We start from the raw sequence: 569,344 nt of genomic DNA, 5'->3' as shown, positions 1-569,344 counted from the left end.
CTTTTTTCTGTGAAATCGTACCGATCAATCGGAATCAATGAGAGTAGAAGAAAGAAAAAGATCGTGACACTTTTCCCACTGATCCCCCCGAAGTGATCTACTTCATTGAGGCGAACGGACAATACGTAGGGGACATTGCCGGAGCTCCACAGTGCTTACCTATGCAACGTGCTGTCGTCAGTGAGATCGTGATCATAAATTTTGGAACGTGGACTACTAAACTAGAGCCGAATGGCTAGGAGCATGGACATTATGGTCCGATATGTATGTAGATCAAACAGTTTGCCAGTCGCCGGTATCGAAATGGGCTGCAGATCTGGTAGTAGCTCCTTGCGACATGTTCCCGTTTCTCTAACGACGGGGTGTTATAGGACAGTGTGACATTCGTCTATCGATCGTGGTTGCTTAGGGTAGTGTCAACCGCGGTGGTCGCTCGTGACAAGAACATCGATTGTACAACCATTTACATGCATGAATGGCCACTGGAAAACTAATGGCGCCGTAAGTTCGACAAGAGTAAGAATTTCACCACAAAATACTAACGAAATTGCATCTTCACAAGGCGTTCGTCAAAGCAACTGCATTATCATCACAGTTCGATCTAACGCAAAGTTGTTTTTTTTTTCTACCGGGGATTCCACCCACCGTAGCGCACCGTCTCTGCTGCAGCCGTATGATGCCCTACTTTTCCAATACGATCGATTCCAACCAACCGAACCGGTTTCGCTACAAATGCACCGAACGGATCGAATTAACACTGTCCAAAATTATCGCCGATTTGCCGTGGAACGCGCGATCGTGGGCGCTCGGCGGGTGCTGAGAAGGGAACAACTTCTGACGCTTGATATCCGGTTATTTATTTGTCTTGCTCTTCCCACTGCGACGCGACACATGAGAACCGGAAACAAGCGAATCTACGACGGGAATGACTGTTTTCGGCTGTAGAAACCGGTTGGAGATGTCAGCAGCTCTTTTTGTTTTCGTTTCCTCCGCCGCGCCGTGGATAGCAGAAGCGAAATTGAGGTTACGCTCCGATGATCCATATATTGATTCATGTTTCTTTCCTGTCGTTGCTGAAACTGTCGATGCCATATATTCCTTGGAACACAAACGGGTTTCTCACTTAAATTAACCGCAAATCAAGTCGCGTTTTTTCTAGTGGAGTGAAGCGATGCGCACCCTCGTTCGATGGTGTGGAAACAAAGTACGGGTTTTACAAGCTAAACAGCGTATGTTCGTAGCTTTTACAAGAAATAACTTTGTTTCAGCCCAGAGCGAACATCGTCTGGTTCACATCTACCAACCGTAATGAGCAAATCCAACCTAAAAGGTAGTGCTAAAGCTGGGCAGCTTTTTCCTCAACATTCTACAGTTTTTTCCCTTGCTTAACGAATCGAGAGTAAGAGTGTCGAGCATTTCCTACGAATGCACAGCGCTACGGTCAGTGAAACGAACAAATGATTGTATCAGAACGAGTATCGATACTCGGCAGTGAATTGACACTGCTGATCGTTTCAATGTGTGCAACTTGGAAAATGCAAGCTAGGTTGGGCACGACCGATGGACGAACGAACGGCTCAAGAACGCGGAACGAATGATTTATCACGTTGTTGCTGTGTGGAGGCTGTGTTCTGAGACTAACACTGGTAAAGTCACATTGCAAGCGATTCGTATCTAAATGAATATTATTGCAAAATCTTGATCGTCATCGATTCTGAATGTCATTTTTACGTCTTCAAGATTACAGCTTTTCTGGAAACCCTAAAAGTGACCTTATGTTACACACAAGGCACCTGTTTCGCCTCGAAAAACATTGAGGTGCTGATGGAGCAACGCTCTCGCACTGTGGCCATCAAAAAGAACCGTTCTATCCCTGCCTCATGTGAAATAAGAAAAAAAATTACCGCTCAAGTGTGGGAATTTCCACCTCAAACGTCTTGCCGTTATTACACCGAAACAAAAAAAATCCGTATACCAATCCGCAACTCGAAACTTCCGGTCGCAAAAATCTCAATCATAACCAAACGATCTGTCAGCGAGCGAACCTTCTTACAGAAGAATCGTTCCAGTCCGACCCTCGTTAAACGAGCAAACCTTGGCTGCTGGTGCAGTGTCATTGTTCTTTGCGGTCGCGGACGCCGTGTTAGTTCACAGCTTCTGAATCCGATTAACAACAAAAGTCCAAAGACGTTCCGATGAGTGAACCACTGCACACAACAGGAAACTGGTCTTCCCATAGCCTCGGTGAAATGGTTCTGTTTCGTTCGTTCCGCTGTCTGTTTTTTCTTATAGCTGGTTTTGTTTCCGCTGTCAATCTTCGCGCTGTAAAAGTGTTTATAAAATAAAAATGAAACACGGGTAAGCCGGCCGTGCGCGGATTAAGTTCTCGGAAGTTAGGTCGCGTACAAACAGTGTGCTACGTTCGTTTAGCTTAAGATGAGGAAATCCACCGAACGGAACCGCGTCGTAAGTTTATATACTCTTTTAAGGCAAGCAGATATAGACGAAGAGATTATGGGAACAAATTAACAGCACAATGACAACTTCACTGAGATGACCGTTTATATCAACCATACCTTGTAAAATAGAGTGGTTTACTGATCTTATGGTGTGAGAACATTAAAGAGTTTGGTACGTTTTGGTTGTTCGAGTTGAGTTTTTGATACCATCTCAGATTATAGTAAAGTGGTACGTAGTACATTTGTTTTCCGGTGCATGTTTCAGTTCAAAATTTACTAAAGCAGTCCAGCTTTTCGAGTTATGCACAGGAAATAAAAAAAAAACAGCAGAATATCAGCTTTAATTCGTATTTCCGGTGGTTCTTAACAACTAATAGAGAGATGAGTTGGAATTCAGTAATTTAGCAAAAGTTAACCAATCGCGGACTTGCTTCCTGTAACTCACTCTCGGCAGCTTATTTGTTTACAATATGATTAAGAATACAGGCATCTAAAGCTTAGAGTTCGTAATAAGGGTGATGTGGAGTCGACAATAAAATCAACTATCTTGATCAAGACGATTAAATATTGAATGAAATCAAAAGATTGTTCTCAAACGAATTCTGCATTCTAAGCAAAATGTACCAATCTCGATTGAATTGAATAAAAATTTCGTATTTAGTATCTGTTTCAATGTACAAAATGGACCTTTGATGAACATCATCACTACTGCACAGTTTCGATGTGCGTAGTCCTACGTCAACCGTATTGGTAACTTTTTTTTACTCTCGCTTATTTTCCGTCGGTCTAGTTCCGCCACTGTTGTGCTAATCGCCGACGCCCGGGGAGGCGACTCCACCCGTTGATTAACGGACCGGCGTCAACGGCTTTACTTCCTCATGCGATGGAAGGCGTGATCCCAGAGGTTTTTCACCTCAGAAAATCACCCGGTATCGGCTAGAATTGAATATCTAGACCAGTTGGGTTGGTTATGAGTGGATCACGCCATCCCACAACCATCGACACCCATTTCGGCGGTAGGATTCGAACCCAGGCGTCGAGCGTGGTTGGCGAAGACGTTACTAACTACGCTAAACCCCCGCTATACCGCATTGGTCATGTTTCAGATACAACCACATGCTTTTTTTTTTGAAAAAAAAATCTTTATTATATACACAAAATCGCTTCAATGAGTATTGCAACTCCCAACATGAATATTCCAGCACCCCCAGAAAGTTTGACATCACCTAGAAAAGGCATATCGTGTTTCCGATGACCTAGAAAGTTGTGATCTTTAACAGACTCGTTCAGAAGGTCAAGGGCTTCTGGATGGTGGACAGTGTAGTACGGAACTTTCCTCTACGTGGCTATTCCTCGTATTTTGACATTAACTTTTGATTGATGAACAGCTTAGTGCAGAATTATATCACTAGGTGGCACTAATGTGGACACAAAGTTTGGTATTTTGACCCTAACTTATCTAACAATTCCGACCTCCTAGAAAGTAACGACCTTCAGCAAAGTTGTAACAAGGTAAATCGCTCTTGGTTGATGAATAGGTTAGTGCAGAATTCTGCTGCGTATTTTAATCTTCATTCATTTTACGATTCGGACCACCAAGATCTTCAGCAAAGTTGTTAAAAAGGGAGATCTGGGTGGCAGACGGTTTAGTACAAATGCAGAAATTGTAATTTGATTATTCGAACAATTGTACTATTGAAAATTATCAAGCCTTGTTCAAACGCAGATTTCGATCTTTGATTGGTCGCTTAATGCTTACTTTCCCAAGCACGGTCGACAGAATTATATACCTTATCCACTCTATTATCAGAAGAGTGCCTTATTCCCCCACTGTCGCAGCTAGCACAGATATGCAATCAGCATCATGTTCGATATCAAATTAAACAACAAATTGTCCTTTTGAAGACAGACTGAATATTTGATTTGAAGAGTTAATATTTTCTGCTTTCGGCTAAAATCATTTTATAATCGAATGACGGGTTGGACGGCCCCTCCGGTGAACTCTGCCTGCCGACTTATTTTCAGTTTGAATAACTAGCTTGACTGCAAGGCTGACGTAGAACTACATAAAGCTGTTCGTTGCAACATTTACATTGTTTCATTCTTTTTTTGCGACACTATTTATTAGTGTAAATCACTGGAAATATTGTGGTGCCCCTGAAATGATTTGAAATGGCAACTCTGGGTCTATTTACGGCCTATTAATATCATCCCTGTTCCAGCAATTCACATATAAGCTGATTTATTTGGCCATCTTTGGCTATTTTCCGAGAACATTGTTTCGAGAGAGTGATTATATTAGTGTTGGATTAGAAATAATGTGATCGATAACTCTCAAATACAACTATTACTTTGCAGTCATGGCTTTGCATACAACCCTCCTATTACACCAGTGGTTTTCAACCTTTTTCATTTCATGCACCCCCTTTTGATAATTTACACAAGCTTTTCCCCCCTATCGGAACCATGAAAAAAAGCTGTAGTAATTAAAAAATATAAGGCTTTTTAAACTTTAATTTTTAACAGGTTTCAAGCAGGAGCAGGAGAACACCAATACACGGGCATACAATTAAGCATCTCTTGTGAATGTGTGTGTGACGATTTATCGTCAACAAGCACATTTGACGTATGAATACCTATAGAGCAAAATAATGCGCATAAAACTGCCGCATGGGTTTTTTGCGAGCTAATTCATTGGACACTGAAAAAAATGTCGCACCGCCGTCAATCACAAAAGCGCATTACATGTGAAACTTTTCCACTCGCAAAATTCAAAATGGTGCCACTGCTGCCCCTAATGTGAAATGTGTTCAAACTCGAGAAAATTTGTTTTTGCTTCAAAATACATCAAAAAATCATACATAGAAGCTAAAGCCGAAAAAAGTAAATTTTTGTTGCACTGTGTTATTTTCCCTTTGTAGCACCGTGTAATAATTGTGCGATAAAAGCCAAAAATTCTGTTTTTGTTAAAAAATAAACAGGGGGTAGACAAAACGATTCAGCAGGCAAAATTTTGTCACCGGCCATGAATCAATTTTGATGTAACAGGTTTTATTTTACTAAAAACTATCTCAGTTTTCTTGTATTATTTGAGAACTTGACGCGATCAACCTACACAGGAGATGTTCCGGATTTTTGAAGTGTGTGTCAAAATGTACATTTTTGCAACGCGTAGAGATTTCCTGACATCTTTTAGAGGCATATAGTTTTCCATTAGGTTCATATGATCACTTTTTTGAAAATATCTTAAATATTTTAGGAATATACTAAATGCAAAATTATTTGATACTTTTAAAATGAGTACTGACATGCATTGAGCAAGATCCGGAGTAACTTTGATCATTCCATTGTTTTGATGAGTTTGGAGTTAAGCTTCGCTACTTTAACAAATTTGAACAGTCTGAAAAGACCTGAATGAGTTTATAAACATGAGCAGCAATTTGGGGCTATTCACATTCCACGTCAACAGTTTCTGTTGACGAATATCCAGGATTCATAAAAAAATTTTAGAATATGGTTTATCCAATAGTACAAAGTTGCACGTAACGTAACGTCTTTGGAGGTCTTTAAGATGAAATCATGTAACACACTGTTGAGATTATTGGGACTCAACATTGCCTTTGGGGCCATCCACATACCACGTGGACAGATTTTTGACGATTTTTACACCCCCCCCCTCCTTCCCCGTGTACAAATGCTCATATAAATTCTTTTTTTTTTGTAAGGACTGTGAACATTATATAAACATAATATTTTTATATATTAAGAACTAATCTGGGAACAAAATGAACAAACTCTACGTATCGCAGCTTGTTGTTTTGTATCTGCTTGAACCGATCGTTTGTGGGCAATAAAAATCGCTCAAAACCCACTTTATTTTTAATTCATATTCTAGCATGGGAAACACTCTTTAAATAGCAGGAAATTAATGATTAGTAGCAATTTAAACATATCTAAGCACCATCAGTGAAGCTTACAACAAAACTCAAGCTCTACGAGAGTTTTTTATCACAAATACGAAAAAGAGGTAGAATCATAAAAGTCACCCCGCTGATCAAAGTCACCCCAGTTTACGATACTTAAAGATCGAAAACCCGCCAAGGAACCATCGAGATATGAATTATTTAGGTATGTTTTTCACAGTTGTTTTTGCTGTTGGGTTTTTGTTAGAAAAACTTTCTTTCCTAGATAATGCCCACTGTGGCTTGTTCTGAAAATTTTTAGGAAACTTAATTGTCTATCTAAAAAACTTCATTTGAATGAAATCTGAGATAACCGATAATTATTAAATCAGTGTACTTCAGTGTAGGATCTGAAATTCATTTTTTAAATATTTTTCAATCAAAGTATAGATAGTTTCAAAGGTGTGCGAAATTTCGTGAAATTTCGAGTTTCACGAGATTTAACGAAATTTATCGAAATTGAGACCACATTATTTTAATAAATAGATACAAATTATGATATCTGAACAAATTTTTCTGCTGTTATAAACTCCAATTGAGATCCGGAAACGCTTCAAAGCTTTGACCGTATAAAGTTTAAAAATATCTATAGGTTACTATAATTTTCCTGATTTCCGGGATTTTCTTGAAAATTTTCCATTGAAATAAACTCAAAATATCTCTAAGCCTTCTGTTTAAATATGAATCAGCAGAAAGACTTACTTCAAACCAATGTATTCTAGTCATTTTCTGAAGAATTTCGAGAAAAATTTCGTCTAGTTTCGGGAACCTCGAAATTTCGCACAGCCTTAGATAGTTTTCTAGAAGCTATCCATTGACAACCATTCATTATTTAAATATATTGATTTTTAAGAAAGTGGTTTTAATACTTCAAACCTTTTCCGAATGTTAGTCCAGATAAGATTTAAAAAAAAGTTGGCAAAGTTGCTTGGTTTAATAAAACATACACACCCACAAAGTTCCATTGAGTTCTGCTAGGATGCTGCGAGCCCAAGGAAAATTGTACCCAACAGGAAACAAAAATTATCAAAAACAACACCCATACCTTATTAATTCAGATCTCAATGGTTCCTTGACGAATTCTTAACCTTCGGGTACTAATGAACTCGAAATAAAGTCTAGTTTTTTGGCACATACTTGTAAAATCCGGAGCATATTCAGTGTCCGTTGGCTAAATCAAGTTCTCAAGTAATACTAGGAAACTAGGATAGTTTTCCAGTAAAATGAAACCAGTTTCGTCAAAATTAATTAACTTTTCATGAAGTCATTAAAAAATTGACAAAATTTTGTCTGTCTCAATCATTTCGTCTACTCCTTGTATATTAGCCAAATATCACCCGATTTTTTTAAAACCACATCTATTTAATTCGTAACTGAATATAATTTCAAAGTGCTTATGTGTTTGTAGTACATTTCTTACAAAAATAAATGGCAAATTTCAATTTAAGCTGAAAAATTGCGTGACGCAAATAACTAAACATAATGCAGTGCAATTAGAACAAATTCGTGAATATTTTGAGAGCTCCATCTTCCCCCTTTCCAAAACGTTCATAATCGGTTGAGAAATAACTAAGTTAAAAGCATGCGCTGAGGTTCATAACATCAAATTTAGGGGATGTTTGGAACTAGACCAATAACCTACACTAGGTTACTTCACAATTGCAATTGCTTTTTTTATTTTTTTCATTCTAGAACAGTTAAGTCATTTCCAATGTTATTCAATGTCTTTTCGATTTTTTACTCAATGTAGAGTGCAACAAAATTATTATTTATAGAAGAACATCAACGCCCGAACAGCGCAAGCGACAGCGACGAACCTTCTGTGGTAACCACCAGCAAAGGCGTATGCACTATACAGTTTCAAACTGTGATTTGTCTTGTTTGAAGGTGATCAATCCAATAATCTGTTGTAAACAGTTATACCCATAGTAAACATTCATGATAGTCTTTTTCTCTGCACAAGAATATGGGCAAGGTGGCAAATGATGGATGGAGATTTCACACTCGAAAAAAAGAAGTGCTTAGCATGTTGGTAATCGATTAGCTCCGCTTGAAGGGGTATATCTATTATGCTAATTTGAAGCTGCCTTCTGTCGCTAGAAAGTAATTCATCTGATGTATCTGAGTTTCAATGAACCGACTGCTCATCAGATAAATATGCGAAAAAGTTTCACCAAACAAGAAGCAGGAAGAAACAAGAATTCAGCTCTGTATCGAATGCACAGATGTTCTCTCGAGAGTTCTACCTTACGAGCTTAACTGTATTTTTTTTCTTCGATGAAAGATATCTGAAACTAACCGAAGTTAAGAAGCTTTGCTCACGTTCATCGAACCTACTCCTGTGTAGGTTCTTAATCGACTCTTACAGCGTATTATTGGCGAATCATTTCCACAACCGCCTAATCGACTACTTTTGATTGAGCCACTTTGTAGTTTGGTAATTTATTGCACCTGTTTTCGGCCTGCCAGTTGGTATAGTGTTATTCGGCCGGTTCATTCGCCTTGGCGGATCGATAGGATTAACATATAGCAATTATTTATTAACTATCGATCGCGCCTTCCTATGCAGGCGGTGTGAAGGCGTTGTTGCGTCCCTTGCCTCGCGCTAGTATCCGATCCGATCGGATAGCCGGGGGTTGCACTTTGCACTTTCACTAACTAAATACCATCATTATAGGGCGGCTCCAAGTGAACAACATTCCGTGAAGGACGTGGAACCACCCAATGCAGCAGTTGCTAGCTTTAGGCTGGCTAGTGGGATACTAGCCTAGTGGAGTTAGGGGGCGTATGCACTACCACCATCGCCATTAGAGGCGAACTTGACCGTTCTTGGGTTGAACGTGATGATTATGGTTATCCATGCGGTTTGCTATCGCGAATCCTAGCATATTAATTGCCCCATGCTACAAGACGCTCGTAAATTGTGCCCGCTTCACACTTCACTACTGTTGCGTGTGTTGGATTTCCTATGCAAAGTAGATAAAAGTAGGAGGTTGTATCAAAGACACGACCGCATTAATAACGTAGAACTACGTACACTATTAACAAATGCATTGAGGGTTTCATTACCCTAGCTTTTTTGGCTGTATTGAGCGCTATAAAACTTTATTAAAATCAATATTTTCACTTGGGTAATGAGTTATAATGTCTACTAATGAAGGTCTATGGATTCACAGTTAGCAGATCGTGCCGAGTTAAAAACCATACACAGCACACACACACACAAATCATACCATATCATAGACACACACACATCATACCATATCATTATACCATACACACATCATACCATATCATACACACATACACACATACACACATGATTCCATATCATACACACACAGCAAGCAAGCGACCAATCAGAGGGCGTTATTTTTATTTCAACAAGGCTTGACAATTCTCAATAGTGCAATAGTTCGTAGATTCAAACAACATTTTTCTGCATTTGGGCAGATGCGTGTATAATTTTCCAATCGATTGCTGCAAGAATGAAGAAAATCGGTTGAAAACCAACCGACCTATAAGCATTTGAAAAGGGACAAATTTCGTCCCAGTTTTTTCAGTTTGCGTCCCTGTGTGGTATGCTAAAGTAAAACGTAGTTCTACGTCAAAAAACATTTTATTACCTGTGCTTGGATGCTACATTTATAAGGTAACTTTTACTGCGGATGTAAAAGCGGGTTTTTTCGAGTATCTATTAGCTTTAGAATGTTGATATTCTTGGAAGTTCTCCATGATTAATGGCTTTCGGGCTTGACAAGCTGTGAGTCATTAGAAATGTTTTCACCCGTTTTATCGGTAGTCTCGTTACTGAATTAGAGTCGAAGCATAAGATATACGGCAATTTACCCCATTTATAGCGTCACTAACGGCTGAAACTTCCGATGAGTCGGCTGCAACCGTGTGTGGTGCATACCGTTCAATCAATCTGAACCACTTGTTAAAGTGTGTTGCGGCGGCCAGCCAGGTGTGTTGTTTGTTACCCAATGGTTGAAACCATTTCGCTATCCACGAAGGCTCCATCATCACACCCACTCAAGCGGGCCTCGGATCGAGTCGGGCTGATTTAGACCGGCAGCTAGCGGTTGTTGCAATTGTTTCAAATATGGGTTATACACCGAAAAAAAAAACTACAAACCGGTGCTGCGCCGCTGAAATTTGCAAGGTGCAGTGTGGGCAAAAAAGCGCGGACACAGACCGTGTATGCAAAAATTTTCCGCCTACACGAGCGGTTGGCGAGACGGGCCGCTTTTATGCGGTAGTCAGAGCATGGAAATGTATGTACAACGGAAAGGTCATGTTGTGCAGCTCCAACCTGATTGTTAGATGTTGAAGTGCTGTCAGGTACATTTGTAAGCTGCTGGTGGAAAACCGTGATGGAAACGAGGGGTTGAACATGAGTGAAAATGAACCTCTGACAGTTGGTTGGTGAGTTTGTGACACTTTGGATTCTTTTCATTTATAAGTTCTTTAACGGTAAATACCCGATATATTTTCTTCGAAAGCAGTTAAGATGCACAGTTTGCAGACTATCCGAACCTAGAAACTAATTGCGTAATTGGATGCTTATTATCCGCAATTTGGTTTCTGCTGTTGAACGGAACTGGTGTTCATTACATATATGTGATTTTCTTTTTTGCTACTCAGAAGTTAACAAAGTATTACTTTCACATACTTTACTACACGCACACAAATGCGCAATCGATGATGATGATGATGGTGGAGCACCTCAAAAGGCGTTTTGCTTCACTTACACTAATTTTTATGGGAACCACAGCGGAACTGCACAGTAGAGAGAGACTGATGCGATGCTCCACGCACGCAGAACGGCGAAGAATCGTCGCTCGTTAGTCGGAGCAAACACCCGTGACCTAGAAGATATAGACGGTTTGCTACGAAGGGTGTGATGATGCGCAAATGATGCGGTTCTCTTTAATAATGCTTGGAGATCTCGGAACTTACCGCATCCATCTAAATGCTACCGCTTTCTCACGCCGTCACGTATAATTAACATTGTACTGTGCGAATCCGTATCAGATGGTAAACTAGAATTGCACACAATTCTGCTGAATCAAAGATTTATCTGCGCCACACAAATGACGGACGGTTTTTTGCCGTGTTTTGTTTCTTCGTTTTTTTGTCTATTGACGTTGTATTTTTTTTTTTCACACAAACAGTGCGTGTTCAAATATCTAAATTTAATTAACACGCCAAAAGAGACAACAGTTGAGAGTCGGCCTTTTCGTGTCACAAAAATAACAGCTCGAGGTCGTACGGAATTGCCATTGATTTGGACTAACAAACTGGCAACAATAAACTAATTAAAATCAAATTGTGTAGAGCGATATAAAAAATGAGCAATGAGATTGGGACGAATTTTGTTACTGCTAAGAGCAACTTCGACGCAATGTAGAACATTTTGAAAAAATCTATTGACTAAAATTTATTGGAATCAATCAACATCACGTTTACAGTAAATTTAAAGGTTATAAACTTTGTGGGTTGTAGGCCTAAACCAGTGGTTTTCAACCTTTTTCAGTTCATGCACCTCCTTTTGTTAATTTACACAAGCTTTTCCCCCTATCGGCACCATGAAAGAAAAGCTGTAGTAATTAAAAAATATATAAGGCTTTTTTATCTTTAATTTTTAACAGGTTTCAAGCAGGAGCAGGAGAACACCAATACACGGGCATATAATTCAGCATCTCTTGTGAAGGTGTGTGTGACGATTTATCGTCAACGAGCAAATTGGACGTATGAATGCCTATAGAGCAAAATAATGCGCTTAAAACTGCGAGCTAATTCATTGGACACTGAAAAAAATGCCGCACCACCGTCAATCACAAAAGCGCATTACATGTGAAATTTTTCCACTCGCAATTCCCCCCCTGCAACAGTCAAATTCCCCCCTGGGGGGGAATTCCCCCCGGTTGAAAACCGCTGGCCTAAACTGAGCAACTTCCAATACTTTTGACGTAGAACTACGTCTTTCAGAAAGGTCGACGAAATCAGGCCCAATTTCAAATACCTATCATTCGATTCAAAAGTTGACGGATTTCACTCTACGAACTAATTTCATTTTTGTCAAACAACAATATCGCACGCTTAGCCTTGGGGCTAATAGCGGTCTCGTTCAACTAGATTAGTTGAGAGAATTCGTTATCGATATTGTTTTTGGCACATTTTATATGTGTAGGATAAGTACAACGATACACCGTACCCCAGTGCTGAGTCGAGAAAATTTCCAGCTCGAAAAGATCCTCGACTCTATCGGGAATCGAACCCGATATCACAACCGTGTGGGAGAGCTAGCCGACCGACATTGCTAATCACAGAGCCGCGGGGACCACATTCATTTTTGTCATATGACTTACATTTTAAGTTTAGTAAAGCGGGCAATGTATGCAGTTTGCGAGGATGCGAAAATGAACTGGAATAGAAGGTGTGACTTTTAGGCTTAGAAAAAATTTCCCTCGTCCAGACGGGACTCGAACCCGCAATCTTCGTTGGAACGAAGATTGCGGGTTCGAGTCCCGTCTGGATTTCACTCGTTTATGCAGCAATCAAGAACCGATGGTCTGGAGGCAGATATAATCCAATATGGGTATTTCCGAAACCGAAATGATGTTCAAGGTCGAAAATAGATTTCAGATGTAAATTTGAAATCCCCAATTACGTCTTCCGGTTTCCAGAAAACGGCCAAAAATTACCAAATACTATCCAATATGTGTATCTCTGATGTTCAGATGATGCGCAGAGAGCGGAAATCAATTCCATACAACATTTTTAAATCTACGATGGCAACTTCCGGTTTTCGGAAACGATCAAATACCATCCAATATGGATATTTTCGTACCTAATCGAGATTATGCACAGAGGCCAGATGCCATTTTGGAAACCTATGTGACGACTTTGGCTTTTCGAGAACCAAAAATGGTCATTCCACAATCGAAAAGATGTCCAGAGACCGAGAAACCATTCCAGACATAATTTTGAAACCCCAAATGGCGAATTCCGGTTTCTAGAAACGATCAAATACTACCCAATATGGATATTTCCGTAATTGGGATGATACTCAAAGATCGAAAATCAATACCAGACGTCATTTTGAAATTATGGATGGCAACTTCCGGAAGCGATCAAATACCACCTAATATGGATATTTCCGAATCAGGAACATGCACAGAGACCAAAGACCGATCCAAGATGCCATTATGAATTCGTAAGTGGCAACTTCCGGTTTCCGGAAAACATCCAAAACTCATCATTGCAGAGTTGATATGATGCCCAGAAATCAGAGATCATTTTCAGACGTCATTCCGAATTTCGGTTCCTGGAAACGATCAAATACTACCCAATATGGATATTTCCATAATCGGGATGATACCAAGAGACCGGAAACCGTCTTCAGACGGCATTTTGAAATCGAAGATGATGACCGAAAACGGGCAATTACTACCCAATATGGATATTTTCGGAACCAGGATAATGCTCATATGCCATTTTGAATCTTCTCAGGACCACCACATTATTTCAATAGTTTTTTCATTGGTGTTAGAAAAAAGTTATTATTCTATCGTAATCTTAGCGCCTTTCATTCAAAGAATTATTGAAAAGAAGAAGTCACCTCGAACTCATCCCTTACGAGCATTCTCGAAGGCAATAATGCAAGTAATGTTACAAACAGCCTTATGTAGTACTACGTCAACCTTGCGGTCGTGGCTTTACACACAACCCTCTGATTATTTTACGTGAGTTATATACACCTTAACGCCTCGCCACTTCTGTTATTTTCTCGAGAAGTGACCCTTTTTATTAAAAAAATATAACGCATTAATCTATCAGTAGAAAATACGATATCATGGAAAGTATCGACACAAAGTCTCTAGATATTCGGCCACTTGGACATCTATCGTAACAGGTTAACTAAGGACGTTTCTCGTATACCTGTTCTTAAAAAGCGATTCCCTGATTTGAGACCGATTTAAAGTAGAAAGACGATAGAATGCTGCTGGGGCCACTCACAAATGTGTATGGTTTACTCGACTGAAATACAAAAGTTATTATATTTTCATTTATGGAACCGAGTTAAGCCTGTGTGTAAATTTCAAGAGTGTATTAAATTATACGATTTGAAACCGGTTTCAATCAACAGTAAAGATACTAATGGAGGTACGCACGAACATTCAGAGGCAATAAACGCGAAAAATGTTGAGCATAAGAAAAGTTTATTTGGGAAAAATTTCTTTTCCTTACCAGTGCTCATCAGGCATGCCAATGGTACATTCTTTTTACTGTCTTCTAAGGATGTGTTTGCTGTTGCTATTTGTACGTGATACCTTTCGCGCTGATAGTCCGAGAGTCACAAAGCAAAGCAAAGCCTTGGTGCTACATTCCGATTCGGAACTCGACCTTCTGTTTATTATACGGGGCTAGCGCTACAATCCTACTGACACTAACAGTCTCTCCCGAGCTGGGACCCGAACATACGACGACTGGCTTGTTAGGCCAGCATCGTACCTCGGAACCAGCTGGGAGGTAATCCGAGAGTCACATTAAGAACGTATTGGTAACAGAGCATCACAAAAAGAAACGAAAAATGTACATACTCCGTGTGTCGAGTCGGCATTATTAGGAGGATGTCTTCGGTGTTGCGAATGTAGAAAAGAGAAGAAGCTGTATTTTATACAGAAGTTCGTGTCCGCACTTCTCGAACAACGCGTTTCGGTAACAGCCCGAATCCACCCTCTCTTTTTTTATTTGCCTATGAAAGACTGTGGAAAGAAGAAGCGTAAGGACTGCTCGGCAACTCACCGACAGCCTTTGTGCAAAGAAAAGCAAACTCGGCAATAGTGCGGCTGTACACTGAAGAATGTGTGTATCGCATACCGAATGTTTTATGCAACCATACATGCTATCGTCGACATGGGAATCTCTAAAAACTTGAGTTTAAAAAGATCTGCAATGACCGTTAGTTCTGAAATCTGTTGTTTCCAGCATCGAAAAAATTACTTCAAGGGAGATTTGCAAAAACTCACAAGAAATAAATCTAAATTTTTAATCATCGGTGATTTTAATGCGAAACATCGATCTTGGAATCATGCTCAAAGCAATTCCAATGGAAAAATATTGTTTAATGATTTCTCGGCTGGATTTTATTCAGTTTTATTTCCAAATGGTCCTACATGTTATTCTTCTATTAGGAATCCATCTACAATTGATTTGGTACTAACAAATCAAAGTCATTCATGCAGTGATTTAATAACTCATGCTGACTTTGATTCTGATCATCTTCCCATAACATTTTCTATTTCCCATGAAACTATTTTAAATCCCACTAGATCTGTGTTAAATTATCACAAGACTAATTGGGATAGATATCGTTCTACGATTGAAGAAAATTTGAATGATGATATTATTTTACAAAATAGTGCTGACATTGACAGAGCATTAGATAATTTTAGCAGCTTAATACTCAATGCCCGGAATTTATCAGTTCCTAAGGCTCGAGTGGAATTGAATCCACCAATTATTGACAGTGAACTTCAACTTCTTATACGTTTGAAGAACATACGGAGACGTCAATACCAAAGATCTCGTGATCCTGCTTTGAAAATTATTGTTCAAGAATTGCAAAAGGAAGTAAAACATAGATTCACTCTCTTGCGAAATGAGAATTTCATGAGAGAAGTTGAACAACTAAAACCTTATTCAAAACCTTTCTGGAAGCTTTCGAAGGTTCTTAAGAAACCTTCGAAGCCCATTCCAGTCCTTAAAGATGGTGATTGCATTTTTCTAACGAATGAACAAAAATCTCAAAAACTTGCTCAGCAGTTTGAGAGCGTTCATAACTCGAATTTGAACGTAGTAAGTCCTATTGAAAATGAAGTAAACCAAAAGTATGATCAGATCACCACCCAAGAATTTCTTTCTGAAGAGGTATTGGAAACAAACTCGAATGAGGTGCGAACTATTCTCAAAAAATTCAAAAACATGAGAGCACCAGAAGATGATGGGATTTTCTATATCCTTATTAAAAAACTCTTTAAATTTCTTGGTAAAAATTTTTAACAGATTTCGCACTAGCACATTTTCCAGCTGAGGCATCAAGTTATCGACCACTTAGTTTACTTTCCTCTCTTAGCAAACTTTTTGAAGGAATAATACTCAATAGAATGATAACACATATTATTGAGAACTCAATTTTTGCAAATGAGCAGTTTGGTTTTCGCCATGGGCATTCCACTACTCATCAGTTACTTAGAGTAACAAATATGATTCGAACTAATAAATCTGAAGGCTATTCGACTGGAGCAGCTCTACTAGATATAGAAAAGGCATTCGACAGTGTTTGGCATAAAGGTTTCATAGCTAAAATGTCAAATTTCAGTTTTCCGCTTTACCTTACAAAAATGATACAAAGTTATTTAACTGACCGCACTCTTCAGGTTAACTATCTAAATGGTAAATCTAATAGATTGCCTGTTAGAGCTGGTGTGCCTCAGGGGAGTATCTTGACCCAATCTTATATAACATTTTTACTTCTGATCTTCCTAATTTACCACCAGGTTGTGAGAAATCTCTGTTTTGTGACGATACAATCATTTCCGCAAAAGGAAAAAGCCTTCGTGTTATATGCAGTCGGCTACAAAAAAGTTTAGATATATTTTCTTCATACTTGCAGAAATGGAAGATTTCCCCTAATGCTTCTAAAACACAGTAAATTATTTTTCCTCATAAGCCAAGAGTTTCATTTCTCAAACCCAATCATAACCACGTTATTAAGATGATCGGTGTGGTCTTAAATTTGTCTGGTCAAGTTAAATACTTAGGGGTAATTTATGATAAGAATCTTATTTTCAAGGAGCATTGAAAATATCCAGTCAAAGTGCTATAAGTATATCAAATGTTTATATCCTCTTATCAACAGGAATTCTAGACTTTGTCTCAAGAATAAACTGTTAATTTACAAACAAATTTTTAGGCCAGCAATGTTATATGCAGTTCCCATCTGGACAAGTTGTTGTGCAACCAGGAAGAAGACACTTCAAAGGATTCAGAATAAACTTTTGAAAATGATTTTGAAGCGTCCTCCCTGGTTTAGCACGAACGAGCTACATAGGCTCACTAATGTAGAAACATTAGAAAATATGTCAAGCCAAATTATCAACAAATTCCGACAAAAATCGTTGCAATCCTCAATTGCAGCGATTAGCTCACTTTATAGTCAGTAAGATAGTTTTAAGTTTATTTTAAGTTTTGTATTATTCCTTTTTTTTCCTTGACAAGTAGGTTTAATAATTTTCCTACAATTACATTATCTTAACTGCGAAAGCTAATAACATTCAATAATATAAAAAGCTTACAAATATATATATATATATATATATATATATATATATATATATATATATATATATATATATATATATATATATATATATATATATATATATATATATATATATATATATATATATATATATATATATATATATATATATATATATATATATATATATATATATATATATATATATATATATATATATATAAATATTTATATATATATATATATATATATATATATATATATATATATATATAATAGTGTTGAAATGTCACCATTTGTGGCAGAACACACAATATTAATTCTGAATAGATATTAGTACATAAATAAATCATTACAAACATTCCCCCCCTTTTTAAAAAAAAATGTTTCCAGCATACAATCCGAAATTATTTTTTTCAATATTTCAAAATAAAAATTTAGACAATCTCCTAAAAGCTATCACGTGACAACTGTTCTTTAAAATATAACTCTTCTTTATTTAGATATAGCAATGGTCAAAATAGTGAAAAATTTTAGCGTTCCTGTGAATCTTGGTGTCCCTAGCAACCAACATTTTTCAGAGATATAAATTAGCTTTCTCGTATAACGTTGAAGTGACGAACCCAGCGAGGAATTACTATGCGACACTTTGATAAAGTTGACGCGTTTTGGTAATGGCTAGGGGCACCAAATTTTACAGGAATGATGGAAAAGCTATGATCTTTGTAGGGTAACTATTTTGAGTTTCAATGCAGCATATTTTTTGCCTCAGCGCTCAAAGTTTTGATAATTCGACCCTCAAAAATCTACAGAAAACTGCAAAAATAGAAAAAAACGAAGACAAATGACTTAAAAATGAATAAAACATCGATATCTGGTGTTATCTCAAAAAAAATTGTATGTCGCTTCAAAAGTCAATTTTAAAATGTTCAAAAAACCAACTTGTTGAACCAGAAAGTTGATTTTCGACCAAATTTTTTTTCGGGATTACACCAGATCTAGACGTTTTAAGCTTTTTTTGTCATTTGGCACCGAATTTTTTTTCGATTTTCCCTCGGTAAATTTGAGGTTTTTCGAAGGTCGAAAAATCTCAATTTTGAGCCCTTTGAGGCACCCCCAACCATGTCTGATTGAACTCAAATTTGGAGCTAATAAACAGAATGTGCATAATCGGTTCTTTTAGTTCGATGATGAATTTTTTTCTCATTCAGTCATTGTCACCCTACTGTACACTATTTCTTTATTCACAATAAAATTTCAAGTCTTTAACGCTAGGTATAAGGTGCTTCATAGATCTTTAATGAGCACTTCGTAGCGCTTTACATACTAATTTGTAGCTCACGTGACTCTGTTCCGTACGCACTAGAAGTTCCTGGTAGATCGAACGATAGGAGAGCGAGGTTGTTTCCAAGACACGACAGCATAAGAAAGCATTTACTTTCAAAGTCTAGCGCTTGAACTTTTCGAAAAACTGGTTAATGGTTAACCCATTTCCCGCGGGTGACGCCGTATGGCTAAATACAGTTCAACAGTTATACTTGAAGTTTTGAACGGTGAAGCAGTTAAATACGGTTAAAGAACAGATTAAGCTTTCATGTGATATACAGTTTGTGCCAATTGTACATGTAGTTGATAAGTAACAAGGGTTTGATGGTATTTTTCGAGGCAAAAATCGATATCTTATCGCGGGAAGAGGGTTAAAGGGGCAGTTTACTATATAAAATTGGATACGATGCTGAATGCAACCTTTGTGCTGCAATGTGAGAATGGGAACTCTGGTATCACACACTGAAAAAGCTGTTCTCACATTTTAAAAATTAGTTGGTCGCGGCAGATGTTGATTTCCAGGATCAAGCATAGAATGCTCGCTCGAGTTGTTGCCAAAGATGACACCCCGTTAAGCATACAGACGCGAGGCATACGGACGCGAGGCATAGTACGCTAGGCATAATGGACGGCAGGCATACGGACACGAGACATATGGACGCGAGGCCGAATGGACGCGAGGCCGAATGGATGCGAGGCCGAATGGACGCGAGGCCGAATGGACGCGAGGCCGAATGGACGCGAGGCCGAACGGACGCGAGGCCGAATAAACGCTAGGACACAAGGCCAAGGGGAAGTGATATGGAATGTGTTATTATCGTCATCATCAACACAGCATTCGATAACATGTATTTCGCTTCATACACTCGGGCCTTCGGCCGACTCGCTGTCCGAGCGAATGCTGTCCTTACTCGCTACTGCTCGTTCGGACTTAACTAAGGGAAGAAAACTCTGTTTGAGTAGACCTAGCAAACCAGTAGATCAGTCGTTTGGGTGCGAGAGGCCGCCGCTTCCGACGGCGGGTCGGCGGCCGGCTCGGACTGCGGAAACCACGGCGGCTTAGTGCCGCCTCGTTTCCTTGCCCTCGATTATGCGTCTTCGCCGCATGATTTCAAGAAAGGTATTATACCCAACTTAAACTCTTTAGGAATATAATAACACCTGAACTACATAATTGGATATCATGCGATCGTACAACATCGCATTCGGCCTCGCGTCCATTCGGCCTTGCGTCCATTCGGCCTCGCGTCCATTCGGCCTCGCGTCCAATCGGCCTCGCGTCCAATCGGCCTCGCGTCCATTCGGCCTCGCGTCCGTTATGCCTTGTGGCAGTATGCCTCGTATCCATTATGCCTCACATCCATTATGCCTCGCGTCTGTATGCCTAGCATACTATGGCTACCATCCATATGCCTAGCGTCCATATGCCTCGTGTCCCGTCCCCGTTGCCAAAAGAAGGTCGGCAAACCGAAACGTTTGCTACTACCGCGCTGCTACTGAGATATGTGACCACCCGCAAGTGATTTGTTTAAGCCGAAAGCAAATTCGGAAAGCCAGCTGATACTGACGCAACCCGCTGCGCTACTGCTTATATAGGACCATGCTCTCACTCTCCACTAACAAAATGCAACCAGTTTGACCAGGAGCAAGCTGTTTTATAGCCCAAAGAGTGCTTTCCCTTTTACTAGGTGTACTATTTCGTCTACCTTTTCAGGATAAGCCAGTAAGCAACCAATCAGAGGTAGTAATCCGAGGTTTAACCATTTTCAATAGAACAAAATTTCGCATAGTCATACAACAATTTTCGACATTTTGGCGGATGCGATTTTCGGCATTTTGGCCAATGAGTGTATAATTTTCCAATCGATTGCTGCAAGAATTAAGGATATCGATTGAAAACAAAGCAATTTATAAACGTTTAAATAGGGACAAATTTCGTCCCCTTTCGTTAATAGATTTTCAGGTAACACCACTATATAGTAGCCAAAAAACTGAAGTTCTACATTACAAGTGGATTTACAGTTAACGATTTTCCTAAGACTAATCATTCTAGAAAAAATTTTAAGCTTACTATTAAGTACCATGATCTTCAAATATTCGACCTTTAAATATTTTACACCACATTGAACAGCAAAGCGTCAATTCGACAGGTACAAGCTAATGAAGAAAGTAATTTCCCCAGCTGCAGCTGGATGATCTCAGAAAGAATGATTATGACAGCAGGGCAACCGATTAAACAAGAAATAAAAAGTCCACACACGATAATTGCACTCATTCTGAATCCCACCGCGGGACAACCGTTACCGATGAGTCAGCAGCATACGGTGGCCAAAGCTGATTCAGCGATCAGATTGCGCGGCCCAACAACGTGACTCATTTCTGCGAAAGATGCTTCAGAACCTGTTATTAGGCGTGCAAGACTTACCGAAGATTACCTGTACATGACTCAGTCAGTGTAAATATGTGGCGCAGATTTTAGGCCTCCAGACAAACGATTTGTAGCTGTATGAACAAAAAAATACTCTAAACGTTTGAGGTTCGTTGTTTTGAGGGTCCAGTAATTTTCTTTTTTATATTCATCTGTCTTTCTCATTGTGTTTATTTACCCGTTGCTTCTTAACATTTTGAGGAGTGCTTAACAGCTTCTGTTGTTTGCTGCGTGTGAATTCCAAACAAATTGTTCATGATGACTCATACCTACTATCGGACTTAATCATGTTTAGAACATCTTCACCAAGCTTGCAGATGCTAGCAACATTTTTTCTCTAAGATCCGTTATCCAACAAAAACTATGTCCACCCTCAACAGCACAAAACAGCCAGGTCATCGAATCAAAGCAAAATTATCGATCACAACTAGACCGCCAGCGGTAGCCGGTGGTCATATAGAAAGTTACTTCCGTCGAGTGAAAGATCACAATCAACATCCCGGCGAACCTTGCGAAACCACTTCGCTCTTCAGCTGACATAAATAATGATCATCTCCTATTCGTACACCGGCGGCAGTAGACTGGGGGCCCACTTTCCGCCGAGACCTTGCCACTACTTTCGCGCTTAGAGACAAGCGCGCACGCGTACTGACCTAGAAGCCGAAGTCCACGGCGACCATAAGTCCGTCTATTCACCCAGCCAGCCAGCAAACCATTCAGCCATGGAACCAACCGAGTGTGAAAAGTGTTGAATTTTTAATGCTGTGCTGTGTTTCAATAGTTCAGCAGCATCGAGCGCGGGCCGCAGTGTTGATGCTCTGCGATCGGGCCCGGTAATGGTTCGGTCATTTTCGTACCTCTTCTCCGCTTCTGCATCGAATTCGGAGGTCACGGAGTAGCTTTTTAAATTTTTCACTCTTACCCGCCGCTCGACTGAGAGCTTCCTCTTTATTTGCCGGGCGATTTAAACCAGAATCGAGTTCCACATGTTGGGCGAAATTTACGCTTTGATAGATCGGCGAAATTCGATGAATGGACGAATGATGTGTGAATTTTTTTGTGCGAGATTCAAGAGCTATTATTTTCAAAATGATATTAACGCTGCTCTATTGGTGATTAAGCGATTGGACGTCAAGAGGGTAGTTATCAAGAAATTATTACGCTAACGGGTTATTACTGACTGGTCCAAGTTAGATGAGTACAAGAAACCAGTTGTTTGAATGATAACTATAGTTCTGAAGCACTGTGTCATGTTCAAGTTTCCTCTAAACAACAACAGAAACCGACCGAAGCACAAGGCGTATCACTTACCATTTCTCTCCGCAAAACAGCCAACTGGGTATCCAGCGTGGTGGGTTTCCTGACGGTGCCACCGCCGCCACTGGAGCCGCCACTATTCGGTGTGACCGGAATACTGCTGCTGCTGCTCACGGTGCTGACCGGCGATTGGCCACGCTGGGACACTAGCGATGCCATGCTAACGCTCTGCAAATTAACTCCCATCGGGATGAACGGGTTCGTCGGGTGATGATTCAGCGACGGTGGCAATTGCTGGTGCGGCTGATGTTGCTGCACCGATGGAGGTTGCAGATGATGCTGCTGTTGGTGCTGAAGCTGGAGCTGATGCAACTGCTGCTGATGAGATGATTGGTGCTGGTGGTGTAGTGACTGCTGCTGTTGAAGGTGTTGCTGGTGCTGCTGTTGATGGTGTTGCTGATGAGATTGAAGCTGCTGGCCAGCCAGATCAAAACCACTAAGACTCTTCGGCAGTGGGGGCAGTCCCGGCAGGGACATCGTGATGCTGCAATTAGAAGAAAACCGATCGTTAGACTAACGACAACTGGAAACACTTACAGAGGAAATATGATGAATAATAAATAAACAGTAATAAACCCTATCATCGTTGGTTTTTGATTCATCTGTTGCTGTTTCCTCATCAAAACAAAATTACTGGTTATTAGATCGGCAAACAATCCCGTCTATTCAACATTACAAAACAAGATTCACACAGGGTACTTCGAATGAAATGTACTAACTAACCCGTTTCTCACTCATTTCGTTCTTTACCGCAAATAACTTTATAACTCCAGAATGTGCTTTTCCCCAACGCAACGGTGCGAAATGCCCGAGCCATTCGTACCAACTACAATTTAAGTGACCTAGATCTTTTCTCCGAGTCATCTCGCTGCCTTCCTCTTCTTGCCCAGAAGATCGCCGCCTGAGAAATGATAGCTCATTTTTCCCACTAGTTAGACCCTCAGACAGACGCGCACACACACATTATACAATGTCGAGCCAAATTATGTCGAAACGGTGCGCGAATAATGTACATTGAAAGCCGTACCAAACGAGCGGGACATTGCGATCCGAAGTGAAACCAGCCCGCTTATAGGCCCCAATCGGCTGTGAAATATTAAACCGTTTTAACAGACTCATCATCGACAACGAGCCTTTAATACAACGCACGCAATCGTATACCTACACTTCATGTGCATGGGAGTCGCTTTTGAGAACATGTCTAAGCCCATCTACACGCACGAGTGGCGCCACAGCGAAACACGAACTTCAACAACCGTCGTTATTAGTGCAGTTTATTATTATACAATACCGGAGGGGAGTTTGGATTCATATTGATTATTACTCGCAGCTTGGACCAGAAGCTTGGAGGGCGGTGGCAAAGCTCTTCGCAGGTAATTTTTGCACAAAATGCGCTTTTGCTGCAACCAACAGACGAGAGCACATTTTTTTATTCGGTGAATTTTCCATACACAATTTCTTAATCTGTGTTATTTTCAATTTATTTTTTCTCTTCGAAGATATTCAACTATATAACTTTGTTGTGCGAAGATTTTCAACATTTTCGCTTTTTCGTCCTTGTTATCATTTTTAAAATTTTAGATTTTTGGAACTGTTAGAATTTTCATCTTGACAAGCTGAATAAATTACCAAGACGGACGCTGAAGGCATCAAAAAATTGTCAAACGATTTGCGTAGCACATCTACTATAATACGATTTCAAAATTCTACACAAAGTTTATCACACCGATGTTATAACCGATGTTTCGTCCCCAATCTTGTGCCACAAGCACCGAGATTGTCACCGAAATTATGCAACATCTGGTCGAGTCTCCCGACTCTTGCCCCCTCGATGAGAACCCGAGATGAAGTAATTTTGCATACAATCAGCAACAGCTCTGCGAAAAAAAATCTCGTTTGTCATACATGCGAGACATACGAGTATTTAACGTTCCAGGTTACAGCAAACTGCAGCGCCATTTCGATCTATGATTTCCCACTACCTACTATCGAAAAGTGCACACATTCATACGAAACCTGGGCCACGGTTTCGGAGTGCCACTCGCATGGATACTAAAGTTACACTTTGATGGCACACTTTTCCCGTGCCCGATATGGTTGCACCGGCTATGGGCTGACTGACTACATCACAAGCAAGTTTTTCCCTCCCGAAACAACTCCCCACGTAAAAAAGCCTCGCCATCAAAATGTAAGATTTTTCCTCGGTGCAGCAGTGCCAACCCATTTCCTGGAGACAACATTTTTCATTCAACTTTACGGATGCTGACTAGGGTCGAAAACGCGTGTTTGTATATGGGCCCACTTATGCTCGGCTACAGTTGCTAATTTTATCTCAAAATGTGACGGGCTGTGATAGATGTGGATTAGGCTAGATACGCGATACGTGAGCTGCAGTTTGCAGGCATAGTTACTTAAACGGCTGTCCCACGGACGTTCAACGTGCGCGAGCATCAGCAGTGCGGGTTGTGTTATACAATTTCTTATACTTTTTGCAAACAGGCGGTTTGGAAAAAAAAACCTACCATTACGTAAAGCAAAAATAAAACTATTGTAGGCAGCTAAGTGCACTACAGCCCACCACCTGCCGCTACTAGCATTTAACAACTGGTGGTTCTACTATTTTTTTCGCAGATGTTATCTGACGCTTCATGTGTGAAATCAGTGGCTCGAAAAAGGTTGAGCTTCTCTGGTGCGGAAAAGTGTACTCCCAGAGCGGTCGAATAGTTTGAAGTTGCCACGGAGGACTTCCGGAGTTATAGAATCATCTTTCGGTTTGGTTCATGATCTTTGTGGGTCAATTGGAATGATGTCCAATTTAGATTACGTAATGTCTCGAATTTTGTGCCGGTTGTTTTCTCACTGGCATCAGAAATTTTGTGCAGTGTATATGATTTTAGAAACATTAGAAAAACATTTTTGTTGTACTTTTCGAAAATTATGAAATTTCTATTTTTCGAATTTGTTTGTTTCGCATTCTTAAGCAACAACAACACAAAGTAAATCTCATTTTCAACAGTTACACCCAGTAAATTATAGATTGGATAGATTGGTTATTGTTGAACATCGGATTGTCACATCAAAGTAGAAGACTATTATTTTGGTCGATGAAGTAGTGCCACACTAGAGCAATTTCACAAAGAGTGGACAATCATTTAAATCGACCATTATATTGGTCGATAAAAGCGAAAAAAAGGTGCCCTAAAGTTCAAAATAGTTGCTCTGAAAAGATTACAGCTGATTTTTTTCAGATTTTTTTTTTTTCATTTTTTGTTTCTCCAAGTTCAAACAATATTGATTTGTGTAGTTCTGGTGGAAAAAAAATCAAATTTTTCAAAAGTGGGTTTTTGAAATACTCAATTTATAATAATAATTTTTTCCATAAATGTTTTGTTGTTTTTTTTTTTTTTTTTTTTTTTTTTTTTTTTTTAAGGGGGGATTTGTTAGTAGCTTAAGTATTTATGATAAATATTAGTAAATAATGAGTATGTGTGTCCAATCACAAATGGTGACTTCTCAACACTGTTAGAAATTTGTAATTTTAATTGTTAGGATTTGTTTGCTTTCGCAATTAGGACTTATCATTCGTAGGGCTTTAAACCTACTTGTCAGAAAAGGGGAAGTAAACTTACAACTAACTTAATTGCTAACTTATTGGCTATAAAGAGAGCTTATCGTAGCAATTGAGGATTGCAACGATTTTTGTCGAAAATTGTTAATAATTTTATTTGACATAGCTTCTAATGGTTCAACACCAGTAAGTCTATGTAATTCGAGTGTACCAAACCGAGGAGGACGCTTCAAAATCATTTTCAGAATTTTATTCTGAATCCTTTGGAGCGTTTTCTTCCTTGTTGAACAGCAACTTGACCAGATCGGTACAGCATAAAGCATTGCTGGTCTAAAAATTTGTTTGTAAATCAATAGTTTGTTCTTTAAACAAAGTTTAGAATTCCTGTTAATGAGAGGATATAAACATCTCGTATATTTGATGCACTTGGCTTGTATACTCTCAATGTGCTCTTTGAAAATAAGTTTTTTATCATAAATTAGTCCCAAGTACTTAACCTTGTCGGACCAACTTAAAATAACCCCATTCATCTTAACAACGTGATTATTGTTTGGCTTGAGGAAAAAAGCCCTAGGCTTATGCGGAAAAATTATCATTTGAGTTTTAGAAGCATTGGGAGAGATTTTCCACTTTTGCAAGTAGGAAGAAAAAATATCTAAACTTTTCTGCAATCGACTGCATATGACACGAAGACTTTTTCCTTTTACGGAAATGCTTGTGTCATCGCAGAACAATGACTTTGTGCATCCTGGAGGCAAATCAGGAAGATCTGAAGTGAATATGTTGTACAGGACTGGACCCAAGACTGAACCTTGAGGCACACCTGCTCTGACAGGAAATCTATCAGATTTTGAATTCTGATAGACAACCTGCAGAGTTCGATCAGTAAGATAATTTTTTAAAATTTTGATTAGGAAAATTGGAAAATTAAAAGTTTGCAATTTCGCAATCAAACCTTTATGCCAAACACTGTCGAATGCTTTTTCTATGTCTAAAAGAGCAGCTCCAGTGGAATAACCTTCAGATTTGTTAGCTCGTATCATATTAGTAACTCTGAGCAATTGATGAGTTGTGGAATGCCCATGGCGAAATCCAAACTGTTCATTTGCAAAAATTGAATTTTCGTTGATGTGTGACATCATTCTGTTAAGAATAACTCTCTCAAACAGTTTACTTATTGAAGAAAGCAAACTGATTGGTCGATAACTTGAAACTTCAGCTGGGTTCTTATCCGGTTTTAAAATGGGAGTAATTTTTGCATTTTTCCATAATTTGGGAAAATATGCAATTTTGAAGCAGCAATTGAAAATTTTCACTAAAAATTCCATTGTGCTCTCAGGGAGATGTTTGATTAGTATATTAAAGATTCCATCGTCACCAGGTGCTTTCATATTTTTGAAATTTTTAATAATTGATTTAATCTCATTCAAGTTAGTTTCAATTATTTCTGCAGGTAAAAAATTCTGGGAAGAAATTAAATCAAATTGACGTGTGACTTCATTTTCAATTGGACTCACAAAATTCAAATTTGAGTTATGAACACTCTCAAACTGCTGAGCAAGTCTTTGAGCCTTTTGTTCATTGGATACAAGAAAACGTTCACCATCTTTTAAAACTGGAATAGGCTTTGAAGGTTTCTTAAGAATCTTCGACAGCTTCCAAAATGGTTTTGAATATGGTTTCAATTTTTCAACTTTAGTCTCAAAATTTTGATTTCTCAGAAGAGTAAATCTATGTTTAATCTCTTTCTGTAAATCTTTATAATTAGTTTTAAAAACAGGGTCACGAGAACGTTGATATTGACGTCTGCGGACATTTTTCAAACGAATTAGAAGTTGAAGATTTTCGTCAATTATTGGTGAATCAAATTTCACTTGAGCCTTTGGAACAGAATAATTCCTGGCATCAACAATTGCACATTTTAATGCTTCCAAAGCGGAATCAATATTCACTTCGTTTTGCAAATCAAGCTCATTATTGAAATTTCTCTCAATATGAGTTTTGTATCTTTCCCAATTAGCTTTGTTATAATTAAAAACAGAGCTCATAGGGTTTAAAACTGATTCATGTGATAAAGAAAAAGTTATTGGAAGATGGTCAGAATCAAAGTCAGCATGTGTGATCAAATCACTACATACATGACTTTGATCTGTCAGCACCAAATCAATTGTTGAAGGGTTTCTTACAGAAGAAAAGCATGTAGGACTATTCGGAGACAAAATAGAATAGTATCCTGAAGAACAATCATTGAATAAAATTTTGCCATTGGAATTACTTTGAGAATTATTCCATGAACGATGTTTAGCGTTAAAATCGCCGATTATGAAAAATTTCGAACGATTTCTGGTGAGTTTTTGTAAATCACCTTTAAAATAATTTTTGAGCTCGCGTGTGCATTGAAATGGTAAATATGCTGCGGCAATAAATAAAATCCCAAGTTCAGTTTGAACTTCAATTCCCAAAGTTTCCATAACTTTCGTCTCAAGATGGGGAAGAGCACGATGTTTGATTCGGCGATGAATAACAATTGCAACTCCACCGCCGGAACCCTGAATCCTATCATATCTATGAACCACGTAATTGGGATCATATTTTAATTTTATGTTAGGTTTCAAAAATGTTTCAGTAATAATTGCAATATGCACATTATTTACTGTTAAAAAATTAAAAAGCTCATTCTCATTGGCCTTCAATGAGCGAGCATTCCAATTTAATATTTTAATTGTTTTATTTAAAATCATTGCTAAATTTTAAATTAGAAACAATTTTAATAGTAAAATTTGTGCCTATTTGAATGGCTTCAAACATTGATTTTGCCTGCAACATGGCGTTCATAAGATCGAACATTGCCTGTTGCAAAAAAGAAAGTTTACCTGCCGTAATAGGCCCCAGGCAGTTGACATTAGAAAAAATATTTTCGGCAGCAATATTAGCTGGAGTAATAGGTGTACAATTATTTTCTAGCGTGTTTTGCTTACCCATATTGACGGTCATTTTCGAACTACCAACACTAGGCGGTATAATGTTCGAACTACCTGTAACCTGTGCATAAGTTAAACGGGTATGCAAAGCAGTAGGTAAACTATGCGTCACTGGTACGCTTGGAGAATTTTGTTTTGAAGTTGGTTTTAATTGAGAAATTGAATTTTGTTTACCTTGCCTTGCCTTAACAATTGCTAAACGGACTGGGCATTGATAAAAATTTGACATATGGTTGCCGTTACAATTCGCACAGCGAAAATTTTTACTCTCCTTCACAGGACATGTGTCCTTTTTGTGAGAAGAGTCTCCACAATTAAGACATTTTTGGTCCATGTTACAGAATTTGGAACCATGGCCATAACGTTGGCGTGTTTTGTTGTTTCAGAATGAGTTAAAGGTCGCGCATCTTCGTGTATGAATTAGCGTTGTATTTTTGGTCGCCATGAGTTGAAAAATGGTTACGATGGACTAAAAATTCGAAGGAAAAGTGGCGAACTATCTCCGAGAGGATAACAATTATCGCAAATTATCCCAAACCCCAAAAAGTAATCACACGTCACAGGAATCACAAATAACGGGTAACAACTTAAATTTTAGAATTTTTTCAGGCTCCTAAATTCAACAAGAAACATGCTCTGATAGAGATGAGAGTATATATATGCAAGCGTACTTATATTTCTGCTATTATTTTTGTTATGTTTATGCATGCTGAGTTCTGTTCAAAATGGCGTCAAAACACAAAGCATTGCGCAAGCGCGTTCAGTGAACTGTACAAAAATCTTAACAAGAAATTCATGGTAAACCAATAAAAGCGACAATCTTCCGATTTCGACAATGTACAATATCCTACTTCCTGCAAACTTCAACAATTATTCGCAAGGAAGGTAGTGGGAGACTGATCACAGTAATGAATGAAAAAACGATTTCGTTCATCTTGTTGCAACTTCAACAACAAAGATTAAGGGATTCAACGGTATTCTGCTGTTCAAGTCCAAGCATAATCAGTAGATAGAGCAATACGCCAAAAAACTCAAAAGTTCCTGAACAACCAGTCAACCGCATTTGTACTCCAAATACGCAAACCAACGAATCTTCTTCCGCGGCGTCCAATCGAAAATTTCATTGGAATTTAGAGTTTTTTGGTGCAGAAAAATAACTTGAGGGTTAATTGGTAGAACCAAGAGATGCATTCAAAAAGTCAACGTCATGCTTGGTATTCTCCTCAATCTGTGAGAAGAGCAGAGCAGAGAGCTACGCGTAGCAACTTTTTGCGCTACACTTTTCTTTCTGTTTTGTGCTGTGTCTCTGTTCCTCGCAGAACAACTGACACACTTGCTGATTACACCACAGCTGAGCCAAACAAAAGTAGTTAATCACTCTAGAGAGAAAATCAATTCGATAGAATTCAAAAAGCAAGCATGCGTGACGGGCTGATGGATTTATTTTTTTCAGTTTCCTACATTTTTCCCACATTTTGATATATACTCAAGAGACACACAGTAAAAGCACTGCAGTGAGAAAGATCACACCCTTCATATCTCTCTAGAGAAATATTTCAGATTCCAAGGCGGTGTTCTTAATTTCTAATAGAGCACTCTATTTTTACAACCAAAACAATTTGCGTCTTTGTTGCAAAGTTGTAGATGAAAATTTTATCCGTCCAAAAAAAGTAGTAGTGTGGTATCCGAGACACGACCGCATGACGTTGGCCTAAGGTATTTTAATATTCCATTAGAAACGAAAAGTATATGAAATTGTAACTCTAGTATTTCTGCAATTTTAGCTAACAGTGCATTTCTAAATGCGAAGATGTTAAAGCGTTATAAATTATAATATACAGGCCATGTTCGATTTTAGCAACACGTCCAAACTTAAATTTTTTAAGATGTCTACCGGACTAAAAAGAAAATTTAATAACCAATTATATAACCAATCCGAGCAGTGTGGTACCGGACTGAACACGTCCAAAGTTTTCGTGTTGCCAAAATTGAACCGTACCAAAACCTAAACGTGCCAAAATCGAACGAGGTCTGTATACTAGAAGAATGGATCTTTTATATTAACGCTGTCAGTTCAGAAAAACCTTAGCTCCAGTCCAGCATATAACTTCATGTATTTTAAGAAATTAAGTTTATTTCAATTACTTAAAAAAGCAAGAACTCAATTACACGCTTTTTGCGTACACTGGATTCTATTTTTACGCGATTGATGCGTCCGCGCAAAATACGAATCGCTGGAAAAAATATCGCGTAATTTTGAACAATTCGTGTAAAAAGAGATTGCATCGTTTTGATAAAATCTTATAAAAGCTACGTGTGAAAAAAAACGTGTAAAATAAAATCACGTAAAAACAATCGCGTAAAAAAAGAATTCAGTGTAGTTGTTATCAAGGTTTTGGCGAGTGACAGGAAAATATATTAACTGTTTAACCCTCTAGTGCCCAAGTTAATTTCTAGATGAGCTTCGGTAAAATCACTATAAATCATTATAAACACTTTTCAAGTATTTATTATAGCTTTGACTGAAGCTGTTTTGATCTAAATAAAGTGTCTAGCAAATAAGTGTTAATTATTCATGGTCAGTAATTTTTCCTCGATGAATAAATACTGGTTGAAGAAGTTCTAATCGCTGCGATAAACACCCGCTACACACGTGCAATAGTAATCCATACGTACGAACGAATGAGAAATTTAATTCGATAGCGTGCGCTTTTATAAGCGACTAATATTTGCCACCACCCGCTTTCTGCTGCTCCAGAAAGAACAGTCTGTTTTACCAATCAATAAACAAATGAGAAATTCAATTCGAACGCTTTGCGTACGAATGAATAATTCAACTTGTTGGCGTGTGTATGATACCGGTAGAGTTTTGGAATGTAAATGATGGGGTGAAATGTTCGAATGGTACCTTATATAGCGAAGTTTCGTCAGTTATTTGGAAAGAGGGAGGAATTTAGAAGAATTTGGAATGGCAAGGAAAGTATAAAAGCATCGGAAACAGTGACCTCGAGTAAAACAACAACAACAACAATTCGTTTACAAAGTCAGATCGATTGTATCCGTTAGTGTGGGCTGCGCTTGGGAAGAGAGGTAGTGATTGGTTGCTCGGTATGATTTAGACAATCGATGTTATGTGTATTTCAAACAATAGGATGTTTTTGTTACATAAACTCAACCGTAAAAGAATTTCTGATCGGTTGATGCCAGAACTTCGATATTCTGAAAAGAAATGACTCAAAACGTGACTACTTTCCCCTGGTTGAATTGCTAGATTTTCCAATTCATGCGCCTAATTTCGATATAGACGTTGGTCCAACGCCAAAAAATATACCCTGTGAAAAAAATTTTTTTTCCTTTATTTCTCCATGATCAGATATTCTCCTTTGTTTAGGTTATTTTTTGTAGTTTGGATTAAAAAAAATTAGGATTTTCTAAAAATAGGCATTTTAGATAATTTTTTTTAATACTTCTTATAATTTTGTTTTTAAATATTTTTATTCTAGAGTGTATATATCTTTTTTGAGAGAAAAAGTTTTTATCTACAACTATGCCAAAGACGCACTTTTGATGGCATTTAGTTGGTGAGAGCATTAGGTTTAATACCCACTTTTATTGATTGAATGTCAAAGTATACTTGAAAAATCTCTTTTCCAAACGATAGAAATTTTTCTAGGAAAATAAATTGACGATAATAAATCCGAAACGAATTTTTCCCTTACAGTTTGGACCCTAAGGAACCTGTAAAAAATATAAAAGGATTAGGTTTCATGGAAAATTGAATAAGTGGACATGTTTTTTGGATTTAACATAAGAAAAACCGATTTTTTTCAAAAAAGTCATCGGGGCCAGTTGAAAACATCATTTTCTAGAGCTGCCGCCGAAAAAAAGTTTGTTCGTAACACCATTCTCTATCATCTGGAGGGTGAGCCTCAGACTTGTGCAATTTTGGGACACCCTAGTCACCATATGAACAAACCATATTGATGTTATAGTTTTTTGACAGATTACGTTTTAGTGCTCTTACTTCTTTAAAATTAGATTCCATACTTTTTAAAAATTGTTTACCAAATTTCATAAAAACTATGACATAGATATCGATCACGTCTGTCATAGGGAACTATGCCATAATTTCCGTGCACCGTGTAGTAGCCCCTTTAGAGTCATTGTCAGCTAAATTTTAGATAAATTTGACATCACTTTTCGTGATCGTGATTCGTTTTTTTTGGAAACGTTCCTGAGACATGTTGAGAACCTCTCGCACTTTGGAATCATTTTCATCCATATATGGAACCATTTAGAGCTAAATTTGAGAAAAAGTTTGTCGTCGCTCTTTCGGGCAGAATTAGAATTACTTAAGATTTTTAAAACAAAGTTAAGATTAGTTTCTTTATATTTTTTTCTGGATTCCAGAAGTATGCTCAAGCAGTTTCATTTAATTCGGAATACATAGTTTGCTTCATTCGTCTTTTTCAGAGATTTTTTCAGATATTTTAAGACGAATTTTTATTTTCTTCTACTTCTTTTGCACCTAAGACGCAATTTTCAGCTCTTTTTGTCTAAATTTCGAGCATATTTATGATAAATATTAGTAAGTAATGAGTATGTGTGTCCAATCACAAATAGTGACTTCTCAACACTGTTAGAAATTTGTAATTTTAATTGTTAGGATTTGTTTGCTTTCCCAATTAGGACTTATCGTTCGTAGGGATTTAAACCTACTTGTCAGAAAAGGGGAAGTAAACTTACAACTAACTTAATTGCTAACTTATTGGCTATAAAGAGAGCTTATCGTAGCAATTGAGGATTGCAACGATTTTTGTCAAAAATTGTGAATAATTTTATTTGACATAGCTTCTAATGGTTCAACACCAGTAAGTCTATGTAATTCGAGTGTACCAAACCAAGGAGGACGCTTCAAAATCATTTTCAGAATTTTATTCTGAATCTTTTGGAGCGTTTTCTACCTTGTTGAACAGCAACTTGACCAGGTACAGCATAAAGCATTGCTGGTCTAAAAATTTGTTTGTAGATCAAAAGTTTGTTCTTTGAACAAAGTTTAGAATTCCTGTTAATGAGAGGATATAAACATCTCGTATATTTGATGCACTTGGCTTATAAACTCTCGATGTGCTCTTTGAAAATGAGTTTTTTATCGTAAATCAGTCCCAAGTACTTAACATTGTCAGGCCAACTTAAAATAACCCCATTCATCTTGACAACGTAATTATTGTTTGGCTTGAGGAAAGAAGCCCTAGTCTTATGGGGAAAAATTATCATTTGAGTTTTAGAATCATTGGGGGAGATTTTCCACTTTAGCAAGTAAGAAGAAAAAATATCTAAACTTTTTTGCAATCGACTGCATGACACGAAGATCGAGCATATTTTATTTTTACTTTCCCTGTCTAACTTGAACGTTTTAAACCATTATTTCAACGGTTGGCTTTTTCTAGCCTTCAGAGATGTTTCGCAGCAATTTTGTGATGAATTCGGAAGGCATTTTTTTTTAATTCTTTCAAGCCTTTCGAAGTATTTTTTTATCAGCTACATCAACAAGAGTTTTCATGCATTCTAGTTTAAGTTAGGAGTTTTTTCGAATTTAAGGTTGCTTTTTGAAGTTATTAGAAAATAATTTCAAATCAAATTTGTAGATGTGATGTTTTTTTTTTTTTTTGGTTTTAAGAGTTTCACTGCTGCCCAGTAAATAACAAATTACATACATAAAATCCGACCGTTATCCGTTCGAAAACGCTTCATTATTATACCGTTCAGAAAAAAAAAATTGACTTTTAGACCGAACTTCCCAGACTCTACTCGATTCGATGGCGATCACTATGCCACAATAGTGTCCAGTAAAATATTCGACTTTAATTTGAAACGATTTTACATTGTTGAAACCCAACAATGTTGAAGCCAATGGGAATAATTTTGCGGGCAGCATTCATTAACCCTCTCCCGCTCACAAGGTTTATCATTAAAATTTATAGCTTCACGAGAAAATTCAAGCTGAACACTTTGTAGACTAACTAAAATTACTGTCAACTGTAGTATTTTGAAGAAGTATGCCCAGTGATGCTCTGAGGCAGCAGATAAAAGTTTATGGAACAATCGTAAGCACAACAAACTATTTTATGTCAAGATATGATAATTAGAATTCTTGGTGCTCTAGAGTCACCATGAGCGGGAAAGGGTTAAATCTGTACCTTTACTACAATAAACCCAATCCACAATAACAGCAATCGCAACATTGAAATATTTCTCTAACTCGAGTTATAAATGATGATTTCTTTTGTACTGAGCCCTACTTTTCTACATATTGCAACAATAAGCAAGCGAGACCGCAAAATGAGCCTGTCCTAACGGTGATCTCTGACGCGATACAGATGCGCAAAATTCACCCCCAATTACGCTGTCTGCGGTGGCAGTTAGGTACCGCAGTAAGAAACGAAATGTTCGCTAATGAAAAGAAAGCAAGATCAGACATTTGCACGCGCAAGTAGGGCGATAAACAAACGTCAAGGCGAAGTGTTAGACAGCAACATCTGCCACCGTCCATATAATAACTATGTAGTTAAAATTTATTATACAACTGAAATTGGGTTTCGTGTACTCTTTCGGTGAGGACCATCAGGCACCGGCCGTCCGTCGCGTCGGCGGCGGGTGGCTAATATTTGTAGCAACTAAACCTAAAAAGCGATGACGAACAATAACCCTCAAGCGCAACTTCAACAGCCATTGTACACACGATCTGCCTGCGGTTCTGCAGCAGCAGCAGCAGGGCAGTGGAACGCGAGAAAACAATCCGCTTTTTGCCAGCACTTACTATTTTCATTTTGTATGGTCATCGTCGTACGGTCATGAGCGGTCCTCAAAGTTTTAGTATTGCGGTCAAAAAATGTGCTAATGGTATGTTTCTACGTGGTTTGCCGAGAAGAAATGAGGTTTTTTTTTGGCGGATGTCAGTAATGATGATGACAAGTGGAAAAAATGACTATGACCCGGTGAAGGGAATCACTATGTTGACGGAACATAAATCCCAGCCGTAATTGACTGTTTACAACTTAATTGTTGTTTGGCCGTTGCAGAGGTCCGAGCCGATGTTCCGGATGAAAACAATGGACCGATTTGGAACGGTGGTATAGTGAGCTGAATGGTGTCATATTAAACATTCGCGCTAGTACAGAACTGTGTCCCACAGTAACTAAAACCATCACTTTTGGCCTCTGTCTGCAAAGAAATTTGAAAGCTAATAAATTTCCTCGCTAGTCATTTTGAAACCCTAATTAGCACAACAGACACCGGAGTTGAATGCCTATCGAATGTGATCTTTGAGTTTTTTTTTTTGTAGTACACTCCGTATTGATCATATCCGTTCGCTTTGACGGCGTGATCGGATATTAGTACCAGAAGCAGGAAAATAGTCAATAAGTGAACACACTGCCACTTTTGGCAGCTTCACATTACCTGATCCGGAGGTACGTGTACGAAACAAAAGACCAAACTGACTAATTTGGCCCTTTCACATAATTAAAGATGCTAATTATACCTTGGCTGACCGAGGAACCGAGAAAAAAAACCTATTATTGGGGGCTTGAAGAAGTAACCTTGACATCGCGTAAAACACAGTGAAATCTGCTATGCACCAACGCGGTCGAAGGTGGAAAATTCCTTGGCATTAGTGAACAGCACTTGGAGTTCAAATTATTGTTCATTTTAATGTACGAACTTGTTTTTTTGTAGCAGTTTAAACTTTCAGTTCGATGTACGAAGCTGGCTAGTCGTCGCAGGTTCGAGACTCCCGCTAGCCTAGCAATTGCCCTGTATAATAAACAGTTGGTTGCAAGGTCGGTGTATAATAAACAGAAGGTCAAGTTGCGAATCGGATCGTAGCAGCAAGACTTTGCTTTTTTACAGCAATTAAAAAAATTGTCCTTAATTGAATTGAAACAACTTTACACGACGGTAATTTCAGATAATGAGCAGGTCCACACTTAAACAAGAAGTTGCATTGATTTATTGCAACCAAGTTGATTCAACAGCTTAGTGCAGAGCTATTCATCTCTTGAAATAAATTCAATCATCATAAACATAAACGTCACAGACGAACGAAAGTAAACGACGATTGAACGGTTCTCTTTGTCTGTTTTTATTACCGTTTAGGGTAGTTTTAAAGCTCTTAACTAAACTCAATTACAATTTATGTTTCGAATGTCACCAACATTAGAAGCTTTAAAATAAACTTATACCACGATTGCAATCTTGGACAAACTTTGCAAATTTATTATTGAATCCGAGCATGAGCATGTTGAACTGAGGAGAAAATAAACAGGAATAAAAGAGTGCAAAGGTGCTACATGGCTAAGTTAATAAAATTTGCATGACACCCCAAAGTTCTTTGTACTAACGGGTTTCTAATTTTTTTAGTAGACAGGGAGTGCCCTGTGAGTAGATCTGTGAAAGTTCCATGAGTCTTCCCTTTTAAGCCTAAGAAGCACCGAATTCATCGAGTTCAGCTTTTAAAACGCTCGAAGAGACTCCACCAAAAAGTTCTAGACCAACAAAGTTAGTGGATAACCCTTGCCTAGCTAGTAAGCAAGCCTTATCTTCTTCTTTGATTCCACAGTGACCCAGTATAAAAAGACCTGGTTTTTCTTAGCCAGCTGTCGGAATGATAAGGATGCATTCTAACACTAGTTGAGAGTGGCAAAAAGGAGAATTTAGTGCTGTCTGTTTGAATATCGCAGAAACCGTAAATTTTTACATGTCGGTAATTGCTTTCCAGACACGTATTCGCGCATTTTTATTATAGCGTTACCCACCAGGAATACTGTTATTGATTCGAGGAACTGTGAATCATTCAACGTAGAAGAATCTGTGTGAAAACTGAGTAAGCCTTCGAGAATTCTGAGCCCACCTCGTTCCCAACATGCTGATTCTGTCTCTATTATTTTGTAGGGAGCTTCGAAGTTTGGTTTCATTTCTACCCGATCCTTGTTTCTTTCAGTTTTCTTAGGTGCCCTGTTCAATTTAAGAGCGACTCCAGTTTTACCACGTGATGGAGAGGAAGAAGGCCAAGTATTGCATCTAAGGCTTTCGATGGAGTGCTTCGCATACCTCCACTCCATACAAATTGATGTACAGCGTAGTTTTTGGATTTTACCAAGCTTAGCTTGAGTGGATGACTCAGTCATTTGAGCCACCGAACTAACGAGGCGTACGCAATTCTTGATTCTGATCTGATTATTGTTATACACATCCAGTGTTTCATACTGGGTTCGAGATCCCACCTTTTTCAAATGGCTCTACTGCATACTCATGAAGCGTTAGCCTAAGTAATTGTTTGCTATACATATTTGAGTGTTCCAGTTTAGTTTCTGTTCAAGTATGATTTCCAACTATTTAACTTCGAATGTTTGCAAAACCAATCATATCAAAGCCTTTTTTAGTTAGCCTGTGGCTGTTTCCATTTCAATTTTTTAACGATTTTTGATCGGTCAACATTCATCTACAAACCTTACAGTGTACAGGGTGCGGCAGGTTAATTTGTGTAACAAATGACTTATTTCTTTTGATCGTGTATTGGTTTACGTTAACTTTCAAGTACTGCATCAGAACTTTAGCATTATTTTATTACAAATTCGTAAAAATGTACCCCTAAGAAGGTATGGCGAGTTTGTTGCTCGCCCAGAAGACGCGTTAGGTTTGCAGGGTGATAGGATATCATTGGGTCACAGTTTATTTCATCAAAAGGTCGCTACAGATCCTAAGCAAAGGACCCCGTGAAGCAGAGGTCTGCGGTTTGCACGTACGCTAAACGTGATCTGATTGGTTCGCGCAAAGATTCCTCGCAGCCTGGACGTACCAGGCTGACCATCAGACAACATGCCAAACCAGGTAAGCAGGTTATGATGTTATGAGTGACTGGTTCGAAGAGTTTACTTCATTGTTGTAAAAAAAAACCTAATACTGAAAATCCTGTTCTACGACGAAAAGCTGTTCAGCATCAATGCTGTATCCTATCCGGAGAAAGTGATATTGTAGTTCCATAACAAACATCCGGCGGGATCCATGATGTTTGGTTTAGTGATGTCCAACGGCTTAGGGATCAATGGCGTAGTTAAAAATTTCTTCTGAGTGGGTTTTGAAATGAAAAGTAAATTTTGCGAATGTTGCAGAGAGAGTAACCTAAATCGTAGAGCTTTTCGTAACCGCAAGGTTACAGAGTCCACTTTGACAAGCGGGTGGTGACAGGTTCTAGTCTTAGTAGAACCAAGCAATTCGTTGGCCTTTTTTCACATGTTTTAACGCGGGTTACTTTTCCTAATAACTTAAATACGGTACAAGATATCGACCTCATTTTAATCATGTTTTCCGTTTTTGGTCAAAGGGAATCATATATCCGTTTTCAAAAAAAAATCACAATTTTCGGTGAAAATACTGAAAATTCAAAATGTTGAATTTTGGTCTCTAGATTAGCCACTATCATATTCAAACGAGGTTCAAACATTTTAAAACGATTTTATTCGTTATATTCGCAACTCAAAAAAATCTTTTTTCACGCGATCCCATACAACGCATCCTTCAAAGACCTTACTGTATGGGTTTATTCTCAGGCTCTCCCACACAAAAAAACTACCCTTCAGGCTTAATAACCAATGGTGTAAAGCTTCGATAATGTCATAGAACATTGGCGTCCACCTGTGCAACATGTGCATTATACACAGATACCCTATTCTCTAATATCCGAACATATGCAATTATCAAAATATAATGACCTATAAAAGCAAGTAAGCATACGAACGAAAGCCTTCAATTTAAAACATCAAACACATGGTCTGATTTTCTTCCTTCATTTCAGAAAAAAGAACTTAAACAAATGTTTGGTGCACATGTGACTAAATGAACCACGCGACGGCTCTGTCATAGACTGTAGCACATTATACGTTGTTAGAGTGAGCTTGCAAAAGGGTATGATAAGGTCGATAAGAAAGAAAGTAGGTTACTAAGTCTGAAGTAGGGTTTGCGATCCAAGGAACGATTTCCCGGGAATTATCTTTTTCTGGGATTCCCGGGAATAGAAATATTGATTCCCGGGACCCGGGATTCCCGAACCCCTCGAAAAAGTTTCCATACAATATTGCAATAAAACTAAATATCGTATCAAAACACGAAACTTACGTCGTAGAAGTGTAAATCAGCTTCAAAGTGTGCATTATACGAAGCAAATGTTTGCTTGAAATGACGATCAATATTTGCTTGCCGTGTAATATCATATTATTTGCTTAAATTATTTGTCAAAAATATATGTTGTCTTATTCAGTAAACGAAAAATTAAGAAGTATTTTCTTCGTCTAATTTTTTTTTTGCTAATGAGTTTACTACTAAGCGGATAGTTGCTTGAATTTTTCTTTGTTTATTGACAAAAAATTTTAAACCTGTAAATTGATGAAAAAATTGAAGCCCGTAAATCAATGCAACCAGAAATAAAAAAAATAATAAAACTCAGTCAGTGTAACTTGGGTCGTTGCCGCGATTTCACATTATTTACGTAGGCATTTAAATGCTTCAAATCCTACCTGCCAAACACTCAGCTTCATCTTCAACAAACTAAAAGTATTGGACTCTTCAGTTTCTAATGAAATGTAGCAAGAGCTGAAATCGGTAATTTAGAAGTATTCTAGAAATCAGACACCACCGGTGATTCAGCGATCTTGAGCAAAGTTTTACAGAAGGGAATTACATTATTTGGGCTCAACGGAAAATTGTCAGCGCATCTGAGGCGATTGTTCGACGGCATAAAAACACTGAAACCTACTCTTCTGCTAACATTTGCTGCAAAAATCGATCATGAATTTCTGGAGTGAACTTGAATAAGTTTTGTTTTTTAATCCGTTTTTCATGCGAGTTGATAATTTTTTTTTATTCTCGCTTATTTTCCGTCGGTCTAGTTCCGCCACTGTTGTGGCCAATCACCGACGCCCAGGGAGGCGACTCCACACCCAGGACCCTAACTCACGACCCGTTTATTAACGGACCGGCGCAAACGGCTTTACTTCCTCATGCGATGGAAGGCGTGATCCCAGAGATTTTTCGCTTCAGAAAATCTCCCGGTGTCGGCTAGAATTGAATCTAGGCTTGTTGGGTTGGTTGTGAGTGGATCACGCCACCTCACAACCATCGACACCTATGTCGGCGGTGGGATTCGAACCCAGGCGTCGAGCGTGGTTGGCGGAGACGTTACCAACCACACTATGCCCCCGCTCTGATGCGAATTGATAATGAAATTGTTACGATTGTTTGAAAAAAAAAAAAATACCTTTTATTAAAAAACTTTATCTGAAATTTCATTTTTGCTAAGAATTTATTTCCATTCCCGGTCCTGGGAATTCCCGGAAAATGAGATTTTTTATTCCCGTTTCCCGAGCAATCTATTCCCGGGAATATTGCAAATCCTAGTCTGAAGGAGACAAAAGCACTATAACGCGGAGCAGGTTACTTCTCAATTAGCAACACTGCAAAAAGAAAAAAAAAAACAAAAATGTGCGAACAGTGAAAACGACCGGACAGTACCACAAAAGATCAAAAAACTACTGGTTAAATATATCAGGAAATTGAAAAAACAGTAGTTGGCGCGCTCACATCACACTATAGGATTTCAGGCGGACAAAAATCGGAAAAGTGACTGTCGCCGATCTATTTCTCTATATTTTTCATAGAAAGTAGACACTCTAACTAAGAAAAGTTCCAAATTTTAAGACTGTAGCAGGTACTATACCTGAGATATCGAGACATAAAGATGAAAAATGGTGAAAAAATGCACTTTTTCTACGAAAAGAAGTAAAATATAAAAAAAATATTTCGCGCATAATAACAGAATAACTATTGAGCGTATTATATTTTTTTAAACGTTATTGATTGGACTTTCAGAAAAAAGTGTGGTTGTGTGGTTTTATGGGTGAAAAAAAGGAGATAAAGCACAATAAAAAGAAGAAAATAAAAAAAAATCATCATTTTCAACTTTGTTGGACAGCATCTTTTTAGTCCCAAGAGCCCCCGCGCTGGGTCCTTGTTTTTTTTAACTTTCAGGTGTCTACTAACAAATTCAAGAGTCTAGCTGCGTTTAAAACCGACTTGAAAAATTTTTGGTTTTCATAGGAAATATTCAAAACCCGAAAAAAAAAATTTTTATCATGTTAACATAATTATTTTTGAGTGTATCATATTCTCATAAACGTAAGTGATTTGGCTTTCAGGAGAATGAGTGGAAAAAGAGATAAGCAATAACAAAAAGAATAAAATGATAAAAAAATCATTATTCTCAACTTTGTTGGTCGGTATTCTTTTACTCCCAGGATTTCCAAGGCTAGGTCCGTATTTTATTCAAGTTTCAGGTGTCTACTAACAATCTCAGAAAAGTTTAGCTGCGATTACCTGCGACCAACCGATTGAAATCGCTTGACAATAAGAAGAAAATGAGAAAAATCATCATTTTCAACTTTGTCGGTCGATATCTTTTTTTTTTTTCAGGAGTTCCAAGGCTAGGTCCCTGTTTTTTTTCAAGTTTCAGGTGTCTACTAACAGTTTCAGAAAAGTTAAGATGCGATTACCTGCGACCAAACGATTAAAACCGTGTGACAAAAAGAAAATAAGAAAAATCTTTATTTTCAACTTTGTTGGTCGGTATCTATCAACTCCCAGGATTTCCAAGGCTAAGTCCCTGTTTTTATTCAAGTTTCAGGTGTCTACTAACAATTTCAAAAGAGTTTAGTTGCGATTACCTGCGACCAAACGATATAACTTTTTTGGCAAGTGATCAATCTCTGCTTTTTGGAGCAAAATTGAAGCACATTAGAAAAAAAACGTTTTTTGCCTATATTTCACTCTAGGACGCCTTGATCGATATTCACCAAACTTGACACACATGTTCCTTACACATTAGAGGCTGTCAAAAGCCTATTGGAAAGGGTGGGGCAGCCACTGATAGAGAGAAGCGCTGGATTCCCAACGAATCCATGTTTTATTTCCACTTTTCATACCAAAAAATACTCCCCTCTATAAAAATTTGACCGTAATATAGTCACAAATGATCCTAAGTAACTTGTTTTGTTCATAACAAGTAGAAAAAATACCCGAAGTGTAGAGAAAATGATGAAAATATTTTTGTCCGTCTGCTTGTATGAAAACGTTCAATAGTGCATCACCCACTTACAATACGGGTTGCGTTGTATTACAGATATGAGTACGGAAGAATATTGAAGGAAGAGAATAGGAGAGAACAACGTAAAAGATGAAGTGTTTTCTTGCTATTTTTAGCGATACTACTTATCGACGAAGTTATTAGTACCATACCCTGCCGAAATTCGAAAGTAAATTCTTTTCTGTTGGCATCCTACATTCCATTGGTAGGTACCCTGATAACAGTGATGCATAGCCCTTATAATAGAAAAAAGAATTAAGACGGAAGGCTCTTGAGGAGACTTAAAATGAAAATCAGCATGAGATGATTTTCATTTTAAGTTGTAATTTGTAATTTAGTCTCGCTTCATATGTATTCTTTCAATCTGATATAAGATTACCTATGGTATCTAATGCTCAGTTTTTCATCCAATGTTAGTGAGCTTGAGCTTGAGCGACTGCACATTTCGTAGTTGCTTCAATGTAGAAAAATTCAGTAACTTCCGTTTTGTTTAGATCGATAACGGTGCCGGCTACATCCGTACAGTCGGTTACGGAAGGAATGAAGGAATTGTTACACAATCGTTGCAGCAAAAGTCCGAGTTTACCTCTGCACCTCTAACGACTATAAAAGAAAGAAAGGTTACTTTATGACCGTGATAAGCACGGATTTTTCACTCTTCCCTCTTCACGCTTATGTATAAAATCTTTTGCTTTTCTTTGCCGAGCCTCGTTAGTAAGTCCTGACAAATATGTGTGTGTGTGTGACTTTTTTTTGGAATCCAGTGCGAGGGAAGGATCAAAGGGAAGGAGGATCGGAGGAGCTTGAGCACAAACCCATGCGTAAAAGTTCCTCTGACACCAAACGGCTTGATTTTACTAAGATGTGAACTCTTAACCAATCTCTCGTCAAAGCGGACTCTGTAACCCTGATGTGCGAGCTCTTCTATTTAATTTAATGATGTTGATATTCGATTTCTCAACCTGCGACATTTTCTCGGTACTTGAAAAGGTACACGAAGCAGTGCCGGTTTTCTGAACGACAATCTTCTGTGAGTTTTAGCTCCAAAGCATTGATTCATTTTTTTGCGTTTGACAAAATTGCTCTTTGGTGTCGTGTATGTATGAAACTTAACAATTTATCTGTGATAGTAGCTGTGATTGGGCGAAATCTGAGAGGTTTCGGTAATTGAATTTAAATAAAATGTGCAATGCTCTGAAATTACACAAACCCCAATTTCAAAATCGGTTTTGATCTTTTGCAACAAACGACGGTCAACTGTATAAGTTAATGGATAAAATCAATCCGGTGTATACATTACTGAGAAGAATGAACTCAGTAGGGTAAATGTGATGTCAATTAAACCCTTTTTATTTTATTTTCCATCACTAGTTGCCGTTCCTAATCATAAGCTGCCAATCGAAAAATAGGATTTTGTTTCCATCATGAGGACAGTACAATACCGAAAAATGTATTTAGAGTAACATCAATAACAATGAATCAAAAACCGTGAGATTGCTTTTGAAGTCCATTTTTAAACGAATTAATAACCCAATTAACACATCTGAATAAATGAAAGATGATCAAATTAGACTTCACGTCCCAAAAAAAAAATCGACCGTGTCGATGCTGGAAGCAAGGCCACGAGCAGCGTAACGGTAATTATTATAATTATACACATTATAACACAATGCCAAGTTCAGTCAATCAGACTAATTTATCCTAAATTGATCATGCAAATACAAATCAACAACACAATTGGTACTGGGAAAACTGTTTCAGCAGTTCTCTTCCCGATTCTAACTTGATCGATCATACGCTTATGTCACACAGGAGACCTGAAACAAAGTTCAATTCCCTCAGAAGCTTTGTCATAAAAAAAATAAAGTCTACATTTTTTTCCATCAATCTTGTATAAGGACGAGCAATCGTGTCACCATAAAAAAACCAACAATCAGCTCGAAACCAAAAGTGAACCACATAGCGGAACGTTCATTGTAGCTCTCGCGTCGCACAGTGGCGGGTCTCCGAACAAAAGTCGGACAAAACCCAAAATGTTCATTTAAAAAGCAGAAAAATCCATATCAGGTTGATTTTTTTATTAAAAATTCAATTTTGGTATCAAAAATTCAAAAAGTTGGAAAAATATCTCTCTAAAGGGCAATTAAAATTTTCTTATGGCTAAAATTACGTCGTAGTGTTTTTATGTATATCATTATTCATTTATATTCCCATCTTTTGTTATGTTTAAGGATCCAGTAGTCATCAGCGAAACTGAGGATAGTATATGTAATATAAAATATTTAATAATAATGAATTATTTCAAAATTATAATTTAAAATTTTAATTATAAATATAATTTAAATAAGTACGGTGTCAGTATAGTCAGTTTCTGGCGAAGCGAATATAGGAAACCAGTATAAACTGTCAAAATGTGAACCAGCCAATTGTGTGCCAAATTTCGCAGTTGGAAAACTGCGATCATGTAGTATTGAAATAGATATTATTTTTGGCTCAATTAATAGATCGCATTAATTTAGGAAACAAAATGTTAAATACGTTAAACTAAAATACGTGAAAAAAGAAATATTCATTCATATAAAATCAATGTTGTGTGTAATTAGCTGTCTTAAAAAAAAACCACTGACATTAATTAACTAATCTGTCTTTTTTTCACGCTATACTATTTTAAGAGAAATGCGCATTCGAAACTAACTATACAGTATATTATATGTTGAAATATGCAAAATGGTAATAGATTTAAAAAACTTGAGTCTAAGTAAAAATTTGTCGTTTAACATGGTCAAAAGGGGGTATGCCAGTTTTATGTGTTTTCATACTAGTAAAAATACAATGTCTATATACGTTAGTCCATAATTTGTGACGTGTCGTTTTATAGTAATCAGGGACACCAGATATGCAAATTTATCAGGAAAATGAAGATTTTTAGAGTCCGTATGCAGACTTTTATTGATTTGTCGATATTTGCAGTTTTTTCAGAGAGCAGATTTCATATTAAAATTAAATTTAATATTGAACATTGAACTTAAATTTCATAATAAATTTTCGGAGTAGAATAAATTGGAAATATTACCTATTCTCAATATTTGAAAACAGGTGACATCGATCAGCTCAATAGCATCAAACAGCGAGTTCAAAAAGAATTTTTTGTCAAACTTGGTCTAAATGTCGACAAACCGCACGCTGGCTTCGGCAATAGCAATAACGGTGTTACAGAAATACGTTTTTTCCAATGCAGAATTTTTTTTGGAGATAACAGGAGTCGATTTAAACTTAATCCAGCGATTTCAGGCGCTGCTAGCAACGATTTCGAGTGGAGAAAGAATTGATGCATCAACATTTATGTCCAACGCTACCGTTCATTATTACGTAAAATTGTATGGATGTTCGACAACAGTACACAAATTACTAATTCAAGGATGTGAAATAATCGTTTTATCTTCGAGTCCCATTGGCAAACTTTTGGAAAGAGCCCAAGAAAGCATAAATAAAGCAATCCGGAAAGCACGAGAAAATAAATGCCTGGAAAGGATCACGTGAGAGAACTATCGGTGACATGTTTCGTGAGCTGCTAATTGCGTCAGATCCGGTAATTCCGAGTTTTAGTTCTTTTCTTGTGTTCTTTTACCTTGTTTTCACATCTGAACGTAAGCCGATGATGTTCTTTTAGAATAACTAAATGAAACTACTAACTACTTCTGTAAAACAACGTAACTTTCACAAATCACCATGCGCCTTCATTCAAACTATTTTATTTTCAATAAAAATTTCTGTTCAGCGGGGCAGAAAGGGGCAAAATGGGACCTTAATATTAGAGAAAATTTCCTATGAAATGCATACTATGCGACCTGTGCAACCGATGGATCAGATCGCACAGCATACATTAGCGCAAAAAAAAAGTTTTTTTTCAGATCACTCAATAGGTATTTCAAACATTTTACAAAAGTTATGATGAATTATATAAAAACATTCAATACGAAATACAATTCTGATTATTTATCTTCAAAATGCAACCTAAATGTTCATTTAAAAAGCAGAAAAATCCATATCAGGTTGATTTTTTTATTAAAAATTCAATTTTGGTATCAAAAATTCAAAAAGTTGGAAAAATATCTCTCTAAAGGGCAATTAAAATTTTCTTATGGCTAAAATTACGTCGTAGTGTTTTTATGTATATCATTATTCATTTATATTCCCATCTTTTGTTATGTTTAAGGATCCAGTAGTCATCAGCGAAACTGAGGATAGTATATGTAATATAAAATATTTAATAATAATGAATTATTTCAAAATTATAATTTAAAATTTTAATTATAAATATAATTTAAATAAGTACGGTGTCAGTATAGTCAGTTTCTGGCGAAGCGAATATAGGAAACCAGTATAAACTGTCAAAATGTGAACCAGCCAATTGTGTGCCAAATTTCGCAGTTGGAAAACTGCGATCATGTAGTATTGAAATAGATATTATTTTTGGCTCAATTAATAGATCGCATTAATTTAGGAAACAAAATGTTAAATACGTTAAACTAAAATACGTGAAAAAAGAAATATTCATTCATATAAAATCAATGTTGTGTGTAATTAGCTGTCTTAAAAAAAAACCACTGACATTAATTAACTAATCTGTCTTTTTTTCACGCTATACTATTTTAAGAGAAATGCGCATTCGAAACTAACTATACAGTATATTATATGTTGAAATATGCAAAATGGTAATAGATTTAAAAAACTTGAGTCTAAGTAAAAATTTGTCGTTTAACATGGTCAAAAGGGGGTATGCCAGTTTTATGTGTTTTCATACTAGTAAAAATACAATGTCTATATACGTTAGTCCATAATTTGTGACGTGTCGTTTTATAGTAATCAGGGACACCAGATATGCAAATTTATCAGGAAAATGAAGATTTTTAGAGTCCGTATGCAGACTTTTATTGATTTGTCGATATTTGCAGTTTTTTCAGAGAGCAGATTTCATATTAAAATTAAATTTAATATTGAACATTGAACTTAAATTTCATAATAAATTTTCGGAGTAGAATAAATTGGAAATATTACCTATTCTCAATATTTGAAAACAGGTAACATCGATCAGCTCAATAGCATCAAACAGCGAGTTCAAAAAGAATTTTTTGTCAAACTTGGTCTAAATGTCGACAAACCGCACGCTGGCTTCGGCAATAGCAATAACGGTGTTACAGAAATACGTTTTTTCCAATGCAGAATTTTTTTTGGAGATAACAGGAGTCGATTTAAACTTAATCCAGCGATTTCAGGCGCTGCTAGCAACGATTTCGAGTGGAGAAAGAATTGATGCATCAACATTTATGTCCAACGCTACCGTTCATTATTACGTAAAATTGTATGGATGTTCGACAACAGTACACAAATTACTAATTCAAGGATGTGAAATAATCGTTTTATCTTCGAGTCCCATTGGCAAACTTTTGGAAAGAGCCCAAGAAAGCATAAATAAAGCAATCCGGAAAGCACGAGAAAATAAATGCCTGGAAAGGATCACGTGAGAGAACTATCGGTGACATGTTTCGTGAGCTGCTAATTGCGTCAGATCCGGTAATTCCGAGTTTTAGTTCTTTTCTTGTGTTCTTTTACCTTGTTTTCACATCTGAACGTAAGCCGATGATGTTCTTTTAGAATAACTAAATGAAACTACTAACTACTTCTGTAAAACAACGTAACTTTCACAAATCACCATGCGCCTTCATTCAAACTATTTTATTTTCAATAAAAATTTCTGTTCAGCGGGGCAGAAAGGGGCAAAATGGGACCTTAATATTAGAGAAAATTTCCTATGAAATGCATACTATGCGACCTGTGCAACCGATGGATCAGATCGCACAGCATACATTAGCGCAAAAAAAAAGTTTTTTTTCAGATCACTCAATAGGTATTTCAAACATTTTACAAAAGTTATGATGAATTATATAAAAACATTCAATACGAAATACAATTCTGATTATTTATCTTCAAAATGCAACCTATCGCATTGAATTCGAACAAGAATTAGGTGAGTATTTACTAGTTAAAGTAAAATCCAATATGTGCTTTCTGAGCGAAAAAAATCATTGAAATAGCATGACATAACAACGTTTAAAGTGCTCTCAAAAATTCAAATTTAATCTAATTGTCTTGATATTTGGAAAACACGTGGTTCAATGAAGTAGAACTTCAAAAAAAAAATATAAAATATCAATAATTAGAACTTGAGTTTTGTCCGGCTTCCGGCCACTGTGCGTCGGTGCAAACGTAATCTGAACGAAAAACATTAATATGAAAACTCCATAACTAATTCAAAACTGCCTGCTACCGGAAAGAACAACAACAAAAAACTCACCCAATCGGTAACCAACCGTACAGGTCACTTACTCGGGCTCACACACGCACAAAAACCGTACCGGGCATTTCTAAATCCAACATCAACAGCAGCAACAATAGATAGAGAGCCTTCCGATGTTGCGCGAGATTCGACATTGAACAGCAAGGGAGGCCCCTCCTCGTAACCGTGCAAATGTTAGTTTCAACTAATAATGTATGAATTGTGGACTCCCCTTCCTACCCTTGCAGCAGCACATGTTTGCCGTCACCACAAGGCATTTGCCAGTCGACATCGCTGCGAACACCAGCAGTAATAGAGAAAAAAAAGCTTCGGCCGTCAGCCCCAATGGCGATGCTATCACATCAGAACGGACCAGTCACATTAAAGAATGCATACACGTTGGAAAGGCTACTGGCTCGTGCTAGGGTCAGAATTCAAGTGCAAAGCTTGCAACTGCAGCTTGCATCGATACGCAGTGTTCACCGGACCGAAGAGAAAGGAAAGGGGACCTGTAGTTTTGTTGGAATTATTCATGATTGCCGCAATCCAACGGTCAAAACGGCAAAATTGTACAGTGTGCCACACTAGTGCCAAGTAGAAACAGAACTCTTGTTGAGAAAAAAAAAATCTTTTTATTTGTTTAACCTTACAAACAGAAAATAATGGCCCATAAATCATTGAGCGTCCCTATTTTGGCATGATTCACGCAGATAGCAATCAACGTGCTATATTATATCAGGTCCGGTCTAACAACAACGTTGAAACAGGCGATAGTTCGAAACAGCCTTCAGGCCGGTAAACTTGCCGCGAGAACAATGCCCACTCGCATTGCAAATATTTCCTACCCCCTTCTGTCCCACCAGACATACACGCAACAGTGCAACGAAACAAAACGTGACTTACCGTTCCTCTGCATCCTTCACGCTATCCCAGGAATCCCCCACTCCGGAAGACGCGTCGTCTAGTTTTTCCTCGTCTTCCATGCCAGAATCTTCTAGGCTTATTTGGCAACTGGAAAGAACCACCTCCTTCCCGTTGTCGCCAACCTCAATCCAATCGGCGGTTCTAATTCGTCCCATCCTAGAGGCGGTGCCACTCGGGGAAACGTCACTCGAGGATCGTGTTTCAGGTGGATACCGCTGTCGTTTCGACACTATGTCAACTGGGTTTTCGTGAGCACTTCTCATTGCGGTTAATTCCGAGATGAGCAGCTCGTGAAATGCAACCTTTTTTTCACTCAACTTCAAATCCATCGTGCCCGGATCGATTGCCGGGGGTTTGATTACTTTAACAGTTCGACGATTCTGGTCGTTCGAGGGTGTCACATATTCGCCGCCCTCCGGTTCCGGCCGGTACGGCAGCCGGATCGATGAGCTTCGTATCACATGGTTGTTCGAGTCCGGAGAAGCCCTGCTCTCCAGGAGGGCATTATTCCGAGCTTCTATGATGGTCGGACTGCCATTGGTAACCACCGTTGCAGTTGTTGAAAAATTGTCAGCACCGAGGCCGATGATTATTTCGGTCATGTGCGCTTTGCGGGTTTCAAGATTTTTTAAATTATTTTCCCGTTCGAGAGAATTACTACTAGTAACGCTATTGGTGTCCGCCGAGTTTTGCTCGGTGCCACTGTCATGCTCCGAGGACGCCGAATTGATCACAATCACGTCCGATGAATTACGCTTAATTGCGGCGTCTTGTAACGGGTCCCCGTGCCGACGGCTGTAGGAATTAAGTTTTTGGCTGGAGATGCTATCGTCTTCGTCGGCAGAATTAAGATGATTGGGATCATTACCGTTAGTGGTTCTGTGGCTGACGAGAAGATTCGTTTTAGATTCTGACTTCTGCAGCGTCGACATTGGAGAGGACGATGTCGAGGTGGACGCCGATGAGGAAGAATTTACTTCGATTATACTGCACGTTGAAGTATAAGTATATTTGTTGTTTTCAATGTTGGAAATATTTTTGTGGCTGTAGCAATTAATGCTAATCTCGGCAGGATGAACTGGTCGCGGCACATTGAAACTGTTAGATCCATCAAGGTAAACTTCGGTCTTCATCGCTGGATAATCCACTCCATTCAACGTGGAGTGGTGATTCAAAGCACCATTGAAATTGTAATGTCCTTGACTCACAACTTGTTGAGAAGGACTCTTCAGTTGATCCTCAAATCCGGGAGATTTATAAACCACGGTGCGCCCAGGGTGTGGCGGTTTCAGCGTATGTATTCCCACATTACTGGGGGAGTTTTCGCGATGCTTTGCCAATGCACTGGCAACGGCCGCAGCACTTGGCCTTGGCGGCACCGGAGGTCCTGGTTTTCTTGTCGTTAACATTGCAACTCTCACTCACTGATTACCGCTAGTAACGAAATCATTCCACAAACCTATAACAAATGTTGCCGAAACGACCACAAAAACCGCTCAAGCTTTACGCAGGCACAAGTAAACAAACGTGAGCGGATATATTGATTACACTTGATTGGATACACTTGTCCGTAGAAATCGACACCAGAACTTGATAATCAAATCACGTTAACTCACGTCACCTCGCAACGAAACGAATGGAATTACCAATCGAATTATTCCTCCATGCACTAATACACAGGCCCCTAGCGCTGGGACAAAACGTGACAACGACGGCTGTAACGAGGTTTCTCGGCGTAGAAGCTGTGAATCATCAGCTCACTCATAAAACTATCTTACGCCAAAGTTTCAGCTGACTGCGTTTGCTGTCCGATTATTACAAATCGTCAGGAGACCTACTTTTCTCACTTTCAACTGAACCCAACGTGTCTTCGATGACGCTTCTGCGGCTCACTTTGCAGTCAAGTAACCTCCAAACACACGATACCTGCATTCACTCCGCTGCCGTGAGGTGTCCTAATCCCCACACCATTCCGTTCATTGAAGGGCACCATTCATCTTCAAATTACTCCAAAAAATCATAAGCCGCAGTGCGGCTCGAGCTGGCTAACAAGATGCTTTTAGAGAATTACTACAAAACGGCGTGAAACTACATAAATGGATATCCTTCAATTGCTGAAATTCGCGCACAAATTGAACACAAGATCGGGCTCTGCTGAAAAAAAAACAGCAAGCAAGCTTTCAACGGGTAGGCTGAGTGTCTCCCGTGTCTCGCCAGTCAATTTCGCGAACTACTTTTCCTTTGTCGAACGCACGTTCAGACGACGTATAGAGGATCCCTTCGAGTTTAGCCTAGTTCGTAACTTCTACGGCGCACCACCGACCGTCCGACCGATATTCAAACGCAAACTAAAGAGTACTTCGCAGCCAAACCGCACTCGACTTCAACCGGAGGTGTTTTGAGCGGATCGACTTGCTCGAACCAATACCAGTGCAAACGGAGCACAGGTGCGTGCGTGTGAACGTGAATGGAGAAACGGCCAAAGCCGCTCCGCTCTGAACTACGGCTAAGCGAGTCGGGATGTCGCGGGCACATATTTGAATGTCAGTCCAAAAATAAATATTTTGAAATCGTATCCACAAACGTAAAAGTGTGCATTTCAACGATTCAATTAATCAATTTAATTGAATGGCTTTTGCGATGGCATTCGCCATCAAAGGCGCAGAATCTGACCATCCCTACCGTGATTCTCCATATAGTAAAAGCCGCAATACAAAGAATCAGCTAGTCACGGAGCAGGAAAACGTGAAAAATATGCTGCCTGTGTCTCGGTTGTCGCTTTTCAGCTGATACCTACTCGGTCGGTCCGCATGACGCAGGGCTGTTGTCGTTTGTTATTATTAGTGTTATGCTTGCTGTTTATGTATACGGTTTAGTACACGAGCCCTTGGAAATGATAGCACAGTTGTGTGCTGGATAGCGAACTGCAACTTGTACTTTCTGAGAAAACCGTTGTTCATAGGGAAAGTTTTAAAATGACATCCCAAAAGAGTGCTACTTTTTACAGTATAGTAGGGTAACGGGGGTGTTTTGGCCAGCTTTGGGAAGTGTTCGCACAGTCCATTAAAAACAAACACAACTTTTCAACATAAATACTTACTCTATTATACCATTGTTAAAAGCTAAGTGTCTATTTAAATATACACCGTTCAACAATGCAATATATTGAAAAATATCCTAGAAATATCAAAATTTCTACGAAGTACTAAAAACATATTTTGGTCCACCAAATTTTTACTTTGACCCACCTATATATCTACAGACGCATTTGTGAAGAAAAAAAAAATATCTATGGAAATAGTTCGGACTAATTATATTTAAGATCATCATCGGTATTTTTAGAGCAAAAAAAAGTGGGTTTGAGGAGAACATCCTTCTGCTGTGAATTTTTGTAAATTTTAGGCATCTAAAAATGAAATGTTTTGGCTTATGGCGGTTTGACAGGCATTCTCATCTAATTTCATATAGTTAAATGTGATAAATTAAGAAGTAATTACCTGTAAATTGTCACAAGCTGCTTCTTTGTTCACGTGCAACGGCCGAATGGTAATCAAAGAGATGTCAAAACTTGGCATGGCCAAAATATGTTTGCTTCAGAAAGAGGCAAACATATTTCGGCCATGCGTTTAACCACTTTTTCAACTTTTTCCATCATGTTAGAGTATACAAACTGTTTCTATGACATTTTATTGATGTTACTACAACAACGACATATTTGTTACAATAGCTTCCGGACGTTGACTTGTATATTAGCACTTCCTCTTGACTTTGGGTTAACTCAGCCATGACTTTGAATATGTATGAACTAATTCCAAAATAACAGTACCTAGAGCCAGTCTTTCGCCGAAAATTATAGTGTAGTATGATTCTTAGGTGTGTTATTCAATGTTGCATGCATAGTTTTCTAATATTCATTGAAGTTATCAGATAAATTGCGTAAAATGTTACCGGGTGGGCCAAAATATGCATGTGGGCCAAAATACCCCCGTTACCCTATAATGACGATATTTAATGTAAATATTACCAATATTACCACAAAAAACTTTATAAGTAGAAGTGAATAAATCAGAACACTATTGAGCAATTCCACCAAAAATGTCAAATGTGTTATTATTTTTCTGACGTCATTTTTGATTCGTCTGAAACTTTGTATAGACGTTTCAAAAAGCAAAAGATGCCATTCTTTGCTATTGGTTTAATTTTTTAAAACACGATTAATTTTTGAGAAGCTTTAAAAATGCTATGTTGGGAAGGTATTGATGATTATAAATATTTTCAGAGCCAAAACGGTTAGCTTGATCAGTTTGACGTCTTCGGCAAAGTCTCAGATAATAATTTTCTCATTCCGAAAAATTATTAATCTTTTTTATTCTCGCTTATTTTCCGTCGTTCTAGTTCCGCCGCTGTTTTTGTGCTAATTACCGAAGTCCGGTGGGGCGACTCCACCCAAGACATTAACTTACGACCCGTTGATTAACGGACCGGTGCCAACGGCTTTACTTCCTCATGCGATGGAAGGCGTGATCCTAGAGATTTTTCGCTTCAGAAAATCTCCCAGTGTTGGCTAGGATGGAATCTAGACAAGTTGGGATGGATGTGAGTGGATCACGCCACCCCACACCCATCGACACCTATGTCGGCGTTGGGATTCGAACCCAGACTTCGAGCGTGGTTCACGGAGACGTTTTCAAATACGCTAGGCCCGCCTCAAAAAATATACATTCTAAAATATTTTTTTTATTCAAAAACCTATATTTTTTACGAAAACTACAAAAGAGTACCTAAATACTGAATACTGTCCGATCAGAGATAAATCAAGAAAAAAAGATTATGACTTTTTAAAACATTTTTTTTAATTTTTGCCTTTCTCCTAGAAAGGTATAGCAATCACTGGAAAAACCAAAGGTATAAAAGTGGTCCCAATAGCCGAATGTCATATACCACTCGACCCGTTTCGACGAACTGAGCATTTTCTGTATGTATGTATGTATGTGTGTATGTGTGTGCAACTTTTTTTTTCTCACTCACTTTTCTCAGAGATGGCTAGACCGATTATCATAAAATTAATTGCAAATGAAAGGTCTAGTTGCGCCATCAGTTGCTATTGAATTTCATTGTAATCGGATTTTTAGTTTACAGGGTTATGTATCAAAATGTAAAAATCACGAAATATCAATATCTCAGAAACCACACAACCGATTTCAATGAAAGTGGTTCCAAATGATCAGGCTGTCTCCAGAACTCCCAACTTTTGAATTTCGTAATGATTGAACATATGGTTCAAAAGTTATGTAAAGAAAAATTATCCTGAGGTTGTTTAAACTCACTCATTTTTCTCAGTGATGGCTTAACCGATTTTCACAAAATTAGTGTCAAATGAAAGGTCTAGTTGCCCCATAGGTTGCTATTGAATTTCATTGCAATCGGATTGTAACTGCAGAGCTGCGATTAATCCAAGCAACATGCTGACTATGACGAGAGAGAAAATATCACCGCACTCGTTTCTTTCTCTCATGAATAGCCAGCAACCATCACAGTAAGCGTGGAGATCCGACAAGTGATTCAATATCTTGTCTCTCTTGTTGCCATTTTCGGGTTCTCATTGTCAATCGTCGTGAATATACAGAGTTCACTCGGAAATGTCACTGCAATGCAAATCAAGGTGATTTTTGGAATATCAAAAATCGTTTCAGTAGCGTGATTATGTCAGTGCCAGCTTGAAGTTTGTTGCTATCAGGATTTTTTAAATTTGATCTGCTTTGCGGTCCGTGACGATCCCACTCAAGATATGGCCACCAATGAACTAGGTTTATAATTTCAAACAGGTCCGCATTTTTACATTTTTCAATGAGAGGCATGGTAGGATTTTAAGCACTTCTAAGCACTGCTTTGATCCTCGTTACCATGTTACTGAAACATATTCCGGCCATTTATCCGAAACCAGTCGATTAACTCCGGCCATCCTCTTCGTTGAAAGAAAATATGAATGAAAACTAGGAGAAAAGCAAAACCGTTCCGAACCGAAATTGAACAGTTTCAAAGTTGAACCGTGCCAAAATTTAACAGGATCTGTATATAAATATACATACCCATACATATTTTAAAGTTTTCTGTTTTGCCACCCGCGATTCATTTTTTGCCGCGAACTAACACTATGGGTATTCATGTCGAGCTCGTAAACAAATACCCAGCCGTAAAAATACTCACCTCCATTGACGAGTAATGGAAGATACACAGTTTACGGCTGGGTATTCGTATACGAGCTCGATGTGAAGACCCCTACTGTCTTTAGTTTAACCTACAACAAGCACAATATTCAAGAATCAAATTAATAAACTCATGCTGTCAAAAAACAAATAAAAATGCAATATTATTTTTCAGATATGAGATCATTTGAAAAATATTAATAGATTTCTTTCTATAACAATTGGTGTTATGAAAAAGCACCAAACTAAAATACGCTCAGTTACAAAACGAAGTAATAGGGTAACGGGGGTATTTTGGCCAGCTTTGGGAGGTGTTCGCACAGTTCATTAAAAACAAACACAATTTTTCAAGATAACTACCGACTCTTTCATACCATTGTTAAAAGCTAACTGTCTATTTTAATATACACCGTTCAACAATGCAATATGTTGAAAAATACCTCAAAAATATCAAAATTTCTACGAAGTACTAAAAACATATTTTGGTCCACCAAATTTTTACTTTGGCCCACCTTCATATCTAGAGACGTGTATGGAAATAGTTCGGACTAATTATATTTAAGATCATCATAGGTATTTTTAGAGCAAAAAAAGCGGGTTTGAGGAGAATATTCTTCTGCTGTGAATTTTTGTTAATTTTAGGCATTTGAAAATGAAATGAATTGGCTTATAGCGGTTTGACAGGCATTCTCATCCATTTTCATATCGTTAAATGTGATAAATAAAGAAGTCATTACCTGTAAATTGTCACAAGCTGCTTCTTTGTTCACGTGCAACGACCAAACGGTAAACAAAGTGATGTCAAATTTTGGCATGGCCAAAATATGTTCGCTTCAGAAAGAGGAAAACATATTTCGGACATGTGTTTAACCACTCTTTCAACTTTTTCCAACATGTTAGAGTATACAAACTGTTTCTATGACATTTTATTGATGTTACTACAACAACGAATTGTTTCAAAAGCATACATATTTGTTACAATAGCTTCAGGACATTGACTTGTATATTACCACTTCCTCTTGATTTTGGGTTGACTCAGCCATGACTTTGAATATGTATGAACTAATTCCAAAATAACACTACCTAGAGCCAGTTTTTCGCCGAAAATTATAGTGTAGTATGATTCTTAGGTGTGTTATTCAATTTTGCATGCATAGTTTTCTAATATTCATTGAATTTATAAGATAAAATGCGTAAAATGTTACCGGGTGGCCCAAAATATGAATGTGGGTCAAAATACCCCCGTTACCCTAGTTGTTTATTGACAATGCTTTTAGTCGGCGTGCAGTCAAACCGAGCCAAGCTTCTAAAAACATTTACCGCCGCAATTGCTGTGTACAAGCTGTTACAGAGAATTTTTGTTATAATATCGTTATCAAATGCTCAAACGATTTCGTTACTTCATAATAGATAGATTATTACTTCTCATATCCACTGGGTGTCAATAACTCAATCTGAGAAAACGGCGCTTAATTCGGTTTGATCGCACGCCGACTATATATCAATATCATACATATCAATTGAAGAAAAATCATTGATTTTATGTTTGCTATCCTCATAACATCATGCTGTCAAAATGAACTTGATATTTCTGCTGGTTCAATCTCAGTACAGCCATACCCGAATGATCGAGAAAGATAGCAAGAAAAAAATGAGAGTGAGAGTTGACGCTAAGAGAATCATTATAACATCGCAAACTCTTTTGTAATGAACCATGCATCGTAGTTGGCTGATTCTTGTGTTGCATCATTTTGGCGTAATGTCAGTAGTATGATATTGACTTTTCGCAGCTCTGTGTAACTGTGTCCGTTGTTCATAAAAATGTGAAATCACATAATGAAAGTAAACATATTGACTTTCTCCTAACGATCACTGGCTAGTTAAAAGGTAGAAAAATGATCCAAATGGCCGAATGTCATATACTACTCGACTCAGTTCGACGAATCGAGCATTTTCTGCATATATGCATGCATAGGTGTATATGTTTGTGTGTGGGTGTGTACGTGTGTATGTGCACCTTTTTTTCGCACTCACTTTTCTCAGAGATGGTCTGACCGATTCTTTCTATCTTGGTGTCAAATGAAGGGTCTATTTGTCGCTTAGGTTGCTATTGAATTTCATTGTAATTGAATTTCATTGTAATCAAACGTTGTCCTATAAGACCCTATTGAATTTTATTGTAATCTGATTTCTAGTTTAGAGGTTATGTATCATAAATATCTCAGAAACTACACAACCGATTTGAACAAAATTGGTTTCAAATGAACGGGCTACCTAAAAAAAAATTTTATAAAGATTGAACATGCGGTTCAGAAGTTATGGTTAAAATTTCCCGGTGTTTTAATTTAAAAAAAATAGTAGAAGGGTGGTAACCAAGACACGACCGCATAGTTGACGTAGGACCACAATAATTTTATAATTTTATTTAGAAGCTATGTTTGATTTGAGCTCGTTTTACTTTTGTAGTTTGCTTGATTTGTTTTAACCAATTTAAGCTCAACATCTTCCAAAAGGAAGGTGTTTTGGTTCCGGTGGTAATATCAAGTATCTAGGTCGTCAGCCCAAATTCATCAAGCGACACCTCAAACGACTTGGAACTAAACTAGTTCATTGGTGGCCATTTCTACTGTTAAGGTCGTCTTTGACCATTTAAAAAGTCAAAAAAGTCATGAAAAAAACCGTTCATTATTGGCATGGTTCGATTTTGGCAACAGAAAAAATTCTGAGGTGTTGCCAAAATCGAACGGGGTCTGTATTTTGATTATTTCTTTGCAGCACTCTATCTTAGAAGAAAAAATATTCTCTTTAACATTCACAATGGTCCAGAAACCAAATTTAGGAGAAAAGCTCTATAGCAATGTTTTAGAAAAAAAACTTTATTTTACAAAGTTACTTAAAATTATTGGAGCTATAAAATTGTAAAACAAGGTTTTCTATCTACAAAAGTAAAAAAGTTAGATACTTGATTTTCCCCTAAATTTGGTTTCTGGGCCATTGATGCATACCTTTCATTCTAATACAGCGAATTTTCTTTAATGCGCGAAAAGGCAACCTTCTATAAAATATTTAATTGAGTACGATTTAGTAGAAATTAAACTTCCTTCTATATCTATTTGTCTTGTTGAAGTTGGCTCACTCACCGATCACAAAGCGGCAAAGATGTCACATAAATTTTTTTCCTGTAATTACAAGCTCGTGGAAAAAATATCGATAACGAATTACAGTTTTAGTAGAAAATGTATATTCACAGAAAATTTGAAATTAACATAGAATTTTATGAACATGTTAACATTCAATTCAGGTCAATTTAAACATTTTATCAGTATACAGGATCAATCAGAAAAAAATTTGATCAGTTTCAAGATACCAAAGAACAACGAAGATACCATATTTGAAAGTTATATGTCCGTTATCTTCGAAAATAAACTGAGCTAGAGTGATGCACAACATCAGCCTCAGCAATTAATGTTTGCATAGCGTTGTTCAATTACAAGTAAGGTTATGGAAAGTAATATTTTCTTGCAAATGCTAATTCAAAAAAATTTCAATTGAAAAATACAAACACTAACGTCGGAGCTCTAATATAAAGAATTTGGTTTTTCTCTAAACCGCCACCGCGTGATGCAACTAGTATTGTCATATTGGACTAAATTCATTTAGCTAGTAAAATATAATCATCAGTACAGCTCGTTTAACTACATATTCAAAGATCTGTACGGAGCATTTTGGTTTTCTATTGTCTTTTAAATACCTTATATTTAGTTATTTAAATAAACCTAAAAACAGGCGTGTAGAGTTCAAAAATAAACAACGCATTTTGTTGTCCCCGGCGGCGCAGCCTATTTTGCGACATCCGAAAAATCATATTGAATTCTGATATTTGCTGCTATACGAAACAAGAAGAAGAAGAAGAAGACGATTCAAACGGCAATTCGATTGTGTTCCACGCCTCACTGCGAGTCAACAGCGGCAATGTAATTTTCACTTGGCTTGACTGCACACAAATGAATATCGAGTTTTTCTGCACTGATAGACGACGAGTAACCAGCGCTCTGTTCATACATTGCTCGGTGCAGTACTGTTGCCTGTGCCATCATATTCTCCTTCAAGACATCAGTTTTATTAACATTAACATATTTGTTAACAGCAGAACGTAAAACTGTCTGGTAGTGGAGGTGGTTACGAACTTTCCGAAAAAGCTTTACCTTCAAGACATCAATTTAGTCTAGGCTGATGGAAGCTAACATTAGTTGACCTATTGGGACGGGGAGATTCTGTCAAATTTTTTTCGCCACTGCTATACAGGATATCACTGCAGGCAGTTGGTGTCTATTCATGAAGTCTGTGCTAGGCGTGCTCGCATATGATTGGTACATTGTTGGTGAACATTCGACCTTGAAACTTTTATTCAATTTTCACTGTTTAACAATGAAGTGATAATGAAAATTGAAGAATCACAAAATTGTCCATCATTTTATCAATCCAACGACATATCGATTATTGTGGTCCATCATGTGGTTACATCAGTATAACCGTTTGAAATCTTTCATTCCGTCGTTACATCTTGGTTTTAGTTTTCGCGGAATGTATCTCGGTATAGTGCGGTTAGACGTAGTCCTACGTCAAAAAAACTATGAGACAAACATCAAATTTCACATGTTTCACAGGTCGTTGACAATCTTCGCCTTCTCGTGCTTTCTTGATTCCTTCTGCTTTCACTCTCTGTCAACCTGCTCTTGAGCTTACAATGCTTCTGAATAAGGGTGCCAATAAATTCAAAACTTCGTTTTGCGTAAGGGCTTAGATGTTATTTTTTCTCGAAAAAAGTTCTCATGCAAAATTTGATCACAGACTTTGGGAAGAAGAGCCTTAGAGTGACAAAATAAATATTTAAATCAATCAGAGTATAGTGTTACTATTTCTGGTAAAAAAATACCACATTTACGATTTAAAAAAATACATTTTTCTAGATATCTGACACATTTTAATTTAAAGGCTCTAAAATAATTTTCCTCTTTTTTGCGTAGCTAATGTTTGGTTTTGATATAGAAAAAATTGAGAAATCTTTTACAAATAGCTCTTCAAGGTGGCAAAAGAGTAGTCAATAGGACGAACACAGAATAAAAAAATAACTTATTTTAATTCAGCAAAAAAAAAACGCAAAAAGACGTATAGAGTTTGTGGAAAGTTTTGATATATATATTTTTTTTAAATATGTCACTTGGAATGCAATAATAATGCTCTTTCATAAAAATGCAAATCAAAACACCTACAATATAAATGTCCTGCTTGTGATTAAAATTATATTAAAAATCAAGGTTTATTTTTTCTACCGGACTTTTTCTGACCTCAGAAGTAGAACCCGGGTAGGTCCGTTCCGGTTTGGTCCGATATGAAATCGAGCTTTGAAGATTCCGGTCCTATCTGACTTTTGGTCGGACTTCAATGTCGAACACTATTCACAAGAACTTTCAATGCGCCTTCCGCGACGCTGATAGTGTCGTATACGATGTTTTGGGGAATCAAAGTTTCTTCAATCTGGTTCAATCTGGGATTGAATATGCAAGATGAGAACGTACGACCATTTTCCTGACAAAATATGTTACGGAACAGCAAATATGTTTATTCGTCTGATCAAGCTTGATTCTATCCAACGCTACGAGAACTACGAAGCCGCTGCTAACTTTGGCTGAAGTCAACATCAAGCATTTCCATAACTGGAAGAATCATGCCAATTAGATCATCATGCAAAAACAAATTACAGGTTTTCACCGCAGGCATGCAGGATCTTGATTTACCCGGCGTGAAGCCTAATTTCCCGGTTTTACCGTCTTTTTTTCCCGGTGATTTGGAATTCCTGGCTTTTTCCCGCTTTTCCCGTTTTTCCCGGTAGAGTGGCCACCCTGAATTGATATCAGATGAACGGGCTAGTTAAGGGTTAACTGATGAATTATGATTGAACACGTGGTTTCAAAGTTTGGCTGCCCTATACGTTACCTTGTCATTTGATTGTAATCAAACTTAAGCAACCGTTATGTTTTAATTTGTAAAACATTAAATTGTTCGAAATTAAGAGTCATGTCTTTTATTTCGCTATTTCTTAAGCACTAACATTACGTCAAATTTCATATTTTATACTTTGATTACAACATCAATATGTTAGAACCCAGTGAAAATACCTTTATTGGATTTAAGCATTCATGTAAATCTATTTTTACAAATAATAAGTTTGAATGAGAAAGGCTGAGTCTGACTGCTAGGTGGATTAATTTAGGTTTTTCTTCATTTTAACAATTTTTTCTTCTGCTTAGAATTTTTGTACAATTTCCTTTCTTTCTAAATCTTTATCTCGTATTTGAGATCCGAAAACGAGATGTTCACAACACTCAAGCGCCCCATGCGTTCCTAGTTTTCTCCGGAACTCTCAAAATCACCAATGTCGCCTTCGCTTCCACATTATTGCCGCTGTTCGTAGTACCACCAGCGCACACATTAAGCGTTATGCGTATTAACGAAAACAACAGCTAGGGAAAAACCCTCTGCACCGCAACAAACACAATCGTATCTACACCGTTGCGCAGATAAACCATCCATTCGACCGCTGCCGGTAGACATAGATAACAACTGTGTAGGTGTTTGCGGACACAGGCTGAATCAGAATGAATTGGGCTGCATGCAAATTAATGTTCTACGGGCATTAGGTGCGGGTATTCTGTTTATCTAATCTATAGGTGGTGAAACCTAGCGCAGTACAATTTTGCCAAAGCTTTCCCTTGGTCCCATCGTTTTAATTAGTATGAATAAGAATTAGGGAATTAGCATTTTTGTTGACCAAATAACGGTAGCTGTAGTAGCTTATTAATTCTATCATTTCTTAAACGCATATTTCTGTTCCTTCACGACTAAATCTAAGATCAGCCTAATTGAACCGGGGTACAAATAAACGACACATTACAGTGAAAAGAAGGAAGGTGATGAAATAGTAAAAACTGAAACAGTATTATGACTGAGGGAAAGGTAAAAATTTGTAAGAACTGATAGAACGTGCGTTTTTATGCGCTGTGTGATTTAGGATGGGTTGCTACAAGTAAGGGTCACCAAAAGATCTTCATTACCATAATGCGCCCACACGAGCAGAGTAAAAACTCCGAACAACGCAATAAACGTTATCTGTACTTTGTGCATCGAAACGAAACCGATAGCATGGAGAAAGAAAAATATTTCATTGTTACGGTCGTAATAAAGCTCGAAACGAGTATTGATAAAAATAGGCGCAAAGCACAGACACCGACAGTTACCCGTAATCACACCCATCGTAAGTGGCTATATTTATGTGACTTATCGAAAACTCAGCTGTATGTAGGCCCAATTGACAGTCTAACGGTGAATTCTCGCCTCGCGTACCGCGTACGTTGGTATCGACCGGATAACCCCTCAATCGAATGTGCCACTAAGAACAACAATATGCTTTTGCATGTGACACAAGTATGGCCAAACCTACGTGATGTAATTGCTATTTTCAGTTCGGATTCTTGCCTGCGAGCACACGGAAAACATGCAGGAATTTAGACTAGCTAATGGACAAACAGAAACAACCGGAACACAATGGCTGGCAGTTATCGCGAAAAAGATTGCTCTTACAATGCAACTTCTAAGCCCTGTGTAGATAATGTGTCCATTCGCAAAATGAAAACATAAACAGAAATATGTGCAACATATCGACAAACACGCGACTCAAGCGACAAATGGGTTTTCTATGAAAAGCAGCAGAGTTCTACAAAATGCTTTCAAATCAAACACAATTTCAGCAAATTGGTTATTGTTTTAAAAACATTTATGATCGCAGAATCTTAAAAACCAGAACTAGGAAGTCAGAATGATTTTTGGCGTCAGCGAGACGAAAGAAAACATCAATTGCATCACAAATAATCACGCTCATTATTTTCATCATCGCTTATGGCAATTCCGGAAGTTCGAACCCCTTGAGGAAGATAAATCGACGACTGACGGCGGTTAAAATTAAAAACTGCTCCGCTGGTCAGCAGACTTCACTGGTGAATAAAACAGAAATCAGTTAGACTTCAAAACGACAGCCCATTACTCCCGATTTCTGCACCCAAGTGACCGCACACGCCTACGAACGTTGTATAGTGGATTACTCCACGAGAGATAGAAATCTGCAAAGGACTGCCGACTGCGGGCTACGGTGACTCCGACCGCGCTCCATCCAGTGCGGTAATTGTTTACCAATTCCACTCTCGCTATCACCGTCCGCAAGCGCGTGTAAATGGCGGCAATTTAAACCTTGCAAACACCAATCCAGTGCAAATCAGTAATAAATCTGCTGTCAAATTACGGGACGCGAAATCCGATCAACACCGTCGCATTAGGCTGCATCGAGCTCGAAACCGAACCGACGACGACGACGACGACGGCGACTACGACAGAACCGCACGCACTGTTGGTGCGGCTTGTGTCCTGCGAGGATCGAATTCACCTTTGCAGCGTGGCAAGGATGGGAAAGTTTTTTCGCTGACGGCAGCGGTCGGTCGGTGGTCAACGAGATCACCGATCGTGTGGTAATTGGTCTCGGCGTCTGCAGTGAGCCAACAGGGTGATAAATAACCAAAGACGGCGATCGATTGCGACGATAGTTCTAATATGTTCCGGGAACAGTGGAGATTGACTAGTAGGTTGTGTACTTTCCCCGTTGCGGTTGTGCTGCTCGATGCAGAAGAAACCGCAAGAGAGCAAGCATAGGGTTAGTATTCCTCCGTCAGCACGCCATAATGGAATTATTTTCCAATCAATTGCGCTCATTGATTGCCAATTGGTAAGGGAAACTCATTGTTCATTGGGGGGCCTTGGACATGAACAGCACGCTACTGCTGCTTTTCCTGGCGGATGACTTTTCTGCTTCGTTTTATAATGCGATTTTCCCAGCGTTTAGTATAGAAGAAAGCTATTCAGTTTAACCTAGACAGAAATAGAGACGATTATTTTTAGTCACATGTCGCAACGGATAAGTATGCGTGCTGATGTAATACATATACATACTACATAGTAGTTGTTTGCCTCGGTTGGCGCTAGAACATTGCACAACTGCCAACCGGTGCTCATCGTTAGCAAAATACCGTTCCGTTGACACTAGTGATGAGATGAGCTGCAATTGCAAAAATGTGAGATTTTCCCACAGATTGCCTCTATCGTATGTGTTATCTGTGTCTAGCGTAGTGTCTTTTGTCAGCTGATCAAACATGCGAATTTGGTAACGTCGCTAAGATTGCACTTTGTTATGCTATTAATAATATTCTATCAATACCGTTCTTGTCAACTAACAAATTATGTGCCAAAGTAGTGTCTCCTTCGACTTCGAATTAGTTTAAGATGAAACATGTTCTATAAAAATTTGTTCAGATTTCAATGAATCAGAAAGCTTAGAAAAATTAGTAGTTAATTAGTAGTACGAATATAATTAGTACTCTAAATTAATTTAGCCCACTCCCGGCGGGTGATGCCGTATTGCATAACCTGACATCTGAACTTTGATAGTAGCTTATCAATTATACTTGCAGTTTTGAACAACGAAACTATTTAATACGGTTAGAGAAAAGATCGATCTACAATATGCAATACAGTTTGTTTCAATTGTGCATGTAGTTGCTAAGTAATACGAGTTTGAAGGTCATTTTTCGAGGTAAAATCTGATTTCTCTCCGCCGGGAATGGTTTAGCTTGACCTGACCTATCCTTACTTGACATGATTTCCATGGAACAGAAAAATTAATAATCGGACAGCGCAATAGCTTGGAAATATAGCGAGCTAGAGAGGACTTCCCGTTTGAGCGTTTCTGTGTAAGTTTTAACGAGATTGGCAGTATGAGGCCGAGCGTTGTCATGCAGTAGAATCACTTTTTCATGCCTCTGCTCATTTTTCGCGCAGTTCTCGGCCCAATCGCATCAATTGAAGTCGATACCGTTCCCCAGTGAACAGCTCGTAATAAGTACATCGACCTCGTCCCACCAAAGCCTTCCCAGCATAAGTAACTCAAGTTCTTTGTTTTTGGATCGTTGCCAAAAATAAAAATTCATACCGAATCAAGCTGTTACTACATTAAGTATGGATCCTCATCGAACTGAATTAAATTCAGCGTCTTCGAAGGTTTTGATCTACTTTCCCGCGGACAGCCGTCAACATCGAAATTATCGTCTTTAAAGCGACGAAACCAATCCAGGCATGTTCTTTCACATGAAGCAGCATTTCTGTAAGCTTTTTGACGTTGACTAACGTCCATATCGAAGTTAGGCCCCTGAATTTGAAAATCTAGTAATTCAACCAGGGAAAACCAGAGAAAAGTGGTCAGGTTTTGAGCGCTTATTTTGCAGTCATCTATAATCAGGTTTTCGAGGTTTTGGCATCAATCGATCAGAAATTCTTTTACGGTTAAATTTATGTAACAAAAACAAACTATTGTTTGAGATACACTATTGAAAAATTGGTAATTAATATCGATTGTCTAAATCATACCGCGCAGCCAATCACTACCTCTCTTCCCAAGCACAGTCGACACTAACGGATACAATCGATCTGACTTTGTTGTTATTGTTGTTGTCACTTTCTGTTTCCGATGTTTATGCTGCTGCTAGCGGAAAAAACCTTGCAAATATGCATCTTTTTGTTGGTGTTAATTTTACGACAGCGGCCGGCGCCCTATCATTCTGATTCCAAAACCGCACCAGTGACATGCGGACGCTAGGTGATAGCAGCTGAAAGGAGGAAATACAAAATAGTACCGGTCATCTCGTGCCGGTTTCACCCGTAATGCTGGTGGCTTTAGTAGTAAATGGCTACTGCAAAACACTTAAATGGCTGGAATTCTGGACGGACTAACCAGGAAACTATAATCGGCAACTGGCACCTTTTGGTGCCTCGAAATTTTGTTACAGAAGCGGCAAATTGAATTTTCTGTTTTACCAAATGCTGCTGCTAGCGGAAAAAACCTTGCAAAAATGCATGTTTGTGTTGGTGTTAATATTACGACAGCGGCCGGCGCAGCTTTCAAGAAACATTTGTCTCTACCATTCCATCATCTATGTAGCCCCTCCCTTTTTCTTATTATCTGACGAAGCCTTGGTATAAAACGTATCGTTCGAACATTTCACCCCATCAGTTTCATTATTAAACCGTACCGGGTACATACGGACGCTCGGTGTTAGCAGCTAAAAGGAGGAAAAACAAAATAGTACCGGTCATCTCGTGCCGGTTTGACCCGTGATGCTGGTGGCTACTGCAAAATTGCTAGCTAGTTGCTAGCGGAAAAAACCTTGCAAAAATGCATGTTTATGTTGATGTTAATTTCACGACAGCGCTAGGTGTTAGCAGCTGAAAGGAGGAAAGACAAAATAGTACCGGTCATCTCGTGCCGGTTTCACCCGTTATGCTGGTGGCTGTTAGTAATAAATGGCTACTGCAAAATACTAAAATGGCTGGAATTCTGGACGAGAATAATCGGAAACTGGTACCTTTTGGAGCCTCGAAATTTTGTTACAGAAGTTTTGTAAAAGAAGCGTTGCAATTCCCTCTACTATTTGCTTCAATGGAATATTTTTTTTTTTTTTAAGAATACGGTAGTCAACGTCATGCGGTCGTGTCTTGAATACCACCCTCCTACTTTTTTGTAACTCTCGATGCACCACAAATGACGATTATTTTTCACTAAATCAAACATTTTCACTAAAAGTATGGCGTCAAAACAAATTCACTAACGTGTCAAAGCGGATTATTTATCATATGCCTCAGCTTGGTTTTGGGGAAGAGGGAAGTTGTCCCATTTTATTTAGTGAACTTAACATGATATGAACTGGATTGGTTAACTTTTTCTTTTTTTTCGTATGAGAAATCTTACGATGGCTTATAATCGGAAAGGAAAGGGATGTTGTTAATTCCGAAAAACAAGTCCTCCCATCTCCCAGATTATCTCGAGGTACGATGCTGGCCTAATAAGCCAGTAGTCGTAGGTTAGAATCTCGGCTCGGGAGAGACTGTTAATATCAGTAGGATCATAGCGCTACCCAATCAATCAAAACTATCAGGATTATGACAAATCTTGATGTTTCGTTACGAACTTTTTGTATCAACTTGTGTTCTAAACTTGGTCTCGTTAATAGTTAAAATATCAGAATTCCTATCACAATTACTTAGTGATTATTACAAATTATAGCAAGTTTTGTAAGAATTTTGGCAGAAAAAGATCAGAATTAGTTATAATGCATAATATTTCGTCAATACCCGATCAATCAAAAATATCAGGATTATAACAAATCTTGATATTTTGTAACGAACTTTTTGTATCAACTTGTGTTCTAAACTTGGTCTCGTTAACAGTTAAAATATCAGAATTCCTATCAAAATTACTTAGTGATTATTACAAATTATAGCAAGTTTTGTAAGAATTTTGGCAAAAAAAAAACAGAATTAGTTAGAATGTACAATTTTTTGTCAATTGAATAACAAATTTTGTTAGAAATATGCTTTAAAAAACACACTTTTGAACATTCAAAGGTATGCTACCAAAATTTGAAATAATCCTGTACTTTTCATCGTTCTGGCATATCAAGAATACTACACGCTTTGTTATTTCTATCGAGTACAGATATATTCGTGATACCCGTTCGTTATAATCGTTCGATCGGGTAGAATAACAAATTTTGCTATAAATATGCTTCAAAAACACACACTTTTGAACATTCAAGTGTATGATAACAGCATTTGATATAATTCTGTACTTTTTATCATTCTGGCATATCAAGAATACAACAGGCTTTGTTATTTCTATCAAGTTCAGATATATTTGTGTTACCCATTCGTTATAATCGTTTGATCGGGTAGTCCCACAATTGTCCTGTACACTAAACAGTTGACTGCGACGTCTTCGTATAAATAAACAGAAGGTAGAGTTTCAAATCAAAATGCGGCACCAAGGCTTTGCTTTGGTTTTTAAGTACTTTAAAAAAAGAAAATGAATCGCCGAAAGATGTTACCGAAAGCCCCTTTTAAAGGCCAGAGAAGACCACAATAGGAAATATTCGAAATTGAGATCATAATCGCTGAAAACCTCCTTCCAAAGGCCAGAAAATACCAAAATAGGATATGATCCTAAATTGAATTCAAAATCACTAAAAAAAACTCCAATCACTAGAAAATCCAAAATGTAAATTGAGCTAAAACTTGCTGGAAACCCCCTCCAAATGGCCATAAAAGACCAAAGAGCTTAGAGTCGTTGAGAAATTCTTTAAAATGCCAGAAAAAGCCAAAATTGGAAATTATCCCAGATTGAGCTCAGAATCGCTGAAAGAGTCAGAAAATCCAAAATGCTCCCACGTTGAGTTAAAAATCGCTGAAAACCCCCGTCGAAAGGCCAGAAAAAAATTTGAAATGATCTTAAATCGAGCTCAGAATCGCTAAAAACCCGCCTTTCAAAGGTCAGAAAAGGCCAAAATAGGAAATAATCCCAAATTGCACTCAGAATCACTGGATACCCTTTAAAAGGTCAGAAATTGACCTCAGAATCGAAGAAAAGCCACTGAAAAAACCTTTAAAAGAACAGAAAGTCCAAAATGTAAAATGCTCCCATAATAAGCTAAGGATCATTGGAAAATCCCTCCGAAGGGCCAGAAACGAGCAAAATAGGAAATGATCCCATATTGAGCTCTTTTTTTCCGTGTTGGGTATTTTCGTCACTGCGACCAATTTTTTGATATTTTGTGACATATTCCCCCTTTTTAATTTTGCTAAGTCAGGATAACGTATTGGAAGTGGTCGTTACAGTCTGGCCAAACAGCATTAGTCCAGTCTGGTAGTATACTTCGTATGAAGCGCACAACCGTACTGGGATTTGTTCTCCAGATTTTAGAGGGTTTCAGAAGACTTCTCTCGAAAAACTTATAACTTTTGATAAAAATTGCCGGACATCGGCATAACAGATGTTCCGAGTCTTCTTTTTCCATGCCACATACTCGACATGTATCATCTTGAAGTTTTTTCATAACCTTCAAATGATAACGGCTCGGACAATGCCCTGTTATTAAACCAGTATACGTGCTTAGATCTTTTTTTGAAAGATCCAGTATTTAACGAGTCATAGAAACGTTCGGAGTGATGAAACGTTTCGACTGCCTACCGATGAAGGTGTTTGTCCAGTTGGATTCCACTTTCAGAGTTTCCCATGCTTTTAGTTCCATTCTAAGGGAACAAGCGGATAGACCACAGAAGGGTTCTGGTCCTATGAACTGATAAGACGATCCAAGTCTTGCCAGTACATCGGCTCTTTCGTTCCCATCTATTCCGCAGTGACCCAGTATAAGTCTACTTGATTATTACAACCCAGTGTTTGGAGTGATTGAACACACTCCCAAACTAGTTTTGATGTGCATGTCGCAGACTTCAAAGCCTTCAACGCTGCTTAACTGTCGGACATCATGCAAATGTTTGAGTATCTGTATTTCCTGCGTAGGCATATTTCAGAACATTCTAGCATTGCTTGGACTTCAGCTTGGAAGACAGTTGGCCATTGGCCCATTGGAACTGACAGGTCTATTCCTGGGCCAGTTACTCCCGCTCCCACTCGATTGTTCATTTTTGAACCATCTGTTCAAGTGAGCCTAAAATCACCAGAAAAAGCCAAAATGGGAAATGATCCCAAATTGAGCTCAGAATCGCTGAAAAGTGCATCTTAGGGCCAGAAAACCCAAAATGTTAAATTCTCCCAAATAAGCTCAGAATCCTTGAAAATCCATTTAAAGGTGTTATGCACAAATTACGTAGGTATTTAGTTGAAGAAGGAAATTCGAGAAAATTTAACGTAGGATTAAAAAAATTTCTACGAATTTGTTAAATATCAAAAATTAGTAAGAACTTAGTTGCTTAATAATATTTTGCTGGGGCTTACCAAAAAAGATTTACAGTCAGTTAAATAAAAGCGTGATCAGGATTACTCGCAAACGGTAATTGATTTAATTTTTTGTCTCAAGCCTAGGACAGCATTGTTCTTCTTGCTTCGTAAAAGTGCTGACTATTGTTTTCAATTCGACCTCAGCATTTTTCCAAATTGAGTATCACATACGCTTTACGCTTTGAAATAGTTTTTTTTTTTCGACTCGCACCCTAAAGATCTCATAATGACCCGAGCCGCTACTGTAAAACACATACAAAATTCGAAATAGTTCATGAATAAGTCGGTGAATGATATTGAAGAGGTTAAAAAAATAACGTTATTCCTCAATTGCGGTTCTGTCGGTGCAGGGTAGGAATAAAACGATAATGTGATGTTTAACCTCTTTTTTGCGAATTTGGCATGAATGCGAATTAATTTTGAACATATTTAAAGACTGTCCCGACAATTATAAATACATCTTCACTCTTATATAAATATATTCTTAAATAAATATAGGTGTTTTCTGGTAATTGCATTATCAAGCACGCTTAGTAATAATGTTTTCTCTCCAGTTTTATTTCAATTTGTGTTATTTTTGGTAGGGTACACGAGTATCCTACTAAATATAACTTTTTTTTAATTTTTTTCCTAACACCACTCATAAGCTTCTGCACAGTGCTTTCTCTGAGCTTTTTTACCACTTTCCTTGATTTTTTTATCATTTTCCGCTGTTTTTATATGTTTTTCAAGCTTCGCCTTTATCAAAGCCCTGAAAATTTCCTGTTGGAAATTTTTTGGGCTATGAACACAACTCGTACAGATACTGAAAGATGCTGCTTGTAGTAACCTCTTATCTTCATGTCCATTGTAGGGTCAGCAGGTCCGGGTTTTCTACCACGTCTCGGGCATCTGCAAACGTATACCTTTCATCATACTTCCATAATGCAGTTTGAACTGCTCCGACATTCTTCTCTTCTTTTTTGGCTAATTTCATGATGGAAATATCATTCACGGTACCCCATTTGTGAACAATTCGTTTTTTTGTCCAGATTTTTAAACTTTCGTTCAAAATATTAGGAAAAATGACAACATCTGTTATATATAAATGTCAACAACCGGACGCGGGAAGTTTGGCTGCGCGTTATTTAAAATGGCGATTAAGCAATAGTGTATTTTTAACAGTCTGTTCTATATGTTTTATTAAACTCAGGGTGGCGAAAAAGTTTTTAAAATAAAATTCCCTGATTTTCCCTGAAATTTAACGTCAATTTCCCTGACGTTTTTCAGCATTCGGCACAAAAAAGAACAACGAAGATCAACGCAAATCTGAAATCACAGTGAATAGAGAGAGTATTCAATCGGATATGAAACCCAACAGTAGATGTCCCGAATTAAAAAAATCGCGTCTCGGTTTAAAAAATTTCCCGGAACATTTTTCAGTTTTCCCTTATATTCCCTGATTTCCCTGATCGAAAAATGAATTCCCTGACATTCCCTGATTTTCCAGGTTTTTTCAGGTTTTCGACACCCTGTGAACTATTCGTAGATATTTGATCGCGAACAATTTAAAATTTCGATAACCCGATATCGAGTGATAATCATATACGGAAACGTCTCGGATGGGCCAAAGAACAGAATGGAGTCCTAAATTTGGATTCACCGTTTCATTCGCCCGGTGCCAATCAAATTTAAAAAAGTTTGGACTGAAAAAATGAAGAATATGCTTTTAAAGAACCTGCCGACCCTGCAATTTTGAAGCAACTTGTTCACTGAATTCACGGAGTTTGAAGGTCGTTTTTAGGAGAATACTCGAAATCTTGTCCATAGTATGCCTCGAAGAAGCCAACCCATTATTTCGATTCGATTAATGTATTTGTATGAATGTTTTTGATCCAATAAAACAATAATAAAAAAAAAAGTATTGAGTCTGATCATTTTAACACTGTTGTTTTACGTTCGCTCTTGTCCACGCACATTCGAAGAAAAATAGTAAGCAGAATCTAATTCTGATATATTTTCAATTCGATAAAAAGTCAAAAAAATAAAAATAAAGAGATCAAAATTTTGATTAAAAAACCTAAATTAATCCACCTAGCGGTCAGACCCAGCCTTTCTCATTCAAACTTTTATTTGTAAAAATAGATTTACATGAACGCTCCAATCCAATGAATGTATATTCACTCTTTAGGTACTAAAATATTGATGTTGTAATCTAAACATATAAAAATGCAGTCCGGTCTGTCTGTCTGATCCATATAGGCTCGAAAACTACCAAACCGATCGACGTGAAAATTTATATGTAGGGGTTTTTGGTGCCGATAAAGGTTCCTATGATAGTTTGAGACCCCTCCCTCTTTTGAAAGGGAGGGGTCCATTACAAATGAAACATTAATTTCTACACAACTCAAGAACAAACCAAGCAAATGAAACCGAATTTGGCATGTGGATGTTTTAAGGGGTAACAAATATGACCATAATGGTTCGACACCCCTCCCTTTTCTGGAAGGAAGGGGTTCCATACAAATGAAACACAAATTTCTGCACATCTCGAGAACTAATCAACTAAATGGAACCAAATTTGGCAGGTGAATGTTTTTAGTGGTAACAAATATGTTCCATAATCGACCTCAGGCAACATTTTGGATTGTAAGATAGCGACTTCCGGTTTCTGAAAAACAGCTGAAAATGACCAAATAGCACCCAATATGAGTGTTTCTTCAACCAGTATGACGTTCGAAATCCAGAAATTGTCTTCAAATGCCGTTATGAAATTCAAAATGGCGACTTCCGGTTTAAAAAAAAAGCGGCAAACGACCAAATACCACCCAATATGGGTATTTCTGGAATCGTAATAATGCACTGGAGCCATAAATCAACTTCAGACAACATTTTGAATTTTAAGATGGCAACTTCTGGTTTCTGGAAAACAGCCTGAAATGAACGATTCTCATTGAACAGCCGGAAATGACCAAATACCATTCAATATGAATGTTTTCGGACCCAGAATTACGCCCAGATGACAGAAATTGATTCCACAGGCAATTGTAAAGTCCAAAATGACGACTTTCGATTTCTGAAAAACAGCCTAAAGTGACCAAATACCACCCAATATGAGTATCTCCGCAGCCAAAATGTTGCAAGAAGCTAAAAATTGACCTCAGACACCATTTAAAATTGTAAGATGGTAACTTCTGGTTTCTGGAAAACAGCCAAAAATGGCCAATTTCCGTCTAACATGAGTATCTCCGGATCTAGAGAAATCGACCAAAGACCCCATTTTGGATTCTAGGTTGGCGACTTCCGGTTCCTGGGAAACAGCCGAAAATGATCGAATAACACCCAATAAATGTTTCTTTAACCAGAATGACGCTCAGAGGCCAGAAATTATTTTAAATACCATTTTAAAATCCAAGATGGCGATTTCCGGTTTGTGAAAAACAGTCTAAAATAACCAAATACCATCCAATATGAGTATCTCTGGAACCAGAATGATGCAATGAGCTAACAATTGACCTCAAGCATCATTTTGAATTGCTAAATGGCAACTTCTAGGAACAGTCGAAAATGACCGAATAATACTCAATATGAATATTTCCGTAATTGAGATGATGCATAGAAACCAAACATTGACCCTGGACACCATTTTGAATTTAAACACTACCGCTTTTAAATTCTGGAAAGCAACCAAAATAACTAAATACCTCCCAATATGAGTATTTCCGGTGTCAGATTGATGCCAGAAAATCTGCTGAAAATGACCGAATACCACCCAATATGAATGTATCCAGAATTAAGGCGGTGTACATAAGCCAAAAGTCGTGGATGCTGTCACTTCGATAAAACCAATCATTTCAAACGATTTGTTATTTGACTTTGATCATATCCTGTGGCCGATTTGTCGAACATTTGCAGACTTTAAACACATCGCAAGGAATCAATGAATTTGGAACGTTCAAATAGTACGAAACCACATTTAAATTATGTTGAGGCCACATATATCGATCGAAGCAGGTATAGTTTTAAATAGTTTTTGAATTTTTTTTCTTTCCATAACTTTCGAGCCACATATCAAATTGTTATGAAGTTTGTTATTTGTAAGTTTGAGAGATGACTCGTTCGTATGACACTAGTTATTTTCAAATAAGTCATGTAATTTTGGAGAAAATAGACTTTCTTTGTTTTATTAACAATTTTATACATAACGGTTGCTTTATAATAGTTATAAGTTTATAAGTTCTATTATAATCAAATGAAATGGGAACGTATAGCGCAGCCAAACTTTGAAACCACGTATTCAATCATAATTCATCAGTTAACCCTTAACTAGCCCTCTTATCTGATAATAATATTGATCAGATCGATTGTGTAGTTTCTGAGATAATGAAGTTTCGTGATTTTCACATTTCGGTACATTTCAGACGAAATTACAGTTCGATTACAGTAAAATTCAATAGGGTGTTATGAGGCAGCTAGACTTATCAATTGACACTAATTTTGTGGAAATCGGGTCAGCCATCTCAGAGAAAAGTGAGTGAGTTCAAGTAGTCTTCGGCTCATGTTCCTTTTCATAGCTAGATTTCACATTTTTAAACATAACAGGCAAAGTAATAGTCCGATTACAAAACAAATCAATAGGGTCTTATGAGGCAAATAGACCTTCCACTTGACACTGATTTTATGAAAATCGGTTCAGCCATCTCTGAGAAACATGAGTGAGATTAAACAGTCTTCAGAACACGTTTCTTTTAATAACTTTTGAACGGTATGTTTAATCTTCATAAAATTTAAAAATTAAGGGTTTTTAAGGTAGCCCGTTCATTTGAAATCAATTTTGTTCAAATATGTTGTGTAGTTTTTGAGATAATGATGTTTCATGGTTTTTACATTTTGCATTTTACATTTTTTTCAATAGGGTCTTATGGGGCAACAAGACCTTTCATTTGCAATTAATTCCATGAAAATCGGTCCAGCCATCTTTGAGAAAAGTGAGTGAGAATAAAAATCTGCACATACACACACACATACACACACACACACACACACACACACACACACACACACACACACACAGAAAATGCTCAGCTCGTCGAGCTGAGTCGAGTGATATATGCCATTCGGCCCTTTGGAGCACTTTTATACTTTCGGTTTTGCAAGTGATTGCTATACCTTTCTAGGAGAAAGGCAAAAACATCAGCGACCATACACTTGAACGGCTGCGACTGGAAAAATGAATTTAAACGCAAATTTATTTGAAGTAATGCATAAAATCAATATTATCATTTGGCAAAAAACCTGATAAAAATTCTAAGATTTTTTGAATAACCTGGTGTGCCTGGTGTGCTTTTTGCAAAAATTCAGCGTAAAGCTTCTAGTTTTCTTAGCCCAAATTGAAAAAACCGAAGGAGCTTGGATATGTCATTTTAACCGAATTTATTGATTTAAAGTTCACTCGCGTTAAAATACAAAATTTCGAAAAAGAAACTTTTCCATGTTATCATAACAAGCTAAGAAAATATTTTTGGTATTTTTGGAAATCAATTCCATCATGTTTGGGCTTATAAATTAGCAATAAATCACCTAAGATGGTACTGTATCGGATTACATCCTTCGTAAAAAATATCGAACAAAAAACAATTAACTTTAGGTTTATATAAGACATAAAATGGTTCGACACCGACTAAAAATACGGCATCGTACCGAGTGGCGAAACACGACAATTTAATAATTGTAATTTATGACCATCCCGTGCGTAATCAGAAAAGGCGATTTTCCGCCGCGTTAATTGCCACTCTTGGTGCAGGTCAGCGAATCGTAAAACAAACAAAGCTCGAATCAAAACAACCATTAAAAAAAAACTCTGCTAAACGGCAACTGACACCGGGCCACTTTAAAACACTAGAAAACCTGCCACACTGCTGTTAAGACAGACGCCGTCATCCATTTATCCACATGTGCCCCGGCTGTCGTAGCTGGCCGGTATGTAAGACTCCGTAAAACAAAAAACCGCAGACAGCCGGCAAAAAGGTTACCGGATTTCTAACTTTTGCGTACAAAATTTCACTCCTGCAAACGTCGGAGGAATGAATAATTTATACCCTACCACTTTGGTAGCCCAGCCGGTGTTGTTTTGATTAAAATTTATCTTCGCCTTTATTCGTCCAAAATTTTGCAACCACAACGGTCGAAATCGCTGCATGTGATGTCTATCGCAAAATTGCACTGCGTGAATCTTGCTTTTTTCGAATGAGCCGAGCGTAAAATCTGCCTGTCACGAGAAGACCCAGCAGGCCGGGCGCGGAGAAGTCACGCGTGGGTGACGCCATTTCCGCACCACGCCTGGTCATTTGTAGTCAGCCTATACATCAGAGAGACGCCGAGACACTCACCGTTAAGGCAACTGTCAACATCAAAACGGGCGATCTGTATAATTTTGCATTGCCGTTATCCGTTTTGATGTTGACAGTAGCCTTAACGGTGAGTGTCTTGTCATTTCTCATATCTATAGGTTCACTAGGTCATTTGGGGGCCCACATTCCCACTGTTTGACAACACTTGTGTTTGGGTTTTTTAAGCGAATTTACCTGCAAATAGTGATGGTGGTGGAAAATGACAGAAAACACACAACTAATTTGCACACCTTCATGCCAAGATGGACAGTAGATATTTTTTTGCTTAATGTTATAACACTTGTCACTGTAGACAAGTTTTTTAGGAAAGCGGATTTGGTAGTGATAGATAAGGTGCTTGATCGTCTATCAGCTTGAATTCACTGAATATTCAGAAACTATAAGCTAGGTATGCTATTTTTTTATTAATCACATTCATTTTTACAATAAAAAAGTATTATCACTAGTCTCAGTTCACTAGTCACTAATCTCAAGTCACAAGTATTATAATACAATTCGTGATTTACTTATTCTTCGCTAGAGATAACAGAACTACATTTTCATCTACACCAACTATGGGTTTGAAATGTATAGCAATTTCAGAAACACTAGCGATTCATTCCGAGGGTGAATGAAAAAACAAAAAGAATGGCACAAAGTAAGATTTTATCTAAAAACTAGCGGTGAGGTGAAATTGGGTCACCCTATTTCATACCAAGTCGTTATCCTCAAAAGATGATTTAAAAACTACCAAGAAATACTTTTCCTCCCGATTATATCTAAGATTTCAGTGTAAACAGAATGTTCCTTTTTGGTGGCTGTTTATCAGCAAAGCAAATAGATTTGGGTAACGTAAATCAGCCAGCTCGATTTCCTATTTCGAACACATTCCAGCTCCCGGCGTCTTGCTACAACCTAAAACCGAACGAATGTGTAACAGATAAACAAAACCATCCGGACCCGTTTATGCAAATAACTATACGGGCAACTTTTTTTTTTTTTGAAATCGTTCCCTGTTTGCCCCTATCAGGGGGTGTCACCAATTCTACTGATGACACTTATCATCCGATGGAACCAACTGCCACAGAGAAACAGGAAATTCGATCGATTATCGTTAATTAAATTTATTCAACGTGCTCGTAATGGTTGTTTCCTACCAGTTGACATGATTTCGGAGATCGGAATGAAGCGATCAGAATACAGCTGTTGTTTTCCTCCAATGATTCGGATGGCAATAGAATTGCTTCATTTTTATCGCCGGTGCTGCTACCCGACTTGGCGCGAGTCTTTTGAAAAAGCTAGCCAAAAACTAGGGCAGCAAGTTCGTTGTATCCAATTTTTTATCCGAAACGAAATTAGGTGCTACAAACGGTGAATCAAATGTCGATCTTTAGAATGGAACGGATTTTGGAAGTTGTTAATACGTTGATACCAAAAATCCTGTAGAGTGATGATGCTGAACTAGAGTAACCACGAAAATACTCGGTGCATAAACAATCCAAACAGCTTCTGGACTATGAGCAAAAGCAAAGAGAGGTGTTCCTTGTAGAAGCCATCTGATCACGATTCTATCCGGCGTATATAATTTTGAAAAAAAAATACTTCCCATTGGAAGAGCATTGGAGATACCACGGAAGTTGAGGCAGCAGGGTGGCCGCTCAAAACCCGAAATCCCGGTTTTTCCCGGTTCGTTCAAATATTTTTCTCGGTTAGTTGTACTTCTGAATACTGTAGTTTTCCATACAGTTAAGGATTAAAAAAGCGTGACTTTCGATTTACATCCCAATATGCTCAAAGTTACTTCTTAACAGTTTTTACATCGAAAAATGACATTCAACTTTTATTACTCAGCAATAGCATGCATAATTGGCACAAACTATATTGCATGTTGAAGATCAATCTGTTCTCTTGTTAGAATATTTTCAACGTTAGACTGTTAAACTATTATCAAAGTTTATATGTCAGGTGATGCCATATGGCATCACCCACGCGGAATGGGTTAAACGTGTTCAGCCTTATTGAAATCAAAAAATATTGTAGCAAAAATTCAAAAAATATGACGGACGTCATCTTTTACGATAGGAGATGTTGTCTACAAGTTTCTCATAAACAACGCATATATAATACTCATTACCGGGGACACCTGGGCCAAATTAAGTTTGTAGGACCCGTTTTTACCTCAACCTATATATAAAAGAATTATGTTACACCCATGCGAAACAAACTTCATTTTAATTAGGCCAGATTTTCACAAAATTTAAAACACATTACTTCAGCAGCTCACGCATCTCCTCATCCATCAGTGCTGCCTCTTTCAGGGTGTCCATCAGAAGTTTTGTCGTTTTGGCTTCTATCGCTTCAATAGCACGGGCCGTGGCATTCTTCTTCAGGGCTTCTTCATCTTGATCTGACCGCCCCGTCTTCTTTGCCTTCTACAATTCAACATATCGGCTATGTGAAATGCGAACGTCCAATACGATCAACGACTTGGTGATATCAATTTCGTCTCTTCCACCGGCATCCTGTACTGCATCGTACACCAAGCGCTGTGCTACAAGTCTTTCTTCTTCCAGATTCATGACTACGCACTTCTTGTTCACGGGCTCTAGGCAAAATTCGAGCCATTTGACTGCTACTTCCGGGGAGCTTACCATGGTCACGATAACTTTCAAGAGGAAGATGAATGAAAACAAAATCTGATATATGCACTGCGAAAAATGAGTTGAATATACCGTCAGCCGGGGTGAGATTCTGCCACCCAGCCCGTGACTTGTCAGCCATCTTTCCCGGTTCAGAAGACTAATCTTTCTTGGTTAAGTATTCTTTATCTTTATTCATTTCGTCAATCAGAAGTAGACAATATAAAATATTCCAATATTCTAATACAATGTTTACTTACAAACTATTTTTTATTCAATAAGCGTTGCAATTGCGTATTGAGATAAAAAAGTGTTTAAGTTCATGCCGAGACATTGTAAAGTCAATGGTTTCGCAGTATTGATTGTAAGTGGCCATCATACGATTCAAGGGTCCAAATTTCGCATAATTTGTGCGGTAATGATGGAAATGTCGTTAACGTACAAGATGAAAAGAAGAGGTCCTAAGTGAGAGCCTTGGGGGACACCAGAAGTGACTAGAATCGGATTTGAGTTTTGTCCGTTGAATTTAACTATTTGTTGGCTATTGGTTAAATATGATTCGAGCCACTTCAGGAGTTCTGGCTCAAGACCCATTTTTTTGCAATTTGGAAAGTAGCATTGGTATATCTATGCGATCAAATGCCTTACTGAAATCTGTATAAAGAGCTTCTACATGGTTTCCATTATCCATTGCATTCAATGAATAATTTATAAATTCAAGTAAATTGGTCGATGTTGAACGGCCCTTGAAGAAGCCATGTTGCTTCTCAGTTATTCGGTTTTTAATTTGGGAAAATAGTTTTTCATTTACAATTGCTTCGAATAGTTTAGGAATGCAAGAAATTAGGGCTATTCTACGATAATTACGTATGTCGGATTTCCGGCCTGATTCGAAAATAGGCACTAGAAACGAGCTTTTCCATTTTGATGGGAAGCATCCATATTCCAATGACATGTTGAAGAGCCAGAACAATGGAGCTGTAAGTTCCGTTGCAAGATTTTTCGAAATACTGGCGGAATTCCGTTAGGTCCAGGACCTTTTGAGGCATCTAAGCTATTCAACGCCTGAAAAATGTCCTGCACATGAATTTGGTTTACATCAATATCCCTCGAGAAGTTTGGATAAAATGCAAAATAATCGTGGTCGCGATCCTCTTCAGAAAATGTTGTATAGGTTTCTTGGAAAAATTTCGCAAAAAGATTGCAAATCCTTTCCGAGTTATCCCCGACATTTTCGTCAAGATGCATTATAGAGGGAAAATTGTCAGATTTTAGTTTAGTTTTCACGTAACTATAGAAGTTCTTCGGACAGGATTTTATTTCAAGTTCAGTTTTTGCATTATATTCATCAAACGCATTACTGATGGCAAGATTCAGTTGATCACATATTTACCAAATAGATTGCTAAATTTTCACTACTGTTGTGTCTTTTATAGATTTTATGTGCTTTTTGTTTACGGTTTTTCAAATTTTTAATGACTATTATACCAGACAGGATTTTTTGTATTTCCAGTACGTCTCCTTTTCTTCAGAGGTATTTCCTGTTTGATTATATCAAATAAAACTTCATAAAAAGTATCCACCGCCACGTCAACATTTCCTCTATTCTTAAGAATAAATTGCCAGTTAACATTGTTTAATCTATTGCGAATGTTTTCATAATTTGCCTTTTCATATTCAAAGACTTCCTCGTATTCATAGTCGTTAGGTTTTTGGTGCGCATGTATAAATAAAGAACATTCGATTGCCGTGTGATACGCCTCATTTTTCCATAGAGGATTCAATGATTCAGTCACACAGAAATCATCATAAATGTCCGTAAATAAAAAGTCTAAGCAACAGTTCTGTTGATTTTTGATGTGGTTGATTTGGTTCAGCCCAAAATTTGCGGTTTTGTCAAAAATGAGTTGTATTGTTTCATTTAGGGATACCATCCGTCCTGATTTAGCAGGACATGTCCTGATTTTGAGATCCGTTTGGAGAGTCCTGATTTATTTTTCAGATTTTAGCATTTGTCCTGATTTTTCTGGATGATACCGGAGGCTCAGAAATGTTGAAAATTTTTCAGTACTTTAACTTTGACTCCGGAACGGAACGGACTCATTTTGAACGATTTTTTTTCTTTGGTTGAATTTTGTCGAGAGAAATTGCCTAGTTCTTGCAACCCTCAACTATCTGACTTTTGGGTCCTAAAGCCATCCAGCTTTTTCCGCACCATAATGGCGTTCGCTGTGATGCGTGTTCGTAATATGCGAACCTCTCTGCTTACGTCAGTTTTGGGGATTTCTGAGGAATTGGAAACACAAATCTTACCAGATTTATTTCTCTTTTGATTAAATAATGGATGATGTAATACGAACTTTTCATTTTAGCCTCCACCATTATGGCGCGCAAAAAGCTGGATATCAGTTTTTATATATCATTTGAAAAAACTGCGTTTTCTGAGCAAAACGTGATTTTTAAAAAAATGTTTATCTGTTTTTCCTTCGATGAAGAATAAAAAACTGCTCGAAATGTCTTAAATGACACAAGTACGGTATTTGGGAGAATTGACATTTAAGGTATTTCGAGCAGTTTGTTATTTTTTTATTTAAAAATCGAAGGACAACGATAAACATTTTTTAAAGAATCACGTTTTGTTCAGAAAAATGCGCTCTTTCAACTGATATATAAAAATCAAAAAACCGTGTAAAACTTTAGGACCCAATTTTGAACCGTTTTTTGTTTACTGCTTTTTTTAGGTATCTACTAACGCCTAATAAATCAAAGTTGCAAAATTGTATCGTCCGAGAAATACTTTAAATGAATAAATGAGTGGCGTATTTAGAAGTGTGAATCTCGTGTTTTATTTAATGATACCTCAAAAAAAGAAAACGCCTCATATCAAAATTTTACCGGAAAAAGTTGTCCTGATTTTTAACCCCTACCAAATGGTAACCCTAGTTTCATTGTCCCCAACGACTGGAAGAAGAATACATTCATTTTCTGAGTCCTTCATGAAATCTCCATGAATATGGATTGTAGTTTCGGGAGGAAGATTTGCGACATTCAAGGAATCTTATCCAAGAAATTTTGGTCTTGTGAACGCCACGAGATGGCTGACAAACAATGGCTTTGTATGGCACAATCTCACCCCCACTGGCACAATCTAAACCCGGCTTGTAATGTTCAGTGAAAAACCCGGTTTTACCCGCTTCCAAACGATTTCAGTTTTTTTCCCGGTTTTCCCGGTTGGGTGGCCACCCTGCGGCAGATATTGATTTTCCCCTGGGCCACGGCAATTTTTGGAGTACCTGGTATAGCTCTATGAATTCCTTTGCAATAGATGATAGGCAAGGCGACGACATAGAAGTTGGGAAAGTACCTTGTAGACAGCGCTTAGCAGCGTTATTCCACGATATTTGCTATATTCCAGATTGTCGCCTTTTTTGTAGATGGAACACATGATTCTTCTAGACAGTGCTTTACCATCAAACTATAGAAGCTCGCTTGGTAATTGGTTACTGCCAGCGGCTTTGTTGTTTTTCAATCTGTCCTCCTCAACCTCTTGGAGGCTTAGGGCCGTGAACCTGTCGTCTTCTGCACGCACTCCTAGATTGATCGGATTTCTACCTTGCGATCACCTAATGTCCGCTCGTCATGAAGTTTCCTATCAGGTCACGGAAAATATTTGCTCGTGGTACGTAGCCTCTGCTCGAGCTGTTAAGCTTCTCATAGAACTTAAGGGTGTCGCTAACACAGTACAGGAACAGATAGTACCGCTTTAAAGTCCACTTTCGTCGCCATACTTATTCACTTTCCTTGTGAAACATTCCACAGGATTTCATCTGCGTCACAATGTTACGCCAACGCACTCGGCCATAGCAGCTTGTCTTCTGTATGCTTCTTGAGCGTCCTATTTTTCCGAAATCTTGGTTTACTTGATCCAAGTACCTAGAGATCGTGTGTTTGATATTCTTATAACATGTCCCGCCCAGTGTACCTTTCCAGGCTCGCCGTAGAGTTACGCCAGCTCGTGGTTCATTTTTCGCCTTCGTACGCCATCCTCAGATACCATGCCGAAGGTGGTCCTAAGCACACGTCGTTCGAAACCGCCAGTGCCTGTAAGTTCTCCTCCATAATTTTCTATGTCTCGTGCCCGTACCGGTTTTATGAGCGTCTTGTCCATCGTGCATTTGGTACTGGGGCGGAGTTTGCCAGACCTCAACATCTTACGAAGTCCGTTGTGGGCACGACTGCTGTCTGTGCTGTGTGAAGATTTCGCTGTGCGCTGTTGTCTGACGTTACCGATGATCGAGGTACACAAATTTTTCGACCACGTCCAACTAATCTCCCTCGTTCACTACACTACTGCTACCAATACTTTGTCTTCGGCGTATTCACCTTCAACCAAACCTTTTTTGCTTCACGTTTCAGCTTGGTGTACTTCTTGGTGTGGTTCAGCGAAGCAAGCCGCACGTTTCATAACACCTTCAAGTGAAGTTCGTCATGGTAATCAGTCTTGTTAATTTCGCAGGGAAGCCATTTTCGTCCATAACTTTTCTTAGCTCTGCATGGTCGATAGTGTCGTAAGCGGCGTTGGATGGTGCGTGGGAACTTAGTATTCGTGACACTTTTGGAGGATCTGTCGCAACGTAAAGATTTGGTCCGTTGTCGATCGCCCATCCACAAAACCGGCATGATAACTTACCTCAAATCTTCGTGGTCCACTCCTCCGGTAACTGTTCTGTATCCCAGATCCTGACTACCAACTGATACAGATAGTAAGCCAACCTATTCGGGCCCAGCTTGATAAGCTCCGTTGCGATACCATCTTTTCCTGCTGATTTTCTGTTCTTGAGCTGCTTGATAGCATTTTTAACTTCACTTATCGAGGGGGGCTGTATGTATCCCTTAACCGCTGTACTGGCGACATCAACCGTCTTGATCCTTCGCGCCATTCAGGTGCACATTGTAGTGCTGCTTCCACCTGTCGATCACCTCACGTTCATCCGTCAAGATTCCTCCATATTTATCCCGGCACATTTCGTTTGCGTGATGCGTTTAGTTTCTTGTAGAATCTACGTGTTTCTTGGGAACGATACAGCTTACACTCCAGCTTTTCCAGGTTGCGCTTTTTGTGCCGGAAAAGATGGGTCTGCTGTCTTCGTTTCTGTTTGATCAACTCACGTTATGACGGGTCCTTTGCTGCAGTATCAATGCCCACACTGTATTTTACTCGTCTAAAATCGTTTGATACTCCTCGTCGAATCAGCCAATACGTCGACTCCTATCAACGAATCCAATAGTACCTTCGCTGCTATCACAGTACTTAAGCAGTCCTTCAAAAGGGCTTCGGTAAGCTCTCCCTTATCCGGTAGCGCTACCTCAAGGCTTTGCGCATACTCAGTAGCGACTTCAGCAAGTCGCTCCAGATCATACCGTGGCGGCCGCCGGTAGCGAATGTTGTTGACAACCGAATGTCTATGGCGCATTTTGACCATCAGCGGATAGAGGGCAGGGTCGACGATTGCGCCACGATATGTTCGGACGTCGATAATATCCGAGAAGTGGCTTCCGTCAATCAAAACGTGATCGATTTGAGTTTCAGTATGTGACCAAAATAGAAAATGATCTCAAAATCTCTCAGAATTGCCGAAGTGTTTTAAAGGTCAAAAAAGGCTGAAATAGAAAATGATCTCAGATTGAGCCCAGAACCGCCGAAGTCGTAATTGAGTTGCATCAACTCACCGCTGAAGTGGGATTGAAGTACGTAATGAAATACGCATAATGGATCCAAAAATTGACGACAATGACTTGCGATCAGTAAGAAGAGTGAATCGTCGACCCAACAAGTACTTGTGGAATTCTGTTATGCCAAAGGTTAGCGCATGAGCTCCCTTAGGCTTGCTCTGCCTGGGTGAGGGATCTCGATGCGTGCTGAACTGCTTTCAAGTGCCCATTGGGAAATTGGTGATTTTGAATCGTAATGTGTCAGCAACAGTTCGAATTGCTCAATCGATATTCCACTGCCGCCTCATACTCCTCTTGAGTAGTTTGAAAGGAAGGCGAAGCTCAATGATGTTTCAATCAAACCGGCCGTTGAAATTAGAGACCCTCAGGAGTGTTGATTGGTGCCGTAATAGAAGCGCTAACTTCGAGCTTTTCTGGATCAGAACGGATGCCTTTGGTGTCGATAATGTGCCTAAATACTAGATTTTGATTTGGAAATAGTGGCCTTTCACCAGTATGACGTGAAAACCATATTCCTCTAAATGTTGAAGAAGCATGTCGAATGGCGCCTTGTTTACGCAGATAATAGCATCGTCGAGAAACGAACGTATCCCGGGAATATCAGCAATCAATGTGTCAACAAGTCGTTGGAAAGACCCAGGTGCTGATTCTATCCCTGATGCAAGTCGGTTGAATTTAAAGAGACCTCGGTGCGTATTTATGGTGACACAAGTTTCTTTACTTCATCGTCTACTTCCAACTGAAGATACGACCAGCGAAATTGTGTTAAAAGGAACTGGTCGCTTCGACCAGGCTTGACGTTAGGCTTGAGACGCTTAACCAAGGATGGCTTCACATTAGAATTTGCCGATAAGAGCGAGGAGTCCACCGAATGCGCTGGATGTTTCAATCGATGATGGTGTCAGCTTCGGGTGTCCTAATTGTTGCTACATTGATTTGGAAATTACTGTGATATCGCTTGCAGAGTCCAGTTGTAGCGAAACAACGACATTGTTGATGGTGATTGTCACATATTAACGTTTTCTGGAGCTGTTAGCAATATATTTCACGAGAATTCCTTTGACGTCGTTTCTGAAACTGGTCAACTTCTTAAATTGCTTTTTTTCTTGAGGGTTGCTAAATCATTGTGGTGACCGACTTGAGATTGACGAGCCGCCGAGTTTGAATAATCACCAGTGCTTTAATGAGATTTTGAAAACTCCGTACATTTGGGTAATTGTAATTGTAATTCATCGGACCACACCCTGGCAGACAAGCGTCCGCCAATCTACATTTACATGCTAGATGAGGACCTACAAGCCTATCCGTTATCTCAAGATTTACAGGTGGCTTGAGATATGCGCTAGACCGTATAGCGCACCGGTTTCTTCCACTAGCAGGCGCAGGCTTTTAACCCGTCCCGCTAGTTTCAGATGCATTACTTAGAGGATAGGAGAAGACAGAAAGTGAAACGTTAGAAAAGATATATTTAATTTGCTAAAATGGAATGACAAATTGGACAATTTATTATGTTATCAGTCATATAGATATATATATATATATATATATATATATATATATATATATATATATATATATATATATATATATATATATATATATATATATATATATATATATATATATATATATATATATATATATATATATATATATATATATATATATATATATATATATATATATATATATATATATATATATATATATATATATATATATATATATATATATATATATATATATATATATATATATATATATATATATATATATATATATATATATATATATATATATATATATATATATATATATATATATATATATAAATATATATATATATATATATATATATATATATATATATATATATATATATATATATATATATATATATATATATATATATATATACATATATACATATCGTGATCGCCAACTCCCTAAAGGTAAGCAAGGCACCGGGACCGGATGGAATCCCGAACTTGGCCATCAGGACGGCCATGAAAGTGGCCCCCGATCTATTTCGAGCAGTCATGCAGAAGTGCCTGGATGACTGCCTCTTTCCGGACAGGTGGAAGCGACAGAGATTGGTGCTGTTGCCGAAGGCTGGGAAACCGCCAGGGGACCCATCGGCATACAGACCTATCTGTCTGCTGGACACTACGGGCAAGGTGCTTGAGAGGATTACCCTCAACAGACTGGTGAAGTACACAGAGGGTGTAAACGGTCTGGCAAGTAACCAGTTCGGCTTCCGGAAAGGTAGATCCACGCTGGATGCTATTCTCTCTGTCACCAAGACGGCAGAGGTAGCACTCCAGCGTAAGAGTTGGGGCATTCGCTATTGCGCAATCGTCACGCTTGACGTGAAGAATGCATTCAATAGCGCCAGTTGGGACTCCATAGCGCTCGCGCTTAGGAGCATCCACGTACCGGTGTCGTTGTACAAGATTTTGGAAAATTATTTCCAGAATCGGGTACTAGTTTACAACACGGAGGAGGGTCAGAAGTGCGTCCCAATCACCGCAGGGGTACCGCAAGGTTCCATCCTGGGCCCGGTGTTGTGGAATGTCATGTATGACGGGGTGTTGAAACTAGAGTTCCCTGTAGGGGTTGTGATCGTCGGTTTCGCAGACGACATCACGCTAGAGGTCTACGGCGAGTCGATCGAAGAGGTCGAGTTGACGGCCGCGCACTGCATACGCAAGGTCGAAGACTGGATGCACTCTAGGAAACTGGAGTTAGCGCACCATAAAACGGAGGTTACGGTTGTGAACAACCGCAAATTAGAGCAACAGGCGGTGGTTAGAGTCGGTGACTGCACCATTACCTCAAGGCGTTCCTTGAAGCACTTGGGGGTTATGGTTGACGATAAGCTCACATTTAAGAGTCACGTCGACTATGCCTGTAAGAGGGCTTTAACGGCCGCTGCAGGACTATCTCGAATGATGTCCAATAGCTCAGCGGTATATGGCAGCAAGCGTAAACTTCTTGCCAGAGTGGTTTCGTCCATACTTAGGTATGGTGGGCCAGCGTGGTCCAAAGCGTTAGGTACCAACAGTCATCGTCGTAAACTGGAAAGTACCTACAGGCTCATGTGCCTGAGGGTTGTGAGCGCGTACCGTACAGTGTCATACGACGCAATCTGCGTCCTGTCCGGCATGATGCCTATCAGCATAGCCATTAAGGAGGACGTAGAATGCTTCGATCAACGTGACACAAGGGGTATACGAGGCACCAGAAGGTCATTCTCGATGATCAGATGGCAGCAGGAATGGTCCAATTCCGTAGAGGGTAGAAGGACGCATCGACTTATTCCGGACGTATCCGGATGGGTCGGGAGGCGCCATGGAGAAGTTAACTTCCACTTGACACAGATTCTGTCAGGTCATGGTTGCTTCAGGCAGTATCTACACAGATTCGGGCATGCGGGGTCCCCCATGTGTCCCGAGTGCGCGGATGCGGAAGAAACTGCTGAGCATGTCTTCTTCGTGTGCCCTCGTTCTGTGCATGCGCGGAGCGACATGATGGTAGTGAGCGGGCCAGACACCACTCCGGGCAACCTAGTTCGGAGGATGTGTAAAGACTCAAACATTTGGAGGGCGGTTTGTACAGCCGCCTCTCAAATAGTTTTAGAATTGCAAAACAGGCGACAGGTTGACCACCGACACGCCAGTGTTAGCTAACGGCCAGTCTCCAGGTTAGTTAGCTAAGTTAGCAAAGATACCTAAAGAACCAAGAGGGTGCACAGAGCACAAAAGCCGCTCCCCGAAGCAATACCTAGCGGTGGTCCCGGGGAGTATTATGGGCTGGAGACTGGAGGGGTTTTAGTGGGTCCGGTCACTGTCACGTAGCCGATCTCGATTGTGCTTTGTTAGTGTTGACACTCTCAAAGCGTACAGCATAATTGGACTTATTACTGCATGGTAAATCCGGAGTGATGTTTCCCATCTAAGTCGGCAGGTTTTCACGAAGCCCGCTACAGCTTGGTACGCTCGAAGCGCTTTTAGAACCCGATCGGATACTGTTTCCCGTCTGTTTAGTGAGCTGGTGATATATGCTTCTAAATATCTCAGCTTGGATACCACTCGCAGCTCAAAGTTTCCAAAACGTTCACTTCTTGGAGCGTCAATGTTTTGCTCCTTCAGGCAAAAGCCGATGAGGTTGAGTAGTCTTGGAATCTTTGCAGGGTCTGTAACGATTAATAATATATCGTCTGCGTACACTCGCAGGCATGATAATTTTATTCGCTGCGTCTGGCCTAGTTGTAATTCCGGCATCAGTTGTTTTAGTCGTTGCTTGGAGTCAAGTGCTTGGAGTGCTTGGTCAAGAAGGTACACAAATAATTTTGGTGACAGCGGGCATCCTTGCTTTATTCCTGTTACTTTATTGTATGTTTCAGTTCTTTGCCCGAACCACTGGAGCGGGGTACGTTCGGTGCGACATGCGGATACGATTCTGTTTATCAAGTATGGGGGCACGCTCAACCTCGATAATGTCTCTGGCACCACGCGTAGATCGATGGTATCGAATGATTGCCGTAGGTCCAGCGAAACGATATACGTGGTTCTACCTTTGCGCCATCGCTCGTCCAGCATTTGGCGTACGATGAATATTTGGTCCTCGGCGCTCCTGTTGTTGTGATACGCAAACTGGTACGTCACCAACGTCTCCAAGACATATTTCAAGCTGTTACAGCAGGTATCTGGCGTATATCTTATAAATAACGGAACAGAGGGTGATGCGTCTATACTCGTCTGCGTTTTTGGGTCGAGGGTTTTTGGGAATAGGTATTTGGACAGTCTCTAATAGCCGAGGAGGCACTTCATTTTGTTGCCATATTTGCTCCAAAATTTCATGGATGCGTCGATGTAGACTTTCGGGCCCATATCTCAGTAACTCCGGGCGTACCGCGTCCACACCCGCAGCTGTGCCGTTACGTAGGGTTAAGCTGAGGCGTTCTACGTCATGCCACGTTGGGCCTGAGGTAATTGGGGGTGGAGTCGGCTTTGGAAGCAATACCACTTCCTCTTGACTTGCGCTGGATTGTAGTTTCTCCTCCCACCTCTGGATTGGGATATACGTTGATGCACCTTGCGTGATTTTGCGGCGATGACGTTTCAAGTAACGAAATGTTAAACGGAGTCTTTCTAAAACTGGAAAGTTTTCTATGTTTTCGAAGAACAACTTAACTTTCTCTTCCTGATGGTTTTCGTACGCTTTGCTTTTCCTTTTTCGAGCATCTCGGTACTTTTTTTTTAGTTCTGCATCGTTTCTGTTCGCTAGCAGCTCACGTTGAGCCGTTTCAACGTCGCGACCGCATTTCCTTCTTCTGGGAGTTGATGGGGACGTGGATCCATTCAGCGTGGTTGACGCAGTCCCTAATATGGCGGTTATGGTAGACTCGATAAACTGGTTTGTGCTACCCACAGTGCCGTCATTTTGGATATCTAATTTCCTGGTAAGTACTTTAGAGTAGCGTTCTTTTGCTGCAGGATCGGTTGTCAGAAGAGAGACTCGGCAGTTCGGTTGTCCAATTTTTCCGGCCCTTCCATCGTTGGTAGTAACGTTGAATTCGCTTTCTGTGGCACGGGGGGTTTCTGTTCTTACATTCGGTTGACGATGACGTATCGTCAGTAGCAGCATGCGTTGGTCAGAGAACCCTGCTGTTCCTTCCACCGCTTTGCACTTTGGCCGCTGGAAACGAGGTATGATTGGCATAACCACATGATCGATCTGTGATTGGTTTGCGCCCCGACTACATGTGCGCAGGACACTATGGCATGGCCCAAACGAACTGCAAAGTTTATAGTTGTAGGCCTGGAGGATGTCTTTGAGTCCATCCCCGTTCGCGTTACTCCAGGGATGATACAAGAATTTGCCGACATTTGGTCGTTCAGCTGGTAGCAGGTCACGATGACCTACGTGCGCATTGAAGTCACCCAACATTACGATATTCGACTGCTGATGTGAGGATAAGCGTCGGAGGAACTCGTGGATTACACTGTATTCGGGGTCAGCTTGTTCTCTTGACGATCTCGCGTAAACAAAGATTATTATAAGTTGTTCACCAGAAATTGGTAGAAATATGGCGCATGAGTTGTCAGATATCCGTTGGAATTTGTATCTTGGCACCAAATCTCGTTGAATCGCGATAGCTGTTCCTCCGCCCATTCTGTTGTTGTTGCCTGGCTTGTTGACATTAAACCACAGGTACGATGTGGTTTTAATTGTGCAGGTCACTAATCGCGTTACCTGTAAATTTGCTATCGCAACTCTGTTATCACGCAGAGTCTGATCAACTAGCTCTCTGTCGCTTTCTTGAGAGCATCCGGAGACGTTCCAAGTCGCTATCGTGATGGTTTCCGACACATCAACTGCACATGCTGTTGTGCTCTGAATGTCACTATGTTGTGTCACTTCGTGTGTGTCTGTTGCTGCTGGCCCTCGGCGTTCGGTTAGTAGATGGTGAAATGGAAAAGGGTTCTGCGCAAGAGGTGAAAAACCGGGTGTTGGGTTATGGCGACGTTTGACTCTCGAAAGTTCGTCGTTTTCAATCAATTTTATTACGCTGTCGTAATGATTGTAAGCACCGTATTCGTTGGATCTGTGAACTATGCTCAGGTCTTGTTGGTTTCGCGCTCCGGGTTTTCCTATTGTTGTCATTCTTGCGTTTTCTGAGTATACTCTAATGTTATACTCGAAAATGGCAGCCACCGCTCTAATACTCTCTTCTCCGCCCCAGAATCCACGTGTTGCAAGGTTGCGCATGTAGTGTTCGATGAGTTGGGCTGCTGACATGGTGCCGTGTAGTTCTGGAAATATTACTTGGGCTTGTGCCGTCAGTTGCTCTTCGAGTTCCCCTGCCTTCAAGCGATAATATTCTACAACTAGTGCTCGGAGACTGCGGGCGTGAAAGTTGTTGAGCTCTGTTGCCGGTAGTGATTGCCATATTTGGTGTGCTAGCGATGAGAACAGGCAGTTTCCATCGCCAGGGATTCTGCAGACCACCAGCGTTCCTTCTCGCACATTAACCATTTGTGTTTCCATTTCGTTTCTTCTCTGTTAGCTATTATTGTTTCGCTTCTAGCTACTAACTTAGGATATCTGTGAAAGGTTTAGTAAAGTTAAAAATCAAAAAGGTGATATTGGAAACTGTTGAGTATGACATGTCGCACGGTCTCGCCCTCCGGATGTCCCGGTTGACAACCCGACCACACACTCACGCTCATCTTTTTAGCGCCAGCCGGGGGGGGACTTGGTCCAGTACCCATTGCCTTCCTTATCTCTATTCCTCTCACCTTTTCGCAACATTGTGATAAAATGGGCGGAATATATTTTAATATGAGATAATTATTGCAGACGACTTTCACTTGTGAAAGATCTACAGGTAATCGGTGGGAGACCACCTGGCTCCTCATAGCATCATGTTTAGAGGCGGGCCGGAAGAGTTGATGAGCATTCCTCCCCTTGAAAACTCCGTACATTTGGGTGACGAAAAATTCGGTTAAACTCGGTATGCACCACAACCAAAAACAGCAAATCATCGAATTTCCACATGTGATTACAAGCGACTATTTTTGCTGAGTCTTATTATAAACCTGCGTACTAATATTCCAGCTACCTATTCCATCAAAAAAAACCTCTTGTCATTCAAGCACGATTACTTAATACTATACCACCACCAACGGGCAGTGAACGTTATCTCCAAACAGGTGGACACAACAGAATTTCACCAGCAGAAAGCCCCGCAGAAAGTGATAAGAAAGCTATATTTAATTACCATAGCAGCATAAGCCAACCGGTCATTCGTTCTGAGACATTCGATTACGATTGTTGTTCGGTTTGGTTCTTCGCGCAAGAGAATAAGCAACAAGATGGCGCCGCTTCGCTGGGGAATCGCTAGTGTGGGTCTAATTTCACACGACTTTGTCACCGCATTGGCCACGCTTCCCAAGGAAGATCACCAGGTGGTGGCCGTTGCCGCACGAAAACTCGAAGATGCCGAAAAGTTTGCTAAAAAGCACGATATCGAGAAGTTCTACGAAGGATACGATGCGCTCGGCAAGGATCCTACAGTGGGTAAGTTAGTCAAATTACTATTAACACGAGAAAAAAAACATCTCACTCGCTAACAGACGTGGTCTACATTGGAGCGATCGTTATAAAGCACTTTGAGCTCGGAAAGATGATGCTGGACTATGGCAAGCACGTTCTGTGCGAGAAACCGCTGTGCGTAAACGAAGGTCAAGCCAAGCAGCTGCTGAATCACGCGAAGGAGAAAAAGCTGTTCTTCATGGAAGCCATATGGTCGCGATTCTTTCCGGCATACATTCATTTAAAGAAACGTATCGATTCTGGGGAACTGGGCGACATCACCGAGGTAGAGGCAGAGTTCGGTTATCCGCTGGCTGGTATAGAGAGATGTAAACTGAACGCTTTAGGCGGTGGAACTATACTGGATTTAGGTGTTTATACGATTCAGGTTAGTCTGTGGGTTTTCCGAGATTATCCAGTGAAAATCACAGCGAAAGGTCAACTCAACGACGATGGTGTAGATGTGGCTATGGAAGCAACTTTGGATTTTCCAAAAGGTGGCGTTGCTCGTATCAAAACAAGTGCGCTTGGATTGCTGAACAATAAAGCAGTAATTCGAGGCACGAAAGGAACGATAATAGTAAGTACAAATTTAAAATGCCTGTACGGTAAGGTAATAGTTTCTCCCATCATTTAGTTGCACGATTTTTGGAGCTGCGTTTCACTAACTGACATCGATGGATCGTTGGTAGAGTTTCCGCTACCGAAGGCTAGATATGATTTTAACTTCCCAAATTCTTGCAATTTGCGTTACGAAGCGGAAGCAACCCGTCAACACATTTTAGCAGGAAAATTGGAGTCCGAATCTATACCACACAGTGAGAGCTTGAGAATTGCTCGAATTGAGGACGCGCTTAGAAGACAGATTGGTGTGCGATATGCAGAGGACGAACAATTCAAAGCATAAATGTAACGATTTACGAAAATAAACATTGCACTTACATTTTTGTGTCGAACAATTCCGTTGAACTCGGTATGCAGTTTTCACTATTAATTTTGTCACATATTCAGTTTATTCAAACAATCCGAAACTCACTCAGCACTAAATTTCATACTGGAAAAGCAAGTATCGCCACAGAACTTTAGTTAGCAGTAACAAAAAACGCACTAGCACCTCGCTTGTATTGATCTACAAAACAACCGATCGACCAAGTTGATCCACCCACGGCCAAATAAACCACAGTTTCACGCTTCTTTTCTCTGACTCAATGTATATTTCTGCCCCGTACCACTTAATCCACTATTACTCTCAAGGCAAAAGTGCTGTTCGAATAGTTTATCCTTCCAAATAAATCGTGCAAAAAACATTTAGCTCCTACCGAAATGCACCACCGTTCGTTCTTGCTGCCCTGCCAGGCCTAGTACTTTTTACTTTTCATTGAACTTCCAAGTTTGGCGACACATCGGACACTGCTGGTTGGCCTGCGAATTGAGCCATTTCACGATGCAATGCATGTGGAAGCAATGCGAACAGGCTCCCCAAACAAGGGGACAATCATCTCCTGGCAGTGAACAATCCGGACAGCAGCCCTCAAAGGCCATCCGACAGATTCCGCAATTGTCATCGTTGGCGAGCCATTTCCAGACGGCAACTCCCATCCAACCTGGCAATAAACCAAACAGAATATCAAAACTTTGTAAGTATACTGATTCATTCAATGACACATTATCAGATAAAAGAAACACACGACATTATCCGAATGGGCAAGCAAACAGATTTTACCCGGATGAAAACTAATCCCCTGCTCAGATGTATGAAATGGTGACAGAAATTGGAGCAAAAATCAATACCCAGAGAATATGCCCGTTCTTTCAGTCCCTTCTCTCCACCCAGGATTTCCCCAACAGAAAAAAAAACTCAGCCCTTTGCTACAGACCACCAACATGAAGTCAAGCACTTCTGCCAATCAAAACAACTTGCCCCTTGCTTGCCCATTCGGTTCGGATCGTAAGACGCTGTCAAGGGCTATTTATAGATTTTTTGCTTACTTTTCACTGTAACTTTCATCTTAACAACTGTCCCCACGTGTGACACATTGAAGGAACGTTTCTACAAAGTAGTCTGATTAAAGCACTCTAAAATTGCACTAACTATTACGATTAACCTGAGAAAAACGTTGAACGGAAATCAGAACTCTTGTTTTGCTCTCTGCCGCAAAGCTTTGATTTGATGGTTGAATGCTTGCCGATTGCACAAACACCATGATAATCGAACAGCACACAATCAGCAGAATGTCAAAAAACCGTCAAAACATCCTACGACAAAAGGCTGCGTGCTTTGATTATACATCCCTACACAGAAAGAAATTTTAAGGCAGTTTCCATCTAGGACAGGACGTGACAAGTGGCTTCTAAAGGCCCGAATACACACACGGTGTGACAACGCCTTCCTGATGAAAATTGTCAGTACCTTTTTGAAACCTTCTAATGTGCCTTCTAGCATCTACCACCTTCCACTCGTCTACACGAAAGTCGCAATCAAATTCTTGTCGTCATGCCACCCAATTCATGTTTGTTAATGTTTGTTGGAAGAAAAAATAAGGTAACACACTTCTAGAATTACCAGCAGGCGGAAAATGATACAACACGGCGTTGCCAGCGCCTTCGCCAAAAGAAGGCGACACGAGACCGTGTGGAAGGCACAATGCGTCTACACGGAAGGCAGTCAAGTACGCAGCCGAAGGCGGTGAACGACCACCTTCTTCACTACTAGAAGGTTCTGGTTGAAAGGCGTCTCAAAGGAAGGCGCAATTATGCCTTCTGATTTGAATGGAGAAGGCGTCATTACGCCGTGTGTGTATTCGGGCCTTAATTATTCTTCTTTTCTTTCAAAATCGCTCTCATGAAACAATTCGATTTTTCGGCACGACGCTTGCCAGAATTTCCAAAAAAACTTTTTCAAGTTCTGAATTTATTTATAATCAATTCGTTTGATGACTTATTGCTCATGGAATCTTGAATTGATCTAAAGATTTATTTTGGAGCTAGTTGCACTAGTCATAATTTCAACTCTTTCAGGATTCCTTTTCTTCTTCATAACTTGAATCAGCTATTGTTCATGATACGTAATTTCAAAAATATGATTACTATTTTGAATGTTGATTTTTACAGATATAACACAGTCCGGTGTATGAAAAGTTTCGAAAAATTTGTGAGCCAAACGCAGTTCGTTTACTTCGTGAACAGAAACAGTGTAAACGAGAAATATCAATAGTTTTCGCAGCACGGCCAACCGTACCGATTAATACCTAAATTTAACAGTGCGCTAAATAAAATCGACCAATCAAAGAGGGCTTTCGCTTTGACAGAACCTTGGGTGATTTTTGGTTTCTCTTGTCACGTCCTGTCCTAGGTTTCCACTATTTTAGTCACGCCTATGGCATCGCGCCATGTTTCAAGGGCTAACATCTCAACATATGTGTAAACGAGATAGCATATCACCTTTTCTTTTCATACATCTTTATCTTACTGCTGACTGCGGGCACAAATTAATTTCAGCCCAGAATATGAGTTCATTATCATTCACTGTTACTCGGTATAGGGATGCCAATGGCCGATTTTAGTGGTTAGCATACACGCAAAGAAAATATTACCAAGCGAACACGTAAAACAACGTAAATTTACGTAAACCTGAATGTTTTCACTGGTTTAGGTAAATAATACGCATTAAAATAGGTCAAAACAACGCAACCTAATTTTGGATAAAAATTTGTATGGAGTTTTTGATATTGATATTGATGTTTCAAGTTATTCAATTTTACCTATGTAAATGATGACTTCCGTGCAGGTACTCATAAGTAGGTAAATTACTTTTACCTAAAAGTACCTTCCCTCACAGAAGGGCCGATTCAAAAATGCGCATATCTGGGTATTTTTATTTTTCTGTGTAAGTACTAAGACGAACAGAAGACCATCTCACCGAATCTTTTTAACCTCACTTTTCTGACAGTTAGTGGTAACTTTGTTTACATTTTGGACGCTGTGCTTTTTTTTCTGGTGGAGCAATCGTGTGCGTAGTGAAAACGCTGTTTAATTTATAATTGTTCTTAATGTACTGGCTATTCACGCACAATATTTATAGGACATTTTTGTAACAACTGAAATGATATGCTCTAACTGAGAGTAAAAACGAAAAATGATTGCGAAAGCGTGGGCACCGATCTGCTACAGTGTTTTGTTCGAAGTTGCATCTGTTCTGTGGTATGTGCCTAAGTGCACAAACGTAGACTTGACGTGGAACGACACTGTGAATAAAAACCACGTCGAAGTAAAGTGATTTGCAGTTGAATTCGCACTACTTGCCTAACATTTCAGAGTTGAATGAAAAATTTTCGAAATATATTAATGCAAAGAACGATGAAATCAACAGCACATCACTTTATTTTCTGTTGTTATGTTCATCTTTGCTGATATGTTTATGTTTGAGATACGGAATGTCGGGCAGTTGGATAATCATATAAATTCAAAATAAAATCAAGAGACTTCTTTTTTTTTAAGATTTTTCATTTTTATTTCATTTTATATTTTTAATTTAATAACAAGATGATCCTAGAGATGATCCCTGTCACTGTATCGATGCAATCTATTTCAGGATCTGTAAAAGAGTCGTTTTATTTTAATTCTAATTAAAAAGATTCAATAAAACTTACGCTCAAATAAATTTTTGATCGCTGGGTAAATGTGCTGCTTGCTCCGTTCGCCATCGTCACTCTTTTGTTTCGATTTATGGTTTTGACATTTGTCAATTGGAATTGCAGCTGTAATTCAATTGATTCAAACAGTGGTGATAATCCAAGAGATATTCATTATAATACGATGGTGATTGCCATTAACCAGTTTTCAATGCAAGATCAGTTCATTGGAAAGTGTTAATCATCGAGAAATCAACACTAAATCAATTCAACTTGCACTGTGATGTGAGGAATTGAGTCAAGTGCAAAAACACTTAAAGTAATCGTGACATTTTTTATGGTGTAGTTGCTGTTTTATATATATATTTATTGAACCATCTTTGAAATCTTGGAATCGTAAGGGAAATGCGCCAATCGTATAAAATTTGTATGAAAAAATTCGACCTTGAAAGTTTTTCGTAATTTTCGGCATGATACTAAGAAAATCGTGGTGATAATTATCATTTAATAGAAATCCTGTATGTTTTAGCTATCCCACAACATATTCATTATTGAATTCAGTACAGTTGTGTAAGAGCATTCGCATTTGAAATCTTCTATTCCGCCAACCCAAAACGTTACATGCTCATGTATTCACAATTTGTATCTCAGTATAGTGAAGACAGACGTAGTCCCACGTCAAAGATATTTCGCTTCTTAAAAAAAATTAAGTGTGTATAGAACATTTTACGAGACGTTTCTGAACTCAATTCATGAATGGAATTTTGACAGAAAGCTCGGAACCGTGGACATAACGCACATAAAAGCAGCATCAATATCAGCAGGATCCGTGACACCAGTTAGTTCGTAAAATGGTCTATTATATTGCTGATTGCATCTGAAACGCGAATTACAGACAGCTTGCAAGCAAAATGCAGAAAGTGTGCACGTCAGAATTTTTTATACCAGTCAACCAAAACGAACGCGACAGAATACCTTCGTTAATCGTATCTATATCTAAATCTGACTACAAGTTGTCTGCATTTTTCTTGCAAGTTGTCTGTAATCCGCGTTTCAGCGGAAATTTGCGATACCTGATTGCAATAGCCGTAAATGTAGTGTTGACTTTTTTGTTTGATTGACTTAGATTTGGATAGTTATAAATACAGAGACTAAATCAAAGTCGCCATTTTGACTGGGGATGCTGATAGCTCGATTTGATGGATTTGATCTCAGATCGCATTTTAATATTTGTTCGCATTTGATTTTGATCACTTTTTGATCTCTTGTATACTAGAAGTTATGCCATTTTGCCAGTTCGTGCTAGTCGAGTAGGCACAATGCGGTGGGCATTGTTGGTCTTTGCGCCCAACGCAATCTGTCACCGTTTGACAAAATTAGCAAAGCCGCAAACGTTGATTTGTTTACATGTGGTTCTCAGCGGGTAGGAAACATTCCACCACAGTTTTGCTAATTCGAAACTATGTTTAATAGTTTATTCGTGTGTCGATTATTTCAGAAAAACCAGTAATGTTTAGTTTCGTCTTTAGTTAGCACTGTTTTAAGTTACTGGCCAATTATAAATAATGTGTATAATACGTTCTGTGTAAAAAGAGAAACATCACTCAACATAATGTCGTCAAAGCGATTTGGAAATTTTCAGCTGAAACAACCTTCAACTTCCTACAAAAAAGCACGGTTAGATATCGAAACGATTTCTAGCCAACAGTATAACCAACGAAAACAGCAAGAGACAGCACAGGTAAAATTGAAGACACCAACGGCGATCGCAAAATCTTCCTCAACCGATGTTTTGTGGGGCGACGAGGATGACGAATTCATCGTTTTGGCTTCACAAGCCGTCGAGGAAGTTGAACTGTTTCACCAGTCCCAATCCGGGGACGTAACATTTGGAAGGTTTGAAAAGGCAGCCCTTCCATGTAGTACTCAAGCCGCGACTAAAAAACAGGACTCATGTGAACTGATGCCTCCGCCAGTCGCAATACCGGGCCCCTCTCGAGAAAATCAAGCTCCCATTGCGGTAATCAATCTGCTCGAAGATGATGACGACGACGTGTTTAGCGAGCAATTCGACGAAAACTACGATAACATCGAAAAGCACATTGATGAGTTTTTCAATAATGAATTCGACGAAGTCTTCAATTTGGCCGGTTTGCAGAGTAGTGGCAGTGGGGAGAAAATTGGAGCAGACCAACAGAACGGCCTAAAAACTTCTCCAGTGAAAAAAACTTCACAAGAAGCAGCAAATGAGGAAATTAAAACCACAACGGTCTTTAAACCGAAACAACCCATTTCCAGAGATGTTGGTACCAGAAAAGTTTTCAACGGCCGACTGCAAACGCAGCAACCGCTAACACAAACGGACCGCGAAATCAAACAAGAGGATCATGGTAAAGACCTACAGATTAGGTTCCTCACCAACCAGCTGGAAATGGCTAGCAAAAAGACCGAAAAACTCCAGACGGATTACAACGACGTCCTGGAGCGCATTCAAATTCGAGATGGAGAGGTTTCCATGTTGCGTTACGAACTGAAGAATATCAAGAGTCAAAACGAGCAACTGCGTTTGGAGAAGATGAAGGAAAGTGAAACGATTAAGCAGGAGTTGGTTGCGAAAATGAAAAGTTTAGAAAAAGTAATACTCGTTCAGAAAACGGAACTGGACTTTAAAAATGTCGAAATGATGAGTATGCGGTCCAAACGAAAGAGCCATCCTTTCCGGTTGATGGATAAAACTGCGACTAGCGGTGCTTCAGTAACAGTAGCAGATTTCATCATACACAACCGACGGCAGCGAATATTCGACGGATCAGTTGCCGAAGCAAACATCACGATTGATCCAAAAATGTTCGACATTTCTGCCGAAAGTACAACAGTCAACAATGCGATATCGGAGTTCTCTAGAGGCGATGCGATTTTGTCCAAACATTTGGGTCAAATGCAGGCCTTCCTATCCGTAATGGTTAGCGGAAATGGACCACTTCAAGATGATACAATACTTTCAGCAACCAGCATAGCTAATCAAGCCCTGCTGGAAATCTATCGCTACTGCGAACGACTTCAGTTGGTGCAAGTGAAGGAAATACATATGGGTGCGAAAGTTGCCTTCGATTTCCTCTCCAAGAACAGTAAAAAGTTCCGTTTAGAAGGTAAAGCGAACATCTGCCAGCGAGAGCCTCTTTCTTTAAACGAAAAAGCGATCATTCCGAGAAGATTTCTTGCGGCTTTAGCGTTACTTTGTCAGTTCGTTCCCTCGCTGGCTGTGCGATTAGTACAACGAGTGGGACAGCAGGAGAGTTGTATAAACGTGCTGAGCAAATCGTTGAACAAAATTAGCTATGCCGTAGGTTTCAGCTGCCTTCAGCAATAGTTCGGTATTGGGACGTATTATAAATTCATTCTTTATATTGTAGACCGAACTGTATGACCATCTCGGAATGATTGCGGCATCGTCTGCCCTTTTGTGTAGTCTTAGCCATCATCTGGAGTGTTTACAGGAACGGTGAGTTTGGTATACTTCAAATTTGTTCTTGCATGATTTCAAAATCTGTTTTTTTATGATTTCCAGAGGATCACGAGTTATCGATTTGTTCAAATCTATTGTATATTGTCGACCGGATAGTGCTCTCATAGTAACCCATCTATCGGAAGCTCTTTATCGAATATCTTCCTGCGAACAATCAATCGATCTGGTCAGTTACATTTGCTGGCGGAGTAAACCTGAATGTTTTTCATGGAACAGATCGTTCAGAATGTTTCAGTTTACGAAAGGTTTGTTCATTGGAAACCGATTACTGTTACTCAATTAATTCCTCGTTTTCGCACAGATTCATGTGTTCTTCAGATCTATGCCACCTTGCTGGAAATTTCGGTACCCCAAAACCGAACGCTCGACACAACGGAAATTCATCGGATGGTAGAAAGCACTCGCAATACCGTCTACTTTCTCCGAAACTCTCTGGCACGTCAGGTTCGGTGGGTTAACCATTTCCGTAAGCCACTGTTTAATCGAGAATCGCGAAGTGCGCCGTTATTCTGCCAGTGCCATGTTCGAATTACCAACTCCTTTGTTGTTCTATTCCATCAGCTACTTCGCTGTTGGTTGGAACATCCATTGAGTATCGGTTAGTAGCTTTAACATGTGCTTTATCTTGGTACTCTGCTAGTTCTCTATCCGAATTTTTTGCAGAGTTCAACACAATGGTGCAGATTACGCAACACGGCACAACGTTGTTAGTTGATCTGTTTCGAATTGCCTACCGAAACGATATTCTGTTGATTGGTGGCTACCCGATACAAAGCAGGCTTCAAGCGACTTATGACTGGCTGGTGCAGCACCAGAAGGACTTTCGCTTTCAAGCAGTGCATAGTAAGTAGATCTTTTTTCTACATTTCAAGGTAGATTTTTTATGTTATGAGGCGATTTGTGTTTGCAGAAAAAGCTCTCCGCCTTCTGGATCTCCGATTACTGATGGATGATCCGCTTAAATCTAGTGATGATGAATCCAAAATGGACGTCGATTCCGACAGCGCTGGCACTGACCAAGCGCGGCGTTCAATGTATGATGATTTGTGCGCAGATTTTTTCACCAGTAAAATTGTACAGCCCTGAACGAATGAAATCCCTTAAATGAAGGAAAAACATTTTATTCAAACTATCTCAAATTTGTAGTTATAACTAACATGAGTCCCATGCGGTTTCGAATTGCATCCGAATCAGAGCTATTTTCGTCACTCGACTCTGACTTGCTTTATTCAATTTACAACAAATAATCTGATTCATTGTAAAACTGTACCTACACTCTACTTCAATACGATACATACATACATACGGTCGGTTTAAAATAAGCCAAACCGAATCATTTAGTAAAGCGACATGAAAACGCGCACAAAAGATACAACAGGATAAAAACCGTACCCCAAAAATGTTTGGGGCAGAACAAGTAGCTTGAGAGTTAAAATATTACAATCTTGACACTCGTTAGATAGGTTTGTACAACAGTGTGGTAACGTACTTCTTGCGGTAGCGATGGGTTGCACTCAAGACCATCACCCCATCCTTAATTGATAGCGCGTACAAGTGGTTCAGCATAACATGATTTGGTTCCGGTAGCAGGGTTGGCTCACACTGTAAAGAAGAACCAAGACTTTTTGTAAAAGCAGTAGGCGAAATGAGCTATTGGCCACTCACCGATAACGGTGTATCCTTGTTGAGGATAACCTGCAGAAGATGCGGCGGAAGCACCGGTGGTCCCGACTCCTTTCCCCACGGCTTGCTTGTCGGTATATCTTGGCTGTACTCTTTGGTTTCGTCCTTACCAGTATCTTCGCTGTCCTTGGCAAGTGCTTGGAACACTTCAAAATCGGACTGCCGAACGGATACCAAGTTGTTTTTGGTGCCTACATCGTTTTCAATATTTTTCTTTAATTGAGTAGAAAGCAGATTATTGCATTGCAAACATAAAAACCTCTTATCTTTTACCAGTCGAGGATCATGTTTCCACTCGCCATCGACGCAAAACTTGTACTGATGGTCGCCTTCCGGAAGATCGATGATCGTCACAAAATCTCCATGACTCTTAACCATCGGCAGAGCTTTCCACTCAGAGAACGTTCCACTGATGTAAACCTGCTTACCTCCACCTTCCCACTTGAAAACGGTCGGCAAAGCCGCCTTTTGGTCATCTTTCCCGTCATCTTCCGACTGCAGTGCCGAATCATCCGATACAGTATTGGAACGCTTGCGATGCTCCCGCAGAAACTCCGGCTCAGGAACCGATTTTGAATAATAAGGTTCGGCCTCTTCCTCGCTTCGCTGAAAAACCAACCGATGGTTCGGATCCGGCTTTTTGTCGAACACAAAAGCCTGCCCGTCCTTGAGCGGAGACCCCGGAATTGGATCGTGCGAACCTGACTTATGGCGCTCACGGGGAAGATTACTGCCCGCGTTGCCCATGTTTTCCCGACAATGTGCTGGACTGGCAGTACAAATTCAGCCGAAGCTCGACAAATTTCAGGAAAAATTAATGGAAAAATATGCTTTTCTTGCTCGAATATTTACATTTAACTTCTTTTTCTATTCCTGTGCAAACTCACGACTACGTAAATTTATTTTGATTAGCTAGCAGAATGAAAACAGCAGAACGCAGCCGCAGCATGACAGCTTGTTGTACTGTGGGAATGAGACGCTTATTTTTGGTCATAAATAGACAACTTGTTAGAGCGCTTCTAAAGTATCAGTGATATCATAACTAAAGTAGGGAACCTATTTCAAGCAGCTTATGCAGTCTGTTGTGTATTGAGACGAAATACTCAAAATGTATAAGCTGAAAAATAAACATAAGACAATTAATTTATGCGCTATCGATTTCTCTATCAGCACTTATTTTCAGAATTTAAAACTGATTTAGTAAACTTTAACGATAATCATTTAAAGTTTCCAATCCAGTTTAAAGCAGTCTGTTTTGCAGGGAATTTTCCTCAGCACTCAAATGGTGCCTGGATCGCTACAATTTTGACTAGTTTTTTCGATTGTTATTTATTCAAAGATTTCTCTGTGTTGAACGGTATTTTCCCGTCGTTGAAATGATCGAAAAAAAAACAGGAGTTTGCAGCCCGTGCAGCTGTCGCAACTTTGTAATAAAAATGGCTGTTGCCCTACATGCACTAAGGGATACCATCTGGTCGAAGTTAGAAATCAGGACACCTTTTTTCGGTACAAATTTGAGCTAAGCTGTTCTTCGAAGTTTAGATTAATACACCACGTTAAACGTGATTTGCACTTCAAAAACACTAAAATGCTTCTTTACTTGTTCAACTTTCTTCTCAAACGATCCAATATTATAAAGTCTAAAAATAAAAATATGTGATTTTTTGGGTGTTTAGAGTAAAGAAAAGTGTTGAAAAAAAATCGTCCGTAGTGACCGTTGTGTTCTGGAATCAAAAAAAATTATTGATTTTGAAAAATTCTGCATATTATGCATATTATAAAATCAGGACAAATGCTACAAAATAAAAAATAAATCAGGACGTCAAAAAGGGACTTAAAATCAGGACATGTCCTGCTAAATCAGGACGGATGGTATCCGACAAAAGAAAATTTACCTGTAAAAAATACCGGCGGCAGATTATGAATGAACCTGCCGGTTACTTGCTGGTTTACAATAGATCTAGGGGAACTGCTCCATTATTCATCTCATTAAGCCGATATTCACGAAGAATGCACTGATTAAACAACATATTTTCATGAAATCATTGAACAATTGAACAAAATACGCTTACGTGCTCTTATAGAATCGTTCAGTATTGTATATTTAGTAAACTTAGCTAGATTTATCCTGAATTTTGTAAAACAAACCATTTTGCACAACGCTTCCATATCCACCTCAAAACATGAATCACTGCTCAATTATTCATCTCACGACGCCCCCATATTCATCACACTGCAATGCACTGTTAATCATGAATGAATCACATTATCATGAATGAACGTAGCCGCAGCCCGTCGTAGTAGGTTACCTAGATATCCGCTGTAGTTGTTTACGTGCAAATATGGTAACCTAGGTAACCACGGCAGTGCTGTCCATTTATATCAATTATGTCGGAATAATTCAACATTTTCAGTAATGATTTGTTCGTATTAACAGAAACCGATTTGGCAACTTATTATTTTCTTCAAGGCAGTGAAAACAGATGAAAATACATACAGTTGAAATATAGGAATTGTAGAAATTCATCTCATATATTTCTGCTAATTCAAGTTGGTTTTTGGTGAACGTTTCAAAGATTAAAGTATTCTTAGTGTAGTGAGTGATTTTGTTTAAAGATTAAAATAAAAAATGGTCCGCTAGTGATGAGAAAAACTTTGGTTGGCTGCTGAACGAGTCCCATTGTAGTCGTACAGAACAATGCGCGGATTTTGTTTTATGAGGTAGATGATTGAAATAAATGAGTTTTCGAGTGCAGATGCCTGACTATTATATCAAATTTAGAGCTTTTAAATGAGTTTTTGAGGTTTATACTTAATTAGAAATCTAAAGTGAACTAAGAAGAATCCATTCCATGGATTAGCAGATTGGTTCAAGAAGAAAATATGCGTTTTCCTGTTTTTAATTGTGTTTACATGTTGATTGAGATGAATATACGGGCTGAGTTTACAGTCCCGGTAGTCACGAACGACGCACTCCTTTTGCCATATGAGCAAATTATTGCGAAATCATCATCAATCTTGGTATTTCTTTGAAAACTTTAAAAGTTTCTGCTTGTTTGTTTACTCCGGAACATCAAACTTATGCTGGGTAGTGAAGAACAGTCGCCCCGGAAGCTGCCGGAAGTCCGCCTTAACGTAAGTCTCATCATCCATGAGTAGGGTTACCATTTGGTCGGGGATGAAAATCAGAACAACTTTTTCCGGTACAAAGTTTATATGAGGTGTTTTCTTTTTTTGAGGTACCGATAAATAAAACACGTAGTTTGAGATTTGCACTTCAAAATATGCCAAAACACTCATTTATTTCTTTAAAGTATTTCTCGGACGATCCAATTTTACAACTTTGATTCATCAGGCGTTAGTAGATACCTTAAACATGCAGCACACTTAAACTGTTTAGAATTGAGTCCTGAAGTTTTACACGGTTTTCTGATTTTTATATATCAGGTGAAAGGGTGCACGTTTCCGAGCAAAACGTGATTTTAAAAAATGTTTATCGTTGTCCTTCGATTTTAAAATGAAGAATAACGAACTGCTCGAAATACCTTAAGTGTCATTTAAGACATTTCGAGCAGTTTTTTATTCTTCATTTAAAAACTTAAGGAAAACGATAAACATTTTTTAAAATCACGTTTTGCTCAGAAAATGCGGCTTTTTCAAATGATATATAAAAACTGGTATCCAGTTTTTACGCGCCATAATGGTGGACGCTAAAATGCAAAGTTCTTATTAAATCATCTACCCCTTCTGACAACTCTTAGGGAGCAATAACCATCACGGTTAAAATCTCTTAAAAAAATTGACAATTCTGCTCACGTCAAATTGAAGTCTTCACGTATTTTATCAAAAGAGAAATAAATCTGGCAACATTTGTGTTGCCAATACCTCAGAAATCCCAAAACTGACGTAAGCAGATAGGTTCGCATATTACGAACACGCCAATACCTCAGAAATCTCGAAACTGACGTAAGCAGAGAGGTTCGCATTATACGAACGCACATTATAACCACCGCCAATATGGTGCGTAAAAAGCTGGATAGTTTAAGGGCCCAAAAGTCAGACAGTTGACAGCTGCAACGACTAGAAACTTGTTCTCGTCAAAATTCAACCAAAGAAAATCGTTCGAAATGAGTACGTTTCGTTCCGGAGTCAAAGTAAAAGTACTGAACAATCAGGGGCGACTCGTGGCTTTTGAACCTACCTGTTCAACTGAAAAAATCTGAAAATCACAGTTTAAGGAAGTAATAACAATTATGTCTGTGGAAAAACATAAGTTATTCTCTTTGTTACTGTTAAAAAAACCTGAAATTTAATCGGCATAAAAATGAATTTCGATTTGAAATTTATTGTTTGCCTGGCGTCCCCGTGTGCAATGCACAGGTTGCACCTATGGACGAGTCGCCCCTGTGAACAATCATCAACATTTCTGAACATCATCGGCATCATTCTGAAAAATCAGGACAAATGCTAAACTGTGAAAAATAAATCAGGACGCTTCAAACGGGTCTCAAAATCAGGACATGTCCTGCTAAATCAGGACAGATGGTATCCCTATCCATGAAGCTTCGTCGGCATCTGTGCGTACAGTTTCTGGGTCATCGGCTTCCCCATCGTATTCTGCCGTTCGTCACAATTTGGGACTTCTGACTTTGTACGTATGCAGTTCCTCTTGGTACTTGGCTTTGGCTGTATGAACGCCCCATTTCTAACCGAAGCATTGGGGTTCCGCGTGAACGCTTCCACAACACGCTTGTGACCCTGATCACTAATAAAACATCCATCCTTACGGCATTTCTTATTCCGTCCGATGCTCAGAGTTTCGTAGTAACGTTTAATCACATGACTCACCGTTGACTGCACGATTCCGAGTTGTTTTCCGATGTCTCGACGAGAGCGTCGACAATTTTCCAAGTGCTTGTGTGAAATTATTCGCCAGTTTACTTTTCGTGTTACGACATTTTATCCAATTTTCGAAAAACTGAAACACTCCAAACTACTTCTACCCAAAATTTCAAGGTAAAATATCCAATGGGTAATTTTCTACAGCGTTTTTACCATGATGCAATTGGATGTCGAACACCCTTCAATAAAAAAAATCATCGATTACATGATTAAGTGACAACGGATAACATATTGCTTATTCGAAATGGTTTCGATCTGCTAAAAAACTATATGGAAAATATAAAGTGCATATTTTAGATTTCGCATTTCCCTAACGTTTTAATTCTTCATTTCGATGTTTTCCCCTCTTGAGGTGAAAACATCGAAATTGCTGATTGAGACGGCTTTGTTATGTTCTGAAAATGCATCAAAATTTAAACAGTTAATTATTGAGTAACCTTCTAAACAACCGGAACGTATTAACAATCGTATTGTGATTAGTCTATAGTTAAGAGCTTCTCACTAAAAAGTGATAACAGGTGAAATTGGGTGGAACTCCCTATAAATCCTTCCTTTAACATGGTTTGGGTTGAAAAGACTTCATGAATTTATGTCCTCAACTCCAACAAAAATGTTGATTGCTTGAAGTAACAAAATACTAATTAAAAACAAATATACATAGCAATAAATTTACAAATTGGAACCCAATCTTTGCATCTGTTTGACTAAAAATAAACAGTTCCGTGCGAGGGAAATTCGAACCGAGCGACGACGCCGCTACCGTCAATCTTCTACCGTAGGGAATACCACAAAACATACCCGCAAATAGGCTCCGGCTAACCACTAACTGATGAAGTGTATCACTAGAATCGTCCACAGCATAAGTTCTTCACACATTGGACATGCACAAAAAGGCATACACGTACGCACGCATGCACGTTGTGTGTGGCGATCGCTCGCGTAGATCAAACATAATCCCTATCTCACCCCCTTCTTCCCGCGCTGCCGATCGTTCGAAAGCAATTTTTCCTGGGAAAAGTGGAAAGATGAAAGAGCGTAACGTCGAAAGCGTTTGCATTTTCCAACTCTTCCGTGAATGGGAAAGAGTGTGTGGTGTCTCTTTCGGTAATAAAGTCGATTGCTGGTACACCACCGCCATACGATACGGGTTGCAGCTGATGCATTATGCTGTTGATGGCGACGCGTGTTTATGTTGGACCAAGCTAGGGCCTGGAAGTAAGAGAATACTTTCGGCAGCGAAAAGACATAATTAAAAACATATGTGTATCGTTTTTTGCTTCTAATGCTCCTGGGCCGAGGGCCTAGGATGATGACACGCAAATACTTGTGAATTTTGTTTAGTTTTGGTAGATTAATATTCATTTAGCGTTGCATATGTTTGCACACTAAAATATTTTAATACGTTCTGGTATCAAATTCGTTAGAATCAAAGGAGACTAAACACTGTTATTGAGCCATTAACATTTTGTTATGCTCCAATTTAAACTGTTGATTGGCACAGTTACAGATTACTGCCCTACATTGGAATTGTGAGTGTAATGGCGGTTGCGAACAATGCGAACCGATAAACACACAAATCTTCTGCCATATGTGTGGCTCCCAAATTAATCACAATTGACACGTTTGACACAGTTCATGTTGAAACAGCTTCCAATTTCAACCAATTAAAATTACTAGTCGAAAATGTGCCGCTAAAACATAACGATGATACGCACGAAAATTCAAAAAAGAACCGCGTTTCCAGCGAAGCACGGCGTCTTTGCTGCTTCCTTTCGTGGCGACAGCGAGGATCGACGCGGGTTGCAGCAGTTGTATGTTGATTCTCAGCTCCCAGTCATATTCGGAATCTCGAGTGAAACGGTCGCAAAATCTTCTGGTAGTGGAATCGGGACACTGCTAGCAGTATCCCATTAATAATTACTGCTGATAGTGAGTTTTAAAAATGTGGAAGAACTTGATAAAGTGAAACAGTGAACTCGAGCACCCAACTGATAGCTAACGTTACCTAATCCGTGGTTAAGCGGAAAAGAATTTGAACTTTTCCGACAGAATTTGCAAAAATGTTGACAAATAGGGCAATACTCTACGCCCTTATCGCTTGCTTTGGATTAGCCGCAGGGATCAGTCCGAGGGATTTGTATAGCTACATGAATGAAGCGAGTGAAGTTTTGCCCCGTGGTGACGAAGAGTTCGCAGAGCTTAAACTGTTTACACCGGTGCATTTCTACAGCGAGAAATATGATCACGTCTATGTAAGCTCATCCGTTTTATTTTATTGATTCTACCGCTAACAACAGATAATCCGTGCAAGCGAAAGTGAACTTATCAACATTTCGGGTCACAAAGTTCAAACAATGGCCTTGAACAATTCAGAACAGTTATAATCCGAAGGAGTTGGTAATGATTTCGATTTAGTGAGTGGTCAGTTCGTCATGCTCAGAGAAAGATAACAGCGCACCACAGAAGTGGCCGTTATCGCACTGGTCTTCTTTGATGGAGACGCGTAGGCGTTTGTACTCAGTGCGTTTTGGTGCGATGGGAAATGAAATGAAAATATGCAAATTGTTTTTGCATGCCAACCAGTTGCAGTAGAATGCTAAAACGATTCTGTTCGTACTGTTACTCAGTTTAAGATCCAGAAAATTGTGTGGCAAAACGGTGTATATTTTGATATCGTGATTATGGGAGTGTATTCGCTGTGATTTGCAAACAGAATAGCTGAGACCTTTCAGAATTAAAATTAGTCTCTCCCATCTTAAAATAAAATATGTCAGACATCTCGACTACAAGTTCCCTTAGGATTAATCAATAAGCGCAAAGCATTCGATGCTACCCATATTCTCGGACTGAAATATATGTTGGAAACACTCTTGATTTTCCCTTTTTGCGCTTCCAAATATCTTATCTCCAAACATTTGATGATTTTATTGGAAAGAAGAATTCTAGCTCAATTGATCTTTTCACGTGTTTCTAAATTAAGTTTATAATAGATCACAAAAAGTTAATTTTTATTGAGGTTTTTTTTCATAATTCCGTCGATTCGATTATTCTAGTACCAATAGAGATTTTTCCTGCCGCTAGTGTTCGAAGCTTATTTAGTAGATGCTTTGAGAATTTTTCTAACACACAGGATACAATCAAGTGACAACCATCAGGCGAAATTAAAAACGTTGAAATTAAAATGACCTTTCGAATGAAGTGAACGAAAAGAAGAGAACTGATTCAAGCGCATGAAGTTCCCTCTTAAGAGAGGCTGGGTGAAATATGTACTTTTACAGTTTTCCGTTTAGTTAATTGGTTGAAAAACTTTCACGTGTGGTTGAGAATAGTTTTCAGAGTATGAAGAAACATTGTAGCCAAAATGATATTGAAGTGGAAAACTTCCGTTGTAGCCAATTTTGAAGGTTTTTCAAGTTATTTATATCTGAGAGTTTTATCTGAAACGATACTTGAAATATAACGCAATGAGAACATGAAAAATGGGATACCAGATATGCAAGTTTGTCTGCGAAAGGCAACTTTTTAGATTTATTGTGCAGATTTTTATTGATTCGTCGATATTTACAGATTTTCCATAGTTTATGCAGATTTTGGTCAAATTCTCCTTATATTTACGCAGACTTTCTCAAAATCTGTGCAGATTTTTGCAGACTTTTGCCTGCGCGAGCGAAAGGAGGAACGGATAGATTTTTTTAGAATTCAAGCGGATTTTTCCGATATTGAAGTGGAAAACTTCCGTTGTAGCTAATTTTGAAGGTTTTTCAAGTTATTTATATCTGAGAGTTTTATCTGAAACGATACTTGAAATATAACGTAATGAGAACATGAAAAATGGGATACCAGATATGCAAGTTTGTCTGCGAAAGGCAACTTTTTAGATTTATTGTGCAGATTTTTATTGATTCGTCGATATTTACAGATTTTCCATAGTTTATGCAGATTTTGGTCAAATTCTCCTTATATTTACGCAGACTTTCTCAAAATCTGTGCAGATTTTCGCAGACTTTTGCCTGCGCGAGCGAAAGGAGGAACGGATAGATTTTTTTGGAATTCAAGCAGATTTTTCCGGTTGTTCGAGCAGTTGCAGACATTTCTCAATAACATATGGCATCTCTGGTGCGAAGTAACTATTTTTTCGCTGACTTAAAAATGAGCATCTACAAAACGTCAACCACGTAAGCTTTGCGTATGAATAATATTCAACCCGAATACTTGCACTAGAGCATGAAGTAACATAAATAGTCGATTAGTTTGTTTACAACTTAGTCAAAGGGTAAGGTTGAATTTTAGGGCAAACAGAGGTGGCCTTCCTTATTTTTAGCTTCATATCAACTACATGATTGAGCTCGACAATATATAATACATGGAACTTTTGGAAACTTTTTTTTTTACTGTAAACCAAAATGTTTGTCTTCCGTGTATGATAGTTCGAAGAAATGCGATTACAGTGAATCAGTATCCATCCCTAGTCAGTTAGTACATTTTCTTCAATTGAATTTGTGAAAATACATCTGCACCATGTAGGACGGTAGTCTTTAAACGTTAATTTTTCAGACTCTACCAGTCTTTCGTCTTTTCGTGTGCTACCATTAGACTCAAATAATATTATTTTGGGCTTGTCTGACCAATGACGTTTTCCCAATCATCGATTGTTCATGTAATGTGATCTCGTGCCCAAGCCAAGGTTCCAAGGTTTCCTCAGTGCTACTCCACCCTGAAGATCTTGTTGATGAAGACGATTTTGCACTGTAGGTGTCACATGGACGAAAAATTCACTCTCGACTTGTTTTGATGTTTTTGGAGCTAATAGGTACATGGATCTACTTAGGTATATCTACTATTTGACAGTAATATACACTACCTGCCATAAGTTTGGAATCGCTTCACTGAGTGACCCCATAAAGTTTAGCATCATTTGGAATAGGCAGGTATCTCGTGTTTCCGACGGCCTTAATAGCTGCAGTATTCAGCAAAGTTTGTCAGGAGGTTGAGATATTTTGGTTCGTGGACAATGTCGTTTAGATTTTTTCCGCTATGCGGCGCTAGTGGCGCACGCAATTTTTCGTATTTTGACCTTCATTTCACTCACGGTTCCTGCTTTCTGAAAAATTGTGCTCTTCAAAGTTTTGTCGTGGAAAAACTATTTGATCATCATATTGAAACAGTATGTATGAAATCCAATCCATTAAGTAAATTACAATTTGCTTACAAAAACAACATATCAACCATTGACGCGCTACACATGTGAGTGTGAAAAATCGAAAAATCCATCCATGCCGAGGAAATTTTCATAGCAAACATTCTTGATATTGAGGGATAAATGCGTCTCACAGCTCAACGCAAATAGTAATGAAAAGGCATGTCATAGACAGAAACACAATAAAGCGGACTCAAGCTATGCACGAAATAACTGCTAACGTCCCTAACAAAAAAAAGGCGGGATATTTTCACCCTTGTTGTGGTCGTTAATCGTAGACGATCTTCGTCGAAGCTTATCGGAAAAAGGCTTCGAAGTGATTGGTTTTGCAGACGACGTAGTTATTCTAGTTAGGATGAAGCACGACTGCGTAATTTCTAAAATAATGCAAACTGAACTAAATCTTACAACTCAATGGTGCAGGCGAAATAACTATTGTTCTTTCAACTCGAAAAAGGAAATACATTATTTCTAAATTGCGGCTGGAAGGTACAGATTACAGACACAGACTTTTCACTGAAGCCAAATATTTGGGAATCATACTAGACCAGAAACTAAGTTGGAACACTCAAATTGAACAAACAATCACCAAGGCTACAAACACTCTTTGGTTATGCAGTCATTGGAAAAAGCGGGGTCTCAAACCCAGCATGATACAGTGGATATATGAAACAACAATCATACCAAGATTAACCTAAGCCTCGTTATTTTAGTGGCCCGAAACCACTGAAACAACCACTCAAGCTAAGGTGAAAAATGGACTTTTTTCAGATGGTGATGAAAAAAAACTAAGACAGATAATTGAGTTGGATAAATTTCCCATTGATGGTAATTATATTATCTTATTTGCAAAAAAATTCTACGCCCTGGTGAGCGGCCTTCCAGCAGTTAACCGGAACATTCGCTATGGTGGACGAAAACATGCATGTAGGCATGTTTTTGTGCTCTTTCTTCGTTTTTTTATTAATTTCTCCTCCGTTTTCGCGACAAAATTGTTGGAATAGATCTTGCGTTTCAAGTTTGCCCAGAAATTCTCGATGGGACGCAGCTGGGGGACGTTGGCGGATTCGCCGACTTCGGTACCACATCGATATTCTGCCGCTCCATCTCCTCCAACGATCGCTTCGAGCTTGGCCGACGCCAAACCCACCCAGAACACCGTGTCTTCGCCCTTATGGTATTTCTTGATGAACGACGCAACTTCTGGCAGGCACTTCGTACTAAAAACTTCCCCGTTCACGGCCAGCCCGGAGCGAAAGAAGAGCAACTTTGACATCCCTTTCTCGCTGACTGTCAGCCACAGCCGCACCTTTTTAGGGAACTTGGTCTCTGAAATAAACTTCACCCCGGTGCTCACTTCCTTCGTGGGGGAAATAAAATGCGAAGTGCCCTGCTAATCGTTGCCATCCAGGGTAAGATAGGTCTCGTCGTCCATCACCACTGCAACGTCGCGATTCACCGGGAAAATCGACTTGACCATCTTATTCAACCGCTGTCGCTGCGTCATTGCCTGCAGCTCCGAGACCAGTGGCCGGGACTGCCACTTCCTGACATGTATGTCCATGTTCTCCAGATATTTTTTCACTGTTTTACCGCATGCACCAACCTCCCGGCCAGGTGCACGCAGCGATTTAGCCACTTTTCCCTAGGTCTTCCTCTTCAGCATCCTTTAAAGCTTCTTGTCGCTCAGGGTCGTTGGCCGTCCGGCACCGGGCTTTCTTTCGATGCTCTGATCGTTGTCCAATAGTGTCAAGATGTTGTAGATGTCGGATTGGGCATACCCGGCGACCACAAAGTGCCACACGATGTCCGTTTTTGACGCGGCGAGGTACCGTTCTTTGATCGCGCACACTTCTGAACGGAGTAGCTTCACTTTTTTCGCCATCACAGTTAGAGTTTGACTGATAGAGCTGCCAAATTTTTTTGGTCATGGGTTACTATGATTGATGATGCATGTGTAGATTATTCAGGCAGCACTAGGTTTCTGGTCACTGTGGAGTCGAAAGAAATGAGAACGCTGACTCACTAGCCAGACAAGGATCATCCACCCAGCTTGTAGGCTCAGAACCTTTCTGTGGAGTGCCCCCGAGCGCTCTAAAACCTGAACTCGGTGAATGGTAGGAAGCGTATCTTTGCAGCGAAAGTCCCGGCGAGGTAATAAACTTCATACGAAGAGCGTTGCCTAACTGGGATAAATATGCAATGTAGCGAGGACATCAACTCGCTAAATAGTGATGAACCGGCTTGTACGCAGGCTTCTTCCGTTCTCTTGATTTTCGCTCAAATTTCCTTCTCTACCTGTCAAACGCCTTGGAGAACTAGACTTTCTCTCACACAGAGTGAATAACTATCCACATTTAGGCGTAGGATATTTCTGTCGCAGAGTTCCTTTGCGGGGGGTAAACATTTGTTTTCTCTCTCAGTTTAAGAGGGAGCAGTTTTCATTAGCTTCTCCGTTACTAGAAGAGAAGTAGGCCAAAAAACAAAACATTTAGGTTCACATTGAAGCCACATCACGGTGCTCCCACAGATCCTTATTATAAAAAAATGCACCAAAAAGTCTAAGTACACCATTCGATTCATTATGACGTCCAGAATCTCTGGTCATAATTTCAAAATCATCGTACGGTTTATTTCTGAGTAATGCCCTTTTGAGAGTCGTAAAGTACAAACAAGTGATATAATAACGACGAAATACTTATTTTATAGCTTATTTTTCAACCATAATTTTATGAAATAACTACCAAAATAGTTTCTACACTTTCCAGGTATTGTATTTCAAGACATTAACAATTGGTGGAAAGATTTATTTGAAAATTCCACAGTGCACAGTGGTCTAAACTCGAAAAATCATGGTCGTTTTAGATTTGACTGTGGAAAATTGATTTTATGTACTCAATGTCCCTACATTATAATAAGTATTTTGTTACCTCCCAGCGTTCGCTCAGGAGTTTGTTGAATTGGTTGTTGTAGATCTTCTAGTAGATCGTCTGGTAAGGGAATTGCCAGTGGATCCATGTCCACATCTGATTCAGGTTTTGCATTCCGTAGACCCCAGCTGTCCAAAAGCACAGACAAGGGTAACTGTGTACTCGCGCTTGGCCCTTTTTTGTCCGAGCTTTTCTCCGATTCATGGCGAGTCTCCGCAACTGGTTGCAATGAGATCGGATCAGGCTCCGTTTCGATGGCAGCCACACATTGTTCATCACGCTGCCGATGCGCTCGATGTTCGTTCCATACTGCCAAGTCCACTTGTTGGCGGAATACTCCTTAGCCCATACGAGATCTTGAGGGTGATAACTACGAGCTTTTGTTCCGTGTTTTCGATTGAACTGTTGTTCTTGAGCACAGCCTAGTTGCTTTTGGAACGTCGTTGGCGGCCGAAGCTGTGCGAATTGGTCTGCTAAACATTAAATCGCCAAGCGACTTCCCACAAGGTGCATTACAGAAGGGCGTCGACCTGTAGCACAACAGAAAGGCTTCGTTGAGTGTTTCTTCCCCTGCGGTATTTTTTTTAGGGATCTTTCGAAGGTATCGATAAACCTCTCGGCTAACCCATTGGACTGCGGATAATAGGGCGCAGTCTTGAGATGGATGATACTACGAGCGTCACAGAATGCTTCGAATCCGCTGCTGGTGAGCTGAGTCCCATTGTCAGTGACTAGCGTTTCCGGATTACCATATCTTGCGAAGATTCCTCGAATCCGCAAGGTTTCTGGGGTGGTGATCTTTTCAGTTCGCACAACTTCTGGCTATTTAGTGTACGAGTCGACAAGGATATAAAAAAAGTTCCCATCCATTGGACCAGCAAAGTCTAGATGCAGTCGCAGTCACGGTTTTGCCGGTGCTGGCCAGGAATCCAGATTGGCTGGAACGGACTAGGATTGCTACTTCTTCGTCGATGTTTGGCCAATACACGTGTTGGCGATCGTATTCGTTCGACACCGGGGTGCCCTTTGTGCAGTTGTTGGAGTACGAGCTTTCTGCATGCCGGTGGAATCACCAACCTGTCGCCGTACATGAGGCATCCGGCCTCGATCGAGAGACATTCACGTCGCTGGTAGAACCGTTGAATGCCCGTATCAGTAATGCTTGCTTTCTTCGACGGCCAACCTTGGATGACGTAGTGGATGACCTGCTGCAAACTCTCATCATTCTTGGTTTCGCCCTGGACGTTCTTGGACGAGAGCGGAAATACCTGGAGCGATTCGTTGACAACGGTGCGAATGCTGTGCTCCAGTTCCAGGTTAGCTATTACATACTCCTCTTCCGGTCGCACGTGACGATTAATTAGCCTAGATAGAACGTCTGCGTGACCGAAACTGGTCGTAGAGATGTAACAGATTTCAAAATCGTAAAGCAGGAGAGTTAGGGCCCGCCTTTGGAGCCTGTCCGCAGTATGGGAATGCCAAAAATTTGTAGAAGAGGCATGTGATCGGTCTCCAAGACAAACTTTCGGCCGAATAGCATCCGGAGAAACCGAGTCACAGCAAACACCAATGCCAACCTTTCTTTTTCCACCGGACTATAATTGCTTTCGGCTGCTGTTAGGCTGCGGGATACGTGGTAGATCGCTTTCACAGACTCGTCAGGGAACCGATGGGCAATGCGGGCGTCTAACCCCACCGATGATGCACCCGCCGACACAACGATGTCCATAGTTGGGTTGTAGTATGTCAGCAGCACCGGTGATTGGAGGAGTTTTCGGAACTGTTCGAATGATTGCTGACAATTTGGCGACCCACGAACTTGGTGCCCGTTTTGAGTAGCTGGTCCATGGGTTGCCTAAAGGTACGCATCTCTTCCACATACTCCCCATAATAATTATTGGCTCCCAGGTACAACCGCAGTGTAGGCACGTCGTGCGAGGGTGGCATGTTTATAATCGCAGCCACTATATCCGGGTCAGGCCTGACGTCGTTCGCATCCAAATTTTGGCCAATAAATTCCAGCTGGCGCATGTTAAAATTGTATTTTTCTATGCGCACAGTGAACCCAAAGTCTTGGAGGCAAGTGAGGGCTCGATGAAGGTTTCGTTGGTGTTCTTCTTTGGTCCAACCACCTACCAAGATGTCGTCCAGAAACCCAGCCGCACATTCCAGGCCATCGAGCATACCATCCATGATCTGTTGGAAGGCACCCGGGGCTGTTTTAATGGCGAGCGATAATCTCGTGAACTGATATAGGCCTTTATGCCTGTTGATTGTAAGGAGTCGCCGGCTGGCTGCATCGACCTGTACCTGGAGGTAGGCATCGGACAGATCGATGTGACTGAAATACTGACAACCAGCCATCTTTGTGAACATATCTTCAGGCAGGGAAAGAGGATAGCAATTTAGTTCTAGCACAATATTCAGGCCTGTCGAAAAATCTGCGCATATCCGCACCATTCCATTGGGCTTACGAACGACGACAATCGGGGCTGCCCCCTTTTTCAGGATTCCAAGGCTTTCCAACCGATGTAATTCTGTCTCTACAACTGTCTCCATGCTATAGGCAACCGGTCGTTTAGGTCGAAACCCGGCTCAGGATTGTCTTCTAGAACCAGCTGGACCGGTCTTTCGAGGTGAAGACTTGTGGGAATTGAGAACAGAGGGCTGCAACGTCATTGCTAGCTGAATCAGAAACGAGGTTGTAGAACGACGTGATTGACTGGTCCCACAACCCAAACATGTCGATCAGATCGATCCCTATAATATCGAGATTCACGTTAGAAGCAGCTATGTAAGATTAACCCCCTCTGGTAATGTTGTGGAGGGTGATGCTGCATTGGAGTTCTGAGTCTAGTTTCAGCGATTCCCCAGACGCTGTCCAGGCTCGATAAATTGTGGGCTTCGTATTGGGACGACCGAGCATGATCCACGACCGATGGGAGATAATGGATATGCCCGACCCAGCCAACTGCAGCCGAAGTGCCACTCCGTTTAGTTTTACGTCAATGAATTTTCTCCCCTGGCTAATTTTATGCATTGCCACCTTCTTCGTTTTCTTCTGGTTGTTTCTCTTCCCTGGTTGCTTCTGGTTATGCGCTCTCGCCGAAGATGAAAAACAGGAACAGTACCCTTCACGGTGAAGCCGCAGTCGCGACATTTATGTTCACGAAAACGATAGTCTATGCTGAAATTCATCCCACCGCAGGACCAGCAGGGCGACCTGGGTTTTTCACGGGAGGGATATTCGCTACGTTGCCGATAATTGAGCTTCGAATGGTGGTTGTGGGCAACGAAGTTTACCGATGACGCATTCTCCACCAGGACGGTATCCTGCTTGAGATTTTTGAGTATGGCCAAACCTAAGCAGATACTACTTGAAGCAACCATGACAGAATTTGTGTCAGATAGAAGTTGTCTTTCTCATAACGCCTCGCGATCCATCCGGCTATCACCGGTATGAGTCTATACGTCCATCTACCCTAGGTAAAGTTGCAATCCCTTTGCCACCTGACCATCGAAGATGATAGTTCGTTGTTCCGTATACCCCTTATGTAACATTTTGCACTATGCCAGCCATTGTCCTCGCCATAGACTTCAAGATTCCGCAAAACCAATAATCATCACCCCAGGAGGAAGCATTGGGCTATCTCGGCCGTCCAACGTAAAGAATAGTTTCCACGTAGAACTACCCTTATGGGAACCAAACTGATTGCTTGATAGACCATTTTCACATTTTTATTTACAGTTTCTGTGAAGAATTTATGTTTTATAAGCAATACATAAAAGTGTAAAATTCAAGTCTAGTCTATTCCAGCAGCCAAATTCCAACTCTCTCCCTCAAGATTCAAGCACATTTTCGACTTTGTACGACCGACGCAAATTATGCCTAACTGTGTGCTACATAAAATTACCAACTCTTATCAACACCGGTTCGAGCGAATGAAAAAAAAACGCAAAAAGATTCCCAACAGCTTAACGTTACATAAAGCTCATTGACACCGAACTAAAACTGCGAACAAGCAAAACAATACTGAATACGAGATAACCTACTCTTAGATTTGCGATGGTTTGCACGTTTCATGAATGAAAAGTGTGTAACTGATAACTGCATATTCTCTTGTGTTCCAGATCAACACCAATGGCATTCTTACGTTTGGCTCCGAGTTTCAGAATTATCTGAATCTACCGTTTCCGATCGAGTATCCATCGATCGCTCCGTTTTATGCAAACGTAGATACAACACTGCCGAACGATACAGCTGCTATAGTGTACTTCCAGTCGACGGATGTCGATCTGCTGGATCAGGTGACTGATCTGGTACGAAGCGCGTTCAGCGATGCGATAGATTTCGAGGCCAGTCACGTGTTTGTCGCTACCTGGGAACACGTTGGACATTTCAACATGAAAAATGATATTACGAATTCTTTCCAAGTTGCCTTGATTCTGAGTGAGGAGGAATCCTACGTGCAGTTTTTGTATCCAGAAAATGGAATCAACTGGGTTCAAGGAGATACCGGTGAATCCGGCTTGCCGGATGTGCGCGCACAGGCGGGATTTATATCGGAGGATGGCAGGTATCTCCCGTTGCAGGGCTCCGGAACGGATAATGTAAGAGTTAGGGTTGAAATTGTTGAAATATCATTCGATTGAACCAATTATTTGTAGATAAAACATTTGACTGTTTCTTCGAACGCTGGTGAACCAGGCACATGGTTGTACAAAGTAGGTCCGCTTGACCAGGATCAAAATGTTCAGGAACCGAATCTTTTGGTAGACGGATCTTCCCATGAACCACGAACCTGCGCGGAGGGTGGCCATTTCAAGTGTCACTCGGCAGCCACATGCACGGACACCAGAACGGGCTACTGCTGCTCTTGTAAAAATGGTTATTACGGAAATGGGTTTAGCTGTGTGAAAAATGATGTTCCGTTGCGAGTGGTTGGCGCCGTTAAAGGTAGATTGAATCAATGGACAATCGATACTCAAATGCAATCGTATGTTGTAATGACGGACGGTCGGACATACACTGCCTTAAGCTCACTGGAAGATGACATCGGTACGAGCTTGCAGCTGGCCCATACAATCGGTGCTAGCATTGGCTGGTTGTTTGCAAAACCAATTGGAAATGTTCTCAATGGATATCAGGTAGGATGACCCTTTTACATAATGAACATTACATATTGGACGAATCTTATTATATGTTTCATACTCCCCTGCAGGTGACGGGTGGAAAGTTCAATCAAACGACAACCATCGCTTTCAAGGATAGTGAAGATAATCTTCGTATCGATCTACGATTCAATGGGTTGAATTTATGGGATCAGCTTTCCGTGGACATTAACGTAGAAGGTCATGTAGCTCCGATTGCTACGCGGGAGAAACTGCAAATTGAAGATTACTCAGAAATCTTCCAAAAAGTCGGCCGAGATCGGTTCGAGTCGTATACTGCTCACTCGGTGCATGTGCCTTCCGAGAAGCGTGATATATCCTATACCATCCATCAGGTGATTTCTTTTGAACCGTGCAGATTTTTAGATAGCAACGAGAATACAACTTTCCGAACTGCTACCCTGAAGACCAGCAAAATCAATCTGGGCTACGAACCCAGAGAGCAGGCCATCCGCATGGGAATGCTAAGCAGGATTACTTCGGGAGAAACGTTAAATCCTTGTGATGATGCGAACTGTGGAGACAACACAGTTTGCGTGCCAAACGGAGATGACTCCTACGATGTAAGCGAATAATGTGTAAGTGGCATGGTAACAGCTTATTATAACTTGATTGGTATGACTTTCAGTGTAATTGCAAAAATGGATTTACGTACGTACCGTACGTCACCACAAACAGTGACCGGGTTAATTGTGTCGATATTGATGAATGTTCTGGTGTAAATATCTGCGACGAAAACGCCCAATGTGTTAACGAACCTGGCGGCTACAAATGTGTTTGCAATCCAGAATACGAAGGCAATGGATACCAGTGTGATCCAATTAGGCTTCGATCTACCGCTCCCCCCTCTGTTGTACCCACACCGGCAAACACGTATTACGAGATCGAGTCACAGACTCTCAAGAAAGAAGATGAAGCATGCGAGGCATATATTGAATGTGATATGTGAATGATTTTGAGAGTAATTGACATTTCCGTATTTTTTACAGTATTGTTCGGAGTACGCGGACTGTGTCAACGGGCAGTGCGAATGTAGACATGGATTCGCCGGTGATGGATTCGTTTGTGAAAATCCTTGCGACGACGATCAACTGTGGAATGGAGAAACCTGTGTAAAGCATGCATCGACGGAGGAGTGTAAGTAGTTTAACCTTCATAAGAGAGAGTAGCAATCACTAACACTACAGTTTAAACTCTAGACGAGATCGCACCGTTCTGCACTACCCAGGGCTGCACATGTCCTACAGGCTACATGCTAATCGAATACGCGTTCAATCAAATTTGTCGCCTAATTGAAGCACAGCCAGATCAGCATTTGCCGTCCTGTGATGTAGAAAATCACTGCAGTCCCTTTGCAAACTGCGAATGGAGTGACCACCAATATCGGTATGAATGCGTTTGCAATCCTGGGTATGATGGTGACGGTTACAGCTGTATTGAAAAGGAGGTATCCTGCCTTGACGAAGAAGACATCTGCGATCAGCATGCATCCTGCAACTACATTGTGAGCTTGAAGAAGTCCGTCTGCGTCTGCAATAAGGGTTACGAAGGCGACGGACGTAGCTGTCAACTGTCTGCGGAATGCGGAGTGGACGATGACTGCGGAATGCACTCTGTGTGTACAGACGGACTCTGCGTTTGCCAAGAGGGATTCGAGCGAGATGTTTCAGATTTCTGCGTACGGGCAGGATCATGTGGCGGAACTTACTGTGCGGAGAATGCCATTTGCAAGTGGGATCATCAACAGGGCATCCCGTACTGTCACTGCCCGGAAGGATATGTTGGGGACGGAGTTATGCAGTGTAAATCGATTCCACCGCCTTGTAATGTACGCAATAACTGCGGCTTGCACGCGACTTGTGGACCTAATTTTAGGTAGGTATTGAAATTACCAGCTGACTTCCATCCGTTTCACTTTGTTAAATCGCTTAGGGAACCATCCAAATATGAGTGCTCATGCAATCCAGGGTTCTTTGGTGATGGATTCGTCTGTACTCCTGAGCGAAACTGTGCAAACATACCGAGTTTGTGTGATCCTAGTGCCAGGTGTGTTTCAACAACTACCGGATATCGCTGCATATGTAACGAAGGTAATCAATAAACTTTCGGGCATACACAGTCTACATTCAAACTATTTCTAGGTTTCATTGGTAACGGAACTGTCTGCAAAACTGCCCCTCGATTAGACTCCGGCTTTCTTCTGATCAGTCAAGGAGTGGCAACTGTTAAGGTTCCTTTCTCTGGCACTCGTGGCGTCCCGGTTACTATGGCCCAAATGGTCATAGGTGTCGATAAAGATTGCGCTGAAGGTCGCATTTACTGGAGTGATATCTCGGCAAAACAGATCTTCAGCTGTAAATACGATGGTACGGACCGTAAACCGTTTATAACGAAGGATATAAGCTCCCCAGAGGGGGTAGCAGTCGACTGGATATCCCGCAGGATATACTGGACCGACTCGGCCAAGGATACTATTGAAGTTGCTAGTCTAGAGAATCCTGAACTAAGAGCGATAATTGTGTCCAAATATTTGGTCAACCCTAGAGGCATCGCTGTTGATCCTCATCAGAGCAAGTTGTACTGGTCGGATTGGAACCGTGAGGGTCCAAAAATTGAGTGGGCCAATCTGGACGGAACCGAGCGGCAAGTGCTGGTTAGTGGACCACAAGTTGCGCTACCCAACAGCATCCAGGTGGCCCCAGGATCGGGTGAACTATGCTACGCAGATGCCGGTACTAAGAAGATCGAATGTGTTGACACGTACAGCAAGCAAATTCGAACTGTAGCCAGCAACTTGACGTATCCGTTTGGGTTGGCCGTCACGGGTGATCATTTTTACTGGACCGACTGGACCACGTAAGAATTCTTGTCCTTAACTAGTATGTAACCTACTGTTTTATATATTTTATGACCTTTCTTAATAGGAAAAAGGTTGAGTCCATCAATTCTTACGGTGAGCGTCAGAGAGGAATTCCATCTCCCGTGTTCGGTAGTCATAAAATGTATGGAATGACAGCAGTCACGGACAAATGCCCGCTATTTCACAGCCCGTGCGTGATTAACAATGGTGATTGTCCGGAGAAAAGAATTTGCTTGGCGAACCCGAGAGCACCCTCCGGTAGAGGCTGCAAGTGTGCCGACGATCATAACTGTAACGAAATAATTTTAGACTACTAGTCGTAGTAGATTCTGTAAGAATCAGTCAGCCTTAGTAGGCTGATACAATCAATATCTTTAACTTGTGCTAGCTGCCACAAAGCTTAGGCGACTCCCAACAAATTATTTGGTCGATTAACAGCTTAATAAGCTGTTACTCAATCCAATTGTTTATTGGGTTGACATGATATGATTCAAACAAGTATACTTCAAGGAGAATATGTTGCAGTTTAAAAAATATGAACGCACAATCTGCAGTTTGAATAATGATTTCTTCGTAAGTGATAGAAGCTTTGGAAGTAGGATTAAGAAAATCGTGCCTCATAAAAGTTATCGAATAAATGCATTGATTTATGATGTGACATATATTTTTTATTTACGTTCGATGGTGCAATTTTTTTGTTCAATAAAATTTAGACTGCTGCGAGCATTGTTTCCGACGTTTCTGAAAATAATTTTTAAAACTGACCCCTATTTCTCTATTTTTTATTCGGGTATATAACTTTTGAAAAATTTTGAGAAATCGAAAAATGCATCGCGTTGGAAGCGAATTTAGTACGTTTTGCCCTTTTCCTCACATACCTTCATCATTCGCAAACTGTGTTTGTGTTTGTAAAAACAATAACTAACCATACAGAATTAACCGTGATGTTTACCTGCTGATTGTGATGCCTTCAAACTCCACTTTACGCCAGCACAGTCGAATTCTGGATTTATGTTTTTGGAGGGTAACGATGCTTCGTCATTCGCAGTTAGTAAATTTTTCGCTGCAGTTTATTGCTAAAGTCTTTTTTTGTTTACAATTTACTAGTCAAATCAAACCAACGGTCATCAACTTTAGGATATTTAAAGAAATGATAGCACACTAAATATAGTGCACTACCTTTTCTCATAATACAGTTTTTAGCCATAACTATTCAAATTCAAAGAACTTTTAGAAAAATAATAAAAAATCAAAAGCGAAAGCCTTTGTCATTACCGCTCACATTTATTTTTCAATATAAATAAGAAGTGATACATTAAAACTCGAAATTACATTCACTGAATATTTCTCTAAAATTTATTATTATAGAGTTTTTTATTACTTGAAGAACAAAATATGTCAAAGTTATTCTATTTTGTACCCGGTGTACCTATCTCAAAACTATAGAAAAGAAACTTAAAACTAAGATCAGAAGAAACTTAAAAACATTAATTTTCAACAAGTAGTAATAATTGCTGTTTGTTTCAATTAGGTATTTAAAATTCATCAAAATCATAAGCTTTTTCGTTGAGCGGATAAATGAATATGAAAATATGTTCGTAATGTTTTAGATTAAGCCACTTTTCGTAACACATACACAATCATGCGAGTTGGCCGTTGACTACCTGTACTAATATTGATATTGATTTACTGTTACTGTCTGCCGCTGTTCGTGTCGGTCGAATCGCGTTTGCTGTCGTTTGTCTGCTCTCCGCGGTTGCCAGGTTATGAACATTTTAAAAGATGTGCAGAGACGCACTACACAAGCTAAATAAAATAAACTGAGCTATCATGTTATGTATATCATTCGTTTTTCAAAGACCTAAACTAACTACTGCGAAATGAAGAATGTCGTTTTTCCAGCGTTAGTCAAAATCAAATAAAGTTTTTTCGCATTGCATCGAGGACTCGCTGGAATATGCATGCATCAAAAACATCAAAAATAAATCTGCCAACTCTGGCGTTACGAGAGCCACAGCACAGTTTCTCGGTGGAAATACACACAGTCGGATCGTTGTTTTGTTTTGTCTGGTGCACCGCCATGTCTGGTTCCGTCTAGTCGAGCAAGTGGAAACCTCCCAGTGTGTTTGTCCGGCTACGGGTTGAATCGACAATTTGCTGTGAACACCGTTTAGTGCAAAACCGACCACCTAAAATGGCCAAAAGCAAACAATACGTGCTAATTATTAATTTAAGAAAAAGTTTTTTAATAGAACACTTATAAGGGCCCTGTTCCGGCCTCGGTTCGAAAAGTAGGAGCAAAGTTTGATTTTTCTGTTATTGGTTATTTTAATCGGTTTTCTGTTTCGTGGCACTCATGTTTGCGGCAAATAATTTGTAGTAAAAGTGAGAGTCGTTCGCCAGTTCGCCAACTGTTACTCAGGTTTTGGGATTGAATCAGTCGAGAAAAAATTCACCGATATTCGATCGTACGCATCGAAACCACGACGACGCAAAGTGGGAAATACAGCGACCTAAGTTACATAACGATGTTTGGTGGCCTCATTGCATAAATGCAAAGGAATAACCGTTTTCAAACTGCACTCCACGAAGCCATATACTATACACTCACACTACATCCGCCAAGATAGAGAGCGTGCAATAGTTGCGCTGCTACCACTCATTGCACCGCCACAATAGCTCTTAACTACAAGACGAAATTCGATTCCTACACCTGTGTATACGGAAAGTGACCCCGTTTCGTTGTTTTGACTTGTTGGGATTATCTATGTCATTAGTGGTAATAGCTGGGGAAAGCCTACTGGCTGTCACGGCGCCACTCGAGGATACGGAACCAATTCAAGGATAGACCACTGGAATTATACTCAAAGTACGTATTTTTACAACAAAACAAAACATGATCACCCTTACACTAGTGAAGTGTGTTGAAGGTGAAGGTCCTTTTTATTTATAAACAAGTTCCGCTCAATATGTTCATTGCATCTCTACTACACAGTCTAAGTCTATCACAAGCCACTACTAGCTGATTTCCACCTCTGCTGATGCTAGCCATTGAATCAGTTACATACTAGATTAAGATCGGTTAACAGCTTACCTCCATCGACTGCTGTGATATAGTGATCTCCGCCAGGGTTCATTGGCGCCGCCGTACGTGCGTCCTCGCATACAGAAGCATAACAAATACTCACTCCGGAGTGGCGGCTGTGTCGGCGTTAGAAATAATCGTGATTAGTAGTGTACCCTTCGAAAGGATTCGAATATGCAGGCTCCCCCAACGTGTGAGATCTTTTTCTATTGTTTGAATTTTGTTGAGATTATGTGACTAAAGCATGCCCGCAAAACAGTACACGGTGCAGTTATCAGCGGGATAACGTGATGCACAGGGAGGAAAGTAAAAGGCAATTTGTCAACTATTTTTAGTCGCAAATTCTGGCAAAAGAACAGCGCTGAGACTTGTACACGAAAATGGCAAGCATTCAATTTCAGAATTGCACTTGGTTGGATGAACATGCATTTCGGCACACATAACTGCTTACAATTTTTTGAAGAAAAAGACATCAAAGAATTGTAAAGTAGGACCAACGTAATACAGATTCCTAAGTTTGAATGATTCGCTCTTCACTATTATGAAGAGATGATTTCATGGTAGCTAACTTTCTAATAATCTCTCACATTAAATTTATTTTTATGGACTCGACGTCTAAGTTTATCTCATAATCCATTTATATAAGCTGAGAATCGTCTGGCACAAATATTATATTGTTAATCTATTTGTTGTTATGCCTGTTGCCAAAACGTGTTTTTTTTTAAATACTTCAAGCATTCTACACAGAACTGTGCAGTCAATGTAATATATTGATGGTTGAAAACAGATAATTTTGATTCTGCTAATTGTACAAACGATTTCAAATTATATGTTCAACCAGACATAAGATCATAATGAAAACAACTTCCGCATACGGCCAGCTTGCTTACAATAGAGGATTGAAAATAAAACCATGGTGTTTGTGTTGGCAAGATATCGCGTATTGACGTAAATAAAACACCACCATTGAACTGGGCGCGTATGGATACCACGAAAGCGATAAAAAGAGGCTCGTCGTTCTACTGAGACCGGTTCGGTGGATGTGCGTCACGAAATAAAATAAACAGTGTTGTTTGACTGTCTGCAAATTTGGCCATTAACGTATTTTGGGTGTTGCAGCTGTGGTGATGTACAACAAACTAACACATTGGTATTATAGTGTTGTAGAAAATATCAAAATAAGAATCGCGTCGAGACATAACGGTTGAGATTATATTTCTCTATAAAGTAAATTAGTAAAATGCATACCTAGCGGTGACAAAAGTATTTTTAGATTTTTTAGCGAAAATAGCTTACCGTGTTACTGTGGCGAAAAAATATATGCAAACATTTATGTTTCTTTTTCCGTTTTTATTATCACGGTGTATTCACAATCGTTTTGTTTTTCGAAATATGAACTTGAACAATCCATACTTCGTTCGAATATGAATTCTAAGAACCAAATTGAGGAAGTGAAAAGAGATTGAAACAAATTTTTAAATTTGATCTAGAGGCAGAACCTTAACAAAATAGGGCACTGAGGAAAAAGCAGCAATGTTCAAAAGTTTTTCAGTCGAATTTCGATCAATCCTTTAAATCGAAAACAATCGTGAATTTTTCGAATTTATTAGGGAGTTAACTGCAGAAAATAAAAAAATTAAAAAGAATTTGGAATCATCAGGGAATTTTGTTTTGTCTAGAAAAACGTGTGCAATTTGAAGCAAAAACCAGTCAAATTGAGAACAATCAGGAAATTTGATTTTTTTTTCCATAAACAGATTTTACTTTTTTGCCAAATTAATTGGAGACATTTAATTGGAGACATCACTGTCACAATGAATATCACTTACATCGAAAAAAAAACGGAACCTAAGAAAACTTCGGGACGGATTGAAATGTTGCCAAATTCCAGCTTAACGGCATGAATGGCCATATTTTGTTAAATGATTGAAGGGTCACCAAATAACTTTTTCTGTGATTGTCAAAACAATAAATTTTACAAAATTTTGAGGAAAGCTTAGTTGAATGAATAAAATCTTAGAACATTTTGCATTGTATTGACCATTACAGACAAAATTAGAAACAAAAAAACTGATTTTAAGAGGAGTGTTCCACAAAAAACTCTATTTTGTCGTTCCCAACGTTCAGATAGGACATCGCAGTATTCAGCAATTGTTTTTCTTTTAAATTTTTCTACAACTTTGCTGAAGGAAGCAATCTGGTATATTAAAAATTCGAAAAAATATTATTTTGACCTAACTGTTAGGTGGATTCATCGAAAAACCGAAAACGCCAAATTAAGGGCTTGTTCTATGAAACAATTTTGCTGAAGACATTGAGTACATAAAATCAATTTTTCACATTCAAATCTAAAGCAATCACGATTCTTCGAATCAAGATCACTGTGCACTGTGGGATTTTTAAATAAATCTTGTCACCAATTATAAATGTTTTGAAATATAAACCTTGGAATGTGTAGAAACTATTTTGAAAGTTATTTCCTAAAATGGTGGTTGAAAAACAACAACACAACAAAACAACAAGTATTTTGTCGTTTTGATTCTGGATACCATAACGAATCGAACGGTGTACTCAGATTCTTTGGTGCATTTTTTTATAATAAGGTTCGTGGAAGCACCGTGGCAGATATACGGATGCGGTTACTTACCAAAATAAATGACCCACAGGACATAAAGCTGGAGAAAATCGTGGAGGAATGAAAAGTTTACTCAACCTCAAGCAGGACACTGTCTTGATTGGTAACAAGGTACCCTCTGAATCACTGTCAACAAATGCAGTTCGGATCGATCCTAAGCAAAAATTCAAGGTTAGATTAAGTGAAAGACAGGACAGCACTTCAAAAACACCCTGTTGGTTTTGTGGTAGTATGCATTTCTCAAGTCAGTGTCAATTTAAGGATCACAAGTGTCATGACTGCGGCAAAATTGGTCATCGCGAAGGCTATTGTGCCTGTTTTATTGCGAAGAACCGACAGATATCATACACATTTCAATTCGCAATTTAAATGTGTTAGGTTGTGATGCAATGGATGAATTCAGTCTGTGGGATGTACCATTATCATCAATCTATAGTTTGGTACATAGCCGCGATTTCGATGATGATGTTGCCGCGCTCAAGGCTCTTTTTCCAAATGGTTTTAGTAACACTGCGGGCTTCTGAGAGAAAAGTCAGTTAACCGGAACATTCGCCGAATTTCGGACCAAAACATGCGTGTAGGCATGTTTTTGAGTTCTTTCTTCGTTCTATTTATCAATTCCTCCTCAGTTTTCGCGACAAAATTATTGGAGTGTATCTTACCCTTCAGGTTTGCCCCGAAATCCTCGATGGCGGGTTTGCTAACTTGGGTACCACATCGATATTCAGCCACTCCATCTCCTTCAACGATCGCTTCGAGTAATAGTCAGACGGCAGAGTTTCTTGATGAACGACGCAGCTTCCGGCAGGCACTTCGTACTATAAATTTCCCCGTTTACGTCCAGTCCGGAGCGAAAGAAGAGCGGCGAGACATCCCCTTCTCGCTGATTGTCAGCCACAGCACACCTTCTTGGGAAACTTGGTGTGTGAAATGAACTTCATCTCGGTGCTCTCTTCCTTCCTTCCTTCTGAACAGGGTAGCTTCACTGCTTTCGCCATCACGATTAGAGTTCGACTGATAGAGCTGTCAATTTTTTCCTGCTGACTCATGAGTTACTATGATTGATGCTGCATGGATAGTTTCGTCAGTGCGTGTGAAGGTAGACCCATGAAAAATCGACAATTTTGTCCATTTTTTTGCCGCAAACGATAGAAGTATTAATGGTAAAAAAGCTTTGCAGACTTGAAGACTTAGGTACCATTACACCGATTACGTATGCTGATTGGGCGGCTTCAATTGTCATGGCTCGAGGACCTAATCGCTCAGTGCGAATCTGTGCAGCTACAGAATTTTTAACGGGTCTCAATAATGCTTTGAAACCGAATAGCCATCCACTACCACTTCCCGAAGACTTTTGCACGCATGGCAAATTGCATAATCGTTGTAAATATCGAGCTGTCCGAAGCATACCTTCAAATAAAGGTGGACGATGAAAGCCGCAAATTGCTTGTCATCAATACACACACACACACACACACAAAGGGCTTTACAGTTTCAATCGTCTTTCACCCGGCATGCTGAATGGAATAGAATATGCTTGTCCGTGTTTCGATGATAGGAAGGCCGAACAAAAGTTGAACTGAAAAATAATTTGCAGCAAGTGCTTGGACGTCTACAAGAGCACGGATTTACCGTTAGAATTGGAGTCAGATGAAATTAGGGAAATAAAAAACCTACTCCATCCTTTAGACGAGCTACTAAAATTTATATTTATTCCTTGGTTCTAGTCGATGCACTATCAAAATGGCCCGAGACAGTTGCAACTAAACGGAATACCACGTCAGCAACTTTGGCTATACTTAGGAGTATTTTCGCCAGAATTGACAGACAGGAAGTTATAGTATCGGATTTCGGAATCATACATCTCAAGGCAGCGCCCTATCATTCCCAAAGCAATGGACTGGCGGACAGATTCGTCGACACGTTTAAAAGCGCAGTGAAAAAAATCCAGGCAGGAGGGAAAGAGTTGCAGGAAACCATTGACACGTTTCCTCTCTGTTACCGGTCTACTCCTTGCCGTATTGTTCCAGATTCGAAATCTCCCGGTGAAGTAATGTTGGACAGACGGCTTCGCAATTCACTTGAGTTCATCCGGCCACAAAACAGTTTCAGCAAATGCCCGGGCTCTATTCAAGATAAGCAATACAATCTAAAACACGGAGTGAAACCGAAAAGCTTCGAGGTAAAAGACAAGGTGCTCGCCAAAGTGTATCAAGGCACAAATCTCGAGACCAACTGGAAGCAATAACACCGTGTTTGATATTTTATTAGATCATTTATTAAGTGCATGTGGTATCAATTAACCTGAAGATCACGGGGATCTTACTTTGGAGGACGTACCACTGAACGACATACAACATGAGCTACTGTAAGAAGTGTTTGCTAATGGAGCCGATGTCTCTCCCGCAATAAATACAGAGGTTTCTGAGGGGTGACGTTCATCTTGTTTCATCGGAATGACTGGCAACATTGTCAGCAGAACCAAAAGAGCGAATCAGAAGAAGCAATCCTGTCGACCAAGTAACAAAACTCGTAACAAAAGTCAAAAACATTATTTTAACAAGTTTCCAGTGCGATAATAGTAAAACAATTTAAAAGATTCAAAAGAGAATAAAGGAGTTGCCCGATGCCACATTCAGTTTTCATGGTTTAACGGAACCACATTCCGATGCCACATTCAGTTTTCATGGTTTAACGGAACCTGGAGTAAAACAGAGGCAAGCTGAAAGTTTGAACTGTTGATCAACGCTTCAAAATTATAGAGGCGCATGAAGGAGAACGGCAAAAATATTCGGAATTCTTTAAAACGTTGTGTCGGCTATAATCAAGCACAAAGATAAATCGCTTCAGAAGAAACGATCCGCTAGGGATAGGATGAGTATAAATTACGGAAAGTAGAAGATCCTAGGCTGGAGCGATGCATGGAGGTGTTTGTAAGCGAAACTAGAAGCCGTAAACCTCCTTTTTCTGGTGTCACTTCAAGGAAAGCCCGTGAATTTGCTCGAAGTACTCGGAGTCTCAAGTTTCAGGGGAGACTCGGGTTGGCTGAACACATTTGCAAATATGAACCGCATGATATTATCAACGGTGATGAAACAGGGATTTATTAGCGTTGAATCCAGATACTTCTGGTTGGTAAAAAGCACTCCCTGTTACTTAAAAAGCAAACTCCAAGGTCTGGATGGCGCTCGTTATCTTTAAAACTGGATTTTGAGCTTTGATGCGAAATTTGCTGCAGAAGAGTGAAAGATTTTAATATATGAGCCATTGAGATCAAAAGTGGTACATGTGCCATTAAGTGAATTTTCCAGGAGACGCGATAAACGAAAATACTCAAATAGTAAATTATTCTCAAGAATTTTTGAAGTAGAATACTTCTCTCAGGAAGTTCGGCTACATAAGGATGTGAAATGAAAATCTAAAACCGAAAAAAGTGAAAAATATGTCCAATTTCAAATGCTAATAAATCGGTTAGTATTCGATGGATTTCCTTCGTTCTTGCAGCAATAGATTGGAAAATCTTCTAAGATTCTTCCCAAAATAAGATAATTGTAATTTTATTATTCACACTATTGCACTATTGAAAATAGTCAAGCCTTGTCAAAACGAAAAATTCGACCTCTGATTGGTCGTTATATGCTTGCTTCCCAAGCACGGTCGACAGGATTATATACCTTGCAATTGAAAACATGCTATTTGGCCTATATAAGAGCCTGTTTCAGCCGGAGCCGCTCATAATAGTTCTAGACAGCGACAACAGCAGTCGTCCTTCCTTAGCAGCAGCACTAGCCCTCTGAATGGTCACCACGTCTCAGGAGCAGCGCGGTTTTTCTCAGCGTGTGTCGCCAGACAGCCATTATTCCCCCCGTGTTAGGGCAGCATGAAGATTGCCATCAGAAAATCCAATTTCGGAAATCAAAATGCCTTTTTCAAGGCAAATAAACAAGTAATTGAAAGTTAATAATTTTTGTCAACGCAAGCAAGCATTCTGTGTTGCATCCTAGCAATTTAAATCTGTCGCACCCGTCGAATTTACTGAATGTAAAATAGCTTCCACAGTGCATGTTGTCCGTGTATCTTAATTCCCCCACTGGAAGGGCAGCTCAAAGGTTGTAATTAGCAACCGATTTTGAACCGCAACATGCTTTTTTCAAGGCAAATAAAAAAATAATTGAAGGTTAATAATTTTCTGGCATCAACACAAGCAGACATTCTGTGCGGGATGCAATCAAATTCTGTTGTAGTTGTCTAATTTTTACTTTATTTAGTAAACTCCCCACTGTAGGGGCAGCGCAAAGGCTACGATCAGCATAACCGACATTGAATAATAAATTGCCCTGTTAGAACGCATTCCGAAAACAGTTAGTTCGACTATGCAGAGCTAATATGAAGTCGATTCAATCAATCAGCATAAACAGAATTTCGTCGTCTCCCAGCTGCCAAGTTGCAACATGATGCAACACGCAACAGCGAGCAAACGAAATCGCTTGATGTTACAAACCGCAATAAGATACGGGTTAAAACCGTTGCGTGTGTGAGAGCACCATCGGTGTTTATTCGCTGGATACACTATCTACTGTCTACTGAACGCAATAATCTGCTTACATGCGACACGGGGACGGGAACATTTTCTTCAACCATGCTGCACAACACGACACAAAACATGTTATTTTGTTGCTTCAATGAGAGTGCTATCGGTCCGGCTCGACAGAATGTTCACAAGAAATAATTTTTGTGCATCCGTGCTACGAAACTGAGGAAAAACTTTAGAAACTGAAAAAAGAGGTGGAGCTTATCAAATGATCGCTCTGAGCCAGAATGAAGTCACACATATTTTCCAAGTTATATCATTCCACCACGTACGAAAAATAATTCATTCCTGTTTTCATCCCTATATAAGAGCCTGTTTTAGTCGAAGCCGCTCATAACAGTTCTGAACAGCGATGACAGCAGTCCTCTCTTAGCAGCAGCGGGAGCGAGCAGTGGGTACCATCGATAGCGGATAGCGGCCACAACTGTGGCATGGCTGTGGATAAGCGTAGCAGTTTCAGCGGATCTCACCATCGATAGCAGCAGGGCCAGCAGATGCAGGTACAGCGGATACCAATGGCGGCTACAACTGTGGCATGGCTACGGATAGCGTTGCAGTTGCTCAGCAGTTGGGCCAGCGTATAGCGGCCACAACTGTGGCATGGCTATGCATAGCGTAGCTGTTGCAGCGGGTATATCAGCATCGATAGTAGCAGGGTCAGCTGATGCAACGACACTCCCTTCACTAAAATGCTGTTTCAGTGTGGTAGCGGGAAGCATCAGCAGCAGGCTTGCATGAATTGAATACATCAGCCAGCAACTTTCTCTAAGGCCTCTGCCATAGTAGACGCGAAAAGCGGCGCGAACAGATTCGCTCGGCCGTAGGTTAATGTAAAGCTCTACTGATGGCTGTACATTAACCTACAGCCGAGCGAATCGGTTCGCGTCGCTTTTCGCGTCTATTATGGCAGAGGCCTAATGGGAAAGTTGTATCATTTTGTTCAGAAGAATATTATTGTCGGTAATATTACAGAGATGCGATTGCGTAAATCCGATTTTGAATTTAACAATTGTTCTTTTGAGAACAAATAAAACACTTATTTGAAGAGTTAATAGCTTTTGGTACCAATAGCAGTATAGTGACAGCCTCAGCGGTAGATGCAGATGCAGCCGGTACTTCCCTGAGGCCGATGTAAAGGTAAATGGGAGCAGCACGGCGAAACAGTTCGGGTTATGCTTAGACGCGCGTCATTTTTCGTTGTTTATATTCCCCACATGAAACGACGCGCTTTCGTATGATAGCGGTGGTATTAGCGGTAGATGCATTCGCCAACACTTTCTCCAGTAAAGCCGTGTCTAGTTTTCAATGTGAAAACACCTTTCTCATTGTGTTGACCGTGCGCCTTAGTCCTCACTATCAAGGTAACACAGAGATGTAAGGTAAACACTACATCCTATGATAAATTGAACAATTGTCCTTATAAGGACAACAAATGAATTAATGAAGATTTAGTTTTGAATTAGAATACTTCTCTCAGGAAGTTCGGCTACATAGGGATGTTGAATGAAAGTCTAAAACTGAAAAAAGTGAGAAAAATTTCAAATGCTAATAAATCGGTTAGTTTTCGATGGATTTCCTTCGTTTTTGCAGCAATCGATTAGAAAATCTTCTAAGATTCCTACCAAATGCATGAAATTGCAATTTTATCATTCGAACTTTTGTACTATTGAAAACTCTTAAGCCTTATCAAAACACAAAATTCGACCTCTGATTGGTCGTTATACCGCGCTTTCCCAAGCACGGTCGGCAGAGTTATGGACCTAGTAAATTGGGAATGCATCATTTGGCCTATATAAGAGCTTCATCAGATAATAAACAAACATTTCATCGGATATTAAATTGAACAACTGAAAGTTGAAGAACACAAATGATTATTTAAAGAGTTAATATTTTCTCGTTTTGCGCTATGATCCAAAGTTAATTATCTTCATCTACATGCATACTCTGACTATTATTACGTGTTTGCGTCGCTTAGTGTTTGGCTACGGTCATGCAGAACGCAAATAACGGCGCGATGCGATTCGGCAAGACGAAATCTGTTGAAATGTATAGCTCTACTTCGCCTTAAAAAGAGCTGTACATTTCACCACGGTAAGGCGAATCGCATCGCGCCGGCATTCGCGTTCTGCATAACCGTAGCCTTTGTTCCGTTCCCGTTTGGTGATGTCGTATTAAATGTGCATATTACAATTCGGCAGCACTTCAACTTCTCATTTGCACAAAATTTAAAAATATTCAATGAACTTCATTCAAAATATCAGATAAAAAGAAATCACAATACTGCCAATGAACGGTCAACGTTTATTTACTAGAAAAAATGACTGACACGCAAGCAGCCGGGTTGTCTTTCTTGTAAAAGTATTCTACTTCAACCTTGCGGTCGTGGCTTTGCATACAACCTTCTTGTGATTTTTTTCGAACATAACTGCCTTAAATCATTGCTGGAATGGTACAAGACGGTACATGAAAACATAACGAATTCTGGTTTAGAAACTTACCCAAACGTCAATAGAAAAACATGTACCACTTTTGTTCTATGGGAAAAATAATGACAACCAGAAAACGTTGAGAGCAAAAGTGGTACATGTCCAGTGTAAACATGAAGGATGCATTATAGCTCTTTAATCTTAGGACACAAAACATTCACGTCTTCAGCAGAGTTACCCATCCAAGTGATTAAGTACTATGAATTGTTACTGTTAATTGTACTGTTTGTTAAGGAATTCTGTCTCTTCGTGACGCTAAGGTATATGTATTTGGTAACAGCATGCGAATTGATACTGAAATAGGTAAAATACTTTCTGTTACAGAATAGTCACGGATACACTAGCGCCACGAACTGAGAAAATTCCAAAGCAGACAGATCTTCATCTGAAAGTACTCAATCACTTGACCAACTTTGCCGAAGACATGATTGTTTTATATCCTAAGATCCTCGACTTACAATTCATCTAACAACAGACTGGACACGTACCACTTTTACTCTCAACGAAATGGTGATTATGTTAATTACCAAAAATTGTTTTGGCAATAACTTTGGTTTAGGTTATCAGATTTGTTTTTCTTGGATATTCTAGTACATTATTGCTTTCTGCATCAATTTATGCAAAAAACCCAAAAAGTGTAAAAATGGCACATGTACCACTTTGTTCTCAACGGCTCATATGCAGACAACTGTTCGGCACATTCCAAGATGATTCAAGAGGCCTGCAGGTCATTGAATTGAATTTTTCCCCACCCAACAATACATCGATACTGCAGTCGGTGGATTTGAGGATAGTAGACAAATTGAAACACTACTACTGTAACGCCCTAGTAAAGTAAATGTTGGAGATTGGACAGCAATCACTTAAGATATTATGATTTGACACTCTCCTTCAATCTCTTTTACAAATCAATTAGCAATTATGTTGGGGAACATTCATAAATGACGTAGCATTCGAGGGGGGAGGAGGGGGTTTGCAGTTTTGTGACGAAAGGTGACGAGGGGGAGGGTGGGGGGTCATGTCAAGCTACGTAGCAAATATTAAACTAAGAAAAAAAAATTGGATTTTTTCTGATTGTTCTTTTTTATTACTGTTTTGTATGTTTAGGGTTATTTTTATTACTTCCCTGTCTTTTGTTGTTCATTTATGACACAAGGTATGTTTTTGATAATAAAATTTTCAAAAAAAAATATGTGGGAGTGGGGGGGGGTTGTTATAAAGCTACGTAATTATCTAGAGGGGGGTCCTGATTTTGTGACGAAATGCTACGATGGGGGAGGGGGGTGTCAAAAAAAGCCTACGTCATTTATGAATGTTCCCTTAGAGGAATCTACCAACATTACAGTCCTAAGTCCTGTAAAGCTTTTTTCAAGAGCATGGTCCGAAGACGTCACGCCGAATACCATTGAAAACTGCTTTGAAAAGCTGAATATGTACTACCAGAGGCTGATCTTGAGGGCACCATCGTATTGCAAAATTGTTGATAACGTTATCACATGTTCTTCAGTCACAGACCAGGACATTTCAGAAGAGGACGCAGGTTTTGAGAATGACGAATCTGAAAATACTAAATCTGTAGAATATATCTCAATGTTTGGAGTCGGAGTTCGGAGAGTGTCCACAAGAGTCTTCTAAATTTGGGTGCAATCGTTCAGGTTAACGATAACGTTCCTGCAGAATGTTTACTATATTGAAAAGATTATTACTGTTGAATCAGTTTTATTTGTTTGATTAGTTAGTAAGATGCTTTGAATCTACGAAACATAATAAGAATGATTTAATTTGTGTATTACCTATGATATATGAGCCGTTGCGAACCAGAGTGGTCTATGTGCCATCGAGCAAATTGTTCAGGAGAAGCAATTTTCGAAAAATCTCTGAATAAAATTCTATTCAACGAATTCTTTCAAACAAAATGTTCTAATATAAAGGTTATAAAGTGGTTTAACATTGGGATACATAAAATTAACAGTTTCTTTGCGAATTCGGTGATTTTATCTCAGCAATGTACATAGACCACCCTGACTTCATATATAAATTCACTGGAATCCTCGAATCGTTTCGGAACAGAGTGGTCTATGTACACAAACCTGGTAAAAGACAAAGAAAATGACGGTAACTCGTATAAAATGGCTAGTGTCACAGGTTATATGGTATATATAGCATGTCATATGTAAGATGTCACGTGTAACATTACATGTAACACAAAATGTTACATATTACATAATATTTTACATTTTTCGTGTTACATTACGTGTAACATGTTACATATTACGTGTGACATGTACAGAACAAGTGACATGTTACTTATCACATGTAATATGCTACATGTTACGTGTTACATGATAGTATTACACCGATTTATGTACATAGACCACTCTGTTCCGAAACAGAATGGCCATTCTGTTTCGGACACAATTTCAACATGGTATAAATCACCTTTAAAGTTTGGTTTTTTGAATTATTTTTGATCTCCCAAGTACAGTTTTTTGTGTAGATGCGGAATATGCAAAAAACTCATTTTCGAAAAAAAAGGTCTTTAGACCACTCTGGTTCGCAACGGCTCATATGGAGGCAATGACAAACATTTGTAGTTTGATGTAGAAACTCTAATGAAATGCGTTCCTCTAATGCACGCGAAATGCTCACTTGCTCCTTGTTCTCCTATTTAAGTGTTAATTTGCTGTTACAGTATCAATATCTCGATATCTCGCTAACGCAATGGCCCCTTCAACATCGAGATACAGAGAATTTACTGTAGTAAATCTGAGAAACTATCAGCCAGAAATTCACATAATTTTCTCGTTCATTCAAATGAATCGTTCGTTAGAAATGAATACTCAAACTCTGGCAAAATGTACCATCCACCAGCTTCTTTAATATGTCTTGTGGAATACAGTGTGCAATTAATGGACTCAGAACCGCTGACTTGCCAAATTGGGCGTTGTTCTCCCTCGTAACCAAAACTTATCAGAGGTTCGAAACAAAACAAAATCTATTCACACACGCAATTTAACAGGCTCGTCTCAGTTTCTCTGCCATGCTGCACGTCAGCATTACCGTCACTAGCAGGATTTTTTTCGCTAACTACTACCTTATCTGTTACGTTACCTTTGCCTGATTCAACGAATGGCGGGCCCGTCAGCCAGCCACGGTATCAGCATTCGCACAGTTGTGATAATGAACTTCACCAGTAAAGGTTACAGCGCTTGACTCAATTAAGCAATTTAAATTTTGAATACCATATACCTTAAACCCCAACAGTGTCTGTTAATGTACAAATTTGATTCTGGTTCTAGCCGACAACCCGACCACTTCGGAAACTGGTAGCCCCAGCACAACCGGCAGCACCATGCAACAAACTACGACCCGGACCGAGATGCGTCCGGTGAAGTACCACTATGCCGATTCCTTTTGGTGCACCTATTTGATATCGGTTTTTGCGGCAAGTATTGCCGAGACGGTAACCTACCCGTTGGACCTTACGAAAACGAGACTGCAGATCCAGGGCGAGGCGGCCGCGGTTACCGGCACTATCAAAAAGGTATGTTACAATTGCGTAATGCTGTTGTGGATCAATCACTTGGAAGTTTCAAAACAACAACAGTTAGATTTGTTTCCTATGGATTATCAATTTCGACACATGTTTTGGTTATCTAATCTGTAATTTTTTTGTATCGCTTGTCAGTCTCGCCTAAAAGGGATGTTTTGTACTTGAATTTTACTTTTTCAGTTAAAATACAGAGGCATGCTTGCAACCGCTACCGGAATTATTCGCGAGGAAGGAGCACTTAAGCTCTGGCAGGGCGTAACGCCAGCGCTCTACAGACATGTTGTTTACAGGTAAGCTCGATTGAATGCTAATCGGTTAAATCAACTTAAACATTTTATTATTCTCGTCCCTGCAGCGGGGTCCGCATCGTCACGTACGATGGGCTGAGAAAGAAGCTTCGCAACAACAATAACGACTTTGCGCTGTGGAAATCCGCACTGGCCGGGGTCGGCGCAGGAGCGTTAGCTCAGTGGCTTGCGTCACCAGCAGATCTAGTCAAGGTGCACATCCAGATGGAGGGTAAACGACGGTTGTTGGGGCAGGAACCGAGAGTTCACGGAGCGGCACACGCCTTCCGTGAGATCGTCAGTCGTGGCGGTATTGCCGGTCTGTGGAAAGGAAGTGTCCCGAATGTACAGCGCGCTGCCCTGGTTAATCTGGGCGATTTGACTACTTACGACACGGTGAAACGATTTGTGATGAAAAAGACCGGCCTACCGGACTGCCATTTGGTGCACATTATGTCCTCAATTTGTGCAGGCTTGGTTGCGGCAACGATGGGTACTCCCGCGGACGTAGTTAAGACTAGGGTTATGAACCAGCCTACCGATTTGAATGGAAAGTAAGTAAGGTTTTTACAACAGCTGGATACAATCGGTAATATTTTCGTCTTTTAGGGGACTTCTCTACAAGGGGTCACTGGATTGTCTGCAGCAAACCATTGGAAAAGAGGGATTTTTTGCTCTTTACAAGGGATTTTTACCTGTTTGGATTCGCATGGCGCCGTGGTCACTTACTTTTTGGCTTTCTTTTGAGCAAATTCGCACTAGTCTGGGTGCTGGTGGTTACTAGGACGGAAACGACTTTAGTTTGCGTTTTTTCTTGGAAGCGATATCTTTGTTTTGTGGGATTCTATTACAACTAAGGCCACCGTGTTTACCTAGCGTTCGGTAGAAAAATTCTGCAGTAGAAGGCACAAACATTCAGCAGTTCTATAGCACAATAGCCGAATGACAGCAAGTTAGATCACAGCGACCTTGGCACAAGTGATTTCGAACAGTCGAGTTCAACGCGTGAGTGTCATCTCAATTTCTGCTGTAACTATGATTATTTTGAATACTACGTTCTTTCTTCGACAGCTTGAAACATGTCAAATACAGTTGATCCATTCTAACACATATCATTTTCATAAAAATGCTTATTAGAAACGTTTGGTTGAAGAAGAACTATAATTTTGATCTGTGATTTAGTCAGTAGGTACACTAGAGTTAGGCGTGTTTAGCCAATTTCGTTAGGCTAATTAATGTATCGAACAGTACGGTCTGAGCGGTCATAGTATAACACGAGACTTACCAAAACAAAACTTAATCCAGCGTCAATGTCCTTCATTTATAGACTCAGTCGACTTTCATGTATAAAAACAATCGTTGGACGCAATTTCTCAGGGAGGTAATTTCCACCATTGAAATCTCTATAGCGTACGAACATTGAACTATTCCTGAGTGCCATTGTACGATGAATATAATTTTAGTAAAAATTCGTCTATACAAACTTCGTGTTGCTCAATTTTAGCAGAAATTCTTGCTACTTTACGTTATGTCAAAGTTATCAACAAATAGTGTTGTCGATATTTAGTGCTGCTCCCAACATGTGTCATTACGCAGCGAATACAGTGAAATTACAGCGATTCAAAAACTTCACATGTAAGAACACATGAGAAAGCTGCCTTGTACTATACTACCACAATTTAACCAATTATACTGAAAAAAAAACTAACTCTTGACAATACTGCAGTATATCAAACTTAGAGAACATCTTTTGTTTCTATTTGAGACATCCCTTCGTTTGCCCAAAAAACCCAAAATGACCGCATGCTCCGACCACTGACTGGGGAGAAGTGCAGTACTGTTGTAGTAATACCTACCCAACCTCCTAATATGTAGTTATACAAATTAAAAAAAAATACACCCTAGCATGTAGTATCATACCAAAACGGAGCAGAGACAATAGTCTTGATGAGCAAAAACTAAAATAAACTGACATACTGACAGAAATTTGATGGTTCTCTGTGTAGACCGAAATCCAAAGCTTTTGCGTTTATGATACAAGAATTAAATTACCGGTAAAAACAGCCATACTACTGAGTATTAAGCACTCACGTCATTTCAACATGAAATCAACGTATTGAGAGCCTGTTGGCGGTTCTATTCTTTATAATCTTAGTACAGGTTTCTCACTCAATGCCCAATAGATAATTGTAACACAAGAAAGTAAACGGCATGACTGCAGTCTGGGTTGGAACGAGTTGTCGGACGGTTGTTGGTTGTGGTTGGTTTTTATGAAAAATCATAAGAAGAGTGAACATTAGAAAATTGTTTGTTACGTTTCATAAAACAGGATGGCGAACAACATCGGTGAGTATTCGATTTACGATTTTTGCAGTAATCACTGAAAATTGTTTACACCTTGAGAGTTCGACACCGAGGACAAGTTGAAATACACATTTTACCCCGTCACGAATGGTGTGGTGAACTTCAGAGTCCGGGCTTCGAATGATGCCCATTTGGCGTTGACCAGTGGGCCGGTCGAGTCAAACCCAATGCTGGAGGTGTTTATCGGTGGCTGGAAAAACACCAAATCTGTCATTCGAAAAAATCGCGCCAAACCGGATGTGTCGGAGGCGTACATTCCGGGCATTCTGAGTGTTGGCGAGTATCGTGGGTTCTGGATTAAGTGGAACGATGATGTGAGTGGATGGATGAAATTGTAACACGAAAACAGCAATAGTTTATGATTGGTATTTTAGGTAATAACCGTTGGAATGGAGGGTGCTAGCGCAGCATTTTTATCGTACAAAAACCCCGAACCATTTCCAATTAATTTCGTTGGTGTTTGCACCAGTTATGGATCATCTGGGTCGTGGATCATCCAACAGAACGAACCGGCACCATCTGCCTCAATTGCTCAAGTCTCGGATGCTGTTGCTTGCTTTTTACCCACGGCAGGAGAGGGAAGAGAGGGTTTCTAAGCATGTTTTGTAATTACTCAAAGCAATTTCGTGACAACATTTTTCGTATAATTCGGAAAGAGCGGAAAATCACCCTAGCTTTTCTACTTTTAATTAATTCTTTGTTTCTACTCTATACTCTATGCATGAGTAACTTGCAGTATCGACCTAACAGCAATCGTCATCACCCGCTACAGTTCAGTCGAAAAATTGAAATTAACTCAAATAGCAGCGGCTTGACCTGAACGTAGCGCAGAGTTCGAACCTGCATTCGCAACCTGATAGCGCGTATCTGGTGTGGTTCGCGATTAAGGAGCAGCTAACAAAATGTTAACCAATTGTTTTGTTGTACGATTAAGCTTGAAAATACTGACAACATTCAAATTTGTTCGGTAGAATTATTTGAAGGAAGTTGAAGAAGGGCGATGCAAGAGTTCAATCAAATCAAAAGATAATTTAATAAAATCGAAAATTAATTTATGATTGATTCAATCATGCATGAATAACCTGAAGCTAATATTGAATTACTTTTATAGTTAAAAATTGTTGCTCGACAAAAGTTGGTCCGTTATTTCGTCAATAAATTTACTGCATTCTTTTGAACATTGGTACAATCAGAGCACCCCAATTATAGTACTGAAAATTGTTTATCATTTCAGAACTAGAAACCGACGATATGTTAAAATACACATTTTACCCCGCCACGAGCGGTGTGGTGAACTTCAAAACCCGTGCCTCGAACGATGCCCATTTGGCGTCAACCAGTGGGCCGGCCGAATCGAACCCAATGCTGGAGGTGTTCATCGGTGGCTGGAAGAACACTAAATCCGCCATTCGAAAAAATCGTGCCAAACCGGATGTGTCTGAGGCGTACATTCCGGGCATTCTGAGCGTTGGCCAGTATCGTGGATTCTGGATTAAGTGGATCGATGATGTGATTGGATGCAATTGTAGCACCAAAACAACAATAATTTTTAAATAATATTTAAGGTCATAACCGTCGGAATGGAGGGTGCCAGAGTAGCCTTTTTATCGTACAAAAACTCAGATCCTTTTCCAATCAATTTCGTTGGTGTTTGCACCGGTTATGGAGCTTCTGGATCGTGGATCATCCAACAGAACAAATCTGGCCCTCTGGCATCCCCTGCTCTAGTCTCTGATGCTGCACCTAGCTCGGTACCCACCGATGCTATTCGGTAATTTTTCTGCCAAAACGAAATCGAACATCAAACGTCCGCCATTTTTAAATGTTCAGAGTCGTTTCGAGACTGTGTTTTAAGTGTTCCACATGTTTTTTTTTTCTGAAAAATATAACTTAAAAATGGATGTTGTATTTTCATGTTTACCAACACGGTAGAGAAATTCACTCCATTGAATCCGTCTTGTCACACTTGATTCCACACTACAATGTCTCTTTTATTGGGGGGTAACAACCATCGAGGACCGCACTGGGTTCCATCGGAAGGGAATGGATTTGTCGTTAATACTAGCAAATAACGTTTGACCGCAGCTGGGAGTGATCTGTACGGGCATTCTGTCTCCATGGTATGACGCAAACAAATACAGTAGCAGGGTTGTTACAGACACCTTAATTTTGAACCCGCAAAATCCGCGCCACGGGTTTTTGGATCCGCGCCGTGAAAACTAAATCCGCGCCGAAAAAAAAACTAATAAAAACTTATGATTCAACATGGTAAAATTAATACCATCTTTAAAATGTCATGCTGATATGTATAACTTGTTTGTATTTAGCTTCAAACGCAGGACAGTTGACTTACTGCGGCCTTGTTTAGGAATGATGCTAACCAAAAATGTTGTTTGGAAATTCTTATAAACAGCACTGATTTTTTCTCTCGCAATTTTCTCTCGTTGAAAAGAGTATGATTATGACGAGTGAAATTCCTGTGAGACATAAGTTAGACCTAAAAAGTGAGAATTGATTGACGAGATTTGGAAAGTGATGGATAAACATTTTAACCCTTATATTGTCGGACTATTTCCTTGCGAGAACAGTGTTATTGAAACTATGAAAAATATTTCTCCTTCAAAAATTTTTCCTCCTTTAACTGTTTATCGACTTTAGCGAGTACCTTCATGGAAACCTGCGCCCTTTTTATCTAAAAATCGTTGACAATTTTCCTTCTGCTTTTACTCTTTGTCAACCTGCTCTTGAATGCCAATGGAATGTATGGAGAAAAATTAAACATCGATCGTTTTGAATTATAGCTTAGAAGTTTTGTCTTCTCATGCAAAATTTGTTCTCAAGCGAACATCGATCGAGAAGAAAAGCCTTAAAGTGACCAGTAAAAAAATTCACATGGAACTGTTAAAATTATTTTTTTATGGTAAATGTGTTGGAAATTCATAAAACGTTGAGATCTGTCATCTTGAAACTTTTTTTTTTTGAAAAGTTTCGATCTTGGGACCAATTAAACGTTTGAGAAATTCTTTAAAATCCGTAAAATAAATTCAACCAACACTCTGAATTAGCAATTTGAAAAAAATATTATTTGAAACAATCGGTGTAAAACGCGTTTTTTCCTGGAAATCCGCATGATAAACCACGGAAATTCCGAAATTCGCATTAAAAAAAGACGTGGAAAACCAAACCTAACTGCATAAAAAGCAATTCTAATACATTTCTAAACGAGAGCTAGACAGTTTTTCAAGAATTCGATACATTTAAGCTCCTTTTTTAAAACAGTATACAACACATCCTTACGAAATCGTCTTGAAAATTCTAAGGTATATCAAAAAATTGTATTGCCAAAATAGTTATTCAATGACATCAATTTTAGATCGTTATAATTTGGAAAAAAAAGAATAATAATTAAAAAATAAATAATTTTCTATTTTAATCCAATGTATATATTTTCCAAATCTAGGAATTAGTTTGCTACAACTCGTTCATTGGCAACATTAGTAGAAGACACGCAGGAGGATGATTTTCCTGATGTGAAGCCAAATTTCCCGCTTTTCCCGTCTTTTTTCCGGTGATTTGAAATTCCCGTCTTTTTCCCGCTTTTCCCGGTAGAGTGGCCACCCTGATTATTAATGTACGTAAAGATTTTTGTAAACAAAGCTTCAAACGACGATTTGATGCAACTGCTAAGTAGGCGTCTCAAGGTACGGTGATGGCCTACCAAGCCAGTTGTTGTAGGCTCGAGTCTCGGCACGGGAAAGACTGTTAGTATCAGTAGGATCGTAACGCTAGCCCCGCAATTGTCCTGTACACTTAACAGTCGGCTGCAAAGTCTGTGTATAATAAACAGAAGATCAAGTTCCGAATCGGATTGTAGCACCAAGGCTTTGCTTTGCTTTGGTAGCTTTGTTTACTTTTGTACCTAAACAAACAATTTGAAATTAAGAAAAAATATAACATCAAGAATATTGGATATTTGCATTTTGAACAAATTTGAGATTTTCAAATAGAGAAGTTTTTGTTACAAAAACTTTTTTTTCTTAAGAGTGACCATTAGGGTGGGACAAAAAATAAATGTTAGCTCTCATGCACTTTTCGTGTTCCTTATGGGTCCCATAACAACTGTGTAACTTTTTAGATCGATCGGTGAAACGCCCGATTTGCGCCCGATTTTTTAAGTTTCCATACGATTTTGTATGGGAAAATCCAATTTTTCAATAGTTATTCTCTAGAGATGTCAAGTTGGCTAGTAAAAAAATATCAATACATGATATTAGTAGGATATTTTTCTGGGAAAAACGGACGGCTCACCATTTAAATTTTCCAGCAACACTGCTACAGCATGCTGCTATTGCAAACTTGCTTAAGTATGAGAAATAATTTCGCGTGGAATTAATTTTCAAAGCGTGATTTTTGCTCATAGTATCTTCGAGGAAGCCTCCAAGATATATTTAACCCTTTATAAGGCAGTGGCAACTATATTGCCACCAACAAAATTTATTTTTTTCGCTGCACTTAGAATATTGTTTTCAAATTTGACTTAACCAAAGACTTCTACAAGTGTCTTAGAACACTTCAGTTTTTTTCTAGGACTGCTAGAAGTGTACAATATTGATTTTGGGATCATTTTTATGTCAACAAACCGCGATTCTAGACCGTCTTCAGGAAATTCATTTTTAATTTGGAGAAAATCCAACAAATTGGTAAGTTTTCCACCAGGAACTTTCTATTCAGGACCTACTGTGTTAGACTATGCAGTTTTGTCGTTAAAATACATGGTGTATTGGACGACAAATTTAAATTTTTTTCCTAAAATTTTTTTCTGGATACCACTCGAAAAACCCGTTACTTTGATCTTTTCCATGCAAAATAAATGAAATCCTACTGTTACATTCTAATAACTATAATTTTTCATTTTTTATGATTACAAAAAATCAAGTTTACAATGCAGATGCAAAAAAAATGCTTCCATCGTTTTTGGGGTTAACGGGTAGTGGCACCAATTTTTTCAATTGATTCAATAGTTGATTTTTTAACAAAGGTACATTTGTGTTGTTCCTTCTGTAAGGAATACGTTTTATTGATGTTTTTGTAGATTCCTTGCGTAGTTTTTACGGCCTTATGATGGGTTAATCGATATCATTTCTCATCACATGGTTGAATTTGGAACAGCAGCATGCTGCAGCAGTATTGCTAGTAAAATTCAATGGTGAGCCCTTCGCCAGATATTCTATCAGTCTGGGGTGAATATCTTATTTCACAAGCAATGTAGCGCCTTGCGGTCTTCAGAAGAGTTTTTCCAAGGAAAATTTCCTATAATTATCATGTATTTATATATTTTTAAGAGCCAACTGGACATCTCTATAAAAAAAGTTTTGAAAAAGTGGTTTTTCCCATATAAAATCGTATGGAAGCTTTAAAAATCGGGCGTTTCATCGATCGATCTGAAAAGTTACACAGTTTTTATAGGACCCATAAGGAAAACGAAAAGTGCATGGGAGCGAGAAAAAAACACCATCTCTTTTTTCCCATATAACCGTGTCCCAGTCTAGTGAGTATTTTCGGAGCCGGGATGACATTCATAGGCCACAGTTGCCATTTTGAATCTATTCAGGACCACCACATAACATCCAAAGAGTTATGTTATTAGTGAAGCACCAGTAGAATCTTTTCGGGAAGGACCATTTTGGGGGCCGAAAGGATGTTTTATTGTCGAGCACATAACGGTTACGATAAAATTTTGTTTTTGTAGTATCTCAATTATTTATTTTTCTCAATATTTTTAAATGAAAATTGAGACATTTTTCTCAAAGTCATTCTTTGACAACTTTCTTTCTTCTTATTCAGATATATATATAAGTCTAGATAATTTTTAAAAAATAGTATTTAAAAATAGGATGCCAACCAAAATGGTAATTTTAAGAAACCATATACAAAATTTTCACCTGCCTGAAAAAAACACCTAGTGAAAAATCGGAGGAGTTGGCTGCATGAAATTTCGGTTTTCGAAAAATGTTTGGTGTCAGATAGCTTATAAATGCATGAAACGTCGAGATCTGGTATTATCTGAAAATAATCATGATTTTCATGATTTTTCGGATCTCTCAAGGTCTAACTTCGTTTTGCGCCACCCCATTTTGAATCCAACTGACCTGAAATTTCACACAAGGTGTTTTTCGGGCAGGTAAACATTTTGTATAGGGTTTTTTTTCCTAAATTTTTTGATTACTTTTTTTCAAATAAAAGTGATTGGCACCCTACTACACACCCACCATATTTCATAGAACTCTGAAAGGGTGTTGCCAGCCCAGCAGTCGATATCCTGATTTTTAGGTAACTGAACGCAAGGTTGCAAGGCTTTCCGCAAAATCCGCGCCATAGAGTAGTAAAAACGCGCCAAATCCGCAAAAAACGCAAAATCCGCAAAAAACGCGAAATCCGCGCCGACTGTAACAACCCTGCAGTAGAGAATTCCCGCTCGATAACTCTTGACTTAGTACTTATGAACGTGCACGCCAACGAAGCTATGGTGAATATTGACCCGGATGATCCTGCTCTGGGCGAGACGATGACTGAGGAAGTGCCTATTGCCCTTGAAATAGCACCAGAACGTTGTGGATCGAATCCATTTCGGCAGATTGATTTCGATGTGCTGAACGAAGCGTTATCAGCAATTGACTGGCAGCTTTTGAACTCGCAACGGGATCTGACAGATATTCAACGACATGTTTTACGCAGCGATGCGAACAAATGTGACATAACCAACTATCAAGGAATCACGTCATTGTGTGCTTGTTCTACAATTTTCGAGTAAGCAATCAAAACAGTGTGGTTTAAATCGTGTAAAAATTACACTTCTTGCGAGCAAGGATGCTGTGTGCACAGACTTCAAGATAGTGTTCGATCGTGTAAACCATGACATCCTTCCCCGAAAGCTGGATACACTGAAAATCTCTGCCATGCTTGTGAGATAATTTCGACCTTACCTGACTAACAGAGATCGTCACATTATGAAGTCCCCCTACTTCTTCTGAAGTGCCGCAAGGAAGCATTCTGGGCCCACTTTTGTTCTTACTCTCCATCAATGACGTTGCTGCTATATTACCGCGAGGAACACGGCTCCATTTTGCGGACGTTGTAAAAATTTTCACGGCTATAGTTTGCCTTAGAGACTGCCTGCAACTTCAAAAGTTACTTGATACTTTCGGTGATATAACCAACCGAAATTTCCTTACCCTGTACGTAGATAAATGTAACGTCATCACCTTCAACAGAAAGCTACAACCAATCAGCTTTCCATACAGCTTGTCATCTCAAGAACCAACAGACAGATGGAATTCATCTTCAGTGCATAAAATCACGGTACGCTTGATGCTTGAATCTCCTGTTGTTAGTTGGTGTCAACATAATTTGGATTGATCGCATAAAAGCTGTCCAGAAAAAAATCGTGCGTATGACACACAGAGGCACCTTCCCTGGCACAACGCTACGAACCTTCCTTTGACCACCACTGCATGCTAATAGGGATTGAGACGTTGGAAGTAGGAGATGCAACGCAAAAGTCATCTTTGTTACGAAGGTTTTAACCAACAAAATTGACTTGTCCGAAATTGAGCGTGTATGCTCGGAAAAGGAATCAGCGAAGACGTCAGCTTCTGAACATAGAGGCAAAAGCCTGTAGTACACTCTTTGACCGAGCGTCAAATATTTGTCACTTTTTGACAGATAAAATTTTGGTCAAAGATAATTATTTGTCACTCTCCAATTTTAACAATTGTGGAGATTTATGTCACCTAACAAAACAGTAACTCTCTTAAAAACCTTCAGTGGCCTTGTGACGGGTTATTTAGAGCAGATAGGTAAATTGCAAGATGATGCCTGTCGCTTCTGTAACCTACATAGAGAAACCTCGGAACATTTACTATGTGACTGCGAAGCACTCTTTGAAAAGAGGAAGAATTTTGTGATAAAAGCCTATTATTGCTCTCAAAATAAGGCAGTGGTAGGACACCCTGATGAGGCTTACACCAAACGTGGCCCGCCCCAATAAATGAAATACCTGATCGCAGTGGAAAATCTACTCAACCAGAAAAAAGCCCTCGTTTCCAAAGAAGGAAGGGGTCTCGAACCATCATTAGAACCTTTCTCAGCCCCAAAAAATCTTTAGATACAAATTTTCACGCCAATCGTTCAGTAATTTCCAAGTCCGAAAGGAACAGACAAAAAGAAATTCATTGTTATATGTTTAGAAAAATAGATTACATTCGTTATAAAGAAAATCAAAATGCTTTTCCGCCGCAGTATGCTATGAAGGGCACATTCAATAATCATTTACTCATTAATTTGTTTCATATTTGTTTTTTACCAAAGTGCATGATGAGATCGAAGTGAGCCTTGACCGCAATATTCGTAACTTTTTTTGTTATTTGCGCTTCGGTGTTTTTCTCTTGTGTTGTGTAAAATCGTTTTGTATTTGAAAAGGAAGAGACTGAAAGTGAAAGAAAATTTACTAGAAACTGCACATGAAAACCCGGAAAATCTCGGTATAATTCCTAGAGCTACAGAGGCAAGTGACGGAAAAAATATGGAGAAGTCGACGTTTTATTCTTCCGTTAAACGTAGCTGTCTTTTTTAGTCCGGGTGACAGGCAACAGTTTAAACATATTATCAATCTGATCCCGATGACTTAGGTAAGAGCGTTCCTTTTTATATTTTATTATATTTTTCTGTAGGTGCTAAAACGAGTGAAGGCGCTATATCCTTGGTTTCGAAACCCGAAATTAAGGAGGAAATACCTATGTACTATCCCAGAAGATTGGTAAAGAAAGGAGTGTACTTTCTTAATTTTGTCACTTTCAACAATTTCTCATATTTGAATATTACTTATTACATACAAAATGTATAGAAACCAATTTTTAATATGAAAAATAATAGATATCATTTTCCAGAATTCTTCCTGGTTGTGTAAGAGTAAACTAAAGTAGACTTTTTGACAAAAGTGCATAATAATATGTGAAAAACCCTTCCAAAAATGAAAATTTTCACCATGCGTTATTACTTGAGCCTACTGATGAGGGGATCTCCTCATTTTTTAACTATTTCGAAAACGTCTATCGCATTGTAGCGAAAAATAACATCTTAATAACCAGCATTCTGACTAACAGCGAAGCGGAAAAAGTTTATTAAACCTCATTAAAAGCTGTGCTTTATGTTCTCTCAATTATTTTGGGCGAGAGTTGCTTTACGGTTTCTCATACGGCGTTTCATCTCAAACGCTATATCAAAATAAAGAACACACTCACCACACTATTACTATCAGATTCTAAATTGAAGCGACGAATTCCGATGGCCATAACGTTAGAGTGGCTCGTTTTGATTAATGATTGAATGTACAATCAAGATACAAAATGAACATTACCGCATAATCTCTTTTACTTTGCACGATTAGTTGGACTCCTGACTTTGACCTTCATGCTTCATTTTTGATAAGACTTTCAACTATTACTCTGAGAAAGATGACCGACTTTCACCTGCTTTATTGTATATCACCAACCTAATTGTATAGGCAAAAGTGGTTTGTAACAAATACGAGGGTAATGCCAGAAGTCGTTACTCAATACTTCTACTTCAAAGATTCAATTCTAACACCACCAACACCAATACTGAATTCTATCCTGCTCTGTGGTCCTTCGCTTACATCCCCGTAAAAAATGGGGGGTAGAATTGTAACGAACCCGTGGAACTTCATTCTTTGACAAGGTCCGGCATCAATTTTTTTGAGATGGAATTATTTTCATTGCTAATTCTTAAAAAGGAAAAACAATCTATACTCATACCTACTATTAGTTATTTGAAGTATCGCCCATCGCTTCGCGTTAGCAGTATGAGGTCAAGCATGGTCATGCAGTAAAAGTAATTTTTCCTTTTGGCCGTTTTTTTTCTGCACAGCGCTCGGCCTTATCGCATCAATTGAAGTTTATACCTTTCCTCAGTGATGGTTTCACTCAATAAATAGTGGTGCCCTTCGTAGCGTGTGTGTTCTGCCGAGCCGACGACGTAGAACCATGAAAACCTTGAATTATTTCCAAAGCATGCGTCCGTTTTGGAATGGCTTGGCGGGTAATACTGAAGCAAGCTGTTCCTCCGTTTGTCATGGATCTTCATCGAGCAATTCCTCAAATTCATCGTCTTCGAAAGTAGTTGGTCTTTTTTCACGCGGACACTCGTTATCTTCGAAATTACTGTCTTGAAAGCGACGAAATCCATCACAGCATCACAGTTTCACTTTTGGTAACAATTCTGTAAACTTTTTTAACTCGATGCGCTTGAAACACCGTTTTCTTCGAATGGAATGAGAAAAGTAACGAGTCTTGCAAATGACAACTATTAGTTACAAAATCAGATATTTTCACATAGCAGAATATATATGATGCCACGATGAAATCACTAACGTATCAAAACGCTGTGTCAGCTTGGTTTATCACGTTTTAGATACGTCAAAATTGACCAATTCTACATCAGGTTGTTTCTGTTCGTAATACGGAAAAGAGGAAAATTTTTAACAAAAATAAACAAGATATTTTTCAGCCACACTACTGAGTATCGAGCACTCATGTCATTTCGATTTCAATCCAACGGATTGAGTGCCTGTTGTCGGTTTTTTATAATCTTCGCACAGGTCTCTCACACGACGCCCAGTAGATTCTAATAACAGAGGAAAGCAACCGGCATGACTTTAGTCTGAGTTTGTACGCGTTACCGAACGGTTGTTGGTCGTAGTTGGTTACTATAAAAATTATACACAAGGCAATATTAGGCCGGCTTGAAGACAGCCATTAATAATAAAAACAAAAAGCATTAGAAAAGTGTTTGTTACGTTCCATAAAGCAGGATGGCGAAGGACATTGGTGAGTACTCAATTTACGTCTTTTTTTTCTCGGAGCCATCACCCTCATCCAGTGTGCTTCATTAGCAATTTTACTGTTTGTCGAAATTTCTGACGATCGATTCGACCGGCTTATGCATAGGTATGCATCTACCAATAAGAAACAGTGAAGAATCAGCGAAAATCAAAAAAAAATCAGGCGAGGAGCAAAACAGTCTAAAAATAGAAAGCAATTTTGTAATGAGCGAAACTTCATCTTTGTATTACAAGTAACAATTCTAAGTATTATCCCAATGTACAATATTCAATATTAACTACATCACTATTAAATCGTACGGTAGTTTCTCGAAGAAAATCAATAACAATGTGTACATTTGTGATTTCACCACAAGTACCTGATTAACATATAACCGCTGATAAGTTGACCTGCTTTCGGCTAGATGCAAAATCGTTAACAAGTACTCGTTGCGAAAAAAAAACTGAACACCCGATCAAGATCGTAAAGAAGAAGTAACAACGATCAAATTTCCCTTTGAAGAAGCTACTGTTTGAAAACAACATCGTGAACAATAAAACCAAGTACGATGTCTCTGATTCCAACTCATCGTACCGAGTAGCGAATGCCGATCTCACCGCGGTTTGTCGCTCTCTGGTGGTGACATCATCACTATCCATGAGATAGATCCGTGAGGGGGTCTTAAATGTTTGAGGTGGCACGTTTAGACAGTTACCGTTCATCGCAAGCTAGCTTTGATTTTTTTCGAACTCCGACGGAAGCTCTTAAAGTTGTTTGTTTAATATTGCTGCTATAACAGCAGTTTGAAGTCGATGCGCATTGAGTAAAATGTAATGCTAATTCGGGAAGCCCCTCGTTGTGGCGTTCTACTGCAGTATGCTTCGATCGATCTCGATGGATACTAAACATACATACCTAGTTATAGGTGCATTGAATAACACTCTAGAACAAAGTGATAAAAAACTCGAATTCAACATAATTTACCGTCAAACGTTAAATACGCATAGCAATAATTGCGCCGTAGAAACGTGCACGACACCAGATGTGAGTCTTCAATTGCATTCACGTTGACCGATTCAATTAGCACGTGCTAATGACTAACGCTGTTCTAGTTAAAAACGTTAGTTGAAACTAAAATAAATAAACAAATCTGCATGAAAATCACGAAGTTAAGCCTACGCACAATCAGTTAACATTAAACTGGCATGGTCACACGCGACACATGTTCGCCATCGCCGGGTGAAACTAAACACCGCACCAGGGCGCGGTGGTAAAAAAAATAGGTATGCACCGAGCATCCTCAATTTACGCGTTGAAAAATGTGCAAATGTGCATTGAAAGTTGCATTTTATGTGTCATACCTACCAACTAGCAGCGAGTCATTTCACAGTGTGGTGACCTCTACTAGTGTGGATTAATTTCAACGACACCGCTAAGCTGACCTGTTTAACGGCGATACGTGATTACATCAATACGAGTCTCTTTTTTCGGAACAATAAATGTTTGGAACACCTGCTGTCGTGGATTCGAAACGGTACGTCCATAACTGAAAATCCGTCGCGCTACACTACCATTCCGGTCGAAACAATCAATCATCAGGAAAAAAATTTAAGGAAGGTAGTTATAGTTTAATTGGTGACTACTTAACACAATTATATTTTTAGAAGAAATTACCTGCTAACATAGAGCAATAGCTTTTTTGATAGTTGTTTTATAGTTTTTATAGTTGTTTTAAAACAACATTGCGAATAACGTTTCAAATCAGTTTTTTTTTTAAGAAATAAAATTCGTATAAACAGCCATCAAGGTTTTAATAAAGAAATCAAAGCCTAGATAACTGCTCCAATCTATTATATTTGTAGAAAAAAATAAAATACATTCATTTTGAAACATTATTTCCAATATTTTCTGAAACAACGCTGCGCATTTAAGGGTTATTATGCATGTGCTTTTCAAACGAAGTCTTGTCATTCTGTTTACTCCTTGCCACTTTTGCAAATTAGTGAAGGAAATATTTGAACATTCAAAACCACTTGGTGTGGTATTATGTAACTTTGAGTCTTTTATTGACAAATGTTTCTTATTTGTATTATAGTCTTCAAGTATAGTTTCAAGGTCGAGATAGGATTTTTGGTAGTATCCACTATAATTTCACCTTGGCTCAATTTGATGTGTGTGTGTGTGGGAACCTTTCTAGATCACACTGTCTGGCAATGATGTAGTGAAAAAAAGACAGTTGCATTTATCTTTCATTTCTGCAACTATCTTTGTTTCGGGATCTAGAAGGTGTTAGCTCTACCGACCTTCCGAAGCCCCCTTACAGAATGACTGAGTACTTGCAGTACATTCCGGAGTAATTTTCCAATCGGTAAGCCCCGCCTCAAAATAATATTAGAATCTTGCAGATTTTATTATTATTTTCAGACTTTCAATTCGTTTGATACATTTGTATCAAAAAATTGACCCGTATTTAATAGCATGTTATATTTATTGACAAGAGGATGCAGAAATTCAACTGTCGTACTGCACCAATATAAAACACAATCAAAGCGAAATGCTATGCTAAAAAAGAACGCTCACACCATTTAAAATCGATCCACATCCTATTCATTGATGCCCATCTGTCGAGTATCATTCAGCCTTGATTAAGTTGCAGAAAAAATTCGTTGGACATTCAGTATCCTTGGCTTCTGTTGCGTAAATCTCTCCTTATGGCGGCTTCGAGGTCTTTCTCGAAGATCTGCAGAATTTTTTGGTTTATGCTCAGATGTAGTTCTTCCTCAGTTTCAAGAGACACCACTTCAGTCCTAGCCTCATTTTCCTGAACCGACCTGCATTGTAACACTTAAACACCGTCACCAAAACCAATAAAGAAAATATATCCAGCGAGAAAACTGTGACGCAGGAGAAAAATCACGTCCGTTCGCGTTCGTGGTTTACTTCGATCTTCCACCTTTGCTCAATTTGATGTCTATAAATTTATGTTTCTCTGTGTGAGATCTTTCATAATCCTGACTATTACTTGCAATGTTAAGGCGTTAAGACTCGCACATTCTTGAAAAAATTTATTTTTTGAATATGTTTTTGCATTTTTGGCAATTTTGATTATTGTTTAACATTTTTGAAATTAATGACTTTTTGTCATTTCGGACTGTTTTGGCATTGAATTTTTTATCATGTTTGAACATTAATAATATTCTGATGTTTTGGAAACTTTTGACTTTTGTACATTATTCAAATTTTTAACATTCTGACAATTTTAAACTTTTGACATCTTTGACATATGAGCAAAATCGCGCCAGATGACCTGGAAATACGCAAAAATTCAATCGACATTTTTTTATTTGAATTAAACTTTGCACACGTTTTTGACTTAGCAAACAGATTTTTTCACAGGTATAGAAATTTTCAAGACCCATGAGTTATTATCTAAATGGGGTCATTCCATACGAAGTGTACATGCCACTTAGACACGACCATCACAGAGTTTGTTTAAAGTTGGGGGAATTATTCATCTACTGTCTCTTTGGAAAGTCCCAATTTTGGTGTCGATTGGAATACCCCCCCCCCCGGTTTTAAAATTTGATAATTTCATCGTGTTTCTTGAAAAATTTCACATAAGAAACAACTATCATCCCGAGGTAATATGAGCCAATCTCGAGATATAACATTTTTACGAAAAAAGTTGTAAACTTCGTAATTATTTTATTTTATAATTTATAGACGTAAGACACTCGAAAAATAGTGATAGGTGAATTTTGAAGAAAATAAACCAAAGAATCCAAAAAAAATATTGTTTTTGCCCGGAAGTGTTGCCAGATAGATAATTTTTGTATCTTAAAACTAAATTTGCATTTTTCGGCCAATGCATCTAATTTTATTTTAAATTTGATGATTTCATCGTGTTTCTCAGAAAATTTTACGTAAGAAGCACTTACCACCTCGTTGTAATATGAGCCTATCTTGAGATCTTGAGGAATTTTTTTTTTCTTGAGGGATTTTTACAAAGTGACAGTAGATAAATAATTCCCCCAACTTTGAGCAAAATCTGTGATGGTCGCGTCCAAGTTTGTCCTTTTTCGTGATCACTTCGTATGGAATGACCCGTATACATTTTGGTATAGATTTTATTCAAAGCTTTGTAGCTCAGAAACCGTTGCACAGTGGCAAGTCTCTAAACAAAAGACGGGAAAAATTAAAAGTCTTCCTTAAATGATTGAAAATGAACAGAAAATCAGAAAACATTGATCAACAAAATACCGATTTCTTTTTTGTTCAGATCAGCCTCAACATTGGTATATTTGTTATTTATCGAAAAACTCTAAACCCGTATTTGTTGTTTGGTTCTTAAGGTGCTCCTTTATGAATTAAGGTTGCCCAAAAATAAGCAATATTTTTTTTTAAATGTGTAAATTTTGAGCCGTTTGACCGATTTTAAATGCTTAATCAATGGCAAATTGAAGGTTATTTATAGACCTTTCATGGAAAAATATGAAATCATTCGTCAAATTACGTTCGTTATATTTTTTTCGTTTCGTGGACTTGGGATTGGGTGAATTTCCCATAGGCTGGTGATCATCCGATCGTTTCGAACTGTTTCGCAAGACTGTACGGTACGCATAAGTTCTGAAAAACATGTTTTTTGGCCTTCCGGCAATACGTTTTGAACAGGATTGAAAAACTGGTTGTAGTTTTGGTAAACGGTAAAAAATAATAAAAAAATACACAAATTCACCCTCCAAAACTAAACTTGTTGATCCAAAATCAGATCGAAATTGAAGGAAGTTACAGGCATTTGAAGTTAAGCTTTAAATGGTGATTTTCGAACATAAAAATCATCGGAATTGCGTGACACAGCAACATTCGAAGTGCTGCCAAAAATCGGTATATCAACCGATTCTCATGAAACGTTGGGAAAAGGTTGTTAAGAGTGTAGGACACTTCACAAAAATATAAATAAAACATCCAAAATATTCACAAGAAAATTCTAGTTTTTTTCGACGTTGCTTGTGAAGAAAAACTGTCTAAGAATGAGTTGTAGAGAATTAATAATGCCTCATAAAAAAGTAAACACCGTAAAGAAAACTAGAGTTGCTTTTTTATGTGAAACTTGAAATTATTACGCAACTTTTGATATATAATGCAAGTTAAGTTATTTTTATTTCTATTTCAAGCAGTAAATGTGGGGTTGACGATTAAAAACTGTACTAACGGGGGAACTCACTGAAGTTGTGGGTTCGAGTCCCACCTGCTGGACTATATTTCTCGAAAATATCTAATTAACTATATCCCTTAGAAATGGGAAAAATGGTTCACTATAGTGAGCGGATCAGAGCGGTTCCGCTCACTAAGGTGAACTAGTTCTTTATAACAGCTCACTCGCTCTTTTCGTTCATACATAATTTTTGTTGACTATCAGTGTGGCCAGGGTTGCCAATGTTCCAGTTTAAACTGGATTCCTCCAGTTTTTTTTTCAAGTGATCCAGTCAAACAGTTTATTCCCAAAATCTTCCAGTTTTTTCAGATATTTGCCAGTTTTATCCAGTTTTTTATTCACTCAAGCTCCGATTGGTTTTCGGAAATATTTTTAAAACGGAAATTTTGTAGATTAATAAATTATTATGACAATTCTTAACACAGGGTGGCGAAAAAATTTTAAAAATAATATTCCCTGATTTTCCCTGAAATTTAACATTAATTTCCCTGATATTTTTCAGCATTCGGCACAAAAAAGTACAACGTAGATCAACGCAAATCCGAAATCACAGTGAATAAAGTATAATCGGATATGAAACCCAACAGTAGATGTCCCGAATTAATCTTTTGCGCTGAAAAAAATCAGTTTTTGCACTGAAAGCCGCTCAAAAAAATCTCGTCTTGGTTTGAAAAATTTTCCCTGAATATTTGTCAGTTCTCTGATTTCCCTGATCGAAAAATTAATTCCCTGACATTCTATGATTATTCAGGTTTTTCCAGGTTTTCGACAACCTGTAACAGCATTTTCAGCTTACCATCTTCTCGCATGGTTAAGATAAAACCAAACAAATAGATTTTACCAGACCATAAAAAATCTTCTATTTATTTTCTGTTGCGTAGCAGTTAAAAAAATGTTAGAGGACTTAAATACCAAAAGATAGCGAAGTCAGAAATAATTGAAATTTAAACTTCACTGATGTAACGGAAGGAAATGTTGCGTTAATACTTTTGCTAAATATAAAAGTAAATGGAAAAGCTCTATATCTCAATTTTGAGATAGATTGATTGCGTAATTTTAAATTTTGTTGCTGTTAGAGGAAATTTTTCAGTGCATAATTTTAACAAAATGTAACAAAACAAGACAGTTCTGATTAAAATGAGTAATTTTTTGCGAAGAGTTATCTCTTAAGATCCAAAACTGACACTGACTGGGTTCAATCCCCGTAACAGAAAAGCTCCTTCACAATCTTTTTTTCCATTTTTCTAAATTTATTTGGGGTTCCAGTTTTTTCCAGTTTTTTCTTCAGCCTCATTCCAATTAAATCGAAAATTTTATTGGCAACTCTGAGTGTGGCTAATTATCAGACACCGCAAATGAGAGGCATGTGAAAGCATTACACCCGATTTGTCAGACGCAAGGCCGCGCGCAAAACTACAATAGAATTCTCAAAAACAAGCTGCCACCAAATGTCTGCTCTGCTACGCATAACCTGCATATCCCATTACCCACCCACCAGCCAGCCGCAAGAGCTTGCAAAAAATCAACTTGTCACAATTCATACACAGGTACCTACACGGGTTGACTAACGCCAAGTACACACACGAATGGATGTGGAACGAAAAGAACGAAAGAACTTATTCACTGATCTTCTGGCAATCCGCTCGCAGGCTGATCGGAAGACTCAGTTCTTTGGAAGAGCGAAATCTTTAGCTCTCAGAAGAACTGATTCTTCCGATGGCTCTTCTGTTCAGCTCGCAGGCAATCCGCTCGCGATCAGAAGATTTCGATCTTTTAAAGAACTGACTTTCTGATCAGCTCGGGAGCGGATTGCCTGAACAGATTCAAAAGATCAGTGAACCAGTTCTTTCGCTCTTTTCGTTCCACTTTTGCCATACTTTCGTGTGCGTTCTCGGCGTTAGCCAGTCCGTGTGCCTGTGTGTGAACTTTGGCAAGTAGATTTTATTTTTTATTCCCGTGGCTGGTGGATGATTATACATAGGAGAGCAGGCAGCCGATGGCAGCTTTTTTTTGGAAGTTTTATTGCAGTGTCGCGCGCCGCTTTGCGTTTGGGGTGAAGCATTCATTGGGCTCTTGCTTGCGGTGTCTGATCAACAAAATCAGCTATCAGCTACTTGCTTGAGGTAAGGGGTGAGTTACCGCTCTTTAAAAAAGAACGATAGATCACTCACTCACTTTGAAGAACCAGCTCTTTAGATCAGTTCGTGAGCGGATTGCCCACCTCTAATATCCCTAGTTAGTACATTTTCTGCATTAACATTAACTGCTTGAAATAGGTATTTTTTCCAACTATCGAAAAACTGACTGCGATGAAAATACAGTGTAAACAATAAACTCCATACTACTTCTACCGAAATTTGCAAGACAAAATACCCTTTTTTTAAGTATATTTGAAACATATGTTTTTTTTTTTTTTTTTTTTTTTTTTTTTTTAAGGGGGGATTTGTTAGTAGCTTAAGTATTTATGATAAATATTAGTAAATGAGTATGTGTGTCCAATCACAAATGGTGACTTCTCAACACTGTTAGAAATTTGTAATTTTAATTGTTAGGATTTGTTTGCTTTCGCAATTAGGACTTATCATTCGTAGGGATTTAAACCTACTTGTCAGAAAAGGGGAAGTAAACTTACAACTAACTTAATTGCTCACTTATTGGCTGTAAAGAGAGCTTATCGTAGCAATTGAGGATTGCAACGATTTTTGTCGAAAATTGTTAATCATTTTATTTGACATAGCTTCTAATGGTTCAACACCAGTAAGTCTCTGTAATTCGAGTGTACCAAACCAAGGAGGACGCTTCAAAATCATTTTCAGAATTTTATTCTGAATCCTTTGGAGCGTTTTCTTCCTTGTTGAACAGCAACTTGACCAGATCGGTACAGCATAAAGCATTGCTGGTCTAACAATTTGTTTGTAAATCAAAAGTTTGTTCTTTAAACAAAGTTTAGAATTCCTGTTAATGAGAGGATATAACCATCTCGTATATTTGATGCACTTGGCTTGTATACTCTCAATGTGCTCTTTGAAAATAAGTTTTTTATCATAAATTAGTCCCAAGTACTTAACCTTGTCGGACCAACTTAAAATAACCCCATTCATCTTGACAACGTGATTATTGTTTGGCTTGAGGAAAGAAGCCCTAGGCTTATGCGGAAAAATTATCATTTGAGTTTTAGAAACATTGGGAAAGATTTTCCACTTTTGCAAGTAGGAAGAAAAAATATCTAAACTTTTCTGCAATCGACTGCATATGACACGAAGACTTTTTTCTTTTACGGAAATGCTTGTGTCATCGCAGAACAATGAAGACAAAATACCCAATAGGTAGTTTTCTGCAGCGCTTTTACCGTGATGCAATTTGATGTGGGAAAACCCTGTCAGTAAAACAACGTGCCGTATTACTTTCGTCACTTTAAAAACGGTAATTGCGATGTTTAAAAGTGCAAAAACCATGCCAAACGCAGGAACAGCTTGCGTCGGTATTAAGAGTTATCTGTCAAGATTTTTTTTTTCTCAAAATAAGGTTGCTTTTTTATTAACAAAAAACAGCGAAAACTTTGTTTCGCACCTAATGCATTTTCGACATTCCTAACACTTAATCTTATCAATTAATCAGGATATTTGTTGCTGTGGATAGGATATTTGTGCTTCAATACTGGCTCGTAATTTAGAATGCTTCTGAGAACTGTCGTATCATTTTCTCTAATTTTTCACGATGTTTTTAGCAACTCTATAAGAGTGAGTCGTTTTCGTGATAACACAAAATTATTTTTGTTTTATTTATGGTGTGGGACTTCTTCGTCAGGGGTCTTCTACATCATATTTTTTGCTTCATTCTAATGCAAAATATATGAAGAAGAAAACCCCTAGTAGCCCCACACCCTACCGCTACAATGCAGCAAACCAACATTTCAAAAATTCTTAATTCGTTGCATCAGTAATGTATGCTTATGCTTTACGATCAATTAGCATTTACGTGCCATAATTTTTTTCAAGTTTCGAAAAAAAGTAGAAAATCAGGTGATGTATAAACTACTCCAGTTTTTCACCTTCCAAGTAGTTTTTCGGTCCCACTCCATGCTCCATGCATGAGTAGCTTACAGCATCGACCTACCAAAGCAATCGTCATCGCCCGTTACAGTTCAGTCTAAAAATAAAAATTGACTCAAACCGCAACAGCTTGACCTGAACGTAAGCACACAGCTCGAACATGCATTTCCAACCTGATAGCACACAAGGTGATCGAAGCATAGAGAACAATTGCAATATAAATCACATTTCGTATGTTAACAAATAAAAAACAGTAAGCTTCCGCTGTCAATTCAATTCACCAACTATTTTTTGTTTGATTTCACCATGCATGACTTGAAGGTAATATTAAATTATATTCATTAGTAAAAGGGGTTGATCCGTTTTTTCTGGAACCAATAGTCAGGAATTGAGTCATTAATAAATTTACTGCATGCTTTCAAAAATTGGCACAATCAGAGCACACAAAAAATTAAACGCAATTATAAGTCACACCTCACCGGCAACAACCACCCACAGGTTTCGCTTCTCATCGTAGAGTTAAGGAAAGAAAACATCAAAATCAAAATTTTCCGGCTTTTGTTACTAATCCGGTTGATGAAAACTTGCACGAAACAGCACCGAATCCTGAGAAGGAAGAGCTTGATGTTTTCGTAGATTCTACTACCGGTGCCGGCGCTCAGCCCGGCGGAGATAATAGAGAACCGGTTAAAGCCATTAAGTATGAAGGTAAGTATATTCTGGTTCCATCGCGTGATGTTCGATCATGCAAATATGTGAATTTTTCGATGCTATGAATGAGCCAGTCACATGATCTAAACTATTGGAATTCGAATTGATGTGATGCTGCCACGCCTCAACAGGCGCTGAGCATGCAGTGGCGATCGGAGAGTTTGATCATCGTTTAGAGATGCTGGCTGTAAGCGCTCTACAGACATGCTTACGTGTTATTTATGTGGGATGAGAAGGCCGTTCGGTCACGACAGTGTCAATCATTCCTAGTACGAGCGGTAATTAGTATCTTTTTGCATCTGGATACTCTGTTTAGAGCTCATTTTCCAACTAGAACAGATAATTAAACAGTTTATCACTGTGGAATGCATGTTGGTGAACATATTAAGATTTCAAACAGATTTTATTTTTTTTTTTTGAACCAACTCATCAACTCATTAAAACCATCCTAATCATTCTGTAAACTACAACCGTAATTATGGTACTAAAAACAGTCTACCCTTTCAGAGCTCGACACCGAGGACAAGTTGGAATACACATTTTACCCCGCCACGAACGGTGTGGTGAACTTCAAAGTCCGAGCCCCGAACGATGCCCATCTGGCGTTGACCAGTGGACCGGCCGAATCGGACCCAATGCTGGAGGTGTTCATTGGTGGCTGGAAGAACACTAAATCCGTCATTCGGAAAAATCGCGCCAAGCCTGATGTATGCGAGGTGGACACTCCGGACATTCTGAACGCTGGCGAGTACCGTGGTTTCTGGGTTAAGTGGATCGATGATGTAAGTGGAAGAAATTTTAACATCCAAGCAACAGTGATTTATGAGTGGTATTTTGTAGGTAATAACCGTCGGAATGGAGGGTGCTGCAGCAGCATTTTTATCGTATGAAAACCCCGAACCATTTCCAATCAATTTCGTTGGTGTTTGCACCGGCTGGGGAGCTTCTGGGTCGTGGATTATCCAACAGAACGAACCAGCACCATCTGCTCCAGCTGCTCTAGTCTCTGGCGCTGCGCCTTGCTGGGTACCCACGGCTGGAGGGGAAATTCCTCCGAATGCGGTGGTTGGAGGTTCAGATGGAGAAGATTTGTACATAGGTCGTGCGCAGCACGAGGGAGCAATTATACCCGGTAAAGTTGTAGCATCCCACGGAACGTGCTACGTCGCATGGGGTGGAGCTGAAAATCCGAAGACGGAATATGAAGTTTTGTGCGATGGGAACGGAGTATTTGTGCCTGTATCAGGTGGTGACATTCCACCAAACGCCATTCCGGCTGGGGAATCCGAGGATGGAGAGCCATTGTTCATTGGTCGAGTGCCTCATGAAGGCACTCTTACTATTGGAAAGGTCCAGCAGTCTCACGGCGTTTGCTACATTCCTTACGGTGGACAGGAGCTAGCATTTGCCGATTATGAAGTCTACGTTAGCCAGTAGACTTGTCGCTGCGTCAAGTAGGAAAGCCACGACAGCCTTAATCAAAGTTTCGCACACGCAGCTTTACGCACAAATGAAACTAATCCTAATGAATCTCGAATGTTATGCATTTTGATTGCTATATAGATATGGACGTATTTATATTTATCGCTTTCCATATGTTATTATTACCACGTACAATAAAACAATGCTTTCACGAATGCACGTTCAAGTTTATCAGACTCTTTCTTACTTCGTTCGAGTTATTTTCGCTCGAGTCACTTCAAACATTCATATTTTTCGCTTAATCGTAAACGGAAGTGAGTGTTCATTTTGCCCGAAATTTTAAAACCAAGACTCTGTCGTTTTGGAATTTGTTCTGTCATCTCTTTTTTCGCTTGTTTTTTTTTAATATCGCAGAACCTATTTGCTTGATATTATTCTATTTTCAATGAGATTCGATTTTAGTTAATACCATTGAATATTCAATTCCTTGTCAATAATTCAATAAATTGAATAGATAAGGAGTGCTGTTCTAAAGATTTATTTTCCTAGATTTTATGACTGTAACAACAGATCCGAAACATTCACGGAACGGAAAAGATGTGTTTAGAACGAAAAGGTAAAAAGTTGATGTCATTCATCTCGTTCATTCCAGTAGTACTATGTACCATTACTTTTATGATAAAAAAACTGAATCAAAAAAAAAATCGAAGATGATTGTATTGAAGTAGGTATTGTAAAACTGGATGGAAAAATGTTTTTTGAACATTTGTCTAGTCAAGAGTTATTTTCGTTATAAACGTTATAGAAAAAACTAAACCGTTCACACTACAGCGGATATCATGTGATATCAACTATCTGGCTATCAAATGTCATAAACCAAATTTTCCGTGAAAACTAGACATTCGCTAAAGCTTGATCCATCTAATATCTGGTCGCACAAAATGGGACATATCTTCGTCAAAAACATGTAGGAAAAATCTTGAGATATCATTTTGCATCAAATTAAATGACCTTCAAAGGAAAAATACAGAAAAAGTTATTCGTCTGAGTTTCGGATGAATTCAGGCACTTTTCGTTCTATACCGCCCATCATCTTATGCACAGTAGAACTGTCAACTCAATCCGCCATTTCCTCCATGTCAATCAACTGGGTTTTTATCGTTGTTCTGTCACTTTTCTTCAACTTGCACTTGACTTTAGCCAAATATTTTTCAATTGGACGAAAATCTGGGTAATTTGGTGGATTGATAGCTTTTTCGACTCCCCGGCTGTAGTGGCAGCTGGTCAAGTCAGGCCAGAACTTCAACGGACCGTCATGTGATTGAATGAACGGCAAAATCCGCTTCTGAAGACACTGTTTCTTGTACACCTGGCCATTGAAAATCTTGTTTTTTTGCCATAGCTGCAGATCCCCTGCCATACCATCAGCTTCCGAGCGAACTTGTCAGCAAACATGAATTTTAACCGCTTGGCGACATCACCTCACGCTTGGTCATATAGAATTTTAGTCCTGAGAGCTGCGCGAAATCCATTTCTACATTTGTCTCATTGTCCATTAAAATGCAGCCGTGTAATTTGATCAAGCCTTTCTCATACAGCATCCTAGCGCGGCGTTTTGCAACGAGATTCTGCTTGAGAGTCCTGTTGGGATGCTTGCTGGCGTGGAATGACCACAGGCCTTCACGCCGACAGACTCGTCGAACAGTGCCGTCGTACGGTGCCGAGAACTTCTTAGTCAAATTGCGCAGGGTGATCCCAGGGTTCGTCCGAACTGCTCTACAGACTTTCAATCGTAGCTGCTGGTCAATCGTTCCACTTCTGCGGTTGCTGTGATCAGTGCGATCCAGCGTTAGAGTTTCATTGAATCGCTTCAGCACGCTGTTCACGGTTGATTTGGGGAATTTGAAGCACTTCGCAATTTTTGCACCTGACCATGTCGGATTTTAATGTGAGTGTGCAAAATTTACTCACGCCTTCCATGTTATATCGTCGAAAACTTTTGATCCACTGACTCGAATTTATGGAACATTCACCACTATGTAAAAAAAAAAACCTTTCTCATCACTACGCTGTCATTGTTTTCACGTAACAGTAAATAGAAAGCTGCGACCAAATATTAAATGGATCTAACTTTATAGTGTGAACAAGGTAGAATGTCCAGATAAGTTTAGCTCAGAATTTCCGAAAAGTGCTCCTAAAAACCAAAAAAAAAAAATAGAAAATTAAGCTAAGAATCTCCGAAAACTGCTTTTAAAGGCCAGAAACACCCAAGCAGGAAATTGCGCTGAATTAAGCTCAGAATCGCCGAAAACTTCTTCCAAAGGCCAGAAAAGCCAAACGATCTCAAATTCAACTCAGAATTGCAGAAAAGTGCTTCTAAAGGCCAAAATAGAAAATATTCCCAAATTGAGCTTAGAATCGCCGAAACAACTAAAATTTTGAAATTTTTCGAGGCTCTTTTACTCACCAATAAACACGCTCAAAGGAAAATGAAAGCATGTGTGTATATGGAAACTTCCTTTCTCTCCTCTTTAAACCGTTTTTTGTTATGTTTATGCATGCTCAGTTATGTTCAAAATGACATCGAAGCAAGAAGCCTTGTTCAAGCGATTATTCCAAAATCTCGGTAATCATATATGAAATCAACATTAGAGGTTTCCCGTCGGATCATACCCCGTATTTTCCAATTTTTCTTCGAAGTACAGAGATTGATGGCGAATTTAAATTACCTACTAGCGAATTTTAATTAGCTACTATTTAAGAAAATTGAAAACTGCTAGAATGTTGGATATTTTTTTGATTTCTCACGAGTTGCTAGACTTATTGTCATTTTTTAAAAAGCATGCTGGCTGACGAAGTATGTAATGTTCACATGAAAATTACATAAAAATTATCGATTTTTAATGAGTGTAACTTCACACGCACTGACGAAACTACCGTGCGTGTGAAGTTAAACCCATGAAAACTCGGCAATTTTTGTCCATTTTCATGCAAGCGCTACATAGGGGCCGTTCAATAATTACGTAAGCTAATAGGGGGGGGGGGGGAGGCGAGGTGCAATTTTCTTACGCTATCTTACAAGGGAGGGAGGGGGGTGAATTGATTATCTCACGTAAGAAAAACATTGTTAATGCAGTTATTCAAATAACCATGATCATGAAAGCGTGGACGGTAAAATTCTTGAAAAGGAAATTACGGAACTACTCGAATAAAGGACAGAAGAGGAGATGAAGTACTGTGCTTGCTTCGTAATGATAAAACTAAAATAAAAATCTATTTATGCTGACAATAAGAACCTACTAGGGGGGAGGGGGAAGGGGTTTTCAAAAAATCTTACGATGTCTTACAAGGGAAGAAGGGGGGTTGCAAAGGTGGAAAAATATGCTTACGTAATTATTGAACGGCCCCATACTTCGTCAGCAAGGTTTTCAAAAATGACAATACATTCAGCATCAGTCATAGTAACCCATTACTCAAAGGATGCTGAAGAGAAAGACCAACGGAAAAGTGGCTACATCGCTGCGTGCGCTAGGTCGGGAGGTCGGTGCAACCGGCCAAACAGTGAAAAAGTATCTGACTTTCATGGATATACATGTTAGAAAGCGGCAGTCCCGTCCTTTGGCCCAGAGCTCCAGGCTATGACACATCGGTAACGGCTGGATAAGATGGACAGGCCGTGGACGTGGAAAGTCGCGGAGGTTGCGTTCGTTCATCAAAAAATACCATAAACGAGAAGGCTTGGTGTTCTGGTCGGATCTAGCGTCGACCCACTACTCGAAGCGATCGTTGGACGAGATGAAGCGACTAAATATCGATGTAGTTCACCCAAGTCGGTGACCTCGCCCAACGTCCCCTAGTTGCATCCCATCGAGAATTTCTAGGCAAACCTGAGGCGTAAGACCTACTCCAACAATTTTGTCGCGAAACCTGAGAAGGCATTGTTAAATAAAACGAAGAAAGAACTCAAAAACATGCTTACATGCATGTTTTTTCCGCCATGAAAGCTCCAGTTAACTGCCAGAAGGCAGCTCACAACGATGTAATTTTTTCTCGTAAGTAAACTAATATCTTCAACTTTAAAAGCAAAGCAAAGCCTTGGTGCTAATTCCGAATCGGAACTTGACCTTCTGTTTACTATACACAGACTTCGCAGCCAACTGTTGAGTGTACAGGACAATTGCGGGGCTAGCGCTACGATCCTACTGAATCTAACAGTCTCTCCTGAGCCGAGACTCGAACCTACGACAACTAGCTTGTTAGGCCACCATCGTACCTCGAGACCAACTGGGAAGGCTTCAACTCAATTATCTGCCTTAGTTTTATCACTATACAAAATAAGTCCATTTTTTCAGCAAACGCTACACTATAAAAAAATTCGACACGTTACAGCCAGGTGGATTCCACTTACTTCTGTTGCAATAGATGAAGCTTTTCATATTTAAAAAGAATTAACGTGCGTATCACTTCACAGCACAAAATCAAGTGTCTCACACTTCGGTTTGCCATGTCATGCATACCAAAATCAATCTTTTCACACTCATATTTCAACACTTAAACACGTCAAATGCCAAAACATATCAAAATACCGTGGGTTCCATTTAAAATTGATATGGGTCGACCTGTTAAAATGATTGAGTTGGTTCATTGGTTTTATTCATGTGTAAAGAGCATTTGGTATGACCGTGTGATTTTTTTTTACACTTTAGAAGAAAGTGATGACATCGAAGATTGTAAACCTGTCAAACTTCAACGAGCGTCTAGCTAAGATATTACTGATAATACCTAAGATACTCATTAGATAATACCGAAATTCGCTAGATCAATGTGAACGTTAAAAAATTCACAAGAAATAAAATGTCAATTGTTACGAGAACCTCGCTGAAACTCACTGAAACCTGTATTCAGCGATTTTCTAGTCAATTGCCTTTTCTACTTATCGAAGCATTGGTAACAACATAGATAAGTTGTCTCTAGCTCACATACAACTGGAAAATTGGAGAAAAAATATTTTAATTATTTAAATAGGTATTACAGATTATATTGACCCAATTTTTTTTCGGTAAACGCTTGAGATTCGGTACTTCGTTCTACTGAACTTAGAAATAAATTTACAGTATATCGATAAACACGTTCAGTATCAGGTATCCCGATAGCTCAGTAAAAATGTTACTAAACAACGGTAGACCAGATTTTTTAAGTAGTTCGGTATTTCACTGTACCGCAACACATTTTTTGGTTAAGTTTTAGAAAATGCACAGTCGCCGTTCGATAACTGCAAGACTTTTAACTGCAACGATTTTTAACTGCAAGACCGATAAATGCAACAACTTTGCAGTTATCGGACCGCAATCCGTCAAATCTAATGTCAAAGTCATATTTGACATTGAAGTGACAGATCTCGCGGGGGGATTCTAAATGCATTCAAAAATGAAAATTGTTGAATCTCTAGAAAGATTTCAAAAGGACTTTCTTACTCTCGATTTTTTTTTTTATTTCGTTTACTTGTTGTCTCTTTATTCTAGGTGGGAGCTCCACTATTAATCAATGAAGCAAAACCACCATGTTATGTGGTTCACTTTCCGTAACTAGGCCGTTACAAATTTTATTTTCATTTTATGTCACACCCCCCTTCAAAAATCTTGAATATTGGAAGGGGAAGAAAAAAAAGGCTCAAACCGTTTTGTTCATTTTAATGGTTTTCCGACAGCATAAATGCTTTATTTAGCAACAAACAAGTCCAGTGACAGCGAGAGTGTCGTCAAAAGGCAAGCGAAATAAATAATAATAATAAAGTGTTATTTTTCAACATTTATTTGAGTGCAAGTTACAAACGTCATAACCTGCACACAAACTTTGATCAAAGATATTTCTTTTTTTTTTCGTCTCGGTGTTATTTATTTTTTGCCACCCCCTTTGCTAACTTTGATAACCTTGGACATAACAAGAATTCGAAATTTGTATTAGCCTTATTATAAGAGAAAAAAAAATATCCCTGGTGCATTGTTTGGCTAGCTTTCACTACTCAGAGAGGCAGTGCATAGTAGTGCTGGGACTACCCAGATTAAAATATCCGAATATCCGACCTCGGATATCCGATAAATATCCAAAATCCGGATCAACCGGATATCCGGATATTATCCGACAGGATACCCGGATTTTCGGAGTCGGATATCCGGATATTGTATCCGAACATAGTTTAATGATAATTATGTAAATAACTACTTACGAGGGGATGGGGGATTGTGGAAAAAGCCATTTTTCGCGTTACATTTCATTCGAACGGGCTTAAAAGAAAGAAAAAAAATCCGGATATCCGGATAGTATATCCGGATATCCGACTATTCGATTATCCGTATCCGGATATCCGGACATCTGAATAGTACTCGTTTACACATCTGTGATCCGAGCTTCGGATAACCGGATCTCGAATATATCCGGTTAAAAGTCCCAGCACTAGTGCATAGTAGATCACAAACAATATTTTGTGACCTAGCATTAAATAGACCATTTTACGAACTGACAGGTGCCACGCATCCTGCTGACATTGATGTTGCTTTTACTTGCGTAATGTCAGCGGTTTCGAGCTTCCTGTCAAAATTTCATTCATGAATTGAATACAGAAACGTCTCGTAAAATGGTCTATTGTAGTGATGAACTTTATCTTCGCCTACATATTGGTTATGAAAAGTAGCAATACATTATGATGCGGAAATATGAATATCAAATCGATTAATCGAAAAGCTTGCCTATTTTAGTTTTCTGCTATTTTTTGAAACTATTCCATTAAAAAATAAATATCGACATAATTGAAAACAAAAATAGTAGTGACGGACCCCTCTCTAAATTTGGGCATGTGTCAAGTGTTGCAGTTATCGAACGGCATTCGAAAACTGCAATGTAAACATGTTGCAGTTATCGAACGACGACTGTATTACTTCTCAGCTGACATCATTCACGATTAAACTTTGTTTCAAGGGTTTGAAATAGAGGGCCCCCAGTGCTGAGCAACATCAATGTTGAAGAGAAAGAGAGTAGCGCAACATCGGTTGCGGAGAAATTCAAAACAAACTGAGCGCTAGTGGAATTCCCCATATCCATATGTCTAATCGAAAGACAGAGCTAAATCAAACGAATCTCAGCATCTTTCGAGCAACGCACGTAGGAATTATTAACGGTATTAGTCATCGGAACATACAGTATTACGATACACTCTAATTGTTATTTATTATTGATTGTATAAATAATGGTGAATAAAGGTTCGTATCTAATAAATTTCTTTCTTAAATTGTGATGAAAATTATAGAAAATCTCTTCCAGTTTCTCCCCTATCCGCTACTCAGATGGCAATCTGGCGAGGAATGTGGGCCTACGAAGATGAACCAAGACTCAGCCGAGTAGCGCGTATGCGTACAATGGACAGACGGGACTTCCTGTCCGGTTTGAAGTGGGTTTGGGCCTGCAACGGAGCGGTGCCTTCGCAGGCCCTAGTCGGCGGCAAGCTTGATGGGCAGCAGTATTACATTGGGAGAGCGCACCACCAAGGTTCGGTGACACCTGGTATGGTCATACCGAAGCGCAAGGCTTGCTGCATCGCTTGGGGTGGAGATGAACATGATAAAGATGTATATGAGGTGCTGTGCAGCGATGGGAGATTTGTACCGGTATCGGAACGGAGCACTGGAAATTTGCTTAATGCAAGTTCAGCCGGAATATCCGAGGACGGAGAGCCTCTGTTTATAGGATTAGTTCAACATGAAGGAAAGTTAATTTGCGGGAAAGTTCAACGATCTCACGGCGTTTGCTACATTGGTTACAAGGGACGAGAAATGGGATTCAGCGAGTATCAAGTCTTTGTTGGAATTGCACCTACTCCGCTCGAAAGTCACTACTGGGTCATGTGTGACGATAGTGACAGCGATGTTCCAGCGGCTGCCACCGTCGCAGGTTCGGATACCAATGGTTGTTTATACATTGGTCGCGCAGGTCATCGCGGATCTTGCACGCCAGGATACATCAGTCAGGCGACGCGAAAATGCCACATTGCTTGGGGATCGGATGAGCATAGGAAAAGTAGGTTCGAGTACCTATGCAATTGTAGGGCACGGTTTGTGCCGGGGCGGGAGAATTTTATTCCAGTTGGTGCTGTTGGAGGCGGTTATTCGGAATTTGGAGAGCCACTGTTCATAGGACGCGTGCAAGTCAAAAATCGCTACATTGTGGGAAAGGTTCAGCCCACGCACAAAGTGTGCTACATTCCCTATGGAGGTAAAGTAATTGCTCATGCAGAATATGAGATATTAGTATTAGATGATTACACAAAATCGTCGTGAGTGTCAAACTAGACAATAAAAGAATGTGATTGTTATTATATTTGTTTTTAATTTTATACCGTAGTACCTGATTCTTCAAATATTATAACTAGACGAAATTGCAAAAAGCTTTCACACCAAATGAGGTTTACAGTAATCAGATGTTTTATCAGCTAAAAATATCCTCACACATTAGAGCGCACCGCGAAAAAAAAAACAATTAGAAAACAAGCAAAAAAGACGTGCGAAAGCTGTTTGCTGTTGCAGCCAAACAACAACAACAGTATGCTAAGAGAATATGTATAATCCAGTGTAGGTATTAGTCATTCGCAGTTGACATCATGGTTCAGTATGGTAAGACAGTTTCCTCAGTTCAAAATTCTCGAATTATTGGTTATCCTGTGGTCTAGCTTCTCTTTACAACGATTACGTTCCATATCAACTGGATAGACCATACAAGGACGACAAACGAAGTTTCCTACGACGATGGGATGCTCTGAATGGAATGAAGTGGGTTCCTGCGTCGAATGGTGAAATACCTCCTGATGCTGTCGTGGCAGGACGCGACGGAAAACAGAAACTTTTCGTTGGTCGAGCGGAAGTGATGGAATCGGTTGCCCTAGGTTCAGTAATACCGGAGGAAAAAGCCTGCTTTGTCCCCTGGGGTGGCAAAAATTACGAGCGTAAACATTATGAAGTACTGTGTAGCAACGGCAGGTTCGTTCCAGTAGAGAGCTACAATATACTGGTCAGTGGCACACCGGCAGGTATTAGTGAACAGGGTGAGCCGCTTTACATCGGCCGGGCAAAATACAAAGGTTCCTTGATAAGTGGTAAAATACAACGTTCATATGACACATTTTACCTGCCGTACAAGAAAAAGGAGGTGGAACTGAAAATTTCGGATGCTGAAATTTTTATCAAGGGGAGTGATGAACATAGACGATCGAATAGATTGCAAACGCTAGCGAGCAGCTCGAGGAAGTTTTTCTAGTGTTGGATGTTAACAACTGCTACACCAAGTTTTCAGTGATATTATCTATCCTGTTATCTTAAAGATTCTAATCAAAATTTGATTTGGTTGATTAAAATGAATTTTTTTTTTTTTTTTGATAAAGGGGTTTTTTTAGTAGCTTAAGTATTTATGATAAACTAGCTTAACGTTCCCGGCGATGCTCGGGATCAAAAGTTTCAAAATTAGAAATAATTTTTTATGATTCATTGCATTATTAGCACAGCTCACTTCAAAAATATTTCACATCTTATACGTCCATCATCTTTTTAAGTATTTTAACATTCTGAGAACGCACAGAACGGAAATACGGATTTGGGGATGTTTTACAGAAACTGTAAGTCGCCGTTTCGGGTTTCAAAATGACATATGTAGTTTGGAAGTTTCGGAAGTATTGAACTGGTTGGCCAAATACCACTTTAGATTATTTTCCTGAAACCAGAAGTCATTATTCTGGAAAATGTTGTGTGGGGTTATCACAGTTCCGAATATACCACACTCGGGTGATAACCGGATATTCGTCAATCGTTCACAGTAAAACCTCTTTTTATGTAACTTTCAGAAGAAAGAAATCAAAGTAAGAAGAATTTAGCGTAACCATTCATGCTTAGTTCTCCTCTATAATCATATCTAAAGAGATAACATTTGAATTCTTGTAACGAAAATGTTTGTTGGTGTCCAAGGAACACGTCTGAGAAGAAGTTAACGTTTTGATCCACATAACTACGTAGAAATTAAAAAAAAAAAGATTAAACCAATGAAATGGGGCCTTTCTTCCAGCCAAATGTCCCAAAATCTAGTTTTAGAAAAAGCAAAAAAGTATTTCGAATCCCGTAATGTGATACTATTCACAAAACTACGAAAACATCAGAAATTGTAATTGTGTAAATTAAAACATAAATTCTTCTGCAAGAAAATATTTGCAGATGTTGAAGGAACGACGAACATTTTATTGAAAAAAAAAAAATTACAGGCGAACTAAGCTCATGCTAAAAAGTCAAAATTTTGCATGCATTATTTGTATAATATTTATAAATTTCAAAAAGAGTAATTCAATGTGTTTTCCGTATGCAGAAAATCATCTCCAAACATATGTAGTTTTTAAAGTAATATCTTAACTTTTAGCAATAAGATACCTATTATTTTTCCTCAAATGTTTTTCCTGAACATTAACAAACATTTCAATGAAGAACAATTACATATTATAGCTTTGAATTTCGATTTAGAGGCAAATTGAGTTCAAATATTCATGAATTTGCTCGTTCAACGTAGTGTTGTGAATAATATCTCAATTTTCAGTAATCAAAAATCTGTTATTTTTACTCAAAAGTCTTTCCTCACCAAAAACAAACATTTTAAAGGAACAAAATCATATATCATAGCTTTGAATTTGGATTTAAAGACAAATTGAGCCAAAATATTCATGATATTGCATGTTCTACTTAGTTTTGTGAATAATATCTCTATTTTCGGTTATCAGATAACTATTATTTCTTCTCGAATGTCATTCCTGAATATCAACGAACATTTCATTGAAAAAAATCACATGTCATCACCTTGAATTCTGATTTAGAGACAAATTGAGCCTGAAAAATTATGGTTTTGCATTTTTCATGTGGTTTTGTGGAAAATATTTAAATTTCAAATGATCAGACAAATAATCAGATACCTATTATTTTTCCCTAGAATATGTTTCTTTAACACAATGAACATTTTATTATAGTAAAAATCACAGATTACTGCTTCGATTGATTTAGAGGCAAATTCAGCATAAAAGTCATGATTTTGCATGTTTCACGTAGTTTTGTGAAGTATATCTCGAGTTTGATTACCAGACAGATACCTGTTATTTTTTCTCAAATGTCTTTCTTAAACATCAACGAACACTTTAATGAGAAAATAATCACATATCATCGCATTGAATTTTGATTTGGAGACCAATTAAGTAAAAAAAACATAATTTCGCATGTTTTACGTAGTTTTGTGAATAATATCGCAAGTTTTAGTGATCAGATACTTGTTATTTTTCCTCAAATGGCTCTCCTGAACATTAACAAACATTTAAGTGAAAAAAGAATCATATGTCATCGCTTTGTATTTTGATTTAGAGGCAAATTTAGCACATAAAGTCATAATTTTGCATGTTTTACGTAGTTTCGTGAATAATATCTCAAGTTTTAGTAATTAGAGAACTATTTTTTTCTCGAATGCCTTTCTTAAACATCAATGAACATTTCAATGAAAAGAGAATCACATGTCATCGGTTTGAATTTTGATTTGGAGACGAATTAAGTATAAAAAGTCACAATTTTGCATGTTTTACGTAGTTTCGTGAATAATATCTCAAGTTTTAGTAATTATATACCTGTTATTTTTTCTCAAATGTCTTTCTTAAACATCAACGAACATTTTAATGGAAGAAGAATCACATGTCATCGCTTCGAATTTTGATTTGGAGACGAATTAAGCATCAGACGAAAAAAGTCATATTTTTGCACGTTTTACGTAGTTTTGTGAATAATATCTCAAGTTTTGATAATCAGATACCAGTTATTTTTCCTCGAATGTCTTCCCTGAACATCAACAAACATTTTAGTGGAAAAAGAATCATATGTCATCGCTTTGAATTTTGGTTTAGAGGCAAATTTAGCAGAAGAAAGTCATAATTTTGCATGTTTACGTAGTTTTGTGAATAATATCTCAAGTTTTAGTAATTAGATACCTATTATTTTTTCTCAAATGTCTTTCCTGAACATCAGCGAACATTTTCATGTTAAAAAACCTACATGTCATCGCTTATTATTTTTGATTTAGAACGATTCAAAATGATGATAAGTACTGTACACCTCAGAGACTGAGGGAATAATATCAATAAGATCAAGCGTTACGGAATTCCATTTTTATATAGTAGAAGAAGACTAGTTGAACATTCCCGGCGATGCTCGGGATCAAAGGTTTCAAAGATAGATTTGGTTTTCTTCGGACCTCTTTTGCATAAGATTGCGCCAGTGAAACTACCGAAGGAAACCACTGACGAAGACGTTCGTTACCCTGCTTCAATATTCTGAGAACGCGCAGAACGGAAATACCCATATTGGATTGTTTTTTGTGATTTTGAGCTGATTTACAGAAACTGGAAGTCACCATTTTAGATTTCAAAGTGACGTATGGAGTTCCACTTTCGAAAGTATTGAAATTGTTGGCCATATATCACTTTAGGTTATTTTCCTGAAACCGGAAGTCGCCATTTTTTAATCCACAAAACTTTGTAGAAAAGAAGAAAATAAAAGATTTTTAATGCTTAAACTGCCTCTTAATCGATATTCAAACAAATGAATCGTAACCTTTCCTGCAGCTAAATGTGAGTTCTAGTTTGGATTAACGCAAAAAAAGTAAAACAGTAAGATTAAGAGCTGAATGACCTTCTGGTTAAAAGCTCTCTAATAAAAATCAAATACAAATTCAAAAGTACAAAAGTAAATCGAATGGCGTAAAATGTAACTATTCACAAAACTACGAAAACATCATAAATGTAAAAAAAAATTGTAGATGAAAGAACAACGAACATTTTATTGAAAAAAAAAAAAATCATTGAATTTTGATTCCGAGGCGAATTGCGCATAAAAAGTCAAAGTTTCGCATGTAATCGTATAAAAACGTATAAATTAAAAAAAAATTTCGGTGATTTTCTGAATTCTGTATGCTGTATGTGGTCCCCGTGGCTCTGTGGTTAGCGATGTGGATTGGCTCCCACACGGTTAAGCTATCGGGTTCGATCCCCGATCAGGTCGAGAATCTTTTCGAACTGCAATTTTTCTCGACTCAGCTCTGGGGCACGGGGTATCGTTGTTCTTATCCTACAACATGCAAAATGTGCTAAAACAATATCGATAACGAATTTTCTCAACTAATCTGGTTGATCGAGAGCGCTATTAGAAGGCTGCAATATTGTTGTGCTGTAGACAGAAAATCATCTTCAAACATACATTTTATATTTCAACACAAACAAACATTTTAATGAAAAAAGAATCACATGTCATCGCTTTGAATTTTGATTTAGAGGCAAATCCAGCATAAAAAGTCATAATTTTGCATGTTTCACGCAGTTTTGTGAATAATATCTCAAGTTTTAGTAATCATATACATTTAATTTTTCCTCAAATGTCTTTCCTGAACGTTAACAAACATTTTAGTGAAAAAAAAAATCATATGTCCACGCTTTGAATTTTGATTTAGAGGCAAATTTAGCACAAAAAGCCATAATTTTGCGTGTTATCGGTAGTTTCGTGAATAATATCTTAAGTTTTAAAATGTGAATAAAAGTGAATAAAATCTCAAGTTTTAGTAAACAGATACTTGTTATTTTTCTTCAAATGTCTTTCCTGAACGTTAACAAACATTTTAATGTAAAAAAAATAACATGTCATCGCTTCATATTTTAATTTAGAGGCAAATTCATTTCATCATTCAATTTTGTGAATAATATCTCAAGTTTTAGTAATCATATACTATTTATTTTTCCTCAAATGTCTTTCCTGAACATTAAAAAACGTTTTAATGAAAAAATAATCACATGTCATGGCTTTAAATTTTGTTTTAGAGGCAAATTCAGCATAAAAAGTCATAATTTTGCAAGTTTTACGTAGTTTTGTGAATAAAATCTCAAGTTTTAGTAAACAGATACTTGTTACTTTCCTTCAAATGTCTTTCCTAAACGTTTACAAACATTTCAATGTAAAAAAAATCACATGTCATCGCTTGAAATTTTGATTTAGAGGCAAATTCAGCATATTTTTGCTTGTTTTACGTAGTTTTGTGAATAAAATCTCAAGTTTTAGTAATCAGATACTAATTATTTTTCCTCACATGTCTTTCCTGAACGTTAACAAACATTTCAGTATAAAAAATCATATGTCAACGCTTTGAATTTTGATTTGACGCAAATATAGCACAGAAAGTCATAATTTTGCGTGTTTTACGTAGTTTCGCGAATAATATCTCAAGTTTTAGTGATTAGATACCTATTATTTTTTCTCAAATATTTTTCTTAAATATCAACGAACATTTTAATGAAAAAAGAATCACATGTCATCGCTTTGAATTTTGATTTGGAGACGAATTAAGTATAAAAAGTCACAATTTTGCATGTTTTACGTAGTTTTGTGAATAATATCTTAAGTTTTAGTGATCAGATACTAATTATTTTTTCTCGAATGTCTTCCCTGAACATTAACAAACATTTGAGTGAAAAAAGAATCATATGTCATCGCTTTGAATTTTGCTTTAGAGGCAAATTTAGCACAGAAAGTCATAATTTTGCATGTTTTACGTAGTTTTGTGAATAATATCTCAAGTTTTAGTAATTAGATAACTATTTTTTTATAACTAATGTCTTTCCTGAACATCAGCGAACATTTTCATGTTAAAAAACCTACATGTCACCGCTTATTATTTTTGATTTAGAACGATTCAAAATGATGATGATTACTGTACACCACAGAGACTGAGGGAATAATATCAATAAGATCAAGCGTTACGGAATTCCATTTTTATATAGTAGCAAATATCTTAAAATAACAATATAGTTCACTCTCGAATTTCCCATATATTCCCGTGAAGACAGACAGGGAACACCCCCTCTTGTGGTGAAAAAGGTAACTAAACTCATTGCACAGTGGTACAGTAAGGCAATTTAGGCGGACATAGGCTTTTCGTTGCGATTTTGATTTGCGGTTTAAAGCCATAGTTTTTGTAAAAAGTTGTTTCTTATACATAGTCCTCTATTCATGTGCGAATGAAAATTAGGGTGGTCCTAAAATCAACGAAATAAAACATTCTTTGGCAAACTTGTAGACCAACTAATTCTAAGTAACTTTGTAAAAAAACTTTTTTGTAGACATGAAATTTGGTTTCCAAAAACAGTCTTTTCGCTCTATTTTTTCAATTCAAATTTAAAAACAAAGTTTTCTTCGGTAACTTTAATCAAAAATACGCCAATTTTGACGAAAAAACATTGTCGATATATTATACAGATGAAGAGTTTTCACTATTTCTATTTTAAAAATAGGCCCTTTTGATATATTGATGTCTCCGTTTAGGGCAAACATAAATAATATTTTTTGGTATCATTTGATAGAACAAATATTGTATAAATATTGTAAAGAAATACCGAAAGTTGCTTAAAATTAGTTGATCTACAACTGTGCCGATGAATGTATACATTTATTTATGCAAATAAAAAGTTAGTTTTTTCATTTAGTCGATTTCAGGACCACCCTAATTTTCATTTGCACATAAAAATAGACTTAATATAAGAAACAACTTCTTAAAAAAAAATTTTACTCTAAAACCACAAAATCGCATCGAAAAACTCGTGTCCGCCTACATTGCCTTAATGTATCACTGTGCATTGTTGTTGAATTTCTGTGAGCGTGTGACATTCTCACACACGAAACTGAATTTACTCAATTTTAGATTTAGTTGACTCAATTTCATACTTTCACAGAAAAAAATATGTTGCAGATTTCGTGCGTATATTGTTTGTATGTAAAACTAACGCCATTCCGGGAGTTGAATATTGATAATATAATAGATGTAGCTTATCGAGGCACGAAAAAGAAATATTCATACAATCAGGCCACGACCTGTAAATGGTAAACTAATCCCAAGTTGCTATATACGTGGTTCCCTGTGTAACTTCACTAGCTCAGATCCATCACGGGAAGCAACTACGAAATGTGCGGCCGTCAAGCTCAAGCTCAATAATCAGGCCACGATGTGTACAATTAAATGAATATTTCAATTACCTCGTGAAAAAGATAAAAGGAGAAACCGCACAATGGTTGTCAATAGTCGTATATGGTTGTTGTGCAACTTTTAGCTTAGATAAAACTTGAATGTTCTATCAATTTATCAATTTAAGTATGGATACATATCATGTTGTAATTGGTTTAAAAGCTTTTTTATATTATATATTAAAGATATTCAACAAAACAAACATAATTAGTGATAACAACTGTTATGCAAAAACTATTATTTAATGTTTAGTTTTATTCGTTTTGAAAGTATTTTTTGTTTTTTTTTATCCCTCCGAATTTTTTGCTCCCGAGTTCTAATCGTCATATTCATCACTTGCAGCTTTGCTTTAACCAGCATATTTATGTATTTACTAGCTGACCCGGCAAACTTCGTCCCGCCTATTTTTGTGTTTAATTCAATAATTTTCAACATTCCAAATTCATTGATTTCTTGCGATTTGTTTATATCGTTTGAAATTATTGGTTTTATCGGAATGACAACATCCTCGACTTTTGCCTTTAGTACATCACCTCTATTCCGAAAACACTCATGTTAGGTGGTATTCAGTTATTTTCGTTGTTTTCCAGAAACTGAAAGTGGTCATCTTCGAATTCATTATGGTGTCCAGGGTCAATGCTTGGCTTCTATACATTATTTCGATTACGGAAATATTCATATGCAGTAGTATTCGGCTGTTTCCCAGAAGTTGCCATCTTACAATTCAAAATGGTGTCTGAGGTCAATTTTTAGCTCCATGCATCATTCTGGTTAAAGAAACACTCATATTGGGTGGTATTTGGTCCCTTTAGGTTATTTTTTTTGGAGACAATTTCTGGCCCCTGAGCGTCATTCTGGTTTAAGAAACACCAATGATAGGTGTTATTTAGTCATTTTCGGCTGTTCCACAGAAACCGGAAGTCACCATCTTAGAATTTAAAATGTTGTCTGTGGTCGATTCTAGCTCCTGTGTATCATTCTGGTATCGAAACATCTCATATTGGATGGAAATCGGCCGGTTGAAGAAATACCCATATTGGGTGTTATTTGGCTATTTTCAGCAGTTTCCCATTTACCGGAAGTCGTCATTTTACAATTCATAATGTTATCTGAGGTCGATTCGTAGCTTCAGTGCATCATAACAATCCCGGAAATACCCATAATGAGTGTTATTTGGCCTTTTGCCACTGTTGTTTAGGAACCGGAAGTCGCCATATTGGATTTCAAAATGGCATTTGGAGACAATTTCTGGCCTCTGAGCATCATTCTGGTTAAAGAAACACCCATATTTGGTTGTTTTTGGGTCATTTTCGGCAGTTTTCCAGTCACCAAAAGTCGCCATTTTACTACTCAAAATGTTGTCTGAGGTCGATTTGTGGTTTCAGTGCATCATCACGATTTCGGAAATACCCATATTGGATGGTATTTGGTCATATCTCGCTGTTTCTCAGAAACCGGAAGTTGCCATCTTGGATTTCAAAATGGTATTCAGAGACAATTTCTGGCCTCTGAGCGTCATTCTAGTTAAAGAAACATCCATATTGGTGGTATTTGGTCATTTTCTTCTTTTTTCCAATCACTGGAAGTCGCCATCTTACAATTCAAAATTTTATCTGATTTTTCAAAAACCGGAAGTCGCCATCTTGGATTTCAAACTGGCATTTCGAGACAATTTCTGGCCTCTGAGCGTCATTCTAGTTAAAAAAAAACCATATTAGGTGGTATTTGGTCATTTTCGGCAGTTTCCCAGTCACCGGAAGTCGACATTTTACAACTCAAAATATTGTCGGAGGTCGACAAACGTACAAACCGTGGAACACCACCCATGGATTGCCTTATGCATAGGCGAACTTTATTATTATAAAATATTCCGCCGAGTCCACTTCACAATAAAATGTGAATTTTTTTCAGTGTACCCATTAGGGTAATATTATTGTCAAAAGTTGCTCTATTTCGCATGTCGTGTAGAACAAAATCAGAAGTGGCGCACCTAGCGGTCGAAAAGGTGACTAACGCTTCTGTCATTTTCAATTTGTCTTCATAATTTCACGAAAGTGAACTATATTGGTATTTAATATATTTGATAGTAGATATTACTAAATAATGAGTATGCGTGTCCAATCATAAATGGTGACTTCACAACACTGTTGGAAAAATTGTTATTTTAATTGTTGGGATTTGTTTGCTTTCGCAATTAGGACTTATCACTCGTAGGGATTTAAACCTGCTTGTCAAAAAAAAAGGAAGTAAACTTACAACTTACTTAATTGCTAACTTATTGGCTATAGAGAGAGCTTATCGTAGCAATTAAGGATTGCAACGATTTATGTCGAAAATTGTTAATTATTTTATTTGACTTAATGTTTCAACACCAGTAAGTCTATGTACTTCGGGTTTATCAAACCACGAGGACGCTTCAAAATCATTTTAAGAATTTTATTCTAAATCCTTTGAAGCGTTTTCGTCCTTGTTAAACAACAAATTGACCAGTACAGCATAAAATATTGCTGGTCTAAAAATTTGTTTGTAAATCAAAACTTTATTCTTTAAACAAAGTTCAGAATTCCTGTTACGAAGAGAATATAAACATCTCGTATATTAAAATAATATTTAATTAAACATTATCTTTTACAATGAAGTATGATACACAAAGATCAAGGCAAATTGTTAGGAAATATTAAATTATAGGTCTGATGACCGTGGGAATAAAGCCGATTCTATACCGCTCGAGAAACATAATCTAATTTTAGCTTTGATATATGTTTAGAAAATAACTTCAACAAAACGCTGAAAAGAAAATAAAGTAGAAAAATAGTTACTTCAATATTTACTGCTTTTCAGTTAAACCAACTCGCAGTAAACCCTCCGTTTGGCACACTTTTGGTTAGTTACATTTGTACTGCAAAAATCTTTATAAAACTACTTATTTTTCTCTTGACAAGACATAACCATATAAAAACTATTTCCTTTTTTCTTCATTTCTCTCAGAGATGGCTGAACCGACTTTCACGATTTTAGCATCAAAAATGAAAAATGTTGGATAGCTACCAATATTTCATTTCGTAGCTCTTGAATATTAACTTTAAAAGTTATATAAAAAACAACGAACCAAAATTTTCTTAGAACTTGTGATTAATTTGAACCAAATTAGTTCCAAATGAAAAACTTTTTTTCAATATTTACATTTTCGATGAATATTGAAAGACGAAAAAAGCATATGAATTACCGAGAATCGTAGATATTACTACTGAAAACGGGAAATTTTTTGAAACATTGAATATTTGTGTAAAAGTGAATGATATATGTATTCCTTGTGATGATGTAGAGGAAATCGTTTCTCAGAGGCAACACCTTTTTCTAACTTCCGGATTTTACGGGAAAAACGTACAAAAATGCTGTCAGCTTAGAATTTACACTAAAATAGCCTAACAATTGCCTGCCGTGTACTAGCAAGAAACCAGCTGTGCATCAACGAAGATGTGTCAAAACATGCTCAAAAATAACAACAAAGCTGAACAAAAGAAATTCTAAATTTGCAGTTTCATTTTCTGCGACCTAAAGCTCTAGTGATTTGTGATTGAAATTTGTAGTGCCTGTAAGTGACGTGGAAGAAACTTAACACGAATCAGAGAATTCCGCTGGAGCTCGGCCTGCTAGCGAACTGCTGTCCCATATTGTTGGTCACCAGCGAGGGGTAATGGTATCAATTGCTAGCTGCTGCAAGGCCTAAAAATCATGGACTATATGCTGGACACGTACGTGGGCTACGACATTGGTTCAGTCGAACCGGATGACATCCCCAAGGCGGACGTAACTGTCTGGATATTGGGCAAGCAATACAATGCACTTCAAGGTAAACGGAAGCGTCCATTTTACGTCCCTGTAAATGCCTCTCCATGTTTTTCTGTTTCGTTCATTATCTGTCAGCTTTCACCAGAAAGGCCATCCTTTCTGTCTGCTGTGTCAGAGCACATACATTCATGGGACGATTGAACGAATGAGTGCGATGACCGCAGTACGGGCGATGACGATGACAATATTGCGTATCGAGATTTTTTGTTTTGTTTTTGTTCTCGGAGTACTTGCATTGAGCACAACTCAATTGTCTGCGACAACTTCAAGGAGCAGAAATCGCAAACAAAAATGCAGAATTCACTGAAAACATGAAACCATCAGTTCTATAGTCTGCTGATAAGAAACAACTTTTGCCATGTCTACGTTCCAATGCATCTGCAGCGCAATATTTTAGCGTTTCTTTAAAACATTTTTTTGTTATTCATGTCATAAAGTAAATAAAAAATATTTGAGCATGTTGTAGTACTGTTAATACACAGTTGAACAAAGTGTGGTTGCTTAACAAAAGTTATTTCAACAGTTTTGACTCATATTACTCGCAATATTGTGAAACATAATTGCGTTCTTTGAAATTTCATTTAAAATGATTTAAAATCAATTGGAATAAGATATTAAAAAAAAAATTATCGTTCATATTCCTTCCCTTATTACCCAATGACAGATCTGGACGCAGTACGGCAGGATGTCCACAGCCGATTGTGGTGTACATATCGGCGCGGATTTGTTCCCATCGGAGGATCGCTGCTCACCACCGACAAGGGATGGGGCTGTATGCTCCGCTGTGGGCAGATGGTGCTCGCACAAGCATTAACGCAGTTGCACCTGGGTCGAGAGTGGCTCTGGACGCCCGAAACAAGGGAACCAATTTACCTGAAAATTGTAAACCGACTCGAGGACAACAAACAGGCACCCTTTTCACTGCATCAAATTGCGCTGACCGGAGAGTCGTCGGAGGAGAAGCGAGTTGGCGAATGGTTCGGCCCAAATACAGTCGCACAAGTGCTGAAGTGAGTGCTTCATATGACCTATTGTCGGTAGTTCTAATAATTGGAATGATTTTAGGAAGCTGGTGAAATTCGACGATTGGTGTAATTTGGCGATTCACGTTGCTCTTGATAACACGCTGGCTACAGAAGAAGTTTGTGAGTATTACTAATCGATTTTTCGAAAAGCTCAATAAGTAAATCATTCACTCTCCAGTGGAACTTTGCGTGGACAAAAGCGATGGCGAATGTTGGAAACCTTTGCTGCTGATAATACCCCTTCGGCTGGGTTTAAGTGAAGTCAACCCAATTTACATCGAGGGATTAAAGAAATGCTTCGAGTTGAGTGGCAGTTGCGGAATGATCGGAGGGCGCCCCAATCAAGCGCTATACTTTATAGGTTACGTGGGAGATGAGGCACTGTTTCTGGATCCACACACCGTCCAGCGAAGTGGAACTGTCGGAAACAAATCAGAGCCAGAGGAAATAGAAATGGACGAATCTTTCCATCAAAAGTATGCAAGAAGAATTAATTTTAAAGCTATGGATCCTTCGCTGGCTGTGTGCTTCGTCTGCCCAACCAAGAAAGAGTTTGAAGATCTGGTGCGACAGTTCAACGAAGAACTGAATAGTGGCAGTTGCCAGGCATTATTCGAGGTTACTAAAACGCGTCAAGCGCCATGGACACCCACAACTGTGTCATCCGCATCGTCGAGAAAAAACAGCGAACCAAATGAGGCGTTCAATGAGATCTCTGCTACGGAAATCGTAAACGAAGGTACCTTAAATTGAATTTAGTTCCATCTGTTGCCAAATTACAGCATTCTTTTATTACAGAATTTGAGGAAGTAGAAACGCGGCTATTGGACGATTCTGACGATGAGTTTGAAATTATTGTATAACAGACAACTCGATAACGGAGAATGTTTTTCGGAACGTTTTGTGTATAGACGCGTGGCAACTCTCTGCACTTCAATGCAGCAAAAAACCGCACGCAGACCCTGTAAAATAATGAAACAAAAAATGCTTACGAGAATCTAATATCGATGCTCCGCAGCGCGCAGTCTAGCCGAGTAAAAGTGCTTTACAGGATCAATCCAACTCAACTTTTCACTAGCTCTCACCGCCGTCAATCGAAAATGGTTTTTATTTTTCGTAGCATTAAGCATAAACTTACCCTTTACCCTACGCTGAGAGAATGTTCATAAGCAAAACTGAAGTTGAACGTGTGTGACCGGAAGATTTTTTTGAGTATTGGTATCTAGATTAAAAAAAATTACACTAAGAGAGGCGAGCTTTTATTTTTCTTTCAATTCATTTCCAAAAAAAAGATATTTTTTCACCACCTGTGCTCCGCCTAATAGAATGAAGCAAGCAAAACGATATAAAGAATATCATATTTGCTAATTTTGACGGCTTTTCCAAACATATTTTTTGTCTAACGGAGAGGCAGTTAGTGTAATTGCAACTTTAAAAGTGCGTATTGAATATTAAATAAAGTATCTTGTTTCGCAAATCTAAATCATATTATGTTTGCTTCATACAACGAACAATCTTAAATTAAATTTTGATAAAAATTAACTCTCACCTTAATTTATTGACCGCTGATCATCAGTTGATGAAACATATTATTTACATCACTAAACTCGTCTGAGTCGCTGTCAGCATCTACCTCATCCTTGTTCAGCTCAACATCCTGCCGCTTTCGATTGCTGCTCATCCGCTTCGAATTTTTACTCTTTTTCTTCGGTTTGGATTTTACACTGATCGTGTGGTGGCTATTTTTCAGCCTTGGCACCAAACCTATGACAAATTCATAAAATACCAGATGTAGCGCCGATAGCGTTGAAGAATAGCGAAAAATTGTCCTTCTAATGTACTCCATCGGATCCGAGCGGGTTTTCAGTGATTGATAAAGGTTGTGAATGAACAGACCGTTGTAAAATTCGTGCACCCGAAGTGGCTCGAAAGGATGCCTCAGTAAAGCATTCAACGTGAACACATTCAGCATTACGGCTTGCAATTCCGCAAATGTGTGTGCGACTTCACGGTCGAATTCCGCGTGCCGTCGGTAATTGCGCTCGGGGATGGAAAAGTGTGGCAATAGAATTTCGTATGATAGTGTAGCTTCCGGTTTTTTGACTGCCGTCGAAAGTCTTTTGATGATTTGCGTGGTTGTTTCATCCTCGTTTTGTCGCAGGTCGGGGGTTGAACTTTTCGCAAATGATTTTTTCTGTGTGTCTAAGTATGTTTTAAGGTTTGTTTGGAAAACCTTCTGATCTCTGGATTTGTTCGTCAAATGCTTGTCTACATATTGAAGCTGTATTAAGCACAGTATCAAGGCGTGAACATGAATGCAGCTAACAGAATCACTTTTGAAGGCCCAGTAGATTATACATAGAAAATAAAGCCTTTGATTAATGGGAAGCTCGTGTAGTTTTAAAAAAACATCCTCGCAATTAGCAAGCTCATCGAATGCCACTTTTAAGAGGGGCATATTCTTTTCTTTGTTCGGGTGAAAACTTATAAATTCAGGAAGTTGTACCTCCTGAAATTTTACCCATCGATAGTGTGCTACGTTCTGGCATCTTGTAAGATACCGAAAATTATGACCCCTGTTTGAACTTTTCAACAAAGCAAAGATATACCGCAAAATGTTATAGCAAATTTCATTACTATCCGGTTTGGCAATATTTTCCACTTGGGGATAATTTATATACTGGCTGGAATGGTAAAGGTCAACCACAAAACGAGGAGTTAGACCGGCCTGATAAATATCTACCAGCCAAGGTTCCCAAGTAAAGCAGGACAATTCACAGTCCTGTTCCTCCTCCTTTTCACTTTCAGCATATTCCGTTTCGTCACTAGCAGATTCTGGGTCGTCCTCTTCATCCGGGATTTCCTACGAAACAAAACATTATAATTATCAGTAAAGAATATAACCATCATTTTTACCACTTCACTCACTGAATCCGTTTCCAGTGTCTTTTCTTCGTCTACCAACTCTTGTTCAACAATAGCTTCGCTACTATCATCTTCGAAATGCTCCAGAAAATTATCTGCATTCCCTTCCGCTTCCGCCTCATCTTGGAAGCCAAAATATTCATAGGAAGTGCATTCCTCACAGTTATACCCGTACATCGCACCTCGTAGCTGCCGCATCAAAGCATCCCGACGCTTATCTTGGACCTGATTCAAAATAGTCTTAGTTGCCGATTGGACCGAATGATGTCGCAGCCATTTCAGAATCGCAACTATCCTCCGTTGCTGGGGGGCTACTTTTCGGCTGACCTTTCCCACTTTCATTGTAGAATAAAATCGCGAAAGAACGCGACGCTCAATGTAGTCATTACCGAGTAGCGTAGCAAAGAGAGGTAGCATTTCCGGGTTGAGACTATCTTCAGAACCGATCAGCTGCTCAATCGTGTACAGCGAACAGTCCAGATAGCAGAAAGCTTCTTGAATTTGATCGGGTTGGATGTCTCCATCACCCTGTTTGGCAAGTACTCTATCTCTTCCTTTATTCTTACGGTCTACTAACTCAATAGTATATTTCTGTTCACTTTCTACCACTCTCCTGTAAATTTTGTGAGTGATCGTAACGTATGGTATATATTTTACGTTGTGAATATAAAAATCGCTATCATAGCTCAAAACCGGACAGTTGAGTTTTCTGGCCAGAATCGCAATCTCGTTATCCGCTTCGAACAGGCATCGCATGAAGGGGACCCTCATTGCTCGTAGCGCGTCGACAAATACTTCTCGAATGAGTAACGGAATAATTGTTCGATTTGAAACGGCTTTGACGTATTTAACTATCTGAATTCGACCCAACATTCGACTACATACCGTTTTTAGTTTGTTCCTCTCATAGCCACCATCCAGCAGGACGTACGGTTGTACGTTGCATTTGGCAAGAAGTTCGAAGAAAGCCACAACCGCTCGAAAATAGTGATCATAATTTCCACCGAAAGCCCCTACCTGTTCTTCTGAGCGGACAAACAACTGAATGCACAAGTTATCTCCGTCGATTACCAGCGAACAATCGTGCAATTCGAATGGTCGCAGAAAACGCTCGGCATTCGTGGCGATGTAGGTGGTCAGTCCACGCACTCCCATCTCGTTTATTAAAGCTTGAAGATAAGTGCTATAAACTACGATTTTACGTTAAGGTTTCATGAATTATTAACAGATATAAACCGTACAAACCGAACTTTGTATAAAAGCATGCAGAATTGCAGAAACGAATCAGAATAAAAACAAACTTTACAACCACATGCTTACATGCTTAAACTATTAACAAAATTGCTGGTAAAAAGTAACACCAAACTGGGTAAGCTCTAACTCATTTTGTGAAAACTGGTAGATTCTGCATTTCTGCTGCTTGCTTAGCACCATATTTAACACATGCGTATCCGACCCCTCCGAAGCCGAAAAAATGAAAATTCTTTTACCTGCCATTCCGCAAGATGTGAACCGATTGTGATCGAACCTTTTTCAAAAGATCACAAATTTATCATAGTTTTTGGGACAGTAAGGGACATTTCGAAATTTTCCGTTGTTCCGGATTTATCGAGGGGAACAGTGGGGTAAGTACCCTTCCAGAGACACAGGCTAGATTAAAAATGGTAGCGAAGCCTAGCTTGCGACATATTAAGCTTTAGGTTTTTGCAAAATAACACTATTGGCGATCGGTATTTGGCCACTTGGGCGTGTTTTGGACACTACTGGCCGAGCTCCGGAAATCGGTTCTGTGAATGGTTCCAAGACCTAGCTTACGGCATATAAAAAAATTCAAACAGGAACGGCCATTAGTCGTCCAAGTGGCCAAATATCGATCATTAATAGTGTTCTATTGCAAAAACTTAAAGTTTGATATGTCGATCAATCCGGAACAACGAAAAATTTCGAAATGTCCCCAACTGTCCCAAAAACTATGATAAATTTGTGATCTTTTGAAAAAGGTTCGATCAAAATCGGTTCAGGTCTTGCGGAATGGCAGGTAAAAAAAAATTCCATTTTTCGGCTTCGGAGGGGTCGGGTACGCAAGTGTTAATGTCGAATTCGATTTTGCGATGTAGCTACACGAGGATTACACTTTTGCCTTTTCACTGTTTTTTGTTTCCACTCTCCAGACTACACCAAAGCTACATTTTTTCTGTCCCGGGCTACACTCGAAAGCGACAGGGTATATTCAATTGGGTCATAAAGTTTTAAACGGTTTTCTGATTTTTATATATCAGCTGAAAGAGTGTAATTTTCTGAGCAAAACGTGATTTTTTAAAAATATTTATCATTTTCCTTCGATTTTTAAACGAAGAATAAAAAACTGCTCGAAATGCCTTAAATGACAGTTCACTTATATACCGTGCATGGGCGAAACGTCATCTTAGACCTTTCGAGCAGTTTTTTTATTCTTCATTTAAAAATCGAAGGAAAACGATGAACATTTTTTAAAAATCACGTTTTGCTCAGAAAACGCGGCTTTTTCAAATGATATATAAAACCTGGTATAGCTTTAGGACCCAATTGGGTTGTTTCACTATATCAGTTTTTATATTATCTGAAAGGGCTGCATTTTCTAAGCAAAAAGTGATTATTATCGTTGTCCTTCAATTTTTAAATCATGAATTAAAACTGCTCGAAATCTGCTCAAAGTCGCTACAATGACAGTTCGCCCATATACCCGTATATAACAACTCAATTGGGTTGTTAAGCTATCCACGGATTTTGGATTTTTATATATCAGCTAAACGAATGTACTTTTCTGAGCAAAACGTGATTTTTTAAAACCTTATATCATTGTCCTTCGTTTTTTAAATGAAAAATAAAAATCGCTCCGAATCGCTACAATTACAGTTGATAAGAGCGAACTGTCATTGTAGCGATTCCGAGCAGTTTTAATTCATGATTTAAATATTGGGTTGTTTAGCTATATCAGTTTTATATATCATCTGAAAGAGCTGCATTTTCTAAGCAAAACGTGATTTTCAAAAATTTTCTATCGTTCTTCGATTTTTAAATCACGAATTAAAACTACTCGAAATCGCTACAATGACAGTTGGTATATGGGCGAACCACATACATAAGACATGCGTAACACTCAGGAAGAAATCTTCCAAAAAAGTTGGTACAAAATGAACTACTCGAAAGTACCAACCTCTGTAAAAAACCTCTGTTTGAGTAGTTTATGGAGGTTGTGTACCTGCGCAGCCCTGCATTTGTCTCGTTTCCACTCGAAAAATGCAGCATTGATTTTGTAAACAACTTTTTGACAGTTTTTTAAGGGATTTTGTTATGGGCTCGAGTAGAGCTGCGATGAAGAAAATTCATTCCGTTCATTTTCGTCGAGCAGTTCAAACTAGTGTTGGTACCGGGTGATGTGGGGCGACGAGTACCAAAAAAATCGCCAGTGTTACGTATGTCTAAGTAACTGTCATTGTAGCGATTTAGAGTGATTTTTTAATCGTCATTTAAAAATCGAAGGACAATGATAAAATAAATTTTAAAACCCACGTTTTGCTCAGAAAATTACACTCTTTTAGCTGATATATAAAAATCAGTAATCCGTGAATAGTTAAACAACCCAATTGCTTAGAAAATGCAGCTCCTTCAGATGACATAAAAATCTGATATAGCTAAACAACACAATTATAATATTATAATGTATTAATCGAACTTGCGAAGATTCCCGAAAAAAAAACATTAAAAACCTTGAAAGTTGCTGTAATTGTACATAGTTATGCCACATACATAAGACATACGTTACACTCAGGAATCTTCCAAAAAAGTTGGTACAAAATGAACTACTCGAATGGTACCACACTCTGAATAAAAACCTCTGTTTGAGTTGTTTTTGAAGGCAGTGTACCTGCGCAGCCCTGCATTTGTCTCGTTCCTACTTGAATAATGCTGCATTGATTTTGTAAACAACTTTTTGACAGTTCCATATAGGATTTTCTTTGGGGCTCGATAAAGCCGAGAAAAAGAAAATTAATTTCGTTCATTATTTATCGAGCAGCTTGACAGGACGAGGTACGGAGTACTATGGGCAGGGATGCCACATGTACAGATTAATCTGTATTCTACAGATTTTTGGGAGAAGTAACGGTACAGAATCTATATATACAGACATACAGATTTTCGTCGAAAAGTACAGATATACAGATTTTTCGAAATTGACATTAATTTTTATAAACACTCCAGATTTTATTCCATTAAATATTAAGCAAATTGAACATATTTTTAACTCCTCACACGTTTTAAGCTAAAAATTTTGTTTATGTACCATAAAAACTTAAAAACACAAAGTTCTTTATGTTTAAACAATACAGATTTTCTTACAGATATTTTTGTTCCAGATACAGATGCTCAGATTTTTTCAAGGGAAAACACAGATCTAAATGTGGCAACCCTGACTATGGGGCAACGTGTACCAGAAAAAAACGCCAGTGTTACGTATGTCTTATGTATGTGGTTATGCCATAATTTAACTATGTTTTTCATTGTAATTACATCAATTTCACATTAAATATCATTGTCCAGAACATTAAAAAACATCGTTTTTGCCATTTTTAGCATGAAAAAGGGGGGTCGTTATTTATCTTAACAGAATTTTTTCAGGCATTTTTCCCATACATTTAGCGATCACTGACAATGTTTTTCATGGTAAAATTATTGTCGGTGGTAGATACAACAACAAAAAAAAAACGTTGTTTAAAAATGGTAATGACAACAATCGTTTGCCAGCTTACATTAAAAATACCGTGTCATTTATGGTTACAATAAAAAACATTGTCCGTGTATTGTTCTCACCGCAAAATATATCGTAAATTTTTTTTCGGGTTCGTCAGATGATGAAAACAACAATCTTTAATCCTGCATTTTTACTATTTTTACATCGCGTTTAAGTTAAGTTTAATTAGCGTGTGTTTCTTATTGCTATCTTTGAGCTACTCACTGTATTTTACTTGATAGCCGAAACCGGGTAAATATAAGCTGCTGTCAAATTTTGATTTTGGCGATTTTTTGTGTTTAGCTAAAAAGTGTGTGTGCAGGTTTTGTGGATTCAAAACATTGCTAGCGTTTTGTGGTTCAATTTGCAAGTGATTTTAGTTTAGAAACTATGTCCGGCCAGTTCCCAAGTGGGTATCAGAGTCCCAGTGGACAACGTGGTAGTTTCAACAGTCCTATGATGCAGCAGCAGCTTGGCCAAATGGGAGTTTCTAATCCGATGGGAATGATGGGTTAGTATAGCCGAAACCGATTGTTTGGAAAAGAAACAAAATTTGTATTCTTCAAGGCTTCAACCAGAATAACGTAATGTCAAACCAGCAACAGTTGCAAGCATCTGGTGGTCAAGGTAGCCAGGAGATGGGTATGAATCAAACCCTACAACAACAGCAACAGCAGTTAGCCAACCAACAGCAAACGAATCCGGGTCAACAAACCGGTCAGGGATCACAGCAAGTGCAAAATCAAGCGCAGAATCAATCTCAAGCCGCTCAGCAATCGCCTCAGCTAGGGATGACGACAAACGCACAGAATGCTCCCGCTCCTGGTGGTGTAACGGGCAACCTAATAGCAAATGCGCCAACGAGTGGGCAACCTGGACCGGGACCAGTTTCTAATCCCCAAGCACCGTCAAACATGCCACAGAAGGAATTAAACCTTCTGACGCTTTGTCGCATCGGCCAGGAGACTGTTCAAGATATTGTCAGCCGGTTTCAGGAAGTATTTGGTATTCTTCGCGTGATTCAACCCCCTAACGGAACGAATCAGGGTTTGAGTACAAGTAACGACAAAAAGGCAAAGGTTCAGGAACAATTCCGTACCATTAGACTATTGTTCAAAAGGTTGAGGTTGTTATACGATAAATGTAACGATAATTGCCAACAGGGTATGGAGTTTACCCACGTAGAAAGCTTAATTCCATTGAAGGGCGAACCGGAGCGTGCTGAGCCGGTACATACCGAGGAGTACAAAAAGGCACTTCAGGAAAATCGGGAGCTCATTGAGATAGTGATGCTGAAAAATAAGCAGCTAAGGGAAATTATCGATAAGATTCGGTTAACCATCTGGGAGATAAATACGATGCTGAGTATGAGGCGATGCTGAAATGGGGATAATTTGCTTCCATTTTTGATTTTTATTATGCTCTACAAATCTAAAATTAATTGCCTTTGCATATTACTATAGTGTAATATGTTATCAAACCTTCGTCTTCAAAACGTTACAACAGCAGAATTTATTGTTTCATTGCACCAGTTCTTTATTTCGTTTTGTTTTTACTTAACAGAAATAAATAGTCAACGTCCATGCATGTCCTTCTGTACTCGTAGAATAAATAGTCGATATCACATCCTAAACACCAATATTTACAGTTATTGCTTGTGTTGCTCCCATGTTTTCATCTTCCTTCCCGAAAGTAAATCTGTAGAAAAGATCATACGCCCGAAAACCCATGCCGTTCACCCGATAAAACGTTCTCGCTCTCTTCACGCACACGCCCACCCTATCTCACTCTAGCGTAACATCCGCTAGGTCCGCTGATATTTTCTCCTTTCCTCGATTAGTGATATTATTGGAGGGTTTCGATCTTCGCCGCACTGTTTTCCTAACCGACGAATCTAGGGACAATTTTTCGCTTTTCGTGGTGGATGTCGGTGGCATCGGTTTAAATGCAACAACAGCGTTGGGATCTACGTCGTTGATCGCATCGGCTGCGCTGGTAGGGATCGGCTTGAAGGGGATCTGCTTGAGGGCCTCCTCCAGATCTGTCACCGGAATAGTACCGATGGTGTCGTCTTTTGGTTTGTTTTTGTCGAAGAGCTGCTGTAGCTGATTGTAGGCCGTTTCGGAAATCATTGGTGACACGGGCATTTCCGGTTTGCTTGCGTCCCTGTGCTTGTCCTTGTTGAACTGCTGCTTCTGCTTGGTTTCCTTGGACCAAGCTTGGAGCCAGGACTTTCCTGAGTTGTAACTTGAATTGCTTTTCTAAAACGAAAGACGCAGGAATTAGTGTGAGATAGAGGAGTGGTGCGGTTACTCCGGATGTCACTTCACTAAAGTTTTAGAAATGGGAAAAATACACAGTTGTGAGTTGTGGAATAATTACACCCAATATGAATCAGTTTATGTGAAGCGAAATCTGGGAATAATCTAACGGTAATAAGAATGAATTTATCTTACAAGTTGTTGGAAGTCTTCAGACTCCACGTTTCGTTTGCTGCTGCCTGAATTTGAACCTAAAATAAAAAAAAAATCAGTTCGGAGTACATATTTCTGGCATAATATGTGTCTTGAAATAATGAAAATCCTATTTTTGTATGAAAAGATCGTTTTGAACGAATTTTAAAATGGTGTTCTCAATTTCGAATAAATTTGTTTTGAAAACGAAACAACGTTGAATAGGAACGCGATGCAGAATTAATCGCAAGATCGTCAAGTTGGATCGGTTGCCAATGCGTCGCAGATTAGATGTCTTCGTTCCTAATTTCTTCTGCCAAAAACCCAACGAATGTTCGAGATATCAATTACCTATAGGTCTAGTTCTTTGCTGTGGTCCAATTTCAAACTGCACCTGGAAATCGGCATGGTCTCCCAGTCGGAAACCGAACCCAAGTCTTGAATCCGTTCCTGCAAACAATACAAAACAAACAAAACGGTAGTGATGAAATAAAAGATATCGTTAATTAGCCAAACGTGACCGTAATGGCATTCGGACGGTCAATGAATGAATCGGAAATGAAAACGTTCGCTTCATTCATCGATTCCTTGCGCGCGCAACATTACGATTAGCCGGGGTCACTTTCGATTTCCTTCGTACAGTCCGTCTAGCCCTTGTGCTTACTGCAGGCCGATCGTTACTGAGGCAGCCTCAATGACCGGTTTTGGCCTTGTCCGGTCTAAGCCATAAGATGAGATAATAGGTGTGCTCTGCACTGTGACATCATACCGCGTACCGTATATAGGAGAAATGCGGAAACCGGGTGTAGCTCTGCAACCGGTTCCAAGATGCACCGTTCGGATCCCAAGTGCACCGTAATTGGAACCGTTGGTGCGTGTAATCGTCGCGCAGTGTGTTCCTGCAATTCTACTTTCATATGATCGTTAAATTCAATTAGTCATGTATCAAACAAACATTACAATCTGGTTATTTCCGTTCAAAGAGCCACATTTAGAAGAAGCGATTTTCACCTAATTATTTAACATTTGCACAGTTTGTTGATTCGTCAACATAAATAGTGCCAATTGTGGTGATCGCGTAAGTTGCTACGAAAACGATTTAATTAGACCAATTATTCGCCGGTCTTTCATTGTTGGCCGCAAGCTTACTGGCTTCATTTCGGCGCGTCGTCAAGTGTTTGTCTCCATCTTGCCGGGTTTATGTGATCGGCGTTCGCTTTGGATCGAGGTCTCAATATTTGGCGCAATTAGATTATGAGCAAACTATTATTTTCGATGGCTGTAAGCGCGTGCTGCTACACCTGCTGCCTCCTTATACCCAATTCGGCCCGGACGATTTCAATCAGCTTGCGTAATCGTAATGTTTGCCGTGCAGTACTTTTTTTCTATTGACAATTGCACACACATAATTCGCTTTCAGGGCAACGTTTCATTTGCCTTTGGCTTACCTTTCCGTATTGGTGGAATGTTGGAGTAGACTAGAGAAAGAATGGAGGGCAATTCCTCAGGTATGATGAACGCATTTGAATCTGCAAGTGGAAGGGCAATTTGGGAACTTTATTTTGGTGGCGGTTTCTTTTCGGTTTTTAAATGTAGCATTTATGTGGTATTAAGATAAATTTATCAATTATGTCTCGCTGTTACGCGGTAGTATATTTCCTTATTGGACATATTATTTGATCTTACATCAACTACGAACCGTTACTTCATTGCACATAAATTAGAATACATTGCTTGAATCTATTTATTTATGCACCTAATGAAGCCGATTGTTACTCCATCAAGTGCATAAAAATTCATATGGGAATGATGCGACTGAGACCGCTGAATGAATCTACTAGAGGTCATCCGTACTGGTTGCGGTTTATTGGAGGTGCTCGAATGTATCAAAACCACGGTTTAATGGCCTGATGAATTAAACCCTGAGGTGTGCTACAGGCATACACAGCAGAAAAGTAGCAGAACCGGAAAGATTGGAAAAAAGCACAATGTCATAGAAGATTAAACTAAATCAAGGTCAATTATTAGGTAATCGGGGAAATAATTAACCTTTATGCCTAGGTTGTAACAGGTCTCATGTTATATGATGAAATAAGAACACTGGTTTGTTTGTATTTAGGCAATTCTCGCTGAAACCAGGCCACTAGTGACACGAGGTCTTTGAAAATTGATTTTTTTATTTTAGTTCGATTAAACGCAGTAAATAAATAATAATTGCACATAAATTTGTTCCATTTGGTGGACCCAAAAAGCATTTCACTATACAGAAAACATCTAGGGCTTTCATGTAAAGTATTCAAAAGTTTGACCACCATCTTGGATTCGCCGCCATTTTGAATTTTATCACTAAAACGCGTTTTTGAACAGGTTGGCAAACATCGATTTTAATTCTGAGACAACCATTGGAGAGCTGAGAAAAAATCCTACAAGATACATTTAAACAATCAGGTGTGTCGCGAAAGAACGCGATTACAGATGCGGTAATAGAAAGCAAAACAATGGCATTCGCTTACGTCGAGCAAGCGGATTACGAAGCGGCTCAAACTAAACTTCAACATCGGATGGAAAATGTCAAAACTATCAAAGGAACGCAGAAATATCACTATATTTTACCTCAAGAACAATATAATTTGTTTGCTAAACAATATTCCAATAGTTCTGAGAGTGAAGTCAAAAACCTCAAATGCAAAGCTTAAGACGTTGATAAATGTATTGGTAACAATTGAGTGTTTTCTTCGTGTTTTCATTCTTTCACTTGTATCTTGTCCACTTAAGAAAGTAGTCCATCTATGGCAGTTCTACCCTATCCAAATAAGTTGTTTATAAAGACCTATTTAAAATATGTACTTCGCGCATACCGTGCTGGATCGAAATCCGTACACCTAAGCACATGATAATGTTCGACGGTCAATATAAAATCAAGAAATCACATATTGCTTTAAACTGACATGTTTAGTCATAGGTCTACTTATATTTTATCACTATTTTCCAGCAAAATGATTAAAATCACTCCGAAACTCGAAAAAATCATGTTTAAATAGAACTTGTTTTGAATCGATATCCGTACACAGTTTTTTTGTCTGAATCAAAACCCGTACACTTTTGAATCGAAATCCGCACACACGCGATATAGACTGGATCAAAGTCCATACAACAATAAATCAAACTCCGTATAGATGATGAAGTGCAAAAATGAACATCTTTTATTTATAATTTATCTTTAAATTACCGAATAAGTATATTTTGAGGATCAACTGGCTCCTAAAGTTTCACACGGTTTTCTAATTTTTGATATCAGCTAAAATAGTGCAATTTTCGTAGCGTTTCGTAGTAACCGGAACGCCGGAACCTCTCGAAGCTTCCCGGTACGACTTTCCCTTGCGCACCTCAGTCACAGCTCGTTTAAAATTGTTGGCCGTATATTTATACTTGTTTTTTTTTTTTCATTATATGCTGAAAACAAGAAGAAAGTTCAACAATATATGCATGATACACACGCTGTACGAATTTCGATTCAAGCAAATATCAAGAATCAAAATCCGTAAAAAAGATTCACAGAGTAAAACACTCATATTTCACTTGAAAATCGTTTTTATCTGAAGAACGTTTCTTTAGTAAATTTTCTAACGATACAACGAAATGACAACTGAAACCGATACACGATTGATTTTTCATTTTCGATATTTTTATTTCATGGCCTACTGGCGCATAGTTTAATTTAACAGAAGGCCAACAACTCAACGGATATGTACATGTAACTATCATATGAATTTTCACTTTTATAATGCTTAAAACTGAAGAAAAACGTCAAGGTGTACGGATTTCGATACTGTACGGGTTTCGATCCAGCACGGTACTAAACGATGTGCGTTCAGTGTGCGCTGCGTGGCAAGCAGCGCTTGCTGCTATATCGATCGCGCGACGTGCGTTGGAAATGTTAAAACTCGGTATAGAAAATTGGCTCGATGACCATGATTCTTTCGCGACACACCTGGTTTTTCAAATGTATCTCGTAAGATTTTTTTGCAGCTTTCCAATGGTTATCTCAGAATTAAAATCGGTGGTTGCCAACCTGTTCAAAAACGCGTTTTAATGATAAAATTCAAAATGGCGGCGAATTCTAGATGGCGGTCAAACTTTTGAATACTCCACATGAAAGCCCTAGATGTTCTCTGTTTAATGAAATGCTGTTTGTAGAGGGTTTTGGGACAAATATATGATATATAGCTCGATAAAAATATTCGATTTTCACTTTTTTAAATATTTGTTCACCCCTTGGCGAACAAGGGTTCCACCAAATGGAACAAATTTATGTGCAGTTATTAATTTTTTACTGCGTTTAATCGAACTAAAATAAAAAACATTTTTCAAAGACCTCGTGTCACTAGTGGCCTGGTTTCAGCGAGAATTGCCCATTTTGAACATATTTTAGCTATGAAGCCATACAACAAAATGTGTTTTCTCGCTCTCCTTGTGACAGCTCATCACAGAGTTGTGAATTTCTACATTCCGCTTTAGCTGTAAAATTCAAAAGAGAGCAAAATCATTTCAAATGACCTGGAAATACGCGAAAATTTAATCGACCATTTTTGATTTGAATGAAACTTTGCACACGTATTTGGCTTAGCAAACTGAGCATTTTTCACAGATGGAGAGATTTTTTACACCCATGAGTTACATTCTAAAAGGGCGTATGTCTTTTGGCATTGGTTTTATTCGAAGCATTGTAGTCCAGAAACCGTTGGTTGTATAGAAAAACTGTCTAAGAATGAGTTGTAGGGAATTAAAAATGCATCTTAAAAAAATATACACTGTACAAAAAAAATTTTTTTTTGATCAAAAAGCATTAAAAATAAACATTAAATTTCAATTTAAAAAATAAAGAGTTGAATTTTTTGTTATTTTTTTTAATAAACTTGACGTTAAAACTTTTAAAGAAACTTTTAAAGAAAAGTCCAGGATGGAGAAATGAAAAATATTTTTTAATGGTAGGTTGATTTTTTTATGAAAATTCTAATTCAAACATTTTTCAAAAAAAAATTATTCTGATGATTTTAAAAGACGAAGAGAGTCATTTTAAATCAAAAAGCTCTTGGTAGTTAATATTCTTAAGGCATTGGTTTTCGAGTTATTTCTAATTTAGGCTTGAAAAATTATTAAAATTTAGGAAAATACACGTTTTTCTTAATTTGTCCGTGGTTCTCCAGCAAAAACCATACGTTCATTGGAATGCTTGATCAAAAATATACAATTCATTCTTTGACAACAAGACGTTTGGGCGAACGGTACTCAAGAAAAGAGCTCTGAGAAATCACACACTATAACAACTTCACCATCTTTCAAATTATTTTTTGCTTCTCTCATGTAAGACGACTGTTGAGTTTTTATGTGATCGTGGGTTATCAACTTTTCCCAAAAATAAGATACAAATTCATCAACTGATTTCACAATTGTCTCTACATTACATCGATCTGTTGCAATCAACTGTTCGAAAGGTATTTCTCTCATACAACGTTCCTCAAGTTCTTTGAAAAAACTGTTTTCAAAATCTAAACGGCTTGTTCACATTTGCGGAGATAATAATATTTGGATCGTGTAGTTGAGCTACATAATAGTTGTTCAAAGTAAAATTTAGAATCATCTTGGAATGAATATTTCTTTAGACTGTGTATCATCATTTCAGTATTCTCGTGATCAGTACAAACACAAATGATATCCTGAGCTTCCAAGTAATTTACAATGCTGAGGTTTCAAAGCTCTAAAAGAAGTTAACCCAATATCAGTTTTGCTGATATCTTTAAAATAAGCGTAATCCTCACGAATTGAATACATTAGGAGTCGCTTTTGCACATGCTGTCGCTTACCATCTTTTCTCACTGAAATGTAGTCCCTTCGCCCTGGCATGGTTCTGCTGACCTGGTCACTGTCATAAAACTGCAAAACCTCGTTTTTTACTTCCAGGGACAATCCATGTCCAAGCCTTACGTCAGGAATTGCCAATATTCCACTAACCTCTGATATGCGCCGAGCCTGTTTCACAATGTATTTCGTTGTTTCAAACTTTTCTGTTACCGTTTGTTGGTTCCAAGATTTTGGTAGAACCGAAAGTATTCTTACTTTATCTTCCCTCGAGCATTCGGGCGCAGTAAATTTTTCTTTTAACTGCAAAATCATCTCGTCGAAGTCTCTCGCTTTACGTTTCAATAAATCCAGGTCATCTTCAGCATCGAAATCGAAAATGTTTTTTCTTGTACCGTCAGTAATGTTCAGATACTTTTTTTTAGAATATTTTTTCTGATTGAGCTTTGCCAGTGATATCGGTGAAACGTTGATTCCAGCTAGGCCTTTGTTGAATAACTCAATTTTTTGTGTTCTGGAGTATTATTTTTGAATTCTTTCTTGAGAAAGTGGTGATACGATGGTATATCCCAATCCGCACGAGAGTCACAAATGAAATAACGCATTGGTCTCAATATTGTCCCCCAAACCTTTTAGAAAAAAAGGGGCAACAGTTTTTGTAGCTGAGTAACTATTACGTTCTATAGAAAAACTTGGGTGAATTTTCTCACAAAAGTCAGTAAAGTTTTCCATTAAAAAACATTTTTTTCAATTTTTGTCTCTGTGACAATTGAATTAGAATTTACAAGTTTTTCTCCAAAGAATCACAGACCAAATTACTTTACTTTGGAAGCTAGGGTATTTTTTCATTCAGTAGTCACGGTGATTATTTGAAAAACAAAAGACATGTTGTCCAGAGAAATAGTTTCTTCAGTTAGTTACTGTGACTTTCGAGAGGAAATATATAACAACAGTTTTGTTTGTAAGAAGGTGTGACCTTTTTAAAATCTTATCTTAAACTGAAAGTTATCAGCATTGTCACAGTGATTTTGGTAATCATCTCTTTTGGTTTGAGCTCAATATCAGGAAAAGCAAACATCAAGCTTTGACTGACAAATATCACTGTTTAATCACCGTGACTTTTGTCAGGAAATATATGTCAAATGTTGTGATTTTTAAAAAAAATATATCTTATTAACATTGTTACATGAATTTATGTAATTATCTCTTTTCGATCAAATAACAAAGAAAACATACTTCAATATCACATATTCCCTTAATCCAACGTTCGATTAGTATTGGCTCACAAGAGTCTCCGTATCAATTGATCTTTATTAAATAAGCTATGAACATTATCGAGAAGAATGAATCTTTTTTTTCAACGGTCACCAAAAATAATTAGTGACGAATTCCTATAGTTTTTTGATTCATCATGATGGGGGTGTTAATTATTGAAAGCGGTAAAAATATATATAATAAAAATATAGCATAATATAATTTATACATTTTCCTCGTAAACTTCATATATTTTGTAACAATATTATAACAGGGGTTACATTAGAACAGACATATGATTAAAAAGAGGAATGAATATAACATTTTTGTTTTCCTGAAATATTTAAAATTTTCCGATTATTATTGAAAACCTAATTTTTCTGAAGGCGCATGAAAATTTTAAGGGGTGGGCGATATACTTTCACCATAAAAATGGAATTGTATTTGGAAAACACTTTTGGCATTTATCGCAATTTCAACTTCTTGTGTGTTATCACTTTATATGTACACATTCAGTCATTTCTAATTTCCAACAGAGAAATAAAAAGAATCTAAAATAGTAATGGGAGTTAGTCACGAATGAAATAGTTTATTCTGGAACTTTGTCACGAAAAATATTCATGAATGTATTGATGAACATACGACTCGCGGTGACAATTTCCAACATAGGAAACGTTTCTGGTTTCTTCTATAAACATCACCAAGTTGTTAATACGAAAAAGTAGAACATTCTAACAAACCACTTTGTGACAATTACCAAAAGTTTGTATAAGGCTGTAAGCCCCGCCTTTTCGACGCTTTTTCAGCATTCCTGACCATTTACAGAAAATATTCTTCGTACGAATATGAATTTTCTTTTAATGGTCACCAACATGCCATTTGTGCGGACTGGGATGGTATCTCCGCCAATTAGTATACAGATGCAGATGGTTGCAACTCCGTCGGTAGGATGTTTCTTCCACATCCTGATGTTTATGGTTCCAGGAATGAATTGTGTGGATGCTCTTCGAGATCAAATTCATCTTTCACTTTGATACAATATAATCTACACGAATCACAAATTGATAAAAACGAAATAAAATGAGCTTGACTGTTCAATATTTTTAATTTTGCAATAACGTTTTCGTTTAATTTGCGTAAGCTTGATGAGCACCGACGGTCAGTAAAGGGTTTACAGCACTTGGGCTTGGTGTATTCCATTTTCACTTTATTTATCTTCACAGAATGCAAACTGTTACTAACACTTCTAAAGAAGTGCAATCGAATTTATATACGCAAACAGATATTATAAGATATTGGTAGCGTACTTTACAAGTAGGTAGTGTTGCACGACAAACATATTTTTTTTATAATACATTTGGCAAAGAGGAACTTGTAGGTAGGCTAAGGTACAGCGCCTGAGTTATTTATCCAATCGTTTTGTTGTCATATAATGAATTGTATATTTTTGATCAAGCATTCCAATGAACGTATGGTTTTTGCTGGAGAACCACGGACAAATTATAAAAAACGTGTATTTTCCTAAATTTTAATAATTTTTCGAGCTTAAATTAAGAATAACTCGAAAACCAATGTTAACTACCAAGAGCTTTTTGATTTAAAATGACTCTTTTTTAAACATACGCCCTTTTAGAATGCAACTCATGGGTGTAAAATATCTCTCCATCTGTGAAAAATGCTCAGTTTGCTAAGCCAAATACGTGTGCAAAGTTTCATTCAAATAAAAAATGGTCGACATTCGACCATCGGTCATTTGGCGCGATTTGTCTCAAGGAGAAGATCCCAAAATTTGATTTTTATCAGCACCAGAAACCACAAAGAACTTTAAAATGTATTTATTTTTGGAAAATTTTAGTACTTTTTATTTTTATTTCTTGATGTGCGAACAACCATCGGTGTTCATCTTACAATTTGAAATTTTCCAAAAAACATGGATTTTTAAAGAATGAGCGTTTTGAGATATTTAATTTATAATCTTTGTTTCATTTTTTTCTGAAACGCTTTTTTTGAGGACCGTCACACCTATCAAACAAACAGTTCTGGTTCTAAAATTTTTCTTTGAATTTTTTTCAATTTTTTCGTGATACATTAAACAGGGGCGAGCAAAGAGTTGATATAGGATACAAGTTCTATTACAATTCATTTTGCCTAAATACTTGCGAAAGCTTGCTCCAAATCAGCATTACCATGATCAAAATTTAACATTCACAGTAGTCCTAGGATACCAATTCCTTTCGAGCACTGCTACACTTTTATAGAGTTGTTTTCCATCAACCAATCGACCTTCGTTCGGACAATAATTATCTGATCATGTTACCACAAGCTTCAAGCTGGAAGCTGCGAGTAATCAAAAGTTACCCACAGCAATGAAATGTGTCGGCCGGTATACAAATAAATTAGGTAAAACAATCTGACCTGTCTGGCTCTCACCTTGACGTGCCACCCGCGGACGACGACAAGCATCGCATCGCAGCGCAAGTGAACGTATAACAGAGACTTCAACGGTGTACCCGGTCAACCGAACGCCGAACCTGGTGGAACCTAAACTGAACCACAGAAGGACAATCTAGTTTCGTTTTTTTTTTTTTCGACGGGTAGGAACCGAGTTTCGCATTAAACGACCAACGCGAACTTTATGCAATGAAGCGGTTGGCGTGATTGTTTGGTAGAAACGTTATTTGGTTATATTTCAGCGTGTTTAGGTTGCAATACGGAAGTGAGGTAAAATAAAAAAACACTATGACAATCACCTTAGAAGTCGATTGTTCAAAAGTTATTTTCATTGTTGCCTCACCTAACCTAGACGTTGGTATGGAATGACCGTGATATTGTGCCACTACGCAACTTGACTTAGTACATCAGTATTTTGACGGACGTATAGTTCCGCTGCATGCCACCGCCGACACCGGCTGGACGGATGTACTGAAAGCTGCGCCGTGGCTAATCGTTCGGTTCGCGTTTGGAATGAAGAATCAATAAAGTTGTAAAAAGTGAAAATAAATTAAATCATGCATGGTGGAGTGAGTGGGTGAGTGCAATGCATAAACCGGTAAAAAACAAGGTGCGCAAAAATCCTCGACTCAGCCGTTTCGCTTTATCATGAAATGTATACTTTCGGCCGCTGGGATTAATTTGCAATTCAGCAAAACGAGTCGGATTTACTATTCGAGTGACAAAAAGTTGGTGGATATTGCTGCTTTTCAAGAAATTCCAATCTCTTGTGTCAATGTACCGGTGTTAGTTCTTCACGCTTTTCACCACCGGTAGAGCGAAACTGACTGATCGAGGATGCTTTGGAAAGGTGTGGGCCCCTTCATCAGCGTACCGCCGCTGAGGACTCTGAGGACGCAATATTTATTGCCGGTCAGCCGAAGGCGTATTGTGTAAGGTCATAAAAGTCGTAAAGGGTTAATAAAAACCGCTCTAAACATTCAATTACACAGGTCATTAAAAACTACCTCCGACTATTCACTGTTTTGTGTGAAACAACTAAGTTAATTATTTTTTGCTGTTGGTCTTGCATTGCGCAAAGTTACCGTAAAATGGACTTTTTTGTTTGAAAAACATTGAATAAGTTTGAGCATATTACACTGATATTATATTCAGATTGTGTTTACGTTGTTTTTCAAACAGCAAGCAATAGCCTTTGTTTGGGTGCTAATGTCGTTTATTACCCCCTTTGGATCCCACGGAAAGGCACTAACCAGCCATAAAAATGAGTGTCGAAAATCTCTCGCCAGATAGTAAAACCCCGCGTTGGGCGTTTGAAATATCGATTCGACCTTTTGCCCATTTTGGTTTGATGATGACGAATTGAGCTCTTACATAAGACGTTAGCGACTGTTTAATGGTAATGTTTTATGAGTTATTTTCACAAACCTTACCCAGTATCGATTCGCTAGCTTGTACCACAAGTATGGCTATTGTTAAACATTACAACACACTACAGTGATTGGTTCTAGGGTGTTGAAAAAGTAAAGGCTCGCGTGAAAGTAGGTTATGTTTGCTGTTTCTTTGCTGGGTGATTGAAATAAAAATCTTCGCTGGAGTCGAGAAAAAAACCTAACTATTGCAACATGATACTCATGTATCTAATGGGCACATGATGAAGTGTACCTGCCGGGCTGTGCCGTAGCATAAAAGCTTATTAGCACTTCAGCTTAAGTGGTAAACCGTATGGATAACTTGGACAGTGCGCAAGTGAGTTGCTATTTCTCCATTGAAATGGATGCAAAATAATGGAGTTTCACAAAAAATCGTCATACAGACATTTGTCAACACGCCCAGTAAGCAAATCCTGTGTACATGCGTTTTTTTGTCTGGTATGATTCACTCCATAGGGTGATATTTCATTTGTGAACCAATTTTTTTCTTTGTGTATGTGAAACTAACCTTATCCTGGAAAAACTATTTTTTATTTTTGCCACTGTATTTTTTTTGCAAAATCGAGGCAAAATTGTCCCATTTACGATACATACCCTATCTGGTATTAGTCATACGTTAGATTGAAATAAACAGCATGACACGTGTGAGATTCAATTAATTTTGGGGCCATCCTCATTCCACGTGGACAGATTTTTAATGATTTTGAATAGTAAATAGTAAATAGGTCTAGCCACTCATGATACAAATTTTATGATCAGAAAAAAACTCTAACAAATGCAACATGAAAATCGTTCAAGTTAGTTCACGTAACTCAAGATGTAGTTAACAGGAAATTGTACATTTAATTGTGTTCACCGTAACATGCCCTCATTCCCTTAATTCGAAAATATCATGGGCGCATTCGGAACTAAAATTACAACCCTAGTGCTCCGAGTAATCGACAATCCGAACATACCGCCTATATTGGATGTACTTATCTCAGTTCGATAATTGTAAAAAAAGATACAAATTATTGCACCTCTTTCCAACAAAGCCCAAACGGGACGGTAGTATTTATAACCACAAGCTGCGCAGCCAAGTGCCGACAACGAGGAATCGCTTTCAATCGTGACTGTTTTGCAAATAAACGGTGAAGTATTCCACCTGAAGAAGAAGTGTTTTTTTCGTCTCATCTCGTTCGACCATTGCTTAATAATTTTCAGTGCGCAGCATCATCTCTTGCTAGACTCTTGCCGAACATTAATTGCATCATCGCAATAGCAGCAGCAGCTGGTACTCACCCATTCGGCTTGGTACACCAGACAGTTGCAGCAGGTGACGGACGCATCGGGTGATGGGAAACGACCGGTAGCAGCAGGAGATCTTCGTATCCGCAGTCTCTCGTGTCGCGGTATGCGATATAAAATGATAACGCTGTGTAATGTTCGAACAACCTCTCTCTCTTAGACGATCTTTAGAGACCGTTGATATGGTCGATGGAGTGATTGCCCACTTGTACGCTATATGCATCGTTATTAATTGTTTAGAGCTACAAAGATTGTTGTACTTGCTTGAGCGTTGTTTTTTTGTTTGTCTGTTGATTGACTTCGTCAGTTGGTTGATCATCATTTAAGCGAACGCTTTTTTACATTCATAACATCATCAGTTTTCTTCTGTTATAGTTCAAATTGGAGTATTAGAACTAATAATGCTGGATCACTAAATCGAACTAAATTAGATTCACTGTTAACACTAGGTTAATTGTGAATTGTAAATAATTAGGTTACTTGGGAATGGCGACTTATTTAGTCGCATACAGAATTGCTATTGAAAACATTGACACGTGTTTTGTTGGGCATGTTTACACCATGTTTTGCCGAAACCATATTAGTCTTGTCACACAGAGTTTTGTAGTTTCATCGATTGCTGCACAGCTGGTAGGGCGTCGTACACAAATTACGTAACGCATGAAGGGGGTGGAGGGGGGTTGAATCTGCGTTACTTATTGTTACGTTCTTGCAGCAATAGATTGGAAAATCTTCTAAGATTCTTCTCAAAAGAAGATAAATTGTAACTTTATTATTCACACTATTGTAATATTGATAATAGCCAAGCCTTGTCAAAACGAAAAATTCGACCTCTGATTGGTCGTTATATGATTGCTTCCCAAGCACGGTCGACAGAATCATATACCTTGCAATTGAAAACATGCTATTTGGCCTATATAAGAGCCTGTTTCAGCCGAAGCCGCTCATAATAGTTCTAGACAGCGAAAACAGCAGTCATTCTTTCTTAGCAGCAGCACTAGCCCTGTGGTTAGTCACCACGTCTCAGGAGCAGCGCGGTTCTTCTCAGCGTGTGTCGCCAGACTGCCATTATTCCCCCCGTGTTGGGGCAGCATAAAGATTGCCATCAGGAAATCCAATTTTAAACATCAAAATGCCTTTTTTCAAGGCAAATAAACAAGTCATTGAAAGTTAATAATTTTTGTCAACGCAAGCATGCATCCTGTGTTGCATCCTAGCAATTTAAATTTGTCGCACCCGTCTAATTTACTGAATGTGAAATAGCTTCCACAGTGCATGTTGTCCGTGTATTTTAATTCCCCCAATGTTAGGGAAGCTCAAAGGTTGTAAATAGCAACCGATTTTGAACCGCAAAATGCTTTTTTCAAGGCACATAAAAAAATAATTGAAGGTTAATAATTTTCTGGCATCAACACAAGCAGACATTCTGTGCGGGATGCAATCAAATTCTGTTTTAGTTGTCTAATTTTTACTTTATTTAGTAAACCCCTCACTGTAGGGGCAGCGCAAAGGCTGCGATCAGCATAACCGACATTGAATAATAAACTGCCCTCAGCAGAGAGAGAGAGAGAGAGAGAGAGAGAGAGAGTCAGAGTTTTCTAGTTTTATCGATTGCTGCACAGCTGGTAGGGCGTCGTACACAAATTACGTAACGCATGAAGGGGGGGAGGGGGGTTGAATCTGCGTTACTTATTGTTACGTAGGGGGGAGGGGGGTAGTAGTGACAGTTACGTAACTGTGATTTTTGCGCGAAATTGAAAATTTCGGAGGGGGGTCAGGCTGATCAACGTTACGTAATTTTAGGGGGGGGGGAGTCATGTCGAACGTTACCTATCGTTACATAGGGGGGAGGGGGGTCTGAAATCTAGATTTTTAGCGTTACGTAATTTGTGTACGACGCCTAGTTGTTCAACAACTGCGAAAATAATTGCTAAATACGGTAAAAACAGTTTTTCGCATACAGTACACCGTGTTACATCTATGAAAAATTTGCTGCGTAACAAGCTGCATAACGTAACTAAGTAAAGGATTTTGAAAATTGAACATATCGTAGCTGCTACACTGCCCAAAAAGGAAAATGCTCCTTTTTGGGACTTATGCTTTCAAGTATTCTGTAATCGTTAATATTAGGATTTTTTTTTTCCTGTATGGACTTCCTCACTGCGACCAGAATCGTTGATCTATTGTGAGATATGCCCGGGTGTCTGCTGTATCCCGCACTTATATTTTTAGCAATACCGCTATTGAGAAGTGGCATGCTTATTATTATTTTTGATCAGTGCTTGTGTGTAAAGTACTTCCCCTCATTTTACACGCTAACTGTTCTTCTATACCGAGCCTCCTTCCTCCTGCCAAATATCGCCAGTTATAATTCCCTGGAGAAGTTTCGTCGTGCGTCCTTCTGGCCAGTTTTATTGATAAGAGGGACTTATTTTTTGTTAAGAGGAAGTCACGCAAAGGTATTATAGAATTCAGCGTAATGCAAGGGTAAATGGTGGGGAACCTGAGAATAAACTCATACTTAAAGTCCTTTTTGACATCGAATGGCCTGATTCTACTAAGATTCTGACCCACGAACCCAAAGCGGACTCTGTAACCTTGCGGCTACGCAGCTCCCCCATAATTATACAGATCTATTATGAGCTTTAATGTACGAAAAACTCGTTTTTCTCAGGCACTTCTGCTTGTACACTTTCCATATCCACAGTCTTGTTCGTCACGAAAACCGAGGTGTTTTATTTGCAACTGCAAATGCCTTGCCAGATTATAAGTTTTCTAACGTATTTGAACTTGCTTTATGAAACTTTTATAACATTGTTAAACAAAGCGCAGATTTAAGACAACAACTTTCTCATGTGTATAAGTTCGATAAAAATTGATGAAATTTCGTGCAAAACTAGTTTTGAGTGTAATGTTTACATGTGCTAAATTTCATCACAATCTGTCAACTGGATATCGAGCTGTCGTGGAAAATCCAGGTCAGTCTCACAGGTGGATCGCGTAACAGTTGGTAATCGACCATTCGATCTCGTCTCGTATGGTAAAATCGTTCAAGAAGACTCAGACAACCCATCAGCGAGCTGGCAGCGAAATAATGAAGACGACCTACCCCGTGGATGCAAGGAAGGTGAGGGATTACTTCATGCGCAATCCGAACTTTTCGATTCGCAACTTGGCCAAGAAGGTCAATTCTTTCGTCTGGTTCGTTCTGTAGACAATGAAGCGAGCCAGACTTAATGGTTTCAAGGTGAATAAGGCGCCTAACCGAACCGATAACCAGAATACGGGGGCAGAGGCCACCGCCAAGAAGCTTTACCGAGAGTGCTTGGTGCAGCCGAAATGCATCGTAATGGACGATGAAACGTACATTAAAGCGAACGCCACGTAAATGGCCGGCCTGGAGTTTTTTGTTAGCAAGTCCCGTCTAGATGATTCGGGAAAGTTCCGGAAAGAGAAGTTTGACAAATTTGCCAAAAAGTACTTGGTGTGGCGGGCGATCTGTGAGTGCAGCTGCCTTCCGATTCAGAACTCAACCTTCTCTGTATTATACACATACTTTGAGGCCAACTGTTCAGTGTACAGTACAGTTGTTGGATCGCAAAATCGCTGATGGAGAGGTACGAAGCCAGCGATGATGTTTTCGTGCCGATGGAGGCAAATCCGACAAATTCACCTGAACTTTGCCCAATAGGAAACATCTCTGCCGTGGGCTGGCGTCAAATTTCATTTTTTATGTATTATGTAGTATGGGTTGCCACCTTCAAGATGTTCATGGCCGTTTTCAAAAATGTTGATAAATAACTGAGAAATGCTTTTTCGCGGCGACTGTTTGTGATTTCAGGTTTTGGATTTTCGGCTTTGTGAATTTATATGCAAAGCCGAAAATCCAAAACCTGTAACTGAGAAATATCAAAAATAAAAAGTGACGTTAGTGCCATTTTGCATAGAAGTGACGTTGAGATACGGATACGATAGTGTATCATGCTTGTGGAGTGGATAATTTTAAGTGTATCCTTGCTGCTGACCGACCAGTACGCATGGGAAACTAGACTGCTCAGGCGCACCGACGTCACTTTTTATGCAAAACGTTGAAATGATTTTGTTATTTTGCAGTAGAAGTGACTTTAGCGTTAGAACTCAATGCGTTTACATAAATAAACATTTCAAAGTAATGGGATACGTTTTTCAACATTCAACATCAGCACAGAAATTATCATTTATCTTTAGCGTATCGAAAAAAAGCACATTGCCAGAAGAATGTATGGATTTCAATGGTGATCAATTTCACCCCAATTTACCTCATAGTACCTTATAGAATCATCGAATTTATTCCATGAAGTAGACGATAGAAATTTCACCAATAGCCATAGAGGTTTACTGGAGCACATACCAGTACTTGTTTTGAAATTATACTATTTCGGGAAAAATGTACATGAAGCTAGTTACCTGGAAACAGCGTTGCAAATCGAGCGAGAAGCAAAACCTTTTTTCTCCTTCCTGCTTGAGAACGAGGCGTATGCTACGCTTCTCAAGTCTTTTGCACGCACGCTTTGGAGATACTCTTTTGCATTTTCCTGGGTAGCAGCAAGCACGCACCTGCACGAACAAACTCTTTCGTATTGCTACACTTAGAAAAAATGTCACGATTACTTCAAGTATTTTTGCACTTGACTCAATTCGTCACATCGAACTGCAAGTTGAAGTGATTTAGTGTTGATTTCTCGATCATTACCACTTTCCAATGAAATGATCTTGCGTTGAAAACTGGTTAATGGAAATCACCATCGTATTATAATGAATATCTCTTGTATTATCACCACTGTTTAAATCAATTGAATTTCAGCTGCAAACGTCAAAACCATGAGGCGAAACAAAAATAGTGACGATGGTGAACAGCGCAAGCAGCATATTTACCAAGAGATCAAAAATTTATTTGAGCGTAAGTTTTATTGAATCTTTTGAATTAAAATAACAATAAAACGACTCCTTTACAGATCATGAAAGCGATTGCATCGATACAGTGACAAGGATCATATGTAGGATTATCTTATTATTAAATTAAAAATCTAAAATAAAATAAAAATGAAAAATCTCAAATAAAAAGAAGTCTCTTGAATTTATTGTGAATTTATATAATTATCCAATTGACCGACATTCCGTATCTCAAACATAAGCATATCAACAAAGATGAACATAACAACAGAAAATGAAGTGATTTGCTGTTGATTTCATCGTTCTTTGCATTAATATATTTCGAAAGATTTCCATTCAACTCTCAAATGTTAGGCAAGTAGTGCAAATTCAACAGCAAATCACTTTACTTCGACGTGATTTTTATTTACAGTGTACTCATCAACCGTAAAAGAGCACGCGAGTTCCTGCTAGTGAGTCGGGAGTACTCGACTAAAATTGCTCGACTAGGAGGAGCGCTTGAAAAACTGTGCTCGAAAACGAAAATGCTTCCGGTTTCTGCCCGGATCAGGGATACCAAATGTGCAGATTTGTCTGCAAAACGCAGATTTTTGGAGTCCGTGTGCAGATTTTTATTGATTTGCAGATATTTGCAGTTTTTCCACAGTTTCTGCAGATTTTTTTCAGAGTCTCCTTATATTTGCGCAGATTTTCTTAAAATTTGTGCAGATTTTAACAGACTTTTGCCTGCGCGAGCGAAATTTTTTCGGATCACGGAGAGATTTTTTTCAGATTTCGAGCACATTTTTCTGGTTTTTCGAGCAGTTGCAGACATTTTTCAAAAATATCTGGCATCTCTGGCCCGGATGCACCGACATGCTGTCAGTGAGGCAACGTGTAGGGTATCGGACTGCTTCGGTAAATTTTTTACAGCAGTCTAATGCAAAACCAGCCGAAGCGAACCGCTGCCGGATTAGTCCGATACCCTATCATTTTTTGTCCCTCTGCTACCATCGCAAAGCATCTTGAAACAATTGTCTTCGGCTGGTCGTTCTCGCGAGTTGGGGAGTAGGTAAACTTCGAGTACACACGGGGAGAGTGAACGGGAGTGTGTGCATATGATCTCGGGAGTAAATGCGAGCAAGAAAGAAAGCGAGAAAGAACAAGAAATAGCTTGAATAGACCATTTTACGAAATGACAGGTGTCACGGATCCTGCTGATATTGATGCTGCTTTTACGTGCGTTATGTCAGCGGTTCCGAGCTTACTGTCAAAATTTCATTCATGAATTGAGTTCAGAAACGTCTCGTGAAATGGTCTATGGAGAATTCTCTATTGTGTTGTGTGAAAGCGCATCACCGAGAGCCTCACATGAGGTGTTGCCTGCCGCTTACGAGCGAGACTAACAACACAGCCTGGAAATTGTTATAAAAATTGATCAATTTCACCCCCTTCCATGGTATCCTTCCCGAGAAGTCCCGGATTTCCGAATCGCAGGAATTAATTATTCAAATCCTGAGAAATATTCTCGGCTATAAGAATTATTGGAAAACCGATTTAAAATTACAGACCCTTTCAAAATTGTGTGCACTTTTACGCAATAGATCATTTTACGAACTGACAGGTGTCATGGAACCCGCTGATGTTGATGTTGTGTTTACGCGCGTTACACGCTCACTCTGGGCAACTCAGCGGTTGAGTTGAATTTTAATCATTTTTTTTTCAGTTGTTCGAAGACGTCAAAAAATGAATAGAATTAAATTAATCATAGCGGCAAATTTACTCAAAATTGGGTAACTGGTGCTTGCGTGTTGTTTTTGTTATTTTTTTTTTGCAATTAAAAGCAAACAACAAACCAAGCAAACCGTCTGAAAAAAGGAGGAAATAGAAATGTTTGAAATTAGTTGTTATCGGCAGGTAATTCATAATTTGAAATAATTGACTGTAACTAATGCCAATTTTTCTTTTCCACCGAGATTCGTTGGTTGGATATACGGCGAATAAATTCAAAGATCTCCCGTGTCCCGGCGAACAAAGGTAAATTTCTTGAAAAAAGCTTTGTTTAAAATAAAATTCATTAAAAATGCAAAATAAATTAATATCGAGTCAATAATGATAATTTTCCCGAAATTCCCTCATTGAAGCTTAAAGTACTCATTTTTGGGTCGAAAATGAGTAACTTTTACGCATCGCGCATCAGGTATAATATGGGTAGTATTTACTCAATTTTAATAACATTCGGTGGTACTCAAAAATGAGTAAAACAACTTCTACTCAATTTTGGGTACATACGGTTTTAGCGAAACTGATTCGGTTTTGACTCAGTTTTGGGTTTTCCAGAGTGAGCGTGTATGCCAGTGGTTCCGTGCATTCTGTCGAGATCCATGAATTGAGTTCAGAAAGGTCTTCTTAATAACTTTCATTCACATCTTCTTTTCGTTCATGATCTTATATAAACAAACCTGACCATTGGTTTTCTCTGTTGAATGTGTAACAGATTACACTACGATGTCACTCTACTGCATCACGCAAAACCAGAAGACAAAGGTCCGAGCTACTGCGATGTGAAGAAATGTGACTTGCGTATCCAGCTTTCCACGAGCGGTAATGGCGGATGGATTTGACATTTGATGTAGGTTGTCAAACTATGGTTCATTGATTATTTCCATTGAACTGAAAATATTTGGATGGATTTGACAAATAATGGAGGTTGTCATACTTCTAGTTCAATGGAATTTTCCATTGAACTAGTATTATTATATGTCAAATCCATCCAACTAGTGCTAGTCCAATGGAAATATCCAATGAACTATAGTTTGACAACCTACATCAAATGTCAAACCCATCCGCCATTACTGCTCGTGGAAAGCTGGATTAAAGAGTGTTACGGTCAAAAGTTGGTCGGTCATTTTTTATTAAAAAATCAAATCATGTTTTTTTGTCAAGTTCAATTCTTACAGAATAAAGGAAAAGTTCCTTTAACGATTTCAAATTGCCGAAACTTTCTCCTGACTCCTTTCATCAAGTTCTGTACAGCCTGCTTGGTCACTTTATTCGCCGCAGAACACTACTTAACCTTGAACTGCATCTCGTTGACAACTGCCTTTCTTGCCTATTGAAAGGGTTCATGTCCTTTGGCACCACCTGGTTCGCGGCATACAACTCCATGGCCTTTTTTCCGTAATGGTAAGATGCCAAATCCGGCCAAAACAGAACGGAACAACTGTATTGCTTGAAAAAAGGCAACAGACGTTTTTTCATGCCCTCCCGCACAAAAAAATTCTTGTTTGAAGGAACCTTTCGCGTTAAAAATTTTGCTCTCAGACCACTGGAACAGATGGCCTGCCACACGCTATATTTTTTTGCAAACTTCGACAGGTTAATCTGTTTCAAAATCTCTGCTACCTTCGGGCTTCTTCCGTTTTTTTGATTTTTGCTCAAATTTCCTTCTCTACCTGGCAAACACCTTGGATAACTAGACTTTCTCTCACACAGAGTAAGTAATTATCCACATTTAGGCGTAGAGTGTGAAATACGCAGAGTTCCTTTTCACTCTTAATCATCGCGTGTTAGGGGTAAACATTTGTTTGCTCTCTCAGTTTAAGAGGGAGTAGTTTTCGTTAGCTTCTCCTTCACTAGAAGAGAAGTTGGCCAAATATCAAAACACAGGTTAGGTTCACATTGAAGCCACATCTTAACCGTTTTTGAATTGAATGTTATAGGAAGATTCATAATTCACCATGGGTGCGTATCCTGCAGAAAGTTCGTTTTTATACAGTTTTTGCCGCACCCCAGAGCGGTGAGAACGGTAACGCAATGCTCAGTTGATCGCCGAGTTTCATCATCCTGTACCACGTAATCAAACTTCGTCAACATCTTCACGTACAGTTTTCACAATCGTTGTCAGGCAACACGATTTTGAGTCACAACCTTTTAGCAGGTCGACTGTCAGGTATGTTTTTCAGTACAATTCGCAGTTGTCACTTCCAGCTTGCTAGCGATATCTCGGACGGATAGGTTGGGATTCCGCTTGAAACTGCTGACCACTCTTTTCATTATTTTTTGCGGCCTTCGGATTTCGATTTCCCCCCATATTCTGTCTTTTTGTCAGTTGACAAACATTCTCCAAACACTTTTATTACATTGGCGACGGTTGTAAAGACGAATGACCACCGCGGTTAAAATCCCTTTAAAAAAAAGGTGACGGTTGATTTGCCCACATTCAACAATTTTGACAACTTGGCCTGCGAGTGATTCGGATTTTCGTGATGCACGAGCAAAATTTTAATACATTGCTTCTTTTGTTTCAACGCCATTTTCACAACTAAAGAGCAAATATTAAAATTAAACATAAGGCAAATGGGGGGTGTTAAGGTTTTTTGATACACGATAAAACAATACGGCAGATTGAAATTTACCCATTTTTTACCGTAAACCCTTTACTTGAGAAATGGAATGTTCCAGACTAGTTCGTGTCATTGATGAAGTTTTCACAGAACAAGTTATTGACGTTTAGCAAATGGCTTTAAGGCACAGTAAATACAATATTTGAAAGAAACTTATTGTATTTTTCAAATAACTTTCTTTTTGAGCGTCTTAGTAGAATGGAATTGAGTATTGAGAATAGGTTATGTTTCCATTTAATTCTACTACAAAAAATCGAATACCCTTTAATCGAATACCGTCCGCAGATAGGGTAACGGGGGTATGCATGCAACATTGAATAACACACCTAAAGCAGGTATTAGACGACGCAAATATTTGCTATTTTTGGTACGATTTTTATTTGCACAAAATAAAATCTGTATTAAAAACTAGCAAATATTTGCTTCGTATAATACCTGCTTAAGAATCATACTACACTATAATTTTCGGCGAAAAACTCTAGGTAGTGTTATTTTGGAATTAGTTCATACATATTCGAAGTCATGGCTAAGTCAACCCTAAGTCAAGAGGAAGTGGTAATAAACAAGTCAACGTCCAGAAGCTTTTGTAACAAATATGTATGCTTTTGAAACAATTCGTTGTTGTAGTAACATCAATAAAATGTCATAGAAACAGTTTGTATACTCTAACATGTTGGAAAAAGTTGAACAAGTGGTTAAACGCATGGCCGAAATATGTTTGCCTCTTTCTGAAGCAAATATATTTTGGCCATACCAAGTTTTGACATCTCTTTGATTACCGTTCGGCCGTTGCACGTGAACAAAGAAGCAGCTTGTGACAATTTACAGGTAATTACTTCTTAATTTATCACATTTAACAATAGAAATTTAGATAAGAATGCCTGTCAAACCGCTATAAGCCAAATCATTTAATTTTTAGATGCCTAAAATTTACAAAAATTCACAGCAGAAGGATGTTCTTCTCAAACCCACTATTTTCGTTCTAAAAATACCGATGATGATCTTAAATATAATTAGTCCGAACTATTTCCATACACGTCTGTAGATATAAAGGTGGGCCGAAGTAAAAATTTGGTGGACCAAAATATGTTTTTAGTACTTCGTAGAAATTTTGATATTTCTAGGATATTTTTCAATATATTGCATTGTTGAACGGTGTATATTAAAATAGACACTTAGCTTTTAAAAATGGTATAATAGAGTAGGTATTTATGTTGAAAAATTGTGTCTGTTTTTAATGAACTGTGCGAACACTTCCAAAGCTGGCGAAAATACCCCCGTTACCCTACGTATTTCGGTTGCTACATACAACCATCATCAGTGCTTATGTGGACTGTACACATGAGCACTGATGATGGTTGTATGTAGCAACCGAAATACGTATCTGCGGACGGTATTCGATTAAAAAGTATTCGATTTTTTTGTAGTAGAATTAAATGGAAACATAACCTATTCTCAATATTCAATATTTTTCAAATGCTTATAGTCGGCCAGTAGATGAAGGTTTGTGTGGATAAGGGCAACAACACAAGGATAAACATACTCTCCAGGAAGAGCATGACACGGCTTACTTCTACAGCAAGAAACGCTAATCTCTGTCCGAAAAGAGTACAAAAAGACGTTTTTAAGTCGTATTTTAAGAAAACCTGTCAACCAGTTTTGTGTTTTTTTTATTCAAAGATTAATAATGTCTTTTTAGTGTTTCAATACTTTTTTGTGACTTTAAATCTTTTTCTGTCTTTTTATTCTATGTGACAAAAAGTCAAAACTAAAGAAATCGTCGTTTTTTACCATTATTTGCAACTTTTGTTTTTCCCGGGATCGATTTCCAGAGAAATCAAATTTCTATTCCTCGAATCCCTGGGAGCTGAACATCGTCGGGAAATGGACGTTTTAAGGGCAAGCTCTGAAAAACAGCCGGGAAGAAAGAGTGGGTGAAAGTGTGAAATAAACTTGGTGCAAGTGTTGCACAGGATTTGATGGTAAAATTAGGTCCACGATGCGGACATTCAGCCAAGGAAAGAAGGTCGAATAAACTAATTTTGCAAAAACATAGCAAATATGTCTTTATTTATTCCCCGAGGGTTTCAAAAAAAAATCTAACCTTACTTTTGTTTTTGCATTCCACAGTTTCTTAATTTACAAACACATAAGGCTCCATCAGGTTCACTCCGCTTCAACCACAAATTGCCCTTTGTAGAAATTCACGAACTTCTTTGGTTTGTTGTGCATTATTTCATCAGTATAAGAAGTTGTTACTAGCTCCTAAGTCTAGGAGGCCTACAACCCCTAGCAATGAACGCATAGGTTAGTATCAGCAATTGCATAAACTCTCGAAAGATCAGTCACTTTTTCGCGAATTAATCAACTCAAATGTCATTCCGCGTGAGAAGTTAGCCTTTTGAATGTTTTGCAGGGAAATTGTCGTGGACGTTCTTATTCTTTTCTTCGATCAGTCTGGTTCTTCTGATCATTGAAAAGAGTGAAAAAGAGCTGCACCCCGAAAATTATTTGTACTCTCCAGACATGAATCAATGGAAACTTGTAACAATAGACCTAAATAAACCGTCGGTTGAATAGATATTTATACCACATTTCAGTCATTTTTCAGCTCAAAAACAAACACAAAAAACGCCGGTGGGGTAAACCCCTATCGTCTTTCTGATTAGTATTATAATCTCTTTTTTTTCGCCAGCTAGTAATCCTGCACTCGTTGGCCTTCCGTGCTCTACCGTATCGCGGGCTGGGTGTAAGACGATTGCCGTTGTGGATGAGCAGGCAACAATCGCACGAACAGCCACGGAACACAAGAGAAAACGCAAGACAAAACAACAATAAATTCATAAGCGATGACTTTCTCAGCTCGGTTGATGGAATGTACACGGTAGTGGCATAATCCAATCCATACGTGCCGGCCATTGGCGGCCCGGGTGTCGGATAGCGTTTTTGGGTGACCGCATATAACCAATACCATGGAATTTTTTGCGAATTTCGGAAACTAGAGAGATACTGCAGGTAGGACTGGCTTTTATTTCCTGCGAACGCTTGAGACGACCTGTCGGACGCGGAGGTGTGTATAGATAAACAGATACGCGCCTGGTTGCGTGTGTACGCGTGTTGGACAGTATTTAGCATAAACGACGAACCAAAACTCGTAGTTCAGGGTGGCGGCGCACGGGGATGCTGTCTGTACGAAATGCATACAACGGACTCACTCTCACTCTCGATAAAATCGTGCCGAACCGCGTAAACGACGTAATATTCAAATGTCGCGATAATTAACCCCATCGTTCACGGCAGATTGTGCAACCGAGGTGACAAGCTGTTCGACAGCATTTTTGCTCCGAATTCATACACTCTGTCCATAACAGTCTGGTATATCGTGGGACACAATTGGTATGTTTACTTAGCATTATGCGAAGGTTGACACTCACATGACACAGCATCAAACGCCACCGGCAGCAGCACCAGCAGTAATCTTATTAGACGTAACAGGATCCTCATCTTAGCTTCATTACTTCTTTGACTTCACTTGATTTCTTTAAATTTTGCCCCACTATATGGCTCCAGGGGTTCACGATCTCAATTCCAGTGGACGCAAAAAATTGCTGTTTGTGTACCAGATCTGATTTAACTTGAATCACTCACATTTCCCCGCTACACTGGGGAGCAATGATGAAAATCTTTGCCACTTGATGTTGATGGTCGGAAACTCTCACACACAATCGCGATAGGTAATCATCTCCTACTTTTTTGTATACAAAGGAGGTTGTGATTGTCGAGCAATTGTTGAAATTTTAATAATTTCTCATGCTTTCAATGTTGCCTAAGATTCAGCCTTGAACAGATCGCACACCCGTACGAGGCAGCACTCGCGTAGAGTTTAGCACCGACGCAACCGCTGTTGATTTGAATGTTCACGCGACGAACCCGAAACTGTGACTGATCGAAAAGTGCTGCCAACGCTGGAGCCTCCTCCCTGGCTTGGGTGGGGTACCAGCAGCCACCGTTGCCACCGGGGAGACACACATACGGCTCAACTACATCACCTAAACGTGGCTGCTGCAGAAACTGCAACCATCCCAGAGCACAAGGTAGGCTGAGGTAAAACAATTTTCCACTTTCAACTGATTTTCCTAAAATCCATTTCTAATGACAATGAGAGCTGTCTATTGGATTAATTATTATGTTATGTTATGGGTCAAAGAGCATTTTACCTTAGCACACCCAGTGACCCTGTGCACTGATTGTTGATTCACACAGAAACTCTCTCTTTTCATATTGGCGGTGGGTTTATAAGTGCGAAACCACGCGCGCGCTTGAATTGTTCGACCAACACGTGGTAGTGTTGGTAAGTTGATCTCTCTTGAAATCTTTTGAACGCGCTCAGCACTGAAACACTTTTGCGTTGGCCCCATATGAATGAATTGGATTGCATGAGCAGCTGTGTTCTTGTACCCTGATTCATCCAATACACAGCGACGAATACTCACTTTACAGTTCTCTAAACCATCATCATCGCATCATCGGTCTGTGCCGTGATCTTCCATGACCTACGACAATGCCCCAGCATCTTTACGGACCTCTAGCGCGATAGTTTTGATAGGGTACAGATGGTGATGCATCCGAACCTGTCGAGTCGCAAACCGTCGAAGTAGACAAACTCTTGCTCAGTCGGACATTAAATTGGGGTTTAATTTGGGTTGAATAACAGCGTGTGCAAAAAAGTGAATGGGATTACACTGCACGGTAACCAACGATTATCATCAGATAAAATGAGTTGTTGGGTTTCGATGAGAGAAAGAAATGCAGTTTTCCCAGCATTGTTTGTTCGAATTATTCCACCACTAATGCCGAGGGCCATGACATGTTATGTTTGCGATGCGATGAAGTTAAGAGTTAGTCTTTTTTAACACAATGCTGTTCAAAGTAACGTGCTCCTTGAACATAAAAACGAAGATTCGATTCCATTTCGAAGTAGTTTAATGCAAATAAAAAATTCATTCTATTATCCAACTGGAATACAACAAGTTGATCACAACCGTGAATATGAATCTTTTAATTTCACACCACAGAGCTTTTCGCGACTTTTTTTGTGTTATGTTTTACAAACAGGTCGAAAAATACCTGATTTGTTTCATACTTAATTGTTTCAAAAACCATTTCACATAAGTAATTTTGTACAAAGCTTTGCCAGAGTTTTCCAGTGCGGAAATTTAGTTAAAATTGATAATCATTTAATGACTGCCCGAGTGGTTCTTCAAATAATGTTGATTGTGGTACAAGAGCCCAAAATCGTGAACTTTTTTAACTTACTTTCAATCTATGATAAGAAGCTTCAGAGAATGAATGAAAAAATCAGTTTTGGTTGGCAAACTATAACTTTCCAGTCTTGCACTTTAGAAAAATAATGTATTCAGCAAAGTTATAGATAATGTCGCCACAAAAAACTTTGCTGAAGACACATTTTTTCTAACTCCTTTTGTTTTAAAGATATAACGTTTTATATTAGACTGGTTTTTAAAATTATTTAATTCAAAATATCCAAAAACCTGTAGAATATAGAAAACAAAAATGTTCAGCATATATTTGTATATTGTCCTAACATACAACTATGTAGAAGACACAAAAAGATAGCTCCTACAAAGACCGAGTTATTGCCGAAAAGTGTAAAATAAATATCATTTTTGTATGTCCCCAGATCACAGTTAAGAAAAAACTGGCAAACCAAAGGTGCATAGGATGAATTACTATCATATGAATGGATTTTTTTTTTTATTCTCGCTTATTTTCGTCGGTCTAGTTCCGCCACTGTTGTGGCCAATCACCAACGCCCAGGGAGGCGACTCCACACCCAGGACCCTAACTCACGACCCGTTTATTAACGGACCGGCGCCAACGGCTTTACTTCCTCATGCGATGGAAGGCGTGATCCCAGAGATTTTTCGCCTCAGAAAATCTCCCGATGTCGGCTAGGATTGAATCTAGACCAGTTGGGTTGGTTGTGAGTGGATCACGCCACCTCACAATCATCGACACCTATGTCGGCGGTGGGATTCGAACCCAGGCGTCGAGCGTGGTTGGCGGAGACGTTTCCAATCACACTAGGCCCCCGCTCATATGAATGGATGAATTACTATCAAAGAACATATTTTCGTATTTTTTCCAATAACTCGGTCGGTGTAGAAGCAAAAAAAGAGAGTTTTCTAGATATTAAAAAATTTAATTCTAAGGACTAGTCTATTATAAAACATTATTTGCAACTTTTTTAAAACACTATTTTTCGAAAGAGCAAAACTGAAAATTAAGATTTTGCAGCGCTACCATCGGTATTTTTATTATTACACAAATATATGCTAAGCCATCTAAAAGCTACAGTTTTTTTTTAATATTCAAAAAAATCGAAGTTTTTGGACTAGTCTTTTATGAAACAGTATATCTCTAAAACAAGAGAAGTAAGAAGAAAAGTGCCTTTGAAAAAGTTTTTTGGTAAAATATTATCAACCACTTTTCTGAAGACTCCATTTCCCTAAAGTGTAAGACGGAAAAGTTAGGTTCCAAACTAAAACTTGCTGTCATCCTTTGAGACTTTCTATATATATATTCAATAAGGTAGAGAACCTATTCTAAGCAACTTATTAGGCTTCCTGTTTATTAAGACGAAATACTCGAAATATGTAAGGTAAAGTAATAAAACATTAGTATATCAATTTGTTTACTAGCTTTCTCTTTGCCAGCACTTGTTTTCAGATTGTAAAACTGATTTAGCAAACTTTAACAGTAATCAATAAAAGTTCCCAATTAAGGGAACCTATTTCAATAACTCCGAACCTGTTTAAAGCAGCTTACCTTTGTTTTGCAGGGGATTTTTTAGCACTCAAATTGCACCTGAATGGCCAAACTTTTGGTTGACTTTTTTCAATCAATATTTTTCCAAAGATTTCTTTGTGTTGAACGGTATTTTTTATATTCGTATACGATTGTACCACATTTTACCTAGAGACTGTGTTATAAAGAGATACGCAAAGAGAAAAGCAGTAAACAAGGCAATCCACGAGACAGTTGCGATCAGCTGATTTCTGTCTGTACCACCCCTACGTAATGCAATTTTGCAGTGTAACACTTCGTTAAGTACCTTCCCTCTCCTGAGCGTGTATTTACGAATGTACCTAAGCGTAAATTATTTTAATTTGTGGAAATTTGATACAATATTTGACAATAAATATTCAGACTTTTTTATCGAATGAAATCAAAAATATCAATGTCATTATCAGTGATTTGCTTCGTCAGTTTGCTTGGAGAAAATTGTTTCAGTTATCATAACATTTATTTTTTATTTTTATGCAAATGTATTTTTTATTTTTATGCAAACGTATGAGCAGTCTTAAAATGTTCAAAAAATTTATGAAAAATGACTAGTGTTTTTTGATTAATTATTTGGTAATTTTCTTTAGAATACAAAGTTTTTTTTGGAGATCAAAATGCGGGAATTCACTGAAAATTTTGCGCAAATTAAATAGGTAGTTGATCATATTGCGCTGAAACAGATTCCGCACTTCATATTATTGGCAGTAAATGTACGCTTTTCATTTATATCCATGCTTGTGTAAAAGAGTTTACCCTTTCGTTTCAGGCTTACTGCTCTACTATAACCCTCTTACTATTCTACCAATATTGCCAAATTACAATTCCCAGGAGTGAGACTACACCTAACGTTCCCCTCTGGCCATTATGTCAAGATGAAGGAACCTTATCGAAACCTCGTTCCTCGTGCCCATACCGCCAATTACAATTCCCTGGAGAGGATTAATATTACTCAGAACAGTTATATTATAAGAAAGACTTATTTTGTCAAGAGGGAGGAGTCTTAACGAAACCTCGTTGCTCCTACCAACACCTCGTCACAATCACAATTACCCGAGGAGGACTTAATGCTTCACCTCTGGTCAGTTTTATCCCCAAAGTCGCAATAGAAAATGAAGAAACTGTGGTGTTTACCGAAGAACTCTATTCGATAGAAAAGAGTTTCCCATTTTTTCAGTTATTCCATTAGTAACCTAACAAAATATATGAAAGTTAAAAACGACTCTCTAACGTAAGATTTATCGAATTTTCACAAAGAAGGTCTACGGTTAATCGAAATCAACATATCAAAAAACTATCTATCTTTCTTCCTAAATTGAACGTCTTTGGGAACAGTATTCCATGTAATTTTTTGTTGTGGGCTCGTTGATGGTTTTTCTTTGGGATTTACACTTGTTTGTACTTTTTCTGCTTGGTTTATTATTTCCTGGTTATTCAATTGTTTGTTTACTTGACATCTTACCAATTTTATTTCTATTTTTGACATTCTTACAACTCTGACGCATACATTTTAATTTATGAACGTTCAATTAAAAACATGAGAGTACAAAAGCACACATTATGCGCAATATTTTATAAGTGGTAATAAGTGTCACGCCGATACACGCCGCCGCCGCTGCCGCTGATAAAAGCTAACGGCGTCACGCCGGCGCGCCGATCGCCGCCGAGGTAAAATGTTTGCTACGCCGCCGCCGCCGGCGATATGGTCGGCGCACAGGTCTAAATACAACAATATAAAATCACTTTTGATATTATTGCCGACATTAAAAGATTTCGGTTTTGGTCGTGTTTTGATTTTGCAGCTTGAAAAACAGCAACATAACAAACGTACAAGCAAAAAAAAAAAACGTCACCCGTGGATTGCCTTATATGGCAACCCTTTATTAATATTCTCTTCCAAATAATTCTGGCAACCACATTTAATTTCGCATGACTTTTTGTACGCACTAGAAAGTGTAATGAAATTCTGAAACTTTGAAAGGATATATAACTGAGTTTCAAAGCTTGTTTATACATTTTTTTAATTTTCAATGCATCACTTATAATAGCATAACGAACACATTTTCCGTTCAAACCATTATTGCACGTGATTTACAACAATTTTACTGATTACAATACACATTCTGTACGAAAAGTAACGCTCCTGAGTTTGTTTACTTTGCACACTTGGAGCCTCGATTTGACGGTTCACTTGAAGTTTTCGACCTCACTCTTTGCGTATCTGTTTATTTATTTATTTATTTCGTCAATCATAGTAGACTACATCTTAGAAACTATTGCTAACATCACAAATATAGTTATGTAATTCTAGTGTTCAATATTTTTCTAAGAGCATTTCGTGACATCGTTAAATCAATAACTTCACAATATTTATTGTAAAGACTCATCATACTATTAACTGGCCCGGCCATGGCATATTCTGTTCTATAAGAATTTAATACGAAAATTTTTCGCGTTCTTAATGAGCGTGTAGGAGCATAAAAGTTGAGTTTTCCAAGCAGATTTTCCGAACTTATGCGTTGTGAAACTAAATCGTTGACAAGAGTTACCGAAGCAATTTCTCTTCTTTTTTCAAGCGTTTCTATATTAATAAGCATGCAACGCGATTCATAACAAGGGAGAGGAAATGAATTCCAACCTAGTTTTCTTAGTGCATATAACAAAAACTGTTTTTGTACGGATTCGATTCTATTGGAATGGACGTCTTGATAAGGCGACCAAACAACACTACAGTATTCTAAGATAGATCTAACATATGTAACAAAGAGAGTTTTTATAGTGTACGGGTCTACGAAATGATAACTGAACCTTTTTATAAAACTTAGCATACTGTTGGCTCTATTGATGATCGTATTGTAGTGATCAATGAATGTTAACTTAGAATCCATAATTACTCCTAAATCTCTAATTTGATAACACCTTTCTACAACTTGATGTGCAAGAGTGCAACTGGCATGTTCAGGATTTCTTTTCCTTGTGTAGGATATAATATTACATTTTTTAACGTTGAGATCAAGAAGACTTTTTTTACACCAAATGTAGAAAATGTCAACCTCTTGTTGGAATTGTTGGATGTCTGATTTGTGTTTTATTTCCATGTACAGTTTCATGTCATCGGCATATATCAATACTTTGAGACGATTCAACACAAGGGTAACGTCATTAACAAATAAAATGAAGAGCAAAGGGCCTAAATGGGAGCCTTGTGGAACTCCAGATGTCACTTTTACTGGTACAGAAAGGTGTCCCTTAAACCTAACCGTTTGTGTCCTGTTCGTCAAATAAGATTCAATCCATTTAAGTAGGCCTGACTCAAATCCCAGTTTTTTTAATTTGAACATAAGCATGGAAATATCTACTCTGTCAAAAGCTTTACTAAAATCCGTGTATAGAGTTTCCACGAAGTTGCCTCTGTCCATAGACGCAAGAGAGAAATCAACAAATTCAAGTAAGTTGGTAGCCGTAGACCTCCCTTTGTAAAAACCATGTTGGTTACACGTTATGCGATTCTTTACCTGATTAAATATTTTTTGGTTTACGATAGCTTCAAAAAGTTTAGGAATACATGATATTATTGCAATGCCACGATAATTTTTGATGTCAGATCTCGTACCTGACTTGAAAATCGGTATAAGAAAAGATTTTTTCCAGACTGATGGAAACTGTCCGGACGTAAGGGATAAGTTGAAAAGCCAAAACAAGGGTTTTACGAAGGCAGGAGCAAGATTTTTCATGAGTGAGGGTGGAATTCCATCTGGACCTGGACCTTTTGAAGCGTCCAGTTCTTTTAGTGTTGCGAGGATTTCTTGAACAGTTATTTGCTTAATAGATACGTTATTTATTTGTCCATGCAAGTGCGAGAAATATTCAAAGTCCCTGACTTCGTCGCTATTTTTATAAACGGTTTGAAAAAAACTCGCAAACTTGTTGCAGATTTGCTTTGAGTCAGTACTGGCAAAGTCTTCATATTGCATGCGAGATGGGAAGTTATTAGACTTCATTTTATCGTTTGCAAATTTAAAAAACTGTTTTGGGTCTGATTTAATGTTATTTTCCACCCTTGTGTTGTGGTTCTCATACGCAATAGATATTTTAGTATTCAGTTCATCACAAATGTTCAAATATTTGTCCAAAATTCTTTGGTCTTTAAGTTTTTTGTGAGTTTTATGAGCTTTTTGTTTCCTATTCTTTAAATTTTTGATTTCTCTGGTGAACCAAATGGGATCTTTTGAGCTAACCGTTTTCTTTTTTGATTTTGGTACAGTTGAGTCTAAAACACTACACAGTGATGATAAAAAATTATCAACCGCTTTGTTCATATCTATTTCATTTTTTAGAAGTGATTGCCAGTCGATGTCAGTTAATTTACGATTGATTAGTTCAAAGTTTGCTTTAGTGAAGTCATATTTATATTCAGGATGATGATCAGAGGGTCGTGATCTCTCGGTATCAATCATTAGCGAGTACTCAATTGCAGTATGAAATTTTTCATTTTTCCATAGGGGATATTCTGCTTTGTCAACACTAAAATCTTCCGTGCAATTGGTGAATAAAAAGTCTAAAAAACAGTTTTGCTCATTCCGGATTGAGTTTACCTGATTTAATCCAAGTTGACTAAAACCGTCAAAAATAAATTGCAGAGTTTCGTTTTCTCCTACTACAGGAAGTAAAAGCGATTCATTATCATCGTTTACAATAAAATCAGCATCATTTTGATTGAAATCTCCATATATATGAATTTTTGAGTTAGTATTGGACTCATCATTCACTAATTCTACCGTCCTTAAAAATTTTTCATATGATTGCTTTTTGGCAAAGTGGGGTGGAAAGTAAACAGATACGAAAATATGGATTTCACCCTTCAACAGAACTTTAACCCAGACATCTTCAAATTCGGCATGTTTCTGGGTTATGATTTGCTCAGAATCATGCTGAACCCCAACAGCTACAAGCACTCCTCCACCTGATTTCTTATCAGATAGTGATAAATCACGATCGCTCCTGAACACATTAAAGGAACTGTTGAAAACTTCTTCACTTTTAATATCTTCGTTCCAGTTCGTTTCCGTTGCTAAGATGATTGAGTATGAACATCCACTTATTCTGTTATTAATGTGATTAATTTTGAGTGCACTGCGCATCCTGTTGAAATTCTGAGCATAAATCAATACTTCATTAACTACTGGCGTTGTTTTTTCTTTCTCTGAGCGTCACTGATTTTGAGAACACGAATGCTTACAATAACATCCATCACACGGGAAACTTGCTGATCTAAAATTATTGTTATTGTTATAGTTGTGGCTGCCAGCCAAATGGTAAGGACACGATACAGCTGAAGAGGTCGCGGGAGTCGTTAAGTTGAGCGGGCTCGTTGAAACGGTAGGCATGAAAGATGATTGTGACTCATTATTCGCTGGGTACGGATTAAGTATTTCGCCTCGTTGAAAAGAGATATGCTGGAGATTAGGTGGGGGTCGAGAAAATTTATCCTTCGCTGCAGCAAGAAGCACACGGTCTGGTGGTAGTTGGTTGTAGTAGCTGTTGTTAAGATTCCTGTTAAGATTGAGGTAACGATTCGGGATTTGATTGTTGTTATTATTGATGCTGTTATTGTTGTTGTTGGAGTTGTTAATGTTGCGGTTGTTGTAGATGTTATTATTGCGATTGAAGTTATTATTGTTGCGGTTCTGGTGGTTGTTGTTGCTGCGGTGGTTGTAGATGTTATTGTTGCGATTGTAATTGTCATTGTTGTTCAGGTGGTTGTTATTGTTGCGGTTGTTGTAATTGTTACCATTGCGGTTGTTGTTGTTAGTATTGTTGTTGTAAGCCTGCTGTCGTCGATTCCTCCTTCTTCTGGCTGCATCTGCATTCTTCAACTGTACCAAACGACGCCTTTTACGTTCATCATAATCTGTCCAATCCGCTTTCCAAACTTTTTTGGACCCTAGAAACCGCCAACCTGAATTATTGGCGTTATCCAAATTAAGTTCTGTTGCCAAATTTGGAAGTGAAACAGGTGAAGCTATTGGGGGAGCGGCAACACTCGCTGACTTAGATCTTAGTTCTTCGATGCAGGATGACAGAGTTTTAAGTTCATCTACAATGTTTATCTCTAACGGACTGGTTTGTATTGAACAGCTGGTTGCTGTTTCTACAAACAGCTGTCCTAACTGAGAAAGTTCGTTATTTATGCTGGTCAGCGATTCCGTTAATTCGTTCCGAAGTTCGTTCCGAAGTTCGTTCTTGAATTCCGAAAAAGCAATGTTAACGAGCTGCGTCAGGTGATTTTTAAGTGTAGGCATAACACCAGCCACACTGTTGGCTTTGATGTTTGACGTTAGCGCTTGGTTTATTTGTATAAGTGACTTTATAACACCGTCTGTAATTTTACCCACCCACAGCACAGCAACATAACCGAATTACTGTTGAACTATAGATGTACATATATTTATCATATTTACTGTACCGTTTAAGCTAGCTAAATAGTAATTTAGCTTTGGTCCCGTACCGGCTATCTGTAACTTAGCTATGATTCCGTATGAGCTTCGCAGCGGTTTGGCGGATTCTACGAATGACAGCTTGACGTGAAAATTTTTTACACTTCGATTTGCTCGCTGATTTCCAGCAAACATTCATTTTCCCTTTTTATTTAATCAGTAGTATGTTTGACACGGCACGATACATTGTGATTTACTGTTTTGTGTTCAGCAAACAGTTTTGTTGTATGTTCGTGCTCGAATCGATTACTGGTTTTCAGTAAATTTATCAATCCAATACATAGGTTACAGTAAAGGCCCAAACACAATGGCTACGTTTGCGTTGCGTTGACGTTCTTTTTAATGAAAATGTATGGGCTAACTGTCAAATTGCCGCAACATATTCATTGTGTTAAGGCCTTAAAAATAAAATTGCTGAATGGAATTCAGTAAATTTTGTAACTGAATTACAGCAACATTAAGGAAATGATGATGATGATCACATTCAGAAATTACTGCCGAATCTCGGTACTGCGGAGTTCTCAGTAACGATTTTGCTAGAAAAGTAATTACCAAGACGCTAAGTTTCAAAAAATTAAATAACAGCTCTTTCGTGAAACTTGGTTTAAATAATCGAATTTCGGTATTTTCGGTTGCTGACTCAGGATTTTTTTATTTTTTTTTTGCAGAATTCATGGTAAATTGAGGTTAAACCGGTTATATTACCCAGCACGATAAGTTGGATGAATTAAAACACATAAATATTCACCTTTGAACACATCACAAGAAAATTAAATCAGAAATAAATTTCCACTGTAAGCAGAAACATTAGACCGCACGAATAAACTTGTTTAATTTGCTCCTGTGTCACCGACAAATTTCACTCATTTTTAAACTTTCCTTTCGCCAGACTCTACATCTGCCATGTTTAAAAGATTAAATTTTCGTTACGTAAATTTTTAACACCCCTATCATAGAAATGTCAAAATTTAGCAAATCAAAACATTTATCATTACAGTTGTAATTTATTCCATTCATAACTTGTCTGTTTAGATTTTGCATTATTCTATTATCCGATAGACTTTCACGGCATTACCGAATAAAATTTATCATCATGAGTTTGATAAACTACGATGCTTGGTAGGTATTACCTGTTTTTTGTAAGTCAAACAATGTTCTACGTTTTTTTTTCTGTTCCACAGCCCTTTCGAGAAACAAGATATCAGATGTAAAATCTGCGAGTGTACTGAAGGGGCCATGGAGTCTATTTTCTGTGAATCCAACAATGAACGACTACTTGACAAGATCGCCAGATGTACGGGTGTCGAGGTAAGCATTTCAGTTATTGTATTTTATCAATCTACTGCTAAACTGATGATGTTTACTCCGTGCCAGTTAAAACCTGCCTACGGTATGATTTCACCTGTCTGTGAGTTTTGCCGCTGCCGTATCGATCAGTTTGACGATACATTCAAACCACAACAGAAGGAATATGTGGTTGAAAAGGTTCGAACCTGTTCGGAAGCGCCCGATGATGATCCTTTTAATTGTTTGGAGATAGACGTGAGACCTGACATTTCTGAATATGTCGATCTTCCGTTTGAAATTAAAGACGAGGATTCCTGCGAACTTGGGAACGTACGGGAAGTTGGTGTTGAAGAAGTTTTGAAAAAAGCAAGAGAAAATTCAAATTTTTTGAATCATTCTCCTCAACCGGAGGCGAAACATGACGACACGGGGCGACAATTGAACGGAAAAGATTATTCTTCAGGAGATGAGTACGATGATAAACTAGATGACCACAGTGCCTCAGACGTAGAAAATTTGATAGTAGAGCTATCGGAAAGTGTAGAAAAAGAAATCTCTACTACTCCAGATTCGGAGTTAGTTCCACCGAAAAGACCGACTGAATGTAAAATTTGTGGAAAGCGCGTTACCTACATGAGAGATCACATGCGGTTACATAGCGACCAGAAAAAATTCAAATGTCCACACTGTGATCGATCTTTCACTCAAAGCAACAATTTAATTTATCACGTTAGAAAACATACTGGAGAAAAACCGTTTCCATGCGATAAATGTGAAAAGAGTTTCATTTGCAAGTCGCATTTACTGTCACATCAGGTAAGTTGTAGTTTTATTTCTAATTCCGAACGAGGTTGGATAACAACTATCGGCTTTCCAGCGGTCCCATGTGAACGATCAACCCTTTGTGTGCGAATTTTGCTCTAAGCGTTTTAATCAGGCGTGCAATTTAACGAAACACCTTCGCGTTCATAGTGGTGAAAAGCCTTACAAATGTAAATTCTGCAACAAAGCCTTCATGAATCTGTCGAATATGAAAACACATGAAATGCGACACAGAGGCGAACGAAACTTTACGTGCGACGTCTGCTCTAAAAGCTTCTACGATAGTCACCATTTAGAGCGACATATAGCAACTCATTCAACAGAAAAGCAATTTAAGTGCGCCCTATGTCCCAAAGCATACAGAACAGCCAACGCCCTCAAGACTCATGCTAATAATTGCGTACGATTACAAATTTCACTCAAATGCGATATTTGCCAAGAAACGTTTCCAACACAAAAGCAGTTGACGCGTCACCATAAGATTCATGCAGATGCTGAACTTCAAGGATCATTACAGTGTCCGGTTTGTTCGCGGGCTTTCAAAAAACCAAAAGTTCTAGAAAAACATATACAGCGGGTGCACTCGGAAACTGCCACGCAACAAATCGACCCGGTCACAGATTCCCCTCAATTAGAAGCTGATCCTCGAAAGTTTCATCGTTGCGAGGTGTGTTCGAAGGAATACATTACAGCTGAAACACTGCAAGTTCATCTTCGATTGCACATGCCAACCGAAAAGCAGTACAAATGTGAACGGTGTCCACGTTCCTACAGCAAAAAGGATAATCTTGCCAATCACATACGAACTCATACTGGTGAAAAACCGTTCGCTTGTGAATATTGTGCTTCACTGTTCGACCGGCGATCCGATCTTAGGAACCACCAAATTATGCACCACAAGCATGCGTCGGGTGGAGCGTCGAAAAAGGCACGAAAACTTTCGACGAACCCTGTAGCACCGAGAAATACTCCTCAATTAATTGAACTACCACCGGAAGTGCTGCCGGATTCTGACGATGTGGTGATTAAGTTTGAAATTAAAAATGTTTGAAACCTGAGAGAAGTTACTTAATTTAGTGTTTGCAACAAAGCCTTTTAGAAAGTAGAACCGGATTCAAGACTTAAGCAACAAAGAGAGCTCATGGCTTCAAAAATTTTTTATTCTCAAAAAGAATGATTATGATGCGATGACCTTTTACCACAGACAAATAGACGTACCACTCCATACAAAACTCTAAGAAAATTGTTTTTAACATGTGCGACACCTACTGGACATATCCCGTGAAAGATAAACTTTCAGGCTTTCTGCTGTTTTTGGCAGTACGGCGCGCAACGGCTGTCAACTGCGTTCACAGGGAAAAAGTACATCAGCGCCACCTCAGCTACGGCGGGAATATTTCGCATAGCTGAAACTCATTCGATTTTACCGTTATTTTGATCCACGAAAATAGATTTCGTGGTACGTCTGTTTGTCTGTTCTATTACTACCAGATGGTGCGACGGGTGATAACATCTTAGCAGCGGCAGTCATTCCGTTTCTAGGATGGCGAAGCCCTAGAAAATCGGGAAATGTCAGGGAAATAATTTTCCGATCAGCGAATATCAGAGAAAACGAAAAAACAATTTAGGAAATTTTTTTAACCAACACGCGATTTTTATTTAAACCGCTTTCTATCGCTGAACAGGGACTTTTAGCATAAAATGCTAATGCGGGACATCTATTACCACTGATTTCATATCCGATCGAGTACTATTTTCACTGGGATTAAAAAGTTGCATTCATTTGCGTTACACCATGTGACGGACGGTCACATCTTAGAAGCTTTTTCCGATTTACGGATGTGATTTTGGAAGAAACAAAAAACTGTCCTTCTCAGGGCAACCAAATAAATGGTGGAAGATTAAACATTTTTGTTTACTGATTTTGTGCTAGAATTGCAGCTCTGACTGTTAAAATTTTATACTGGTGCTTTATACACAATCTTCTGACATTTGCATTCATCATGACTAAATGCATCGATTCGTAATGATGGGTAAAACTTGGGTCCATTACTTGACGAGGAATACAGCCCCCGTTGACAGGATGATTTTTGGCAAGGTCATCGTGACATCGATTTACTGGGATGCGCATATGATAATTATCGATGATTAGCTTCAAAACGGCGAGTTTATGCGAACCTGATCGAGCCGATGCGTTAGTACTATCATCCAAAATCAATCAATTTAAGTTCGAACTGCTTCCTCACGCAAGAGGATCGTGAACATGGAGAGCTGAAGCAGCTTACCGTGCCATTGAAACGCGGAAGTTTTAAGATAAGTTAAACCAGTCTCGCAGAGGCTATGTGCCGCAAGCCGTTATGTACAACGTAGCGTACGGAATTTTTCTCACGGACACCTGAATCGCGATACAGTAGACAGAAGCAGGAACTGACCTACCAGCACCAGATGCAGATGACCGAATACCAGCCCCCGATGTTCATGAAGTTCTTTGTGAGATCGGGATGCTGAAGAATAACAAGGCCGCAGGCAAAGATGGATTTGGGAGGAGGAAAAGCTGCCAGACGAGACGCGATCGCTTATCAATGGCGCCTTCAAAATACTCTCACAGATCCTCTTCCGTCTTCTATCATCTTTAACCAGGAGGCTTGGGGGCCAGTACCAAGCGAGCTTCATGGGCACCCGTGGCACCACGGACCAGATCCCAATCCAACAGATCTTACAGAAATGTCACGAGTACAATGTGCCCACACATCACATCTTTATCGACTTCATGGCTCGACCAGATCGAAGGAGACTTGCGGGTGATGAGACGCCTGGAGAACTGGCTAAATACAACCCAAAACAGAGCAACATGGCGACAACTTCTTGATACAGCACGAGCCTTCACGGTTCTCGTCTGATTGATAAGGTAAGCTTCCTCATGCACCGCGTTCACGAGATTTGACACTCTCGGATTATTCTCTTTTCTTGACCTTGCAAAAGAGTTGGTAGAAGACTTACCAACAATAAAAAGCTAAAGTCTGCCGTTGCTTTGATAAGCTGCCCTGCGAGGGGTTTTTATCTTCTTTGCCATAGATAATTAAGCCAGTACGAGTCAGTAAAAAGATGTCAAGTGCTAACGATTGCACTGAGAAGGTGCTTTGATTTTAATGTTGATCGATACGTACTAATATATGGTCTACCTTCTTGATGTCTGCGTTAGAGAAGCGAGTAAATCGTACAGGTTATTTGGCATTAACCAAATACACTAAAGAAAAACATCATATCGTTCTCATCGTCGTTCTTCAATTTTTAAGATTTATCAGCTGGAAAGTCATCCAGTGTAAGTAGTATTGTAATCAGTTTTTGAGCAGCCTGCAATTTTGTGCCCCTGCAGTTTTGTTTGAATAGGTCGCTTTAAGTCAGCTCAATTATATGTGAGCTTAAAAATCGTGTAATATATCCAAAGTTCTTAAATTGTACTGCATTTTCCAATACGTACGAAAAGTCTTGCGAAATTAGATAAACTGGATGCCAGAACTGCTTTAAATAGAATATTTCTTTCTGCGTGTTTGTGTCTACAATGTTATTATTATTATTCAAAGAATTTCAAACAATCCTCTCAAATTTGAGATTTGGTTCAGGTCGGCTCTCTATTTATCTGTACTCGTAATTATCATTTCAGCTGTTAAAAATTAAATAAAACGTTAGTAGATTTTTGCAAAATTGGTGTGTGGCACGTTATTTCGGGTACAAATTAAATCCATTGGAGCTCTCTATACTGTGCTATCTCTAATTCAGTCGCGGTTACACCACCCTTGCACAAACTTCAAAAACTGGAAAAATCGACGAAACTGTTTCGTCAAACTTTGATCGAACACCGACGAACGACGACGGTTCTGTTTTCGCTGGTTTCTGCAGTCAGTTGCCTTTTGTCAGTCGTCGGTTGCGTTGTGTGATTAGAATATAATTACGTGGTGTAATTTCTACCTGGTTAAATTTCATCTAGCCAACAAATAAATTAAAGAAAAAACGCCTTGTGCTAGTTGGTGTGTCTGGATAGCATTTTTTGCTGTGGTTAATTTTGATTTTTATAGAACAAAAGAGAATTAACAGCTAATTGTGTGTGTTTTTGTGGGCATAATCTTTCCGAATTTTGTACCCTGCCAAGAAAGTTACCTGTGTGCTCATGTTATTAATTTTCTTTGTACATAGAATGTGGTTAGACGAAATGGTTGTGCATTGTTTCTTCCGGTCGTCGTGATGGTGGCACTATAGTGAACAGCAGTCGCAGTCGCAGAGAAGAAAATCAATCATCTCCGTCCGATCGAGCCTTTTTTCGCTGACGACGGAGGAGTGTTGTGTGCTCGGTGGTGGCTGAAAAGTCCGAGTACAGGGGTCGACCAGAGAAAGCATTCGTAGGTGCGAAAGAAATGATAATGGAATGATTAGTAAAGTGGCTAAAGTGGAAACAGATCCTTAGATTCGGATAGGTTCGGAGAATTGATAAGTATCGAACTCTTAAGCTGCAGGTGTATTTTGAGATGTGAGCTATGGGTAACGAGGTTGTGGAAGGAAATCGAAAGTGACGACCCTGCTGGCTTGAACTTGATAAAGATAGGCGCTAGTGACAACGTTATCAATACGTGAAAGTGTGTACGTGTGTGGGTGTAAACGAAAGCAAATAGAAATTGTCACGTGAAGTTCAATGTTCTACGTTAGCCGAGCAGTTTCTACCTGTCGGGAATCTTATTAGAGCCAGAGCCAGAGTACGATTGCAAATGGACGCGTGAGGCTCAACTGGCATTAAGCTGAAGCAAACGGGGAGAGATTCACTACAGGTTCGGATGGTAGACTTGCAGCGCAAAAGAAGAGCACTCTCGTTCTTGGAAATTACGCATACAGCCTTACGCGGATGTAAGAGGCTTCTCTGTCCACTGCTGGATTGTGGCGCATCACGAACCACAGGTAGATTACCCTTTTGCTTCACTTCTCTTCACACAATTAAGCCCAAGTCACGGACCGCATCGAGAAAATGTTCAGGTGTTTTATTGAAAGGAGCCTTTTCAGCTACCGAAAGGTTTCATTTCTATTTTTAATTTAGAACAAACGTTTATCAATGTTTCTCAGACTACGTTTTAAATTAGGCAGAATCATTTTACTCGTTTGAAAATCCCGGCTAAAGTTGCGCCATTTATCGTTTCATTTCGTTTTTCTTACCTTTCTGATACTGTTTTAGAGTTAATTTACGCAAAACCGCCTTTGCATAATAAATGTTGAGCAAATCTTGTAGCTTCTTTGCGAAACATTAGATCCACCTGTTTTTTGCCTGTTTGTTAGTTTCGTTTTCCGTCTTAAAACGGCGCACGGTGCCTGAGCTATGGAAACGAGAACGTAAACCAAACAGCGCAGAGAAGGTATTGTATTAAGAATCGAAAAATGCCATCGCGGGAATATTTTCCCACATTATACACCTGGCGCTTTACGTCCAGCTAAACCAGTTTCCGATGGGTTAAATAAGAGGAAGAATGGATGCAATAAAGGGAAAAAAGTTCGGTTCTATGGTCTTTCGATTACTGATCTAAGCACTGTTGCTAGCTGTGCAGTATGTTGTGTTTTGAATTTAATTTCCCAAACTTTGATGTTAGATGAAGAATTCAATTCAGGGAGTGGTAGCAGCAAACATAATTGCCGAAAATTTTGTAAGAAATAGACCTTTTTTTATTGGGGTCATGCGAAACTGAACGCGCGCTTGACCGTGAATTGGACAGACCCCTAAGTGTATTCGATGCCGGCTATTTATAAATTATGAGCCGGTGTTCGAAGGTATGCTGTGATGTATCCGCCATAATTGTGCAGGGTAGTGACTTTGTTGTAAGCAGAAAACTTCATTTAGGCTCATTCAGTCACACTGTCGTGAGCAGCCTTTTTTCCCAGCGAAGGAGGAGGGGGAGGGGTAAGCCAGGTGGCACATAATTTTCCAACACTTTGGTACCGACTGCGGCTGCGGGTGTGCCGATGTGAAGGAAATCGTTTACGTGGCGTCTAACAAGGGCTTACCCAGGTCTAATGCATTATTTATTTTTCGCCAGTTGATTGGGTTTGGCTGGGCGGCCGGTTTGAACCTAGAGACAGACCAAAACTATATACTTAGTGCTGCAGTTTTGTGAGCGAGGCGGAAAATTGATGGATAATATTATATCGCTGATGAGATGAAGAAAAGGTGTTTCGGTGGTACCGATGGATGTAATTACTACTGTTTACGCGCGTGAGATCCACAATCATAATATTGCTGAAGTTGTTGCGTTATACGAATTTTGTTGATATCGTTTTGCAGAGCATTTCATCATGAGTTAGAGAAACTATCTATTATTCAATAATTGAATTGCTGCTCTCTGATTAGGAGCGATATGCTTTGTAATTTAAGCTCATGCTATAATAGTCTATATTTACCAGTTGAATAAATAAGAAACAACACAAAACACAAACTTTGGAATTGGCGAGCAAGGCTTCCTATCCGCAAGTTTTGCTTTCATGTATAATAGATAGGCATACATAAATAAAAGATGTTTTCAGCGCACTGTTCTCCGTCGAAAAGAACTTTTGCATTTGTGGCAAAGAACTATTCCTGTGGTATGATGTTGCTGTGACATTTGAAAGTAAGCACAGGGATTATGTTGCAGTTCGTTTCAGTGAAAGCTTTTCAATGTCAGTTATTGAGAAGTTTTGCTGAGACAAACTGGCATGGAATATAGAACATGGTAGCTTATTCTGCACCTCTACTACCCGTATTATGTAACTGAACATGTGTAAAATTCCCACGGTATTATCGAGTTTTTCTTATGTTGTACTAACGAAAAATCTACCAGGTTGCGGAATGCCTTTTATTCTACCTGCAAACTGCAGTTTACAATTGACTCACTGATATTTACATCCATAGGGAGAAGAAGGAGTACGTGCAACTCTTACCGTTTCATTCTGTTGGATCTGGATTCAGCGTGGCAATTCAATATCTAAAAATAAATTTGCTGCGTTTTGCTGTTGTTTATTGTTAGTATTTATAGGCTCCTACAAAAAAAATCATCAAAAATGCCAGGAAAAAATAACAATTATAACGAAACGAAAACGAAAATGAACGTTGCAGGAAATTTTTGTTAATTGAACGTCAGGAAAAGACCGAAAGCTACTATCAAAAATTTATTCAAAATTACCCTAAAAAACTAGAATTTTTTTGAAGATAGAAATGCTGAAAAACTGAAAGACAAAATAAAACCCAGAAGTCGAAAAGAAAATAATCTTGAATATGATTTCAAGTGACTAAAAACATGTTAAAGCAAAAAAAAACTAAAAATCTAAAAACGTATCGAAGGTAAAAAAAAAATTGAAATGAAAAGAAGTTATAAAATTTCCTCGAAACGGTTTGAATTTATTCTAAACATAAAGAAAGTGCAAATTTTAGTCTAAAAAATGGGAACTACTTTTGAAAGTCAGTTTAAATCAAAAATGTAAGTAATAACAGAGCAATAAAATTCATATATCATTTACAAGTGAAAGCTGATTTCGATTTCTAAAATTTTATACATATTATCAAACGCATTTTAGACTAAAAAAAAAAACTTGAAGCAGTAGAGCATATCTTGAACCAAAATTTAAAATCTGACAAATTTTTTTTTTTTATTCTCGCTTATTTTCCGTCGGTCTATTTCCGCCACTGTTGTGGCCAATTACCGACGCCCAGGGAGGCGACTCCACACCCAGGTCCCTAACTCACGACCCGTTTATTAACGGACCGACGCCAACGGCTTTACTTCCTCATGCGATGGAAGGCGTGATCCCAGAGATTTTTCGCCTCAGAAAATCTCCCGGTGTCGGCTAGGATTGAATCTAGACCAGTTGGGTTGGTTGTGAGTGGATCACGCCACCTCACAACCATCGACACCTATGTCGGCGGTGGGATTCGAACCCAGGCGTCGAGCGTGGTTGGCGGAGACGTTACCAACCACACTAGGCCCCCGCTCTAAAATCTGACAAATTGATCTCGCAAATTAATACAGTGATCACCCGATTATATCTCACCCTGTTGATTTTTGGCGTGATAAAATAGGGAAAGTGATAAAATCGGGAAATTTTTCAAATTTTATTTTTTTTATTGAAGATGTTAAATCAATAACTAAATACGTGAAATCAGCGATTTTAATTTTTTTTTTTGGAAAATTTATCTGTACAAACATATGAAAAAAGCTACAGTTGTTTTATCACAAATCGATATATCTGAATAATGACTAAAGATAGAGAAAAGTTGTCAAGGGATGAACTTGAGAAAACTGTTTAAGCTTTAAAAAAAAATATTTAAAAAATTCATTTTGAGATCCTGTACTGAAAAAAAAATTTTAAAAACAAAAAGCGACTATAAAAAAACGATCATCACTATTTTTTAAACATTTTTTTAGATAGATAATTCAGTTGCCTGAAACTTTTCTTAACAAACCTTACAAAGTATAAACCTAAAAAAAATCGATGTAAAGTTGCAAATAAATTACAATTAAGTTTTTTTATTGTTCATGTTTTTGTTTGAATTGGTAAAATGAATTGCTTGCTTTTTTGTAGCGCAGTACCATAGGCAAAATATTAGATGTTCTCACAACACTAACCTCACTCACCCCCACTTTGCCGAAGACAGCATGCTGACATCTCTCACATATTGCAACCAGAAAAATCTTAAAATGTAAATAACGATTTTCAATGCCTTCTCACAGAAAACTTGATGTTGCTTGCAATATCTAAGAGATAGAAACATGATGTCTTCTGTAAAGTTTCTTGTTTTGAGATCACCTAATACTTTGCCTAAGACACCAAGCGTCTTTCTTTATCTAATGAAAAAGTAAATATTCTATCTCACTTTTAGGAGAATTGATCTTCCAGCTTTCTACATGACATTCAAAAGATGCGTTTTCAAATTTTTTGAAACTTCTCCGAACATATTATACGGTTAAAATAAACATTTGTATCACTAATCAATTATTCGCACGATAACAGCAAAATGTAACATTGTGCATCGGTTGAATTTTTAATGTAAACTGCATCCAGAATGACACACAGAATTATGAAAAATATCTCAAATATTGAAGCGTAATAGAAAATCAGTTCACCCTGACATTTTTTTGATGAAATGTTTTATGATGATAAAATCGGGTGAAAAATGTGATAAAATCGGGGGCAGATAAAATCGGGTACAGATATAATCGGGTGATTACTGTATTTAATAAGTTAAAAAGCATTTATAAACCAGAAAAAAATACCAAACTTAAGAAAAAACTATATCACATTTAATTTAGATTGCAAAAAAACTCTTGTAGATGTAACTTGAAACATCTGAAAGTACTTAGAAAGACTTAAAAGAATTAAAAGAATGAATTCCGAATTTAGCTCTAAATAGTTGCGAAATGTCTCTGAAGGCTAGAAAAGTCAACAATAGAAATAATGGTTTAAACGTCTTAATTAGATAGAAAAAGTCAAAATAAAATATGATCAAAACTTAAGGGGTTATATACCTTTTTGGTTGAGAAAAATGAGGGAAGTTTGAATTCATTTTTAAGTGCATAGCACCATTTTGATTGCATCAAAGTGGCATTTTTCTGGAAGCACAGCTCACAACAACAAGAAAATACGTTTGATTTTGAGATATACCAATTATTACTGGAGTAATGGCCGTTTCCCCGAAACGCTATTTTTTGCAGAGGGTTGCGGTGATCCTGATAGAGACTCAGCGGATCAACCGAAATAAAAAAACTCATATTATTTCATTAGCTTAGAAGTGTGCCGGGTCCTTGAACGATCGCTTTTATGAGTATTTTGCTTTCAGTGCAAACGGGAACGTTTTTCGCAAAATATGCACGTTTTGGGCGGAAAAAATTGCATTAAAAATATTTGCGGCAAAATGTAACTGTATGTTTCAAAAAGCGATCGTTCAAGGACCGGAGAATTTTAAAACGAAAATTTAAAAAAAAAAGATAAAGCAAATCGGTTCAGTAGTTTTCCCGCAATCAGGATCACGGCAAAGTCATTTTTCGGAGAACTATTCCGAGATAATCGCGTGTAAAGTTTCAAGTTTAGCTTATGCGGCCGTGGCGAGGCACGTAGCAAATCGCTCTAACTTTCTTTCTATTGCTCAGATCTTTATGAAAATTTGTGGAAATGTTCTCAAGATGTTGTATTTGAAGATAATGTAATAAAAAATTTTCCGGTTTTTTGAAAACTAAAAAGGTATATAACCCCTTAAATAAAATGGGTTGAACAATGCTTCTTAGCCCTATATTCACGAAGAATGCACGGATTAAACATCAAATTTTCACGAAATCATTGAACAAATTACGCTTACGTGCTGTTATAGAATCGCCCAGCATTGTATATTTAGCAAACTTAGCTTCCATCTCAAAACTTAAATCACTGCTTAATTATTAATCTCACGACGCCCCCATGTTCATCACACTGTCAATCATGAATGAATCACATTATCATGAATAAACTTAGCCGCAGACCGTCGTAGTAGGTTACTCAGGTATCCGCTGCAGTTGTTCATGTGCAAAATAGGTAACTTAGGTAACCACTACAGTGCTGTAGATTTATGTCATTTATGTCGGAATAATTCAACACTTTCAGTATGATTTTTTCGTATTAACAGAAACTGATTTGGCAACTTTTGATTTCCTTCAACGTAGTGAAAACCGATTAAAATACATACAGTTGAAATTTGAGATTTGTAAAAATTTATCTAATATATTTCTGCTAATTCAAGCTTGTTTTTGAAAATTTGAGGTGAACATTTCAAATATCAATGTATTCTTAGTGTAGTGAGTGATTTTGTTTAGTGATTCATATAAACAGTGGTCCGCTAGTGATGAAAAAAAAAACTTTGGTTAGCTGCTGAACGAATCCCGTAGTAGCCGTCATGTTGTATAAAATGAATATATAGGCTGAGAAGAATTATGGAACTGTTCCCCTATTCCAAAATTACTTAAAATACCTGAGAACGCTCCTGGAATCCATAGAAAAAATTAAGAAAATGATCTTAAATTGAGTTCAAACTAATTAGGTAATTCTAACGAGACGAACAAATCATGAAGAAAAAGTTCAAAATTCAGGTCTGAGAGGGCAAAGGTAAATTTTATTTCAAATTTAACACCCATCTTAGTTTAAAGTGCCTCAAAGACTTTCAATGAAGGTTTTTATAAATAATTTCAAATTATCTTGGTTCCTTACTTGAAAGAACTAGCAAATGGAAACAAAAAAATCCTATTTTACTTAAAATTTTTAAGAGGTTCACAACATGTCCAAAGAATCTTTTCAGAAAACGAAGACTTCACGAATAAAATTATTCCAAATTTATCTAAAATATAAAACCAGAATATCTGTAGGATTTTTTATTATATGCCAATGTATTTTTTTTTGACAGATTTCCATTTTTTGGAAAATTAAGTTTCAATATCAAAAATATTAAAGATTACATCGCCAGCAAGAACTTTTTTATGTTATTTCAAAATTTTTACAATGGAAAAAATAATGATAGATTAAACCTCATTCAAATTAGTTTCGATTACTTCTGCTGGCAAAAATTCCTGGGCAAAAATTTAGTTATATTGATGAGTGACTTCGTCTTTAATTGGGCTCACTATATTCAAATTCAAATTATGAACATTCTCAAACTGGTGAGTCAGTTTTTGAACTTTTTGTTTATTGATTACAAGAGAATGATCACCACCTTATTCCTTATATTTTCGACTGCATTCAAAAAAGACTTTGAATATGGTTTTAGTCTCAAAATTTTGATTTCTCATAAGAGTGAATAAAAATAAAATTTCAAGGGAAAATTAACTCTTTTTTGGTTATAATAAACAACAAATTTATTTGTTATTCATTTTCAGCTTTGGGGGGGGGGGGGTATGTTGAATGTCTACGGTCCATACAAAATTTTTAGAATTCATATGGGCACTTGTCCACGGAGGGGGAGGGGGGGGGTCAAAATCGTTAAAAATCTGTCCACGTGGTATGTGGATGGCCCCATACACACTTAAAATTTACAGCCGAGTGTCGATTCAGAACTAATTCCGTAAAAAAAATTCAAATCCATTGAATTTTTTCCTGATTACTTTTGAAAATCTCTGATATTCGACCGTTTTTTCTCCGCCACTCTGTATGTCAGACTTGGATTAGATATCGACTAGATTTGAAACAGATTATTTTTTTTGGATTTGGATTAGATTAAGATTGGAGTTGAATTGGATTATAACTAGATTTGGATGGGGTTAAATCGAATTTGGGTCGGATTCGAATACTAGACTAGGATTTGGTTATAATAGCGACTGGATTTTGATAGGATTGGATAAAAAATGGAGTTAGTTTGCATTGGAATCGAATGTTGACAAGATTTGGATTACTGCGGCTGTCTCTCCATGTTAGGGACGGCGTACAACAGCGTCTGACCCGGAACTGCGACCAATTTTTTGATATTTTATGACACCTTTGTTGGCGAATATCAATGTGGTTTTCGAGGGGGACGCTCCACCACGGACCAAATGTTTACCTTGCGACAAATCCTCGATAAATTTCGAGAATTCAATTTGCACACTCAACACAACTTGCAGTGGCGTTGAGCATGGACACTGAAAGAGGCAGATCGGTGAGCCTTTGGTGTTTTTGAGCGTAGAATCTTGCGCAGACGCATGAATCATAAAGTGTACCAGGCATACAAATCGGCGGATATAGTCAAGCGGATAAAACACGGCAGGCAATAGTGGGCTGGGCATGTAGCTAGAATGCCGGAGGAACGATCAGCAAAAACTATATTGAGCAGGAATACCGATAGAGGCCGTTTACTTCGGGGTGGTCCCCGCACTCGTTGGATGTGTGCTGTCGACGAGGATGCCCGCGTAATAGCTGTTAGAGGCAACTGAAGAATTGCAGCCCAGAACCGAGTGATATGTATGGCGACGTATTTCGGATTAGTAAAAGTGAAGTAAGTAAGTTGGATTGAAATTGAACCGGATTCGGATTGGATTGACATTAAATTGAGTTTTGAATTAGGTTTAAGGTGGATTTGAAATAATTTTTATTGGCTTAGTTTGGGATTTATACCGGATTGGGATTGAAGTTAGATTGGACTTGTGATGGGTTTTGAATGGATTGGAATTTGAACTAGAATTGGAATGTTTGATTCGTATTCTTGATGTCATGAATTATACTAATATATATTTATTTACACATTGGGAAAGGAATTTTTTTCTTGAAATATACGAGCGAGTTTTCTTAAAAACCGCCAGTGCGATAGTAATAAATCAAAAAGAATTTTGAATGCGATAGATGGGAGTAAGTTAAATACTACAAGGTATACAGCCCTAGGGGTTGTACGAAATGGTGACGTAGGACTAAATATTTAATATATGCTAAACTAAATATTATTATATGCTGCGCTAAACTGTTCATAGGTAACACTACCGTTTATTTTTGATAGTCGTTATTTTAAAACTAACGATGCATGAATACATGAAAATTTTACACTAGTAGTAGTTGCGAAAATTCTCATAACTCTTATCTTCAAGCATCTATAGTTCTGAAAAGAACCGATTCCATAATATTCAGTTAAAAATTCGTGCTACAGAACGCTGATAATCGCACCATGAATATTTTGAGTTGACTCGTATGCAGCTCTCGTTTCTCAATGTCGCGTACCTTTAACAGCTGCACTGCTCTCGCTTATGTGTAACAAACTAAACTGAAGCTGAATTTTCTACACGCAGTCTTTTGTATCGAGTTCAGAGCAGATTTTTGCAATTAAGGCGTGGCTACGTAGCTTCGAGAAAGAGAAACAAACCAAAACACCTTCGATACTACTGAGGGATTTTCATAAGCATCAAAAGAAAGGTTTTGCTTTCCCGATGCGCAAATCACTCTGGTTCTTAGATTAACTAATTTTCGTTTCTAACATTTGACTGATAACGGTGTTCGAGTGAACACAAACAAACAATTAAACCGGAAAATCACTCAATTTAGCAGTGCAAATTCTTGAAATGATGGTTATATCTTGTTGTGATGAACTATTCTTGGGTAACACTACCGTTTATATTTGGTGCGTCCTGGTCGTTATTGTAAAAATGATTATTTAGAAATAGATAAAAAATTTACACTAGTAGTAGTTGTGGAAATTCTCATAACTCTTATCTTCATCATCTTATAGTTCTGAAAAGAACCGATTTCATAATCTTCAGCTCGAAATGTAGCTACAGAATGCTGATGATCACACCACCACCGGTAGCATCGATTATTTTGTTGGCCGCGTATAAAATTTGCTCTCCGCTGTGCCCTTTAGCAGTTGTGCCAGCTTAGACAAAGACAAACAAACCAAAACACTTTGTTGAGTCAAAATATGTAGGCAGTGGAATTTATTTCGTCCATGTTATTGTTATCTGTGCTTGGGAAGCAAGCCAAGAACAAGGGAAATGTATGGGAAAGCTTGACCTTGGAACTTTTCACCTTTTTCCACCATTAAACAGTAAAGCAACAATGTTGAACATAATATCAAAAAATTGTTACACATTTTATCTATCCACCAAAATATAAATGACTAAGAGGCATTAAGTCGTTCGCTTGCTATAACCGTTTGAAATCTGACGCAACATTTGCCAGTTTCATTTTCATTTTCACAAAGTGTAATCTAGTATAGGAAACAAAGACGTAGTCCTACGTCAAAACTTACTCGGTTTTTCATCGATTTATCACTGTATATTTCCAATGTTTCTTACTCTGGCAAACAGCCACTTTTTCGGCCGCCTTGCTGCTCGGGCCAAAAACATCACAGTCTCTACAGCTCCGAAGAACATACCCACCAATCTACACTTTTTAAGGTTGCCAATGTAGACGATAACGATAACCTCCCCCACTCGGAACAAAATATAAAGGTCAAACGCTTTCTAATGCATTGCTAACGCTTTCAACAATGTTTCCTTTTTATGGTGCTGTGCCTCGGGTAACTTATTGTGTCATTCTCAAACAAACAATTGCTTTCTAATGTGGTCACAGAACAACACTTCAAAAGAGCAACGCGTGCAACAATATGACAGTATAAATCAGAACGAAATAGGGCGTCGGGATATTTTTGTCTGACCGGTCGGTCGGTCGGTCGCTGCCACAGTCAGGTCAACACTTCAACTTTTTCTCGGCAAGGCATCTAAAGGTTGAGCGGTGTGGTGTCAACAGAAGGCTTGCAATTGTCAAGGCCTTTCGCGTGTGCCGTGCGCACTTGTCGCCTTCGTGTCAATTTCGCTTTTGCGACCAGTTTCTGCTGTATCGTCTTCCTGCCATAATTGGCACTGTCGAACGAGTGCAAAAGTCAGCTGTGGCCCAGAATTGCTATGCCTTCGGCGGTAATGGTACAGTAGCTGCTGCTGCTGCTGCAATTGCACTCTATTATTAAAGCGCGACTTCCCGAATGAAAATTGGTAGCTCTTTGAAAAAAAAAAATGTGCCTATATTTGCCGTGCAAAAATTCCCATTGTTGCTCGGCAGCCCGTCGAAGGCCCGACTTGGATCCGATTCAGTTCAGGGCTGCTCGAAAGAGAAAGGCAGAAGTTTTCGACTGCCTGTCTACATTGTAGTTTTTCACAATACGGAAATTGCTTTTTTCGTCTGATATATAGGCCAATTTGCATAAACTTGCATCGGAGTCGTACTTTCGTATAGGCTTTGGTTCAACACTTAAGAACCCCGTTCGTAGTCATGAAGCGCAACGAACGCGAACCGTAATTGCCAAGTGATAAGCCGAGTGCTACCGCTTGCGGTGTCGGTTATGCGTGGATGGGTGTGTTTATAAACACATCGCGCAACAAATTAACGCAGACTGCACTGCACTGTGTATATGAGTGGTGAAGGTTCGAGTAAAAGCACGTGCTAGACTGGCAGTATTATTTATTTTTAGTTTTTTTTTTTAATTGCAAACGGTCTCGCGAGGTGGAGGTTAATCAATATTATGTTACCGTGTGTGACGGCTTCTGTCTTCTTCAGCGTTAATTATCGGTTGCCTTGAGGGACCATCCATCGGCGCTACACGGTGTGAGTGAAAACAAGCAAATTACGGGTTCGTTTGTGTACGCTGGAAATCGAACTGTTTGCTAATTAAATGTTATCTTGTCCAGCATAAAGTAAAGTATTTATTGCTGACCGTTATAGCGATGGCTATATTTTATGGATCACGTATTACAGCGCCTTAAATTGGGCCTTGGTTTGACCGATCCTACGCATGAAGGTTTATTGCGTTTTAATGATAAAAATAGAGTTATCATGTTTTTTTCATCATTTAAATTAGTCGTAATATCGTGCCAATTTAACTCAGTTCAATAAATTTATCTATGCCTCTATTTTTTAGTTGAAGTTTTTATACTATTATCTGATAACCCTTTGGGCGATGTCAACGGTACGAGTTCACGGCTTCCGGTGTAGCAATTTACTGTTTTAATCATTGATGTCATAATTTTATCTGTGCTTGGTTTATTATTTTATGGTGCCTCGGAATAAAAATGTGCGTAAAACCAAGAGAAACCCTGTATAGGAATGCGACTATAATTCCTCCCAGCCGTTAACAATCGCTATCCGCCCCCGGATATCTATCATACGCTCTTGAAGAAACAATGGAAATTGCAAAATGTTCGATAAAAAAAAAACAATTACGGTTGAACTTTTTATCTTTCTTTGGAAATAAAAACAAAAACTGCCTTTGAACATTGTCTCCATTGAGAAAATCTGTACAATGTCAGTGAGTGAATCTATTTTATAATTAACCGATTGTTGTTTTCCTTTAACCACATACCACGAAATAAAAAAAAATAACATAGAGTATATAAAGATTTACCCTAATAATTGGTTTTATGGTTATTGTGAAGGATTCGTGAGTGATTATGAAGAAGTTTTTTATTGGTTAAAAAACCATATCTCCAGGTGAAGTTTAGCGAATACCAGCATTTATTTTTGCTAAATCTTTCCCATGTGAAAGGAGTTTTTCAGGTAGTACGAGCACGATATTTACAATAAATCAGGCGATTCCAGATGGTTTTACACGTCACCTTCAATTCAAGTTCCGTTTTCATGGCTATATATGTGAGGAATGCATTTTTTTACGAATTTCAGTACTCGGCGGTCATTCCTACAAATAGTTTTCCTTTCCACTCTCGTGTTTCTGATTTCTTCTGGCATCAAACATATTTTTCAACTATATTCTGTGAGCAGTCGATGGTTTCTGCTATTTTTATGAAAGTTTAAATAATAAAAGTTTAAATAAAAAGCAAAATTATAAATCCAACTTATGAAATATTAGTTTATCACTACAGACTTACTGAAAACCGTAAATCAGCAGTTCTTAACCTTTTTTTGTCCGCGTACCCCTTGACGATATTTTTTATATCGATTGTACCCCCTGGCTTAGTATGTTCTCGCAGAGTGGGAGAGAGTAGCGGTAGATCATGTTGTGGTAGTCTATTTCAGGTTTCAAATTAAACTATGGTTTGTTTGTTTGTTACAGTCATGTTTAATGCTCATGACTGAATAACAAATGAAATATTATAAAGAAAAAATGCTTTGTCCGCCATTACTGGTTCTTCTTTCGCGAACCTCTGAAGGCTTTCGAGTACCCCAGGGGTACGCGTACCCCAGGTTGAAAACCGCTGCCGTAAATCAATATTTTTCAACAAGCAAATTGTATTAACAGTCACGTCACGATGTATAGTTCATTTTACACCTGTTATTTTCTCCACTCAAAATGTTGGTCAATGAAAGTTTTTTTTTCGCTCACGGACAAAATACCATGAATTTTGGCAGATAGCATTTTCCTATCCATTGCTCATAATGTAAGCAATCTCATACAGATATTGTGTTCAATTATGTCTTATACATGGTAGGTTAAAATGCAGATGACTTTATAAGCAATGTTCACACCTATTATTTTTTCCACCACTGTATTTCAATGGCATATTATTTTATGGAAAAGTTCCGGCAACACGACTAACGTTGTGTGAATTGTCTGCTTAGTAAAAGTTTGCAGTTTAAGTTTGTTTCCATTAGTTTTTTTACCAGAACTAGTGTGTATCATTGGAGTAGCTTTTGTCGGCTGAGGAGGCGCTCGATTATGCTGCGATATCAATAGATTCAGTCAGATAAGAACAAGATATTTTTTCGAATTCGCGCACATACCCAGCAAAAAAAATTCCACGCCCTTTTTTACCTCCGCGCCGAAAATGCAGGAGTAAATGTTCCTGTAAGGGGTTGCAATATTTGAGTTTTTTCTTTTGTTTTCTTTTATAGAAAGTTCTCTATGCCTTTACTTTTAGAAATATACTTACTTTTAAAAATTTTCCCGAACTGTGAATTGTCGCATCTCGTTTTTCCGGCTTCTTGCCACTTTTTGTTGATAACGTTTAGGTTACCAGCGGGTTTTGAGCTTTGGTGAGGGAGTATGTATGTGAACGTGTGGATGATCTATTTGGATGGCTATATGCGGTGAATAGTTGTAGAAAGAAGCAACACATCTGAACATTGGCTTAGTCAAGGTGGGAGGAATTCTTCTACAAAGTTGTTTTTTACCATGCAGCGCTTATTTGAAAATTAACTAAACTTTCGATAAAATCAAGTTTCTAACTTTGTTATCTTTGTAGATTGAAAAAATAAATGTTCTACAATGTTGTAGCTCCATTAATTTTAAGCAATTTTATAGAAAAAAGTTTTTTCTACCGCAAAAATAAAGGATTCAGATTGAAAAAGCATTTTTTAAATTTGAAAAATCTATACTGAGCGTCTTAGCAGAGTGATTTAAGAAATCAGAAGAAAGAATGATCAGTTTCCGTTAGACTCTACTAGTAATTTGGGAAATAAATATTGAAATTCAGTCCGCGCAAATAGGTAATTCGACTGTGACATACAGTCATCCTCAGTGCTTATGTGGACTGGTTTTTATTGCGTTAATTTTTTTGTTTTGTTTGCACATTAAAACTGTCTTTGAACGATTTTTAAACAAAACAAATAGTTTTCAATGCATCGTTAATATATCAAGATTTCTCAAAGTTATCAATATTTTTCTTCAAAAATATGGCTTTTTCAAGGTTTGTCGTTTTTTTTGGGCAAACATAAAAAATATCTTATGGTCTCAATTTGAAGGGCATATATGACTTTATATATGGAGAAATTTCTAAAAATGTTTTATTTTTGATATTTGAGTGAACTTGCTTTAAAAACATACCAAAAATTATAAAAATTTTATATTTTTTTGCTTTCAAAGGCACTCAGATTCGATTTCTTGGTATTTTCCTTTAACCCAGAAGTATTTTTTTTTTGATTCAAGAGATCGATAATCGATCAACTGGTTCATAAGTTATGGATTTTTAAATACACTGAATTCGTTTTTACACAATTTTCTTGAAATTACGCGATTTGTGACATGGGAAACATTGTTACGCTATAACACACACTCTCTCATACACACACACATATCACGTAGCGAAAGATTTGGTCAAAACGACGCAATTTTTTCTACACGATTTGTTTAAAATTACGCTATTGTTTTTTTCGCATTAAAAAAAAAGAATCCAGTGTATAGAATCTATTAAGGGTGTGAAAACCTGGAAAACCAGGGAATGTCAGGGAATTTATTTTTCGATCAGGGAATATCAGGGAAAAATATTCAGGGAAAAATTTTTAACCAAGAGGCGATTCTTTTTTAAACGACACTCTAGCGAAAAAACTGATTTTTCTAGCATAAAAGGCTGATTTGGGGGCCCACTAGTGTTCGGTTTCATATCCAATTGAATACTTTTTTTACTGGGATTACAGAGTGGCGTTAATCTATGTTGCCCTTTTTGTGCCGAAAGCTGAAAAATATTAGGGAACTTAATGTTGTATTTCAGTGAATATCAGGAAAAATCAAGGAATTTGATTTTGGAAACTTTTTCGCCACCCTGGTAGATATTTTTATGGTCCTCCTATCTCAGACATGGTTGCCTGACGACCTAACCAAAAAATACGGGTTTGATTATTGTCGACAGAGATCAATTGCTTCAATTTTAAGCACAGTTGAAGCACTTTTGGTGACCAGTTCTAAAATAAGGTGACCATGAAAAACGGCTTTAGTCGACATATTTTGTTTTCAAACATTCATAATTTTTGTACCGGTTAACCAATTTTCAAGCTTGTTGGTTCAAATTAGAGGTAATTATTTCTAGTTTAAAAATAAAAATACTTAATACTAAAATAAAATTTTATACTTTTGTCATGTTTTCAAATTGAATTTACTCGAATATAAAAAAACACATTTTCAAAAATTTGTCCAAGTGTGCCCTTCAAATTGAGAACAAAGAATATTTTTTATGTTCGTTGTAAAACAAACAACAAACGAGAAGCAACATTCATCAATGAAAAACATCAATAACTTTGAGTAGAAATTAAATATTCACAATGCTTGTATTGCAAATTTCTTGTCTTAAAATGTGCTAAAAGTCGTTCAAAGACAGTTTTATAAAAACAAAAATAAAAAATTAGAGCAAAATTATTGTTTTTTTTTAACTTTCTAGTGCCCAAATTGATTTTTGGACGTTTTATTCCAAGCATTGCAGCCCAGAAACCGTTGGTTGTATAGAAAAACTGTCAGAATGAGTTGTAGGGAATTAAAAATGCACCATAAAAAAATATACACTATACAAAAAAAATTTTTTTGACAAAAAAAAAATTGAAAATAAACATTAAATTTCAATTAAAAAAAAAGAGTTGATTTTTTTTATTTTTTTTTAAAGAAACTTGACGTTAATACGCAACTTTTATAAAAAAGTCCAGAATGGAGAAATGAAAAATAATTTTTTTCTGGTAGATTAATTTTATTATAAAAATTCTAATTCAAACATTTTTCAAAATATTTGTTTTCCGATGATTTTAAAAGATGCAGAGAGTCATTTTGAATCAAAAAGCTCTTGGTAGTAAACATTCAAAAGGCATCAGTTTTCGAGTTATTTCTAATTTAAGCTCGAAAAATTATAATTATCTAGACAAATACACGTTTTTCTTAATTTGTCCATGGTTCTCCAGCAAAAACCATACGTTCATTGTTTATGCTTGATCAAAAATATACAATTCATTCTTTGACAACGAAACGATTGGGCGAACGGTTCTTAAGAAAAGAGTTAAATGTTCTAAGTGATATAAATATATATAAGAATCAAATATTTATTTTCGAGTTTTATTATCTTAGGAACATATTTTTTATGACATAGATACTTTACAGAACTAGTTTCACCTTATATTTTATATACATCATAAGTAAATGATTCGTCATCTTTTGAAAACAGCTTCGTTTGTATCTTATTTTCTGAAATCGGAACAAAAGACTAATACTTTTGTGTGGCAGCTATTATTATAGATTTTTTGAAAATATTGCTCCATTCTGTTACTCCTTGTTTATATTCTTCACATGATACCCAACTAAATGACATTTTCGATGAATTTTTATTACAATCATACAATTCTTTTGCGTTTGTAATGGGATGTTCATGTTATTTAGCTAAACTTGCATTTCCTGCCATTCGTTTTAATATGCCACCGATTGCAGGGCCTTTACCATGAAAAGTCGCAAAAAAATGCCACTCTGCATCGACGTTATATTTTGTTTCGAACTTGCAAAGACTAGCAAAGTTTTTTCTATTTTGACGTGGGACACGTCTTTGTTTACTATACTGGAATGCATTCTGTAAAATTGGAAATGAAACGGGCAAATGTTGCGTCAGATTTCAAACGCTAATAACAGCATAACCACATAATGGATAATAATAACCAATATGTTGTTGGATAGATAAAATGTATAACAATTTTGTAATGTGTTAATTATTACTCTAATTTCATTGCTAAGCGGTAAAATTGATAAAAATTTCAATAACAATTTTACGCGAATAATGAACCAATTACATGCGAGCATTCCTAGCACAGACGACGTGAATGGACACCATCCGTTCCCTGTGATATTCCCTGTATCAATTTCGAAATTAAAATTGACAGAGAACCCCCGTCCCAATAGGTCAATTTATTTTTGCTTCCATGAGCTTAGACTAATATGATGTCTCGAAGGTAAAAGTTTTCCTAAAAGTTTGAAACAATACCCATCCTTGAACAATCTCTAAACCTGCGTGTTAGGTACTGAAGAACCTAATAAAAACTGACGTCTTGAAAGAAAACATGCCGGTAAAAGCAACAGTAACAGTGGAGTAAAGAACCGCAGGTCTCTCGTCGTCTATGATTGCAGTGGTACTCTTCTATTCGTACATTTCAGCGGTACACTTCTATTCGTACTGCAGTAGTACTATTCGTACCGCAGTGGTACACTTTTGTTCGTACATTTCTATTCGTATGCAATTGAGGAAAAACTGCAATGCTGCTGTTGATGGTGATTGAAAGTTTATCGCATGAATATGATTACCATAAATTACTCAACAAGAATTGTAAACTTTTGCAACGGATATTTAATTAATTTTATCTTCGATATTCACTAAATAATCGTGGCCGGATATTCCTAAATATATACATTTATAGAAGAGTAAGAGCCTGCGAATGCTTGTAATTTTTTTGTTTATTTAGTAAGACTCGTAAGAATCTCTTTTTACATTTCAAAATTGATAGATGAAATATTATTATTCTAAGCTTTACCATAATAAACGTATATTTCTTGTCTTTGTAATACAGCGAATGTAGTTGTAGGCAAATGAAAAAATTGTCAAGCAAAAAATAAAAATGTAATTGTGGATGACTACGATTTTCTGCTGGAACTTGTGAGAAATTCGTTCAAAATATTTTCTTATGTTTGCCAATTGATGAACCTTTGTAAGGGCTTCCATAGAGAGCTTCGTAGCCGCAAGGTTACAGAGTCCGCTTTGATAAGCGAGTGGTCGTGGGTTCGAATCTTAGTAGAATCAGGCCATTTGGTTGTCAAAGGACTTTTAACATGGGTTCATTCTCAGGCTCTCTACTACATACCCTTCCTTCAAGCTGAATTCTATAGTACCCTTGCTGACTTTCATCCTAACAAAAAAGTCCCTTTTATAATATAACTGTTTTGAGTAACGTATAATAGTTCTCTTCAGGGAATTGTAATTATGACGCGGTCTTGGCTGGAGGAACGAGGTTTCGATACGACTCTTTCCTCTTGACAAAAATATAAGTCCTACTTATAATAAACCTGACCAGAGGTGAAGCATTGAGTGCCTCTTCAGGGAATTGTGATTGTGACGCGGTGTAGGTAGGAGGAACGAGGTTCGATAAGACTCCTTCCTCTTGACATAATAAGTCCCTCTTAGAATAAACCTGGCCAGAGAGGAACGTTAGGTGTAGCCTCAGTTCAGGCAATTGTAATTTGGCGATATTGGTAGGATAGAAAAGAGGCTCGGTATAGCAGAGCAGTAAGCTTGAAATGTAATGGTAAACTCTCACACACAAGCACGGATATAAATAAAAAAAGCGTATCATTCACTTCAATAGTGATACTGCCAATAATATGAAGTGCGGAGTACAGAAAACACCGGGGCAATATCACAATAGATCAAAATGACTGTGGTCGCAGTGATGAGTCCACACAGAGAGGAAAAAAAGGGCTTCCATATTATTTTGAAAGTAAGATCCATACTATAGATTTGATTTAGTTAGAGTTAAACATGACAAAACCACTCATTATGATAACGTAAGTATTATTGGATTTGGTTTTTGAGGACATAGAGATAATTCTGACTTTGACGCATTATGAGAAATTCTTGGTGCTTCTTCAACAAACACGATATGCTTGTGCCTTGTCAAATACATATTTTTTGCACAAAAAAAATACTACAGGCATAATATCGCCAAAAATAAATGATATTCTTTCGAGTGCTGTTGAATATATTCCAAAAATTGATTTCCGGGGGAGGCTGAAAATAAAAATACGTACAGTCGCTGAGCAAACACATTGATTCTGTCTGCAGACTCTGTATATTTTGTAACAAAAAATCCCCTAATTACAGTGTTTAGTCCCACGTCACCATTTCATACAACCCTAGGGCTGTATACCTTGTAGTATTTATATTGTGAGGCAGCTCCATCAGACTTCAATATCGCTTTTTTCAACTCTATTGTTGTTTTCAAAAAAACTCATTAATTTGGCAATGAACACCTGAACCGCAACAGTATCATGATGGAGTACTTCCGATATTATGATGAAGCTGATATTCTTAAGTGTTCCAGATTCTGAATAGTAAACAACGAAGGGATGAATGGTGACTTGACTATCATTCCAATAACTACACGAATCACAAATTGATAAAGACGTATTAAAATGAGCTTGACTGTTCAATATTTTTGATTTTGCAATAACATTTTCGCTCAATTTGCGTAAGCTTGATAAGCACCGATGATCAGGAAAGGGTTTACAGCATTTGGGCTTGGTGTATTCCATTTTCACTTTATTCATCTTCACAAAATGCAAACTGTTACTAACACATCTGGAGTAGTGCAATCGTATTTATCTACGAAAACAGATTTTATAGGTAACCCAGTAGTTATTGGTTGCGTACTTTACAAACAGTTATTATTAGTAAACAAGTAGGTAGTGTTGCACGACAAACATATTTTTTATAAAACATTCGGCAAGGGGGAACGTGTAGGTAGGCTAAGGTTTAGCGCTTGAGTTATTTATCCAATCGTTTTGTTGTCAAAGAATTAATTGTATATTTTTGATCAAGCATTTCAATGAACGTATGGTTTTTGCTGGAGAACCATGGACAAATTAAGAACAAAGTGTATTTTCCGAAATATCAATAACTTATTGAGCTTAAATTTGAAATAACTCGAAAACTGATGCCTTTAGAATGTTTACTACCAAGAGATTTTTTATTCAAAATGGCTCTCTGCATCTTTTAAAATCATCAGAATACAAATATTTTGAAAAATGTTTAAATTAGAATTTTTATAAAAAAATTAATCTACCATTAAAAAATTGTTTTTCATTTCTCCATCCTGGACTTTTTTCTAAAAGTTGCGTATTAACGTCAAGTTTCTTTAAAAAAAAATAAAAAAAAATTCAACTCTTTTATTTTAAATGAAATTTAATGTTTATTTTTAATTTTTTTTGGTCAAAAAAAATTTTTTTTGTAATTCCCTACAACTCATTCTCAGACAGTTTTTCTATACAACCAACGGTTTCTGGGTTACAATGCTTCGAATAAAACCTATGTCAAAAGGCATACGCCCTTTTAGAATGCAACTCATGGGTGTAAAAAATCTCTTCATCTGTGAAAAATGCTCAGTTTGCTAAGCCAAATACGTGTGCAAAGTTTCATTCAAATAAAAAAAGGTCGATATTCGACCATAGGCCATTTCGCGCGATCTTGCTCTTTATAAACGTTTTTTAAGTTCTTATTAAGCTTTTTAGAGGTTCAACTGAAGACCGTCTACAGGCGGCACTGGGCACTAGAGGGTTAATCTGAATCCGTCATTTTTAGCAATAGGAAAAACTGTTTTCTACAAAACTTAGACTCCTGAATTCATCAAAAATTTGTGTCTTTCTGGTTTTTTTTATCATTTTTGAATAAGCACTTCATCATATGTATAAAACTACTTTGCAAAAGAAAGTTTTTCTCTAGAACATAACTTTCTAGCTCTGAATCCAAATTTGCTCTAATTACGGTTTCTGGACCATTGTGCATTGACTAAAGCATGTAACGGTTTATTTAAAGAGCACGTACGTTGCACGGTATGCGGTATCGTTGATAGTAGCAGGAAAACACTTTATCTTTTACGTTGTACTCACGCTACTACAATGCAACAACCCGTAATGAGAGTGAGTAACGTGAGCGCGTTTAACCACACGTTCTCTAATCGCATTTCACTACATTATAGTCATTGATTTAGGTTACTCTCTCTCTCTCTCTTAACTTGCTTCCTTCTCCAATATTCTCGAAATTCAAGTGTTTTCGTCAGTTAGGAATCTGAGAATTTCGAGATGTGCCGATGTGTTATGAAAACAGTAACATCTTCATAACTATAAAACTATAAGGACGTGGCCGGTGCCATTATTGATCTATAAAGAAACAGGTCATTGAACGATGCACGGTGAGAAGAAACGGTCGTTCCCAGTTGTTCTTTCAGTTAATTCATGGCGGTTGCTGTCGAGTGATGGCATAATTATCAAGAAATTGTCAAGCAATGAAGCGATTTGGTGTGTTGTTGATAATAAAAGGGGATAATAAAACTACCTGAGCACAATATTACTCTTCAAGAGAATATGATTACCGCTTATAGAATATAAATAGTAGTTTCAATTAGCTTCAACACAACTTTAATACCTAAACAACTTTATTGCTAATTAGCTTTAGGATATTTACTGATTTTATCATCAAAACGGGTGATAGAATGCTATTAACCTTGAATTGTATCTTATACTTGTGTCTGAAAAAGCAGGCAATAATCGAATGAGATTCTGTGCACTAATTACTAACCCCTATTCAAGCACCTAGTTATTTTTTTTGACTAATGTAAAATTTTTCGGAGGACGAAGCTCCTTTCCGGACGAAGAATCCTTTCGATACACTGACTTTGCTTAAAGCTTAGTTTCACTAGTCTGATTTCAAACCTAATATAAAGCTAGGCCGATTCAGTAGAACATTGTTTCCCATCATCCAATTGTTGTGCGTGTTGAGTGCCTCTATCTGTCTTTAAAATTACGTCAAAATTGTATGGCACTCCTGAGACAAACCGTTCATCACTTTCATCTCCTCAACCATCTGTCAATATTGTTATGTTGTGAAGCCATAAAAAAGCTGCTTCGCGTTCGGATAAAACACTCGCAAGCCAGCAGATGGCCGGCGCAATGACCATCGGCGACCTCGCGTATTTTGTTTACTGGGAAAAAATTCCTGTCCAGGACATAATAACACGCGCTCGAACTTTTGCTTTACCTTTCTTCCATACGCCATAAATGTAAACACACAATTCGTACAAGCACACACACGCACATCGTAAAAAGTGGAAGCGGACGGTGGCTGGTTAAGAAGTAAAGAATGCACGTCAAGCACTTATATGGTCATTTTCCACGCGAATGGAGTAGACAGCATTGGCACCTACAAGTATGCGTGTTTTACCAGTGTATGTGTGCGTGTATACTGAACTCGTCAGCAGGTCATTTCGCTAGTAGAAACAGTGGAACGGTAAAAACTGAGAAACCACCTAAACAAAAAAAGAATTAACACCAGGGTCACGGATGTGGAAATTGTGAATCGATCGACGTTTTAATGGTAGTCGACCGCCTGACCTACCTTTTTGGCGGGGAATGCATTCGCTGTTGTCTTCATAAATTGTTCAGTTCTCTGTTTCAGAAGAGAGACAGGTCACGCGAGCGGAGACGGTAAATTGGTGATTCAGATGTTGATTAAGGTCATATTCTTTTCGCAACAGTAGCCTGAGTATTGGAAAAAAAGTTTTGTTTCGCAGTGTTTTGTGATTAGTGAAGAAACGTTAGCGTGGAGTTTTTTTCAAGTAACATTTGAAGATTGGATAACGGAAGTTTTTTGTTGCAAGCGTCAAAATGTCAAAATAATAATAACGACCTCTATAATTAAAATTAGAAACGTTCCTTTAATGATTTAGCTCCATGTTGACACAAACAATAATTGGTTTATTCTTATCAACTTTGGAATTACAACATATAATCTACCCACTTGAAGATAAGAGCCTTCGGTCAGTGAATCCAGCAAAGCGCGTTAGAAGGACCCACCGATGATATATGAGAAGTAATTAGGCGAAAATGGCAGCTGCGCCTTACACGAGACACAACACGGTGAGTGATAGGGCTATTGAACCATATTTGTGACAGCGGGGATGATTCACACATAGGGTTTTGTTGTTGGTACTTTTCACAGTCAAACTATTTAGCCCATCTATGGTTGGCTTCCACAAGAGTCTCGTAAGTGGAGTTCCAATGTCTTACTTTGTCCACTGCCAAGCCATTCGCAGCGTGATCCGTCGCCGCTTTATATGGCAACAGCTACTTTCCGCGTAGGGATAGCTGACAATCATGATCGTAATTTTATGTCGCTCGCGCTATGGCCTATAGCGATGGCGTACAAAAGCCAATGAACTTGGGTTCGATGGCCACCTTTCTGGGGGAATTCTAGTAAACAGAACCCAAACCAATGTAATTCTATATTGCAAAGCGCAATAGCTTATTAGAGAAAATACTCAATGTCACACAAATTTTGCGGAACCTTTGATCGAACAAGCGATGTACTGTGTCAGCTTTCATGTCTTTAATCCGCTAAGCATGGCATTTATATGGTTTTACGTCGTTTCGTTCTCTAATTGAAGCTTCCAACGAAATTGCTCTATTTGTGAAGCTAAATCAAATATCGATACAGTTTAGCACGCCATACATGTTTTGTATATATTTTTAACTGTTTCAGCAAAAATATTAATGCTAAACAACCAGCACCACATGTTCCCATGTAACGATCAAAGCATACACCATAACCAATCAGAACGCACATATATCAGTGTGTACAGTCGGTCCCCTGGTCTCTATCGAATGTGCAATTGCGTGCACACGCAAGTTGAGCCCTACAGCTGAAGCGTTCGGTAAAACCGCCCAATCAATCGACTATGAAAGTTGGTGCACGCGTGGATGCTTTTGGCGCCGTAAAAGTCACTGTTGCACAATGACTTATCTTTTTTTGTTGGAGCCAAAGCGAAGTAAAATTTCAGAAACATTTAGAAAGGCGTTGTGGCTTCTGAACTGTTATGTCGAAAACAGGAAGCGGAACCTTGAACCACAACCACAAATCAAATAGTATCGCAAACCTCGTTAGTCAATCCTCAAAGGGCGAGAGAACAAATTTGCGTGCATTTGTAGATTGGCTTGGATTATATAGTGCTTATAACGGTGGCGTGAGACTGCTGCAAGCAAGGTTCGGCTGAAATTAGCTTGATGGCCTTTTGTAAGTCTTAGAAACTAAGAATCATTTACAGTTCTAGACTTTAATTAAAAGCTATCGAGACAATGAAAGCGATATTGAAACTTGATCTTATGTAGTTTTTAGGTATTTCTGCCAGATAGGTATGAATTATTGTCAAAAATATTCTAGTTTTCAAATTTTACGGAAAATTCACAGGTCAACAGGTCAACACAGGTGCACTCCAAATGCTCAAACCGGAAAAAATGAAAGACATCTGGGTTACGGGTTCTATCTTATTTCATATTCTGCGCATTTTAAAGTTATTAAGGATTAAAAACTAGGGAAAAATATTTTCTCCGTAATAGTTTCTATCTTGTATAATTGCTAAAGGGGTCAATTTTGGTCGAAATTCACTGATGAAATAATAGGGTAAGGAACGGCTTAAGCAGTAGCACCTATTTGAATCAGTCTCAGAAAACAGGCCTCAAACTCCTGCTCTTTGATCAATATCGACAATTTCAATGATGGAAACGAAAACTTTTATTGTTAAGCTGTCTAACGAAAATTAGAAATACCGTTAATCACAAAGAAATCTGTGAATAGGGTTTGCAATATTCCCGGTACCACTGCAATACGAATAGTACCGCTGCAGTATGAATAGACGTGTACCGCTGAAATGTACGAATAGAAGAGTACCGCTGTAATCATAGACGAAGAGAGACCCGCGGTTCTTTACTCAAGTGGTACTGGTACTGTTTTTACCAGCATGTTTTCTTTCAAGACATCAGTTTTTATTAGGTTTTGCAAGCAGGTTTAGAAATTGTTCAAGAATGGGGATTGTTTCAAACTTTTCGGAAAACTTTTACCTTCGAGACATCTTAGTCTAAGCTCATGGAAGCAAAAATAAATTGACCTATTGGGACGGGAAGACTCTGTCAATTTTTGTATCGATATCGATACAGAGAATAACACGGAGAACGGATGGTGTTCATTCACGTCGTCTGTGCTGGGAAGGCTCGCATGTAATTGGTTCATTGTTCGCGTAAGTTTCCCTGTAACTTCTTATCAATTTTCACCGTTGAGCAGTGAAATAATAATGATAACTAGCGTGTTATAAAATTGTTACACATTTTATCTATCCAACAACATATCGGTTATTGTTATCCATCATGTGGTTATGCTGTTATTAACGTTTGAAATCTGACGCAACATTTGCCAGTTTCATTTCCAATTTTACAGAATGCATCCCAGTATAGTAAACAAAGACATAGTCCCACGTCGAAAAATGTTTAAAATTTCATTCTCAATTCGCATGAAAACAAATTAAATACAAAACCTATTCAAGTTAACATAAAAATCCGTAATCGATCTTGTAGCATATATTTGCAGAAGAGGAGAATTAAGGGTCTTCATGTCGTCAAACAATCGCTTCAGATCCGCTGACAATTTTCCGTTAAACTCAAAAATGTTATTTCCTTCTGTAAAACTTTACTCAAGTCTGCTGAATCACCGCTGATGTTCGATTTCTAGAATACTTTCAAATCACCGATTACAGCTTTTGCTACATTTAATTGAAAACTGGTGTCCAATCCTTTCAGTTTGTTGGAAACTGAGTGTTAGGCAGGAATGGACGCGGAAAGTATTTGCTATATTCGGTACGGATTTTTTGGGCAAAATATGTTCTACACTACAGTAAATATTTACTGTTTACTTGAGCGGTAGCAAACCTAATCGCTATTTTTTATTTTCATTTAAATATATTTGCTATGTCATTGTGATGTTTTTTAAGAGCCAGTTCGCGAGAGCCGCAACCGCCTTTCTGAGAGACGTTGTTTTGATGTTCTCCGATAAGACTGAAATTTTCAGCGTTTGTTTGTCTATTCAAGGTAGAAAGTTTTGCAAAATTTCAATTTTTTTCTTTGAGGTTAAGTGGGGTGAAACGGCCCTTGAAAATGTTATGTCCAAAAACGTCCAAATACCAAAAAGTGCAATAACTCCTGCTAGACTTGATGGATTTTTCTAAAAAATGTTGGTATTATTCTACACTAAAAGTACTTCAAAACGCATGATAACAATATAGGGTAAAGAGGTAACATGATGAAAAAAACGCATTTTTCTTTTGAAAATTGTCAATTTTTAGGGTCATCCTACTCTTTTCAACATCGCTAGAAAAAATATCTGAATATGGCGTTTTGTAGAGCAACTCAAGAGCTTTGATGTCATGTATAAGCCAAGTGTGCCAAATGGGGTAAAACGGCCCTAGAAGTTTTTTTTTAAACTGTCAAAATCACTAAAATCACTGTAGTTTCTGCTAGACTTAAAATATTTTACTAAAAATTTGGATCATCACTGTACCTTACCAGAGCTACATACTCTATCAGAAGATAGAGGTAAACGAAAATTTGGGGTAAAACGTTCCTTGAAGATTTTTTTCGAAAAATGCCGTCAAAATCACCAATGCTGCAAGAACTCGGGTTAGACTTGATAGATTTACTGAAGATTTAGATAATTACTCTAAGTTAATACGAACTTAAAGGCAAGATGACAAAAATGACAAATAGATTTACATAACGAAAATAAATATTTTTCTTGAGAAATACTTAGCGATTTTCGGGGTGCTATTTTCTCTACAGAAAAGGTCCAGAACCAGAAGTTAGCATTTTATAAACAACTACAAAGCTTTTATTTGGCATAATATCCAGTTGCATCTTTTGGGAAGTGACTAAAAAGGACTAAAGTTTTCCTTGACTTCACGAAAAGCTTCAAACAAGGTAAAAGATATTATCGACATGATGGTCGCGAAAATAAATAATTCCAACCGAGTTCCTACTTATCCGTGGAGCAAATAAAATCGTTATTTGCACGATTCTCTGCAATAGTTATGTATGCAAAACTTAGCGTAAAGGAAGATGGTGCTTTGATGAACGTTGAAGAACATCATGAGTAAAAATTGTTAAGCATTAATGTTCGAAGTCGTGATTTTTCAAAATGATTGTTCATTTTTGTTGATACAACAGCCACCAGAGTAACATGATTTTTTGGCCAACACTCAGGAAAAAGCGAAGAATGAGACCGATGACAATTAAGTTAAAAATAATCAAATTAAAAAGATTTAAATTAAATTAAAAAACAATCAATTTAAAAAAATGAACATGAAACTCAAACCATAACTTACTTCATTTGCTTTAACAAAACTCGAAATACTGCTGTCTTTCAGCAACCGTCTCATCGATATTGTCTTTTACAGGGTTTGATGCTTTTCTTGAAACCTAGTGAAAAAGTCAAGAAAAAGTTCAGTCCTTTTTAGTCAGTTTCCAAATGATGCATCTGGAATTGATATCAAATAAAAGCTCTTTAGTTGTTTTATAAAATGCTAACTTCGGGTTTTGGACTGTTTTTTGTTGCGGAAATAGCACCCTGAAATTCGCCAAGTATTTTCCAAGAAAAATATTTTTTTTCGTCATGTGTATCTATTTGTCACTTTTGTCATCTTACCCTTAAGTTCGTATCTAACTAGAGTTATAATCTAAAATTTCAGTAAATTTATCAAGTCTAACCCGAGTTTTTGCAGTTTTGGTGATTTTGACGGCATATTTCGAAAAAAAAAATCTTCAAGGAACGTTTTACCCCAAATTGCGTATCTTCTGGTAAAGTAGGTAGTTCTGGTAAGGTACAGTGATAATCCAAATTTTAAGTAAAATCTTTTAAGTCTAGCAGGAACTAAAGTGATTCTAGTGATTTTGACATTTTTTTGAAAAAAAAACCTTCTAGGGCCGTTTTACCCCATTTGGCACACTTGGCTTATACATGACATCATACATGAGTTGCTCTACAAAACGCCATATTCAGATATTTTTTCTAGTGATGTTGAAAAGAGTAGGATGACCCTAAAAATTGGCAATTTTTAAAAGAAAAATGCGTTTTTTTCGTCAATTTACCTTTTTATCCTATATTGTTACCATGCGTTTCGAAGTACTTTTAGTGTAGAATAATACCACAAATTTTTAGAAAAATCCATCAAGTCTAGCAGGAGTTATTGCACTTTTAGTATTTGGACGTTTTTGGACAAATCATTTTCAATGGCCGTTTTACCCCACTTAACATCAAAGAAAAAAAAAATGAAATTTTGCAAAACTTTCTGCCTTGAATAGACAAACAAATGCTGAAAATTTCAGCCCAATCGGAGAACATCAAAACAACATGCGGTTGCGCCTCTCAAGAACTGGCTCTTAATTAACTGCGTCGCAAATCTAGTGTTCTAGTTTTATTAAATTATTTATTTTAGGTCGCACTAGTTTGACGTATTTAATTTTATTGCAATATTGCATAAGAAACTATAGTGAATCTTACAAAATTTTCCACGGAACTCGGGAATCCCGGGAATCAATATTTCTGTTCCCGGGATCCGGGAATCCTACCTATATCCGACCAATATTGCAGCCATTCAGGAGCCACTTCGGGTACTGCAAAAAAAAACGCCTGCAAAACAGATGGAAACTGCTTAAAATATGTTCGGGGTGATTGGAATAGTGTCCCTCGATTGGTAAGGCGTCGTACACAAATTACGTAACGCATGAAGGGGAGGGAGGGGGGTTGAGTCTGCGTTACTTATCTTTACGTAGGAGGGAGGGGGGGGGGTTATAGAGACAGTTACGTAACTGTGATGTTTGCTCGAAATTGAAAACTTCGAAGAGAGGTCAGGCTGTCCAGCGTTACGTAATTTTAGGGGGGGGGAGTCATATCGAACGTTACCTATCGTTACTTGGGGGGGGGGGAGGCGGTCTGAAATCTAGATTTTTAGCGTTACGTAATTTGTGTACAACGCCTAACTTTAATTGATTATTGTTAAAGTTTGCTAACTTAGTTATAGAATGTGAAAACAGATTCTGACAGAGAAAACGAAAGCTGCTAAAGCTGCTTAGAATATGTTCCCTACCCTATATATTTAAAGCCTTTTTATAACACGCGTAAAAAACCGCGGTAATTCAAAAATCCGCTTGAAGTAAATCAGCAAAAACTTTAGCAAAACCCGAGTCGCTCCACGACCTGTATTTAAAATTATCCTATTTGACGATCATTCCGGAATTTCCTGGGGGCAGAGGGTTTTTTCGACTTAGTCTTTTTTTTTGTATTATTAAAAATAATCTCAAAAGTCTATCCGCGGTGCCTTTCTGAGGTATAGATTCTTAATTTCATTATTAGGAATCACACAATACATACGTTCACACAAAAAAAAATTTTTTGTGGTAATTCTAACATCTTTGAATTATGCGATTCCAACTTTTTCGTATGTAGCATTCATACATTTAAAAAAACGGAAACATAGACCGAAGTCATATACCTATGTGAATTTTTCGCTCGCACGATTTTTTGGAGTAAAATAAATTCGTTCGGTTTTGAGAGTGAAAGTGGAGTCACTATAATAATCCAGTGCATTTTGTAGGTGAATGTTTAATTATTTGGGCAAACGGAACTTCTAAGGTTATTTAGGAAATTTTTTTATTTTGTGATTGCGACTCCTCCTAAGAGGTTTCCCATGAGGTTCCGGTGGGGCCAATTTTGGAATTTCCTCACTCGACCACTCACAGTGCGTGTTGGAAGGCGTGGATCGGAGGGTTACCGGGGACATGTGGCGTGTTTTATTTTGTTGTCTTTTTTTGGGTTCATGTCTGCAGTCTAAATGGATCACAGTGCCTTGTTATGCACACTACGTGATTGTTTGTGAAGCATTTTTTGTAAACCCAGCCGCTGGACCGCTTTGGATTCCTCAGGATAAATGTGAATTATTTCAGACTATATTCGCAGCGACGCATATATTTTTACAATATCCTTCATGGATGTGTTGTTTTGCAATTGTTTTGCTTGAATATGATTCAAATAAATTTGTTTTTGAGCGTCTTAGTAGAATAGAATTGAATATTAACAACATTTTTTTTAGTAGAATTAAATGGAAACATAACCTATTCTCAATATTAAATATATTCAAAAATTATTCAAAAATATGATTTATTCATTCTTTGAAAACTACTATCAAATTAGATTAATAATTTTTGACTTTTGTTTCATATTCTCATGAAATTGGCATGAAAGTGCATTTGTATTATATTTTTGTTTAATATTTTCATAAAATTGGGTTAGTGCACATAGTGCAAATTAGCATGAGATGCCACTGAAACCGCGCATAATTGTGCGCGGCCCCAACAGCATTCTTACTGTTTGTTGCGCTAAACCGGTACCAAGTGTAAAAGAGCTAATCGGCCGGCCTAATAGAGTATAAGGCGGATAAGAATTTTATGCTTGCGTCTTCCCTGTTAACAAAAATTCATCTGTGATCTTCGATGCAGAGATTAACACGTTCTCCAAACAGGAAAGGTCTTCCCACGTAATTGCCAGGACGTGGCCGGTGCCGTTATTGAACCTTCGAAGTATTGAGTCACTGAAACTTGTATAATTGGTATAATCAGTTGCTGCCAGCTCCATTTAGTTGATAGCTGTCACTGTTTCGTTTCGTTCCATGTTTTTTTTTGTGCGTAATTTTCTCATAATGCTTTTCTTAGCTGCTTTGGAGAGTTTGGTGTTTTTTTTCTATTTTTAATAAATTGTGTGTTTTGGATATTCGAGTCCAAAATAGAAATGTTCCACTAACAGCTTTTCTAGGGCACGTTTTCCATAAAAAAGGTTCAATCCCATCAATCCAAACTGTCTGGTATGGCGCCCACACTGTAGCTGACGATTCCACAATCGATCTTACTAACGCCGAACATAATGATATTAGGCAATGAACATTAGTGAAATCTGTAGACACCTTCATAAGAAATCTTAGCTGACGACTTGCACGATCAACAATATTTACTCGATTCAGCCCAAAAGTCAATTTATCTGATGATAAATAGTAGTACCTCAAGGTCATAATTTCATTGACACGAGCTAGATGTGTACGTCCGATTGAATAAGTAGTTTTTATGGGATTACTACGTCGACGAAATGAAATTACGGCACATTTCTGGACACTGATAATTATTAGGTTTTTTTGACACCAACCCCCAAAAATATCCAACAGTTCTCGCAGCTTTTAGCAGTCGGAAAATTTGCGACATCATTTAACAACAAAACGAAAAGGGGCGGTTCAAGATTACTTCCTTGGGGAACGCCGGAAGTGTTTGTGTTGGGTTTCTATCACTTTGATACGATTGCAATCCTGGGTAAAGTCTTCGGAGACACCCATTCCAGCAAGCTTGTGGAGTAATATTCGATGGTCACTTTTATCAAATGCAGCTTTCAAGTCTGTGTACACAGCATTCATCTGCTCTCTGTTTTCAATATGAGCGATACAGTCAGAAGTGAAATAAAGCAAGCTACAAAAACAAAATGATTTCAAATAATTTGAATTAAAATAAATAACTCACTTAACCAATGTTTTGCTAACAGTTTTTTTCGTTTAAACATAGAATTTAAGTTTCAAACTGTTTGGTAAAAAAGAGTAAGCATTTGTTTTGTTTCATATTTCATATTCAGAAATTTACCAAACACAAAATTTCGTATTGTAAGCCTTTCAAAGTTTTGCCTTCCTTCCTTAAGCAGAGCTCGTTTATAGGATAGAATATCTATCTCCTCCCACAAATAATTTAATTTAAAATCAATTTCATACCGCATGGAAATAATTAATAAAATGCTTGCGAGTAGCTATCCGTCGTGCAGTTGAAAACAGCTCATCATTGGAATTTAGACTTCAGTTTCTTTCGTGAAGGACTTGTCGTCTGGATAGGGGACTGCAAATTCGTTTTTTTATGAAGACATACCGATATCCATCCACTGTTAAATATGTTACAAACTTTTTTCCTGGAGTGCTCAAACGTGAACGGGTATTGCGAACGTGCTTGTAACGAGCTGCAGGCTCTCAGCGAGCTTCTGTTCATTCTATCCAAAAAAAGACGGCTGATAGCATAGTTGAATTCAACTGAATGGAATGGAGTAATTTTTATGACAACCCTTTAATGAAATTATAATTTTAACACGCTTACAATATAAGTTTTGCTGCGTACTGGCAAAAACGCAAACTTTTCGTCGCGAACCATGAAATTCGGCCAGCAAACAGCGCTTCGTTCGCAGTTTTGCAGGTGCTGCGTTGTACAGCTTCGTATGTGGTATATATGCCAAAAACGATCAATCATTTAATTTGAAGTCTGCCGTCCATCTGCGACATAATGATAAACGTATTTATCACTCAACATCAAGGTAGCATCTTTTATCAGGTGCCTTGTTTTATGTGGATAGTTGGTTGTTGTTTACTCCTCTGTTGCAACATTGACAGGTTTTTGTTCAACCAGAGCGTGGATTAAAATCCTACTGGCATCGAATAGGCAACAAAATCGATACTAAATTGCCCCAAAGCACAGCCAATCTTCAGCATCCTTCCCGCTTGATAATCATGTTACTCTTTATGTTCTTTTCGCTCCACTTAATAAACTAGTACGGTCCGTGTTTTTGAGGTTGTAATTTTAATTAATTATCAGCTATTCTCAATGGCAGTCGAGATGTATATTCAAACGTGTATCTGTACTTTTGGGCTGTATTGGTTGCTAGGAGAAAATAGAGAGCAAAGAAAAACTCATGTTAATAATTCCTTAATGAAATAGCTTCATAATCGGCTAGGCCGCTGCAATGCCGTGGCTATTGCCTTGAATGGGAATAATGTGGAAAACAAATCAAGTGATGAATACGAAATACCTTTTCAATCAGTGGCTGCTCTGTCCGGTAATTGATTTCTCTGTCGGTCAAGTTTATCGTCTTTTCTCTTTGGACGCTGTGATTTTTTTTTCTTCGCTCATTGACAGACCCAACCAGTGCAGTGCGTGAGTGCAGTCTTGTGATAATCAGCTTCAAATGAGGACTGGAACACAAATTGTATATAAAGCGAATTGAAAAAAAGCAGCTTATTCGATGGACGTTAAGATATCTCGAAACTTAAATGGGACGACAAATTATTGTTCCATTTATCAACCAGAGTTAATTGTTGGGTTTGTTGTTGGGTTACCCAAATTGAATCAAAATTCACCGTTCATTAGAAGCTGGTTATATCCATCAGTTTTCAGTTTTTGAAGCAGTCCTATGTGTGCAAATTTATTCCCTAACTAGCTTACTTTTTGTTTCCAATTTGTATTCATCATTGTTTATAAATATTTCTACGTTTTCTCATTTGAATATTTTTCTCTTTTATTTCTCCTCAGGTACTTGGAAACTTCAATTTGAACTGTCCTAGGAGCATAGTTCAATTTAAGACCCTGTTAGACCTCGATAGACTGTAAAAGCAAACGCACCGACGAAAAACCTCTGATACGGAGATGCAAATAAACAATAAAACTGTTCCCTGGTGAACGACCAACTTTAAATACATTGCAGGTATACCGAGAGTTCGTCGACCGTTGCAAACTCTCATGTCTGTTTCGTCACCGCTCTCGAAACATGAATGACTTTGAGAGTAATTTCATCTAATGAGAAAGATTCTACTGGTATGACTGTCGAAAGCATGTTCAAAAGAACCTTCACAACATCAGTGTATGTTATTTACAGCAAAACTAGTCAACTTATCGCAACTCTTCTGAACTGCATCCACAGAAAGTCAAAAAACTCGACATTAAACTTGCTGTTTACTCTATCAGATGGCTATCGCATTTCACCCTTCTATGGAAAATCGATCCACACCACGTTGCATTTTCAACTGCTATTGAATTTCACTAGGTGGGGTTTTCCCATAACACAGACGGGGACCGCGCGTATGGCGATTGCATCGAGTCACCGTCATTATTCTCGCTCCCGGCAAGCGGCCTAATCCACGCGCGGTCACGAAAAATCCATCGTCGGTCTTTTGTTTATGTTTTTCCACAGTATGCGCCACGGCCTGTAACCGGTACGCAGACTGGTCCACTGAGGTAAACACGCACATTTCCCGATTTATTGCCGCTCCTTCCCATCACGGTACGGTCGTGATTTGTGTGGATAGCTTTCGGTAAAAGTAAGCAATTGCTGTTTGTCAGCGGGTTTTCAATGGAATCTGGCTGCCAGATTTAGGTTGTGAATCTGCGGACACTTTCGAAAAATAATCGCTGGCGGTTGGCAACGCTGTCATCGAATCTGCCGATTCATTCGGGTTTTTATGTAAGAAAACAACTTTTAAAACCTTTCACCACGGCTCCGCTGAGACTCGTGCAATCGGGAAGTGTTTGCGATGGGAGCAGATATCTGTTTCCCTCCGGTCATGTGTGATTTAAGTCGTATTCCTGTGCCCGAAAGTTGCCATGAAGACTGGGCTAATTTTAGGAAAAGAGCTGTTATTTTTATAGAGCAACTCGACAAATCATTAACGAACCTGGTTGCCATAATATACTTTCACTGGTGGATACAAGTTTTGTTTAAATGTTTACTCAATAGTAACTATGTAATAATAACAATAAACGTAACTTGAACGGTAACTGGATCGATATCAACGCGAGCAGTCAAACCGGTATTGAAAATTTAACATCTGTTATTGTTATGTGCACGGATCATGTTCACGTAACCGTTGTTGTTTTGAGACTGTCAAGGGGATTCCTGTCACACTGGAACTACATCGATATCTCCTCACTTGATTGACATATCCTGATACTTTGCGAGGGAAAGATGTGATGGTAATTATCTTGTCAAAGATGACATAAAAGGTGGAGATAATCATTTGGTCTTTTGCATTCATTGCCTTGTTATGAATATTACGTGTAGGATAATGTTTGTGCTAGATTTTTAGTTATTGGCTCAAAAAACCAAGATGAAAATTGGTTTTTGAATCATTCGAAATAAACTGATAAAAACTAATGAATTTTTATTCCCGTTCAATACCTGTGTAAGTTCGCTCCGGAAAAAAGAAGCATACTTTCTACGGCTTTGCCCTGGCCTAGACCATTTGTAACCGGTTTAGCAACTTAGGGTTGAGCTTCTCCGCCCCGGGCTCTCATTCGACACAGTCCATTATTTGGATTTCACATTTGCACGGCATGGTAATTACATGTACCTTCAAATGCGAACCTACCTGCACCCCCTCTCTCGCTCTTTCTATAGAGGAGACTGACAATCCTCAAAGACACCGCGGTCATTATTGCAGAATTCCACATTCACATCTCAGTGCGCATTCAGCTAGACGAGCCGGACTCTGAGGGCAAACACCGGAGACCGAGCGAGCAAACTGGAAACTGCAAATACACAATCGCACAAAGACCGAAAAATTGCAAGAATTTTTCGTGCGGCTGCGAATCGTTGATCATAGTTAAGCAGAGCAGGCTCGCCGATTGGCCACGGACACCTGTCACGGATCTTGCTTGTGTGTTTCGTACGGTTTCGTACTCGTGAAACTTGCCGCAACGAACACATTTAATCCTGAGTGCAGTGAGCAGTGCAGCACCGCATTCCTCTTATCTCGTTTCATTTGACATCATTTTGCGGGTCGCGTGATAAAGGTTTTGTTGGCTTACATCTCAGTGCTGTGGAATGCTATGCTCCGCTTGGCCTGTGGTGCTTGTTATACCGGATTTGCTGTCCAAACATATGCTATAAAGTGTAATGATTTTGGAGACATTCCAATTACTAAATCGTGCTTGAACTAACTGAACAGAATGAAGAAAGCTTTTTGTGTGACTTTTTTGATACTCGCAGAATTCATCAAGACAGCGATAAATATATGAGTTATCATGCATTGAGCCGAAAATCATACCATTTGGAATAAAATTATAAAGCACCAGTATGATTTTTTATTTGCTCTTCTTTACATTCTTCTACAAGATTAATTACCATACTTCTGCAGATTAAATATAAAAACCAAATGTTTTATCATTCCGTTGCTAATAAATGATGATCAAAATATGTTCTTGAATCTACCTTCCGCTTACGGAACCTGTCCTTTTATCTTAGAAAGACTCCGGGGCTGATTTTTAATTAGCATACTAATTATAGGGTTGGTGCTAAGAATTTCATTTGCGCAGGAGGCAAACCGAACGGCGACACGGAAGTTTTTTTTAATCACAATAGAACATTTTTTTAATTAGTTATACTTTTCATTAGGCATAGAATTTGAAACATTTCGCAATACACTCTTGATACAGTTGCGAACAAATAAAGGTGAAGTGTTTTTCTGGAGATAATTCATAACAGTTACCGAAATTTTACCTTACGAATAATGCTAATATTTCTTGTCACGCAACCTGCCTCAGTTTAATCTTCCTAATGGCTGCCACTCATAGCTCTAAATAACCGTAGAACAATTCCTCACTTCACAGACACGGCGCAAGACGTACAACACCGAGAGCTAAGTATATTAAACTGAGTCATGACTTCCACTGCCCTGATAATGGCTAGTTAGATTTACCGCATTGATTACTACCGCGAGGGCGTGAACATCGGATTCCCCGGCAGAACTAAAAAGCGAGCACCTGGGGGGTTTGCGGATCCCATGAGTAACGTAAACTCTGTGTACCGCCGCCAGTCGAAAACTGCATGTGGTGGAGTGCTACAGCGGATTGAGGAGTTCCGGCTTTTATGAAAATTAACTAGACATGCTACACAAATCAGAGCTCTTCGTTTTGGAGGAAGTCCAGACCGGGGTGGTAATGAGATATTTTATCAGATTGACCTGACCCGAACTCATCAATATTAATTAAAAACGGTTCGAAAAGTTCCTGAAACCGAACTGGAAATCAGGGTTTAAAAAGCAGCTGATAAATGGCTGTTTGCATATTTTATCATCGCTCGGAAATGGATTGTTTTCGCTGACATCAGCGCGAGGTCCGATAATTGCGCTGCAATTATACTAACTATTGGCGTGCTACAGTTTCTGTTTATTACGATAAGTGGGCAGCAGATAGGGAAGCAGGAATTTCGACCTAAAAAGGTTCAGATGACTGCTATTACCATGCCAAATTTACAATCACTGCATGTAAAACTGACATACCAACGTCAGGTTTTCTAATAAACTGTATACTAAAACTGACGATAGCGATTCGATGCATTCTAGTACCAGGCTTAGTGCTTGTACGGTTGTATACAGCCGTATTATTGCCCGTTTGTTAACTAAGGGAATAATTGTAAAACTAGTTTTGCTAGCACACGTTCCAACTGGTAATCATTTCGTGCCGCGCGTACCTGTCAGAAGGGTACCGTGTGTGTCATCGCTCTGTCACACAGTAGCGACTAAATATTTTTATGTTAACTGCTTTTTTATGTGTAGCAGTAAATCAAGAGTCATTTAAGTCATCAGTTACTATCTTGTTGGGTTGAGTTCTTGTGACCGGATAACATTAAACTGTTGCTCCATGATGGATGTTATTGAGTTTGTGCATGAATGACTCTGCAGTCTTACTATTAGTTATCATTTTCAAACAACCTTTAGTTTTATTACACAATTTTGAAATGTTTATAATAAAACTTGTAGTGTCCACTTCAGAATTATGATTGTGGCGCCGAATTGACAAGTTTTCTCAAGTTTTTTGCACTCAGGCTTTCGAGACACCATTTATTCTTCATGCACTCGCCGGAGCATGAGCAGCAGCTAACGAGCACCGGCACGCAAAAGCTCTTTTGTCTTCCTGCGCAGCGACTGTAAAAGAGTACGCGAGAAGGAGTACTCGACTAAAATTTCCCTACTACGAGGAGTGCTCGAAAAAATCTACTCAAAAACGGAGATGTTTTCTTCACCTATCCTGTTTTGTTCCGTGCACCGACAGCCGAGAGTGGGGCGAAGAATCTGTTAAGTATCGTATACTGGAACGTGTAGGGTATCGGACTACTTTGGTAAGTTTTTTACAGCAGTATAATACAAAACCAGCCGAAGCAAACCGCTGCCGGAGTGAAAAATGGTAATAAAATAACTAAGACACTGAGACAGATAATTGAGTTGATAAATTTCCCATGAAAGGTAATTATGTTAGCTTATTTGCAAAAAAATTCTACGCCCTTGCGAGCGGCCTTCCAGCAGTTAATTGGAACATTCGCTATGGTGGACAAAAACATGTGTGTGTGTGAAATGTTTCTTCGTTCTATTTATCAATTCCTCCTCAGTTCTCGCGACAAAACTATTGGAGTAGATTTGACACTTCAGGTTTGTCCAGAAATCCTTGATGGGACCCAACTTGGGGAGGTTGAGCGGGTTCGCCAACTTGGGTACCACATCGATATTCAGCCGCTCCAACGATCGCTTCGAGTAATGAGCCGACGCCAGATTCGGCCAAAACACCGCGTCTTCGGCCTTATGGTATTTCTTGATGACCGAAGCAACTTCCAGCAGGCACTTCGTATTATACATTTCCCCGTTCAAGGCAGTCCGGAGCGAAAGAAGAGCGGCTTTGACATCGCCTTCTCGCTGATTGTCAGCCACAGCAGCACCTTCTTGGGGAACTTGGTGTGTGAACTGAACTTCACCTCGGAGCTCACTTCCTTCGTGGAGGAAGCAAAATACGAAGTGCCCTGCCAGTCGTTGCCATCCATGGTGAGACAGGTCTCGTCGTCCATCACCACCACCACGTCGCGATTTGCCGGGACAATCGACTTGACCATCTTAATCAGAGGCTGCCGCGGCGTCATTGCCTGCAGCTCCGAGACCAGTAGACGGGACTGCCACTTCCCGACATGTACGTTCATGTTTGCCAGGTACTTTTTCATTGTTTGGCTGGTTGCACCGACCTCCCCGTCAAGCGCACGCAGCGATGTAGTAACTTTTCCCTCGGTCCTCTTTCTTTAGAGTTTCTTGTCGCTTAGGGTCGTCGGCCGTCCGGAACCGAGCTTTCTTTCGATACCGTAAACTGGGGTGACTTGTATCAGCGGGGTGACTTTGATCACTCTATTTATTTTTCAAATTTGTAATAAAAGCGCGCGAAGAGCTTGATATTTGTCGTAGTCTTCCCTGATTGTGTTTAGTTATGTTTACATTGCTACTATCCATGCATTTCCTGCTATTTAAAGTGTTTTTCATGTTAAAATAATAATTTAGAAATAAAGTGGACTTTGAGCGATTCATATTGCATACAAACAATCATTTTCCAGTCTTTATGGATAAGACAAATGGACAGACAGACATAACTCCATTTGATATGTATGAGTCGTTTAACGCAAAAAAACTTTAAATAATAATAATACATGGATTCGGGGCGAATGTCCCTCGATTGAAAACTTTGATTGATAACTGTTAAAGTTGACCAAATCAGTTTTACAAACTGAAAACAAGATAAAAAGATAGTAACAATTGTTTGTTAGTGCCCTTTAAATCCGTTGCCGCAAAGTTGCAGAGTCCGCTTTGACAAATGAGTGGTTATGTATTTGAATTTCCCTAGAATCGGGATATTTGGCACGATGAATTCTACAAGTATCCCTGATCCTGTTGACAAATAAATCCCTCTTATAATAAAACTAGCCCGAGGAGCGTATAATAGTGTTCTTCGGGAAATTGCAAATATGACGCGACATTGGCAAGAGGAACGAGGTTTCGATAAAACTGAGCAATTCCATAAAGAACGGGCAACCAATTTAATCGAAAATTTTTGATTTGGCTGAAACTTGGCCTAGGCGTTTCTATAGGCAAAAGATGCCATTTGGAAAGGTATTGAAGATAACAAACATTTTTAGGGCCAAAACGGATTGTTTGATCGGTGAGACGTCTTCGGCAAAGTTGTAGATAATAGTTTTGTCTTTCCGAAAAAAATATACACTTTACAATCAATAACAATATACAAGTTATATATTTTTTGAAAAAAAAGTTAAAAGAAAAATTAAAAATAAATTATCTGAAATTGCTCATTTTAAAAAAATCTAATTTTATTTATAAAAACTACAAAAGATTACCTAGAAAATGCAACCAGTCCGATTATGGAGAAATCAAGAAAAAAAAGTTATGAATTTTTGTAAAAAAAATTTTTTTTTTTTTGAAGGGGCATTTTTTCCGAAGGACAAATTTGTTATCTTCAACTTTGCCAAAGACACTCTGCTAATCATCCAAACCGTTTTAGCTGTAGAAATATTTTTAATTTCCAATAGAGCTCACTATGGGGAATTAAACATATTTTTACAGTCTCAACTACTTTCTTTTGAAAAAATATAAGTCCTGGCCAGAGGTCGTTTGTTGTAATCTCTCCAGAGAATTGTATTTTGGAGGAGAAACGGAGGATCGGTATAGTAGATCAGAAAGCTTGAAACGGAACGGTAGGAACCACACTATCACGAGCAGAAAATTGGCGATCTTGTCATTTCAAAACTTTATTATTGTTGTTTTTTTACTATCTCTAGTAAATTCGCAAAATTTCCTGCTTTCAATGATTTAGCTCCACGCTGTGTCTAACCCAGGATGAAGTTGTCTGTTTTTTTTTTCATAATATTTGATTGCATCCTAAATAAATTTGAAATATATATAGAAAAAGTGTCTGACTTTTAGGGCTCTATTAGTTTTTTTTCAGATTTTTGTACAACTTCAATTCAATACTTTTGACGTAGGACTACGTCTCACTTTAGCAGGGTGGCATACAGTGGAAAATGTAATACGGTCCTTACCAGTTGGTTGCTGTTTTTGGATTCGTTTTCTCTCGATGTTTCGATGGAATTTCTATTTTCCCGCTCATCATCATTTTCAGACTGATATTGATCATTTGCCAACAAATCTTTCTTTCTACATTAGAAATTTTATCTTCCCTATAAAAGATTTTCATACCCAATTGCCACAATTAAATTACCCATCTAATTGTTCCGTAATCTTGATTTACTGCATTGGATGGTGCGAATAAAGAGATTACATCAATCACGCTGCTTTGAATTGTGGATCTACACACTTACGACCGGGCGGCGATCACTCGCCCTCGGTGCTAATCTTACAAGCCATCACCAGCGCTGGCAGACATGCACTTTGACAGCCCCCGTGTCGCGTCGGCGGTCGCACCGAAGTACAGCTTAAATTCTTCTCTTTCACGTCCAGCAGCATCAGCAGCCGGCACCGCAGAGGCATTGTTAATTAGATAATTAATTTTAATTTATATGCACAACAACGCGGTGTGTGCAGCAGTCGCGCCCGCTATTCTTGGATGCAGCAAGTAAGCACCATGAAATTGCTCCTGCCCGAGTTAGTCTGTGGAGATTAGCGATGCACCATCACGTGCTCACGGATCCAGCTCGCACATTTTGTGCTTTGCTTACACGTTTCGCTATCCGATCACGGTAGACGTTTGTCTGATCGGCGATCGAACAAATCGCTGACGAAAATCGGACTGTGGAATACACAAACCCATACAGAAGATTGACAGTGATGCGTAACGTTTTTGACATTTTAAACTTCTGATGAGTTTATTTAACATCGTCTGAAGATAAATATTGAAAGTACGATTATGATGCTAGTAAATTATTCCCGTACTAACCGTATGTACTGTTGGAGAGAAGGAGTGATGAAATGATTATGTTATTATTAATGTTACCAGCCATTGTTCATAATTAGCATGCAACGCCGCAAATGGTCCGGACCGGTACGGGTAGACACTTCTTGAGGTCTTATTTTCACATGAACTCACCGGGGGTAGTGTGTGAGCGAGTAGTAAGTGTGTTTACGCGCGGGAAACTTGCTAAGCCCGCTTAGCAGGTTCGAAACGAGGCAACCCCAAGTGCAATATTTTGCTGTCGTCGGTGGCTTTTGTAGCTGCTGGCACGATTTTGGCCTATGCACCGAGAGAGCAGAACCTGGTTACGCCGGATAGGTTTACAATTTCTTATCGTCGGAGTCAAGGGCGGGGGCGGAAAGGGTAAACAAGGTGATGCCAGTAACGCTCAAGATGCCTATTTTGCCTCTGCGATGAGCTACGTTGAGCCTGACGGAAGGTAAAGTGCTTTCGATGATAAATGTAAAAGTAGCGGTAACGATGCACTCCAACACAAGTGCAGACGGCGAAATGCGATACATTGTATGATTACGTGCCTGGAATTAAAGAATACCCTCGGCAACAGGGTGTAGTGAATAAAGAGGGAGAGAGAGAGAGCTTTAAGGTACTGAATTACTGTAGTTTTTTGAAGTATTTCGCTTTGGCTGGGGTAAAATGAATTAACAAATTTTAAACGACGCTATGAAAACTTAATCAGTATTGTTTGGTTTTACTGAGACTTTTCATTGAAGACAATACTCAATTTTCCACGCATTTTACAAGTAGGGAAAATAGATTCATTTTATCACTCGTTGCTAGTAGCTTGAGTCTGTATTCGAGCGATTGTACCAAGATATACCAACCAATAAACTGTCATTTTTCCCGTTTTTTTTGACATGGCATAATACTGTAAAATGTAAAAGAAAATATGATCCCAAAGTTATTATTTTTGTATTTTCTATCATTATTGATTTTGATTCTTTTAAGCATTACACTGATTACCATAAAAATTCTATACAAGACTTACATCCGTTATTTCACGTGGAACCAATCATTTGAGTACAAACAGAAATTTATTGTTCAGAATGTAAACCTTGCTAGAAACATTAGATTTATGGACGATGAAATCAAGCTTGGGTACGAACATCCCTGCTATCGGAGCTTGACCTTTCTGTTTATTGGACACAGACTTTGTAGCCCTATCTATTAGTATGCAAGCCAATTGCAGAGAAGCGATGATAAACGAGAGGATAAATAAATTCAATCAGGATGCCTTTTTTTCTACTTGCCACAAAGTAAATACCCTTTTCTCAGAAGGCACTTTTATTATGAATAAGTTTTCATACCACTTTTCTTTAATCATTTGCTCTAATAAAATATTGAAAAATGTCTAACTTTTTTCAGAAAGTTTCATAGCAGTCTTAACGGGAATGTGAAGCTTCATAATAAACTTTCTATCTCAACCGTGTCGAGATATGTCGAGAACCGTTGGAATTAGAAGCATGGTAACTCGATTCCCAAAAGAAAACAGCGATTTCGTACCAACTCGATTTGTACCAAATGCATGACGAATTAGTTATTGGATACGTTCAAACTCAAAAGACAAATCGAATCGTTTGCAATGACTAATTTTATCGGAATGTCAGCATCCTCGCCTTTTCACTTCCCCACATCACGTTGTTTCTAGAAATACCCATATAGGGTGGCATTCGGGTATTCTCCGAAAATATCCATATTGGGTGGTATTCAATCATTTTGGGCTATGTTCCAGAAACCGGAAGTCGCCATTTTAGAAGTTCAAATGGTGTCCAGAATTGATTCTTGGCTTCTATGAATCATCATTAAGAAATTCGATAATTTTCGGCTGTTTTTAACCGAAAGTCGTCATTTCAGGTTTCGAAATGGTATGTGGAGTCAATTTTTAGTCTCTGTGCATCATGCTTATTCTGATATTGGGTGGTATTCGGCATTTTTAAATGTTTTCCATAAACTGGAAGTCGCCATCTTAGAATTTAATTTGGCTTCTGTGCACTATCACGACCTTCCAGAGAAAAGAGAGTCTCAAACCATCATAGGAACCTTCCCCTGCCCAAAGTTAGCGGTGACTATTCACTCTTCTGCTCTTCTCACATATTTAGGAGAACACCAAGCATGGTTCTGGGTATATGGTCGCATCCATCTGATGAATCACTTTTTTGGAATCAATTTCTGCTTTAAGGCCATCCACATACCACGTGGACAGATTTTTAACGATTTTGAACGATTTAACATTAAATCATATGCTAAATGTTTAAAAAAGATTCGAACAGGTTCGAGCAACAATTATAATTGCTTTCATTATCGGTTTTTTCTTAACTTCCGATGCGTTTTTAGAGTTTTTGTTGTTGTTTTTTCAACTTAACGTGTTTTTAGTCACTTAAATTTATAATCAGAATTATTTTCTTTTTGACTCCTTCTGGATTTTTGGGTTTTTCAGCATAAACTTTTGCATGCTTTCTTTCTGTTGAAGGCATTTCATTTTTTTGTTGGTTAATTTGGGATACTGGGATTTTTTAGCTGAAATTGTAATCGTTTTTTTTTTACTTTTTGTCAGCCTTGTTGTTTTCCTCAACGTGTGAAAAGAGCAGAGTTGAAACTCACCGCGATCTTCTTCTTTGGCATGAGCGCTGCGTGTAGCATTTTCTGCCACCACTCTTCTTTCTTTTGCTTTGTGCTGTGCTTCTGCCGCTCGCAGAAAAAATAACTCGCTTGCTGCTTACACCAAAGCCGAGCGAAACGAGAGTGGTGAATCACTCTAGTCAGAATAAACAGAAGTAAACCGCGGAAGTACGCTCTGCTGAGATATTACAAATTCGACAAAAAACGCAATCTACTTTCCTACCCAGATGCTCTTCTCATTTGATATATGCTCAAGAGACTGACTCACTGCAAAAGCACTGCAAAGAGCTCTGTTGTGTAGTTATTTTGCGTAATATCCTTTTGAATGATAAAGCTCACCTCAGTTTATTATCTCTCAGGAGAGATATTTTAGATTCCACCTCGGTGTATACACGATTCGCTGCTCTCTTCAAGCAAGTGCGTCGATTTGCTCACCAGTGTGAAATCCTATGTTCCAGTTTAAGGATTCTCACAGTCTTTTCAAGGAATCCAGTCAAACAGTTGAATCCCAAAATCCCGGACAGCCGGCGGAACGCTGATGTGGTGTTTATACCAAAACCGAGCAAAATAAGACAAAACATTGACCAAAGTTTTCAGACCAATAAGTCTGACGTCAATTCTTCTCAAGGTGATGGAAAAAAATCTGGATAGCTACATCCGCAGCGAAGGACTTAATTCTGTATAAACATCAATATGCTTATCAACTGGGTTGCTTATCAATAGAGTCTATCGAGAAATCACAAAAATACAAAGAGACAGCGGTCTGCGATTTTCTTTATATTGAGGGAGCTTTCGATAATTCGTTCTTTGCATCTATTTACGCGGCTCCACAAAAAAGAAGAGTCGACTGTACCACAATGGGCTGCATCTAAGCAATGCTTCCGAGCTGAGAATCACAGCTGAATTGGGTGTTCCGTCTGTCACAGTAGAAGCAGTGAAAGGGTGTCCACAGCGAAGAGTTCTCTCTCCCCTGCTATGGCCACTAGTGATAGACGTTCTTCTAAACAAGCTATCGCAGCTTGGCTACGAATTTATTGGTTATGCTGATGTCGTAGTTCTCCTTGTTCGGGGAAAATGTAATTACAAACGGATCCTAACACCGCTTCTCAGAGGTGCTCAGAAGAAGGACTAAACATTAGACCCACTAAAACGGTCATTATACCCTTTACTAAGCGGAGGACACGTTCATTCAATCCTCCGCTATTGAACGGAGTAAGAATGAGTTTCATTAATGAAACCAAATACGTTGGGATCATTCTGGATAAAAGGCTAAACTGGACTACGCCATCAAGAAGGCAACTTCAGCAATCTGTTTAGCAAGACCTGGATTATAAATCCACATTTAACGCTCTGGTCCTATATCATCATTGCTCGGCCACGTATGTATAATCTACGCAGCCCTCGTATGGTGGCCTAAGGTAAATGAAACGACGGGGTCACTGGGGTCTAAAATGACGATAAGTAAAATTAAATTACACCGAGAAGAAAAAAAATACCTACGCTCAATAAAAAATTGTATGTACGCAAATGAATATTGAAAAAATGCCACGACTAGTGCACTGCGAAACAGGTGGAAATGAAACACATTTTGTGTGTGTTGCTAAATTTAAATCTGAAATTTAGTAATAATTTTTTTTTCTTCCCCTTTCAATTTGGGTGACAAAATAAAAATAAAATTTTTAACGGCTTTTTAAAAAAGCTAGAAATCATTAAATGGATTGCTTGGCCGTTCAACGTTTGATTATCTACCCTGCAGCGCTTTCCATTGCATCTGTGAACTGGGAAAGAGCATAGCGAGAAAAACCACTCTTATGTCTGAAGTGACTCTCTGAAGTTGTAGGTAAATTAAAAAACTTTTAATTACAAATTAAGTAGAGAGACTTTACGGCCATCTAGAATCCAAGCCTTTTTCCCTAAACTAATGAAATTTAATTTAACAAAAAGTATGGCATCCGTGATTGCGAATGTTTTCGACACGATATTTTTCTAGCAGGTTTTAGTCTACAATTAATGGAGAAAAAATTAACATGAAAACAGGAGATTTGCTGACAAATGTGATGTCAATCACGACATACAACCGATTTATTTATTTATTTATTTATTTATTTCGTCAAACAAAAGTAGACTACATATGTTTAAAACTAACTTACATGCTATATGCTATTTATACTGGTGGGAGCAAAAAAAAAGAGTTTATACATAATTGAATAATAATTTCTCTACTTGACGGATTATTACAATAAATGTTTTCTATCGATTTAAATTGCGCGTTGAATTGAATTGAAATATTGTTTTAATTTAGTTCTCGACATAGAAAAGTCAATTGCTTCACAGTGTTGGTTATACACTAACATCATTTGATTGATTGGCCCGTATTTAGCATAATTGTTTCGTTGATGATTTAAAGAAAACAAAGTCCGAGTTCGTAAATTTCTAGAAGGTACATAAAGATTGAGTTTTGATAATATTTCGGGTGAATCGACACGTTGAGATACGATATCGTTAACAAATGACATCATTGCGAATTCACGACGGGCTTTTAATGATTGGATGTCAATAAGTCTGCAGCGTTCGTCATATGATGGTAGGGGAAATGACGTCCATCGTAGATTACATTTTGCACTGATTCTATTCTGTTTACATGTGTTGCAGAAAACGGAGACCATACAATGCTACAGTATTCTAAAAGTGACCTGACATAGGAATTATAAAGTGTTTTTATTGTGTATGGATCTTGGAAATTATAGCAGAAACGTTTTATAAAACTGAGCATGTTACTAGCCTTATTAATAATTGTATTGTAGTGATCAGTGAATGTTAATTTTGAGTCGAGTATGACTCCTAGGTCCCTAACTCGTTCACTTTTCTCTACTACCTGATCTCCTAAGGAAATCATATTGCTTGGCATGTTTCTTTTTCTGCCAAAAGCCATCGAACTACTTTTTTTAACGTTTAGCTGAAGAAGGCTTTTTTTTCACCAAATGTAAAAATATTTTATCTCGTTACGAAAAATATTTACATCATCAGCGTTTTTAATTTCAATGAAAAGTTTAATATCGTCGGCATAAATAAGAATTTTTACATGTTTTAGAAAAAAGGAAATGTCGTTTACAAATAATATAAATAGTAGAGGGCCCAAGTGAGAGCCTTGAGGGACTCCTGAGGTTACCTGAATAGGTTTCGATATTCTACCTTTAAATTTGACTGTTTGTTGGCGATCTGTCAAATACGATTCAATCCATTTGAGTAATTGTGGATGAATTCCAATTTTTCGTAACTTGAAGAGAAGCAGGGGTATATCAATGCGATCGAAAGCTCTACTGAAGTCAGTATATAAGGTTTCAACATAATTACCTTTATCCATTGCGTTCAAAGAGAAGTTAATAAACTCGAGTAAGTTAGTTGTTGTTGAGCGCCCTTTGAAAAAACCGTGTTGCGTTTGGGTAATTCTATTTTTTATTTGGTGGAATAACTTTTTGTTTATTATTGCTTCAAAAAGCTTAGGTATACAGGAAAGAATGGCTATGCCTCGATAGTTGCTAATGTCGGTTTTTTTACCAGATTTGAACACAGGCACTAGATATGAGTTTTTCCAGAATTTCGGGAAGCAACCGGATTCCAGCGACATATTGAAAATCAAGAACAGTGGGGAAGTTAGCTCTTTAGCTAAATGTTTCATGAATGCTGGCGGAATTCCGTCTGGTCCCGGACCTTTAGACGCATCCAGAGCTTTTAAAGTATCTTCAATTTCGCGTGCGCTGACATGTTCAATATTGAAATAGTTGGGAAACTCAGGAAAGTTGGTGAAGAATGTATAGTCACGATCAGATTCGGAGAAAGTTGTATAATTTTGTTGAAAAAAATCAGCAAATAGATCAGAGATGTATGCCGGGTTCTCTTCAAGTTTTTCATGCAGTTGCATTTTTGAAGGAAAATTTTCATATTTTAACTTTGATTTAACATATATGAAAAAATTTTTTGGACAGAATTTGATTTCAAGCTCAGTCTTTAATGTGAACTCTTCAAACGCGTTACTAATGGCATCGTTTAATTCGCCGCAAATGTTAAGATAAGTTGTTAAAGCATCACGATTTTTATGAGTTTTGTATTTTTTATGTGCTTTTTGTTTTTTGTTTTTTGAGTTTTTAATTTGTCTATTGTACCAGACTGGGTATTTGGAATTGCCATGACGTCTTATTCTTTTCAATGGTATTTCGCTAATAAATAAATCAGATAATATGTTATAAAAATTTTCTATACCCGAATCGACGTTCCCGTCTTCAAACAATACATCTTGCCAGTTGATACTGTTTAGTTTATGTTTTAATTCATCATAGTTTGCTGACTGAAAGTCAAAAACATCTTCGAATTCATATTCGTCAGGTCTTTTATTCACATGCACTAATAAAGAAAACTCTATTGCTGTATGATAAACTTCGTTCTTCCATAATGGTTGTAATGAATTCGTCACACAAAAGTCTTCACTAATGTTGGACATTAACAGATCTAGATAACAATTTTGTCCATTTTTCACATGATTTATTTGATTAAGACCAAGACTAGAGGTTTTATCAAAAAGAAGTTGCAGCGTTTCATTTTCGCCAATAATAGGAAGTAAAATGCTATGGTTATCGATGTCCGGAATAAAATCAATGTTGCGTTGGTTGAAATCACCGTATATGTGGAGTTTTACTTCAGGTAACAGCTTAGATGCAATATTTTCAACAACATGAAGAAACTTTTCAAAGATTTCATTCCGCGCATTATTTGGAGGGAAATAGACAGAGACAAATACCCCAAGTAACAATTCTATAGCTACTTGGTTTTCTAACGGTTTTATCACAGCAATGAATATCACCAACGATTTTATGGCGATTAAACCCGTTGCCAAAAATAGCAAGTCGTAATGAACACTGATAGCTGTCAATAAAACTCTAATAAAACTTCCAATAAAACCGGCAAGAGTCAATGCGATTTTGCTTTATTATTGGTTTTATTATTACTATCTATTGCCCCATAAAACCACTCCAGCTTGCTGTCATATAACATAGAAACCAGTTTTATTGCGGTCATTCAAATGCCCAGTTTTAACCTCTCAAACTTGTAAACAAATATATGCAGGCAATGATATACATAAAGGTGAGACAAAAGCGGCTGAGTTGGTTTAGTGTAATGCAGAATTCTGTCGCAGTCTCCGTAAGATGTGTGTAAATGTAGGTAGGGGCAAGACACTATTGATATATTTCGAAATAAATTCAATTAAACTAAGTATGTATCGTTGCATTTTTCGTGCACCTCTCTACTTATAACAAAGTTTGTTGATTCTTCATTATCGTCGGTGTGATGTCAGATTTTTAATAAAAATAAAGTTGTCTAGGCCCCAGGGATTTACCATATTTTTCTCTGATAATACAGGCATCCAACCTTAGCCGCACCTTACAACATATATATCATTGAACTAGGCTTATTGCGGCTACGACGAATGCCAACTAATTACCAACCGCGCCATATTGATATTTTTGAAACTTTTTATAATCTTGAAACGAAAATCGAATCGTCGTCTGACTAACAAGTAAATTGAATATCCTAAGTTGATTTTGCTCTATCTCTGTATTGAAGAACACGGCTAAATTTTTTTTTCTGAAAAACTGAGCTGAAACAATCCAATTCATTTTTGCTAACAATGAGATCATTTTTGTAAGCCCGTACTATTTTGATGGCGCATAAATTTTAAGCGCCTATGATCTCAAAATGCACGACAAAATTTCATGCGCATATGCTTGAGAGCTACAAAACCTACCAAAAACCCCTCCTTATTCCTTATCTTTCTACAATATCACCATCAAATAAAATCGATTGCACGATGATAACCAACACAGGTAAAACATTTCTCCCGCGGCGAGAGATTTCCTTATTAAAACAAGTGGCGTGATGTTCTGGTGTGTGTGCAGGAACGGCACAACAAATCAACTTATTACGGTTGCTGTCAAGCAATGAAAAGTTGATTTGGATCTATTGTGGCAAGTAGCAGAGCGCAATAATGCAACCAAACTTATTGCGCTCTTAAAGAGGTCATGCCAGCTGCTTGTAGTATGCGGTACTCTTTCCATGTGGTTTCAAAGTAGTTTTATTGCCATTCTTATAATTGATTCAATAAACTTGGCAAGGGTGGGCCACCTGGCTGTAAAGCAAACCTATAGCGGTTATCAGATGGTTCTGATAGTATTTTTAGTTTTAACAGCAATTTTGCGAATTTGGTCATGAAAACCGCTAAAAGAATGCAATACGACTTAATTTGTTACTTGGGACGTGTGTCTCTCCTGCTAGTTCTGCTTTCACCCAGACATGTTCGAACTCTTTAAACTGAATGGTGTCGATAAGCGCTGAATTAAAGTCTACTGACACCGCAATCAACACACCACCACCGGATTTCATTTCAGATAATTGATAGTTACGGTCATTTCTATAGACATTATATCGGCAACCGAAGACTTCTTCGCTGCGAACACCCTTACTAACTAACCTTTACTAAACTTTTACTAACCAATTTTTAAGTTTAGATTAAGTTGACGAACATATAACATCAATGATGATGGTCATCACCCGTAATCTGTATTGTACAATTAGTTCAATACAAGATGAAGAGGCTGATGAGTGTGAAAGTTCAACTCGTGACGGTCGCTTTACTTCCTGCATAGATAGTTTTTTTTTGTAAAAACCTCTGATTAATGATAATTAATTGAATAACTGATTGATGATATATTGCGAAAAAATACAATAAATCTCTAGCTTGAACTGGTGAACTGGAAGGGTAAAACACGAATTAGCTAACCGGTCACATGTCGTGAGTTCATTCAGTATTTACTGCGCTAGTGCGCAACAACACATGGTGAAGGAAACCCGAATTCTGTTTTACATAGTGTACACAATTGTCATTCAAGTAGGGGCGGGTTGGAGTACAAAGGTGGAACGAGTCATTAAATGAATGAGGGGATCCCAAAAATACAAAGCAAGCATAATTACATGACATAACCGATACCGTTTTTCCGTTGCTGTCATTTTCAATGGGTCGAACCTAACGTTTGTGTATTATTGACCCGAGTTGGTCGGATGTACAGCAGCACATTTGATGCTCACTGAACACGTGAAATGTGACCGGTTAGCTAATTCGTTATGTGCTCTTCCCGTTCAAGCTTTATTGTATTCTTTTGAAATGGTATTAGTTTGAGGTTATTAAAAAAAAATAAAAAAATCTGTACAAGAAGCAAAACAACCGTCACGAATTGAATTTTCACACTCATCAGCCTCTTCATCTCGCATTGAACTAAACAGATTATTAATTCTTCACGGGTGATGACTATTTAGCGTCTACGAGTCGAAACTCGCTGATTGCTCTCGAGATTAGATAAACGAAATTTGAATAGACCCAGGCGTTCACGCATCGCGTTTCAACTCGCATTCGGTAAAGTCATAACGCACAATGTCCCTCACGGGATGGCGAGGCGGCGTCTAGAAGGTGTTTCCTATTTAGGGTGTGTGGTTTGTTCCGTTGACGGCCAAGTGCGCTGTATTGTTTACGCGTACGGTTGGCAGGTGTCTATTAGAAGTGTAAATAAGATTTTGGCCTTAGCTGGAATGTATTCCTATGCGTATAATACTGCAAAGTATTGACCAAGGTCAGAGTCATTCTCCGTCTAATTGTTTTGCACATACTGATCAAACGAGAACGTGCGCACACACTCTCGAGCGAGTGAACTTTTAAGAAGAGATCAAAGCTCCATTAGTTTGCTTCACTCGAAACGCTGTACCTTGGAAGGCCGAAACGCTGTACCGTACCTGCCGGTGCTTTTGAGAAGGGTTGTGTGCTTGAGCACGACCGTAAAATTTAATTTCACGGAACATTGTAAAAAGAACTCACCCTGAGTATGCACGAAACCGCCTTCTGGTGAAGCATCTAAGGTAAGCAGCTTTTGTTGTGCAGTGTGTACATGCAACCGTAACCGTAAACCGGCAGAGCATATGTTGACACAGTTTCGGCTTATTTATGCTAATGCCGATGGCGACTAGATCGAACAATGTATGTATAATAAATATCGTCTGGTAGGAGCTGCCATCTGAGTTACCCACATGTTCACGGGGGGAAGGCTAGAATCTAGCTCCGAGCGGTATCGATTGCAAAGCCGAAGCCGAGTAAGTATATGAGGGAACGGCAGCAGGTTTTTTTGATGCAAAATTTTCTAAAGTGTAGGATGAGAATGCACTTAAAATACCTCCCGAAGGCGGGTGGAAACCTGTCAGATAGGTATAAATAAAAACACATTGACGATGTTTGGATTAATCACCTTGAAGGGATAGAAATTAGTGGCAGGCGATTACAAAAATAACATTGATGTTAGCAACGTTAATGTATTTAAATAGCTCGATCTCAGTTGGTCATAGCATAACTTAAACTAATAATTGTAAAAAATATGCGAATGAAGCAATGCTATGGCCGAAATAGAAACTCAAAAGATATTTTTGATTTAAAACAAAATTACAACTGAAATAGAATGTTTTCCAAATTTAAACTCATTTGTCTCGGAAGATATGAGTGAATCCTTCCGAAACACCGTTGAGCTCTTTCAGTTATGTATTTTGTAAAGGTAAAACAGATTAGAGCGAATCTAAGTCGAGTTTTAACGCTCTAATACACGAAATTTTTCTCATCACCATTCTATACAGTAGAATCTAATTCACAGCATTTCCATAAAATCTAATTTTGTTTCCCATCCTATCTTGCGACCTATCTGCGGAAAGTTTGATGAAGCAGAAAAAAAACGATTTTCGCATCGTTGCTCAATCGCACGTGCGGTTAGTATTTGCATTACCGAAAAAGATGACGAGGATGATGTTGATGGGGAGCGATAAAGATGACGAATGCGCGGTAAAAATCAGTCAACTGTAGACAGAATATTTCTGGCCGTTTTATCTGGAAAGTTCATGAAGCATTTCCTTGCTTTACACTGTGAGGACGCTCGCTTCGATCCCAAGCACGTGTTTTCCTTCGCAGCTGATTTCACATTATAAAGAGGGAGAGTGTGTTAAGGTTCTAGTCTCACTCAAGGAAGCTCACGTCCGAAGCGGTTGGCATGGCTGAAAGCACGTAAACGCATCCCTTCCTCTGTAGCGTAATTAGCTTTTGATTTGACGGTTTTATCTTGCGCCAGTCAATGTCGCAGATTTTGGTGTCAAGTGCTGCACGAGCGTTTTCGTAACATCGCAAAATTAAGGAATGAAGTAACTTTAATTGGGGAGCAATGAAAAACAAATCCATTATCCATTCATCTCCGAAGCTGGTTGAACAAATCCAACCGGCAATGATTTATTGAATACTAGCTGACCCGGCAAACTTCGTCTCGCCTATTTTAGTGTTCAATTTAATAATTTTAAACAATTAAAATTCATTGATTCCTTGCGAATTGTTTATATCATTTGAAATGATTGGTTTTATCGGAATGACAACATCCTCGACTTTTGGCTTTTGTACATCACCTCTATTCCGGATATATATTGAATGCATTTCAGTTATTTTCGTATTTTTTAGAAACTGAAAGTAGTCATCTTCGAATTCAAAATGATGTGCAGGGTCAATGCTTGGCTTCTATACATCATTTCGATTAAGGAAATATCCATATGTAGTAGTATTCGGTTATTTTCGGCTGTTTCCCAGAAGTTGCCATTTAACAATTCAAACTGGTGTCTGAGGTCAATTTTTAGCTACTTGCATCATTCTGGATCCGGTGATACACATATTGGGTGGTATTTGGTATTTGGATTTTAAAATGGCATTAGGAGACAATTTAGGTTGTTTTCCAGACACCGGAAGTCGCCATCTTATAATTCAAAATGTTGTCTGAGGTCGATTTGTGGCTACAGTCCATCATAAGAATCCTGGAAATACCCATATTGGGTGGTCTTAGGTCATTTGCCGCTGTTTCTCAGAAACCGGAAGTCGCCATCTTGGATTTCAAAATGGCATTAGGAGACAATTTTTGGCCTCTGAGCGTCATTTTGGTTAAAGAAACACTCACATTGGGTGATATTTGGTCATTTTCGGCTGTTTTCCAGACACCGCAAGTCGCCATCTTACAATTCAAAATGTTGTCTGAGGTCGATTTGTGGCTTCAGTGCGTCATAACAATTCCGGAAATACCCATATTGGGTGGTATTTGATCATTTGCCGCTGTCGCTATCTTGGATTTAAAAAGGGCATTTGGAGACATGCCAGAAGAAGGAAGGGTGTCGAAACATTATGGACATGTTTGTAACATCTACAAACCAAATTTGGTTATGTTTGCTTGATTGGTTCTCGAGCTTTGCGAAATTTGAGTATAATTTGAATGGGACCTCTCCCTTATAGAAGAGGGAGGGGTGTCAAACCATTATGGATATATTTGTTACCCTTAAAAACATCCACATACCAAATTTGATTGTATTTGGTTGATTGGTTCTCGAGCTGTGCGAAATTCGTGTTTCATTTGTATGGGACCCCTCCCTTGTTGAAGAGGGAGGGGTGTCAAATCATTATCGATATATTGGTTACCCCTAAAAACATCCACCTACCCAATTTGGTTCTATTTACTTGGATAGTTCTCTGGATATGCAGAAATTTGAGTTTCATTCGTATGGAACCCTTCCCTTCCAGAAGAGGGAGGGGTGTCGAACTATTATGGACATATTTGTCACTCCTAAAAACATCCACATGCCAGATTTGGTTTCATTTGCTTGGTTAGTTTTTGAGATGTGCAGAAATTTGTGTTTCATTTGTATGGGGGCCCTCCCTTCCAGAAGAGGGAGGGGTCTCAAACTATCATGAAAACCTTTCTCGGCCCCTAAAACCCCTACATACAAATTTTCACGTCGATCGGTTCGGTAGTTTCCGAGCCTATATGGATCAGACAGACAGACAGACCGGACTGCTTTTTTATAGGTATAGATTCAACGTGACGCATTTCCCGTTGCACAACTCATTGTAATTCCGTTCGTAGCATAACTAACTTATGGGATTCAAATGTCGATCTCGAAAAATCGCGACGCATATATGTAAACCGGAACAGATTGAAGTTTACAACATTTCACGTAGAAAATAAATCATTTCTCCGAAGGTGCGCAACGATAGCCACGTTAATAATACGCAACGCTCCACTAACTATTCACAACTATGCCACGATAGAGCGAATACCTTTCGAATGAGGCCCTTCTTTAGTTAAGCTCACAATAACTTTCAACCAATTTGTGTACATCATTTTAAATAGGCTTCAGGCCGCGCCTGGTCTTGGGGTAGAAGCAAAAAAACATTAGCAAACAATAAAACCCTGCGTGGTCACTTTTGTTTTCGGTCGCGGATCCGTGAAGAATGGACTTTTCTTCCGGATCTGCTTGTGGATCTTTGTATGCGCATCACTTGCTGTCCGTCTCGATCGTTCATCGTACCTGTGGAAAATGACCACCGCGACGACGGTGAGTTTGATTGTTTGAAATTTGTGGTTTTCCAACGTTTTTGGCGGAGCGCTCAAGAAGATGGAGGAAAAATTTCGCTTTTTTTACGTAACATGGTTCGTTAAACTATCAACGAAAGCATCGTTTGCTACTAGGAGAACTTCGCTTTAAGTGTACCGTAACTGCCATCTGTCCGCCAAACTATCGGCTGGGATGAGGAAAGCCCGATCTGCATTTAATCAACCATTGTGTTAGGCGATTCGCTTTACTGCAGACGGCGATATGCAACTCGGGAGATGAATTGAATATGCGGTAGTAAATCAGAAATGCAAATTTTTTGTAGAAAGTTTTCCGCAGCTCTATTTGGAGCGGTCGGATTTCTTCCTGATGTCTTTGAGGCTTTGGGTTACGTTGTGATGGTCGCTGTTTGCCACCGACTGCAGGTTGACCTATTTCCTGCTATCTTTGTATAGAAAAAAAGGAAAAAAAAACTGTTGGTTTCTTTCCTTACACAACTATGCTAAAAGTGATTTGAATCCCGAGTATGCTGTATTCAACATTTTTGGCATCTTTTGCATTTTTGGCATTTTAACAGCATTTTCCTTATTTTTAGCAATGTTAGGTAAGGACAAGACGATAGAAACCGCTAGACGATAAAAAGGCTACTAAAACATAATAAACGCAATTTATGCTAAAAATGCGGAGCGTACTAAAAACTCTTGTCGTGCTTAAAATACTAAAAATGTTACGTATGTTACGTAAAATCGTGAAATACTTCAAAAATGCTAAATATGCTGAAATAAAAACTATGAAAAAATCTAAAACTGCTAAGAATAGTAAAAACTCTGTAAATGTTCAAAACTTGAAAAAAATATTTGAAATACTAAAAAGTTTAAAATACTAATAATGTTAACTTATTTACAACAAATTTTAGAATATTATTATTGCTAACGACATAGAGTACGAAAACCAGAGCAACGATTTTATTCGAACATTTGAGCTCTGGCTGAAACTGCACAGATGTTCCTTTATGCCGAAGATGTCGTTTTGTACTATTATTATTTTTTTGAATCACGACGTATTATTGAAAAGGGTTCATGTAAAAAATGGTATTGATGATTACAAATATTTTTAGAGCCAGAACAGTTTCTTCAGTAAGGTTGTAAACAATAATTTTCCCTTCCCGGAAAAAATATACACCGATGAAAAAAATTTTTCACGAAAATTATCACAAAAAAAACTAAATTGAACCGCAAAAAGTCTCTTTTTTAATTTTTTTGTTTTTTTATGAATACTCTTTTTATTTTTTTTTTTATTCTCGCTTATTTTCCGTCGGTCTAGTTCCGCCACTGTTGTGGCCAATCACCGACGCCCAGGGAGGTGACTCCGCACCCAGGACCCTAACTCACGACCCTTTTTTACAAACGGACCGGCGCCAACGGCTTTACTTCCTCATGCGATGGAAGGCGTGATCCCAGAGATTTTTCGCCTCAGAAAATCTCCCGGTGTCGGCTAGGATTGAATCTAGACCAGTTGGGTTGGTTGTGAGTGGATCACGCCACCTCACAACCATCGACACCTATGCCGGCGGTGGGATTCGAACCCAGGCGTCGAGCGTGGCTGGCGGAGACGTTACCAACCACACTAGACTTTATTTGAAAAAAAAGTTTATGTATTGCACTTTTTTTAAAAGAGAAGAAGTCGTATGAAGAATTTATCTTTTAGGCTAGTGATATAGACAGAAAGTCTTCGAGAAAGTTGTGGCAAATGCTTTTGCTATCAGTTTTGGAAAGATTGCCGAATTTCTATTTTTTATATTCAAAAAGATATAAATATTTTTGAGCTGAGCTTAAGCTTGAGCAACTGCACTTTTCATAGTTGCTCCTCCGTGATGGATATAAGCTAATGAAGTTGCACAGAGAACCACGTATATGGTTTCTTGGGAAGGAGATGTAACAGTTGTTGCTGTCGGAGACCGAGTTCACCTCTGCATCTCCACGATTGCGATAGAAAAAAAGGGTTGTATCACTCTGGTAAGTGACGGAATCGAACAATGTTGCGTGCGAAGTCAACTCGTTACGAATACGAACAGCGAGTATCTTTCTTGTTAACAACCTCGAATCTATGCAAGTGGCACGCGTAAAAATTTTCCACCACCTGAAACTTCTATGTGCATGAATATTTGTCTGTTACCAATCATGAGTATCTTTTAGAAAGTAAACGCACTTCGGTAGATGTGGCTGTTTGAAAGAGTTCAACATAAATAAACAAAAAATTAGAAAGATTTCAACATAAATAAATGAAAATTGGTTTTGTAACAACATTTGTCCAAAAGCCAGGAAAATCAAAAAACAAAAGCATAGAACTGGAAAAATTGTCCGTAACCGTCTGGTCAGGACTCACTATGATAGGCGATGCAATCAGATACTTGTCTCGCAATTAAAAAAAAAACATATAATTTTCAATGTAATATTTTTCCAGGATTTTCTACATAATTTATATTGCTTCTTACGATCGACAGTTTTCGGCGGAGTAAATAAATTAAACGACATGTGCCAGTTTGTCCGTACGTTTCGAGTTACTACTGGCTTTCACTCATCATCAGCGGTATCTAAAATTAACTTTATTAAATATACATTGAAATCAAAATCACAAAATTCAAACATACAAACATTACGACTTACTGTACACACCACAACTACTATTCTGTTTTCGTTTATCTAACTTTCTCCTTTTCCTGTTCTTAGATTAAAAATTATAGGGTTGTATGCAGCTTTGAAAAACTATACTCTTTTTGTTTATTCACAACGTTATCATCTCCTCTAACTTCAATGTGAAATGTTTCAGCTTTTAGCCTTGTATTGTGCTTAGATACCTTTCTCATAATTTTAGTCTAGTCAAAATTAAAATTATGCCCTGTTTCTAGAATATGTTGTCTTAATATTATATTTGTGTTGATAATTTATATCTTCTACAAAGTTATTATCCATACAGAAAGACATATTCTTACTAAACATTACAAAGTTATAGGTAATAATTTAGTCCTTCAAAAAAACGCCCTGTGAAAAAAAATTAAAAATATCATAATATAATTATCATAATATGTATTATAATTCTTTCTTCTGATTTCTCCATGATCGGACAGTCTCCATTGTTTAGATAATCTTCTGATCAGATTTTCAAAAAATGAGCGTTTTTAAATAATTATTTTTCAATTATTTTTATCTTATTTTCAAGAAAATAATATTTTTTGTAGAGTGTATATTATATTTTATGCTACACACCGTTTTGGCTCTGAAAATATATGTAATCATCATCACTCTCGAGGCCATCCAAATTCCACGTGGACTGGACACGTGGGGCTTGGGGGGTGGAGTCTGTATATATTAATGTCCACGGTCCATACAAAATTTTTATAATTTATTTGGGCAGTTTTCCCGGAGGGGGAGGGGGGTGCCAAAATTATCAAAAATCTGTCCACGTGGAATGTAAATGGCTCCTTTCAGAAATGGCATTTTTAAAAAGCTTCTCAAAAATGAGTCGTGTGCCAAAAAATTAAACCAAAAAAAAAATCAAATTGTTGGACCGAGAGTTTTGAGCTCTTTTTGTAAAAATTTAAAACTGAGAAAAATTCAAAATAAATAATTATGTAAATTCTGTTTACTTGCGAGAAACTCGAAATTTCGCCAAATAACACGCCATTGAAGTTTATCAAACAAATAGTTTTCTTATAACTCTTCAAACTATATTCAAGATTCTTAAAAGAGAAACGCATGCTGCTGATAGGCTATTGGTTCACGGTATTTGAATTTTGCGGCATAAATTTACTGCGACACAGTATTCATCTACGACTTGACGACAACAATCAAGACTGATAGAAGATACCGAACGAAGAAGCAATACTGCGAAGTCGCCGGCATCGAATAACCCATTATGTAATATAGACAGATTTGAAATTTTGCATAAAAAACAGCTTTTTAATCGATTTACATAAACCTCCAATTCGCTTAGCATTAGTTGATACACATTAGTTAACAATCTTTCGCATAAATAATAATATTCCTATAATCCACGAAAAGTTTTAAATGACTTCATATCGTAGGCCAGAATCTAGTCTCTTAAAAGTTTTAATTAATGTCATTGAGTCTGGTTGGAAAAACTTTTCTCTTCATTATTTTTTCTCTGTGGCTCTCGCACAGTGTCCTTGGTGACAAACCGAACATATTCCATCTGGTTACAAGAAAACTTTACCAGTTGAAAATGTAATGCTCAATGGCTTGGAGTCTTGTCAATGACCAATTCAACTATAAGGTAGTGCCGAACATCGAACTACCCGACATAAGTGAAACTAAATCGATCATTTATTGTGGTGTCCATAAAACCCTGTCCATTGTGGTTGTGTTTTACTTTCAAGTCGAAATATTGGTCAGTGTGCTGCTGCTACCTCTCTACGCAGCAGCAGAAAACTCAGCTTACATCCGCTTTGGAAATTATGTACGGCAACGTGAAGCTGTTGTGTGCCCCGTTTCGCTGGACCGTGACAAGATGAGGTCCGAGCAATACAACACCTTTTGTGCAATTCAACTCATTTGAAATGAGAACGGTAAACTTATCGCTACGGACGCGCTGCTGCGTAAGGGTGAAGCTAGAGTCGTCACAGGGCAGATTGTTTCTGCTAGTACAAGGGGTACAATTGTGAGGTGTTTAAAACCATTAGCATTTTTAGGGTAATTGTTTTTGACACTTTAATCAGTTTCTCTGTTTTTTATTTTATTCGATTTGCTACCCGAAGAAATATTTAATTTCAACTTTTCTTTACGATCCATATCTACAGCTGACCTCGACGGGAACTATGTCGTCACTATGACAATTCGTCGGCTTTTTTGTACTTAATAGCGGTGATGGATATGAAACCGACAGACAGCGACGTTCGCAAAAATGTGGTTATACGCAGACAATTGTTTGTAGCGTGTCCGTCATTGGCACAGTCTGGCGTATTGTCAGCGTTTGTAGTGAACGTTGAAAGCTAGATCCTTGTTCTTGCAAGAGTGCATAGCGTAAGCAAATTTTTCTTTTTGCTGAAGGTTTCAGTTTCATTGTAGCTGTACGCTTTGTTAGTACTTGGTTGAATATTTTGATGAATCATTTCTCGTTTGCGTGGGATACTTTGATATACGTGAAAAAATGAATATTTGAACAAATGAAAAAGTTTGAAACTTTTTGTTCAGTAGCTAACGAAAAACTTGATTCTATTCAATTCGAGATCAACGCAAAACAGAGACACAAACTCGTTTCTGTGAGAAACATCTCCCTGTTCACGGTTGAAATGCATGCTACATAAATCATTGACGTAATTAATCGGATTAGCACAGGAAATCAACCGGGCGTCTCGGACGTTGTTATCCGTCCAGTCATTTTATGAGATTTACATTTCCAGCTCACGCCATGACTGGTTGTTCCGTTCCATCAACCCTCAACAACAAGTGCAGAGCTTTGGATGCTGGTCGTGCGTAAGGTTTAATCTCAGACTCGGTTTCTTGTTGGCACCGTTTCAGTCACCTGGTCATGGTTTTAAATTGATGTCGACAGGTAGCTACCTGCTATTTTTACTTGTTCGTTTCGAATCATCGAACAACATCCATGAGTTTCTTATCAGCTAAGCACAACACGGTGAACTGCAGGTATCATAAAGGACGCTAACGTCATCGATTTTTCTCCGCGGAATTTTGTAACGTACAGCGGATTAATTGCGCCACCCAATTAGCTTGGTTATTGGAACAGGAAATTGCCGCCTAAAAGCGCTGGTGCTGGTGCTAGGATAGCCACAGATAGCCACCTAATTGATTATTGTAATTTTAGTGTTCACCGCTCGCGAACGCCATCCACTGAAGTATGCCGACGGAAGGGTCCGCACTGTCGGCGGCAATTGTTGCTCCGATAACAAGCGCGGCCTGCTTATCAAGCGAAAATTACTCACCATCGACCGCTTTGACGCCATATGATGTTGTGAATTTTGCTGGCGAAGGGGGGTAAATCAAAACGGAGGAAGGATTATTATTTGTTGGTGGTCTTTTGGACCCCAATACACTCGGATGACTGACGAGTAGGTGAAGTTTTTTACCTGCAGTCGGTCGACCTTGAAAGAGACGACGTTGTGCCGCTTTTTTCACGTAGAAATATTACTACGATATTTTGTACGTCGTTCAATCAGCAGACTTCCTTATGCTTGTTTCGATTGTGAACTTGTTACATGATATCGGCTACATGTGTAAGGCATTTTGTATGACTGATAACCGCAGCCGAGGTGCGTTGAATTGTATTTTGAGAAGTTAAGAGTTTTGAACAGTTAAGTTTTGCTGAACAAGCTTGTGCACTGGGCTTTAATGTGCGGTTTGTGTGTTTAAAATCTGTTTGGGGTATAATCAATTTATAATTGTTATATTTGAAGCAAACGAGATTAGATTTTAATTAGGCATTTGGTCTCGGTCGGTTGGCATTGGCAAACTTGATCTGGCAGTCGTCAACAGTTGAGCGCAAAAAATACAAGCTTTTTTAAACAACAGAAGCCCGAGTTCGAAAAATAATTTATTTTAATTTATTTTATATATTGTTTATCTTTGAACATTTGCACTAGAATTAGATCAAATTTATGAAATCTTACAGAATAAAAAAAAAAAAACAAACAGTTCACCCGTTTCCCATGATAAAACTGGTTTTCTACTGGTTTGTGGGTTTCAATGTATGAAATTATGTATGTTTTCGATAAATTAAAATTATACAGTCGTTTATACACAAAAATACGTTTGATGACACAATTATCCCGAAATTAAACTTGTTAGTTCAGATATTTTTATAGGTGTAGTACTCTAAAATAATGTTCCTTTTTCCTCCTAGCTGAATCAAAGTTATTTAAATTCTGTTTCTAGGTTTTTCGGTTATCTAAGGACTGAACGAAACGTTATTACGAGGTTTCGGCTTGTTACAAATGTTAGTGTTTTTTTTTTTTTGAAGTCCATGAAACTCCTTTATATCAAGTACGTATATAGCAATATACAGCAAGTACGTATATATGAGTATATAAAGGGTGATTTTTTTGCTATTTGGTTTTTCGTGTATTCAGATTTGACAGTTCACACGGAAATTCTGACAGCTGTCAAAGTCTAATGTACTCAGTTTGGTTTACCATTTCACCATGAACAGACTTACGCCTGAACAACGCTTACAAATAATGGAATTTCATTACCAAAATTCGTCCTCTGTGAAAATCCACTTTTTTACCGAAAAATTGTATTCAGTGACAAAGCTCATTTCTGGTTAAATGGGTATGTTAATAATCAAAATTGCCGCATTTGGATCGAAGAGCAACCAGAGGCAATACAAGAATCGCCAATGCACCCAGAAAAATGCACGGTTTGGTGCGGTTTACACGCTGGAGGCATCATTGGTCCGTACTTTTTTTTGCCGGAAATGGAAGAGCTGGGTCCTGTTGACATGTGGTTTCAGCAAGACGGAGCAACGTGCCACACATCGCGCGAATCAATGGACATATTGCGGAATGAGTTCGGTGAGCAATTCATCTCACGAAATGGACCGGTGAATAGACCGTCTAGATCATGCGATTTAACACCGCTAGATTATTTTTTGTGGGGCTACTTTAAGTCAACATTAAACGCGTTATTCGCGAGATACCAGCCGAAATGCTCGAAAAAGTGACTTTTCGTATGGACCATTTAAAACGTAGCCGTGGCCAACATTTGAATGAAATTATCTTTAAAAAGTAAATGGCATAAACCAAATTATCGGCTCAAATAAAGATTTCATACAGTTTTGTAATTTTTATGCGTTTTTTTTTTTCAAGAAAAAAAAAACCAAATTCTTATAAAATTACCCTTTAGATATAAATATATATAGAAAAATTTATATTTGATATATGTTTGAGTAGTTGAATAGTATTTGATACCATTTGACTTCCAAATTATATATAACCGAAGATGTAACGAGTTTTAACTTGAATCCATGCTTACTTACTTACTTTACTTCAAAGGCGACAGACCGATTATCGATCCAATGCCGAATCCAGAATACGTCACCATGTCCCTCGGTCTTGGGCTGCTATCCTTCAATCGCCCCTAACACCTATTTCGCGTGCATCCTCGTCGACAGCACACATCCAACGAGTGCGGGGTCTACCTCGGAGTCGTCGACCTCTATCGGGATTCCTGCTAAATATAGCCTTCGCTTGACGCTCATCCGGCATCCTCGCTACATGCCCAGCCCCCTGAAGCCTTCCGTGTTTTATCCGCTTGACTATATCCGCCGATTTGTATGCCTGGTACACTTTATGGTTCATGCGTCTGCGCCAAACACCATTTTCTAGTTTGCCGCCAAGGATTGAACGCAAAATCCTACGCTCAAAAACACCAAAAGCTCGCCGATCAGCCTCTTTCAGCGTCCATGATTCATGGCCGAAGAGGGCCACCGGAAGAATCAGTGTTTTATAGAGTGCAAGTTTAGTTCGGATTTGCAGACTGCGGGACCTTAGCTGGTTACGTAACCCGTAAAAGGCCCTGTTTGCGGCTGCTATCCGCCTCTTTATCTCACGACTAACCTCGTTGTCACATGTCACTAATGTGCCCAGGTAAATAAATTCGTCGACTACTTCAAATGTTTCCCCCTCTAGCACCACCGCAGCACCAACCTCCGACGGACTACCACGCACTCTGCCAGCCACCATGTATTTCGTTCTGGCAGAGTTTATGACAAGCCCTAATCTCGCAGCTTCTCTCCTGAGAGGTCCGAAGGCCTCTTCCACAGCTCTACGGTTGATACCAATGATGTCGATATCGTCCGCAAAACCGAGAAGCATGTGCGACTTCGTAATGATGGTGCCGCTTCTCTGCACACCAGCCCTCCGTATAGCACCTTCCAATGCGATGTTGAACAATAAGTTCTACAGCCCGTCACCCTGCTTCAAAACATCTAACGTCACGAACGAGTCCGATATCTCCCCGGCTATCCTGACGCTTGATGTAGAACCTTCGAGGGTGGCACGTATCAGCCTAATCTGCTTTGTTGGGAAGCCATGTTCCATCATAATCTGTCATAACTCATTCCTCTTGACTGAATCGTACGCTGCCCTGAAGTCTATGAACAGATGGTGCATCTGCAAGTTGTATTCTCGAAATTTATCGAGGATTTGTCGCAAGGTAAACATTTGGTCCGTCGTGGAGCGTCCCCCTCGAAAACCGCATTGGTACTCGCCAACAAAGGTCTCCTGCAACGGCCTCAGTCTGTGGAACAGGATGCGGGAGAGAATTTTGTAAACGGTATTGAGAAGTGTTATGCCCCGATAATTGCTACAGTCCAGGCGATGGCCTTTTTTGTAGATCGGGCATATGAGACCCTCTAACCAGTCCGAGGGCAATTCTTCATCAGACCACACTCTTAGCATGATCCGATGGATGGCACGATACAGCTGTTCGCTCCCGCCTTTGAAGAGTTCGGCGGGAATGCCGTCCTTCCCAGCTGCCTTGCAGTTTCTCAGCTCATTCACTGCTTTCTTCACCTCGTCCATGGATGGTGGATCCACAGCTTGACCATCGTTCTCAATTGTCATCCTGCTCCTTTCGACTCCACTGTTTCCCTCACCGTTCAACAGCACACTGAAGTGTTCCTTCCAACGCCTAACCACATTTGTTTTATCGGTTATCAGGTTCCCCTCCCTATCGTTGCACATAACAGGGGCTGACACGTTTCGATTCCTGATTCCGTTGACCTTCTTGTAGAAGTTCCTCGCATCGTGCCTGGAGAAGCAACCTTCCGCCTCCGCAAGAATACGCTCCCAATGCTGTCGTTTCTTCCGGCGGTGGAGTCTCTTTTCAGCGGCTCTTGCATCTCGATATCTACCCATGCTCTGACGAGTCACAGCCGTGGCCAACATGTGACCCCTGGCGCGGTTCTTCTCTTCCGTCACTCGCTGGCACTCAGCGTCAAACCACTCATTGGGCGCAGCTGCCGCAGTTGTACCCAACACTTCTTGCTCTGTTGTGCTGATCGAACTGTGGATGTGCCTCCACTGTTCATTCAGGTTCCCTTCAGTTCTTTCCTCAATCCGTTCATCAACTTTCTGCGAGTACTCTGCAGCTACTCCTTCAGTTGATAGCCGCTGGATGTTCAACTGCATCCTCCTCGTTGCCTTGGATTTCAGCACGTTGGACAGCCTGGCGCGGGTTTTGGCTACTACGAGATAGTGATCCGAGTCAACGTTCGGTCCTCTGAACGACCTCACGTCTGTAACGTCTGAAAAGTGCCGTCCATCAATCAGAACGTGGTCAATTTGAGAGCAAAGCTCTCCATTCGGGTGCATCCAGGTGTGCTTACGTATGTTCCGGCGTGCAAAATAAGTGCTACAGATAGCCATCCCCCTAGCTGCAGCGAAATTAACAAGCCTCAGGCCATTGTCGTTCGTAGTAGAGTGGAAGCTTTCCCTACCAGTTACGGGGCGGAAGAAGTCTTCCTGCCCGACCTGGCATTTGCATCTCCGATGACAATCTTTATATCGTTTCCTGGGCACTCATTGTATGTCTTTTCCAGGAGCTCATAGAACTCCTCCTTTTCGTCATCGGGTTTCTCGTTGGTCGGTGCGTACACATTTATTAGGCTGTAATTGAAGAATTTGCCCTTAATTCTTAACACGCATATGCGGTCACTGATCGGCCTCCATCTAATGACACGCTTCATCTGTTTTCCAATTAGCACGAAACCGACTCCTCTTTCTGCTTTCACGCCGCCACTATAATAGATGTGGTACTTAAATGAAGTGTCCGCAATAGGATCTACTGCTCGGAATCCATGCACCTCACTGGAAATTTTCCGCATCATGTGTCATGTTTTGGAATGCAGATTTTAACCCATTACCCGCAGGTGATGCCTTATGGCATAACCAGATATCTAAACTTTGCTAATAGTTTAAAAAAAAATGCAAATGCAAAATGTTCGTTCATACTTCATTTTTGTATTTGTCCTGAGGAAATGGAATATTTTCTAGCATTATTCCTGAAACACTGAACGTTTTTATGTGATCGGTGTTTCTGGAAGTTGATTTTTATTTCCAACCAACTCTTGCTCATCCTTTTATTAGCGCTACACTACACTACGCTACGTCATGATGCGTAAAAATAACTTTTATATTGCGTGCATCGTTTTCGGGTTACACGAACAGGCACGTCTTTCGACAAGTATACTACACCTTTCCCCCTTTCGGAAGAATGGTGTAACTATTCTTTTATGTGTTACTTCAAGAATATTTCGCGATTTGGCTCAAATTTCTTTTATACGATTTTCATAAATGTTTTCGCTTGTTACTATTTTGAATTACACAATTGACAAGGCACAAGCATATCGTGGTTGTCGAAGAAGCACCAAAAATTTCTCGTAATGCGTCGAAGTCAGAATTAACTCTATATCCTCAAAAACCTAATCCAATAATACTTACGTTATCATAATGAATGGTTTTGTTTTATTTAACTCTGATTAAATCAAATCTATAATCTTTCTTTCAAAATAATATGAAAGCCCCTAAGAAGATATGTTAAACAACATTATTAACAAATTCCAGCAAAAAATCGTGGCAACCAACAATTCCATTTTTGTTTTTTGCTAGACAATGTTTTTTCATTTGCCTACAACTACATTCGCTGTATTACGAAGACAGCTAATATACGTTTATTATGGTAAAGCTTAGAATAATAATATATCATCTAACCATTTTGAAATGTAAAAAAAGATTCTGAATGAATCTTAGTAAATGAACCAAAAATTCACAAGCATTCGCAGGCTTTTACTCTTCTATGAATGTGTTTATTTGAGAACTTACTCATCGATACTATTCGGTCACGATTATTAAGTGAATATTGAAGATAAAATAAAATAAATATCCATTGCAAAAATTTGCAAATCTTGTTGAGTAATTTATGGTAATCATATTTATGAGATAAACTTTCAATCACCATCAGCAGCAGCATTGGAGTTTTTCCTCGATTGCACACGAATAGAAATGTACGAGCAAAAGTGTACCACTGCAATACGAATAGTACCGCTGCAGTACGAATAATACCGCTGCAGTACCAATAGTACCACCGCAGTACAAATAGAAATGTACCACTGAAATGTACGAATAGAAGAGTACCGCTGCAATCATAGACGAAGAGAGACCTGCGGCTCTTTACTCCACTGGTACTGTTGCTTTTACCGGCATATTTTCTTTCAAGACATCAGTTTTTATTGAGTTCGGAAAGCAGGTTTAAAAATTGTTCAAGAATGGGGGTTGTTTCAAACTTTTCGGAAAACCTTTACCTTCGAGACATCAAATTAGTCTAGGTTCATGGAAGCAAAAATAAATTGACCTATTGGGACGGGGCGACTCTGTCAATTTGTATTTCGATATTGATACAGAGAATGGATGGTGTCCATTTACGTCGTCTGTGCTAGGAATGCTCGCATGTAATTGGTTCATTATTAGCGTAAATTTGTCATTGAAACTTTTTAACAATTTTACCGCTTAGCAATGAAATCAGAGTGATAACTAGCATATTACAAAATTGTTCTACATTTTATCTATCCAACAACATATTGGTTATTGTTATCCATCATGTGGTTATACTGTTATTAACGTTTGAAATCTGACGCATCATTTGCCAGTTTCATTTCCAATTTTACAGAATGAATTCCACGTCAAAAAATATCTACAACTTTCCCAAAGACACTATACCGATAAAATCAACCGTTTTGGCCCTAAAAATATTTGTTATCCTCAACAGATGTTGGGTGATCTTACCCCGCACGTGAGTCGGCTTACCCCGCATGCAAAATATCTGCAAAATTAAAAAAAAAGCTGGAAAATAAGGAATAATATTTCAATTCTTATTTTTTTTATGCGAGTATTGAATAGAAGAGCCTCTTTCCAAAGAAAAATTGAAATTGCAGCCGCAACTTTTTTTTTCTATAAACAAAATTGCTTAAGGGGGCGGTCTTACCCCGCTTACCCCTACACTCTGAAAAAAAAATTATTTGAATAAAAGTTAAAAGAAGAAATAAAAATTAGTTTTCTAGGTTACATTCGCGGTCCATACAAAATTTTTAGAATTTATGTGGGCAGTTGTCCACGGAGTGGGAGGGGGTGGGGGGTTCAAAATCGTTGAAAATCTGTCCACGTGAAATGTGGATGGCCCCGAAAGATTAGATCATGGAGAAATAAAAAAAAAATATTTTTTTTCTCAAAAATCTATAACTTTGTACTTCCTGATTTTACTATGATCGGGCACTCATCAATGGTTAGCTAATTATTTGCAGTTTTCATAAAAAAATAGATTTGTAAAAAATGAGCTTTTTTAGTAATTATCTCAACTTTTATATATTTTTAATATCTAAAACTTTGCCGAATACGTCACATCGATCAAACAAACCGTTTTGGATCCAAACATATTGGTATTCATCAATATCTTCCCAACAGCTTTTCAAATAAGAAATTTATTCAAAGAATAAAACCAAACGCACCAAATAGGATCTTTTGCCAATGAAAATAAAAAATATAAACGTCTATGCAAAGTTTCAGCAAAATCAATGAAAATTGGTTGCTGTTTTTTGTGGAATTGCAGTAAGCTTAAAAGTTCTAGTGACGGCATCGTATTCGGGTTAACGAATAGGCCCATCTTCCGATAAGTATACTACACCTTTTCCCCTTTCGGAAAAATGGTAAGATGTTATTTTTTCCCCGTTTTCATTGGTTATCCAAACAAGGTCTCCTATTGCAACATTTTATAGATTTACATATTGATTCAATTTATTAGACCTTTTTATTAACGAACAATAAAAAAAACGATGGAGAAAATAAGTTCAGTAGGTGTTCGGCAATCGTGACAATCATTTCTTGAAGAACACCATTCCGAAATAATAGCGTAATAGGTTTTAAGTTTAGCTTATAGGGCCATGACGAGGTGCGCAACAAACGGTTCTAACTTTGTCCCTAATCTCTATGAAATCTTGGGAAAATGTTCTCAATAAGTTATACCTTGAAATAGAGCAAAACAAAAAAGATTTGTTATTAAATGAAAAAGGATATAATCTCTTAATCATAACCCAGTTAGCAACAGTCACACACAATACTGGATTGTTGTTTATCACGTATTCTTACAAGATTCCAAAAATTTCCAGCTCGAAAACCAAACGGTGTCCAGTTAATCATTCGAATTGCCAATTCTCGGCACGTTTCTCAAAATAAATCAGAACATAAAAACTAAAGGCTTCTCAAGAGAACCATAGATATATTTGTGTTAAAGTAAGCCATAGTTTTTTAACCTCGAGTGGCAACAAAAAGCAAACTGTTTAATTTCCTAGCAGTATTTTTCTTTCCACGCTGGCTTCGTTCGGTCTGCCGGGAATGCTTTTTCAATACAGCACAAGATAGCACTACCATCCTTTCCCCCGTTTGTCGATTCATAGTTCATAGTATAGTTCCGGCCCAATCGACTCAGTAGACTTGCTACTAAATTTCTTTTTCTAACTCACTCGACACATAACACATAAGATATAATGGAAAGCAAATTTCGCGCACTGCATACTTAGCAAATCGACCAGGAACCGACTTCGCAAACGACGTGACGACGATTGCCTATCTATCAGCCGTATTTGTTTTATTGCAGTTTCTAAGGAATCTTCAGAATACGACGCGTTCAATAATATAAGACAACAAAACAGGAACGCCGGGCGAACGCCGCAAAGTCTAGACTAATGTGCTTCGACTGGATGGATGAATGATTTTTCTTACTTCAAGAATAAAAATCTGTTTGACTTTTGACAGCAGTTCTTTGTTGGTACTACCCCTGTTATAGGAGCCCCTGCCTGGACAAATTGCTCGTGTTATTGCTTTAGTTGATTAATTATAATATTAATTATATTCGCCAGTATCCTGTCAGTGGTAAAATTATCGATAGGGTTTTTGTAGGAAAATCGTACTTGCAGACACACCTTTCTAAAAGAACTTGGGTGCTCCCGTAGGCCGGAAGTCATGGATGCTAATTGCCTTTCATACAAACACCGAGTACATTTAAAGCCTCAGAAATCACGCCACGCGTGGTTTGCAGACGTTCAACTACCCCCTATTATAATAATTCCCGCTTAACCTCGAAGCAATGGATCAACCAGGTTGAAGCATCCTCTTGTGTGCAAGCCGCGTGGAGCGGATGAGATGGATATGTTAAGTGACCGTTTCGAAAAATTAAAGCAAATCCACCTCGGGGCTGAATGAACGCCATCGTTTATGGTGCAATTAATAGCCAGCTAACATGCAGAGCACCGCCTAGCATCCTCACCGTCGTCTATCGTTGCAACCGGTGTGGAAGCACAGAAAAAGCGTTGGAAGGGGAGCTAGACTAATTAATTAAAACTCGCCGCTACCAACGGTAATGATAGCTTATCAGATACTACGTGTTGCATAGTTTATTTCGGGTATCTGACGAACCACCAACGTGTTTAAAGCCCGAAACTTCAAGCGTGTCCTATCTGAGGGCAGGAAAAAACCTTGGCTATTATGGAAACTTTTCCGAGTTGTGTCATAATTATTTCCATTTAGTAGTTGTTGAATACAGTTGGATGAAGATGTAATAAAACTCTGCTTGATACTGATTATAAAGATTCAGCGTTGTAATGAGCCGATAGAGTTCCTCGTTCTGATTCCTAAGCGAATGCAGTTCGCTTATCGCCCCCAACACCAGTTGCTCCGTAATCGTAACTTGTGCCTTTTTCATTGTCTTTCTAAGGCATGTACACACTATAAAACCTTCGACGCATGGGAAAAAATATGACTGACGTTGGTGTGTAATAACACTCCGAGAACATTATGATTATGATGTCTGCTGCCAGTCGTCAGACATGCCTGACTTCTATTTCACAACGTGCTAATCAGATTATAACGACTGGTCACGTGGAAATAAAACTTATAGTTCGGTTGAAGCTATATTGCGACCGGCATTCATTCGGCAGACCGCCAGAGAAAAAGTTTTGCCCAGCATATATGCAATAAACTGAGAACTTATATTAACTCTGATTATGAATATGGAAGATAACAGTGCTATTCCCACAAAATGTAATTGAATTTATCCAAATTATTTCATCAGTTCGACGAAATCGACCTGTCGTTCCTGAATCAGTTGAGCGCTGCGGCAATCAATTTGTAAGCCAGTACTGAGCTCTAATTTTATCCCTGATAGTTTGATTATTTGATTCAGTTTACACCAGTAGTGAACTTTCTGTTTCTACTATGTACCGCTCTCCAGCTTAACCCAATTATAACCTCATCCTTACGAACAGAAGAAGATGCATTCGTGCTCAGCTGAAATTCAAATACACCTTCCTAAAACCTGTCTCTAGCAGAATCGAATCCAAACGTTGTCGTCGTTTTTGGTCGATTGATAGTGCGCACACGGACAAAGAACAAGTCAACTTCCGAGCGAAAAAGATCGTGAGCACTGCACTGTGGGAACGCTTCGTGACTGTTCAATCTATTTGCGGAACTACGACATAATGACGAGCTGATTCTCTGGTTAATCGCATTGATTACGCTTGGTTTGGCTTTTGAGTGATCCGAAGTTGAGAATGACATGTGCGGTGCTTTCTTCAGCAATCGAATCGATTCGCTGCAGATGTCTGGGTATATATTTAATACAAAGGCATCTCATTGGGGTTTACGGTTCGAAATTTGGTAACTTGACTGTTGTGATTATCATTCATTTGCGAACAGATTGCAACAATTAGCAATGTCAAATAGAATAAGTTTTGTTGTTCTGATAAACGACTACGTGTTAATCAAAAATCTGAAATCACCGAATTCTGAGTCATGAATAGATTTTAGACGCCAGTAGCTTTTTGTCACTGGAAAAATGCTAACCTCTAATCGATGGAAAGAAACATGTCCAATGAATTCGTAATATAGTCACTTTTTTTTCATAAGTCAAACGGTGACACTCGACTGAAGTTTGGAAGTCAAATTCAACCAAGCACGCATACACACAACATAAAAAGTCTCAGACACTCCGTTTCAGCTTAGATTAGATCTGGTGTGATCTCTAACAAGATTGATGTTTGTGTTTGAAAACATTGTTTGTCTATGTGAAAAGATCCCTTTTCTGTTCAAAATAGTGATGTACTGAAAGATTTTATTTAAAGAGAAATACTTACATGAACTGTTCTGTCTAAATTAATTACTTGGCTGATTTAGATGACAGAATTTACCAGTTTTAACATATTAAGTAAAAATTATGAATTAAAATAAATATGAGGTTTCAAGATGCGGGAGCCAAATTTTGATAACATATAGATTTTAGTTTTTTCTGCTCTAGCTTCTAATTGAAGTCATTTCTTGTGAAATGAGGTATTTTCCCTAATTTGTGACTCATTTCGTAGCTGTAGTGCAAAAGTGGACTTCTTGTGTAGTTACATCGCAAGCACAAAATCCCTGAATAGTCACCGGTATACGTCGTCACACTTTCACTGCGAAAAAAAAGGTACCAGAGGCATTCCATGAAAAATGATAGAGAAAAATTTTGTTTTAGCATATCATTTCCGATTTCGCTGCAACTTTTCACAGTTGTTCCTTTTTGATAAAGAGGTCATTTTATGATATCAGTTCTTCATGTAGATTAGCGAAATGTGACTCATAAGTAAAATTTTTATTTCTGCGCAAAACGTCTAATAATGATTGAAAATATTTCTAGTGTTCAATGGTTTATTTGGTCGGTCTAGTTTCTTTGGTAAAGTTGTAGATGATAATTTCACCCTTCCAAAAAAAACATACACTGCAGAAAAATATTTTTTGTTTTTTTTTAATGCAAAAAAAGACCGGTCGATCGGTATCAATTTAATAATAATTATTATTAATTAATTCGCCGGTAAGTTACGCATATTCAATTTGATCAGGGCCAGTGAAAAAATGATCGTGTATGGTATAAAACAGCGCGTTGAATTGGTATCATGCTCCAGTGATAAATTTTAACATTGTGATGTGTAGCTAGAAGAAAAAAAAACACTAAAAAAAATTCAGAGTGAAAATGTCAAAATACTCGAACGTTCATAATTTTTTTTGTTTTCTATATAACCGTCACCCAATTTTGACAGATCGTAGTACATATTGTCATCATCAATGTGTAAAAAAGTGAGATTTTTAAAAAAGGTACTTTTTGAGTTATTTTATATTATGTAACAACTTGGAAAATTTGGCAAAGAAAAAAAAAATTTACGTTGTATATATTTTTTCTAGAACCGCAATTTTATTACCTACAACTTTGCTGAAGACAACATTTCAATCAAACGAGCCGTTTTTCTGACATAGAAACTTTTATCCATCAGTCACCATTTTGGCCCTTTTGAGACAGCAGTCGCGAATCTACATGAAGAACTGGTATCATAAAATGACCTCTTTATCAGAAAGGAACAACTGTGAAAAGTTTCAGCGAAATCGGAAATGGTCGATCAGGATCGATTGTATAAGTAGCATGGAATGACTCACCATGGAAAAGATATTCGCTTTGTGATGCCGTTGCGTGCTGAACCGAAGACGAGCGTCTAACGCCGGTTGAATTTGTGCTCGGCTGTGTGTGTTTTATCAAATCTACTGTTGCTTGTACCAGCATGCTTACTTTTAAATAATTTTCTCACAGTAGATAATTTTGTTATCTGTTTCAGGAGGCTGTTACGAACTTTTCAGAAAAGGTTTACCTTCGAGACATCAGAATAGTCTAGGCTCATGGTGGCAACTTGTCGACTTGTTGGGACGAGGAAATTCCGCCAGTTTTTTTCTGATATTAATAAAGAGTATTTCACAGCAGATAGTTGGTTTTATTCATAGCGTCTGTGCCAGGCGTGCTCGCATGTAATTGGTGCATTGTTCGCGGAAATTCGTTGAAATCAAATATCTAACTTTTATCTTTTTAGATAAAAGAAAATATTCTACAATGTTCGAGCTCCATTAATTTTAAGCAACTTCGTGGAAAAAAAGTTTTTCTCTATCTTTGAAAATAACCGATTTAGATTAAAAAAAAACACACATTTTTCACTATAACTGCAGTTTTTACATTAATGCTGTCTTCGAACGATTTTTAGGGCTTTTTAAGAGAAACAATTTGCAATGGTGACATGGTAAATATCTACTCAAAGTTATTGATGTATTTTATAAAAATAATATGGCTTCTTCATTTGTTTGTCATTCAAACATAAAAAATATCTCAATTTGGAGGACAATATGTCCAGAAACCGAATTCAGGGGAAAATTTGGGTCAAGAGCTCTATAGCAATATTTGAGAGAAAAACTTTCTTCTATAAAGTTGTTACATACGATAAGGCAAAGTAAAGTAAAAGTTCTGTGATGTTATAGCTTCTAAGTTTATTCTAAGCAACTTTATAAAAAAATGTTTTTCTGTGAAACAGATTTAGAATAAAAAAACACATTTCTCGCACTAATTTTATTTCAGTTTTCACATTTAAATTGTCTTTGAATGACTTTTAGGGCCTTTTAAGAGAAATAATTTGCAATACTGAGATCATCAATATCTCAATTTTACTCAAAGTTAATAACTTTTTTCACAATTAAATTGGTATGCCTTCTTCGTTTGTTTCGTTTCTTTTTAGGGCAAATATAAAAAATATCTCCTAATTCCAATTTAAAGGGCATATTTAACTCTATATGAGAAGAAATCTTCAAAATTAGTTTTTTTTTATATTTGAGGAAATTCAATTTAAAAACATGACAAAAGTTACAATAATTCTATATATTTTGCATGTAAAAGCATATAGATTAGGGTGTCCCAAAAAAAATCGATGTTGAAAAAGTCAAGGTGCTTAAGGTGCCCTAAATTGAAAGATAAGGTTATTCATAGCATTTTTGTAGAACATTTCGACTTTCTTAAAAATTGCCCAAACGTGATTTATGGAAAAATGACTTTTTTAAGCTGCAAACCCACTTTTTTGCACTTTTTTCAATTCTGTTCGATTCCTAAATTTTTCCATATATTTTTTTTATTTTTGTGGGGTTGTTTTTGAATATTTTGCATGGTTCAGTTCAGCATTGCATTCAGGTATCTGACTCACAGAGCCCATTAAACATCTAGGAAAAAATAATTTTTAGAAAAACCCTTCAAAACACATACTAAAATTTTCTTTATCAAGAACTGAAATTTTTATTGCAAAGCGGGATTCAAGACGAAAATTACCGTGAAAAAAGATCCCTGATATCTTGTCGGGGGGCTGTGTGCAAAAGATAAATCACGTTTGGGCAACCCCTACAATTTTAAGCAAAATTAAAGCACTTTGCCTAAGTTGTGCAGCTCGAGATATCATTTAGTCGATTCAATTTTTATTTCTCTAGAGCAGTGGTTCTCAACCTGGGGTACGCGTATCCCTAGGGGTACGCGAGAGGCTTCAGGGGGTACGCGAAAGAAAAATTAGTAATGGCGGAAAAAGCAATGTTTTTGTTTTATAATACTTCAGTTGTTGTTCAAACTTGCTCTCAAAACATGACTGTAGCAATAAGACAAATTATAGTCCAATTTGAAACCTGGACTAGACTACCACAACGTGATCTGTCTGTGTGTCTGACGTGTCTGTCAATCATCATTCCCTTCTTTAAGTCGTTCTCAAAATTGAGTCATGATTCAAAAAAATAAAAAAACCAACAGCACAAAATTACATCCAACAGGTGACAGCTAAAATTTCGAAATTTTATGAGGCTCTCTTACTCAAAAAAAAAAAAACGCTCAGAGAGAAGAATGGGAGAATGTAGAGGTAAGCTAACTTACTCCTCTTCATGCCAGTACTTTCTGTTTTGTTTATGCATACTCAGTTCTGCCAAAATGGCGCCGATACAAGGAGCCTTGTGCAAGCGCATTGTACAGTTCTAACTGATGTGCACAAAAATTTGGTCAAAAATTTCACGGTAAATCGAAAATGTTCCGCTTTTGACTGTGTATAATAGTTTGGCAGCGAAAAGTCAAGTAAAATTCCGAAAACCGACCATGTAAATTTCACCTGTAAACTTCACCTGTGCAAAATTTCAGCTCAATCGGACATGATTTAGGGATGCCTCAAAGCACTCAACAGTTGGGATTTTTAGATCCTCGAAAATCTACCAAGGAAGTTCATAAATTTGGAAAAATCGAAAATTTATTTTGATGCCAAATGACTTAAAAGTACATAGAACGTCGAGATCTGGTGTTATACCGAAAAAAAAACTCTTAGTGTCAGTAGGATCGTAGCGCTAGCCCCGCAATTGTCCTGTACACTAAACAGTCGGCTGCGAAGTCTGTATATAACAAACAGAAGGTCAAGTGGTGACGAACCAGCCTGTGGCTGAAAGACACCCTAATAAAGTAATTAAAAAAAGAAGGTCAAGTTCCGAGCCAGAATGTAGCACCAAGGCTTTGCTTTGCTTTATAATCGGTTTTTAAGATGACTCACAACTGTTATGTTTGTTAGGCATCTCGAACTAGATTTTCGTTATGTAGAAAATGGTTTTTCTATAAGTAGGGGAACTGTTCCATAATTCATCTCAGCCCATATATTCGTCAATTGAAAATGCTTATTTTCTAACTAAACCAATCCACTAATTAATGGAATGGATTCTGCTTAGTTCACTTCAGATTTCTCATGAAGTAGAATTCTCAAAAACTCACTTAAAAGCTCTAATTTTGATATTACAGTCGGACATCTGCACCCGAAAACTCATTTATTTCAATCACCTACCTCAGAATACAAAATCCGCGCATTGCTCTATACGGCTACAACGGGATTCGTTCAGGAGCCAGCCAAAGTTTTTTTCATCACTAGCGGACCACTTTTTATTTTAATCACTAAACAAAATCACTCACTACACTAAGAGTGCTTCAATCTTTGAAACATTCACCTCAAATTTTCAAAAGCAAGCTTAAATTAGCAGAAATACATGCGATGATTTTTTACAAATCCTAAATTTTAATTGTATGTATTTTCATCTGTTTTCACTGCGTTGAAGAAAATCAAAAGTTGCCAAATCAGTTTCTGTTAATTTAAAAAAACAAACTGAAAATGTTGAATTATTTCGATATGATTGACATAAATCGACAGCACTGCAGTAGTTACCTATGTTACCAGTTTTGCACGTCAACAACTACAGCGGATAACTAGGTAACCTACTACGACGGTCTGCGGCTACGTTCATTCATTATAATGTGATTCATTCATGATAAACAGTGTGATGAATATGAGAGCGTCGTGAGATGAATAATTAGGCAGTGATTTATTTGATTTGAGATGCATACGGAAGTGTTGTGAAAAATGATTTGTTTTACAAAATTCAGCATAAATTTAGCTAAGTTTACTAAATACACAAAGCTGGGCAATTCTAGAGCAGCACGTTAGCGTATTTTGTTAATTTGTTCAATGATTTCGTGAAACTTTGGTGTTTAATCCGTGCATTATTCGTAAATAACGGCTTAATGAGATGTAAAATGGAACAAATACCCTACGTATACCTTTTTTGACTGCAGTAGAAAAAAATCCAAAATATTAGTTGTGAGTTATTATAGCTCATAGGAACATCTGTGCAAAGTTTCGGCCAGGTCAAAAATGGTCGATTGTAATAGTTGTCCTTTTTTGAGAACTGCTCTATATGAGAAATCAACAAAGAAGCGTTTTCATGCCAAACCATTTTTGATTTGAATGACACTTTGCACACGTACGGTAATTGCTCCTATATTAATCTCATCACTCTCATTTATTGAATTTTCAAGGTAAATGTTTTTAACCGCTCGATTTAGTTTGGATAAATACATATTTCCACCCAAAAAGCTCATAATAATTACTTTCCTAAATGCATCCGTTATCAAATTATTTCTAATTTGGGTTTTAGAAAAATAAAAATTTACAAATAATTGGAATATATTTTTCGTGGAAACTATTACGTTTACCCATTAAAATCTTATTGCATCCTAGGACCTTGATTGTTCTTTCAAAAGTAGAAATTGAAAAAAAAAATCAAAACTCAACTTTTGAGTAAAAATTTATCTTATATTTCTCCATCCCGAATTGTTTACCAGAAGTTTTAGATCGACATCTTTTAGTGCCAGATGAGTAATCTGGCATTAAAAATGTAGTTACAATTGTTTTCAATCATACATTTCCAAGCGTAAAAAATCTGGTTTTTATTTTTCCTTTCCTATACAATTAGCAATGGTTTAAAAACAAATGATCTAATTTTCAATAATACTTACGTTGTGGAATCACGAAATTATAAAATAGCCATTTTGGAAGCCATCGGAGGCTATTCGCTAGAACATTCAGATGCTTAGTTTATAAATCCCATTTTATGCTCCAAAATTATGACTGATACAGCTGGCGAAGCGTAATGATGCAGCATTAAGTATACAATTGCACTAAGCGTTTGGCACTCTTTTCACTAAAAATACATCTCTTGCGGTTGATATTTATAAAGATTAACTGGAAAATCCGTAGTTGAATACCACACACACTGCCACAACACTAGTTCCCTTGTATTCCGCGCGCATCCTTACCTTTTTCACGTGGTGAAACGTAGGTTTGCCACCGAATAAAAATTTTATCGGTAAACCAACCGAATCGCTTGTCTCGATAGTGCAACCAACTGCCATTTGCATTTGTTTTTATTTTTCTTCGTTACTACGTCTGGCGAGCGGCTCGGGCAACATCTTAGTTAAGTTTGCAATTTATTGGCGATGTGCACCCGACGATAGCTATTCTTTGCAGTTTATTTCCACGTCGGACAATGCATTTCCTCTATCTAGAGATAACTTTGGTTGGGGGTGTACAGTTAAAATGATGAACTTTTTTTTATTGTTCAAGTTGCAAACAAAAAAAAATATATTTAATTTTGAAGATGTTTACAGTATAAACTAAATTTGTAAGATACTAAGATAAGATTTTTTACTGTGTACAGCACCACATCGCGCGTACAGGAAGGATGAATAAGTGAACCATATAAATTCGGTAGCAGGATAAAATCTTTTCAATGTTGTGACTTTCCGCAAAACGGAAGCAGCAGCAGCAGCTGCGACGGTGGCGGTGGATTAGAAGTTATGTGTTAGTGCCGTTTTGGATGGAGGTGGAATTTAAAGTATTGAATTTATTTGCGACGGCTGAAGCAATATTTTAGTTGGAGATCATCGACCCGGCGGAATGGTTTCCAACGTTCGTTGTTTTACTTTTCATGCTCCACCGGTAAAATATGGGTGAGGGATTATTCTCCAGTTTCGACTCGCTTTGGCTTAACTTAAATTGTCGCAACGCAATCGAATAATTCTGTCTGCGTGTTTGCGGTTATATTTTTTTTCAGCCAAATGTAGACAAAGACGCAAAAGTTGCACTATTCCACACGAGTTGAGTTCTGGCATGGAACAGTCGGCACAACAAAACCGACAAGAGTTAGTGTGGATTAAAATTCTCGTCTAATTGAATTACTTATTGAACAGCTGTTGTTCCTGCGTTTTTTCTAGTTTTTCAACGTTCATTGAACCGACTGTCAGTCGGTTGAGAACGGAAAAACGACAATCGCTCCTCAATTGAAAGAAAAAAAAAAACGATAACTTGTTGGAAAGTTCCACACTTGTGAACGTGCAGACATTTCTTATCAGCGTCGCCACGAAGAGTGCGTTCTAGTACGTGAGAAATAGAACTAGTTCACAGCTGCAAGGGGTAGTACGCCAAGCACAGATCGATGACCCGTCAGAAATACCAACAAACATTACGAGCCACACTCATGCGTTACACGATTTCTGTGGGTCAGTGAAGCGAAGTGTTGTTAGCGTTTTTTTTATTATTTATTTTTCTTGAAAGGCTAAAGCTACCGCACGCGCTGCCATTCTTGACGAAAGACTTGCAGGAGCTAATAAATCATAAAATTATTCTGCTCTGCTTCATAAATTTCCTCTACAGCTAAATTGCTACCATTATCTGTCATTACGGAATCGATGATGTGACTTTAGTGACGCGTCAAGGCATGATACGGTTGGTCTTTTTTCTGTGCGATTCTTGGTATGAAATAATTCAATTATTCGAGTTGTCCTGTTAGTTTTTTTATTGATTTTTTTAGCAATACAAATTCCGTTACCTTGTTTTAAGATTAGAATTGAAAAAAGAAAGTAATTATTTATTTGAAAAATTTGATTTTTAACCAAAAACAAGCTGAGAACGACTTTGGTTCATGATGATCAAATTCTTACTTTACAGAGCGCGACTTTTAATATTTGTCCGCTAGAAGTCAACCTCTACAGCAAACATCAATGCTAAAACACATTATGGAGTTTGGTCCTGTTTGACTTAATATCATTTATTTTAATTTTATTTTCGTGTGATTTTGGAATGCGCTTTGACGACCAGGGCGGAGACCTCGGCTGCAGTCCACGCAGTCTCCAACCGATCAACTGATTCGATAACGTTACTGTTGACACAAAAGAGGAAATAAAAATCACCCGGAAAGCACAGTTCCTCCTAAAGTTCGTTCGCACCACGATTTGTGGGTGGGAACTTCGAAACTTGTTATCCAACCAGATCGAAATTAATCCCAAAAGATAAGGTAAGGCAACACGGGTTTTCACCAAATATGGCAGCTAATCGTTACTCATTGATTGGCAGCCGGACAGCGACGATTGCTTTGAAGCGTGACACTCGCCCGCCATCAACACGGTCTGCGCACAGTTGACAGTGAGATGGATCCATTTCAATGGTGTGATCCTCACCTTTTTCTCATCGTTAGGTCGGGCGAGGCAAGCGACCGTTACGTTTCATCTGATGACAAATTCATCACCTTTTCCATTCAGTTTATTGTAATCGACATTAATAGCTGCATCAGTTGCGTGACAGATCGATAGTTATGGCAATATTAGATTGGATAATACATGCTGTGTAGCTAGTTAAGATTCCGTTGAGACCTAGTTCTATTTTACTATTCCCATAGAAACATTTGGACAGGTTAAACATCCGCTTAAATTCTCCGGGCCACGGATCAAATTTGTGCTTTCGATCGTTTTTTCATGCATGGTCTATTAGCAAAAGGTTCTTATTGCATCATTCTCCCGATTCTCTCACATCCTAAGCAAATATTTGCAATTTTAAGAAATCAATTCCTCCCCAAACCAAGACAAGACCCGTACGTCGCGAGAACGTTCGACAACCGTCCCGAAGAATTCCCATAGCCGCTGTGTGTAGTCGTCGTATGAATAACATTTTATCTGTTTTCGTCTTGCTTCTATTTCAGAATCTGACACAAGAAACGGTTGACAAGCAAAACCTGATCACGTCCGGATCGCAAACCGGTGTATTTCAATTCGCCTGCAGCAGCAGCAGTGGATCATCAATCCGACGACGTGTCTCGCGCGCAGTCAATCGGTGATTCTCTTCGGGAATAGGCAGTTTTGGTACAGTGTATTGCGTTAGGCTTCCCTGTACCGCTAGTTTATTTGGTATTCATTTCCTGTGAAACTTCGAAATCGAGGCGAGGTCTGCCACTCCGTCGTCGTCGTCGTTACAACGCAAATGGGTAAAACCTGCCCCAGTTGGGAAAGGTGACAGCGTGCTATCGAGCCGCTCATCCGAGCGACGCAGATTCACCGGCGTAATTTTGAGAGGCACCCAAGGCCTCTGGCAATGGTGGAAACTATGTAAACAGAACAACCAGTGGTGAACGAATCTTTCTTTTTCTTTTCCATCGTCGGTTAATCGCTACGAATCACGAGGCCAAATGAATGCATAAATTGGCCGCAATGGCATTAGCCACGAAGAACTGCGATACCACCTGAAATTTAAATTTTTCGCGACTCACTAGGTGAATCCGTTTCTAGCTTTTTTTCCCCTATCTAAAGGAAACCCAACACGCGATAAAAGCCGGTGGAAAAGTAAGCGGAAAATGTTACTCTATTTTTGAGCCGGTCCCTGTATTTGTGCGTTATTGTGCCGACCGTTGGGTGATACGCGTGTGCTTACCCTGCCGAGAGAATAACGTAGTTAGGAGAATGCGCTCCGGTCGCGAGAGAGGTGATCGAGAGCTTTGAAACCAAGAGAAAACCAACCGTGAGAGTGAAGCAAGCGATACCGGTTTTTGGTGAATATAGGTTCGTAAACCGAGAGAGCTTGGTGAATAAGTCTGAAAGTTAAGCCTGTTATGATGAATCCGTACGCTGAGCATAACGTCATCCGAGCGCCATCTCTGAAGCGGGGAAAGAACGACGAGGGACTTAACAATCGGGTAAGTGCAAGTTTTACTTAGTTAACGTAGAGCTTTTAAGTCGCCTCCGGTAAGTGGAAAAGCATATCTGCAGGAGTTGGCACCTTATACAAAAAAATATTGCACTTGAAGGAAAATATTTTTATAGATTAAAATCTCTTTAAGCCATTTCAATGTTCCTAATTTACAGTGCATCATATTCATAATCATCATCAGAAAATAATTGAATACTAGATCAACCCACTCGCAACGAGAACTTTTCCGTGGCACTTTTTCCAAGTTAGCACTATCTAGTGGAAAGCACCGATGGCAGCAGCTGCCGCGACGACCTTCTCTTTCGCGCTGTTATATATATATTGGGTTAAGATTTGATACCGCAGCATTAATGAGTGGATTTTTACATACCATTACCCACTTAATAATCCATTCACTTTTCTTTCGCTCCACGATCTCGAGTGGTTATTAATTAATTGAGCGGAGTCCGTGCCTTGCTCACGAGTGGATTTTTTAGGATTTTGATGTGTTGGTGAAACTGAAACCGGCACAAATCGAACTACACCACTGTCAGTTTGATGCGTTTTTTTCTGTTTCGCTTGCTGCACTTGTTTCTTTCTATTTTACTTTTGTGGGCGGTTTTGCTCATTCATCAGCTCGGTTGTTAATATTTAGATACGATTCAGCAGTGCTATGCATATTAAACCTGTTGATTGATTTTTTGTACGGATCTAGCGGAAATAAAGTTAGTTACACTTTTTTCCAACAAAAGACTAGAATCATTATACTCAGCTCAGTTCAACAGATAAAAAAAAAGGAACCAAAGAAAGATACGTGAAATTGAAACAAGCGAACTGAACGTTAATAACCGGAAGCTAATTCAAACAGTAAAACATACAAATCGTACCATCATCCGGGGTGAGATTGTGCCAAAAAATGATGCTTTTTTGTTCTCAAGCTTGTAACGCACATTTTTAAGCAAAGAATTCGATCCAAAATACACCAATGCATTCTAGAATGTTTTGTTAACAACTACAACAAATATGGTTAAGTTACAATAAACTATAATTTTGCTAAAAATACATGAACTTTGGCTCAATCTCACCCCTTCTATGGGGTGAGATTGTGCGAAAAACAAAAAGTTGTATTTTTTTTTCTTCATCTATAGTTTATTTGACACGGCACAAATACAATCCAATGTTTAACGGCGCCAATTATATCTGGTAGCTTACTCTCTAAAGTATCTTAATAACAAAAAGCAAATTTTTTATCCTCGCTGCCGACTACGAGCTGAAACTAAATCTAACTTAAAGCTAGAATATTTTGCATTAGAAGCACAGGTTTGCTGTTTGATGGTTTTCATTGCCATAGGTAAGCAGCATATTAAATTTGTTCCGCTGCTGGGCCAAGATATTACGGACTGGCATATTGGGTTGTTTCCATCGGGCCTTGAGAGTATCGTGCGGGTCTGATTGCTGTTTCCGGATCCGGGGTCTTAACGTGTTCTTGTCGTTTGGTTGGATGTAGGCGGAAGGGGATAGGACTAAACTGGGGCGTGGATGGATTTCAGGAAAACGTATATAAGGGACATGTAGGATAGGTCACGGCTCGCCAAGACATCACGAACAGGAACAGCCGGCTGCCTACCTTCGGCCTGCAGGGAAGCTATTAATCTAGACCTGGCGTCACGGTGTACAGGGCATGACCAAACAACGTGCTCTATGTCGTGATAACCTTCACCACAGGCACAGATACCACTCTCCCCGAGCCCAACACGACGGAGATGCGCGTCAAATCTATAGTGATTGGACATAAGCCGGGACATCACGCAAATGTAATCCCGACCTACATCCAACCCCTTGAACCACGGGTTCGTCGATACCTTGGGGATTATGGAATGTAACCACCTTCCCAGTTCCCCCTTGGTCCAAGAATTTTGCCAACTGATGATCGTATTCTGACGTACAAATGCGAAAAATTCATTAAAGGCAATTGGTCTTTCATAAATATCACCGTTTGTTGCGCCCACCTTAGCCAAAGAGTCCGCTTTCTCATTACCCGGTATCGAGCAGTGAGAAGGGACCCACGCTAAGGTAATCTGAGTAGATTTTTCGGATAAAGCACTCAGATGTTCCCGTATTTTCCCCAGGAAATACGGAGAGTGCTTAACACCTTTCATCGATCGGAGAGCCTCAATGGAACTGAGACTGTCCGTAAAGATGAAGTAATGGTCCGTGGGCATTTTTTCGATAATCCCTAGGGTGTACTGAACTGCAGTTAATTCTGCGACATAAACAGAAGCAGGATTATCGAGCTTATGGGAGACGGTTAAATTGTTATTGAAGATACCGAAGCCAGTGGACCCATCAAGAAGTGATCCGTCAGTGTAGTACATATTGTCGCAGTTAATGTTTCGATATTTATTGGAAAAAATTTTTGGGATCTGCTGCACGCGTAAATGATCCGGGATTCCACGAGTTTCTTCTATCATGGATGTATCGGAAAACACAGTAGAATCAGAAGTATTTGATAAGTCGACACGATTTGGAATATTCGAAGAAGGGTTAATATTTTGGGACATGTGATTGAAATACAATGCCATAAAACGGGTTTGAGAATTAAGTTCGATTAACCTTTCAAAATTTTCAATCACGGGACGGTTCAAGACCTCACATTTGATTAGAATACGAGAAGACAGGCTCCAGAAGCGGTTTTTCAATGGTAGTACTCCAGCTAAGATCTCTAAACTCATCGTATGGGTCGACGGCATGCAACCCAAGGCGATACGCAAACAACGATATTGTATTCGCTCCAGTTTGATCAAATGTGTGTTTGCTGCGGAGCGGAAGCAGAAACACCCGTACTCAATAACAGACAATATCGTTGTTTGGTAAAGCCTTATAAGGTCTCCTGGGTGGGCTCCCCACCATTGTCCGGTTATTGTACGAAGAAAATTCACTCTTTGTTGACATTTTTTCACGTGACAACCCCAGGTGCCTTTAGAGTCGAACCAGACACCAAGATATTTGTGTACCAAAACCTGAGAAATCGTTTTACCCATTAATTGTGTTTGAAGCTGAGCAGGTTCATGCTTCCTAGAAAAAACTACTATCTTAGTCTTCTCCGGAGAGAATTCGATACCTAGCTGTAAAGCCCAAGCAGTCAAATTGTCCAAGGTATCTTGCAATGGTCCTTGCAAATCGGCAGCTTTGGCTCCTGTAACAGAGATTACACTGTCGTCTTCAAGTTGTCTTATCGTGCATGAGTTTGCCAGACATTCGTCGATGTCATTTACATAAAAGTTGTAAAGAAGGGGGCTTAAACATGAGCCCTGGGGAAGACCCATGTAGCTAATGCGAAAAGTTGCCAAATCGCCATGCGTAAAATGCATGTGCTTTTCGGACAACAAATTGTGCAAAAAATTGTTCAAAATTGGAGAAAATCCTTGTCGGTGAAGTTTACCCGAAAGAATGTCAATAGAAACGGAATCAAAAGCCCCCTTAATGTCAAAGAACGCAGACGCCATTTGTTCTTTGCGAGCATACGCCAGCTGAATATCTGTTGAAAGCAACGCAAGACAATCATTCGTCCCTTTGGCACGGCGGAAGCCAAATTGAGTATCTGATAGTAGACCATTTGATTCGACCCAATGGTCTAAACGACGGAGTATCATTTTTTCCATCAATTTCCGGATACAGGATAGCATTGCAATCGGCCTATAAGAGTTGTGATCAGAAGCTGGTTTCCCTGGTTTTTGGATGGCGATCACCTTCACTTGCCTCCAATCCTGCGGTACAATGTTTTGCTCCAGGAACTTATTGAACAAGTTCAACAAGCGCCTCTTGGCATTGCCGGGTAGATTCTTCAACAAGTTGAATTTGATTCTATCTAACCCAGGCGCGTTATTATTACAGGACAGGAGGGCAACTGAAAATTCTGCCATCGTAAAAGGTGATTCTATCGCGTCGTGGCCCGGAGACGCATCGCGAACAATATTTTGCTCAGGAACAGAGTCCGGACATACTTTCCTGGCAAAATCAAATATCCACCTACTTGAAGACTCCTCGCTTTCGTTGACCGTTACGCGATTCCGCATTCTTCGGGCTGTGTTCCAAAGAGTGCTCATCGATGTCTCCCTCGACGTCTCGTTCACGAACCGACGCCAATATCCACGTTTCTTTGCTTTAGCCAATCTTTTAAGCTTGGTATCAAGCTCCGAATACCGTAAATAGTCGCCAGGTATACCTCCCGTCTGGTAGGCCTTAAACGCGTCGGATCTTTGCGTGTAGACATCGGAGCACTCTTGGTCCCACCACGGAGTGGGAGGCCGTTCTTTGATCGTTACGCCGGGATATTTCTTCGTTTGGGCTTGCAACGCGGCGTCGAGAATCAAGCCCGCGAGGAGGTTGTATTCTGCAGGTGGTGGATGATGTTGAATCGACTCGACCGCTTTTGAAATCATTTTCTCGTATAACTTCCAATCGACATTCCGTGTGAGGTCATACGGAATGTAAATTGGTCGCATGCGAGTTGACCCGTTGTAATTGAAATAAGAATAGGCAGATGGTCGCTACCGTGAGGATCGAGGATTACCTTCCATGTGCAATCCAACCGTAGCGACGTCGAACATAAGGATAGATCCAAAGCGCTTGGGCGCGCTGGAGGTTTCGGGATACGTGTCATTTCACCGTTGTTTGAAATAGTCATGTCGAAGTCATCGCAAAGGTTATAGATTAAAGAGGAGCGGTTATCATTGTAAGGGGAACCCCAAGCCACACCCTGAGAGTTGAAGTCTCCCAAAATCAAACGTGGCGAGGGAAGAAGTTCTATTAAATCAAAGAGCAGCCGTTGCCCAACCTGTGCTCTGGGAGGAATATATATTGAGGCAATACAAAGCTCTTTACCTTGTATTGTCATTTGACATGCGACAACTTCGATGCCTGGAATCGAGGGGAGGTTGATACGATAGAAAGAATAGCACTTTTTAATCCCTAAAAGTACTCCTCCATATGGGGTGTCTCGATCAAGGCGAATAATATTAAAATCATGGAAGTTGAGATCAATATTTGAAGTAAGCCAAGTTTCACAAAGGGAAAATGCATCGCATTTGTTTTTATTTATCAAAACTTTAAACGAATCAATTTTTGGTAAAATACTTCTACAATTCCACTGTAAGACAGAGATAGAATCCTTCATATACGCAGTTGAATTAGGCATCGAAGGATACAATCGCTGCAAGGAGGGGCCATTGGGCAGTCAACTGCTTCAAAAATGATCTAACTGTTGGGAGGAATGCTGTAAGAAAAATTTGAATTGGATCGGGTACATTGAAATTTTCAAAAATCCAGTCCACAATGTCAGAAAATTTCACTAATCCAGAGTTTGTTTCATCAACTGGATGTGCAAAAGGAACAACTGGGGTTTTAGATGTTCCTGGCAGTGCTGGGAACTCCTTCTGGGACTTTAAATTTGCAAGCCCAGGAGGAGTTTGCTTCGGTTTTTCCGCAGCACTGTTTGGTTTGTTCGTACTTTTCATTACACTTTGGGAAATCTTAGGACCTTTACGGGGAAGTTTAGGAGAAGAAACATTTTTCCTCTTCCTAGACTCCCCAGAATTCGCATAAGATGTTCCCGCTGATGAATCGTCAGAATCGGTTTCATCAGAGGACAACAGATCAAAGGGGTTCGATGTTATGGTAGAAGTGGTCACGGTCTTCTTCAGCATCTCAGCGTAAGAACGCTTTGAACGCTCCTTAAGTGACCGCTTGATTTTATCTCTGCGCTGCATGTACACCGGGCATGTGGAGAGCTCATGCTGATTTTTGACGGAGTGTAAACTTTTTTACCGCCGACGAGAGACATGGACCGCAATTGCTTACAATCCAAAATCTTCGCCTGTGTTTCGGTATTTTTAAAGCAACCGGTTGCGCTTTTTAGGATACACTCGACAGACAGACTCGAATCGGTTATGACACCGTCGATCTCCACGTCTCGAGCGGGTATGTAAACGCGATACTCGCGTGTGAAGAGCTCAGAGCAAGCGATAGCATTGGCCTGTGCCAGATCACTGACCACGACACGGAGCTTGTTAGGTCGGACCTTGGAAATTTCGGTCACGGCCTTGTACCCCTTCGTCAGGTCTTTAGAAATTTGCAGTATGTTTAATCGCTTTGAATTCACTCCTGCCTTTGGACGAAAATAAACAGTATAGCTGCCCTGTTGAGATCCGTCCGGGTAAAGCCTGGGGCGAGGGAGGACTGGGGATGAACAGGGGAGGGGGTAACAGAAGGGTCAGGGTCAGGGGGGTTCGGGGATGGTGGCACGGGAGGCGAGGGATCTATATCCATCGCGCTAAATGTAGCGCACTAGCGCCGACAAGAACACGTACCTATTTACTTCTTCCTTCCAGCAGTGGTTGTCCGATCGTTCGAAGCTGCACCCAAAGCAGCCAGCAGCACCAATACAGCCAGCAGCAGTGAGCCGGGTGTGAGATCACTCAGCACAGCGCACGACTCGACTGTCAACTGATGGCCTTGAATTAGAAAGATCTATTCACTGTGCACAGATCAAAACTGCAGCTGGTATTTTGCACCAATACAGCCAAAGTTGCGAGCCGGGTACAGAACGTAGCGACACAACTCACAATCTAGTTGGCCTTTAGCGCGAATAATACACTCTTTTGTTTGGCTATTCGTACACACGGACCGGATTGTAATAGAACAACCATTTTGCACGTCCGTTTCTGTCGAGTGTTCGACGCGGAATGATGTGATTTCTTGATCGGGTTGGTTTTCCTGGGACATTTTTGGATAACGTTATTTGCGCATGTTTTTCACCCTGTACTTTGAAACATTCTTGAAGCGAAACAGTTCACTGATATTATCTATATTCCATTTGAAGTTGTGAATAAATATGTCATGTTTCATAAAGTATTGAATTTGAGGTATTTGGTTTTGAAAATCGCAAGTAATTTAACATACAAACATTTCCCGTTTTGGCTCAATCTCACCCCCGTGGCTTAATCTCACCCCGGCAGACGGTACCAACAAAGCTTAAAACAAGTTGGGCAGGATAAAAAATTAAGCAAAAATGTTGAAAACGAAATATAATAACGAAAATAGAACTACTTGAAACTGTTTCTTGGCCTCTGGTCATCATCCCGTCATTCAGGTTCTGGAAGTATCAGTTTAAGTTTCAAAAAATGTCTGTGTCTCTATTGATCATAAATGTGAAGATTCTGGTTTTTACAATATCAAGTCATGTTTAATCTTTGGTATGAAAACGAACCCGAAATTTGGTTTGTTAAAATTAAATTTAAAAAAGAACACGGTTAAACCGTTTGTTTACCCTTCCAAATTTAATCTTAGCTTATTAAAATTGAACCAACCCGTCTTTGAATTCATGAGCCACTGTTCCGACTATATAATTTTCCTTTCGCGTAAATCCATATAATCAAAACACTAATATGTTAAACAACAGCCGTAAACCTTTTCTACCCAGTTAGACTGGAATAACAGCGCACTTCATTGATGCGATTGCGGCATCATCACAAAACATAAAAGCTAAACACGCACCAATTAAAAAGACCTCACAGCATTACTAATTCACGTCTGAGCCACTGGCAAATTGGCGAAATTGTATACAGCTGATTATTTATTTTCCAAAATCTCTCCTCCGATCTCGACTCGACCGGCCAAAAACTGTCAGCTGAGTTTACAGCAAATTGGAGAGCAATAAAAATACGCTCCATCTATTTGAGACTTAATTACATTCGGCTATAGTCGTTTCTTTATGCTCATCATAAAGTTTCGCTTGCTCACTTCAGCCTATGGTAGTTAGTAATAGTCGACGACGAGGTTGCTGCTTTTTCCGTTTTTTTTTTTGTCGATTTTTGTTTTCGTCGGACGGATCCGTCCGCAATGGAGGAACTAATTTGTAGCAGTACTCTGCCTATTACCACGCTCTGGCCACTATTTTACCCCTCACTGCACAAATAACAGTTCGTACTTGCCATTCGCGCTGTATCACAGTGGTTTGTCGCTGGTAGTGTTAGTTTGGTGGGGAACAGCGAGAAAAAGTTCGTTAAAGTGGTTATTTTTAATCGGTAACATTTCACGGTCCCGTTTTGCTGAATTGGATGATTGTTGGTGAATTACTGGATCTACTAAACCTTGGTCAAAAAGTGAATTGTGGGAGATTGTTCAGATATTTAAACTAAACAATTGGACTTCGAACATAAAAGTGCATTTTTTTTTCAAGTCTTTCAATTTATATTTTTTTGTATATGTTGGTGTTAACTTTATTTTTTATATTTGCAACTATATTTTGGAAAAAAAAGTTACCTATGGTTCACCCAAAATATTGTCTAGCTGTATTGATCGGACGACACAAAATCTGGGGAATATAGTGGGCGAGAGAGGAATTCCCATTTGAAGAAATGTTCATGTAAGTTTTACCAGTTCGTGGCCGAGCGTTGTCATGCAGTAGAATCCCTTATTCGTGGCTCTGTTCGTGTTGTGACTGATTTTCGCGCAGTGCTTGGCTTTGGATTCGATGCCGTTCTCTAATGATGGTTTCGTTCAGTTTCAACAGCTCATAATAAATAACTCCAACCTGTTTCCACCAAATATACGGCATAACCCTTGCAGCGTATATATCCGGCCGAGCCCACAACGAAGAAACATAATCGGGCAGTCCCTACGATTTTCTTTTCTTTCGGTTGCTGTAAAAGCAAAACCTTGGTTCCGATTCGGAACTTGACCTTTTGTTTGTTATACACAGACATCGCAGCCAACTGTTTAGTGTACAGGACAATTGCGGGGCTAGCGCTATGACCCTACTGACACTAACAGTCTCTCCCGAGCCGAGACTAGAACCTACGACGACTGGCTTGTTTCGGTTGCTGTAATGATTCCTTTTTTTATCACCCGTCACAATGTGATGAGGAAAACTCTTCCTTTTTTACCGCTGGAACAGCGTTGTTTACAGGCTAGAAAACGACGCTCAACGCCAATTGGCCTCATATTATAAGGAACCCAAGTTCCTTGCTTCTGAATCATTCCCAAAGCATGCAATTGCTTGGAAATGGCTCGGCGGCTAACTCGCAATACCGAAGCAAGCTATTCTTCCGTTTAGCATGAACTCTCACCGAGCAATACACCCAATTCAGCGTCTTCGGCCATCCTTCATGCGGTAAGTCATCAACATCAGAATTACCGTATTTTAAAGCGACGGTACCACGGTACGGTACGTTGTTTCACTTAGTGGAGCATTTCCGTAAAGTGTTTTTTAACTCTCGATGCGCTTCAGTCGCCGTTTTCATTAAACGAAATGAGAAAGTAACACTTCCCGCAAATAACGACTAGTTGGCACCAAATCAGACATTTTCATACAACTAAAAGTATACGACACCACAATAAAATCACTAACATGTTAAAGCGGTTTGTAAACCATAGGTCTTAGCTTGATTCATCACGTGTCAGATATGGGGCCGTCCACATTCCACGTGGACAGAAAATTTGTTAGTCTAGGCCTACCCTACCCCCTCCGTGGACAACCGTGGACATTGGCAAAACGTCCGTTCCTCCTCTTATATATTTTTAATATTTTTTTGCAGATGAAGTTGAAAACGTTCGGTCATCTCGTTTATTTAGTGATTAAGCGTAGAAAATGACTGCAAAAAATAGCAATAACAATTTCAGATTCGTCCCAAACCACCTAGACGAAAAAAATGAAAAACCAGAGAGTTGGTCTGTGAAGTGAAGAAGTGAAAAGAATCCCATCAAAATTCTGTCAAAAAGAGCTGTGAAACGTACCAAAAGATCGGGAAAAGTCAAAGCAAAATTTATTCCAAATTTTGCTGTTATTGGTTCCGAAGTTGGAAGAGACTAAAAACATAAATGGTTTCGAACGTTGTGGGGTATTTTTGTTAATTTAAAAAGGCCGAAAGCTACTATTAAAATTTATCCCAAACTAACCTCGAAAAACCTTTAAAATGATTCCTAAAGGTAGAAAGAAAACATACAAATGTTTAAACTGGAAACATCCCTGAAATACAGAAGAACAGAAATTTGAATATAACTTTAAGTGACTTTTAGACATGTTAGTTGAGGGAGAAAAACAAGAAATCTAAAAACGTTTTGAAGGTAACAAAAAATTTGAAAATGAAAGGAATTATAAATTTTCCTGTAACCGGTTTGAACCTTTCCTAAACAAGAAGAAAGTTCTTATTTTAGTCCAAAAAATGGAAATTCCTTGGACAAAAGACGAAAATAATAACAGAGCAATAAAATTTACATAAAATTCACAAATGGAAGCTGATTATTATTTCCAAAATTTTCATACATATTATCGAACGCATTTCATACTTTAACTCAAGAAACCAGAAAAAAAAACTCCGAATTCAGCTGGAACATTTACGAAAAATATCAGTGCATGATTTCAAGTTTTACTGAAAATAAACGAAAGCGTCCAGAAGAACAGAACAATTTTAATTTAAACCAAACGCTACTAAAAGCTGGAAAACCCAATGAGAAAAACAACCAAAAATGCACCCGGAAATTACTGAAAATACTTTAAAAGCTAACGAATAAATACGTAATTAGGCCACAGAGGAATTGGTTTCAAATAAATAAATAAATACTTAAATTCTGAATTCAGCTCAAAATGGATGCAAAACGACTCTAAATACTAGAAAAAGCCAACAATGGAAATAATGGTTTAATACGTTTTAACTAGACAGAAAAAGTCAAAATAAAATATGATCAAAACTTGAACAAAAGGGCTCATGCTTCTTAGGTATAAGAAACAGAAGAGAATAAAAATTGGTCCCTTAATATATAAAAAAAAAATCTCTGAAAAAACGAATGAAGTAAACTAGTATGTTGAATTAACTAGAAATGCTCGAGAACGCTCTGGAATCAAGAAAAAAAATATAATAAAGAAATGATCTTTAATTTGGTGCATTTTATCTACTCTACCTTACCAAAACTACCTACTTTACCGAAGATACGTCATTTGGGGTAAAACGTTCCTTGAAGAATTTTTTTTCGCAAAATGCCGACAAAATCAAAATTGCAAGAACTCGAATTTAACTTGAAAGATTTACTAAAAACTTAGATTATCACTCCAGTTAGATACGAACTTAAGTGACAGATAGATTTTCATGATGAAAAAAAAATTTTTTTTTTCTTTGAATATATTTTTTCGATTTTCGGGGTACTATTTTCTCTACAGAAATCAGTCCAGAACCCAAAATTAACATTTTATAAAACAACTAAAGAGCTTTTATTTGATATAAAGTTCATTTGCATCATTTGGAAACTGACTAAAAAGGACTGATGTTTTTCTTGACTTTTTCACTAAGTTTTAAGAAAAGCATCAAACCTGGTAAAAGACATTATCGATAAGACGGTTGCTGAAATACTGCAATATTTCGAGTTTTGTTGAAGCAAGTGAAGTAAGTTATTGTTTGAGTTTCATGTTCATCTTTTTAACTTGATTTATTTTTAAATTTATTGCCATCGGTCTCATTCTTCGCTTTTTTTCAGAGTGTTGGCAAAAATCATGTTACTCTGGCTGCTGTTGTATTAATAAAAAATAAACAATCATTTGGAAAAATCACGACTTTAAACACTAACGCTTAACAACATACTCATGATGTTCTTCAACGTTCATCAAAGCACCATCTTCCTTTATGCTAAGTTTTGCCTTTTTTACCTTGTTTGATGCTTTTCTTGAAACTTAGTGAGAAAGCCAAGAAAATCTTTAGTTTTTTTAGTCTGTTTCCAAATGATGCATCTTTGTTTTATATCAAATAAAAGCTCTTTAGTTGTTTAATAAAATGCTCTTCGGGTTGGACTGTTTACTGTAGAGAAAATAGCACCCCGAAAATCGCCATGTATTTACCAAGATAAAATTTTTTTTTTCGTCATGTAAATTTATTTGTCACTTTTGTCATCGTGCCCTTGAGCGTGTATTTCACTAGAGTGATAATCTAAATTTTCAATACATATCTAACCCGAGTTCTTGCAATTTTGGTGATTTTGACGGCATTTTTCTAAAAAAAGCTCTTCAAGGAACGTTTTACCCCAAATGGCGTATCTTCTGGTAAAGTAGATAATTCTGGTAAGGTAGAGTGATTATCCAAATTTTCAGCAAAATCTGCCATGTCTAGCAGGAAATATAGCGGGGGCCTAGTGTGGTTGGTAACGTCTCCGCCAACCACGCTCGACGCCTGGGTTCGAATCCCACCGCCGACATAGGTGTCGATGGTTGTGAGGTGGCGTGATCCACTCATTACCAACCCAACTGGTCTAGATTCAATCCTAGCCGACACCGGGAGATTTTCTGAGGCGAAAAATCTCTGGGATCACGCCTTCCATCGCATGAGGAAGTAAAGCCGTTGGCGCCGGTCCGTTTATAAACGGGTCGTGAGTTAGGGACCTGGGTGTGGAGTCGCCTCCCTGGGCGTCGGTAATTGGCCACAACAGTGGCGGAAATAGACCGACGGAAAATAAGCGAGAATAAAAAAAAATAGCAGGAAATATAGGATTTTTGAAAAAAAACCTTCTAGGGCCGTTTTACCCCATTTGGCACACTTGGCTTATACATGACATTAAAGCTCCTGAACTGCTCTACAAAACGCTATATTCAGATATTTTTTCTAGCGATGTTGAGAAGAGTACGATGACCCTGAAAATTGACAATTTTTAAAAGAAAAATACATTTTTTTCGTCATGCTACCTCTTTGCCGTATATTGTGATCATGCGTTTTGAAGTACTCTTAGTGTAGAATAATACCACAAATTTTTAGAAAAATCCATCAAATCTAGCAGGAGTTATTGCACTTTTTAGTATTTGGACGTTCTTGGACATATCATTTTCAAAGACCGTTTTACCCCAGTTAACCTCAATAGAAAAAATTGAAATTTTGCAAAACTTCCTACCTTGAATAGACAAACAAACGCTGAAAATTTCAGCCCAATCGGAAAACATCAAAACAACGTCCCTCAGAAAGGCGGTTGCGGTTCTCTCGAACTGGCTCTTATTAGATGTTTTTAAATTTATCTCAAATGGCAATGATTCTAACCCGGAATAACTATAGAATTTTAATGTATTTTTTTGGAAGATTTCCTTTTCACGTGGACATTATCATTAATAAAGAAAATAACAAAATAGCATTCGTCGTTTTATCTCAAGCTGCACAAATCATGAATTGCACAGTTTGCGAAAAAAACCTGAATCCTCTTACTGAGTCCTCTCAATCCGTAATGAAATGCCAAGCTTAAGAAGATGACTACGGTGCGACACTATACTGACGACTGTTCTCTCTTTTTACTCTAACAGCCTCATGAATTAGCTTTTCATGAGAGCTCACGTACAGCTAAAGCTCACAGAAGGCAACGGAGCTGTCTTTTCTTGCACACGACAGCTCATTCTTGCTCGTTTGGCTTTGCATGTGTGTGCTGTCGTCAGTGGCTACCGAACGTATGGGGAGCAGGGAGAGCTGTGCAATACTACGAGAGCCGAATTGGTTTGAATGTTTTTGTTACGGAAAGACAGTCATTTTTAGAAGCCTGCGTGGTGCATTTGTTTTCTCTCAGAAACCACTTCCAGAAAACAGATACATGCTTAGATTACATCAGCTCTTAGACGCGAGTCGCTTGTTGTATTTTTCTCTGCCTACACCCATCGTTAGGGGCAGAAAGGATACCAACAGGAAAATATAATGCTGACTGAATAGCAGCATAGATGCGGTGAGAGAGAAATTGTTATGGAATAGACTACTTTGGCTGCGGTTGAGTTGAGTGAGAGTAGGAGAATATACTCTGTGACACTGTCATTTTATCTCTTTTTTCACAACAAAATCACGATCATCAGCCAAATGAATACGAATAGATCGAATATACCGAGTTGTGTAATAGAGAAACACGGGTTGTGGTTTACACTCACAGCAAAAATATATTGTAACGAGGAAGGCGGAGAGACTATACCGACACTATTCGATGTCGACGCATCTTAGCATTGATTTGTAAATGTTCAAAATCGCTAGAAGTAATATTTTTTCATCGCTGATTATCATTACCACCTCCCTCCTTCATGGGGACAAGCGTGAATATTAAATTTGTGTCCACGTGGAATGTGCATATGTCAAAATCAATCAGCATTTACTGATGGCGCCATATATTGATATATACCGAGAACTTAGTTGCGCACCTAATAATTCTTTAGTATATTCTTATTTCTTTTGCCTACTAGGCGGTTGCTGTATTATGTCAATGGTTTCGCAATGTAGATTGTACTGGCGACCTTTTTCCGAAAAAAAAATCCCGTATTCTAAGATGCCACGAGGGTGTATAAAAGTTGAGTCGTAGGAGTAATGCAGCTGAATCTATCAACATTACAAATTCGCGACGTTGCTTAAGTGTTTGCTGATGAATGAACATGCAATGAGAGAAAAGGCAGTGCAATTCCAGCTGCGAAGATGAAATGAGGTTGGACAAATCATTCCAGATTAGATTACAATATTACACAATAGGTCTTACTTATGTAGTATATTATAGCTTGATACCTATACACGTTTTAGAAATTGTGTTTAAACCGCCCAATAGAGCCCAGAAATTTTTGCGTTTCTGATAATAAAGTTCTATTGTTCTGCAAAGGTTGGCTTGATGTCTACGAACACTCCTCCTAAGTTGCATTTGTGGTTCGGTTTTCTAAAAATTTCACACTACGTGTTCACATATCACTTACATACAAAATAAATAAAAGTGGCCCCTTATGTATACCCTGGGGCACCCAAGAGGTGACTGAAATGGTTTTTTAAAGCATACTATTTGTTTGCGTTTCGTTGAATATGGGTGGAGCAAACTCGAAAGTTGAGACTCTATTCTCATTTTTTGCAGCTTGAAGAGTAACAAGACCCCAAGTTTGAGGGAATTTCCCACTTTAAAAGGCATTTCAAAGGTAAGATCTGCGTTTCAAAGTGTAAGATCTGCAATTAAAACACATCTAAGCTTTTAAATACTTCGAATGCTGATTGACTGATATGTTAGTTAGATAGTTAGTTTTTTAGGAAATGAATGCAAAGAAATCACTTTTTAATTTCGTATTTCCGCAGTTGAAAATTATTAAGTTTTATTTGATGTAGGTTGAAAAGTAGAGTTTTGTCAAATAGAATTTTCGGAAAATGACTAGGATACTAAATTGATTACCTATAATGATGAACCAAATATGAAAAATCTTTGTTTTGAGAAAAAAGTATTTCAATTTTTGAACTCAAATTTTGTTTATCAATCCATCTAGGTTCGCACAAAATACTTTGTCTTTTTTAATAAAGAGGTTTCGATTTTTTGTGACTGGTAGTTGGTATGCAAAGTTTTATAGAAGCATGGAAATGAATCTGCCAAATCGAATTTTAAATTTTAATTTAAAGGTGAAATCATCATAAAGGTTCAAGATCAAATACATCAAATCATAACCTTCGAGATAAAATACATGAAATGTGATTATTATAGATTGTATTTTAACATTCTATTTAACCATAACAAAAATTCAAATTTAGTTGGAAAAGGTTCAAAATTGTTTCTTCTTTTCTTGTTAAGCAATCTAGCAACTTGACTAGCATATATTCCGTACGGAATGGCAATTTGGGCCACTAGCTGTTCACTTCCATCCCACAGTGCTCCCGATTGGTTATCACTCGGGTACATGACGCTCTGCTGCTGCTGCTGCTACTATTGGCACTGCTCTCGGCCGCTCGGTCGTTCCAATGTACCGTACCGAGCGGAGTTTCCTTCGAGCGGCCGCCGGTGATTGCAGAGTTCCTGCACGCGCGCATCGCTGATTTTCTCTCCGCTTACGTTTTCTGTTTTCGTTCGAATTTCGTCGCGATCATAACAAAACATTGAAACTTTGGTTGGTTGGTTGGTTGGCTGGTTGATTGCTGCTCGCGGGAGACAGTCGTTCGTCGTTTGTGAAAGTGGAAATTTTGTAGCTGCGGATCCTGTGGTGCTGCTGCCGGTGTGTTGCATTATGAGAACCAAGACTCAATGACAAACGTCGAATGCGCCGACTATTGGTGCGTCAGCAGTCGTTGCGGGGTACCGCAGTTTGATGACGTTTCGGGTGACATATGATGCGTTTCGTATTGTTTTAAGAATATTTGGTTAGGTGTTTTTCGTTTGAATTCGCTAAGTGGTGGCTGTCTATACGACCAAACTCGTGATGGTGTGGCAGTTAAAAATAAAGCTGGTCTAATTAATTACCGGCAAAGTGTTCATGGCTTGGTGCTGATGTTATCACTCGTGTGGGATGTGTTGTAGTTGAAAATGTTATGTGCGAGAGATTAGATCTTCGAGCGGGCATGTGAATACTGTCGCCTGCACATATGTGGTAGTGTAAAAACAATGACGTGGTGAAGGTTTATTTGTGTTGAAGTTTTTTTTTTGCGAGATTTTTTATTCGATTAATATACAATAATGTAGAGTAAATCTCGTGCATATCTGATAAGAAAAGTGATGCAAATAACGTCGCAGTTGCTGTGATAGTGTAGCTGTACAAAACCGTTCAGTTTAATTTATATTCGGCCATTACTTAATTCAATGGTAATCACTTTTCGGAACTGCTAATGGAAATCAAGTTACCGCGTCATGGACTACATACGCTGTGAGCAAGTAAGTTGAGGCGATCTCTTCAAAAATAACACGCATAATCAATAATAATACAGTTAAAATCTTTCAATTTATAATGTTGCCATAGATATCATTACTGTTTTACTGCCCATCCACCAATGGGTACGCAACGGACCCTAATTGTTCAACTGCGATTCGAATCTAATCATTTCAACTACGCCGTGAACAGTCCAAAAGTATCAAGTACCGCTTGCTAAACTTTTCCCGTCACTTTTGATCGCTGTTACCGTTTGTCTCGGTGCAGAATTGCTTTTTATTTGTTTTCCTAATAGCGGAACCTTTATTTAATGAAAGTGTGGATCGGGATAGTAAGTTAACTTCAATTTATATATTGCTGAGATCGTGTGTTCTACTTTTTCATTCACACTCTCGTTCGCTGGTTCCGCAGTTTTTTTTGTGTGGTTCAAACAACCGAAGAAGAAGGGTAAACGAATCGTCATATTAAATTTTCCGGTCCCGTGCAAATAACGGAAGTGAGGAGATGATAAATCATAATTGATGGAATAATTTACCTGACTTGCAGAGCGGTGGCTATCGGTGGCGTGAGATTCAGCTCTGCAGCTGAAGACCGGTAGATCGAAATTTACGAACGAACGTATCTTGTTGATCAAATCTTGGGGGTCTGAGTTAACTTAATTTCAATCCTCTCAGTTTGTTTTTCCCGAGCATTTTCGGTGTAAAATCGGCGAACCACTTTTATTGCGATGTGTTTTACCGTGTACTAACCCGATTATTTTCTATCATGTTCTTACTATTTATTTTTTCGAATATCAAAAACGACAAATACAACAACAATATTTTTTTGGCTTAAAAAATATCACCGATGAAATACTTTTTGTATCTCAAATTGATAAACTTCTCTGATAACCCTTCGTGTTTTCAGAGTAGTTCGATACCCATTCAAAACCTATACTATAAGTATACCAGATGTTTTTATTATCGTAGACTACGGGCAAGCAACATTCCTAGTAATGTGCTCTAGATTGGATTATTCAGCTGTAGCACAAACAGCACGAGAAAGTGCAGATCACATCACTTGGTTTATCTTCAACAGTAACAGACTTCGACTTTCAGTTGCACTCCGCTCAGTTGCCTCCTTAAAAAGTGAACTCAAATTGTGCCAAAGATAATACGGAGGAGCGCTATGCATCCCATAGAAAGTGTCTGGCACGCGAATCTTTTACTGCTTTTAAGTTTATTTCTAAACTAGGGTTGCGCAAATTACCAATTTATTCAATAAATCCCATTAGAAATCGTTATATATAAAGACGTGTTGTAAGAGTTAAAGGTTTCGATTCTTTCTCGACTAGCACAATATTCAGCAGAGCCGGATTTAAGGGGGGGCCCAGGGGGCCCGGGCCCCGGGCCCCCACATTTTTGGGGCCCCCACAAAACGAGAAAAAGTTCTTTTCTCTATCAAAAACGAGATTCAATCAAAAGTTCAATTTACAGTAAGAAAATTTGAACAGACCATTTCAATCTGAAACTTTCCTTTAGTGTTATTTTTTCGCGAGCGCCAATATCACAACTACATCCATAAGAGTTAACCTTCGATTCTCTTGGAATGACACACATTAACACACCATTTGAATCGAACCAGCGCGCATGGGAGATCAAGCAGGAAAAAAAATAATCCACAAGTTTTTTTAATGCATTGCTGTTGATTCCGAAAATAAGTTTACCTGTCCGAATCAGGGATACTAGATTTGCGTTGCAAAATGCAGATTTTCAGAGTCCGTGTGCAGATTTTATTGACCTGCAGAAGTGTGTAGTTTTTTCTAGTTTCTGTAGATTATTGCCAGCGTAGCCTTATGTTTGCGCAGTCTTTCTCAAATTGTGTGCAAATTTTTGCTTGCGGATCGCATTTTTTTCAAATTGCGGTAGGTTTTAATTTTTCAGATATCAAGAAAAAAATTCCGGATTTCAAGAAGTTGCATACATTTATTTATTTGAGCCTAATGATCTCGAACGCAACTGGAGAAAGGTCTTTATCGAAGATGAAACTGATTGAAAATAGGTTGCGTACGACTATGAAGAGTGAAAGGCTGTCAAACTTAGCATTGTTAGGTTGAGAGTACAATATTCTGAAGGAGCTGAATGTTGATTATTCAATCAATAAGTTCTCTGCAAAAAAAAACTCGTAAGAAAAAATTCTAGCAAATTTTTGGTAACTTTTCAATAACAAATAAATGTTTTTAACTCGTACGATAAAAAAACGGGTTTGTTTTATTCTGGGGCCCCCACTGTAAACTGGGCCCCGGGCCCCCACAATCGTAAATCCGGCTCTGATATTCAGCATCACCATAATGCAATCTCGTTCGTTCGTGGTCCTACCAATCCGAGCGGGAAGCAATGACGTGATTGCCATTAATGCTAAAAAACAATTTCGGCTGAGTGGTGATTGTAATAACGCAATTTCGATGCTGTACCACCGCGGCCAATCAACTTGTCTTCCTTCCAGCAGGGCGATAGCGTGTCTCAAAGTAGAAAACTCCCGTAAAAACATTATAGCTGTCAAGTCGAGGAGGTGCAATATTGATAAGACGACACCTTAGTTGAACCGAACTGACTAACCTTTCTAGGTAACCTTCTCTTGACGCCTACCGGGCGCGCAAATAATTCTTACTATTTATTGCGAGTGCAAAGTTGCTTTCTGCCTTCATTTGCGATGGTTTGTTATTAATACATTCCGACATCTGTTCCTCTTTCGTGCGTGCTGTGCAGCATACCGGAGAAGGGAGAAGGAAAATTGTAGCCATGCGTAAATTTCACAATTCTGCAAGCCTACTAAGGAATGTCGGAATGCCGGTACCAATCTGTGTGCGACCGACGACAGACTCTCAATCGAGAACATGATCGGTGATTTTTTTTGCCTTTCGCTGACATAATATTGTGCCATACCGTCGTAAGGCCGGACGGATAACATATAGGCGATTGGATTTATATGGATTGATGCTGTAGCAGCATACCGTCTATTCGGTTGCACCACTGCATACTGGTAGCTGCATTCTATTCGTATTGTTGCGTTAGTATGCTTGCTAGTATGAGAAAGTATGTTGAAATATCTATTATATCGTGTTTGTCATTCTGCCTTGATTTTAAACAGATCGTTGTTTTTGGCTGAAATATTTTATATTGAAACAATCAAAGAAATCCTAATAATAGAAAACAATGTATAAAACGTGAATGTGTGTTATTATATTATAAAAAAAATTATTTAAAAATGAACTGAAGTATAAACAAAACAACATAAGAATATCTTAAAAGTAAAGATATAATAAAAACTATTACAATAATAAGTAATAAGCGAAGATAAGCATTAAAAGATTTCAAGGCAATGGTAACATAACTAAGGACGATTTTAAACTACATGAATTAAAGGCATCATTATTACTATGGGTTATGTTAAAACAGGCGGTCATGTACAGGACAGATAACATGGTTTCAATCGTTCAAAATCGTCAGAACTCTGTCCACGTGGAATGTGGATAGCCCTCAATGTAAGTTTCTGCTCACAGAGGAAAAGTCATAGAACAAAAAACGCGCAAGGATAGAGTTTCATCAGCCATAAAAGGGGACCAAAGATGCTTCAGTTGGCTCACTGACGAATTGTTTTGGTGATGGACCCTAGATGGCAACGACTGGCAGGGCACTTCGTATTTTACTTGTTCCACGAGAGAAGTGAGCTACGAGGTGACGTTCATTTCACACACCAAGTTCCTCAAGAAGGTGCTGCTGTGGCTGGCAATCAGTCAGAAAGGGATGTCAAACCGCTTTTCTATTGCTCCGAACCGGCCGTGAACAGGAAATTTATAATACGAAGCGCTTGCCGAAAATTGCGTCTTTCATCAAAAAAATATCATAAGGGCGAAGGCTCACTACTCGGAGTGGTCATTAGAGCGGCTGAATATCGATGTGCTATCCAAGTCGACGAAACCCGAAGGAACTCAAAAACATGTCTATTTAGTTAACTGCCGGAAGGCCGCTCGCAAGGGCAAAGAAATTTTTTAGCAAGTAAGCTAATATTATTTCCTTTCATGGGAAATTTATCAAACTCAATAATCTGTCTTAGTTTTTTTACCATCATCTATTTTTATTAACAGAAGTTATGTATAGAAGTAAACAAATACGAATGTCACACCATTGTGCAAGCGAATCAGAGGGAACCAATCATTGTAGGAAGTTTTGTATAACATTTGAATTTAAATTTTGCTCAATATTCCGAATTTATATTTTATTCTGTTGGAGATTTTTATTTCGGCTGAAGCAAACCAAGCAAACCAAGGAATATCAAGAAATTTTTGAAACACTCAAAAGTATCGAAAGAATTTTTTCCTGAAACTTGCTTTTTGTGATGAGAATGTTAGTTACGTATTCGTCCATATGCGAACTACTGTACTATTCAAAATTGCCAAGGCTTGTTGAAAAGTAGTTTTCTATCAATCAGAGCTCAGCGTAATGCTAATTTACCAGGAATACACCCTTTGGGCCATATAAGAGCCTTCTTCTTGATCTCCTAGCTGGTCTCGAGCTTCGAAGCTAGTCTACAACAAGCCAGTTATCGTAGGTTCGACTCCTGGCTCGTGAGAAGACAGTTATTGTTAGTAGGATCGTAGCGCTAACCCCGCAATTGTCCTTTACTGTACACTAAACAGTTCAAATAACTCAAACTTCGCAGCCGAGTGAAGTAAACAAAACAGCCCGAGCCACCTCGGTTCTAATTCTGGATAAGAAAAAGAAGAAAAGGAACCTGCTTTTGCTCAAACAAATCATTTTACCAGCGGATAGTGAGACGGACGGTCATATTGTAGCAGCAGACTTCCTGTTCCTGTCCTTGAGAGTCTTGTCTGCTTACGGCTCACACAAATCATCTTACTAGCGGGTAGTGCGACGGATGGTCACATGATAGCAGAATTTCTTATCAACGTATCCGATTTTAGATGACACAACAAACTCATCAACTGCTTCAATTGAAAGAAAGTGATCGTCCCCAAAAGGACGGTTGGGTTAATTTTGAACAAAGCTGGGCATCAATCGAATAATGCCTTTTTTCCTGTTTTCTGCGAAGGCAGAACAGCTTGGATATTCGAAAGAATATCTCCCTCGGCAATTAGTGACGCCTGATAAATGCTCGTTAAGCTTCTCGTCATTGCGAATTGCCACTTGCAGGACGATTTTCGTTCTTTTATCTCTAGCAGCGTTCCCCGCTAATTCCAATACACTGCAGCCGCCAGATCGAAAGGTGCTCTTTTACCAACTCGCATAATTTACGGATGCCGTGATGTAGGACAGGACAGGCTGTGTATCTTTTTCTACGTTAACCATCCCGTGGTAGGAACGTAATCAGGAGAAACACGAAGAATGAATGAGAACGTGAACCGATTTTAAAATATGCACTCGAATCGCGCGAAATGAATAATGATGTGATTGTTTTAAATGTCCACGGAAAGAGCTAACGCGACAAGTGGGCGGGGCCACGCACACAGTATTATTAAAGAAAGTAAAAAAAGGTTGATTTGCGCTGATCGTTGTATTTTTAGGTATATAGACAAATAAAAAAATCGTTTGATAAATAAGTTTAAAGAAATGTCATTGGCGTTTCACAATATAAAGACATTATAAACACAGTACAAAGATAAAGACGAGGAAATGGTGGAGAAATTGAAATGTTTTCGACCGTCACTTTCGCTGTCTGCGGTAAAAAAATAAATACTAAGAAGAGGAGCGAGATTTCAAAAATATAAACATAAAATCGTCGCCTGCTGCACTGCGACAAGTCTGCTTGCTACTGGTCGATCCGGTTTTCAGGAAATCACTCTTTACTGCAGCAAAAGGGTCGGATGAACATCAGCAAAAGGATCGGATAAAAAATGACGACTAAATTGTTACATGCTAGCTTTTATATGTGACTAATGACAGCTGTACTACCGGCGGGCGTGTCGTTGTGCTTGTGAGCTAACAAAGCACCAACAACAACAAAGTCAAATGGTTCGTATACTTTTGTGTTGGCTGTGCTGGGGAAGTGCTTGGATTGCATCATTGCGGACACGCGATTGGTTGAACTATATTCAAATTTTTCTCTACCATGGAAAAATGTTTCAAAATTTGTTTCCATAAACTAGAGAAATTTGTTCTCTATCCAACGAGATACCAATGACTAAAATCCGTTCAGTGGTAATGAAGTTATAGCATTCAAAATCTTTCATCTGTGTTCGATATTTCGGAATGGCACCCTTTCCTGTGATTTCACTCACACTCTCATCAAACTAATATTGAGTGCCACCTGTGTCATTTCTCAGTGACAGCCATGTCTGTTATATAAATGATATGCCTTCATTTATAACGAATTTATTTGATCTAAGCCAATCCTTTGTTAGAAGTCGATGAAGTAGGTGGGCATCTACGTTCTGAACCGCATAAACATCGCTGAAGTAACACATTACACAGCTTGTGCGAAATCACAGTAATGCTGCCAGTCAGCATTATCACTGTCAACTGATTGGAGCTGAAAGTAATTTTCACTATCAGCTCGTTCGTAATGGCACTGAAATTCATGGTTTCCAGGTTCAATGGTCGATTGAAATGTTTTATTTTGTGAAATTGCATTACTGGTTTTGCCGTAGCATAGCATTGTAGCTTGCGATCTAACTGTTAAAATTTGTTAAATAGTTTTACGTCAGTCGTGGATTTGAACACAACGTTTCTGCCAATTCTTGATATTTTAAGGCATGAAGAAAAAACGGAGGAAAATATCTTGTGAAATGGAGAACTGTTTCTAAATTCAAAAACCGAAGACAGAGGGATAAAGAGAATTCTCGCCAAACATGTGAAAAGGGCCCACGTGCCATATGTAAACAAGCCAAATTTTCTCGTTAGTTTGACTTTTGCTATTTGAAAACCGTGTTAACCTCTGCATCTCCACAAAGGCCACAGGAAGGAAGTTTTTGTTAGCAGAGAAGGGTAAGTTAAATCAGGTTTCACTTTAATAAGTGATGCGACCATCCATATGATTCATACTCAATTCTGTTGAGCTATTTTCGTTTGTTTCTCCGTTCAGTCGGTTGATTAGAAATGCATACCTATCCTAATTATACAGTCAGGTTTTTTACGCGGATTTTTTGAATTAACGCAGCTTTATTTTGTACGCGGATTTTCGGACAATGCGAGCTGGGTACCAAAAACCTCTAAGTGTTTATTAAGTAAAAGACTTAAAAACGTAAAAAAAAACGCGAAAGATCCGCAATGGTCGTGAAGAGGACAATTTTAAAAAATATTTGTGAAGTGTCTCAGGTTTTTCTTAAAACCTTCCTTGGTGGTTCACTTACGCGGTTTTTTTAATTGACGCGGTTTCTACGTTTTGGTACTGGTATAAATTTACATGGTACTGGTATAAACTTACATACAGTATTGATGCTGTAGGGGTGTGTGATTTATTTTACAAAATTGTTCAGTTTCCTGATTTGAGACCAATTTAAACCAAATGACGGTATGTTTTTGGAGTAACGCCCAGTAAGTAGTATATTTCAGTAAACTGCAAAATACTATACTACACGAAGTAGATATGAGTTATACCGAAATACCATAGGATAGCTGTTGGGGCCTGTCACAGGTTTTTGGTTTTTTTTTTGTGTGGACACATCACTGCGACCAGAGCTTAGATCTATTGTGATATTGCCCAGGTGTTTTCTGTACTCCGCACTTCATATTATTAGCAGTAACACTATTGAAGTAAGTGATACGCTTATCATTCATATCAGTGCTTGTGTGTAATTACCTTTCCGTTTCAAGCTTACTGCTCTACTATACTGAGGCCTCTGTCCATCCTAACAATATCGCCTAGTTACAATTCCCTGGAGAGAACTTTCATATGTTACTCACACCAGTTTTATTATAATAGGGACTTATTTTGTTATTTTGTCTGTAGAATCCAGATTGAAGGAAGGGTACGTGGTGGGGAGCTTGAGAATAAACCCATGCTTAAAGTTCTTTGACAACCAAATGGCCTGATTCTACTAAGATTCGAACCCACGACCACCTGCTTACCAAAGCGGGCTCTATAACCTTGTGGCTTAAGGTTTTACTTGAGAGAATTGCAAGCTATCATATTTTTAGAGCGGGGGCCTAGTGTGGTTGGTAACGTCTCCGCCAACCACGCTCGACGCCTGGGTTCGAATCCCACCGCCGACATAGGTGTCGATGGTTGTGAGGTGGCGTGATCCACTCACAACCAACCCAACTGGTCTAGATTCAATCCTAGCCGACACCGGGAGATTTTCTGAGGCGAAAAATCTCTGGGATCACGCCTTCCATCGCATGAGTTAGTAAAGCCGTTGGCGCCGGTCCGTTAATAAACGGGTCGTGAGTTAGGGTCCTGGGTGTGGAGTCGCCTCCCTGGGTGTCGGTGATTGGCCACAACAGTGGCGGAACTAGACCGACGGAAAATAAGCGAGAATAAAAAAAAAATATCATATTTTTACTCAACCATTCCAAGAACATTAAATCTGTTGTCTGATCTGGGCCATATCAGAAATTTAATTCTATAATTTAGGCCAGGCACATGTGTACGTGGTTTGTATTCGTGAAAAATGATTGTAGTACTTTTTCTTAAAAAAATAAGTGGCAAATTTCGAGTTAAGTTGAAAAATTGCTTGAAAAAATTCCAATTTTTTTGCTTGAAAAAATTCCAATTTTGTTTTTAACGTATTACTTTACAAAACTGACGAGAATTAACGAATATCACTAACATCGAAATAAATATTTACGAGTGGACCGATTATAAACCAGTTGTTACATCCAATCTAATCTAATCAAATAAAAGCATGAAAAAATCTGAAATACAACATGTTTGCGGAATAAAAGACTGCAATTGTTTCTACGAAAAACCGATAACAGGCCTGTTTTCCTATTCTAATTCAATTGGATTACCTATCTCTTCACGAATGCACTGCTTAATGTCTCATTATACTTATTTTTTGTTAGGCCCTTTCAATGGTTTGCACTCGGGTGCCTATCAGGAGGCTAACTAAAATATTGTAAAACAAAAATAAGTTAAAATCAACGCATTTTGATGTCTGATAACAATCATTTTTAAAACTACAAACACTTGTACTCAAATGTACTAAAAGCTATATCCCATAAAGAAAAAATGTACAGGTGTGAATGGGATTGCTGCTTGAACACTCTGTAATTATTGCTTATTGTGATCTCGCATCTGGTAACAGGGTGGCGAAATCCTGAAAACCTGGAAAATCAGGGAATTCTATTTTCGATCAGTGAAATCAGGGAATTTTGAGGGAAAACTGAAAAACAATCAGAGAAATCCTGCAACTTTCGGCTTACATTTTGGCGAAGCGGTTGACACTGAGTGTTCTCCTGAGATCAGTTCCCGGATATTTCTAAACTAAAAATATATACATGAATGAAAAACAAGAATAAAATCTTCGAAAACATCAAATAACAGGAATAATATTATTACAGCGCTTTAAAATATTTGACATTCCAAAACAAACGGGTTAGATACCGTCGAGGCAGCAGAGAATTTACATAACTATTTCAGTGCGAAAAACGACGCAGATTTGGGACATTTGAATTTGCAATTAAAATTAAACAACAACTGGAACTGGTTCAACGAGTATTAGTTAACAATCACCGATTCGAATTCTGCTGCTTTCAACCGAAATAATGTCGCCGAGCAGCGGCGGTGCGGCGGCATCATTAAAGGCCTCATCAACGCTCATGTATTCCAATCGTCTCAGACGCTAAGAGCTTGACGAGAAAACGGCTTTTAAATGCGTGAGTTTTCTTCTTTTTTACCATCAAACGTACGGAACATACGCGATTGAAGAAATAAACTTCGCATTAATTCGTGTTGTTCTAGCTAAACGCCTACCTCAGCTGAGAGCAGACAATTCGACAAAAATATGGCTCTTTCTACAACCCAGTAGGAAACATGAAACCTTCCTTGAAAGGCTTGAGCTCAATCGGGATTTTTCCTGGTTGTGTCGTTGTTACCCACGCATATCAAGAGTGTTGTGAATAAAGTCGTTATCGCGCCAAATAAGAGTGCGAATGCAATGCAACTAATTAATTGTCATTTGCATTGTCGACGGTTGACAGGTCGAGACGCAAATGATGTTGTTTTAATTGTTGTTTAATTTTTTTTTTGTTCGTTGGTTTATAATTGCTTGATAATGGGATTGTTTGAATGGATCATGATCATGATAAGAGGGAAGTAAAACATCGCGTTTTCGAAATCCCACACCAAGATATCGATCGTCGATAATCGGTCAAAACATACTTCATTCTGAAGAATGCACATTTCGCACCATTTCTTTACATAATTGACCACTTACTAGAGAAAAAAACTGTGAGACTTTGACCACCGCAAATTGCTATGTGCATCCAATGCAGTAGCTTTGAAACGAGCGATCAGCAGCAGCAATTAGCTACGATTTGCATAAGTGTAAAGTTATGTTTTCCTAAACGCGAATTGCACAATCAAAAGTGGCTGCCAATAGCTTTCCATTTGCGATCCATCCAACTTATGGCTAAGTGTTCGACGAGTTTTCCTCACGCAAAACCACTCGCCCCGACAGTAGAAATGGGAGGGAAATTGAGAATTTCCGCCCGACCAGAGCCCAATTTGCATACTGCTTCTTTTCCTCTGCCAAGTTAGAAGGAGGTAGAAAAAAAAAAAAACACAAACAGTGTGTCATTTCGTATGCAGATCCAATTGGGTAACAACGGCGATGATTATCAGCTGTTCGGTTGGTCGAACCGGTTTCGTTACATTATCACGAGAACGAACGAAAAAACATTAGAGAGAAAGATGTCGACACTCGTTCGTTGAGTGGGTACATTCTCGAAGATCGATCATCCAATTTGCGCGCGTTCCATTCATTCGTGTTCATTCTGCCTTGATGAGGTCATCGGGCGATTTGCAAACGAGAATTGAGCGGAACATGTTGTTGTTTTTTTTTGCTCGATGTTATCAAGCTATGCAAGCTAACCTAACTAGTTTAGTTTTTTTCCCTTCTAGTACGGAATTGTTGGTGTTTATTTATGCAAACGTTAAATAGTTGTACGACAAAAAAAACGGTTTTTTGTTATTGAAACTGTGTTTTACTAATAAATTTTTTTTCTCTTTCCATTTTCAGGTAAGGTTCTATACAATTCGAAACAAATCAAATGTTGAAAACATGACCAAACTAGGTTGAATTGACGACTATGGGACGACGAAATGGTAACTTCTATACAGTGTTTCGTTCGTTGTGAAGAATAGACAACGGGAGCCAGAAAATTCAATAAAATGCTGCTCAAGTTTTCACGATCCCACTGACAGTGGAAATCATTCTCGGTTTGGGTTCAACAGTGTGTTCGCCCCATTGATTTCCTTTTATAGTTGTGCACCCCCAGATTGCTGTGCACCGGTCACATATTACTCGAACTCGTTCACGAAGTTGAGTTGGCATATTGCAATCCTGTAGGTAATCTCAGTTCATAATTGATGAACGCTGGGGGATTTGGGAATTTCTACCAAGAAGTTTTATTTCGACTAGGCAAGTGCAATAAATTATTTATTTCAAATTTATAGCAGTAGTTGGCCTTTTGTAAGCTCAAAATAATACCTTACTCTATACCCATATGATTATCGCTTGGCTTATTGTAAAAGGAAGCTTCAATATTTAATTTTCAGACAAGTTTAGTTTTGTTTTTCTTTCTCGATCTTTGACAGTCCATCCGCAAGAGCCAGGAAGTAAAGTCGCCTATGAAGCTCAAACGATTTCCCCCTTCGCTGACAGATCTCAAAGCGAAGACATAGTTCATCATATATCTATCATACAGACCAAGATAGAAGAACTTAATTCAGTCATCAACCTGCATAATGAGATCATTGTGTTCAGTCCGGTCTGTCCCAGAAGATTTAATTCAAATGTAGTAAAAAATGTTTACTTACCATGCTGGCAGCAGCAGAAGGAGGAGGTGCTATTAAAACAAGTTTCTATGTCAGTTTGTTGATAACGTTCTGCACTGTCTGACTGAATCTTTTTTCTTTATTGCTCCCATCTAGAGATAGGATTGGAGGAATGAATCAGTACTGAGTAATTGTTGCATTTTTGAAACTGCAGTTAAAATACGTAACATGTACGCGGTAGAATTGTGTGGCTGTCCAACCGTTTTTCAACTGTTGTTGAAATTACTCTTATTGAGTTGAAACACAAAGCAATTCATTTTTTTTTCGAACATTCTGTCTTCAAATCATTATCTAAAATATTTTATGCCATTATTTTTTTCAAGACTAGTGAATGAGAAAAATCACAAAACAAAAAACTTTTTGAGGAAAAAGTTTAGTTTTAAAAAAAAATTCGTAATCATATTTTCAGAGCCAAAATACTCTGTTTAACCGGTATAGTCAAAAAGAAAATTGAACCAAAATTTTTTTGAATCATTTTTTTTGTATTGTATATTTTCAATATTTTTGATCATCATTAACTTTTCTACACACGCCCTTCGAAAAATTCAGTCGTGACTAAAAATACATACGTTGTAAAATTTCAGAGCAAAAATGACAATTAAAAAGAAATATTAAAATTGCCACATTTTCTGCTTGGAAGTAATTCCAATCTCTTTTCTTTTCAAATACACTTAAACGAACAAGTCTCGTCAACCGATCTCGGATTAGTTTTTCCCCAAAAATTCTCCGACGGATCAGTCAATTTTTTGAGTCAATTAATCCCACGCGGTCCGGTGAGTATTTCGAAGTAACTTTAAAAATCAATCGAAAATGACACATCAAACATCATCATCGCATCAGTAAATTACTAATTCGCACCATTTCTCTCTTTGCTGGATGCCGCCAAGACTTATTACCGCCCATACCTATTTCAAATATAAATCGTTCGCGCTCCACTTTCCTCGTGCGCGTTAATTTCAAAACAAGCCAACATTTGCACTGTATATTTTATTCATCAAATTGGTCACACTGGCTTACAGCTAGCTATTTTCTCACGACACGCTGGTCTACCACGCCGATCACCTTCTCCAGTTTGTCGTTGGTTTCCTCCAGCTTCTCGTAGAGAATCGAATTTTGGAACTTTAATAGTTGCACTTTCCGGTCCAGGGTATCCACCAGATTGAAATCAATGTTGCCACCGTTGCAGCAAATATCGGCCACCTTGTGTTCGCAGTAGTGGTCCCGTTCCTTCACCTTGATAGTCACCTTGCTGCTGATGGCTTCCAGTGTCTGGCAACTCCAACGATTTCCCACGGGCACAAAGACGAGCTCTTTGGTGAAACTTTCCGGGAAGTTCATTATCGACACCAGACTGTTTTCGAAAACGTTCAGATACCGCAGGGCTGGCAGCTTCCAGTAGAGCATGTCCAGTTCCTTCAATCCGCAACCTATTAGTTCTAATTTTTCTAGGTACGGTAAAGAAACTGGTTCCAGGGTGCTTATTTGTAGTCGATTGCCGCTAAGGACCAATTTTTTCAGATGATTGAGCCCATTGAAATGGCTCATCTCCAGAAATGCAATTTGGTTTGATTGAAGATTTAGTGTCTCCAGAGTTCGCAATCGGCGAAGATGCGCGGGCAGCTTTTGAAGTTTGTTTTCCGCTAATGAAAGATCTTTGAGATTGGGCAGATTTAAAACTTCCGGTATGATTAGCTGCTCGAGCATGTCGTAGCTTAAGTCCAGTGCCTTTAGATTGACTAGACCGTTCAGCTGTCTCATGTTGAACCTGACCAAATCGTTGTGTCTTATCGATAGTTCTTCGAGGCTCAACAGGCGGATGAAGTTGTTCGGGAAGGTTTTCCTGTAGATCCCTTCGAGGCTGAAATTCAGCAGCTCGTAATTGCTGTCTTTGTCGATAATCACCTCGAAAATGTTACTATTTTTTATCTCCATGCTGCTGAGCGATGGTTTCATGAACAATTTTGTCATTGAGCAGGATTCTACCGTCAGATGCTGTACACTTTTCATCTTAAACAGCAAGGTAGGTGACAGATAGGACACATTAAAGTTGCGTAAGTAGATTTTCGGTTGCTCGGGAAAATTAATATCCTCGGACGATTCCTCCAGGTCGATATTTTCGATCAGGCACCATGATTCGGGTTCATGCTGCCAGAAAGCTTCTGGTTTATCGGTGCAGGCGAGGTTTCTCGCTACCAGTTCCTGTGGGGCGATGCTAAACAGGACTCTGCAAAGGTTGATAGGAAATGTTATTTTAACAGAAAATTTGAGGGTTGGATTTTTCTTACGTTACGAGCAACATATGTCCCACGAAGTATCTGGACATTTCGTATCGGATGAACGCTTGCGACTGATTGTGCGATCATATCGACCCAGCGCGGTGGACGCGCTCGTTGCGTTTATTGGCATTTATTAGGCATGAGATTGGTTCTTTTGTGCTTTAAGCAGGCTTAAACGGTATAATTTATGCCCGGATTGTAAGCAAGCTGCGCGAAGATGGGTTGATTTTTAAGACCTTCACATAATTCTGCTGGTTTGTTGCTTTGCTGATATTGACACAGATTATCCCGGTTATTTGGTTACCTGGTAGTTATTGTTTGTTGTTTTCGTAAACAGTTTAAGTTTTTGGTTTACCTTGTTCCATAGCAAAAAAAGGTAGTCGAAATTTTTCCACACCGATACTTGTTTCGTTTTTCAATGTGTTTATTTTATTAGAAAAACCTGCTGACTTGTAACTGTCCTTAAGCATCTGTTCGAGATCTGAACAACAGGAGGTGTGAAGTCCTGTGCGATGTTCAGTTGAAGGAACTAACGCTTAAGCTCGTTGATTATTATTTTGCCTCGATTGGGATCCTCCAGCTTCACTTCTTCTTGGTGTTAGGAGCTCTAGCTCCCGTTACTCAAGCTCAGTGCTAATAATAGGCTGATGAAGAGCGGTGTTGTGCGCTCTTACCAGTAATGGTTGTTGTTTTGATGTGCCTTGAAAAATCTCATTCCGCTGGAAAACGGATCTCTTTCAACAAAGCATTCCCCGAACTGGTGGGATAAGCCATCGAATCTGGTGTGGAAACAGACTACCCTCCTGACATTGTCGGAACTGTTGTTTTATACTTCAGGTGTTTCGTTTTGGTTCTAGCGATGCATACTTTTAGTTAAGCTTCAGCTGCGGTGTCCGCTTTTCGACAGGTAGAACCGGTTTGAAAATAAACTTACAGCCACCAGGTAAGGTATGTGAAAATCCAATAAGAATCTATTCTTGGTCAATTTCAACTTCAGCTGGTATTATGAAGGAAATCATTATTTACATTATAGGTGTAAAATTCGTATTTTTTACCGGAGCAGGGTAAATAAAGAGGGCACAATTCAAAGCAATACAAAATTACTGCGACACTTTATAATTAGTAAATCGGCTATAATCATCGAAATAAAGCCAAATTTGACAGTAGTTCAGTATATGTGTTTTCTTCTTTTTAGGTGCGTTGCACAGTGCATTGAATGTATTAAAATGCGGGCCAAAAGTCAAAGTAATGAAAACGGCCGTTTCTACACTTCTATCTAATTGCAAAAGTGTTGAATTATGCGATGGTATTATGGTTCATTTCTGTCTACTTCATTCTATTTCTGTTGTGAAATATTTTTACAAGATCAATGATATAAGAAATTTTTAAAATCTTCGCACAAAACGCGCCTTATTCTCATTTCTAGAAAAAATGGCAAAGCATGTTTAGGAAAAAAAAACGTCGTGGTGGCGAGAAGTCGTTCGACATGATCGTTCAAGAATGTATTTAGACAGCGAGCCTTGCTACTAGACGCAGAAGAAGACGATTGTCGATTGATTGAACAAATTCGGCAATACTGATTCGAGAAAATCTTACGTAAGATTGAAAATTTAAAATATAAACAAAACTTTAACTTTATTATTTCTCGTTCTTAAACAGTTAAACCTTGGAAAATTCACCTTAGCTTAATGATTATGTACTCTACTTCGTTTACTTAAAATAATTAAAACTGGAATTTACTGTGACATGATATTAGTTGAAAAGAGGGTTTTAATTTAAGAAAAAATAAATGCTTTTTCTAATATTAATCGATAGCCGACCTATTTTTCCTTAGATTTCTACGATTTTCTTTGATTTTTTGAATTGAAAAAATTGTATTTTTTCAAAGTTTTACTAACTGGCTAGTAGTGCACAAAGTGACATTTCGGCTGCTAGCCTGCTAGACAGGGATGCCAGATGTAAAGACATGTTTTAATTTCGAAGACATTAGAGCTCGTATGAAGAAGTGGAAACCTAATAGTCGGTTGATTAACCGCTCCCGATTTAATGCGTTGACTGGGATTTTTGCCAATTTCCCATGGTGACCATGTTTACAGATTTCATTTTTTCGTGGAGTGTAGACATTTGAAAAATGAACAGGTATCCCTGTGTCATGATTTCTTGACGGCAGGGTTGTCTTAAAAAATCGCTTACGGTTGTTGAATTTTAAAATCATTTTTCCAATAGTTGTACTGTTTAAACTAAAAAATAAGTCAGCGAGATTCTCTATCATATAATAAAATAATATACATACCCTAGTAAAACACCCTTCTGATTACTTTTTTTTTGCCTTTCTCCTAGAAAGGTATAGCAATCACTAGCAAAACCGAAAGTATAAAAGTGCTCCAAAGGGCCGAATGGCATATATCACTCGACTCAGCTCGACGAGCTGAGCATTTTCTGTATGTGTGTGTGCGTATGTGTGTGTGTGTGTGTGTGTGTGTGTGTGTGTGTGTGTGTGTGTGTGTGTGTGTGTGTGTGTGTGTGTGTGTGTATGTGCAAATTTTTATTCTCACTCACTTTTCTCAGAGATGGCTGGACCGATTTCCATAAAATTAATTGCAAATGAAAGGTCTTGTTGCCCCATAAGACCCTGTTGAATTTCGTTGTAATCGGATTTTTAGTAAAGAGGTTATGTTTAAAAATGTGAAAATCATGAAACATCAATATCTCAGAAACTCACAACCGATTTGAACAAAATTGGTCTCAAAAGAACGGGCTATCTAGAAAACCCTTAAGTTTTGAATTTCATAAAGATTGAACTTGTGGTTCAAAAGTTATGAAAAGAAACGTGTTCTGAAGACTGTTTAATCTCACTCATGTTTCTCAGAGATGGCTGTACCGATTTTCATAAAATCAGTGTCAAATGGAAGGTCTAATTACCCCATAAGACCCTATTGATTTGTTTTGCAGTCGGACTATTACTTTGCCTGTTATGTTTAAAAATGTGAAATCCAGCTATGCAAAGGAACATATTCCGAAGACTACTTGGACTCACTCACTTTTCTCAGAGATGGCCGACCCGATTTCCACAAAATTATTGTCAAATGAATGGTCTAGCTGCCTCAGAAGCCCATTTTGAATTTTACTGTAATCGAACTGTAACTTCATTTGTAATGTGCAGACTTGTGAAAATCACGAAACTTCATTATCTCAGAAACTACACAACCGATTTGATTATTATTATCAGATGAGCGGGCTAGTTAAGAGTTAACTGATGAATTATGATTGAACACGTGGTTTCAAAGTTTGGCTGCCCTACACGTTCCCATTTCATTTGATTATAATCGAACTTAAGCAACCGTTGTGTATTAAATTGTTAATAAAACAACGAAAGTCTATTATCTCAAAGATTACATGACTTATTTGAACATAACTAGTGTCATACGAACGAGTCATCTCTCAAACTTACAAATAACAAACTTCATAACAATTTGATATGTGGCTCAAAAGTTATGGAAAGAAGAGAAATTCAAAGACTATTTAAAACTATACCTGCTTTGATCGATATATGTGGTCTCAACATAATTTAAATGTGGTGTGGTACTATTTGAACGTTCCAAGTTCATTGATTCCTTGCAGTTTGTTTGAAGTCTGCAAATGCACGACGAATCGGCCAAAGGATATGATCAAAGTCAAATAACAAATCGTTTGAAATGATTGGTTTTATCGAAATGATAACATCCTCGTCTTTTGGCTTCTGTACATCGCCTTAATTCTGAATATATTCATATTGGGTGGTACTCTGTCATTATCAGCAGACTTTCTGGCATCAATCTGACACCGGAAATACCCATATTGGGAGGTATTTTCGGTTGTTTTTTCAGAAACTAAAAGTGGTCGTCTTCAAATTCAAAATAGTGTCCAGGGTCAATGTTTGGTTTCTATGCATCATCACGTTTACGGAAATATCCATATTGAGTATTATTCGGTCATTTCCGACTGTTGCCTATAAGTTGCCATTTAGCAATTTAAAATAGTGCCTGAGATCAATTGTTAGCCCCTTGCATCATTCTGGTTCCAGAGATACTCATATTGGATAGTATTGGTTTATTTTAGGCTGTTTTTCACAAACCGGTAGTCGTCATCTTGGATTTCAAAATGGTATTTAGGATACTGGTTAAAGAAAAACTCATATTGGGTGATATTTGGTCACTTTGGACTGTTTTTCAGAAGCCGAAAGTCGTCATTTTGGACTTTAAAATTGCCTGTGAAATCAATTTCTGTCATCTGGGCGTAATTCTGATTCCGAAAACATTCATATTGAATGGTATTTGGTCATTTCCGGCTGTTTGCCAGACACCGGAAGTCACCATCCTAAAGTTCAAGATTGTGTCTGTGCATCTTCGGGTTCCAGAAATACTAATATTTAAAGGGAATCGTCCATTTCAGGCTGTTTTCCAGAAACCGGAAGTTGCCATCTTACAATTCAAAATGTTGTCTGAAGTCGATTTGTGGCTCCAGTGCATCATTACGGTTCCGGAAATACCCAAATTGGGTGGTGGCGAGCAAACGAAATCGCTTGATATTACAAACCGCAATAAGATACGGGAAAAAACCGTTGCGTGTGTGAGTGCACCATCGGGGTTTATTCGCTGGAAACAAATATCGAATGCGAATTGTGGAATAATTCGTCTAAAGAATATTAGAGAATAAGACAACTGAACAGAAAGGCGTGGCCTATAACGTAGCACCCTTCGGCTTTAAAAGAGTGTTTCTGGGAAAACTAGCTACATTCATTAGTCGGAAGGTGAAGTGGATGGACAGTCTACACAACATTGACTGACAGTAGCGGCAGCAGTAGCAGCTGCAGCGGGTTGCGCTAGTAGCTGGGTTTCCGAATTTGCATTCGGATTGAACATACTACTTGAACGGTTGGTCACATGTCTCTGTAGCAGTTCGTTACCTCTTAACGTGTGTGGTCAGAGTGCCGTTATTCCCCCATCAGCATATCCGATTTGGAAAAGCAAAATGCCTTTTTCAAGGCAAATAAACAAGTAATTTAAGGGTAATATTTTTATAAAACACAAGCCAGCATTCTGTGCTGGATCTAAACAATCAAACTTTGTTGCGGTCTTCTATTTTCTTAAATGTGAAAACAGCTTCCAAAGTGCTTGTTGTCAGAGTGCCTTAATCATCACTATCAGAACAGCACGGTTGCGATCAGCAATCGATTTGGAACAGCAAAATGCCTTTTTCAAGGCAAATAAACAAGTAATTGAAGGTTAATAACTTTCTGGCATCAACACAAGCAGACATTCTGTGCGGGATCCTAGCAATCGAATTCTGTTGCAGTTGTCTAATTTTTACTCTATTTAGTTAGTTCCTCCACTGTTGTGGCAGCACAAAGGCATTACCAATTTTGAACAACAAACTGCCCTGCTCTGTTTGAACGCCTTAACAAAGGTGATTAATTCGACTTTACAGGAATAAATTGAAGTCAATTCAATCAATCAGCATGAACAGAATTTCGTCGTCTCCCAGCTGCCAAGTTGCAACACGATGCAACACGCAACAGCGAGCAAACGAAATCGCTTGATGGTTACAAACCGCAACACGATACGGGTTAAAATAGTTGCGTGTGTGAGAGCACCATCGGTGTTTATTCGCTGTGTACAAAAATCAATAAAACAGAATAAATAACTTGCCCGGTGGTTGGTCACCATATCTCAGGAGCAGCGCGGTTCTTCTCGCTTCTCAGCGTGTGTCGTCAGACTGCCGTTATTGCCCCACTACTGAGGCAGCATAAAGGTTGCCATCAGCAAATTCAATTTTGAGCAGCAAAATGCTTTTCTCAAGGCAAATAAACAAATATTTGAAGGTTAATAATTTTTTGACAACTCAAGCGAGCAATCTGTGCTGGATAGTAGCAATTTAAATCTGTAGCAGCGCTCATTTCAAGATGGCTTGACAAAGTATTTTTTTAATTCTTTGAGCACCAATTTTTAGTGGTTAATTTGTGGTTTCGAAATCCAATTTGTGGTAATTTGTGGTTGAGTAATTTCTGAGAAATTTTCAGAAAATTGAGTCAAGCCATCTCTGAAAATGATTTCGCTTCAAATGAATCGGACAACGATGATATATACATCAATCGAAAGCTCTTAATTTGTGGTTCACGAAAATGTAGTTTTTGTAGGCATACTTCATAATAAAATAATTAAAAAACTATTATTTAAATTTTTGAACATTGTTTACCTCTTGTTGTCAACACCGACCGTACGCGGCGCTGGTAGACCATCAAGATGATTTTATCTCAGAGAGCTTTCGTGTAGCGATGAGTATGGTGAAACTAGAGATACTCAGAGGGAGAGATATGCGGTGAGCCAAACGAACCGTCAAAATTGGAGCCAAACGAACAAGAAAGGTAACACCACATTGAGAGGTATTGCAATCAGGTACAAAAAAGAACGTCTTTATTTCTATACGATTTTTTGCTCTATTGCCAATGAATGAATTAAGAATGCTGCGAGTGATTTTTACCCGGAGTTCAACAAACCTTGTGTATAGGTAACAAAATAAGTGAAGGTGTATAAAATTAAACATAAGCATAAAATATATCACGTTAACAGTTTTTGCGAAGCACTTCACTATTCTTAAGGACTTTCACCGTCACCACCGATTATACAAGTCGAATGTTAGTCAACATTGCGCTTTGATAAGAGATCTGGCAACTCTGACATATGAAACCCAGTTGCCGAATTGGCGATTTTTTTCACCGCGAATCTCTTCCTCTGAGTATTTTTAGGTGAAACAGTATGTAAACAGCAGGGATACTATATGTGCAGATTTGCTGCAAAATGCAAATGTTGATCAATTAGCAGATATTTGTAGTTGACAAGCCTCCGTGTGTTTTACGTAAATTTCCTCAAAATAAATGAAGTTTTACGTAGACATGCGAGCGTAATTTTCTCGATCTTCGGTCGAATCATTTCCGGAAATGTAGTTTTGCCGTTTACCGACTGTTTGAAAAAAAAACCTAAATTAATACACCTAGGGGTGTGATCTGGTCTTTCTCATACAAAATCTATTATATGTTAAAATCTATTAGCACATACGTTTTAACTCTTGGAATAAATTACAGCCTGATAATAATAAAGAACAATTTTTTGTTTCGATAAATATAATATAATTTTGGTAACCAACTACGCAACTGTATTCGACTGTTGGGTATTTTAGAAACCGGAATGATGCCTGAAGATCGGGAATGGGCCTCAGAACTGTAGGGAACGGTTGAAACGCATGGTAAATGCCCATAGGTGTGAGTCCTGACTAGAATTAAAATTCGATATTTTCTCGTCTCAGGAATATGCTACTACAACTACCCCCTGAATAATAAAACAAAAAAGCTTTCAACGGCAGCGACAACTGTATGTCGTATACAAGAAGGTCGCTTTTTACGCGGGTTGCTTTCCTCCATTACTCAAAAACGGTACAAGATATCGACCTCATTTCAATCACGTTTTCCGTTTTAGGCCACGAGTGATCATATGTCAGTTTTAAAAAAAATCACAATTTTTGGTGTAAATACTCAAAATTTAAAATATTGAATTTTGGTTTCTAGATTGGCCATCATATTCAAACGAGGTTTTAACGTTTTAGGACGGTTTTCTTTGTTATATTTGCAACCCAAAAAAGTCGTTTTTTACGCGGGCCCATACAAATTTGGAACGCATCCCCCGCGTAAAAAACGACCTTAGTGTATATGAACGACTGTCGATATGTTCTAGATAACCCACTAGCACTAACATCGGCAGGTGCCAGTACTATGCTCATCCAACGCCGCGTACGGTCGGTGTTGACAACAAGAGGTAAACAATGTTCAAAATTTTAAATGATAGTTTTTTAATTATTTTAATATGAACTATGCCTACAAAAACTACATTTTCGTAAAACACAAATTAAGAGCTTTCGATTGATGTATATGACATCGTTGTCCGATTCATTTGAAGCGAAATCATTTTCAGAGATGGCTTGACTCAGTTTTCTGAAAATTTCTCAAAAATTACTCAACCACAAATTACCACAAATTGGATTTCGAAACCACAAATTAACCACTAAATATTGGTGCTAAAAGAATTAAAAAAAAAACTTTGTCAAGCCATCTTGAAATGAGCTGTAGCAGCCGTCTAACTTACAGAATGTGAAACAGCTTTTACAGCTCGTGTTTTCAGTGTCTTTATTACCCCACTGATGAGGCAGCACAAAGCAAGCATTAGTAGAATTTATGACTCATTAATGAAACACCTACAACAATGCATTTGTTAATAGTGTGCGTAGTTCTACGTCAGTTATGCGGTCGTGTCTTGGATACAACCTCCTACTTTTTTGTTTATTTATGATAGGGTAATCGTTCCATTATTCATCTTAACAGCCAGGGGCACCTTTATTCATCTTATTTCTCTCATTTGTCCAATATACCGTCAAATTTCTACAATTTTTTTAAAGTAAATCAATCTGCTTCTCGCTTTTCTCAAGTGGTTGAAAGTTTTACGTTCAAAATATGGCAAAATTTGACGATAAATTGATCAAACGGCATGATGAGATGAATATAGGTACTGAGATGAATATAGGAGCGGTTACCCTACAATGTATGTTTTTGATAATAAAATTTGCAAAAAAGTGTCATAGAGAGGGGGGGGGGGGGGGTGTTATAAAGCTCCGTAATTATCTAGAGGGGCATCTAACTTTGTGACGAAATGCTACGATTGGGAAGAGGGGGAGGTTGTCAATACAACCTAAAAAAGCTACGTCATTTACTGCCGTTCCAATCATAGTACAGTCAGGTTTTTTTACGAGGGGTTACGTACCTCGTAAAAAGTCCCGCGTAAAAAAACGAGATAATTCGAAAATCCGCGTTAAAAACCGCGCTAATTCAAATATCCGCGAGAAAAAACGCGTTTATTCAAAAATTCGCGTAAAAAACAGGTTTTTTTTTTAAATCCGCGTAAAGTAGTCCAGCAAAAAGGGCTTTATAAATAAGTATTTAAGTATTTAAAATTGTCCTCTTTGATGGTCATTCCGGATCTTTCGGTGGGCGGAGAGTATTTTTTGGACTAAGTCTTTTACTAGATCAACACTTAAACGTTTCTGGTTCCAAACCCACCTTATTCGGGAAATTCGCGAAAATTTTCTTGAATTAGCTGGGTATCGCGTAAAAAAACCGCGATAATTCAAAAATCCGCGTAGAAAAACGCGTTAATTAGAAAATCCGCGTAAAAAAAACCGCGTTAACTCAAAAATCCGCGTAAAAAACCTCTTTAAAAAAACCGCGTAGAAAAAAAAGGCGTAAAAAACCTGACTGTAAAAAAACTTCCCATGTTCTACACAAACCTTATGCACGCTGGGACAACTATGCTTGGAAGGGCAGTTTAGGCATGCTCCCTTACAACGTTTTCTAGTTTAATTAGATTTTATTTTGTCTAGTTTACGATAAAACTATTTAAAAAAAACTATTTTAAACAATTTTAATATTCAAGCGAATAAAACAATCAATTTTGAATAGTTGAATATTGTATTTTATCACCAAATTGATATCAATTAAAATAGCCACTAATAAAAATGATTGTCGATCTTGTTGCACTGCGCATAACAACATCTTTGCGCATGCGCTGGATAATAATTAGCAACACATTTGCGCATGCGCTTATTTTTCGGCAAATATTACCCCTAACGGAATTTGAAACGAAACTTCGAAGAGCTTTTTAAATTTCACATTCTCTGCGTATTTTATCGATTTTAACGAGTATGTTCGATAAAAAAACTGTTTTAACTTCAATCTACAGACAGATTCTTCTTAACGTGGGCACATTGCCTCCAGTTCCTCTATCAGTATTTTTCGAACGTCGTACGTTTATGAGTTGTAAGAATAAGGAAAAAGAGATATTGAACAAAAAAAGCTTTATGTTGCAACAAAGATGAGATCACACAGAGCGGGGGTATTCCAATCGGCACCAAAATCGGAATTTTTCCAAAGTAAACCTAGATGGATAATTCTTTTGGGCAGAAAAAAAACCGTAGTATTCAGCAACGTTTTTCCTTTTAAATTTTTCCACAACTTTTCTGAAGGAAGCAATATATTGACAATTAGAAAAAATATTTTTTTTATCTAACTGTTAGGTGGATTGAGCGAAAAACCGAGAACGCCAAAAGTAAGGCCTTGTTCTATGAAGTAATTTTGCTGAAGACATTAAGTACATAAATGCATTACCGTTTTTTGGGTCTGGTTCCGGAAATATTCATATTGGGTGGAATTTGACCATCTAATATTGTTTTCCGAAAACCGGAATTTCAGAATGACATCTGGAGCTGGTTTTCGATCATAGAGCATCATTTAAATCCCGGAAATACCCATATCGGGTGGTGTTCGGCCATTTTGGTGAATCCAGAAGTCACCATTTTGGAATTCCAAATGGCGTCTAGGGTCGATTTCTAGCCTATTTCTGGCCAATTATGACGGTTTCGAAAATATTGATAATTGATGGTATTTGGTTTTGTTCTCAGCTCTGGTTGGTCGAAATTTACTTTCCAAACAAGGCTTTACATTGTTCAATGGTACTATGGTTGGCATTATAAAATTATCATTATCTGCATTTTGTTAGACGCTTTACTAATTTTTCAATCATTACTGCAAAAATGAAAGAAATTTTGTGTAATTTGTAAAAACTGAAATTATAAGACATTCGTGACGTTCTCGATATTATTGGAATCTCAGTTTGCACCCTAGAATGTTACGTAGGACGTTGTTTTGCGTCAAAAACATAATCAACAGAAATATCAAAAAATACAAAAAGGGCCAAAATGACAAAATTATAAAAAAAAAACAAAGCAAAGTGGTGCTGCATTCCGATTTGGAGCTCGACCTTCTGTTTATTTATACACAGATTTCGCAGCCATTTGCCAGGACATTTGCCGGGCTAACGCTACGATTCGAAGTGTTTGTCTTATGCGAAGATTTTTTTTACACGTAAAGTCGCATCAAAAAATGAAATAAGAGAAAAAAGGTTTGATTATTTATTTTACGTGAAAACTTGATTTATAGGATAGCTTTTGATGAAAAGTCCAAAAAAGAAAAATTTAAGTTAAGTTCCTATAGAGTATGTAGCACCATGTTCCGATGAAGCACCAAGAGTTATTTTGCTGAATAATTCAACATTTATGGAACTGAAATTCGAAATATATCGAAAAATGGATGCATTAGCAAAGTTGACTATTTCATGCTTTTCAGTTTAAATAATCACAAAAAACATTTCTGTGCAAAGTTTTAAAAATAGTCCGTTAAAATTGAACGTATATTGAGATCAATTTGGCTGGAAACGATCTAAATAATACGAACTCTGATATACACAGCGAAATGAGCAAGATCAAAATCGTCGTCAACTTAGATAGTACATTGGATGCTCAATTTGATGATTCAAACATAATCAATATTATTGTGGTCATATTGTAGATTGGAGCTATAACTATGCAATTTATCTTAATGCCAAAGAAACCTCAACATTCGTTATTTTAGTTAGCTTTCTAAGCAGGAATTTACTTGATTTTTATCGAAACTTTTGCATCAATAAAAAGTATTGATAAAAAATCAATAAACCCCACGATGTGACGAAGCAATACACAGGAAAAATGAGTAAAATACCTCATCAACTCCGAAGTTTATTGCTAATAATATAAAAAGCTATACAGAAACAGAATCGAGTTTTATTGTTCATTGTTTGCCATTATTATTGGAGTGAGGAAAAGACAAAAACAGTAGCTTTAACGAAGAAACTATCAGTGCCAATTGCAATCATGCTTCATTAAAAATAATAGTTAACTGGAAGAAGAAAGGATAGGAATTTCAACCATTTTTTTACTTCTACCACATATTTGTTCTAAAAACAAATATTAAGATTTAATTTTCAATGTTTTTTTGAACCGACAGCTTCGTTTAGTTATTGCCCAAACCGTCAAAACAGTTGCTAGATATTTTACATTTCGACAGGTTTACGATAGGGCACTACGACGGTTTACTACTTAACGACCGGCAAGTGGCGGTTGCAATAAGCTGGTGGTGGGTTCATTATTTTTACGTATCACTTTACGCTAGTGGGTCAGTGTGTTTATTTCCAAAATAAGACAAAAGCAGCTCAACATGAGAGGCCACCGCAAACAAGTACCTGCTCAGACATACGGGCTCCAGGCATTGCCAAGCGATGCTAGGTAAAACAATTGCAACACAATCTTTTATCGTTTGTTCTTGGTGTACAAACGGTTAAAACAATTCAGTAGTGTTTGTTGTGTTTTACCCCAAACGCCCGGGTACCGCTTCGGATGACTAGAGGGCGCAAACCCGCTGTGAAGGGGCCGCTAGAGATGGCAAGTATTTTTACAGAGCTGCTAATAAACATGTAAATGAGCGCTGCCAAGTCTGAACACAAGCCCGTTAGTTTCTTGAAAGCATCGACTGCAAACCAGCATTGCCCTACCGCAACCAAACAATAAACCGTAATATGATGCGACTCTCGTTGTATCCTCCATTTAGTGGTTTAACGTAATGCGTTCCGGCATTGATTGAATGGTTGTCACAAGCAAGTATGGGTGTGTGTTTGTTCATCTCACTGCACTTTTCGATGTTTGTTGTTCCGTACGGAGTTTGTGTACTTCGGTTTATACACAACCTCGATTACTTCTTAATACATTGACACAATTGTATCGATTGTTATCCAGCCTCCATGGAAATATTGACGATAACAACTATTTAGCGACCTTATTAAGAATCAAATGGTTTAGACCATTCATCTTCAAACATTATTCTTTCTCGGCAGTATAATTCCACTGAAGATTAAGTTTGAAATATGTGCCGCAGTCATAATCATTTTGCACCAATAAATCTACGTCGTTATGATCCACCGGCGTCGTCGCCGTCGTTGTCGCGCTGATAAATTGGTCCACTCGTCCGTTGGCAATTCTCAGACGCTTTATAAAATAGATGGCGTACAACTAAATGATGTCCCCCACGACGGAGGACAGAAATTAATTTCGATGATCCTATTTAGTCAGCCTTTAATAGTTTATTTTCTCTCTTTCCAGGTAAGTTTCTTTTTTGGACTGCGTCTGAAAATCATCGGTTTGGTACCCCTGAAACGAAGAACGCCCCACTTAATTTGATCTAGCAGCATGTTTTTGTAAGTATGATTTTATTCGGTATCGTAGAGTTGAAAAAAAAAAGGTATGAGGTGCGGGCGCCATTCTAAGGTCATCGTAGCTTTGACTGCGTCTACCGCTACGATCGCTGCCGAGCGAGCACTCCTTCGGATCTCAGTGACTAAAAATCTCAGCTTTGGAACGGATCTTGCCGTTCATGCCGGAATAGCGGTGTGTATGTGAAAACTGTGTCATGCCTCTAAGCTCCCGGCTGACACGAGGAAGCCAAGACCTCAGAATAGATGCACATTACACAACTCATCGTCCATGTGGGAGAGAAGTATGGGTCGCGTGTGGTGAAGGAAACAACTATGCAGGGAAACTGACGTTTGCCATATCACGCTGCAACAGCAACGCGGGGGAATGCCAGGTTAAATTTTCAGGGTGAATTGGCGGGAATGTTTTAATTATTTAATCGCGCTGGCACAATTATGTACTCGATGTTGGCAGGGTTTGTTTTGTAGTTTGGTTCATTGGAAATTAATGATATATAACGTAACTTTTTTAAATACTGAATAATGAAACCAATCTGATATTTCAGCATCAGGAATTTGTTTTCGAATCCGACATGAAAAAGTTTTTATTAGAAAACTTTTTTCCCTCATGACAACTTTGAAATGTTCAAAAGAGTTCTAGGTAATTAAAAAATCTGTCATTACCATTTTTTGTCAAATAATTATGAAGGTTCAGTTTTGTTCAAGCGACCAACACTATATGATTGTTCTCCGTCCTAGACTTTTTACCAAAACGATTGTTATTAATTCAACTTAAAAAAGAACCAGAAAAAAATCGAATAATTTTGTTTTTAAACTAGCTGACCCAGCAAACGCGCTTATTTTTCTCCTTATATAATTTGTTGCAAACATTGAGAGCATTAGAATTCTAAATCCACACACTTTCAAAGATTGAACTTGTGTTTTGCTTATAGCCATTGCAAATTCATAGTAAATCGGATATTGGATACGTTCAAACTCAAAAGACAAATCGTTTTAAATGATTGGTTAAAGTATCGTTGCTCATAATACATTGGCTTCGAGCAATCTTGTCCCATTACATAACATTGGTCAACACAGGGCTTGCCCTATAACTCAAACTGAAGAAAAACGAAAATTTAAAGCTTTTAACATTTTTATCAATTGCGGTGCTTCTAGCCAAGTTAGAAGTGCGTCCAGTTTTCAGATTTAAATCAAGTTTTCCTGTAAGCGAACCTAGAAACTTGTCAAAACGAAAAATTCGACCTCTGATTGGTCGTTATATGATTGCTTCCCAAGCTCGGTCGACAGAATCATATACCTTGCAGTTGAAAATATGCTATTTGGCCTATATAAGAGCCTGTTTCAGCCGAAGCCGCTCATAATACTTCCAGTCAGCGACAACAGCAGTCATCCCTTAGCAGCAGCAGTAGCAGTGCAGTGGAAACCAGCGATAGCGGATAGCGGCCACAGCTGTGGCGTAGCAATGGATAGCGCACTAGTTGCAGCGGATCTCAGCATCGATAGCAGCTGGGCCAGTTGATGCAGGGACAGCGGATACCAATGGTAGCGTATAGCGGCCACAACTGTGGCATGGCTACGAATAGCGTAGCAGTTGCAGCAATCGGCCTTTTTTGAGGCTACTAAATGTTTTGGGAGAGCATAATGAATGGTTATTAATAAACTGCAACTGAGGTTTGATGCTGCTGCAAATGCACAGCAGTGTGACGTTTAAACGATTTGTTGATACTGTGCTTAACAAGCGGTATATACGAAACAAATCCGATTTCAAAATGACTGACATGCAAGCAGCCGGGTCATCTTTCTTGTAAAAGTATTCTACTTCAACCTTGCGGTCGTGGCTTTGCACACAACCCTCCTGTGATTTTTTGATTATAAATTTGTGTTTAATTTGTATTGTAGCCCTTTCTTTTCAGAGGGAGGGGGGGGGGGGGGCTGGAACCATCCTGAGAACCTTCTTCGGCCCTAAAAATCCCTATATAAAAGTTTTTATGGGCATCGGTTCGGTAACTTCCATGTCTTTTAGGATTTGACAAACAGACAGAAATCCATTCTTATATGTATAGATTGAAAGTTAATGTTTATTTAGATTTTTTTAGTCAAAAAAGGTTTTTACGATGTATCATTTTTTTATCAGACGTCATGAGTTCCCTAGAATTGGTTCTCAGACAGTTTTTCTGGACAACAAAAAAAGTTTCCTGAGCTACAATTCTTGGGCATTATTGTTTTTTGAATCACGACTTATTTTTAGAAACGGCTCACATGAAAAATTTATTGAATATCCAAATATTTCTAAAGCCAGAACGGTTTGTTCGATCGGTGAGACATCTTTGGCATAGTTGTAGGCAACAATTTTGCCTTTCCAGAAAAAAAATAAATAAATAAAAAATGTTAAAAATAATAATCTTAAAATTCTCATTTTAAAAAATTTTTATCTTGTTATAATAAAAACTACAAAAGGTTAGCTGAACATTAGAGGGCCAATGAGATGCATGAAAAAAATTAACCTTCGAATATCGTTTAGCGGTAGCGCTCAAAAGTTTCGTCTACTCGAAAAGAGTCCCAATGCAAAAGTTCAGCTCGATCGAACATCGGGAACACGTGCCTCAAAGCGGTCAAAGTTTCACGAAAAATATCGATGAAAAAAAGCACAGTTAATGATACATGAAATTGTCGATATCGATTTTTTTTTTGATGCCAAATGTCATGAAACGTCGATGGCTGGTGTTAACTCGAAAAAAATTTTTTACAAAAAAGTCAAGTTTCTGGGACTTAGAAAATTTTTAACCTGGGAGACTTGAAACTTTGACCGCTTTGAGGCACGTGTTCCCGATGTTCGATCGAGTTGAAATTTGGAATCGGGACTCTATTCGAGAAGGCAAAACTTTTGAGCCCTGCCGCTAAACGAAATTCGAAAGTTGATTTTTTTCATATATATGCCATTGGCCCCAAGCTCGAACTAATCAAGGAAATAGAACAAAACATGGCATAAGGAAATTTTTGGGGCCAAAAATGTTGCTATGGTAATAAAAGCTCACCGGAAAAAATGAAAAATTATAGCTATTCGACCATTCCTTTGAACTTTGGTGCCCTTAGCCATTACCAAATTGCGTCAACTTAGAATGTCGCATAGTAATTGCTCGACGGGTGCGTCGCTTCAGCGTTATTTCTACGAGAAAACTCATTCAAGTCTCTGCAAAAAAGTTAATGGCTAGGGACACCAACACTCACAAGAAAGGTTGAATATCTATAATCTTTCATTTTTCTCGGGTTTGAGCTTTTGGAGTGCACCTGTGTCGACCAGTGTAATTATAAATTAAATTTCTCCATAAACCCACTTTCTAAAAATCTGAATTTTTTCTTCGAAAACTACATAATACAGATCGGACTAGATTAAAGAGACTCGATTATATATTGATTGGATTATATATAATTCGATCATATATAATTTTAAACTCGATTATATATATATGTACTAGCAAAAAAAAAATTGTTTTTTCACATATTCTCGAGCTAATATGTTGTTAGAGAACATCCATAAAATACGTAAGGCTTGATGGGGAGAGAGTGTGGTCCCCGTGGTTCTGTGGTTAGCGATGTCGGTCGGCTAGCTCTCTCACACGGTTTTGATATCGGGTTTCTATTCCCGATCTGGTCGAGGATCTTTTCGGGTTGGAAATTTTCTCGACTCAGCACTGAGGCACGGTGTATTTATCCTACAACATGCAAAATGTGCCGAAAACAATCTCGATAACGATTTCTCTCAACTAATCTAGTAGTTGATCGACATCGCCTTAGCCCCCCAGGCTAGCGTGCGATTTTGTTGTTGTTGTTGATGGGAAGATGAAAAATATAGAAATACACTAAAGTCGCTTTTTTCTTAGGCGGGGGCCTAGCGTGGTCGGTAACGTCTCCGCCAACCACGCTCGACGCCTGGGTTCGAATCCCAACGCCGACATAGATGTCGATGGTTGTGTGGGGTGGCGTGATCCACTCACAACCAACCCAACTGGTCTAGAAAAATCTCTGGGATCACGCCTTCTATCGCATGAGGAAGTAAAGAGCTGTTGGCGCCGGTCCGTTAATCAACGGGTCGTAAGTTAGAATCCTGGGTGGAGTCACCTTCCGGGCGTCGGTGATTGGCACAACACCAGTGGTGGAACAAGACCGACGGAAATAAGCGAGAATGAAAAAAAGTCACTTTTCACGCGGGGGATATGTGCCGCGTAGAAAAAACCGCGTAAATTCCGGAATTTTCGTAAGAAAAACCACGTAAATTCCGGAATCCGCGTAAATTCCGTAATCCGCGTAAAAAAAGCTACGTAAAAAATAGAAATAGAAAATTTTACGTAAGAAGCACTTACCACTCCGTGGTAATATGAGCCAATCTTGAGATAAAACATTTTTACGAAAAATTAATTATGAAACTCAGAATTTTTTCGTAAAAATGCTCGTAAAAATCTCGAGATAGTCTGGCTCATATTACCACGGGGTGATAAGTGTTTCTTACGTAAAATTTTCCAAGAAATACGATGAAACCATCAAATTTAAAATAAAAGTAGCTGCATTTGCCGAAAAATGCAAATTTAGTTTTAAAATACAAAAATAATCCATCTGGCAACACTTCCGGTCAAAAATAATATTTTTTCTGGATTGCTTGGTTTAATTTCTTCAAAATTCACCTATCACTTTTTTTCGGGTGTCTCACGTCTATAAATTATAAAATAAAATAATTACGAAATTTACAACTTTTCTCGTAAAAATGTTTTATCTCGAGATTGGCTCGTAATGCCTCGGGATGATAGTTGTTTCCTATGTGAAATTTTCCAAGGAACACGATGAAATTATCAAATTTAAAATAAAAATGGCTGCATTTGCCTAAAAATGTAAGTTTAATTTTCAAATACAAAAATAATTTATCTGGTAACACTTCCGGTCAAAACTTATATTTTTTCTGGATAACTTGGTTTATTTTCTTCAAAAATCAACTATCAGTATTTTTCGGACATCTTACGTCTATGAATTGTAAAAAAAAGAAAAAAGAGATTTTTGACAAAAATTGCGCGACTTTGCAATTTGCAAAGAGGGGGGTCCTGGAGAGCGGGGGGTATTCCAATCGACATCAAAATTGGGAATTTTAATTCTCCCAACTTTGAGCAAAATCTGTGATGGTCGTGTCCAAGTTTGTGCTTTTTCGTGGTGACTTCGTATGGAATGACCCATATAGTGAAAAAAAATCTAGTTTGCCAAAGACACTGATTAAACAAACCGTTTTGGCTTTCATCATATGTGAAATCATCAATTCCATTTTTATATAAACCTTTTCACAAATTAGTCGTTTTTTATGAAACTGCTCCTATTACAAAATTACTTTGAGTATAAAGATTTTTTCCACATGTGATCAAACATTATTTGACATAGCTCGTTTCGCTTAACTGAGTCGTACGCCGCCTCGAAATGTATCAACAGATGATGAGTCTGCAAACTGTATTCCCGGTATATTTTGTAAAAATCAGATTCTATCGAATATCAGCCTTCGGCGAATTGTTATCGATATAAATGTTTAAAAAGTTTTATATGACCCTGTAATTGTTTCCAAATTGTTTTTTTTTCAATGAAACTATAACAGTGAGCCACAGCATAACATCTCACCTTTGGTTTATTTGTTCATAAAACTGAGATCGTCAGAAATAAATAGGGTAGGGAACATATTCTAAGCAGCTTTAGGAACCGCCTGTGTATTCAGACGAAATACTCGAAATGTGTTGGGTGAAACTCAAGGAGTAGTATATCAATCTGTTCTCTATCGTTTTCTCTGTCAGAACTTGTTTTCAGATTGTAAAACTAAGTTAGCAAACTTTAACAATCATCAATCAAAGTTACCAATCGAGGGACACTATTTCAATCACCCCGAACCTATTTTAAGCAGTTTCCATCTGTTTTGCAGGCGTTTTTTTCAGCACCCGAAAAGGCTCCGGAATGGCTGCAATATAGGTCGATTTGTTTCAATTGCAATTATTCACAGATTTCTTTGTGATTAACGGTATTTCTCATATTCGTAAGACAGCTAGACAATCAAGGTTTTCGTTTCCATCATTGAAATTGTCGATATTTATCAAAATGCAGGAGTTTGAGGCCTGTTTTCCGACTTATTAAAATAGGCGGTACTGCTTAAGCCGTTCCCTACCCTATTTCTATTACTTTTTTACGAGAAAAATTGGTGCTTATTATTCAGGACATTATCTTTGCCGACAACAGTTAGATTTATGATTACCACCGCCTACTAATGAAAACTGTGATGATCATACTGTTCATATCTTCTTTATAAGATTATTTGAACTAATTGATTGTAGATTAAATACTAAAAAACTAAACTGTAATTATAACTATGTTAACACTGCTTTCGAAGCTCAGCTCTCTGTTTTAGACGCAGACTTTGAGTGATTTTGCTCGTGAAACCATTTTGATGTATGTTCAGCTTCCAAATCTGTTGATTATCATAAATATTGCATTGTTAAGCATAAGGTTGGAAAGCAAAACATAGAACCAATTCTGATCAACTCTAATCAATATTCATAAACATATTAAACTCTATCAAAAGCCTAATCTGTAGCAATAAACAGTCTAAGACAAGCTTGTTTGTTTCCGGAGCGCGAGCGCACACACGCTCACCAAATGAACACGCACATTTGTTACTGTCGCCAAACTTAAAACACAACAATATAGTGTCTTGTTGTCCCGTTAGTAAAGGTGAGAATACGACAACTACTACCAGCGCTAGCATTGTACCGGTCCAAGACGACAACGACGACGACGAACGCGACTCTAGCGGACGTAAGAAAAACGAGCAAAAAGCTTGACACATGCGGACCGCTCACCGCTGCTGCTCTGGTGTCTGCCGTGGCTGGCAGGCCGCTCGACGGCGTTGTTTGTTGGTGTTCATTTTCAGTCTTACCGAAAGCGCTATGGTAGCCGGACGCGACGAAAGGCATCCACCCTAGTGACGAACCGTGAAACACACAGACTGCACAGGCTAAAGAATCGCTGTTGTTTTTCCTCTGTGGTGTTTTAATTAGTACTTAATACAAATCTGTCGGTCGTGAGTGTACCGTTTCTATATAAAGTGCCACTTATCGCATTGACTTGTCCCGTTAAGGGATGAAAGTTTTGATTGAAAGCTGTTTTGACATTTCCAATCTCACGAGGGAGTGGGAGGATTCTAAGGTTGGAAACCTTGCGGCGCCTTGCTCTGGTGTTTGTGAGGAACAGCAATTTTTGGCGCTTCGAGAAAAAAACCAGCGGATTTGTTCAACCGTGTACTTGCAGCTGCGATGTTGCAGCGACTTCAGAATGAAGAAAATACAGCTGGTGAAGAGCGTTGAGAGAAAATGAAAATCCAATCGAAATTGTGAATGTAATCGTGTGTATCTTCGGCCTGAAGTGCAGTGTAAAGCGAGGAAAAATATCAATCATATCGTTAATAAAATTGGAGTTATTGGCTGTGCCGTGGCCGGAGTTCGTTCAGCTCGAAAAGAGGGAAACAGAAGAGAAGAAGCGAAGAAACGTGTCAAGTGACGAAAGCTACTAGTTTTTTGCTGTTTCCGATCGGTGAGCACAGCTGGTGAAGCTTAAACGATTTTTTGGGTGAAATCTTACAGAAAATTAGACCAATTTTAAACCATGTGTTAGCAGAGCACACACAGTCAAGTGCAAACCAGCGGTAGCAAACTCACCACAAGCGAGGAAATACGATTTGCTTCTGCTGCCCACCGAAACGACTACGAGTACGGGTTGCAAAAAAGGCGAGAAGGAAAAATCATGGTAGGAAAATTAATCGCCCCTGTCCGTGTGCGGGGCATGATCCGCACTCTGAGGCTTGTCTCTGATTTCGATTGCCCTTTCCCGTACGGCGGCGGCGGCAGCAGTGGCGATGATTGTTATCATCGGCGGCACCATACGCGGGAAATGAAGCAAAGCAAGGGGATGATTGCAGCAAATAGTTTCAGTTACTGACGATGTAATTGCTGGCTGCTGGAAAAATCACGATCGGGGTTCAGAGTCGCGCCAGCGGTAGTGGTAGTACACTAACTAGCTGGGGCTTAGAGCGATCTGTGCGATGAATGCATTGGTGTGTGTACGTCTAATGACTACATCAGAGCACATGTCGGTCAACGTGTTTGATCTATCGATTAGAAAAATGCATCTTTTTGCAAGGCAATAAATTGATGTTTTCACAAAGTGATTGCAGATTCATTGCAACAAGTTTGACTCTTGTTGTTCGCCCTACCTGTTGCATTTGAGGTTTCCTATTTTTTACCTTTTGCTTCTGGTAGGTTATCCGAATAAATTAAGATGAAATAAATAGATATCGAATTATAAATGTTTAACCCGTACATTTTTACAATCAGCGTCAAGCGGGGTAAAATTGAAAAAAAATAAAATATATTAAGCAACCCTACATTAAAGTATAGCCGAATTTTCAAGTTCGTCACTTTTACTTGTTGAAATCTTTCCCTAAATCTTGTGCATAAAAAACAGCTTTTTCGCTGCAGATCAGAAATTCTACGCGAACACACTTCCAAGCCAATTTCTTTGCCCCAATTTGGAACCACCTTGAATGACCCCGAATTTCACAACAAAAGTGGCCGGCGTCTCGGCTGGTTCGCACAGTATCGTAAAATGAACCGGCAACTCCGAAAGGCCATGATGCATCCATCACCCGGCATACCTCGCTCGATTCCGGTACGATGCGACTTCTTCCACTCGTTGGTCATTATAGCTCGCTGCTGCGGCGTTGTAAACGAACGAAAAACGAAAATATTGGTCATGTTTTGCGGCCTTTGTCATCGGCTTTTGACTTCATCGGCTTCGGTGTGGTCACACAGTTCGCAACACTGTCTCCGGCTGTGGCCCATAAACCGAGTTTCCCGTCGAACCGGTTCCAGTCTGTACGGCTTCCTCTGATGTGTGGACGCTTAGATTGGTTTATAGTCGTTTTTTTCTGATACCATTTGTCGGTCCAAACATTATCTGGTTTCTTTTGTCGCCGGTCGAGTTGGTCGTTGATTTGTTGTTGCTGTGGACACAGTCGTTGACATCGCATGCCGAACATATTTACGACCTTAGTAACTATCTCATTTTCCCCCTTCAATGCCTTCGAAGTCCAACTAAGTTACTAGCACGAGTTCTACAGCCCCGGTTGCCTATATGGCCTATTAAGAGCCAATGTAATGGCCAAATATGTCACTTAATAGTTTGTGTTTTTTTCGCGCGAGTTCAAAAGGCAACGCTAGACAAAGAGCGGCTTTTGTCGCTTTGTGGTTCCTTTCTGGGATGAAGCAAAGTGTAAAAAAATTCTTAGCCATCATCGGAGCTAAACTGGAAAATGAGGCTGTAGGGACTGAAAGCACGAGTTGAATCTAATGAGCGCATGTGTTTTTTTTCTCAGAATTTTGAATAAGGCTCGCGAAATGTGGTAATTATTGTGAACCAAAATCACAGATGGTTTTGTACGATGTAATTAATAGTCAAAGGTTCATGAAATTCCAATGAATACCTTCAGACTAAATTGCTGTTGAAGTGTGACTAATTTGTAGATTCCAGTGCGTGTGATTTACCTGTATGGATCGAGATGATTAATTTGAGCGTTTAGTGATAATGATTAATTGGAATTTTTTTAAAGTCCTCCTTGGCCTTCTCACAATTGCGCATTGCGCTTGTTGGTTACTTCCATTATTGTAATCCTACGACCATCTAGGTCTAGCATATCAGTTCTAACGAAATCAATTGCACTGCCCTTAGTTGCAATTCCAATACACTGAAAAGCTTGTTTATCCCAAACCATTTGAATCCATCACTTTCCATTATATAGACCTAGTTTCCAAACTACGGCAAAACCGGATTTCCATACTATATTTCAACCCAACCGAACCACACACATTGACCACCGCAAGCCACCAACATGCCGAGGTGTGTTAAGGGCGTCGTCGTCGTTGCCGTCGTCGCTGTTAGATTTTCTTCAACCAGCCGTTGCCAACTGCGGGAGCAACAACAACAACAACAACAGCGCATTTGCGATCCATATTAGGATTGCCCCATTTCAATGTGGCTTCATAGCACAGTCGTTGTCTTGGCATCGATATGGCTTTCTGTTGTCGAGTTGCCCATCGGTCCAGTCCGGTTTTATGGCTATCGTCTTACGGTAAAGCCCTTTCACGCGTTGTCGCTTCATTAATAGCTCGAAAAGCAGCGCGCCATAAAATGATGATCTATTCTATTTAATGTTAGTTCGCAAATTCAGTTACTTAACGACCGGAATTATAGACAGGCAATGGCGAAACTCTTCGCCGAATTTCCCACGGAAGCTACCGAACCAGCTAAGTGACAGCCTTCAAAGTAATCGGCATCCAGCGACGCAGCCGCGACAGAGGCGCTACCTAGACCACAACAGCGCCCGGGGGGTACCAATTGAGACAAATTGTTTTAATTTTCTCGACAAACCGGGCGCAACTCCACTGCCACTAATGGATGGCGCTCAGTGCCGCCGACAGCGAAGATGGCGGGTAAAATCCGGCCGAAAGTTTGCGCTGCGCTGCATTGCGTGTACATTGTTGTTTACGCTCGTGACTTTTCCCGCACGGGCAAAAGCGTAGGGCCCCCGAGGCAGTTATGTAAATAGAAAGTATTCGATCGGACGTGAAAAATGGATTGGAGGGTTCCCTTTTCGTTACTGTTTTTGGCACCCCGAGAAAAGTAACGTACTGTTGGATGTCATACCAAGAGAGTGAAATTTACATAAAAAAAAAAAATTCAACAGAAAATAGCACAAAATTATCTTTAGCTTCACATAGAAAATTGTTCTTGTTACCTGGAACTGTAGCAGCAAACTGTAAGGGCACTTGTTTTCTAACCTTGGCGACATTTGTGAGCAGTTGTCATGACACTACACTGTCGTCCCGAAAAGCGAATTGCATCCAACAAAAAATCCAATCTACAATTGAGCCGTTGCGGAACAGAGTGGTCTATGTGCCATCGAGCAAATTGTTCAGGAGAAGCAATTTTCGAAAAATATCTGAATAAAATTCTGTTCAACGGATTCTTTCAAACAAAATGTTCTAATATAAAGGGTATGAAGTGGTTTAACATTGGGATACATAAAATTAACAGTTTCTTGCGAAATCGGTGATTTTATCTCACCAATGTACATAGGCCATTCTGTTTTGGACGAAATTTCAATATGGTATAAATCAGCTTTAAAGTTCGTTTTTTTGAAACTTTTCTAGTCTCCCAACTTCAACTTCTTGAGTAGATGCGGTTTATGTGAAAAACTCATTTTTGAAAAGAATGGTCTTTAGACCACTCTGGTCCGCAACGGCTCAATTGCTGAAATTTTAAATCAAGTGTATTATAACTCTTGCAGACATGAAAAGATCAATAATTCGGGTTCAGAAAATTAACCTCCAATGATTTACTTCAATTCTGATACAAGAAAGCATTCCCCCTCCCCTTAGGTGAATGTTGCTTCGAGCGGGTGCACGTGTTGAAGATCAATCTCCTGCGTCTAACCGTGCGATGAAAGTCTTCCTCTCTATACGCGTTTGTTCAGATCGTGAAGAAGAGAGAGATTTATCACGTGAATGTTGTCGGCAACCTGCTGTAGAGTGGACCTTCCGCGTTAGAAGGTGTTAGGAACTCTGCCCTCCTTTGGTCAACCGTGTTTGCAGGAACAAAAGCAAACGAAGGGGGAAAATTTAACGTGCTGGCTTATTAGAAAGTAAAGTGGACAATGCGTGATCCATTAGGTGAAATTCGAGGCGGATTGTGGTGAATGAAAAGTAAATAAATAGCGATCTCAAACGATGTCTGAGCGTAAAAGAGTTATTTATGTTAGTATTTCTAATTAGTTTGAAATGAGTTTCGATTTTGATTTTTTTTGCATAATGCAACTTGAGCTGAATGTGATTTCGTTACAGGTAGAAACAAACAACAAAGTTTCTGTTCCTTTACTCGTTGTTTGAGAATTGCCGCACTTGTTGATTCTAACTCTATGAGAACTATACTTATCGAACAAATTCGATTCAACTAGGTAGTAAAAAAGTGACCTCTAAACGGTCGTCCAGTTTAGATGAATCGATGCCACCCACCGACCGGCATCAGTTCCCGTGCCAATCTTCGACAACACAGAAAAAACTTCCGGAAAGCAGCCGACAAACTTTACCTATTGTTGATCAATTCTGCTGCAGGCAACGAAAAGTCCAAACGGGAAACATCCCAAACGATAGCAGAGCAAAAGTTTTGCCAACTTGCGGGAATGAGGTACGGTTGTTTTTCGTTATACTTTTCAAAAGTATACATAGTTCTATCCTTGGGGCCGAAGTCGCGACCGACCAAATCAATGAACCCATTGAGTAAAGCACCCGCGCAAAGCCAATCCGACGTGGGTGTAGCACATATTTGCACTACACGCCAGCGAGCAAGCTGGCATGGCCACGTTGGAATTAATTCACAAACGCGCGTATGATACGAATCTCGGCGATCTTTGCGCGCTCTTTTCGGTTCCAATTGGAATTTTAAACCGCGGTCTTATTGCGACACACTGCCTCAGTAGAGTGACCAACTACTTCGCCATTTCAGTCCGAATTCCGAAAAATTCTGCAGCCACCCTAATGATCGGACATTTCGATGAAGATTCAGCAAAAAGCTTGTACTCACCTATTTAATGCCGACTGTGCGCCACTCGCTCAGTGCATATGCATGTGGAACCGAATGCTCTTGAAACAGTTCCTTTGTTTGTTGTGCGATCCAGATCGAGCTAGGCAGATAATCTTGACGATGGCACGATGTCCATTTTGATTCTGCACCAACTTCCGATTCGGAGAAACTGATACAGGTCATTAATCATGCGTGGTTTTATTGGACAAACTGTCTGCTGCCTACGAAGTTTTTTGAGGGACAGTAGAAGTACTTAACAAATTGTTTAAATCACAGTTAATCTGTCAAATCTGCTTAGTAGTAAGACAAATCCAGTTCGGAAAAAAAACCAAAGGCTTGAGTCACAACACAACTAACATCGCTCACGCGTTCAACCACAAGACATCGACGCTAACGTGCCAAAAATGCTCAATTATAATCATTAGCAAATATTCGCATAGCAAGTTAGCGCTTTCTTTACCTGGAGTTACGTGTGTTCATCGCAAAGTAGTTAAAAAATCAAATATCGCTGTTTAGGTAAATTTTGTTCTCAATTTACAATTTATAATTTATAATTTTGCTGCCGCGGCCACAACTTATTATTCGCAGTCGCCTCCCGCGCTAGTTTATCAACACCCATGCTACCGTTTTGGAAATATGTGTAGGCCTGCATATTTGGAGATTTGAACGAATTTTGAACGCATGAACATGAGAATTTGTAATTCATTCAACATACATCCAGAAGTTGACCTTGCGATTTGTTTAAAGTCTGCAAATGCAAATGCATGACAAATATAATATTGGACACGTTCAAACGGTTCAAAGTCAAAAGGATAAACGATTTGCCTGATTGGTTTTATCGGAATGAGAACATCAACGCCTTGAATTGTGCTTGAAGCACCGTTACTTGTGATACATTGGTTTCTAGATACTTTACATCCAATCTTGTCCCATTCCATAATTTTGGTTGGATGGTCTAAGCACTAGTTATCCCCGTGGCTTTGTGGTTAGCGATATCGGTCGGCTAGCTCTCCCACACGGTTGTGATATCAGGTCCGATTCCCGATCGAGTCTAGGATCTTTTCGAGCTGGAAATTTTCTCGACTCAGCACTGGGGCACGGTGTATCGTTGTACAGGCAGGCAAACTTCGATATAAGGTACATTTCGAAATTTGATTTGTACTTTATATCGAATTGTACCTTATATCGAATCATGAAACATTTTCAACAATAGGGCTTCAAACACTTTATTTTGTTGTCTTTTGTCTTTCAGCCGCGGCCAAAAAAAAAGGTAGTCAAGAGCATAAAAAATTGAACAAAATTCAAGCCGTTATGTTATTATTATCTACTAGTTTTTATTCACCATTTATTTACAAACATACACATTTTTGTATCGAAAATACTTCTTTTTTTCTTCTTGTTGGTTCAATGAATAAGAACCATGAATATCTGCTCGTTGAATTTTAAAATGACCGTTTGGTCTAACTTTTCATTACACATAAAAGTGGCCCAGAAATGCACATTGGATAGTGGTTTAAAACGTGAAAAAGTGATCGTCAACCTTTTGAGTGTAAAAATGCCATTTAAATGCTATAGTGTATTTGACAAATTTTGTTTATATCTCAAGGAGAAACTTTTGATGCAAATAGATTCTTGATTAATCTGCCTAAAAGTGAGATGATAATTTTATTTATTTTATTACTTATCAAATCAAAGTGAATTCTTTAGCAAAGTTGTAGGTAATTTCATGTAGAAAAACTTTACTGAAGACACTTTGGATCTATCTCATGAAAATGGTCTAATGATCTACAGGTAGTTTCATAAACGCACATTCTCAAAATGTCTAAAAAACAAATACCAATAAACTTTTTGGAGTGTGATTTAAGAGGCCTACTATGTCCTAGACATTTTTTCATATTTGAGAAATACATTATTCTGCCGAACATACTTTAAGCATATTTTCAACTTTTTCCTAGGTTTTATGACGTTTTTGATAAAAATGCTCTTTTTTAAATCAAAACTTGTTTCAGCTGAGAGAGTGTTCAAGTGCGGTTTATGAAAGAAAAACTGGGTTTGGAACATTTTTTTGAGCATTGTATTTCAAATTTCACACAGATTGTTCACGGGTCAAACATTAAGTTATTTTTTTTTATTAGCTCCCCCGTTCCCATCCACACTATATCATGTTTTCTCTGCAAAATTAAATTTTTGTACGTTTTTTCAAACTTCCGCTGAGTGTAACGTAATTTATGGACACTCCCTAAATAGTCAATAGTAAGCAGAAATGATGACAAGATAACCAGTATGTTGTTTAAAGATGTTTCCATACCAATTTCGGAGTTATTTGTAATATAATATAAATATGTACCTTATATCGAGGTAAAATGTACCTTATATCGAGTGACGCTATATCGATAACGTGGGTACCTTATATCGAAGTTTGCCTGTACTTATCCTACACATGCAAAATGTGCCAAAAAAACAATATCGATAACGAATTCTCTCAACTAATCTAGTTGATCGAGACCGCTATTAGCTAAGCGTGCGATATTGTTGTTGTTTGGTCTAAGCATTATCCATTGGATGGATGGTTCGTGATTTATCATACAATATGTTGCTTTCCACGAATTCCGTTTTGAAAGATAAAATTTAAATCGTCGACATCTTTGTTTTTCACCACCAAGATTGCAAGTACACTCTATCATGGTTCATTCTGGAAGATTTTCGGAAAAACATTCGAAATGAGTTTCTCTTTCATCGATATTAATAAGCTCAGATATACTGCGGGAATGAAATCAATCAAACGAAATGTCCCACTGCCAATCGCTAAGAGTTGTTTAGAGAAAATTTATGTAGTCGAAAGCTGGATATAATATTTAAAAGTATACATTTAGTGATCAGAAAGGGCTGTGTCCAAAGCCACGACCGCAAGTTTGACGTAAAACTACATAAGGCTTACATCAAATGCATTGTTGCATTCGAGAGTGATCGCAAATGATAAGTTCGAAACAAACTTCTTCTCTACAATGATTCTTTGAATTATAGACCTTAATGTCACGATAGCCTCTCGTGTATCAATATGTTTACGTCAACAACTTTTATCTAACACTAATAAAATAACTCTCTGAAAATAATATGGTGGCCCTGAAATGATCCAAAACAGCATCTGGGCTAAACTTTTGGCTCCTGTGCATCATACCGGTTACAGAAATATTATAATGAATGCTATTTAGTCATTTTAGGCTATTTTTCAGAAATCGGAAGTCATCATCTTGGATTTGAATTGAAATTGGAGTCAATTTTTGGCCTCTCAAAATCATTCTGGTTCCGGAAACACCCAATTCGGTCATTTTGGGCTGTTTTTCAGAAACCGGAAGTCGCCATCTTAGAATTCAAAATTATATTGGGGTCGATTTTTATCTTCTGTGCATCATCCCGGCTACAGAAATATCCATATTGGGTGGTATTCAGTCATTTTGAGCTGTTTTTCAAAGAGCAGAAGTCACCATATTGTTTTTTTTTCAATGGTATGTGGAGTTAATTTTGGGCCTCTGGGTATCATTCTGGTTCTGAAAATACTTATGTTGGGTGGTACTTGACCATTTTGGCTGTTTTCCAAAAACAAAATTATCTCTGGGGTCGATTTTTGGCTTCTGTGCATTATCTTGACTGTTGCTTGGAAAATTGGTAGAAATAAATGTTTCATTTGTAAGGTACCACATCCCCCCCCCCTTCCCCCCTTACAGAGTAGAGAGGGGTATCTCATCACAAAAATATTTTTAGTATTCTAAAATTCTCACATTCCAAATTTAGTTCCATTTGCCTGTTTAGTTCCCGTGGTATGCAAAACTTTTCGTTTCATTTGTATGGAGCCCTTTCCTTTCAAAGAAGGGCATAACAACCTTCCTCGACCCCAGCAACTCTTATATACGTTTTTTAGAATTAGATGAGATTAGAATTGAATCTGAAGAAGCTTTTTGATTTAACTTGGATCTTGGATTGGATCCGTAGTCAAACTTAGTTTCGAAATAAATCCAGGCTTATGAAGTAAGAATTAGTCTCAAGCTTAAGTTTAGACTTGCGCTTGGATTGTGCTTTGGAGTCCACAGTTTGGACTTAGGTTTAGACTGTGACTTGGGTTTGTGGTGAGACCTAGATGTTGATGTTGATTTCGCCTTCAACTAACTAGGATTTAAACTGTTAGTTACTTAGATTTCAACTTGATTTAAAATATGGACTTGTTTTCAAACTTGATCATAAACTTTGATTCAATTTGGACTTGGACTTGATTATGGATTTAAAATGGAGCATAAATTTTAGTTTGCACTCGAGCTCGGTATTGGTTTTAAACTAGGAGTTGGGTTTGAATTTGCATTTGGACTCGAATTTAAAATCATTCATGTTTTTGAAATGAGGCTCGGATTGTAACTTACTCTCAAATTCAGATTCTGACTCGAATTGGGATTTGGATTTGGGTTTAAACTTAGTTTTGAGCTCGAACATTAACTAGGACTCGAACTTGGTCATGGGTTCAAAATGGAGTTCGGATGTGGACTAAGAATTCAAACATTTGAATTTAGCCATAAGGCTTGTATCTGCAACAATCCGGACACTCAAAAAATGCAACAAAACACTCACAAAGCATTGTTCTTACATGACTTTTTATTGGTTTGCGAATCCACGGGTTCAAAAAATCATTATTCTCTATTGATGTAAAAATCTTAATTTTGCGTTTAACTCCATCCGTTAGGTTTTGTACAGTCTCCTCGCTGATCTTGCTGGCAGCTCTGGTCCAGATTTGGTAAAAATGTTTGTCATCTTTGACATCCTGTTTTGGTTTGGCTTTGTACCACTCCATCAGGGTATTGGCATACTGACATTATGCGAAATCAGGCTAAAACAAGAAAAGTATCGTTTTTGTAGACATTTCTTCTGGTAAAGTCCTTGCTGATTGTGCCTGTGATTAGGGATTGCAATATTCCCGAGAATTGATTTTCTCCCGGGAACCGGTAATAGAAAAAAAAAATTCTTGACAAAATTGAGATTTCAAATAAAGTTTATTATTATCAAAAAATCATTTACAATTCATTTACAATTATTACAAAAAATCATTTACAAATTAAATATCAATTCGCATGAATAACGAATTAAAAAACAAAACAAACAAACTTATTCATGTTCATATTAAAAATCCACCACTGATTTTTGTTGCAAATTTTGCAGGAAAGTTGGTTTCAGGATTTCCATGTCGTCAAACAATCGCCTCAGATCCGCTGACAAACTCTAAACTAAATCAGTTTTCACCTCTGGAGGTGATTTTTTCCTGTGAAACCGCGACCACGACCCAAGTTACACTGACTGAGTTTCATTGAATTATTTGATTGTCTGGTCGCATTGATTTATGGATTTAAATTTTTTTTATCAATTTACAAGTTTCAAAATCTTTTATCTATGAGCAAAGAAAAAATTCACTATTCGTTCAGTAGTAAACTCAGTTCGAGTTCCTTAAAAAAATCGTGTGATTTAATATAGTTTCCCATACAATTATGCAATAAAACTTAATATACTATCAAAACAGGAAACTTACGTCGTCAAAGTATATAGCAGCTTTAAATCGCGCATAAGGCGAAGCAAATATTCGCCTAATTTTTCTTTAACTGAATAAAACTGTAAATGTTTTTGACAAATATTTGAAGTAAATAATTTTATATTACACGGCAAGCGAATATTAACCGTCACTTCAAGCAAATGTTTGCTTCGTATAATGCCCACTTTGAAGCTGCTATACACTTTGCAATACACTTTACAGTACGTTGAATGTATGTACGGGACAAAAATCAAAATAGTTATTCTGATATTTTTTTTCTTTTGTATTGATGTGACACGAAAAATGTTCAGTACCGATGAGAGCTACTATTTGCATAATTGACGAATGTCAAATTCGTAATCGCAAATATGTCTCAGACGCCATTTTTTTTTGTACAGAAGCATAAAATGATAATTTTCCAAGAATATTATCCATTTAGAGATAAAAGGCTTTAAAAGCATATTCAAATAATTTATAGGCGATGAAAAAATGATCTGAACGCCATAAAAATTAGTTTTTACTATTATTTCTTATTTAATTTCCTTTTAATTATGTTTATATATGGTTTACTGTTGCAAAAAAATTAGACATCATTAATCCAGGTATTTTTTATGTGTTTTACACATAAATTACGTGTTATACATAAAAATAAGGGACAGATGTACGATAAATTGCTCACTCACTGGTTCCAGAGGTATCATTCTAAAATGCGAATTCCGGTTGAAAGAGCAAACTTGAGCAATGGAAATCGCCTCCAAAGTTTGAAGGATATTCCAAATAAGTGGAAAAAGTGAAATTCAAAGAGGCACTTTTGGGTACTTTTTTTGACGATCGATTTTAAATTGAAAGTATCTTTTTTCTCTTAGCATAAAGAAGCACCACCAAGAAGCCTTTAACTTCCACATCACTTGAATAGTTGAAACCACTTCGCAGTAGATGCGTTTCATCATCGTATGGGTTAACTTACGAGGTTAATAATATCATTACAGTGTGTCTCAATGAGAAATCCACTTTTTTTGATTTTTGTCTATGGAACGTTGCACTGTGAAGCTTCGTGTTTTGATAGTATATTGAGTTATATTGCATAATTGTATGGGAAACTATATTAAATCTTGCGAAATTTTTCGAGGAACTCGGGAATCCCGGGAATCAATATTTCTGTTCCCGGGATTCGGGAATCCCGGGAAAAGTTATTTACCGGGAAATCGCTCCCGGGATTGCACACCCTACCTGTGATGATAAAAGATTAGCTTTATCTGCCAAAGGTAAGAACTACTTGCCAAACAAGATATTTCTTGAGGAATTTGGCCATCTTTTTTGTCCTAAATACTTTTCGGTATCTTTTTTGGCCATTGCAGTGTAATAAGCCAATCTTGGAAGTTGTTTGAAGTCTTTCGTCGTGATGAACGACGTTTCGTCGTGACTTTGGAGGACTTCGAACCGAAACGCTTCTTTGATTTCTGAACGAATCCTGGTGACATTCCTACTTTTCGAGCCACAGTTTGGATTAAGAGGTTCGGATTCCTCTCCTCTTCTTCAACTTTTTGTCCATAGAGCTATTCGCACGACTAATATTTTCGTCATTTCTAATTCGACACTCAAACATTCAGAAAACCTTTACAACACATCGTGGGCTGTGGTTTTGGACAAATTAAGCTCTTTCGGAGTTCACGTACGGAGAGGTGAGGATTTTCGGCATGGCTGTACAAGATCTGTTTGCACGCTTAGTTTTCGTTCGTCGTTATTCTTAGTACAGTTTACGAAATGTCATAACAAATCAAAGTAGGCGACCCCCAGCTATGTTTGTGTGGAAACAGTAACTCATTGCTTGAATAATGGCTTCCGTATTTTTAAGGAACTTTAATGTGGTCCTCAATTTGAATTTAGGTGTGGATTTGGATTTTGGTTTGGGATGCTAATTGAACTCACGGCAAGAATTATGAAAGTTTTGTTCTGTTTGACCAATCAATCTTTTAATTATCTCTTTTGAGTTCTGAAAAAAGCTCTTAACTAGAAAGCTAATAAATAATCATAAATAAATTTCGATAAATGAATTATTAGATATGATCACATATTTGTTCATTCATTTGCAGTAGCGATCGTACAAAATATTCTCAAAGATTTTTGCTGAATTTAAAATTGGTTTTTAGTGCCTTCGATTCGGTTCGATATTCAAAAATTTTGTTTTCATTTTTGATTTCTTGTCATCTGTTAAGTATGTAAAACTTGAGCGAAAATGTTTGGTATCTGCGACAGGGTTTTAAAATGTTAAATAATGACTGGAAATTAGATTGTTTGGTAGAAGGAATCGGCCTCTGTCTTATTTTGGAATAATTTCTTTCACACATGTTCAACATTTTTTCTTAAGGTTCCTCAAGTCGTGGATATATTTGAGAACTGAAAAATAACTTAAAAAAGAGATATCCTCAGGGGTTGTATATCGAATTGATCACAAAGGGCGTTAGTATTTTCCTACCATGATTTTCTCATTTGACTAAGCATAAAATAAGTTTTGAACATGGTATCTTGGCGCTCATTTATTCATGTATTCAAATAAGCCACATACCTTAAACAAAATCAACAATTTAACAGCCTTGTATCATCGGTTTTGTATGTCTAACTTTTGGCTGTTCGGCAGCACAAACCTATAAACAAAAATCTCATTACCAATCCCCCGATGACAATCGCAAAGTGTGAATAATTATTTTGGACATTGCCATGCCATCCTCACTTCACAGTCACATCGCAGTGAAAAAGTGTCAACTCGGCAATGCATATACCGTATTGTATTCGATGATCACTCGAAAAGAATATTCTTTCCATACTATACAAGCGTCAGTTCCCTTTGGGAGCGAACAGCTTCTTTGCGAGTCTGTTGACAGGCACAACCTGTCAGAGAGAGAAAGAGCGCAAGTGCTTGAAGGAGGCATTCTCGGAACGAATTTACACCCATCAACTTGATGACATAATCGGATAAAATTACATCCCGTTCAACTCCGGAGAGAAAAAACGCAAGCAAGAAGTGTCTTTTTACCGCATTTTCTTCTGCCTACCCTGCGAGAATAATGCAAACCGAAAGTGCAAGTGTAAAATCAGCGAAAAGTGATGCAAACCAGGTGGAAAACGAAAACTCTGGCTCGTGAGCGAAATTGATAAGACGCAAAACACAAGTGGATAGATAGATAGCGTGTGGAGAGAGCCAAAGAGTGCCAATCGAAACCGGTCTTCGTCTGGGGGGCTTTTACCGGTTGTTGTGCCCCGGTTTGACGGTATTTTTGGACCAGTTACACATACATATTTTTCCTAATATAGGAAAAGTTAATCGAAAACATGTTTGCCCCGAGGAATTCGTCTCCAGTGCACATCTACAACAGCGATGAAGTGGCGGCTTATCAGGTTTGTGATTGTTTGATTTTTCCATATTATAACGATTAACATCGTCTAGAGGTTTTAAGCAATGAAGTTTTGCCAATTTCGATTTAAATTGCAAATGTAGTGATCCTGAAGTTGTTGGATTGTAACAAAGTTCAAGCAAATAAAAAAACTCTTCGCCTCATCAAAGCCATGCTCTAATTGCACCTTTTGATACAATCTTCATGTCATTCAAACTTCAGTTGGTTTTGAAATCAATCCAACTTCAACTAGCACACACTTTTACTACGGGAAGCAAAAAAAAATTGTTTCTGCATTGCAATCTGAGGTGCCCTTTCACTGGATCTGAAAAACGACCCAAGCAGCGTCGTCCGGTCGGGCATAGTTTCGTTCCGAGCTCACATAACTTTCTATCAGAAGCAGTAAATCAAATGAGTCTGAGCTTCAAACTTTTCGCCTACTCGGTGGAACACTATAATAGGCTTCAGATTTACATATAAAATGGTCAGCAGCTGCAATTTGGGGTTGTTACCTGCGTCTATTCGGAAAACTTGATTATGGTCAGAAATGAATTGCTAGACCATTCGGCGAAGAAAATTTCCATATTTGCACCATAAGTCGGGTACTTTATCGACGACGCATCGCCCACATACTTTCTGACAGGAGCATCATTTTTCATAACATCCAATGTACGATTGTTGTTGCTGTAAGGTATTATGATGATTTGAGTCGTCGCATAAATTAGTGTCTGCAGCACGTTGCAGCTAGGCAGCACACCGGTAGTTGTCAGTTGCTCACAATTAAATCATACCCCGAGGGTGTTACGAAAAATTGGCTGAATAATAATAACAACAATTTGCACTTCGTAGAAATTTGTATGCGTATTACTCCGTCGAATAACGCCTATCGATTCTACTGTGTGCATACATCTGCATAAATATGTGATTCATGCGTGTTTAGCTTAAGCCGAAATAACATTTTTATGCAATTTCCATGGGCTAATCTTGATTCTCTTTGGTTCACAGTTGAAAATAGTAGCAAGTTCCTCAATTTAATTTTAATTCGCTATTGTTATATGGAACATCAACGTCGGGATTTTTGAAGCCTGCTGTAACTCGAATTTAAGTTGTTGAAATCAACTGAAACTCATTACAACATAAAATGTATAAATCAAAAAAACACCATTGCGAATGGCAATGTAATTAGCGACGTTTGGCGACATTTACAGTGTCGCATAAAATAGTTATGCCACATTCTTCCCCCTTTTGGATGAATAATGCAACAGCCCAAATAATTCCTTAATACATTGTACAGAATTTCTAAGCGTTACTTGGCGTACCTCTTGATTTGTTACGCTTTTACTTATGTTTTACTGATGCGTCGGTGGAAAATATTAGGGATGGGCGATACTTGTATCGATACATGGAGCCGAAGTATCGAGTATTTTGGCAACGATACTCGTTGCTTGCGATGAGTAGCGGTATCGATACTTTGCCAACGATACTTTGAAACGATACCGATACCACCGATGCCTTCTATTGGGGATAGGCGATGCCAGTATCAGTACCAACGGTATCGATACTTCGGCCAAAAGCATCGGATATTTTGGCATCGATACATTCTATACCGATACCGCGATACTTGGTATCGTTTTGTGCAAAAGTATTCGAGTACTCAGGTATCGATACTTAAGACAGTATCGCCCATCCCTAGAAAATATAAACAGTATTTTTTTTGCTTATGTTTTCCTGTTTTTGTAATCACGTAATGAGTATCTTTTTGACTTTTGAATTTTTTTTTCAATTTAAAATTTTAATCAACAACAAATTGATCAAGTAATATTGTTTTCTTTTTTGTTAATTTTTATTATGAAAAAATGCTTTACAAAACTGTTGATGAAACTTTTATTTCTCTTTCTTTGGCAAATCTATGGGAATGTTGATATTTTCGCAAAATAGAAATACAATTGATTGATGGTAATTTATGTATTTAAATCTACATTCCCTTCTATTTTTCATTACCGCTTTATTGAATATACTTTTTTTTTATTAAAATAGTAGAATGGATTTTTTTAAATTTTTTTTTTATTAGATTAATATGTATTTCCGAAGGCTTGAAATTCATTTTACTTATAGATGTATAAGCGTTGATCTGTTTACGATTGAATGAAAATATAAAAATAAAAGAGTTTTAAATATTCTATCTGAATATTGCGGGTCACGGTCGCCATGTAGTGAATAAAGGGTTCCGGTTAACCGTCAATCAATTACATTGTATTTATTAATTATAATAAACAAGACCCGTCGAGAACGTACACGTATCGAGCTGACACGAATATCGCTGCGACCTGATACCGGAGCAAACGTGCACACAATGTTGCAACGTTTGGCAACATTCACAGTGTCGCAAAAACCAATTCCGCCAAACATTACACCCAACGCAAACGGGGAACATTTTATTACTTTAGGGCAATTTTTTATTACTTATTGTGTCTTATGACTACGCATTATACACAAAGAGTAACAAACAAAAAGTCATAAAAATTATGACGGACACACGTTTGTATGTGTTTCTGGAGGAGAACATACAGCCAAGCACCGCAATGCATGTGTTAGCAAGACTTCACTCGCTGCATTTGTATTGATGCAACGATCAGGTTCATTTTTGTCCCCTTCATCCACACATAATCAGAATCCCAACCGTCAACCTCAAATGTCTAATTAGAAACACTCTCGTTTCGTCCCCCAGTGTTTACTTGAAATGGAAATATGTAATACTGTCTGGCCAGAGTTGCCGAAGTTGCGAATATTGTCTGGTTAGGCACGAGTATTGTATTTTCAAACAGGTGCAAAAAAGTTTCCATGAACCAATGAGTATGTGTTTTAGATATCTTGCAGGAAAGTGAATGTTTTTGTTTTTCTCTAACGCAGTTTACAGATCATGATGTCATTTCAAGACGCATTTAAAGTCTTTGAAATCATCAACGTTTGCATACTCTATGACGGGGGAAATGCTGCTTGGCAGCTCTTGTCATATTTTTTCTCTACTCCGTATGCGAACTAATACACGCACACCGGATGAATTGGAGATTGAAGAAACTAGTAACATAGGCAACATATGCGACGGTGTGTGATTTTTTTTTTGCTTGAGATGGAAAGGGAGCAGCTTTCGACAGAAAAAATCTTGCATGTGGTTGAAACGGACATTATTAGATAGTCGTACTCCCGTAACACGTGCTAAATATATGGCAGTATGTGTTGTTACTTGACTGGGGAAGAATTTTATTGCCTTTGAAGTAATAGGTTTGTTACCCAAAAGACAATTTTGCGTTATTGCTTCTAAAGTAATAAGGAAAGATTTTGCGTGTATAGTGCTACATTCAAAAAGTCACTTAATAAAATAGTTTGAACCCTGAGTTTCAATACCAAAAATTTCTACATAAAAAAACGTTTATCTTGACTTCATCACACATCAATCTTGAATTTTTTCTCATTAATAAAATTTATGAACCAACATTTTGGGCCAAATTGCTGCGAAGAATGTAAAACTTCGATGTTATCTCGTCTTTCCGACTAAAATTTTTATGTTTGTTCTCTGGTTGAGTTTTAATCCTGGTTTTTTGTATCGAATTTTATGCAGTGTTTAAGCATTCAAACCCAGAAACCATATATTTCATATTTTTGTTGACAAACTTTGATCAATCATAACTGATTGTCACGTCCTAAACATTTGATGAATCCGATTACTGCTTATGTGAACGAAATCCCTGTAAAACCGGAAAGCTTTTCTCAGTTTTATTTTCGCAATATGCTACCGCAGCAATAATTGAAATAACAGATTTCGCAACAGCTTTAGATCGAAGATTTCCCACGACCTAATCTCAGCTGACAGTTGATTGATGCACGCACACGCAAGATCTGATTGATAGTAGTATAGAAAAATTTAAGAGAAAAAAAACTGACCCATAAATATTTTATTTTGCTGCGACTACTTGACGACGATCGGAGACGGTTGTCATGTTAGATACCGACCATATTGGGCCGTTCGATGGATGTATTTGCAAACACAGTTCAGCACTATCAATCTTCGGTTCACCACATCGCCGGTGCAATGCAGGCACCGATCAATCAATTAGCGTAATTATCATAATCGTACATGCGGCTGAATTCGTTTCCAGTATAATCCTACCGCTCCGCAATGTCTTCTCGGAACAGTAATCAAAGCATCATTTGTAGCGACTGTTTGATCCATGCTATTTGTTCTCCACCCGTGTGTCAAGAAGCGCCGCTAGCGATTTTGCTGCCAGTTCAGATCGGAGTGGGAGTGTGCTACCTTGGTGTTAGATTCTTCTCTCAAGTGTGAGGTCGCCTCGAGCTGTTGTGTGCCGCAGCAGCATACACACCGCGATTACGACATCTCTTGGCAAACGAAACGGCAGCGGCCGGGTTGGTGATCACGTCAGACGAAAATGGTTAAGGCGAGTATACACGAGTACTGCGTATACTCCGTTCAAGTTGACTTCTACTGATCGATTGGAATTGGCGGAATTAAAATTAAATATTTGCGTTATCGCTTACTCTCGGTAGCAGGCTGGATTAAGGTTAAAGAAGTTATTGAAAAAAAAAAAATTACGATTGTTGATATTGAACAATTTCCATATCTCTCGAACTACATCCTAATTAACAGACCATTCTACCTACGGTAGCTGCCTATATTGCGCGATCGCGGTTGAATCTCCGCGTTTTATTTGTTGCACATTCTACGCGCGAGATACGCCACAAATGTGTGGGCCGCTTCGGCCACACAAAAAAGAAGCGAAGTGACGCTGTTTACATGTAAATGATATCATCGGGAAGATAAACAAAAACACTGGAACTTTGCAAGCTCACGGTCCGCTTTGAAGGTGGGCTTTTAAAAAAAATGATTATTTCTATTTACCGTCCACATTTCTACCAGCTGCTGAGGTGATCAAAATGAAACGCAAATCTGCGCCGCCGGCCACAGAGATTGAACCGGATTGCGTTTCGCGCTTTCGATGACACAATCCGATACACCATTTTAGGTAATTCAATAATATCGTAAAGTGGCGGAGAGATAGAACGATCAGCAGGTTACCTGCGCAGAGTTAATGAACATAACCTTGCGCCACCAATCAAGCATTCCGAGATTGCTGCGAGTGGGCCAGCGAAGTCTTATCTAAATCCGCGAACACTCCAGCCTAATCACGTATCACTGCGCAGTTGAAACAATCGTTCGTCATAAAATCCGACTTATTCAAATTCAGCGAATCAAAGGCAAACGAGTTCGTAAACATCGGTAGTATGTAGGACCACAGCAAATCCTATCGGCTGCTACAAATCGTGTTCCTTTACACTCGCAAGAAACAATCTGTTGAGGCTTAAAAGCAAAATAGTTTTGAATTGTCACTCGCTTTTTCTTGCGAGTAATGGTTCGCTGTTACGCCACGGTTTCGCCCACGTTTTGTTCGCACTTTCAGACACGCTGTACCTACGAGTGTAAGGTAGTGTCTAGGTGTACAATTTACTACCGTGAGGTCGGGTTGATGGGCGGTTCGAACTGTGACGACGGACAAGTTCAAAGGTAGCCGGCAATAATCATCGGAACGAATGGTTGTGCAACAGTCAACAGATGATGAGTTTGTTAATCTTTTCTCAGTGGCTGAATCGCTAAGCTAAGCTATTGATTTGAAAGCTTGTCCGCGCGTGTAATGAATGGCATTCTGTGACAGGTGTATTATGGGATATGCCAATCAAATTTTTATCTATTTCTTTTTAATGTGAATGGAATTCAACTGAGGCTAAATTTCTTGATTGAAATATGCTACATTTGCCTTGAAGATTATAGTCCAATTGCAACTTTTGTAGCTATAATAACGAAAATTCGTATTTCAACATCTTTTGGGAAGAAGTCACTGGAACAGGTGTGTAATTATAACATATGAATGATCACAGATTATTCAAGAATTATACATTTTTATGCATATTCGACGTAGAATTATATCTTATGGTCATAGAGGTGTAAATTGCAAAACCGAAAGCATCGAGAGCGCCACAAAAATTGTCCACTTGAAAGTGCTTCCAACGGTTTTTCTTCATTTTCACAGCAATCAATTGGGAAATTAGCTATGAGTCCTCCAGAATGCTAGAAATGGTGATTTTGTGACGCTAACTATTGTAGTATTTAAAAATGTAGAGCCTTTTCGAACGTATCTTTCGCCCAATCAGAGCCTCAGTCTAAATCAAACTAGATAACCAATGGTAGAAGAATGGTAGTGCTTCTCCAACACAGCCGACATTATAATATGCAAACGACTTGATTGTGTAAATGATTTGTTGTTGTTGTTGTTTTGCTCGCTCGAGTGCACAACAACCCATCCAACGGGTGTATAATTCTCTGTAGTCACGTATACAAGCTAGTATGCAGCATGCACTGCAGCAAGAGGATGATTTACTTGAAACAGGATTGGCCACCAGCAAGCAGAGCTGCGGTAACTCGCAGCGCAGCAGGTGGCGATTTCAAATATATGTTTGTACTGTTTTTTTGCTGCAACATCCGCTCATCCGATCGCAGCCTTTCATAGCGGACGGACCAGAGAGGAAATCAGTGATCACCTCCCATGTAGGTTTTGAATCCCCGGTGAGTGGGGAGCACCGTCATACAGCTTTTTTTTTGTGGACCCCACTGCGACCAGTAGTTGTTTGATCTTTTGTGGCATTGTCCGGACGTTTTTGCTGTTTGCACATTTCTGTTTTTTTACCATTTTTCAGTGCTGCTTATTGAGAAGTAACCTGCTCCGTGTTATAGTGCTTTTTGTCTTCTCCTTCAGACTTAGTAGCCTGCTGCCTTCCTTATCGACCTTATCATATCCTCCTGCAGGCTATCACTCTAAAAGCATATAACGTGCTATAGTCTATGATGTTATCGAAGCTTTAGATCAGTGGTTATTAATTCTGGAGGGAAGTTATAGTACTTTTTGTCTTCTCATTCAGATTTAGTAACCAACTTTCTTCCTTATCGATTCTATCATATCCTCCTGCAAGATATCACTCTAAAAGCATATAACTTGCTATAGTCTATGATATTATCGAAGCTTTAGACGAGAGGTTATTAAATCTGGAGAGAAGATTTTGTGTGGAAGAGCCTGAGAATAAACCCATACTTAAAGTCCTTTTTGCGAACGAATGGTTTGGTTCTACTACGATTCGAACCTATCACCATTCGCTTGTCAAAGCGGACTCTGTAACCTTGCGGCTACGAAGCTCAACATACAGCTTCTGTCCAGCTCTGGCGCCTTCGCTTTCCGCCGTTTGACCACTGCTAATAGTTGTGCGTGTGCTGGTAGTGTGTAATAGCTGTAATACAAGAGAATTAGAATCATCTTGGACCATAGGTAAATGGCAATCCGAAATGACGATACAACAATCAAGCTTGTCGGCGTCACTATTATGAAACACTGATGGCGCTTTTCAGCGCCCCAAAATTTTTATAATTGAAGGAGTTGATTTTTTTCTACCACTCGCTCAAACATTGCTATACCACTATTAGCACAATAAACGTATAATCAAATTTTAGCATTTCTTCTTAGTATTCATTTTGCGAACGCGGCTGGTACAGCTATCAAAAATGTTTCATTTTCCTTGCCATTTCCTAGTCTTTCAAACTCCTCCTATACTCGAAGTATCTCTTATCTTGATACAAAAAAGTAGCAAGCAAAAGTTTTACCTTCATTTTCATTCCTACACCTCGCCTAGACCACACTCGTTCATCTGGCGGCAGTTATGGCATAATCGGTAGCTGCAGATTTACTTGTAATGGCAGGTAGTTCTGCCAGAAAAAATCCTCTCGTGTCGATCCGAATCAACAATAAATTAAACAAATTCGTCCCTTGTGTGAAACATCAATGGCACTTTTTAGCGCCCCGCTGATAATGACGAACGTCTATACGTCTATGCAATCGTGTATCCAGCTTCCTACAATTTTTAATTCTTCGGATTTATACAGTTTTTTCAACGTTTTCGAAAACAAAAACAATTATTCAACAGAATGGCAGAAAATATAAATCCAAGTTTGTCTAAGAAATCCTTTTTCAGTTGCATTTGTTTTCAAATTATCACAAATATTGATGCCAAAAATTATGAAGGCAATTAAACTTTTATAACATTTTTTTATGTTGTTAGAAAATTTAAACAAAAATTTGATGTAGAGTTTGTTAAGAACACTTCTCAATTATTTTCCTGGAAATCTATTTTTTCGACTGTTTGAATTCCCACAGTTATGTCACACTTGGGATCGTTCCTAAACCACGTGGTCATAAAGAGGGGGACGGGGGGTTTGTCAAAAGACCACAAAAGACCACGCATGGGGGTGAGGGGGTTAACGAAATTACCACGTGGTCTTTTTTCCTAACTTATAATTCATTGTTGCCACCAAGTCAAGAATGAAGTTTTTGCATGTTAGAAATATATAATGAAATGTTGAAAATTTAAAAGAATTTTTGACACTTGACAAATGAAAAGACCACGTGGTTAAAGTTGCAAGGGGGGGGGGGGGGGGAAGTTGGCCAAAAGACCACGAAAGACCACGGGGGGGTATAAAAATAGATCAAAATATGACCACGTGGTTTAGGAACGGCCCCCATACATATCTATTATTACACTGCTCAATGGCCCAGAAACCGAACTCAAGGGGAAATTTTGAATCTAGGACTTAATAGCAATATTTGAGAGAAAAATGTTCTTCTACAAAGTTGTTGCATATGGTTAAGCGCTTATTGAAAAATTACCATAAATTGGGGTGACCCAAATGTTGGATGAAATCAAACATTTAAGTTTTTTATTTTCATAGATAGAAGTAGAAGTTGTTCTACAATGTTATGGCTCCGTTAATTTTGAAAAACTTTCTAGAAAAAAGTTTTTCTTTATCTTTGATTTTTTTAATCCTAACTTTTTTATTTCAATTTTCACAATAAAACTATTTTCAACGACTTTCAGGACTTTTTCAGAAAACCATGTTTTAGTATGACATCGTGAATACCTCTACTCTAGTCAATGTTATTGATGTTTTTCATCAAAAAATATGCTGTTTTTCATGTAAAAGCACACAGATTTATTTTGTTGGTTTTTTTTTTCGTAGGGTTTAGGTTGTTATTAAAAGTAGAGAACAACTTTTTTTTATAAAGTTGCTTAAAATTAACAGAGCTATAATATTGTAGAATAACTTTTAATGTACAGAAAAGGCTGAAAAGGATTAAATCCTTATTTGTTTTGAGCGTGAGCTGTTGGGCAATTTTTTTCGACTAACCCACCTAAAGTCAGAAAACATTTCTTACAAGAAACAGTAAAATCTTGTAATTATTTTTCATGTAAATGCAGTCAAATGGAAAGAAAAAGTTTGATCAGTGTGTATTGAGCTATTTACTTTTAACCAACGTTGAGGATTTGTTTTTATTTTTTCTTATTGTGTTTATTTTATTTTTATTTTTATTTGATTTATTTTTTTAATATTATTTTTAATTTATTTTATTATCTGTTTTTTTTTCTAATTTTTTTTTTTTTTTATTTTTTATCATTTTTGTAAGGTTGATACAAATTTCGAATTCTTTTTATGTCCAAGGTTATCAAAGTTAGCAGAGGGGGTGGCAAAAAATAAATAACACCAAGACGAAAAAAAAAAGAAATATCTTTGATCAAAGTTTGTGTGCAACACGTTGAAAAATAACACTTTATTATTATTATTATCATTATTATTTATTTCGCTTGCCTTTCGACGACACTCTCGCTGTCACCTGACTTGTTTGTTGCTAAATTAAGCATTTATGCTGTCGGAAAACCAATGAAATGAACAAAACGGTTTGAGCTTTTTTCTTCCCCTCCCAATATTCAAGATTTTTGAAGGGGGAGTGGGGGGTTTTGACATAAAATGAAAATAAAATTTGTAACGGCCTTAATTTGAATGTTTTCAATATTTTTGTTTTTATTTTTTTATTGTTATTATAATTTTTTATTTTCATTTTATTTTTTTTTATTTTAATTTTTTTATTGTTATTATTATTTTTTATAAATCAGCTAGGGAGCGTCAATTGAGTTACGCAGCTTAAAAATAACTATTTTTGATACCCTCTCATTTTTGGGTTGCAACGCTTCCTCAGATAGCCCTCCTCCCTTCTTCTAAAGCGTTACGTATTTGATGGACGTACCCTTACTTATATATCAGCTTCAGATAGGTGATATTTGAAATAGAAAAGAAAACTATACTACACCGCCCATAAATGCATAACAGTCCCATGTGAATTTTCACCACTTTCGAGATAAACCTCATAAACTTCTTTACATTACGTGAGCTCTCGAAAAATGGCAAGAAAAAGTTATATTTATTAGTAAAATGATGAAAAAAATATTAATTTTGGTCAGTCCAATGTTACAAATAAACGCAAAACAGGCTCAGAGCTAAAAATAATTAGTAGAAAATCATTGTAACTTTCATTAAAAGACCAATTAAAGTGTACTAATTGGAACAACAATAGCCTCATTGCATATTAAAGTATTCAGTCATATAGTTACATCGGATGAATGCATATTTTAAAATTTTGTTTTTTGTTTGAATCAATAGGAAGAAAAAAAAATGCAGTGGTTTACCTGCGTCTACTGCGTTTTACTCAATTGAACTTTTTTGTCAATGTGACTTTTATACGCTTATGGGCAGTACATATAATCGAGTCTAAAATTATATATAATTGAGTCCAACCTAAATAATACAGGTCTGGTCTAACAAGCCAGTCGATACATGTTCGAATTCCTGCTGGGAAGAGATTTATTAGTGTCGCGTCTGTGGAATTAGTACACTAGGTTTACAATTGACCTGTCTGTGACTATTAAACAACCGAAGGTCAAGTTCCGGTCTAGGTTTAAAAATAACAGAGAAAATGTTCAAAAACATGGAATTATTTCCATAAATTTATTTGCAAGAGGTCGTCGCTTCCGATGACAGGTCGGGGATCCAAGTAGTCAGGGACCAAAGATGGACTTGAAAGAGCTGTTCGTCTTGAATAATTCTGCCAAGCTTCCGTTATTATCACTACCATAGTTAACATATATCAAAACACTGAAGCGTAGGTTAGAGAAGTGCTTTTTTAGAAACCGTCTTGATTGGCAACAAAGCAGGTGGTAACTATGAAAAAATAATACCGAGAATTAATATAGAGGAACTCCCAGGAACGAATCGTCAAATAGGAGAAAAACGGAGAAAATTAACACCCAGGGCCTTGAGTAGAGAAATGAGAAATTTCGCGCATTATTTACTGACAGAATGTTGAAAAAAAAATCGACCACGAACAGTGAATCATTCCGGAAAAGACTGCCCACCGGTGGTGAACTTTCTCACATACAAATTCATAGAGTGTCATGGGTAAGTGAGCACGCAATTGTCGGCGGACTATTTTTAGCCAGTAGCAACCTGATTGTTCAAGTGTTACGCAATGAAGTAAAGGAAAAACCTTTGGCAGGTTCTATCAGATCTTCCCGGCGATTTATTGCTAGGTATTTAGTTCCAGCTTCGTGCCAATGCAGATCCGTTACTAAATTGCAAAATCGTGTGGCGGGCAAGAGCATTGACCTTGAACTGGGTTGCCAAAAACTTCGAAACCAAGACGAAACGGGTTTGTTGATCTTTTCCGCTGCGACCGGCAAAATTATGACGCTACACTAGAGGGTAGGTAACGCGATGGAAGTAAATTAAAACATGTGTAACGGCTTGTTTGTGGTTTAATCTGTTTCAGCCTTTGTTTGTGCCTTGTTGGCCGTGTAGTTTCCAGCTGGATTTGTCTGACGCAAACAATGAAATTCGCACCGGTATAATGGGTGGCACTGCTGCGTGCAAAATGATTAATCACCTACCACTAATTTCGCTGTTTTTGGATTTGATGGAACATTATGGCCTTGCAGGATTTTAATTTTCGATCCAACGATTATTAGGGTTTCGGGAGGTTAAAGCCATGCGTCAAGTTTAAGTGTCTACATTCGAAGAGAGTAGCATACTAGCTGCAAACATAATTATAGGATAACCTTGAACCTGGTGAAGGTTAAAGCAGCCGTAACAGAACTCGTAGAAAAGAAAACTATATAATTTTGCTTGCATTCAGAAAGTTCTACCGTAAATACCAACGCACTTTCCTCTTCGAGCGGTTTTCCATGATACGACTGTCGGAGAATGCTAATTTTGAAATAATCCACAAAGCGAATATATGCCCTCAGTGAGGTTGGGTAGGATTTGCTCTTCCGAGAGCACAAAAAACGTGTTGACCACGTAAAATCACTGCTTATTTGGAACAATGCCACCCCTTTGTTGCTGCTTTTATACGACCGAGGGCACTGTAGAACGATGTTATGAGGCTAATTTATCAGACCCGTTGAGTTTCAAATTGGTGTACCGAGTTGGTCATATCGAGGATGAAACACGTCTATCATTTCCTTTCTGTAGAGAAAATCGGTTTCACAGTAGACTATCAGTAGCGGTGTGTACCGCAAATTTATGCGAATTACACTCGTGTGGTGCATTAAAAATGCAAAATAAGTGCAATAAGCTCCAACCGTCTCTACAGATGTGGGTGGTACCTACACTTGAATAAAATATTGCATGAGCGAATTACAAGTGAAATGATAAGCGTCCAATTTTCATTTTCTACACGTTATCGCTTAACTTGGAAATGGATGCGAGAACAATGGGATGTGAAAGTAGGTTTTTTCAAAGTTTTCGGAAGATCATCATTTTAAAGGTTGCATTTATTTTATTTTCACTCAGCCCAAAATATTTCAAATCAAAGTTTGAAATGTTTCACCCACTGTGCAATCGGGCCATGAAGACACGAAGCATAGCCAGAAACGAATTTTACGCCCACACAGATTGGTGGTACGCATATCGGGTTGCTGATTGCAGTACTACACATTGACTCGTTTTCGGCATTCGGTAATCGTTTCGGCACTTCCATCCAAGAGTTCCTTAACCTAAGTTGAGTATTCTGTTTTCGTCTTTTCGTCGCAATACCGCACAGTTGTGTTATGATGGTGGTTAAAGAATTGTGCAAGAAACTGTAATTCACAAATTCATTGCTTACATTTGTTCCGTCTTTCGTTCATGATCATGATTTTTTTTGAGTGTGTATGGCATTAACGGTTCCAAGGTGACTTTGTGTACGACAAACCGTCGTATTTTTTTTTTTTATTCCATCTGTGTTTAAACTGCTTAATCTGACATGATAATATATGCTAATGTTAAGTGACCGAAATCGGATCAGATAGAGTCTGAAAAGCTCGGTGGAAAGTCATACCGAAATGAAATCTTGGAGGTCCGATTTTATTTCGAAACGTAAAGATAGTAAATCTGATAATGGACGGCAAAAAACCTCTCAGATTTTGTTTATCCAATCCAATCTGCGGTTAGTTTCCCATATATTTTGTGGTTAGTTTCCCATATATTATTTTGAGAGTAAAACTCCATACTTAACATTTTACCAAAATATATTTTGTTTTCGACTCAGAACTTCGGAGATATGAATTTTGGTGGACCTTTCGGTTTTCGAATTGAAAACATCCTCTAGCCCAATTTTGCTTCAAAATACATTTTCCCATAACCACAGAACCGCTGGAACGTCATGGAAGTAGAAGCAGTGTCACTTCCGACATGTTTCTAGATCAAAGAAAACAATTTAACAAAAGCAAAGGAAAGATGAAACATGTGAACAGTGAAAAGTATGAATCCGCAGACAGCGGAGAGAAAAGTCAAGGCTGTGCCACCTCGCTGACTCGGGTAATTTTCCTCCGAACACTCCATCGCTTGAGTAGGTGTGTGTGTGTGTCTGTATATGACAGTTTCCCGTTGAACTCATCACCTTGCTCAGGTTGCTTTTTCCATGAACACACAGTAACCATCTATTAAATCACTGCTGGTGGTGCCGGCAGCGATTCCACGTCTGACACAATTCACAGAAAGCACTCTATGCGCTGCTTACGAGCTGTGATTCCAGCCACAATTCAAACTTTGTTGACAATTGTATCCACTTACCTACCTGGAAATGAGAAAAAAAACTAGGGAAAATGTAATCACTTATTTTTCGGTATGCACGCCTAAAATATTGTAATTTAGTATGATCTATCACGATTCGTCGGCTCGGTTTGAATGGGCTGCACCGGGCCACGCGGTATATCGATGGTGATCATGACTTCCAATACATGTCGGTAGTTGCTTCTGTGCGGGGCGCTCACGTAATTCACGAATGCGCTACGATTGCAGGGGGCAAGAACCCATTCAAATGTTGTGCTCCCCGGCGGTTAAGACAGCAGCGCAGCGCTAAACCAAAAAGGCCAAATGTCGGCGAAGGCGGCTGCGCAGACAATTTGCCAAAAGTTTTTATTTCAAGTATTAGCCAGTTACTTCGGTAGCATAATTATGTAAGGCCATTGAGGGAATTTAAAGTATTTTCAGTAGAGAAGGTTGGAGGAGTTAGATTTCAAAGCTGCCTCATTGTACAGATTTGGCGATGTAGATGGAAGTGCATTTGGTAGTTTGACGGTGTAATAATGCATGGATCGTTTGCGGGTCGAGTGAGTAACTTGGTGCAAATTGGTACCCTCGTGACGAAAGGTAACAGAGACGGAGAGCTACAGTAGTGAAGGGAAAGTACTTCGGAGGTAGACTATTAATCAAACTAGATGAAGGTATAGTTCATCTAGCAATTCAAATTCGTTTTTTCATCATGTTATATGAGTTATGGATGCGATGAAATAAATCAACGAATAGATCATCATAATTACCACACTAGTTTCTGCTCATTAGGCTGATACAAATTTCGAATTCTTTTTATGTCCAAGGTTATCAAAATTAGCAAAGGGGGTGGCAAAAAATAAATAACACCGAGACGAAAAAAAAAGAAATTTCTTTGATCAAAGTTTGTATGCAAGTTATGACGTTTGTAACTTGCACTCAACTAAATGTTGAAAAATAACACTTTATTTTTATTAATCTTTATTTCGCTTGCCTTTTAACGACACTCTCGCTGTCACTGGACTTGTTTGTTGCTAAATTAAGCATTTATGCTGTCGGAATACCAATAAAATGAACAACACAACGGTTTGTGCTTTTCTTTCTTCCCCTTCCAATATTCAAGATTTTTGAAGGAGGGGGTGACATAAAATGAAAATAAAATTTGTAACGGCCTTATTTAATTTATTGAGAAAGTAGAATAACCAGAGCTTCGAACAAAGAAACCAAAAAAAGGTATGTTTGGCATGTTACTTACCTTTTTTCCAAATTTGTGAGAACATTCCACCATTAGTTCCTCTAGGGCAGGGGTTCTTAGACATTTTGCTCGGTGTAGCACCTCCTTTCTTGAATCTATGAGAATAATTTTCGCGTTTAAAACTTCACACTATCTTGTCGTTTGCGTTGACCTGATGATAAGCTAGCTGACCATCGTTAAATTCACTTCCCAATGCAAAATTATTGTCACTCAGAAACGTTCTTACCTCCGATCTCAATTCAAACAAGCGGGACAACGTCTTTTCACGAGACAATCAGCGCACTTTGGTATGGAGTAGGTAGTAACGTAGAATGCTGACTCACCATCTCTTAACACAACGCTTTGAATAGACTTGAATTTTTAGGTCGAGCCTTGTTTTTCTCGGCTGCTAGGTCGAGCCTTGATGAAGTTGATTATTTCACTTACACTTGTCGGCAAGCCTTGTTTCAACCATGAAGACAGTTTCTCCATAGCTTTTCCTTAATTCTCACCAAGACTCCGCCACAATTGCTAGTCCTGCCACATCTGTGGATTCATATATCTATATCATCGCAAAACTTCAAGTTTTTCGATCGAGAAATCAAAATGCTTTCGACATCTTACATGTCGAATACACGCCAAAAGATCGTGTTATTCGATGTACAAGTTTTTTTCATTGTCCCAAGAACGCAGGTGCTCCGCCAAATATTTTGGTTTAAAAAAGTGTTCCGCGGAGCAAAACATGTGAGATGCGGAGCACTTGCAAAAGTTTCGCAGAGCACCATTTGGGAACCCCTGTTATAGGGTATCTGCTTCGTCAGGTTTGCCGGGTATAGATTGATTTGCTCTATTACCTCTTTTTCACTTTGGAGCTCAAAATAATCTTCGTACCTTGAACGTTGAGGTTTTCTCATTCGCATGAATGAATTACTTCATTCAAAACTCAACATGTTCATTGTTTTCCAACTCAAAATGCATTTCAACTCCAACTCATGGAGATATGCTGCCGAGATAAACTTTCAAAAATCACATCATCAACGCTTGCGATATTTAGTTACCATTTTCTCCAAAAATACTCGATTGAAAGAGCATAACAAAGTAAATTTTAAAATTCTGTCATTAGGAAATACAGATAACATATTTTGATACGATTTTGTACTCTCCCACGCGCTTTCGATAACAAAATTGAATCTGAATGAGTTATCATAACAAATCCCGAGATGCAATTGCTCTGAAACTAATCTAGCAAATTTTTCGTCTCGATCAAAAGCTGTTGTTCCTAACAATGATTGTTATTTTACTGTTCCATATGCTATCTTATTTTGTCAGAAAGCTGATTATCAAGCTTGATATAGGTTTAATACTAATATAATCATTTTTGTTATAATTTCTGTTTTTTTTTTAACACCTAATGGGATCAAATTGAAAACACAACCTGAAAGGTTTTTCTCACAATAAACTAACAGCTCCTGCTACATTATTATTTTATCTCATATATCTTCAATACAATTGTTCACCTTGGATGACTATTTAAATAAAATACAGGGGGTAGACGAAATGATTGAGACAGGCAAAGTTTTGTCAATTTTTAAATTTGAATCAATTTTTTTAATTTGAATCAATTTCGATGAAACAGGTTTCATATTACTGGAAAACTATTCTAGTTTCCTAGTGTTACTTGATAACTTGACGTGACCAACCAACACCAAAAATGTTTCGGATTTAAAGAGCGTGTATCAAAAAGTACATTTTTGAAACGCGTAGTATTCTTTCTGACATCTTGCTTATTTTAGGTTCTTATGTTGTCAATAAACTTGAATTCATTCCGAGTTCATTCCAAAGGTTGAAAATCAGTTAAGGAATCATCGAGATATAAATTATTCAATCATGTTTTCACAGTTTTTATTGCCATCGGGTACATAGTACACGAAGTTTTTGTTGAAAAACTTTTTTTCCTCAAGAGTTGTTTTGAAGAATTTTAGGCAATCAATGAAATTGTCTTTCTAGAGAATTTCATTTGAAAAAAAAATGAGATAGTTGATATTTCTAATAATTTTTAAAATTATATTTTTCAGTGTAGGATTTTAAATTAATTTTTTTTTTTTTTGATAATTTGAAATGAAGGTTCAGATAATTTTCTAGAAGTTGTCTAATGACAACCGTTCTCTATCTCTCATTAATATTTAGATATATTGATTTATAAGAAAGAGGTTTGAATATTTTAAAAGGTCATGGTGGAGCATTTCGGTACACTAACGATCAATCTGGTGCTAGAGCATCATTTCGCAAAAAAAATCAGCTGATTTTGCAAAACAATGGAAGTCTTCAATTATACGAATCACCAAATAATGAATGAGTTTACAACCCAATCGCAACCTCGAAGCAACGTCTTTGAGAAATAGTGTGAGCAACAGTAGGCCCACATTGCTACCTTGAGGCACTCTCAAGCATGGAAATTTTCATTCACTAGCAATATTTCATGGCAATGTGTTCTTCGATTCATCAATTATAGTCCAATTATTTTAACTCGCGTTCAAGTTTTCCATAGAAACGCTTCGCTTCTAAATGTTCCGAATACCATAGAAGGAGACTGAATGATTCGAACACTATAATACAGGGTGTTAGGGAGCTGACTTGAAAACCCTTAAGGGGTGATAGACGACCCTATTTGATGGAAAAATCCTTCTACGCACCAAAATTTAACTTCTAAAGAGTTATTCACATTTTCAGTTTTCGGTTATGTTTGCCTTTAACGAGATCCAGCACAAGGCGCATGATAGCTAGCTTAGTTCTGTTGGTTTCATTGGAAAGCTGAGAAAGTTTTGTAATCAATTTTAACCTTTTCAAATGTCAGTCCAGATGAATAAAAGAGTACGCATGGTTGCTTGGTTTAGTAAGGCCTACACACCCTAGAGAGCTGCTATCCTAAGGAAAATTGTACCTAGCAGAAAAAAGGCCAAAAGCAATACCTATACTTAATTATTTCATATCTCGAAGGTTCCTTGACGGATTCTCAACATTTGAGAACCAATGAACTTGGAATGAATTCTAGTTCATTGGCAACATATAAACCTAAGAGAAAAAATATGTCGGAAAAAGCTCGACGCCTTGCAAAATTTACATTTTAACACACACTCTTGAAATGCGGAGCATTTCCGTTGATCGCGTCAATTTCTCAAGTGATACTAGAAAACTAAGATAGTTTTCCAGTGAAAAAAAAAACCAGTTCCGTCAAAATTAATTCCACTTTCGTGAAATGTTGGTCTTTTAAAAATTGACAAAATTTCACTTGTCCCAAGCATTTTGTCAACCCTTTGTACATATTCTACCATATTTCCGGAACGCTATGACCGATATTCACCAAACATGAACATGTATGTCCATACACGTTAGACGCTTTTCATGCGAAAATACACGCCTTTATTAAAATTTGACCGCAATACAGTCATAAATCATCTTAAGCAATTTGTTTTGGTCATTCAAGTAGAAAAATACCGAAGGTGTTGAAAAAAATTATGAAAATATTTTTGTCCGCTCGCTTGTATGAAAATTTCCCAAAGTGCACTGTTCGTGCGCATATATTTCTCTTCTTTTTGTTATCATATAACGAATGAGATGGTAGCACCAAAACGTATGCAAAAACAAGATGAACCGTTTTTCCTATACATGTAAACGTGCATTTTATTCATCTACAGGAATGACATCGTTAGTCTGAGCTAATTTGTCTAATTAGACGGTTTTACTTTGAAAAATGCTGAATTGATTTATTAGAAAAAATGCGGAACTTATGGCGCTTATAACGTTTGCATTAAAAAAAGTGGACAAAAGTTGCCGTTTTTCATGGGTTTCATGCAGCATTAATCATAGTTACCCATGAAGCAGCAGAAAAAAATTGACAGCTCTATCAGTCAAACTCTAACCATGATGGCGAAAACAGTGACGCTTCTTAATATGCGCATTCCGAACGGCCGACAACCCTGAGCGACAAGAAGCTCCAAAGGATGCTGAAAAGGAAGACCGAGGAAAAAGTGGCTAAATCGCTGCATTCGCTTGACCGGAAGGTCGGTGCAGGCGGCAAAATAGTGAAAAACATGGACGTACACGTCAGGAAGCGGCAGTCCCGTCCTCGCAGCGGCAGCGGCTATCTCACCCTGGATGGCAACGACTGGCAGGGCATGGCGTACTTTACTTCCCCACGAAGGAAGTCAGGTCCGGGGTGAAGTTTATTTTAGGGGAGGATTGTGCAAAACGCCCTAGTTAAACATTTGCGCGATTTACAGCGCTTCTAATCATTTTCAAGCGAAATTGAACGTGTGAGATGATTGTAGGATCAATATAATGCATGTTTACTCCAAACTCCAAACAAGCCCGTGACTGAGGAAGAATTAATAAATAAAACGGAAAACGAACTCAAAAACAAACAAAAAACACATTGACAAAGGAAATCTGGATGATAACTTTTTATAACTGCGTCTGTTCTGTACGATGGAAAATTTTCCTAGTCTTTAGTTTTTCAAAAATCGTCATTTGCGTTTAGTTCCATCATTCTGTTCAGTCATTTATACAATGCAATAAACGGTCCAACAAAATATCATTTATGAATCAAAATGGAGTCTATAAAAAGATGCTCCGATGCGCCAACAATCTCGCTCTTGTGACCTATGTACCTCTCCCTCAATCAAGCTACACATGTGTTTTCAATCGCATCAGATAGATTAGAGCACAGTGGGGTGACTCCATACAAATGCTGGCCAACTTTAAATTAAGAAAAATATATCGTTTTTATATAATTTTGAAACGCTGAATCCAAATTTGATGTTATTTTTTGAATAATAATGCGTACTTTTGACGCAAGGAGAATTTTCGTATTTTTCTATTTATTATATGAGCAAAATTTTACATCAGTTTCAATGTTTTAAAAATAAAATGTATCAAACTTGAACTTCCATATACCAGAAAAAAAAACCATAGAAACAAAATTCAAAATTTATGCAAAATTTATGACTTGTTTACTTTAAAATTATTTTACATTGTGTCTTTTTTTTTTGTATTACTTATCCTCTCCATCGTTTATCGAGTAGCAGTTTTTTATGTCAAAATTATTCATTATTGGGTCTGTAGAAATGAGCAGGCGTTTTATTATGTCATGGTTTGTGTTTACGCGATTGTTTTTACATGTAAATGATATAAGACTCACCCAAAACAGGCCTTTGATACTCTGTTTTGGTACTTCAAAACTTGAATATTGGTTAGTTTTTGACACTGCTGTAAGCATCGAAAAATAGAAAAGTTAAACTTGTAAACAGACTTGTTATTCTCCTCAATATGTGGAAAAAGCAGATTGAATATTCACCCCTCACTTTTCCCAGCATGAGCGTCGCATGTAGCATTTTTTGCACCACACCTCTTTCTTCTGCTTCTGTGTTTCTACCACTCACAGAAAAATTCATACACTTGCACACTCTAGTGGGAATACACACTGAATCACTCTAGTGAGAATACACAGCGGTGTACGAATTGAAATAGGAATTGAAAGAACATGTGTGACGGGCGGCTGGCTTTACTTTTTTTCAGTTCCGAAATGTGAAGCAAACAATACAATCTATTTTCCTACCTAGATGCTCCTCTCATTTTATTTATGCTTAAGAGACACACAGTACAGCCAATGAGCTCTGTTGTGTAGTTATTGTGCGTAATGTCCTGTCGTGTGAGAAAGCTCCCTTAATATAGGATATCGCTGGAGATACATTTATAATTTCATCGCGGTGTTTTTTTTTGCATTTGAAAGCTGATGTTTCAAGCTGTCGATTGACACTAGTGCCAACAGTGTCAAACCCTACCTCTGAACTGTTTACGCTGTTGAATGCAACTAAAGACGTAATTATTTGACTCCGCCTAATTTTTTCGAGTATTACGATAAGCTTATACATTATCCCATTGTAAGAATGGGTTCTCCACTATTTTACAGACAATTTTTACTTAGGTGACATCAAGATTCTCCCTACCCTTGGAGTTCCAGCAAATTTATTTACATTGCATGTTTTTCAAAAAAAAAAAAAAACGCTGACTTTGAAAAATCATAGAAAATTTAAATTTTGTCATAAAGTTCACAAAATTCGAATTTGGAAACTTCAACAGTATACAACTATAGTAAAAAATATATTTGAGAGAAAATTCTCATTTTCAATTCTGGTTCGATGGCCAACGATTCTCCACTGTGTAGGGTGCAGTAAAACAGCACAGAACCGTCGCAGTATGGCCTGACCGACCGCAAGCTGCAGATCATAGAAAACTACCGTGCAGTGATGAATGATAATGAGTTGAGTAACGAGTGGGTAGCTAACGTGAATGTGACAAGTGCTGATCCATCCGTCATTTGTTTACAAAGACACACATGCAGCCTCCTTCCAGGGTGCGCTAATTAGACACTATAAAACTAGCATTAAACTAGGCGGACAAAAAAGAACTTGTTTATTTTAGAAATTTATCACTTAGGCAAAACGTCAGACTCGGGTGTGCAACTTTGTTTCCGCTTGTCATAATCTGCCGCAAAAGTTCTGCAACGCATCAATGGTTTTTGATGACCTAACTTGACGTGTCTCAGAACGAGACTGACAGTTGCATTTGGTGGTGCATAAAGCCCCGATTCAATTGAGTTTTCCGTTGATAAATTTAGCCTTTAATGATTGACCTAAAACCAACCCATGAATAAAATCGTGCGAAGTTGAAGCGCTAATATGAGTAGACAGGCAAGAAAATGTGCAAAAAGCCTCCAATGTGCGAGGAAATTGTGATGATGAAAAGTGTTATTTTTGTGCTGCACCGCTGTTAGCCAGAACGTGGAAACCCTTAATGAACGGCTTATAAACTATGTGCCACTTGACCCGAGCAGCGGCTTAAATTTATCTGCCACTTTGCGTTGTCAGACACCGAGGCAGACGGAACGAACTTTACACCAACGGGAAGACCGAGCTTGCGTTGATAGCTTCCGGACTTCGTGACGTTCGGAATGGTGCGAACATCGGCTGGAATCATTAATAGGAAAGTGTCTGGCGAAGGTGAGGCTAGGCTTACCGGATAACCGAAGCAAAGCGAAGTAACGGATACTATCCACGATTAGTATACTAATCAAATTACTCATAAATGGGTGGGAAAATGTTTCGTCTGCGTACCACACAGAACGGTTATGAAGCTGACCGACTGCCAGCAAACGCGTTTCCGCTGCGATGGCCGCATTGCGCCCACTTTGCTTATTGAGTTGGGTGGCAAACATGTACGGCACTGTAATTCAATTAGCAGTTTCAGCGACAGGCAGCAATAATGTTGACACTGGTTCAGAATTGGCAAACAATTCACCCTAGAGCTGTACAGGGAAGATATAGCGATGCTAGTTCTACCTTAGCTTACCACCGACTTTGAATTGTCAAATATGTTTTCAGCAGAATGCCATTTGTTGTGAGTGCCTTTGGGCTTAGTAAAACTGCTTTGGTACTTGAACACATATCACAATTTACTGGTTATTCCATAGAATACTCTAGTGTTCTTCGTTTGGGACACATGCTAAAACTATTGAAATAGTTAAATTTTAATGCAAACACACGATGGCAAAACTATAAATTGTAGTCACAGTTGTATCTTATAATGATTTATGGTATGATAAGAACCCATATTTCGACACGTCTGCCTATTTTCGTTATCTCAAATTAACATCAATAATTGAACGATATGCAAAGAAAAAAATATGCAAGGCAAATTAAACGTATTTTTTATGCATCATGTTGCTATTCAGACTCACCGGAATAAGGAAAAATCAATTAATTCTCATATCCGAAAATCCATTCACCATTCATAAAACAAATTTCCAGCCCCGTCGGAGAAGGAATAGCGTAGAACTGACAACAATAGCCCACGTTAAATTCCGTTCTATTTACTACGCCACCTTCCATTAGTGGAAAATAGTCATTTAAAATTATTTATTGGATTTTAAAGCACCGAGTATCGAATAATGAAATATCCCCCGTTAATATCCGTGATATTGGCCACACTTTGTGACCGTACCTCCACAACCATTCCGGTGCAGCGTTCAGCCATTCTGGAGATCTTGTTCCACTCGCCAATAACGAATCATTTCAGCGTGTGTTCCGAGTGGAAATCGTACATGCAAATCGCAGGCAGAACCACAACCAGAAGCGGTGGGCGTATTCCGTCATCATCGCCCTGCCGCGGCATGCCGCCACCGCCATCATCATCAATATTACTATACCTTCATCCCGCAGTGGCAGAAGACCGCGTCTCAATCGGTGGCTTATCTTGCACTTGACGTAGAACAGAACTTCATCCATATTCAATCGGCCAACGTGTGAATTTGCAGAGGTGGTCCATATATTCCATCGGAGGAGAACGGTTGTGCGCTTGATGGCTGCTGCTGCTGCTGCTGGAGCTATGAATTTGAACAGCAATTTAATCAAAATCTATTCGCGTTTCAGAGTCGTAAAAAGTATATGCGGTGACAGTTAGCTTCCCTGCAACTGACTTCAACCGTCTGAATGAAGGGTTGGAAGATTATGAACGCGCTTTGCCAAAGGCTCCAATAAATTCAAAACGTCGAATGATATAAAATTTAATGCGTGTTATAATTTAAAATCGAAATTTAAAAGCCGCACGTTTGAAGTGGAATAATAGTTATTACTAGAGCAATTATCATTAATGTCAAAATCGATTTACACCCTCGGTGCAATAAGAACAATGCTACGACAAATTCGTAATTGCATTTTATCGCCATCAGGTCAATTTTGTTGCAGCACCGATATTCTAATCAAATCTGGAACCTCCTACAGCTCTCCACAAGCGATCCAAAGCACCTCAGTTTATGGTGTACCAAAGTCGTACGCGACTTTCCCGATCAGGCCTGCGGCCTTCAACTGCTGAGATTTAGATGGTAGGTGTCTGCATACTAGAGAGAGAGAGAGAGAGAAAAAAGTACACAAAGACCGATTGGTTGTGCACCGCGTTCTATGGCGGCGCGATACAAAATGCGGAAGAAGCTATTTAAGGTATTTTCCAAGCGCAAACGATTGTGCGGAACGGTTCAATTTTGCCATGTAATGCACTTTTGTTAGACTGTGCGACTATTCACCGTGTTCTGCAGCCATTGTGCAGCGAATCGCGAATTTTAATTGAAATCAGGAACCTCGAAAAATCCACCTAGAGCGTGCATTGAATGGCAGTGGCTGCATTGAAGCGTCGGCCTTGAAAAAGAAATGAATTTTTAATTTAAAATAATGTATAATATGTATAATTTGGTTGATGGCTCTATAGCAGAGCAGAAGGGCTCGTAAAATGTAAGCTTTCATTTTTAGAGCCCATATTTAAGAGGTTGACGATGAAAACACAATAAAAACTAGTCAAGAGAGAAGGTGGCTTTTATTGCAGCCAGCGGTGAAACGGGTCTGGCGGAGATAATCGTTTGGCGTTATACAGCGTGACGAAAATTAAACATCTAATTTGAATAAACACGCTCATATCGGAGATCTCGCACACATTACATCATTGGGCTGTTGACCGAACCTTTTGTTGAAGGAAAAAAACAATCACAATCCATTAATCAGTGATGACAGTGTACACTAAAATCTTATCAGTCAAAGATTTACAATCGAATTTTAGCAAATCGAGCGTGTTTTAGAGAGCTAATTCGGTAAAAAATGCATTGAGAAATTTTATGGAAATGAATTTTGTTTTCTAATCGAGTAGAATGAGTAGAAACAGCATTGGACTATTCTTCTGACATTGCACGCTGCAAAACTGTAAAACAACCCTAAAATTGTCATCTACTGGGCATTTCAAAACTTTTCTGCATCTTTTCTAGTCATGTTATTTACATTGGGCAATACTTCATGGTTCCCTCCTTGAGCATCGAAATGTAAAATCGAGCAAAAAATTGTTCAACGTTTTTTTGAACATTCCATGCATTTGTGAGTATTTAACATCTAAAACCAGATTCGTTGTTATTTTGTACTAGCGACTAGTTTTCCCCTGTTTTTACGTTTATAAATTTCGATTCGAGGTTCCCGGAATAAATTGAATCGCTGACTCTTTTTATATTTTTTTCCTGATTTTCAGTTTGATTCGCATGTGGAAATGAAACCGCTATAGATTCTTTTTTCGAAAGAATTTAGTAAACGTGATTAAAAACGGTTGAAGTTTTTTTACGCGGATACAGGAATTGATTTACGCGATTCTTTTCTCGTGGATTTCAAAATTAACGTGATTTTTTTACGCAGATTTTATTTACGCGCTATCCCCCGTTTAAAAGAAAAACTTCAGTGTATTCTTGTATGCTCCGTGCAAAGATAAAAAGCCATGTTAGGGTGAACTGAAACTTTTAGTTTTAAGTATTCATTTCTTGGTGATAAAATCGTAGTACACTGATTTGTCATATGGCGACCCTTTCTGTAAAAATTGGTTATATTATAATATTTTTTTTTTCGAAAAGTTCAAGAAATCAAAACGAGAACAAAATTTTCAAACTTTATTTGTTGTTTTCGATTACTGCTAGAAAATATCGCATATTACCGTTCTTTTTCAAATCCTGTATTCAATGCGTTTAAATAAGAAAAAGAAGTTTTAAATTAGAAAAATATTAAAATAATTATGCACCATTCCCTACCAAATTTGACTATCGTCTGAATTTGATCATTTTCGATTTGAGTCAAATTTTGCAAACTTATTTGGCCGAGTATTTTCCGCGGGTGGTGAAATTTTTTAGTTTCAACAATAACTTTCCAAAAGCACATATGTATTTTAACATAGGTACGCTTTACTTCAATTAATGTAACTTAGAAAACTTTAGCTGTATAGAAAAACTGTTCAAGAACGAGTTATTGGGAACTAAGACGCCTTGCAAAAAATATACACTAGAAAAAAATTTTTTTTCGTCGAACTTAGGCTGATAAAAATTTTGAACACTTTTATGTCCAAGGTTATCAAAGTTAGCCATAGGGGAGGGAGCGAAAAATGAATAACGAAAAAAAGGAATAACTTTGAAAAAAGTTTATATACAAGCTACGACGTTTGCAACTTGCACTCAAATAAATGTTTAAGACAACACTTTTGCTGCCACTGGACTTGTTTGTTGCTAAATTTAGCAGCGCATAGCTGTCGAAGAACCAACAACATTAACAAAACGGCTTGAACTTATTTTCTTTCCCTTCCAATTTTCAAGGTTTTTCGAAGAAGGAGGATGGGGGGTGAAATAAAATGAAAGTAAAATTTGTAACGGCTTTATTTAAAATAAACACTAAAAAGTAGAAGGTTATATCTAACACACAACCGCATTATTAACGTAGGACGACTAGACGTTATCATAAATTACCACACACAGAAGGTAAAAAACTGAAATTACCACGTCCTTAATTGTTACTTACCAAATTCATTAGTTTAAGTTTCATCTAAGGATGTAAATTATCACTCACGCTCATTTTTTTCAGTAGCCGACAGCTCATTTAAAAAGCATATTTTAAACAACTTTGAATGACGAACTCCAAGCCCTCAAGTTGTACTACAACATTGTCGAAGAAAGTATCGCGATAATTCGAAAATGTAATAGTACTGCTTGAGTACTTCAAGTTTGTCATACACAGTTATTCAGAATTGTGCCAAATAAATGAGCTATCGACTTGTGAAAAAAAGAACGCAAGTAATAATTTACACCCTTGGTTTCATCACCGCTATAATATTTTAAGATCTCATTGTAACGATATATTCAATACATAACTTCCCCCTACCCCCTCACAACGAACGCAAATGTTGGCATCGTTCATAACGGCATGTATTGAATTTTCAATCTTATTTGTCCTGTAGAGGATAGTGTGCCAGTGCTCGAGCTATTACCTCCACAAAAGAACGAATATTTCTTTAAACACGTGTTAATTTATTCCATCCCTTCACTATGTGTATAACCAAAAGAGAAAATTCATTAACCTTTTGAATGTAGATTTGTTGAAAAAAATTGTATGGACCGTGGACATTAGCCAACCCCCCCCCCCCCGTGCTGTCCATGTGGTATGTGGATGGGGCCCCTAACCGCAAAACGAGAATGACGCAGCTTTCTAAAGCTGTACAGTTGTGCGTGCTTCATAAGCAGCATCGTGAACGCAGAAGTGAGAATTACGGAACTTGAAAAACTTGCATAATTGTATGTGCTTTATATGCATCATCTCTCGAAACAAAATTATCAACAGGTTCCATAAAAAAATCGAAGCAATAAACAACTACAATGAAGTTGAATTCTAAAAAGAGGAGTTTTTGTTTTTTGCACGACAAGTTTTTTTCATTTGCTAACAATTTTATTTGTATTTTTAGGAATTTACTCTTTCGGTATTCTGCCGGTCACGATTATTTAGTGAATATCGCGCGGTGCTCCCACAGACCGTTATTATGAAAAAAAAGCACCAAAGATTCTGAGTATGCCATTCGATTCGTTATGACGTCCAGAAGTGGTCAAAACAATGCAAAATGTTCTAAGTTTTTATTCATTCAACTAAGATTCTCTCAAGACTTTATAAAATTTATTGTTTTGACAATTATAGAAAAATTTATAGACAAAAAACTGATTTTAAGGAGGGGTGTTCCGCAAAAAACTCTATTTTGTCGTGTCCAACGTACGATAGAACATCGCAGTATTCAGCAATTGTTTTTCTTTTAAAATTTTCCACAACTTTGCTGAAGGAAGCAATTTGGTATATTGAAAATTAGAAAAAATATTTTTCTCATCTAACTGTTAGGTGGATTGATCGAAAAACTAAAAACTCCAAAAGTAAGGCGTTGCTCTATGAAACAAATTTGCTGAAGACATTGAGTACATAAAATCAATTTTTCGCAGTCAAATCTAGGACGATCACGATTTTTCGAGTTTAGACCACTGTGCACTGTGGGATTTTCAAATAAATCTTTCCAACAATTGTTAATGTCTTGAAATATAACCCTTGGAATATGTAGAAACTATTTTGGAAGTTATATCATAAAATGGTGGTTGAAAAACGTGCTTTACAATAAGTATTTCGTCGTTTTTCTATCACTTATTTGTACTTTACGACCTTCAAGAGGGCATTATTCAAAAATGTACCGTACGATGATTTTGAAAATTTGACCAGACATTCTGGACGTCATAACGAATCGAATGGTATACTCAGAATCTTTGGTGCATTTTTTTTTTATAATAACGGTCTGTGGGAGCACCGTGTATCGAAGATAAAATGGAATAAAGAGAAATTATAACTCATAATCATCACAAAAATATTCAATTCTAATAGACTAGTTTACGGTTTCTACGGTAACCATATTCATAAAATAAACTTTTAATCACCATAAGCAGCAGCATTGCAGTTTTTCCTTGATTGCACACAGATAGAAGTCATGTACCGCTGCAATGATGGACGGTGAGAAACCAGCGGCACTCTGCTACATAACCTTTACCTTCGAGACATCAAATTAGTCTAAGTTCATGGAAGCAAACATAAATTGACCTATTGTCAATTTTTGTTTTTCTTATTGATGCAGTGAATATCACAATAAATGGTCTATTCATGTCTGTGTTAGGAATACTCGCCTGTGATTGGTTCAATGTTCACGTATATTTGTTCTAGTAGCTTTTTATAAATTTTTACGCTTTGCGATGAAATAATAGTGGTAACTAGCGTATTACATAATTGTCCAGCATTTCATCTACCCAGCAACATATTGGTTATTATTATCCATCATGTGGTCGTATGCTGTTATTATCGTTTGAAATCTGACGGAACTTTTGCCAGTTTCACTTCCAATTTTACAGAATGCATCCTAGTCTAGAAAACAAAAACAATTAGGAAAGACTATTTAGAACAATACCACCCCGTTACATTATTCTCCCTAAGGAGGATGGTGTAGCATGAGAAAAATCCACAGCAAACTAATATACAGGCAGCATGGGAAACCCCTATTGTGTTTTACACCAATCGATTGGAAAATCAGCTACGCGTCCATTCAAATGCCAAACCAAAACGTTACCAAAAATTATACTAATGAAAAATGTAGAGCCTTGTTTTAAGTGCAGATTATGCCCAATCAGAGCTAAAAACAAGGCCAAATATCATACAATATGGATATTTTCAACACCGTATGCTATTTTCAACAGAAAACAGCCAAAAATGAGTAAAAACCATCCACTATGAGTATCTTCCGAAATAGAGATCATGTCCTGGGACCTAAATCGACTACAGACGCAGTTTTGAACTCTATGATTGCAGCTACCGTTTCTTGGAAAACAGCCAAAATGGCCATATATCACTTAATATGGCTAATTTCGGTATGAAGATGGTGTCCAGCGACCGGAAATTAACACCGGACGCTATTCTGAAGTTCTGGTTTCTGGAATTCAGCATAAAATGACCAAATACCACCATATATAGGTTTTGCTGGAATCAGATTGATGCCCAGAATCTGGAGATCGACTTCAGATGCCATTTTGAAATTCAAGATGGTTACTTCCGGTTTCCGGAAAACAAACATAATGGCCAGATTCCATAAAATATGGATATTTTCGGAATCGGATGATGCCCAGAGACCGGTTTTTTACTCAGATACCATAAGGATGGTGACTTCTGGTTCTACGTTAAGTTTGCGGTCGTGTCTCATACACAACCCCTTAAACTTTTTTTTTGTCTTAGGCACTAAATCCTATTGTTAACTATTGCTCTATGATTATGTTTTTTTTTCTCTTTGATTCTTTTTTGTCTCAATTTCGTCTTAAACTATCTCACCTCATCGTTGGTTTGTTAATTCAATGTTTTCACAGTTGATTTTGTTATTTCACTTTCAATTTTTCTACTGTATTGTTTTTTTTTAATTTATATATATATTTTTTAAATAAAATTATGTTACATTTTTATAATTTAAATCTATTGTTTCAATCGCTTTGAGGTTCATTGACTCCGAAAAAGTATGATAAACGTTGAGTGAAAATAGTCGTAGATTAAAAATGAAATAGAAATAACTTTCGATAACAAAAATATGTACCAAATATTTCTCTTACGCAATGAAGCAGGTTATAATATTTGTGATCAATAGTGACAACAACAGAATATTTTAATGTACAGTTTATTCGAATGAATTGAGATTACACAGGTTTTGCCCTAGACAGAGTTCGGTAAAAGTGACAGAACTGTGTGGAGCCGAATAATAAGAGCATTCAGAGTACAATATTTCCAGCTATTTCATTCTATTCTATCCCTCATACAGCATGCTCTGACAAAAACTTTTCACCGTGCCGATAGCGGTTCGTTCAAATATCAACTACTTTGCCCTGAAGTCTCGTTCAAAATTCTATCAATTCGCTGGATTGATAGTGATTTTCCAATTCCTGGTGCTGGAATAACTATTAGCCATTGGTTTCTTGTAAAATGGTTTTATAGTAACACTAATTTTAAGAATCATTATCATAATCGTTCAAACTCTGTCCACGTGGTATGTGGATGGCCCCTTAGCAAACTTAAATAAAAGCGACGAGCCATTACTTTGATTACTTTGCAGGCTTTGACCCACGTCTGCATTTAAAAGGGCCACCAAAATTGTCAGAAATTGGTAACAAGTAGTAATTTGTTTATGGCAATTTTTTCTCATTTTCGTTGTTCAGTGTTATAGTAATCTAAATTAATAATACCCATGTGTGGTGGTTAAAACTCAAGTCATGTACAAAGGGATACCCAGCCTATGCCGTTTTAAATTTATGTAAGCGCATACTTAGAACTTGCCTGGATTGTGAAAAATTAGGTTCGTTAGATGTTCATAGTACATATTTTGTAAACAAATTGATTAGTTGTGTTTTGATTACTTTCTATGAAAAATACCTTGAATGTTTTTTTAACTAATAGTATAGAATATGTTGGGTTTAACAAGTCAATTCGATTTGCAAAATATGGAGACAAGATGCTGCAATTCATAATTGGCACCTCTTCGTTCTCGTCCTTGACGAGTACTTTGTGCATTCAATTTCCTCTCGATGCGATACTTGTCGGTTCTTTACGTCAGTGAGTGAGTGCATCGACAATTTGTTACCGTTTTCAAAAGGCATTCACCTAACAATCATCCTCTCCGAGTGCAGTCAGTAAAATGGCAAAATGCTGTACCGGCGATGTTGTAGAAGGTTTCATATATTATTCGTTATATTCATGCAGGGCATAAAACTGGAACGAAAAACGACGTATGCATATATGCTGTACGCCACACAGCGGCAACCAACAAGCTTTGCCGCAGTCTGGAAGGAAAACGCCCTGAAACCCACTGGATACCGGTGTGTACGTGTGTGTTTTCTGGCGTGTGTATCTTGTGGTAACATAAGCTGTAATAAAGTACCATGACACGGCCATCATCCTGTGCGGCTGTTATAAATGCTACTATCCTTCTATATTCCAATTAATCTCTGTTATATATCTATTTCTGTGTTAATCTTGTTGATAAAAGTTCTCTAAATAAAAGAAAATACTCAATTGTAAAACACGAATTCTAATTATTCTCTAATTCTCTTGCATCTTTACAGATAAAATTAAAGAAGATCCTCGGCCTCACAGTATGCAGCAACGCAGGATTGGATGTCTCTTCGACTACGGGTGTCTTGGCATATCCAGCTGGGTGAGTTTGATTGCATTTTGACTTTCTCATGAATTGAAAAAACAGTTGTTAGCCGTTCGAGAGACAGACATTTGATGGTCTTACTGCTATTCAGTAGGAAAATGGATCTGTTTTTTAGCCACAACTAGATATTTCAGAGGCACCATCAAGCCTGTAGTTTTATCGGGTTGTTTTTATTACACCGAAAGGTGCAATTTTATAGACAGCTCATTTTTACTACACCACGTATGGCAATATATCTCCGCAGATGTTGGCTTGATTCCAAACAAATGCGGGCCAAGACAGAAAATTAGTCAGTCATAAACAGTCCAATACATCAACTCTCACTTCCAGCTAGCAGAGGAATACAAAATGAGCGGTACAGTAATAAGCGGCAATTTTAATTTGCGCACGTATCATACTTTCGATCATTACCAAAGTTACTAGACCGGAACTTATACCCAATAGTAGCGGTAATTTTGACGGAAATCGAAGTCTAGATCAACAGCAATTTAGTTTGAAAAATGTTATTTTCAACGTATTTCAAATCTCAATTTGACAACTGCTGCTCTAAACCTTGACCATATCTCTAAAACACATTGATATGCAGAACACATGTGCTCGGCCTTTTCACGTTCAGCTTGAACAATAACTTACAAGCCTAATGTTACCACATTAATAACAGCTCTTCCGACGAAAGGGAAACTTTTATAACTGATTGTTCAGCCATAAACAACCCAATTGATTGAGCAAAGCACATGTAACGTGTGCGATGAGGACCCCCAGAAGCAGCGAGAGGTACCGAAAAAGATCGTACACGTGAAAATTAGAGCCATACAAATCGATTACACTGTGAGGATACAAATTCGGGTCGCTAGCACTAGTCATACATCCGTAAGAGCCTATCCGTCGACAGCATTTCACGAGTGCATAGCTAATTTACGTTTTACTCGAGCGCCACTGTCTTAACGATGCAAATAGGTCCGCAAAATAACCGTTATAAGTGCTGCTAAACCCCGTGAGATGAGTTGCTCCGAAATGTGCACATCTCCGAGGGGGGCGCCATCTCGCCAGCCGCATTAGATCATAACGCTCCTCGGTGTGAAGGCTCATAACGAATCCACGATTACCAATTACAGCAAGGGTTTTTGCGTTACAAACTATCCGCCTAGGTCAGCATCTGCCTGAGAGCGCGTCTATTTTTATTTGGATTGGTCACGAATCTGTTGAATAATAATGCTTGCACGATCGCTGAAGCATTGTTGTGTTTTGTGCTTGTTTAACGAGCGAATATGCGTTTGGTGTTTCGACAGCATGCGGTTGATAGCCGAGTCACACCCGAATACGGTCCGCAGATGGTCCTTGGTTTGAATTGTTTGACCCACGACAAACGTTGATGAGTTTGGCTTTGTTATCACGCCTTTAGAATGTTGTATACCATAATGATTCGAGATATTAAGATCGGTAAATACAGCCATATTTAAAAAAAGGTCTTCATTCCGACTGTAGCAATAACCAATCTTAGAAAATCTCTTCTGACATTGTCGCAAGAGATCTCTTAAGGTTTTTAAAACAAGGGATCACTCTGTACTAGGTTCTTAGTCAATAGGAATACGACATTATTCATAAATTTCATGGTTTTCAATACCGCTAGATATCGCCAAAATTCCGATACCCTAAAATTCAAAATCGGTCGCGTGACTGATTTCGTCACATGTATAGAGTGGCCATATTTTATATGGCCGTTTTTGAAACTATCGATCTTAATGAGCGCCGGGCTGAAAAAGTTTCCTTTTGACCTCTACAATAAGCCATGAATATTTGAAGTTCATCGGAGTTTATTTAATGGACCCACAAAGCGCTTATATTTGAGAAATCGATTTACATGAAAATTGTATGGAGTTTTTTCTTTTTTTAACATATATCTCTCGATAAACTCATTCAAATACACATGTATTTTCATAAAACAGTAATATTATCACCCTAATTTAAGTTCAAAACAATCTATAACTTTTGGTGTTTGTTAAAAAGTTCGTATTTCGAATGAGGTGTGTATTTTTTCAGTATAAATCAACAACATGCAATATAAACTGAAATTCGTCTTAATAATGTGTTGAAACACGGTTAGAATTTTTCATAAATTCAACATTAAGTATTGAAACCAAAAATAGCCGACTTCCAGCCACCATTTTGAATTTTCAAAGGCCCAAGACTCGGAAACAGTTAATGCGTCATCTGTGAAAACGCTATTTCATGTTTGCTGCGGTGAAGCAAACATAAAATAGCGTTTTCACAGGGAAAGCATTATCTATTTCCGAGTCTTGTGCTTCTAAAAATTCGAAGTGGTGATTCGAAATTGGCTGTTTGTGGTTTCAATACCGTTTCACCTTAAGGACCATTCGCTTTTAATCACCTGACCATTTTTTGTTTAATTTCAAACGGGATATCAGGCCAATCCATCTCATTCTAGGCTTAACTACCACAAGTGATTCTTCATCTTTTCAGTTACATTGTCTGAGACGACTTTAAATTTCGGCATAAGCGAAAGAATCACGTAGAGAATTCATAACTTTATTAATAGGGGAAAGTAGGTAGAGACGGACACCCTAAGGTTTAATCTAAATAATTACTTAGGTATTGCTATTTAGATCGCAGTACTCATACAAATTGAAACTTAAGGTCATTTGTTTTCATAATCATTTTTGGTATTAGTGAACTTCCTTCAAGTTTTATGTGTTTTGGGTCTTCAAAAATAAGACTACAAATTGCTGTTTTTTGACATGGTTGGGAAAGACGGACACTTGGGGTGGGTAAGATGGACACTACGAAGGTAAATGTGGACACTCACAAAAAAGATGTAGTACGTTAAGTATTCTTTTGATTTATGTGTTAAGTGATGGCCATTCATTACTCTACGTTATTAGAGTCCATCTATACATCACGTGAACAGTTTGAGAGATGGGTTTCGATGAAGGCGAAAATTCTCCGCCTATATGGCCTGTTCTAACTGCTAAGTGATTAATATCTGCTGGCTTCTCTCGCGGGTGTACTTTGTGAACATCTGTAGTACACAACAGATGCTACATGTGAAAATTCTTGGAAAATCCGTGTGTCCATCTTTCCCTACCTTAGTGTGTCCGTCTTGCCCGACCTGGTTGTAAATTTTTCAAACGATCGTAGCTCTTCATCGGAACATCGAAATTCTGCTGGATTTTCACTAGAAAACCGAGGAAAGACTAATTAATCACTTTACTATTGCGAAGAAATGAAAACACTTAAGTTTCACGAGTTTTTCACTACTTTCCGTGGAATAAAAATTACATCAAATTGCGCGTTCACGAAAATATTCTTTGTTTTACTTACAAATTTGGCAGTTTGCTTGCTGAAAACCGATAATGCAACTCAAAAGCATTAACACACTATGAAGAAGGTATTCGCATCACTCAACTATCATGATACATTCTAGTTTTTGAAATATTAAAAGTGTCCATCATACCCGCAGTGTCCGTCTTTACCTACTTTCCCCTACATTAAACAGCACTCGTACATTCGAAAAACACATGAATGTGAAGTTTGACTACCAACAGGGCCATGTCTTGAATGCAATTGATGATCAATGATCAGAACTTTTGGATCATTGAAGCTGATCAGAACTTTTGGATCATTGAAGTTGATTGGCTGTGAATGAGTTGATTTCGTTTGATGCTCTTGTAAAACGGTTAAAGAAAAGTGTTTCAGGTCCGATGCTTTTGCCATATAATATATTTTGCAAAAAAGTTCATAAAAATGAAGAGGACAAGTAATACTGGTTAGTTTTTAAAACTTTTCCGAAATGTTTCAATCCACTAGCGTATTATGAACTTCTTAGGCGATATTTTTGCCGCAGCTTGAATCAATTTTGAGCGCGCCTAAGAATTTTGCACTTCCATCGAAACTCATAAGAATTGCTATTCGATCAACAGGAGATCTACCGACCGTATTTGATAAAACTCACCGTCTTAGTGCATTCAGATCACTAGTGCTGAACTGTTTCATAGAAAATAATAGTAATAATAATGATAATACTCTAAATAACATTAAATCCATACAAAAAGTTCTTAAAATTTTAATAATGTTGCTTCACCAGTCCGATTGTGGCAGTTCACTTCACGCAGTTGCTGCAATTAAGTACGATTAAGGATATAATCACTGAATGACATTTTTAAAACCTCTAACGAATATGAGAGGTCATTTATTTATTACGTAACGTACTTAGAAGAAGGGGGTATTCAACGAAGATTTCCATTTCGCAAGGCCCCCATGCTAAAGTGCTTTATTTAGGGGTGGGAGGTGTTCAAAATTGCTATAATTTAGCGTTGAGTAATATGTGAATGTCCCTAATGATATGATTTTATAATTGAAGAATATTTCAACGCAAAATATACAACTATTTTAAGAAACTAAGGCAAACTTAAAAAAAAGATAAAAAACAACAGTTCTTATGAGAAGCAATTCTTTTTAAATATAAGCGTTTTGTGGGTCCATTAAATGAACTCTATTCAACTTAAAATTTTCATGGCTTATTTTTGGAGTAAAAAGGAAACTTTTTCCGCCCGGCGCTCATCGAAATCGCATGATGTTACAAAAATGGCCACTCTAGTACACCCAGGCCCGGATTTGAGAGGGGGCAAAGGGGGCAAATGCCCCGGGCCTTCCGATTCAAGGGGCCCCCTAGTCCTGGGGCGACCTTTTTTTTGCTCGTCACCTTCCAGGACGTTACCTCTAGATGTTTTAAGAAAAGAAGGCCTCACAAACAAATTTACCCCGGGCCCCCCACCGTCTAAATCCGGCCCTGTGTGCACCAAACATTCATTTAATTTCTCTATCCTTGAATGAAAGAAGAAAATCAAACCAAAGTGTATGATGCTTTAAATTGTAGGGTTTCGTTAGTACGCTTACTTGTTTTTAAAGGTTATCATATTTCGGTAATTGCGTATGCCCGGATATAAGGTAACAAGATTTTGAACAAGATTCGGGCGTCGACCAGAAGACAGAAAAATGTAACTTTCTGATGCCAACTATTTTACTACTGAAAGATGTAGCGCCTTGTTTTGAACGCAGATTTCAACCAATAAGAGGTGAAAACCAAGCCAAATATCATCCAATATTAGTATTTTTGGAACTGCAATGATATCCGGAGGCCCTAGACGCTATTTTTCAATTCCAAGATGGTAACTTCCGGTTGATGATATGGATATAAACATATTGATACAAGATGGTCTATCAAAATCATTTAAATAATTATTAAAATGGAGAAATGCTACGATCTTATATCTTGTGATCACTCTGAATACAACAATGCAAGTAACGTAAAAACAGCCTTATTTAGTTTTCCATCAAGCTTGCGGTCGCACAGTAGGACAACATAAAAAATAGTGAAATATCAGTGTTTGAGACGAAACGCATGGTTTCAGAGTTTAAAAGTCTTGTATAAAGTTTCTCAATCTAATAAGTGTTTTATTTGGATGCTAAAGTTTTTAGTATTAAGGGGGGTATACACTAAAATTAAAATTTAACATCGTGAAATTTCGGTTTTCGAAATTTTTTTTTTATACCAAATGACTTAAAACGCATGAAACGTCGAGAATTGGTGTCATCTGAAAAATTTTTTTTTGCAAAAATCTACTCTCTGGGACTTCATAAAAACTACGAAAGTTTGCCTGAACAACGAAACCGGCCATGGAGAAATCAGAAATAAAAATTATAATACTTTTTAAATTTATTTTTTTTTTCACAGGGTAAAAATTTTTGGAAGAACAAAGTTATTATTTACAACTTTGCCAGGTACACTATGCCAATCAAATAAACCGTTTTGACTGTAGAAATATTTTTTATATCTCAGAGTGCTCTATTGGAAATTAAAAATATGTCTACAGTCGAAACGTCATAGTGTCTTCGGCAAAGTTGTAGATAATATTTTGTTTTTCAGAAAAAAAAATTATGAAAATGATTGAAAATATATTTTTTTTTTTTCAAAAAATGATATTTTATTTTTCTTGATTTCTAAATGATCGGATTGGTTTCATTGTTTTGGTAATCTTTTTTAGTTTTTATTAAAAAAATCAAGTTTTAAAAAATGAGCCCTTTTGAATAATTAATGTTTAATCTTTCTTCTAACTTTTTTTGGATAAATAATTTTTCAAGTGTAATTTTTTTTGGAAAGACAGAATTATCATCTACGACTTTGTCGAAGACGTCACACCAATCAAACGAATCGAAGTGCTTTTTTTATTTTATACTCAAGTTCTTGACCTTACACTATGTAGTCCGGTGATATCCGGCAGAATAAAAAATTGGCACGTATCAGATGAAGAATCTTTATCTGACCACAAGCAAATCTTATTTGATTATGAAGCAAATCAAGAACGCACTGAGTTCATAAGGGACCCCAGAAAAACAAACTGGGAGCTTTATAATTCAAAGCTAATGGCAGCTTTGAACAGCTTCGGAGGATGTTCCAAATCATACAGAGAGTTGGAAGAAAACTTCAAATATCTCTCAAATTTGATCCAACAGTCTTACCTTGATTGCTGCCCTGCAAAGATACGCTCTACAAATAGAGAAGTACCTTGGTGGAATTAATCTCTACAAAAACTTCGGAAAAAAACTCGGAAACTCTTCAACCGGGCTAAACGAACCCAACAGTGGGACGAATACAAGCAATCCCTCACCGCCTATAATAAAGAAATAAGAAGATCTAAAAGGATTCACTGGAGGCATACATGTGAAAACATTGAAAATACTCCAACAGCCGCCAGGCTGCAAAAAATCCTTGCGAAAGATCACTCAAATGAGTTGGGTTCTCTAAGAAAAGAAGATGGTTCTTGTACTAGCTCTGCTAGAGAAATATTAGAGTTAATGATGAAAACACACTTTCCTGGGTCGATCATTAACTCAAGTGAAGACCAAAGTACATCTGTATCAAGTACTGGAAATGTTATAACCAGGACAGAAATTCACGAAACAGTGAATACGATGACTGGGCTAGTAAGAACTAGGGATGATGCAATTACTTTGGCCAACCAAATTTTTACCGAAAGTAGAGTTGAATGGGCAATAGACTCCTTTGAACCCTTCAAGTCACCTGGTAGAGACGGAATCTATCCGGTACTACTACAGAAAAGGTAAAACAGTTCTGATGCCCATTCTAACACAACTCTTTCAATCCAGCTTAATTCTAGGCTATATTCCGGAAGCGTGGCGACAAGTACGGGTTATTTTTATCCCTAAGGCCAACAAAAGGAACAAATCTCTGCCAAAATCCTTTAGGCCAATTAGCTTATCGTCAGTCGTTCTCAAAACAATGGAAAAAATAATCGGTGAGCACATCAAATCATCATATCTTTCTAAAACTCCTCTTAGTAAATATCAATTTGCTTACCAGGAGGGGAAATCGTCGGTAACTGCACTCCATACTATAGTTACAAAACTAGAAAAATCTTTTGCTGCAAAAGAAATTTCTCTTACGGCGTTCCTTGATATTGAAGAAGCATTTGATAACTCGTCTCATGACTCAATGGCTGCTGCAATGGAGAAACGTGGTTTTGACAATTGCATTATTCATTGGATAAGCAAGATGTTATCAAAAAGAAAAATAGCAGCAAGCCTTGGTAGCTCTAATATAAGTGTAACAGCTATAAAAGGGTGCCCACAAGGAGGGGTGATATCTCCTCTGCTGTGGTCATTAATAGTTGATGATCTTCTAAAAAAATTGATGGAAGAAGGCTTTGAAGTAGTTGGATTTGCTGATGATATTGTCATTATTGTCCGTGGCAAGTATGATGATATCATCACAGACCGAATGCAAACTGCCTTAAACATTATTTCCTCGTGGTGCGATAGGGAAGGCTTAAATGTAAATCCTTCAAAAACCACTATCGTCCCATTTACACGTAGAAAAAAGACTAGGCTTAATGATATTATGCTAAAAGGTGAGCTTCTTAAACTCTCAGATAACGTCAAATACCTTGGAGTAACTCTTGATAAAAAACTTAACTGGAATACACATCTAGAGCAGGCAATAAAAAAAGCTACAAATACTCTATGGATATGTAATAAAACTTTTGGTAAACAATGGGGACTCAAACCGAAAATGATCCATTGGATATATTCGGCTATAGTGAGACCCAGAATTACCTATGCTTCACTAGTCTGGTGGACAAAAACAAGGGAGAAAGGTGCTCAAGATAAGTTGGAAAAACTTCAACGGCTAGCCACTCCCTCAATAACGGGTGCAATGAGAAACACACACACCAAGGCATTGGAAGCTCTACTGTTTATGCTTCCACTGCACCAATTTATACAATTAGAAGCCGAAAAGAGTGCCTTACGGATCAAAAGATCATTAAGGCTCTTTGAGGGTGATTTAACGGGTCATCTAGGTATTCTGAAAACTATTCGTATCAATCCCCTAGTGATAAACAATGAAGACCGGATGGAGAAAAGATACAATTTTGAAAGACGATTTCGAATGTTTGAACCTGAGCGTGATGTTTGGGAACGCGGTGGTCCTGATCTCCGCCCAGGATCAATCATTTTCTACACAGATGGTTCAAAAATGAACAATCGAGTGGGAGCAGGAGTAACTGGCCCAGGAATAGACCTGTCAGTTCCAATGGGCCAATGGCCAACTGTCTTCCAAGCTGAAGTCCAAGCAATACTAGAATGTTCTGAAATATGCCTACGCAGGAAATACAGACACTCAAACATTTGCATGATGTCCGACAGTCAAGCAGCGTTGAAGGCTTTGAAGTCTGCGACATGCACATCAAAACTAGTTTGGGAGTGTGTTCAATCACTCCAAACACTGGGTTGTAATAATCAAGTAGACTTATACTGGGTTCCTGGTCACTGTGGAATAGATGGGAACGAAAGAGCCGATGAATTGGCAAGACTTGGATCGTCTCATCAGTTCATAGGACCAGAACCCTTCTGTGGTCTATCCGCTTGTTCCCTTAGAATGGAACTAAAAGCATGGGAAACTCTGAAAGTGGAATCCAACTGGACAAACACCTTAATCGGTAGGCAGTCGAAACGGTTCATCACTCCGAACGTTTCTATGACTCGTAAAATACTGGATCTTTCAAAAAAAGATCTAAGCACGTTTACTGGTTTAATAACAGGGCATTGTCCGAGCCGTTATCATTTGAAGGTTATGAAAAAACTTCAAGATGATACATGTCGAGTATGTGGCATGGAAAAAGAAGACTCGGAACATCTGTTATGTCGATGTCCGGCAATTTTTATCAAAAGATATAAGTTCTTCGAGAGAGGTCTTCTGGAACCCTCTGAAATCTGGAGAACAAATCCCAGTACGGTTGTGCGCTTCATACGAAGTATAATACCGGACTGGACTAATGCTATTGGCCAGACTATAACGACCACTCCAATAGTGATACGTTATCCTGACTAAGCAAAATTAAAAAGGGGGAATATGTCACAAAATATCAAAAAATTGGTCGCAGTGACGAAAATACCCAACACAGAAAAAAAATACTCATTTTTACACAATATTATGAACCACCCTATGCCGAATAAATGAGCCACCCTAATGAAACATAATGTATTCGATGCTAGTTATATCATTATACAAGCTACTTCGAGAGACTAGTGATCAATTTCAAAAGATAAATTCTAAACATTTTGAACTCCGCCTTCCACAATTGAAAAAACGAGTCCCAGAGAGTAGATTTTAGCAAAAAAAAATTTTTTTTTGTATAGGGTTTTTTTTTTAATTTTTTGGTCACTTTTTTCCATACGATGATTGGCACCCTAATACACATGCAGCACTACTACCTAAGAAACTAAATTTCAAAATAATCGTTATTTTTCTGGACGAAGAATTTGTCATCGAGTACACGTCTGTTTGTCTGTGCAAAAACTGTAGCCAAAAAATCATGTCGGGAGGGTCCTGCCCTTGCAAAAATGACACATGTGAAAAAACTGTCTATTTTACTTAGAGACACAAAAATCGATATTCAGCCGCTTCTTTTTTCAACGATCTCTTCGAATTGTATGCCAACGTCAGATCCAGCCAGAACACCGTATCTTCGCTCTTATGATATTTATTGATGAACGAAATTGCGTCGTTTCGCAGACATTTCATACTATAAATTTATAGATATGAACTTGGTGTGTGAAAACTTCACCTCGGAGAAGTGAGCTTTGTGGGGAAATAAAATACGATGTGCCCTATCAGTCGTTGCCATCCACACTGAGATAGGTCTCGTCGTCCATTACCACCGCCACGTCGGGATTCGCCGGGACAATCGATTTGATCATCTCATTCAGCCGCTGCCGCTGTGTCATTGCCTGCAGTTCCGAGACAAAAAGGACAGAATTGCTGCTTCCTGACATATTTGTCCATGTTCGCCAGGTACTTTACACTGTTTTGGCTGTTTCCACCGACCTCCCGCGGCCAAGCGCACGCAACAATGTAGCCACTTTTCCCTCTGTCTTCTTCTTCAGCATCTTTGGAGCTCCTTGGTGCTCAGGGTCGTCGGCCGTCCGGAACCGAGTTTCTTCCGATGCTCTGATTATTATCCAATTGTACCAAGAATGCCAGAACGGGCGTATCCACCTTCATACCACGTACTACTGTTATGCCCAAGAACCAATTGCCATCCTTCGCTTCGTTTCGGCAAAGCTCGAATTGAACTGATTCTCTGACATAAATAGCAACACCGCCAGTTTGTCTAGAATGTGATAAACAAGCAGCCACATTATATCCCGGAATACTATATTGATCATATGCTTCAATATCGACAATATGAGTCTCTGATAAGAACACTAAATGTGGACGTTTATCTTCAACAATCTGACGTAATGCAACGTAGTTTGTTGTCAACCCCGCAATATTCAAATACAAAAATTCAAACTTATTCACATTCTTCTTGGAACTTGTTTGCTATTTATTGAAACACAAGCTGCTTTTCTTTTGATTGAATAATCTTTTATATAACAAGCATTCTGAACTAAATGCGGCATGGTTGACGTCCAAATTCATGTTACGCTCTTTATTCGTCTTTAAACAATTAACGCATTTCAAAACAGTAGACGTGCATTCAGATGTTTTGTGTTTTAGGCTACACCTGGAACACGTATCACAATTTTTGCAATCCATGCTCTTGTGCCCAAATTCTCCACATTTGAAGCATCTCAAAACATTTACCGCGGGAAATACTAAGCACCGATCAAATTCTACATTTACTTGCTTAGCAGATAACAAGCTGTTATACGTTTCCAAATCAACCTCTATTACCGCGCTATACTTGTTATACCGAAAGCGTGGATTTTCATACGAGTTTATTACTTTTACATCATTAATTTTGATACCTTCATTTTGACTCTTTAAAAAGTCAATGAAAACATCAGGAGAAAGATTCTCGCTCATGCCCACTATTTTCAATCTCGACACCGACGTGGGAACAACAGCACTGTAGTTTTCACCCAGATTGCTTTCAATGCCATTTTTCAACTTATCAATATTTTCGCAAACAGCGCATTCAACAATAATGGAACCATCTTTACCGTTCCTAAAATTACTCACTTTGTGTGTTTTTGGATCTAATTTTGTTTTCAAAGACTTCCGAGTTTCCTCGCAAGCTTGTTTGGAATCTTTCGGTTTGATCACAATGACCGGACGAGTCTTATGTTTAACGGGCTTAAAACCATCATTTATATTATTATTATTACTAATACTCGTTTTAATACTTTTACGGCGACCCTTCACGACTTGCGCAAAAGTCACGCCGTCATCAAAAACATCATCACTATTATCATCATCAATTCTACGCTTCTTGCCGATTTGGTCCGGTTCAGAAGGAACCGTCCCATTCCGCGCGCGGGCATCATTGATTACTGCTTTTTTTTGACGCGTATTTAATTCCAAAACCGAATTGTTCAATTTATCAAATTTCTCACAAAATAATTTTTCAAGAGATTCATTTTCATTTAATCTCAACTGTTCCATACCGAAATTCAACACGCTGTTTATCTGGGCCGATATTTGATCCCGCATTTCAATGACCGAATCAGAGAGAGAAGATAATGTCTTCATCTCTTCTTCAATACGCTTGATGTCCGGTATCAAATGTTGCCCACCACAACACTGGTTTGATAAACATTCGTCACACTTGAAGCAAAGATTATCATTATCTGTAACTATCTTTGCCGTTGCCTTGGTGAGTCCAGTACACTTGTAGGGAAACAAACGTGCACAGTTGAAGCCCACACATTTCAACGGCAAATCCGATAGGACAATTGCCGTACCACAGCCAGACCAAATCATCGCACACAACACACGTTAACACGGGACGCTATACCAATAGACATGCAGAGAAACAAGAGACAGAGGCAAAAAAAAAAATGATCGCCACCACCGCTGCTTTGAAAGCGTCGGGGGGGATTTTTTTTAACAAACTTTAACGCGAACTTGCTGCTTAAAGCAACAGTTCTTGTACTTAGCCTTTTGTAGATTCACTACCGACACACGTTAGAATATATCTACCGTGAATCACTTCACTATTTCACACGTAAATTAACAATTATATATCACCACAAAATAACATCAACTACTCTGTTCGCCATCAAAAGAGATCATGATTAATTAATGATTAATGCTGCATGGGTGGTTTCGCGTGTGTGTGTGTGTAGGTAAACCCATGAAAAATCGGCAATTTTTGTCCATTTCTTTTAGTGCAAACGTTATGTTAAACATACACAGATATCCTTGTAGGCTCTAGGTGTTATTTTGTACTATTGTTTATTTATTGAATAGCGACTAGTTTCTGGAAAGGACCACTGTCAAAACTGTTTGGTGACTACAAATATTTTTAGAACCAAAACAGTTTGTTTGATCGGTATAGTGTTTTCGGCAAAGTTGTACTGTTTGCAGTTCCTTGCTCTCCAGTTGTTTTTGTACACCAAGGAACTCAAAATCCCGAAGAAATCTTTAATTGGGCGGCACTAAGGTAGAGGTGAGGTGAGGTTGGGTTGCGTATTTGGGGCACAAATGGAGTCGAGGGTTGTTTGTGTTTTTTCAACGTAATATGTGACGTTTTATTTGGCAGACCTTTCATCGGTATGGTGTTTTTGAATAAATGGAATTCAAAACTTCGTTATAGTATACTGCTTGATTGACAGCCAAACCACTAGGATTGAACCATGATTTAGACAGAGAGGAAAAGGTCCTGTTTTGTCCAACTGTGCTTGCATAAACAAAACAAAAATACTAGCATGAAGGGAAGAAAGGAAGCTTTCATGAAAATATTATGATTTCTCTCTGGGCGTGTTCTTTAATGACTTTAGGCGCCTCGAAAAGATTCCAGATTTTCAATTGTCAGCCGTTAGGTGAAATTCTTGGTGCTCATTCAACAACCACGACAAGCATAATATCGAAAAGTGTTAATAAAATTCAACCGGGTCGGGTTGAATATGTCCTTTAAAGGTCAAGCCCAAACAATTGTGTTGGCGATAGGTGACGAGAAAAAAAAACTTTTTTTTTTGTTCACACAACATTTATTTGACACGGCACAAAAAAAACTTAAACCAGTTTTTTCGTAGCAGCTTTGATGTTGACACTATCGTTGGGAGCGGTGAAACAACGTTTGAAGACGTTCATTTTTTACCTTCACAATTGTGTGGTCTTTTATTTAAAGGAATATTATGAAAAAAGAATTCATGGGAGAAGTCTAAGAATTTACATAAGCAGGTCAGTTGACAAATAGCCTGATTCTGTCAAGGTTCGAACGACTACGCGCTTACCAAAGTCGACTTTTTAACTGAAAAGCCCCCTAATTACACTGCTTACGTCACCAATTCAGTTGGAAAAAGTTCATACGGGGCACGCAACTCTAAATTAGAGTATCTGTCCGAAGATGGTTTATGACACTAAATGGTTAAAATGTTTGATTATTCTCATGAAAAATATGATGGTACGAGAGCCCTGCATAATTTTGATTATAATCAATCGTATTGGTCTGGCTAGTCTCAAAAATCCTACACTTAAATACACTTATACATAAAATGAAGTGCTAATTGTGTTAAGTTCAAATTTTATCCGATTAAAATAGTGTTAGAGCCAGTAGTATCATAACGTTAGCATCATACTTCTCACGAGCACTAATACTTGATAACATTACTTTTCTAAGCAATAGTTTTCGATGGCTTCTTAACAGTTAGGCCCTTAACCTGAAAACTTGATTTGATTGAAAGCTGGAATAAAAAAATCCTAAGCAGAAATGCCATACCATATAGATATTATTGAAAACTTTTTCAGCCCTGAAAGACACAGCTTAAATTTCAATCTAAAAATAGCAGATCAACTTGAAACGATTCAAAGTCATTTAATTATGCAAAAAAACATTTTCAATACAAGAAGCAGTAAAATAAGCTTTATTTGCCACAAAAATAACCTTAAAACGGCCTGTGAAATCTGAGCGGCAGTTTCGTTTTTGCCAGCAGTATTTTTCGGATTTTCGCATGCAAACTAGTGTTAATTTGATATTTATTCAGTATCCAGCAAAACATGTCGGCTTTGATAACAAATTTGTGTCTTCGTTTCAGTTTGCATAATTTTCAAACTTATCACCATTTGAATTGCAAATGGTTTAACCTTGGCTAAATGGGCCGTTCAGCGGGAATCGGATTACTGTCTCCAACAGAGTTGTCTTTCTCATGTAATATATCAACAATGTTTATTGCGCGAAAAAATGTTTATTTTTTAGTTTGAACGGATAAATATAGAGTTCAAAGTGTAGACAATATTCTGCCGCTGGATTAATAATGCGATTGATTATTAATGCAAAAAATCAGAACTCCAACTGGGCGACAAATTGTACCAAAGAGTTCCGAAGCTGCAAATAATGCGTACAACAAATTTGTCAATATGAGGCTGGATAGATAATTTCCGAAACCCAGTCGAAACCTATTAGCACAACAAAACGGAAATGATGATGATGCGATATTTAGCAGCTCGAGCGCCCACTCACATTTATTTAATACGTCCTTTCACGCCTATCTACGAGCATCATCACTGGGTTGGGAAAGCATCAATGCGTAGTTTTGCGCAAATATGAATGCAAACACAGCGTGAGCAGTAGGTAGGTATAAAATGGCATTTAGGAAGTGTAAACTGTTTGAATTTACATATAGTGTGGTGTGGTGCTCGGGGTCAGTTTTGTAGTTCTGTTTTTTTTTCTTTGTTGTGGCTTTCAACCATCATAACAGCTAGTGGCGTGTAGGCGCAGCTCCTCCGAATTCGTGTAGATCATTATTCAGCCTCACGCCCAATTCGATAAACCTGTATACCCCGTCAGTGACCTTGGAAGCAGTCGTTGATGGACACATTTGTTTGCATTTCCATAAAACAATCTTATTATAAGCGTTTCTTCGTGAGAAACGGGTTTCAATAATGGCGTTTTTTTTTGTTTTTTCTTTTTTGCAGATGCACTGTAGTCCTGTTCAACTCAAAGAAGTTGACGCAAACGTTTTTGTTAAACACAGCCAAGAAGGCCATCACAGCAGTCGCGTACTCGCAGTGCGGTCGATATCTGGCCACTGGCGAGTGCGGCCACAATCCATCCATCAAGGTATGGGAACTCGATGTGAACGGGAATGCAAACTACGAAAACGGAGCCGCCGGCAGCATTGTGGCGGAATTCTCCGGCCACAAATACGCAGTCAGCTGCGTGGCATTTTCACCCACCGGGAAGTATCTTGTCTCGGTGGGCTCACAGCACGACAACGTGGTGAACGTGTTCGATTGGAAGGCCAATCTGAAGATTGCATCGAACAAAGTCAGCGCAAAGGTCGTTGCTGTGAGCTTCAGTGAAGATGCAAATTATTTCGTAACGGTTGGAAACAGGCACGTCAAGTATTGGTACTTGGAGGGCAGCAGAAAGTACAAGGAACCGATCCCACTGATGGGACGGAGTGCTATATTGGGAGAGCTGCGAAATAATGACTTCTGTGCGGTTGCATGCGGCAAGGGAGAGATGGCGGACAGTACGTACGCGATCACGCGGAACGGACATCTGGTGGAGTTTAACGCACGACGATTGCTAGACAAGTGGGTGATGTGTAGGACAAATGCGGCCAACTGTATGGTCACCAGTACAAAATATATCTTAGTGGGATGCGCGGAAGCCATCATTAGGTAAGGCAGCGTAATTAAGATGCAAATTTTGTGTACGATTATGTAACCGATTTTTTTCAGAGTATTCAACGCGGAAACCTTGGAGTACATAACGACCCTACCGCGAACGCATTTCCTGGGCGTGGACGTAGCTCAGGGTGTCCACATCAACCACATGATGACGACGCCGCAAAATGCCAAATACCCAGACACGATTGCGATCGTGTACGACGAGAACCGATCGAAAGTGACGTGCGTGTACAATGATCACAGCCTGTACATCTGGGATCTGCGTGACATCCGACGGGTGGGCAAGAGCCACTCGTTCCTGTACCATTCGGCTTGCATCTGGGGTGTAGAAACCGTGCCATTTAGCTATCTGAAGCACAACGTGTCGGATATGCTGCCATCGGATAGTTTTCTGACTTGCTCATCGGACGATACGATCCGTGTGTGGGACATCGATAACTGCGAAAGTAACGACCTGTACCGAAAGAACATCTACAGCAAGGAGCTGATGAAAGTGATCTACATCGATGAAGAGTTGAACTTCATTAAAGATGTGGACAATCCGATCCATAATACGGAGAAAAACTCCAGTTACGATGGAAGAAACGGAGTTCGATGCATCAAGATCAACCCGGCAAATAGTCAGCTGGCAACGGGTGATAGGAGTGGCAACATTCGAATCTATAATCTCAGTAATCTTAAGCTGATCACTACGATCGAAGCGCATGACTCGGAGGTTTTGTGTCTGGAATATACGAATGAGAAAATTGAGCGAAAGCTGCTGGCAAGTGCCAGCAGAGACAGGTTGATTCACATCTTCGATTGCGAAGCGGGTTACAGGATCTTACAAACACTGGACGACCATTCGAGCAGTATTACCTCGGTTCGGTTCATTGGGATTGGCAAGCAGTTCCAGATGGTGTCCTGTGGTGCCGACAAATCCATCATCTTCCGCAACTTCCAGAACAATGTCTTTCTGCGTGGCAACAATTGTTCCGGCAAAAATACGCTTTACGATATGGAAGTGGACAGTAACTATAAGCACATTCTGACGGCATGTCAAGACCGAAACATTCGAGTGTATAGCACGCAAAATGCCAAACACACAAAGACCTTTAAAGGTTCGCATTCCGACGAAGGCAGTTTGATTAAGGTTAGTTTGGATATGAGCGGCATCTACATTGCTACTTCTTGTACGGACAAAACCCTTAGCGTTTACGATTATTATTCGAATGAGTGTATGGCACGAATGTACGGTCACAGTGAACTGGTGACCGGGTTGAAGTTCACAAATGACTGCAAACACCTCATCTCTGCCAGTGGTGATGGATGTGTCTTTATCTGGCAGGTGCCACATGACATGATCGTAACGATGCAAGCTCGGCTTTCACAACAGGCTTTGCGTTCCGGCCATCAGCCTGTTCCGCGTCCTCTCTCCAATTCATTCACCGATGCCATTCTGGAGCATCATCAGCCAAATAACGAGCAGTACGGATCACCACCGAATAACCTGTTCATTGAGGACGCTCCTGTTACGCCTGGTTATCGGTTTTCCGATGTCGGCCAGCTTCCTCAGTGGGCTAAGCGAAAACCCACTGAAGATCAGTCGAATTCACCGGTTCTAGGTAGCAGTCCGAGTCAGCATCAAAATTTCGGTGGGCCGCCGAAGCCTCGCGGTCGATGGGGACAAAAAGGACAATTTGACGAAGCACTAGATCTGCGGAACATCGTTGACAGTCCGATGAATGTAACGTTCAGTCATGACAAGGTTGGAATACATCATGTTAACAATAATAATACACCGACCTCGGGTTATAACAGTGGCAGCTCTAAGGATGTCTACAGTAATGCCTATCTGAGTGAGGACAGTTCGATTGATAGTGGCCGGGAGAATCGGCGCGACATCACATTTCTGCATAAGAAAATATCCGAAACTAAGGCACTGAATTCACTCAATTCGGAGTCTAATACGGAGCATGACGGTGACGTTGAAGACATTTCCGACGGGGAACGAACCAGTTCCGAGCACGGAATGGTGTACTACCCGACAGCGGCGCCATCAACGCCAACGTGAGTTTTTTCAATTGTTTTTTTTTTGTGTTTTTAACGGGGTATTTTACAGAGATTTCAAAATCAACGAGATCGACGTCAACGAACTGCGCAAATCAATCCGACGGCAAAAATTGGAAAAGCAAGGCCTTAGTATCGCTACGCAGCTTCAGTTGCAAAGTGCTGCTTCAACGGGAACCGGCACCGGTACATCGGACGACGAAGATGAGGGTTCTACTCCTAGTGGCGATAACGCCGATCGTTCACTAGCATCTACGCTTGGTGGCAGCTCGGAAAGCATACCACAGCAAACGTCTTCCACCTTTTTGCAGGCGGCGCTGGATGGACCGGCTAGTCTATCGGATAAAGAACGTGGTAAGTTTTGATCTTAGTGTGTAGAAACGTAAAAACTAATTGTGATATTGTTTTCCTCAGCCCAAAGCCGTAAAAGCATCAGCGCGATGCACAACAATGATGCCAAAATTACCACCAGTATCTCCAAATCGTACGCCAACAACAAAAAGGAGGAGCTGATGAAGGTCATTAACGAGGCCAAAGCAAAGCTGGAGAATGTAAGTACCAAAACCACGAAAATTTGAATTTTCGGAAAACTCATTCCCTTGCTGCATTAGGAACGCTTGAGATAAGTTGTACTGTTATGTTTGATCACTCATTTCCGTTCTTTCCTCCCACATTTTTAGGGGATTCTAATTCATAGTAAGCGTGGCGTAAAATATTCACTAAATATAGTTCATTCTAAGGTGAGAAATATGTGTTCTAGATCCTCACGTACACTAAAGTCGTCAGTGGATTCAGTATTAACCACCGTACCGGCACTGCTTTCAGCAATCGTTCTGTGTCGTTTGCAAACCAACTGTAACCCAATAACAAACACGCTTCCACGCTGGGATTCACTGTCGACATCATTCCCAAAGCATTCGTAACCTCCCATGTGTTGTCTGTCGTTATCAATATGATACCGGCCGGTAGTGTGTGCTAACAATGATCAGCCCACATCAATCAGATTGATTTGTGAATCTATATGCTTATCTGACGGGCATCAATTAATCTTGAGAAATTTCATCCCTGCAGCGGCAGTAGCATTGTGGAGCTTTCTGACCGGCTTATCGTTTGTCGTGCAATGTAGATTTTTCCGCCAATAGAGGCGCTTTTTCTGCACTGTATGTACTACACGCCTACCCACAATTGATTTTGGCTTCGGCGTTGAACATATTGTTTGCTAAGAAGCAGAGAGATGGTTTGTGAGCCAGTACGTGTATGCCTTTGAAATCGTGAAGTTCGAAAGATTAGAAACTCAATTCCGGTTGCAATCAATGTTGATACTCATATTGGTGACAGTTTGCCATAGAATAACCAGAAATTGCTTCAATGCAGACATGCAGATTGAGCTGCTAACAACTTTTCGGATGACATCGGGTTTAAATGCGTTTTTTATTGAAACGTTAGTAAACCCAAAAAGTCCATTGCTTTTCTGCTTCAATCAATTACTTTTTCTTAACCTCACCAGACTAATTCGGAGTCCCTAATGCAACATTTGATTTTTCAATTCTGCTCTGTTTGCCATCTACAGTTTTCCTTTTGGCAGCACACAACACGAATGAGGATAAAGTTTGAATGTTATCATCAAAACATAAATAAATAAATGCAAAAAGAGTATTTGGATATAAATATCAATAACACTTCATCGGTACAATGAGCTCTGGTGGCTTATTCGGCTGAAAACCGATAAATGAAACCCCATTAAAGCTTCTCCTCACCCAACCCTCTCGATAGCACCCTTCATGTTGTATGTTCGTTTCACTGAATCCATTTGAACAGCATCGTTTTTGCCAGTGGGTGCCGTATTTGATATGATTTTATTTTTTAATTTCCTTTTCTCTTTTTTAGGTTGGTTACCGATCCGGTCTCCGCGCTAGTCAGAGCATTTCCGATCTAAGTCATCCGATGGGTGGAGGCGGTCCCGGAGGAGTCGGCCGATTGCAGAGGATAGGTGAGTGAACTGGAGTAAATCCGGTAGAGACAACACGGTGCCTTTTCATGCACAGTTTGATTTGAATATACTACACTATTTTGTTCTGTACAAATCTTGTAAACAAACTTCACATGAATCGCAGACACTTTCATGTGGTGCTTTTGGTTTTGGACACACGTATTTGTTATATGTTTAGCTAAATCTATCATTTGTTTGCCAGAAACTAACTAGCAGCACACTAATTAACCACATAAGCTATTCATCCATGCACAATTTGGTTTTTCAGCTACACAAATGAGTTTTTTGATGTAGAAAAAAATCCATGCGAACATGAGAGTAACGATTGTTTCACAGCGATTGATACACAAAAATTGAAACAAGAAAAGATTTTGTTTTTTTCTTAAGTTCACATCATCAGTGTTCCATTGATTAGCCACATTCAGGAGCGTTAAACCGCTTATTCTTTTCTACTTCTATTCCCATGCTGCTCACAATTGTGCACACACTGGCTTAACGGTAAATTGTAACTCTAAACTTACACTAGGTGACTCACCTTGTTCCTACCGAAACTATCCTTCACCTTCTTCCGCGTCAGGAACTCATAACTATCTAAACTGTGCTGTGCCTCGTTCGCGTCTAGTTCAGAATTGTGCCATGATTAATCAATTTCAGCAAGAGTTACCACCATACCCTAGAAACTTGGGCATCTATTCAAAACCGAACGGAGAAGATAGCGTCGAGGAAACGTTGATTAGACCGGAAAAACTTGAGCTTCCAGAACTGCCTCCGGTTCCAGCGGATAAACTTCGCAAACACCCAGGAATACTCAAAAACTATAAGTCGTGTCCTGTGTCACCGGTACACGAGGAACAGGAATGGAGTATTCTGTCCAACCAGGACGGCGAACCTGGTCCTTCGGAACGTCAAACGCGACACCAGTCCATGTATTACGAAGATGCCAAAACAATCCTGGACATGATTCACTCCGACACGGAGAAGATGATTCAGGAAATCACCAGCAAGTACGGAGATCTGGATGATTACGAACCGAACAAATCGGGCCATCAAACGAAACCGGCCATTCTACCCACTTGTCGTAGTGAGCCCAGATGCTTAGAGGCCGTAGTTGGTGAATCTCCCAAAGAGGCCAAATGTACCGCTCGGAAAGAAAGAAACGAGCACGGATTTCTCTCCGAGGACGACCCTAATTTTAGCTCCGACTCCCTAGAGGACTGTAGCTTAGACTTAGACATAGAGAAGACTGAACACGGTAGAAGTAAACGTAACACCTGTGCCAAACATCAAAAATTGTTACTACGACCGATCGATTCACTGCCGAAGCGTTCCGTTTCGGAATACTTCATCTACGATGGCTTCCAACCGGTACCGTACAGAAATGTTTCCCTTTCGGATATTCTGGACGAAGACAAGCGTAGTCCTGACAATCGCTTTCTGGAAACGCAGCGTCACTCCAGTGCTAGTTTCTTTCTTGGACAGCAGTACCCGGATCGCAAGAGCCAGGAAAGTATTCTGTCGGATGATTTTGGAAGTGGCGGTGTGAGCTATTGCAACAGTATGGAAAGCATTTTATCGGATGATTCGGAATGTAAGAGTGCCCCGCTGGAAGTGCTGTTCGAACGGATCAAGCGGGATCGTAGCTACTGTGCCAACCAGGACAACTACAAAATCGACACCGGCGGAAACTCGAAGTCGTACGGATCGAGCCCGAACACTGGCTGTGGTTTTGACTATTACATGCAAAGCAACTATTTTAACCGGGATCATCCCGATAGCTACGGGTACGAAAACTTGGAAACTGGCAGTAGAATTTGTGAAGCCCGATCACCACAGCACAGACGATTGGGTGTGCCCGGTATGACAACATCCGTCAGTTATCCAAGGTTTATATCGAGCTCCGCTATGACAGCCACCGCTGAAGAACTAATCGAGGAAGACTTTATCCCCTCCCTAACGGCAAAAGTCGCACAATACGGCGGAGGAACGGTAAAGAGCTTGAGCAAAGACTTCGCAAACCAGCGAAAACAAATGAACTCTAACCCGATGTACAATTGCGAAGGAAATGAGCTGTTCGTGCGAAAGACAGTCAACGCTACCAACCAAATCACCCGATCGGACATTTTTGGCAATGAATCGTCGGTGTATGTGATGAAGAAATCATGCAGCTTCGAGATCGAAATGGGTGGACGAAGAATCGCTCGAAATTCGAAAAAGTTTGAGCAAAATCTGCAGCGCTTCGAGCAGGAACGTCAGCAGCAATCGGAACGCTATCGACTCGGTGGAACACTGGAAATGGATTATGTACCGCACAAACCTCCGGTGGCGCATCGGCGATCGGCAAGCATGAAAGGTCGAGGTCGGGTGCGGTCCAAGGAGAAATTTAACACCATAATTGGACAGCTATCTGCTTCGGCACACGAGGACAACAAGCTTCGTGACTTCGTCAATAAAGACTACATGCCAAGGGATCTCAGTGTGGCCAGTTGTTCCAGAATTACCGCGCTGAACTCGGGAGATGAAAAATCTTTCGAAATTTACGTGGCCGAGAAGGGAGTCAGCGAGAATGATAATTTGGATAGTTTGGAGCTACTCTCAAAGCCGGACTTGCGTAAGGAAAATTCCATTGATTCTTTGGATGATTGCCACCAGCAGCAGGGACCGGAATGTAAAGAATCCCCTGTTAAAACTAGAGCGGAGCTAGACAAGTTAATCGATTACAGTTTGCTTTCGTCAGTAGAATATAATAGATTTTTGGATATCGAGAAAAAGATCGATATTATCAACAAACTGGTTGAGATGGAGGAACGCAAGCTGGAGCAGGAGCGAACGGCAAAGGAAAATCGAATGAAACCGTTCGAGTGTGACTCGCGACAGAAGGGCTACGTGAAGAGTTTAACGGAAAACTTCGATAAGCTTGCCAAGGACGCCCAGGAGGAGCTGGAGAACGAGAAAAATTGGCACTTTGCTCACACAGCCAAAATGAAGCGTAACTTCAGCCTCCCGGATGTGCTCGAGGGTGCCAAGTTTCAGTCGATAGATTTCCAAGATCCGGAAAATCTGTTCAAGCAAAAGGACGAGGAAGAACTGTCGGAGAAGGATGAACATTCGCTGGGATACGCGGAGGGTGAAGGTGTGAGAATGACGTAAATTTATTGTATAGTATTTGATTGATGTTGTACTCGGTGGAGCTTTTACGTTCATTTTTTTTTATCGTCGGTGTCCGAAAATGTTGCATGGAAATTGTTGTTCGATGTAGTGGTAGAATAGATCATTCTTGTAGGCGTAGCGGTTCCATGTTATGCTTCGCATGCTGCCATGCAATTGACCGTCACGGCTGAAAAAGTGCGGCGTTCTGATTTTCTTTGGCGCTGCTATTAACATAACAATCTTTGTTCAGCAAAAAGAAAATCACAACCTTTCACTTCATCGCTTAATAAACCCTTCAAAATCCAGTCACTGTATACTAACTATTAGAAACTATCCATGTGCTAAACTACTCCATAGATTTTCGAACCAAATGTCTGTATTTTTCTCAAAAAACACGCATCTTACCAACCATTTTAGACTGCTCCTTAGTTCACCCGCGCTAAAGTTAATTACCAAATAGTTCAAGTCGATAGTAGAATAATTTCTGCATTTTTTTTCGTAAAACTGCAGTGTTCAAAAATATACTGACAGTCACGTTACTTCACTTTGACTCGACCACATGTCCAAAGTAATTCTAAAGTCCCGATTTTTTTTCGAATTTTTCACATGTTTTATTTCTCTCTCTGCGCCATAAACAAAAATACCGAAACCAAAATCGTGTGCCCACCTTCCTCACCTTCCGTTCTTCGTTGCGTGCGTTCCGTAGGCGGTAATCCCCGAAGCTTAATCTCTGCGCAAGATAGTGATGAGTCATCGATTAGACGTGCTTGCTCGCTTAGCGATTTGAGTATGGGAAAAGGTAAAACAAAAACTGAATCGCCCAGAAACTTAGTTTGTAAGACAGTACACTTTACTGCTAATAAAAAAAATCGAATTCGTTTTATATTATTTTATATTTTTAATTTTTACTTAACAGTTTGCACTGAGTTTGTTCATACTTTCTATATTCAAATTTAAACTCAAACAGATCAGTAGCGATTTGAAATTTGGTATCAACAATGTTAAGCAATTTTTGTTTATTCAATTTTAAAGTTAATCTTTTTAACTAGCTTTCGGTGTGATTCGGAAAATAATATATTAAAAGCGAATTTTGTGTGGAGTCGCGTGTTTGGATTACTGACATTTTTTTACATCCCGACAGCCTCGAACTACAAGCCAGTACCCAGCAGTCGTAGCAACGTCCAGCAGCGAAGCGTTCCCAAACGAAGCACCTCTTCGGTCGGGAAGGGTGGCGCATCGCTATCCTCCGGTATGGGAGTGAGGAGTGTTTCGGTTGGCATGCTAAATCAAGCGGTAAGTTGTATGGTGAAGTGTATTATTCTTCTTCCTAATACCTAATACTCCTAATACTACACAGAGCGACTCTGAACCGGAACCTTCGGTGGTGACCCGTGGTGGTTTGATGAAACCTACAATCAGTTCGCAGAACAAAGTTAACGGAACCGGCAACACCGGAAAGTACATCAACCCCCGCAGCGCAGCCGGTATCATTAACCGACGCAAAGGCTTACAGAATGCTTACAGCAGTGGTATGTTCCGTTAGATTCTCTTGAACCGTTTTCTACCAACTGACCTTTCATTTATGTTTTAGTGAATATCGCTTCCGCTACCCAAGACGAATCCAGTTCGGAGGAGTCACCAACCAGCACCGTTAGTACCGTACCAGCGAAGCCTGCCGTTCCGCCCCGTCCACGCAGTATCGCGCTGGAACATAAACGAATAGCGAACGTCAATGCCAGTTTGAATGCGAAGAAAGCCCCCACCACCAACATGGAGATGGAAAGCATGATCAAGGACGGCGATCTGGATAACGCTGACTGTTAGTAGTAGCGGTCGACTTTTCTCACGCTCGTCGGATACATTGTTGTTATTTTAATTTTAGTGACCAATCAACTCTGCTCCAATATAATTAATCAGCTTGTACAAACGACGACGTCGGTCATCCAGCTGCACCAGCGGCTAAAGTCCAACGACGAATCCGGCGGCGGTAGTGGCAGAAATAATTCACTCATGATCAAAGAGTTGGAAAATGCGGTCATTATGACGCAGAACATGCTGATGAAGGTGACAAATAGGTACGTGGGGGCTCTTGTGGTTTGGGAATGGGTGTTAGGTGTCCCCTGTCGTAGTTTTATGGTCCTCGCTTGTTCAAGGTCTTTTGTTTGGATTTAATTTTACAGCCATAATTCCATGTTTTATATAATTAGGAATATTTTTATTATATTATTCGAAAAACTTTAGAATGTACGAGAATATAATAAATTCTGATATTAGACGTAGAATCACGTTTCACGGCAACATACTGAGGGGGGTGTAAAATGAAAAACTAAACATCGTGAGCGTCACGAAAATTGTCCAATCTCAAATGCTTGTAACTTAGTCAGTTTTTGAACAAATTTCCTTTATTCTTGAAACAGTCGAATGGTAAATTAGCAGAAAATTGTGGTTTTATTATGCTAACTATTTGTACTAGCGAACAATGTAGAGCCTTGTTTTAAATGCAGATGTTGATCAATCAGACCTGAAAACAGGAGTGTTTTCAGAACCGGGATGAGAAACAGGGGCCCGAAATAGATTGGGAATGACAGCTTACCTTTTCCGTGAAACCCCGTGAACTTCTCAAGATCGCCTTGGCTGTACCTACTTCGTGTACTATTCGTCGTAGATCTTAGAATCATGGATGTCCTGCGCCTTTGTGAAGATATCCGTCAAGTGCTTGTCAGTCGTTGCACTCGTACGCGTTCAGCTGCGATGTGGTCGCGAATAAAATGGCGTTTGAAGTCAATATCACGCAAATGAGCGGCTAGCGCAATCACTGTAAATGAAATACTAGTAGGGGAATTGTCGGTAAAATGAACAGAGGTGGTAAAATGGACACCTGCTTAAATCTCGACTATTACGTTTAAAAAAAGTACAAACTCCATTGGCACCTAATCTTAGATGCACTAGAAGCTATTTAAGACAAACTATGCGACAGTCAAACAGTCAAACAACGAAAATAATAAACAAAAACAAAAGACACGTTCACATTCGTGGTAGTGATGTTGTTTTTGGCTTACAAGAAATAACCTTTTTTCTAGTGTAAAACAGTTTGTGCTTATATCTGTGCTCAGACTACTAACCACCAGAAATCATTAAAGGTTAGTAATTGATTGAACGATTTTTTCAATATTTTTGAGTATTTTCAATGACACGTACTGTGCGGGTAAAATGGACAGCCCATAGTGATGGTAGAAAAAATAATGCAAATTATCATTTAAAATTATAGATGCTTTGTAATTGTATCGTAAAACGCAAAATTAAAGCTAGGCCGATGGCAGCGTCTGAGCGTGCCGTTGAATACGGCATGTCCATAAAACAAGCTTCCACTATTTCACAGTTTCTTGCGGATAAGGTTATATATTGTTAATAATTCTACGACAACCGGTGAAAATTAAACTGTGAGTCACCTGCATAACTGTGTCACCTGTAATCGAACAACATTTTGCTACCAGTTAAGCGATAATTAAAGTTCACGTCCAAGGTGTACTTATTACCACCTCTCTATGTTTATTTTACCCACACATTTTACCCCCTCTCTTATTAAAAAAGTTCAAGAAAACTTCGCAAAATACTATATTAGAGTATCTCTACCTATTTTTTGCATCAATCATTAGTTGCTCAGTTAAGGTGCGCGACCTACTCATGATTTTAGTGTTTAATTGTGGAGAAAATTGAGAAATAGCTTAGGGTGTCCATTTTATCACCCCTTCCCCTATACTTCTGGAATTTCAACCGCATGGAAAATCCATCCAGATCCAATGAAAGGAAGAAGAAAAACATATTACAGTGGTGCTCATTACTGGAGTCACTTTACGGTGGAATCCGAGTGAAGTGAATACAGCCATGTTACGGGACTCACGTAAGTGAGAAAAACGTCGCAAAATGACATCTGCCGTGGAATCTGGGAAGTGCGTAGTTCATGAAATTTTCGACACCGACAAAAATTTTTTTTGGTACCAAAAGTCTTAGAAATGCACAAAACGTCAAGATCTGGTGTTATCTGTAAAAACGGAAAAAATCGACTTTCTGGGACATAGAAATTTTTGAGCTGGAAAACATTCTCATTTCACTTATCCTATTCGCAATTTCACTTCACTGTCAATCGCACTTCACGGAGGTAATTTGTGTCACCTCACTTGAGGTGGAATCAGGAATAGGTCTCACTGATGTTCTGACAAAACCTGGATTACTGGACAAGAGTTTCTGGACGCCATAAAACATTCAAGCTGTTGTTTGCTTGTGCCGAAAAAAAATTCAGGGATTTCATCCGTTGTGAATCCAGCGAAAATTTCAGTCGGTTTGATTTCACGTCGTGAGAGTATCGTCTGCCGCCAAAGCTGGTTTTATCAGCACAAAGGAAACTTCAACTGCATTCAATTGAAGCTTGACCTGGAAGCACCAATTTTCGAATTATTATTGAAAAAGGTCTTTACGTCTTGTTCATGAGCGCTTATAAACTTCTCAAAGACCGCTTGGCAGTGCCTACTTGATCAAAAATGCTTGTAATATAAAATGATGATATCATGGTGAATATGGTTAACGTAGAGCCTGTCTTATGTTAACGTAGAGTTATAACAGCCTGTCTTATGTCAACGTATTTCGTGCAACAAGTTTGGGAATACACTGTGGTCCCTTTTTACGCGGGTTGTTTTCATGCGTTTGCGTATTTTTAGTCGATTCGGAAGATTATTTGTACGCGGTATCAAATAAGTTTAGTAGGTATAGTATATCTAATCTAATCTTTTAAATGCGGTACAACCAACCACGTTAAAAGCGACCCCAGTGTACACTCGATTTAGGTTAATCAGTTTGATGGTATGAAGCGGTAAATTTCAGTAATAATTGAATTGATTGAATGATTGATAAGCTTGAACAGGAGCGTTGTTATTTGACTTGAAGTAATTTGAAAATAATGTTGAAGATCGCTGAAAGACTTTTAGATAAAGAACCACTTCACCGTTAAAACAAAATAGTATGGATGGAACTGAATTTTGTTTGATGAAAATTTTATGTCAAATTTTAAATTTTAGTTAGAGGCACCAAAAACAATTTTATTATTATGTCAATTGAAAATATGTAGTCGTCCTTAGAAGAACGGTTGGTTTTAGCTCTACAAAGCTGGGAATTGATCAAATCATGGCTTCTTTCTCGTTTTATTCGGGAGAAAAAATGTCAGGATACACGATAGAACAAGTCTCTGAGCAGAAGTGATACCGCTAAATACTTTGTTCAAATCCTCGCCTTTGCAGATTACCAACTACAGATGACGACGTATGATTCTCGTTTTATTATCTCTAGCAGCATTCCCCACCAATTCTAACATTTCTGCAGTAAGGGACTCCATTACAGTCACCGGATACTGCAGCACCAACACGCCAAATTTTTATTGCGCAGCAGATGATGAAATTGGCCTACAGGAAATTAAACGGGACTTTGTATTTCCCTTGACTTGGTCTTTTTTGCCAAGATTGACCGGAATATCGACACGTCAATGCACAAAACTACCTGTACCTGTATGATAAAAAACAAAAACCTGTGCGTTACCGCGTAAATTAAATAAAAATTACGTGGATTTTTTAATTCACGCGGGTTGGGAACCAAGACTTCTAAGTCTTTATTAAGGGGTCGTACACAAATTACGTAACGCTAAAAAATCTAGATTTCAGACCCCCTCCCCCTATGTAACAATAGGTAACGTTCGATATGACCCCCCCCCCTAAAATTACGTAACGCTGAACTGCCTAACCCCCCTCCAAAATTTTCAATTTCAAGCATACATACCCCTCCCCCCTTCATGCGTTACGTAATTTGTGAACGACGCCTAAGTAAAAAACTTAGTCAAAAAAAAACTCAGGCCTCTGAAGGATTTGGAATGACCGTAAAGGAGGACAATTTTATTGCAAGTGATACTAGTCGTAGTCTCGAGTTTTTTTTTATAAATCCTTCCTTGGTGGTTTATTTTTCGCGGATTTTTTTAATTAACGCGGTTTTTACGTGGATTTTCGAATTACCGCGGTTTTTGACGATGTTCGTATCCCTTGACTGTATCTATGGAGATGACTAACACCACAACCAAGGGGAGCTCCGTAGCCGCAAGGTTACAGAGTCCGCCTTGGTAAGCGGGTGGTTGTGGGTTAGAATCTTAGTAGAACCAGGCCATTTGGTTGCCAAAGGACTGTAGCATGAGTTTATTCTCAGGCTTCCCCCAAGTACCTTTCCTTCAATCTGAATTCTACAGTACCTCTGTTGACTCTTCTTCTAACAAAATTAAGCCCCTAACTGGTGTGAATAACGTATGAAAGTTCTCTCCAGGGAATTGTAATTAGGCGATATTGTTAGGAGGGACAGAGGATCGGTATAGTAGAGTAGTAAGCTTGAAACGGAAAGGAAAAACTTACACACAAGCACGGATATGGATGATAAGCGTATCACTTACTTCAATAGTGATACTGCCAATAATATGAAGTGCGGAGTACAGAAAACACCTGGGTAATATCACAATAGATCTGAGCTCTGGTCGCAGTCCACACAGGAAAAAAAAAACACCACAACCAGGCGGTAGATAAAATGGAATGAAGGAATGTTGAAAGGGGACGGACGGCCTGCACACTGTTTGTAGGATAAACTGACGAACGTTGTGCGAGAATTACATCAGTATTTCGTTAGGTCAGCTGTGTATATAACTGTCAACAAGCATCTTGTTAAGATGGCACCGCAGACAAGTGCCAAAATACCTTATTTTAGACTTCCGTTCAAAATTCTAGTATTTATATTTTTATATCGTGTATCACGGTTTCTAGAGTCCAACTTCTCGTATGAATTTCTAGCATATTTTCTTGAAAAAATATTACAACTCATGTTGGATAAGCTCTAGACGCTTCAATTTTTTAGCCCAGGCGCTTTGAAAATCAACCGAATGAATAAATATCCTATCGGATAAAACTTTCTTAAAACTCTTGAACTGTTAAAATTAGGTCGCTATTTACGTGTCGCATAAAAATCCGCTTGAATCCCACGTAAATTCTGAAAGCTGCGAACAAAATATATACTTGTTTTGTTCATTATATTGAAAAAATTAAAGGGCAGACCAAAACAGAAATCAAAAAAAGTAAATGGGTTAGGAAAAATTAGACCATATCAAAGAATTTTGTTTCTAAAATTCACTCAATATTTTGAATGAACGCGTTACAAACCGTGCAAGAAAATCCACCTTAAATGCGACTTCCAATTACTTTTCAGGACCATTCAAAATAAAACCTTTTTTTCTCACATTCCAGGAACAACATCGGCGATAGCATCAACCTAAACAACAGCACCAGCATGTACGAGAAATGTAATGACATCCTGAACCAGGTCCAAAAGCATGTAAACAATAGCGGCTGATGGCAGCCCTATCAACGCTCATAGCAGACATAGCAAGCGGGCATTCCAGCAGCTGACTGTCGTCGATAATCGCCCTGGCTACTACTGTCTGCAACAGTATAGAAGAACTTGTCCATCAGTTTTACTCTATGTACTTTGTTTTTGGGAATGTATAGGCTCTAGGAGAATTTTGCGTGTGATACGATTGTTTTGTGATTGTGCGTGTGACAATGTGGTTGTATCGAGAGCAGGAACACTTCACCGGTTCACACTGTACAATAAATACCACCTTCCCTACGCCAGGCAAGGAAACTTAACAAAATAACAAGATCAGCTTTAACGCCCAGCGCGAAACGAATGTTTTTGATGGAATTGTCGTAACCCAAAAAAAGAAGAAAAAAAAAACGCGTGAATGTGATTAGTTTGTTGTCGTTGGTATTAATCATTGCCAGATGGCAAGGTAGAATAAAAGTCGAACTAAACATATGAAATGTGCTTAATTCAATTACCTACGTAACAGAAGCAACGTTGAAAACAGAATCATATTTCGTCCAATTTAGTTGATAGTTATTTTATACGGTTTTTAATGATAGTGAAAGAGATCACGAAATGTTTATGTTCGTCCGTTTCCCTCGAGGAGCGGAAGTTTTTGAGAAAGGAATGCGCCATATCTAGATTTGTTAGTTGAGAATGTTTTTTTTTTTCGTTGAACACCAGTTCTAGGAGTCATTGGTAGGTTAATCATTTTAGCGCTTTGAAACCTTTCAAAACATTTTGAAGAAAGGAAAATATTTCTACTGTTAGATTTACCCTCTGTTGCACCGGAGAGTATTCCACGTTCACATTCTACAGTCAAGTGTTTCGTTTCTAAATTCTAGTTTATCTAGCTTCGGACGTTTGCCATTCTTCGTAGTTATGTTAAACTCAATTTTTAGTCAAAGGCTTGAAATAGAGGAGAGCTTAATTCCACCCGCTCCTAGCAAGATGTAACAACTGAAACGCTAAGGCTCGGTCGTTTTGTTGAATTGTCCTTTTACTAGTTGCAAGGCATAGCTGTAGAGTAGGTTCTAATGTTCCATCAAACTCGTTTAACAAATTCTAGTACTTTAAATGGTAACGCATTGAATAATCACTTAATACCTATTAAATCATATTGATTTATCCTACTAAATGTAAGCAAAGTTTTAAGACAAAAAAAGATTTGAGTCCTGTACCCTCACTCTCTCCTATTATACCTTCTGTTCCAAATAGAGTTCCGATCGTGTCGAAATAATATCATTCAATATAATGTAAAATTGACAGAGATCAAATTAATCGTATGTCATCAGTTGTCGAGGAAGGTTTTCCAATTGCAAATGTTAGGCAACAGCAGAACAAACCACAAACATACACACAAAAAAGAAACCTCAAATCAGCAACACTTGATAGTAGCAGTAGCTGAAACGGAAATCAGCGATTTCACTAGTAGAAAACAGAGAAACTTTGCTTTCATCTCAACCTCAGGCTCATCCTAACATTTTGCTGTATACTCAACTAAACTAAAAAATACGAGGCAAATAAAACTTACAAAACACCTCTTGTAACTAACAGAAAATATGAAATCAATTAACAATGATTAGGCTATTAACGTACAGTTCATCTAGCTTTGTACCACTAAGTCTAATTTAAACTAATTATTCTGACTATAATGCTCGAGTTCAAATATGAGTTGAAAGGATTGAGGAGTTGAACATCGGTAACGTGAAGGAATTTGTTTGCGGCAGTTAGGTTTGCAGATTAGTATGAACCGTAAGATTTGAAGCGATGGGAATAATTAACTGGAAGTAAACTACTGAGTATTTAAGTGTAGATTTATTCCTCTGATAAACGTGAGAAGAACGAAGCGTCAACACTAACTTTATGACGAGAAAGAAGAAAATATATTTAAAAAGTCATATTTTGAAAACAAGCAACTGCTTTTGGGGCGTTTGATTTGCCATCCATTTGTTACCATCTATTTAAGCCCGCTTACTAGCTTACTTAACACCTAACGCTAACCGACAAACATTTGCTTCTGTTTCTTTGCTAGCTTCTTTTTTTTCTGTAGAAGATTTCGCCTGCACACTCTCCAGGGCAAGCCACAAGTGTCTCTTCCCTTGAAGTGCGATACTTTAACGGACAGATGAGGCGGTTTTTTGCCGGAGGTCATCTCTTGAAAATGTGCCCATGCGGGGGCCCGCATTCCTTTTTTGTTGGCGATCTGTACAAAGAAGCGCAATGCCAAACCACATGCGACTCCAGTCGGGGAATGGGTAGGAGGTAAGTACCTACGTTTAATTGTTAGTAGGCTCGCTAATTTTCCACTAATTAGCCACCGTAGCGTAGCTTGAATCTTGCGGACGGGTTGTGCGGTATGAGTGAATGTGTTTGGAAAGGATGTGTACATAGTTGTAAAAACGCTAGTGCTGTAGTTTAACCAGAGTAACGTTATTCCACATTGTGTTGTACTGAACGAAGATATATAAATAAACACAAGTCAGCCACTGTTATGTTGCAAAGAGACATGAAATGTGTTTTCAGCTTAGAGAAAATTCCGAATTGTTTATTTATGAGTTTCCGAAAATAATTCTTACAAACGGCATGAAGCCTTCTGTATGTTGCCGAATCCATCGAACCATGAAATAGTAATGAAAGTAGTTACAGAAAGAAACTTAATATAGCGTGCTTTAAGGTGGATGGTAGCGGGGGAGAGCTGATCAAAACACGTTTGGCCTAAAGTTTAACCCCGTTAGAAAACAAAAACTTTTTTTTAAACCGCACTTGTGAACCCTCTTAACTGCGTCTGCCAAACTTTCCACAAAGTAAAGAACCTTTTTTATAACCTCAGTTTTCATTTGGAGGATGACTCCCAGATTTTGCAGCATAGTACAATTTTTGGCCACCCCAATATGTAATGAAAAGTTCAACTTCAAACGGTCATTTTATAATTGAGAAAAAGTGCAGCTTTCGAAATTCTAGAAGACGAAGAAACTATTGAAAAAGTTCTCAATATATGGCCAGATACTCATGGTTGTTATACATCGGACCTAAAAATAAGTAACGAGAAGAAAAATAAATAGTGCAAAAAAAATTGTACTTATGCAAATTGAAAAAACTAGTAATAATAACATAACAACTAGCAATTTTTAAACCTTTCAATGTTCAAGATGAACTACTTTTTGGAAGGATAAATGAGGATAAAAGTCTCCCTTAAAAGCCAAAAAAAAAACAAACTATGTGGAATTGTTTTTAAAACAAGTTCTTTCACACTTCTAGTTGGGTTCTATTTGCAAACTGAAATATACGTGGAGAAAAAACAACAAATTGAAGTATTTAAAGCCATATTGCTGAAGATTTTTCATGATTCGATATAAGGTACAATTCGATATAAAGTACATTTCAATTATCGAAATGTACCTTATGTCGAAGTTCGTCTGAATCAGTAATACAGAATTGTCCCGTTCATTGATAATTGAATTTTAAAATTCTCCTAATTGCCCGTTATATTATCTAACATCATCCAAAAGTTGTCCAATTCCTGATGGTGCCACTCTAATGAATTTATTTAAAAGATTCGATCTGTTTTCTAACGTGAAAGATATGAGTCTTTGCTAACACTCACAGCAACTGGTTCGAGTATTAGCTAAGTGACATCGCCATCTGAATTTTCACATTATGGCTGTTCGCTACGAAAAATGTACTAGATCAATTCTGTTACTACAGCATTTGAAATCAGAATGAAATTTCGCAGCTTGATCGGCTCCGAAACTCCAAAAACAAATTTGATTTATTTCATCGACATTAAAATTTAAAATTCCAATAGTTTACCTGCTGAGAAAAAATGCTTTTTAAGACTATGGAAATTCTTTATCGCGGAATGGTTTCTTCTTATAAAGGCATTTGTCTAAACATGCACGTAACTAAAACTGTAATTTGATTCTACATTGCCTTTGAATTAGCATATTTTCTCTCAAAATGAAAATGCTAAAATGCTAAAGTCACTCCAATTTTAATACCTGAAAAAAATCCAGCTGGAGCATCAAGTTATCGTCCAATTAGTTTATTCTCTTCCATAAGCAAACATTTTAAAGAAAAATTCTTCATAGAATGATGACACATATCGTTGAAAATTCAATTTTTGCAAATGAGCAGTTTGGTTTTCGTCATGGGTATTCGACTACTCGTCAGAGTAACTAACATGATTCGTACTAATAAATCTGGAGATTATTATATAACGGTTTGATAGCTGCAATGCCCAATTTCCGTTTTCCTCTTTACATCAGAAAAATGATACAAAGTTACTTGACTGACCGCGCTCTTCAGGTTAACTATTTGAATGGTAAATCCGACTGATTGTCTGTTAGAGCTGGTGTAGTACCTCAAGGAAGTAGGGGAACTGCTCCATTATTCATCTTATTAAGCCGATATTAACGAAGAATGCACGGATTAAACACCAAATTTTCACGAAATCATTGAACAAATAAACTAAATATGCTTACGTGCTCTTATGGAATCGTTTAGCATTGTATTTTTAGTAAAATAAGCTAGATTTATCCTGAATTTTGTGAAACAAACCATTTTTCACAACGCTTCCATATCCATCTGGAAACTTGAATATCTGCTCAATTATTTATCTCACGACGCCCCCATATTCATCACATTGTTAATCATGACTGAATCACACTTCATGAATGAACGTACCCGCAAACCGTCGTAGTAGGTTATCTAGATATCCGCTGCAGTTGTTTACGTGCAAAATTGGTAACCTAGGTAACCACTACAGTGCTGTAGATTTATGTCAATTATGTCAGAAGAATTCAACATTTTCAGTGTGATTTTTTCGTAGTAGTGAGTGATTTTGTTAAGTGATTAAAATGAAAAGTGGTTCGCTAGTGATGAAAAATACTTTGGTTGGCTGCTGAACGAGTCCCGTTGTAGCCATGTAGAGCAATGCGTGGATTTTGTTTTCTGAGGTAGGTGATTGAATTAAATGAGTTTTCGAGTGCAGGCCGACTACAATATCAAATTTAGTGCTTTTAAGTGAGTTTTTGAGGATTATGCTTTATGAGGAATCTAAAGTGAACTAAGAAGAATCCATTCCATGGATTAGCAGATTAATTTAGGTAGAAAATATGCGTTTTTTACCCTGTTTTAAATTGTATCTTTAATTTTGTCTTACAAGTGAAAATGCAACTGACCACTTAAGGCGCAACAAAAGATTAGTCACTTATATTCTTCTTTTTCTGAAGAGTCATTGGGTATTATTGAGTGATTGGGTATTATTGAGTGAAGTGCTTAATTACGTTTCAGAGAGGTAGCTTTGTGAAAAAGTATTGTTATTTAACAAATACTTGTAAATATTCTCTTCAAGTAATTTATAACCAAATGCATTTATCCGAATGTTCCACGGAACAGCGTCCAAAATATGTAGAAAGACAACAACGTGGAAAAACAGTGCTTTTTGTCCTTGTAGCATTTTTATCTTCACAAAATTAAAATCGCTCGAAAAGCCATCATCGATAATTTATTATAAAATTTTGAGTAAAGCTAGTCGATTATCTCCATCTTGAGAAATATTATTCGCCATATAAAATGTAAAGAAAACAAATTTTGGATTTTCGTGAAGATACGCTCCATTTCGAGTAAAATGCACAAAACTTTTTTAAATGCACGAGTGAGGAAAAAACAAGCAACAGCTGATGTATGGTACTGTTAGAACCTTTAAACGCATCAATGATTTTTTTTTTCTTGGAAGTCTTTCACATCATTCGAAATAGTGGACATTTGGTTGTAACAAATATTTTATAGCTTACTTTTTCAATGAAAAATAAAATGAAGAACAGTACTTTTTTTGTCTTGTTTTACATTTAATTGGGTGAATTATGTTTCTAACGTTGAAGACGAAACTTTCATCATTCATATAAACAAGAAAAAAAAACGTGGGAGTTAACTTTTATTCACAAAAAATTGAATACGTTTAAAAAAAAAATTTTCTCCTTAAGAGTGTAAATTGTCTCTAGTGTCGAAAAAATCTTTTTCTGGTTTTAATTTTCTTATCGTACGATTTCAAATTTAGTTTATTTAATGCTTAGAATAAATATTCAGATAATTTTTTAGAACGTTATTTAGATAAATCGATATATGGAAAAGAGGTTCAAACTTCAGACCTTTTTAAATGTTAGTCTAGATGAATTTTCAATAGAAAAGTATGTAAAGTTTCCTAGTGTAGTTGGGACTACACACTCACAAATGTTCATTAAACTCTGAGAAAATGTTGCCAGCCTCTCAGTCGATTAACCAAAAATGTGTCATATAATGGTGCTTATTACGGGAGTCACTTCACGGTGAAATATATTTCACTCTCACGCTCACTTCACTTTTTAGACCTATTCCCGATTCCACCTCAAGTGACGTGACAAAAATCACCTCCGTGGAGTGAGATTGACAGTGAAGTGAAATTAAGAATAGGACAAGTGAAATGAGATTGTTTCCCAGCTCAAAAACCTCTAAGTCCCAGAAAGTCGTTTTTTTCGTTTTTTTAGATAACACCAGATGTTGACGTGTTCTGCATTTCTAAGACATTCGGCATAAAAAAAATGCTTTTTTCGGTATCGAAAATTTCCTGAACTAGTTTGCATTTTTTACATCGGGCAAAAAAATGAAAATTTTACCGCTTCAGGGCACGGATCGAATTCGGATTCGTTTCGTTACTGAAGAATAAATCCAATATTTACCATTAGATCACAAATCAATCAACTTTAAGATTTATGGCATCTTCGTGGAATCATTTCACCGTTCAAAATGGTCGTGAAATAATTTCACGCGAAACGTCGCTTTTTTCCGTTTTCACTTCAATGATATGACACTCATAATAACTCAGGTTCTAGGGCAGATGTCACTGCGCGACGTTTTTCTCACTTACGTGAGTCCCGTAATAGGACTTTATTCACTTCACTCTGATTTCACCGTGAAGTGACTCCCGTAATAAGCACCATTGTATGTATTTACACTTGTAAAGAACTAAGAGGATTAGTTTGGAGCCGTCAATCAGTAGAAGATTAGAAAAAATTAGAAAAAAAACTATTGCTAAAAACGGAACCAAAAGTTGCCAAAATCGGAACGTGCCAAAAACGAAACTTACCTGTATTAGAAAAAAATCGAGCTTAAATTCAAAATAACTAATAACTCGATGCATTTAGAATGTTAACTACCAAAAGCTTTCTAATTCGGAACGTCAATCTGGATCTTTTGAAATCATCAGGACACAACTATTTTGAAAAATATTGAAATTAGACTTATGGGTTGGGTTTCGGCTACACAGTCTGTCACTGATTCAAAACGGGTGTTTACTACTGCCCGATGTTTCGGCCACAGCTTTTGGCACCAGGTGAGTACCATTTACGCTGGTTTACTTCACACCATCAAAAACAGCATTTCGCAACGAAACAGAGTGAGAAGAGAACAAATCCCATAATTGTCAAAGCTCAAAACTTAACGAAACAAATTGCAGATAGGTATACAGTATAGATAGTGTAGTGCGGTACTGCAGTGATTAGTGCACAATAGTTCTAGGTAAGGTAAGGTAAGGTTGGCAAATGGCTGGACACGTGTAACTTGAGACCCTAATGTGGCCATTCACCTCTGTCCAGCAACTCCTATCCCAACCTCCACGTGGTGCCGACCGGAATACGAGTAACCTCAGCGGAGATCGGGTAACCAACCCCGGTGGAAACTATGGTCGTTTGCTGACTGGGAAGGGGGTCGTACGCGGCTGTATCCCCATAGGGGCGGCGTACAACAGCGTCTGACCCGGAGCGGGCGGCTGAATTATGGAATGCTGTATCCCGCCAGCTACACCTAAGATGGCAGCCCCATCAGCAGGATGTAGGTATCGCGACCCTGGTAAGGTAGCATACCGATACCTTTCATCAACCACGAACAACGATTTTAGAAATACGGAACGGATCAATCGGCAAAGACCTAGGCTACGAACACGGAAAAAGATTAAGGTAAACGATTGGAAATTGGGTACTTGGAACGTCCGATCTCTCAATGAACCGGCGCGGGCTGGCTTGCTTGCTCGAGAACTACAGCGGCAGGGAGTCGAAATCGCAGCGATTCAGGAGGTTCGGTGGCCAAATTCCGGAGAAAGGGAATTCCGTGCAGTAGACCCTATTGCACGCACTTCTTTCAAGTACCACATCTACTACAGTGGCGGCAAAGCAGCGGAACGGGGCGTCGGTTTCGTAGTGCTGGGAAATCAGAAAACAAGAGTCATCCGGTGGAGGTCCGTAGATGACCGTATATGCGTGTTGAGGATTAAGTGCAAATTCTTCAACTACAGTTTAATCACCACCTACGCACCGACAAACGACAAATCCGATGAAGTTAAAGATGAGTTCTATGACAAGCTTGAGCGAATCTATGACGAGTGCCCAAAACACGACGTAAAAGTCGTCATCGGAGACACAAACGCACAGGTTGGGAGGGAGGAATTCTTCCGTCCGGTCATTGGAAGGCATAGCCTTCACTCGTCAACCAATGAAAACGGCCTGAGGCTGAAAAACTTTGCCGCGGCCAGAGGAATGGCCATATGTAGCTCCTATTTTCCACGTTTGAATATTCGGAAACACACCTGGAGGCATCCAAATGGAGAAGCCTGCTCCCAGATCGATCACGTACTGATTGATGGTCGGCACTTTTCGGATGTTACTGATGTTAGGTCTTTTCGGGGACCAAACATTGACGCTGACCATTATCTCGCCGTTTGTAAGATCCGCACGGTTGTCGAACGTGCTGAAATCTCGCACAGGGAGGACGATGCGTTTCAACATTCTGCGGTTGAAAGCTGATGGCGTGGCAGCAGAATACGCCAGAGAGCTGGATCAACGGATCGCAGAACAGCAGGAGGAAGGAGTGGAAGACATAAATGGGCTGTGGAGCAGTATTCACGGCGTCATCGAAACGACTGCGAGAGAGGTGGTAGGTACGACGCGTGGTAGACAGCCTAACGGCTGGTTCGATGCCGAGTGCCAGAGAGCGACAGATGTGAAGAACCGTGCCAGGAGCCGCATGCTCACTGCGGCTACGCGTCGGAACAGAGAGAGGTACAGGGTGGCAAGAGCTGCCGAAAATAGAACTCACCGTCGGAAGAAGCGCGAGTACGAGGAGCAGATGCTCGCCAGCGCAGAGGATAGCTATGCTGAAAACGACGTGCGGAGATTCTATAGAACTGTCAACAGAGTCAGAAGCAGGAATTTCCCTGTGCCGGTCATGTGTAATGACAAGGACGGCAACCTGCTTACTGATAAACCGACGGTTGCAGCCAGGTGGAAGGAGCATTTTCAGGCGCTATTGAACGGTGAGGTACCGGATGAGCAGAGCAGGAACAGGATGACGATTATGAGTGACGAACAAGCTGTGGAGCCACCAACACAGGAGGAGGTGAAAAAGGCGATTAGTGAGCTGAAAAACGGCAAGGCGGCTGGGAAGGACGGTATCCCGGCCGAACTTCTAAAAGCGGGAAGCGAGCGGCTGTACTATGCGGTCCACCAGATAATACTAAGAATCTGGGAGGACGAACAAATGCCGAACGACTAGTTGGAAGGCCTCATATGCCCTATCTATAAGAAGGGCCATCGATTGGATTGTGGCAACTACCGAGGGATAACGTTGCTCAACTCCGCATATAAAGTGCTCTCCCGTATCCTGTTCTTCAGATTGAGACCATTAACGGAATCCTTTGTTGGCGAATACCAGGCTGGTTTTCGACAAGGGCGTTCCACGACGGATCAAATTTTCACCCTGCGACAGATCCTCGATAAGTTTCGGGAGTACAACTTATCGACTCACCATCTGTTTGTGGACTTCAGGGCGGCATACGACTCAGTGAAAAAAAACGAGCTGTGGCAGATCATGCTGGAACACGGTTTCCCTACGAAACTAATAAAGCTGAGTCGTATGACACTGGAGGGATCAAAATCGTGCGTGCGGATAGCTGGCGAGACATCAGCCGCGTTCGTGACGTTGGATGGACTGAAGCAGGGGGATGCGCTCTCCAACCTACTGTTTAACATCGCTCTTGAGGGTGCAGTACGAAGAGCAAACGTCGAAAGAAACGGTACGATCATCACGAAATCTCACATGCTTCTTGGTTTTGCGGACGACGTCGATATCATCGTTATCAACCGTAAGGCCGTGGAGGAGGCTTTCGTACCTTTTAAGAGAGAAGCAGCGAGATTGGGACTTGTCTTTAACTCTGCCAAAACGAAGTACATGGTAGCTGGCAGAGAGCGTGGGAGTCCCCGTGGTGTTGGTGCTGAGGTGGAGATAGATGGGGAACGATTTGAAGTGGTTGACGAATTCGTTTATCTTGGTACGCTTGTGACATGTGACAACGATATGAGCCGTGAAGTGAAACGACGAGTTGCAGCTGCGAACAGGGCTTTCTACGGACTGCGTAACCAGCTAAGGTCCCGTAGTTTGCAAACTCGCACAAAACTAGCGCTGTATAGGACGCTGATACTCCCGGTGGCCCTTTACGGACATGAAGCATGGACGCTGAAGGAAGCTGATCGACGAGTGCTCGGAGTTTTTGAGCGTAAAGTTCTGCGATCGATACTTGGCGGTAAACTGGAAGACGGAGTGTGGCGCAGACGCATGAATCACGAGTTGTACCAGGTATACAAATATGCTGATATAGTGAAGGTAATACAGCGGGGCAGGCTTCAGTGGGCTGGACATGTAGCCAGGATGCCTGACGAGAGAGCCGCCAAAACTATCTTCAGTAGAGAACCAAGAAGAGGCCGTCGACTCCGTGGTAGGCCTCGCACGCGGTGGATGTGCGCGGTGGAAGAAGATGCACGATCTGCTGGTGTACGGGGAGACTGGAGGACGGCTGCCCAAGACAGAAGAAGCTAGACATCTTTAATTCGTTCGGCCCTGGACCGGTTAACGGTCCGTTAGCCAAAAAAGTAAAGTAAGTAAGTTCTAGGTAAAATTTTAGAAAATTAAGAATTTAATCATTGTAAGTTTTCAAATTAGTTCGGTTTGTAAAATAAGTTTAAAAATTTAATCAATTGAGATGCAGATATTCGACAAAAAAACGATAGTCTACACTCAAAATATTTTTCACGTTATTGTTAGATGAAATTTCCTGTACTTATTCATTTTCTGTCATTTTAAATGATTTATGTGACAAACATAACATCTACGTGAAAATCACATGCATACTATGTTTTATCACGTAGTATCTACGTGAACTTGGCAATGTCAAACAGAATGAACTCTCTGTGCGAAAATATACAAGAATCAAAATGGCGAGGCTGTTGTGTAATTCGGGCTCTGAACATAAAATTGATTTCATCGATGGCTTGCCAACGAGTGAGATTTAGAAAAACCATAAGAACTCGACATGGAATCTTTAGCTTGGTCGAAACATCGGGCAGTAGTGAACACCCGTTTTGAATCCATGTCAGACTGTGTAGCCGAAACCCAAGTCATAAGTTGGAATTAGAATTTAAAAAAAATATTCTTCCATAAAAAAAATATTTTTATTTCTCTATTCTTCAAATTTGCCGAATAATTTCAAGTTTCTTTGAAAAAATAAAATGAACAAAATATATTCCACTTTTTTTAAATTTTAATTTGGTGTTTATTTTAAATTTTTTTCAGCTCAAAATATTTTTTTTTAAACGGTGTATATTTTTTTCATGCGCCATTAATAATTCCCTACAACTCATTCTCAAAGAGTATTTCTATACAACCAACGGTACGCCCTTTTAGAAAATAACTCATGGGGCTAAAAAATCTCTCCATCTGTGAAAAATGCTCAGTTTGCTAAGCCAAAGCGGATTTATCAGAAAAGTCGTTTTTTACGAGGTATGTTAATGGTTCTTCATCACCAAATCGTTCATTTAGAGTGTCCGTTGAGATTACTTAACTCAATTACTGTATATTCACTGATTTGGCTTAACCTTTTTATGTTTTCCTTGATATTCAGCTTGATTCGCATGTGGAAATAACCGAATTTTCCGAAGACTTTAGCAGAAATAATTAAAAACGTTTAGCAAATGAAGTTTTTTACGTGGATTTCAGAATTCACGCGGTTTTTTCACGCGGGGGTTACGTAGCGCGTAAAAAATGAGTGTTTGTCAAGATTTAAAAGAAAAAAGAAAAAATGCCAAGAATATTAAAAAACAACAAGAACGATGAAAATGTCAAGATTACGTAAAATGACGGAAATGTCGAAAATGTTCAAAAAATTTCGGTGCCATTTTGAATTGTTGAGAAATCGAAAATTTTCAATGTTTTAAAACTATATATCGTTATACCTACTAAGAGTTTGTATACAAAACAACACTCACATGATTGTGGAAAGTAACATATACTCCACAAGGTTTGTATAAACATATGTGATAAATTTTCCAGTGAACACTTCCTAAAGCTTGATTAAGAAAATTTGTTAAACTGTAACAAACAAAACTTCAACAATGTCAAATGACAGATTTTGGATGATGATGAAAACAATTCGATCAATCGAATTGTCACATACTTTCAGTTCTCAGAAATATTTTCGTCTGATCCAACCATAGATTAGAAGTAAGTATGCTAATCCAAACGCATCCGACATACGAAAAAGTTTAGAACCGAGAACATCGTAATGAAGCAATCCACACTGAGCCGATAATGAGTGGGTGGAGAATAGCATTAGGCAAACAATTAGATGAATTATCGTCCTTTAGACTGCCACTCGGTTTGTTGTAAAAACTGTCCAGTTCGGACCACATGCCAGCACGGATACGCCTACAGATCAACCTTCGTCGCACGGGAGCCGCCACAGAAGGATCCCATTTCCATTGTTTGTTTTAAAAATGAAAGGAAAACATTTACATACAAATGGGTGTCGTATCATGCTGAGGCTCTCCGATCCGGTCCACCGCATTGTTGCTCGGCAAAGTGGAAGGCAAACTCTCGGCACGGCATCAACCTACTTGGGAAATTTTCTATTCACTGGCGGAAACCAGTGCAACCGGTGCGTGTTGCCTTCTACCTGAGTGGACATGAGAATAGAAGGCCAGGAGTCTCTCTTGCGTACTCTGGTGTACTAAGCAAATCAATATGTTAATTGTTGAGCGATTAACGATCATTAGAGATGTATTTAAGATGAAAATATTTACCGACAGCTTCGGGGACAATGGAACCGGAACAATGGCCTTCGAGAACCGGTACGATTCGATGGGAAGAAGGAAGCTTCGGCTAAAACAAATAATCGCAAAATGTGTGAATAACCGGATATTTATGCATATGGGAAAGCATATCCTTCTCAATGCACACTGGAATTCAGTTCAATTCGGAAGCTGATTGAATGATTACCCACAATTCGTTGGAAAAGAGAACAAGCGAACGAACGGACAGCGTTTCTTTCCCGTTTTTGGTTTGTTGGTGCGGAAAGTCCTGCTGTGAGCGCAGAAATTTGGATCCCCCATTCAGGAGTGGAATTAATAATCCCGGTATGCCGCATTAGCCCAGTGTTCATGGCCCGACCAGGGCACACAGTTCGATAAAGGCTTTTCAATGGTCACCGGTGCGTGAACGAGGGCCAATTTACCGAACGAGAGTAACGATTTCTCGAGTATTGTTTCAAGTATTGGAACCAAGCCCCGAGAGGACCAATTCGGCCCGGGGTACGGTTACACCTGGGGGTGCTTGAAATTGTTACTGTGTTTTTTTGTTTGTTTTGTTGCAGTTCGGTTCACGTAGTAATAATGCAGGGAAATTTGCATCTGATTTTTAAAGCGTTTCGGTAGTAAAACTTATAATGACACAAATAGTTTTATTAACCGTATTAGTATTGAAAATCATGTTGAAAAATTGGAAAATCGTACAACACCAATTGTTAACTTTTTCTGCCATTTATTGCAATCGGATAACTAGGATAACTATGATATAGTAGCGTCGTTGTGATGGCGGTTGTCAGGTAAACAAAATCTTGTTGATGAATGAACTTTTGTCTTTCGCAGTCGAAGTGGTTTTGAGTGAAATTATTAGTATCTGTACATATTATAACGATAATATACCAAATATTTTTGTTTAACTTTCGTAATTCGAGCAAAGGGGAATAAACGCTAGCGCCTATTCTCGGTATGAAAAAAAATATGCCCTTCAAAATTTGTTTTGGTAGATGAAAACCGCGTGTCATAGCTAAGACACATTCGTTATCCAAGTTTCGAACCTAATCAAAAGCTGCAATTATTTGATACGGTACAAATAATACTTAACCAATGCAATGAGTTGTGTACTTACTCTTCCTTCTGAAAACAATTGTACCACCTATTTTGACATGTTTCCGCTAATTCCTTCATCCAACAATTAGCTAATAATTAGTGCTGGTTAAGTTCCGAAAAAATGACGTTTATGTGTGACACACTCCTCCGATCAATGCGTGCGGTCAGTCAATTTTCCAGGCTTTGCTCAGGCCTCCTATCGGCGAATCATTTCGAGGGTGGGCTAGCAATTGCTTCCCCCTTTAGCACCACCCATCGAAACATGTTTTCGCGCGGTGCCGTGCGTCTATCAGTCAGTCATCATGCGAAAAAGTCTTACCCTTCTGTACACCCGATAATTTGGTTTTATTTATTACCCTACTCATTTCCGTCCGAAACGCGCCCGCAACGTCCGGCTTTACCGAGGCATGCAACACACCGTCCGCCAGACGGATTCCCATCCGTCAGCGACGGCGGTGCTACCCGATCGGTTCAAATCACGAGGGGGAGGAAAATCGGCGTAAAAGAGATACTTAAAAGTTACTCGCTTCATTATCCAAGTGATGAATTATTTATACGGTTAAGTTCGGTCGGTTGGTATGTCATGTAGCCCCTTCGATTCTCTTCTAGGGAGGTGGCAGACTTAACGATGATCGTGGCAGGTTTGGCCAATTTTTGGTTACAACAGTGGGTTGTGTTAGTTGGTTTTCGTCTAGAAAACTAGATGAATCTGAGGATGGACGATTCTGTTCAAGAAGAAAACATTCGATTTATTCAATAAGTGTTTTGGAAGATACTTTAGTTTTCCAATAACCATTTCACTTCCAATAAATCTGTTTTGTTTAAAATAATAAAACAATTTTGAAAAATCACTGTTTGGTGAAATCAGTTGTGTGCTGGATTTTAGATTGGCCAAAAAGCCGGAGGGGGGGGGGGAATAAATTTTAACTCGATGGTTTCACATGATAGTTATGTAAGTTGTTTAGTTTCCATGAGTCAATATCGTCTTCAAGTTTCAAGTTTGATAGACTTTACCTGTTAAGACCATCTTATTTTTTTTTTTCTAAATCACAAGTTGAACCACCTTCCTTGTGAACGGCTGTGACTACACACCCCTCACATCGGTGAGTGGCGTGATATCGGTTAGGTACGCAACCAGGAACCAGCGGCAGCGTCTGCAAAAGTCCGGGAACGCGCTCCGGCGGGGGAAACACAAAGCTAATAAAACTGTAACAATTAATTTACGTTTGCACCCCTTGAAATGTAAACATATTAAGCTGTACCGACCGGACTCGGCTGTGAAGTGAAGTGGTGTACACAGATGTAGGTCCTTACCCTTACAAGCGTACGAGCCTCGTGAAAAAAGCAGGGTACAGTGAAAACGGGGGAAGGGGAAACATTTTGCTTGCGGCTTATTGTTTTTATTTTGAACTTTTGTGCAGTACATTTTCCGTAGAGGGTAATGAGCAACGATTAGCAAGTCTTTTAACAGTTTCGGGTGCCTTATGTTTTTATTTGCTTGGATAAAATGAATCCGAAAATTTGCATTTAGTGGCAACGGTTAACCCCTTCTCATGGCTGTACAAACATGAGTGAAATTATGTTTAGCTCAACGATCAACAAATTTGTTCTACCGGTGCCGTTAATAGGTGAATTTAAATTGTTTCTTGAAGTTTCACGGATCTTTAGGATTCACTCTTCGTTTGTTCTTAACCAACGCCCGTAAAAAATATAATTTTTTTTTTAATAATTCTAAACACTTCACACCTAAGATGCATTCGTGTCTAGCAATAGCTTAAAGAAGCCATTTTGTGCTATTGGTAAATTTTCTTAATCACGACTCGCTTTTGAGAAGCTATGAAACAATGCTATGTAGAAAAAGTATTGATGACTACAAATACTTTTACAGCCAAAACGGTTTGTTTGATTGGTGTGACTTTTTCGGCAAAGTTGTGTGATTATTATATCAAATGTTGTCTTCCTGGAAAATATACACACTAAAAAATTTATTTTTCGAGAAAAATGACTAAAAGGATGTCATGTTTTCAAGGTAAGTAAGAAACCTAACCGAAGCGTTAAACAGAGTACGGTGGCCAAATCTCACGACAAAAAAGTTGTACCACGAGTGGTTTGTGTAGCCGTCATACGAAGGTGACACTTTGTTTTGACCGGATCGCGAAACCGGTGATAGAATTGTAACGTTCGCGGTAAAAATGGACAAAAACTACCAATTTTTCATGGGCTTATCTTCACTCGCACTGAAGAAACTTCCACTGCAGCAGCAATCGTAGTAACCCATGAGTCAGCAGAAAAAAAATTGACAGCTCTCTTATGTCGTTTTCGTTTTTGCAATGTAGCTACCCCGCGGACTACAGTTTGTCCTATAGTTGTTTTTTTTCATTTTCCGGACTATCCCGGACTATCCTTTTTCTGTCCCGGACAGTCCACGAAAGAAACAGAGTGCAGTTTTGAAGACACAAACACATTCACACATATGTGGCAAAATCAAAAAAAAAAAAATGTGTCGAAATCGGTTTGCTTTGATTATCGTTCTTCGTGTGTCAAAAATCAGGTTGGATTTTATTTTGTCAAAACATTTGTGAAATGGAGAAAATTTGTAAGCTTTTGGAATCATCATCGTCCGAATCCGTACAGTACAGTACAGCCAAACGCGACAAAAAGACAATGGCGATAATGACCAAAACAAAACAAAGTGACAGCTACCTCTGATATTCCGCACGCCATTGCAACTGCTCGGAAAGTGTTTTTTTTTTCAGCTGCAAAATGTAGTCTGGGGACGGTATAGTCCTGCCGTAAAAACGAATTCGACATTAGTCAAACTTTAACCGTGATGGCGAAAACAGTGAAGTGGATACGCCAGTTCCGGCATCTACAACATCTTGGCATTAATGGACAACAATCAGAGCATCGAAATAAAGTCCGGTGTCAAACGACCGACGACCCTGAGCGACAAGAAGCTCCAAAGGATGTTGAAGAAGAAGACCGAGAGAAAAGTAACTACACCGCTGCGTGCGATTGGCCGGGAGGTCGACGCAACCTGTCAAACAAGGACGTACATGGCCCGTCCCGTCCACTAGTCTTGGAGCTGCAGGCAATGACGCAGCACCAGCGCCTGAATAAAATGGTCCGGACCTGTTTTACCGTGAATGGCAACGACTTGCAGGGCACTTCGTATTTTACTTCCCCCACGGAGGAACCGAGCACTGAGGTAAAGTTCATTTCACATATGAAATTCCCCAAGAAGGTGCTGCTGTGGCTGTGGGGATGTCAAAGCCGCTCTACTTTTGCTCCGGACTGATCGAGAACTGAGAAATTACGAACGAAGTACGAAGTGACTGCCGGAAGTTGCGTTGTTGTCATACGTTTGCGTTGCGTTGACGTTAATTTGACAGAAAATGTATGGGCTAACTGTCAAATTGCCTCAAACGCATCCGCAACGTATCCATTGTGTTTAGGCCAGCTAGCTGGCATCTCTATCTTATTTGCTTTGTTTCATCGCAGCTAACATCGCAGCGGATCCGCGATTTGCGGGCCCCACTGACAGATGCTATGTAATGCGTATGAAAAGTGGCGGTGATATGCTATCTCGTTTACACATACGCTGCCCTTCAGTTGTCAAAATCAAAGCAATAGCTTTCGACTGGGTTTCGTGTGACTCACGAAGTGCTCGAAAATGATACAAAAGTTTTTCATTTGAAAGCGACGGGTCAAGGCGTCACTATAACCTGATAATTGTCAATTGAAAATGACTTATAATCAATTATAATTAAAATCCATAACATGAAAAAACGCTAGATATCAATATTTTCTTTATCCAATATTTTTCGCGACACTGAAAAGCGTCGTGTTAAAAAAATTTAACAATAGTTATTTTATGAGGGCAATTTAAAACGAAAAGAAGAATAACTAGAAGCGCTTGTTACAGCCTCTCTTAGGGTATTACACTTTTTCATTTTTAAGTAAATAATGGGGAACAAACGACGCTCCGGGGAGATTCTTCTTACGGGTGAATGTAGGGGACAGAAATGAGCTTGATCGTTGCATCAAAACAAATGCACCGAGTGACGTCTCGCTAGCTAACTCGCTAAGTATTGCGGCTCTTGGTTGTTTGTTCCCCTGCAGAAACAAATACAAGCGTGTAGCCGTCAATGTCAATGTCACAATATATCAAAAAATTGGTCGCAGTGATGAATATACCCAACACGCAAGAAGTCTAATTTTTTCAAATAAATAATAAAAACTTCAAGAGTTTCACTCGGGAAGTGGATTTTTCAATTTTACTGAATTTGAGTAAGTTTTTAAGTTGTTATTGTCATTTGAAATTTAGGTCAATATTTTTCTAAATAAACATAGCTTTAGGAATATTGCATCGATTTTAATGAAATTTTCACAGCAGATGCACCCTAAGATGTAGTTTCTGAAAATATTTTTTCTGGACAAAAAAATATTTTTTTCAATAGTAACTATTTAAAACGATATGTTGAAAAACTATGTTCTGGGACACTGAAAAATCTGACAAAAAAAAACCAAAAACTCTGTAAGGCTTGCAAACTAAGTTTGATAGAAATGATTTTTAGCCGCAGAACGGTCAGAATATGCTCAGTCTGTTACCCGATTCATTGACGAACACAATAAACTTTATGCCCCAAACAACTCTCAAGTCTACTTACACACTTTACTAACAAACAATGCAAAATTTAGTTAGGGGACAACCGTACAGAACGCACCAGCAGTGGGTTAAGATTGCTCACGCTTCTACTTTTAGTCATTATAAAGCACTTTTTGATATGAGTACTGAAGAAAGCTGGGTTTATGGGCGTTTCTCGCTTGAAAACGCGTTGCGGCACCAACTTTGAAACCCCATATCTTTTGAACAAAAAATATCACCAACCCGAAATTTTCAGGACAGTTTCGAAATTTCGTCAAAAATATTTACAATTTTTTTCAGATTTTTCAATGCCCCAGAACATGGTTTTTCAACATATTGTTTTAAAAAGTTACTATTGAAAAAAAAATTTTTTTCAAAAAAAATATTTTCAGAAACTACAACTTAGGATGCATCTGCTGTAAAAATTTCTTTAAAATCGATGCAATTTTCCTGAAGCTATGTTTATTTAAAAAAAATATTGACCTAAATTTCAAATGACAATAACAACTTAAAAACTTACTCAAATTCAGTAAAAATTGGAAAATCAACTTCCCGAGTGAAACTCTTGAAGTTTTTAATATTTATTCGAAAAAATTTGACGTCGCGACTTTTAGTGATCCGTTTCACGAATTCTGACCCATTTACCACTTTTTTCGATAGTGAATAAAAAATTTTCACTGAATTTGCGAATACCAGTATTTTTAAATACATTTTGAATTTTATTAAATTGAAATTATCGTCATTTAGAAACTTTCTCATTGGTTATAAGTGGTATGGTTTATTGATTTCTTGAGAGATTTTTTTTTGGTTTTCGAAATTCATGCTTTTTGTATGCAAACGTTTGACTCTTTTTACCACGATTGACTTCGACTACGAAAAACGATTCCAGATGCGATTTAAATTAAAAATGCCCTCAGCGAGAAGGAACCGAAATGGAAACGTTTTCGAGATATTTTGAGAAAACATTTCGTGTTCTATTTTTTTGTTACGTATGCTCTTTTTACATGTTTTTCGTGTTGTACCACCAGAAAATTGTACAAGTAAGACTTTAGTCGAGTGACATCCAAAACGGTACAATTTAAATGTGTTATCAGCGGCTTCCTCTCAAGCGTAAATCGGCTACGTACAAATGATTACATACTTTCTCAAGTGAGGCATTTTAACCGCAGCGGCCGATACCGCAATTTAATCGCAAGTTACTATTGCTGAAGAGTGATATGTGCAAAAAAAAAGCAAAGATAATGATAAATTGAAAAGTGCTACTGGGACTAATAAAACCGTTTATTTTATGAACAACACTGTTCTCTCCCACGCGTATATAAAACAGGAACGATTATTTCACTTTGTCAGTTTGTTTATTAAGTTAATGAAGAGAACATAAACATGAAGAAAGTTTTGGTACTAATTATGACAGTGGTAATCGCTGGTGTCATCGGAGCCGAAAGCAACTCCGATGCTCTTGGCTATGAACTAATTCTTGGAGAGTTTGATCAACTGCGACAAAACATTCTGGATTTTGGCAACAAAAGTCACTCAAAAATAGCCGCCCGCTCCGTTAAATTTGAATTTGGTTAGTGTTTGAAGTAGTAAATGTTCCTGGTCGAAATACACTGTCTTATTAACAGCCAGCCACGAAGTACCATCGTGCCAGGAAACCCCCGCCAATGCCAGTGGAGTGTACCGGATACATCCGGAACTGTCAACCATATCGTCTTTTCTCGTCTATTGCGATCACACAGTGGAAAACGGAGGCTGGATCGTAATACATCGACGCTTCGACGGCAATTTAAACTTCAATCGACCTTGGGTTGATTATCGACAGGGTTTCGGAAATTTGCAGAGCGAGTATTGGCTAGGACTAGAAAAAATGCATCAGATCACTCGGGCTGATAACTATGAGCTGTTGGTTGTGCTGAAAAGCTTCAACAATGCAACGAAAACTGCTCGCATCGATCGATTTATGGTGGCCAGTGAGTTTGAAAAGTATAAACTCAATGTTGGCCAACTCGTGGTAGGAGAGGCAGGTAACAGTTTCTCACAACACAATGGGATGATGTTTACTACAATAGATCGGGATAATGACTTGTATAAAGAAAATTGTGCAATAATACACTCGAGCGGCTGGTGGTTTACTGATAACTATTACTCGTAAGTGATGAATTTTGAAGGTAAATTAGTGCTGAATGTATAAAACATTTCAGGAATCTCAACGGTAAACATAAAAAGGAAGGAGATGAAACTGGTATGACTTGGTTCAAATTTAATAAATCATATATCACCTTGAAGGAGGCTCGGATGCTGATTAGAAGAATGTAGCATATAGTTATTTGAAATATTTCGATTGTAATTAATCATCAGAAAAGTATAACAACCAACCTAGCACAATTTCACCTTATTGTGTCTTACATCCAGGAAGTAGGGAGCTCAGATAGACCCAGCTGACTCCGATTTAGAATCTGCATCGACAAGGTGAATTCCCAGAATCTTTTGGTCAAAATGGACCGTATAAACGTGGCAACAAATGTGGTCATTCATTTCTAACCAATGAACAACTTAACGTCAAACTTGAAGCTTCCAAGTCTTATCTGTTCAGTGATCATTCCGGTGTACCCCAAGGCAGTAACCTTGTAATTCTCTTAATTTAATTAACTTATACAAATTTGGCTACAAATCCTGGTTGAAAATTTTGAATATAGTCATAAACGATGAGTTTTTGATTTCTCGATTTGAAACTGTTAACGCAGGGACGAATGGGCGAACTCAATTACTCAAACTCAATTTCAAACAGTTCTTCGAAGACTTTGATAATTTCTCTTTCCAAACGTAACCAATAACTTTCAACGTTTTCTCAACGGTTAAACAATTTAATAAAAAATTGAAAAAAAAAATTTACACTGTAGTTCAACAGAATCTTGTTTGTAACATTCCGTTGGCAACGTCAAGGTAACGCTGTTTGAATCACGTAAACGACTCAGCACTCGAGGGTGGCACAGCGCACGTTCTAATCCACTCAGTACACAAAGTAGCGCTTGATCTAGTTTCATGAACCGTATGATAGCTATCTGTCGTTAGATGCCATCCAAAAAACCGTAATCCCAAAGACAAACAGCTTGCCAAAGCCGTAGTATAGTTCTACACAACGCTCTACCCAACGACGGGATGGAACTTTAAAACCAAAAGCCGACATCTGTGTCAGTGTCACCATCATCCGCAAGTCGGCAAGGGCACAGGCCACCACCCATCAGAATTACCGCAAAAAGTCGCATGGGAAAAGCAACAATAGTCGACCATGAAGTGTGTACACCACTTCTTTTTCAAAGACCTTCTGGGCACAACTTCAACACGGATAGGAAAACCCTTTTCGAGTGGGTTCATCCATTCGAATGGCTCTCTGAGCAGCCTTCCCGATGGGCAATCGTAACCAGAAAGCGAGTGAAAATGAACGTCTGCAGACGCCTTCCGCCCTGTCCGGGTCGGCAAAAGGATAACCGTAGCGTAGGTGCTCTTTCGGGTGTGCCTTTTACCTTTGGCTGTCGGTACTCCAAAATTGCCATGTTACCGTCCGGCCGAGTGTGCCATCGTCATGGGCCAGTCAGCTACACAAAAAGCAGGGAAAAGAGATACTCATGCGCATCGGATCCCCAAACAAACACTCCCTCAGCCTCACTCTACTCAAGCGAATAGCAATTCTACAACGAGGATGCCTTGCAGGGCATCACGATTTTCCCAATCCCAATCCCACTACCACCAGTAACGAAGAAGCGGAAATTGTGTTCCGACCTAACGGAACGACAAGCAGGCAGGCAGGCAAACTGGTGAAAAACAGCTCCGGTAAATATTTGCCCAAGATAATTGATCTCGTCAGTCTCGCTTTTGTACGTAGTGGCGTACCTTTTTCCCTCCTAGCGTCGTCGTGGCGTGCCAATGTTCAAGTTCGGTGCCCAACCGAAGGCACTAGCAGTGCATGTAGAGTTGCTCAACCAGTCAGTCAATCTTTCAGTGTACAAACTCGATATAAGTAAATAAACTTGAATAATATGTACCTTCCGGACGTACTTGGGTTCTAGATGCGGGGTCCGTTCGTACGCTACGTTTCTTCGCTGCCGACATACAGTCGGACTTGGGATTTTTTTTAGCGAATGACATACACACACACGTACCCGGTCACGGGTGGGTGGGAGAATAGAAAATTATAATTACGATTGCAATGCTGTCTCGCCAAAAAGTGATTTGGGCTTTTGCGTCCCCAAAAATTTTCCCCAAATGACATGTCACATTCATCCATTGAAATGTCGTCGTTGGTAGGGTGAACATAGAAATAAAATTTAAGAATTAACCTCAGCTAAAACGGCACATTCTTAATTGATTTAATTTTTTTTTTAATTATTTTGTACAATTTGTGTCTAGATCGAATAATAAATTTTTGATGTAAATCGCACAACATAATCTTTGTTTTTTGAAATAGAATAAAACACAGATAGAATGAAACTAACCGAATCCAGCTATTGGGACAGTTTCGGACCTCTTTCTAGTAGCGTCGTAGGTGGATAAGACTAAAGCTGTAATTTATTTTTTTAAATTACTTTCAGTATAAATTTTGAATTAATAGTAACTTACAATTTTGGTCTTTTCATAACTGTCACTAACATAAAGTGACCAGATGGTTAAAGCCCCAACGCGGGACAGCAATACAATTCTGTGACGATGACGAGGGGGGGGGGGTTGGATAGTTACTCTCGAAATGGTCGAAAACTCACGTTAATAGTTTGAAATTTAACAAGTTTTTATTTAACAATTTTCACTACTCAACAAAATTATATGAATCAAACATATTTTTCGGCGTTGTGTACTTTGCGTAGGAGTGATACATTATTAACATTTTTACCAAAAACTTCACATGTTTCGTCAAAATTAAACCTAAGCTGTAACATTGCTTTCAGTGTTTCAACACTCAATTGAGTTTTCTCAGTTGTCCAAATTTTGTTCACGACTGAAAAAATTCGTTCGGTTACATCATTAGTGCCTGGCAAACACAACGCGAATTCTACTATTTTTTTCAAATTATTGAAAGGAATATTTTTACTTTCCAAATGCTTGAAAAGTTCTACCCATCTCTCTTCGACTTCAACATTACTATCTGTAGAGTAGAAATGTTATGGGTACACGAATAAAACAAAAAAAAATGATTCAAGCAAATCGGTGTCATTCTTAAAAGAGTTGAGAAACGCAAAACGGCTGTCCACCAATAGGAATAAAGCACCATCATTTAGATTTTCCCCTCTCCAGGGGCTGTGTAGGGGAAACGATTTCATTCGCATCGGCTTCTATAAAAGAACGCGCGTTACCTGTGCGAGTCGATTCGTAAATTGGATGCAGTACAGTACACATCGCGGAAGCAACATATAGCGGAGAATTTCCTGCAGCAGTCAACAGTTAGCAACTGGAAGCTAACACTCACCTGAGGACAAGCCCTTCGTAGGCAACTGGTCCTTCACAGGCAAGCATTAAGCCCACGAGAGCCTACTAGCCCTTCGTAGGCAACTGGTTTCTCACAGGCAAGCACCAAGCTCACGACAATCTACTAGCCCTTCGTAGGCAATCAAAGATTTCGTGGGCTTCAGCAGTATCATCATCGTCAAATAATAATTGCGTTGCAGGATGATGCCTGTTCACGACACTATCGTTCCAACTTATGTTTTCTTCATTTGCATATTTTTTCGCGTAGGATACCTCGTCGAATAAGTCTGCTTCTTGCTTGTCTGCATCTGCTGATCCATGCGAATTAGTAAATTTGCTAATATACTCGAAACTCGTTTGAATGGATTACCAATCCAAAGTGTCCCGAAAGTTCACCCATTTGAAAAAATCAACGTGTTCAAACTGAACAACTCGAGCATCAAGATAATCAATACATTTCAGATAAAACTTCAGAACACTAGTTTTGAATAACTCACACTTTTGCCAACCATTTTCCTCGAGATGTTTTAATTGGTTAAGCACATTTAGCGGGAGAAACTGGTTACTAACCCTCTCACGAAGTTTAAATATAAGATCGTCTATCTCACTTACGACCTCTGTAATTGTACTTTTGTCGCTTTCGATTCTTTTCACTGTATTGTGGAATAACGCGGCCTGACTATGCATGAAAAACAACCACATTTCAGAACTATCTTCCTCAAAAAAATCGCGAAGAACTCTCGGACAGCCATCAATCGACAAAAAATAAGATTTTAATGGTGAAAACATTTTTAATATTCGTTCAATGGCAGGCATCAAGGCAAGCCATCTCGTCTTGCTTTAACCCAAAATCTTCATATACTGTACTTCTGCCATCTCACAAAACTCTTTCAGTTTTTCAACTCTTACGGTAAAAATATGAAAATGACTATACATTTTTATAACAATACCCTCAACGTCTACGGGAAGTTGATCTGCCGCATTCTGAATGGCATTATTAACGGTATGTGCAGTGCATCCTACACCTATTATAGGTTTTTGAAGACGATCCTTTGTACCTTTTCTTAAGAGGCCACCGAAATTTGTGCTTGCGTTATCTGTACAAATTGCTGCCACCTTATTCTGCATCTCAAATTAACACAAAATTTCGAAAATTGATGACACTATAATATCAGTGGTTTCACCAGGAAGTGAAACAAAATCCAACAACTTAACTTGTATTCCACGCTTGTAATTAAAATATCTTATTACAGAAGGAAACAGTTTTGTATCCTTGTGATTCGAGCCGTCACAAAAGATTGTGATAAAATTGATGTATTCCATGCTTGTCTAAATTTGATCAACAGAATACGGAGCAAGGACATTCTATGCAATAGCCTCCGTCTTCGTGCGTCCACAGGAAAATTTTGGTTCAAAGAGAGAACGAATAAGCTATGCATGATTGTATGATAGGTGAAGACAACTTCAGCATGAGCAAGCTCCTGTTCTTTTACACCAAAATCTGCTTTCCGGAAAAAAATACTAAGTTTCGATGAGGTTGCAGCTGCCTCTAGCGCACGTTTATGTTTATACGTCGATAAATGCCTGTTGATGTCAGTTCTACCTCCAGATCCAATGAAAAATACACTGTTACAGGTTTCACAGCACACATTTGCAGTAACTTTTGACTTTTTAAGAAAATGAAATTCATGGCTCAGATCATCAGTGAGCATACATTGACGCTTTTTCGACATGTCAGTCTGTGAAGTAAATAAATCTGAATTAAAAGTATAATTATTAAGATTCAATAAGATTACTTGGCAATAAAAACAAAATTTTCTCAAACGTTTATCTTTTATATTCATAAAAAGCGAATTTTTTTTACTGAAATTAATACTGCTTCAAATCAAATTTGGAATATTTTATCACAGAACTTCTTCGACAAACACAAGTTAATAAAATTGCAACAAATATCAAATTTCGTTCACTTCCTTCCACTACATGAATGAATGTGACATTGGAAGCATCGAAAGACCGGGTAGCAGGGATGCCACATTTTGACCTGAATGTAAAATTTTGAAAAATATTCTTGACTGTACAGCATTGAAATATGCATGAAATTTAAAGATTTTGTGAAAAATCTGTATAAATGTGGTGGTTTTTATAAACATCTGTTCACATAAATTTTTACGAAGAAATTGTTCAAAACTTTGTTTATTTTTTACAGATAAATCTGTATGTGGCATCCCTGTCGTGTCGAGTAGCTCGTTTTTCCTGTTTTTTCCACTGAATAGTTTTTTTTCGCCCTTACGCTTTTAAGATTCCGGTGTTATAGACGTGAAGAAATAAATGTCAAATTTGTACACGGTTGGCAGTGAAACCACGTTAATGAGTAGAATAATACTTGTTAGAGAGGCGCACTCCCCCAGTAAAAATATTTGACATCTGATGTTTCAATTTGATTGACGGATTTTCAAGCGGGACATTTTGTTGAAACGCGGGACTGTCCCGCGAAACGCGGGACGTCTGGTCACTTTACACTAACAATATCAGGCAATTTTTTAACTAAAACTTCTTCTAAATTTTGAACAACTTCCTTGCAGTATAGCCGTTAAATGAGCAGGGTATCTTTGATTGTGGATCTCGCTATAGATCATTGCATAAAATATAAGCTTACTTTTTTGACATTTCCCACTAGAGATACTCAGAGAGAGAGAGAGAGAGAGAGAGAGAATGAGAGAGATAAGCAATAAAAAAGCCGCAAATTTGGCAACTAGGTTTCACATGTCAGGGGTGCCAGATCTCTTCCCAAAGCGCAATGTTGACTAACTTTTTCATTCGACTTGTATAGCTGATTTTGACGGTGAAAGTCCTGGGGAATTATAAAGTGCATCACGAATGCCGTGAAGGTGTTAAATTTTATATTTAGGTTAAATTTTATATACTTTGAACATAGTTGATCATTATTTGGTTGTCCATACAAAAGGTTTGTGAACCACCAGTTAAAAATCACTGTGATAAAGCAACTTTGGAGCATCCTCAATTAATTGTTTAGTAAAAAACCTAAATTAATCCACCTAGCGGTCAGACTCAGCCTTTATCATTCAAACTTATTATTTGTAAAAATAGATTTACATGAATGCTTGAATCCAATAAATGTTTATCCACTCTTTGGGTTCTAAAATATTGATGTTGTAATTAAAGTATAAAATATGAAATTTGACGTAATGTTAGTACTTAAGAAATAGCGAAATAAAAGCAATGACTTTTAATTTCGAACAATTTAATCACGAGCGATGCCGGGAACGTTCAGATAGTACGATACCACATTTAAATCATGTTGAGGCCATATATATTGATCGAAGCAGGTAAAGTGTTGAATAGTCTTTGAATTTCTGTTCTTTCTAAAACTTTTAAACAGCATATCAAATTGTTATGAAGTTTGTTATTTGTAAGTTTGAGAGATGACTTATTTGTATGACACTAGTTATGTTCAAATAAGTCGTGTAGTACTTGAGATAATAGACTTTCGTTGTTTTACAAATTAAAACATAACGCTTGCTTAAGCTTGATTACAATCAAATGAAAAGGTAACGTATGGGGCAGCCAAACTTTGAAACCACGTGTTCAATCATAATTCATCAGTTAACCCTTAACTAGCCCGTTCATCTGATATCAATATTGTTCAAATCGGTTGTGTAGTTTCTAAGATAATGAAGTTTCGTGATTTTCACATTTCGATACATTACAGACGAAGTTACAGTCGGATTACTGCCAATTTCAATAGGGAGTTATGAGGTAGGTAGACCTTTCATTTGATACTAATTCTGTGGAAATCGGGTCAACCATCTATGAGAAATATGAGTGAGTCCAAGTAAGTTGTCTTCAAATATGTTTCATTTCATAGCTGGATTTCACATTTTTAAACATAACAGGCAAAGTAATAATCCGTTTGAAAAACAAAATCATTAGGGTCTTATGGGGCAACAAGACCTTTCATATGACACTAATTTTATAAAAATCGGGCCAGCCATCTCTGAGAAATAGAGTGAGATTAGATAGTCTCCAGAACACGTTTCTTTCCATAATTCTCGAACCACATGTTCAATCTTCATAAAATTCAAAAGTTAAGGGTTTTTATGGTAGCTCGTTCATTTGAAACTAATTTTAATCAAATCAGATGTGTGGTTTCTGAGATATTGATGTTTCGTGATTTTTACACTTTGATACATAACCTCTAAACTAGAAATCAGATTACAATAAAATTCAATAGGGTCTTATAGGGCAACTAGACCTTTCATTTGCAAATAATTTCATTGAAATCTGTTCGGTCAGACCATCTGTGTGAATAGTGAGTGCGAAAAAAGGTGCACATACACACGTACACACCCACACACAAACATATACACCTATACATGCTTATATGCAGAAAATGCTCGATTCGTCTAACTGAGTCGAGTAGTATATGACATTCGGCCATTTGGATCACTTTTCTACCTTTTAATTAGCCAGTGATCGTTAGGAGGAAGTCAATATGTTAACTTTCATTATGTGATTTCACATTTTCATGAACAACGGACAAAGTTACAATCCGATTGCAATGAAATTCAATAGCAACCTATGGGGCAACTAGACCTTTCATTTGACACTAATTTTGTGAAAATCGGTTCAGCCATCTCTGAGAAAAATGAGTGAGTTTAAACAACCTCAGGATAACTTTTCTTTACATAACTTTTGAACCATATGTTCAATCATTACGTAATTCAAAAGTTAAGAGTTCTGGAGACAGCCCGATCATTTGAAACCAATTTTATTAAAATCGGTTGTGTGGTTTCTGAGATATTGATGTTTCGTGATTTTTACATTTTGATACATAACCTCTAAACTAAAAATCCGATTACAATGAAATCGGTCCAGCCATCTCTAAGAAAAGTGAGTGAGAAAAAAAAGTTGCACATACATACACACACACACACATACACACATACATACATACATACAGAAAATGCTCAGTTCGTCGAAAGAAGTCGAGTGGTATATGACATTCGGCCATTGGGACCACTTTTATACCTTTGGTTTTTCCAGTGATTGCTATACCTTTCTAGGAGGAAGGCAAAAACACGAAAAACGTGTGAAAATAAAAATATTCTCTATTGTACCTGATATCAATACCTCTCAATGCGTTACCTTTCTTGTTCGTTTGGCTCGGAATTTGACATATTCGTTTGGCTCACATCATTCTCTTCGCATACCTCTCCATCTGAGTACAGTCGCCGTTCGATAACTGCAAGACTTTTAACTGCAAGACCGATAACTGCAACAACTTTGCAGTTATCGGACCGCAATCCGTCAAATTTGATGTCAAAGTCATATTTGACATTGAAGCGACAGATCTCCCGGGGGGATTCTAAATGCATTCGAAAATGAAAAATTGTTGAATCTCTAGAAACATTTCAAAAAGACCCTTTAATTTCTCTAGATTTTTTTTTTCAATTTCGTTTACTTGTTGTCTCTTCATTCTAGATGGGAGATTATAGATCTTCACTAACAATCAATAAAGGGGTCATTCACAAATTACGTAAGGGTTTAGGGGGAGAGGGGGGGTATCCAAACTTCTTACGAATGCTTACGAAAGGGGAGAGGGGGAATCAAGAGAATCTTACGTAAGATTGAAAATTTTAAAAAAACTGAAAAAAAGTTTACAAATATAAAAAAAAACTAAATTAGTTGAATTACTTATCGCAGTGATCTTAACAGTTGAACCTTGGGAAAGCAGTGAAATCGCCGTCGCTGGGTGATTGCGTGCTTTACTTCATTTCTACTCAATTTTGAATTTTGTTTACTTCAACATAGTATTAACTGTATTAACTTGTTTTGTTTTATCCTCTACGAATATGCTATGTGTAAAAAAAACGTTTTACCTTCGAAAATATTTTTAACCCCTAAAAGAACAATCTTACGTAAGATAAGATTATGGGGGGAGGGGGGGTCGAAAATTTCGAAAAACGTCCTTACATAATTAATGGATGACGCCAAAGCAAAATCACCATGAACCACATTTCACTCTCCGTAATTATTATAAGAAAAAAAATCCTTTGGCAATTGTTTGGCTAGCTTTCACTACTCAGCGAGGCAGTAGATCACAAACAATATTTTGTGACCTAGCGTTGAATAGATCATTTTACGAATTGACAGGTGTCACGGATCCTGCTGACTTTGATGTTGCTTCTACTTGCGTTATGTCAGCGGTTCCGAGCTTTCTGTCAAAATTTCATTTTCATCGAGTCGTAAAATGGTCAATGGCAGTGATGAACTTTATCTTCACCCGAGTCTTCGCCTACATATTGGTTATGTAAAGTAGTTACTAAAACGCAATAAATTATGATGCGGAAATATGAATATCAAATTGATTGAAAACAAAAATGGTAGTGACGGACCCCCCTCTAAATTTTGGCATGTGTCAAGTGTTGCAGTTATCGAACGGCATTCGATAACTGCAATGTAAACATGTTGCAGTTATCGAACGGCGACTGTATTGCTATTTCCCACGGGTTTGTTTACAAGGTGTTTACAAGATTTTTTTTTCCATTTACTGTTTAGTGATAGGAGTACGTAGAACATCGGAAAACTCTCAGCCTATGCGAATCCGTTACCTCCTGGCAGTAACTGTAATCTTTCAGTTTATTCTTGGGAACGCAATTTTTAACACGACACATTCGTATTTTTACTCAAGCCGAAAATTTTACAAGTTTATGTAAACAAACCCGCAACAACAGTCAAATCTCTTTCTTCTTCCTTTTTTTGTGAAGTCATCGTGCAATGATCTATAAAGGATTGACTTTGAATGAGCAGAATGCTTGAGAAGGATTTTCGCACGGGCAGAGGCAGACGGGCACCATCGTTGAAAGCCACAACAACCAGTCAAAAGTAAAGCCTTGTTTACACTCAAAATAAGTTATCTGAATATTTTCCATTGTCATTTTCACGTAGATTTTACGTGATTGTCATTTGAGTTCATCATGAACTGATGAGATGATTTATCCTGTCAATCTTATTCAGTAGACATATGCATTTCATGGGAGTTTCACGTAGAATTCAACTACCGGTAAAGTGAAAAGTATTTGATTGTCTGAGAGCTACTACGTTTTATACAGCATATAATTTCCAATTGTGGTTTCCCAAATTCTTGAGAGACTGGAAATAGTTTTCAGAAATTATCCGAATATGTTGCTTAATAAGTCATCGCCAATTCGTAAATGAATTTAACGACATACAAAATGGCAAAATGATATTGCGACATTCGCCGGCGATAATTACTGTTAGCTGTAACTATTTATGTTCAAGCAATTCCTCGCCATTTGAACCGAATCTGAGAGAAATCTGTAAGATCAAGACTCGATGTCGGATTCTTATGGTTTTTCTAAAGCTCACTTATTGGCAAGTCATCGAGAAATGCCTTTTTACGTTAAGAGACTGAATCAGACAACAGCTTCTCCATTTTGATTTCTGTGTATTATCTCACGGAGAGTTCACGCGATACTGCATTCTGTTTGACGTTGCCAAGTTGATGTAGATGCTACGTGATAAAACATGGTATGCATGTGTTTTTTCACGTAGATGTTATGTTTGTCACAAAAATCATGCAAAATAACAGAAAATGAATAAGGACAGAAAATTTCACGTAACAATAACGTGAAAAATATTTTGAGTGTAGAGCTCCAAGCGAAGTGAAAATCTAATACCAAATGTTCAGTTTTTCACGCGCGTGTAAAATGCAACCTGCAAAATTTTCATTTCGCTTGGAACTGTAAACAAACTCGATCCAACGAAATCGATGGTTTTGGATCGCATCTTCTTCACTTGTGCTTACCTTTTTTCACACTTCCACACACTAGTGGAAAAAGTAACTAGCGAAAACTTGACATTCCAGCACATTTATATTCTGTCAGTTCCGGTCAGTTTTCTCTTCGCTCGAAGTGTAACCTCGTGAATTCCGTTTCGCAGAAACTGTAAACTGCAAGCTGGTGAAATAGCTGTGTGTTCCACAACCGAGTTTTTACGAAAGATTTCGCTAGCGAAAATTTTCACTTGTTCACTTGTCAAATTTTTTATTTCACTTGTAACTTTAAACTATGCCTAAAACGAAAATTACTCAGATAGTGTAAATGTAAATAGTATTTAAATTCATAGTTCTGAAAACGTCTTTCTTAAACACGTTTTCATTTACTCAACAACCATCTTGACAACGACGCTGTTTCAGCTTGTTTTTTTTTTGTCTACCGAACGCGTTCTAATTAAAGCGCAGAGTTAAAGTTTGGCCGACTGTCACTGAAAAGTTCCAATCGAACAGTTAACAGTTTTTTCATCATAGTTTTAACATTGCTGATGTTCGATTGGAACGAGTTTTGACAGTTCGATTGGAGCCTTTAGTGACAGTCGGCCAAACTTTAACTCTAGGCCTTTAGTTCTAATACAGTGACATGCGTTCGTTTAGACGCACCATGTTTTTCATAGGTATTTCTTTCAAAACTAATTGAATTTTGAATGTCATCACTTATTTTTGTTTGTTATCATAAACTAAAACAAACAGCATCGTTTCTTCAAAAAAGTGCACTTGATAGAATAAAAAATGCGAAAAATTAAAAATTAGCTGATGCATTCGTTTAGACGCACCTCAAGTCAACGTAGTAAAAGCTCAAATTTTCTGAGTAAAGCAGTTGGCTAATACTTTGTAGCTCCTCCCTTGCTAATAATAACTACAAATACTCTTCTGGGCATTGAATTGACAAGGTTATGGGGAGTATTTACAGAGATTTGTTGCCAGCATGAACGTATGCATGATTTAAGGTCGTTTACTATGTTGAACTGGTGTTCATTTGCGCAAACTCTTGCAGCCAAGATACCCTAGAGGTTCCTGATCGGGTTACAATCCGGACTACATGCTGGTCAATCAAGTACGGCGATGTCATTTTCAGAAAACCAGGCCTTGGTTCGCTGGGAAACATGACTAGAAGCGTTTTCTTGCTGAAATACAACCGGTTCATACATAGTAGTCACCAAGTATAGAACCAGAACGTCTTCCAGAAGCTTACAGTAGCTGCTTGAATTGATTTTGGTGATGATCCAGCAGATAGGAAGCTTCTCGTCATATGAAAATCCTTTTCATACCACAAGTTCTTCCTCCTCCAAAATTTCACTTGGGTCAAGTGACATTTAATTCCACCAAATCTTGCCAGTATTGACTGTAATAGTCAGGGCCATCGAGGTTATGTTTTTCCTGATGAGAAATGGCCTGTGACAGTCACTATTGGATCGATTTGACGAAATTTAATGTCCCTCGATCTAAGCGAAATTTTGGTGGGGGAAAGGTTATGGTATGGGAAAGATTTTCTTATGACGAAAAGCTTCCTATCTGCTGGATCACCACCAAAGTTTTTCCAGCAACTACTGCAAGCTTCTGGAAGACGTTTTGGTTCCCTACTTGGAGGTTTATATGGATGAATCTGTTGTATTTCAGCAAGAAAACGATACTATTCATTTTTCCCGATAAACCAAGGCCTGGTTTTTATAAAAGACATCACCGTACTTGATGGACCAGCATGTAGTCCGGATCGCAACCCGATCAGGAACCACTGGAGTATCTTAGCTGCAAGAGTTTACTCCAATGGATGCCAGTTCAACACAGTAAACGACCCTTAATCATGCATACGTTCATGCTGGCAACAAATATCTGTAAATACTCTTCATAAACTTGTCAATTCAATGCCCAGAAGAGTATTTGTAGTTATTATTAGTAAGGGAGGAGCTACAAAGTAATAGCCAACTGATTGACTCAGAAAATTTGAGCTTTTACTACGTTGACTTGAGGTGCGTCTAAACGAATGCATCAACTTATTTTTGATTTTTCGCATTTTTTTCTCTATCCAGTGCACTTTTTTTGAAGAAATGATGTTTCTTGTTTTAGTTAATGATATCGAACAAACATAAGTCAAGACATTCAAAATTCAATTTGTTTTGAAAGAAAAACCTGTGAAAAACATGGTGCGTCTAAGCGAACGCATGTCACTGTATCACAGTAATTTGACGGTCATTTTCGTACAATTGCAATGATAGGCGGGAGGAGTCCAGAAATTGTCTCATCAAAACTTTTCCGTATATTAAACTTCATAATTTGTAAACTATTGACAATTTACATCATGGCACTTTTCGGAAATATCAGTGTCATGTTATTTAGCGTTGGCAATCTTCAATTCAGATCACCATGTGGGTTGCTCTACGAGATTTTTTGAACTATGATGACTCATAACAAGAGCACATAGGGGGGGGGGGGGTATTTTTGAAGATGAAAAAGTTCAAAACGACGTAACAAAAGGGGGATGAGTGATGTCAGTCCTCCTTGAACTGCCTAACCGATTATCATCTAATTCGATACATGGAGATACCATAACATCTGTCTCATGAGCGTGGGCAAGGAGGGAGTGGTTGTAGCAATGGTGAATTAATTTTAAACTTTCAAACACCATTCTCTATCACTGTGCGAATTTGTGTACAAGAGTTTTTTAAATACAATCTCAGAGGCGTAGCTAAAGAGGAGGGAAATTATTTTATTCTGCATTATAGTTGAACTGTTGAACAGATCATCTTGGAAATGTGCACCCTATGGCTTGTTAAGTATCGGACATATTTCTAAGTTCATTTAGTTTAGTGACGTGCACTAGAGTTAATTTTTCTCATTGCAAAGTTAAAATCCCTCATTTCGACCATCATGTAAATTTATTTGCAAGGATTTTTGAGCATAAAGCGTGCTTCTACGATACTGGTTTTGTCTTTTTTTCAGTGGCGTAGTCAAGGTCGGAGCGAAACCAAACAATTTTAGTTTAACTCTGTGTCCAGTATGTGGCCGAGAAAAGAAATTAACTCTGGATGACCGTACAAATTTCGTTAAAAAAATAGTTGTATTTCAGTGGCGTGATTGAAGAACGCTAGAGAGGGATTGAAAGTGTTGCGAAAGCTTAATTTGAGTTCTTAAATCACATAAAAGCTCTTATGTACGAGGCGCGTTTCGTTAAAATCATTTTTTTTTCTTGCAGGTGCGAGCAAGATGGCATGTGAATGAAATTCGCTAAAATAAACTTTGCACTTTCTCAGTATTGTTGCTAAAGTGAACAAAAGAGAGAAAAGTGTGCCTTTGTAGATTTAAAATGTATCAGTTATGTTAGAAAACTATCATTAACTGAAAGAAGTCCTTCTTTGCGTCAGTCATTCCGCCAATTCAGCCATCAGTTTCTTTCGAAATGAACTAATGTACATCACACGGGGAAGAAACCCGTATTCAAATGCGTTTGACAGCTAAAGTGTTCATCGTGATTCGATGACAGTAGCCGGAAGAAATGAAAATGAAGCTGTTCAAATCGAAATGATTGCGCGAAATGTTCAAGTTCATTTGAACATTCTCGAAGATTTTCAAATTAGTTTGATCAAATCTTTTGGAAAAAAGAGACACTGTAGACTCTTGATTGACAAAAAGATTTATACTTATGTGCTAATAAAATATACTTTGTTTTGAAACTTCAATGCATAAAATTATATTTGATGCCACGAAAGTGTTTATCGTTCCTATACTGGTCCACAAAATGTCTTATTTTCAGATGCCACCTTTCACTGCTATTGAAGCTACATGAATCCTATTTTTCCTTTTTACGGAACAAAGCAATGCACCGAATAACCTGTCCTCGACACTCGACGCAGACAGCGAATGGCACGTAATGCCCTTCTTCAAATGAATCCTTTCTACCTACCCACAAACCCGGACCGGCAATACGTGAACAATGTCAACTTCGCTGGAATCCGCTGAAAAGTACACCAGATGTGCAAAAGGAGATCTCTCGCACTTCTGTCAAGTGAGTGACAAGGTTGCTAGATGAGCCGGGGACCTTCAGCCAGATACAGCTGCCATATGGCGCCTCGTCGTCCATTTCCAGACGGCACCGATGATGTATGTATGTATGAATGGATGAATGGTGAATATTCATCCTGGTTTGGCTGATCTTGAGCCGCTACGATAGAATCTAAGCACCGAGAAGTGTGAACTTTTATTCTGTTTGCTAAATGAAAATTGATTTTCCCGACACGTTTGCCGACCCGAGTCGGGCATAGAAAACGGCGGTTCGCTCGCGCCGCGCTGAGGGCGATATTTTACTCGACTCGAGTTGTCTTTTGCTTCGTCGCTTGCAGTGATGGCAAAGATTTGGCTTCTACTGGACTCCGGAAGAATATGTTTCGATTTTACTCCATTTACAGGTTGAACTAATCAACTGAAATTATTTGCTATTCAAAGCTTTTATTGTCATACAAAAAAGTTAAAGCCAAAATAACATGCTGGCAACCACTTGAAATAGTCCACTCAGCAGACGCCAAAAGCGACAGCGCGATGTTGCACGTGCGAAAAAAATGAGCGAGAGCTATGAATTTCAAATAGACGTATGCAAATTTCATGCTCCACCAGTTATTCATAGGACCAACAGGCAGCAGCGGCGGCAAACGAAGAAGACGTAGAACGTCGCGCCGCCGCCGCCGCCGCTGCTGTCGCCGGTGCGGTTGTGGGCCGGTATCGGGTGGCAATTGAATTGAATGGCGTGTGTCGAACAGCCATTTTTTCAATCTCACTAGTTAAACAAATGTCTCTGCCAGAGGACGTACGCTAGCTATATAAAGGTCTGTGTGGCGTCACCCGTGTATGCACATAAGCTACGCTATTCCGGCCCGCTCTATTCAATCTGAATGCGAACAAGTTTACCTACTTCTACGGCCACTTGAGTGTTGGTTCCTTTTGTCCCGTTGGCGATCCAGGAACGCCATCTGTCCAAACAGCCAACTTCGCTGGTGACACTTTTCAATTTGGGAAATTGGATGTTTCGATCTCTGATGCAATGGGCGAGATAGCGGCCCTGAAGAGGCGTTGAATCCCGTAATTTGCCTCCCAGATTGAAGTCGCACTTTTTTGTAAGCTTCTAAAAGTGTCGGCTTATCGTGTTGTGAATCTTCTCGCTCGCCTCGGTTTAATACAAGTAAAAACTTTCTCCTTACCGGTGTATGGTTGAGAGTGATTTCCGGATCTATTTAAATTTATCTCAGGCTGTAGCAGCGAAGACGGGCTTTCCCAAAAAAGAAACAGGATTTACGCTACAGTTGCAACCGAGATGAGTAAATTTGACGGCCGACCAATGCATGGGATCAATCGACTCAATGCACCGATCGGATTAATTCGATCATTCTCTTCGGTGCTTATATAGGCGGCCAAACAACTTATCGGAATATAATTGGCGTGCTGTATGAAGAAAAAAAAACGGAGCAACCATAAAAAATAAACAGACTTGAAGGAAAAGGAAGCAAACGAGGGCAAAAAGTGCAACTGAAGCTATTATCCTAGTAGGCTGCTGCAGACTGCACTGCAAGTTTGTTTATTTTTCCCAAGTATTCTCAGGGTATGTTTGCTGCCAGGATTGCTAGCGGTGGAATTGGATATCATCACGGGTACATCGTACATCACCTTAAGGTAACAACCGTTTCTCAGCTCTTAAGTTGATTAAAAATTTCTGTGTGCGGAAACAGTACTTCAATAGTATTCATTGCGGCATATTTTGAATTATTTTTATTTATTTGGATAATAACTTTCACAGTCAGCAATCATCAACGGAACGGAACTGTACAAAATGTCGAAAAGCGTCATAACATTTGAACGTGCGAAGAACTGAAAATAAGGTATCGATATGTCAATCAATTTGATCGTTCGGAATGAAAAGTCATATGTATTCTCATTACAACAGGCACGATCGTATGTAAAGCGGAACAAACCGGTATCCAGACGTGAGAGCTTAATAAAAGTGAATAACAACTATATGTGTTCAAGGTACTTAATATTAAGAATATTCTTTTTATACTTTCGATTGCACGATCGGATAAGTAGACCCGACAAAGAATCATGGCCCCTCTTGCAAATTTAGCGAATAAGCAAAAGGCATTTCGGAGGCAAAATTCTTAGCCACACTAGCAGTTTCGACTGACAAACTAGTGTAACAATAATTAAAAAAATGCAATATGACGACCACCACTGCGCAGTGCACAGTTTTAAAATATTTGACTTCCTTGCTTCGTTCATTTATAAACGAACAAATGAAGCATCCACACTGAAGTCCTTTTTACTATCGCCAAATGGAAAATCTAGATATGATTATTTGTTATATCCTAGATTCTGAAGTTTTCCGGAAAAGTCGGTGCATTTTCGCATAACAAATGCGGGAGTAATATACATTTCATTTGAATAGTTGAGCATATTCTCTCATCACAAACCGAAACTATGTTAGTAAGTGAAAAACATTCCCCAGTGGCAACGAGTTCTACTTTTCGGTTTCGAAAATCCTCAAGAATTTACCTGGCCATTCAGAATGTGTTCCCGAATTGCTTCATAATTTACCCCCAGTGCCGTCGCTCTCACAGACCTTCGTCGCAGTGTAAACATGTCGTTCAATTATGGCACGCACCACATAAAGCTGAGCGCATACAGCAATGCATAATGGAACGGGTTTTACTTCTGGCGACTGGTACACGTTGCGGTGCCACAAAGATTTTCCCTGTCGCCAGCAATGCGCGAAAATTTGGCGAGCAAAAAAAACTCTTACTGCTTTCGGGAAAGGTCTAGAGATAGCTAGCTGCTTTTCCTTATTACCCGGGTGGTGGGCGTGTCGCAATGTGTGTTTTCCCTGGTAATTTCCCAAGTTGTTTGTGTGTAGAAAACGACGTATATATGTATATGTGTGTGTCAACCCTCTTATATTTTCCGTTCCGTCATAAATATTATGAACGAGTAGAGGACGCCTCTCCCTGTCGCTGTGTATCGAATCTGAGTGCGCGCGCTATGTTCGGACCGGGTGGCGGAAGAAGAACTTCAGGGTGGGTGGGACAGCGAGCGGTTAGGAAACGAGACGTGGGTCGAGATTCCACCTGGCCGCTTTCCACTTTGTAGGAATTTTTGCTCGTTATCGTGATTGCTGTTATCATTTTTGCCGCTTTGTCAGTTTGGTTCTTTTTGTGTTCTTTTCTGTGCTTCCCGTTGTGCCCATTTCATTTCACTATACACCAAGCACACTCTCAGATGGATGCTCAAATATAGAAAAAAAAAGACGACGAGGTAGAAGTTCTTTTTTTATCTCCGCTGAGGCAGCAATATTGTTCCATCTCTGCTGTAGAATAGAACAGCAAGCATTCCACTCTTGTCGCAGAAAAAAAGAATATTGCGCTTCTTTCAAAAGCTGGCAGTAATTTATTTTCTACGTGGCTTTTCCAAGCAGAGCGGTGCCGCAAAAGGAATTCATTGCGTCAGCGGAAGAATGGTTCTCGCTCGAATGCACCGAAGCGCATCGCAGATTCTCAGGGTGCAGTAATTATGTTGATAATCCTGTGTGTTATTAAATCATCAAAACAAAACGCATCATTAGAACGTTGGACGATGGGTTTACTTTGTTTTGATTTGTTTTCGGTTGTGGATCGGTTATTTTCTACGAGAAAATATCAAATTTCTTCTGGTTATTAAATGCGATTAACAGCTATTTCTATTATTACCAGTGACTCTGGTAGTTGCTTCTGGCTTTACAGCCGTAACTGGCGTATCAAGTTTATCGTCTTCATCAGACGATCAGGAACGTTTATTCAAACAAATCTTTGTTTTCAGAATTATCGAGAACAGACTATCGAACATCAACCAACCAATTTTCAAGCTCGTTTAACAATCATCAACATGGCTAGAAACTGTTAAATAATTGTACGTTGCACGCATCGGAAAACTATTCTTTATTCAAGTGAGAGCCGCAATCGAAAACCAAAGCTACTGAATATGTTTTCTACACCACTTTAAGTTAAAGCCCTAAAGTTAAAGTTTGGCCGACTGTCACTGAAAAGTTCCTATCGAACAGTCAACAGTTTTGACGTGGGACTACGTCTTTGTTTTCTATACTGGGATGCATTCTGTAAAATAGGAAACGAAACTGGCAAATATTACGTCAGATTTCAAACGATAATAACAGCATAACCACATGATGGATAATAATAACCAATATATTATTGGAAAGATAAAATGTGTAACAATTTTATAATACGCTAGTCATCATTATTGTTTCACTGCTCAACGGTGAAAACTGATAAAAAGTTACAAGAAAATCTACGCGAACAATGAACCAATCACACGCGAGCATTCCTAGCACAGATGATGTGAATGGACACCAACCCTTTCCTGTGATATTCTCAGTTTCAATATAAAAAAAAATGGACAGAGTTTCCCCGTCCCAACAGGTCAATTTAAATTTGCTTCCATGAACTTAGACTAATTTGAAGTCTCGAAGGTAAAGATCTTTTAAAAAGTTTTGAAACAAGCCTTTTACTTGAACTTGAATTTCTAAACCTGCTGTAAGAGCATAATAAAAACTGATGTCTTGAAAGAAAACATGCTGGTAAAAGCAACAATACCGTTCAGTATAATATGCATATTATGTGGAGCAGAGCGCCGCTGGTCTCTCGTCGTCTATCATTGCAGTGGTACACGACTTCTATTTCCGTGAAATCAAGGAAAAAGTGCAATGCTGCTGCATTGATAGTGATTAAAAGTTTATCCCATGAATATGGTTACCTTAGAAAAAAAACTTCTCAACAAGAATTGAGCATTTTTGCAATGGTCATAAGATTATTTTTGCTTTTATCTTCGATATTCACTAAATAATCGTGATCGAAAGAGTAGATTCCTGGAAATACAAATTTATAGAAGCTCTAGAGCCAGCGAATACTTCTGAATATTTTGTCGGTTCACTAGGATCTATTCAGAATATTTGTTCACATTTCAACATTGTTAGATGATATATTTTTGTTTTCAACTTAACAAATGATATTCTTGCGTATATTAGATGTTTTCGTAATACAGTGAATGTAATTGTTGGCAAATGAAAAAAAATTGTCAATTAAAAAACAGAAATTAATCATTTCGTACTTTAACTTCCTTGGAATTATTGATGTTTTGATTTTTCGCTGGAACTTGTTGATTATTTTGTTTAACATATCTTCTTATGTTTCTCTATGAGTGAACCTATGTAACGGCTTCGAAATTATTTTCATAATTAGATTTATGTAATAAATTTTATTTGATCAATAACAATTCAACAATAAGACAAAATTATGTTTTATGATAACGTAGGTATTGTTGGATTCGGTTTATGAGGAAATAGAGTTATGTCTGATTCAGACGCATTACGAGAAATTCTTGGTGCTTTTACAATAACAACGACACGCTTGTGCCCTGTTAAATAAATGTTGTTCGCACAAAAAACACTACACAATATCGTTAAGTGTAATCAAAGTTCTTTCGAGTGTTGCTTAATATATTTCTAAAAAGAATATTTATGGGAATGCTGCGCATAAAAAAATACTTAAACCACAGAACAAACAAATTGTTGCTGTCTGCAGATTCTGTAACCTTTGTAACTAAAAATCCTTCTAATTACAGTGTTTAGTCCCACGTCATCATTTCATACAACCCTAGGGCTGTATACCTTGTAGTATTTTCATCATAGTTTTAACATTTCGGATGTTCGATTGGAACGAGTATTGACAGTTCGATTAGAGCCTTTAACTCTAGGCCTTTACTTTAAGTCACAACCAGACAACGCAGAAAAAGTGAAAAAGTGTGAGGGGAGCTTAACACTTGCGTACCCGACCCCTCCAGAGCCGAAAAAATGAAAATTCTTTTGCCTGTCATTCCGCAAGATCTAAACCGAATTTGATCGAATCCTTTTCAAAAGATCACAAATTTATCATAGTTTTTGGGATAGTAGGGGACATTTCGAAATTTTCCGTTATTCCGGATTTATCGAGGGGAACCGTGAGGTTAGCACCCTTCCAGAGACACAGGCTAGATTAAAAACGGTAGCGAAACCTTGCTTGCGACATGTCAAACTTTAAGTTTTTGCAAAAAAAACACTATTGGCGATCGGAATTTGGCCAATTTGGTCTGTCCAAAAAACTATGATAAATTTGTGATCTTTTGAAAAAGGTTCGATCAAAATCGGTTCAGATCTTGCGGAATGATAGGTTAAAGAATTTTCATTTTTTTCGGATCGGGAGGGGTCGGGTACACAAGTGTTAACACTTAAAGAGTTACAATAATAAAAATGATGTTAACAGGATGGTTATAAAATATAAAATTTAACTTGAAATATATAATTGCCATCAATAACTCCCTGGTTTTTTGAGGTAGGAATACGTCTTAGGAAACATCCATGAATGACGTAGCATTCGAGAGCGACGAAATGTGACGAGGGGGAGAGTAGGGGGTCAAGCCAATTTTCGCAATATGAAACTTAAAAAAATGGATTTGTTCTAATTGCTCTTTTCTATCACTGCTTTGTCTGTTTAGGGTTATTTTCAATACTTTCTTGTTCATTTATGATACAATGGTATGTTTTTGATAATAAAATTTGCAAAAATATATGTCCAAGGGGAGGGGGGGGGGTCTTCTTATTAGACAATGTAACTATCTATAGGAAGGTCCTACTTTGTGACGAAATGCTACGAAGGGGGGGGGGGTCAAAAAACCTAAAAAAAAGCTAAGTCATTTATGCATGATCGTTTTTGGCTTAGTTTTGAAGTATTTAAGCAATCGATCAGCTCGGTTCTATAACTTAGTACAGGACGGTATAGTTCAGAATTGTACGTGTCTGGTGCCGTTTTGAACGCATGCATTGTTAATTTCACTAAAACGATCTGCCCCAAGTAACACACGTTGTTATAGGATAGTTGACGTTACCTATTTCATGACATCTCTATCACCAGAAAAGCGGCTACCTACTAGAACAAGTACCGATACTGTATGAAATATTATCTAACTGCATGAAAGCAAGCCAACTTGATAGAATGAAGTGGCATAATACATCTCGAGTGCTAAATACGGCAATGCACACATTTGTTGCCATGACAACTGTTAACCAGCGCATGCGCAAAGTGTTGTTATGTGCAGTGTAACTATATTGACAATCGTTTTTATCAGTGGCAGTTTGAATTGATCATGGATTGAAGACAAAAAATAATATTCAACCTTTCAAAATGAAGTGTTTCTTTCGCTTGAATATCAAAATTGTTTTCGCATAGTTTAAACGTTATCTGGACATAAAATCTAACCAAACTTGAAAACGTTGTTAGATATACGTTATCGTATAAAAATTTGGGTGATATTGGTTACACTGCAAACGTTCTGTTTACATTTTGCTGGTGCATTTTGACCCGTTTCGAAAAAATATAGAAATCGTTCAAATGATTTAAATAATAATTCATTTTACGTTGGCTGTTGAATTCTACGACCTCTGGCCTAAGGAAAAGCACTTTACAGGTACTTAGTGTTGTTATTAGACGGTGTAATGTCTTACGAAAAGACATAGTGAGGAAATTGTTATTGTTGAACTCATGTTATCACAATTGAACTCATGAAAACATCTCCAAAACCAAAAAAAACTAGCTTGTTTTCGAAATGCGGATTTAAAACACAATATGATGTTAAACACGATATGATAACACAAGTTTTCAATTGCGTTTGTAATACACTTATAAGACTACTTTCGTTTTAACTTATTTTCTAACATGTTTTGTGTGTTACTAGGGTGGATTACCAATGTCTTAATCGATAAGTGATTCCACAAACTTTTGGTATAACAATTGACATATCTTTCAAAATTGCAAACCTGTATTTTTTCACATTTTTGTTTGCATTAAAAAATAGACTGATTTCGACTGGTGATAAAAATATCCAACCCATGGAAGGTAATTATGTCTGCTTACCTGTATACCAAATTCTACGCCCTCGCAATCAGTTTTTTGGCAGTGAATCTAAACATTCGCCATGGCGGTTGAAAACATGCGTGTAGGCATGTTTTTGAGTACTTCATTAGTTTTATTTGTCAACTACTGACGGACCCAGGGTTCGCCGACTTGAGTACCACATCAATTTTTAGCCGCTCCATTTCCTACAACGATCACTTCGAATAGTGGGCCGATGTCTGATTCTGCTAGAACGCCACTTCTTCGGCCTTATGGTATTTCTTGAACATGAACGACGCTCTTCACAACATAAATTTCCCTGTTCACGACCAGTCCGGAGGGAGAGAAGAGCGACTTTGACAGCCCCTTCTCGCTGATTGTCAGCCTTTTTGGGGAACTTGGTGTGTGACATGAACTTCACTTCGGAACTTGCTTCCTTCGTGGGGAAAGTAAAATACGATGTGCCCTGCCAGTCGTAACCATCCAGAGTTAGATAGGTTTCGTCGTCTATCATTCACCGGGAAAAACGATTTGACCATCTGCCGCTTCGTCATTGCCTGCGGCTCCGTGACCTGTGCACAAGACTGGCGCTTACTGACATGTACGTCCATCTTCGCCAGCGACTTTTTCACTGTTTGGCCGGTGGCACCGATCTTCCGGCCAAGCGCTCGCAGCGATGCAACCACTTTTTTTTGGTGTTTCTCTTCAGCATCCTTTGGAGCTTCTTATCGCTCATGGTCGTTGGCCGTCCGAAATAGATTTGTTTTCGATGCTCTGATTGTTGTCCAAAAGTGCCAAGATGTTGTAAATTCCGAAACTCAAGCCCTCTCGGCTGCACTATTGAGCAGTAAGATTCAGTGCAGTTTGCATTTTGTTAGAAATAACACAGTCGTGTCTCACAAAATCACTACATCATCTGTAAAACCAATAGCTTCTAAGTCTTTTCCAGTTAGGCTTTGAAGTAGCAATGGGCGATATTGTATCGGTATCGGAAATATCGATACTTTTGAGACGATATTTCGATTTTTTGGATCGATACACAAGCGTCCGATACTCGACCGTATCGATACTGAAAACCCGATATTTGTATCGATATACTTTTATGCATACGGACCTGCTAGCTGACATCGCGCCATGTTACAAGAGCTAACATCTCAATGTGTACACGAGATCACCGCCACTTTTCATACGCTATGTTATGCTGTCTGTCAGTGTCAGTGGAGCCCACACATCGTAGAACCGCTGCGATGTTGGCTGCGATAAAGCAAAGCAAATCGGATAGAGATGCCAGCTAGTTGATACGAGCTGGAACCACTGAAAAGCTGCCACTGTCAGTATAAATATCGCACAAGTCTATTTGCACTAGCAAAACTTAAGCCTGTAGAACACTCTTTGACCAAGCGTCTAATGTTTGGCACTTTGACCATTATGTCAGAAGGTCAAAAATTTGACCATTAGACAAAGAGTGTACTACAGGCTTTAGATGGAGAAATAGATAGAGAGAATGTTGTGAGCCAAACGAACTGTCAAAATCTGAGCCAAACGCAGCATAGGGCCAAATTCGAAATTTGTTTTACTTAAGCCACACATTTAAAGCCAAAAAGGAGTGCTCAATAATAACGTGTTCTCAAATACTTTCAAAATAGGCATAGCTCTACGTTGCATTATTAAGCCACAAAACTTATATTGTTTCTCTGACAATTGATTAAAATATTGTTTGTTTACATTCATACTCAGCTTCATTTGTTTTTATTTCAATTAATTCTACTTCTCTATTTCTGCGTTGAAATGCATCCACAAACCCCTCAAACGAAATTCAACGTTATCAGAAATGATGTTTGGCTTCGATTTAGTTATGCCATAACCCAACGAGCGGGAGCCCAACTAAAACGTAGCCCAACTAAACATAGCCCAACGAGCGAAACTTGACTGTATTTTAAAAACAAATATAACTTTTCTGGTTACACTGTTCAGATCGAATATTTGCAAGCGGAAACTAACTCATTCGGGTTATTCGCGTTGAAAGAGATTCCGAAGGCTGTTCGCACCTACGTGAACTCTCATATGCAATTGTCAAAATGTGCGTGATGACAAAAGCAAAAATATTTCCTTCCTTCTTTTTCGCATGCAAAAACCAAACAAATATCAGCAACACCGTCAACGCGAATGCTTTCCGTCGACACAAGTTAGAGTACAAGTGAAAAAAAATTGCAATATTTATTAGTTAGAAAAAATTCAGCGGTAGACTTCACTATCTTATTTTCGCTGACATATCTAACTTTTTTATGTCATCAATTTCCTCTTAAATTAATATGGAAGTGTGTCAATAATTTATACAAATAAGACGGGAGCTTCACAGCCCATTGGGCCAGTGAATACAAATCTTGAAGATATAAGTTGTTAAATTCATTTGTTTGCCAAAGCTCAGAATTTCTGCATTGCCTGTATGTATTTGTTTGTGAAATCTTTTAGTTCATGCTGCTCTAGAGAATGCGGATAGATACCAGAAAAACAACAAAAAGTCGGCACATCAAATTTTCATTGCTGGAAACCACCAAAATTTTGCTGATTTTTGGTGTGCTGTGCTTCCAGCAATCTGTTCAGCAAAATTAAATTTGCTAGTTATTCAGTAGTGCTCAATTGCATAAAAGTGACAAGTCGTTTGCTGCATGTTCGGTAAAACAAAATACAACTTGCTGGTTGTCAGCTATGACAATTTGCTGTTCGTTCAGCAAAGCATAAATCAATTTGCTGGTTACCCGTTTATTCAATGTTTCCGTCAGGCACCAGATTCCATCCGCCAATCGGATCATAGGCAAATTACTGTTGAACTAGAGATGTATGGTTATCATTTCAACTTTTAAGTTCATCTAGCTCAACAAGGACTTAGCTATGGTCCCATATTCGCTATCAGGAGCTTAGCGATGATTCCGTACCAGCTGCACAGCGATTGAGCGTGTTTTACTAATGACGGCTTGACGTAAATTTTTTGACATATCAATTCTTTTGCTGGATTCCTGCAAACATTCATTTACTGTTTTCTGTTCAGCAAATAGTTTTGCTGTATTTTCGCGAATCACTGAATCGATTACTGGTTTTCAGTAAATTCAGGGTGGCCACTCAATATCAATTTTCAATTTCCCGGTTTTTCCCGGTTTTCCCGATGATATTAAGGGAAATTTCCCGGTGTTTTATTTTTAAAACATATGAGAAAAAAATCAATTTTCACATGCTTATTTGTGCCTTGCATAGTGTTACAAAACTATGAAAAACATTCCTCCTTCATCGTGTTTAGCTGTTTGTCGACTCTAGCAAGTACCTTCATGGTGATCTGCTGCACAATTTTCACCCTCTTTATCTCCAAATCGTTGACAATCTTTGCCTTCTCGCGCTTTTTTGCTTCCTTCTGCATTTTTCTCTGTCAACCTTCTCTCGAGCTTGCAGTGCTTCTGTATCAGGATGCCAATGAAATGCGTGGGATAAATTCAAGAGTTGGGGCATAGAGTTTTTGTCTTCTAGAAAAATGTCCTCAGGCAAAACTTCAAGCGGACTTTGGGAAGAAGAGCCTCAGAGTGACCAATGAAAAAAATGCACATGAACTGTCAAGATGCACTTCGCAAAATCACGATCTGTTATTTCAAAACAATTTTTTTTTTCGAAAAACTTCGATCCTGGGATATTGAAAATTTTCGAGCTGGGGTCAATGTATTGTATAAGAAATTTTCTCATGGTCCGTAAGATAAATTCAACTGACACTCTGAACAAACAATTTGAAAAAAAAAATAATTTAGCTACTGTTTGTTTTTGATATAGAAAAAAAACTGAGAAATCTTTAACAACTAGCTCTTCAAGGTGGCGTCTTTCCCCAACAAAATCAAGTAGTCAAAAGGTCCAACACAGAATGAAAAAATTTTTTTTGCTACTTTTTGCTGCTTGTGGTTAAAATCATACCAAAAATCGGGAAGTACAAACCGGGTAGCTCCGTTCCGGTCCGGTTCGAAATAAAATCGAGACTCGAAGTTTCCGGTCCTATTTGACTTTTGACCGGATTCTCCCCGATGCGATGTCGAACACTATTCACAAGAAGTTTCAATACGCCTCCCGCGACGCTGATAACTTTTTGACTTCTTTAAAATCTGACAATATATGTTACGGAACAGTAAATTTATCCACCTGATCAAGCCTGATTTTATTTGACGCAGATCTTGCTGCGAAGCCGCTGTCGACTTTAACTGAAACCAACAACCAGCTTTCCCCTAGCCGGTAGAATCATGCCAGTTAGGTAAACATGAAAAAAAACAGGGTCTCATGTTGACATTTCCTCAGAAACTTTTGAACGAATAAAGCGGCAGACATGAAGAAGGATGATTTTCCCGGCGTGAAGCCTAGTTTCCCGGTTTTCCCGTATTTTTTTCCCGGTGATTTGAAATTCCCGGCTTTTTCCCGTTTTTCCCGGTAGAGTGGCCACCCTGAGTAATAGTATTTATCAAACATTCAAAAAATGATCTCAACTATAGTATCGATACTTCTGGTATCGATACTTTTTGACCGATATTTTGAGTATCTCGATACTTTTGGTTCTTCGGGTATCGATACTGAAGTATCGATACTCTCCGTCGTATCGCCCAATGCTACTTTGAAGAAGGTCATCCTCAATCTCCAGTATACACGATGGATCGTAAACTATTTTTGAGAAGACAACTAAACAAACAGGACATAGTTTACTACAGTATTTCCTTTAACGTCCGTCCGGCCAACTCATCTTCAAACACATTTTCACAAAACAAATCACTACTGTTGAGAAAATGTAAATAAAACAAACTTTTTGACGTAGAAGTACGTCTTACGGCAACATATAAGAGTTCAAATCGAAAAACTGAAAATATCGAGAGCGTCACGAAAATTGTCCACTAACAAAAACTAGAAGCTCAGTTAGTTTCTAACGGATTTCTTTCATTCTTACAGCAATCTTCTGAAAAATTAATTATGGTGCTAACTGTCGACACTAAAGTATACAAACGATATGGTTTTATAGCCGATTTGTTGTTGTTGTTTTACTCACTCCAGGCCACAAAAACACGCCTACCGGAAGTTTAACTATTAATAGTCACGTATAAAAGCGAGCATGCAGAAATTCAGTCTTGATTGCATAACCGCAGCAAGAGAACAGTTGACTTTTACTGGAAACAGCTGGTTTTAACGCAGCAAGGCTAAGTAGGTGACTTATTCGATCGCCGCGTTGCACAGCAGATGTACCACCCGGCGGACCGCAGCACTGCACAGCATCGCTGGACATGTCCGGACATGTTATTAATTTTGTCCAAAACTGCCGCGTCGCGTCGGCCATTTCAGCACTCTAATAGGTCTAAGTGTGCCGGTAGCGTGAGTGCATGAACGTTATGATTTGTTTGCTAGCTTGCACTGTGTGTGGAGCGGAGAAAAATAAGAGAACTAGAATCTTCCTATGTTATTGATCAATTGCAATCCAAATCAAGGTTACCTATTAACTAATAAAAAGAGAGTTGAAAGATAATTATCACTGACATTTACCACTTCACACCATTAAATTGGTTAACTCTAGTCGAGTGTAAAAACACATTGACATAAGACAGATTGTCGCAATTCTACGGTAACCGTGCGGTCGTGCCTTATAAACAATCTCTCAAACTTTTTTTCCTGTGGAAAATCACCTCAAAAAGATAATTATATCATCGCCATATGCGGCATGTTGCTATCGAGGAATTACAAATTTTAAAAATATGCATCAAGTCACTTAAAACATAGTTACTTTTCTTCTTTAGAATAACACAAAAGGGTATTTTAGCTCTTACCTTCTTAAATGTGTATAAACATTTGTTTATACATAAGCTGCCCTACAAGCTTGATTCTTTTTTTTTTTTTCAAACTTTTTTGTCAGAAAAATTATAACTGAAAAATTACGATTCTCGATAGGAATGACGTAAGAAAGAGTGTTATGTACACTTTATTTATTTTTACTCTGTACTCAATGAATAAACCCAACAGTTTTCAATGGAAACTAGGGGAACTGCTCCATTATTCATCTCAGCCCATCTATTCATCTCATTCAACATGAAAACACAATTGAAAACAGGAAAAAACGCATATTTTCTTCTTAAACCAATCTGCTAATCCGTGGGATGGATTCTTCTTAGTTCACTATAGATTCCTCATAAAGTATAATCTTCAAAAACTCACTTAAAAGCACTAAATTTGATATTATAGTTGGGCATCTGCACTCGAAAACTCATTTAATTCAATCACCTACCTCAGAAATCAAAATCCGCGCATTGTTCTATACGGTTACAACGGGAGCCAACTAAATTTTTTTTCATCACTAGCGGACCACTTTTTATTTAAATCACTGAACAAAATCACTCACTACACTAAGAAAACTTTAATCTTTGAAATGTTTACCTCAAATTTTCTAAAACAAGCTTGAATTAGCAGAGATATATGAGATGAATTTCTACAATTCCTAAATTTCAACTGTATGTTTTATCATCTATTTTCACTGCGTTGACGAAAATCAAAAGTTGCCAAATCACGTAAAAATCATACTGAAAATTTTGAACTAATCCGACATAATAATTGACATAAATCTACAGCACTGTAGTGGTTACCTAGGTTACCAATTTTGCACGTAAATAACTACAGCGGATATCTAGGTAACCTTCTACGACGAGCTGCGGCTACGTTCATTCGTGATAATGTGATTCATTCATGATTTACAGTGTGTAAACATGGGAGCGTAGTGAGATGAATAATTGAACAGTGATTCACGTTATGAGTTGGATATGGAAGCGTTGTGAAAAATATTTTGTTCAACAAAATTCAGGATAAATCTAGCTAATTTTACTTAATATACAATGCTGAACGATTCCATAAGAGCACGTAAGCATATTTAGTTTATTTGTTCCATGATCTCGTGAAAATTTGGTATTTAATCCGTGCATTCTTCGTGAATATCGGCTTAATGAAATGAATTATGGAGCAGTTCCCCTACAATATGCAAAATTACTCAATTATTTTTCGAAATTTTTTTATAAGAAGATTACTAATTAAAATATTTTTGAATTTTCCCCAAGTTTTGGATGAATAATAAATAAATGCAAAATAATACTGAATACACATGTTAACATTAGTTAATTGCTATATGACACGCTTTTCGGTCCATTCTCATGCTCTTGCAGATATTGTATAGACAGGTTTCGGGTCAAATGGCTTATCAACCGATCGCCAAATTAATGATATTTTTAACACTCAAGAGCAGTGCTGGTAGAAATCACTTTCACTTTCGGAAATTATAACCAATCCTTCTCAATTTTCACTTACGATGAACGCAGCATACTTTCAGATACATTAGATTAGCATCTTTGTTTCAACCTTGAGCTGTCATACTTTGATAAAGTATTCCACGCGCATCGTTCACGGTTACACAATAAAATTTGCTGAACATTAAACCCAGGCTTTAGACGCGCATATGCAATTGCATTAGGTTCTAACTAAAACTTGAGGTTATAAAAGTCGTCAGAGTAAAATAATAGATACACTAAGGGATTCCGGAATTTACGCGGTTTTTTACGCGGATTCCGGCATTTCCGCGGTTTTTTTTTACGCGGCATGCATCCCCCGCGTAAAAAGTGACTTTAGTGTAATAGAATAACATTTTCCACTTAAGAGCCAGTTCGCGAGTGGCGTAGACGCATGTTATTTTGATGTTCTACGATTTGAATTTTCATCATCTAACCACTCATCGAGTTTATTAGTAATTGCACTCAATGCATTTCCTAAGGATCGCAGTAAGCTACAAGAGCGAACGGACGCAAAAAATTTTCGTGTCACAATTTTTAAAGTTTCGATTGTGCTTTTTGTGAGGATTTACAGATATTTAGACGACTGGAACTAGTTTATTGGTTAACTGGTCCCGTTTTCGCTGCCTTGGGTCCAATCAACCTGCGCTCAAGGTCTTTTGTTGCTGTTCATCCCTGACAGCTGCCGCATCGATTCGACGCTGGAAAGCTGTGCGTTACAGAGGACAGGCTGCGGTGGAAACTCACTACAACGAGGTTGAGGAGGCCGAAAGTGCAGAATCATCGGTCGGCGTGCACTACTTGCTGGAAGGTGTTGTGTTGTGCATAGGCCTGCAGTTACTATTATATTTTGAATTGTTGCCTATCTTGACTGTCCGGAAAGCGGAGCGCACTGTGCGTAGCTCACAATCCGCTTCCAAAGTCCAAGTTCTTGGTGAAACCGACAGTTAGGTCGTGAAGCAGGATCATCGCTCTGGATGTGCTGCTTCCCCGGTAAAATTCTGCTGGGCGATGTGAGTCTGGGGGCTATCTACAGATAAATACACAGTTTTTTTGTTTCTCTATAAAGGTGCTAGTACTAGTAATGAACTAAGCGTGTAACATTATTCGTGTGTCGGCCAGGAAGATTGAAGCGGTCGTTCGTTACGTTTCGTTGTAAACGCGTATTCAACCCGAGCGAGTTTTGCTGATATATGGATTTTTGGAGTGTAACGATTTCGCGAAATGAACCCAGATATTTGATAATATCTGTCTGATCATCATCACCGTTTAGCCGGAATCTGCTCGCGCAAACTATATTAATACATCGCAAATCGGATTAGATTTCGTTCAGTCGATAAATATCGTGTTTAATCGAATGACTACGCGATATATGCCTTTCAAAGAACCGCGTTTGCTTTCTCGAGGATATTCTGTATTAGTAATAGACAAATATTTGAATTCTCGGTCGGCCTAGCACATTTTGTGACTCGGTGCCCGCATTTCGTGCGCCGTATATCAACAAAAACGTTGACAATAAAAAAAAACTAGTAGGGCTTCAGGATTTGAGTGGAAAGAATGGAGAAAATAGCTCGTATGCTACGCAAGATAAGTAACCTATTTTATGAAAAAATAACTGCGTATGGATGCATCGTTTTAATTGTACATTATACCGCTCCGTATGGGTGTTTATATATACAATTCAAATAGTATTTTTGCTTCGTTTCCTTAAATCACCTATGAAAATAGTATGTGTATAAAGACGTAAAATACACGCATTTCATTTTCATTTACTATACAAACCACATTCTTATTTTGTGTTGGGTTAACTCGCTTCCAAAAGTTTAGAACATTAACCTTTGTATTTCATTCAAGTAAATCACACACATTTGTGTGTGTCCCCAAAAACCTTCTTATGGTTTATTGGTTTAAAACAGATCAACATCGTGAAGTATAATGTGCGTGGCTTCAATAGCATTGTATTGTGTATATCGGTCTCAAATCAGCAAATTTAAACAATGTTGTTCTCTTTTGAAATAAACTATGCACACCTGTGCGTGGCACCAAAGGCATTGTTAATGTTTCTTGGTCTAAACCGGTGTCAAATATAAATAACCTAATTGTGCTTCTCTAGTCAGCCGGCTGAATATAGAATGAACCGAAAATAGCTAAATAAAGACGGGTAGGAGTTATATGTATGATCGCATCGCTCATCAAAGTGAATCCTGATCTAACGACCCCTCCCCTACTAATAAAAACCTCCTCCCTATGACCTTTGTGGAGATGCAGAGGTAAACACGGTCTCCAAATAGCAAAGATCACGCTAACATTCCTTTCCTCTACTCACCAGATTGCAAGGACGTGGCCGGCGTCGTTATTGATCCTTCAAAGCATTGAGTCACTAAAACTTGTACAATGAGAATGTTCGGTCACTCCCAACCCCATTCAGTTGATTCACTGTGCAATTTTACTGATTCGGTTCCATCACGGAGTGCAACCATTGATATGTGCAGTCAGTCAAGCTAAGCTAAGCTAAGCTAATTGCACTCAATGCATTTCCTAAGAATGTATTTTGAAGTAGAATACTTCTCTCAGTAAGTTCGGCTACATAGGGATGTGAAATGAAAATCTAAAACCGAAAAAAGTGAAAAATATGTCCAATTTCAAATGCTAATAAATCGGTTAGTATTCGATGGATTTCCCTCGTTCTTGCAGCAATAGACTGGAAAATCTTCTAAAATTTTTCCCAAAATAAGATAATTGTAATTTTATCATTCAAACTATTGTACTATTTAAAATAGTCAAGCCTTGTCAAAACGAAAAATTCGACCTCTGATTGGTCGTTTTATGCTTGCTTCCCAAGCACGGTCGACAGGATCATATACCTTGCATTTGGAAACATGCTATTTGACCTATATAAGAGCCTGTTTCAGCTGAAGCCGCTCATAATAGTTCTAGACAGCGACAACAGCGGTCGTCCTTCCTTAGCAGCAGCACTAGCCCTGTGGTTGGTCACCACGTCTCAGGAGCAGCGCGGTTTTTCTCAGCGTGTGTCGCCAGACAGCCATTATTTCCCTCGTGTTGGGGCAACATGAAGATTGCCATCGGGAAATCCAAAGTGACCTAGTGTAGGTGGTAGGTCTTGTTGAGTGTAACATTCGCTCACACTAGAAATTTTCCAAACACCTTCAAAATCTGAAGTTATGGTCAAAATACGGTTTTTTGGACGACAGCGAATATATTTTTTTTAACTCAGTCATTTGTCAACCGATTTTCAATATTAAAGCAGTTTTAGAAAGAGGACAAATAGAGCTTTCAAAATGTATACATGTTAAGTTATTTGAGTTTATATCCAATTTTATAGACTTTTTCACGCAATTTTTCAATTTAATTTTGAATTTGCCGTCTATTTTTGTAAGAAGCATACCACAAATACACTATAATTTCGAAAGTATATTCAATTCCAAATTAAATAAAAGCAGTTTTGTGGAAATCGGTTGATATTTGGCTAAGTTATATATTTTATAAAAAAAAACCAAAATTTTTGGCTACTATCGCACATTTATTTCACGGTGCTACAAATGATGAAAAATTGCAAAAACTTTCGATGTGACTTAGTGTGGGTTGTAGCTTTAGTCAAAAGTTACTTGCGCCTTTACTTGAAGTTTTTCAAATACCCCAAAAATTATTAGTTATGGTCAGAACCCTGTTTTTTACCTTAGCTCACATTTTTATGTTTAATACGGTTATTTTTCAACCGATTTTTTATATTTAGGCTGTTTTGGAAAGACGAAAAATAGAACTCTTGGAACATATAAATATGTATAAAGAGTGTACCTATATGTGATGAATAGTTTAAATAAAATAAGATGATTTATATTCAACAAAATAAGATAGTTTTTTTTTCAAATTTTACCTATATGTGATGAATAGTTTTAAAATAAATAAAATACCGCACCGCAATCAAATTCTGTTGTAGTTGTTCTTATTTTTACTTTTACTTTATTTAGTAAACTCCCCACTGTAGGGGCAGCGCAAAGGCTGCGATCAGCATGACCAACTTTGAATAACAAACTGCCCTGTTAGACCGCATTCACAAAGACAGTTAGTTCGACTATGCAGAGCTAATATGAAGTCGATTCAATCAATCAGCAGTAACAGAATTTCGTCGTCTCCCAGTTGCCAAGTTGCAACATGATGCAACACGCAACAGCGAGCAAACGAAATCGCTTGATGTTACAAACCGCAATAAGATACGGGTTAAAACCGTTGCGTGTGTGAGAGCACCATCGGTGTTTATTCGCTGGATACAAAAATCAAATGCGAATTGTGGAATAATTCGTCTAAAGAACATAAGGAAATGGTAAACCTGAACTGAAAGGCGTGGCCTATTACGTAGCACCCTTCGGCTATAAAAATGTGTTTCTGGGAAAACTAGCTACATTCATTAGTCGGAAGGTGAACTGGATGGACCGTCCACAACGTTGACAGCAGTAACAGCAGATATCGGCACTCAGCAGTAACAGACCATAGCAGCGGGTCGCGTCTATGGCTGCCTTCAAATTAAACAAATCACTTGCCCTGTGGTTGGTCACCACGTCTCAGGCCTCTGCCAGGCTGAACGCCAACGCGAGTGATCGGGCGAGATTTTTGCGGTACATCAGCCGGCACTTCCTCTAATGGAAAAGTAGGGTCATTTTGCTTAGAAGAATATTACTGTCGGTAATATTACAGAGATGCGATCATATCCGATATGGAATTGTTTTTTTTTTGAGGACAAATAAAACACTTAATTTGAAGAGTTAATAGCTTTGGGTACCAGTAGCAGTATGGTAACAACCTCAGCGGTAGGTGCAGCCGTTTCTTCCCTAAGGCCGATATAATAAGGAAGTAAATGGAAGCGGCACGGCGAAACAGTTCGGGTGTTCTTAGACGCGCGTCATTTTTCGTACGATAGCGGCGGTATTAGCGGTAGATGCATTTGCCAACACTTACTCCAGTAAAGCCGTGTCTAATTTTCAATGCGAAAACACCTTTCTGTTGTGTTGGCCGTGCGCATAAGGCCTCTGCCAGGCTAAACGCGATAACCGGCGCGAACCGATACGCCGGCCGTAGGTTAATTTACAGCCGTAAGTAGAGCTGTGTAAAAGTATTCTACTTCAACCTTGCGGTCGTGGCTTTGCACACAACCCTCCTGTGATTTTTTTTACTGCACTTGTATCTGCAAATAAATAACGTTAAAAAATTAAAGTTATTCGTCCGAGTTTACCCTTTCAAAAATCTGAGATTATTTGAAACATTGTTTTATTATAAAGATGAACAAACCCTGAAAGTTTAAGTCTGATTTAAATTAAAAATTATGAATTAAGATATTTAATAAAAGTGCTGTATTCCGATGACGTTATTTTTTTTCATTATCAAAAGGTAAGACACAAACTAGCAGAATAAAAATATAGGATAAAGCGCAGTGAAATACACATTTCCAATAGGGTATTGCTTAATTGTTACTTCAGAATTACCAAGAATAATAATTCTCTCTTAAATGCTTAAGACGTGCACGCTTTTCAAAAGTCCAAATATAATTATAATTATTGAGTCACTGTAGTCGCTTGGTCGCTAGAGGATTAATCGCTTGTTGCATTTCATAAGTATTAGGTTTGTAAATTTCAAAAATATTCAACTGGCGATTTTGGTATTATCAATTACTCGTCTATCACTTTTTGATTTTGCTGAACCGCTATTATAAAATGGATTTCACGGTTCAAAAGCCTCGTGTTCGCGGAACAGTCGAAATATCTGAATTGAAAAAAATTGAATCTCAAGCAAAAAAAAGTGTGTTTGATTTGCTGATTTAATTCGTCGTAAAAATCAAACTTTCTGAGCTTCACTGGAACAAGGAAAGCTTTTTTATGTTGATGTAAAAAATCAAGTTTTTCTCGGATGGAATGAAAAAGTTGAAGCGAGTTTTTCTTGCATTTCGGGCAAAAGAAGAGCTTAAAACATAAAGATGCCAAAAATTCAACTGTGCATTGGTTTAAACTTTAGACCTTTTAAGTTCTGGGCTACATTACATTGTAATGTGAGTTTTTTAAACAGGTGTTTCCCCTAATTACTATTACATTTTCCGACTGTGCGCCGGCAATATGGAAAGCACTACAAAACTAGCACGTGACACTGTTCACATGCTAGCAACAGACTTCCAACTGTTGCGCCCGATTTAATAAATCCGCTCAATGTCGCATTAACACGCCTTAATTCACCTGACGTACTTAACGATACCGCACTCCTCTAACGCACAACATTAAATACCTAGGTACCTTCCACAGCAAGTGTGAACTCCGTCACATGTGGCAATTGTTTGGCAGCATTAATTGTGCACTGAGTTCAAATTGTCTGGTGGTGGTGCATCGGATAAGTTTCCCTTATCATCTGCCCTGCAAAAGTGCTTCGCTCTCAGCCGGAGAGTGGCCGTCTTATGTTCGATATGGTTCAAAATTCGAAAATTCAACCGAAGAATAAAACATACTCACTTTATTTTTCAAAGTTCAACAGAACACTGCATACTCCTGTGAAAATATGTCAACTATTATAGAATGTCACTATTGTTTCCGGAAGCAAGCGGTGTGGGTAAACTCAGTTGAAACCATACCCAAAATGCCAGCTTGTCTGCTGTCGTCCCGGAAACGAACTTAAATCAGTACCGAAGCGGGGGTTGACAATGGCAGCCTGTTCCGCCCGGTGCAAGGTATTTGAATTTTGATACGGTTCAGCACCTTGCCTCAATGACAGGATTATTGTCTTTTGTTCACTTTTGCATCACAGTTCGAGCATTCCGTTCGATTTCCTTCCTCCAGACGAGGATATAAACAGTAGACCTAGTGGCTGTCGTCCGTGTCACCCCAGGCAAGACAGGACATCAAGAACGGAAGAGCATCTATATCTTCTCCCTCGAGGATGGGGATTATTGTGCGCCAGCTAGTGGACGGATTGATAACGTCCAGCCTCCCATTGCCTAGCGATGTTGAGAAGCTTTTGTCGGTATCATGTTTAGAAATGACTGCTCTACTTATTTGTAGCATTATAGAGATTCTTACTCTCTATTAGACAAAAGGAATAGAACGCAACAGAATAAAATGTTCCATTCTTTGTGGATTAGTTTTTTCACAGATTCTTTCCATTGACAAAAAATCTCCGAATGATTACCCGTGGAGGATAAAATTTTCAATGCATATGCTCCGGTATCACTTATTGCCTTTCAACGTTCTAATCGCCAACAGTTGCGAGTAATATAAAAATCATTTGTACGAATTGTGCAAAGTAGCATTCAGTGCAATCCCCTCGCTAAGGAGGATGTGTTTCGCTCTTCACGCCCGCTTGTTCAGAGAAACAGCGAGGCGAGAAAAGGTGCAAAAATGCAACCGGGAAAGGGAAAATATTTTGTAATAAAGAAATTAAAAAGCACGAACCCATCAAATCAGACTTTATTCTTCGCTTCAAGTGTCGCCTTTGGCCCGTATCAGCCGGCTCTCGTGCTGCTGCTGCTACAACAGCAACATTAGGGTTTGTAATCTTCTCACAATTCGAGCGCTCCGAATGCGGTGCAGTAGCGAGACGGAATCCTCACCGCGCAGCGGGATCATATCCTTTCCATTCATTCGCGTGTGCATTGCGATACCGAAAGGTGAATCGAATACAGAAAATTGACGAATTTTGCGAAAGGAAGTTTCATGAGTTTTTGGCTACTGGCTCGTATGGGTTGACCTTTGCCGGATCTGATTCGAAGACTCATGTGGGGATTCTGATCCCAAAATCGATATTCGTAGGGTAACAGCACATCCGTAGCTGGCATTTATCTCAATGGGATGTTTCGTCAGCGTTTAGAGTAGGAACAACGCTCGACATTGTGATTGCGATGGGGATGATCACCAAGACACAGCATGGGAAAAGTAGGATTTAATTATATATTAACGTAGCGAAAGGAAATGTCGGATATCGGAAAAGGCGCTACCGAGGGCTCAAAAAGGGGATGATCTTGTCTCAGTGGGTTCGTAGACGATGGGCAGGTCACATTGTTTGCCAGCGAAAATAGAACTGGTGAGTATGGGAATTTCCCAGGAATAGTCGCTGCTCGCGACTTCTTGACTTTCGTGGGAATCATACCGAATGGAGGTGTGTCCGCTGTTGGATCCAACTTTGGTTCGCATAGAATTGCACGTACACTGCGCGTAAGTGGTTGATGAATATTTCACTATTGGTTTACCGTCAGGAAAAACTCATTTCTCGAATTGTTGCGTGGAACGGAACGGTCGGAATTGCTTTCAAACCGCCGTGTAATCATTAGTAGTAATGACGCAATAATTCTCTCATTAATATTAATGATACCAACACAAATTTCTACACTCGCAATTTTCATCGTGTGATGATTGCCAGGCTGTTACAAACCGCGCGCGCGTGCTTCACCGGGGCGGCTACTGAATAGGCGAGTGTTGCCAACCTATCATCCACCTAGAACATGGGGACCGAAATGATAGAAGCAATGAATAGCAAAGTGGAAATAATTGCACCGGCACATATAATCATCGTCACCACCAGCGACATCGTTTTTCACTTCATTTTCATCGGCCGCCAAACGCGCTCGTATCAGTCAACTCTCTATAGTAATTTATGGTAAATGGGAAATGGAAGTTGCCGGGTGCCGCTATTGAATAACTAGAACCCACTTGAGCAAGGAAGCATTCCTATCCGCTATTCGTTCGAGGGAACGGTAGATCTGTGTTCTTCTTAGATTGGTTTAGAACAATGCCGCAAACTAGGGGCTTTAGGGGAGTTAGCTAATCAGTCACAAAATGGCCGCCGGTTTCGAGAATATTTTTTCGAATCAGTCGGAAATTTTATGTAAGCAAAAATGTTTAAAAGTAACACTGCTTTAAACGTATTTTATTGTTTTCTCACAAAAAACGCAGTTAACGTTATTGTTTTTCTATCTATAATTGGACTTTTTTATTTATTCTAACGCTCGTTCTTTGGCCACAACTCTCTATCTGCTTTAGTTTTCTGGAAATTTGAATTTTAATGCTGTATGAAATAAATGTAAAGCGTTATTAATTTTACATAATCACATCTATTTAGTTTTTTTTTTTATAATTTTGCTCACCGCAATAATTTCTCTAAAAATTGTGTTTCCCGCTATTATATTATATTTTCTGTCTCTCTTCTTCAAGAATGTGTTTCATTTTAGCTCAGAATGTCAAATCTTACATTCCTATTAATCTCTTAGACACCTTTTTCCAGTCTCTAGGCATCACTCTGCTTACGAAAATACCAATAATTGAGCCTTTTCCTGCATCGGACGCCAATTTTTTGGTTTGAGATATTATCTTGGTTCTGGGAATACTTACGTTGGGAAGTATTTGAGTGTTACGTTCAAATTTTCACAACTTTCCAGGAACCGTAAATCGCAATCTTGCGTATCGTATCAAAACGTCATCGCACACCGATTTTCTGTTTTTGGGCATAACCCCGGATCTAAAAATATTAAAATTAGAGCGAGAGTTAACTTTTTTCCAGTTCTCATGTTGGTTTCATTTCGATATTTGATCTCTGGATATCATTACGATTTCGAAAATACCCGTATTGCAGGATACATGATCGATTCATGATTTTATTTAAATGTATCTCATTTATTTCTCTTTATTTATTCAAAGCACAAAAACTGATTTATTATTTTTTTATATTCTTTCCACGTTTCACTCATTGAAATATAAATAAGTGTATAACCTAAGGAAAAAAATAATTTGCATTGAAAAAATATTAAAAAAATCATGGGCAAAATGACCTTAAAACTCAAATTACTCAGCAACTACATGTACAATAGACTGGGACACGGTTATATGGGAAAAGAGCGATGGTGCTATTTTTTCGCTCCCATGCACTTTTCGTGTTCCTTATGGGTCCTATTTGTAACTTTTCAGATTTTCAGATCGATCGGTGAAACGCCCGATTTGCGCCCGATTTTTAAAGCTTTTTTCACAATTTTTTCTATAGAGTTGTCCAGTTGGCTCCTAAAAATATATCAATACATGATATTTATAGGAAATTTTCCTGGAAAAAAACTCTTCTGAAGACCACAAGGCGCTAACTTGCTTGTGAAAAAAGATATTTACCCCAGACTGATTGAATATCTGACGAACAGCTTACCATTGAATTTTACTAGCAATACTGCTGCAGCATGTTGCTATTACACAGTACTACAGTCAACTTCTCATATCTCGATGTCGAAGTGACCATCGGAAGCTTCGTAGCCGCAACAGAGTCCGCTTTGACACATCTAAGTAGAATCAAGAACCATTCAATGTCAATGGACTTAAGCATGGCTCCCCATCAGCCCTTCTTTCACGTTGAATTCTACAAAACCTTGACAAACACCTCTTGTCAAAATCAAATCCCTCTGACAATAAAACTGGTCAGAGGGCCATTCAGTTGAAACCTCTCCAGGGAACTGTAATTGGTGATAACATTGGCCGCAGGCACCGAGGCTCGGAATAATATGCGTAAAAATGAAGGGCATACACACAAGCCCGAATTATAATATACATATCATTCACTTTCAATAGTGGTATTGCTAATAATAGAAATGCGGAATACAGCAAACACACGGGTGATATCACAAAAGATCAATGTTTCTGGTCGCAGGGACTCACAGGAAAAAGAAAGACCATTGGAATAATTCAGGTAAAGTAGGGCACAACTCGTGTAAAAGCACATTGACATTCTCAAATAGCAAAAAGCATCTTACTATCTCATCAAACCAACAGCAATGAAATCACTGTAATGATGTTTCAACAGCCCATCAATAGAGTAAACTTTCTGGAAAATTTATACCAGAACGTTGTTAGTTACTTGAAGAATTGCATCCAAACTCTGAAGAGTCTTGTTGACTTTCTCTACAGGTCACCATGAGAGTGATACACTTTATTTATGCTTTAAAATCAATAGATGAATATTTCTTCTGTGGTCCTCTTTTATTATCATGGTAGAGTAGTAAAGTTGCAGATGAATCAGTGCAATTCAAATTTTTCGTTTTTCGCAAACGTTTTTCGAAATTATCACAAGCCGCACGCATGAATTCGATCGGCATTATATTCCAGATTTTCACCAAACGATTCTTAAAAGTGTCCAAAGTGCAGAAACTCTCATCTCCAGTTTATTCCTTGGCACGAGGTAGCAAATAGTTTTTGATGTGGGTAGTATGGGTAGTAGTACCCACTCGGAAAATATCCCTGTGGGTACTTACCCACTCGGAATTATCGGGCAAACCCGAAAAAAATGTAATGTTTTTTCGTGGTTTTACCTTTACACGCACTGACGAAATTTCCCATGCAGCATAAACCATAGTAATCCATGAGTCATGATGATAGCGAAAACAGTAAAACTAATTCGTTCAGAAGTTTGCGCGCTCAAATAACGGTACCCCGCCGCGTCCTATACGGACATCGTGTAGCACTTTGTGGACGCCGGATACGCCCGTTCCGGCATCTACAACATAGCACTATTGGACAGCAATCACAGCATCGAAAGGAAGCCCGGTTCCGGACGGCCGACGATCGTGAACGACAAGAAGAGGACCGAGGGACAAATGGCTACATCGCTGCATGCGCTTGGCCGGGAGGTCGATGCAACCAGCCAAACCTTAAAAAAGTACCTGACGAACATGGACATACTGCGGCAGTCCCGTCCATTTTTCTCGAAGCTGCAGGCAATGACGCAAAGGCAGCGGCTGAATAAGATGGTCAAGTTGATTTTTCCAACGAATCGCAACGTGGCGGTGGTGATGGTCGTCTAGACCTACCTCAACCTGGATGGCAACGACTGGCAGGGCACTTCGTATTTCACTGCTTTTACGAAGGAAGTGAACTCCGAGGTGAAGTTTATTTCACACACTAAGTTCCCTAAAAAGGTGCTGCTGAGACTTGTAATCAGCGAGAAGAGGATGTCAAAGCCCTTTTTTTTCGCTCTGGACTGCCTGCCGGAAGTGGCGTCGTTCAGCAAGAAATAGCAAGCGATCGTCAAGGGGATGGAGCGGCTCAATATCGATGTGGTAAATTCGAAAATCAAACTTTTGTTATACATTCCATTGACATCCTATTGTTGATGTATAGGTCGCCCCTCCCTGACTACGCCTTTGTCACCCATAAACCTTACCTATTCCTTACTACCCATTCAGGATAATAGTGTAACGCCGGCCCTGTGACAGCTTTTTTTCTGATCTTTATGTTCAGCATTAGGTCATTCCAGCAAGATACAAAATCTTGATTTGTTATGAAAACAATTTGAATTTTCAGAGTGTTGCAAAGAAAAGGAGGTTGAAAGACATGGAGTGACCTAAATCAATTACCATCATTTTACAAAACGGCATTAGAAAAACGAAGCGAGCTCACATCACTCGCTTGCAATACGGTTTGCGTTGTAGTAAAGAAATGACTACGAGCGAATAAAATGCTTTTTTGCTATTATCAGCGATACCGCTTACCGTGCAACGCACGTGGTTTTGTCTTTTCGAAAAAAAGTCCCCAAGCAAAATTCCACCTCAATCGTGCAGCATTCTCTTTCCCAGAGGTACAGTCACAAAATTCCACATACAGACATTTGATACTACCTTCTGCTGTATAGTCTAAAATAGTATATTCTCCCGACATTCCTTCGTCAGAATGAAGTGCTGATACTAGACACATTGTTTTCCACGTGATAAAAAACGACGACCGCATGACAGCGCAATGAATAGGCAACAAAAAAAGCGACAAAGTTTTCAAAGCCAGGAAATAAAAAGCTATAAAAGGACAGGCGGAAAATTTGGGAACAAAAATTGTTTCTCTTCGGGGTTTCAGTAGAATTTGTTCAATAAAATCAATCTAGCATTCTTCTTGACTACGAAAAGTGTCGTGTCTTGTATCGCGTCGCGTTATTAGTCATTCAACTTGAATCCGGGCGATCTATATTTTCCCCGTACGTACGGAGAATTCTGCATTACAAGCCCCTGGCAAAGAACAATCTAAAAGATTAATTTAACTTTTGCAATGAGACTTTCGGAAGTCGTGCCTCAAAGCCGAAGTTTTTCATGGGACTTTTTTCGTGGACCTTAAAGGAAAAATTAAAGATCAAACCTTTGAAGCCTCCCCACCTTGGTTAAGCCACTGACACTTTCCAATAACATCTTGGTCTGTTTTTGGGAAACATGTAAATACGCTCCTCTCGATTTTACAGTCCGCGTCAAAGGAACCAGTCCGAAGTCTGCTTTTCAAAAATAACGGACGTTATCTAGATTTTCGATCGTTTCTTTGAGTATTTCCCACCGTGGCAGTTCTCTGAATAGAAGGTATACATCTTGTCAGGTGAACTTTTGTGGAAAAGGTCTAGCACGAAAAGTGTTTTAAACAACTAAAAGGATTTGGATATAATGCTACTACATAACTGTTTCATCGCCGTTAATAATATCACGGATTTCATATTTGCTTATGGTTCCCGGTAGAGTTCTAATCGTCCATCTGCACTGTGTCTACGCTGCCACTTTCCCTGCAAAGCATCTTGAAAGAAAGCTTTTGACGTTTGGTAGGGGAGAACCGTACAAGACGCACCAGTTGGGTAAAATGGCCCATGCTATTAATTCCCCGAAATACTTACACATGTGGCTTTTTATGACGAAATTCTTCATTTTTCTCATAAAAACCCAGCTTCTCTACAGTTCTCATATAAAAAGTGTGCCTTAATGACTAAAATACTCAAAAAACTGTGCAATTGGCTGTGGCTCTGTCCAACATGTAATTATTCATAAATTTTATTTAGGCTTTTATGATTAACTGACTTGTAAATAATACAAAAAACTATGGGTTAGGGGAACCCCTAACCTTTACACTTTTGGAGTTTATAACACTATGAGTATTTCAAATTATTTTACTAGCTTTCGTCAACTTTCACCTAAAAACAATCAAAATTAAAATTGGGGCAGAATGCACTATGAAGAGCTTGCAGGCGATTGCTTGACAACTTAGAGCATGTTCCAATTTTTTTTTATTTTACTTTCGAGACTTTAAGCGCTTCTCACTTCGCGTGCTGATTGTAGCATACTGACCTTTGTAGTGGTGCGTTTTGGTCGCGGGCTTGTTTGGCGGCAATGATAATTTTCATCAAAAAAGACATTGAAATCGAGTATTTTATAATAAAGTTCGTCGTAAACATACAATAAATAGGTTCTACAATAAATAGATTCTACAATCATCAGCGCTGTAAATCGCGCAAATGCTTAACTGGTGCGTTTGGTACAATCCTCTCCTAAATCTATTCAACCCGCTCAAACTTATCTTGAAATTTGAAACTCCGAGTTCTCGAGTAAATTTATGGGCCTTTACTTCCAGTAACATACCAGACGAGGGAAATTTACGGCTTCTAGCTTTGCTTACCTGTATTATTTCTTCTGAAGCCATTTACCTTTGTGCTTATTTATAGTCGCCACAATACTCTAAGGAATATAATTTATATGAAACAATTTTACTGAGGACATTGAGTACATAAAATCAATTTTTCACAGTCAAATTTAAAACGATCTTGATTTTTCAAGTTTAGACCACTGTGACTTTTCAAAAAAATCTTTCCACCAATTGTAAATGTCATGAAATATAATACTTGGGATGTGTTGAAAATATTTTGGAAGTTATTTTATAAAATGGTGGTTGAAAAACGTGCTTTACAGTAAGTAATTCGTCGTTTATCTATCACTTTTTGTACCTTATGTCCTTCAAAAAGGCATTACTCAAAAATGTACCGTACGACGATTTTTAAATTTTCACGAGATTCAGGACGTCATAACGAATCGAATGGTGTACCGAGATCCTTTTTTGCATTTTGTTTTATAATAACGGTCTCTGGGGGCACCGTGCGGCGTTACAATAGCTTAGCTTTCGTCGACCCCTGTTTGACTCCATGTTCCGTTGAGGAATTAAAACTGAATGTTTCTTCGGGATAATGAAAATTCGAGATGTCAAAATATCGAGATACAAGATTGTGGGTGCATTGGAATTTCAAGCGACCATTCAAATTATCGAGATAGAGGTAGATTTCGAGATACGGGGACTCGACTATACAAAACACTTTTGTTTAATCGGCATTTCTGAGATTTGATCCATTTCAAACTTTCAGGAGAGAAAGATTTCAATTTCTGTGCAATGAAAATTTTTTTTTCGCCAAATCTATTGGAAAAATAATATTTTCAAAGACCCCCCCCCCCCCTGTCACTTTATTAATTGTAAACATTGTAAATAATGTGGTATAGTTGTCATTTCCTTCTTTGAGAGTTTCCAGTATCAAAATTCGGGTTTGTGGGCTGCCTAAAAACGAACAATTTTCGCCAAGGGGCCATCCACATTTCACGTGGACAGCAGGGAGAGGGGGCGTCCGTTAATGTCCACGGTCCATACAAAATTTTTAGAATTTATATGGGCAGTTGTCCACGGAGGGGGAGGGGGGAGGGGGTTTCTAAATCGTCAAAAATCTGTCCTCGTGGAATGTGGTTGGCCCTAAGTACCCGAAAACTAGTAATAGAGTATCATAATGTCGGCGAAAGTTATCATCAAATTACAGATATTGTTTTACTATATATAGTCACGATTACTAAAATTGTGCGTCCGTCCGAAAAATCGAAAAGGTGCGTTACCGTTTTCCTAAGGGTAGGGTATCCAATTCAAAAAAAAAAAAAAAACAACAACAACAACAGAACAGAATTGTTCTGAGCATTTAATGGCCAATCTACTCATTGCCAAAAACATTCATCCGCCGCCGTCTTGACATCGTCGATAATTGTCGTATTCGAACAAAGTGAATCCGACGGTAAAGAAACCCCCTGAAGACCAGTTCTTGACAGAATTGCACTCACCTCGGACAAGATTTGCTGAAGTGCGTTTTGAGGGAGAGTCCTCGATATTCTCTCCCGTCACGCGGAGCAGCTTGACGGATGACGATGACAAACAACGGCAAAGCACATTCAACAGAATCGTCATAATTATGCCGATTCCAATCAAAGATCAAAGCAAGTGGTATATTGTAATTAATATCTCCTCGGCGGTGGCGACGCAACTAGCACGAACGAAAAAAAAACTCAATCATAATGGGAGGAAGCGAAAAAATAATTTATCACAGACTCTCATCCGGCCACTCCTCGACGCAACAACAACAATCCTTCAGCCGTCGTCGGTGCGGTGCATCGTACCGATTTGCCGTACGCGGAGCGAAAAGGGAGGCAGCAGCGTCCACAGAACAAGAACAAACAAGTGATCCTGCACTAGAAAAATAACTGATGCTTTTAAATTTCCATATTTTTCTTCAGCTCTTCGATTCGCACTCAAGCGTGACAATCGCGTCACTGCACTGACTAACTGGCTTGCCGGGTGAAGGGCGCCCTCCATGGACTATGTAGACACCGGGAAAAAGCTCTACGCTGCTGGTAGTACGATGATGTCGACTTCGGGATAGGTACCATTGAGAAAAAGCGAGATAAATCTGTTCAAATTAACGGTGAATAGAGGATGAGCATTAAATATACATAATCACTGCGGCCGCTGCCAGCGCTCTTACTTTGTCGGCATCGGAGCTATGTCACGGAAAAGCAATTGATATTCATAACTTTCCACCCACACTCATGCTAGGGCACGAGGCGGGGAAATAGCATAACATTACTATACCAGCAGTGGCGGCAGAAGGAAGGATCATCCTCAGCAACGCATTTAACAGAAGCATCCGAAAGGGAATCTCGCTCTCGGGTCGCTATATCTGTTCTTTATTTAGTGCGATGGTCGTTTCAGTTTTCAGCGATTTCAAGTGATCTTCTTTTGCCGCTCCGTGTGCGTATTTGCATTTCTCTTTGATGTTTGAAAAAGTCAACACCATTATCAAATGAAATCTTGACGAGATATTGAGCACTGCTGGTTCTCCTGAGTGAGGCTTGTTTTGTACCGGGGCTGTCTTCCAGTTCCACACATAGGGCCATAGCTCCTGAGGTCTGCTACTGCAAGTGGGTTTGTGCTATTGCTGTGGGCAATAGTAGAACAACAAAGCCAGTCGCATTCTGAAAGTTGCAATTTATTGCGATCTTGATGACGGATGTCTTTGCAAGTTAGCAAAGACAAACAGTACTGATATGAAGGATGATATCCGTGAAAGAGGGCTTTAGTGAGTTCAAGCAGCACATATGAAGTTTTTAGGTTTTGTTTGCGTATTAACAAACACTATAAACTAAGACGAGCAAAAACAAGGTTCTTTTGATCTTTGCTATAAAGCACTGGTCAAAGAAAATATTCGTTATAACATATATTAATTATTTAAATCATGAAACCTAAAGATCCAATATCTTTGCATAATCTTAAAAACTACATGGGTAGAAAATTCGAGCCATTTGAAATTTGGGAGCACAAAATGCAAAAACACAAATCATATTTTGAACATTGAAAACATTAAAAACAGAACTTTCTCTACGAATTTGATTCTGAAAAAATGTCAATAAAGTTACCTAAAAAGATCTAAACAGATACCATCAATGGCATGCAATTAACTTAATTACCACCTAGCATATTCAATCATTTTCCGGCTCATTTGGGATGAACACCTCATCCAGAGCAGAACCTTCTTCTCCATTTCCCATCTTTCGCCAAGACAATGCACTACAGCGTATGTGTTGAGCAAATATTTGGAATAATTTGGTCTTCTAATAGCCGGTAATGATCTTACCATTATCTTGCCCGTAAGACCATCTGAAACAATAACAATCGGCACGACATTCAGAGAAAATGTGTAAACATCTTGTTTTGCAAGACTTGTTCCTGGCATGAACTTTAGCCCTGCATTGAAAAAAAAACTCCTACACTGCTGACCAAACCAAACCGATTTGCAACAGATTACCGGATTACAGCGAGCTTAAATTAGAATGCTTTCACAATGGGAACCTCGCCCCCGAACGGCAAGCTTCGGGCTTCAAAGGCCCTATTTATTTGTATCGCCCTTTTTCTCGTCATCTCTTCTTGTTGTTGTGTAGGTAGGGCCTGAGAGCGCTTCATGAAAACACATGTTTTCTTTCTTTTCGGACAGGAAAAAATTGCCAAATGTTTGTTCTAAATTCCAACCACCCCCGTTGTACGTGTGGGTACTGATTTTCTGTAGGGTGTTTACCAATGATTCACCCTACTAGGGAGAGCATCATCGCGGCAAGGAGGATAATTTCTCATGGCGACACTACTGCTGCTCTCGGGACGTAACGTAGGCTCAAACTAAACCAGATTATCTGCCCACCGTTTACGAAAGCTGCTTTTCCGACCTTTACTTCATATAGCCACTCTGGCCGCACATGTAGGTTTTATTCAGCCACCGCAAAATTAGCTGACGTGGTTTCGCAACAGGATATAAACATAGCTTTAAAAATGAAAAGATGGGATTTAACTGAGCTGCAGTTCAATGGTTGCATTATTTCAATTACGAATACCTCGCAATAATAGTGCGGGATTATAGGGACACGATATTTGTGGAACGATATTTTAAATAATTTTAGATAACACTATATGAGCAACATATACCGTTTTTACGATATTCAAAAAAAAATCTTGTTTCAGATAAAATCAAAAGAATGTCTATAATCTTCAATACAAATACAAAAAGTTTAGGTAAACCTTTTTTTGGAAGTCGTTACTACATTTTAAAGTACAACCTAATTTTAGTTAAGTTCAATGCAGATTTGAGCAATACAGAAAAAGCTAGAATGTTCTGAAGTGCGCTTCGCTACGACTGCATAAACTTAACTTGAACAAAACAAGACAAGTCTCTCAAAAATACGAGAAAAGGATCATAACTCCTTTTTTATCTTTTTTTGAAAACTTGTACTATAGATTGTACTCGACAACAATGCAACTCTTTCTTTTCTGTAAAGCTTTTCATTGCATGAGTGAAAATTGATGAAACTTGGGTAAAATTAGTTTCGATTGTGATGTTCACATGTGCAAAATTTTGTCACAATCTGTTAAGATGGTTTCTAAGCAAGAAGTGTTTCAAGAAAAAATATGCGCACGGTCATGGAAAATTCAGGCCAGTAGCCGGTCAATTCTTCCGTTTGGCTCGTCCAGCAGACAATGACGCGGGCTGGACTTCATGTATTCAAGGTAAGGAAGGCAGCAAACCGAATCGATATACAGAATACGGTTGCCATTTCCCGCGTTAGAAAGCTGTTCCGCGAGTGGATGATGCCACCGAAATGCAGATTCTCGGCCTGGAGTTATTCAGCGACAAGTCCCGTCTGGATATTCCGGAGAAGTTCCGGAAGAAGAAGGTCGAAAAATTTACCAAGAAGTACTTGGTGTGGCAGGTGATCGGTGGGTGCGGCAAATTTAGCAAGCCGGATATAACGACCGGCACCATCAACGGTCAAATATTTGCCCTTCGTACAGTCCACGATGATGAAACTCTACTTAGGTAGCATTCTTTAAGAGTGTCCAACTTGATTTGTTCAAAAGAGTTTCAGGCAACTGAATTGTCTTTCTAAAACTTTTTTTGGAAAGAAATCTGAGATGACCGATTTTTTTAAATCTTTTTCTGTTCTGAAAATGAATTGTTTTTAAGTCATTCAGATTTTTCAGGATTTTTAAAACAAATTCGGATAATTTCTCAGAAGTCATCTTTTGACGTTTTTTCCTAACTCTTATCATCACCGTACTCCCAGGAGGATACAATAAAATTTTTGTGAGAAAAACTTTTTTCTTCAAGACTGCCAATTTTGATTTCTCCAGAAGAATTTTCGGGAATTCCTAAATTGTCTTTCATAAAAACTTATTTTGAAAAAAAATGAGATGGCCAATTTTTTAACAATTACTCTTTGTTTTTTATATAATTTTTTTTCAGAGTAGAATCTCAAATTCAAATTTTCCAATATTTGGAACTAAAGCTCTGACAATTCTTTGTAAGTCATCTCTCGACAACTTTTCTCTGTCAACCCCTTTCAAATGCTAGTAAAGATAAAGTTGCTTAGGGAACATTTGCATATTACTTAATGCGGAATTTGGCAATTTTCAGAAAACCTACCTCCCCCCCCCCCTCCTTTCACGTAATGTAATTTTCCACGGAGGCTTCACGCAGTGTAACACTTCTCTGAACGCCCTCTCTCCGGCTGAGCGCGTTACGTAATATACGAATATTCCCTTAGGGTAGTAAGGCCTTCACACCAATAACGTTTCATTGAATTTTGAATGGTGCTGCTCAGTCGAGTTGGCGCAAAATTCTCTATAATGTGTTTTTTTTAACCCCTGTAAGTTTCGAAAATATGAAAAAAGTCAAACATGTCGAATGTATTAAAAATCTCAGAAATGTAAAAACATCCAAAATGTCAAAAAGTCAAACGTGTCAAAAATATCAAAAAAATGTGATTAATGTTCAAACTTTTAAAAAATGTCAAATATATCGAAATTTGTCGACATTAATTTTAAAATTAATCAGAGCAAAGCAAGACCTTTATGCATTCCTTATCGAAACTCGACCTTTTGTTTATCATACACAGACTTCGCAACCAAGTATTAGAGTACAGGACAATTGCGAAGCTAACGCTACGATCCTACTGAAACTAACCGTCTCGACTGGCTTGTTAGACTAGCATTGTTTCTCGAGACCAGTTAGGAGGTTCCATTGATCATTGATCTGAAAAATATGTAGAACATTTAACATAATGTACAGGGTGTTCAATAACTTCGAATACACTTTAAAAATGTGATTAGAAATTTAAATTCAAGATATTCTTTCATGAGTCAATTTTTTGAGGCAGTGTTTATCAAAAACTTTTACGACATATTAGCTGGGAGCTTGAGACGTTAATCAAAAGAATTGCGCCGGGCACGCAGCTGGTTCATCGCTATCACGTCCAAGGTCTTGTGAATTACCTTCTTGAATTGGTCCAGATTGCTCACTTTAAGTTCGCTATGCTAGGCCAGCATGTACGGCCATATAAAGAAGTCCAAGGGATCAAAAAGCAGGAAAAGGGAAGCGTGCAGAGACGCCACAAAGAAAGGGGAGCAGGGAGGCCACAAAGTCTTGTTGAGAAAATCAGTCAAATTCTACCGACACCACGTTCGGACGATATTCGTCGTGCGGGCCAGTGCGCCATCTTGTTGTAATGATCTTTCCCGTAGGGGTCCCGAAGGAGTGGAGCCACAACCTTCACCAGAAACTCGGTCTTATAGTACGCGGGGTTGATTTTCATGTTTTTTTTTTCAGTAGCACCAGTAAGGGTTTCCCACACCTGGATACGGCCCCCAAACCATTACCGACGCAGCGCTCTGGAACAGCGCGATGTTTATGTGGGACGAAGGATGCTGGCCACTGTGTGGCTGTTACAAGACAAAGAATTTATCAAGATCGTCATTGGGAATTTCAACGCTCAGGACGGCCAGGAGGAGGAATACAAACCGCTGATTGGGAGGTTCAGCGCACACCAGCTGACCAACGAAATGGCCTAAGAATTATAGACTTGTTCGCCTCCAAGAGCATGGCAGTACGTAGTACCTGCTTTCAGCACAACCCCCTACACACGTACACCTGGAAATTACCAAATCCGACAAAAACACAGATCGACCAAGTTCTGATTGATTGTCGGCAATTCACATCCTATAGGAGCACTAACGTCGACTCGGGCTACCTGGCTGATGGTTAAGATGCTCCCAAAACTCTCCGTTGTTAACAACAATCGGTGCCGCCGCCCACCTCGGTTAGATCTCGCGTGACTGAAGCAGCCTAACGACACCGAAAACTGCGCGCATTCGCTCGAAGCTGCGTTGTCGGAAGAGGACCAGCTAGAGGAAGCTCCTCTCGAAGACTGTTGGAACACCATCAAAACAGCCATCAACAGCGTAGCGCAGAACGTCATTCAACGGCCAACGCACGCTGGGAAAAAATGGACCTAAATTCCCACTAATTAGAAGCCGCTGGGCTGGCAACCTGAAATTTAGCATTTCTTATGTAAAATTGGTGAATAAATCGATTGGTGATATTTTCATTCTGTGCAGGGTACGGGACAGGGTCTATATTTCAAAAAATACGCAAAAATAGGGTGAAAAAAAAGCAAAATCGACCATTTCCCGTGCCCTGCCCAAAATGAAACCATCATCAACCGATTTGTTGACCAACTTCACATAAGAAATGCTACATTTCAGGTTGCCAGTCTAGCGGCGATTATTTAGTGGAAAAACCGGAACCCACATTTTCATTATATAATCGCGCTGGTCTAACAACCTGAAATATAGCATTTCTTATGTAAAATTGGTCAACAAATCAATTGGTTTCATTTTGGGCAGGGCACGGGAAGTGGTCTATTTTGCCCTTTTTTTGCGTATTTTTGGAAATATAGACCCTTTCCCGTACCCTGCACAGAATGAGATATCACCAACCGATTTATTGACCAATTTTACATAAGAAATGTTATATTTCAGGTTGCCAGCCCAGCGGCTTCTAATAAGTGGGAACTTGGGTTCATTTTTTCCCAGTGTGCAACGGTTCAACGACGAATGTACGAGAGTAATGGATGAGGAGAACGCTGCGCGGGCGGCTAAAATGTGTAGTCAGAATGTGGAATGTCGTCAGAATGTGGAGAGACACAGACAGAAGAAGATGCAGCGAACCCAAGTTTTCCGGGAGAAAAAGTGCCACCTTGAGGAGGAGGAGTATTCAGAGCTGGAACAGGTGCATCTCACCCAGGAACGCGAAAGTTCTACCAAAACGCATCCCGCAGAGGCTTTGTGCCGCGAACCGAAATGTGCCGAAAAGATGGTAGTATTCCGACGGACGATCGTGAGGTCACCGAAATGTGGAGGTAGTCTTTCGACGAACTCCTGAATGACGCCCAGGCAGAGGACCATGGCGGCGGAGAAAGCGATCCCATCGCACACTGTTTCCAAAGCTGCAAAAACGCAATCGAAATTATTCTGACCCAAAAAACTTGGTTTTAGAGCCACAGTGCCTTCAGTAAAGTTATTCCATTAATTATTCTTCATGCTATAGAAGTTACAGTTTTGTGATTAATCCACTTAACAATATTGGGCCTAGGTAACTACCAGAAGAATTTGTAAATTCGGCTGAGTTACAATTTACAATCTGTACACAGAGTTGTCTACCTACTAAGTAGGATTCCAACCATTTGCAAAACCTTTGAGTACATCCAAGCTTTTCCAACTGGTTTATTAGAATAGTATAGTTGACAGTGTCGAAGGCGGCTTTCGGATCAGTGCATATCGTATCTACTTGAGCTTTGGCACTCATATTTTTAGTCCAGAAGGACACGAAGTTCACAAGACTTGTTTCAACGGATCGACCACGAAAAAATCCGTGTTGTGTAAAACTTATATAATACCAGCTGGCAGAAAACAAGGTCTCATTGATAACACTTTCAAAAACTTTCGACTCCACCCAGAGCGAAGTTATTCCTCTATAGTTTGCTACATTGCATTTATCTCCCTTCTTAAAAACTAGGAATACATATGATTTTTTCCTGGCAATAAGAAAATACTGTTGATCCAAAGAGCGAGTTATTAAAATAGTGCACCAATTTACTTACAGATATTAACACACGAGACAGCGAGAGACAAATGCCTATATCTGGATTGAATGGTAATTTAGTTATACTTTAATATAGAAATGGTTTAGTCTGTAGATATTTGCAGATTTTGAAGAAATCTGTTAGTAAATTAATGCATTATTTTAATAAAAATCGTCAATAACCAGAGAAATATGTGAGATAAAAATAAACTTTCTTCGCAGACATTGTTTGTTTTGCTATAGCAAACAACATTGTAGAATATCACTACTAAAAGTTATATTGAAAGAACTGATTTCTAGTGACAATCTGTACTGCCCCTGTTTACATAGTGGACGTAACAACCAACACCATCATTGCGAGAAAAACGCGTTTTTGTTATTTTAACCCAAATAATTAAATTGAGATACAATTTCAACAAAATAGTCTGTCAATTTTATGAAGATTGATGTTTGAATAGAGGCCCCATGGATTATACGAGTCTGCCCATGGTAACTGATCCAGAAAAACCGCTACGCCAGTTTATGCGAATAAACTGCAATTTTCTCGCAGATTGTTTGCATAGCTTGGCGTAAAAACTCGACAACTTCCCACTCTGCCTCGCAGTTGAATTAGTTTTATCAATCGTGTTTCGGTCAAACGTTAGTTCTTGTCCATCGTCAGTTTCAATTAGGCAAATACGCACAAACACACACCCAAACCCACACACATACTCGGACTACTCGTGCCTCTGATTGGTGCATTACATATGCATGTACATGGATGTGTATGAAAATTAGTATAGGAAAACTTTTTCGCATGTTTCTTCGTAGAGAGCTATCGACCAATCCACTTCCGGTAGTGTCAGGATTGTTTGGGGCCCCAAATAGAACTATAAAAACGTTCTGGCAAATCGATTAAGTTTACCCACCGTAATATACACACACACGTTTTAATTATTTCATCTGATGAAAATATCCACTAGTAGGGGAAAAGGAGATGATGACTTTAGACCTTCCTGAGGCTGGGTGTTTGTAAAAATATTAATATTCAATACAAGAATCCAATCCCCCTTTTCCCTTTTCCCCTTTTCATGAAATATTTGTCGAATTAAACGACATAACTTAGACAAACAGACAGTAGTTAGAAAGTTGAATAAAACGACTTTACATAGACAATTGCACCTTGTATGGAGTGACGCCAGTTTTGCAACCAATTGGCAGTTACGCCAAAACGTTTTTCTAATATTTCTCAAAAGTTTTAGAAAAAAGTAGTTTCCTTTTCATTTGTAGTGTATGTATCCTTAGGAAAGGAAGCTGAATCAACGAAAAAGTGCATTTTGGTCATTTTGGCTCTTACGTCAACTATGTAAACAGGGGCAGTGTAGGAACTCCACATAAGTCCATTGAAATAGGCAGATAGAAGTATGGTGTCTTTGACAAAGTTGTTTCCAATTAAATGTGCTACAACTTTGTCGAACACGATGAATTTTTATATGCAAAAATGAAATAGGTAAAATTCGCTTTTAACTATTAAATGGATTGATCACGAAAAATGTAACTTCTATAACATGGAGAATAATTAATGGAACAACTTTACTGTAGACACTATGCCTCTAAAATAAAGTTTTTTGGTCAAAAACATTTCGATCACGTTTTTGCAGCTTTGGAAACAGTGTGCGTCGGTGCGAGAAACGTAGAAGACGTGCCAGCGAAGTTAAGGATGCCATCAAGTAGCTGGAAAACAATAAATCGGCTGAGAAGGATGGCCTCGGAGCGGAGCTTATGAAGATGGGCCCGAGAAAACTGGCCATCTGTTTGCACCGGTTTATTGGGATACATAACAGTTACCGGATGAGTGGAAGAATGGGTTTATCTACCCTGACTATAATATTATCATATTATGAAAGGTGACAAATTGGACTGCGGGAACTACCGTCCTGAATGCCGCCTACAAAGTGCTTTCCCAAATTACTTTTCACACACCGCTAGCCAACAGATTTGTGGGGAGTTATCGGCTCGACTTCGTGGAGGGACGGTCTACAAAGAACTAAATCTGTACCATACGGCAGATCCTCCAGAAATGCCGTGGATACAGAGCCCCCACGCTCAACCTATCCATCGACTTGAAAGCCGCCTATGACACTATCGACCGAAAATAACTATAAAAGGTCATGGCTGAAAACGGTTTTCCGAGAAAGTTGATTAAACTGATAAAGGCTACGGTAGATGGGACGCAGTACTGTGTGCGGATTGCGGGTGGATTGTCGGGTACATTTGAATCCCGCAGGGGACTTCGATAGAGTGATGGTCTCTCCTGCCTGCTATTCAACATCGCGCTACAGGGTGTAATGAATCAAGCGGACATCACCACGCGGAGTACGATATTCAACAAATCCAGTCAATTCGTTTGCTTTGCTGATGGCATGGACATTGTCAGCAGAACAACTGCGGCGGCGGCATAACAGTACACCAGACCAAAAAGGGAAGCAAAGTGGATTGGTTTGCAGGTGATTACGTTTTAAACCAAGTATATGCTAGCCGGCAGAATTGAAGCCGACCTACAACGCCTCAGCAGTAGCATTACGATCGACGGCCTTGTGTTCGAAATAGTCGACGAATTTGTTTATGTTGGCTCACAGGTAACTAAGGACTATGATACTGTGAAAGCCGTGAGATCCGGAGGCGTAATATCAGCGGAAGCCGTGCCTACTATGGGCTCCACAAGCGATTGCGGTCATACAGACTAAGCACTAGAGTGGCCATTTTTGTAACATCATGCGATTTCGATGAGCGCCGGGCGGAAAAAGTTTCCTTTTTACTCCAACAATAAGCCATGAAAATTTGAAGTTGAATAGAGTTCATTTAATGGACCCACAAAACGCTTATATTTAAAAAGAATTGCTTCTCATAGGAACTGTTGTTTTTTATCGCTTTTTTAAGTTTTTTGCCTTAGTTTCTTAAAATAGTTGTATATTTTGCGTTGAAATATTCTTCAATTATAAAATCATATCATTAGGGACATTCACATATTACTCAACGCTAAATTATAGCAATTTTGAACACCTCCCACCCCTAAATAAAGCAATTTAGCATGGGGGCCTCGCGTAATGGAAATCTTCGTTGAATATCCCCTTCTTCTAAGTACGTTACGTAATAAATAAATGACCTCTCATATTCGTTAGAGGTTTTAAAAATGTCATTCAGTGATTATATCCTTAATCGTACTTAATTGCAGCAACTGCGTGAAGTGAACTGCCACAATCGGACTGGTGAAGCAACATTATTAAAATTTTAAAAACTTTTTGTATGGATTTAATGTTATTTAGAGTATTATCATTATTATTACTATTATTTTCTATGAAACAGTTCAGCACTAGTGATCTGAATGCACTAAGACGGTGAATTTTATCAAATACGGTCGGTAGATCTCCTGTTGATCGAATAGCAATTCTTATGAGTTTCGATGGAAGTGCAAAATTCTTAGGCGCGCTTAAAATTGATTCAAGCTGCGGCAAAAATATCGCCTAAGAAGTTCATAATACGCTAGTGGATTGAAACATTTCGGAAAAGTTTTAAAAACTAACCAATATTACTTGTCCTGTTCATTTTTATGAACTTTTTTGCAAAATATATCATATGGCAAAAGCATCGGACCTGAAACACTTTTCTTTAACCGTTTTACAAGAGCATCAAACGAAATCAACTCATTCTCAGCCAATCAACTTCAATGATCCAAAAGTTCTGATCAGCTTCAATGATCCAAAAGTTCTGATCATTGATCATCAATTGCATTCAAGACATGGCCCTGTTGGTAGTCTTTCGCTTATGCCGAAATTTAAAGTCGTCTCAGACAATGTAACTGAAAAGATGAAGAATCACTTGTGGTAGTTAAGCCTAGAATAAGATGGATTGGCCTGATATCCCGTTTGAAATTAAACAAAAAATGGTCAGGTGATTAAAAGCGAATGGTCCTTAAGGTGAAACGGTATTGAAACCACAAACAGCCAATTTCGAATCACCACTTCGAATTTTTAGAAGCACAAGACTCGGAAATAGATAATGCTTTCCCTGTGAAAACGCTATTTTATGTTTGCTTCACCGCAGCAAACATGAAATAGCGTTTTCACAGATGACGCATTAACTGTTTCCGAGTCTTGGGCCTTTGAAAATTCAAAATGGTGGCTGGAATTCGGCCATTTTTGGTTTCAATACTTAATGTTGAATTTATGAAAAATTCTAACCGTGTTTCAACACATTATTAAGACGAATTTCAGTTTATATTGCATGTTGTTGATTTATACTGAAAAAATACACACCTCATTCAAAATACGAACTTTTTAACAAACACCAAAAGTTATAGATTGTTTTGAACTTAAATTAGAGTGATAATATTACAGTTTTATGAAAATACATGTGTATTTGAATGAGTTTATCGAGAGATATATGTTAAAAAAAGAAAAAACTCCATACAATTTTCATGTAAATCGATTTCTCAAATATAAGCGCTTTGTGGGTCCATTAAATAAACTTCGATGAACTTCAAATTTTCATGGCTTATTGTAGAGGTCAAAAGGAAACTTTTTCAGCCCGGCGCTCATTAAGGTCGATAGTTTCAAAAACGGCCATATAATATATGGCCACTCTACTAAGCACCCGTACAAAGTGTAATCTGTATAAAACCCTCATACGGGCATGAAACGTGGACAATCGAGGAGGACCTGCGAGTGCTCGGAGTTTTCGAACGACGAGTACTAAGAACGAACTTTGGCGGCGTGCAGTATATCGGAATATGGAAACGGAGGATGAACCATGAGCTCGCGCAGCTCTACGGCGAACTCAGTATTCAAAAGCTGTCAAAAGCTGGACGGATACGCTGAGCAGGGCTTATTGCAAGAATGCCGCACAACCTCGAATCCGGTAGGAAGAAGACGACCAGGGGCACAGCGGGTGAGATGGGTAGACCAGGTATAGCGAGATCTGGCGGGGAGTAACGTTTGCGGTAAAAAAATGGACAAAAATTGCCGATTTTTCATGGGTTTACCTTTAACCGCACTGACGAAACTACTCATGCATCATCAATCATAGTAACCCATTAGATAGCAAAAAAATTTGACAGCTCTATCAGTCAAACTCTAACTGTGATTGCGAAAAAAGTGAAGCTACTCCGTTCAGAAGTGTGCGCGTTCAATGAACGGTACCCCGCCACGTCAAAAACGGACATCGTGCGGCACTTTTTAAACGCCGGGTATGCCCGTTCCGGCATCTACAACATCTTAACACTATTGGACAACGATCAGAGCATCGAAAGAAAGCCCGATTCCGGACGGCCAACGACTCTGAGCGACATGAAGCTTCAAAGGATGCTGAGGAGGAAGACCGAGGGAAAAGTGGCTAAATCGCAGCGTGCACTTAGCCGGGAGGTTGGTGCATGCGGTAAAACAGTAAAAAATTATCTGGAGAACATGGACAAACATGTCTGGAAGTGGCAGTCCCGTCCACTGGTTTCAGAGCTGCAGGCAATGACGCAGCGACAGCGGTTGAATAAGATGTTCAAGTCAATTTTCCCATCGAACCGCGAGGTGGCAGTGGTGATGGACGACGGGCTGGCCATGAACGGGAAAATTTATACTACGAAGTACAGTGCGTCTTGAACTGTCCTACAGATCAGACGTTTTTTCGGTTGCTTGTGGACTGGTCTTTGACTGCCTATAGCTTCAAAGTTTGTGTTTTGTCAGTGTGTCTTTTAAAGACTACCTGAAAATTATTTCCCATCAGTCTTTCTCAAGACTACCTACTTTTGAATTTAACATTTGTTTTAACTTTTTTCGTATCACCTGAAATGACTGGACGGAAAAAGAAACCTCGCATCGCTGCGGGGAGGAAAAGAGAGGCATCTCTTTCTGACACATCGAGTGTCTGTAGTGACAATCCTTTTGATATTTTGCCTGAGCAAGAAGCTGGTGAAATGGAAGTTACCAATAATGAAACTATACAAAATATAAAATCTTTAAAAAAGGAGAAAGTTCCACCTATTGTGGTAACTATTTCTTCTGAATTTAATATATTCAAAAAGGAACTTTCAACGTTTGTTTCTGACGTTAAAGTTACCTATCAAATTGGCCGTAGAGGTGAATGCCGCTTATTAGCCGACTCAGTAAAGGGTCGTGATCGTCTTGTTCAGTATTTAACTGACAAGATGTACAAATTTTTTACATATGACACCAAGAACGCCAAGCCGTTCAAGGTTGTCTTGAAAGGTCTCACCAACGATCAAACCGTTGATGAGATCAAACTTACTTTAACAGAATTACTTGGCATAGCCCCTACCCAAGTAATTCTAATGAAACAAAAATCACGAGGCGAAAACAGTCAGAGAACTGGAATTTCCCTTGTTAATTATTTAATTCATTTTAACCGCAATGAGGTTAACAACTTAAAATTTTTTGAAAAAGCACATGCTTTGTATAATGTGCGTGTAAAGTGGGAAACTTATAGGAAGTATGGCGGAGGTGAAAAGCATATCACCCAATGCCGTACTTGCCAACGTTATGGCCATGGTTCCAAATTCTGTAACATGGGCCAAAAATGTCTTAATTGTGGAGACTCTTCTCACAAAAAGGACACATGTCCTGTGAAAGAGAGTAAAAATTTTCGCTGTGCGAATTGTAACGGCAACCATATGTCAAATTTTTATCAATGCCCAGTCCGTTTAGCAATTGTTAAGGCAAGGCAAGGTAAACAAAATTCAATTTCTCAATTAAAACCAACTTCAAAACAAAATTCCCCAAGCGTACCAGTGACGCATAGTTTACCTACTCCTTTGCATACCCGTTTAACTTATGCACAGGTTACAGGTAGTTCGAACATTATACCGCCTAGTGTTGGTAGTTCGAAAATGACCGTTAATATGGGTAAGCAAAACACGCTAGAAAATAATTGTACACCTATTACTCCAGCTAATATTGCTGCCGAAAATATTTTTTCTAATGTCAACTGCCTGGGGCCTATTACGGCAGGTAAACTTTCTTTTTTGCAACAGGCAATGTTCGATCTTATGAACGCCATGTTGCAGGCAAAATCAATGTTTGAAGCCATTCAAATAGGCACAAATTTTACTATTAAAATTGTTTCTAATTTAAAATTTAGCAATGATTTTAAATAAAACAATTAAAATATTAAATTGGAATGCTCGCTCATTGAAGGCCAATGAGAATGAGCTTTTTAATTTTTTAACAGTAAATAATGTGCACATTGCAATTATTACTGAAACATTTTTGAAACCTAACATAAAATTAAAATATGATCCCAATTACGTGGTTCATAGATATGATAGGATTCAGGGTTCCGGCGGTGGAGTAGCAATTGTTATTCATCGCCGAATCAAACATCGTGCTCTTCCCCATCTTGAGACGAAAGTTATTGAAACTTTGGGAATTGAAGTTCAAACTGAACTTGGGATTTTATTTATTGCCGCAGCATATTTACCATTTCAATGCACACGCGAGCTCAAAAATTATTTTAAAGGTGATTTACAAAAACTCACCAGAAATCGTTCGAAATTTTTCATAATCGGCGATTTTAACGCTAAACATCGTTCTTGGAATAATTCTCAAAGTAATTCCAATGGCAAAATTTTATTCAATGATTGTTCTTCAGGATACTATTCTATTTTGTCTCCGAATAGTCCTACATGCTTTTCTTCTGTAAGAAACCCTTCAACAATTGATTTGGTGCTGACAGATCAAAGTCATGTATGTAGTGATTTGATCACACATGCTGACTTTGATTCTGACCATCTTCCAATAACTTTTTCTTTATCACATGAATCAGTTTTAAACCCTATGAGCTCTGTTTTTAATTATAACAAAGCTAATTGGGAAAGATACAAAAATTATATTGAGAGAAATTTCAATAATGAGCTTGATTTGCAAAACGAAGTGAATATTGATTCCGCTTTGGAAGCATTAAAATGTGCAATTGTTGATGCCAGGAATCATTCTGTTCCAAAGGCTCAAGTGAAATTTGATTCACCAATAATTGACGAAAATCTTCAACTTCTAATTCGTTTGAAAAATGTCCACAGACGTCAATATCAACGTTCTCGTGACCCTGTTTTTAAAACTATTTATAAAGATTCACAGAAAGAGATTAAACATAGATTTACTCTTCTGAGAAATCAAAATTTTGAGACTAAAGTTGAAAAATTGAAACCATATTCAAAACCATTTTGGAAGCTGTCGAAGATTCTTAAGAAACCTTCAAAGCCTATTCCAGTTTTAAAAGATGGTGAACGTTTTCTTGTATCCAATGAACAAAAGGCTCAAAGACTTGCTCAGCAGTTTGAGAGTGTTCATAACTCAAATTTGAATTTTGTGAGTCCAATTGAAAATGAAGTCACACGTCAATTTGATTTAATTTCTTCCCAGAATTTTTTACCTGCAGAAATAATTGAAACTAACTTGAATGAGATTAAATCAATTATTAAAAATTTCGAAAATATGTAAGCACCTGGTGACGATGGAATCTTTAATATACTAATCAAACATCTCCCTGAGAGCACAATGGATTTTTTAGTGAAAATTTTCAATTGCTGCTTCAAAATTGCATATTTTCCCAAATTATGGAAAAATGCAAAAATTACTCCCATTTTAAAACCGGATAAGAACCCAGCTGAAGTTTCAAGTTATCGACCAATCAGTTTGCTTTCTTCAATAAGTAAACTGTTTGAGAGAGTTATTCTTAACAGAATGATGTCACACATCAACGAAAATTCAATTTTTGCAAATGAACAGTTTGGATTTCGCCATGGGCATTCCACAACTCATCAATTGCTCAGAGTTACTAATATGATACGAGCTAACAAATCTGAAGGTTATTCCACTGGAGCTGCTCTTTTAGACATAGAAAAAGCATTCGACAGTGTTTGGCATAAAGGTTTGATTGCGAAATTGCAAACTTTTAATTTTCCAATTTTCCTAATCAAAATTTTAAAAAATTATCTTACTGATCGAACTCTGCAGGTTTTCTATCAGAATTCAAAATCTGATAGATTTCCTGTCAGAGCAGGTGTGCCTCAAGGTTCAGTCTTGGGTCCAGTCCTGTACAACATATTCACTTCAGATCTTCCTGATTTGCCTCCAGGATGCACAAAGTCATTGTTCTGCGATGACACAAGCATTTCCGTAAAAGGAAAAAGTCTTCGTGTCATATGCAGTCGATTGCAGAAAAGTTTAGATATTTTTTCTTCCTACTTGCAAAAGTGGAAAATCTCTCCCAATGCTTCTAAAACTCAAATGATAATTTTTCCGCATAAGCCTAGGGCTTCTTTCCTCAAGCCAAACAATAATCACGTTATCAAGATGAATGGGGTTATTTTAAGTTGGTCCGACAAGGTTAAGTACTTGGGACTAATTTATGATAAAAAACTTATTTTCAAAAAGCACATTGAGAGTATACAAGCCAAGTGCATCAAATATACGAGATGTTTATATCCTCTCATTAACAGGAATTCTAAACTTTGTTTAAAGAACAAACTTTTGATTTACAAACAAATTTTTAGACCAGCAATGCTTTATGCTGTACCGATCTGGTCAAGTTGCTGTTCAACAAGGAAGAAAACGCTCCAAAGGATTCAGAATAAAATTCTGAAAATGATTTTGAAGCGTCCTCCTTGGTTTGGTACACTCGAATTACATAGACTTACTGGTGTTGAACCATTAGAAGCTATGTCAAATAAAATTATTAACAATTTTCGACAAAAATCGTTGCAATCCCCAATTGCTACGATAAGCTCTCTTTATAGCCAATAAGTTAGCAATTAAGTTAGTTGTAAGTTTACTTCCCCTTTTCTGACAAGTAGGTTTAAATCCCTACGAATGATAAGTCCTAATTGCGAAAGCAAACAAATCCTAATAATGAAAATTACAAATTTCTAACAGTGTTGAGAAGTCACCATTTGTGATTGGACACACATACTCATTATTTACTAATATTTATCATAAATACTTAAGCTACTAACAAATCCCCCCTTAAAAAAAAAAAAAAATACTACGAAGTACCTGCCAGAAGTTGCGTCGTTCATCAAGAAATACCATAAGGGCGAAGACACGATGTTCTGGCCAGATTTAGCATCGGCCCACTACCCGAAGCGATCGTTAGAGGAGATGGAGCGGCTGAATATCGATGTGGTACCGAAGTCGGCGAATCGGCCCAACGTCCCCCAGCTGCGTCCCATCGAGAATTTCTTTTTCAAGCGCAAGATCTATTCCAACAATTTTGTCGCGAAAACAGAGGAGGAATTAATAAAAAAAAAACAAAGGAAGAGCTTAACCCGTAAAGACCCGGGACGGAACTTGTTTTTTGAAAATGCTCGTTCTCAGCACTGGAACGGCCGATTTGGGAAAACTTGGACTTTTATTCAAGGGGAATAGTTGCTCTAAGTTTTGGTAAAGGTGCCACCCCTCTGGACCCCTTCCCGTTTTTGTGAGACGCAAATATGTCTGTGTTTTTTTCCAATTTTTCAAATAGATTGAGCAAACACTGGTAATACCAAATTATGTCAGGTGGATGAAATATGGTATGTAAGAGTGAATTTTGGAGTTTTCAAATTATTTCAGTACAAAATCACAAAACTACGTATTTTCATAAAAAATCAAATAAGATAATCGTTCTTCAAATTTTAGGCTCTACACTTTTGAAGTAGGGTCTCCTGAATCAATATGCGATGAAATTTTTATTTTATCATGCAAATATTTTGAGGAAAACGAGTTTAAATTCACTAAAGTACGTATTTTCACGGAAACCTGATTTTCTCAGTCTCCCACAGTAAGTTTCAACTTAGCTCTTCAATTTTCAAGTTCTATATTTCTAGAGTAACGTCTTCTGAATCCAAAGATGCTGAAAGATTTATTCTAGCATACACAGATTTAGAGAAAAACGAGTTTGAATTCACTAAATTAAGAGTCCTTATGAAAACTTGATTTTCTCTAAATATGTGTATGCTAGAATAAATCTTTCAGCATCTTTGGATTCAGAAGACGTTACTCTAAGAATATAGAGCTTAAAAATTGAAGAGCTAAGTTGAAACCTACCGTGAGAGACTGAGAAAATTAGGTTTCCATGAAAATACGTACTTTGGTGAATTTAAACTGGTTTTTCTCAAAATGTTTGCATGCTGAAATAAATATTTCATCACGTATGTATTCAGGAGACCTTACCGTAGAAAGGTAGAGCTTAAAATTTGAAGAACGGTTTTGTTGTTTGATTTTTTATAAAAATACGTAGTTTTGTGATTTTGTACTGAAATAATTTGGAAACTCCAAAATTCACTCTTACATACCATATTTCATCCACCTGACATGATTTGATACATGGAGCAATTGATACGTATGAAAATTCCCAGTGTTTGCTCAATCTGTTTGGAAAATTAGAAAAAAACACAGACATATTTGCGTCTCACAAAAACGGGGAGGGGTCCAGAGGGGTGGCACCTTTACCAAAACTTAGAGCAACTATTCCCTTTGAATAAAAGTCCAAGTTTTCCCAAACCGGCCGTTCCAGTGATGGGAACGAGCATTTTTAAAAAACAAGCTCCGTCCCGGGTCTTTACGGGTTAAAAACATGTCTACACGCATGTTTTCGTCCGCCATGGCGAATGTTCCGGTTAACTGCCGGAAGGCCGCTTGCAAGGGCGTAGAATTTTTTTGCAAATAAGATAATATTATTACCATTAATGGGAAATTTATCCAACTCAATTATCACGCTTAGTTTTTTTCCATCACCATCTGAAAAAAAGTCCATTTTTTACCGAAAACGTTACACGGTGTCTCAGGGATTGGAGAGCGGCAGCCAATAACCGAGTGAATATGAGAAACTTTGTGCATAAATAACAGTGGCGAAAATACTCCATTTAAAGGCATCCTTTAGTAGCTCCTAAAGTGATGGATGATCACCCATCTCCGAGGAGAACCTATTGGACACCCTGTAAATAGATCATTTTGTGGTTTAATATTCTGTTGTGAGACTAAACTTTAAAAATTAAAGGAGTTGTACCATTATTATTCTTCACCCATATATATCACATACAACATATCAAACTTAAAAGCTCTAAATTTGATATAATAGTCAGGCATCTACATTTAAAAATTCATTTATTGCTTGACCAAAGTTCTTTCCACTTTCCTTATCCACTAATATTATACAGTTAGAATCTTAATTCAATCTTTAAGGTATACATCGCAAATTTTCTAACTTATTTAAAGCTACACTGAAAGGAATCGACACGACATTATAAAGTGTTTTGCACTTGAATTCGCCCTACTGGTCAAAACATATAGAATTCATATGCGAAACACTTTAGAATTATTCATCGTGCAACACCTCATTTTCAAAAGGAAAACACTTCCATTTCTGGTGTTATGACATATAGACATAAAGTGTTTGGATTTTGAATCTCAAATGAATGCTTACCGAGCTTCGAATGATTTTTATTCGATTTTAAAATGAAAACAGTTTTACATGGATATGATTGCATATCATATTTTTTATTTATAAAATTAAAATTTCACTATAAAAATTCATCACCAAATATAAACTATCCTTTTCTGTTGAAGAAGCCTGTAAAGCAAACAAAGATTAAAATTAGTTTAATTCAAATAATTGATTTTTTAGTGAACAAATACTTGCCGCTAGCGTAAAGATGTTTTCATCAGAATCTCTGTGATCTTGTGCTGGAAGGACGAAATAAGATTAGAATTCGATTCTTTTACGTGACATAAATCACTTACCTTCCAAAAATTCACAGATGTAGTCTGGAAAATCCTCAAACTTCTGAGCCGTATGACACTCGTTGACTTTTCATCTGTCGCCATTTTTCTACTTTTCAGCCCAAACGGCACATCATTTGACATATAAAAACAAAACAAATCAACTGAAAGTGTTTCGCACATGATAATCACTGTAATGAAACAGTGGGGCAGATTCATGTGCAATTCACTTGTAAGGGATGTTGGAATCATACGTAAATGAAAGTGTTTCGCACATGATAATCACTGTGATGAAACAGTGGGGCAGATTCAAGTGCAATTCACCTGAAAGGGATGTTCGAATCATACGTAAGTGGAGTGCGGCTCATGGATGTAAGTTGATGTGTGCGACAACTTGAAACGAAAGAGAAAAATGATTGAATTCGATGAAAGAAATTCTACAAATAACAATGCAGAGTCATTTTCATATCCACTTGATGAAACACTTGGATGGAGCGTGCCCAGTTTTTTCAGTGTAGTGGAGAAATTAAAAGATAAGTTACAAATCTTAAACGCCAACTGTATGTATTTTCATCTGTTTTCACTGCGTTGAAGATAATCAAAAGTTGCCAAATCATAAGTTACTATTAATCTTGTACGTACCTAATTAATAACAGTAACCCACAACGTTATGGGATAGGTTCCTTTACGTAAACCGCAAACAGCATGATGGATAAGGGAATCGTTAGATGAATGTTTGAGCAGTGATTTAAGTGTTGAGATGGTTATGGGAGTGAAAAATGGTTTGTAATAAAAAAATTCCAACAAATTTTGCAAAATTTATTATATTTCCGCTGCTGGGTAATTTCATGAGAGCAGAAAAGCCTATTTCGTTAATTTTCAACAAATACGCTACATAAACAAACTTTAATAGGACAATTATAACAACTCAAATAGTTACGATTATGATGCTGTACTTTTTTTCCAAATAGCAGAAATATTTTCACCTAATAATGCAAAAGTTCACTATAAACATTATTACCTACCTTATACGTCATCGATTATCGCGTGAAATCCAGCAATGCAATCGAATCCACTCAGGCGTCACAGAACGGCGATAACCCGTTCAATAAGTTCTCGTTCACCAGCGCGTAAATCAATGAGTATCAGTGCGATCAGTTTTAATTCATCCAACAAGCCAATCAGTCTACTGCGGGGCTTCCCTTACTTCGATTACAGTTTACAACATGTTCTTCTTGTTGAGGTTACTAAGTTTGGTTGTAGTTGCAAGTTTCGCGGCGGATAGTGCGCTAGGAAGTAAGCTTGTGGTTATCATATTTCATTCATCGCGTAGTAAAAATAACATTCCGTACTAGATGACTGCGGCCAACGGCCGGCTTTGACCCGCGGTTTGGTCCACTTTGGCAACGAGTCGCAGCTGGGAGAGTGGCCCTGGCATGTCGCCTTGTTTCATAGGATGAACCGTGCCTCGCCTAGCTATGCCTGCGGAGGAACAATTATTTCCGAAAATTACATCGTCACCGCTGCACACTGCGTTTATCCGAGATCCAGGGTACGGCCTCTAACAGCTGCGGAGATTCTCGTCCGGGCAGGTATCGCAAACATACAGCAGTTGGAGCATTCGCTGCAGCAGTTTGCGGTTGCGGAGATCGTGCGTCATGAGGAATTTAATACGGATGTGCTGGGAAATGACATTGCGCTGCTAAAAATAGCTGGAGCGTTGGAGATGACAAACTATGTCCGACCGATATGCCTCTGGAACGGAACCGACGGGGAGGAACTGATAGTTGGTAAGGGGGGTACTGTTGCTGGTTGGGGGTTGGACGAGAATGGTACCCTTCCGGATGTTTTGAAACATGCCGTAATGCCAATCGTTTCCCGGAAAAGCTGTCGCGATAGCGATCCCACTTATTACACGAACTTTTTATTTGATAGGAAAACGTTTTGCGCAGGGTATCGCAATGGGACGTCTGCGGCACCGGGAGATAGTGGTGGCGGGCTGTACATCGAAATTAATGAAAAGTGGTTCCTAAGAGGTATAGTAAGCAACGGTAAACTGCAACCGACATCAAATGCGTTCGATGCTAGAAGCTTTGTGGTATTCACTGATATTGCTCACTTCATGCCTTGGGTGAACAGTAACACCGGTCTGGCCAGCGGTGGCACCTTAGAAGTTAGAGCTTCTACAGTTTGCGGCAAAGTAAAGAATACCACATTTACCCGCAGTGGGTTCAAAGAGGAACGCAAATGGCCCTGGCGGGGGGAAGTATACCGGAATGACAAGAAACCAGTGCGATTGTGTGATACGGCAATAATCAGTGAACGTTTCGCTTTATCTCCGGCAGAGGTCTTCACGGAGAATGATGCCCAGAATCCTTCACAAAGGTTATTGGTCGTGTTCCAAGTTATCAGAAATTTCCAGAGCAGACCATTTTCCTACAGGAAAATTAAACAAATGATTCGGCATGAGCAATTTGATCGAGTCACTAGACGAAACAATATGGCGTTACTAGAGTTTGATGAAGCGTTAGAGTTTTCTGAGCTATTGCGGCCAATCTGTTTGTGGGAAGGAGATCTAACTGAGTGGGAAACATCGAAGGCAGTTGGTTACATCGGCGAGTTTCAGGAATGGAAGTCACATCACGAAGAGTGCATTACGACCTATATGGTGAATGAAACGCTCTTACATGAACATTCATTATGCATTCCACTCTCGGTTTATAGCTTTAGGGGTACTTTGGGAGATCTTATGTACGTGAAGATTAATGGTTCCTGGTATCTTGGTGGCGTTTCATACAACATGTTTAGAAGAGATTATGTGCATTACATTCTAATGCAGGATGTCACCTACTACAGGGATTGGATTCGGAATAACATCATGATACTCTCAAGAAATCTGTTGGGTCATAAAAATTGCTCTGAATTATCTATCAATCAATGGCTTTACAGCGTGTTATACAGATATGTATTACAGTGCTATGGAACACTAATAACAACATCATTGTTGCTGACAACAGCTTCCTGTATCGACACATTTCCGGTGCAGTTTGTGTAAGTCGAGACGTTTAATAACTTATGGTTCAATAATAATTTGTGCATTTCAGGTCTATTTTAAACGACCGGCTAGAGGAGCCGCTTGTTGTTAAAGAAATACATCGGCACCCTTCCTATGACAAGCTGGAGCAAACTCACAACTTAGCCATATTATTGCTGGATAAACCCTTGAACAGAACTCCAATATGTCTTCCTAACACCAACGACATGGAGAATATAAAAAGCTTAGATTTTCAAAGTACACATTACAGCGCGAATCCGGTTCTGAATTTAACTGTTGAATTTAGCGCCAGTAACGTGCGATCGTGTGCCGAACGGTGGCTCCGCGAGGGTGCCAAGGTAAATACCAGCGGAGGACACATCTGTGGTCATATGGTTGGCATTAGTGGTTATCAATGTACGGCGAATTTGCACGGTACCCCACTGGTGTATGCAACGGAAACGGATAGCAGTATTTTCGCCACAGGTGTTCTGGATATCGGAAAGAGTAACCACTGCCATGGGGATGATCTTCCCGAAGCCTATCTGGATGTTAATTTCTATCTCGACTGGATAGCTGCAGTGGAGAAGGACTGCCGGGGGAAGGTAGCTTCTCGATTGAACACTACTGATGATCAACCAAGGACCGAATGGAGAACTGGAACTTGGTGAAGTTACTGGTGGATGGGTGAAATGATTTTATCAGGAACATGAAAGAACACTCGAGATGACACATTTTAGTTATGTCTAACGTTAAATCTATTGATGAAAACGCTATTCAACAATTTTTCAATTCATACATTTAAAAAAATAAACAACAAATCACAAAAACGTGTCTTGTTTCAATGGGACGTAGACACGAACATGATATGTTGAATGAATTAAAAAGTGTTCACTCTTTTACTCCTAGTGGATTTGAAAGATATGAGTGGAACAAATGCTTTTATTCGTACGCCACAGTACTACTGTATGCGTTTAACTTATAAAGGTAATGTTGGGGATTCGTAGACCTTTTTAAAATCCACAGGACAATAGTTCAAAATGATTAAAATTCTTCAGAGAAATAAACGTCAAAAAATATTTTTAAAAATCATTACGCACAGCCAAAAATACTAAAAGGTATGAAAATTGGGGTTCGGAATTTGTTCGAAAACGGCCTTGTAGACAAGACTGATATTTTTTAACGCTTTTGCATGAAAGCCATAAGTGTTGTTGTTATCCTGTTACCATGCCAAGAATACTTTGTTCAATTTCGCTGGAAGCTGGCACCTTTCCCATTAGACCCCTAATTACATTTTGTGTAATAGTATAGCCGACCTTTTTGAAAACTTTCATCCATTATTTCTTCAAATCCAACTCGTTCTCAAACACCTTGGACGATTTTCGAACTTAGGCCTTCATTATGACCGAAAAACTTTTCACCGGACAACGTTTTTGTTTGTGTATCAATCCAACGTCGGTCGCGCGTAATGGCATGATGTCAGGTTCGGCCAAAATAATGTCTCGCCTCCGTGGGACCGCAGGAAGGGCAACAGATGCTTCTGGAGGCACTCGGTGCGGTAAATTTCGCTGTTCATGGTACCTGTTGTGATGTACGCTTTACGTTCACCGCATTGGCATATGGCCTGCCAGAACAAGTAGTTTTTGGCGAATTGGCAACTTTATTTTTCCTTATGTCTTCCGGAACATCATACCATGCCTTGGCAACGCAGAACTCCAGCCTCGGTAGCTTTGCCTCTGCCTTGATGTAGATTTTGTTATCTATAACCACACACATCGGTTTCGTTAACCACGATACAGCCTTCTTTTACGAAGCCCAGCTCAAACAAACCAGGCGGAACACTTTGCCTTCAAAGCCGCCCCGCGAATCGAAAGGCTCGAACTACGCTTGAAATAATCAGACACTCTCCGGGCTTTCACAGGGTCAGCTGTCTTCGGTTTTCTTTCACTCTCCAGCCCACCGCTCGGTTGTCTGGGACTCCTTAAACGGTTTTACCACCCAAGACACAGTTGTATGGGTGATTCCCAGTTGTTTTCCCGTCGATCCCATAGTAGCGGTCGTATTTTCCATGACGGCGTGCAAAATTCTTTGGCGTTTTTCTTCCTATTTCGATGACATCTCAATAATCACCAATTGAAACTGTTATAACGGGAACCAGTCGTATAGAATTGATGTTATAACAGTTTGAATTGGTTCCCGGATTTACTCCGCCAGACTAGTAAAATATACAGTGACTATACTTGTTATGAACGTTTGCACATGGATTCAACATACTCCAAACTAGTTACACCCAGTTTTTCATCAATTTTTACCCTCGGACAAAAAAAAAAATACACGCGGATGAAAAACCCGTAAAGACCCGGGACGAAACTTGTTTTTTGAAAATGCTCGCGCTCAGCACTGGAACGGCCGATTTGGGGAAACTTGGACTTTTATTCAAGGGGAATAGGGTAGATCTGCTTAATATAGACCACTTCCTTAAGTGGACCACGTAACCTTGTTACATCAAATGACATATTATAAATATACTTATTATGATTTGTGCTTTGACAACTTCAATAATGTTCTTCATTAGAAATGTTGCAACAGACGTTTACTATAGAATTCTTCATTGTCTTTTAATAACAGCCACCTGGTTTGCCATGGTCTGTTATCGTTTTCATAGGAAAGGACTTTATCAAAAACTGTACTGGCATCACACTTTCCGAGCGAAACTAATCAGATTTTCGATGAATGGGTAGGATAATAGTGTCTTTAAAAGATAAGCAATAAATTTTACTAGAAAAAACATTTAAAATATTGAAAAAATAGTGGCCCAAATAAGGGTGGAAATAATATTGTTTTCCTTATTCCGACATGCTTCATTTCGAACAAGAGCTATCATCGATATAACGCCGCGAATAATAGTTACCATAGTAACCATAAATTTGTTATGATCGTGTTATTGTACAAAATTGCTGCTAAAATGGGAAAACGCCGAAAATTGGTAGGAAATATACTGAAACAGCTGTTACTGAGTGTCTTCAAGCAATAAAAAGTGGTGTTTCGACTAGAGAAGCTTGCAGGAGCTTCAATGTTCTACGAACCACCGTAATGTTCCGTGCAAGCAGCAAGTGGTCAGGAAAACCACGAAAAGGTAAAAAAACTGCATTGACTGCCGCGGAAGAGGATTCAATTGTTCGCTGGATAACTCTGATGGCACGTAAAGGATTCCCTACTACGGAAGAACGGCTGCAGTCTACAGTTGATCCAGATCTAGAACTCTCAGTGCATAAGCCAGAGTTAGTTTCATCAGCGGCAGCTACGATTGAAGAGATGTATTATTTAGACCTGGCCCAAATTGAGAAATTGGTGTGGTCCAAATAAGGAAACGGTGGCCCATTAAGGTGAAACCTCTCGCAATCCATTGTGTCTAGTGCACCAATACTATCGTGTTTTCGGTGTTTATGTATACGTGAAGTCTATGTATGCGATGTTGTATGTATGGATGAGGCCTGTAATAAATACCCTGCACGTTATTTTGCCTACCTGTCGAACATTGTTTACAAATTTTGCCGAAAATCAATTCACCTTGGAGGGCAATAGAACCCATTATGTGTGATGATGTGCATTGGCATTCAAAGACACTCAGGAATCTTAGCTGTTTAAATATTATTCCAAAATATGGGATAGCCTCCCGTGTAAACGCATCGTGCCTTCCACACGGCGCATTTTTTTTGTGTCGCTTTCTTTCTGCTTTCTATTGGCGAAAGTGCTGGCAACGCCGTGTTGTATCATTTTTCGCATACCGGTTATTCGAGTTTTGATCGATAAGTATATTGTTTTATTTTTTCCTCCAAAAAAACATAAAAAACACAAATTGAGAAGCATGACGACAAGAAGGCGTGCACACGGCGAAGCTCACTACGGCGCAATTGTGCCTTCCATGTAGACGAGTAGGTGGTAGAGGCTAGAAGGCACATTGGAAGGTTTCAAGAAGGTACTGCCAATTTTCGCCAGAAAAGCGATGTCATGCCGTGAGTGTATTCGGCCCTCAAAGATCAACTCATCTCACAGGCAAGGAAACCTGTTATGTACAACGGGAACGGGGAGCAAATGGTTAAATCTAGATTAACTTGCATTCAGTTTTTTCATCTGATTTAAGGGAAAAGGTTTTGGAATTTTAGGATTTTTCAAAATAAAAAGACCTATCAAAATGTTTGAGTTTTTATCGTTACTTTATTTATCGCTGAAAACCAGATGGTACTTTATGATAATATCCATCTATTTGACTTATCAACAGAGAACTTCAGGTAACTCTAGATATTAACCTGAATAGCATTGTCAAAAACTTTTTTACTTAAGTACTGCTCGAAGAAATCGGTTATCTGCTTAGAAATATGCTTTTGAAAAAAATCGTTCACGACATGATTCGATTTGTCCTTGCCTTCGCTGATTTGAATGAATGCAGCGGAATGCAATTCTGCAAATCAAACAAGCACTAGTTACTGCATATACTATTGTTTTGTTTTGGTGTAAAATAACTTACCGTTTGGCAAGGCGATTTCTGGCATTAACGGTAACGGATCCAGCGACATTGGCACTATGGCATTTCCCATTTGCGTACACGGGCACAATGGCAATTCCGGTATCTCCGGTACGTCGAAAATAATGTTGGCGTCTTCTGCTTCCGAGAATGAGTGTTCCGCTGTATGCTCTTCTGATGCAAGAATGTCGTTCAGGGCTGCATTTTGTTCTTCACAGTCACCTCTTGAAGTAATCCTCCACGGATCTGTCACAGCCCAAATCAAGGGATCAGGAACATCGCGTTTCGCTTTCTTTTTGATTTCCCGCTGCAAGGCAGCTCTACGACGTTTAGTGCATCGGCCCATTTTCTCTAGCGGCAATACTTTTCTAGTTATGTTTTTGTTTACACTGGTTGGTTGTCGTCAAGACAACCATCGCGAATAACATTGTGGCCAGTTTTGCGGTTGAATGGATTTTCTTAAAAATTAACTGAACGAAACTTTAACTGCAAAGTAGCAAATGGAAAAAATTTTGAATGTTTTCAAAATATTTCAGTGATTCCTTTGATTACCTCAATTGTAAAAGTAATAAGAACAGGGTTTTTATGCAATTACTCAACAATGAACAAAATATCATAAAATCGAAACTTCCAACACTGCACTCATGCTGATGCAATAAAGATGTGTTGGAAGACGGTTTCGGTTTTGCGTTGTAATTAGGGTTAATTGACAAACAGTGGATCTCCTGGTACATACGATGGCTGATTTGATGCGATTTTATTATCTTGTCCATACGAAGTTGTTTTTTGATTTGTCATCATTTTTAATAAACAGTTTCAAGTGAGGGGTGTTTTCAGACAAGAAGTAGGTATGCAATATAGATATACAATTGGTTGCACAAATAAAGATTCGGAATGAAAAATCGCTAAAAACCTCGAAGGGTTCCACTCTAGGCTGATTTACCCTACACACCGGAACCATTTTGTAAACAAAAATGATGTGATACTGAGGTGACTACGAAGTGAAAAAAACAGGAGAGTTGTGTACAAAGCCACAACTGCAAGGTTGAAGTAGAATACTTTTACAAGAAAGATAACCCGGCTGCTTGCGCGTCAGTCATTTTTTCTAGTAAACAAACGTTGACTAATCGGATCAATCGAATTTCGCCCTTCAACAATGATTGAACATTTTCAATAATATAGTAAGTTGCTTGTCATGGTTGAGGCTGACAATTTTCAAATTTTGAGATGAAATTTTTTTGGATGTCGTGCTCATGACTGAACGAAAAGATAATTCAGTACATTCTGAGACACGGAGATAAAGTAAAATTTATAACTTTTACAAATTTGAAAATGTGAATTAACTCATTAGAAAATATTAACTCTTTAAGCAAGTGTTTATTTCGTCCTGAAAAGGACAATGTGTTGTTCATTTTAGTATCGAATAAGATGCCGATCACATCTTTGCGTTATCACTGACCATGTGAATAAAATATTCCTTGTGATAAAATAAACAGTGAAAAGCTGATTTAACACTCAAAGCTAGACGGCTCACGTGTTGTCAAAATGAGTCAACTTTTCATTGAATGCATTTACTAGTGCCCACTATCGCACAGAGACTGCATTTCACAAAGTGTCTCACTGCATCAGCCGCTATCGATGCTGAGATCCGCTGCAACTAGTGTGCTATCCATAGCCATGCCACAGTTGTGGCCGCTATACGCTGCCATTGGTATCCACTGTCCCTGCATCAGCTGGCCCAGCTGCTATCGTTGCTGGAATCCGCTGCAACTAGTGCGCTGTCCATTTCTACGCCACAGCTGTGGTCGCTTTTCGCCATCGCTGGTATCCACTGCACTGCTAGTGCTGCTGCTAAGGGACGACTGCTGTTGTGGCTGTCTAGAACTATTATGAGCGGCTTCGGCTGAAACAGGCTCTAATATAGGCCAAATAGCATGTTTTGAATTGCAAGGTATATGATTCTGTCGACCGTGCTTGGGAAGCCATCATATAACGACCAACCAGAGGTCGAATTTTTCGTTTTGACAAGGCTTGACTATTTTCAATAGTACAATAGAGTGAATAATAAAATTACAAATATCTTCTTTTGGGAAGAATCTTAGAAGATTTTTCAATCTATTGCTGCAAGAAGAGGAAATCCATCGAATACTAACCGATTTATTAGCATTTGAAATTGGACATATTTTTCACTCTTTTCGGTTTTAGATTTTCATTTCACATCCTTATGTAGCCGAACTTCCTGAGAGAAGTATTCTACTTCAAAAAATTCATTTATTGGAATAAATTTACAGTTACCGGTAAATTGAAACACTTTACGAACTAATTTCATTTTTGTCATATGACTTACATTTTAAGTTTAAGTAAAGCGGGCAATGTATGCAGTTTGCGAGGATGCGAAAATGAACGGGAATAGAAGGTGTGACTTTTAGGCTTAGAAAAAAAAATTTTTTTTTTCGTCTGGACGAGGAAAAAAAAAATTTTCTAAGCCTAAAAGTCACACCTTCTATTCCCGTTCATTTTCGCATCCTCGCAAACTGCATACATTGCCCGCTTTACTAAAATTGAAACAGTTTTCGTGCTAAAATCTTCAATCGGTAGGTGAATAAACAATCTCCGAGTGTAAATTAAAAATATAGGTAATGCAGCTACAGTGAAAGTAATGAAAAATACTGATTTAATTTTTCACGACCATTTTAAACGGTGAAATGATTCCACGAAGATGCCATAAGACTTAAAGTTGATTGATTTGTGATCTAATGGTAAATATTGGATTTATTCTTCAGTAACGAAACGAATCCGAATTTGATCCGTGCCTTAAAGCGGTAAAATTTTCATTTTTTTTGCCCGATGAAAAAAATGCAAATGTGCAGGAAATTTTCGATACCGAAAAAACATTTTTATTTTGATGCCGAATGTCTTAGAAATGCAGAACACGTCAAGATCTGGTGTTATCTAAAAAAACGACTTTCTGGGACTTAGAGATTTTTGAGCTGAGAAACAATCTCATTTCACTTGTCCTATTCTCAATTTCACTTCACTGTCAACCTCACCCCACGGAGGTGATTTTTGTCACCTCACTTGAGGTGGAATCGGGAATAGGTCTGAAAAAGTGAAGTGAGCGTGAGAGTGAAATATATTTCACCGTGAAGTGATTCCCGTAATAAGTACCACTATCACCAAATTACCACCAAACGAAAGTTTCAAGACCTAAAAAGGATTTGTTAAAGGTTTCAGCTGCATATATTTGCATCTTAGTCGATGACAAGCGGCTAAAGATGGTTACTTTTTCGGTTGAATTTCATACTTTTTGCATAGTTTCTTCGAAGGGGGCCATCCACATACCACGTGGACAGATTTTTAACGATTTTGACCTCCCCCCTCCGTGGACAACTGCCCATATAAATTTTGAAAAATTTGTATGGACCGCGGACAATAGCCAACCCTACCTCCCCCCCCCCAAGCTTTCCACGTGGTATGTGGATGGCCCCAAGGGTTGTGGTACATTTAGCTCAAATTTACAAATTTGTTCCTCAAAATTTGTCTTCATTCGAATTTTGATATTTGGTGTTGAAATATGGGAGGTTTCTGAGCAATTATCAAATTTGTTTGAAGTTATTCCAGGAAAATAACGTAAAAGAAGAAAAATCAAACTTTGATCGCTTTGAGGGTTCACTTATGAAACCAGATTGTGCTTACATTTTGTAAAAGGACTTTTCTCGAGAAGACAAAACGTTTGAAGCTGCCGTATTTTGGAATTCAGTGATCGAACTTTTCCCTATATTCGATTGGCACTCTTATATGCATGCATAATAATGGCAATGCCAGAAAATTGAAACAAGTTGGATGATGGCAGTCCCAGAAAAGTTTGTTATAGTCGAAAATCACCTAGTTCTGTCGATTTCAGTAGTTTACAAGAGCAATACTGAACAAAAATTATTTATGACCGCCCTTGCCATACAATTCGAACCACTGTGCGCTCTGTGGAATCCGAAAATGCTTATTGGTGATTTTTAAAGAAAATAAAGCAAGGAATCCAGAAAAAATAATATTTTTGAGCGTAAGTGTTGCCAGATAAATGATTTTTTTTATTCAAAAACTAAATTTGTAAATTTAATTTTTGGGTGTAAATTCCTTACATTTGGCCGCGTACCAATAGCTCGCTCCACAAGCACCATTTTGAAACAGCTGTTCAATAAACTTGCAATCATGCTTCAGTTATGCTACAGGCTTGTCAAAGAAAGCAGTGCTCTAACTCTTATGCCCAAAGTGAGCCTATATTCAGTGAGATATTCAGCCAATATTGATTGCACCCGTATTGTAAATAATTAAGCTTATTCCCAGAGTAAATAATTCAGAAAAAAAAGTTATAAATTAGGTATAAAAGCAGTAGCATTTTTCGTGTGTCTAGTGTTGAAACCATTACTGAAATATTACGCTTGAAACTAAATGGAAGCTGAAACAATTGAAAAACGTTGTAGATTCCGTTTTTCGTACGTCACGCTGATTTTGTTACACTAAACGACTGTTTTAAATAAAATATCTGTTTGTAACAATGCCCCTGAAAATGTTATATCATTATTATTGTGCTATGTTTTAATATATTAGCAAAAAATGTGGAAAACTGGGAACTAAATTCATCAAACTGATCTTAGTTTTGCACGTTTCTCTAAGAATCATTTATGTTTTTACGATATGGTGTTTTGGCATGTAAATCATCTCTCCAAACAGCTACACTGTTGAACTTTGACATGTTTATTACAAAACTATGTTTATTACAAAAGGCCAAATATGCCATATTATTTTTATCGTGTATTACAAAAAACTTGAACATCCCCTTTTTACAGATGTGTGTGTATAATATCATGCTTTATGTTTGATTTTGACATTTGCATTTTATATGTGAAAATGGCGTCGAAGCAAAAGAAGCAGCGCATACAAATTTTGCTCGCGCAGCGCGATAATCCAAACTACACGCACGCTAAGTAATTTGTTGTGTGTAGCCAAATCAACCTTCACCAACGCACAATGGTCCAGAAACCAAATTTAGGGGGGAATTTTTGGAAATGAAATACATCGAATATTGCCGTTTTTTTATGGTCACCCTAATTCGGAGCTAGTCCCCCTAACAACCCAACGAAACACAATATGCATAAATGGAACTTACAACGGACAACCCAATTCAATCTGACTGTCCTGACATTTATTTCTTGTTTTTGCAATTGATAACTGAACTTGCAATTTAAAAAAAAGAAACCTGGCAGGATCGTCAAATGTGCGTCTTACCTTCATGATGATGTAGCAAAAAAAAAGGAGGAACCAACGAAGTCAATTCGCGGCTTACTATGATTTGTGCGGTTCTAGACTTTTGAACTGCTGTCATCATGGGATTTGTCAACATAAAATGCGCTCGTCTTCGCTAGGCTGTTTGTTGTGTCTCAGATATCTTATGCCTGCTGCACAGCCTAGATCCACTGGACTATTTCCTGTGGAGCGTCGTTGAATGGGATGTCAATAGAGTTCCATACACAAAATAAAATCATCACCTCCAAAATCTCGGAGTTGACGACTTCATTGGACCGCGACATGTTGAAACGACCCTGTCGCAGTTTCCGGAAGCGAATAATTACAGTCATCAACTTTTTAGAATAGAATCATAGAATATTATCAAATTGTTTGAAACAACACGAAACATGAACCTTTGTTAGTTCATTAAAGAATTGCATTTCGAAAACTATTTCATTAGTATAATAATCTGATCCAGGAATATCGAACGCACCCTGTATACATTAGGAAGCTGAAGAAGAAGTCCTAATTCATGGTGAATAGGCTTTGATTGCAGATTGTTTAGCAACAAATTTTTCGATTCAATCTTCCAAGGACTATTTGCATTTTTTTTTTTCGGTATCACCCTTACACCTAAAGATTGTTATTAAGAAATAAAAATGTAAAAAAAAACTATATCCGTTTTCTGTAGCTTCGGTGATATCTTGGAAATTTCATGTAAAACGGCGTGCAACATAACTTGAGGTCACCTTATCCCAGAACAATAATTTATTCTTACTTTTTTGTAAGAACAATTTTTGTAAGTAGAGTCTTTTGGAAATTTTCACTATTCAGGTAAAAGATGGTTTTGTTTTTTTTTTGTTCAGAAATGGTGAAAAATCGGCTTGAATGCTCTATTACCTACTATTATATTGAAAAATCCTACGCACCAGCTTTCGATATAAAATAATCTCAAAGAAATTTGGTGTCAACCGGCGAAAAGAACATAAATAGAGTGCTCTACTACTGCTACATACAAAACAGAAAATAATCTAGAATTTTTTGAGCGTCATTTGAGATGAAAAAATCGATTTTTTTGATTTAAATTCATTTATTTCATTATAGGCCTAAAACAATTCATACGTACAATTCAATATATTTGCAATATTTTACACATAAATTCGTGTGCTTTCGTCTAAAGTCTACCGGTCAATAAAGTTCTCACATTTTTCTTAGTTGCCTGCACGCTTTTGCAGGAAACCTTGAATCGTTTTCCATATTAGGTAGCAACATCTAGAACTATTCGATCGACGTTACAAACACTAATCAGGTTTTTTTTCCTCCACACAATTTAGCTCTACGCATTCCTTCTATGCCTAACTATGTACATAACTTAGGACTAACATTATAAGCCTAGCCTCAATGCAAATCTCGTTGATCACTTGCATAAATCACTGGCCCAACTGGGAACGGAAAAGTTCACTACACCGATTTAACTTCCTACCTTAATTTGCGGTATCGCAAGTAGCCTCATATTGCACTGGTTCTGTCTCTGTGTCGTCTCCTCGAGCAGCCATTTTCGTCTCGATGTTTTTCCCCTCGTTCAGGAAATATCGAGAGAATCACTGATGGCCCCCCTGGTGGTTCAGTTGATCAGTATGCTCTTGGTCAGACTGGTCAACTGTTGTTGTTGTTGCTGCTGTTGCTGGTGCTGTTGAAGAAGCAGCGATCCTCCAAGGGCAGCAGCGGAAGCTGCATTATTGGTGGGATGTTGTGATGGATGATGGTTGAAGGTATGCTGGTAGTATTTTTGTCAAAAAACTTTACCTATAAAAGGAGCATCCAGCCGGTTTCCACCACGGGCGTTTGGCATCAGGAAGGGACTGCTGTAGTCCCCTGCCCGAAGAGCGGCAGCTGCGACGGCCGAATGGTGCAGGTTAGTTAGGGTGGTCAGAGGAGACGATGACAGGGCTGCCAGTGAGGCTGAGGCGGATGATGGTCCTCCCGTTACCCAGGCCGAAGCCCCGTGGTGATTTACTTCCGTTGGTTGTTGAGATGCTTGCTGCTGTTGCTGTTGCTGTTGTTGTTGCTGGTGCTGCCGTTTGAGGCTCGCACTGAGACTGACATCGTGTAGCTTTCGCATGTGCTTTTTGAGGTCGAAGTTACGGCAGAATCCTTTGGCGCAGATTTTACATGTGAACGGTTTCTTATCGTTGTGGGTGTGCATGTGAAAAGTCAGGTTGTAGATCTGGTGGAAAGCTTTGTTACAGATAGTGCACTTGTAGGCTTTATCACCGCTGTGGGTCAGCTTGTGGTTTTTGTAGTTTCCCTTCTGGTGGAAGCCTTTGCCACAGTACTCGCAGATGTACGGCTTGTAGCCGGCGTGAATACGGGTGTGGGTGTTCAATGTGGACGATCTGTTGAAAGCCTTCCCACAGGTCTGACATTTGTGGGGTTTCTCTGAAGTGTGTATTATTTTGTGCCGGCACAGCGTCGAGGCCTGGCGGAACCCTTTGCCGCAGATTTTGCAGATGAATGGTCTTGCTCCGGTGTGGACGGGCATGTGTCGGGTAAGATTGTAGTGCGCATTGAAAACCTTACCGCATTCCGGACAGGCGAATGTTTTCTGCTTCGCCAGAGCAGCCGCTGAACTTAGGTTTGCGGAGTTTGCTGAATTCACTGAACTGTTGAGATCACTAGAGGACGACGAGGAGGATGTGGACGCGTTGAGATTTATTTTTTTGTGATGGGTCAGCGAATGTTGAGGTGGCGACATGGCAGATGCATCTAAGTTCCGCAGGGCATTCGCGGCAGGAACGTAAGGATGCAGAGGATTTGGATTACTGCCAGCGCTGGATGTGGCTAGTGGCGATCCATTTAGTAGGGTTACTGGGTGTTGCGTCAATGCAGCGTACTGGGCAGCTGCCGCAGCGCACATCAGCTGACCCGGATAGTACAGCAGAGGATACTGGCTGAGCAGATCCTGGTGGCGATTCGCTACAAACTGATGCATCGAACTTGGTACGTACTTTTTGAAAGCGGAATCGTACGCTGTCATCGATGAACTGTGCTCATAGTTCGGACTAGATGAAGCCGACGGCGGACTGGAGGATGGAGGCGGCGGAATCACTTCCAAATGCTCCTTCCGTCGGAGCTCCGGTTCTTCTTCCTCGTCACCATCTCTTCCCATAATGTTGGCGATCGAAAATTTTAGCGCCCCTCCGTTCGTTCTTTGAATTTTTATCGGCTTCTGGTCTACCTCCGGCTCGATGCTGGTATTACTGTTGGCTGATTCCATGGTGGGACTCTTGGAAGTGATCGGTAATCCTGGTGGGCTACACGGCGGTTGCATACCACGTGGACTCTGTTGAGTAGGAGAAGGAAGAAAAAAAAAAACAACAAACCATGAGAATTATTAATCAAACGTCAAAACGTCACCGGCAGTGGGCAGGGTAACCGCTACCAGTGTTAGAGGGATAAAATAGGCGCCGCTGGATGCCACCTTAATGATTGAAGAGGAAAATTGAAGCCTATTGAAATTTTCCACTAACGTCGGCCGGGCGAAACGGGTTAGCGTTATTGTTTGAAGCTTGCTGGCCTGATTCAAAACAATCGACCGTGTTGAGAGCGGGAAAGGTTAATTAAATTGCTTTCTGCCTCCGAGGGTCACAAGCCACTGCCTCGTGAAAAGGGTCAAGTTTGATGGAATGTCACGTATTGATTGTTCGACGGAGATGAACTATAATTCGATTGAGCGTTGAATTCTAAATTGTAATAACTGTTGGCATAATAAATTAGGCAGCGGAACTTTCAGAACGTTTGGCACACGCCTCTCTTTTGTGCATTGAAATCGATTGTTTATTGTTCTAGGGTTTTGTGAGAGGAAAAATTGCTATATTTTTTCCAACAATCGGGGAACTATATTTTGGGTTTGCAAGTTATAGTACTTTAAAGCGTGGATAAATATTTGTAAATCATTAGGACAATGAGTTAGAGATGAAAAAAAAGATGAAAAAGAAAATAGTGTTAAAAAGGAAATTCGTTTTAGTTTAATAATTCATAGAACGCATAATGGATTTCAGCCTTCGGGAAAACTTTGATCAGGCAAACCTTTTTTAAACTCTGCTGTGAAAGCATGAATTTCAGTTTTGTAATAACCGTTTTCGTGACAGAAAAAGAGATACCTACTTAAGATTAGGGAATATGAAAATCACGAAAGTTAATGCCAAAATACTTGAAGAGCACGAAGGTATTTTTTGAAATAATAAAATTCGATTCAATTCTCCGTGTAGTAGTTTTATCTTCGTTAATTTAAAATTTTATTTATTTAAGTATATTTAGGAAAAAACAAAAGTTTTTGAGCCTTCTTGAAAAATAAAATAGCTCTTCGCAATTAGATTTCTCTCTTCTCCTATGTGTTGCAATTAGGTCAAAAAATTTCACACTTGAGGAAAAAAAGAATTCCTGATAATTTGAAATTTAGAGTAACTTGCTGTATAGTTTACGCATAACAACTTTTTAATTTGGTTTTACAGAGTATTCAGGAAAATTATTCTCCATCTAAACTTTCGATTTTCGAGCTGTATTTTTTGTAGTTTGTACTAAAAAACCTTTTGATATATTATTTTTTAATGGGAATATTTTTTCCCACGAAAAATCGAAAAAGTATGATTATTGATCACCACTTTGTTCCTTGGAATGCCCTTTAGAACAACTTCCAGGGAAACAGCAGGCGTTGCACAAGTGACAGTCAGTATTTAAACGGTTTCCTGCACTTTAAATAAAAATCACGTCGAAGTAAAGAGATTTGCTGTTGAATTCGCACTACTTGCCTAACATTTCAGATTTGAATGAAAATCTTTCGAAACATATCAATACAAAGAACGATGAAATCAACAGCAAATCACTTTATTTTCTGTTGTTATTTTCATCTTTGTTGATATGCTTATGTTTGAGATACGAAATGTCGGTCAGTTGGATAAATATATAAACTCGCAATAAATTCAAGAGACTTCTCTTTATTCTTGATTTTTCATTTTTATTTTAATTTAGATTTTTAATTTAATAACAAGATCCTGGAGATGATCCCTGTCACTGTCTCGATGCAATCGATTTCAGAATCTGTAAAAGAGTTGTTTTATTGGTATTTTAATTTAAAAGATTCAATAAAGCTTACGCTCAAATAAATTATTGATCTCTGGGTAAATGTTGTTGTTATTTTTGTTTCGCTTTATGGTTTTGACGTTTGTCAATTGGAATTGCAGCTGTGATTCAACTGATCTAAACAGTGGTGGTAATACAAGAGGTATTCATTATAATACGACGAATTTGAATTAAAGCCGAATCCTAAATTCTCGTTATCTTCATATACAAAAAATGTTTAAATCTATATGAAAAGCATTTAATTGCAACAAAAATAAAATAACCAACCTTTTAGATCGATGCAAAAATTCACTTTTCGTTGATTTGATGCGAGTTTGAAATTTCCGGTAGTACTTAACCTCAATCAATTTGCGGCAGCTTGAAATGAAAACATACTGCTCCGTTTTTTCTCAGGATTATATTCAAAAATGCATTCTTCATTTTATAAAACAAAGCTTAAATCAATGTTCCACAACCTAAACAGCACAATTATTTGAAAATATGTGAGACCAAAAACTTTTAGCTTGCATCACTAATAAACATTGAACGCAAATGGATTGAATAGGTCTTCCGACGGCTAATCAACCAAACTAAATTAGTTTACATCAATTGGGAACAGTTTAGAATAGCTTCGAAACCAAAAAAAAAGAATAACATCCCTTCGAGAGTTAAATAGAATTACCGCAAACTACTTAATCATTGAGTAAAACCAGATACTCACAAAATAAACCATGTTGCACTGTCGGGACCCGGGTATGGCGTTGATCAAGTGCCTCTCGAGCAACTTCAGCAGCAGTAGCGACGGTCGTTCTCTTTCTGCAATCACTCGCAACGTCCCGTTAATTCACTCAATAAACACCTCCCAGAACACAAAACCGCTCGGTGAAAATACGTAAATTAAAAGTTTCCTTATCTAGAAACCGCCTTGCATGCTAATCACATCAATTGTACCCGCACGCAACCCATTCCAGACACTTTCCCGGGTATAAGATGTCTTCTCTTCTTCTACGCTCATATGTTGCTGCTCGTTTCTCGAGAGGTGCCAAATGCGGGTGGCAAAACTCAATTAGGAAAATTAATTCAATTGATTGAAGACGAGAGCAGTTGGCCTATCCACTTCACAGCATCCGGACGCGCACTTGTGCGTTTACATATGTGTGCTAACCCCGTTTGATAACACTCTCAAGTCTTCCTCGCTCAAGTCCTTCCAAACACTATTATTCTCTCGGTAACAGACAAACAACACTTTCTAACAGCAAAGTAGTTCACTTTCCGTTTTCGCGGACAAATGGCCACGGAAATGCAACCGGTTCGACAGCTGAAACTGGTCTGAGCAAACAACGGCTCACAATTCGACTGATAGCACTCCGCTGAAAATCTCAGTCAGTCAGCTAGAACTGATCCAGGACTCAAGCGAACAAAAAAGATTTCGTCTTCCCTTCTACACAAGTGGGAGCGAACGAGAGAGCGATACAACGCTCGTCATTCGATGTTTTTTACGCTTTCGAACGAATCCTACGGATCATAACCTCCTATACACAAGAAACCAGTTATCCTTTGCTTGTTCCACTTTCGCACACACACACGCTAAATGGTCGCATACCGAATTTGCGCATAATCAGAGTACCTTACAGCGCAAATACACTCACACAGAAGCGCACCCAGCAGCAGCAAAAAAGGCACCAACCATAAAAAGGTAGAACATCCCTTCACCCACCCAGATTTCCTCCCGAGGGACTGCACCTCATCGAAGGCACGCAATCCTTCGAGCCATTCATCCTGCCAACCGACAATGAGCAGCGAGCTGGAAAAAGGACACAGTCATACATAGCGTTAATGTTATGTACAAACATCTCTGCGCCCGTTTTGGTGCTTCCTAGACCCTCTCCCTCGATCGTTAGGTACATACACCCATTCCCCGAGGAAGATCTCTGCTTGGATGGCATATTATGGCGCTATCCTTCCACAGCCGGGGTTGATGGTGTTGGTGCTCGCCTGTGCCTTTTGGGTGCAGCAAGCATTTGCGGAGTGAGAGCAATCGCTGGCAGATTTACGCCGGTTCTTCATCTTCCACCGCCGTCGGTTCGTCGTTATTGCGGCAGCAGGGTGACGCCCTCTCGAGCAGTTGCTACAGAGAAGACCACCTCCTCCACTCTGTGTTGATTCTCCCTGCGCGGCGCTCGTCACGATGATCATCTCCGATGTGGACAGCTCTGCCACTTTTTTTTTATTCTCCTTCTGCTTCTTGCCAGTTTCTTTGGGTCCTTATTGCACTGGACCGGGTGGGTGGCAAGTAGACAAAGTGGTAGTTGTTGCTTGTTAGCTCATTATGAAGCGGGCGGAAAACTAACAGTAGCGAAATGTTTGAGCAAACAGAGTCGCTAACGCTCGAAGCGGGGAAGTACGGAAAGCCAGGAGTCCAAACAGAAACGGGCGGCAAGCAATTCGAGACTCCATAGCGAAGTGATACGATGAAAAGTGCAGCGTTGTGGAAAATGCACAACCGAACCGAAAGAGCCTGGCGTCTTAACGAGTTGGATCGTTTCCTATGGAGCTGCGGGCGCGATTGAAGGCTCGACTATTCGAACAGGGCGATTAGCGGAACATTGGTGAATGTGATTGTTGGTGCGGAATTACTTTTCCCAAGTAATAAATTATTCAGTTGCTTTTATTTGTATCCGATGAGTTTTATTATTTTCGAGAAAAGGGTCTCTTTCTGAAACATATAAAACGACGGTTTATTAACGTCTTATGCAAGTAGATACACTTTTTACAAAATTTAATTCTGAAAATCTTCAGCGCCTTGTCAACTTTTTTTTGTCTACTTCACCCGACGGTGTTTGTTTCAGTACCGTTTTCCCGACGGTTCCGTGATGCGACTACATCCGGAACCCCAACTAACAACAAATTTATATACGAGTTCGTCCGTCTTTATGTTGCTGGCCGTAGTCCAGTTTAATATCCGAATGTATTTCCAGCTAACCCATTGCCAAATATGGTAATCATTTTCTCATTAGAAATCTGAACTTGTTTGCGGTGCTATTTACAGGTTTTCGCAGTTTTGAGTGTACATATTTTGAATTAACTTTGTCGGTGTAATTGCTTGTGAAAGTAAGAGTATTCAATGAAAACAAATCTTGTCTCGATTCCACAAATTTTCAGGTTTAAAAAAGAGTTTCTTAAATTTCACGCAAGTTGAAAATGTAAATTTTCAGGGTTAAAGAAAAACTAATAGATTAATTTTATTTCTTAACTCTTCATGTTACGAAAACTCACACCACTGCGAGAATCTTTCAATTTCTTGTGGTCAATGGAATAATTATGCCGGAAGTGCATGGATTTTCTTTATTTTATTTTACAGGTTTTTGAACACTCTCTCAAAAAAATAATTATGGGGTACTTTTTCTCATCATACAAAATGGAATGATGGATCGGAAGTAAGATTAATTTTTCAATTTTGAAATTAATACATGAATGTGTGAAACATTCTCGTATTTAGTCTGCACAAAAATTTTATTAGAGTTAAACAAAATAATTTTGATCACAATGTTGAAATCGTTATATTTCCCAAACTGATTTTGTATGTTTTAAAAGTTGTGATAGATGGTATGAGAAGTTCTATATGATTTTTTTTACACAGAACGAAAAAAACCACCTATTTTGGGACGGCTTTTCAACTCTAAAACATTTTTTCAGAGAATTCAATTTTGAAAACTGTTTTTCTAAAAAAAATCGCAATAAACAACACTAAGACAGATAATTATATTTATTACAGAAAATTATATTAGCTTATATGCCCTTGCGAGCGGCCTTCTGGCAGTTAACTTAAGGTAAAATGGGACGGAGTCCATGCATCATTGCATTACTACATCTTTACACTAATATGTGGTTGTATTGGTGCAACACGGTAAAACAGTACATGGTTGCCAGATTATTAGCTAATTTGTTCCCTCACCTACTGACTACTGCTGCTACCATCGAAAGTCAACGGCCGGTTTCGATCAGCTGTGCCGCAACGTTCTGTGGTGCTGCACAGCTTTTAAAAACTCACATTCAAAACAATTGTAAGGATAAAAAGGTAAACAAATGAAAAAAGGAATTTATCTCACCTTTACATTCGGCAGACTGATCAGAATATACCACATCGTTTGGGATATGTACAGGAACGTTAATAGATGATGAGGTTTCACAATCGTCGGAACTTGTAAGATTTTGGTTTTTTCGATTTATCTAACTGGTTGCTCCACGGATTTTCATATGTCTATGCCAAGAATGCAACAAAGATTTCTCTTCATTTTTTGTTGCGTTCTCGCGAGCAACTGCTGCTCTTCTTGGTTTAGTTGAACGCGGCATGATGATCCAAAAACCACTAAAATCACACTTCACAAATGAAAACACTACTACTTCACACAACTCATCTCAAACTATATGCTCTAAATGCTCGCGCAGTGTGCTGACTTTGCTGCCAGCATGGGCGCACAGTTTGACAGGTGCAAACGAGTTGAAAATAGAAAAATGCAAAAACGGTAATTTCGCGACGTGCTACACTTTAAAGGCAAGTTTTAGCCCTTTTGAGTCGAGTTTTTGTGAAAATTAGATACGATCTCGATGATCATGAGTGTAAAGAGAAAAGTATACGTAGTTTGAGTGATTACGCGACTCGTACGTGCCGGTATTCGTGGAAAACATTCTAGTGGCTACCGGCGTGAGAATATAAACAAAACCAGGAGAGAAAAAATAGCGGCGTGAAAAAAACAAGATAAGAAGTTCAAATTTATTGAACTAGGTGCTCCGGTGCTGGGTTAGCATTTCGACAATAAACAATTGCAGGTTAGTCGTAAAATTTATGATATTTATTGAGGCACTCTCGAAACGCATTAGTATGCAGTAGGAAGCCATCGCTCCTCCCATGCTTGGATTCGGTCCCGATTCACCTTAAACATTCGCCACCGCAATTCTGTGGAAATTACCGCCAATCTTTTTCAATTTTTCTTCCAATGAACGCAGCGCGCTTCAAAATACACTAGAATTTCATCCTTGAAATGAGCTGTCACCAAATCTTCTATCATTTTCCCCTGATGAAATAATATTCCAGACCGATCAAGTTAGCTGATGAAAATATCGCAATCGTTCGTTGGAGAAAGCTGTTTGGTTCTCAATACCCTACTGTGATGTTTCGCAGCATTAATCCTATGTTCGCTATCATATATATGCTCTTTTTGAACAGAGATAGAAAGAACTGATCAGAGTAACATCTGATTTACAATTTGTGCCGATCGGGTGGATTTACTCTGCTCATAAGTGTGTAGTCATTTTTTGCACCGCCAGTTACTGTGCTAACCATGATGCAATATAATCTGTTTTTTTTTTTAATATTCACTTGAAGGTGTTGCTGATATTTGTTCAGTTTTTGCAAGTGATAAAATATTTTTGCTTTTATCATCTCGCACATTTTTATAACTACATAAGTAAGTTCGCGTAGATGCGAGCAGCCTTTAAAATCTCTCTTAACACCGTCAACGCGGAACACTATCCAGCTTTCCACGAGCGGTAATGGCGGACAGTGCACGCAGCCCTTTTTGACGTTTTCTGTAGGTCGGGTAAATTTCAATCGCAGTAACGAAGTGAAAAACATACAAGTTTTGCAACGTAGCATAGCAACTCTAATAAGCAGTTTTATTTATTATGATCAAAATGCCCATTGTTCGTTGAAGTTGCTAAGCTACGTCACGATGTTGTTATATTTTCTACTCCGTTACTGCGATTGAAAACGTCAAAAAGGGCTGCGTGCACTGTCCGTCATTACCGCTCGTGGAAAGCTGGATACCTAGTACCTTTACTAATAGTAAAGCAATATAAGCTGCATTATTGAGGCAAAGCAAACGAGACCCTACAACACCCGAGAGCAATTGATTTCTATGAAGGATTCGTTCGGAACCAATATTAGATTTTAAATTTTTACTCCCTCAAGAACTGAGCAGCTGAAATCTGTGCTCACTCATTCGGGGATGTGTAGGTTATCGTTTTTTTTTTGCCTTTCTCCTAGAAAGGTATAGCAATCACTGCAAAAACTAAAGCTATAAAAGTGCTCAAAAGGGCCGAATGTCGTATATCACTCGACTCAGTTCGACGAGCTGAGCATTTTCTGTATGTGTGTGTGTAACGCTCTCCCAATCTCACTTGATTTTCTCAGAGACGGCTGAACCGATTTCAATGAAATTATTTGCAAATGAAAGGTCTAGTTGCCCCATAAGATCCTATTGAATTTTATTGTAATCGGATTTTTAGTTTAAAGGTTATGTATCAAAATGTGAAAATCATGAAACATCAATATCTCAGAAACTACACAACTGATTTGAACAAAATCAATTTCAAATTAACGGGCTTCCTAAAAAACCCTTAACTTTTGAATTTTATGAAGATTGAGCTTGTGGTTCAGAAGTTATGGAAAAAACGTGTTCTGGATACTATTTAATCTCACTCATGTTTCTCACAGATGGCTGGACCGATTTTCATAAAATCAGTGTCATATGGAAGGTCTTGTTACCCCATAAGACCCAATTGATTTTTTTTGCAAACGGATTATCATCTGCCTGTTATGTTTAAAAATGTGAAATGCAGCTATGAAAAGAAACATATTCCGAAGACTACATAAACTCACTCACTTTTCTCAGAGATGGTTGAACCGATTTCTGAAAAATTAGTGTCAAATGAAAGGTCTAGCTGCCTCATAACACCCTATTGAATTTTGCTGTAATCGGACTGTAACTTCGTCTGTAATGTATCGAAATGTGAAAATCACGAAACTACATTATCTTAGAAACTACACAACCGATTTGAACAATATTGATATCAGATGAACGGGCTAGTTAAGGATTAACCAATGAATTATGATTGAACACGTGATTTCAAAGTTTGGCTGCCCTATACGTTCTCATTTCATTTGATTATAATCGAGCTTAAGCAACCGTTACGTATAAGATTGTTATAACAACGAAAGTCTATTATCTCAAGTATTACACGACTTATTTGAACATAACTAGTGTCATACAAACGAGTCATCTCTCAAACTTACAAATAAAAAACTTTATATCAATTTTATATGTGGTTCAAAAGTTTTGGAAAGAAAAAAAAATCAAAGACTATTCAAAACTATACCTGCTTCAATCAATATATATGGCCTTTCGTACTATTTGTACGTTCCCGGTATCGCTCATGATTAAATTGTTCGAAATTAAAAGTCATTTCTTTTATTTCGCTATTTCTTAAGCACGTCGAATTTTATATTTTATACTCCAATTACAACATCAATATTTTAGAACCCAAAGAGTGAATATACCTTTATTGGATTTAAGCATTCATGTGAATTTATTTTTACAAATAGCAAGTTTGAATAAGAAAGGCTGAGTCAGACCGCTAGGTGGATTAATTTAGATCTAGAAAATCTATAACGAGCGTCTTAGCAGAGTGATTGAGATCAATCAAAGAAATAGTTATCGGTTTCCGTTATACTCTACTAAATTTCTTGGAAATAAATATTGAAATTCAGTGCGGACTGAATTTCAATATTTATTTCCAAAAAATTTAGTAGAGTATAACGGAAACCGATAACTATTTCTTTGATTGATCTGGATTAATTTAGGTTTTCTGTGCACCATGAATCGCAGTGAGCTCTTTGGAATTGCGTTTATAAAAGTTCGTGGTTGTGAAAATGGCTATTTTTGATGTTGTTTTTCTAGGGAGCTGTATCAAGCAAGCAAAACCATGAGTTAAATGCATATGCAACACGTGTTTACTGCCTACTGGTATCAAGAGCAGTATTTTACATCTACACATTTCAACGAAGAGGAATATTCAGAAGGCTGCGCGCATCGTTAGCATCACGCAATAAAATTATCTGAAAATCCAACCAAAGAATATTTACCTTTTCTTTGGTAAAGCGAAAATAACGTTATCAACGTGACACTTGCTGTCGTTATCATAATGAGACGCTAAAAATTTTTTCGTGACAGTATTTTACATATCCATCCCTAGCCACGTAATGCTACTGTACAGTATACAAATCGAGTCAACAACATCACAGTTCACACAATAAAACTCAGAAATTTCAGAAAATTTGAAACAGTGAGTATCAAGAGGATACGTTTTCACTGCGGCGGAGATAGAGAGAATGAACGTTGCATAAAAGCGAAATATTTCCTTGTGATGGAAGGAAAAAGCAATGACGTTGTTATCTTCCATGCAAAAGCGCTGAAATTTTTCAGCTCTGCACAATGCTGCGAAAAACGTCGAAAAATTTACTTTCTCGTAAATTCACGTAAATTTTATTTTTGCCGTTTTGCCAAACACTTGAAATATGTTTTGCCAAAATTTCGTAACGTTTGGATAAAAATTAAGCTCGTTATAGTTTTTCAAAGCAAGCTGCTTTCAACAATTTCACAATTTTTTTGCTCCCATATAAAATGTATAGAGAAACGATTTTTGCAAAAACTGCACATGTTACTAACATTCTGAGTTCATATTCACTGAAAAGCAGGTTTGAAACGTGTTTAAAGTAACTTTTGACTCTTTTCCAACTTTTGTATGGAGTTGCATCACTGTGCATCGATATTCAGCCGTTCCATCTCCTCCAACGATCGCTTCGACTAGCGGGCCGACGTCAGATCCGGCCAGAACACCAAATATTTGCTCCTATGGTTTCCTTGATGACTGACGCACCTTCTAACAGGCACTTCGTACTATAAAAGTCCTTGTCCGTTGCCATTCCGGAGTTATATATAAGCGGCTTTGACATCCCCATCTCGCTGATTGTCAGCCACAGCACCACCTTCTTGGGAAACTCGATGTAAAAAATGAACTTCACCTCGAAGCTCACTTCCTTCGTGGGGAAAATAAAATACGAAGTATCCTCTGCTAGTCGTTGCCATCCAGGGTTAGCTCTCGTCGTCCGTCAACCACCACCACGTCGCGATTCGCCGCTGCCGCTGCGTCATTATTTCTGCTGTTTTATGAGTTACTTTGATAATTTCTGCATGGGTAGTTTTGTTAGTGCGTGTGAAGGTAAACCCATGAAAAATCGGCAATGTGCATTTTAATTAAATTTAAAAGACCTTGTGCGCTTATTGGTTTGTTTTCGGCTAGAATTGCTCATGTTGTTTATTGTTTCCAATTGTTATCATATCGCATGGCATCTATATACAGTTTCGGTCCAAAGAATAAGACCACTTCAATGCAAAATATTAAAATAAAAAAACCAATTCAAATAAAGTACAAAGACACACAGCGGCGAACACTTGCACTAGTATGACAATATGTCACACCAAGTTTGACGCAGCAGAAGTAAACAGCTAGACGACGAATTGATTCCTACAATTATTCGAAAAAAATATGACAAAATATAGGACCAGTCGTTAATTTTGACTGTTCTTTGAAGAAAACTAGCTGACCCACGAAATCTCACGTTTGATACAGATCCTAGCAAGTATTTGTTTTTAGCAAAGATCCGTACATGACAAAAACATTCAAAGGCAGAGGAGGCAACATCATGAATTAAAGATGCTTTTCGTGATACGGAGCAGATCCTCTGTATCAACAAGACCAGTTCCATCACGCTCAGTAAGTTGTTTATAAAGACCTATTCAAAACATGTACTTCGCGCATACTAAACGATGTGCATTATGTGTGCGCTGTTTGGCAAGCAGCGCTTGCTGCTATATCGATCGCGTGACGCGCATTGGAAATGTTAAAACTCGGTATAGAAAATTGACTCGACGGCCATGTTTCTTTCGCGACACACCTGATTTTTTAAATGTATCTTGTAGGATTTTTTCCCAGCTTTCCAATGGTTGTTTCAGAATTAAAATCGGTGGTTGCCAACCTGTTCAAAAACGCGTTTTAATGATAAAATTCAAAATGGCGGTGAACCCAAAATGGAGGTCCAACTTTTGAATATTCCACATGAAAGCCCTAGATGTTTTCTGTATAATGAAATGCTGTTTGTAGAGGGTTTTGGGACAAGTATTTGAAATATAGCTCAATAAAAATATTCGATTTTAACTTTTCTAAAAATTTGTTCACCCCTTGGCGAACAAGGGGTCCACCAAATGGAACAAATTTATGTGCAGTTATTAATTTTTTACTGCGTTTAATTGAACTAAAATAAAAAAATCATTTTTCAAAGACCTCGTGTCACTAGTGGCCTGGTTTCAGCGAGAATTGCCCATTGTTCGTTTCTGAACGAAATCCTGAAAAGCTCTTTTATATACCTATAGGTTTTCAAGGTGTTATTTACTTACTTACTTAGATGGCCGTACGTCCTAAGACATGGCCTGCATAACGTGGTTCAGCCAATTCACTCGGTCCATGGCTGCCTGCCTCCAGTTCTGCGGGCACCCGGTACTTTGCAGATCGTGCTCCATCTGGTCCACCCATCTCGCTCGTTGCGCCCCTCGCCTTCTCGTTCCCGCCGGATTTGAAGCGAACACCAATTTTGCAGGGTAGCTATCCGGCATTCTAGCTACATGCCCTGCCCAGCGTATCCTTCCAGCTTTAGCCACTTTCTGAATACTGGGTTCACCGTAGAGGCGCGCAAGCTCGTGGTTCATCCTACGCCTACACACTCCGCTCTCCTGCACACCGCCAAAGATGGTTCTTAGCACCCGACGTTCAAAAACTCCGAGTGCTCGCAAGTCCTCCTCGAGCATTGTCCACGTCTCATGCCCGTAGAGAACGACCGGTCTTATTAGCGCTTTGTACAGGATACACTTGGTGCGAAGACTCAGATTATGCGACCGTAGTTTTTTATGGAGCCCATAGTAGGCACGACTTCCACTGATAATACGTCTCCTTATCTCTCGGCTGGTATCGTTATTCTCAGTTACCAGAGAGCCGAGGTACACAAACTCGTCGACCACCTCGAACTCATCCCCGTCGATTGTTACCGTATTGCCTAGGCATGCCCTGTCGTGCTCGGACCCACCTGCAAGCATATACTTAGTTTTTGACGCATTAATCTTCAGTCCGATCCTATCTGCTTCACGTTTCAGTCGGGTATACTGGTCTGCCACCGTCTCAAATTTTCTGCCGACAATATCCACGTCATCCGCAAAGCAAATAAATTGACCTGATCTGTTGAAAATCGTGCCCCGCCTCACACAACACTTCACATCCTCCATCGTAGCCTTAATCAGTCTTGTCAGCTTCCCCGGGAAGCCGTTTTTGTCTAGAATTTTCCATAGCTCTTGTCGGTTTATTGAATCGTATGCGGCTTTAAAATCGACGAAAAGATGGTGTGTAGGGACTCTAAACTCACGGCATTTTTGGAGGATCTGCCGCAGTGTAAAGATTTGGTCAGTCGTAGACCGTCCTTCCATGAAGCCGGCCTGATAGCTTCCTACAAACCTGCTGGCTAATGGTGACAGGCGTTGGAAGATGACCTGGGAAAACACTTTGTAGGCGGCATTCAGGACTGTGATCGCTCGATAGTTCTCGCAGTCTAGTTTGTCGCCCTTTTTGTATATGGGGCATAACCCCTTCTTTCCACTCCTCCGGTAGCTGTTCTGTTTCCCAGATCTCGACGATCAGCCGATGCAGCGAGCTAGCCAGTTTGTCAGGGCCCATCTTAAAAAGCTCAGCTCCGATGCCGTCTTTTCCGGCCGCTTTGTTGGTCTTGAGCTGCCGGATCGCATCCTTAACCTCGCTTATTGTTGGGGGTGGCACATCTTCGTCGTTCGTTGCACCGACCACGTCTTTTCTGCTCCTGTTGTGGTCTCCTGCTTGCACGCCATTCAGGTGTTCATCGTAGTGCTGCTTCCACCTTTCGATCACCTCACGATCATCCGTCAAAATGCCTCCATTCTTATCCCCACACATTTCGGCTCGTGGGACAAAGCCTCTGCGGGATCCGTTGAGTTTTTGGTAGAACTTTCGTGTTTCGTGTGTGCGGTGCAGCTGCTCGAGTTCTT

The 569,344-nt window shown here is 38.4% G+C and overlaps 23 protein-coding genes across 39 annotated transcripts in view; 15 read left to right on the top strand and 8 right to left on the bottom strand.

Annotated features, from left to right (window-relative positions):
* LOC129731460 (uncharacterized) overlaps positions 1-53,193 on the bottom strand; it is a 104,391-nt gene extending 51,198 nt beyond the window's left edge. Inside the window, exons 1-2 of the mRNA XM_055691472.1 lie at positions 50,808-53,193; positions 22,819-23,308 (exon numbers count right to left, since the gene is read on the bottom strand). Coding sequence (XP_055547447.1) covers positions 22,819-23,308; positions 50,808-52,237 — 1,920 coding nt within the window. The 5' untranslated portion in view covers positions 52,238-53,193. The remainder of the gene's footprint in view (positions 1-22,818; positions 23,309-50,807) is intronic.
* Positions 53,194-94,519: 41,326 nt separating this feature from the next.
* LOC129731464 (trans-1,2-dihydrobenzene-1,2-diol dehydrogenase-like) lies at positions 94,520-95,767 on the top strand. Its single transcript, XM_055691478.1, has 3 exons — positions 94,520-94,809; positions 94,866-95,404; positions 95,462-95,767. Exons 1-3 carry the CDS (start codon positions 94,605-94,607, stop codon positions 95,729-95,731), a joined length of 1,014 nt encoding a protein of 337 aa, XP_055547453.1. The 5' UTR covers positions 94,520-94,604; the 3' UTR covers positions 95,732-95,767.
* Positions 95,768-95,772: 5 nt separating this feature from the next.
* Positions 95,773-97,006, bottom strand: LOC129731467 (anaphase-promoting complex subunit 11). Its single transcript, XM_055691481.1, has 2 exons — positions 96,814-97,006; positions 95,773-96,428 (listed from the first exon to the last, which is right to left on the bottom strand). Exons 1-2 carry the CDS (start codon positions 96,830-96,832, stop codon positions 96,193-96,195), a joined length of 255 nt encoding a protein of 84 aa, XP_055547456.1. The 5' UTR covers positions 96,833-97,006; the 3' UTR covers positions 95,773-96,192.
* Positions 97,007-100,767: 3,761 nt separating this feature from the next.
* LOC129731459 (ATR-interacting protein mus304) lies at positions 100,768-104,077 on the top strand. Of its 2 annotated transcripts, XM_055691471.1 has the most exons (7): positions 100,768-100,878; positions 100,954-102,798; positions 102,869-102,957; positions 103,024-103,226; positions 103,283-103,579; positions 103,645-103,824; positions 103,892-104,077. In XM_055691471.1, the coding sequence occupies exons 2-7, from the start codon at positions 101,068-101,070 to the stop codon at positions 104,065-104,067; spliced, it is 2,676 nt and encodes an 891-aa protein (XP_055547446.1). In that variant the 5' UTR covers positions 100,768-100,878; positions 100,954-101,067; the 3' UTR covers positions 104,068-104,077. The 2 variants fall into 2 exon arrangements, with proteins under 2 accessions (XP_055547446.1, XP_055547445.1); XM_055691470.1 differs by having other exon boundaries at positions 100,850-102,798.
* A 9-nt stretch (positions 104,078-104,086) lies between these two features.
* LOC129731465 (5'-AMP-activated protein kinase subunit beta-1) lies at positions 104,087-105,594 on the bottom strand. Its single transcript, XM_055691479.1, has 3 exons — positions 104,938-105,594; positions 104,647-104,877; positions 104,087-104,583 (listed from the first exon to the last, which is right to left on the bottom strand). Exons 1-3 carry the CDS (start codon positions 105,409-105,411, stop codon positions 104,437-104,439), a joined length of 852 nt encoding a protein of 283 aa, XP_055547454.1. The 5' UTR covers positions 105,412-105,594; the 3' UTR covers positions 104,087-104,436.
* Positions 105,595-111,412: 5,818 nt separating this feature from the next.
* On the top strand, positions 111,413-126,383 carry LOC129731458 (nidogen). Its single transcript, XM_055691469.1, has 10 exons — positions 111,413-111,818; positions 121,825-122,304; positions 122,362-122,841; positions 122,916-123,428; positions 123,494-123,790; positions 123,855-124,002; positions 124,065-124,740; positions 124,798-124,955; positions 125,007-125,721; positions 125,790-126,383. The coding sequence occupies exons 1-10, from the start codon at positions 111,627-111,629 to the stop codon at positions 126,040-126,042; spliced, it is 3,912 nt and encodes a 1,303-aa protein (XP_055547444.1). The 5' UTR covers positions 111,413-111,626; the 3' UTR covers positions 126,043-126,383.
* A 1,355-nt stretch (positions 126,384-127,738) lies between these two features.
* Positions 127,739-144,348, top strand: LOC129731462 (mitochondrial uncoupling protein 4). Of its 3 annotated transcripts, XR_008729024.1 has the most exons (6): positions 128,810-129,003; positions 141,822-142,066; positions 142,256-142,365; positions 142,431-142,916; positions 142,972-143,367; positions 143,434-144,348. XR_008729024.1 is itself a non-coding variant. In XM_055691476.1 (5 exons), exons 2-5 carry the CDS (start codon positions 141,875-141,877, stop codon positions 143,144-143,146), a joined length of 963 nt encoding a protein of 320 aa, XP_055547451.1. In that variant the 5' UTR covers positions 127,739-128,594; positions 141,822-141,874; the 3' UTR covers positions 143,147-144,348. The 3 variants fall into 3 exon arrangements, 2 of the variants coding, with proteins under 2 accessions (XP_055547451.1, XP_055547450.1); XM_055691476.1 differs by lacking the exon at positions 128,810-129,003 and adding an exon at positions 127,739-128,594 and having other exon boundaries at positions 142,972-144,348; XM_055691475.1 differs by having other exon boundaries at positions 142,972-144,348.
* Positions 144,349-144,577: 229 nt separating this feature from the next.
* Positions 144,578-145,322, top strand: LOC129728211 (C3 and PZP-like alpha-2-macroglobulin domain-containing protein 8). The gene is made up of 3 exons (XM_055686630.1): positions 144,578-144,708; positions 144,766-145,040; positions 145,101-145,322. The coding sequence occupies exons 1-3, from the start codon at positions 144,693-144,695 to the stop codon at positions 145,320-145,322; spliced, it is 513 nt and encodes a 170-aa protein (XP_055542605.1). The 5' UTR covers positions 144,578-144,692.
* A 655-nt stretch (positions 145,323-145,977) lies between these two features.
* LOC129728210 (C3 and PZP-like alpha-2-macroglobulin domain-containing protein 8) lies at positions 145,978-146,533 on the top strand. The gene is made up of 2 exons (XM_055686629.1): positions 145,978-146,235; positions 146,292-146,533. The coding sequence occupies exons 1-2, from the start codon at positions 145,978-145,980 to the stop codon at positions 146,499-146,501; spliced, it is 468 nt and encodes a 155-aa protein (XP_055542604.1). The 3' UTR covers positions 146,502-146,533.
* Positions 146,534-155,447: 8,914 nt separating this feature from the next.
* Positions 155,448-167,255, top strand: LOC129731461 (C3 and PZP-like alpha-2-macroglobulin domain-containing protein 8). 2 transcript variants are annotated; one of them, XM_055691473.1, is made up of 4 exons: positions 155,448-155,630; positions 165,390-165,599; positions 166,110-166,384; positions 166,443-167,255. In XM_055691473.1, the coding sequence occupies exons 1-4, from the start codon at positions 155,615-155,617 to the stop codon at positions 167,037-167,039; spliced, it is 1,098 nt and encodes a 365-aa protein (XP_055547448.1). In that variant the 5' UTR covers positions 155,448-155,614; the 3' UTR covers positions 167,040-167,255. The 2 variants fall into 2 exon arrangements, with proteins under 2 accessions (XP_055547448.1, XP_055547449.1); XM_055691474.1 differs by lacking the exon at positions 165,390-165,599 and having other exon boundaries at positions 155,449-155,630.
* Positions 167,256-174,086: 6,831 nt separating this feature from the next.
* LOC129731463 (uncharacterized) lies at positions 174,087-175,389 on the top strand. Its single transcript, XM_055691477.1, has 2 exons — positions 174,087-174,280; positions 174,342-175,389. The coding sequence occupies exons 1-2, from the start codon at positions 174,268-174,270 to the stop codon at positions 175,352-175,354; spliced, it is 1,026 nt and encodes a 341-aa protein (XP_055547452.1). The 5' UTR covers positions 174,087-174,267; the 3' UTR covers positions 175,355-175,389.
* A 148-nt stretch (positions 175,390-175,537) lies between these two features.
* LOC129731466 (uncharacterized) lies at positions 175,538-177,334 on the top strand. Its single transcript, XM_055691480.1, has 2 exons — positions 175,538-175,687; positions 175,744-177,334. The coding sequence occupies exons 1-2, from the start codon at positions 175,675-175,677 to the stop codon at positions 176,325-176,327; spliced, it is 597 nt and encodes a 198-aa protein (XP_055547455.1). The 5' UTR covers positions 175,538-175,674; the 3' UTR covers positions 176,328-177,334.
* Positions 177,335-186,424: 9,090 nt separating this feature from the next.
* LOC129730273 (cysteine protease ATG4B) lies at positions 186,425-189,500 on the top strand. Its single transcript, XM_055689471.1, has 5 exons — positions 186,425-186,993; positions 187,657-188,002; positions 188,058-188,137; positions 188,196-188,756; positions 188,816-189,500. The coding sequence occupies exons 1-5, from the start codon at positions 186,876-186,878 to the stop codon at positions 188,878-188,880; spliced, it is 1,170 nt and encodes a 389-aa protein (XP_055545446.1). The 5' UTR covers positions 186,425-186,875; the 3' UTR covers positions 188,881-189,500.
* On the bottom strand, positions 189,278-192,254 carry LOC129730271 (protein asteroid). 5 transcript variants are annotated; one of them, XM_055689466.1, is made up of 3 exons: positions 192,188-192,254; positions 190,934-192,132; positions 189,280-190,880 (listed from the first exon to the last, which is right to left on the bottom strand). In XM_055689466.1, the coding sequence occupies exons 2-3, from the start codon at positions 192,095-192,097 to the stop codon at positions 189,573-189,575; spliced, it is 2,472 nt and encodes an 823-aa protein (XP_055545441.1). In that variant the 5' UTR covers positions 192,098-192,132; positions 192,188-192,254; the 3' UTR covers positions 189,280-189,572. The 5 variants fall into 5 exon arrangements, with proteins under 5 accessions (XP_055545443.1, XP_055545444.1, XP_055545441.1 ...); XM_055689470.1 differs by having other exon boundaries at positions 190,934-191,167; positions 191,828-192,243; XM_055689467.1 differs by having other exon boundaries at positions 192,184-192,202.
* A 3,684-nt stretch (positions 192,255-195,938) lies between these two features.
* Positions 195,939-197,300, top strand: LOC129732318 (mediator of RNA polymerase II transcription subunit 30). Its single transcript, XM_055693124.1, has 2 exons — positions 195,939-196,224; positions 196,281-197,300. The coding sequence occupies exons 1-2, from the start codon at positions 196,104-196,106 to the stop codon at positions 197,093-197,095; spliced, it is 936 nt and encodes a 311-aa protein (XP_055549099.1). The 5' UTR covers positions 195,939-196,103; the 3' UTR covers positions 197,096-197,300.
* On the bottom strand, positions 197,238-276,501 carry LOC129732317 (uncharacterized). Of its 4 annotated transcripts, XM_055693122.1 has the most exons (8): positions 274,562-274,749; positions 274,373-274,502; positions 272,923-273,085; positions 272,452-272,774; positions 199,615-199,695; positions 198,518-198,616; positions 198,170-198,225; positions 197,238-197,974 (listed from the first exon to the last, which is right to left on the bottom strand). In XM_055693122.1, exons 4-8 carry the CDS (start codon positions 272,498-272,500, stop codon positions 197,498-197,500), a joined length of 762 nt encoding a protein of 253 aa, XP_055549097.1. In that variant the 5' UTR covers positions 272,501-272,774; positions 272,923-273,085; positions 274,373-274,502; positions 274,562-274,749; the 3' UTR covers positions 197,238-197,497. The 4 variants fall into 4 exon arrangements, with proteins under 4 accessions (XP_055549097.1, XP_055549098.1, XP_055549096.1 ...); XM_055693123.1 differs by lacking the exons at positions 274,373-274,502; positions 274,562-274,749 and adding an exon at positions 276,385-276,501; XM_055693121.1 differs by lacking the exons at positions 272,452-272,774; positions 272,923-273,085; positions 274,373-274,502; positions 274,562-274,749 and adding an exon at positions 223,202-223,721.
* Positions 234,101-236,374, top strand: LOC129732315 (zinc finger protein 431-like). The gene is made up of 4 exons (XM_055693118.1): positions 234,101-234,247; positions 234,310-234,436; positions 234,503-235,231; positions 235,293-236,374. Exons 1-4 carry the CDS (start codon positions 234,222-234,224, stop codon positions 236,286-236,288), a joined length of 1,878 nt encoding a protein of 625 aa, XP_055549093.1. The 5' UTR covers positions 234,101-234,221; the 3' UTR covers positions 236,289-236,374.
* On the top strand, positions 239,152-453,480 carry LOC129732314 (uncharacterized). 6 transcript variants are annotated; one of them, XM_055693111.1, is made up of 16 exons: positions 239,152-240,184; positions 322,042-323,028; positions 420,668-420,759; positions 436,223-436,933; positions 436,994-438,991; positions 439,044-439,345; positions 439,406-439,542; positions 439,672-439,731; positions 440,879-440,981; positions 441,508-444,111; positions 444,835-444,927; positions 445,270-445,421; positions 445,486-445,657; positions 445,720-445,947; positions 446,011-446,203; positions 451,448-453,480. In XM_055693111.1, the coding sequence occupies exons 2-16, from the start codon at positions 322,945-322,947 to the stop codon at positions 451,551-451,553; spliced, it is 7,035 nt and encodes a 2,344-aa protein (XP_055549086.1). In that variant the 5' UTR covers positions 239,152-240,184; positions 322,042-322,944; the 3' UTR covers positions 451,554-453,480. The 6 variants fall into 6 exon arrangements, with proteins under 6 accessions (XP_055549086.1, XP_055549092.1, XP_055549090.1 ...); XM_055693114.1 differs by lacking the exons at positions 239,152-240,184; positions 322,042-323,028 and adding exons at positions 374,115-374,943; positions 388,175-388,832; XM_055693113.1 differs by lacking the exons at positions 239,152-240,184; positions 322,042-323,028 and adding exons at positions 374,115-374,943; positions 388,075-388,832.
* Positions 352,642-354,079, bottom strand: LOC129732316 (osteomodulin-like). The gene is made up of 2 exons (XM_055693119.1): positions 353,955-354,079; positions 352,642-353,893 (listed from the first exon to the last, which is right to left on the bottom strand). The coding sequence occupies exons 1-2, from the start codon at positions 353,990-353,992 to the stop codon at positions 352,693-352,695; spliced, it is 1,239 nt and encodes a 412-aa protein (XP_055549094.1). The 5' UTR covers positions 353,993-354,079; the 3' UTR covers positions 352,642-352,692.
* An 18,371-nt stretch (positions 453,481-471,851) lies between the features above and the next one.
* LOC129729936 (angiopoietin-related protein 1-like) lies at positions 471,852-475,149 on the top strand. Its single transcript, XM_055688865.1, has 3 exons — positions 471,852-472,053; positions 472,109-472,631; positions 472,685-475,149. The coding sequence occupies exons 1-3, from the start codon at positions 471,867-471,869 to the stop codon at positions 472,797-472,799; spliced, it is 825 nt and encodes a 274-aa protein (XP_055544840.1). The 5' UTR covers positions 471,852-471,866; the 3' UTR covers positions 472,800-475,149.
* Positions 475,150-540,557: 65,408 nt separating this feature from the next.
* Positions 540,558-543,519, top strand: LOC129732053 (uncharacterized). Its single transcript, XM_055692517.1, has 3 exons — positions 540,558-540,714; positions 540,774-542,469; positions 542,523-543,519. The coding sequence occupies exons 1-3, from the start codon at positions 540,645-540,647 to the stop codon at positions 543,121-543,123; spliced, it is 2,367 nt and encodes a 788-aa protein (XP_055548492.1). The 5' UTR covers positions 540,558-540,644; the 3' UTR covers positions 543,124-543,519.
* A 505-nt stretch (positions 543,520-544,024) lies between these two features.
* Positions 544,025-547,457, bottom strand: LOC129728209 (uncharacterized). The gene is made up of 3 exons (XM_055686627.1): positions 546,981-547,457; positions 546,792-546,914; positions 544,025-544,212 (listed from the first exon to the last, which is right to left on the bottom strand). Exons 1-3 carry the CDS (start codon positions 547,321-547,323, stop codon positions 544,025-544,027), a joined length of 654 nt encoding a protein of 217 aa, XP_055542602.1. The 5' UTR covers positions 547,324-547,457.
* A 5,873-nt stretch (positions 547,458-553,330) lies between these two features.
* Positions 553,331-558,760, bottom strand: LOC129731471 (fez family zinc finger protein erm). Its single transcript, XM_055691485.1, has 2 exons — positions 558,103-558,760; positions 553,331-555,603 (listed from the first exon to the last, which is right to left on the bottom strand). Exons 1-2 carry the CDS (start codon positions 558,112-558,114, stop codon positions 554,053-554,055), a joined length of 1,563 nt encoding a protein of 520 aa, XP_055547460.1. The 5' UTR covers positions 558,115-558,760; the 3' UTR covers positions 553,331-554,052.
* Positions 558,761-569,344: the final 10,584 nt, after the last annotated feature.

The sequence above is a fragment of the Wyeomyia smithii genome, chromosome 3, assembly GCF_029784165.1.
Source record: "Wyeomyia smithii strain HCP4-BCI-WySm-NY-G18 chromosome 3, ASM2978416v1, whole genome shotgun sequence".
In the NCBI taxonomy this organism is placed as follows: domain Eukaryota; kingdom Metazoa; phylum Arthropoda; class Insecta; order Diptera; family Culicidae; genus Wyeomyia; species Wyeomyia smithii.
The sequence above is the reverse complement of the archived record's forward strand: the minus strand, read 5'-3'. Positions and strand labels throughout refer to the sequence as shown.

Bases quoted from the DNA above. Each gene is read 5' to 3' on its own strand.
- LOC129730271 (XM_055689466.1), bottom strand. From the start codon at position 192,097: ATGGGAGTGCGTGGACTGACCACCTACATCGCCACGAATGCCGAGCGT. The intron at 190,881-190,933 runs GTAAAAATGATG...TTTGTTTCGTAG, and splicing joins CGGATTCAGTGAGTGAAGTG to GAAATCCCGGATGAAGAGGA.
- LOC129728211 (XM_055686630.1), top strand. The intron at 145,041-145,100 runs GTGAGTGGATGG...TTGGTATTTTAG, and splicing joins GGATTAAGTGGAACGATGAT to GTAATAACCGTTGGAATGGA.
- LOC129731462 (XM_055691475.1), top strand. The intron at 142,067-142,255 runs GTATGTTACAAT...TTACTTTTTCAG, and splicing joins TTACCGGCACTATCAAAAAG to TTAAAATACAGAGGCATGCT. The intron at 142,366-142,430 runs GTAAGCTCGATT...TCGTCCCTGCAG, and splicing joins TACAGACATGTTGTTTACAG to CGGGGTCCGCATCGTCACGT.
- LOC129732318 (XM_055693124.1), top strand. From the start codon at position 196,104: ATGTCCGGCCAGTTCCCAAGTGGGTATCAGAGTCCCAGTGGACAACGT. The intron at 196,225-196,280 runs GTTAGTATAGCC...GTATTCTTCAAG, and splicing joins TAATCCGATGGGAATGATGG to GCTTCAACCAGAATAACGTA.
- LOC129732316 (XM_055693119.1), bottom strand. From the start codon at position 353,992: ATGTCCAGATACTTCGTGGGACATATGTTGCTCGTAAC. The intron at 353,894-353,954 runs GTAAGAAAAATC...CAACCTTTGCAG, and splicing joins GGACATATGTTGCTCGTAAC to AGTCCTGTTTAGCATCGCCC.
- LOC129731458 (XM_055691469.1), top strand. From the start codon at position 111,627: ATGTTGACAAATAGGGCAATACTCTACGCCCTTATCGCTTGCTTTGGA. The intron at 124,003-124,064 runs GTAAGTAGTTTA...TTTAAACTCTAG, and splicing joins GCATGCATCGACGGAGGAGT to ACGAGATCGCACCGTTCTGC. The intron at 124,741-124,797 runs GTAGGTATTGAA...TAAATCGCTTAG, and splicing joins ACTTGTGGACCTAATTTTAG to GGAACCATCCAAATATGAGT.
- LOC129732315 (XM_055693118.1), top strand. From the start codon at position 234,222: ATGAGTTTGATAAACTACGATGCTTG. The intron at 234,248-234,309 runs GTAGGTATTACC...TCTGTTCCACAG, and splicing joins TTGATAAACTACGATGCTTG to CCCTTTCGAGAAACAAGATA. The intron at 235,232-235,292 runs GTAAGTTGTAGT...TCGGCTTTCCAG, and splicing joins CGCATTTACTGTCACATCAG to CGGTCCCATGTGAACGATCA.
- LOC129728209 (XM_055686627.1), bottom strand. From the start codon at position 547,323: ATGGGCCGATGCACTAAACGTCGTAGAGCTGCCTTGCAGCGGGAAATC. The intron at 546,915-546,980 runs GTAAGTTATTTT...TTTGATTTGCAG, and splicing joins AGAAATCGCCTTGCCAAACG to AATTGCATTCCGCTGCATTC. The intron at 544,213-546,791 runs GTAAAAAAGTTT...GTGTGGTTATAG, and splicing joins TTTCTTCGAGCAGTACTTAA to ATAACAAAATCTACATCAAG.
- LOC129730273 (XM_055689471.1), top strand. From the start codon at position 186,876: ATGGACTATATGCTGGACACGTACGTGGGCTACGACATTGGTTCAGTC. The intron at 186,994-187,656 runs GTAAACGGAAGC...ACCCAATGACAG, and splicing joins GCAATACAATGCACTTCAAG to ATCTGGACGCAGTACGGCAG. The intron at 188,757-188,815 runs GTACCTTAAATT...CTTTTATTACAG, and splicing joins TACGGAAATCGTAAACGAAG to AATTTGAGGAAGTAGAAACG.
- LOC129731459 (XM_055691471.1), top strand. From the start codon at position 101,068: ATGTCGTCAAAGCGATTTGGAAATTTTCAGCTGAAACAACCTTCAACT. The intron at 102,799-102,868 runs GTAGGTTTCAGC...TTTATATTGTAG, and splicing joins TGAACAAAATTAGCTATGCC to ACCGAACTGTATGACCATCT. The intron at 103,580-103,644 runs GTTAGTAGCTTT...AATTTTTTGCAG, and splicing joins GGAACATCCATTGAGTATCG to AGTTCAACACAATGGTGCAG.
- LOC129731465 (XM_055691479.1), bottom strand. From the start codon at position 105,411: ATGGGCAACGCGGGCAGTAATCTTCCCCGTGAGCGCCATAAGTCAGGT. The intron at 104,878-104,937 runs GTAAAAGATAAG...ACTCAATTAAAG, and splicing joins GGAAACATGATCCTCGACTG to AAAAATATTGAAAACGATGT. The intron at 104,584-104,646 runs GTGAGTGGCCAA...TCTTCTTTACAG, and splicing joins ACAAGGATACACCGTTATCG to TGTGAGCCAACCCTGCTACC.
- LOC129728210 (XM_055686629.1), top strand. From the start codon at position 145,978: ATGTTAAAATACACATTTTACCCCGCCACGAGCGGTGTGGTGAACTTC. The intron at 146,236-146,291 runs GTGATTGGATGC...ATAATATTTAAG, and splicing joins GGATTAAGTGGATCGATGAT to GTCATAACCGTCGGAATGGA.
- LOC129732314 (XM_055693111.1), top strand. From the start codon at position 322,945: ATGATGAATCCGTACGCTGAGCATAACGTCATCCGAGCGCCATCTCTG. The intron at 420,760-436,222 runs GTGAGTTTGATT...TCTTTTTTGCAG, and splicing joins GTCTTGGCATATCCAGCTGG to ATGCACTGTAGTCCTGTTCA. The intron at 446,204-451,447 runs GTACGTGGGGGC...CTCACATTCCAG, and splicing joins CTGATGAAGGTGACAAATAG to GAACAACATCGGCGATAGCA.
- LOC129729936 (XM_055688865.1), top strand. From the start codon at position 471,867: ATGAAGAAAGTTTTGGTACTAATTATGACAGTGGTAATCGCTGGTGTC. The intron at 472,054-472,108 runs GTTAGTGTTTGA...TCTTATTAACAG, and splicing joins CTCCGTTAAATTTGAATTTG to CCAGCCACGAAGTACCATCG. The intron at 472,632-472,684 runs GTAAGTGATGAA...AAAACATTTCAG, and splicing joins TTTACTGATAACTATTACTC to GAATCTCAACGGTAAACATA.
- LOC129731461 (XM_055691473.1), top strand. The intron at 165,600-166,109 runs GTAAGTATATTC...CTACCCTTTCAG, and splicing joins TAAAGCCATTAAGTATGAAG to AGCTCGACACCGAGGACAAG. The intron at 166,385-166,442 runs GTAAGTGGAAGA...GGTATTTTGTAG, and splicing joins GGGTTAAGTGGATCGATGAT to GTAATAACCGTCGGAATGGA.
- LOC129732053 (XM_055692517.1), top strand. From the start codon at position 540,645: ATGTTCTTCTTGTTGAGGTTACTAAGTTTGGTTGTAGTTGCAAGTTTC. The intron at 540,715-540,773 runs GTAAGCTTGTGG...ATTCCGTACTAG, and splicing joins GGCGGATAGTGCGCTAGGAA to ATGACTGCGGCCAACGGCCG. The intron at 542,470-542,522 runs GTAAGTCGAGAC...TGTGCATTTCAG, and splicing joins ACATTTCCGGTGCAGTTTGT to GTCTATTTTAAACGACCGGC.
- LOC129731464 (XM_055691478.1), top strand. From the start codon at position 94,605: ATGGCGCCGCTTCGCTGGGGAATCGCTAGTGTGGGTCTAATTTCACAC. The intron at 94,810-94,865 runs GTAAGTTAGTCA...ACTCGCTAACAG, and splicing joins CGGCAAGGATCCTACAGTGG to ACGTGGTCTACATTGGAGCG. The intron at 95,405-95,461 runs GTAAGTACAAAT...CCCATCATTTAG, and splicing joins GCACGAAAGGAACGATAATA to TTGCACGATTTTTGGAGCTG.
- LOC129732317 (XM_055693120.1), bottom strand. From the start codon at position 210,772: ATGATGATCAACCAACTGACGAAGTCAATCAACAGACAAACAAAAAAA. The intron at 198,226-198,517 runs GTAATTGATATC...TTTTTATTTTAG, and splicing joins GCAAAGAACTAGACCTATAG to GTTCAAATTCAGGCAGCAGC. The intron at 197,975-198,169 runs GTAAGATAAATT...CTTTCGTTTTAG, and splicing joins CTGAAGACTTCCAACAACTT to AAAAGCAATTCAAGTTACAA.